Below are 576,716 nucleotides of genomic sequence, written 5' to 3' on the forward strand. Positions count from 1 at the left end.
TTGGAGAACTACTAGATTAGAGAATCTTCAGGTAAGAAATAGTCATTCTGGAAACTGTTGAATAGTTGTTTTCCAGGACATCACCATTTTTAGTAAATGTCTTATTTTATTATAAGCTGTACAAGTGTTTATACCCACTTTACAACTTTATCTCAATCTTAGTTATTTTATTCCATCAAAATCATTTGAATTTGACCATTCATGAATATTAATTGCTTATGAAAATCTCTTAGAACTATTTAATTGTGGAGATGCCTACACACACACACACACAAACACACACACACACAAACACACACACATACACACACAGTATATTATTTAAACTCTGTCTATATCTTTTTTACACCATGCAAGTATACAAATAATTTGTTTAGGTTATTAATGCAGGCCTCTGAAATAATATTCAATATTCAACAGTTAAAGGCTGCTGCCGCCACAGGCTGCTGCCACCAAAGTCTGCTCCTTTTTGTATAACTAAAGTATTTCTTTTTAATCTGATTAGTTTTAAAATGAACTAAAATCACTCATTTTCATCTTCCACAACAGGAAGTTGGCCATGGCAAAGTGATCATGTAAGTTCCTAAATTATCTAACATAATATACAAGAAGCTTCAAATAACAATTTTCCTTTTACATATAAAAAATTAATTATTTTTTGCTAGATCTATAGTTCTGATGGCAATGCTTCAGAATAATGGCACTGCTATTGAAACTGCATCATCTGTTGTAATTTAATTTCCACTCTTAAGGAGGCAACAATTACAAGCGAAAGTGGTAGTAAGAATGATGTCTGATAAGGCACTCTGGTGAATGTATATACATACATTGTAGTTGCTTTTCATCTGACTAAAATTTCTTCCTCTATTGGCAGCTACCAAGTTGTCAGATAAACTGCAATAGCCCAGGCAGGTGGTGTGAATGCAGTGTAAACAAAGACACTTGGTCCCAGACAGTGGATTTTCAGGAAAATCAAATGTCTTTAAAGTATGAATGTGGCAATTTTTTGACTGGTGTTACCTTCAGGCTAGAACACTTCCTAGGGATAAGCGAGAGCAATGGTTCTGAAAGTATTGACCCCACCAACAACATCAACATCATCTGGGAAGTCATTAGAAATGCAAATCCTTAGGTCACATTTCAGACTTAGTGAATTGGAAACTCTGATAGTAGATATGTTTTAATAAGTCCTTCAGGTGATTCTGCTGCTGCTCAAATTTGAGAACCACTCATCTAGAAGAAGCAATCATTTGCCAAAGGAAATAGTGGAGACTAGGCTGTAAGTTCTTTGGGGAAGGAGTTAGGGAAGTGGTGGGAAATGCAGGATTGTGCCTAGTGGCAAGGCAAAGTGTACAGATGCTAACTGTGCGATCCTCAGCTAACCCGGGGTCTTATTTCACTAACCCCTGTCTTCGGCAGTAAAGTTTTCTAAATCTGAAAAAGAAAAGCCACTGTGATTGGTACAGATGATAAGAAACATTGGAGATCTCTTTCTGATGAAACCATATCCACATATATGGCCATGACATATTGAGACAAAAGACATGCACTAGGTATTTAAACCATTGACTGTAATTTGAGCAATCTTAGGCATTTACACTAAATTTGACATAGTACCTGTATTTGTCATAATATGATCTCTGGACCTACAACTAAGAGACTCCTGTCAGGGCCCACTTAGTTCTAGAAGAGCTTCTAAAATTAGCCATACAATTTAATAATATTTCAAAGGGTTATCTTGTCTTATTGACATAATGAGAGCAAATAAAAAAAAAGGCTACAGCATAAATGTATATTTAGTGCAAGTTCTGCACACCTATGCAAAATATAAGAAAATTACCAGCTTTCCTATAATTGTGAGGAGTTTTCACAATTTAAAATTCCAGATGTACTTCATGAACTAAACTAAAATGCCATTGAGTAGCTTTTTCAAAGTTATAAGTCTAAAAATTATTTCCCTTTATAGCTTTAAATAAATTTTATGATTCAAATGGAAAAGATGTTTTGCAGTTTTGTTGGTTATTAGAATATGAACCTTTTATTCATTATCAGATATAAGCAAAGGCTATTAAATTATTCTTTAAAAATTGTCAAGTCAGGAAGTTATAAATGGATACAGAAATGATACTGTCAGTTTGACTGAAGCTTGTTTCTAAGATGATTTTTCAATATCCTCTGGGTAAGGACATGTTTATATAGCTAAATACCTAAATTTTATATAACCAGTTTGAAGAGCATTGACATAAGATAGTTATGCATTTAATATTCCCTTTGGAAGTTAAAGCAATTTTTCATAATTAAAAAAATGAAACTTCCTTATCTTCATGCCATTGAGGACATAATCTCTTATTTCTCCTTTTTGCCTTAAATTTGAAACTGCCCGTTATGAGCTTCAGTGTCTTGCTGTCCTTTGGAATATATGTCTTATTTCTGTGCCTACTACACACCATTGGAGTTATTTGCTATTATACAAATAACACTACATTTTGAGTTGGGCATTTTCCATTGTCCACCCTCAGTTAATTATCTGCTCTTCTTCATCCTGCTCTGTGTCCCAGAAGGATGACCAGTAACAGCTGTACTACCCAGCACCCTTTCTCTCTGGCTTTGATTTGCATTCAGCCAGTGTGGGCCATGGGTGGGAGAGAAAGATGTACAAGGAGGATGAAGTTCATGAATTGATTTTCTTTGGCCCCCTTCATGCTACGTTGAGACCAGTTGGTTGTGTTTTCTATCAAAGATCACATTGTCAGGGCTTCTACTACAGTTACATTACTCTCTCTGAGTTTCATTAATGGTTCTCTCCTCTTTCTGCACTTGTTTTCCTTAGCCATGTTAAATTCTCCTCAATGACCCACTTAAGTGGGCCGTCTCATCCTATCTCATCCCAGTCAAGTCTGAGAACTTGATTGATCCAGTTTTAAACAGACTGTTGTCTCCTGGGCATACAACAGCAAATGGGACAATGTGGTACTGTCTTAGTTCTGGTTACTATATAAAAATGCCTTGGGTAATTTATAAACAGCAGAAATTTATTTCACACAATTCTGGAGGCTGGCAAGTCCAAGATCAAGGCACAGAATATTCAGCATCTGGTGAGGGCTCTTTGCTTCCTAGATGGCACTTTCTAGTTGAGTCCTTTTTTATAAGGGCGCTAATGACATTCATGAGAACTCCACCTTCATGACCCAATCATCTCCCAAATGTCCTCCCTTTTAATACCATTGCCTTGGGGTCTAGGTTTCAACAAAATAACTCTGGGGAACACAAGCATTCAGACCACAGCAAGTACTAATAACAAAACATCCTTTATTTTGCCCTTTAATGGATTTTCAGGAAATCAAAAGTGTTTATATCATAGTGTCATATCTAATTCTAGTCTTAGAAAGGCAAAAGAAAGACCAGAGTAGAAGTATTAATTATCCTTTAAAGAACTTGATAGGAAAATAAATTGATGCAAGCTGTAATGTCACATGTCTGTAGAGCAATTTATAGTTTATTAAATCCTTTCATACATGTCATCTCACTTAAAAAACAAGTCTGGGAAATGATGACAAAAAAAGAAAAAAATTAACTTCATTACTTTGCAGTTTGGGTGCAATGTTTTATTCTTTAGAGACTATCTGTTTCTACATATAGGTAGCCATTTTTATGTATATGAGGTTCATGTATATACAAAGCACCTTAGTAGGCAGTCAGTAAATGTCGCTTCCTTTTTCTAATTCCACACTCAGTATCTAATTATGCTGTGATGTTTAATAATATATAAATTATTGCCTGGATTTTAAAATTTCAAAGAAGTGTTCTATGCTTGAGGAGCTTGCAATGTAGATGTGGAGCAAATTATACACTACTATTTTTTCTATTAATTATTTAAATCATCACCCCTAAAGCTTTTAATGTGGATTAAAACAGTAATACTCATTTCTTATTATCTTTCCCATTTCCTGTGAATCAGGAGTGGGGAAATGGATTGGCTAGGCTTTCATCTACTATATGAGCTAGGGGGACGCTGATGATTACTTACAGGGGATCTCACGTGGTTATTCCTCTTGGCTTGAACAGCACTAGAGAATCCACTTCACTGAGGTTTACTCACACGGCTGGCAAGTTAATGCTGGCTAATTGGTTCCTATCCATACTGACCTCTCCATAGGGCTGCCTGAGTGTCCTGATGATATGTCTTCTAAGTGAGTGACCCAAGAGAGCAAGGTGACAGTTGCAATGCATTTTATGAATGACCTGACTTGAAACACATCATCATTTCTGCCACACTCCGTTGGCCCCAAAGGTCAGCCTTGATTCAATATGGAAGAAGGCTGTAGATGTCGGGAGCCTTCTTGGATGCTCACTACCACATACACCTAGGAAATAAGACAATAGTACAATCAGATACCCAAATGAGGGTTAATGAGAGACGATGTTGCAAGAGCAAAGTCAATGTTGCTTGAAATTGTAGAAAAGACCTAAAGGCTGAAGTGGCACTATATTTGAAGAATGGTAAGATTTGTAAATGTGGGGATGGCAGAAGATGTGGGGAAACCTGAACCTTCCTGGAAAATGTAACAAAGAAAGAATGACCAAGTAGAGTGTGTCTGAGAATTACTGAGAAGAGTAATCCTCAAGAAGACTAATGAGAGGTTTGAGGGTAAGTTGGAGCCCTATTGGGAGTTGGAGTTTAATCCATTGAGGCAATAGAAAAGACTGTGACTGACACGATGAAATTAATACTGGAAGACAATTAAAGTAAGGATATCATTGGAGTTATTTAAATTTGAAGGGATAAAGACCTAAGTAAAATTATTGCTAGAAGCAGTCAATGATAAAGAAATAGGTATGTATGTTGGAGACATTTTGAATGAAGAATTAACAAGAGCTAGTTATGGACAATGCCTGAGTAGAGTCAACATTAACTTTGTGTCTTCAAACTCAAGTAACCTGGAGAATGAGGGTGCTAATGGCTGAGAAACAGAGAATATAATTTTGGGGGATCAAAGCTGGTAGTACGACAATATGCTTGCTGAGACAAGCTGAGTCTGAGGTGTGACAGCCAAGTTTATAAAGACATGTTAAAACTATATTTTCATTTGCAGCCCCTGCTATTACTTGTGACTCTCCCCAGGCACACTTACAATTCTTAGAAAGCTGTTGGCCCTTTAAAAATAATTCTTGTTATTGTTATGAATAGTATATTTCACATAGCTTCAGCAGATGACCTGACCAGTTTTCTCTAACAATATCACAGTTTCAACTTAATAGTCAGGCAACACGGGAACCCAGAAAGCAAGAGATATGAGATAAAGGAAGCTAATAAGGGAGGATATGTGAATCTTTCATCTACTATATGAACTAGGGGACTCTGATGATTATTTACTTTTCCTCTGTGAGAATGTCTGCCATAGAATAATAGAAGTAGATACTATCTATAAATTTTCAATTTCAAAACAGAGGTTAAAAGGACTACTTGACCAGAGTCACTTATGATCAATAATCAAGTCTCATGATTATAAAAGATACCAGCTCTTTCTATGATGACAATATACATTCCTTAATAAGCTTATTTTTGAACAAATATATAAAAGGTGTAAATATGACATTTTCCTTGCATAATGACTTGATTGATTTAAGCATGGAAACAATCATCATCAAGATATATTTGCTACATATCTAATTATACATTGAGCTGAGCCATAATTATTTGAAACAGTTCAAATGCACTTAGGCAAAATATGATCAATTTTACAATATTGGTATAGGTGGTCAGTGTAACAGCTCATGAAAAGAAATCAATTAAGTTTAGAAAGGAAAAAATGAGGTTTGAGAATGGTAAAAAAAAAAATTAAATGTAAAATTCTGCACTTTCCAAGCATTTTAAAATTATTTTATTAGAAAATTAGAAAATGTTCAAACATAAACAAAAGTACATGGACCATTAACCAGCTACAAAAATCATCAACCCATGTATGCCAAGGATTTTATATATGTTACTTTATACTAATACTCAAAGAGGGTAAGAACTTCCCCTAAAATCATTCGATTAGTATGGAGTAAAGTTGAGGTTTGAATTCATGTCTGTGTGACATCAGCATCTTGACCCTTTTTACAATAGTAGATACAGAACAAGGGGAAGGTGTGAATCTAAAAACACCTTTGCAGGTACAGACTTGACCTGATAAAGAATTTCATCTGGCTGGGTGTGGTGGCTTACTGCTGTAATCCCAGCAGTTTGGGATGCAGAGGGAAGAGGATCACAAGGTCAGGAGTTCGAGACCAGCCTGGCAAACATAGTGAAACCATCTCTACTAAAAATGAAAAACATTAGCTGGGCATAGTGGTGGACACCTGTAATCCCAGTTACTCAGGAGGCTGAGGCAAGAGAATATCTTGAACCTGGGAGACAGGGGTTGCAGTGAGCTGAGATTGTGCCATTGCACTCTAGCCTGGGTGACACTGAGAGACTCTGTCTAAAAAAAAAAAAAAAATCTCTTCATCTTCACAATGCTGGAGTACATATACATTTAGACTATACATAGAATAAACATATTTTTAAATAACTGCATAGTTGAATATCAAAGTACACATATTATACACACATTCCTCACAAATATCTTTAATAGATAGATCTGAAATGTCAATAGGCACTTTACCAAAGCTTACTGATTTAAGTGTAAATACTCCATGGGGGACAAATAAGAGAGAAAATAAATTACATATCTGGTCATATCAATGGATTTTGTAGAATTAATTCTTCCCTTTTACTGAATTCCTTTAGCTCTCAACATTGTTCTGGCCAAAATCAATTATATACTCAGGATTAGATTATAATCTGCTAAAGTATGGGGATATTTGCAGACTTACGTTTTTCAAAATTGAGAATATATTTACAAAGGGTTTGACCAAGTGGATTGAGGCTTTTGATGCTGTTCATTTCTCATCTATTCTATTGCCTACCAATAGAGAGAAAAGTATAACTTCTGTCAGAATTGTGCTAAATAAATGAGCACCCTGTTGTGCTTGTCACAGTCGTACGGAACCAGAAAATGTGTTTTTTGCAAGAGGCCCTGAGATGGTAGGTTTTGTCCAATACAGTGGCTAAGACAACAGAGTGAGGGGACGGCATCTGGGGTCCTCTGCTAGTTGGTTTCCCTGGTGTAATTTTTTAAGCCCTACCTCCAGTCCACCACTTACTACCAGCTCAGAAGATGTGAAGGAGTCTATGGTAGTTTAGATATGGTGACAAAAGCCAGGATTTGCTCTTTATGACATCAATTTTCTCTTTTACTAAGGGGGGGGGGGTGAAATCAATAGTGACTGTGAAAAAAGAATAGTATATGCATAATGCACAAAATCAGGGAAAAACAATTCTCATTTTGAAGGTGACTACATTGAATCAGTTTAAGTAAAATGATGTTAAATATAGAGAATATCTAGAGAGAGGTCTTGAAAGTCACGGAGAAACTTTGTAAAAATGTAGTTGTCTGGTTATATTTCAGAGCATGATTTCCAATTAAGAGCAAAGAGCAAGCCAAATTATTTTCAAAAGCATTCACAAAGGCCATTAAAGGTTTATGACAACTTTATATAATGAAGACTTAAAATTTTATTGTGTAGTTTGAAATTATCACCATACCCTGTAAAGTGAAATACAGCACTTGAAAGAAGGCAGGAATAAAGTCTTATGAATTGTGCTAATAGAATCTTAACAGTAGACAAATTAGAAAGACTTCAAAGATGTGGTCCATTTTTCAGCCCGTGGGTGAATCATCTCTACCATATCTCCATCAAGAGCCCCTTCAGCACTCAGGGTGACTGTCCAATCATTCTGGAAATGTTATGTTCTTACTATGATGCTAAGAAACTATTCACGAGATAAAATTCAGTGAATTTTGATTCATATTTTGATATTCCTTTAAGAATGTCTTTTCTTATATTGAGACAAAATATTAACCCTGTAACTTCTATCTATTGGCCATAGTTACAAGGCCCTGGGGTCCTGACAAATAACTTATTTTCACATAAAAACTCCTCACAAGTAGACTGAATCATTTACACATTATTTTTCCTCCTTGGCTTAGAAGTCTATAGTGGACAAAGGGAGAGGAGTGGTGGGTTGCTTAGGTAGTCTCTTCCATTTCTCCCCTTCTTGTACTTGGCCTCTTCCCACTCTCCTTCTCTAGATTGTCTTTCCCTTCTTTTTAGAGATGGAAGTTTACTGCCATAATATGGTGTGGGTGCTAGCTAAGCTTGATGCTGCTGGATTCCAGTCCCCTGCACCCTAGGTGATCCTCCTCTTGGGCAGGATGGAAGTACTCCAGACCAACTCCTTCCACATTCAGTTCTGCCTTCAGCACAAGTACAGCCATTCTCAGTGCAGCCCTTTATTTTTTGCTGTCATGGATAGCTGGCCAGCCACCACCTTTTGCCCTTTGGCTTTGTTAGATGTGGATTTGATACCAGTACCTCTATCTCATGAACTCTGAATTTCTAAATTAACCTTCCCAAGTGGCTTTCTTGATGGCAGTTGGTCTCTGCTTTAAGTGGGGAATACGCTCAGCCACACATCTCCCCTGCCCTGTGTTGGGGATGGGGTGGCAAAGATTATCATAGCAGTTGATTCACTTCTGCTGAAGAAGTTATCTTCAAAACTAATCTAGGCTCTTTGTAAGTTCAGCATCCTAAATATCCCTAGATTTCCCCCCCATCTTTATTTCCCTTTTAATTTCTCACAGAGGATCTATTATACTTTGAAATATTAAGAGGAATGCTTGTCACCTCTCTTTTGTCCTCCTCCTTTGAGTCTTCAGATAAAACTAAGGCAGAGAGTCCTGTGTTCACATCCTGTTACTCTAATATCACCATTTACTCTCTGTCTCTTCTCTACCCTCTGACCTGCAAGTCCAATGTGGATAGCAAATTCTCCTCGGCAGCACTTTCCTCCTCAATGCTGAATCCATTCTGTAATTTCTCCTCACTGGAATTCCTGCCTTTGGAAATATGCTATCCTTCCCTCTGTCTATCCACTAGCTGCTGTCATCGCTCATTTCAGTCTATTGTTTATTCTTCAGTGTCTTATTCTAGAAAGTTCTACTGTGGCTTCTACAGTTCTAAAAAAGGTTATTTTTTAAACCATTTTTCTTCAAAGGCCTCTTTGGCTCACTTTTCCCCCATGTATCCTACTTTGTCTCCTGTTTCTTGTTCACTCTACCCGTGCACTCCACCTAGGTTACTTCCTTTGTAAAAACTCGATCATGCTCTGACCATGCTGTCACTTTAGTCATAATCACCGAGTACTCGCTGAATACCTACAGAGTATTGAGCATTATTCTGGGAAGCATGCAAGATCAGGGAAAGTTAGGATTTGCCTTCAGAGAATTTTAATTTCATTGGCTAGAACAGAACACATCAAAATAAATGGAGAACATTTGATATGTTAAAATGTGTGGCTTGACAATGTATGGTTTTCACCTGAGCCATACGGTTGGCTTTCATAAAATTTAGAGAGATTCTGAAATCTCTCCTGATCTGTGAGGTCTTTCCACATTTCTTAGAGAAGGATTGTTTTACTCTGATAATTTTCAAACTGATAGGTCCACAGATACTCTTATTAACATAATTTTCCCCTGAATGTACACATAGGATAGCGTTTGAATTTAAATTTTTCACATATTAGTTAAGTTATTTTACTTCCAGTTATATCTGTGCCTGATATTTTGCTTCTAAATTGTTGCATGAAGAATGAGGTTCTTATCATTTCTTTTCATTCTTTTCCATCACATAGATTTATGAGGTGTTCAGAGGTATGTAATGATGGTAATTATATTAATAACAATAATGACACCTCCCATTTGTGTTATGCTTTACAAAGTACTGTCATGAACATTATCTTATCTTATTCTAAAAATGTGCCTGTGATGACTACTTTGTTTCTGACTCTTCAGAAACCGTAATAGCTCCTCTGCCTCCCACCAGCTTTGTTGCTGACATTCCAGAGAGAACTACATCCCCCGAGTTCTGTTGCTCAGGTAACTCCCCAGGCTCCTAAGCTCATTTGCTTATGCTTCTCTGACCCCAGTTGCAAAGCCATTGACTTGGTTTCCATTCCTGCTCTCCATCGTCTTCTTTAGACTGGACACAGTCACATGCTTCTTGAGCCTGACTTACGGCAGAAGACTGGCTTTGGTTGCACTGTGCTCTGGGTCCTGCAGCTAAATGGCATCACCACCCACTCCCAGCTGCAAATCATGAAACCACTGTCTTGATCCTGCCCACTTAGGGATGGAAGTCATGGGTACAATTATCGGCAAAAAGAGAAATATAAAACTCCCAGCTTAGAGCTCCTAAATGAGTTGTTATTTTCTTTCTAAATAGAAGCATGACTTTAGAATACAATATTCCCAGTGAAGGCTGTGCATCTTTTTCAAAACAGGCAGGCTTTTTTTTTTTTTAAATGCAGATTGTCATTAGCACAAAAATTTTCTAACGTTTGTGATTATATTAAACACGCAACTATGTTAGTTGATGCCCAGTCTCACAACTTGGAATTTTCTCAATGCTTTTCTTATGAAAATTTGACCACTATAATTATGGCTTTTGTTTGTATAGGATTTTGTATGGATATACATAGCTCTAGCTCTAGTTTTCACAAATTCTTCCTATTACCCATAAGTAGGATATATTGAGCAACACGGGTGTCAATGACTTGCAAGAATTAAAAACCAAGCAGATAAATAGAGGAATGGCAGAAAGCCTGAAGTATAAGGATAACATAGGGAGATGGAGCACAGAGAGTTGAATGTTGCTGCTGTAGGAACAGTTTGCACATGGCAGCTTTTAGCCTAGATAAGGGTATTTATATTTCAGAATAAGTTGTCCCATATTTCCTGAGAGAAAACTGTTTTGACTGCTTTTACTTATAAGTTTAAAGCATTACATGATATACTGTTATTTTTATGTTATTAAAATATAGATGATTTGTTACACAATAGACAAACTGACAACATTTTGAGGGTGATTCATGTTTAGGGGGTGGTAGGAAATGTACATTGATTTCTTAAATTTTTTTTTTTTTTTTTACTGAGAGTCCCAGAGTAAATATATCTTGTGAAGAGAAAGGTAAAATAATTTAAAAAACTGTAAAAAGAGTTTCTACAGGATGTTTAGGGGACATAAAATTTTCCTCTGTTGAGGAATTGAATCTCTTCCCCTAATGGCTGAAATCTCCCTCATAGCTAAGCAGATCCAGCCTTGGCTGAGGTGATGTTGAGACCTTGTTGGTGTTTCCAGGGAAGCTCAGGAAGCTCGTTATGGTGTGTGTGCAGCTCAGCGCTTAGATAAGATTCCTCAGAAGTTTTAGTTGCTCTTCATTTATTTTAATTTTGCTTTCTCCTTAGCTGGCTCCTACTTAGCTTTGCCAGCCTGTGTGGCTCTATGGGTTTTCAGTAGTACCAAATCCTACAGAAGTCTGTAAAACTGTATTGCTGTGCTTCACGTAGGAAAAACATTTTTGCATTTTGTGCTGCAGAATACAGCTCTCAAAACTGCCCGTCTCATAAATGCCTTGACCCATTAGCATCCCAGGCAGTTGGTTTGTCACTTTTCTTCCATATTATAGCTTTTAAAAAATAACGTATTGAGTTCATCAGGCTCAGGGGCTAAAATTCTCTTCAGTAAGTGTGTTTTCATAGCATGGTGCATTAATACATGCAGGCAGGAAAAATAACCCTCCCAGAAAAGAACTTTAAGATGGAATTTCTAGCTGAAGCTCCAATATAATTTGACTCTAGGTATAACTCAAGGCAATGACTTATCAATCTCATCACTCCATTTTACATTCATATTTTTCTGGTATTTTCTTAAAAATGAGGGGGTGACTTTTTTCTGAATATAGACTTTGCTCATATGCTACTAATTTTAAATCCATCTCACCTCAGCCACACAGTTGCGGTGGCTGCCCCCAGACTCCACAGCTGAATCCTGAATGCAGAAAGTCCTCCCAATGGTCACAACCTTCTAGGTTGCGTATGGCTGTATTTCCACACATCCTGAGAGTGGTTCTTACATACAACAGCTTCCCACAGCTGAGCCCCACTCCTTCAACTCCTTCAGGTGCTCCCTTCCACCTGGACCCCATTACCAAGATGGAAACTACCATCTCACCACAACTGCCCATGCCCCGCCCTGAGAATTCACTGCTCCCACTTGATTCTCCACCAAAAATTCCAGTCTCTGGTAGCTTCATTTAGACTCATAAGAAGAGCAGAGCCAGGAGAAAAGTCTTTAGTCACCTGGACTGGCCATTGCACATTTCTGTTCTCCATCTGTATGTGATATGCTCCTCAGAAGCCTTTGCTTCACCACTAATCTGCTGCACATGAGCTCCCACATTCTATACCTGCTCCTCAGGAAATGCTCTGGGAGAGCAGAGACAAACGGATACAAATTCCCACAAATTCTTCCACTCAATGCTAAGTGTATCCTGCTCAGTTTTTGTTCATTCTTACTTTATTCCTTTCTGCAGAGCTTCTTTCCAGGAATATCTCCTCCATTGTGTGCTTCATCCCAACTGCCGGGTGCAGGTGAGGGGAAAGGATGCCTCAAGTGGGAGAGTGACAAGCGCTGGATAACAGAATCTCTGCTGTGACCACTGCCCAGCCATCCAGAAAAGATGCCAGGGCTGTTTGTCACAGAGGAAGCTTTGAAGATTATTGGAATGAGACTTCTCTCAGGAAGGGAGCTTTAACAGACATGTATTGCTGTGGCTGTCAGCTACCAGTTCTTCCTTCCTTGCGTAACAACACCCTAATCATTCTTTGAGAAACAAATTCTTCCTCAGTCTTGATGGGACTTCTGATCAGACTACTCCATTCCACTCCGGCCAAAGGATGGGCACATGACCCCGCTTGACTGAATTTGATTTTTAAGCAGAATGATATACGGACTGTTGCTCTGATTCAGACTGGCAGTGAATGAATGTTTCTTCATTCCTGAAGGCGAGTGCCCAGAGCTGCTCTGAAACCTGGCTCTTCCACTTTTCCCCTCAATTCCATGAACTATGCTATGTAGTTAAAAATGTCTTTTTAAATTAAGTTAACCAAAGTATGTTTATATTCCTTGGAAGATCAAAGAAGTCTCAATGCTATAGAACTTGAATATGGTGCTGAAGAAAAGGCATTTGACTGTGAGTCAGAGGCCTTTGATTCTATTTCCAGTTCCACTAAAGACAGCTACAATTATTTTGTTCCCACATGACTTTACCTGCAGAATGAGGATTCTCAACAGGAAGAGGCACATCCAAATCTCTTGGGTGGCTTTTTAAAACTATACACACCCACTGCCAATGCAAATTCTGTTAAATGCCCCTCCCTGCTCCTTTCCCCAGCAGTGTATGGCCTCACCATTGAACAGTACAGTACAGTGAGCCACAGTTGCTAACAGAAGTGTGTTATAGCCCTCGGATGTGTTGGATGGAAAAATTTTCTACTGGGCTACAGTATTTCCAAAAGTCCTTCCAGGTCTAATATCCTTTGAGTTGATGATAACTTTTTCAAAAATACAACTATATCAGACAGGTTATGAAAAAATATTTAAAGCACAGGCAGATGGAAACCTAAGAATAGAAACAGAAATCAAATCTCAAAAATTGGAAGAATGGTTGTAAAAGATTTTGATGTGAATTGCCTTAAATATAATGATCACACTTGTAGCAAATGTGTTGGTTAGAAATCATGAGACTCCTCATATTTTTATTCTCTAGCACAAGGGCCTTCAATTTTGTGAAAGACCACTACATTTGGAAAAGAAAAAACTTGTCTATCTTTGACACATCATGTGTTTAGAAATTTTCATTGCACTAAAAACTAAAATTATCAACATTCAGTGTCTAACGGAAAAAATTTTGAGTTTGACAGAAAACTATGAATCTGAAAGAACTTGGTAAAAAATATTCTGAATAATTTATTAATTAATGAAATAAATATTACAAATATGAGTGATACAAAAACAAAAATAGTTTAAATAAATCAAATATACATTAGTGAGCTAAAATGAAACAAACTAAACATTGAATAGTCAATATTTTAAATAAAAATTGAAATCAAAATTTTAAATATATTTTATTAAGGGTTGTCATTTAGGTTATGCATTGCTGGCTTCTTTTACTGGAAAATGTTAAGAATATCGAAATCAAAACCATGGTCTCTGCCAGTCAGCTTTGACAGGATCATCTTCTGAGAGCCAAATTAAATATTTATAATGAATATGCTTGATTTTAATTAAATCATCTCATTTTTTGTGTTCTCTTTCTCTTACACACATTCATACACATGTAAATCACCACCAACACCATGGTATTCAAGCCAATAATATTTAATATTTACCTATTTTGCCACTTAAATGAGCATATTCTTTGATATGATACTCTTTGCCCCTGAAGTTTCTTCAGATCATATGGAATATACCCATATGCTTATGGTGTTCTACAATTTCTGCAAATTGTTCACCATATGGTACTACTAGAACTTTTAAAATTATGTCTTATGCTGGCTGCATCAATAATTTCAGTAGTTTATGTATGCATATAATTGTGGATGTAACTTCATCCTCTTCATTGCTTTTTGTATACTTTTTATAAGTTCTTTTTATAATAGATAAAAGAACATTTGTTCAAATAAATGAGGTCATTAAAATTTAAAAGCTAATCATGAATCTAACTAGTTTCTTGCCCTGACAATGAACATCCACTTACAAAAATTCTAATTATTTCAACAATAATTATATTGGCAGGAGGACAATGGAGTATATAATTTATGGTACTAATTATACTATTTCAGTGTCTAAATCTTACTGCCTTAGTGCATTTTGTGTTGCCATAACAGAATACCTGAGACTGGTTACTTTATAAAGTACAGAGATTTATTTTTTACAGTTCTAGAGAGAGCCTTCTTACTGTGTCTATGGCTGAAGGTAAAAGGGTAAGACAGCATGCCTACAAGAGAAGAGAGAGAAAGAGAGAGATCCTTTTATTAGAAATGCACTCCCAAGATAACCAACTCATTTCTACAATAATGGCACTAAATGGCATTAATCCATTTATGAGGGCAGAGCCCTTCCAACATATTTACCTCTTAAAGATCCCACCTCTCAGCACTGTTGCACTGGAAATTAAGTTTCCAACACATGAACTTTTGGGGATACATTCAAGCCATAGAACTGACCTAAGCAAATTCTTTGAGAATTGATGCTTTGGTAACACTGACTGACTACATAGACATAGTGGTAACACTGCCTTTTTTTTTTTTTTTTTTTTTTTTTTTAACTATTTCACCAACAGGTGATAAAATACAGTGTATAACATGCTGTAAATAGACAGTGAAGGACTAAACAAGAAGAATGATACTTTGTGAGAAGATCATATTACATAGTTTCATGCGAGGAGTACTTGAATTTTCAATCTTGCTTTCTGGCTACCTTTGAATAACAGACTTTTTTATCATGGTGTTGCATAGTTATTTTGGAAGTAATGAAGGGAGTTTCTTACCATTATGTTTAAGCATTTGTATATCTTCGTAAAGGAACATTATGTTTATGTATTTGTATACCTTTTTAAAGGTGAAAATAGCATTACAGAATAATTTTAATTTCTGTGAATATCTGTGGGGAAAATTACAAATATGTTTATAAAAATTTTAAGGACTACCACTAAAGAGAAGTTGTTTTAAAAAAAGTTCACAGTTCAATAAGAGGTTAAAAAAAAAAGCAGGAGAAAAAAAGGAAACGGAAAACTTAAATAAGATGGTAGAAATAGGTTCAAATACACCAGTTATAACAAAAAATATAAACAGACTAGGTTTTAAAGAAAGATAATAAGAGATTTGGATTTAGAACAAAAGAGGTATGAGCTATCTATAAGAGATATATCTAAAGTTAAAAAATAGGCTTTCAACAAGATAACTGGACAAACTACGGCTGAAAAATAGTAAACCAAATAACATTAAAATCAGCTACAATGTAATTTAAGGAAAAAATTACAAAAACAGACAAGTAAAGATACTGAACTGTGATTTTTAAAAAGCCATATAATCATACCTTCAAAGTATATAAGGTGAAAACTGATAGATTTGTAAAGATTTTTTAAATCCACAAAAGTGTAGATTTGAATTCAACTGTTAAAAATATTAGCTTAAATAGAATATACATGAGTGTATATATACATATAAAGAGATAATATATGTATATACACATAAATATATAATATATTTATACAAATCTCTATATATTTAATATAAAATATATTTATATTAAAAAATTTTACATAAATATATAATTATACAAATCTATAATTAGATATCATTATACAAATCTATATATTTGTATATATTATTATATATAAATATAACTACATATAATTAGAGATTTGTATAATTATATTGTATATATACATATATATATTTATGTGTGTATATACACATATAATTAGATAATTCGATATATAATATGAAAGTCCCAGTTTTGTACTTTTCATAATTAGGATACACTATTTTTTATTTTCTTATTATTTCCTTTATCAAATAATTTTCCCTTACAGATATGTCATATAATTCATGTCATCTTTTGTTAAAAAAAAAAAAAATCTGAAATATCAGTTATCTTTGTGTCACTGGAAACCAGAAATGTTATTGAAACTGCACTCTAATCCATGTAAATTAAACTCAAGTCAGTTCACCTTTCTCAAAATTTGACCTCATTGACCATCAGAAAAATTGATGACACTTAGGCAGGGCTCAAAAAGTTTTCAGCTATTACCCCAACTTTATTACCACCATTTTTTATACATGAAATTGATTTTTTCTCAGTTTTATTGACAGTACAATAAAACAGAATTTTGTTATTGTTATCCTACTATTCCCTTACTTCTTTCAAAAGGTTGTTTTCCCTAAATTCCTCCTAAACTGAAATTATGAAGCCACAATTAATCAACAAGGTAGTATCAATCAATAAGGGTCCTGTTGTTTTTAATACTTAATTACTAAAGATTTTTTTTCTAAGCCATGACTCACTCACTTTTACCCTAAAATATTTAGCCTTGGTTATGTTTTATAAGAACACATATTTGTCATATATTGTCAATATAATAAATGATAGTTAATGTAATTAGAGTTCATTTTACTAAGCTTAAAGATGGATTTAGAAAAGTAAAATATATATTAAAAATGGTCTTTTCTCATACTGTCTGCCTGCAGACCCTCAACACCTTTCCTTTTTCTTATTTGTTCTCTTTAAAATTTCTTCTCTACTTTTTCATATTAATAATATTCAATAGATCATAATTTTTCAACCTTGATTTAAACTTCCCCAATTTCTTCCAAAAATTGTATTCCTTCATCCCTCTGGAAGAGCATGTTTTACAGAGGAGGCAGTAATTTCTCAGTTTTGATTATCAAAGTTTATGTTTTGTTTATTTTTCTTTTCCCCTAACATGGCTGTAGTTGTTGTATGCAGATCTTCACAAGAGGGAAAGGGTTTTCTACACAGATATGGTGGCCTTGACTGTCAAGTTGACTAAAATCAACCATGGAAAAACTATGAGGTGGTACACAAGATATATCCTGTCATATGGAAGGGGGAAGCCTATTCCCCCTGGCCACAGTGGTTGTGGAAGAGAAAAGAGAGTCAGAAGTAGGGGAAGCAAGTATTCACACATTTGGGTGCAAACTTTCCCATATGCACAAAAGTTCCAGGGAGTAAAGAGGGATAAGCTGAAGGGTTTTTACCCATTTCCTGTTTTGAACTTCAGGTGGAGTTTGCCCACTCCCGGTGACCTTGCCAATGTGGGATGGCAACAGACAGCACAGCAAGTGGTCAGATTACTGAGTTGGGAGGCAATCTCAACACAGCTTCTACCCACTGTTTGGCAAGAAAGAGCTCCGTAGTTCCTCCTCCAGTCTCCCAAGTGGAGATTAAGAGGGCAACTGAATAAACAGGGAAATTTCCAGGAAGATTCAGGGGTTAGTATTACTTAGCATAATTCCACAGCTAAGAACTGTAGAATATGTTATTGGGCTGGGGACTAAGTAGGAATCTCTGCCAGAAACCAGAGTGTCCCTGATATGAGACGAAGCCAATGAGGCCCATCAACAAGGTGAAACAGCTGTGCTCCCCAGAGCACTGCCTAAACTAAGTGAACATAACACGGGTTACACCAGCCATGGTCTATAGTGGCAGACACCAGCAAGAAGCCCACAGATAGGACCAACCCAACCACACTTGGTGAATACCAACCAGCTATCAGCTGCTCTACAAAAAACCTGGCACCCTCCATCAATCCCACAGAACAATAAGCTTTCTCTTCATTAGAAATACTGTCTCAGGCAGGAGGAGGAAAAATATAGAAACAGCTGGATGAGGGATGTGACATTAAATTGACTAAATGTTTGAGAAAGTTTATTTTAAACTGAAGGAGATTAAGCTGGAAGAGAAAGTAATAGCATTATTTGGAAATTTTTAAATTTATTTTTCCCTAATATCTAGCAAAATGTGGTTTTCATAAAGATAAGTTATAGAGAAATAAGTAACAAAGCTTATAGAAGTGTAGAAGTGTAAATAATGAGTGTATTCTACTGTGTGAAGAAATAATTCACAGTGTATATCTGTGTAAAATTGTCAATAATTTTGTCTGATCTATTAGATATAGATCTAAATATAGATTACCATGGTTTCAATGTTTGTGTCCTCTCAACATTCATATTTGGACATCTAATCCCCATTGGGATGGTATTAGGAGGTGGGGCCTTTGGGAGGTGATTAGATCGTGGCAGAGGGGCCATGATGAGTGGAATTAATTCACTTTTTTGTAAAACAGATCCCAGAAAGCTGCCTTGCTCCTTCCACCACGTGAGGATGCAGAGAAAAGGCATCATCTTTGCAACAGGAAATGGGTCTTCACCAGACATTGAATCTGCTGAAACCTTGATTACAGATTTCCTAGTAACCCCCTAGAACTATGAGAAATACATTTCTGTTGTTTAAAAGCTACACAGTGTGAGGTATTTTGTTATAGCAGCCCCAATGGACTAAACTATATTAGATATACAGACATGGATCCATATCTGTCTATACGTCTGTCTATGTATTTATTTATCTAACCTATGTACTATATATAAAAGACCACATATCTATATACAGTAGAGTACTATATGCAGTTGAGATTGTGTGTATTTTCTCTTATGTAAAATTTTGTGTGTAAGTCATTTTCCTTCCTTCCTTTCTTCCTTCCTTCCTTCCTTCCTTCCTTCCTTCCTTCCTTCCTTCCTTCCTTCCTTCCTTCCTTCCTTCCTTCTTCTCTCTCTTCCTCTCTTTCTTTCTTTCTTTTGACATAGTCTTGCTCTGTCACCCAGGCTAGAGTACAGTGGTGTGATCTCAGCTCACTACAAACTCTGCATCCCAGGTTCAAGCGATTCTCCCACCTCAGCCTCCTGAGTACCTGTTGTTACAGGCATCCACCACCACACCCACTTAATTTTTGTATTTTTTAGTAGATACAGGGTTTTGCCACGTTGGCCAGGCTGGTCTTGAACCCCTGACCTCAAGTGATCCACCTGCCTCCACCTCCCAAAGTGCTGGGATTACAGGCCTGAGTCACCATGCTCAGCTGTAAGTCATTTTCTGAATTTCATATTATTTTCTGGAAATCATATTTCTAGGCCAGTGGAAATGAGTATTTTAAAGATTATCGGAATAGCTTGCCAAAGATAGCTTCTGTACCTAAATCCATCCATTCCTTTAAAATAGTCAGATATTTGAGAATGGCAAAAAGGAAAACTATATGAATCAAATATTGCATTTGTCATTTGCACTTTCGTTACTGTGAAGGCCAGATTTCAGGCAGTGGTTTGATTCTTCTGAGATAGTTGCTCTTTATTGAAGACTCGTAGCCACTGGCTGTAATGTAGCACTGTGTGATTGCTTCACGTTGTCTTATTTCTGCCCAGCTGAAAGATCTTATTATTAGATACTTTCTCTACCAAGTCTCAAATGTGATCAATCGCATGAGTTTCATGAAGATCATTGCTTGCTACTCAATCAAAATCCGTTGTTAGATATTTTAAATTATCTACTTAAAAAGTCTCTGTAGGAATTAAAATCTTTGAATTATACAATTTTTAAAATTACGAATAAACTTTGTAAAAATATAGCAACATTTAAGTGCTATAAGCTATTTCCAAGGAGTTTCCATTGAACTCTTCTCTGGTTGATATTCTAGGCATCAAGCAGCAATCTTCAGTCTCAGAAAAGAGCCAATTCACTACTGGCTGATGTTCACAGCAGGCCAGGATAGGGACCCATCACTTTTTCCTCCTTATTACACTCTGTCCTTTCCATTAGAGTCATGGCAGTCTTCACATTGCTCCCTTTGCATGTATACCTCATCCTATGAGTCAGGCCTTGAATTTATTTATTCCAGTGGGCTCCTGAAAAGCTTTCTCCTTTGGCAGTACAATCAAAACCAGATTTATATCAAAATAATTTCCACAATCAATATTGTAGCACATATTATTCCACAACAATTTTTTAAATTAACAGTGTAGCATATATTATTCCAAACATCTGAATGGATTTTCACTTCCAGAGATGGGATACTAAAGGGTTGAAAATATAGAAGAAAAATAAGGTCAAAACATATAAAACTATGCATCCTTGTAATCATGAGGAAGGGAAATATACATATCTGTATATAGAGATTTTTCTTGTTTTCTTTGCAATTACACTATATAAAAGTTTGAACATCAAGTTCTTTTACACTGGAGTTTCTTAAGCATAAAACTGTAAAACTCAAAGAGGCAAATAACTGAAATGAAATTTGATTTTTAAAAAAATTAAAATATTTTACATGTGGCTTTTCAATTTTTAATGTACATTTGTATTTCCTTGCTTTCATCTACATTCTTAATTGACTTCAAAGAGACCGTATTTTATTCAATATCTGTTTATATCTTCAAAAAGTTCCTGAATCATCTTCAAAATGCAACTCAAATGATGACCTTACTGATGAAAGAGAATTATTTCTCTTCTTTTTAGTTTAAGTGCATAGATACGTAGTTCATTCTGAATAATAACAAGATTTGAAAGGAGAAACAACATTTCTCTTTATATTTGGTGGCAATTTTGACTTAGTGGAGTTATTCATGGAGTCCAAAGAAATTTAAATGGACAGAGCACAGAAGTAATCCTGACACGGCATCATTCAACAAATTCCATCCTGTGATCATTCTGACAACCTTAGACAGTCAATATCAAGTCCACATCCCTAGTTTGCTCTCCTATAGCTAACATAATGTTGTTTTTACAAAACTAATGACTAAGAGATATGGTAGGTGGAATTGGTCATGTGGAGTTTGTGGGGAGGGAAGATAGCTGTTTTAAATAGGGTAAATTCCGAAAGATGTAAAGGAGTTAGTCCTGTGGATTTCGGGGCAGAGTGTAACAGAGGAAATGGCCGATGCAACGGACATAGGTGAAAGGGTGAGAGTGGCATGTCTAAGAAACTGCAAGGAGGTCACTGGGCTGCAGCAGAGTGAGCCTGAGGGATGCAGTAAGAGATAAGATTATCAGAGAGGTAATGGGGGTGGAGGAGTCAGGGTGCATCTCCTAGAAACTTGAAAGTTCACACTGAATGAATCTGAAAGCCAATAGAAGAGTAAATAAAGAAGTGGTGTTTTAAAATCTGATTTTGCTTTTCAAAATAGGATATACAGGATCAAGGGTGAAAGAAGACAGTCTAGTTGGGAGATAATTCAATTAGCACAAGAAAAAAATAATGATAGCCCTTACTACTGTCTTCTCATCAGACTACACTTTTTCAATATATAACACGTCTCTTTGTTCTCTTCTATTCAAAGCTTTTTATTTGAATACTGATTTTATTAAATATTCATACCCACTTTCTTATTGTTAGTATTTGCCTGAAATTTCTTTTTCAATATTTTATACTCAGTTTTAAATCACATTTTGCTTTAAGTGTGTCTCCTTAAGCCAGGAAGTACATCAATATTTAGTTTACCCAAACTGAGTGTCTTCAAACAGGAAAATTTATCCCATTCTTATTATTTAATAGTGGATATTTATAATTATTTGTGCTATTTTATTTTATATTTTCTGTTTATTGGTTTTCTTTTTTCCTTTTTGTGTTGATTTTTTTTTTTTTTGGCTGTTGTTGCTGTTCAATTCTATTTACTTTAGAGTTTCAAAAGTTATGCTTCCTAATCTTATTATTTGAGTGGACAGCCCTCAAAATCATAATACACATAATTTTGTATTTTCATTAATATCTTAAATAAATTATTTGTATTTATTATCTGTATCTTTTTAAATTTTATATCACTGTTCCTTAGTTTTCCAGTTATATTTTTGTGATTTTTGAATCTTTCTCTACCTTCATATGCTCTGACATTTAACTTTTATTTGCCTCTCTCACTGCACTGAGTACTTTTTATCTACACCTACCTTCTTTGCATAGCTGAACCACTCCTTCCCAACAAGCAGTTAATCTATTGTTTTGAACAGCATTGAACATCCAGATGGAGCTCTCTCTCATTCAATAAGCACTAGCTACTCCTCATTGTAGAACCATCATCATAATTTTTAGAAAAGGATACAATTATCCATATCACATTAAATTATATCATTTTCCTTCATTTAGAAACGGAGTTTATAATGCATACATACACACACATACATCTTATTATGTTTATGTGCAATTTATTTGAGGAAAAGTGTTTTACTTTCTTTGCTATGGCAGATGGTATTACATGTTGTTTTGTAAACATGGTGAGGTAGAAAAGATACTGCAGAAGACCTTAACATCGACAGGCAACATACACTTTATCTTCTTCATTGCACAGTAAGAGCCTCAAGGACCATTTGGAAGCCTGCAGAGAGCTACCCAGCTGCTAGTGCTGAAAAGCTATCCTGAGGGAAGTATTTCTTTCAAAGAGAGCACCATTTCTTTAAAACCACATTGCCATTGGCATTCGGTACAAGAGAGCTCATAACCAAAAGAGCCAACTGAGCTTTCCAAAGACAAATGATTCAGTCAATGAAGTATTTTTAGATAATCACTAGATTCTTAAATTATTCTCAAATATTGTCGACATGAATATTAATTTAGTCTAATTTGATGATCAAATTTAAAAATAAAATAAAATACTCTCTTCATCCCCTGCTTTCTTCTGGCAATACTAACCATCTTTCTGTTTCCATTTCCTAGAATATTGTTCACCTTAACCATCCAATCAAACACAGTAATGTTTTCGTATTATACCTTATTTTAGTTCTTAAACAAAAATCAACTATATTTTATCTATCAATTAACTCATTTATTTGCTTATCTAATCCCTGTTTTCTTCTTAAGAGCAAGATTCTCCTCTTTATTATTTGTTTCCACATCTTCTGCATCTAAAACAAGACCTGGTGTATATAGCAGGTGATTAATCTATATTTCTCCAGTGATAAAGAATATTACAATGTTCTTAAATAATAAAAAACTTTAATTTCATCATGATAAACCTTAGGAAAAATAAAATTGTCAATCATGTCAAAATCCTGATTATAGCATTTTATTTTAAAAAATTCTAGAACCTAGAGTTATTCATTCTTTGTAATCATCTTTAAGATCGCCAAAATAATGCAAATTTAATTTTTTAAAATGTAACAAGAAGTACATGTTCATTATTGTGAAAACATAAGGATCTCTTATAGAAATTTTTGATGACTTTTTTAAATTAAGAGAATTTTTTAACATTTTCTTACAAAATAGTTGAGAGATTTGTTTTTGTAAGTAGAAAGCATATAGGATTGTGATATTTTAATGGCTCAGATGAAAGTCAAATTCCCCTAAAAAGTTATCTTTGTGACTAGTAGAATTCTTCCACATAGGTTAAAAAGATATTTGAAAGAGGCTGGGCACAGTGGCTCATGCCTACAATCCCAGCACTTTGGGAGGTTGAGGTGGGCAGATCACCTGAAGTCAGGAGCTCCAGACCAGCCTGGCTAACCTGGTGAAACCCCGTCTCTAATAAAAATACAAAAATTAGCCCGGCGTGGTTGTGGGCACCTGTAATCCCAGCTACTAGGGAGGCTGAGGCAGGAGAATGACATCTGGGAGGCGGAGGTTGTGGTGAGCTGAGATCGCGCCATTGTACTCCAGCCTGGGCAACAAGGGTGAAGCTCTCACTCAAAAATAAATAAATAAAAAGAAAAAATAAAAGATGTTTGAAGGAAAACAAAAGAAATAAATAATCCCCAAAATGAGAAATGGCATTTGTATCAACATCTTTCATGTGGAAACAGGAGTTAAAAGCAGATCATTGGCCGAGAGCGGTGGCTCACGCCTGTAATCCCAGCACTTCCAGAGGCCGAGGCGGGCGGATCACGAGGTCAGGAGATTGAGACCATCCTGGCTAACGAGGTGAAACCCTGTCTCTACTAAAAATACAAAAAATTAGCCGGGCGTGGTGGCGGGCGCCTGTTGTCCCAGCCACGAGGGAGGCTGAAGCAGGAGAATGGTGTGAACCCGGGGGGCGGAGATTGCAGTGAGCTGAGATGGCGCCACTGCACTCCAGCCTGGGCAACAGAGCCAGACTCTATCTCAAAAAAAAAAAAAAAAAAAAAAAAAAAAAACAAAAAAACCCACCATTAATAGCATACAAGGCAAAAACCTAACAATAAAATACAACAGAAGAGGAGTGGAATACAATTTCTTGTTTATTTAATTCTATCTGTCTGATAATCTGAGATTAGGTTTCTAAAACGCAGTGAATTTGCTGCTCTTCAATTAAAGATGATATGAAAAATAGAAAGACCAAAATTACTTTCAAATTAATTGATACTGAAGAACTAAATCTAGGTGCAAAAGAATGCTGAAAAAATATTCATAGTTTCAGCCTGAGAAATAATTTTTTCACAAAGATATAAAATTATAATATAAAATATGAATGCTAAACTATTAATTATACAATCTTAAGATTTTCCAGATATATCGCCAATCTTCTTAACTTCAAACATCAGAGCTTAAAAAATAGAGCTTCTGGTTTCCCATGGGCTGATTGTGACCACTTAATTTCAAATTCTTCCACATACACTCCCCCAGAAAACATGTACATCAACAAGAACAAATAAAATCACCAATAGCCTATGACAATAGCAGAGAGATAGAAAATAATTGAAATTTTTAATTCACATGTAAGTCAACATTGCTGTTTTACAGGCCAGGGTCAAGGATCAAAGATTTTGCAAAGGAGAACAGAATACACTAGAGTTCTAATAGCAGAGAAATACAGTTATTATAATATCAAGAGTTACCATCAAGAGGAAAGGATTGCATCCTGAATGGAGGAATACCAACAAAAGATCCAAAGCCTGGTACATCAGAAAACTGAATACAGGATATAAAAAGAAAGCAGCTTACACATTAAAAGAATATCTCAGAGATACTGAGCTAGGTTTCAGACTGCCATGGAAAGGCTAATATTGCAATACAGTGAGCCACACAGTTTTTTGTTTTCCCAGTATGTATGAAAGTTATGTTTGCACTATGCTGTAGTCTATTAAGTATGCAATAGCATTATGTCTAAACAATGTGCACACCTTATTTAAAAGTACTTTATTGCTAAAGAATGCTAATGATCATCTCAGGCTTCAGCGAGTAGTAATCTTTTTGCAGGAGGAAGGTTTTGCCTCAAGGCTGATGGCTGCTGAGTGATTGAGTGCTGGTTACTGAAGGCGGGTGTGACTGCAGTAATTTCTTAAAATAAGACAACAATGAAGTTTGCCACACCGTTGGAATCTTCCTTTCTTTTTTTTTTTTTAATTTATTTATTATTATTGTACTTTAAGTTGTAGGGTACATGTGCATAACGTGCAGGTTTGTTACATATGTGTACTTGTGCCATGTTGGTGTGCTGCACCCATCAACTCATCATTTACATCAGGTATAACTCCCAATGCAATCCCTCCCCCCTCCCCCCTCCCCATGATAGGCCCCTGTGTGTGATGTTCCCCTTCCTGAGTCCAAGTGATCTCATTGTTCAGTTCCCACCTATGAGTGAGAACATGCGGTGTTTGGTTTTCTGTTCTTGTGATAGTTTGCTAAGAATGATGGTTTCCAGCTGCATCCATGTCCCTACAAAGGACGCAAACTCATCCTTTTTGATGGCTGCATAGTATTCCATGGTGTATATGTGCCACATTTTCTTAATCCAATCTGTCACTGATGGACATTTGGGTTGATTCCAAGTCTTTGCTATTGTGAATAGTGCTGCAATAAATATACGTGTGCATGTGTCTTCATAGCAGCATAATTTATAATCCTTTGGGTATATACCCAGTAATGGGATGGCTGGGTCATATGGTACATCTAGTTCTAGATCCTTGAGGAATCGCCATACTGTTTTCCATAATGGTTGAACTAGTTTACAATCCCACCAACAGTGTAAAAGTGTTCCTATTTCTCCACATCCTCTCCAGCACCTGTTGTTTCCTGACTGTTTAATGATCGCCATTCTAACTGGTGTGAGATGGTATCTCATTGTGGTTTTGATTTGCATTTCTCTGATGGCCAGTGATGATGAGCATTTTTTCATGTGTCTGTTGGCTGTATGAATGTCTTCTTTTGAGAAATGTCTGTTCATATCCTTTGCCCACTTTTTGATGGGGTTGTTTGTTTTTTTCTTCTAAATTTGTTTGAGTTCTTTGTAGGTTCTGGATATTAGCCCTTTGTCAGATGAGTAGATTGCAAAAATTTTCTCCCATTCTGTAGGTTGCATGTTCACTCTGATGGTAGTTTCTTTTGCTGTGCAGAAGATCTTTAATTTAATGAGATCCCATTTGTCAATTTTGGCTTTTGCTGCTGTTGCTTTTGGTGTTTTAGACATGAAGTCTTTGCCCATGCCTATGTGGTGAATGGTACTACCTAGGTTTTCCTCTAGGATTTTTATGGTATTAGGTCTAACATTTAAGTCTCTAATCCATCTTGAATTAATTTTCGTATAAGGAGTAAGGAAAGGATCCAGTTTCAGCTTTCTACTTATGGCTAGCCAATTTTCCCAGCACCATTTATTAAATAGGGAATCCTTTCCCCATTTCTTGTTTTTGTCAGGTTTGTCAAAGATCAGATGGCTGTAGATGTGTAGTATTATTTCTGAGGACTCTGTTCTGTTCCATTGGTCTATATCTCTGTTTTGGTACCAGTACCATGCTGTTTTGGTTACTGTAGCCTGTAGTATAGTTTGAAGTCAGGTAGCGTGATGCCTCCAGCTTTGTTCTTTTGACTTAGGATTGTCTTGGAGATGCGGGCTCTTTTTTGGTTCCATATGAACTTTAAAGCAGTTTTTTCCAATTCTGTGAAGAAACTCATTGGTAGCTTGATGGGGATGGCATTGAATCTATAAATTACCTTGGGCAGTATGGCCATTTTCACGATATTGATTCTTCCTATCCATGAGCATGGTATGTTCTTCCATTTGTGTGTGTCCTCTTTTATTTCACTGAGCAGTGGTTTGTAGTTCTCCTTGAAGAGGTCCTTTACATCCCTTGTAAGTTGGATTCCTAGGTATTTGATTCTCTTTGAAGCAATTGTGAATGGAAGTTCATTCCTGATTTGGCTCTCTGTTTGTCTGTTACTGGTGTATAAGAATGCTTGTGATTTTTGCACATTAATTTTGTATCCTGAGACTTTGCTGAAGTTGCTTATCAGCTTAAGGAGATTTTGGGCTGAGACAATGGGGTTTTCTAAATATACAATCATGTCATCTGCAAACAGGGACAGTTTGACTTCTTCTTGTCCTAACTGAATACCCTTGATTTCTTTCTCTTGCCTAATTGTCCTAGCCACAACTTCCAACACTATGTTGAATAGGAGTGGTGAGAGAGGGCATCCCTGTCTTGTGCCAATTTTCAAAGGGAATTTTTCCAGTTTTTGCCCATTCAGTATGATATTGGCTGTGGGTTTGTCATAAATAGCTCTTATTATTTTGAGGTATGTTCCATCAATACCGAATTTATTGAGCGTTTTTAGCATGAAGGGCTGTTGAATTTTGTCAAAAGCCTTTTCTGCATCTATTGAGATAATCATGTGGTTCTTGTCTTTGGTTCTGTTTATATGCTGGATTATGTTTATTGATTTGTGAATGTTGAACCAGCCTTGCATCCCAGGGATGAAGCCCACTTGATCATGGTGGATAAGCTTTTTGATGTGTTGCTGAATCCGGTTTGCCAGTATTTTATTGAGGATTTTTGCATCGATGTTCATCAGGGATATTGGTCTAAAATTCTCTTTTTTTGTTGTGTCTCTGCCAGGCTTTGGTATCAGGATGATGTTGGCCTCATAAAATGAGTTAGGGAGGATTCCCTCTTTTTCTATTGATTGGAATAGTTTCTGAAGGAATGGTACCAACTCCTCCTTGTACCTCTGGTAGAATTCAGCTGTGAATCCATCTGGTCCTGGACTTTTTTTGGTTGGTAGGCTATTAATTATTGCCTCAATTTCAGAGCCTGCTATTGGTCTATTCAGGGATTCAACTTCTTCCTGGTTTAGTCTTGGAAGAGTGTAAGTGTCCAGGAAATTATCCATTTCTTCTAGATTTTCCAGTTTATTTGCGTAGAGGTGTTTATAGTATTCTCTGATGGTACTTTGTATTTCTGTGGGGTTGGTGGTGATATCCCCTTTATCATTTTTAATTGCATCGATTTGATTCTTCTCTCTTTTCTTCTTTATTAGTCTTACTAGTGGTCTGTCAATTTTGTTGATCTTTTCAAAAAACCAACTCCTGGATTCATTGATTTTTTGGAGAGTTTTTTGCGTCTCTATCTCCTCCAGTTCTGCTCTGATCTTAGTTATTTCTAGCCTTCTGCTAGCTTTTGAATGTGTTTGCTCTTGCTTCTCCAGTTCTTTTAATTGTGATGTTAGAGTGTCAATTTTAGATCTTTCCTGCTTTCTCTTGTGGGCATTTAGTGCTATACATTTCCCTCTACACACTGCTTTAAATGTGTCCCAGAGATTCTGGTATGTTGTATCTTTGTTCTCATTGGTTTCAAAGAACATCTTTATTTCTGCCTTCATTTCTTTATGTACCCAGTAGTCATTCAGGAGCAGGTTGTTCAGTTTCCATGTAGTTGAGCGGTTTTGATTGAGTTTCTTAGTCCTGAGTTTTAGTTTGATTGCACTGTGGTCTGAGAGACAGTTTGTTATAATTTCTGTTCTTGTCCATTTGCTGAGGAGTGCTTTACTTCCAATTACGTGGTCGATTTTGGAGTAAGTACGATGTGGTGCTGAGAAGAATGTATATTCTGTTGATTTGGGGTGGAGAGTTCTATAGATGTCTATTAGGTCTGCTTGCTGCAGAGATGAGTTCAATTCCTGGATATCCTTGTTAACTTTCTGTCTCGTTGATCTGTCTAATGTTGACAGTGGAGTGTTGAAGTCTCCCATTATTATTGTATGGGAGTCTAAGTCTCTTTGTACGTCTCTAAGGACTTGCTTTATGAATCTGGGTGCTCCTGTAATGGGTGCATATATATTTAGGATAATTAGCTCTTCCTGTTGAATTGTTCCCTTTACCATTATGTAATGGCCTTCTTTGTCTCTTTTGATCTTTGATGGTTTAAAGTCTGTTTTATCAGAGCCTAGTATTGCAACCCCCGCTTTTTTTTTGTTCTCCATTTGCTTGGTAAATCTTCCTCCATCCCTTTATTTTGAGCCTATGTATGTCTCTGCGTGTGAGATGGGTCTCCTGAATACAGCAGACTGATGGGTCTTGACTCTTTATCCAGTTTGCCAGTCTGTGTCTTTTAATTGGAGCATTTAGTCCATTTACATTTAAGGTTAAGATTGTTATGTGTGGGCCGGGCGCGGTGGCTCAAGCCTGTAATCCCAGCACTTTGGGAGGCCGAGACGGGCGGATCACGAGGTCAGGAGATTTAGACCATCCTGGCTAAGACAGTGAAACCCCTTCTCTACTAAAAAAAATACAAAAAAACTAGCCGCGCGAGATGGCCGGCACCTGTAGTCCCAGCTACTGAGGAGGCTGAGGCAGAAGAATGGCGTAAACCCGGGAGGCGGAGCTTGCAGTGAGCTGAGATCCGGCCACTGCACTCCAGCCTGGGCGACAGAGCGAGACTCCGTCTCAAAAAAAAAAAAAAAAAAAAGATTGTTATGTGTGAACTTGATCCTGCCATTATGATATTAACTGGTTATTTTGCTCGTTAGTTGATGCAGTTTCTTCCTAGCCTCGATGGTCTTTACATTTTTGCATGTTTTTGCAATGGCTGGTACCGGTTGTTCCTTTCCATGTTGAGTGCTTCCTTCAGGGTCTCTTGTAAGGCAGGCCTAGTGGTGACAAAATCTCTAAGCATTTGCTTATCTGTAAAGGATTTTATTTCTCCTTCATTTATGAAACTTAGTTTGGCTGGATATGAAATTCTGGGTTTAAAATTCTTTTCTTTAAGAATGTTGAATATTGGCCCCCACTCTCTTCTGGCTTGTAGAGTTTCTGCCGAGAGATCTGCTGTTAGTCTGATGGGCTTCCCTTTGTGGGTAACCCGACCTTTCTCTCTGGCTGCCCTTAAGATTTTTTCCTTCATTTCAACTTTGGTGAATCTGGCAATTATGTGTCTTGGAGTTGCTCTTCTCGAGGAGTATCTTTGTGGCGTTCTCTGTATTTCCTGGATTTGAATGTTGGCCTGCCCTACTAGGTTGGGGAAGTTCTCCTGGATGATATCTTGAAGAGTGTTTTCCAACTTGGTTCCATTTTCCCCCTCACTTTCAGGCACCCCAATCAGACGTAGATTTGGTCTTTTTACATAATCCCATACTTCTTGCAGGCTTTCTTCATTTCTTTTTCTTCTTTTTTCTTTTGGTTTCTCTTCTCGCTTCATTTCATTCATTTGATCCTCAATCGCAGATACTCTTTCTTCCAGTTGATCGAGTCGGTTACTGAAGCTTGTGCATTTGTCACGTATTTCTCGTGTCATGGTTTTCATCTCTTTCATTTCGTTTATGACCTTCTCTGCATTAATTACTCTAGCCATCAATTTTTCCACTTTTTTTTCAAGATTTTTAGTTTCTTTGCGCTGGGTACGTAATTCCTCCTTTAGCTCTGAGAAATTTGATGGACTGAAGCCTTCTTCTCTCATCTCGTCAAAGTCATTCTCCATCCAGCTTTGATCCGTTGCTGGCGATGAGCTGTGCTCCTTTGCCGGGGGAGATGCGCTCTTATTTTTTGAATTTCCAGCTTTTCTGCCCTGCTTTTTCCCCATCTTTGTGGTTTTATCTGCCTCTGGTCTTTGATGATGGTGATGTACTGATGGGGTTTTGGTGTAGGTGTCCTTCCTGTTTGATAGTTTTCCTTCTAACAGTCAGGACCCTCACCTGTAGGTCTGTTGGAGATTGCTTGAGGTCCACTCCAGACCCTATTTGCCTGGGTATCAGCAGCAGATGTAGCAGAAGATAGAATATTTCTGAACAGTGAGTGTACCTGTCTGATTCTTGCTTTGGAAGCTTCCTCTCAGGGGTGTACTCCACCCTGTGAGGTGTGGGGTGTCAGACTGCCCCTAGTGGGGGATGTCTCCCAGTTAGGCTACTCAGGGGTCAGGGACCCACTTGAGCAGGGAGTCTGTCCCTTCTCAGATCTCAACCTCCGTGTTGGGAGATCCACCGCTCTCTTCAAAGCTGTCAGACAGAGTCGTTTGCGTCTGCAGAGGTTTCAGCTGTGTTTGTTGTTGCCCTGTCCCCAGAGGTGGAGTCTACAGAGACAGGCAGGTTTCCTTGAGCTGCTGTGAGCTCCACCCAGTTCGAGCTTCCCAGCAGCTTTGTTTACCTACTTAAGCCTCAGCAATGGCGGGCGCCCCTCCCCCAGCCTCGCTGCTGCCTTGCCGGTAGATCACAGACTGCTGTGCTAGCAATGAGGGAGGCTCCGTGGGTGTGGGACCCTCCCGGCCAGGTGTGGGATATGATCTCCTGGTGTGCCTGTTTGCTTAAAGCGCAGTATTGGGGTGGGAGTTACCCGATTTTCCAGGTGTTGTGTGTCTCAGTTCCCCTGGCTAGGAAAAGGGATTCCCTTCCCCCTTGAGCTTCCCAGGTGAGGCAATGCCTCGCCCTGCTTCAGCTCTCGCTGGTCGGGCTGCAGCAGCTGACTGGCACCGATCGTCCGGCACTCCCCAGTGAGATGAACCCAGTACCTCAGTTGAAAATGCAGAAATCACCGGTCTTCTGTGTCACTCGCGCTGGGAGTTGGAGACTGGAGCTGTTCCTATTCGGCCATCTTGCTCCGCCCTTCCTTTCATAAATAATTTCCCTGGAGCATGCCCTGGGTTTTATTGATATAATAGCATTTTACTCACAATAGAATTTCTTTTGAAACTGAAGTCAATCTTTTCCAACGCTGCCTCTGCCTAATTAACTAAGATTATGTGATATTCTAAATCCTTTGTTGTCATATAAATGATGCTCACAGAATCTTCGCCAGGAAGAGATACCATCTCAGAAAATCATACTTTTTGTTCATCCATGAGAAGCAATCCCTTCAAGTTTTATCATGAGATTACAGCAATTCTGTCACATCTTCAGGAGCCACTGCTGACTCTAGTTCACTTGCTATTTCTAGCACACCTACAGTTGCTTTCTCTCCTGAAGTCAAGTCTTGAACCTCCCAAAGTCATCCATCAGGGCTGGAATCAACTTCTTCCAAACTCCTGTTAGTGTTGATATTTTGACCTCTAATGAATCAGAAGTGTTCTTAATGGCATCCAGAATGAACTCTTTCTAGAAGGCTTACAACTTACTTTGTCCAGATCTACTCACTATCTATGGCAGCTATCACCTTATAAAAGTATTTCTTAAAGAATATAACTTGAAAGTCAAAATTACTCCTTGATCTATGGGCTGCAGAATGGATGTTGTGTTAGCAGGCATGAAAACCACATTAATTTCCTTTTACATTTTCATCAGAGCTCTTGAGTGACCGGGTACATTGTAAATGATCAGTAGTTCTTTGAGTCTTTTTTTTTTCTGAACAGTAGGTCTCAGCAGTGGGCTTAAAATATTAAATAAGCCACGCTGTAAAGAGATGTTCTGTCTTCCAAGCTTTCTTGTTCCATTTATAGAGCACAGTTAGAGTAGGTTTAGTGTAACTCTTAAGAGCCCTAAAAGTTTTGGAATGGTAGATGAGTGTTGGCTTCAACTTAAAGCCACCAGCCATGTTAGCTCCTCACAAGAGTCAACCTGTTCTTTGAAGCTTTAAAATCAGGCATTTTTCCTCCAACATAAGGAGATTTCATCTACATTGAAAATCTATTGTTTAGTATAGCCATCTTCATCAAACATCTTACCTCGATCTTCTGGAAACTTGCTGCAGCTTATAATCAGCAATTGCTGCTTTACCTTGCACTTTTATGTTACGGTGATGGCTTCTTTCTTTAAACCTTGTGAACCAACTTTTTCTAGCTTCTAACTTTTCCTCTGCAGCTTATTCACCTCTCTCAGCCTTCATATAATAGAAGAGACTTAGGGGCTTGATCTGGATTAGATGTCAGCTTAAGGGAATCTTTTGGCTTGTTTGATCTTCTATCCAGACCATTCAAACTTTGTCCATATCAGAAATAAGGTTGTCTCATTTTCTTATCATTTATGTGTTCACAGATGTAGCAATTTTAATTTCCTTCAAGAACTTTTCCTTCTCATTTTTGTGTTCTTTTCTTACTTAACTTGGCTAACAACTTGGTACAAGAGACCTAGCTGTCGGCCTATCTCAGATTTAGACATGCCTTCCTCACTAAACTTAATAACTTCCAGCTTTTTATTTAAAGTGAGAAAAACTTTCACTGGGCTTAGTCTATTTATATATAGTGTAATTATGACATTTTTGGGTTTAAATCTGTCTTTAAAAAATTTGTCCCACATTTTATTTTCTTAGCTTATGTTTTCTTTTTATTCTGTGTACTCCTTTCATGACTTATTTTGGATTCATTTTTCTAATCATTCCATCTTCTTCCCACCTTCTTATTAGTTTTTTAGTTATAAATTTTTTTAATGATTATCCTCATGTCTAGATATATTTAAATGGACCTTCACACATTCTTTATATAGTGTAAACCTCATAATATGTTACAATAAGCCTTCATGTAACATTGTCAACGCGTTCTTGGAAACTGAGACTTCCAGTGAAACATTGTATAACAGATCCAATTTTTTCCCTCATTAACATTGTAAGGACACATTGAATAAAACAATATTATTTGCAAACCTGCTAAATTCAAAATTTTCAAAAACCTATTACTAACATTAAATGAGAATGTATTGTGGTTTTGTTGCTTTAAACGGTAAATATTTATGTACATTTAACCAAATATGTACCAGTGTTCTTTATTCTTTCCGTTTGTATGTAGTTCCAGCTGGGATCATGTCCCTTCTACTTGAAGGGCAGAAACTTGCTATTATTATTACTAGTAGGATGATGATTATTAGTATTTGTTATTGCATCTCTTCTAACAAAATATTCTTTATCTTTAAAAAAAAAATCTTTATTTTACCCTCTTTTTGTGACAGATATTTTCCTTGGGTATTGAATTGACAGTTTGGGTATTGATTGACAGTTTTTTTCTTTGGACACTTCAAAGATGTCATTTCACCAGCTCCTGATTTCCATCATTTTTTGTTGAAAACTTGGTATTACTGTGGATATTTTGAATAATGTATCCTTTTTTCCTTTTTTAGCTGAATGATTTTCAACTTCTCTCTCTTTGTTTTTAATTTTGTCTCCCTCTCCCTTTTTTTTTTTTTTTTTTTTTTTTTTGAGACAGGTTCTCCTTCTGTCACCCAGGGTAGAGTGCAGTGGCACAATCACAGCTCACTGCTGCAGATTTAAACTCCTGGGTTCAGGTGATCCTCCTACCTTGGCCTCTACTCTGTCTCGTCTGTTGATTAAACCCTATATTAAATTCTTAGATAATGAGTTCTTATGAGATCTGGTTGTTTAAAAGTGTGTGGCACTTCCTCCTCTTTGCTTTTAAGTAATCATTTTTATTTCTGGAATTTCTATTTGATTTGTTAAAATAGAATCCAATTCTCCAGTCAAATCTCCATCTTTTCATGTATTGGCTTGAAAATATTAAGCATGGTTACTTTTTAGTTGAGATATAATTTACATAATATAAAATTAACATATTAAAGATTACCAACCAGTGGTTGTTAGTATATTCATTATGTTGCTCAAACACCACTACTATCTAATGCCAGGGCATTTCTATTATTCCCAAAGAAACTCCACAGTTACTAGCAGCCAATTCACCCCTTTTCCTGTCCCCTGGCAACCACTGATACAGTCTAGGTATTTTTCCCCTCTAAATCTCATGTTGAAATGTAATCCCTAATGTTGGAGGTGAGACCTGGTGGTGATTAGCTTATGGGGCAGATCCCTCATGGCTTGGTGCTGTCCTCAAGATAATGAGTTCTTATGAGATCTGATTGTTTAAAAGTGTGTGGTACCTCTTCCTTGTTACTTCTGTTCTTGCCATGTGATGTGCCTACTCTGGCCCTACCTTCCACCATGAGTAAAACTCCCTGAGGCCTCCTCAGAAACGAGGCAGATACTGGCCCTGTGCTTGTACAGCCTGCAGAAACATGAGCCAATTAAACCACTTTTTATTTATTTATTTATTTGTTTATTTATTTATTTATTTTTAAAAGATGTAACTAAAAGTTTAGACATAATCAATCATATATGGAAGAAGTGAGGAAAGGAATATGAAGTATAAGGTATAAATCAGTAAAAATCCTAACATACCCTATAGAAAGTAAATTGATTTATCAAGAGGAATATTGTTTTCACATGACAGGTAAATACCAGAACAAACAGTTAAAAACAAAGTGATTCTTCTAGCAAATGGCACAAATCAATGAAATGGGACAAATCAATGAGAGAAAAGAGTGAATAATTTTATATATACATATGCTTTATAGAAGTATTTAGCAATTATTTTCATGTAATACTTTCACCATAATTTTTTAAATTTAAATAATCAAGAAATAATGAAAAATAAAAATAGTTTATAAATTATGGGCAACTGCAGAGAATGTGGGAATTATTCTGATTTTTTAAATTTATTTTTTAAATTATACTTTAAGTTTTAGGGTACATGTGTTTTTAAATAAATTACCCAGTCTCAGGTATTTCTGTATAGCAATGCAAAAACTGACTAATACAACTACTAATATACTTCTATTTTAGATACTTAATATATGTTAATCACACAATTTTTTTAAATATCTGGCTTCTTTCATTTAGCATGATGTTTTCAAGGCTCATCCATGTTGCAGCATGTATCAACCCTTCATTTATTTTTAAAGCCAAATATGTTGTATTGTACAGATATATCACATATTATTTATTCAGTCATCAGTTAATGGATATTTGTGTTGCTACTGCTTCTTCGCTATTATAATGTCGTCATAAACATTCATAGATAAGATTTTGTGTGAATGTATCTTTTCAATTCCCTTAGATACATATCTAAGAATGGAATTGCTGGGTTTTATCATAGTTTTATGTTAAACTTTTTGAGAAATGGCCAAATTGTTTTCAACAGTGTCTCTACAATTTATATTTCTACCAGCAACGCATTAGGGTTTCAATTTCTCCACCTCCTCACCCACATTTGCTATTGACTATCTTTTTTACTGTTGCCATCCGAGGGGGTGTCGAGTGCCATCTCCTTGTAGTTTTTATTTGTTTTTACCTAATTATTAATGATGTTGAGCATTTTTTAGTGTTTATTGGCTGTTGGTATATCTTCTACGGAGAACTGTCTTTTCAAATGAATTATCCATTTTTAAATTTGGTTATATTCACTTGTTCAATTTTATTTCTTTTTTTATATTCCTCAGACTGGGTAACTAATCTATGTTGAACTGTTTTCAAGTTCACCGATGGTTTCTTCTGACCAAATCTCTTGTTGAGCCCCTCAAGTGAATTTTTTATTTTATTTGGATTTTTTTCCTACTATAAAGTTTCTATTTGTTTTTTCTTTATAATTTCTATCTTTTTATTGATATTCTCCATTTGGTAAAACATGTGTCACCCACATTTCTTTAATTCTTTAGGAATTAAAATAATAAGAGCTATTTATGACAAACCCACAGCCAATATCATACTGAATGGCCAAAAACTGGAAAAATTCCCTTTGAAAACTGGCACAAGACAGGGATGCTCTCTCTCACCACTCCTATTCAACATAGTGTTGGAAGTTCTGGTTAGGACAATTAGGCAAGAGAAAGAAATCAAGGGTATTCAGTTAGGAAAAGAAGTCAAACTGTCCCTGTTTGCAGATGACATGATTGTATATTTAGAAAACCCCATTGTCTCAGCCCAAAATCTCCTTAAGCTGATAAGCAACTTCAGCAATGTCTCAGGATACAAAATTAATGTGCAAAAATCACAAGCATTCTTATACACCAGTAACACACAAACAGAGAGCCAAATCATGAATGAATTCCATTCACAATTGCTTCAAAGAGAATAAAATAGCTAGGAATCCAACTTACAAGGGATGTAAAGGACCTCTTCAAGGAGAACTACAAACCATTGCTCAGTGGAATAAAAGAGGACACAAACAAATGGAAGAACATACAAAATCAATGTGCAAAAATTAATTCAAGATGAATTAGAGACTTAAATATTAGACCTAAAACCATAAAAGCCCTAGAAGGAAACCTAGGTAATACCATTCAGGACATAGGCATGGGCAAGGACTTCATGTCTAAAACACCAAAAACAATGGCAACAAAAGCCAAAATTGACAAATGGGATCTAATTAAACTAAAGAGCTTCTGCACAGCAAATAAACTACCATCAGAGTGAACAGGCAACCTATAGAATGGGAGAACATTTTTGCAATCTACTCATCTGACAAAGGGCTAATATCCAGAGTCTACAAAGAACTCAAACAAATTTACAAGAAAAAACAAAAAACCCATCAAAAAGTGGGTGAAGGATATGAACAGACACTTCTCAAAAGAAGACATTTATACAGCCAACAGACACATGAAAAAATGCTCATCATCACCAGCCATCAGAGAAATGCAAATCAAAACCACAATGAGATGCCATCTCACACCAGTTAGAATGGTGATCATTAAAAAGTCAGGAAATACGGCCAGGCGTGGTGGCTCACGCCTGTAATCCCAGCACTTTGGGAGGCTGAGGCGGGTGGATCACGAGGTCAGGAGATCGAGACCATCCTGGCTAACATGGTGAAACCCCGTCTCTACTAAAAATACAAAAAAAATTAGCCTCACGTGGTGGCAGGTGCCTGTAGTCCCAGCTACTCGGGAGGTTGAGGCAGGCGAATGGCATGAACCTGGGAGACAGAGCTTGCAGTGAGCCAAGATCGCGCCACTGCACTCCAGCCTGGGTGACAGAGTGAAACTCTGTCTCAAAAAAAAAAAAAGTCAGGAAACAACAGGTGCTGGAGAGGATGCGGAGAAATAGGAACACTTTTACACGGTTGATGGGACTATAAACTAGTTCAACCATTGTGGAAGACAGTGTGGCGATTCCTCCAGGATCTAGAACTAGAAACATCATTTGACCCACCCATCCCATTACTGGGTATATACCCAAAGGATTATAAATCATGCTGCTATAAAGACACATGAGCACATATGTTTATTGCAGCACTATTCACAATAACAAAGACTTGGAACCAACCCAAATGTCCATCAATGATAGACTGGATTAAGAAAATGTGGCACATATACACCATGGAATACTATGCAGCCATAAAAAAGGATGAGTTCATGTCCTTTGTTGGGACATGGATGAAGCTGGAAACCATCATTCTCAGCAAACTATGTTCTCACTCATAGGTGGGAATTTAACAATGAGAACACTTGGACACAGGAAAGGGAACATGACACACCAGGGCCTGTCATGGGGTGGGGGTAGGGGGGAAAGATAGCATTAGGAGATATACCTAATGTAAATGACAAGTTAATGGGTGCAGCACACCAACATGGCACATGTATACATGTATACATATGTAACAAACCTGCACTTTGTGCACATGTACAACATACTTTATTTTACATAAAGTAAAATTAAAAAAAATAAATAAATGAGCTATCTGTCTATGAAAAGACTGAAAAGACTTGGAGGAACCTTAAATGTATATGGCTCAGTAAAAGAAGCCAGCCTGAAAAGACTTCATACTATGTGATTCCAACTATGTAATATTCTGGAAAAAGTGAGACTGTGAAGACAGTACAAAGATCAGTAGTTTCCAGGAGTTAAGGGAGGAGGAATGAATAAGTGGAGAATATGGAATTTTTATAGCAGAGAAACTATTATGTATGATACTAAAATGGTGACTGAGTGACATTATGGCTTTTTGAAAAGCCACAGAACTGTACAACACAAAGAGTAACCCTAATTTAAGCTATGGACTTTAGTTAACAATGATAGATTAATATTGGTTCATCCATTTTAACAAATGCACCATACTGATGCAAGATGTGAGTAATAGGGGAAGGGGAAGAGGAGGTATATGGGAATTTTCTGTACTTTTTCCTCAGTTTTTCTGTAAACCTAAAACTGCTCTAAAAAATAAAGTATATGAACTGAAGAAAAAAAAAGAAACTTCAAACATACCTTCAAACATATTGTGAAAGACAAGAACTCAAGAACTCTTTAATAAACCTTAAAATCATCATGAACTTCATTTTAAAGCACCTAAAACTCCAAGAACGTAAGTATGCCACTCTAATTTTATGTGTAACTCTTGATTGACAAAAAAATACCCAGAGGAATAATTATTCAATGGAATATAAGGATTAGGCTGAAGAAGAAAGTGGGATATAAACATAACAAATAAATGTATTATTTTTTTGGTTAATAAGCAAGGCTTGAATTCATATCTTGTTTTTAAAAATTTTCAAAAGACATCAAACTGGTAGGACTTCTTATACTTGATAAACTATTGGAATCAAAAAGATAAAGTTATATTAGTATTCTCGAATACTTACTATGTTTTCCATGTCTATTACTGTCTAATTCTTCAGGACATAAATATGTGTAAGATACTATTTTTCTTTTTCTCTCAAAGGGCACAAGAGTAGTGATTTCACATAATATATTAATTGAAGTAAATACAGGATTGTGATTATTTTCCATTCCATTTTTTAATTTAAAAAGTACTTACTAAAAATATGTGTAAAATGGTTAAGCCACCCAAATGAAGTATTCCTTCATCTGTCATTGGTTTTCATGCTTAATACTCGTGTCTTTAGCATTTTCTATCTCATTACCCAAACTTATACGAAACCACAATGTAAATCAAATTTTCAGTGGAGACTATACTGGGAAAAAGACAAGAGAATTTAGGGAACAATTGCTTTAAAGGGCAGGGCAAAAGAAAGAGATCAGCAAAAGAGACAACAAAGGAGTCAGATTAATGAAGAGAAAGGAAGGGATTTTTAAGCCTCGTTACCGACAAAACACAAACAATAATATTTAACTTGAGGAACAAAGACTTAATGCAAGGGGAGACTTTTAAAATAATGCTTGATGTTCAGTAAACATGTATAAATATTGCCAGTTTTGTTTGATTGAAAATAACAATAATTTGGTGCTCAATCAGCTACATCTACAGCTAGACTATAAGCCAATTTCTCTATCACCAACAGCAAGTACCTTACATACCTGCTCTCTGAACCATTGCTTATCTTATTTACTTAAATAGGAAAATGAAAGCACAGAGATGATACATAGACTAAACATTTGAAACTTAAAAGATAATTTATACACTTATTTTAAAATAAAAGATAATCTAAACAAGAGTCTCTCTCTCTTTTTCAAAACATTCTCTTAGTTGTTTAACTCATGAGTTATTCTGATGCTGTCTATGAATAAGCAATGTGAGAATCGCAGTGTAAAACCATGGGCCTCAGCTAAATAAATAGTACAAAATATAAGTAGCAAAGCTTTGAGGGCCAGGGATGTGCTTCATATCTATTTTCTTTGTGATATTTTGTTTTATGTGAGAAGTTTTTCGGGCTTCATGTTTCACCTAAGGAGTGATGCAGAATGTCTAATGATGCCTGTTAACAATTTTGTCAGGGCTACTGTGATTTATAGACTATTTACATTAACTGGGATTATGCCGTTGACATATTTAGACACCCATTACAATTTTTTTCAACATTTAAATCAAGTGATTTGAGAAATGCCAAGTGCAAGGCTTCAGGTGGTGAAGGTATTTCAGGAATCACAGCACCAAAGAAAAAAATAATTAGCAAACCCTTCCTCATGAGAGCTAATTTTTACTGGGCCATGTGCAGTCTATTTTTATACAACCAGATGCCCCCTTCAATGTAGTCTTATTTTTATTTACATAGAAAAGTTATTTATAAAGTTGACAGAGATCCATCAACTTGTTCTAATTTTGTTGAGAAAAAATTTGCCAGAATCATGTGGTAGCATCTTTTACCCCATTTATCTAAATGTCTCACTTTATGAGGTGAGTTGGTGTAACGTAAAAGTTGGAAATAGCAAGCCCCTGCACAAGCCCATGGGGAAAGAGCTTTGCTACCCAGTTCAAGACGTTCATGTCACCCACTGGCTAATTCACACTTGAGCACGTTTTTTTCAGTTTGGTACAGAATTTCTAGCTAGTGCAATCAATGAACTTTTCTATAGCTACTTATTTAATAATATTTTTCTAAATTTCAGATTTTCAGTGGACTCTTCCTAAGATAGTCAAACAAGTGTGACAAAGAAATTCATTTAAGCTTTGATGTTTGCATATATTATTTCTAAGGGAGAAAAAGCCCTGTTAACTCACTATAACAGGAAATGGGTTTTTATTACAAAGTTATTTTAATGATTAGTTATGCCATAACGGCTATATGAACAAAGACATTGGATATATAAAAAGGAACTCAATTCCACTGTAATAAAGAAAATGCAAATTAAAACCAAATGAGAGAATATTATACAGCTATTATAATAATTAAAATAAAAAGAATAGACAACACAAGTCTCAAAGAGGATGTAGAAAAACTGAAACCATTAGTGGGGGCATAAATTGGCACAACCACTAACATATTCAGACTCTATTAATCCAGAACTCCCCACCTAAGTATTTACCCAGAAGAAATGTATATGTAACTCACCAAAAGGCACATACAAGAATGATCACAGCACTGTTTCATCCTTTTGGATGCTTCTTTCCCTGACTTTGGAAGCCTTCTCACATGCATACTCTGATCAGTAAGCAGCTGAATGTTGTTGCGGGAAATCCTCTGCAAATTTCATTTTCCTTTTACAGTCCTCTTCTCTCCTGTGCTCTGTGCTGGTAACAGCAGATGCTTTCGTTCTGCATGAACTCTCAGCATCATCTCCCTACCCTGGGTAGTCCAGCAGGCTCTGTCTCGTTTCCTTCTCTCTATAGCATGACCCACAAATTGTCCAGGGGAGTAAGCTGGAATAATTATAGATGCCCATTATTTGTCTTCCATCTCTCAAGGACCATTTTCCAACATCTTGTAAACTGCTGTTTTATTGTCCTATTTATTTATTTATTTATTTATTTATTTATTTATTTTTAGGCAGTTGGGTAAATCCATTCCTTGTTACCTTAGGAACATCAGTTTTACCTGAAAGAAAAACGGAAGGCCAGTCTATGGTTCTTCTGGATTAGATGTTTGTTTGGCAGACAAAATGAGCCTCTCACTTCAAGAAAAGCAACTGGTAGTATTTGTTATCAATGAGACGGTTTAAGCTTTCAAGTGAAATTTAGAATTTTAGAAAACGTTTATGTGCCACCATTAACTTGACAGTTGTCCAATACACAAATATTTACCTGATGAAATCAGTGCTGATCTTACTGCATGTGATTTTTGAATATTTCATAATGAAATGTATCAACATGGGAAGGAAAGGTCTGTATTACTTGCTGCATCACTATTTTACAAATGACCAAAACATGATGTTACAAAATCATGCATTGATAAAAAATCCATTGTAGGTACAAGATAAAACAATGGATTTTATTGTAACATCTCACTGAAATTAAGTTTTAAAGAAATAACACTTCCTGAGTTTTAATGTAGCATCAAAGATGGGAATACATTGCTATTTGAAATAGCCATTATAATATTCTTCTCTTTTCCAAATAGAGATATATGTGTAGCCAGATTTTCTTTATATTCTTCAATGAAAACAATATGCTGCAAGAGACTGAATTTAGAAACTGATATGAGAATCTAGGTATAGTCTATTAGGCCAGACATTAAATAGAATTATAAAATGTAAATCAATATCAGTATTTTTGTTAAATATTTTTGGGTTTAGAAGGCATAGCGTTTGTTCAGAAAAATAAGTTATTTGTGTTAACTAGTATTGGGTTTATTTTTTAACGAATTAAGAATTCTAAATTATTTTTTAATTTTAATTTGTATTACAATAAATATGAATGCACATCAGCACATATAAAACATAGAAAACACATACCAGCACAATAAAAGCCTTTTGATGTCCATTGATTTTAAGGAGTGTAAAAGGTTTCTGAGACCAAAAACATTGAGAGCTTCTGCTCTAAAAAACCATGGATAGAATACTTTTCAACTCCTCTTCATCATTGTTTTCTCCTTTGAAATTTTCTTGCTAGCATTCTCCTTCCTGTGTCAGTACAGCCCTTTGTTCTTCTTTGGCCTACCCATCTCTTTTACACCCTGGCTCTCTTAACAGTGGCCTGCCAGGAGGTTCATTGGGATTGAGAATTTATCTCCATATCCCATTCTCCAAGTCCAGACATCAGCCTCTGGTGCTAAAACTATACTTCCTGCAACTGTGGGATTACCCAGATCTCTGTCCTTGCCCTTAACAATTACGTTTCCATCTCCACAAAATCACGTTGTTTTTCTTTACCTGCTGTGTGACCTGTGTTAACCTGATCATCTCCAAAGACCTTTTCAGTTATGTATTTTTACTGTCTGCAGCTAATATGTCTGCTTCTGTCTAAATTTCAGATGTCGTTCTCTACTTTACCAGTAGAGAAATTGGGAGGCCGAGGTGGGTGGATCACGAGGTTGGGAGATCGAGACCATCCTAGCTAACATGGTGAAACCCCATCTCTACTAAAAATTAAAAAAAAAGAAAAGGTAGGGCGTTGTGGCAGGCGCCTGTACTCCCAGCTACTCGGGAGAATGGCGTGAACCTGGGAGGTGGAGCTTGCAGTGAGATAACGCCACTGCACTCCAGCCTGGGCAACAGAGAGAGACTGTCTCAAAAAAAAAAAAAAAAAAAAAAAAAAATCCAGATTTTGGCAAATTAAAAATAATTGTATATTCTCAAGTAATGTTTGAACTTAAATATTTCTGCAGAAGCATTGCCTATTTTTCCTGAATCTCTAGGAGTAAAATACACTTACCAATAGGGCTGAGTGTGTGCACACTGGGTATAGGAAGCTGCCTTGGAATATGGGGAATTTCCTTGTGCTTTGCCAGTCAAGCATTTACTTATGTGAAACTTCACTATTTCTCTCTTAATTGCAATGGCATAAGGCTTTTGTTGAACTTGTTGGTTTTAGGTAATGGGTGATCAGGACTTCTAAGCTTTTTGTATATGATAACATGTAACTGAAGGACTGTAATCCTATATTTATTGTTAAGGTTATTTTTCAAAGTCTCATACCTTTGAAGTATTGTTTCTAAAACTTCTCATGCTGTTTACTTGTCCAACAGGCTCACAGTCTCTTTCTGTAATTTATCCCAGTGCTCACACATTATGCCCAAAAGATCATAATGTCATCTTTAAGTATGATTATCTCTATGAAATTATTTCTAACCAGATTACTTTATTAAAAATACTACATGAGATTAAACCCTGAAATTGGTTAAGAGAATGGAGGTAGGGGGAAAAAGATTCTCATCATTTGAAGTTTTCCACTCAGATGATTCCCCATTCCTTGTTGTTTTGAAATTAAAATTTTTAAAAATTCTCAGAGGTTTTTGAGAGAGTCAATTGTCTGTTGTTTTTTTCTAATAGATACACTGTCATGTGGTTAAAAAAAACAAAAAAACACAAATAAAACTCTCTTGCTGTAAGTTGCCTCTGGTGTTCCTTAATTGTATTGCAGCTGTGCCAAGATTAGATTATGGAGAGTAGAATTTCCTGAGAAAACTATTTCCTTTGTAATTCCCTCACTGTGTCTGCCTCCTCATTTCAGAGTCAGGCAATTTCAGGATAGCAAACCAAAAAGTACTTAATTCATGAGTGCTTTTTATTAGCATATGGCTTCATAATTATTACCTAAAGACTCAAAGTAAAATACTCATAAACCAAGTTCACCCTCATGTGTTACTGTTGCTTATGCACTTTTCATATAAAAGGCTCTGAGAATTATTGCTTTGAGGGAGTATTGTGTTCTCTTAACTTAAAAGTATTTTTAAATTATGTCATGGCGTTGTTTCCTTTAACAAATATATTCTCATTTGAGTGTGTCTAATGCATACATTTAAAATAAGAAGAAAGGAGAACCTAAGCACATCCTATGAGTTTTTCATCGATTATTCCAGTTTGAAGAGAATTACTCCCATCTGTTCTTGACGCTTTTGTTGATTCCATTAGTATCTAATAATATGTCTGTAGTATTAAATCAAATTGGTCTTCTGTGAAAGATTTCAAAATTCAGCATGTCACTTCCTTCTTAAAAATATGTTCAGGTGCTCCTTTTTTCAATAATATGGTAGATTAGTCACACAGAATAATCTTCCCAAGTGCCAGAAGTGGTGGAATTAACTAAATTGCTGGAAAAATATTTTAAAACGTGTATAACATCATTCCAAATGCATTCCTGAACTTTCAGGAAATAAATAAATGTTAAAAGACCCCCAATATTCTAATGATACCAGAAAACCAGGTTAGCAAGCCCCAAAGCTGGTTTTTATCTTGTAGATGACTACCCATCTCTAGTTATCTCAAGCTTCTATGGTGGTATGAGGGGTATGTGGGAGGGGAGTTAAAAGACAGCATGTTCCCAAGATAGTGAACATAATAAGAGATGACCCCATAGACACTGGACTCACAGTAAAAGTGAGGGTTAGAAATAAACACTCCCAGTAAAAGTGAGAATTAGAACTAAACTTTGCTATGCAAAGGGGACACTGAGAAAATTTTCCTATTTCACATCAAGTGCCAAGTGGAGAGAAAAACTCTTCTTTGATTTTCCATAATCCCAAACTAGCCCTTGCAGCAGTCTTGAGATCTGAATTCACACTACCTGGGTGATTCGCATGGACATATATGAAACTTTATACCCATCAATGGCAAAATCCTCTGTTTTTTCAGAACACATGGGACATTCATGAAAATTAATCCCATGCCATACGCATAAATTTAGTTTCAACACATTGCAAAGGATTGGCATGTAACTCATCTCCATTAACCTAGGTGAAATTAAATTGAATATTAATAACAAATAATTACTAGAAAAATTAAATATGTTTGGAAATTTTACAATTGTGTGCAAATATTGTATATATATGTATGTGCATATATATGTGTGTGTATACATGTATAAACATAGATATATGTGTGTGAATATATACACACATATACATTTATTTGTATCAGTGTTTGAAGAGAATGTGGGCATATGGGATTACTTAAAATTGTGTTGTGGTAACAAATGGAATTTGGAAAATATAGAAGTACAATTTAAATGTATTCCCCTCAAAATCAACATATATTAAATTTTGATAGTAAATATGTGTATATGAATTTATGTATTCATAAGTGAATAAATAGTGCTTTCAAATGTAAAAGTGAAAGAAAAAAACGACTTACTTATATGATTTAGAATTTTCATTTTAAAATATACAACTAAAAAAATTATTTTCTTTTTTTGAGAACGAGTCTCATTCTATTGCCCAGGCCAGAGTGCAGTGGTGGGATCTTGCCTCACTGCAACCTCTGCCTCTTGAGTTCAAGTGATTCTCTTGCCTCAGCCTCCTGAATAGCTGGAATTACAGGTGCCCACCACCAAGCCCAGATAATTTTTGTATGTTTAGTGGAGACAGGGTTTCACCATGTTGGCCAGGTTGGTCTCGAACTCCTGACCTCAGGTGATCCACCCGCCTCGGTATCCAAAGTGCTGGGATTACAGGCATGAGCCACCGCACCCGGCAATAATTTAAAAATTTTCTGTATATAATATCACTTTGTTTTACAGTACTTGTTTCTCCAAATATTTTAATTTTAGTGAATAATTCATTGAGAACGAGATAGTCAGTTGTTTCATATTCTGAAGGTTTACTGGTAAATTATTCATAAGAAATATAGGCTAAGTTTTCTGAAAAATTCATACGTTGAAACATTCAGACATGAGACTACAAATTTATAAATTATATGAATTGGGGCAATTTGAATATTCAGTTGTAGAAGGCAAAATTCGTGTCTCTACTAAGCAGTGTAGAATGAACTTAAAATTTCCCAAGATAACACTTGGAGAATAAGTCATAATGATTGTAATATTTTTTAGCAGATTACTGTGATTTTTAAAAATTAAAACCCTCTGTTGCATTATTCTTATTGTATGTAAATGTGCACACTGAAGTGGAGAAGAAGGGTGATGCATTGTGAGTTACCATTGACCTGCATGGCTCTCAGAAAGTGATTTATGAGGTAGAAGACCTCGAGGTGAATTTACTGCTATGATAGTAATGACCTACTTATTGCAAATACATGTATAAAATAAAACAAAGTATAATAGAAATTACCAGTTGCCAACCCATGGTAGTTACCCTAACCTTAAAATTTTATACTTGGCACCCCAGTACTTAGTAGGGGCCAAGTAAAATTTTTTGGATAATTGAAAAGACTATGATAGTAATGACCTACTTATTGCAAATACATGTATAAAATAAAACAAAGTATAATAGAAATTACCAGTTGCCAACCCATGGTAGTTACCCTAACCTTAAAATTTTATACTTGGCACCCCAGTACTTAGTAGGGGCCAAGTAAAATTTTTTGGATAATTGAAAAGACGTTTGCATGCTTGCAAAAAGACTAATCTATAATTGAAGCATTTTCACTCCTCAGAATCTTTAGAAGAAGAAAAGAGATGAACAGAGATTGAGAGAGAGAGAGACAGAGAGAAAGAAGGATAAAGAAGAACTTTCCAAATGATTAGAGTTTTCCATCTAATGAAAAATCCAGAGTGTGCTCCTCCTGCCACAAATCCTGGGTTGTTTCATGTGACCATTTCCATTCCATTTTTTTTTTCTCTTAATGATTAGTGACTATTTCTACAAACTTATTGGGGCTTACTGTGTACCAAACAGAGAAAAAAATTAAGAGGAATTGGAAGTAGAGAATATGGGTGTAATTGCAGGAATTTGGTTTTATTTACAAAAATGCGATACACACTTACATGAACAACAGAATGAAAAGAAAACAAGAACAAATAAATATTCTTATTTTTCCACTAATTTTCATTCTACTGTTGGGTAGCATTATATGTTTTTTCATACATCTCTCCCAATATAGATCACCTTGAAATTTTCAATGTATGTATTTTAGATACTTCTATCTTGAGCCACCTTACAGATGTTATAAAGGAAAGTAAGACAACAGTATTAAATGTAAATATTAAAAATTCAAAGACTATGAGAAAACAAAAGTTTCAAAGCTTAAATACTCATATTTGATTGTTTATCATGTGATAAGTAACATTTATGAGTTTAACATATATTAGCTCACTTCACGCTCACAACAGCCTGATAGGTTAAATATAATAATTTTTCTTTATAGATAAGAGAAGCAAAAAATTAATTTGCCCCAAGTTTTTCTTCTAATAAGTCAACAGAATTGAAACAAGGTAATTCTGCCTTTGGCCAGGCATGATGGCTCATGCCTGTAATTTCGACACTTTGGGAGGCTGAGGCAGGTGGATCACTTGAGGTCAGCAGCCGGGCCAACATGGTGAAACCCATTCTGTACTAAAAAAACAAACATTAGCTGGGCATGGTGGTGGGTGCCTGTAGTCCCAGCTACTCAGGAGGCTGAGGTAGGAGAATTGCTTGAACCTGAGAGGCAGAGGTTGCAGTCAGCTGAGATCATGCCACTGCACCCCAGCCTGGGCACTAGAGTGACTCTGTCTCCAAAAAAAAAAAAAAAAAAAAAAAAAAAAAAGAAAGGAAGAAAAAGAGAGAGAGAAAAAAAAGAGATAATTCTGCCTTTAATGCATCTTCTGAAAAACTGCTACCAGTGCATCTCTTTTGCATTCACAACACTTAATTCACTCACTTAATTTTTATTGCATGTATAGAACAGTGATGATCATTCTAAGACATTCTAAGAGGCCAATCAGAACCCAGAGGTCAGAGAAATGAGGAGACATAGACAGGCAGTCAGATGGGTACATGGCAGGGACTGAAATTCCTTCTCCTGACTTCCAGATATGGGCTCATTTTTATTCTGAGCAGGCAGTCTGACACATGCTATGAAAATATGTGATTCACATGATTAAAACTTTGTATTTGTGATATTTGTGAAGATACAGTTTTCTGAATGTAAAGAATTATTAAGATCCATTCAAATACAAATGTAATACTGAGTAAAATAAATAAAACAAGAAACTTATTAGACAATACTTATAAAATCTATGTAACTTGTATCAGCAATACCTTTCATATAAAATGAAATATTCAAAATATTCTAAGCTTCTGAATCCAATTAGTATCATTAATATTAATACTCAAATCCAGAGAGTTTTAGTGCTATACTCACCTACGTGGAAAGTTCAGACCTTTTAGGAGTTCTCATTCTTAGAGTATTTCAAGGAATTCTCAATGTTTTACTTAAGTATATGTCCATGTGTTCATCTATCCTTAGTCACGTGTTACTGGTAATCAGCCACCATTCCTCAGTGCCAATCCTAGCCAATTCTCCCCATGCAATGTTAAATGTTCTAGAAAAATGAGGATAATGGCCATTCCCTCTGTGTTGAGCTCGGTTGGGGAGGCTGAACTCTATTTTGTTTCTCAGTATTTCTGTGCTTGAAGGAAAGCTCTATATATTCTTATATATAGCCATTCTTCTCCCCAGGTGCTCACAGGCTGAGAACAACCATTGTAGTTCTATTCCTATGCTGGATTTAACAAACAAGATGGCTTTTCCTCTTGTGATGAATTTATCTCTCTAGGCATTAGGATATCATGTATTAGATTTAGCCTTGCCTCCTATAAATCACAATGGCAGTTACAAAAGTCTCCCTGTAGCTGAACCCCTGGTTTATCAGAGTAGAGGATAGATACATTGTGAAAAAGTGGACTTTGGGTGAGATAGAAAATGGGGGTCATCTAATTTCACAGGATGAATTTATCCATTGACCAGTCCAGCCTGGTCAGAGCACATGTTTACATGTATATGGAACCAAAAAATCCTGATGTAATAGATATCTCCCTCCCCAGTTCTATTGCTGTTGCCAGGCAATTTCCTCACTGATAGTTCTTTAAGAACTAGCATTAATTTTCCTGCTTTAAACACATTAGCAAAAATGTGCCAAATATACATTTTCTTGGAGAGAACTCAAGGGACTACTAAGTTTTCTTGCAAAAACCATCAAAGTTCAATTTTCCCAGACATTCTTCAGTCTTGGAAGCAGTCAAATATGTTTATTTATTTCACAGAAAATTTGCTCACCACTTATTAAAATTGTAAAGAAGGCTTTATTCCAGACTATTGCAATAGAGGAGACAGACAAAACACAACTCTGAATACAGTATGGATAACTGGGGATATGTAGCCAATGGGCAAAGAGAAGGGGTCAGCAAATGGGAAATTACTAAGAGGCTATATCAAGGATAGGGAGATTCTTGTTAAAGGCAAGCCAAGACTGAGGCCTAGTTGAGAAGAGGGCTCAGAAGAGTCAGACAAAAATCTGGATAAGGTAGGAATCTTTATCAATCCCTGAGAACAATGCTCAGCATGGATGCCACTAACCAGAGTTATATTCAGGCTTTGAGAATCATGCTCAAAAAGTTCAGAAATGTAGAGCGAGGCTGTTTGTTTATCACACTTCCATATTTATTCATCCAAATTGTTCAAGTGGTAACTTTCCAATCAACTCAATATCAAAATGTCTTAATTTATGACTTTTTAAAAAGGTCATAAAAGATTTGGAAATAGGAAATTATTTAAATAATATTCAAATAATTTGATAATAATGTCCCTGGATCCTCCCCAAATATTTATGCTCTTACCTATTTAGTTTTTCAATGATGGCTATCATCTTACTGCTATCTCCTCTTTTGCTATACACTTCTTTTAGTATACTATACTACACTACATTATATTATACTGTACTATACAATAAGATATGATAAAATACGTCTATTCCCTATCTGCACGTATAACTTTACCAACTTATCACAGATTCATTAATTTAGAAAAATAATCTGGAAAAAAACTTTTTCATCCTTTATAATCTATTTAGATAGGAAGTGGTTTCCATAATTCATAAAATCATGCAACAGCTGAAAAAGGCTTTAATGATCATCTTTTCCAACCCTCTCCTTTAGCAATTTAGGAAACATAGGTCCAGACCAGTTAGTATTTTAATTGAGTTTGGTAGTTAATGCTGAGCTAAAAATAAACATAGAATTCCATATCTTAAGTTTAACATTTATTCTAGTAACAAAAATAGTCAGAATTAAGAATTATTTTAAAGGCTTGGACTAAGCATAATAGAAAATACTAGTTCCTCCTGCTCCTCTCAGAGGAGATGTGTAAGGACTCGCTATCACCATTTTTGGCTATAAAGGAGTTTATATTGTGTCTGAATTAGAGTTTCTTGTGTTTTGTACATCCTGAGATTTACACTGAATATGTTATTTACCAAGAGTTCTATTCAAATATCAATGGAAATTGTATGAAAAGCCAGAAGTAGAGAGATTTGTAGCTTTTCCCTGAGATTGTCACCAACAAACTGTATGATCCTCCAAGTTTCTTAACCTTCCTGATCACAGTATTCCCAACTATAAAATAAGAAGAAGATATAATTATTTAGGTTTCTTACAGTTTGAAAATGCTGGCTTTTCATCTTGCATTAGACTGAATGGAGGTGGGTAAGACAAGTATATATAAAGAAAACACCTCACACTGGGTTAGTGCATAGTATGTCCTCAATATAAAGTTTGGGGATTAAGGGAATTATTACCCTTTCTTTCCTGGCCTCCCTTCCTCTCTTTCTTCCTTCCTTCCTGTGTGAAATGGAAGATGCAGAATGGGGAATGATGGGGATCCTGGGTGGGCAGGTGAGCATCAGTGTTAGTGAGCAGACTGCCTTAGACTCTAGACCACTTACTTGATTAGAATGTTGGGATACACTACTTGGGTCCTAAGGGAAAACAGTATAAAATCAGTTAAAAATTTTAACTAAGAGAAGGAATATTCTCTTTAACAAATCACCAATGTAATCAGTTTTATAGCTTTAATTTTCAAGATTCAAATCTAGACATATTCTCTTAAATAAAACCCTAAACTTCATGTAGCTCTGATATATAAAATATCTAACAGGAGCATATCAACATGAAGTATTAATGGAGAACTGATAATTAGTGATTTTTATTCCTCATTCACTGGCCTTACTAATTAGCAATCAAATACTTTGAATTATGGTCTCTTTTCTCACCAATTCCCTCATTCATCAGCCTAGGTATTTAAATCCTTTTTGTGTTCTCAACCTGTATTAACTATGATCTTTCTTTTACAGTGGGATCTAAGTATACTTAGAAGACTAAACAATATTTCTAGCCCAAAGCAATGTTCTTGTCTAATTTGAGTAGTTGAGCAAAAATCACAGGCAATAAGTCAGTTCTTGTGTCCCTTGAACTTGATTGAAGTGTGTGATAGACTTTTCTTTGCTTGGAGTGCACCACAGTCAATACAGTCAGGATTGGAGAATGCATGTGAATAACAGGCAGTTGGGAGGTTTTCACATTTGGGGAGCAGTTTTAAAAGGCAATGCCACAGTTTGTGAAAGCCGCAGAAAAGCTGTGAGTGAAACACAGATGATGAGATTGAAGGAGAGATGCAACCATTCCACTCTGGATGGGCTGCATTCATACATAACATCTCTGTAAGGTTTAATGACTGAGCAACAATCAGAAAACCCAACACCAAATGTTGTGTACGATGTCACAGGAACAAGAGATTGTTAACTGTCTAAAGAGAAAAGGCCTCTTGAGGCATCTAAAAGTGACTTTCTGGAGGAGAGAAAGCAGAAAAGATGGTGAGTGCAAGCAAAAATGAACTGGCTTCCCTAACTTCCAGCAAAGCATTTGGGTTGAGGCAATGAGAAGGCACAGCAGTTTCTTGAGGCGCTGGGACAATAATTTCAGAGGGACTTTAAGAAGGGGAAAAATCTTCAAGGACAACCAGGAAGTTCAACCATGACAAAAAACCTTTCGTCACCTTAAAGCCAGGATATGGGTGTGTAGAGGAATTGGGACGTGGCACTTCCACATACCATAGTATGTAAAAGCATAAGCTCAAGGGCCAGGTTGCTGGAATCGAATCCCAGTTCTGCTCCTTACCAGCTGTGGGTCCATGGGCAGGTTCCTTAACATCTCTTTTTTTCAGTTTTCTCTCAGAATAGTGCTTGGTACTGTGACTACATATTCACTACCATTAAAATACCAATAAATGTGTATTGTTTTATATAATTTTATGTTTATTAACAAAATATAACTATGCTGCAGAATTTCCTGTCTTGTACTTTGGATATTTCCAGGAATGTCAGATAGAAGAAAGGAGACTGAATCAAGCAGGGTATGGTACTTAAAAAGATCCAAGGAAATGCGTGTTGTTTGCGGGTTGCGTGGGGTGGGGTGGGTAGGATCAACCCCGTGCAACAAATATATCATTCCCTTTTTGCATGAAGTCAAATGGGAAATTTACATAAAAGACACTGTATACAAATGTATTACATAAGTATATTTTTCCACAGGGAATATCCTTTCATCAGTTCTCAAAAGATTAGGTATTTCTAGCTTACTTATTCATAAGCATTTTTATAAAGAATATTTTAGGCCAGGGGCGGTGGCTCATGCCTGTAATCCTAACACTTTGGGAGGCCAAGGCGGGTGGATCACGAGGTCAGGAAATCAAGACCATCCTGCCTAACACAGTGAAACCCCGTTTCTATTAAAAATACAAAAAATTAGCCGGGCGTGATGGCGGGTGCCTGTAGTCCCAGCTACTGGGGAGGCTGAGGCAGGAGAATGGCATGAACCCGGGAGGCGGGGCTTGCAGTGAGCCTAGATGGTGCCACTGCACTGCAGCCTGGGAGACAGAGAGAGACTCCATTTCAAAATATATATATGTATTTTATCACATACCTACCTTGAGCAACTAATTAAAAGCAATGAATCTTGCCCACAACTTAAGATACAGCTTATTATTCAACTCAGCTATAACTCCTACAGATGTCTGTTGGAATTCTTATTGAGGTGGGAATGACAGTCAATCCAGCGAGAACTCATTAGTCTGTGCGTCCGAAAGGCAGTCTTCCTCTCATTTGCCACAAGTATGTACACTATGTCAACACATCTCTGAATCCCAGTGCAAGAGTTTTCCGGACCCATCCATCTATCACTACCAAAAACTTGTTGAAGACTCTTATTTAAAGCCTCAATAAAGATGACTCCTTCCTGCTTTTGCTCCAAATGCAAATCAAGTAGATAAATGTATGTAGTATGGCAAATTGAGTTACACTATAGTTGATTCAACACCAAGATTTCATTCCAAACATTAAAGTGTCATATTCATTTGCTCACACTTCTAGTTATTCTTTACATCTGTATTGGTTTAATTTTAGTTATATAAACATTTTATTTAAAAAAATTGAAGCACAGAACCATTATATTGTAAGAATAAATAGCCCAATTTCACTTAGGTGAATCTCACTCTCCTCTTCACAGGTAATGAGGGTTAACAGTAAGTAGGTTGCAATTCATATCAGGTAACTTTTCTTTTCTTTCTTTTTTTTTTTTTTTTAATTTGCTTTTATCTTCTTTTCTTTCCTTTTCTTTCTTTTTTTTGTGTTTTTTTTTTTTTTTTTGGTTTGGTTTTACTTTTTAATTTCTTTTTGAGGGAGAGTGCAAACGAAGTTCCTCACTACCACAAATTATGCCATTGGGTTTTCCATGTTAGGGGACGTCACAGGGGTCAGAATATCCAGAGTGCAATGGATAACCCCCAATCTGGGTAAACCACCTTCATAATCACAATATCTCACCTGCCTGGTAAGTATCCCCATATCACCTCCCATGCAATATGTAAGATATATACACATGCATATATTTGTATATGTGTGTGTTAATGTATGCACATACATACATGTAATTTTGTTTTTAAACACATTTTTTACCAAGTGTCATAATTCTTTACTTAATAACAGTAATTTGCTTTTTCCACTTTTCAATATGTGTTGGAGATCTTTCCATGCTGGCATATATATGAATGGTGTGTGTGTGTGTATATATATATATATATATAGTCTATGTCATTATTCTACAGTACAAATATACTACAAATTCAACAGTACAAATTCAACTACAAATGGATGCATAGTTTGAGTGTTGTTTCATTAACTATCAAATCCTTGTATTTGCATCTTTAGGCAAGTGGGGCTTATTTCTCTAGAAAAGACATCTAGAGGTAGAATCACTGGCACTAGAAAGACTGCACGTTAAATTTTTGTTAGATTCTGAAATTTTTCTCTGCAAAAGGCTGAATCAACTAGATATGGTTTGGCTATGTCCCCACCCAAATCTCATCTCGAAGTGTAATACAAATTTTAAGCCCCACCTGTCAGGGGAAGGACCTGGTGGGAGGTGACTGGATCATGGCGACTGTTTCCCTCATGCTGTTTTCATGATAGTGAGTTCTCATGAGATCTGATGGTTTTATGAGTGGCGGTTTACCCTCTTTCTCTTTCTTTCTCTCTCTTGCCTGCTGCTATTTAAGACTTGCCTGCTTCTCCTGTAATTCCCATGTATCAAGGGTAATTGAATTATGGGAGCAGATTCCCCCATGCTGTTCTCCTGATATTGAGTTCTCATGAGATCTGATGGTTTTATAAGGCAGTATTCCCTGCTCTTGCTCACTCTTTCTCACTTGCCACGATGTAAGACATGCCTGCTTTCCCTTCCACCATGATTATAAGTTTTCTGAGGCCTCCCCAGTCATGCTGAAGTGTGAGTCGATTAAACCTCTTTCCTTTATAAATTACCCAGTGTCAGGGAAATTCTTTATAGCAGTGTGTAAACAGACTAATACACAACTTGTGCACAAGCCTACAGAGTTAATTAGCACTTGTTTTACATCATCATTACCTACTATAGAGATTATTAAGCTTTGTAATTTTTTCCTACCATGATGGGAAAAAATATATCATTTTCTTTTCATTTACATTTTCCTGCTTTGTAATGAAGTTGAGCATATTTTAAAATCTTTTAAAGCTATTTTTAGTTATTTAATTCATTGTATAATTTTTTATTTCATAATATATGATCCCTATAAATTATGGTAAATAATCTTTTGACAGTTACATGTGTAACATATTTTCTCCCAGTCTGTCACTTTTCTTTTATTTATTGCAATTTTGTCATTTGAAAGTTTTAAATTTTTATATAGGTAAATATGACAACTGTCTCCTTTATGAATTCTGAATTTAGGGCTTTCTTAGAAAACCCTTCAAAGCCCTAAATTATAAATCAATATTATCTTTATTTTCTAAATATAATTTTATAATTTTATGTTTCTGTAATTCATGTACAATTGTTTGGTCTATTTCAAAATAATTTTGTGAGGTTGCAAGGTAGGGCAAAACTTAATTTTTTTTCCAAACTGTCAAAAATTGTCCCACTACTATTTATTCAATAGCCTATTTATTCCCCATTAATTTCATCACAGGGTAACACATGACATTGCCTTTGTCACATATTAAATTTTCCTATGTAGCTGGATCTGATCTTATACTCTTTTTCTGTGCAAATTGCCTCTTCCTGAACACCTGATTAAGTAGGGTAGGTTTAGCTGCTATACAGCTTTACACTATGTATTTTTTAATGAAATTGAGCAAATGCCACTTTTTGATATTTTCAAAGTAGTCTGGGCTATTATTACATGTTTCTCTTCAATTGAACTTTAAATTAAACATGTCAAGGTTCACAAAGAGTTCTTTTAAGAGTTTATACATTTATAGATTAATTTAAGGAGAAATAACATATTTACAATGTTAAATATTGTCTTTCAAGAACATGATATGCCTCTGCATTTCTTTAGGCTGATTTGTGTATACTTCAAGAATGTTATATTGCTTTTCATAATAGTCTTTCAGATCTTTTGTTAGGTTTAATTCTCCTGGTTTTTTTTTTTTAAATTTCTGCTGCTATTCTGATTGGGGTATTGTTCCATGATATGTTCTAATTGATTATTACCCTATATGGAAAAATTATTGTGTGTTAAATTTTGTCTACAAATGCCTTATTATTTTTAATGGAATTTTTCATTTTTTTTTCTTGGGTTTTCTAGGTAGGTAATCACATTTTATACAAAATATGTGGTAGTTTGATCCATATATTTTGGATATATGGTAGTTTACTCCTTGTGTAACCAATGAATATCTGTGTCCTGTTTATATTTATCTTTATGAAATTTTGAATAATAATATTGAGAGTAGGTACCATCATATTCTTCCTGTCTATATGATAGCCTTTCACAGATAAATAAGACATAATGTCCCACAGTTTCGAATTGCCTGTCACCTGTTTTATTCAGAGGGCAGTCATATTTCTGTAGCTGAAAAATAATTACAAAAATATGATACTGCACATAAATAGCAATACTTCAAATCACTTCAATCGCTGTACATTGTAAGTTCCTCATAAAAGCACCAAGGCTAAAATACAGTGTGTTCAATAAATTTTTATTAGACTGCCAACTGACATTATTATTATAATGTAATTCTGGCATAAACTTTGATTATATTTTATTCCATATTATATTTTATCTCATATCGATAGATACAAATGGATATATAACAAATATATAAAATATAATCCCAATAGCAAAATAACAACCAAGTAACCACATTCAAATTAAGAATATCTGTGTTTTGATCCATATGCAGAAGAATAAAACTAGACCTCTATCTCTCACTGTATACAAAAATCAAATCAAAAAAGATTGAAGACTGAAATCTAAGACCTCAAACTATGAAACCACTAAAATAAAACATTGGGGAAACTCCCCCAGAACTTTGGACTGGGCAAACATTTCTTGAGTAATACCCCATCACAAGCACAGGAAACTAAAACAAAACTGGATGTATTGGATCACATCAAGTTAAAAAAGCTTCTGCATTGTAAAAGAAACAATCAACAAAGTGAAGGAAAAACTCACAGAATGGGAGAAAATATTTGCTAACTATCCATCTGACAAGAGATTAATAACCAAAATATATAAGCGGCTCAAACAACTATATAGAAAAATAAGCTAATAATCTGATTTTTAAATGAGCAAAAGATCTTAATAGACATTTGTGTTAATCCATTTTCATACTTCTATAAAGAACATACTGAGACTGGGTAATTTATAAAGGAAAGAGGTTTAATTGACAGTTCCACATAGCTGGGGAAGCCTCAGGAAACTTACAATTATGGTAGAAGGCAAAGGGGAATCAAGGCACCTTCTTTACAAGGCAGCAGGAAGGAGAAGTGAACACAGGAGGAACAATCAAACACTTATAAAATCATGAGATCTCATGAGAATTCACTAGCTATTATAAAAACAGCATGAGGGAAACCACCCCCATGATTCAATTACCTCCACCTGGTCTCTCCCTTGACATGTGGGGATTGTGGGGATTACAATTTAAGATGAGATTTCGGGTGGGGACACAGCTAAACCATATCAACATTTCTCAAAAAAAGACATACAAATGGAAAACAATCATATAAAAATGTGCTCAGCATCACTGATAATCAGAAAAATGCAAATAAGAGGGGGCGGAGCAAGATGGCCGAATAGGAACAGCTCCAGTCTCCAACTCCCAGCGCGAGCGACACAGAAGACTGGCGATTTCTGCATTTTCAACTGAGGTACTGGGTTCATCTCACTAGGGAGTGCCGGACAATCGGTGCTGGTCAGCTGTTGCAGCCTGACCAGCCAGAGCTGAAGCAGGGCGAGGCATCACCTCACCTGGGAAGCGCAAGGGGGAAGGAAATCCCTTTTCCTAGCCAGGGGAACTGAGACACACAACACCTGGAAAATCGGGTAACTCCCACCCCAATACTGCACTTTAAACAAACAGGCACACCAGGAGATTATATCCTACACCTGGCTGGGAGGGTCCCATGCCCACGGAGCCTCCCTCATTGCTAGCACAGCAGTCTGTGATCTACCGGCAAGGCAGCAGCGAGACTGGGGGAGGGGCGCCCGCCATTGCTGACGCTTAAGTAGGTAAACAAAGCCGCTGGGAAACTCGAACTGGGTGGAGCTCACAGCAGCTCAAGGAAACCTGCCTGTCTCTGTAGACTCCACCACTGGGGACAGGGCACAGTAAACAATAACAAAAGCAGCAGAAACCTCTGCAGACGCAAACGACCCTGTCTGACAGCTTTGAAGAGAGCAGTGGATCTCCTAACATGGAGGTTGAGATCTGAGAAGGGACACTGCCTGCTCAAGTGGGTCCCTGACCCCTGAGTAGCCTAACTGGGAGACATCCCCCACTAGGGGCAGTCTGACACCCCACACCTCACAGGGTGGAGTACACCCCTGAGAGGAAGCTTCCAAAGCAAAAATCAGACAGGTACACTCGCTGTCCAGCAATATTCTATCTTCTGCAGCCTCTGCTGCTGATACCCAGGCAAACAGGGTCTGGAGTGGACCTCAAGCAATCTCCAACAGACCTACAGCTGAGGGTCCTGACTGTTAGAAGGAAAACTATCAAACAGGAAGGACACCTACACCAAAACCCCATCAGTACATCACCATCATCATCAAAGACCAGAGGCAGATAAAACCACAAAGATGGGGGAAAAGCAGGGCAGAAAATCTGGAAATTCAAAAACTAAGAGCGCATCACCCCCGGCAAAGGAGCGCAGCTCATCACCAGCAATGGATTTCAAAGCTGGATGGAGAATGGCTTTGACGAGATGAGAGAGGAAGGCTTCAGTCCACCAAACTTCTCAGAGCTAAAGGAGGAATTACGTACCCAGCGCAAAGAAACTAAAAATCTTGAAAAAAAAGTGGAAGAATTGATGGCTAGAGTAATTAATGCAGAGAAGGTCATAAACGAAATGAAAGAGATGAAAACCATGACACGAGAAATACGTGACAAATGCACAAGCTTCAGTAACCGACTCGATCAACTGGAAGAAAGAGTATCAGGGATTGAGGATCAAATGAATGAAATGAAGTGAGAAGAGAAACCAAAAGAAAAAAGAAGAAAAAGAAATGAACAAAGCCTGCAAGAAGTATGGGATTATGTAAAAAGACCAAATCTACATCTGATTGGGGTGCCTGAAAGTGAGGGGGAAGATGGAATCAAGTTGGAAAACACTCGTCAGGATATCATCCAGGAGAACGTCCCCAACCTAGTAGGGCGGGCCAACATTCAAATCCAGGAAATACAGAGAACGCCACAAAATTACTCCTCGAGAAGAGCAACTCCATGACACATAAATGCCAGATTCACCAAAGTTGAAATGAAGGAAAAAATCTTAAGGGCAGCCAGAGAGAAAGGTCGGGTTACCCACAAAGGGACGCCCATCAGACTAACAGCAGATCTCTCGGCAGAAACTCTCCGAGCCAGAAGAGAGTGGGGGCCAATATTCAACATTCTTAAAGAAAAGAATTTTCAACCCAGGATTTCATATCCAGCCAAACTAAGTTTCATAAATGAAGGAGAAATAAAATCCTTTACAGATAAGCAAATGCTTAGAGATTTTGTCACCAATAGGCCTGCCTTACAAGAGACCCTGAAGGAAGCACTAAACATGGAAAGGAACAACCAGTACCAGCCATAGCAAAAACATGCCAAAATGTAAAGACCATCGAGGCCAGGAAGAAACTGCATCAACAAACAAGCAAAATAACCAGTTAATATCATAATGGCAGGATCAAGTACACACATAACAATATTAACCATAAATATAAATGGACTAAATACTCCAATTAAAAGACACAGACTGGCCAACTGGATAAAGAGTCAAGACCCATCAGTCTGCTGTATTCAAAAGACCCATCTCACATGCAGAGACATACATAGGCTCAAAATAAAGGGATGGAGGAAGATTTACCAAGCAAATGGAGAACAAAAAAAAGCAGGGGTTGCAATTCTAGTCTCTGATAAAACAGACTTTAAACCATCAAAGATCAAAAGAGACAAAGAAGGCCATTACATAATGGTAAAGGGATCAATTCAACAAGAAGAGCTAACCCTCTTAAATATATATGCACCCAGTACAGGAGCACCAATATTCATAAAGCAAGTCCTTAGAGACCTACGAAGAGACTTAGACTCCCATACAATAATAATGGGAGACTTCAACACTCCACTGTCAACATTAGACAGATCAACGAGACAGAAAGTTAACAAGGATATCCAGGAATTGAACTCATCTCTGCAGCAAGCAGACCTAATAGACATCTATAGAACTCTCCATCCCAAATCAACAGAATAGACATTTGTCTCAGCACTACATCACACTTACTCCAAAATTGACCACATAATTGGAAGTAAAGCACTCCTCAGCAAATGTACAAGAACAGAAATTATAATAAACTGTCTCTCAGACCACAGTGCAATCAAACTAGAACTCAATACTAAGAAACTCAATCAAAACCGCTCAACTACATGGAAACTGAACAACCTGCTCCTGAATGACTACTGGGTACATAACGAAATGAAGGCAGAAATAAAGATGTTCTTTGAAACCAATGAGAACAAAGATACAACATACCACAATCTCTGGGACACATTTAAAGCAGTGTGTAGAGGGAAATTTATAGCACTAAATTCCCACAAGAGAAAGCAGGAAAGATCTAAAGTTGACACTCTAACATCACAATTAAAAGAACTAGAAAAGCAAGAGCAAACACATTCAAAACCTAGCAGAAGGCAAGAAATAACTAAGATCAGAGCAGAACTGAAGGAGATAGAGACACAAAAATCCCTCCAAAAAATCAATGAATCCAGGAGTTGGTTTTTTGAAAAGATCAACAAAATTGACAGACCGCTAGCAAGACTAATAAAGAAGAAAAGAGAAAATAATCAAATAGATGCAATAAAAAATGATAAAGGGGATATCACCACTGACCCCACAGAAATACAAAGTACCATCAGAGAATACTATAAACACCTCTACGCAAATAAACTAGAAAATCTAGAAGAAATTGATACATTCCTGGACACTTACACTCTTCCAAGACTTAACCAGGAAGAAGTTGAATCCCTGAATAGACCAATAGCAGGCTCTGAAATTGAGGCAATAATTAATAGCCTACCAACCAAAAAAAGTCCAGGACCAGATGGATTCACAACTGAATTCTACCGGAGGTACAAGGAGGAGTTGGTACCATTCCTTCGGAAACTATTCCAATCAATAGAAAAAGAGGGAATCCTCCCTAACTCATTTTATGAGACCAACATCATCCTGATACCAAAGCCTGGCAGAGACACAACAAAAAAAGAGAATTTTAGACCAATATCCCTGATGAACATCGATGCAAAAATCCTCAATAAAATACTGGCAAACCGGATTCAGCAGCACATCAAAAAGCTTATGCACCATGATCAAGTGGGCTTCATCCCTGGGATGCAAGGCTGGTTCAACATTCGCAAATCAATAAACATAATCCAGCATATAAACAGAACCAAAGACAAGAACCACATGATTACCTCAATAGATGCAGAAAAGGCTTTTGACAAAATTCAACAGCCCTTCATGCTAAAAACGCTCAATAAATTCGGTATTGATGGAACGCACCTCAAAATAATAAGAGCTATTTATGAGAAACCCACAGCCAATATCATACTGAATGGGCAAAAACTGGAAAAATTCCCTTTGAAAACTGGCACAAGACAGGGATGCCCTCTCTCACCACTCCTATTCAACATAGTGTTGAATAGTTCTGGCTAGGGCAATCAGGCAAGAGAAAGAAATCAAGGGTATTCAGTTAGGAAAAGAAGAAGTCAAATTGTCTCTCTTTGCAGATGACATGATTGTATATTAAAAAACCCCATTGTCTCAGCCCAAAATCTCCTTAAGCTGATAGGCAACTTCAGCAAAGTCTCAGGATACAAAATTAATGTACAAAAATCACAAGCCTTCTTAAATACCAGTAACAGACAAACACAGAGCCAAATCATGAATGAACTTCCATTCACAATTGCCTCAAAGAGAATAAAATACCTAGGAATCCAACTTACAAGGGATGTAAAGGACCTCTTCAAGGAGAACTTCAAATCACTGCTCAGTGAAATAAAAGAGGACACAAACAAATGGACGAACATACCATGCTCATGGATAGGAAGAATCAATATTGTGAAAATGGCCATACTGCCCAAGGTAATTTATAGATTCAATGCCATCCCCAGCAAGCTACCAATGACTTTCTTCACAGAATTGGAAAAAACTGCCTTAAAGTTCATATGGAACCCAAAAAGAGCCCGCATCTCCAAGACAATCCTAAGTCAAAAGAACGAAGCTGGAAGCATCACGCTACCTGACTTCAAACTATACTACAAGGCTACAGTAACCAAAACAGCATGGTACTGGTACCACAACAGAGATATAGACCAATGCAACAGAACAGAGTCCTCAGAAATAATAACACACATCTACAGCCATCTGATCTTTGACAAACCTGACAAAAACAAGAAATGGGGAAAGGATTCCCTATTTAATAAATGGTGCTGGAAAAATTGGCTAGCCATAAGTAGAAAGCTGAAACTGGATCCTTTCCTTACTCCTTATATGAAAATTAATTCAAGATGGATTAGAGACTTAAATGTTAGACCTAATACCATAAAAATCCTAGAGGAAAATCTAGGTAGTACCATTCAGGACATAGGCATGGACAAAGACTTCATGTCTAAAACACCAAAAGCAACGGCAGCAAAAGCCAAAATTGACAAATGGGCTCTAATTAAACTAAAGAGTTTCTGCACAGCAAAAGGAACTACCATCAGAGTGAACAGGCAACCTACAGAATGGGAGAAAATTTTTGCAATCTACTCATCTGACAAAGGGCTAATATCCAGAACCTACAAAGAACTCAAACAAATTTACAAGAAAAAAACAAACAACCCCATCAAAAAGTGGACAAAGGATATGAACAGACATTTCCCAAAAGAAGACATTCATACAGCCAACAGACACATGAAAAAATGCTCATCATCACTGGCCATCAGAGAAATGCAAATCAAAACCACAATGAGATACCATCTCACACCAGTTAGAATGGCGATCATTAAAAAAGTCAGGAAACAACAGGTGCTGGAGAGGATGTGGAGAAATAGGAACACTTTTACACTGTTGGTGGGACTGTAAACTAGTTCAACCATTATGGAAAACAGTATGGCGATTCCTCAAGGATCTAGAACTAGATGTACCATATGACCCAGCCATCCCATTACTGCGTATATACCCAAAGGATTATAAATCATGCTGCTATAAAGACACATGCACACGTATGCTTATTGTGGCACTATTCACAATAGCAAAGACTTGGAATCAACCCAAATGTCCATCAGTGACAGACTGGATTAAGAAAATGTGGCACATATACACCATGGAATACTATGCAGCCATAAAAAAAGATGAGTTCATGTCCTTTGTAGGGACATGGATGCAGCTGGAAACCATCATTCTTAGCAAACTATCACAAGAACAGGAAACCAAACACTGCATGTTCTCACTTATAGGTGGGAACTGAACAATGAGGTCACTTGGATCGGGAAGGGGAACATCACATACCGGGGCCTCTCATGGGGAGGGGGGAGGAGGGAGGGATGGCATTGGGAGTTATCCCTGATGTAAATGACGAGTTGAATTTCATTAAATGCTTTATCTACAGTGAATATTAGCTATTGATAAAATAATACTATATAATAAACCACCTCTAACTCAATGTCTTAAAGCAATAATTATTTCTACTCATTCATACTTCTGTTGGTAGACTGTAGTTAGCTGTTCTAGGCTGGGACCACATGTATTGACTCCAAGTTATAGGTAGGATGTGGTCTGCTCCATATCACTCTCATCCTCCCTGAAGTAGCAGGCTAGCTGGTAATTGTTCATTTTGTGGCAATGGCCGAAACACAGGAGTCTCATTTGTTATCAAAGTCATTGACCTCATAGACAGAACACGTAATCATAATGTTAAATGGTAAGGTAACTCAGCTGCAAAACTGTCAAGGCCTATTGTTTTCTTTGTTGAAAATTTTTTAATCTATTGATTTATATCAATATATTTAATTATTGCAGGAGGATTTAGGCACTGTTTCTTGAGTCAGTTCTGGTAAATAATTTTATTTATAGAATTAGTTCATTTTATGCATTTTCAAAATCATTGGCCTCAGTTGAGAGGTGGAGCATGATGGTGGAATAGAAAGCTCCACCTATCGTCCCCATCCCTGTATCCCTCACAAGGACACCAAGTTAACAACAATCTACACAGGAAAAACCCAGTCATGAGAATGAAAAGTCAGGTGAGCATGCATAGTACCTGACTGACTTTCACTTCATATCCCAGAGAGAGGCACTGAAGAGATAAAAAAGAGAGTTCTGAATTACCAAGACCACTCCTTCCTCACTTCAGGCAGCTGCAGCATGGTGTGAAGAGCCTCTATGGGCATTGGCGGAGAACAGAGCAATTCTGAGGCACTGAACTGGACAAGAAAACCAGACAAAGTGACCACCTATAGAGGGATAATTTAAATCAGCTCTAGTCAGCAGAAAATCATTTATTTCAGCAGTCCAAACTTGAGTGCCCACAAACCTCACCACCTAGGACCACAATGTTCTCTTTCTAAGAAAACTTCAAAGTCTGTAGAAGCCAAAAGGACTGCAACTCATAGGTAAGTCTTAAGGCTGAACTAGTCCCAAGGACAGTGGACTGGGGAGGCATGTGACCTACTGAGACCCCAGCTGGGGTGGCTACAGGAGTGCTGGCAATGCTGGCATCATGCCTCCCCTAACTACAGGCACAGCTCAGTTGGGTGCTTTATGAGACGCCTTCCTTCTGCTTGAGGAGAGGAGAGGGAAGGTTGGGGAGGACTTTGTCTTGCATCTTAGATACCAGCTCAACTACAACAGGATAGGGCATCAATCAGAATCATGAGGCCCCCATTTCAGGTGCTAGCTCACAGATGACATTTCTAGACATACCTTGGGCCAGAAGGGAACCTGCTTCTTTGAAGGAAAAGACCCAGTCCTGCCAGCATTCATCACTTACTAACTGAAGGGCCTCTGGGCGCTGAGTAACCAGCAGTGATAACTGGTTGCTACATTGAGGGCCTTGGTGAGCTTCTGAGACTTGCTGGCTTTAGGTGAGACTCAGCAGATTATCAGCTGTGGGGGCTATGGGGCAAAACTCCTTCTCTCTGAGACAAGCAGAGGGAAAAGCAAAGGGGACTTTGTCTTGTACCTTAGGTACCATCATAATCACAGGGGGGTAGAGTACCAAGCAGGCTCATGAGGTCCCTGACTCCAGGACTTGACTCTCAGACAGCAGTTCTGGAGCTTCCCTAAGCCAGAGGGGAGACCACTGCACTGAAGGGTGAGTTCTGGGCCAGGGAGTATTCATGACAAGCTACCTTAAGAGACCGTGGGCCTCAAGGGAACATCAGAGGAAATCTGGCAGTACTCCTTATGTCCTAGGCGGGTGATGGTTATGGGATGGGGCTCCTCTGCCTTTGCAAAGGGGAAAGAAGAGTGGGAAGAACTGTATCATGTGTTTTGAATGCCAACTCAGCCACAATACAATAGAATATGAGCTAGACCTCTATCTAATCTTGTCCAAGACCATCAAGGTGATAACTCTACAAGTCTGAAAGAACCACACTGTTACTGGGTTTGGGATACTCCTTAAAGCCAAAACTGCTTACATCACAACACTCAAGTTCTTTCAAATAATTTGTGAAAAGCCTTCCCGAAAGTACAGTTACAAATAAGACCAGATAGTGAAAACTACAATAAATACCTAACTCTTCAAATCCCAGACACTGAAGAACATCTAGTAGCATCAACACCATCCAGGAAATTGTGACTCAACCAAATGAATGAATGAACCAAATAAGGCACCAGGGAAAAATCCTGGAGAAACAGAGATATGTCACCTTTTAAATAGAGAATTCAAAGTAACTGCATCGAGGAAATTCAAAAACATTCAAGATAATTCAGAGAAGGAATTCAAAATTCTACTGGATAAATTTAACAAAGAGATTGAAGTAATGAAAAAAAATCAAGCAGAAATTCTGGAACTGAAAAATGCAATTGGCATACTGAAGAATACCTCAGAGTACTTTAGTAGCAGAATCAAACAAGTAGAAGAAAAAAATAGTGAGCATGAAGACAGGCTATTTGAAAATACACAGAGAAGACAAAAGGAAAAAAGAATAGAAACAATGAAGCATGCCTACACAATCTAGAAAATAGCCTCAGAAGGCCAAATCTAAGAGTTATTGACCGTATAGAGGGAACAGAGAAAAAGATAGAAAGTTTACTAAAAGGGATAATAACAGAGAACTTTCTAAACTGAAAGAAAAATATCAATACCCAAGTACAAGAATGTTATAGAACATGATGCAGATTTAATCCAAAGATAACTACCTCAAGGCATTTAACAGTCAAAACTCCTGGAAGTTAAGGATAAAGAATTCTAAAAGCAACATGAGAAAATAAACAAATAATACATAATGGAGCTCCAGTACATCTGGCAGCAGACATATCAGTGGAAACATTACAGGACAGAAGAGAGTAGCATGGCATATTGAAAATGCTGAAGGAAAATATTTTTTACCATAGAATAATATAACTGGTGAAAATATTCTTCAAACATGAAGAAGAAATAAAGTCTTTCCCAGACAAACAAAAGTTGAAGGATTTTCTCAATACCAGAACAGTCCTACAAGAAATGTTAAGTACTTCAATTAGAAAGAAAAGGACATTAATGGGCAATATATAATCATCTGAAGGTACAAAACTTACTGGTAGTAGTAAGTACACAGAATATTATAACACTGTAACTGCAATGTGTAAATTACTCTTATCCAAAGTAGAAAGACTAAATGGTGAACCAATAAAAAATCATAGCTACAACTTTTCAAGATATAGTCAGTACAATATGATATAAACAGAAACAATAAAAAGTTAAAAAGTAGTGGGTATGGGCCTGGCGTGGTGTCTCATGCCTGTAATCCCAACATTTCGGGAGGCCAAATTGGGTGAATCATCCGAGGTCAGGAGTTTGAGAACAGCCTGACCAACCTGGTGAAACTGCATCTCTAGTAACAATACAAAAATTGGCCAGGCATGGTAGTGGTGCCTGTAATCTGAGCTATTCCGGAGCCTGAGGCAGGAGAATCACTTGAACCTGGGGGGGGGGTAGAGGTGACAGTGAGCCAAGATTGTGCCATTGCATTCCAACCTGGGTGACAGAGAGAGGCTTCATCCCAGAAAAACTAAAACTAAAAAATTAAAATAAAAGACTTAAAATAAGACCTAAAACCATAAAAAAGCCCTAGAAGAAAATCTAGGCAATACCATTCAGGACATAGTCATGGGCAAAGACTTCATGACTAAAACACCAAAAACAATGGCAACAAAAACCAAAATTGACAAATGGGATCTAATTAAACTAAAGAGCTTCTGCATAGCAAAAGAAACTATCATCAGATTGAGCAGGCAACCTACAGAATGGGAGAAAAATTGTGCAATGTATCCATCCAACAAAGGGCTAATATCCAGAACCTACAAATAACTTAAACAAATTTACAAGAAAAAAACAAACGACCTCATCAAAAAGTGGGTGAAGGATATGAACAGACACTTCTCAAATGAAGACATTTATGCAGCCAACAAAATATGAAAAAATCTCATAATCACTGGTCATTAGAGAAATGTAAATCAAAACCACAATGAGATACCATCTCATGTCAGTTAGAGTGGCACTCATTAAAAAGTCAGGAAACAACCAGTGCTGGAGAGGATGTGGAGAAATAGGAATGCTTTAACACTGTTGGTGGGAGTGTAAATTAGTTCAATCATTGTGGAAGACAGTGTGGCAATTCCTCAAGGATCTAGAATCAGAAATACAATTTGACCCAGCAATCCTATTACTGGGTATATACACAAAGGATTATAAATCCTTCTACTATAAAGACACATGCACATGTATGTTTTTTGCAGAACTGTTCACAATGGAGACTTGGAACCAACCCAAATGCCCATCAATGATAGACTGGATGAAGAAAATGTTGCACATATACACCATGGAATGCTATGCAGCTATAAAAAAGTATGAGTTCATGTCCTTTGCAGGGACATGGATGAAGCTGGAAACCATCATACTCAGCAAACTAACACAGGAAAAGAAAACCAAACACTACATGTTCTCACTCAGAAGTTGGAGTTGAACAATAAGAACACTTGGACACAGGGAAGACATTACACACTGGGGCCTGTTGAGGAGTGTGAGGCTAGAGGAGGGATAGCATTAGAAGAAATACCTAATGTAGATGACGAGTTGATCAGTGCAGCAAACCACCATGGCACATGTAAACCTATGTAACAAGCCTGCATGTTCTGCTCATGTATCCCAGAACTTAAAGTATCTTAAAAAAAAAAAAAAAAAAAAGGTTTACAAAAAAAGTAGTGGGGATGATGTTATGGTGACATTTATTAGTTTTCTTTCTTCTGGTTCATTTGTTATGCAAATAGTGTTAAGTAGTTATCACGTTAAAATAATAAGTTATAAGAGATTATTTGAAAGCCTCACGGTAACCTCAAACCAAAAAACATACAACGGATACACACACACACACACACACAGAAACACACACACAAGGAAGAAACTAATATCACCAGAGAAAATCATCTTTACTATAAGAAGACAGAAATGAAAGAAAAGAAGATCAGAAAACAAATAACAAAATGGCAGCAATAAATTCCCACTTATCCATAATAACATTAAATGTAAATGGAATAAACCCTTCAATCAAAAGACAGAGACTGACAAAATGGATGAAAAAACAAGAGCCATTGATCTGTTGCCTACAAGAAACACAATTCACATATAAAGAAACACATAGACTGAAAATAAAGGGATGGAAAAAGATATCCCATGCCAATTGAACCCCCAAAACAGCAGAATTTGGTATACTCATATGAGACAGAATAGATTTCAAGACAAAAACTACAAGAAAGGACAAAGAAGTTCACTACATAAGATAAAGGTCAAGTCAGCAAGAGGATATAACAAGTTAAATATATATGCACCCAACAGGGTAGCACCCAGGTATATAAAGGAAATATTATTAGAGCTAAAGAGAGAGATAGGCCCCAATACAATACAATATTAGCTGGAGACCTCAACATCCCACTTTCAGCACTAGACAGATCTTTGAGGCAGAAAAATCAAGAACAATGACAACAACAACAACAACAGCAAAAACACACTTAATCTGTCCTATAGACTAAATGGATCTAAAAGTATTTACAGAACATTTCATCTGAGAGCTTAAGAATACACATTCTTTTCCTCAGCACACATGGATCATTCTCAAGAATAGACCATATGTTAGATCACAAAACAAGTCTTAAAACATTTCAAAAAATTAAAATAGCATAAAGCATCTTCTCTGACCACAATGGAATAAAACTACAAATTAATAGGAGGAATTTAGGGAACTATACAAATACATAAAAATTAAATATTACACTCCTGAATGACCAGTGGGTCATTGAAGAAATTAAGAAGGAAATTGAAAAATGTCATGAAACAAATGATAAGGAAGACACAACATATCAAAACCTGTGGATACATCCAAGGCAGTACTAACAGGGAAGTTTATAGCTATAAATGCCTACGTCAAAAAGAAGAAAAACTTCAAATAAACAATCTAATGATGTATATTAAAGAATTAGAAAAGCAAGAGCAAACCAAACCCAAATTTTTTAGAAAAAAAGAAATAGCATAGATCAGAGCAAAAATAAATAAAATTGAAATGGAAAAAAAATACAGAACATCAATGCAACAAAAAGTTGGTTTCTTGAAAACCTAAAGAAAATGGACAAACATTCAGCCAGACTAAGAAAAAAAGAGGCAAAATCCAAGTAAATACAATCAGAAATGTAAAAGGAGATATTACAATTGATACTGCAGAAACTCAAAGGGTCGTTAGTGGCTACTATGAGCAATTATATGTTGATAATTTGAAAATCTAGAAGAAATGGACAAATTCCTAGATATATGCAACCTACCAAGATTGAACCAGGAAGAAATCTAAAACCTGAACACACCAATAACAAGTAACGAGATCAAAGATATAATAAAAGTCTTACAGTAAGGAAAAGCCCAGGACCTGATGGCTTCGCTGTTGAATTCCACCAAGCATTTAAAGAACTAATAGCAATCCTACTCAAAATATTCCAAAAAATAGAGGAATAGGGAATATTTTCAAAGTCATTCCATGAGATCAGTATTACCCAGATAGCAAAAACAGAAAAATATACATAAAAACGAAAAAAAGAAAGGAAAGAAAGACAGAAAGAAAGAAAGAAAGAAAGAAAGAAAGAAAGAAAGAAAGAAAGAAAGAAAGAAAGAAAGAAAAGAAAGAAAAGAAGCAAAGAAAGAAAGAAAGAAAGAAAGAAAGAAAGAAAGAAAGAAAGAAAGAAAGAAAGAAAGAAAGAAAGAAAGAAAAAGCAAGCAAGCAAGCAAGCAGGCAAGCAGGAAGGACGAAAAAAACTACAGGCGATTATCTCTGATGAATATTGATGCAAAAGTCGTCAACAAAATACTAGCAAACCAAATTCAGTAATACATTAGAGAAATCATTCATCATGACCAAGTGGGACTTATCCCTGGGATACAAGCATGGTTTAACATATGCATATCAATCAATGTGATACATTATATCAATCAAATGATGGATAAAAACCATATGATCATTTCAATTGATGCTGGAAAAGCATCTGATAAAATTCACTATTGCTTCACAATAAAAACCATCAACAAACTGGGTATGGAAGGAATATACCTCAATATAATAAAATTCATATATAACAGGCCCACAGCTGGTATTATACTGAATGAGGAGAAACTGAAAACCTTTCCTTTAAGATCTGGAACACAACAAGGATGCCCACTGTCACCACTGTAATTCAACATAGTACTGGAAGTCCTATCTAGAGCAATCAAAAAAGAGAAAGATATAAAGGGCAACCAAATTGAAAGGAAGAAGACAAATTATCCTTGTTTACTGATGATGTAAACTTATATTTGGAAAAACCTAAAGACTCCATGAGAAAACTACTAGAACAGATAAACAAGTAAAGCTGCAGGATACAAAATCAGCACACAAAAATCAGTAGCATTTCTATATGCCAACAATGAAAAATGTGAGAAAGAAATCCAAAAACGTAATCCTATTTGCAATAGCCACACATAAAATTAAATACCTTGGAATTAACCAAAGAAGTGAATGATCTCTATTATAAAAACTATAAAACACTGATGAAGGAAGTTGAAGAGGACACCAAAAAAATGGAAAAATATTGTATGTTCATAGGTTGGAAGAATCAATGTTGTTAAAATGTCTATGCTATCCAAAGCAATCTACAGATTCAATGCAATCTCTATCAAAATATCAATGACATTCTTCAAATAGAGAAGAAAATTCTAAAATGTATATGGAACCACAAAAAGACCCAGAATAATCAAAGCTATCCTAAGCAAAAGGAATAAAACTGGAGGAATCACATTACATGACTTCAAATTATACTACAGAACTATAGTAAACAAAACAAGATGGTACTGGCATAAAAACAGACACATAAGCCAATGGAACAGAATACAGAGCCCAGAATCAAATCCACACACCTACAGCGAACTCATTTTTGAAAAAGGTGTCAAGAACATACAGTAAGGGAAAAGGCAGTCTCTTCAATAATTCGTGCTGGGAAAACTGGATATCCATATGCAAAAAAATGAAACTAGACTGCTATCTCTCATCATATACAAAAATCAAACCAAAATGAATTAAAGGCTTAAATTTAAGACCTGAAACTATGAAACTACTACAAGCAAACATTGGGGCAAATCTCCAGGACATTGTTCTGGACAAAGATTTCTTGAGCAATACCTCACAAGCGCAGGCCAAAGTAAATATAGACGAATGGGATTACATAAAGTTAAAAAGCTTCTGCACAAATAGAATGCGATTAACAAAGTGAAGAGACAACCCATAGAATGGGAGAAAATATTTGCAGTATTTCTCCGACAATGGATAATCACCAGAACATATAAGGAGCTCAAATAACTCTACAGGAAAAAAAAAAAAAAAAAAAAAAAAAGCTAATAATCCAGTCAAAAAAAGGCATAAGATTTGAATAGATATTTCTCAAAGGAAGACATACAAACAACAAATACGCATATGAAAAGGTGTCCAACATCACTGATCATCAGAGAAATGAAAATCAAAACTATAATGAGATATCATCTCAACCCAGTTAAAATGGCTTGTATCCAAAAGACAGGCAATAATATAATATAATATAATATAATAATTATAATAATAAATACTTATAGTAATATAGTAACTATAATACAAATATATATTATTATTATAACAATATAATTATACATATTATTATAAATAATAAACATGAAGAAAAGGGAACCCTTGTATGCTGTTGGTAGGAATGTAAGTTATTAAAACTTCTATGGAGAACAGTTTGGAGGTTTCTCAAAACCCTAAAAATTGAGCTACTCTGTGTTCCATCTCACTGCTGAATATATACCCAAAAGAAAGAAAATTGGTATATCAAAGAGATATCTGTCCTCCTATGTTTGCTGCAACACTATTTACAACTAAGATTTGGAAGCAACCTAAGTGTCCATCAACAGATGAATGGATAAAGAAAATGTGGTACATATATGTACCACATTTGGCACATATGATGCTAATATTGAGCCATAAAAAGAATGATATCCAGTCACTTGCAACAACAAATGGATTGAACAGGAGATCATTGTGTTAAGTGAAATAAGTTAACCACAGGAAGACAAACATAATATGTTCTCACATATTTGTGGGATCTAAAAATCAAACCAATTGAACTCGTGGACATAGAGAGTAGGAGGATGGATACCAGAGGCTAGGAAGAATAGTAGAGGGTTGAGGTGGGAGATGGAGATGGTAAATGGGTATAAAAACATAGAAAGAATGAATAAGACCTACTATTTGACAGCACAATTGGATGACTATAGTCAATAATAACTTAATTTTACATTTTAAAATTAAAAGTGTAATTGAATTGTTCGTAACTGAAAGGATGAATGCTTGAAGGGATGATGTGCTTATTCCACATTGTGTGCCAGGATCAAAACCTCTGGTTTACCTTGTAAATATATACACATATTATGTACCCATAAAAACTTTTTAAAAACCAAAATCTTTGGCCTCAAGTTGCTCATAATAGTCACATAAGATGTTTTAAATTCTACATCTCTGGTATATGCTCTCCTTTTTGTTCACAATATTGAGCATCCGAGACTGCTTTATTATTGACTGATCTTTATTATTATTGATTATTTACTGATTATTATTGATTAGAAACTAATCTATTTCATTATACTACTCAACTCAGCTTCATTTTCATTATTCCTTTATTTTCTATTATATTAATTTATGCTCTGTTTTTGTTGTCACTATCTTTTCTCCTTTTTGGATTTATTCAATTATTATTTTTCTAACTTCTTAAGATGGATTATGTTTCTCTTCTAACATAAGCATCTGCAATTATAAATTTCCCTTTAAGAAGCCTTTTCATATCATCCCGTATGTTTTACATGTAATATTTTTAGTTGTTATAGTTGTTATAAGTGCTTATGATTTTCATTATGATTTTTATTTTCACCATAAATTATTTGAAATTGTGTATGCTTTCTTAATTTTATTTTTTACTTTTAACTTCACTGCATAAATATCAGATAATGTAGTCTGTATAACAATAACTTTATATAAGTTATTAAGATCTGCTTTTGGCTTGATTTGTGGTCAGTTTCTATATATGTTCTATTCTGTTCTCTAAATCGGGAGGTGCTGTGTTTCAAAATATTTTTTAAAAGCTTGCTATCTATGCCATTAAAATTTTTGTCTTTACTGATTTTTGACCACTGGTTCTATCCATAATGAGAAACTATGTTTATCAATAGTGGAGAGAAGTAGATTGATGTCTCCCAGTAGTAAAGATCTGTCCTCTTCTTTCTGTACTATTATCAATTTTTGCCAATTTTTTTATTTTAGTAAAATATATATAAAATAAAATTAGCCATTTTAACTATATATATATATATCACATATAATATATGTATATGATTCAAGGGTATTAATTGCATTCACAATGTTGTGCAAATATCAACACTACCTCTTTACAAAACTTTTTTATCACCCCAAACAGAAACTCTATGACCATTAGCAACAACTACGTATTCCCCTTTGTCCCAGTCCCCATAACCTTTTATCTACTTTCTCTGTCCCAGTTCCCATAACCTTTTATCTACTTTATGTCTGCACAAATTTGTCTATTCTAGTATTTCATATAAGTGGAATCATACACATGTGTCCTTTTGTGATAGACTTATTTCACTTAGCACAATGTTTTCAAGTTTCATCCATGTTGTAGCATGTTTCAGAACTTTATTACTTTTTATGGTTCTATATGCCACATTTTGTTACCCTTTCATAGTTGATAGACACCTGGTTTGTTTTCATCTTTTGGTTATTGTCAATAATGTTGCAATGAATACTGGCATACAAATATCTGTTTGAGTCCTTGTTTTCAATTCTTCTGTGTACCTACCTAGGAGTGGATTTGATGAGTCATATGACAATCCCATGTTTAGCGTTTTGAAGGACCACCAACTATTTTCCATGGAGGCTGCACCATTTACATTGTACAGCCATATACAAGGATTTCAATTTCTCCACATCCTTGCCAACACTTTTTATTTTCTTTTTTAAAGAAAATTATAGCCATGCCAGTCGTTGCAAAGTGGTATCTCATTGTAGTTTTGATTTTCAATTTGCTAATGATTAGTATTGTTGAGCATGTTTTCGTGTGACTATGAGTCATTCATATATCTTCTTTCAAGAAATATACCATTAAATACTTTGCCAGTTTTTAATTGGGTTGTCTGTCTCTTTGTTTTTCAGTAGTGTATTCGTTCACACTGCTACAAATAACTACCTGAGACTGAGTAATTTATTTTTAAAAAAAGAGGTTCAATTGACTCACAGTTCTACAAGCTGTACGGAAAACATGCCTGAGGAGGCCTTAGAAAACTCAGTCATGGTCGATGGGGAAGTAGGCACATCTTACATGGCCAGAGCAGGAGGAAGAGAGAGAAGAGAGAGGTGTTACACACTTTTAAACAACCAGATCTTGTGAGAATTCATGATCATGAGAACAGCAAGGGGAAAATCTGCCTCATGATCCAATCACCTCCCACCAGGCCGCCGTTCCAACATTGAGGATTACAACTGGACATGAGATTTGGGTAGGTACACAAACCCAAACCATAACAAGCTATAAGAGATCTTTTTATATCCTGATTATTAATCCCCTATTAGAAATATGATTTGCAAATATTTTCTCTCATTCTGCAGGTTATCTTTTCAATTTCTTCATAATGTCCTGTGATGTACAAAAGTATTTGATTTGTACAATCAAGTCCAATTTACATTTTTCCTTACTATACTTGAGGCTACCTAGTTAGAGACACACACATATCAAAATGATATACCTTTTGACTAAAAGAATCTTTTCAATTGTATCTGATAATATTTGATAGCTTGTTAGCATTTGCTCATTTTTATGATTTCCTACTATTTCTTTAAATATCTCTTTTACAACTATTTTATATTCTAAAGTGCATAATTCTAATCTTAAGTCCTTTGGGGTTTAAATGTATTAGCAATTATTTCTGGTAACTCTTATTCATGGAGGCTTATTTCCTTGTTTATTTGGTGATCTTTAATAATGAGCTCATAACTGGATATTTTTATGTGTAAAACCTTTGAGTGTAAACTGGGGTTGCATGGGCCAAAGAAAATTTGCATTTGCATCTTTTGAAAGTTAAGAGCATTTGTATGCTTGGAACAGTCTAGCCCCTTAAAGTTGTGTGGACTAATGAAGAATTTTCTGTATCAGCATTTCCACTTTTAACTGTCACAGGATTTAATCTCCCAATGGATGGTAGCACTAGAAAAAACAATTGCCCTCAGGGCAATCTTGAGGCTTTCTGTGATTGCTTTTTGTTCACCAATCTTTTATATCCTTTGGATAATGGAGAAGCATGCCCTCAAAATTTCCTTTACTTTTTACTTTTAAACCAAAAATAAATTAAAAGGCACATTTGATTCAAAATAAAAGCTGATTTTTCATTTGTTTGTTTGTTTTTTAAGCTGGAGAATTTTCTGAAAATTTATTCTGTCATACTGCCACAAGGGGAGGTCCAAAATGATCAGTTTATAAATATCACACTATTTCAAGGATAAAATAGATTGTTGCTTCAGGGAAAGCATTACTGGTAGCTGCCTTTGATGAGCTTATTAAATGCTAGGGATGCTAATTTAGTAGCCTAGTTGTTACAATTAATTATAAGGGGCCACCTTGATAATGAATCATCCGGCCCCAGTCAGGTCTTCAGACAACTGCAGCCCAGGCCAACACCTGACTACAATCTCAGTAGAGACCCTGACCCAGAACCACTCAGCCAAGTAGCTTTCAAATTCATGATATGCTGAAACTGTGAGATGTAAGTACTTGTTATTATTTTAAGTCACTAAGTTTTGTGATAACTTATTACACAGAAATGATAACTAATATACACTGTCATTATTAAAATATTAAGATCCAATATTTTTCTAACAGAAAATGTGTATATAGTCCCTAGATTGAAATCAGTCTGATGCTCTAGTTTCTTTATGGATAATTTAATGAGACCATAAACAACCTATTTGAATGAATACATAAATAAGGACCAAATCATGTTCATTCACTAAGCTGATCACACAGATGCTTACAAGAAAATCTTATGCCTGACTCAATAGAAAAATCTACACTACGTGTGAAAAAAGGCATGATAAGAAACTAACGAACATGTCTCTTATTCTCTTTCTCTCAAGGGAACTATAAACATCCAAATAACAGAGTTCCTCTGTTTTTTTGTGTGCACATTTACATTTTCTCCTGAAAAATAAAAGCAGTGCAGAATTTGCAAATGATAATTTCATATTCACTGTGATTTCAGTAGCACTATTAGTTGTGGTAATGATAATAAATATTATCGTTAGTTAACAGAATGCCACTCAGCAATTTTTTCCAGCTTTAACACTAAGGCTTAAAACAAATTATGTTGAAAAAAATGTAATAATTTCCAATGAAGTAAAAAATGTCTTCTACATGGTGAGTATAATGGTCGTTGTTAATGCTTGGAATATATGATGATTTTTTAAATGGAGCTCTTTTTGCTTGATCTACTTTTTATTACAGCATGTAGGTGACAATAAAGGCTGTTAAAAGGTGGTATGTTTGATCACAGTCTATGGTTACCAATAAAGAGCCTCTATTTATTTAAATAAAAGTAATTGCTGCTAGTGTAAAATGAAAAAGATACTCTATGTAATCTTTGCTTGGACAAACTGAGGACCTCTGGGCCATTATTAAGCATAATGAATGAAAACCTCACAGGCACTTGGAAAGAAGCCTTTGTTCAGAAAAAAAATGGCAATATTCAGCTACTTAAAGCAGAAATTTACTGAAACTAGGTGATAGAAAATACAATGAGAACCCATTTTGCTTTACGAATCTCTTTGTTTTAGATCAGCATTAACAACTAGTCAACTTTTGGCTCTCTGTTTGTCACTCAGCCATACTCTTTGTTTCACTGCATTGATTATTTATGTCTTAAATTATAGCTATTCTTTTTTTTGTGTGTGTGCTGTGGCTTAAAGAACAACTTCAAGGGCAAACATGAAAGGAAATTTCTGAATGGAGCACTTGGCTGTGCATGCAGCTCCAAAGAACTAAAACTGTTTGTTGTCTTGAAACACACCTTAGGATCAATTATCCTCTCAGCTAACAGGCTTCATCAATTTATTTTCTATATACTGGTACAGTATTGACACAATGAGAAAAGCAAACAGGAAAATGTAAGCTCATCAAAGTTTCCTTCTTTCTTTTTTTATTTTTATAAAATCAAAACAGTGTCTTTTAGCATGGAATGGTACTTATTATTTAAACCTGCTTCCTAAATTTAAAAGTAGCTTAGACAAGTATTCAACTAAATCTACCCGATGTTTGCTGTAGCACATAGGCCGATTGTCTAGCTTGTTTGAATTCCTCCAGCATTATTCAGCTTTCAACAAGCACAGGTAGCTCACTTAATCATTTGTCATCATAAATGGAAGAGTTTCTATACCTCTCTGGAACAAAGATACAAGGTTGGTTTTCTCCCTGCTTAAAACAAAGCTTGGAACTTACTCAAAGTTTTTTAGCCTCTTATATTTGAAGTTAGACTTCAAGGAGGTAAATCATCAATCCGCCATGTCCCTGAAGACTAAAATATAAATGATGGTATTATTTCATTTATTATTTCATTTATTCTCTTACTTAAAAGTAATGACTAGAACAACCTCATACTGTTGAGGAGGTGAATCATCTAGAGACAAAATTTGTTGCTATGCTTCAGGGTGACTTTGAATCAGAACTCAAGAGAAGAGAAAGCAATTTCATATTGGTCAAGAACAAGCCGTGATGTTAAACAAGGATGCCCAAACACATAATTCCACACAACAGTCTTGAAAACGCTAGCTTCTTAATTGCTTCTTTGTTTTGTACCGAATTTATCTGTCATGCCATTTCAGCTAACACCATGATCAAATCTTTCATCTCTTGTTTGTTGCCAAGGTATCTCACACATTCAATAATGACCTCTGCTCACTGGAGGCTTGCCTCATGAACCCTAGTTCTACTTGGGTTTCTAAAAGTCTGTCTGAGATGGAGAAGAAGCATTAAGAAGTTAATACATCTAACAAATACATCTGTCTAATGAGCAGGCTATCCCTTACAACCCCATGCAAAAATTTTAAAAGATATAAATCTATCTTATTAAATGACAGAATCCAGCTTTTAGATGAATAGGCTGGTTCTTTCAGAAACAATCAGAGTACCATGTCCCTGATCAGAAACAGCTGAAAATTTTATTTTAGTAATTCTGAATAGTAAATGGATTTTCTGCTATTTGTCTGTAATGATGTATGATGGAGACAACTGTGTTTAGGTAGCAAGTTTTCAGTCCTGTGACACATTTAGTTAAGATTAGGTTTCAGGACCCCTAAGTATACTGATCCCTGTCAAACAAAGCCTTAGACGATATGCTCATGATTTTCTTTTTTTTTTTTCAAACAGAGCACCCCAAATATTTTATGAGCTTTAGTCCTCATGAAACCTAGATCTGCCTGTGCACTTATTTGATGGACTAGGTATTCTGGAGAATTTTTTGAAAATCCATGTTCACCCTCAAAAAGACAACAATCCTGTTGAAGAAATAACATGTATACATACCAAAGGATCATCTTGGTGTGAAAGGTATGGTGTTTGGGGTCAAAGATATAATATCCAAATCCCAGCTCTGCCATCTGCATTCTGTATGTAATTATAGGACAAATACATTAACTGTTGGATCCCTTTAAATCATGCAAAAACAAACATCATACTTAAATTACTGGTTTGTTCAGAGGATTAATAAAAAGAAATCTGTGAAAACAAAATGCCTTGCCTTTACCATATCCACTTAAATATTATTTGATTCATCATATCTCAGGTTTTATGAGACCTTAAATGAGATCTAATTCAACATTCAATATTTGGATCCTCTCTATAATTTTCCCAAGTAATGGTTTCCTACATTCTGCTTGGCTATATCCAGTGATAATGACTAAGGCAGTCCATTTCATGTAATTAATTACTTAAATATATGGCATAAGATTTCCTGGTTTTTATTTTTGTTGTTTTTGTTTTATTTTGGTATTCAGGTATAGGTGTCTGACTAATGACATATATGTCACACTAACATATATAATGACATATAATGACACACTAACACTAAGGAGTGAGGTATTGGCTAGAAATTCCCTTTTGGCTCTCTCTCACATGCTAAGATACTATCACAAAACCAACGACGCAGTGGGTTCCCCAGCACACATTATAGCCTGAGAATGGAAAGTTGCCTGAGCTCCAATCTTGGGCAGGTATATAAAATTGTAGTAGAAAAATGTATAAAGCCTGAGAAGGAATGGTGAGAGTGAAGAGAGGCAACAAGATGAGAGTAGTGTCAAGGAAAATCAAAGAGAAGTTTCAAAAGAGGATATTTTTAGTGGCATCAAAGGCCACTGAGATATTATTCTAAAACACATTCTAACTATAAACCAGTTTCAGTCTCCATAAGATCATTAGTGAAGTGGTGGGAATTGAGAGGGAGTGAGTTTTGAAGCCAGAGCATGAAGACAAAAAGCAGAAGCTCTTGGCCTTTACTGGCAGGGGGTGGGATAGGATAGCATTCAGGCAGCACTTCAGAGAGAGAAGTGAATGAACTACAAACTGCAAGGAAGGAAGCAAACAGGGTTGAAAATACTTACAGAAGATTAAATGTCACATGAAGTGAGGTGTTGGTTCTGGAGCAGAGGATAAGTGATGAAATTCAGAGCATGAAAGCCTGGGTTAACCTTAAGGCAAAAAAGGGATGTTCTGCCCTTGCAATGAGAGAAATTGTTGGGATAAAATATGTATTAATCTGTTTCCATCATGTCGATAAAGACATACCAAAGACCGGGTAATTTATAAAGAAAAAGAGGTTTAATGGATTCACAGTTCCACATGACTGGGGAAGTCTCACAATCATGATGCAAGGTGAAAGGTATATCTTATATGGTGGCAGACAAAAGAGAATGAGAACCAAGTAAAAGGGGTTTCCCCTTATAAAACCATCAGATCTTGTGAGACTTATTCATTACCATGAGAACACTATGGGGGAAACTGCCCCCATGATTCAGTTGTCTCCCACCAGGTCCCTCCCACCACATGTGGGAATTATGGAAGCTAAAATTCAAGGAGAGATTTGGGTGAGGATACAGCCAAACCAAAGCCAAGAAATTTCATGCTGTTAGTCATGGGTTGGTTGAGAGTTTCTAGGCATCTACTAGTATGTAGACCAGGGCACCAACTGCTGCCAATACTTAGAATTACAAATAGAACCTTCCTGAGGGGTTGCCCCAAAAGGTAAAACTAAAGCTGCCAGCTGCAGCAGGCTACAGATGAAGGTCACCTCAGAAGGACTCTTCTCAGGTACTTGAGGTGGGAGGTGCTAATGATACTCACCTCTAAACATTATCTTTTTATTTTTAAGTCAATGTTATCATGCATATTTAAGGGCTACAACATAATAAATAACATATATTTATATAGTAAAATCTTTACTAGAGTAGACCATATTAACATGCTCTTGTTTTCAAATAGTTAACTATTTTTCCTCCCCTATGACAAGAGCAGCTATAATCTACTCATTTAGCAAATATCCCTAATACAATACATTGTTATTAACTAGAGTCATCATGTTTTACATTAATCTCCGGACTTGTTCATCCTACATAGCTTCTACTTTGTATCATTTGGCCTACTTCTCCCTTGTTTTTTTCTCCAAACCCCCAAATGTGGTTTAATGTTCTATCTTTATATATTTGACTCTATTTTGTAAGATTGTACATATAAGTAAAATCATGCAGTATTTTTCTCCGTGTGTCTGGTTTATTTTCTCTGTGTGTCTGGTTTATTCTTCTGGCAAATGAAAGAATTATCTCCTTTTTAAGGTTGAATAATATTCTATTATACTATTATACATTACATATGCATAAGAGTTTATTTTTTGACTTTTATTTTAAACTCAGGGGTACATGTACAGGATGCACAGATTTGTTATATAGGTAAACATGTGTCATGGGGTTGATTTTACAGATTATTTTGTCACCCTCTTATTAAGCCTAGTATCCATTAGTTGTTTTTTATCCTCTCCCTCCTCTCACCCTACACCCCCAATAGCCCCAGTGTTTGTTGCTACCCTCTATATGTCCATGTGTTCTCATCATTTAGCTCCCACTTATAAGTGAGAACATGTGGTACTTGATTTTCTGTTTCTGCATTAGTTTGCTAAGGATAATGGCCTCCAGCTGCATCCATGCCCCCCAAAGGATATGACCTCATGCTTTATTATGACTGCATAGTATTCCATGGGGTATATGTACCACATTTTTTTAATTTAGTCTAACTTGATGGGCATTTAGGTTGATTCCATGTCTTTGCTATTGTGAATATTGCTACAATGAACATATGTGTGCATGTGTCTTTACAACACATGGATCATATGTTCCTTTGCGTACATACCCAGTAATGGGATTACTGAGTAGAATGTTATTTCTGTCTTTAGGTCTTTGAGGAATTGCCACACTGTCATCCACAATGGTTGAACTAACTTGCACTCTCACAACAGTGTATCAGCATTCTTTTTCTCTGCAACCTCGCCAGCATCTGTTATTTTTTCACTTTTTAATAGTTGCCATTCTGACTGGTGTGAGATGGTATCAACCAGTAGTTTTGATTTGCATTTCTCTAATAATCAGTGATGTTGAGCTTTTTTTAACATGCCTCTTGGCCGCATGTATGTCTTCTTTTGAAAAGTGTCTGTTCATGTTCTTTTAATCTTGTAAATTTATTTAAGTTCTTTATAGATGTTAGATACTAGACTTTTTTCAGTTGCATAGTTTGCAAAAATTTTCTCCTATTCTGTAGGTAGTATACTCTGTTGATAGTTTTTTGTCAATTTTTGCTTTCATTGCAATTGCTTTTGGCTTCTTCATCGTAAAATCTTTGGACATGTGTATGTCCTAAATGGCATTGCCTAGATTGTCTTCCATGTTTTTATAGTTTTAGGTTTTATGCATAAGTCTTTAATCCATCTTGAGTTAATTTTTGTGTATGTTTTAAGGAAGGGGTCCAGTTTTACTTTTCTGCTTATGACTAGCCAGTTATCACACAACCATTTATTGAGTATGGAATTATTTCCCCATTGCTTGTTCTCTAAAGGTTTGTTAAATATCAGATAGTTGTAGGTCTGTGGTCTTGTTTCTGGGTTCTCTATTCTGTTCCATTGCTCTAGTTGTCTGTTATGTACCAGTACCACTAATTTCTTTGAGCAGTGGTTTGTAGCTCTTCTTGTAGAGATCTTTCACTTCCCTTGTTAGCTGTAATTGTGATGTGATTTGTTTGTGATTTGGCTGTCAGCTTAACTGTTGATGGTGTGCAGGAAAGTTAGCAATTTTTGCACATTGATTCTGTATCCTGAGGCTTTGCTATACTTGCTTATCAACTTAAGAAGCTTTTGGGCTGAGATGATGGAATTTTGTAGATATAGGATCATGTCATCTGCAAACAGAGATAGTTTGACTTCCTCTCTTCCTATTTGAATGCCTTTATTTCTTTCTCTTGATTGATTGCTCTGGCCAGAAATTCCAATACAATGTTGAATGGGGGTCGTGAGAAAGGGCATCCTTGCCTTGTGCCTGTTTTCAAGGGGAGTGCTTACAGCTTTTGCCCATTCAGTGTGATTTTGGCTGTGGGTTTGTCATATATGGCTCTTATTATTTTGAGGTATGTTCTTTCAATACCTAATTTATTGAGAGCTTCTAACATGAAGGGATGGTAAATTTTATCAAGAGCAATTTATTCATCTATTGAGATAAGCACATGGTTTTTGTCTTTAGTTTTGTTTATATGATGAATCACATTAATTGATTTGTGTAATTTGAACCAACTTGCATCCCAAGGATGAAGCCTAGTTCATCATGGTGGATAAGCTTTTTGATGGGCTGCTGGATTTGGCTTGCCAGTATTTTGTTGAAAATTTTTGCATCAATGTTCATAAAGAATATTGGCCTGAAGTTTTCTTTTTTGTTATTGTATTTCTGCCATATTTTGGTATTGGGATGATGCTGGCCTCATAGAATAAGTTAGGGAGCAGTACCTCTTTTCCATTGTTTAAAATAGTATCAGTAGGGATGGTTCCAGCCATTCTGTGTATATCTGGTAAAATTCAGCTGGCAATCTGTCTGGTCATGGACTTTTTTGGTTAGAAAACTAGTTACTACTGCCTCAATTTCTGAACTCATTATTGGTCTGTTCAGGGATTCAATTTCTTCCTGGTTCAGACTTGGGAATGTGTATGTATCCATTTCTTCTACAGTTTCCACTTTATGTACATAGAGATGTTTATTATAGTCTCTGGTGTTTGTTGGTATTTCTGTGGGTTCAGTGGTAATATCCCCTTTACCATTTCTGATTGTGTTTATTTGCACCTTCTCTCTTTTCTTCTTTATTTGTCTAGGTAGAAGTCTATCTATTTAATTATTTTTTTTCAAAGAATCAACTCCTGGCCATTTGAATGTTTTCTTGTGTCTCTATCCCCTTCAGTCCAGCTCTGATATTGGTTACTTGTTGTATTCTGTTAGCCTTGGAATTTGTTTATTCTTCATTCTCTAGTTATTTTAGTTGTGATATTAGGTTGTTAACTTGAGATCTTCATAGCTTTTTGATATGGACCTTTAGTCCTATAAATGTCCCTCCTAACACTGCCTTAGTGTGTCCCAGAGATTCTGGTATGTTGTATCTTTGTTCTCATTAGTTTCAAATAATTTATTGATTTCTGCCTTAATTTCATTATTTATCCAAAGTCATTCAGGGGCAGGTTGTTGCATTTCCATGTAATGTATGGATTTTAGTGAATTGTTTAATCATGGTTTCTAATTGCATTCATTGTGTTCTGCTCAGCGAGACTGTTTGTTATGATTTCAGTGTTTTTTTCTGCATTTGATGAGAAGTGTTTTACTTATGATTATGTGATTGATTTTGGAATAAGTGACATTTGGCAATGAGAAGAATGTATATTCTGTTGCTTTTGGATGGAGGGTTCTGTAGATACCTCTCAGGTCCCTTTGATACAGACCTGAGTTCAAGTCCTGAATATCTTTATTACTTTTCTGTCTTGATAATCTAATATTGTTAGTTGGATGGCAAAGTTTCCTTCTATCATTGTGTAGGAGTCTAAGTCTCTTTGGAGGCCTCTAAGAACTTGCTTTATTAATCTGGATGCTCCTGTGTTGGTTACATATATATTTAGTGTAGTTAGCTCTTCTTGCTGAATTGAATCCTTTACCGTTATGTAATTCCCTTCTTTTTTATAATCTTTGTTGATTTAGAGTCTGTTTTGTCAAAAACTGGAATTGCAACCACAGGTTTTTTTTTTTTTTTTTTTTTTTCATGCTTTCCATTTGCTTGGTAAGTTTTCCTTCATTGCTTTATTTTAAGCCTGTGGATGTTATTGCATGTGAGATGGGTCTCTTGAAGATAACATACTGATGGGTCTTGGTTCTTTATCCAGCTTTCCAGTGTGTTTTCTAATTGGGGCATTTATCCAATTTATATTTAAGGTTAGTATTGTTCTGTGTGGATTTGATCCTGTCATCATGATGCTACCTGATTATTTTGCAGACTTGCTTATGTGGCTGCTTTATTTATTTATTGATATATTTATTTTTAGATGGAATCTCGATCTGTCATCCAGGCTGGAGTGCAATGACACAATCTCAGCTCACTTCAACCTCCGCCTCCCAGGTTCAAGCAATTCTCATGCTTCAGCCTCCCAAGTAGCTGGGATACAGGCATGTGCCACCACACCCAGCTAATTTTTGTATTTTTAGTAGAGATGGGGTTTCACCATATAGGCCAGGTTGGTCCTGAACTCCTGGCCTCATGATCTGCCTGCCTCAGCCTCCCAAAGTGTTGGGATTACAGGCATAAGCCACCACACATGGCCTATATGGCTGCTTTATAGTGTCACTGGTCTGTGTACTCCAGTGTGTTCTTATAACTACTGGTAAAGGTTTTTCCTTTCCATATTTAGTGCTTCCTTTAGGAGCTTTTGTAGGGCATGTCTGGAGCTTATCAAGTCTCTCAGCATTTGCTTGTCTGGAAAGGATCTTATTTCTTTTTCACTTTTGAAGCTTAATTTGGCCAGATATGAAATTCTGGATTGGCATTTCTTTTCTTTAAGAATGTTGAATATTGGCCTCCAATCTCTTCTAGTTTGTAGGGTTTCCACTGAGAGGTTTGCTGTTAGTCTGATGGGCTTCCCTTTGTAGGTAATCTGGCCTTTCTCTCAGGATGCCCTTACCATTTTTTCTTTCATTTTGACCCTGACGAATCTGATAATTATGAGTCTTGGGGATGATCTTCTCGTGGAGTACCTTACTAGGCATTTCCTTAATTTCCTGCGTTTCCTTACTCTGCATTTCCTGAATTTGAATCTTGGCCTGTCTAGCTAGGTTGGAGGAGTTCTTATGGATGATATCCTGAAGTAAGTTTTCCAAATTGGTTCTATTCACTCCATCTCTTTGAGGTACACCAATCAGTTGTAGATTCAGTCTCTATATAATCCTACAATTCTCAGTGGTTTTGTTCATTCCTTTTCATTCTTTATTCTGTTCTTGTCTGCCAGTCTTATTTCAGAAAGACAGTCTTCAAGCTTTGAGATTATTTTCTCTGCTTGTTCTATTCTGCTATTAATACTTGTGATTGCATTGTGAAATTCTTGTACTGTGTTTTTCAGCTCTATCAGATGGATTATGTTCTTCACTATACTGGTTATTTTTACTGTCAGTTCCTGCAATGTTTTATCATGTTTTTTAGCTTCCCTGCATTGAGTTATAATGTGTTCCTTTAGCTCAGTGAAGATCATTCCTATCCATATGCTGATTTCTACTTCTGTCATTGCAGCCATCTTACCTTCAGCAGGTTCTGAACCTTTGCTGAAGAGGTAGTGTGATCATTTGGATGAAAGAGCACTCTGGCTTTTTGAACTTTGGCATTCTTGATCTAAAGGAGCACATTCTTTTGCATATTTGTGAACTTATCTACCATCAATCTTTGGGGTTGCTAACCTTTGGATGAGGTTTTGGGTTTGTTGTTTGTTCTCTTTTAATAATCTGGCTGCTTTTCCATAGGGCTGCTGAGGTTTGTTGGGCATCTGCTCCAGTCCCTAGTTGCCTCGAATTTTCCAGTACCTGGAGATATCACCAGTGAAGGCTGCAAAGCAGCAAAGTGGCAGCCTGCCCCTTTCTCTGGGAGCTCCATCCCAGGGCGGGGTACATACATGTTGCCAGCCAAAATGCACCTGTAGGAAGTGGCTGGAGACCCTGATTAGGAGGTCTCACACAGTCAGGAGGAATGAGATCAGGGATCCATTTAAGGAAGCGATCTAGCCATGCTTTCCTAGAGCAACTGTGCTGTGCTAGGGTATTGCTTCTGCCTGTGGTCAGTCTGGGCTATCCAAAGCGTGGAGGCTGGAACAGCTAAGTTGCTGAAACAGCAAAGATGGCAGTCACTCTTTCTTCTAGGAGTCTGTCCAAGGAAGTTTTCAAACCTCAGTTGCCCCAAGAACGTTGACCCAACTGGCTGGAGGCCTCAGGAAGTCCTGCCCAGTGAGGGGTAATAGATCAGAGACCTGATTAAGGAATCACTCTGTCCACACTCTTTGTAAAGCAGCTTTGCCTTAATGGGGTATTGCTTCTGACCCAGTAAGCTTGGGATTGCCAAAGCCAGCAGGCTGGAACAGCAAAAATATGGCCCTCTTCTCCTCCCAGGTACTTCATCTCAAAGAGGAATCAAAACTCTGTCTACAGGAGAACACAGGCAGGGGTGGCTGTAGGCCCCAGTTTGGAGGTCCTGCCCAGAGATGAGGAATGGATTGAGATCCTGCTTAAAGAAACAGTCTGGCCAAATTTTTGTAGAGCAGCTGTGCTGTGCTGGGGGATCCCTTCTCACCCCAGTCAGTTTGGACTCTCTGAAGCCTACAGTCTGGAACAGCTGGGTCATTCAAACGGCAAAGATGGTGGCCCACCCCTCCCCTCAGGAACACCAACTTGTCCTGGGAAGGCACAACACTATTGCCAGGGGCTGGCTGAAATTCCAAGCCAATGGGTCTTATTCTGTGAGGCACCATGGAAGTGGGGCCCTCAGACCAATACTGCTTTGACCCCTGGATTCCACCCCTTTCCTAGGGGTACGTGTGGACTGCCTGCCGTGCCTGAGTTGCAGTCACTTTTACCAGGGATCCTGGTGCCAGAGTATGTAAAGCTCCTGAGACTCTGTGCACACCTGAGTAGCTGCTCTGCTGAGACTTCACACAGCTCTATGTGTCAGACTGAAGGCCCTGGTGGAGTGGGTTCATGAGGGTATCTCGTGACCCGAGAGTTGCAAAAGTCTGTGGGAGAATCATGGTGTCCTGGGGTCGCACATTCACTCACCACTTCCCTGGGTAGGGGAGGTTCCCTTGGCTCTGTGTCACTCTTGCATGGGCTGTCACTCTGCCCTGTTTTTCTCCATTCTCCCTGGGTTGAACTGTTTCCTTGATCTGTCCCAGTGCAAGTACCTGAATGTTTCAGTAGAAGGTGCTGTATTTTCCTGCCCCTTTTGTTCCTCTCTGTGAGTGCCGTGCACCATAGCTGCTTCTAGTCAGTCAACTTGGGCCCACTCCATCAGAGTCTCTTTATCCACTCATTTACTAATGGATACCAAGGTTGTTTTCATATCTTGACTATTTTGAAGAGTGTGAACTTTATCTTTTAAATATCTTTTAAAAATCTGTAAATTTCTCTCTATTCCCTCCACCAAGCACTAGTTTCAAACTCCAATCTTTTCTTCGACAGACAACTGGCTGCAGAATGCCTCCCAATTGGTCTCTCTCATCCACTTTTGACCATTCCTGATGATTCTTCACACTATAACCAGACTAAACTTTCAAAAATACAAGTCTGATCATGGGTCATTTCTGAATAAAATGTATAATGCTCTCACTCAAGATGAAGAAAAAAGTTAACAGGGCATACATGGCTTTTCACAACCTGGCATCTTGCATCTACATTATTTCTCATCTAACTCTATGCCTCCTCTCTCCCTGAGATCCAATTAAGTTGATGTTTTTTAGAATCAAACCACATTATATGTTTTTTCCTAATTCATTCTGTTCATTTTATCTATTCTGCCCTATCTGTTATTTAGATTAAGTTCAAAATTCATTTCCTGAAGTAATCCTCCTTAGTACTTCTATATATTCTTATACTTCTTATACTTTCAACTCATAAGTTTATCTTGGCTTATAATTATCACCTTTTGCCATTAATTAATTAATGTCTACCTCTTCAACTAGACTGTATGTTTCTTAAGGGCAGCATTCAAGTTCATTTCTAATCATTGCTCTGTATGAGCAGAATTCTGGCACATAGTAAATACTCAGAAATACTATTTTATTCATGCATGAGTGAGCAAATTAATGAATGGGTGCTAGCACAATGGCTTTTAGACAGGAGTCTTGCCTAATGGATGACCATTGCTAATACTCTACCAATTTTATTACTGTTTTAAAAAGATCAAATAAAATTCTGCAGAGAAAAACTTTTTATATGTTATTGTCTCTGTCATGGTTGTAAGGGAGTCACTAATGCAAGTGTGTATTTTGGAAAAATGAACTAATTTAACCAAGATAAAGAGTTACATTAAGGATGCCTGTAGTGTGATCTCTCTTCTGCATCTTTTTTTCTGTTCCTGGAGCATGACGGTGAAGAAGCCTGATTGATGATTGCCTTTCTGCTCATATCCTGACAACATAAAAATGTTTCTTTGTAACATCCAAAGATGTGTGTGTGTGTGTGTGTGTGTGTGTGTGTGTGTGTTTTAGCCCACTGACATTTGAACTCAGAAAAATTATAGTTCCCAAATGAAATAGACTTTGGTATAACAGATATCTGCTTGTATCACAATTTATGTAATTAGAGCTGGGTAAAAAGAATTTGTGAGCCAATATGACAGAATTTTCTTGAAAGCTATAGAACAATTATTTATATGGATGTTCCAACTATTTAGAGAGAGAGTCATCAAAACATCCTTCATCAAAGCTGTTTGAGTGACATAAACAAAGTAGAAGTGACAGAGTCTTGGTTCCAGAACATGTAAATTCTTCCTTGTTTGATTTTCTACAGCTTGCTTTTTGATATTGTCGTCCCAGTAGAGGTGAGAAAACTGCAAAAAGGAAACTACTTGGAAGTTGTATCTTCAGCCTCACAATCTAAGCAGTTAGTAGCTAATTCTTTACCTCAGCATCCAATTGTAACTGCACTTGGTCACTCAGACATGTGGAGCAGAGCTGTCCACCAGCAAGGACACAGAAGGCTCCTGACAATCCCCCTGCAACACCAAATTTGCTTATATGAACAAACATATGGCTCCTGAGACCCACAGACCTTATATTAAATATATTTATGAAGCTCCCCCACTGTGTTCCCATAGAATCAGATTCTTACCTTCTAAGAAAGAGCAGAATTAACAGATTTCTCTCTGACCTGGGAGAAAATGACCTTCAACTATAGCTGAGTTAAGTGCAGATCTGGAAATTGTCTTCAAAAATTACTTGTTCACACAGCTTGTCTTGACCAGCTCTCTCCCTTGTAGCAAATGTCCTCAGGTTTGGTTTGTGGGAAATATCAGGTAGGTTTGATGTGTAGATTCTATTTACTGGTAAGAGTATAAAGTGAAGATTCTAGAATAATTTGACTAGTCAAACTCATCAAGCATTTAAAGGAGTTTTATTCCCTGTGTGTCAGTATTCAATGACACATATAATATTTGTAATAATGCCAACTAACATTTTCTGAACACTCGCAATGTACCAGACACTGTGGAGAAGAGAGGAGAGGAGAGGAGAGGAGAGGAGAGGAGAGGAGAGGAGAGGAGAGGAGAGGAGAGGAGGGGAGGGGAGAGGAGAGATGAGAGAGGACTTTTACCCTTTCACACTCAACTTTTACAAGCAAATGTTGAAGAGTTTAGTGCTATGAAGATTAAAACCTCTGCTGCTACTGAGTCATAATCACAAAAATTATAATACTAAAATGTATTTGGAAGAAACCTGATGGACAGTAAAAACTTTGGAATTTTTCTTTGTGCCCAAATTGTGGGTCTGGCAATAATCTTAGGGGCATCACAGAAGGCTGTGTAAAATACAAACTGAGTGGCCCTAAATTTTTTCAAGGTGGAGAAGCCTTGAATGCGTTTGTTACTCTTGTCCTTCTGGTTGTCCCAATTAATTATTCTATTTCCTGAATCTTTCCTGTCTGTAGTATTTTGTGGCCACCTGGTGGATCTCAGTGCCATTGCTTCCATTCCCCTGGTATACAATTGATGTAACTGGTAAACTTGTGTGTCCCAAAGCACAAACCTGAGCTTCAGTCAGAAACTTTGGAGGAGTAATTTCTTATTTGAGTACAATTATTCAGAGCATGCTGTTATTACATATTGGGCAGAAGTGGGGGAAGAAGGAGTTACAAAGATTGTCCCACTAATTAGTAACACAACTATTCAATGCTTATGAAATTTTTCTTTTCTGTGTGTACTTACACCAGTCATCACCCATCTGCCATCTTTTTTGAGATATATTAAGGTTAGGGAGATAATCCCAATCATTTCTGTCTTACTTTATTTTAAGTAATCCAGAATCCCGAGGCCAAAATCTAAAAGAGGATAGGGATAGACACAGGTAGAGGTGACAATTGTCATTATTATTCTCATTTTACATATGTGAAGGCTTAGACTGGAAGTCTTTAAATACTTGTCCAAAGTCTTAGTGCTGGAGTAAAAGGAAGAGTCTGGAATTGGACCTTAAACAGCTAACCTCTAAACTCTTGCCCTTAAACAAAAGAGTGAAAGGGAGCTTTTATTATCTGGGCACTGGGAGAGACACTCTTAAGCAAAAAAACAAAGGCATGAGCACAGGCAGAGGTAAGAGTTTGAAAGTGGTATAAAGCACATAGCTAAACCTTTGGAGGTCCATTAAAGGAAAGGCAACAGTGAAGGAGATTTTTCAGAAGAAAGAAATGGGAATTCTCTGACATCTGTGCATCTTCTTGCTGTCCTGGGTTGCCAGCTAAACTGAACCCAGCCAGGCTTCTTGACTCCCTCCCATGGCTTCCATCTGCCATACAGCTCTGGCCAAGGCCAAACACAGCCTGCTTAATTTCCAGAATTCCTTGCCTCAGCAAAGTCATCCCAAAGTGAGCCACAGAACAGTGTCCTCTGAATGACTGCACAGCCCCCAAATAAATGACTTTCCTGAAGAGGAGATGACAGCCAGCTGAGGAAGCTGCTCACTAGGAGGAGGTCCATGCTCACTCACCTGCATTCTCTTCCCACATCCCCAAACAGCACATATCAGCTGTCCTCTCCTTCTCATCTGGAAAAAGGAGGAGGAGTGGCAGCTTATTAAAACCTGGCACCGTGCCAGCCTTGCTCAAGATGTTATTATTCAGTCTTAGGAAAGCAACTTGAAAAAAAACAGTGACTGTCTCCTATCATGTATGTACATAGTATTTAGCAAATTAGAAGTGCTTAATAAAAGTCAATGAATTCTAGATAAATAATGACTATTAATATATTTGTTTGATACAAACTGGATGTGCAAATCCATAAGAAAATTAATATTTTGGAATCTTCAGGCTTTCACTGAATAATTATTACGTTGAATTGAACAATGATTTTAATGCAGATTCATGATAATATTCATTATGAGTACACATTAAGATTATTTTGAATACATAATTAATTTGCAGAGCACAGTTTCTAAATGAAAGAACAATTAATTTTAGCTTTAGCTTTGCCACAATCCATTTAAATGTTTTTAGTGATGCTTCTATAACCAGCATAGCACAAGGTTTATAAATGAAAATGCTAATCTGCAGACTATCATCTGTCCTTTCTATTAAAATTATTAAATAAATGCTAGCATTGCTATGATACAAAATGTGTATAGAGGAAAGCTTTAATGTAAAAGGATTCTTTTCAGGTCTATTTATTATTTATTTTTATGATTTTTTAATCTTGAAATAATTTCAGACTTACAGAAAAGGTGCATGAATGGTACATAGAATTTCTGTTCATCCAGATCTCCCAACAGTTAACATTTTCATATGTGTGCTTTATTTTTCTCTCTCTTACATACACACACATACACACACGGATATGTATGTATATATACATACAATTTTTTTCCTGAACCATGTAAGAGTAAGTTGCAGCCATGAATCTAGGATGTCCCACTACCACCTACATAACCACTGTATTTTAAAATTAAGATATTAACAATATTATTCAGTAATATTGTCAAATCTGCAGACCTATTCATATTTCACCAGCTCTCCCAGTAACTTCCTGTAAAACAAAACAAAAGAAAATCCCTACACTTATTTTTTTTAAAAGCAAAGTATTAGTTGTATATCTGTGTCAAGCTAAAACTAGTGTATGAATTAATATAAAGTGAGATTCAGTCAATACCACTTTAGTACCATATATGTCACTGAAAGATTAAGGAATGTGATTATTTACTTAATAAAAACTATAATGCATCACCAAGATTAAACTTTTTCTCCTATTAACATGTGTAGTAAGAAATAATTAATGAAAAAAGTTAAAATTTAATAGTGCCACTTTGCTTTTAAATATTTTAAACTATTTATCGCTAATGACAAATCATTTCCAAAATTCTAGTACAAGTTCCTAGTAGATTGAACATGAATGAGATGGAATTACTTGGACAGAAAGCCCTCCAAAAAGGGCATCACACTAGGAGTTGGCTAGCTTTGAGCCCCACTCTGAAATGCAGCCCCTCTGAGTGGTATTACTTACAATTGGTAATCTACTGTCAAGAAATGATGGGAAAAAAGAGACAGCCCCTGTGTCAAAGGACTTCATACTAGAGTTTCCTTTGGTGTAGGGAGCATAGTTGATTTGTGTTATAGCAGATCATGGTGTATAATGTTTATTTTTGTTTTTAAATGAAGTCCATATAGTATTAAGAAGGAAAGCTAATCAGTGATATTGGCATATAAATTATTAAATAACCTCTGCAATAATTATCAACAACCTTATCTTTTCATCCAGGAATTCCACTCCTGGCATTTTTGCTCAAAGAAATAATCCTAAGGAAAACAGAAACCTTAGACATGACAGTGTTCATTACTCTATGATTCATAAAAGTAGAAACAGAGCAAAGGAAAGGTAAGGTAAATTATTATATATACACAAGATAGAATGGTATACAGTTATATATATAATGTTTGAATTAAAAATGCACTAGCAATGCAAAGTACTTATGTTGAGAAAGAGTAAAAAAGAGTTTCCAAATGGAATATATAATATCAGATCAAGCATATGGAAAAGAAAATATGAAGAAAATAAGTCATCCTGTAAACAGGGGTTGTATCTGGGTCATACAAATTCTGAGCTGGCAGTGAGCAGGCCTAGAGGGCATGGCCCAAACTCCAGCTGCAGTCCTTGGATCTAATTAGGATTTCTGAAGCCAAGGAGGCCACATTGACTAGCCAATTTCTGATCTTGTTTCAGATTGGCCCACTCTTCAGTTCCTGATTTTGTGAAACAAGATAAGAGAGAATAGATGAGAAACAAGCAAATAGGGTCCAGGATGCTTCCTGCGAACACCATGAAGAGCATCTGGGCCATCCTTAAGCAGTCAACATGTGCCTGGCATATGAAATTGTTGAGCTTGTTAAATATACAGACATTTTCCGCCTCCAAAGTGCTGAGATTATAATCTCAGTTTATAAGCATGAGCCACCACACCCAGCCAAGAATGTGGTTTTAAAGAAACAGAGATGAGATTTTAAATCACAAGTAAAAAAAATCAAATACTTCATTTTTTTTTTTTTTTTGCTGCAAGGTATGCATTTTTATTTCACCTTGGTTATCTTGATTCAATTTTTTAAAAGAAAGAAAACCTTTTCTTTTCCCAAGATGGTGATAAAAAGACTTTTAGGATGCATCGGCCACTGGGAAACAGTAACATAGTGTGTAAAAATCAATTCTGAGTTTTAATTCAAAAAGAAAGGTGAAAATTTGCAGGAATAGCAAAGGACACCCCATACTCTGGGGAGGAGAAAATCAGTAAGCAGCTCTTCTGACAGCATTCAGCTGATAAAATGTGTGGGAGGGGCAGTCAGTCTCCCTTGGTGATTCACATTTCCACTATGGATATGTGCCAAGGGAGGGCACCCTGTTTCTCTCAAGCCCTAGAGCTAACATTTGGGGAAAGACTGAGAGATGGAGAGAGGGAGACACTGGGAAAAAACTACATTGTCCCATACACAGGACCAAGAGGAGGATGCCATTTTCCAACCAGGCTTATACAAAGTGAGTCATTGTTTTGCAACCTGGAAGCAGTGGCCACAGCAGGCATTTAATTTTGGGCCAGAGACTGGGACTCTAGCACTGGAGCAGGAGAAGGGCTCCCACTTCCCAAATGAGTGGTGAGTGTGGAGAGTGTCCCAGCAGTAGATGTTAGAATTAGGCTCTCTCTCACCCAAGACTAGAATGGGAGGAGAGTTGTTGAAGCTGAGGATTCTCCTGGAGGGCAAGACTTGCAGGCAGGGACAGCTATGCAATCTGGGGACGGTCTGTGTGTGTCATTGGTGGGTGCCCCAGCCTGCTCCCTTGGTCAATGGGGAGACAGTGCCCCACTAGCTCCAAGGAACAGGAGGGAGATAGACCCCACTTCTTTGGAGATCTAACCCTCAATACTAAGTGGCCCTAAGGGAGAGAGGTGCATAGTCTGCCAAAGCCCTCTTGAGTCAAAGAAAAGTTGAGCATGGTGCCAACCACAGAAGGCAGCACCACCAAAGCCTGGAAATGAACATAGAGTTCATCACCCACCCCCAGTTTTCCTCTTCAGTGTACTGCTGTTGACATGACAAAAGGACTTCCAGGTGGGGCCTGAGAGTGTGGACAGACAGAGGCCACTTCCTGGGCTTCTCCATTGGCTCCACCCCCACCAAAGTGAGCATGAGCTGAGGGAGGGTGCTTTTCATGCTTCTCCATTGTTTCTGCCCATGCTAAGGGTAAACACATGCAAAGAGCTTATTGCTTTCTCTGACTTCTCAGTATCATCTACTGGCCTGAAGTGTGAATTACACCTCCAAATAAAAGTAAATCTCTACAACAATAAACTTGAGAAAGCCACTGCATATCTGCAACCAAGGAGTCCTTACAGAATCTTGGTCCTCTGAAAGCACCCAGAAACAAGGCAAATCAATGATACACAATAAACAACACAGTCATACCTTCAGTGGGGGGGGGGGGGGAATAAAAAATCAACACTCCCCATCAAAACAACAGCAAAGTAAAAAGAAATAAAAAGAAATGTCAGCTCCCTCAGATGAGAAGGAACCAGTATAAGAACTCTGGCAATACAAAAATCCACAGTGTTTTATCACTTCCAAAGGATTGTACTAGCTTCTTAGTAATGATCCTTACCAGAATGAAATGTCTGAAATGACAGATATAGAATTCAAAATGTGGATGGCAAAGAAACTCAACAAGATACAAAAGATAAGTTCAAATCCAACACAAAGAAGCCAGCAAAATGATCAAAGCCTTGAAATATCACATAGTTATATTAAGAAAGAACCAAACAACTTCTGGAATTGGAACATTTACTAAAGGAATTTCAAACTACAGTTGGAAGCATTAACAACAGAATTGACAAAGCAGAGGAAAAAAATTTCACAGACTAGTCCTTCAAATCAACCAAGTCAGACAAAAATGAAGAAAAAAATTTAAAAAAAATCAAAGATTTTGAGAAATATAGGATTATGTAAAGCAATGAAACCTATGACTTGTTGACATTCTTGAGAGAGAGAAGAAAAGTAAGCAATCTGGAAAACATATTTGAGAATATAATTCAGGAAAATGTCTCTAATCTGGCTAGAGAGGTCAATATGGAGATACAAGAAGTCCAGAGAAGTCCAGAGAGTTGCTATACAAGATGAACATCACCAAGGTATATAGTCAGCAGACTATCCAAGGTCAATGCAAAAAAAAATCTTAAAGACAGATAAAGAAAATGGCCATATTATTCTTAAAGGGAACCCATCAGACTAACACAGACTTTCAGCAGAAATCTTACAAGCCAGAAAGGACTGAGCGCCCATTTTTAACATTTTTGAAGAAAAGAAATCCCAGTCAAGAATTTCATATTCCACCAACTAAGCTTCATAAACAAAGTACAAATAAAGTCTTTCCCAGACAAGAAATCACTAAGGGAATTTGTTACCACTAGACTGGCCCTATAAGAGATGCTTAAGGGAGTGCTAAACATGGAAATGAAAAATGTTTGCTACCACAAAAGCACACAGAAGCACATAGCTTATGGACCCATAAAGCAACTACATAATCAAGACTACAAATCAATTAGCTAACAGTACTACAAAAGGAAGAAAACTCCTATATCAATATTAACCTTGACTATAAATGGTCTAATACCCCACATAAAAGACACACACTGGCAAACTGGATTTAAGAAAACAAGATTCATTATTTTGCTGTTTTTAAGAGACCTATCTCACATGTACCTATCTCACCCATACGCTCAAAGTAAAGGGATGGAGAAAGGTCTATCATCCAAATGGAAAACAAAAAGTAGCAAATGTCACTATTCTTGTATCATATAAAATATATTTTAAATAAAAAACAATGAAAAATGACAAAAAATGGCATTACATAATAATAAAGAGTTCCATTCAACAAGAAGATTTCACTGTCTTAAATAGATGTTTACTCAACATTGGAGCACCCAGATTCACAAAACAATTATTTCTGAACTTATAAAAATGATTTACACAGCCACACAATAATAGTGGTGGGCTTCAACACCCCACTTACAGTATTTGACAGCTCATTGAGACAGAAAACTAACAAATTCTGGAGGTAAATTCAACACTTGACCAACTAGACCTAATAGACTTTTAACAGAATACTGCACCCCAAAAAACACAGAATATACGTTCTTTTCATCTGTGTATGGAACATACTCTAAGATTGATCACATGCTAAACCATAAAGCAAGTCCCCATAAACTCAAAAAAATCACAATGATACCAACCATAATCTCCAACCACAATGGAACACAAATAGAAATCCATACCATAAGAACTCTCAAAACTACATAAATACATGGAAAATAAACCACTTATTCATGAATAATTTTTCAGTAAGCAATGAAATTAAGGAAGAAATGAAAAATTATTTGAAACAAATAAAAATGGAGACACAACATACCAAAACCTCTGAGACATGACAAAAACAGTGTTAAAGGGAATATTTATAGTGTTTAATGCCTACATCAAGAAGATAGAAGGATTTCAAATGAACAACCTAACCTTGCATCTAACGGAATTTAAAAAAACAAAACAAACAAAAAAATAAAACCAACAAAACTAAATCCAAAGCTAGCAGAACAGAAACAACTAAAATTAGAGCAGAACTAAACGAAATTCAGACCAAAATGATCAACAAAGTGAAAAGTTGTCCTTTGAAAGGATAAACAAGATTGATAGACCGCTAGCTAGATTAATGGAAAAAAAAGAACATTCAAACGACCACAACCAGAAACGACAAAGGTGACGTTACAACCTCTCCAATAGAAATACAAAAGATGTACAGAGACTACTATGAACATGTTTATGTGCACAGACTAGAAAATCTAGAGAAAATGGATAAATTCCTGGAAACACACAACCTCCCATGGCTGAATCAGGAAGAAATAGAAATCCAGAATACACCAATAATGAGTAATGAAATTGAATCTGTAATAAAACACCTACCAATCAAAAAAGGCCCCAGACCAAATGGGTTCACAGCTAAATTCCACCAGATCTATGAAGATCTGGTACCAATTTATATTCCAAAACTTGAGGAACGGGGATTCCTCCCTAATTCATTCTACAAAACTAGTATCATCCTAACATCAAAATAATGCAAAAAGATAGCAAAAAAACCAAACCAAAACAAAACAAAACAAAACAAAACAAACAAACAAAAAAACAGAAAACAACAGGCAAATATCCCTAATGAACACTGGCCGAAAAATCCTCAGCAATATACCAGCAAACTGAATCAAGCAGCACATCAAAAAAATAACTCAAGTGGGCTTTATTCCTAGGGTGCAAGGATGATTCAACATACATATATATTATAAATATAATCTGCCACATAAACAGGACTAATTATAAAACCATATGATCATCTCAATAGACACAGAACAGCATTTGATAAAATCCAACATCCCTTCATGATAAAAACCCTTAACAAACTAGGCATAGACGGAATGTATCTCAAAATAAAAGAGCCATATGTAACAAACCCACAGTTAGCATAATACTGAATGGGGAAAAGTTGAAAGCAAGCTCCAGTTCTTGTCCCCTAAGAAGTGACATGAGACAAAGATGTCCATTCTCACCACTCCTATTCAATAATAGTAGTGGAAGCCCTAGCCAGAACTATCATGCAAAAGAAAGAAATAAAAGGCATTCAGATTGGAAAAGAAGTCAAATTATTATTCACTGACAACATGATCATATACCTAGAAAATCCTAAAGACTCCTCTGGAACATTCCCAGATCTGATTAGAAACTTCAGTGAAGTCTCAAGATACAAAATAAATTTGCAAAATCGTAGCATTTCTATCTGTCACTAACATTCAAGCCGAGAGCTAAATCAAGAACATAATCCCATTTACAACAGCCAGAATAAAACATTAAGTACAAACGAATACATCTAATCAAGAAAGTGAAAGATCTCCACAAAGAGAACTACAAAACGCTGATGAGAGAAATTGTGGATGACACAAATAAATGGGAAAACATCCCATGCTCATAGATTGTTAAGACTCAATATCACTCAAATGACCATATTGCCCAGTGTATCTACAGATTCAATGCAGTTCCTGTCAAATTATCAATCTCATTTTCCACAGAATGAGAAAAAATTTCCTAACGTACATATAAAACCAAAAAATAGCCTGAATCGCCAAAGTACTCCTAAGCAAAAAGAACAAATCTGAAGACATTACCTTGACTGGCTTTCAATTTTACTCCTACTCTACAGCAACTAAAATACCATGTTACTGGTATGAAAATAGACACATAGATCAATGGAACAGAATAGAGACCCCAGGCCAGGTATGGTGGCTCACACCTGTAATCCCAGCACTTTGGGAGGCCAAGGCATGTGGACCATGAGGTCAGGAGTTCAAGACCAGTCTGGCCAAGATGGTGAAACCCTGTCTCTTCTAAGAACATATAAATTAGCTGGCTGTGATGGTGGGCACTTGTAATCCCAGCTACTCAGGAGACTGAGGCAGAGAATTGCTTGAACCCAGGAGACGGAGGTTGCAGTGAGACAAGACTGCACCACTGCACTCCAGCCTTAGCAACAGAGTGAGACTCCATCTCAAAAAAAAAAAAAAAAAAAAGATAGACCCCAGAAAGAAAGCCACATACTTACAACCAACTGATCTTCAATAAAACCAACAAAAATAAACAATGGGGAAATAGCTCCCTAATCAATAAATGGTGCTGGGAATACTGGCTAGCCACTTGAAGAAGAATGAGACTGGACCACTCTCTCTCACCATATACAAAACTTAACTCAAGAAGTATTAAATAACTAAATACAAGACCTGAAACTATAAAAATTCTGGAATCTAGGAAAAACTCTTCTGGACTTTGGCCTAGGCAAATAATTTATGATGAAGACCGCAAAAACAAACACAACAAAAACAAAAATAGACAAATGGGATTTAATCAAACTAAAAAGTATCTGCACAGCAAAAGAAATAATCAACAGCATAAAAAGACAACCTTCAGAATTAGAGAAAATATTGACAAATTATGCCTCCAACAAAGGGTTAATATCCTGAGTCTACAAGAAACTCAAACAACTCAACAAGAAAAAAACAGACAATTTCATTAAAAACTTGGCAAAGGACATGAACAGACATTTCTCAAAAGAAGAAATATAAGTGGCCGAAAACCCATGAAAAAATGTTCAACATAAATATTCATCACAGAAATGCAAATTAAAACCACACTGTTACACCAATCAGAATGGCTATTACTAAACAGTCAAAAAAAAATTGCATGAATGCAGTGAAAAGGGAATGCTCATACACCATTGGTGGGAATGTAAATTAGTTCAAACTTTATGGAAAATATTATGGCGATATCTGAAAGAACTGAAAATAGAACTATTAGATCCAGCAAGCTTACTACTATCTTACCAGTAGAAAATAAATTATTACAGAAAAGTGATTTCAGGAGCAAACTCTCAAGTTTCAATGGCTGGAATTACTTATCTAACCTGGTTAAAGTTGGTTGCAGTAATGACTTCCTTAATAACAAAAATATGAATATCGATCATTCATGACATGCAAGTGATGAAGTACTTACTTAAATTATAAACTGTAGATTTAGGAATCAAATACCTACTAACTCTCTTTTGATAGAAGAAGCAAGTCATCTCTCCTATCTAATTAAGCCACCATCCCTATAATAGAAAACTCTTTAATGACCTTACTTGATTAATTAGAATAGGATGGTCTGTGCTGAAATACCAAACCTAACAAAAGTGTGTTTCTGTCTCCTGCTACATGTCCAATGAAAATAAGCAAGGATCTCTGTTTCTATCTATTGACTGAAGCTCAGTCACCTCAGAGCTGAACTGGAGTTTTCACAGTGAGAAAGAGAAGAAGAGGGTCCCAAACCTGTTCTTACATGCCTCAGCTAAAAAGTGTCACATACTATTTCTCTTCAAAGCACATTTTCCAGGGTTAGTCACATGGCTCACAGTAATTGGAAGGAGTCTGAAAAATGTAGTGGAGTATGTGGATATTTAATGAGAATGGAATATCTCTTTCACTTCACTAGAAACAGTTATCTTGCAAAGGAGTGTTGGTATTTCTTGAGAACTGCCCTACGACCCCATATTGCCTCTGGGTTCTATAACTGAGTCAGATACCAGCAAACCCAAGAGACGTGAGCTCAGAGTCAAAGCCAAGGAGACACAGATTATAAAGTGAAATAACTGAAGGATTCTCTCAACAGCATTTGGAACAATGTGGGAAGTATGCTGGCAAGGAATTCTGAGGGTACTAGATCAGGAAAAATCAAAATGCATCAAGTCAAATTTATTGATATATGTACATTTACTAGAAACAGTGGATCCAGTGTGTTAGCTGAAGATACATGTATTTTTAGATAGATAAATACTATAACAGTTATAATTGTCTGACAACTAGAGTCAACCACATTTCCTTCAATAATATAGAGCAGTGTTTCTTGAGTAGGAGAAATTTTACCCTCCCTCCTCAAGTGATATTTGCCAATTTCTTGAGATTTTTTTGGTTCTCATAACTAACAAGAACTGCTGAGTAAAGACCAGAGATGCTGTTAAACCATCCATACTGCACTTGACAGCCTCTCTCAGAAAAGAATAATTTGCTCCAAAATTATCAATAGTACCAAGGTTCAGAAATCCTAATATAAAGAAATTTGAAGGCTCCATTGACAAAAACATTTGAGTGGATTTATCATAGCAAGCCACTCATCTACTCTTACCTTTGTCAACTAGGTTGACATAAAGGACATTCTTTCTCTAATCAAAATATTAAAAAGTACATTGCTGGGGAGCACTTGCATATTTGGAAAGCTCTGCACTAGCTGCCTTCTACAGACAGGTAATGACAGTGGGAAAAAACTTCCACTGAAATTAACTGATTCCCTGAAGTAGTTGTGAATGATTGATCTTGCAGTATAGAGACCACTCAGTAGCCAAATATAAGAAGGGTATGGGTATTGTTGGTAGCAGGGCTGGAGCAATAATCAGAGAAAAACAAACATCCTTGGAAATGACTGTAAATTATGGCATCTCTAGAATTGAAAGCTAGAATTAAAATATTGTCTTCTAGAGAGAAAACTATGGTGATGCTTAAGATCAATTTTCTAGAACTGAAATAAATGGGCAGCTTACTGAAATCTTACTTGGTCTGTGTAAACCATAATTTCTAGTTACTGTGAACAGAGATCAGATTCAGGCATCCTTAGCCTGTTTAGTCTACTATAGTAGAATACTACAGACTGAATGGCTTATAAACAATGGAAATTTGTTTCACATAGTTCCAGAAACTGAGAAGTCTAAGATCAAGATGCTGAAAGATTCTGTGTCTGGTGACAGGCCCACTTCTTCATACACAGAGATTTCACTCTAACCTCACATGGTGATGGGTCTCACTGGGGACTCATCTTTTATAAGGGCACTAATCTTATTCTTGAGGGCTCTGTCCCCATGATATAATCGACTTCTGAAGTCCTCGCATCCTAATGGTATCACCTTGGCTGTGAGAATTTCAACATATAAATCTGGGGGTACATAAATATTCAAAAAATATTAAGTCCTCACAATTTATAGGTCTTGACTAAATTAGACTAGAGCCAGTCCACAGGTTCAAGCCCTTTGTGTGAAGGGAATACAGGTCACCTTGACAAATGATTCAAAGGCAAACCATGTGTTTGTACAATGTATTCTCTTCTTAGCTTTCTCCAAAGAAACCTGCCTCCATTTACCATGGTGACTGGGCAAAAGGAAAATATCAATACATTTTAACCATTTCTAGACATTGGTTTTGAGCTGATAGATATCAAAGGGTCCAATGCTACAGGGAGGCAGTCAGAATGGAGACTTAGAGAGGCCAGTTGGTAACTGTCCTTCACAAACAGGATAATTAATGAAAAGTTATCCTTTGGAGAACTACATAAATTATTGCCACCGTGAAAGACTTGCAAGATGCAGGGTTAGTGGTTCCTAACATATTCTCATTAATTCAACATATGGCTAGAAATTGAGAGATAGTGAAGATGGACAGTAAAGTATCATAAATCAGGTGATGACTGTAATTATAGCTACTGTTCTCAAGGCAGCGTCCTAGGAAGGTGAAAGGATTTCTGGGAAAGAAATTGAATTTGTAACCAAGTGGAACATTTCAAGAGCTCAACTAGAAATCAACCTTACCTCTCTGAGGACCTAGATGTCAAGATAAACTAGGAGTTCAATCAATGCCTATTGATTAAATTAAAGCTGAAAGGCTGGCCAGAAAACAATAGTGGATCAAGATAGGGATGGGAGAACAGTGAGTATCAAAGAGACTGATGGCATTCACATTTGGGACACCACAGCAGAGCTGGGAGACTATGAGATGATTTTAAGTGAATCTCATGTGTGTTCAGAAATTATCTCACCTGAACATAGAAAAATACGAATGGAGAGCTTCTTTGGGACCTGATAAGAGAAATATGTGGCCAGAGAAACAAAACCAAGTGATAGACCTTGGATCTCAAGAGGATGAATCTCAAATAGCTTTGATCTGCTAAGGATGTCTCAATGGAAAACCATATGGCATTTTCTTATAAGATAAAAATAGAACTACCATATAATCCAGCAATCCCGCTTCTGTATATTTATCCAAAAGAATTGAAATCAGGATCTTGAAGAAATATCTGCACTTTCATATTCATTGCAATATTATTCACAATAGCCAAGATGTGAAAACAACTTAAATGTCCATCAGAAAACGAATGGATAAGGCAGATGTGATATACACGTACAATGAATACAATGAAATGTTTTTTATTCAGCCAAAAGAAAGAAGCAAATCCTGTCATATGTGACAGAAATGCACCTTGAAGGTATGTTGAGTGAAATAAGCCAGTCACAGAAGTACAACTACCATAAAATACCACTCATACAAGGTAGCTAAAATAGTCAAACTCAAAGAAACTAGAAGTAGAATGCAGGTTGCCTATCGAAGGGAGAAATGGGAATTGTTTTTCAAGACGTATGAAATTTTATTTATGCAAGATGAATAAGTTCTACAACTTATTCAACTTATGTAAAAGTTCTTCAACTTATGTACAACAAGATGAATCTGTTGTATAACACTGTATAAAACAGCGTTAGCAAACTGCTCAGTGAAAAGAAAGGAATAATTCTGTGAGATAAATGCACATAACAAAAAGCAGTTTCTCAGAAAGGTTCTTTCTGATTGTTATCTGAGGACATTGTCTTGTCACTATAGGCTTCAATACAATCCAAAATATGCTTTCTCAGATTCCACAAGAACAGTGCTAGAAAACTGCTCCATGAAAAGAATGGTGTAACTCTGTGAGATTAATTCACCTATCACAAAGGAATTTCTCAGAAAGCTTCTCTCTGGTTTTTATCTGAGGGTATTTCCTTTTTCACCGTAGGCCTCAGAGTGCTCCAAAATATCCCAATGCAGATTCCGCCAAAACAGAGTTAGCAAACTGCACAGTGAAAAGAAAGGTGTATCTGTGAGATGAATGAACACCTCAAAAACCAGTTTCTCAGAAAGATTCTTTCTAGTTTTTATCTGAAGATATTTCCTATTTCGACATAGGACCCAATGCACTCCCGAATATCCAATTGCAGATTTCATGAAAACAGTGTTAGCAAACTGCTCAATGAAAGAATGGTGTAACTCTCTAAGATGAAATCACACATCACACAGCAGTCTCTCAGAAAGTTTCTTTCTAGTTTTTACCTGTGGATAGTTCCGTGGCCACCATAGGCTTCAATACCATCCAAAATGTCCCTCCTCAGATCCCGCAAAACAGTGCTACCGAACTGCTCCAGAAAAAGAATGGTGTGACTCTGTGAGAGGAATTCATACACCACAAAGCAGTTTCTCAGAAGGCTTCTTTCTAGTTTTCATCTGAGGATATTTCCTTTGTCAGCATAGGCTTCAATGCCAACAAATTTTTCCGTCTCAGATTCCACAGTAACAGTGTTACCAAATTTTTCCATGACAGGAATGGCCTAATTCTGTGAGATGAATTTACCCAACCAAAGCAGTTTCTTAGAAGGATTCTTTATAGTTTATATCTGAGGATATTTCCTTTTTCAACATAGACCTCAATGCGCTCCCGCATATCCCAATGCAAATTCCACATAAATAGTGTTAGCAAATGGTTCAATTAAAGTAATGATGTAATTCTATTAGGTGAATTCACAGAACACAAAGCAGGTTCTCAGAAAGCTTCTTCCTAGTTTATATCCGGGGATTTATTTTTTTCACCATAGACCTTAATGCACCCCTGAATATCCCATTGCAGATTCCACGAAGACAGTGTTAGCACACTGCTCAATGAGAAGAATGGTGTAACTCTGTGAGATGAATTCATCCATCACAAAGCAGTTTCTCAGAAAGCTTCTCTCCAGTTTTTACCTGAGGATATTTGCTTTATCACCATAGGTCTTAATGAGTTCCCGAATATCCCAATGCTGATTCCAGGAACACAGTGTTAAAAAAACTGCTCCATGAAAGGAATGGTGTAACTCTGAGAGAAGATTTCACACATCACAAAGCAGTTTCTCAGAAAGCTTCTTTCTGGTATTTATCTGAGGATACTTCCTTGTCACCATTGCGATCCAAAGTATCCCTTTAGAGATTCCACAAAAAAAGAACTACGAAACTTTCCATGAAAAGAATAGTGTAACTCTGTGAGATGATTTCACACGTCACCGAGGAGTCTCACAGAAAACTTCTTTCCAGTATTTATCTTTGGATATTTCCTTTCCCCCATAAGCCACAAAGTGCTCCTGCATATCCCATTGCAGATTCTGTGATGACAGTGTTAGCACGTTGCTCAATGAAAAGAATGATGTAACTCTGTAAGACAAATTCACGCATCACAAAGCAGTTTCTCAGAAACCTTCTTTCTAGTTTATATCTGAGGATATTTCCTTTTTCAACAAAGGCCTCAAGGGGCCCCAAAATATCCCATTCAAGATTCCACCAAAACACTGTTAGGAAACTGCTCGATGAGAAGAATGGTATAACTCTGTAAGATGAAATGACACATGACAAAGCGGTTTCTCAGAAAGCATCTTTCTGGTTTTTATCTGAGCACATTTTCTTGTCTCCATAGCCTTCAATGCGATTCAAAATATCCCTTCTCAGATTCCCAAAAACCACTGCTATGAAAATTCTCCATGAAAAAAATGGTGTAACTCTGTGAGATCATTTCAGAAGTCAAAAAGCAGTTTCTCAGAGAGCATCTTTCTGGTTCTCATCTGAGCACATTTTCTTGTCACCATAGGCTTCATTGCAATCCAAAATATCCTTTCCCAGATTCCCCAAAACCAGTGCCAGGAAACTTCTCCATGAAAAGAATGTTGTAACTCTGTGAGATGCTTTCGCAAGTCACCAAGCAGTTTCTCAGAAAACTTCTTTCCAGGATTTATTTTAGGATATTTCCTTTTTCACCATAAGCTTCAATGCGCTCGACAATATCCCATTGCGGACTCCGCAAGGACAGTGTTAGCAAACTGCCCAGTGAGAAGAATGCTGTAACTCTGTGAGATGAATTCACACGTCACAAAACAGTTTCTCAGAAAGCATCTATCTTTCTGGTTTTTATCTGAGCACATTTCCTTTGTCACCATAGGCTTCACTGCGATCCAAAATCTCCCTTCTCAGATTCCCAAAAACCACTGCTATGAAACTTCTGAATGATAAGAATGGTGTACTTCTGTGAGATGATTTCACAAGTCCCTAAGCAGATTCTCAGAAAACTTCTCTCCAGTTTCTATCTCGGGATATTTCCTTTTTCACCATAAGCCCTCCAGAATATCCCATGGCAGATTCCACAAGAAAAGTGTTAGCAAACTGCCCAATGAGAAGAATGGTGTAACTCTGTGCGATGAATTCACAAATCACAAAGCAGTTTCTAACAAAACATCTTTCTATATATTATCAGAAGATATTTCCTTTGCACCATAGGCTTCATTGGGATCCAAACAGTCCCTTCTCAGACTGACACCTTTGTCACCATAGGCTTCATTGCGATTCAAAATATCCCTTCTCAGATTCCACAATGACAGTGTTACGATCTGCTCCATGACAAGAATGGTGTAACTCTGGGAGATGAATTTACCCATCCCAAAGCAGTTTTTTGGAAGGCTTCTTTCTAGCTTATATCTGAGGATATTTCCTGTTTCAACAAAGGTCTCAATGCGTTCCCGCATATCCCAATGCAGGTTACATGTAAATAGTGTTAGCAAACAGCCCAATTAAACTAATAGTGTAACTCTGTTAGAGGAATTCACACGTCACAAAGCAGTCTCTCAGAAAGCTTCTTTCTAGTTTTCATCTGAGGATATTTCATTTTTCACCATAGGCCTTAACATGCCCCTGAATATCCCATTGCAGATTCCACAAAAACAGTGTTAGCAAACTGCTCATTGAGAAGAATGGTGTAACTCTGCAAGATGAATTCACACATCACAAAGCAGTTTCTCAGAAAGCTGCTTTCTGATTTCTATCGGAGGATATTTCCTTGTCACCATAGGCTTCATGGAGATCCAAAACATCGCTTCTCAGATTACACAAAACCAGTGCTATGAAACTTCTAAATGATAAGAATGGTGTAACTCTGTGAGATGATTTCCCACGTCACCTATGCTACAAAACTTCTAAATGATAAGAATGGTGGAACTCTGTAAGATGATTTCCCACGTCACCGAGGAGTTTCACAGAAAGCTTCTTTCCAGTATTCATCTTTGAATATTTCCTTACCTGGAAGCCCCAATGCGTTCTTGCATATCCCATTGCAGATTCCGGGAGGGCAGTGTTAACAAACTGCCCAACGAGAATGGTGTAACTCTCTCAGATGAATTCACACATCACAATGCAGTTTCTCAGAAAGCGTTTTTGAAGTGATTATCTGACTATATTTCCTTTGTCACCGTAAGCTTCATTGTGATTGAAAATATCCCTTCTCAGATTCCACAATAACAGTGCTACCAAACTGCTCCATGACAGAAATGGTGTAGCTCTGTGAGATGAATTGACATCCCCAAGCAGTTTTTCAGAAAGCGGCCTAATAGTTTTTATCTGAAGATATCTCCTTTTTCACCATAGGCCTTAATGAGCACCAGAATATCCCATTGCAGATTCCGGGATGACAGTGTTAGCACATTGCACAATGAGAAGAATGGTGTAACTCTGTGCTATGAATTCACACATCACAAAGCAGTTTCTCAGAAAGAATTTTTTTGGTGATTATCTGACTATATTTCTTTTGTCACCATAGGCTTCATTGTGATTCAAAATATTCCTTCTCAGATTCCACAATGACAGTGTTACGTTCTGCTCCATGACAAGAATGGTGTAACTCTGGGAGATGAATTTGCCCATCCCAAAGTAATTTCTTGGAAGGCTTCTTCCAACTTTATAATCTAAGTATATTTCCTATTTCAACAAAAGCGTTAATGCGTTCCCGCATATCACAATGCAGGTTATACGTAAATAGCGCTAGCAAACAGCCCAAAAAAACTAATGGTCTAACTCTGTTAGAAGAATTCACATGTCACAAAGCAGTCTCTCAGAAAGCTTCTTTCTAGTTTTCATCTGAGGATATTTCATATTTCACCATGGGCCTTAATGTGCCCCTGAATATCCCATTGCAGATTCCACGAACACAGTGTTAGCAAACTGCTCATTGAGAAGAATGGTGTAACTCTGTAAGATGAATTCACACATCACAAAGCAGGTTGTCAGAAAGCTGCTTTCTGGTTTTAATCTGAGGATATTTCCTTGTCACCATAGGCTTCATCACGATCCAAAACATCGCTTCTCAGGTTACACCAAACCAGTGCTATGAAACTTCTAAAAGGTAAGAATGGTGTAACTCTCTGAGATGATTTCCCTCATCACCGAGGAGTGTCACAGAAAACTTCTTTCCAGTATTTATCTTTGAGTATTTCCTTTCCCCATAAGCCTCAAAGCGCTCCTGCATATCCCATTGCAGATTCCGCGAGGACAGTTTCAGCAAACTGCCCAATGAGAATGGTGTAACTCTCTCAGATGAAGTCACACATCACAAAGAAGTTTCTCAGAAAGCATTTCTGTAGTTACTATCTGAGGATATTTCCTTTGCACCATAGGCTTCATTGCAATCCAAACTATCCCTTCTCAGACTCCAAAATAACAGTGCTGCCAAACTACTCCATGACAGGAATGGTGTAGCTCTGTGAGATGAATTGATCCATCCCCAAGCAGTTTCTCAGAAAGCTTCCTAATAGTTTTTATCTGAGGATATCTCCTTTTGCACCATAGGCCTTAATGCGCTCCCAAATATCCAATTGCAGATTCCGCCACGACAGTGGTAGCACATTGCTCAATGAGAAGAATGGTGTAACTCTTTTAGATGAATTCACACCTACAAAGTAGTCTCTCAGAAAGATTCTTTCTAGCTTTTATCTGACGATATTTCATTTTTCACCATGGGCCTTAAGGCATCCCAGAATACCACATTGCAGATTCCACGAAAACATTGTTAGCAAACTGTGCAATGAGAAGAATGGTGTACTTCTGGAAGATGAATTCACACATCTCAAAGCTGTTTTTCAGAAAACATATTTCTAATTTTTATCTGAGGATCTTTCCTTTGTCACAGCAGGCCTCAATGAGAACTAATTTTGCCATCTGAGATTCCACAATCACAGGGCTACCAAACTGCTCCATGTTAGGAATGGTGTAAATCTGAGATGAATTGATCCATCCCAAAGCAGTTGCTCAGAAAGCTTCTTTCTAGTTTTCATCTGAGGATATCTCCTTTTTCAGCAGAGGCCTTAATGTGCTCCTGAATATCCCACTGCAGATTCTGTGAAGAGAGTGTCAGCAAACTGCCCAATGAGAGGAATGCTGTAACTCTGTGAGATGAATTCACACGTCACAAAGCAGTTTCTCAGAAAGCATCTTTCTGGTTTTCATCTGAGCACATTTCCTTTGTCACATAGGCTTCATTGCGATCCAAAGCATCGCTTCTCAGATTACACAAAACCAATGCTAAGAAATTTCTAAATGATAAGAATGGTGGAACTCTGTGAGATGATTTCCCATGTCACCGAGGAGTTTCACAGAAAGCTTCTTTCCAGTGTTCATCTTTGAATATTTCCTTTCCCTGGAAGCCCCAATGTGCTCCTGCGTATCCCATTGCGGATTCTGCGAGGACAGTGTTAGCAAACTGCCCAACAAGAATGGTGTAACTCTGTCAGATGAATTCACACATCACAATGTAGTTTCTCAGAAAGCATTTTTGAAGTGATTATCTGACTATATTTGCTTTGTCATCATAAGCTTCATTGAGATTCAAAATATACTTTCTCAGATTCCACAATAACAGTGCTACCAACCTGCTCCATGACAGGAATGGTGTAGCTCTGTGAGATGAATTGATCCATCCCCAAGCAGTTTCTTAGAAAGCTTCCTAATAGTTTTTATCTGAGGATATCTCCTTTTTTCACCATAGACCTTAAAGCGCCCCTGAATATCCCATTGCAGATTCCACGAACATAGTGTTAGCAAACTGCTCATTGAGAAGAATGGTGTAACTCTGTAGGATGAATTCACACATCACAAAGCAGGTTGTCAGAAAGCTGCTTTCTGGTTTTTATCTGAGGATATTTCCTTGTCACCATAGACTTCATTGCAATCCGAAACATCGCTTCTCAGATTACAACAAACCAGTGCTATGAAACTTCTAAATGATAAGAATGGTGTAACTCTGTGAGATGATTTTCCTCATCATCGAGGAGTGTCACAGAAAGCATCTTTCCAGTATTTATCTTTGAATATTTCCTTTCCCCATAAGCCTCAAAAGGCTCCTGCATATCCCATTGCAGATTCTGCGAGGACAGTCAGCAAACTGCCCAATGAGAATGGTGTAACTCTCTCAGACGAAGTCACACATCACAAAGAAGTTTCTCAGAAGGCATTTCTGCAGTTACTATCTGAGGATATTTCCTTTGCACCATAGGCTTCATTGCCATCCAAACTATTCTTTCTCAGACTCCACAATAACAGTACTAACAAACTGCTCCATGACAGGAAAGGTATAGCTCTGTGAGATGAGTTGATCCATCCCCAAGCAGTTTCTCAGAAAGTTTCTGTATAGTTTTTATCTGAGGATATCTCCTTTTGCACCATAGGCCTTAATGCGCTCCCGAATATCCCATTGCAGATTCTGCCATGAGAGTGGTAACACATTGCTCAATGAGAAGAACAGTGTAACTCTTTTAGATGAATTCACACCTACAAAGTAGTCTCTCAGAAAGATTCTTTCTAGTTTTTATCTCATTATATTTCATTTTTCACCATGGGCCTTAAGGCGTCCCAGAATACCACATTGCGGATTCCATGAAAACAGTGTTAGAAAACTGCGCAATGAGAAGAATGGTGTACTTCTGGAAGATGAATTCACACATCTCAAAGCTGTTTCTCAGAAAACATCTTTCTAGTTTTTATCTGAGGATCTTTCCTTTGTCACAGCAGGCCTCAATGAGAATTAATTTTGCCTTCTCAGATTCCACAATCGCAGGGCTACCAAACTGCTCCATGTTAGGAATGGTGTAAATCTGAGATGAATTGATCCATCCCAAAGCAGTTGCTCAGAAAGCTTCTTTCTAGTTTTCATCTGAGGATATCTCCTTTTTCAGCAGAGGCCTTAATGCACTTCTGAATATCGTGTTGCAGATTCTGTGAAGAGAGTGTCAGCAAACTGCCCAATGAGAGGAATGCTGTAACTCTGTGAGATGAATTCACACGTCACAAAGCAGTTTCTCAGAAAGCATCTTTCTGGTTTTCATCTGAGCACATTTCCTTTGTCACATAGGCTTCATTGCGATCCAAAACATCGCTTCTCAGATTACACAAAACCAGTGCTATGAACCTTCTGAATGATAAGAACGGTGTAACTCTGTGAGATGATTTCCCACATCACTGAGGAGTTTCACAGAAAGCTTCTTTCCAGTGTTCATCTTTGAATATTTCCTTTCCCCAGAAGCCCCAATGCGCTCCCCCATATCCCATTGTGGATTCCATGAGGACAGTGTTAGCAAACTGCCCAACGAGAATGGTGTAACTCTGTCAGATGAATTCACACATCGCAATACAGTTTCTCAGAAAGCCATTTTGTCGTGATTACCTGACTATATTTCCTTTGTCACCATAATCTTCATTGTGATTGAAAATATCCCTTCTCAGATTCCACAATAACAGTGCTACCAAATTGCTCCATGACAGGAATTGCATAGCTCTGTGAGACGAATTGATCCACCCCCAAGCAGTTTCTCAGACAGCTTCCTAATAGTTTTTATCTGAGGATATCTCCTTTTCCCCATAGGCCTTCAGGCCTTCCTGAATATCCCATAGCAGATTCCGCAATGACAGTGTTAGCACGTTGCTCAGTGAGAACAATGGTGTAACTCTGTGCGAAGAATTCACACATCACAAAGCAGTTTTCAGAAAGAATTTTTGTAGAGCTTATCTGACTATATTTCCTGTGTCACCATAGGCTTCATTGCGATTGAAGTATCCCTTCTCAGATTCCACAATGACACTGTTACGATTTGCTCCATGACAAGAATGGTGTAACTCTGGGAGATGAATTTACCCATCCCAAAGCAGTTTATTGGAAAGCTTCCTCCTACTTTATATCTGAGGATATTTCCTGTTTCAACAAAGCCCTCAATGGGTTCCTGCATACTCAATGCAGGATACATGTAAATAGTACTAGCAAACGGCCCAATTAAACTAATGCTCTAACTCTGTTAGACGAATTCACACTTCACAGAGTAGTGTCTCAGAAAGTTTCTTTCTAGTTTTCATCTGAGGATATTTCATTTTTCACCCTAGGCCTTAATGAGCCCCTGAATATCCCATTGCAGATTCCACGAAAACAGTGTTAGCAAACTGCTCATTGAGAAGAATGGTGTAACTCTGTAAGATGAATTCACACATCACAAAGCAGGTTGTCAGAAAGCTGCTTTCTGGTTTTAATCTGAGGATATTTCCTTGTCACCATAGGCTTCACTGCGATCAAAACATCACTACTCAGATTACAGAAAACCAGTGCTATGAAACTTCTAAATGATAAGAACAGTGTAACTCTGTGAGATGATTTCCCACGTCACCGAGGAGTGTCACAGAAAACCTCTTTCCAGTATTTATCTTTGAGTATTTCCTTTCCCCCATGAGCCTCAAAGTGCTCCTGCATATCCCATTGCAGATTCCGCGAGGACAGTGCCAGCAAACTGCCCAATGAGAATGGTGTAACTCTCCCAGATGAAGTCACACATCACAAAGCAGTTTCTCAGAAAGAATTTCCGTAGTTATTATCTGAGGATATTTCCTTTGCACCATAGGCTTCATTGCGATCCAAACTATCCCTTCTCAGACTCCAGAATCACAGTGCTGCCAAACTGCTCCATGACAGGAATGGTGTAGCTCTGTGAGATGAACTGATCCATCCCCAAGCTGTTTCTCAGAAAGCTTCTTTATAGTTTTTATCTGAAGATATCTCCTTTTGCACCATAGGCCTTAATGCGCTCTCAAATATCCCATTGCAGATTCCGCCTCGACAATGGTATGCACATTGCTCAATGAGAATAATGGTGTAACTCTTTTAAACGAATTCATACCTACAAAGTAGTCTCTCAGAAAGATTCTTTCTGGTTTTTATCTGAGGATACTTCATTTTTCACCAAGGGCCTTAAGGCGTCCTAGAATACCACATTGCAGATTCCACGAAAACAGTGTTAGCAAACTGCACAATGAGAAGAATGGTGTACTTCTGGAAGATGAATTCACACATCTCAAAGCTGTTTCTCAGAAAACATCTTTCTAGTTTTTATCTGAGGATCTTTCCTTTGTCACAGCAGGCCTCAATGAGAATTAATTTTGCCATCTGAGATTCCACAATCACAGGGCTATCAAATTGCTCCATGTTAGGAATGGTGTAAATCTGAGATGAACTGATTCAGTGCAAAGCAGTTGCTCAGAAAGCTTCTTTCTAGTTTTCATCTGAGGATATCTCCTTTTTCAGCAGAGGCCTTAATGCGCTCCCAAATATCCCATTGCAGATTCTGTGAAGACAGTGTCAGCAAACTGCCCAATGAGAAGAATGCTGTAACTCTGTGAGATGAATTCACACGTCACAAGGAAAGCATCTTTCTGGTTTTCATCTGAGCACATTTCCTTTGTCACCATAGGATTCATTGCGATCCAAACATCGCTTCTCAGATTATACAAAACCAGTGCTAGGAAACTTCTAAATGATAAGAATGATGTAACTCTGTGAGATGATTTCCCACATCACTGAGGAGTTTCACAGAAAGCTTCTTTCCTGTATTCATCTTCGAATATTTCCTTTCCCCAGAAGCCCCAATGCACTCCTGCGTATCCCATTGTGGATTCCGCGAGGACAGTGTTAACAAAATGTCCAATGAGAATGGTGTAACTCTGTCAGATGAATTCACATATCACAATACAGTTTCTCAGAAAGCATTTTTGAAGTGATTATCTGACTATATTTCCTTTGTCACCGTAAGCTTCATTGCGGTTCAAAATATCCCTTCTCAGACTCCACAATAACAGTGCTACCACACTGCTCTATGACAGAAATGGTATAGCTCTGTGAGATGAATTGATCCATCCCCAAGCAGTTTCTCAGAAAGCTTCCTAAAGATTTTATCTGAGGATATCTCATTTTTCACCATAGGCCTTAAAGCCCTCCCGAATATCCCATTGCAGATTCCAGGATGACAGCGTTAGCACATTGCTCAATGAGAAGAATGGTGTAACTCTGTGCTATGAATTCACACATCACAAAGCAGTTTCTCAGAAAAACATTTTGTAGTGATCATCTGACTATATTTCTTTTGTCACCATTGGCTTCATTGCGATTCAAAATATCCCTTCTCAGATTCCACAATGACAGTGTTACGATCTGCACCATTACAGGAATGATGTATCTCTGGGAGATGAATTTACTCATTCCAAAGCAGTTTCCCAGAAGGCTTCTTCTTACTTTATATCTGAGGATATTTCCTGTTTCAACAAAGGCCTCAATGCTTTCCCACATATCCCAATGCAGGATACATGTAAATAATGCTACCAAACAGCCCAATTAAACTAATGATCTAACTCTGTTAGACGAATTCACAGGTCATAAAGCAGTAGAGACTGTAGAGATATTTCCTTTGTCACCATAAGCTTCATTGCGTTATGAAATATCCCATTGCAGATTTCAAGAGAACAGTGTTAGCGAACTGATCAATGAAAAGAAAAGTGTAACGCTGTGAGTTGCATTCACACGTCACAATGCAGTTTCTCACAACGCTTCTTTCCCGTTTTTATCTGAGGATATTTCCTTTTTCACCATAGCTCTCAAAGCGCTCCCAAATATCACTTTGTAGATACCACGAGAACAGTCTTAGCAAATGGCTTCATGAAGAGAAAGGTGTAACTCTGTGAGATGATTTCACGCATCACAAAGAAGTTTCTCAGAAAGCTTCTTTCTCGTTTTTATCTGAGGATATTTCTCATGGCCATGTAGACTTCAAACCGATCTGATATATCAGTTCTCAGACTCCACAAAAACAGGTCTAGCAAATGGCTCCTCGAAATACAGGTGTAATTCAGTGAGTTGAAGTCACAAATCACAATCCACTTTCTCAGAACCCTTCTTTCCAGTTTTTGTCTGTGGATATTTCCTTTTTCACCAGAGGCCTCAAAGCCCTCCCAAATATCACTTTGCAGATACCACGAAAACAGTGTTAGCAAACTGTTACAAGAAGGGAAAGGTGAATCTCTGTGTGATGAATTCTCATATCAGAAAGCAATTTCTCAGAAAGATTCTTTCTAGTTATTATCTGTGGATACTTCATTTTTCACCATAGGCCTCAATGCACTCCCAAATATCACTTTGCAGATTCCACGAAAACAGTGTTAGCAAACTGCTTCATGAAGACTAAGTTGTAACTCTGTGAGTTGAACTCATATATCACTAAGAAGTTTCCAAGAAAGCTTCTTTCACATTTTTAATTGAGGAAATTTATTATCAGCATAGGTGTCAATGCGATTCAAAGTATCCCTTCTCAGATTCACCAAAAACAGTGGTAATAGACTGCTCCATGAAAGGAAAGTGTAACACTGTGAGATGAATTCATATATCTCAAGCAGTTTTTCAGAAAGCTTCTTTCCAGTTTTTATCTGAGGATATTTCCTTTCTCACCGTAAGCTTCATTGCGCTAAGAAATATCCCATTGCAGATATCAAGAAAACAGTGTTAGCAAACTGATCAATGAAAAGAAAAGTGTAACTCTGTGAGCTGCATCCACATATCACAATGCAGTTTCTCACAATGCTTCTTTCCAGATTTTATCTGCGGATACTTCCGTTTTCACCATAGCCCTCAATGCGCTCCCAAATGTCACGTTGCAGATTCCAGGCGAACAGTCTTAGAAAACGGCTTCATGAAGAGAAATGTGTAACTCTGTGAAATGAATTCACATATCACAAAGAAGTTTCTCAGAAGGCTTATTTCTCGTGTTTATCTGAGGATATATCCTTTGGCCATATAGTCTTCAAAGTGATCTGAAATATCAGTTCTCAGATCCCACGAAAACAGGACTAGCAAACGGCTCCATGACATAGTGGTGTAATTCAGTGAGTTGAATTCACACATCACAAAGCAGTTTCTCAGAAAGCTTCTCTCTAGTTTTTATGTGAGGATATTTCCTTTGTCACGATAAGCTTCATTGCACTAAGAAATATCCCATTGCAGATTTCAAGAAAACAGTGTTAGCAAACTGATCAATGAAAAGAAAAGTATAACTCTGTGAGGTGCATTCACAAGTCACAATGCAGTTTCTCACAACGCTTCTTTCCAGTTTTTATCTGAGGTTATTTCCTTTTTCACCATAGCGCTCAATGCACTCCCAAATATCACTTTGCAGATTCCACGAGAACAGGCTTAGCAAAAGGCTTCATGAAGAGAATTGTGTAACTCTATGAGATGAATTCACACATCACAAAGAAGTTTCTCAGAAAGCTTCTTTCGTGATTTTATCTGAGGGTATTTCCTTTGGCCGTACAGTCTTCAAAGCAATCAGAAATATCCGTTCTCAGATTCCACAAAAACTGGACAAACAAAAAGCTCCTCGAAATACAGGTGTAACGCAGTGAGTTGAATTCACACATCACAGAACAGTTTCTCAGGAAGTTTCTTTCTGTTCTGAGCTGATTATATTTGTGGTTTCAAAGCACCGCTCTGTGTCTCACTGCGGATTCTGCGAAAACACTCTTAACAAGCTTCTCAATGAAAACAATGATGTCGGAACTGGGTGGAGCTCACAGCAGCTCAAGGAAACCTGCCTGTGTCTGTAGACTCCACCTCAGGAGACAGGGCAATAACAAACACAGCTAAAACCTCTGCAGACGCAAACGACTCTGTCTGACAGCTTTGAAGAGAGCAGTGGATCTCCCAACACGGAGGTTGAGATCTGAGAAGGGACAGACTCCCTGCTCAAGTGGGTCCCAGACCCCTGAGTAGCCTAACAGGGAGACATCCCCCACTAGGGGCAGTCTGACACCCCACACCTCACAGGGTGGAGTACACCCCTGAGAGGAAGCTTCCAAAGCAAGAATCAGACAGGTACACTTGCTGTTCAGCAATATTCTATCTTCTGCAGCCTCTGCTGCTGATACCCAGGCAAACAGGGTCTGGAGTGGACCTCAAGCAATCTCCAAAAGATGTACAGCTGAGGGAAATGACTGTTAGAAGGAAAACTATCAAACAGGAAGGACACCTACACCAAAACCCCATCAGTACATCACCATCATCAAAGACCAGAGGCAGATAAAACCACAAAGATGGGGAAAAAGCAGGGCAGAAAAGCTGGAAATTCAAAAAATAAGAGCGCATCTCCCCCGGCAAAGGAGCACAGCTCATCGCCAGCAACGGATCAAAGCTGGATGGAGAATGACTTTGACGAGATGAGAGAAGAAGGCTTCAGTCCATCAAATTTCTCAGAGCTAAAGGAGGAATTACGTACCCAGCGCAAAGAAACTAAAAATCTTGAAAAAAAAGTGGAAGAATTGATGGCTAGAGTAATTAATGCAGAGAAGGTCCTAAACGAAATGAAAGAGATGAAAACCATGACACGAGAAATAGGTGACAAATGCACAAGCTTCAGTAACCGACTCGATCAACTGGAAGAAAGAGTATCTGCGATTGAGGATCAAATGAATGAAATGAAGCGAGAAGAGAAACCAAAAGAAAAAAGAAGAAAAAGAAATGAACAAAGCCTGCAAGAAGTATGGGATTATGTAAAAAGACCAAATCTACGTCTGATTGGGGTGCCCGAAAGTGAGGGGGAAAATGGAACCAAGTTGGAAAACACTCTTCAGGATATCATCCAGGAGAACTTCCCCAACCTAGTAGGGCAGGCCAACATTCAAATCCAGGAAATACAGAGAACGCCACAAAGATACTCCTCGAGAAGAGCAACTCCAAGACACATAATTGCCAGATTCACCAAAGTTGAAATGAAGGAAAAAATCTTAAGGGCAGCCAGAGAGAAAGGTCGGGTTACCCACAAAGGGAAGCCCATCAGACTAACAGCAGATCTCTCGGCAGAAACTCTACAAGCCAGAAGAGAGTGGGGGCCAATATTCAACATTCTTAAAGAAAAGAATTTTAAACCCAGAATTTCATATCCAGCCAAACTAAGTTTCATAAGTGAACGAGAAATAAAATCCTTTACAGATAAGCAAATGCTTAGAGATTTTGTCACCACTAGGCCTGCCTTACAAGAGACCCTGAAGGAAGCACTCAACATGGAAAGGAACATCCGGTACCAGCCATTGCAAAAACATGCCAAAATGTAAAGACCATCGAGGCTAGGAAGAAACTGCATCAACTAACGAGCAAAATAACCAGTTAATATCATAATGGCAGGATCAAGTTCACACATAACAATCTTAACCTTAAATGTAAATGGACTAAATGCTCCAATTAAAAGACACAGACTGGCAAACTGGATAAAGAGTCAAGACCCATCAGTCTGCTGTATTCAGGAGACCCATCTCACATGCAGAGACATACATAGGCTCAAAATAAAGGGATGGAGGAAGATTTACCAAGCAAATGGAGAACAAAAAAAAGTGGGGGTTGCAATACTAGTCTCTGATAAAACAGACTTTAAGCCATCAAAGATCAAAAGAGACAAAGAAGGCCATTACATAATGGTAAAGGGATCAATTCAACAGGAAGAGCTAACTATCCTAAATATATATGCACCCAATACAGGAGCACCCAGATTCATAAAGCAAGTCCTTAGAGACTTACAAAGAGACTTAGACTCCCATACAATAATAATGGGAGACTTCAACACTCCACTGTCAACATTAGACAGATCAACGAGACAGAAAGTTAACAAGGATATCCAGGAATTGAACTCATCTCTGCAGCAAGCAGACCTAATAGACATCTATAGAACTCTCCACCACAAATCAACAGAATATACATTCTTCTCAGCACCACATCATACTTACTCCAAAATCGACCACGTAATTGGAAGTAAAGCACTCCTCAGCAAATGGACAAGAACAGAAATTATAACAAACTGTCTCTCAGATCACAGTGCAATCAAACTAGAACTCAGGACTAAGAAACTCAATCAAAACCGCTCAACTACATGGAAACTGAACAACCTGCTCCTGAATGACTACTGGGTACATAACGAAATGAAGGCAGAAATAAAGATGTTCTTTGAAACCAATGAGAACAAAGATACAACATACCACAATCTCTGGGACACATTTAAAGCAGTGTGTAGAGGGAAATTTATAGCACTAAATTCCCACAAGAGAAAGCAGGAAAGATCTAAAATTGACACTCTAACATCGCAATTAAAAGAACTAGAGAGGCAAGAGCAAACACATTCAAAAGCTAGCAGAAGGCTAGAAATAACTAAGATCAGAGCAGAACTGAAGGAGATAGAGACACAAAAAACTCTCCAAAAAATCAATGAATCCAGGAGTTGGTTTTTTGAAAAGATCAACAAAATTGACAGACCACTATCAAGACTAATAAAGAAGAAAAGAGAGAAGAATCAAATCGACGCAATTAAAAATGATAAAGGGGATATCACCACCGATCCCACAGAAATACAAACTACCATCAGAGAATACTATAAACACCTCTACGCAAATAAACTGGAAAATCTAGAAGAAATGGATAATTTCCTGGACACATTCACTCTTCCAAGAGTAAACCAGGAAGAAGTTGAATCCCTGAATAGACCAATAGCAGGCTCTGAAATTGAGGTAATAATTAATAGCCTACCAACCAAAAAAAGTCCAGGACCAGATGGATTCACAGCTGAATTCTACCAGAGGTACAAGGAGGAGTTGGTACCATTCCTTCTGAAACTATTCCAATCAATAGAAAAAGAGGGAATCCTCCCTAACTCATTTTATGAGGCCAACATCATCCTGATACCAAAGCCTGGCAGAGACACAACAAAAAAAGAGAATTTTAGACCAATATCCCTGATGAACATCGATGCAAAAATCCTCAATAAAATACTGGCAAACCGGATTCAGCAACACATCAAAAAGCTTATCCACCATGATCAAGTGGGCTTCATCCCTGGGATGCAAGGCTGGTTCAACATTCACAAATCAATAAACATAATCCAGCATATAAACAGAACCAAAGACAAGAACCACATGATTATCTCAATAGATGCAGAAAAGGCTTTTGACAAAATTCAACAGCCCTTCATGCTAAAAACGCTCAATAAATTAGGTATTGATGGAACGTACCTCAAAATAATAAGAGCTATTTATGACAAACCCACAGCCAATATCATACTGAATGGGCAAAAACTGGAAAAATTCCCTTTGAAAACTGGCACAAGACAGGGATGCCCTCTCTCACCACTCCTATTCAACATAGTGTTGGAAGTTGTGGCTAGGGCAATTAGGCAAGAGAAAGAAATCAAGGGTATTCAGTTAGGAAAAGAAGAAGTCAAACTGTCCCTGTTTGCAGATGACATGATTGTATATTTAGAAAACCCCATTGTCTCAGCCCAAAATCTCCTTAAGCTGATAAGCAACTTCAGCAAAGTCTCAGGATACAAAATTAATGTGCAAAAATCACAAGCATTCTTATACACCAGTAACAGACAAACAGAGAGCCAAATCAGGAATGAACTTCCATTCACAAATGCTTCAAAGAGAATAAAATACCTAGGAATCCAACTTACAAGGGATGTAAAGGACCTCTTCAAGGAGAACTACAAACCACTGCTCAGTGAAATAAAAGAGGACACAAACAAATGGAAGAACATACCATGCTCATGGAGAGGAAGAATCAATATCGTGAAAATGGCCATACTGCCTAAGGTAATTTATAGATTCAATGCCATCCCCATCAAGCTACCAATGAGTTTCTTCACAGAATTGGAAAAAACTGCTTTAAAGTTCATATGGAACCAAAAAAGAGCCCGCATCTCCAAGACAATCCTAAGTCAAAAGAACAAAGCTGGAGGCATCACGCTACCTGACTTCAAACTATACTACAAGGCTACAGTAACCAAAACAGCATGGTACTGGTACCAAAACAGAGATATAGACCAATGGAACAGAACAGAGTCCTCAGAAATAATACCACACATCTACAGCCATCTGATCTTTGACAAACCTGAGAGAAACAAGAAATGGGGAAAGGATTCCCTATTTCATAAATGGTGCTGGGAAAATTGGCTAGCCATAAGTAGAAAGCTGAAACTGAATCCTTTCCTTACTCCTTATACGAAAATTAATTCAAGATGGATTAGAGACTTAAATGTTAGACCTAATACCATAAAAATCCTAGAGGAAAACCTAGGTAGTACCATTCAGGACATAGGCATGGGCAAAGACTTCATGTCTAAAACACCAAAAGCAACGCAGCAAAAGCCAAAATTGACAAATAGGATCTCATTAAACTAAAGAGCTTCTGCACAGCAAAAGAAACTACCATCAGAGTGAACATTCAACCTACAGAATGGGAGAAAATTTTTGCAATCTACTCATCTGACAAAGGGCTAATATCCAGAACCTACAAAGAACTCAAACAAATTTACAAGAAAAAAACAAACAACCCCATCAAAAAGTGGGCAAAGGATATGAACAGACATTTCTCAAAAGAAGACATTCATACAGCCAACAGACACATGAAAAAATGCTCATCATCACTGGCCATCAGAGAAATGCAAATCAAAACCACAATGAGATACCATCTCACACCAGTTAGAATGGCGATCATTAAAAAAGTCAGGAAACAACAGGTGCTGGAGAGGATGTGGAGAAATAGGAACACTTTTACACTGTTGGTGGGATTGTAAACTAGTTCAACCATTGTGGAAAACAGTGTGGCGATTCCTCAAGGATCTAGAACTAGATGTACCATATGACCCAGCCATCCCATTACTGGGTATATACCCAAAGGATTATAAATTATGCTGCTATAAAGACACATGCACTCGTATGTTTATTGCAGCACTATTCACAATAGCAAAGACTTGGAATCAACCCAAATGTCCATCAGTGACAGATTGGATTGAGAAAATGTGGCACATATACACCATGGAATACTATGCAGCCATCAAAAAGGATGAGTTTGTGTCCTTTGTAGGGACATGGATGCAGCTGGAAACCATCATTCTTAGCAATCTATCACAAGAACAGACAACCAAACACCGCATGTTCTCACTCATAGGTGGGAACTGAACAATGAGATCACTTGGACTCAGGAAGGGGAACATCACACACAGGGGCCTATCATGGGGAGGGGGGAGGGGGGAGGGATTGCATTGGGAGTTATACCTGATGTAAATGACGAGTTGATGGGTGCAGCACACCAACATGGCGCAAGTATACATATGTAACAAACCTGCACGTTATGCACATGTACCCTACAACTTAAAGTATAATAATAAATAAATAAATAAATAAATAAAAAGAAAGAAAAAAAAGAAAAGCTGATACCAATTTCCCCCCAAAAAAAAAAAAAAAAAAAAAAAAAAAAAGAAAACAATGGTGTCACTCTGTGAGCTGAATTCACCCACAACAAAGCAATTTCTGAGAAAGCTTCTCTGCAATTTTTTGTCTGAGGATATTTCATTATTCACCATTGGCTTCAACGATATCCAAGATATCACTTCTGATATTCCACAAAATCAGTGCTAACAAACTCCTGCATGAAAGTGTGGTGTAACACTTTGAAATGAATTCACACATCACAAAGCAGTTTCTCAGAAAGCTACATTCCGATTTTTCTCTGAGGATATTTCCTTTGTCTTTATACTCTTCAAACCCATCCGCAATATCAGTTCTCAGAATCCACAAAAACAGTGCTAGCAAATGGCTCCAAGAAATAGTGGTGTAACTCTGAGAGATGAAGTCACATATCAGAAAGCATTTTCTCTGAAAGCTTCTTTCACGTTTTTATCTGAGGATATTTCATTTGTCACCATAAGCTTCATTGCACCAAGAAATATCGCATTGCAGATTTCAAGAAAACTGTGTTAGAAAACTGATCAATGAAGATAAAAGTGTAACTCTGTGAGTTGCATTTACAAGTAACAATGCAGTTTCTCAGAACGCTTCTTTCCAGTTTTTATCTGTGGATATTTCCTTTTTCACCATAGGCCTCAAAGCACTCCCAAATATCACTTTGCAGATTCCACGAAAACAGTGTTAGCAAACTGCTACAAGAAGGGAAAGGTAAATTTCTGTGTGATGAATTCTCATATCAGAAAGCAATTTCTCAGAAAGCTTCTTTCTACTTATTATCTGTGGATACTTTCTTTTTCACCATAGGCCTCAATGTGCTCCCAAATATCACTTTGCAGATTCCAAGATAACAGTTTAGCAAATGGCTTCATGAAGAGAAAAGTGTAACTCTGTGAGATGAATTCACACATCACAAAGAAGTTTCTCAGAAAGCTTCTTTCTCCTTTTTATCTGAGGATATTTCCTTTGGCCATATAGTCATCAAAGTGATCCAAAATATCAGTTCTCAGATTCCACAAAAACAGGGCTAACAAGCGACTCCATGAAATACAGGTGTAATTCAGTGAGTTGAATTCACACATCACAAAGCAGTTTCTCAGAAAGCTTCTCTCTAGTTTTTATCAGAGGATATTTCCATTGTCACTGTAAGCTTCATTGCGCTAAGAAATATCCCATTGCAGATTTCAAGAAAGCAATGTTATCAAACTGATCAATGAAAATTGAAATGTAACTGTGTGAGTTGCATTCACACTGAACAATGCAGTTTCTCACACTGCTTCTTTCCAGTTTTTATCTGAGGATATTTCGTTTTTCACCATAGCCCTTTATGTGCTCCCAAATATCACTTTGCAGATTCCACGAGAACAGTCTTAGCAAACGACTTCATGAAGAGAACTGTGTAACTCTGTGAGATGAATTCACACATCACAAAGAAGTTTCTCAGAAAGCTTCTTTCTCCTTTTTAATTGAGGATAATTCCTTTGGCCGTATAGTCTTCAAAGCGATCCAAAATATCAGTTCTCAGATTCCACAAAAACAGGGCTAGCAAACGGGTCCACGAAATACAGGTGTAACTCAGTGAGTTCAATTAACACATCACAAAGCAGTTTCTCAGAAAACTTCTTTCTGGTTTTTATCTGAGGATATTTCCTTTGTCACCGCAAGCTTCATTGCACTAAGAAATATCCCACTGCAAATATCAAGAAAACAGTGTTAGCAAACTGATCAATTAAAAGAAAAGCGTAACTCTGTGAGTTGCATTCACACGTCACAATGCAGTTTATCACAACACTTCTTTCCAGTTTTTATCTGACGATATTTCCTCTTTCACCATAGCCCTCAATGTGCTCTCAAATATCACTTTGCAGATTCCACAAGAACAGGCTTAGCAAACGGCTTCATGAAGAGAAATGTCTAATTCTGTGAGATGAATTCACAAATCACAAAGAGATTTCTCAAAAAGCTTCTTTCTCATTTTGATCTGAGAATATTTCCTTTGGCTGTACACCCTTCAAAGTGATCCGAAATATCTGTTCTCAGATTCCACAAAAACAGGGCTAGCAAACGGCTCCTCGAAATACAGGTGTAACGCAGAACAGAACAGTTTCTTAGAAAGTTTCTTTCTGTTCTGAGCTGATTATATTTGTGGTTTCAAAGCGCCGCTCTGTGTCTCACTGCAGATTCTGCGAAAACACTCTTGGTAAGCTTCTCAATGAAAAAAATGATGTCATTCTGTGAGCTGAATTCACCCACAACAAAGCAGTTTCTGAGAAGGCTTCTCTGCAGTTTTTGTCTGAGAGTATTTCATTATTCACTATGGGATTCAATGATATGCAAAATATCACTTCTGAGATTCCAAAAAATGAGTGCTAACAATCTCCTCCATGAAAGTGTGGTGTAAAATTGTGAAATGAATTCACCCATCACAAAGCAGTTTCTCAAAAAGCTTCATTCTGATTTTTCTCTGAGGATATTTCCTTTGTCCTTATACTCTTCAAACCCATCCGCAATATCAGTTCTCAGAGGCCACAAAAAGAGTGCTAGCAAACGGCTCCACTAAATAGTGGTGTAACTCTGTGAGATGAAGTCACATGTCAGAAAGCATTTCCGCAGAAAGCTTCTTCCACGTTTTTATCTGAGGATATTTCCTTTGTCACTGTAAGCTTCATTGTGCCAAGAAGTAACCCATTGCAGATTTCAGGAAAACTGTGTTAGGAAACTGATCAATGAAGAGAAAAGTGTAACTCTGTGAGTTGCATTCACATCCCACAATGCAGTTTCTCAGAATGCTTCTTTCCAGTTTTTATCTGTGGATATTTTCTTCTTCACCATAGGCCACAAAGCGCCCCCAAATATCACTTTGCTGATTCCATGGAAACAGTGTTAGCAAACTACTACAAGAAGGGAAAGGTGAATCTCTGTGTGATAAATTCTCATATCAGAGAGCAATTTCTCAGAGATCTTCCTTCTAGTTATTATCAGAGGATTCTACCTTTTTCACCATAGACCTCAATGTGCTCCCAAAGGACACTTTGCAGATTCCATGAAACAGTGTTAACAAACTGTTTCATGAAGAGAAATGTGTAACTCTGTGAGATGAATTCACACATCACAAAGAAGTTTCTCAGAAAGCTTCCTCCTCGTTTTTATCTGAGGATATTTCCTTTGGCCCTGTAGTCTTCAAGGCGATCCGAAATGTTAGTTCTCTGATTCCACAAAAACAGGGCTAGCAAACGGCTCCACGTAATTCAGGTGTTACTCAGTGAGTGGAATTCACATATCACAAAGCAGTTTCTCAGAAACCTTCTTTCTAGTTTTTATCTGAGGATATTTCCTTTGTCACCCTAAGCTTCATTGAGCTAAGAAGTACCCCATTGCAGATTTCAAGAAAACAGTGCTAGCAAACTCATCAATGAAAAGAAAAGTGTAACTCTATGAGTTGAATTCACATGTCACAATGCAGTTTCTCACAAGGCTTCTTTCCAGTTTTTATCTGAGGATATTTCCTTTTCCACCATAGCCCTCAATGGGCTCCCAAATATCACTTTGCAGATTCCACGAGAACAGTCTTAGCAAACAACTTCATGAAGAGAAAGGTGTAACTCTTTGAGATGATTTCACATATCACAAAGAAGTTTCTCAGAAACCTTCTTCTCGATTTTATATGAGGATATTTCCTTGTACGTACAGTCTTCAAGGCGATCCAAAGTATCAGTTCTCAGATTCCACAAAAACCGGGCAAGCAAATGGCTCCATGAAATACAGGTGTAACTCAGTGAGTTGAATTCTCACATCACAATGCAATTTCTCAGAATGCTTCTTTCCAGTTTTTATCTGAGGATATTTCCTTTTTCACCGTAGGCCTGAAAGTGCTCCCAAATATCACTTTGCAGATGCCATGGAAACAGTGTGAGCAAACTGCTACAAGAAGGGAAAGGTGAATTTCTGTGTGATAAATTCTCATATCAGAAAGCAATATCTCAGAAAGCTTCTTTCTAGTTATTATCTATGGATACTTCCTTTTTCACCATAGGACTCACTGAGCTCCCAAATATCACTTCGCAGATTCCTCAAAAACAGTGTAAGCAAACTGCTTCATGAAAACTAAGGTATAACCCTGTGAGATGAATTCACATATCACAAAGAAGTTTCTCAGAAAGCTTCTTTCACGTTTTTAATTGATGATATTTCCTTTGTCAGCATAGGCCCGAATGTGATCCAAAGTATCCCTTTTCAGATTCCCCAAAGACAGTGCTAATAGACTGCTCCATGAAACATGAAACAAATTGGAACTCTGTGAGATGAATTCACGCATCACAAAGCAGGTTCTCAGATAGCTTCTTTCTAATTTTTATCTGAGGCTATTTCCTTGGTCACCGTAAGCTTCATTGCCTTAAGAAATATCCCATTGCAGATTTCAAGAAAACAGTGTTAGCAAACTGATCAATGAAAAGAAAAGCGTAACTCTGTGAGTTGCATTCACACGTTACAATGCAGTTTCTCAGAATGCTTCTTTTCAGTTTTTTTCTGAGGATATTTCCTTTTTCACCATAGCCCTCAATGCGCTCCCAAATATCACTTTGCAGATTCCATGAGAACAGTCTTAGAAAACAGCTTCATGAAGAGAAAGGTGTAACTCTGTGTGGTGAATTCACACATCACAAAGAATTTTCTCAGAAAGCTTCTTTTCTATTTCATCCGAGGATATTTCCTTTGGCCTTACAGTCTTCAAAGCGATCCGAAATATCAGTTATCAAATTCCACAAAAACAGGGCTGGAAAGTGGCTCCTCCAAATACAGGTGTAACTCAGTGAGATGAATTCACATATCACAATGCCGTTTCTCCGAAATCTTCTTTCCAGTTTTTATCTGTGGATAATTCCTTTTTCACCATAGGCCTCAAATTGCTCCCAAATATCAGTTTGCAGATTCCACGAAAACAGTGTTAGCCAACTGCTCCATGAAGACTAAGTTGTAACTGTGTGAGATGAATTAACATATCACAAAGAAGTTTCTCAGAAAGCTTCTTTCCCTTTTTTAATTGAGGATATTACTTTTGTCAGCAAAGGTCTGAATGCGATCCAAAGTATCCTTTCTCAGATTCTCCACAGACAGTGGCAATAGACTGCTCCATGAAACGAAAGTGTAACTCTGTGAGATGAATTCAAGCATCACAAAGTAGTTTCTCAGAAAGCCTCTTTCTAGTTTTTATCTGAAGCTATTTCCTTTGTTATCGTAAGCTTCATTGCCTTAAGAAATATCCCATTGCAGATTTCAAGAAAACAGTGTTAGCAAACTGATCAATGAGCAGAAAAGTGTAACTCTATGAGTTACATTCACACATCACAATGCAGTTTCTCACAATGCTTCTTTCCAGTTTTTATCTGAGGATATTTCCTTTTTCACCATTGCCTTCAATGCGCTCCCAAATATCACTTTGCAGTTTCCACAAGAACAGTCTTTGCAAACGGCTCCATGAAGAGAAATGTGTAACTCTGTGAGATGAATTCACACATCACAAGGAGATTTCTCAGAAAGCTTCTTTCTCATTATGATCTGAGGATATTTCCTTTGGCCGTAGAATCTTCATAGCGATCCAAAATATCAGTTCTCAGATTCCACAAATAAAGGGCTAGCAAACAGCTTCACAAAATACAGATGTAACTCAGTGAGTTGATTTCACACATCACAAAGCATTTTCTCAGATAGCTTCTTTCTAGTTTTTATCTGAGGACATTACCTTGGTCACAGTAAGCTTCATTGCCTTAAGAAATATCCCATTGCAGATATCAAGAAAACAGTGTTAGGAAACTGATCAATGAAAAGAAAAGCATAACTCTACGAATTGGATTCACATGTCACAATGCAGTTTCACACAACACTTCTTTCCAGTTTTTATCTGAGGATATTTCCTTTTCTCCATAGCCCTCAATGCACTCCCAAATATCACTTTGCAGATTCCACAAGAACATTCTTAGCAAAAGGCTTTATGAAGAGAAATGTGTAACTCTGTGAGATGAGTTCACACATCACAAAGAAGTTCCTCAGAAAGCTTCTTTCTTGATTTTATCTGAGGATATTTCCTTTGGCCATACAGTCTTCAAAGCGATCCGAAACATCTGTTCTCAGATTCCACAAAAACAGGGCGGGAAAGTGGCTCCTCCATATACAGGTGTAACTCAGTGAGATGAATTCACATATCACAATGCAGTTTATCCGAAAGCTTCTTTCCAGTTTTTATCTGTGGATATTTCGTTTTTCACCATAGGCCTCAAATTGCTCCTGAATATCACTTTGCAGATTCCATGGAAACAGAGTTAGCCAACTGCTTCATGAAGATTAAGTTGGAACTCTGTGAGATGAATATCACAAAGAAGTTTCTCAGAAAGCTTCTTTCACGTTTTTAACTGAGGATATTTCCTTTGTCAGCATAGGCCTGAATGCAATCAAAAGTACCCCTTCTCAGATTCCCCAAAGACAGTGGTTATAGACTGCTCCATGAAATGAAAGTGTAACTCTGTGAGATGAATTCACGCATCACAAAGCAATTTCTCAGAAAGCCTCTTTACACTTGTTATTTGATGATATTTCCTTTGTCACCATAAGCTTCCATGTGCTAAGAAATATCCCATTGCAGATTTCAAGAAAACAGTGTTAGCAAACTGAACAATGAAAAGAGAAGTGTAGCTCAATGAGTTACATTAACACGTCACAATGCAGTTTCTCAAAACACTTCTTTCCAGTTTTTATCTGTGGATATTTCCTTTTTCACCATTGCCTTCAATGCGTTCCCAAATATCACTTTATGGATTCCATGAGAACAGTCTCAACAAACGGCTTAATGAAGAGAAAGGTGTAACTCTGTGAGATAAATTCACACATCACAAAGAAGTTTCTCAGAAAGTTTCTTTCACGTTTTTAATTGAGGGTATTTCCTTTGTCAGCATACGCCTGAATGTGACCCAAAGTATCCCTTCTCAGATTTCCCAAAGACAGTGGTAATAGACTGATCCATGAAACAAAAGTGTAACTCTGTGAGATGAATTCAGGCATCAAAAAGCATTTTCTCAGAAAGCTTCTTTCTAGTTTTTATCAGAGGATATTTCCTTTGTCACCATAAGCTTCATTGTGCTAAGAAATCTCCCATTGCAGAATTCAAGAACACAGTGTTAACAAATTGATTAATGGAAAGAAAAGTTAACTCTATGAGATGCATTCACAGGTCACAATCCAGTTTCCCAAAACGCTTCTTTCTAGTTTTTATCTGAGGAAATTTCCATTTTCACCATAGCCCTCAATGCGCTCCCAAATATCACTTTGCAGATTCCACGAGAACAGTCTTAGCAAACGGCCTCATGAAGAGAAAGGTGTAATTGTGTGTGGTGAATTCACACATCACAAAGAATTTTCTCAGAAAGCTTCTTTCTCGATTTGATCTGAGGCTATTTCCTTTGTCATTGTAAGCTTCATTGCCCTAAGAAATATCCCATTGCAGATTTCAAGAAAACAGTGTTAGCAAACTGATCAATGAAAAGAAAAGTGTAACTCTATGAGTTGCATTCACACACCACAATGCAGTTTCTCACAATGCTTCTTTCCAGTTTTTATCTGAGATTATTTCCTTTTTCACCATTGCCCTCGATGTGCTCCCAAATATCACTTCATAGATTCCACGAGGACAGTCTTAGCAAACGGCTTCATGAAGAGAAGGGTGTAACTCTGTGAGAAGCATTCACACATCACAAGGAGGTTTCTCAGAAAGCTTCTTTCTCATTATGGTCTGAGGATATTTCCTTTGGCCGTTGAGTCTTCATAGTGATCCAAAATATCAGTTCTCAGATTCCACAAATATACGGTTAGCAAATGGCTTCATGAAATACAGGTGTAACTCAGTGAGTTGAATTCACACATCACAAAGCAGTTTCTCAGTTAGCTTCTTTCTAGTTTTTATCTGAGGACATTTCCTTGGTCACCGTAAGCTTCATTGCCTTAAGAAATATCCCATTGAAGATATCAAGAAAACAGTGTTAGCAAACTGATCAATGAAAAGGAAGGTGTAACTCTGGGAGTTGCATTCATACGTCACAATGCAGTTTCTCAAAACGCTTCTTTCCAGTTTTTATCTGAGGATATTTTATTTTCACCATAGCCCTCAATGCGCTCCCAAATATCACTTTATAGATTCCACGAGAACAGTCTTAGCAAAAGGCTTTATGAAAAGAAATGTGTAACTCTGTGAGATGAGTTCACACATCACATAGAAGTTTCTCTGAAAGCTTCTTTCTCGATTTTATCTGAAGATATTTCCTTTGGTCGTACAGTCTTCAAAGTGATCCGTAATATCAGTTCTCAGTTTCCACAAAAACATGATTAGCAAACGGTGTCATGAAATAGAGGTGTAACTCAGTGAGTTGAATTCACACATCACAAAGGAGTTTCCCAGAAAGCTTCCTTCTAGTTTTTATCTGAGGATATTTCTGTTGTCCTCTTAAGCTTCATTGCCCTAAGAAATATCCCATTGCAGATTTCAAGAAAACAGTGTTAGCAAACTGAGCAATGAAATGAAAAGTGTAACTCTAGGAGTTGCATTCATATGACACAATGCAGTTTCTCACAATATTTCTTTCCAGTTTTTATCTGAGGATATTTCCTTTTTCACCATAGCCCTCAATGCGCTCCCAAATATCACTTTGCAGATTCTATGAGAACAGTCTTAGCAAACGGCTTCATGAAGAGAAATGTGTAACTCTGTGAGATGATTTCACACATCACAAAGGAGTTTCTCAGAAAGCTTCCTTCTCGATTTTATCTGAGGATATTTCCTTTGGCCTTACAGTCTTCAAAGCGATCCAAAATATCAGTTCTCAGATTCCACAGAAACAGGCCTAGCAAGCGGCTCCTTGAAATACTGGTGTAACTCAGTGAGATGAATTCACACATCACAATGACGTTTCTCAGAATGCTTCTTTCCGGTTTTTATGTGCGGATAGTTCCTTTTCCACCATAGGCCTCAAATTGCTCCCAAATATCACTTGGCAGATTCCACAAAAACAGTGTTAGCCAGCTGCTTCATGAAGATTAAGTTGTAACTCTGTGAGATGAATTGACATATCACAAAGAAGTTTCTCAGAAAGCTTCTTTCAGCAAGATGGCCGAATAGGATCAGCTCCAGTCTCCAGCTCCCAGTGTGAGCAACACCGAAGACACGTGATTTCTGCATTTTCAACTGAGGTACTGGGTTCATCTCACTAGGGAGTACTGGACAGTCAGTGCTGGTCAGTTTCTGCAGCCCGACCAGGCAGAGCTGAAGCAGGGCGAGGCATCGCCTCACCTGGGAAGCGCAAGGGGAAAGGGAATCCCTTTTCCTAGCCAGGGGAACTGAGACACACAACAGCTGTAAAATCGGGTAACTCCCACCCCAATAATTCACTTTACCAGGGGTCTTAACAAACGAGCACACCAGGAGATTATATCCCACATGGGGCCGGGAGGGTCCCACCCCCACGGAGACTCCCTCATTGCTAGTACAGCAGTCTACAATCTAATGGCAAGACAGCAGCAAGGCTGTTGTATCAAAACCACAATGAGATAACATCTCACACCAGTTAGAATGGCGATCATTAAAAAAGTCAGGAAACAACAGGTGCTGGAGAGGATGTGGAGAAATAGGAACACTTTTACACTGTTGGTGGGACTGTAAACTAGTTCAACCATTATGGAAAACAGTATGGCGATTCCTCAAGGATCTAGAACTAGATGTACCATATGACCCAGCCATCCCATTACTGGGTATATACCCAAAGGATTATAAATCATGCTGCTATAAAGACACATGCATGCGTATGTTTATTGTGGCACTATTCACAATAGCAAAGACTTGGAATCAACCCAAATGTCCATCAGTGACAGACTGGATTAAGAAAATGTGGCACATATACACCATGGAATACTATGCAGCCATAAAAAAAGATGAGTTTGTGTCCTCTGTAGGGACATGGATGCAGCTGGAAACCACCATTCTCAGCAAACTATCACAGGAACAGAAAACCAAACACCGCATATTCTCTCTCATAGGTGGGAACTGAACAATGAGGTCACTTGGACTCGGGAAGGGGAACATCACACACTGGGGCCTATCATGGGGAGGGGGGAGGGGGGAGGGATTGCATTGGGAGTTATACCTGATGTAAATGACGAGTTGATGGGTGCTGACGAGTTGATGGGTGCAGCACACCAACACGGCACAAGTATACACATGTAACAAACATGCACGTTATGCACATGTACCCTAGAACTTAAAATATAATAATAATGAAAAGGAAGAAAGAAAGAAAGAAAGAAAGAAAGAAAGAAAGAAAGAAAGAAAGAAAGAAAGAGAGAGAGAAACCTTCTTTCACGTTTTAATTGAGGATATTTCCTTTGTCAGCATAGGCCTGAATGCGATCCAAACTATCCCTTCTCAGTTTCCCCAAAGACAGTGGTAATAGACTGTTCCACATAACGAAAGTTTACCTCTGTGAGATGAATTCACGCATCTCAAAGCAGTTTCTCAGAAAGCCACTTTCCAGTATTAATCTGATGATATTTCCTTTGTATCCGTAAGCTTCCATGCGCTAGGAAATCTCCCACTGCAGATTTCAAGAAAACAGTGTTAGCAAACTGATCAAAGAAAAGAAAAATGTAACTCTGCTAGTTTCATTAACACGTCACAATGCAGTTTCTCAAAATGTTACTTTCCAGTTTTTATCTGAGGATATTTCCACTTTCAACATAGCCCTCAATGCGCTCCCAAATATCACTTTACAGATACCATGAGAACAGTCTTAACAAACCGCTTCATGAAAAGAAATGTGTTACTCTGTGAGAGGAATTCAAATATCAAAGAAAAGTTTCTCAGAAAGTTTCTTTCTCCATTTTATCTGAGGATATTTCCTTTAGCTGTACAGTTTTCAAAGTGATCCGAAATACCAGCTCTCAGATTCCACAAAAACAGGGCTAACAAGCGGCTCCTCCAAAAAAAGGTGTAACTCAGTGATATGAATTCACATCACAATGACATTTCTCCGAAAGCTTCTTTAGAGTTTTTATCTGTGGATATTTCCTTTTTCACCATAGGCATTAAATTGCTCCCAAATATCACTTTGCAAATTCCACGAAAACGGTGTTATCCAACTGCTTCATGAAGATTAAGTTGTAACACTGTGAGATGAATTGACATATCACAAAGAAGTTTCTCAGAAAGCATCTTTCACGTTTTTAATTGAGGGTATTTCCTTTGTCAGCATAGGCCTGAATGTGATCCAAAGTATCACTTCTCAGATTCCCCAAAGACAGTGGTAATAGACTGCTCCATGAAACATGAAACAAAAGTGTAACTCTGTGAGATGAATTCACGCACCACAAAGCAGTTTCTCAGAAAGTTTCTTTCAGGTTTTTATTTGAGGATATTTCCTCAAATAGGCCTTTTTCTGCCTAGGTCTCAATGTGAATCAAAGTATCCCTTCTCAGATTCCCCAAAGACAGTGGTAATAGACTGCTCCATGAAAAGAAAGTATAAATCTGTGAGAGGAATTCACACATCAAAAAGAAAGTACTCAGAAGGCTTCTTTCTGTTTTTATCAGAGAATATTTCCTTTATCACCTTAAGCTTCATTGCTCTAAGAAATCTCCCATTGCAGAATTCAAGAAGACAGTGTTAGCAAACTGATCAATGAAAAGAAAAGCGTAACTCTGTGAGTTGCATTCACACATCACAGTGCATTTTCTCACAATGCTTCTTTCCAGTTTTTATCTGAGGGTATTTCCTTTTTCACCATAGCCCTCAATGTGCTCCCAAATGTCACTTTGCAGATTCCACGAAAACAATCTTAGCAAACTGCTTCATGAAGAGAAAGGTGTAACTCTGTAAGAAGCATCCACCCATCACAAGGAGGTTTCTCAGGAAGCTTCTTTCTCGTTTTTATCTGAGGATATTTCCTTTGGCTGTATAGTCTTCAAAGCGATCCGAAATATCAGTTCTCAATTTCCACAGAAATAGGGCTAGCAAACAGCTTCATGAACTACAGATGTAACTCAGTGGGTTGAATTCACACATCACAAGGCAGTTTCCAGAAGGCTTCTTTCTAGTTTTTATTTGAGGATATTTCCTTTGTCACCGTAAGCTTCATTTCCCTAAGTAATATCCCATTGCAGATTTCAAGAAAACAGTGTTAGAAAACTGATCAATGAAAAGGAAAGTGTAACTTTGTGAGTTGCATTCCCACGTCTCTCACAACGCTTCTTTCCAGTTTTTATCTGAGGATATTTCCTTTTTCACCATTGCCTTCAATGTGCTCCGAAATATCACTTTGTAGATTCCATGAGAACAGTCTTAGCAAATGGCTTCATGAAGAGCAATGTGTAACACTGTGAGATGAATTCAAATATGACAAAGAAGTTTCTCAGAAAGCTTCTTTCTCTATTTTGTCAGAGGATATTTCCTTTAACAGTACAGTCTTCAAACTGATCCGTAATATCGGTTCTCAGATTCCACAAAAACTGGGTTAGCAAACGGCTCCACGAAATACATGTGTAACTCAGTGAGTTGAATTTTCACATTACAAAGTAGTTTCTCAGAAAGTTTCTTTCAGGTTTTTATTTGAGGATATTTCCTCAAATAGGCCTTTGTCAACCTAAACTCAATGCGACCCAACGTATCACGTCTTAGATTCCTAATAGACAGTGCTAATAGACTGCTCCATGAAAGGAAAGTGTAACTCTGTGAGAGGAATTCACACATCAAAAAGCAAGTTCCCAGAAGGCTTCTTTCTGGTTTTTATCCGAGGATATTTCCTTTGTCACCATAAGCTTCATTGCCCTAAGAAATCTCCCATTACAGAATTCAAGAAAACAGTGTTAGCAAACTTATCAACGAAAAGGAAGGTGTAACTCTGTGAAATGCATTCACAAGTCACAATTCAATCTCTCACAACTGTTCTTTCTAGTTTTTATCTGAGGATATTTCCTTTTTCACCATAGCCCTCAATGCACTCCAAAATATCACTTTGCAGATTGCATGAAAACAATCTTAACAAACTGCTTCATGAAGAAAAAGGTGTAACTCTGTGAGAAGCATCCACATATCACAAAGAGGTTTCTCAGAAAGCTTCTTTCTCCATTTTATCTGAGGATATTACTTTTGGCCGTGTAGCCTTCAATGTGATCGGAAATATCAGTTCTCAGATTCCACACTTATAGGGCTAGCAAACGGCTTCACAAAATACAGGTGTAACTCAGTGATATGAATTCACACATCACAATGACGTTTCTCTGAAAGCTTCTTTCCAGTTTTTATCTGTGGATATTTCCTTTTTCTCCATAGGCCTCAAATTGCTCCCAAATATCACTTTGCAAATTCCACGAAAATGGTGTTAGCCAACTGCTTCATGAAGATTAAGTTGTAACTGTGTGAGATGAATTGACATATCACAAAGAAGTTTCTCAGAAAGTATCTTTCACGTTTTTAATTGAGGGTATTTCCTTTGTCAGCATAGGCCTGAATGTGATCCAAAGTATCACTTCTCAGATTCCCCAAAGATAGTGGTAATAGACTGCTCCATGAAACATGAAACAAAAGTGTAACCTGTGAGATCAATTCACGCATCACAAAGGAGTTTCTCAGAAAGTTTCTTTCAGGTTTTTATTTGAGGATATTTCCTCAAATAGGCCTTTGTCTGCCTAGGTCTCAATGTGACCCAAATTATCCCTTCTCAGATTCCCCAAGGACAGTGGTAATAGACTGCTCCATGAAAGGAAAGTGTAACTCTGTGAGAGGAATTCACACAACAGAAAGCAGGTTCTCAGAAAGCTTCATTCTGGTTTTTATCAGAGGATATTTCCTTTGTCACCTTAAGCTTCATTGCCCTAAGAAATCTCCCATTGCAGAATTCAAGAAAACAGTGTTAGCAAACTGAACAATGAAAAGAAAAGTGTAGCTCTATGAGTTACATTAACACGTCACAATGCAGTTTCTCACAACGCTTCTTTCCAGTTCTTATCTGAGGATATTTCCTTTATCACCATAGCCCTCAAGGCACTCCCAAATATCACTTTGCAGATTCCACAAAAACAATCTTAGCAAACTGCTTCATGAAGAGAAAGGTATAACTCTGTGAGAAGCATTCAGACATCACAAGGAGGTTTCTCAGAAATCTTATTTCTCGTTTTTATCTGAGGATAATTTCTGTGGCCGTGTACACTTCAAAGCGATCTGAAATATCAGTTCTCATTTCCCACAAATATAGGGCTAGCAAACGGCTTCACGAAATACAGGTGTGACTCAGTGAGTTGAATTCATACATCACAAAGCAGTTTCTTAGAAAGTTTCTTTCTAGTTTTTGTCTGAGGATATTTCTTTTGTCTCCGTAAGCTTCATTGCCTTAAGAAATATCCCACTGCAGATTTCAAGAAAACAGTGTTAGCAAACTGGTCAATGAAAAGGAAGGTGTAACTCTGTGACATGGATTCGCACATCACAATGCAGTTTCTCACAGCGCTTCTTTCCAGTTTTTACCTGAGGATAATTCCTTTTTCACCATAGCCCTCAATGCGCTCCCAAATATCACTTTGCAGTTTCCACAAGAACAGTCTTTGCAAACGGCTCCATGAAGAGAAATGTGTAACTCTGTGAGATGAATTCACACATCACAAAGAAGTTTCTCAGAAAGCATCTTTCTCGTTTTTATCTGAGGATATTTCCTTTGGCAGTACAGTCTTTAAAGCGATCTGAAATATTAGTTCTCAGATTCCATGAAAACATGGCTAGCAAACGGCTCCTCTAAATACAGGTGTTACTCGGTGAGATGAATTCACACACCACAATGAAGTTTCTCCGAAAGCTTCTTTCCAGTTTTTATCTGTGGATATTTCCTTTTTCACCATAGGCCTTAAATTGCTCCCCAATATCACTTTGCAGATTCCACGAAAACAGTGTTAGACAACTGCTTCATGAAGACTCAATTGTAACACTGTCAGATAGAATATCTCAAAAAGAAGTTTCTCAGAAAGCATCTTTCACGTTTTTAATTGGTATTTTTTTTTTTGTCAGCATAGGCCTGCATGCGATCCACAGTATCCCTTCTCAGATTCCCCAAAGACAATGGTAATACACTGCTCAATGAAACATGAAACAAAAGTGTAACTCTGTGAGATGAATTCACACATCACAAAGCAGTTTCTCAGAACGTTTCTTTCAGGTTTTATTTGAGGATATTTCCTCAAATAGGCCTTTGTCTGCCTAGGTCTCAATGTGACTCAAAGTATCCCTTCTCAGATTCCCCAAAGACAGTAGTAATAGACTGAGCCATGAAAAGAAAGTGTAACTCTGTGAGTGGAATTCAAACATCAGAAAGAAAGTACTCAGAAGGCTTCTTTCTGGTTTTTATCAGAGGATGTTTCCTTTGTCACCTTAAGCTTCATTGTCCTAGGGAATCTTCCATTGCAGAATTCAAGAAAACTGTGTTAGCAAACTGATCAATGAAAAGAAAAGTGTAACTCTGTGAGTTGCATTCACACGTCACAATGCAGTTTGTCACAATGCTTCTTTCCAGTTTTTATCTGAGGGTATTTTCTTTTTCACCAAAGCCCTCAATGCACTCCCAAATATCACTTCGCAGATTGCACGAAAACAATCTTAACAAACTGCTTCATGAAGAAAAAGGTGTAACTCTGTGAGAAGCATCCACACATCACAAAGAGGTTTCTCAGAAAGCTTCTTTCTTGAATTAATCTGAGGATATTACCTTTGGCAGTGTAGCCTTCAAAGTGATCGGAAATACCAGTTCTCAGATTCCACACTTATAGGGCTAGCAAAAGGCTTCACGAAATACAGGTGTAACACAGTGAGTTGAATTCACACATCACAAAGCAGTTGCTCAGAAAGCTTCTTTTTAGTTTTTATCTCAGGATATTTCCTTTGTCACCATAAGCTTAATTGCCTTAAGAAGTATCCCATTGCAGATTTCAAGAAAACAGTGTTAGCAAACTGATCAATGAAAAAGAAGGTGTAACTCTGTGAGATGCATTCACACGTCACAATGCAGTTTCTCACAATGCTTCTTTCCAGTCTTTTTCTGAGGATATTTCCTTTTTCACCATAGCCCTATATGCACTCCCTAATATCACTTTGCAAATTCGATGAGAACAGTCTTAGCAAACAGCTTCGTGAAGAGAAATGTGTAACTCTGTGAGAGGAATTCACACATCACAGAGAAGTTTCTCAGAAAGCTTCTTTCTCCATTTTATCTGAGGATATTTCCTTTGGCCATACAGTTTTCAAATAGATCCAAAATATCAGTTCTCAGATTCTACAAAAACAGGGCGAGCAAGTGGCTCCTCCAAATACAGGTGTAACTCAGTGATATGAATTCACACATCACAATGACGTTTCTCTGAAAGCTTCTTTCCAGTTTTTATCTGTGGATATTTCCTTTTTCTCCATAGGCCTCAAATTGCTCCCAAATATCACTTTGCAAATTCCACGAAAATGGTGTTAGTCAACTGCTTCATGAAGATTAAGTGGTAACTCTGTGAGATTAATTGATATATCACAAAGAAGTTTCTCTGAAAGCATCTTTCACGTTTTTAATTGAGGATATTTCTTTTGTCAGCATAGGCCTGAATGTGATCCAAAGTATCACTTCTCAGATTCCCCAGACAGTGGTAATAGACTGCTCCATGAAACATGAAACAAAAGTGTAACCCTGTGAGATGAATTCACGCTTCACAAAGGAGTTTCTCAGAAAGTTTCTTTCAGGTTTTTATTTGAGGATATTTCCTCAAATAGGCCTTTGTCTGCCTAGGTCTCAATGTGACCCAAAATATCCCTTCTCAGATTCCCAAGGACAGTGGTAATAGACTGCTCCATGAAAGGAAATTGTAACCCGGTGAGAGGAATTCACACATCAAAAAGCAGTTTCTCTGAAAGCTTCTTTCTGGTTTTTAACTGAGGATATTTCCTTTGTCACCGTAAGCTTCACTGTCCTAAGAAATATCCCATTGCAGATTTCAAAAAAACAATGTTAACAAACTGATCAATGAAAAGAAAAGTGCAACTCTGTGAGGTGCATTCACACGTCACAATACAGTTTCTCACAATGCTTCTTTCCAGTTTTTATCTCAGGATATTTCCTTTAACACCATAGCCCTCAATGCACTCCCAAATATCACTTTGCAGATTCCACGAGAACACTCTTAGCAAACGGCTTCATGAAGAGAAAGGTGTAACTTTGTGAGAAGCATTCACACATCACAAGGAGGTTTCTCAGAAAGATTCTTTCTCGTTTTTATCTGAGGATATTTTCTTTGGCTGTATAGACTTCAAAGCGATCCGAAATATCAGTTCTCAATTTCCAAAAAAAATAGGGCTAGCAAACGGCTTCACGAAATACAGGTGTAACTCAGTGAGTTGAATTCATACATCACAAAGCAGTTTCTCAGAAAGCTTCTTTCTCTATTTTGTCAGAGGATATTTCCTTTGGCTGTACAGTCTTCAAAATGATCTGTAATATCAGTTCTCAGATTCCACAAAAACAAGGTTAGCAAGGGGCTCCGTGAAATACATGTGTAACTCACTGAGTTGAATTTACACATCACAAAGCAGTTTCTCAGAAAGTTTCTTTCACTTTTTTATTTGAGGATATTCCCTCAAATAGGCGTTTGTCAGCCTAGGTCTCAATGCGACCCAAAGTATCCCTTCTCAGATTCCCCAAAGTCTGTGGTAATAGACTGAGCCATGAAAGGAAAGTGTAGCTCTGTGAGAGGAATTCAAACATCAAAAACAAGTTCTCAGAAGGCTTCTTTCTGGTTTTTATCAGAGGATATTTCATTTATCAGCTTCAAATTCATTGTCCTAAGAAATCTCCCATTGCAAATTTCAAGAAAACAGTGTTAGCAAAACTGATCAATGAAAAGGAAGGTGTAACTCTGTGAGTTGCATTCACACGTCACAATGCAGTTTCTCACAACGGTTCTTTCCAGTTTTTTTCTGAGGATATTTCCTTTTTCACCATAGCCCTCAATGCACTCCCAAATATCACTTTGCAAATTCGATGAGAACAGTCTTAGCAAACGGCTTCAGGAAGTGAAATGTGCAACTCTGTGAGAGGAAATCACACATTACAAAGAAGTTTCTCAGAAAGCTTCTTTTTCATTTTTATCTGAGGATATTTCCTTTGGACGTAGAGTTTCCGAAGCTATCCGAAATAACAGTTCTCAGATTCCACAAAAACAGGGCGGGCAAGTGACTCCTCCAAATACAGGTGTAACTCAGTGAGATGAATTCACACATGGCAATGAAGTTTCTCCGAAAGCTTCTTTCCAGTTTTTGTCTGTGGATATTTCCTTTTTCTCCATAGGCCTCAAAATGCTCCAAATTATGACTTTGAAAATTCCAAAAAACGGTGTTAGCCAACTGCTTCATGAGGATTAAGTTGTAACTCTGTGAGATGAATTGACATATCACAAAGAAATTTCTCAGAAAGCTTCTTTCACGTTTTTAATTGAGGATATTTCCTTTGTCAGCATAGGCCTCAATATGATCCAAAGTATCCCTTCGCAGATTCCTCAAAGACAGTGGTAATAGACTGTTCCATGAAACATGAAACAAAAGTGTAACTCTGTGAGATGAATTCAGGTATCACAAAGCTGTTTCTCAGATATATTCTTTCTAATATTTATCTGAGGATATTTCCTTGGTCACCGTAAGCTTCATTGCTTAAGAAATATCCCATTGCAGATTTCAAGAAGACAGTGTTAGCAAACTGATCAATGAAAAGCAAGGTGTAACTCTGTGAGGTGCATTCATACGTCACAAGGAAGTTTCTCACAATACTTCTTTCCAGTTTTTATCTGAGGATATTTCCTTTTTCACCATAGCCCTCAATGCGCTTCCAAATATCACATTACAGATTCCACGAGAACAGTCTTAGCAAACGGTTTCATGAAGAGAAATGTGTAGCTCTGTGAGAAGCATTCACACATCACAAGGAAGTTTCTCAGAAAGCTTCTTTCTCCATTTTATCTGAGGATAGTTCCTTTGGCCATACAGTCTTCAAAGTGATCCATAATATCAGTTCTCAGATCCCACAAAATTTGGGTTAGCAAACGGCTCCATGAAATACAGGTGCAACTTTCTTTCTGATGTGTGAATTCATCACAGAGAGATTCTCCTTTCCCTCTCTTAGAAGTTTGCCAACACTCTTTTGGTGGAATGTGTAAAGTGATATTTGGGAGCTCATTGAGTCCTCTGGTGAAAAAGGAAATATTCACAGATAAAAACTGGAAAGATGCATTCTAGGAAACTGCATTGTGATGTGTGAATGCAACTAACAGAGATACACATTCCTTTTCATTGATCAGTTTGCTAACATAGTTTCCTTGAAATCTGTAATCGGACGCTTCGTAGTGCAGTGAAGCTCAGGGTGACAAAGGAAATATCCTCAGAGAAAAACTAGAAAGAAGCTTTCTAAGAAACTGCTTTGTGATGTGTGATTTCAATTCTCTGAGTTACACCTGTATTTCATAGAGCTCTTTGCTAGCCCTTTTTCTGTGGAATCTGAGAACTGATTTTTCGGATCGCTTTGAAGAATATAAGGACAAAGGAAACATCCTCAGATAATAAAATGAAAGAAGCTTTCTGAGAAACTTCTTTGTGATATACGAATTCATCTCACAGAGTTACAACTTATTCTTCATTAAGCAGTTTGCTCACACTGTTCTCATGGAATCTGCAAAGTGATATTTGGGAGCGCATAGAGGCCTATGGTGAAAAAGGAAGTATCCTCAGATAATAACTACAAAGAAACTTTCTGAGAACTTGCTTTCTGATGTGTGAATTCATCACACGGAGATTCACCTTCCCTTCTTGTAGCAGTGTGCTAACACTGTTTTCATGGAATCTGGAAAGTGATATATGGGAGCGCATGGGGTCCTTTGGTGAAAAAGGAAATATCCACAGATAAAAACTGGAAAGAAGCATTCTGAGAAACTGCATTGTGATGTGTGAATGCAGCTCACAGAGATACACTTTCCTCTTCATTGATCAGTTTGCTAACAGAGTTTTCTTGAAATCTGCAATCCGATACTTCTTAGTGCAATGAAGCCTAGGGTGACAAAGGAAAGATCCTCAGAGAAAAACTAGAAAGAAGCTCTTTGAGAATCTACTTTGTGATGTGTGACTTCAACTCACTGAATTACACCTGTATTTCGTAGAGCCATTTGCTAGCAATGTTTTTGTGGAATCTGAGAACTGATATTTCACATCACTTTGAAGAATGTACGGCCATAGGAAGATCCTCAAGTATACATATGTAACAAACCTGCACGTTATGCACATGTACCCTAGAACTGAAAGTATAATAATAATAATAAAAAAAAACTGTCCAAAGAACAATTGCATTTTAGTAATATATTAACAGAAAGATATTTTCATATTTAAACCATGTCATTTGATTGAGTGTACAGACTTTTTTCAAGAGTCTTTTATATTCTCAGAGTGCATTAAACTTCCAAATGTAAAAAAAATAAAAAATAAAAAGTAAAATAAAAAAATAAAAACGAGAAAGAAGCTTTCTAAGAAACTTCTTTGCGATGTGTGAATTCATCTCACACAGTGACACCTTTCTCTTCATGAAGCCTTTTGCTAACACTGTTCTCGTGGAATCTGTAAAGTGATATTTGGGAGCGCATTGAGGCCTATGGTGAAAAAGGAAATATCCACAGATAAAAACTGGAAAGAAGCATTCTGAGAAACTGCATTGTGATGTGTGAATGCAACTCACAGAGATACACTTTCCTCTTCATTGATCAGTTTGCTAACACACTTTTCTTGAAATCTGCCATCGGGTACTTCTTAGCGCAATGAAGCTTAGGGTGACAAAGAAATATCCTCAGATAAAAAGTAAAAAGAAGCTTTCTGAGAAACTACTTTGAGATGTGTGAATACAATGCACTGACTTACACCTGTATTTTATGGAGCCGTTTGCTAGCCTTGTATTTGTGGTATCTGAGAACTGATATTTTGGATCGCTTTGAAGAGTATAAGGACAAAGGAAATACCCTCAGATAAAAAAGTGAAAGAAGCTTTCTGAGAAACTTCTTTGTGGTATGTGAATTCATCTCACAGAGTTACACCTTAGTCTGCAAGAAGCAGTTTGCTAACACTGTATTCGTGGAATCTGCAAAGTGATATTTGGGAGCACATTGAGGCCTATGGTGAAAAAGGAAGTATCCTCAGATAATAACTAGAAAGAAGCTTTCTGAGAGCTTTCTTTCTGATGTGTGAAATCATCACACAGAGATTCTCCTTTCCCTTCTCTGAGCAGTTTGCCAACACTCTTTTCGTGGAATCTGTAAAGTGAGGATTTGGGAGCTCATTGAGGCCTCTGATGAAAAGGGAAATATCCACAGATAAAAACTGGAAAGATGCGTTCTGGAAAACTATGTTGTGATGTGTGAATGCAACTCACAGAGATACAGTATCCTCTTCATGGATCACTTTACTAACACAGTTTTTTTGAAATCTGTAATCGGTCGCTTCTTAGTGCAATGAAGCTTTGGGTGACAAAGAAAATATCCTCAGACAAAAACTAGAAAGAAGCTTTCTAAGAAACTGCTTTGTGATGTGTGATTTCATTTTACTGAGGTACACCTGTATTTCATGCAGCTGCGTGCTAGCTTTATGGTGGAATCTGAGAACTGATTTTTTGGATCGCTTTGAAGAATATAAGGACAAAGGAAATATCCTCAGATAAAAAATGAAAGAAGCTTTCTGAGAAACTTCTTTGTGATATATGAATTCATCTCACAGAGTTACAACTTATTCTTCATTAAGCAGTTTGCTCACACTGTTCTCATGGAATCTGCAAAGTGATATTTGGGAGCGCATAGAGGCCTATGGTGAAAAAGGAAGTATCCTCAGATAATAACTACAAAGAAGCTTTCTGAGAACTTGCTTTCTGATGTGTGAATTCATCACACAGAGATTCACCTTTCCCTTCTTGTAGCGGTGTGCTAACACTGTTTTCGTGGAATCTGGAAAGTGATACATGGGAGCGCATGGAGGCCTATGGCGAAAAAGGAAATATCCACAGATAAAAACTGGAAAGAAGCATTCTGAGAAACTGCATTGTGATGTGTGAATGCAGCTCACAGAGATACACTTTCCTCTTCATTGATCAGTTTGCTAACAGAGTTTTCTTGAAATCTGCAATCCGATACTTCTCATCGTAATGAAGCCTACCGTGACAAAGGAAAGATCTTCAGAGAAAAACTAGAAAGAAGCTCTCTGAGAATCTGCTTTGTGATGTGTGAATTCAACTCACTGAATTACACCTGCATTTCGGAGATCCGTTTGCTAGCAATATTTTTGTGGAATCTGAGAACTGATATTTCGGATCGCTTTTAAGAGTATAAGGACAAAGGAAATATCCTCAGATAAAAAAGAGAAAGAAGCTTTCTCAGAAACTTCTTTGTGATGTGTGAATTCATCTCACACAGTGACACCTCTCCCTTCATGAAGCCTTTTGCTAACACTGTTCTTGTGGAATCTGTAAAGTGATATTTGGGAGTGCATTGAGGCCAATGGTGAAATCAGAAATATCCACAGATAAAAACTGGAAAGAAGCGTTCTGAGAAACTGCTTTGTGATGTGTGAATTCAACTCACTGACTTACACCTGTATTTTGTGGAGCCTTTTGCTAGCTTTGTATTTGTGGTATCTGAGAACTGATAGTTCGGATCACTTTGAAGAATATAATTACAAAGGAAATATCCTGAGATTAAAAACGTGAAAGGAGTTTTCTGAGAAACTTCGTTTTGATATATGAATTCATCTCACAGAGTTTCAACTTAGTCTTCATGAAGCAGTTTGCTATCACTGTGTTCGTGGAATCTGCAGAGTGATATTTGGGAGTGCATTGAGGCCTATGGTGAAAAAGGAAGTATCCTCAGATAATAACTAGAAAGAAGCTTTCTGAGAGCTTTCTTTCTGATGTGTGAATCCATCACACAGAGATTCTCCTTTCCCTTCTCTGAGCAGTTTGCCAAGACTCTTTTCCTGGAATCTGTAAAGTGATATTTGGGAGCTCATTGAGGCCTCTGGTGAAAAAGGAAATATCCACAGATAAAAACTGGAAAGATGCGTTCTGGGAAACTGCATTGGGATGTGTGAATACAACTCACAGAGATACACTTTCCTCTTCATTGATCAGTCTGCTAACTCAGTTTTCTTGAAATCTGTAATTGGACGCTTCTTAGTGCAATGAAGCTTAGGGTGACAAAGGAAATATCCTCAGATAAAAACTAGAAAGAAGCTTTCTGAGAAACGGCTTTGTGATGTGTGATTTCAATTCACTGAGTTACACCTGTATTTCATGGAGGCGTTTGTCAGCCCTTTTTTGTGGAATCTGAGAACTGATTTTTCAGATCGCTTTGAAGAACGTAAAGAAAAAGGAAATATCCTCAGAATAAAAAATGAAAGAAGCTTTCTGAGAAACTTCTTTGTGATATATGAATTCATCTCACAGAGTTACAACTTATTCTTCATTAAGCAGTTTGCTCACACTGTTCTCATGGAATCTGCAAAGTGATATTTGAGAGTGCATTGAAGCCTATGGTGAAAAAGGAAGTATCCTCAGATAATAACTACAAAGAAACTTTCTGAGAACTTGCTTTCTGATGTGTGAATTCATCACACAGAGATTCACCTTTCCCTTCTTGTAGCGGTGTGCTAACACTGTTTTCGTGGAATCTGGAAAGTGATACATGGGAGCGCATGGAGGTCTATGGCGAAAAAGGAAATATCCACAGATAAAAACTGGAAAGAAGCGTTCTGAGAAACTACATTGTGATGTGTGAATGCATCTCAGAGAGATACACTTTCCTCTTCATTGATCAGTTTGCTAACAGAGTTTTCTTGAAATCTGCATTCGGGTACTTCTTAGCGCAATGAAGCCTATGGTGAAAAGGAAAGATCCTCAGACAAAAACTAGAAAGAAGCTCTCTGAGAATCTGCTTTGTGGTGTGTGAATTCAACTCACTGAATTACACCTGTATTTCATAGAGCCGTTTGCTAGCAATGTTTTTGTGGAATCTGAGAACTGATATTTTGGATCGCTTTGAAGAGTATAAGACAAAGGAAATATCTTCAGATAAAAACGAGAAAGAAGCTTTCTCAGAAACTTCTTTGTGATGTGTGAATTCATCTCACACAATGACACCTTTCTCTTCATGAAACTTTTTGCTAACACTGTTCTCGTGGAATCTGTAAAGTGATATTTGGGAGTGCATTGAGGCCTATGGTGAACACAGAAAAGTCCACAGATAAAAATTGGAAAGAGGCGTTCTGAGAAACTGCATTGTGATGTGTGAATGCAACTCACAGAGATACACTTTCCTCTTCATTGATCAGTTTGCTAACACACTTTTCTTGAATTCTGCCATCAGATACTTCTTAGCGCAATGAAGCTTAGGGTGACAAAGGAAATATCCTCAGATAAAAAGTAGAATGGATCTTTCTGAGAAACTGCTTTGTGATGTGTGAATTCAACTCACTGACTTACACCTGTTTTTCTTGGAGCCGTTTGCTAGCTTTGTATTTGTGGTATCTGAGAACTGATAGGTATCTGATGGCTTTGAAGAGTATACAGCAAAAGGAAATATCCCCAGATAAAAACGAGAAAGAAGTTTTCTGAGAAATGTCTTTCTGATCTCCGAATTCATCTCACAGAATTCCACCCTTCCGTTCACATAGCTGTTTGCTAACACTCTTCTCTTGGAATCTGCAAAGTGATATTTGGGAGCACATTGAGGGCTACAGTGAAAAAGGAAATATCTTCAGATAAAAACTGAAAAGAAGCGTTTTGAGAAACTGCATTGTGACGTATGAAAGCAACACCCAGAGTTACACTTTTCTTTTCCTTGATCAGTTTCCTAACACAGTTTTCTTCAAATCTGCAATGGAATATTTCTTTGCCCAATGAAGCCTACGGTGACAAAGGAAACATCTTCAGATAAAAAGTAGAAAAATGCTTTCTGAGAAACTGCTTTGTGATGTGTGAATTCAACTCACTGAGTTACAGCTACATTTCGTGGAGATGTTTGCTAGTCCTGTTTTTGTGGAATTTCAGACCTGATATTTCGGATCGCTTTGAAGAGTATACAGCCAAAGGAAATATCCCCAGATAAAAATGAGAAAGAAGTTTTCTGAGAAATGTCTTTCTGATCTCTGAATTCATTTCACAGAGTTCCACCTTTCTGTTCATGTAGCTGTTTGCTAACACTCTTCTCATGGAATCTGAAAAGTGATATTTGGGAACATATTGATGGCTACAGTGAAAAAGGAAATATCTTCAGATAAAAACTGAAAAGAAGCATTCTGAGAAACTGCATTGTGACGTTTGAATGCAACCCACAGAGTTACACTTTTCTGTTCCTTGATCAGTTTGTTAACACAGTATTCTTCAAATCTGCAATGGGATATTTCTTTGCCCAATGAAGCTTACAGTGACAAAGGAAACATCTTCAGATAAAAAGTAGAAAGAAGTTTTCTGAAAAACTGCTTTGTGATGTGTGAAATCAACTCACTGAGTTACATCTGTATTTCGTGGAGCTGTTTGCTAGTCCTGTTTTTTTGGAATCTAAGACCTGATATTTTGGATTGCTTTAAAGAGTGTACAGCCAAAGTAAATATCCCCAGATAAAAACGAAAAAGAAATTTTCGGAAAAATGTCTTTCTGATCTCTGAATTCATCTCACAGAGTTCCACCTTTCTGTTCATGTAGCTGTTTGGTAACACTCTTCTCGTTTAATCTGCAAAGTGATATTTGGAGCAAAGTGAAGGCTACAGTCAAAAAGGAAATATCGTCAGATAAAAACTGAAAAGAAGCGTTCTGAGAAACTGCATTGTGACGTGTGAATGCAACATACGGAGTTACACTTTTCTGTTCATTGATCAGTTTGCTAGCACAGTTTTCCACAAATCTGTAATGGGATATTTCCTTGCCCATTGAAGCTTACGGTGACAAAGGAAACATCTTCAGATAAAAACTAGAAAGAAGCTTTCTGAGAAACTTCTTTGTGATATGTGAATTCAAATCACAGAGTTACAGCTGTATTTCTTGGAGCTGATGCTTGTCCTGTTTTGGTGGATCAAGACCTGATATTTCAGATCGCTTTGAAGAGTATACAGCCAAAGAAAATATCCCCAGTTAAAAACGAGAAAGAAGTTTTCTGCGAAATGTCTTTTGGATCTCTGAATTCATCTCACAGAGTTCCACCCTTCTGTTCATGTAGCTCTTTGCTAACACTCATCTCTTGGGATCTGCAAAGTGATATTTGGGGGCACATTGAGGGGTACAGTGACAAAGGAAATATCTTCAGATAAAAACTGAAAAGACACATTTTGAGAAACTGCATTGTGACATGTGAGTGCAACTTACAGAGGTACACTTTTCTGTTCATTGATCAGTTTGCTAACACAATTTTCTTCAAATCTGCAATGGGATATTTCTTTGCCCAATAAAGCTTACATTGACAAAGGAAACATCTTCAGATAAAAAGTAGAAAGAAGCTTTCTGAAAAACTGTTTTGTGATGTGTGAATTCAACTCACTGAGTAACATCTGTATTTCGTGAAGCTGTTTGCTGGTCCTGTTTTGTTGGAATCTAAGATCTTATATTTTGGATTGCTTTGAAGAGGATACAGCCAAAGGAAATATCCCCAGATAAAAACGAGAAACAAGTTTTCTGAGAAATGTCTTCCTAACCTCTGAATTCATCTCACAGTGTTCCAGCTTTCTGTTCATGTAGCTGTTTGCTAACACTCTTCTCATGGAATCTGCTAAGTGATATTTGGGAGCACATTGAAGGCTACAGTGAAAAAGGAAATATCTTCAGGTAAAAACTGAAAAGAAGCGTTCTGAGAAACTGCATTGTGACGTGTGAATGCAACTCACAGAGTTACACTTTTCTGTTCCTTGATCAGTTTGCTAACACAGTTTTCTTCAAATCTACAATGGGATATTTGTTTGCCCAATCAAGCTTATAGTGACAAAGGAAATATCTTCAGATAAAAAGTAGAAAGAAGCTTAGTGAGAAGCTGTTTTTAGATGTGTGAGTTCAACTCACTGAGTTACATCTGTATTTTGTGGACCTGCTTCATAATCCTGTTTTTGTGGAATCTGACACCTGATATTTCGGATCGCTTTGAAGAATATACAGCCAAAGGAAATATTCCCAGATAAAAACGAGAAAGAAGTTTTCTGAGAAATAACTTTCTGATCTCTGAATTCACCTCACAGAGTTCTACCTTTCTATTCATGTAGCTGTTTGCTAACACTCTTCTCCTGGAATCCACAAAGTGATATTTGGGAAGGCATTGAGGGCTACAGTGAAAAAGGAAATATCTTCAGGAAAAAACTGAAAAGAAGCGATCTGAGAAACTGAATTGTGACGTGTGAATGCAACTCACAGAGTTACACTTTTCTGTTCCATGATCAGTTGGCTAACACAGTTTTCTTCAAATCTACAATGGGATATTTCTTTGTCCAATGAAGCTTACGGTTACAAAGGAAATATCTTCAGATAAAAAGTAGAAGGAAGCTTTCTGAGAAACTGCTTTGTGATGTGTGAATTCAATTCACTGAGTTACTGCTCTTTTTCGTGGAGCTGTTTGCTAGTCCTGTTTTTGTGGTATCTAAGACCTGATATTTCGGATGGCTTTGAAGAGTATACAGCCAAAGGAAATATCCCCAGATAAAAATGAGAAAGAAGTTTTCTGAGAAATGTCTTTCTGATCTCTCAATTCATCTCACAGAGTTCCACCTTTCTGTTCATGTAGCTGTTTGCTAACACCCTTCTCGTGCAATCAGCAAAGTGATATTTGGGAGCACATTGAGGACTACAGTGAAAAAGGAAATATCGTCAGATAAAAACTGAAAAGAAGCGTTCTGAGATACTGCATTGTGACTTGTGAATTCAACTTACAGAGTTACACTTTTCTGTGCATTGATCATTTTTCTAACACAGTTTTCTTCAAATCTGCAATGAGATATTTCTTTGCCCAAGAAGCTTATGGTGACAAAGGAAATACTTTCAGATACAAAGTAGAACGAAGCATTCTGAGAAACTGCTTTGTAATGTGTGAATTCAACTCACAGAGTTACATCTGTATTTCGTGGAGCTGTTTGGTAGTCTTGTTTTTGTAGAATGTAAGACCTGATATTTCTTAACGCTTTGAAGAATATACAGCCAAAGGATTTATCCCCAGATAAAAATGGGAAAGAACTTTTCTGAGAAATGTCTTTCTTACCACTAAATTCATCTCACAGGGTTCCCCCTTTCTGTTCAGGTAGCTATTTGTTAATACTCTTCTCGTGCAATCTGCAAAGTGGTAATTGGGGGCACATGGAGGGCTACAGTGAAAGAGGAAATATCGTCAGATAAAAACTGAAAAGAAGCGTTCTGAGAAACTGCATTGTTACGTGTAAATGTAACTCACAGAGTTACACTTTTCTGTTCCTTGATCAATTTGCTGACACAGTCTTCTTCAAATCTAGAATGGGATATTTCTTTGCCCAGTGAAGATTACGGTGACCAAGGAAATATGTTCAGATAAAAAGTAGAAAAATGCTTTCTGAGAAAATGCTTTGTGATGTGTGAATTCAACTCACTGAGTTAAAGCTGTATGTCGTGGAGCTCTTTGCTAGACCTGTTTTTGTGGAATGTAAGACCTGATATTGCAGATCGCTTTGAAGAGTATAAAGCCAAAGGAAATATCCCAAGATAAAAACAAGAAAGAAGTTTTCTGAGAAATGCCTTTCTGATCTCTGAATTCATCTCACAGAGTTCCACCTATCTGTTCCTGTAGCTGTTTGCTAACACTCTTCTCTTGGAATCTGTAAAGTGATATTTGGGAGCACTTTGAGGGCCACAGTGAAAAAGGAAATATATTCAGGATAAAACTGAAAAGAAGCGTTCTGAGAAACTGCATTGTGACGTGTGAATGCAACTCACAGAGTTACACTTTTCTGTTCCTTGATCAGTTTGCTAACACAGTTTTCTTCAAATCTACAATGGGATATTTATTTGCCCAATGAAGCTTACAGTAACAAAGGAAATATCTTCAGATAAAAAGTAGAGAGAAGCTTTCTGGGAAACTGCATTGTGATGCGTGAATTCAACTCACTGAGTTAAAGCTGTATGTCGTGGAGCTCTTTGCTAGACCTGTTTTTTTGGAATGTAAGATCTGATATTGCAGATCGCTTTGAAGAGTATAAAGCCAAAGGAAATATCCCAAGATAAAAACAAGAAAGAAGTTTTCTGAGAAATGCCTTTCTGATCTCTGAATTCATCTCACAGTGTTCCAGCTTTCTGTTCCTGTAGCTGTTTGCTAACACTCTTCTCTTGGAATCTGTAAAGTGATATTTGGGAGCACTTTGAGGGCCACAGTGAAAAAGGAAATATATTCAGGATAAAACTGAAAAGAAGCGTTCTGAGAAACTGCATTGTGACGTGTGAATGCAACTCACAGAGTTACACTTTTCTGGTCATTGATGCGTTTGCTAACACAGTTTTCTCCAAAACTGCAGTGAGATATTTCATTGCCAAATGAAGCTTATTGTAACAAAGGAAATATCTTCAGGTAAAAAGTAGAAAGAAGCTTTCTGAGAAACTGCTTTGTGATGTGTGAATTCAACTTACTGAGTTACAGCTGTACTTTATGGAGCTGTTTGCTAGTCTAGTTTTTGTTGAATCTGAGAACTGATATTTCAGATCCCTTGAAAGAGTATACAGCCAAAGGAAATATCCCCAGATAAAAACGAGAAAGAAGTTTTCTGAGAAATGTCTTTCTGTTCTCAGAGTTCATCTCCCAGAGTTCCAACTTTCTGTTCCTGTAGGTGTTTGCTAACACTCTTCTTGTGGAATCTGCAAAGTGATATTTGGGAGAGCATTGAGGGTTACAGGGAAAAAGGAAATAACTTCAGATAAAAACTGAAAGGAAGCATTCTGAGAAACTTATATGTGGCCTGTGCATTCACCTCACAGAGTTCCAACTTTCTGTCCATGTAGCTGGTTGCTAATGCTCTTCCCTGGAATCTGCAAAGTGATATTTGGGAGCTCATTGTGGGCTACAGTGAAAAAGGAAATATCTTCAGATAAAAACTGAAAGGAAGTGTTCTGAGAAACTTCTATGTGACCTGTGCCTTCACCTCACAGCGTTCCACCTTTCTGTTTATGTAGCTGTTTGCTAACACTATTCTCGTGGAATCTGCAAAGTGATATTTGGGAGAGCATTGAGGGCTACAGTGAAAAAAGAAATATCTTCAGACAAAAACTTAAAAGAGAAGCAAGATGGCCGAATAGGAACAGCTCCAGTCTCCAACTCCCAGTGCGAGTGACACAGAAGACCAGTGATTTCTGCATTTTCAACTGAGGTACTGGGTTCATCTCACTGTGGAGTGCCGGACGATCGGTGCTGGTCAGCTGCTGCAGCCCGACCAGTGAGAGCTGAAGCAGGGCGAGGCATCACCTCACCTGGGAAGCGCAAGGGGGAAGGGAATCCCTTTTCCTAGCCAGGGGAACTGAGACACACAACACCTGGAAAATCGGGTAACTCCCACCCCAATACTGCGCTTTAAGCAAACAGGCACACCAGGAGATCATATCCCACACCTGGCCGGGAGGGTCCCACGCCCACGGAGCCTCCCTCATTGCTAGCACAGCAGTCTGCGATATCGTGGCAAGGCAGCAGCGAGGCTGGGGGAGGGGCACCCGTCATTGCTGAGGCTTAAGTAGGTAAACAAAGCTGCTGGGAAGCTCGAACTGGGTGGAGCTCACAGCAGCTCAAGGAAACCTGCCTGTCTCTGTAGACTCCACCTCTGGGGACAGGGCACAGTAAACAATAACAAAAACAGCAGAAACCTCTGCAGACGCAAATGACTCTGTCTGACAGCTTTGAAGGGAGCAGTGGATCTCCCAACACGGAGGTTGAGATCTGAGAAGGAACAGACTCCCTGCTCAAGTGGGTCCCTGATCCCTGAGTAGCCTAACTGGGAGACATCCCCCACTAGGGGCAGTCTGACACCCCACACCTCACAGGGTGGAGTACACCCCTGAGAGGAAGCTTCCAAAGCAAGAATCAGACAGGTACACTCGCTGTTCAGCAACATTCTATCTTCTGCAGCCTCTGCTGCTGATACCCAGGCAAACAGGGTCTGGAGTGGACCTCAAGCAATCTCCAACAGACCTACAGCTGAGGGTCCTGATGGTTAGAAGGAAAACTATCAAACAGGAAGGACACCTACACCAAAACCCCATCAGTATATCACCATCATCAAAGACCAGAGGCAGATAAAACCACAAAGATGGGGAAAAAGCAGGGCAGAAAAGCTGGAAATTCAAAAAATAAGAGCGCATCTCCCCTGGCAAAGGAGCGCAGCTCATCGCCAGCAACGGATCCAAGCTGGATGGAGAATGACTTTGACGAGATGAGAGAAGAAGGCTTCAGTCCATCAAACTTCTCAGAGCTAAAGGAGGAATTACGTATCCAGCGCAAAGAAACTAAAAATCTTGAAAAAATAGTGGAAGAATTGATGACTAGAGTAATTAATGCAGAGAAGGTCATAAACGAAATGAAAGAGATGAAAACCATGACATGAGAAATACGTGACAAATACACAAGCTTCAGTAACCGACTCGATCAACTGGAAGAAAGAGTATCAGCGATTGAGGATCAAATGAATGAAATGAAGTGAGAAGAGAAACCAAAAGAAAAAAGAAGAAAAAGAAATGAACAAAGCCTGCAACAAGTATGGGATTATGTAAAAAGACCAAATCTACATCTGATTGGGGTGCCTGAAAGTGAGGGGGAAGATGGAACCAAGTTGGAAAACACTCTTCAGGATATCATCCAGGAGAACTTCCCCAACCTAGTAGGGCAGGCCAACATTCAAATCCAGGAAATACAGAGAACGCCACAAAGATACTCCTCGAGAAGAGCAACTCCAAGACACATAATTGCCAGATTCACCAAAGTTGAAATGAAGGAAAAAATCTTAAGGGCAGCCAGAGAGAAAGTTCGGGTTACTCACAAAGGGAAGCCCATCAGACTAACAGCAGATCTCTCGGCAGAAACTCTCCAAGCCAGAAGAGAGTGGGGGCCAATATTCAACATTCTTAAAGAAAAGAATTTTCAACCCAGAATTTCATATCCAGCCAAACTAAGTTTCATAAGTGAACGAGAAATAAAATCCTTTACAGATAAGCAAATGCTTAGAGATTTTGTCACCATCAGGCCTGCCTTACAGGAGACCCTGAAGGAAGCACTCAACATGGAAAGGAACATCCGGTACCAGCCGTTGCAAAAGCATGCCAAAATGTAAAGACCATCGAGGCTAGGAAGAAACTGCATCAACTAACGAGCAAAATAACCAGTTAATATCATAATGGCAGGATCAAGTTCACACATAACAATCTTAACCTTAAATGTAAATGGACTAAATGCTCCAATTAAAAGACACAGACTGGCAAACTGGATAAAGAGTCAAGACCCATCAGTCTGCTGTATTCAGGAGACCCATCTCACATGCAGAGACATACATAGGCTCAAAATAAAGGGATGGAGGAAGATTTACCAAGCAAATGGAGAACAAAAAAAAGCAGGGGTTGCAATAGTAGTCTCTGATAAAACAGACTTTAAACCATCAAAGATCAAAAGAGACAAAGAAGGCCATTACATAATGGTAAAGGGATCAATTCAACAGGAAGAGCTAACTATCCTAAATATATATGCACCCAATACAGGAGCACCCAGATTCATAAAGCAAGTCCTTAGAGACTTACAAAGAGACTTAGACTCCCATACAATAATAATGGGAGACTTCAACACTCCACTGTCAACATTAGACAGATCAACGAGACAGAAAGTTAACAAGGATATCCAGGAATTGAACTCATTTCTGCAGTAAGCAGACCTAATAGACATCTATAGAACTCTCCATCCCAAATCAACAGATTAGACATTCTTCTCAGCACCACATCATACTTACTCCAAAATTGACCACATAATTGGAAGTAAAGCACTCCTCAGCAAATGTACAAGAACAGAAATTATAACAAACTGTCTCTCAGACCACAGTGCAATCAAACTAGAACTCAGGACTAAGAAACTCAATCAAAACCGCTCAACTACATGGAAACTGAACAACCTGCTCCTGAATGACTACTGGGTACATAACGAAATGAAGGCAGAAATAAAGATGTTCTTTGAAACCAATGAGAACAAAGATACAACATACCAGAATCTCTGGGACACATTTAAAGCAGTGTGTAGAGGGAAATGTATAGCACTAAATGCCCACAAGAGAAAGCAGGAAAGATCTAAAATTGACACTCTAACATCACAATTAAAAGAACTGGAGAAGCAAGAGCAAACACATTCGAAAGCTAGCAGAAGGCAAGAAATAACTAAGATCAGAGCAGAACTGAAGGAGATAGAGATGCAAAAAACCCTCCAAAAAATAAACGAATCCAGGAGTTGGTTTTTTGAAAAGATCAACAAAATTGACAGACCACTAGCAAGACTAATAAAGAAGAAAAGAGAGAAGAATCAAATCGACGCAATTAAAAATGATAAAGGGGATATCACCACCGATCCCACAGAAATACAAACTACCATCAGAGAATACTATAAACACCTCTACGCAAATAAACTGGAAAATCTAGAAGAAATGGATAATTTCCTGGACACTTACACTCTTCCAAGACTAAACCAGGAAGAAGTTGAATCCCTGAATAGACAATAGCAGGCTCTGAAATTGAGGCAATAATTAATAGCCTACCAACCAAAAAAAGTCCAGGACCAGATGGATTCACAGCTGAATTCTACCAGAGGTACAAGGAGGAGTTGGTACCATTCCTTCTGAAACTATTCCAATCAATAGAAAAAGAGGGAATCCTCCCTAACTCATTTTATGAGGCCAACATCATCCTGATACCAAAGCCTGGCAGAGACACAACAAAAAAAGAGAATTTTAGACCAATATCCCTGATGAACATCGATGCAAAAATCCTCAATAAAATACTGGCAAACCGGATTCAGCAACACATCAAAAAGCTTATCCACCATGATCAAGTGGGCTTCATCCCTGGGATGCAAGGCTGGTTCAACATTCGCAAATCAATAAACATAATCCAGCATATAAACAGAACCAAAGACAAGAACCACATGATTATCTCAGTAGATGCAGAAAAGGCTTTTGACAAAATTCAACAGCGCTTCATGGAGTTATACCTGATGTAAATGACGAGTTGATGGGTGCAGCACACCAACAAGCCACAAGTATACATATGTAACAAACCTGCACGTTATGCACATGTACCCTACAACTTAAAGTATAATAATAATAAATAAATTAAAAAAAAAACGCTCAATAAATTAGGTATTGATGGAACGTACCTCAAAATAATAAGAGCTATTTATGACAAACCCACAGCCAATATCATACTGAATGGGCAAAAACTGGAAAAATTCCCTTTGAAAACTGGCACAAGACAGGGATGCCCTCTCTCACCACTCCTATTCAACATAGTGTTGGAAGTTGTGGCTAGGGCAATTAGGCAAGAGAAAGAAATCAAGGGTATTCAGTTAGGAAAAGAAGAAGTCAAATTGTCCCTGTTTGCAGATGACATGATTGTATATTTAGAAAACCCCATTGTCTCAGCCCAAAATCTCCTTAAGCTGATAAGCAACTTCAGCAAAGTCTCAGGATACAAAATTAATGTGCAAAAATCACAAACATTCTTATACACCAGTAACAGACAAACACAGAGCCAAATCAGGAATGAACTTCCATTCACAATTGCTTCAAAGAGAATAAGATACCTAGGAATCCAACTTACAAGGGATGTAAAGGACCTCTTCAAGGAGAACTACAAACCACTGCTCAGTGAAATAAAAGAGGACACAAACAAATGGAAGAACATACCATGCTCATGGAGAGGAAGAATCAATATCGTGAAAATGGCCATACTGCCCAAGGTAATTTATTGATTCAATGCCATCCCCAGCAAGCTACCAATGACTTTCTTCACAGAATTGGAAAAAACTGCTTTAAAGTTCATATGGAACCAAAAAAGTGCCCGCATCTCCAAGACAATCCTAGGTCAAAAGAACAAAGCTGGAGGCATCACGCTACCTGACTTCAAACTATACTACAAGGCTACAGTAACCAAAACAGCATGGTACTGGTACCAAAACAGAGATATAGACCAATGGAACAGAACCGAGTCCTCAGAAATAATACCACACATCTACGGCCATCTGATCTTTGACAAACCTGAGAGAAACAAGAAATGGGGAAAGGATTCCCTATTTCATAAATGGTGCTGGGAAAATTGGCTAGCCATAAGTAGAAAGCTGAAACTGGATCCTTTCCTTACTGCTTATACAAAAATTAATTTCAGATGGATTAGAGACTTAAATGTTAGACCTAATACCATAAAAATCCTAGAGGAAAACCTAGGTAGTACCATTCAGGACATAGGCATGGACAAAGACTTCATGTCTAAAACACCAAAAGCAATGGCAGCAAAAGCCAAAATTGACATATGGGATCTCATTAAACTAAAGAGTTTCTGCACAGCAAAAGAAACTACCATCAGAGTGAACATTCAACCTACAGAATGGGAGAAAATTTTTGCAATCTACTCATCTGACAAAGGGCTAATATCCAGAACCTACAAAGAACTCAAACAAATTTACAAGAAAAAAACAAACAACCCCAGCAAAAAGTGGGCAAAGGATATGAACAGACATTTCTCAAAAGAAGACATTCATACAGCCAACAGACACATGAAAAAATGCTCTTCATCACTGGCCATCAGGGAAATGCAAATCAAAACCACAATGAGATACCATCTCACACCAGTTAGAATGGCGATCATTAAACAGTCAGGAAACAACAGGTGCTGGAGAGGATGTGGAGAAATAGGAACACTTTTACACTGTTGGTGGGATTGTAAACTAGTTCAACCATTATGGAAAACAGTATGGCGATTCCTCAAGGATCTAGAACTAGATGTACCATATGACCCAGCCATCCCATTACTGGGTATATACCCAAAGGATTATAAATTATGCTGCTATAAAGACACATGCACACGTATGTTTATTGCTGCACTATTCACAATAGCAAAGACTTGGAATCAACCCAAATGTCCATCAGAGACAGACTGGATTAAGAAAATGTGGCACATATACACCATGGAATACTATGCAGCCATAAAGAAAGGATGAGTTTGTGTCCTTTGTAGGGACATGGATGCAGCTGGAAACCATCATTCTTAGCAAACTATCGCAAGAACAGAAAACCAAACACCGCATGTTCTCACTCATAGGTGGGAACTGAACAGTGAGATCACTTGGACTCAGGAAGGGGAACATCTCACACCGGGGCCTATCATCGGGAGGGGGGAGGGGGGAGGGATTGCATTGGGAGTTATACCTGATGTAAATGACGAGTTGATGGGTGGTGACGAGTTGATGGGTGCAGCACAGCAACATGGCACAAGTATACATATGTAACAAACCTGTACGTTATGCACATGTACCCTAGAACTTAAAGTATAATAATAATAAATAAATTTAAAAAAAATAAAATAAAATGATGCAAATCTAAAAAAAAAAAAAAAAAACTTAAAAGAAACCTTCTGAGACAATTCTGTGTGACCTGTGCATTCGCCTCACAGTGTTCCACCTTTCTGTTTATGTAGCTGTTTGCTAACACTATTCTCGTAGTATCTGCAAAGTGATATTTGGGAGTGCATTGAGGGCTACAGTGAAATAGGAAATATTTTCAGACAAAAACTTAAAAGAAACGTTCTGCGAAACTGCATTGTGACCTGTGAATGCAACTCACAGTGTTACACTTTTCTATTCATTGATGAGTTTGCTAACACAGTTTTCTTGAAATCTGCAGTGGGATATTTCTTTGACCAATGAAGCTGATGGTGACAAAGGATATATCTTCAGATAAATAGTAGAAAGAAACTTTCTGAGAAACTGCTTTGTGATGTGTGAATTCAACTCACTGAGTTACAGCTGTACTTCATGGAGCTGTTTGCTAGTTCAGTTTTTGTTGAATCTAAGAACCGATATTACGGATCACTAGGAGGAGTATACAGACAAAGGAAATATCCTCAGATAAAAACGAGAAAGACGATTTCTGAGAATTGTCTTTCTGAACTCTGAGTTCCTCTCACAGAGTTCTACCTTTCTGATCCTGTAGCTGTTTGCTAACACTCTTCTCGTGGAATCTGCAAAGTGATATTTGGGAGCGCATTGAGGGCTACATTGAAAAAGGAAATATCTTCCGATAAAAAGAGAAAGGAAGGGTTCTGGGAAACTTCTATGTGGCCTGTGCATTCACCTCACAGAGTTCCACCTTTCTGTTCAGGTAGCTGTTTGCTAACACTCTTCTCGTGGAATCTACAAAGTGATATTTGTTAACACATTGAGGGCTACAGTGAAAAAGGAAATATCCTCACATAAAAACTGACAGGAAGGGTTCTGACAAATTTCTATGTGACCTGTGCATTCATCTCACAAGGTTCCACCTTTCTGTTCATGTAGCTGTTTGCTAACACTCTTCTCGTGGAATCTGAAAAGTGATATTTGAGAGCGCATTGAGGGCTACAGTGAAAAAGAAAATATCTTGAAAAAAAAAACTGAAAAGAAGTGTTCTGAGAAATTGCATTGAGACCTGTGAATGCAACTCACAGAGATACACTTTTCTGGTCATTGATCAGTTTGCAAACAGTTTTCTTCAAAAGTACAGTGTGATAATTCATTGCCCAAGAAAGCTTACGGTGACAAAGGAAATATCTTCAGGGAAAAAGTAGAAAGAAGCTTTCTGAGAAACTGCTTTGTGATGTGACTTCCACTCACTGAGTTACAGCTGAATTTTATAGAGCTGTTTGATAGCCTTTTTTCTGTGGTATCAGAGAAATGATATTTCGGATCCCTCTGAAGACAATAGTGTCAAAGGAAATATCCTCAAATAAAAATTAGAAAGAAGCTTTCTGAAAAACTTCTTTGTGATCTGTGAATTCCTCTCACAGAGCTTCCGATTTCCCCTCAAGAAGGCTTTCGCTAAGACTGTTCTTGTGGAATTTGCAAAGTGATATTTCGAAGCCCTTAGAGGGCTTTGGTGAAAAAGAAAATATCCTCAGATAGAACTGGAAAGAAGATTTCTGAGAAACTGCTTTGTGATGTGTGACTTCCACTCAATGAGTTGCAGCTTTATTTCATGGAACTGTTAGCTAGCTTTATATCTGTGGAATCTGACAACTGCTATTTCGGATCCCTTTGAAGACTATAGGGCCAAAGAAATATCCTGCAATAAAAATGAGAAAGAATCTTTCTGAGAAACTTCTTTCTGATCTGTGAATTCATCTCCCAGAGTTACAGCTTTCCCCTCAAGAAGCCTTTTGTTAGACTGTTCTTGTGGAATTTGCAAAGTGATATTTGGAAGCCCAGAGAGGACTACGGTGAAAAAGAAAATATCCTCAGATAAAAACTTGGAAAGAAGATTTCTGAGAAACTGCTTTGTGATGTGTGACTTCCACTCACTGAGTTACAGCTGTATTTTGTCGAGCTCTTTGCTAGCCTTATTTCAGTGGTATCTGAGAACTGACATTTTGGATCCCTATGAAGAATATAGGGCCAAAGGAAATATCCTCTGGTAAAAATGAGGAAGAAGCTTTCTGAGAAACTTCTTAGTGATCAGTGAATTCACCTCACAGAGTTACAGCTTTCCCTTTAAGAAGTCTTTTGATAAGACTGTTCGGGGGGAATTTGCAAAGTGATATTTGGAAGCTCTTTGAGGACTATGGTGAAAAAGAAAATATCCTCAGATAAAAACTGGAAAGAAGCTTTCTAAAAAACTGCTTTGTGATGTGTGACTTCCACTCACTGAGTTACAGCTGTATTTCGTGGAGCTGTTTGCTAGCCTTATTTCTGTGGTATCTGAGAACTGATATTTCGCATCCCTTTGAAGACTATAGGGTGAAAGGAAATATCCTCAAATAAAAATGAAAAAGAAGGTTTCTGAGAAAATGCTTTGTGTTCTGTTAATTCATCTCATAGAATTACAGCTTGCCCCTCAAGCAGCCGTTCACTAAGACTGTTCTTGCTGAATTTGCAAAGTGATATTTGGAAACCCATAGAGGGCTATGGTGAAAAAGAAAATATCCTCAGATAAAATCTGGAAAGAAGCTTTCTGAGAAACTGCTTTGTGATGTGTGACTTCCATTCAATGAGTTGCAGTTTTATTTCATAGAACTGTTAGCTAGCCATCTTTCTGAGGAATCTTAGAACTGATATTTCGGATCCCTTTGAAGACTATAGGGCCAAAGTAATATCCTCTGATAAAAATGAGAAAGAAGCTGTCTGAGAAACTTCGTTGTGATCTGTGAATTCCTCCCACAGAATTACAGCTTTCCCCTCAAGAAACATTTTGCTAAGACTGTTCTTGTGGAATTCGCAAAGTGATATTGGAAGCCCATGAAGGGCTATGGTGAAAAAGAAATTATCCTCCGATAAAAACTGGAAAGAAGCTTTCTGAGAAACTGCTTTGTGTTCTGTCAATTCATCTCACAGTGTTACACCTTTCCACTCAAGAAACCATTCGGTAAGACTGTTCTTGTGGAATTTGCAAAGTGATATTTGGAAGCCCATGGAGGGCTATGGTGAAAAAGAAAACATTCTCACGTAAAAACTTGAAAGAAGCTTTCTGAGAAACTTCTTTGTGTTCTGTTAATTCATCTCACAGAGTTACAGCTTTCCCCTCAAGAAGCCATTCGCTACGACTGTTCTTGTGCAATTTGCAAAGTGATATTTGGAAGCCCATAGAGGGCTATGGTGAAAAAGAAAATATCCTCATATAAAAACTGGAAAGAAGTTTTCTGAGAAACTGTTTTGTGATGTGTGACTTCCACTCACAGAGTTACAGTTGTATTTCGTGGAGCTGCTTGCTATCTTTATTTCTGTGGAATCTGAGAACTGATATTTCGGATCCCAGTGAAGACTAAAGGGCCAAAGGAAATATCCTCAGATAAAAATAGGAAAGAAGATTTCTGAGAAACTTCTTTGTGATTGGTGAATTCATCTCACAGAATTACAGCTTACCGCACAAGAAGCCGTTCACTAAAAGTGTTCTTACGGAATTTGCAAAGTGATATTTCGAAGCCCATAGAGGGCAATGGTGAAAAAGAAAATATCCTGAGATAAAAACTGGAAAGAAGCTTTCTGAGAAACTGCTTTGTGATGTGGGACTTCCACACACTGAGTTACAGCGGTATTTCGAGGAGCTGTTTGCTAGCCCTATTTCTGTGGAATCTGACAACTGATATTTCTGATCCCTTTGAAGATTATAGGGCCAAAGGAAATATCCTCCAATAAAAATGACAAAGAAGCTTTCAGAGAAACTTCTTTGTGTTCTGTGTATTCTTCTCACAGAGTTACAGCTTTTCCCTCAAGGAGCCTTTCCCTAAGGCTGTTCTTGTGGAATTGGCAAAGTGATTTTTGGAAGCCCAGGGAGGGCTATGATGAAAAAGAAAATATCCTCTGATAGAAACAGAAAAGAAGCTTTCTGAGAAACTGCTTTGTGTTCTGGAATTCGTCTCACAGAGTTACAGTTTTACCCTCAAGCAGCCGTTGGCTAGGACTGTTCTTGTGGAAATTGCAAAGTGATATTTGGAAGCCCATAGAGGGCTATGGTGAAAAAGAAAATATCCTCAGATAAAAACTGGAAAGAAGCTTTCTGAGAAACTACTTTGTGATGTGTGACTTCCACTCGCTGAGTTACAGCTGTATTTCGTTTTGTTGCTTCATAGCCTTATTTCTGTGGAATCTAAGAACTGATATTTCGGGTCCCTTTGAAGAATATAGGACCAAAGGAAGTATCCTCTGATAAAAATGAGAAAGAAGCTTTCTAAGAAACTTCTTTGTGACGGTTAATTCATCTCACAGAGTTACAGCTTTTCCCTCAACAAGTCTTTCGCTAAGACTGTTCTTATGGAATTGGCAAAGAGGTATTTGGAAACCTATGGAGGGCTACGGTGAAAAAGAAAATATCCTCACATAAAAAGTTGAAAGAAACTTTCTGAGAAACTGCTTTGACTTCTGTTAATTCATCTCACAGAGTTACAGCTATCCCCTCAAGAAGCCGTTCGCTAAGACTGTTCTTGTAGAATTTGCAAAGTGACATTTGGAAGCCCATAGAGGGCTATGGTGAAAAAGAAAATATCCTGAGATAAAAACTGGAAAGAAGCTTTCTGAGAAATTGCTTTGTGATGTGTGACTTCCACTCACTGAATTACAGCTGTATTTCGTGGAGATCTTTGCTAGCCTTATTTCTGTGGAATCTGAGAGCTGATAGTTCGGATCCCTTTGAAGACTAGAGGGCCAAAGGAAAAATCCACCGATAAAAATGAGAAAGAAGATTTCTGAGAAACTTCTTTGTGATTTGTGAATTCATCTCACAGAGTTACAGTGTTTCCCTCAAGAAGCCTTTCCCTAAGACTGTTCTTGTGGAATTGGCAAAGTGATATTTGGAAGCCCTTGGAGGACTATGGTGAAAAAGAAAATATATCCTCAGATAAAAACTGAAAAGAAGGTTTCTGAGAAACTGATTTGGGTTCTGGTAATTCATCTCACAGAGTTACAGCTTTCCTCTCAAGAAGCCATTCATTAAGACTGTTCTTGTGGAATTTGCAAAGTGATATTTGGAAGCCCCTAGAGGGCTATGGTGAAAAAGAAAATACCCTCAGATGAAAACTGGAAAGAAGCTTTCTGACAAACTGCTTTGTGATGTGTGACATCCACTCACTGAGTTACAGCTGTATTTCTTGGAGCTGTCTACTAGCTTTATTTCTTTGGAATCTGAGAACTGATATTTCGGATCCCTTTGAAGAAATAGGGCCAAAGGAAGTATCCTCCGATAAAAATGAGAAAGAAGCTTTCTGAGAAACTTGTTTGTGATCGGTGAATTCATCTCACAGAGTTACAGCTTTTCCCTCAAGAAGCCTTTCGATAAGACTGTTCTTGTCGAATTGGCAAAGTGATATTTGGACGCCCATAGAGGGCTGTGGTGAAAAAGAAAATATTCTCAGGTGAAAATTGGAAAGAAGCTTTCTGAGAAACTGCTTTGTGATGTGTGACTTCCACTCACTGAGTTACAGCTGTAATTCTTTGAGCTGTTTGCTATCCTTATTTCTGTGGAATCTGAGAACTGATATTTCAGATCCCTTTGAAGACTAGAGGGCCAAAGAAATTCTCCTGCGATAAAAATGAGAAAGAATCTTTTTGAGAAACTTCTTTGTGATTTGTGAATTCATCTCACAGAGTTACAGCATTTCCCTCAAGAAGCCTTTCCCTAAGACTGTTCTTGTGGAATTGGCAAAGTGATATTTGGAAGCCCTTGGAGGGCTACGGTGAAAAAGAAAATATATTCTCAGATAAAAACTGAAAAGAAGGTTTCTGAGAAACTGCTTTGGGTTCTGTTAATTCATCTCACAGAGTTACAGCTTCCCCCTCAAGAAGCCGTTCGCTAAGGCTGTTCTTGTGTAATTTGCAAAGTGATATTTGGAAGCCCTTAGAGGGCTATGGTGAAAAACAAAATATCCGCAGAAAAAACTGGAAAGAAGCTTTCTGAGAAACTGCTTTGTGATGTGTGACTTCCACTGACTGAGTTACAGCCGTATTTCGTGGAGCTGCTTGCTATCCTTATTTCTTTGGAATCTGAGAACTGATATTTCGGATCCCTTTGTAGACTATAGGGCCAAAGGAAGTATCCTCTGATAAAAATGAGAAAGAAGCTATATGAGAAACTTCTTTGTAATCGGTGAATTCATCTCACAGACGTACAGCTTTTCCCTCAAGAAGCCTTTCGCTAAGACTGTTTTTGTGGAATTTTCAAAGTCATATTTTGTAGCCCATGGAGGGCTATGGTGAAAAAGAAAATATCCTCAGATGAAAACTGGAAAGAAGCTTTCTGTGAACCTGCTTTGTGTTCTGCTAATTCATCTCACAGAGTTACTGCTTTCCCCTCAAGAAGCCATTCACTAAGACTGTTCTTGTGGAACTTGGAAAGTGATATTTGGAAGCCCACAGAGGGCTAAGGTGAAAAAGAAAATATCCTCAGATAAAAAATGGAAAGAAGCTTTTGAGAAACTGCTTTTTGATGTGTGACTTCCACTCACTGAGTTACAGTTGTACTTCTTGGAGCTGTTTGCTAGCCTTATTTCTGTGGAATCTGAGATCTGATATTTCGGATCCCTTTGAAGTCTATAGGGCCAAAGAAAATATCCTCCGATAAAAAAGAGAAAGAAGCTTTCTGAGAAACTTCTTTGTGATCGGTGAATAAATCTTCCAGAGTTACAGTTTTTCCCTGAAGAAGCCTTTCCCTAAGTCTGTTCTTGTGGAATTGGCAAACTGACATTTGGAAGCCCATGGAGGGCTATAGTGAAAAAGAAAATATCCACAGATAAAAACTGGAAAGAACCTTTCTGAGAAAGTGTTTGTGTTCTGTTAATTCATCTCACAGAGATACAGCTTTCCTCTCAACAAGCTATTCGCTAATTCTCTTCCTGTGGAAGTTGCAAAGTGATATTTGGGAGCCCATAGAGGGCTATGGTGAAAAAGAAAATATCGTCACATAAAAACTGGAAAGAAGATTGCTGAGAAACTGCTGTGTGATTTGTGACTTCCACTCAATGAGTTACAGCTGTATTTCGTGAAGCTGTTTGCCAGTCTTATTTCTGTGGAATCTGAGAACTGATATTTCGGATCCATTTGAAGACTATAGGGCCAAAGGAAATATCCTCTGATAAAAATGAGAAAGAAGCTTTCTGAGAAACTTATTTGTGATCGGTGAATTCTTCTCACAGAGTTACAGCTTTTCCCTCAAGAAGCTGTTAGCTAAGACTGTTCTTGTGGAATTGGAATTATGATATTTGGAAGCCCACGGAGGGCTATAGTGAGAAAGAAAATATCCCCAGATAAAAACTGGGAAGAAGCTTTCTGATAAACTGCTTTGTATTCTGTAAATTCATCTCACAGTGTTACATCTTTCCGCTAAAGAAGCCGTTTGTTAAGGGTGTTCTTGTGGAATTTGCAAAGTGATATTTGGAAGCCCATAGAGTGCTATGGTGAAAAAGAAAATATCCTCAGATAAAAATTGGAAAGAAGCTTTCTGAGAAACTGCTTTGTGATGTGTGACTTCCACTCACTGAGTTACAGTTGTATTTCATGGAGCTGTTTGCTAGCCTCATTTCTGTGGAATCTCAGAACTGATATTTCGGATCCCTTTGAAGACTATAGGGCCAAAGGAAATATCCTCCAATAAAGATCAGAAAGAAGCTTTCTGAGAAACTTCTTTGTGATCTGTGAATTCATCTCACAGAGTTACAGCTTTTCCCTCAGGAAGCCTTTCCCTAAGACTGTTCTTGTTGAATTGGAAAAGTGATATTTGGAAGCCCATGGAGGGCTGTGGTGAAAAAGAAAATATCCTCCAATAAAAACTGGAAAGAAGCCTTCTGAGAAACTGCTTTGTGTTCTGTCAATTCATCTCACAGTGTTACACCTTTCCACTCAAGAAACCGTTCGGTAAGACTGTTCTTGTGGAATTTGCAAAGTGATATTTGGAAGCCCATGGAGGGCTATGGTGAAAAAGAAAACATTCTCACATAAAAACTTGAAAGAAGCTTTCTGAGAAACTTCTTTGTGTTCTGTTAATTCATCTCACAGAGTTACAGCTTTCCCCTCAAGAAGCCATTCGCTACGACTGTTCTTGTGCAATTTGCAAAGTGATATTTGGAAGCCCATAGAGGGCTATGGTGAAAAAGAAAATATCCTCATATAAAAACTGGAAAGAAGTTTTCTGAGAAACTGTTTTGTGATGTGTGACTTCCACTCACAGAGTTACAGTTGTATTTCGTGGAGCTGCTTGCTATCTTTATTTCTGTGGAATCTGAGAACTGATATTTCGGATCCCAGTGAAGACTAAAGGGCCAAAGGAAATATCCTCAGATAAAAATAGGAAAGAAGATTTCTGAGAAACTTCTTTGTGATTGGTGAATTCATCTCACAGAATTACAGCTTACCGCACAAGAAGCCGTTCACTAAAAGTGTTCTTACGGAATTTGCAAAGTGATATTTCGAAGCCCGTAGAGGGCAATGGTGAAAAAGAAAATATCCTGAGATAAAAACTGGAAAGAAGCTTTCTGAGAAACTGCTTTGTGATGTGGGACTTCCACACACTGAGTTACAGCGGTATTTCGAGGAGCTGTTTGCTAGCCCTATTTCTGTGGAATCTGACAACTGATAATTCTGATCCCTTTGAAGATTATAGGGCCAAAGGAAATATCCTCCAATAAAAATGAGAAAGAAGCTTTCAGAGAAACTTCTTTGTGTTCTGTGTATTCTTCTCACAGAGTTACAGCTTTTCCCTCAAGGAGCCTTTCCCTAAGGCTGTTCTTGTGGAATTGGCAAAGTGATGTTTAGAAGCCCAGGGAGGGCGATGATGAAAAAGAAAATATTGTAACATAAAAACTCGAAAGAATTTTTCTGAGAAACTGCTTTGTGTTCTGTTAATTCATCTCACAGAGTTACAGCTTCCCCTCAAGAAGCCGTTCGCTAAGACTGTCCTTGTGGAATTTGCAAAGTGATATTTGAAAGCATATGGAGTGCTCTGGAGAAAAAGAAAATTTCCTCAGATAAAAACTGGAAAGAAGCTTTCTGAGAAACTGCTTTGTGATGTGTGAGTTTCACTCACTGAGTTACAGGTGTATTTGGTGGAACTGTTTGCTAGCCTTATTTCCGTGGAATCTGAGAACGGATATTTCGGATCCCTTTGAAGACTACAGGGCCAAAGAAAGTATCCCCCGATAAAAATGAGAAAGAAGCTTTCTGAGAAATTTCTTTGTGATCGGTGAATTCATCTCACAGAGTTACAGCTTTAGCCTCAAGAAGCCTTTCGCTACGACTGTTCTTTTGGTATTGGCAATGTGATACTTAGAAGCCCATGGAGGGGTATGCTGAAAAAGAAATATCCTCAGATAAAAACTGGAAAGAAGCTTTCTGAGAAACTGCTTTGTGATGTGTGACTTCCACTCACGGAGTTACAGCTGTATTTCGTGGAGCTGCTTGCTTCCCTTCATTCTGTGGAATCTGAGAACTGATATATCAATTCCCTTTGAAGCCCATAAGGCCAATTGAAGTATCCTCCGATAAAAATGAGAAAGAAGATTTCTGAGAAGCTTCTTTGTAATCGGAGAATTCATCTCACAAAGTTACAGCTTTTCCTTCAAGAAGCCTTTCATTAAGACTGTTCTTGTGGAATTGGCAAAGTGATCTTTGGAAGCCCAGGGAGGGCTATGGTGAAAAAAAATATATACTCAGATAAAAACTGGAAGGAAGCGTTCTGTGAAACTGCTTTGTGTTCTGTTAATTCATCTCACAGAGTTACAGCTTTCCCCTCAAGAAGCCGTTCGCTAAGACTGTTCTTGTGGAATTTGCAAAGTGATATTTGGAAGCCCATGGAGGGCTACGGTAAAAAAGAAAATATCCTCAGATAAAACCTGGCAAGAAACTTTCTGAGAAACTGCTGTGTGATGTGTGAGTTCCACTCACTGAGTTACAGGTGTATTTGGTGGAGCTGTTCGCTAGCCTTATTTCTGTGGAATCAGAGAACGGATATTTCGGATCCCTTTGAAGACTACAGGGCCAAAGGAAGTATCCTCCGATAAAAATGAGAAAGAAGCTTGCTGAGAAACGTCTTTGTGATAGGTGAATTCATCTCACAGAGTTACAGCTTTTCCCCCAAGAAGCCTTTCGCTAAGACTGTTCTTGTGGAATTGGCAAAGTGATATTTGGAAGACCATGGAGGCTGGGGTGAAAAAGAAAATAGACTCAGATAAAACCGGAAAGAAGCTTTCGGAGAAACTGCTTTGTGTTCTTTTAATTCATCTCACAGAGTTACAGCTTTCCCCTCAAGAAGCTGTTCGCTAAGACTGTTCTAGTGGATTTGCAAGGTGATATTTGGAAGCCCAAATAGGGCTGTGGTGAAAAAGAAAATATCCTTTGATAAAAACTGAAAAGAAGATTTCTGAGAAACTGCTTTGTGATGTGTGACTTCCACTCACTGAGTTACAGCAATATTTCGTGGAGCTGTTTGCTAGCGTTATTTCTGTGGAATCTGAGAACTGATATTTCGGATTCCTTTGAAGACTATAGGGCCAAAGGAAATATCCTCCGATAAAAATGAGAAAGAAGCTTCCTGAGAAACTTCCTTGGGATCTGTGAATTCTTCTCCCAGAATTACTGCTTTTCCCTCAAGGAGCCATTCCCTAAGACGGTTCTCGTGAAATTGGCAAAGTGATATTTGGAAGCCCATGAAGGTCTATGGTGAAAAAGAATATATATCCTCAGATAAAAACTGCACAGAAGCTTTCTGAGAAACTGCTTTGTGTTCTGTTAATTCATCTCACAGAGTTACAGTTTTCCCCTCAAGAAACCTTTCTCTAAGACTGTTCTTGTGGATTTTGCAAAGTGATATTTTGAAGCCCATAGAGGGCTATGGTGAAAAAGAAAATATCCTCAGATAAAACCTGGAAAGAATATTTGTGAAAAACTGCTTTGTGATGTGTGACTTCCACTCACTGAGTTACAGCTAAATTTCGTAGAGATGCTTGCTATCTTTATTTCTGTGGAATCTTAGAACTGATATTTCGGATCCCTTTGAAGACTATAGAGCCGAAGGAAGTATCCTCCGATAAAAATGAGGAAGAAGCTTTCTGAGAAACTTCTTTGTGATAGGTGAAATTACCTCACAGAGTTACAGCTTTTCCCTCAAGCAGCCGTTCGCTAAGACTGTTCCTGTGTAATTTGCAAAGTGATATTTGGAAGCCCATGGAGGGCTATGGTGAAAAAGAAAATATCCTCAGATAACCACCGGAGAGAAGCTTTGTGAGAAACATCTTTGTGTTCTTTTAATTCATCTCACAGAGTTACAGCTTTCCCCTCAAGAAGCCGTTCGCTTAGACTGTTCTTGTGGATTTGCAAGGTGATATTTGGAAGCCCAAATAGGGCTGTGGTGAAAAAGAAAATATCCTTTGATAAAAACTGAAAAGAAGATTTCTGAGAAACTGCTTTGTGATGTGTGACTTCCACTCACTGAGTTACAGCAATATTTCGTGGAGCTGTTTGCTAGCGTTATTTCTGTGGAATCTGAGAACTTTTATTTCAGATTCCTTTGAAGACTATAGGGCCAAAGGAAATATCCTCCGATAAAAATGAGAAAGAAGCTTCCTGAGAAACTTCCTTGGGATCTGTGAATTCTTCTCCCAGAATTACTGCTTTTCCCTCAAGGACCCTTTCCCTAAGACTATTCTTGTGGAATTGGCAAGGTGATATTTGGAAGCCCATGGAGGTCTATGGTGAAAAAGAATATATATCCTCAGATAAAAACTGGACAGAAGCTTTCTGAGAAACTGCTTTGTGTTCTGTTAATTCATCTCACAGAGTTACAGCTTTCCCCTCAAGAGACCTTTCTCTAAGACTGTTCTTGTGGATTTTGCAAAGTGATATTTTGAAGCCCATAGAGGGCTATGGTGAAAAAGAAAATATCCTCAGATAAAAACTGGAAAGAATCTTTCTGAGAAACTGCTTTGTGATGTGTGACTTCCACTCACTGAGTTACAGCTAAATTTCGTGGAGATGCTTGCTATCCTTATTTCTGTGGAATCTGAGAACTGATATTTCGGACCCCTTTCAAGACTATAGGGCCGAAGGAAGTATCCTCCGATAAAAATGAAAAAGAATCTTTCTGAGAAACTACTTTGTGATAGATGAATTCATCTCACAGAGTTACAGCTTTTCCCTCAAGAAGACTTTCGCTAATACTGTTCTTTCGGAATTGGCAAAGTGATATTTGGAAGCCCACGGAGGGCTATGGTGAAAAAGAAAATATCCTCAGATAAAAACTGGAAAGAAGCTTTCTGAGAAACTGCTTTGTGATGTGTGACCTCCACTCACTGAGTTACAGCTGTATTTCTTGGAGCTGCTTGCTAGCCTTATCTATGGAATCTGAGAACTGATATTTCTAATCCCTTTGAAGACTATAGGGCCCAAGAATGTATCCTCTGATAAAAATGAGAAAGAATCTTTATGAGAAACTTCTTTGTGATCGGTGAATTAATCTCACAGAGTTACAGCTTTCCCCTCAAGGAGCCTTTCGTTAAGACTGTTCTTGTGGAATTGGCAAAGTGATATTTGGAATCCCATGGACGGCTACGGGGAAAAAGAAAATATCTTCATATAAAAACTGGAAAGAAGCTTTCCGAGAAACTGGTTTGTATTCTGTTACTTCATCTCACAGAGTTACAGCTTTCCCCTCAAGAAGCCGTTCGCTAACACTGTTCTTGTGGAATTTGCAAAGTGATATTTGGAAGCCCTTAGTGGGCTATGGTGAAAAAGAACATATCCGCAGATAGAAACTGGAAAGAAGCTTTCTGAGAAACTGCTTTGTGATATGTGGCTTCTACTCACTGAGTTACAGCTGCATTTCATGGAGCTGCTTGCTTGCCTTAATTCTGTGGAATCTGAGAACTGATATATCTATTCCCTTTGAAGACTATAAGACGAGTTGAAGTATCCTCTGATAAAAATGAGAAAGAAGATTACTGAGAAACTTCTTTGTAATCGGAGAATTCATCTCACAAAGTTACAGCTTTTCCTTCAAGAAGCCTTTCATTAAGACTGATCTTGTGGAATTGGCAAAGTGATCTTTGGAAGCCCAGGGAGGGCTATGGTGAAAAAGAAAATATACTCAGATAAAAACTGGACAGAAGCTTTCTGAGAAACTGCTTTGTGTTCTGTTAATTCATCTCACAGAGTTACAGTTTTCCCCTCAAGAAGCCGTTCGCTAAGACTGTTCTTGTGGAATTTGCAAAGTGATATTTGGAAGCCCATAGAGGGCTATGGTGAAAAAGAAAATATCCTCATATAAAACCTGGAAAGAAATTTTCTGAGAAACTGCTCTGTGTTGTGTGAGTTCCACTCACTGAGTTACAGGTGTATTTGGTGGAGCTGTTCGCTAGCCTTATTTCTGTGGAATCTTAGAACTGATATTCAGATCCCTTTGAAGACTATAGGGCCGAAGGAAGTATCCTCCGATAAAAATGTGAAAGAAGCTTTCTGAGAAACTTCTTTGTGATAGATGAATTCATCTCACAGAGTTACAGTTTTTCTCTCAAGAAGACTTTCACTAATATGGTTCTTTCGGAATTGGAAAAGTGATGTTTGGAAGCCCACGGAGGGCTATGCTGAAAATGAAAATATCCTCAGATAAAAACTGGAAAGAAGCTTTCTGAGATACTGCTTTGTGATGTGTTACTTCTACTCACTGAGTTACAGCTGTATTTCGTGGAGCTGTTTGCTGTCCTTATTTCTGTTTAATCTGAGAACTGATATTTCGGATTCCTTTGAAGACTATAGGGCCAAAAGAAATATCCTCTGATAAAAATGACAAAGAAGCTTCATGAGAAACTTCCTAGTGATCTGTGAATTCTTCTCACAGAGTTACAGCTTTTCCCTCAAGGAGAATTTCGCTAAGACTCTTCTTGTGGAATTGACAAAGTGATATTTGGAAGCCCATGGGGGGCTATGGTGAAAAAGAAAAAATATCCTCAGATAAAAACTGGACAGAATCTTTCTGAGAAACTGCTTTGTGTTCTGTTAATTCAACTCCCAGAGTTGCAGCTTTCCCCTCAAGATGCCGTTCGTTAAGACTGTTCTTGTGGAATTTGCAAAGTGGTATTTGGAAGTCCATAGCGGGCTAGGGTGAAAAAGAAATTATCCTCACTTAAAAATTGGAAAGAAGCTTTCTGAGAAACTGCTTTGTGATGTGTGACTTCCACTCACTGAGTTACAGCTGTATTTCATTGAGCTGTTTGCTAGCCTTATTTCTGTGGAATCTGAAAACAGATATTTCCCATGACTTTGAAGACTAAAGGGCCAAAGGAAATATCCTCCGATAAAAATGAGAAAGAAGCTTTCTGAGAAACTTCTTTGTCATCGGTGAATTCATCTCAGAGAGTAACAGCTTTCTCCTCAAGAAGCCTTTCGTTAACACTGCTCTTATGGAATTTGCAAAGTGATATTTGGAAGCCCATAGAGGGCTATGGTGAAAAAGAAAATATCCTCAGATAAATACAGGAAAGAAGCTTTCTGAGAAACTGCTTTGTGTTCTGTTAATTCATCTCACAGAGTTTCAGCTTTCCCCTCAAGAAGCCATTCGCTAAGACTATTCATGTGGAATTTGCAAAGTGAAAATTGAAGCCCATGGAGGGATTTGGTGAAAAAAAAATATCCTCAGATAAAAACTGGAAAGAAGTTTTCTGAGAAACTGCTTTGTGATGTGAGACTTGCACTCAATGAGGTAGAGCTGCATTTCGTGGAGCTGTTTGTTAGCCTTTTTTCTGTGGAATCTGAGAGCGGATATTTCGGATCCCTTTGCAGACTATAGGGTCAAAGGAAATATCCTCTGATAAAAATGAGAAAGAAGCTTTCTGAGAAACTTCTTTGTGATTGGTTAATTCATCTCACAGAGTTACAGCTTTTCCCTCAAGAAGCCTTCCGCTAAGACTGTTCTTGTGTAATTGGCAAAGTGATACTTGAAGCCCATGGAGGGCTAAGGTGAAAAAGAAAATATCTTCAGATAAAAACTGGAAAGAAGCTTTCCGAGAAACTGATTTGTGTTCTATTCATTCATCTCACAGAGTTACAACTTTCCCCTCAAGAAGCCGTTCGCTAAGACTGTTCCTGTGGAATTTGCAAAGTGATATTTGGAAGCCCTTATAGGGCTCTGGTGAAAAAGAAAATATCGGCAGATAAAAACTGGAAAGAAGCTTTCTGAGAAACTGCTTTGTGATGTGTGACTTCCACTCACTGCTTTACAGCTGTATTTCGTGGAGCTGCTTGCTTGCCTTAATTCTGTGGAATCTGAGAACTGCTATTTCTATTCCCTTTGAAGACTATAAGGCCAATTGAAGTATCCTCCGATAAAAATGAGACAGAAGGTTTCTGAAAAACTTCTTTGTGATCGGTGAATTCATCTCACAGAGTTCCAGCTTTTCCTTTAAGAATCCTTTCGTTAAGACTGTTCTTGTGGAATTGGCAAAGTGATCTTTGGAAGCCCATGGAGGTCTACGGTGAAAAAGAAAATATACTCAGATAAAAACTGGAAGGAAGCTTTCTGAGAAACTGCTTCGTGTTCTGTTAATTCATCTCACAGAGTTACAGCTTTTCCCTGAAGAAGCCATTCGCTAAGACTGTTCTTGTGGAATTTGCAAAGTGATATTTGGAAGACCATGGAGGGCTTTGGTAAAAAAAAAAATATATCGTTAGATAAAAACTCGAAAGAAGCTTTCTGAGAAACTGCTTTGTGTTCTGTTAATTCCTCTCACAGTATTACAGCATTCCCCTCAACAAGCCGTTCGCTAAGATTGTTCTTGTGGAATTTGCAATGTGAGATTTGGAGGCCAATGGAGAGCTATGGTGAAAAAGAAAATATCCTCATATATAAACTCGAAAGAAGCTTTCTGAGAAACTGGTTTGTGTTCTGTTAATTCATCTCACAGATTTTCAGCTTTCCCCTCAAGAAGCCTTTCGCTAAGACTGTTCTTGTGGAATAGGTAAACTGATATTTGGAAGGCCATGAAGGACCATGGTGAAAAAGAAAATATCCTCAGATTAAAACTGGAAAGACGCTTTCTGAGAAACTGCTTTGTGTTCCAATAATTCATGTCACACAGTTACAGCTTTCCCGTCAAGAAGCCGTTCGCTACGACTGTTCTTGTGGAATTTGCAAAGTGATATTTGGAAGCCCATAGAGCGTTACGGTGAAAAAGAAAATATCCTCAGATTAAAACTGGAAAGAAGCTTTCTGAGAAACTGCTTTGTAATGTTTGACTTCCACTCACTGAATTAGAGCTGCATTTCGTGCAGCTCTTTGCTACCCTTATTTCTTTGGAGTCTGAGAACTGATATTTCCGATCCCTTTGAAGACGATTGGGCCAAAGGAAATATCCTCCGATAAAAATGAGTATGAAGCTTTCTGAGAAACTTCTTTGTGATCAGTGAATTCATCTCACAGAGTTACAGCTTTTCCCTCAAGAAGCTTTTCGCTATGACTTTTCTTGTGGTATTCGCAAAGTGATATCTGGAAACCCATGGAGGGCTTTGGTGAAAAAGAAAATATCTTCAGATAAAAACTGGAAAGAAACTTTCTGAGAAACTGCTTTGTGTTCTGTTAATTCATCTCTCAGAGTTACAGCTTTCCCTTCAAGAAGCCGTTCGCTAAGACTGTTCTTGTGGAATTTGCAAAGTGATATTTGCAAGCCCATGGAGAGCAATGGTGAAAAAGTAAATATCCTCAGATAAAAATTCGAAAGAAGGGGGTGGAGCAAGATGGCCGATTAGGAACAGCTCCAGTCTCCAATTCCCAGCGCGAGTAACACAGAAGACCGGTGATTTCTGCATTTTCAACTGAGCTTCTGCTGCTGATACCCAGTCAAACAGGGTCTGGAGTGGACCTCAAGCAATCTCCAATAGACCTACAGCTGAGGGTCCTGACTCTTTGAAGGAAAACTATCAAACAGTAAGGACACCTACACCAAAACCCCATCACTACGTCAACATCATCAAAGACCAGAGGCAGATAAAACCACAAAGATGGGGAAAAAGCAGGGCAGAAACGCTGGAAATTCAAAAAATAAGAGCACATCTCCCCCGGCAAAGGAGCGCAGCTCATCGCCAGCAACGGATCAAAGCTGGATGGAGAATGACTTTGACGAGATGAGAGAAGAAGGCTTCAGTCCATCAAACTTCTCAGAGCTAAAGGAGGAATTACGTACCCAGCGCAAAGAAACTAAAAATCTTGAAAAAATAGTGGAAGAATTGATGGCTAGAGTAATTAATGCAGAGAAGGTCATAAACGAAATGAAAGAGATGAAAACCATGACACGAGAAATAGGTGACAAATGCAGAAGCTTCAGTAACTGACTCGATCAACTGGAAGAAAGAGTATCAGCGATTGAGGATCAAATGAATGAAATGAAGCGAGAAGAGAAACCAAAAGAAAATAGAAGAAAAAGAAATGAACAAAGCCTGCAAGAAGTATGGGATTATGTAAAAAGACCAAATCTACGTCTGATTGGGGTGCCTGAAATTGATGGGGAAAATGGAACCAAGTTGGAAAACACTCTTCAGGATATCATCCAGGAGAACTTCCCCAAACTAGTATGGCAGGCCAACATTCAAATCCAGGAAATACAGAGAATGCCACAAGGATACTCCTCGAGAAGTGCAACTCCAAGACACATAATTGCCAGATTCACCAAAGTTGAAATGAAGGAAAAAATCTTAAGGGCAGCCAGAGAGAAAGTTCGGGTTACTCACAAAGGGAAGCCCAACAGACTAACAGCAGATCTCTCGGCAGAAACTCTCCAAGCCAGAAGAGAGTGGGGGCCAATATTCAACATTCTTAAAGAAAAGAATTTTCAACCCAGAATTTCATATCCAGCCAAACTAAGTTTCATAAGTGAACGAGAAATAAAATCCTTTACAGATAAGCAAATGCTTAGAGATTTTGTCACCACTAGGCCTGCCTTACAAGAGACCCTGAAAGAAGCACTAAACATGGAAAGGAACAACCGGTACCAGCCGTTGCAAAAGCATGCCAAAATGTAAAGACCATCGAGGCTAGGAAGAAACTGCATCAACTAACGAGCAAAATAACCAGTTAATATCATAATGGCAGGATCAAGTTCACACATAACAATCTTAACCTTAAATGTAAATGGACTAAATGCTCCAATTAAAAGACACAGACTGGCAAACTGGATAAAGAGTCAAGACCCATCAGTCTGCTGTATTCAGGAGACCCATCTCACATACAGAGACATACATAGGCTCAAAATAAAGGGATGGAGGAAGATTTACCAAGCAAATGGAGAACAAAAAAAGTGGGGGTTGCAATACTAGTCTCTGATAAAACAGACTTTAAACCATCAAAGATCAAAAGAGACAAAGAAGGCCATTACATAATGGTAAAGGGATCAATTCAACAGGAAGAGCTAACTATCCTAAATGCATATGCACCCAATACAGGAGCACCCAGATTCATAAAGCAAGTCCTTAGAGACTTACAAAGAGACTTAGACTCCCATACAATAATAATGGGAGACTTCAACACTCCACTGTCAACATTAGACAGATCAACGAGACAGAAAGTTAACAAGGATATCCAGGAATTGAACTCATCTCTGCAGCAAGCAGACCTAATAGACATCTATAGAACTCTCCACCCTAAATCAACAGAATATACATTCTTCTCAGCACCACATCGCACTTACTACATAATTGACCACATAATTGGAAGTAAAGCACTCCTCAGCAAATGTACAAGAACAGAAATTATAACAAACTGTCTCTCAGACCACAGTGCAATCAAACTAGAACTCAGGACTAAGAAACTCAATCAAAACCGCTCAACTACATGGAAACTGAACAACCTGCTCCTGAATGACTACTGGGTACATAACGAAATGAAGGCAGAAATAAAGATGTTCTTTGAAACCAATGAGAACAAAGTTACAACATACCAGAATCCCTGGGACACATTTAAAGCAGTGTGTAGAGGGAAATGTATAGCACTAAATTCCCACAAGAGAAAGCAGGAAAGATCTAAAATTGACACTCTAACATCGCAATTAAAAGAACTAGAGAAGCAAGAGCAAACACATTTGAAAGCTAGCAGAAGGCTAGAAATAACTAAGATCAGAGCAGAACTGAAGGAGATCGAAACACAAAAAACCCTCCAAAAATCAATGGATCCAGGTGTTGGTTTTTTGAAAAGATCAACAAACTTGACAGACCACTAGCAAGACTAATAAAGAAGAAAAGAGAGAAGAATCAAATAGACGCAATAAAAAATTATAAAGGGGATATCACCACCGATCCCACAGAAATACAAACTACCATCAGAGAATAGTATAAACACCTCTATGCAAGTAAACTGGAAAATCTAGAAGAAATGGATAATTTCCTAGACACTTACACTCTTCCAAGACTACACCAGGAAGAAGTTGAATCCCTGAATAGACCAATAGCAGGCTCTGAAATTGAGGCAATAATTAATAGCCTACCAACCAAAAAAAGTCCAGGACCAGATGGATTCACAGCCGAATTCTACCAGAGGTACAAGGAGGAGCTGGTACCATTCCTTCTGAAACTATTCCAATCAATAGAAAAAGAGGGAATCCTCCCTAACTCATTTTATGAGGCCAACATCATCCTGATACCAAAGCGTGGCAGAGACACAACAAAAAAAGAGAATTTTAGACCAATATCACTGATGAACATCGATGCAAAAATCCTCAATAAAATACTGGCAAACCGGATTCAGCAACACATCAAAATGCTTATCCACCATGATCAAGTGGGCTTCATCCCTGGGATGCAAGGCTGGTTCAACATTCACAAATCAATAAACATAATCCAGCATATAAACAGAACCAAAGACAAGAACCACATGATTATCTCAATAGATGCAGAAAAGGCTTTTGACAAAATTCAACAGCCCTTCATGCTAAAAACGCTCAATAAATCCGGTATTGATGGAACGTACCTCAAAATAATAAGAGTTATTTATGACAAACCCACAGCCAATATCATACTGAATGGGCAAAAACTGGAAAAATTCCCTTTGAAAACTGGCACAAGACAGGGATGCCCTCTCTCACCACTCCTATTCAACATAGTGTTGGAAGTTCTGGCTAGGGCAATCAGGCAAGAGAAAGAAATCAAGGGTATTCAGTTAGGAAAAGAAGAAGTCAAATTGTCCCTATTTCAGATGACATGATTGTGTATTTAGAAAACCCCATTGTCTCAGCCCAAAATCTCCTTAAGCTGATAAGCAACTTCAGCAAAGTCTCAGAATACAAAATTAATGTGCAAAAATCACAAGCATTCTTATACACCAGTAACAGACAAACAGAGAGCCAAATCATGAATGAACTTCCATTCACAATTGCCTCAAAGAGAATAAAATACCTAGGAATCCAGCTTACAAGGGATGTAAAGGACCTCTTCAAGGAGAACTACAAACCACTGCTCAGTGAAATAAAAGAGGACACAAACAAATGGAAGAACATACCATGCTCATGGATAGGAAGAATCAATATCGTGAAAATGGCCATACTGCCCAAGGTTATTTATAGATTCAATGCCATCCCCAGCAAGCTACCAATGACTTTCTTCACAGAATTGGAAAAAACTGCTTTAAAGTTCATATGGAACCAAAAAAGACCCCACATCTCCAAGATAATCCTAAGTCAAAAGAAGAAAGCTGGAGGTATCACGCTACCTGACTTCAAACTATAGTACAAGGCTACAGTAACCAAAACAGCATGGTACTGGTACCAAAACAGAGATATAGACCAATGGAACGGAACAGAGTCCTCAGAAATAATAACACACGTCTACAGCCATCTGATCTTTGACAAACCTGAGAGAAACAAGAAATGGGGAAAGGATTCCCTATTTAATAAATGGTGCTGGGAAAATTGGCTAGCCATAAGTAGAAAGCTGAAACTGGATCCTTTACTTACTCCTTATACGAAAATTAATTCAAGATGGATTAGAGACTTAAATGTTAGACTTAATACCATAAAAATCCTAGAGGAAAACCTAGGTAGTACCATTCACCACATAGGCATGGGCAAAGACTTCATGTCTAAAACACCAAAAGCAATGGCAACAAAAGCCAAAATTGACAAATGGGATCTAATAAAACTAAAGAGCTTCTGCACAGCAAAAGAAACTACCATCAGAGTGAACAGGCAACCTACACAATGGGAGAAAATTTTTCCAATCTACTCATCTGACAAAGGGCTAATATCCAGAACCTACAAAGAACTCAAACAAATTTACAAGAAAAAAACAAACAACCCCAGCAAAAAGTGGGCAAAGGATATGAACAGACATTTCTCAAAAGAAGACATTCATACAGCCAACAGACACATGAAAAAATGCTCAACATCACTGGCCAACAGAGAAATGCAAATCAAAACCACAATGAGATACCATCTCACACCAGTTAGAATGGCGATCATTAAAAAGTCAGGAAACAACAGGTGCTGGAGAGGATGTGGAGAAATAGGAACACTTTTACACTGTTGGTGGGATTGTAAACTAGTTCAAACATTATGAAAAACAGTATGGCGATTCCTCAAGGATCTAGAACTAGATGTACCATATGACCCATCCATCCCATTACTGGGTATATACCCAAAGGATTATAAATCATGCTGTTATAAAGACACATGCACACGTATGTTTATTGCTGCACTATTCACAAGAGCAAAGATTTGGAATCAACCCAAATGTCCATCAGTGACAGACTGGATTAAGAAAATGTGGCATATATACACCATGGAATACTATGCAGCCATAAAAAAGGATGAGTTTGTGTCCTTTGCAGGGACATGAATGCAGCTGGAAACCATCATTCTTAGCAAATTATCACAAGAACAGAAAACCAAGCACCGCATGTTCTCACTCATAGGTGGGAACTGAACAATGAGATCACATGGACTCGGGAAGAGGAACATCACACGCTGGCGCCTATCATGGGAAGGGGGGGGTGGGATTGCATTGGGAGTTATACCTGATGTATATGACGAGTTGACGGGTGCTGATGAGTTGATGGCTGCAGCACACGAACATGGAACAAGTATACATATGTAACAAACCTGCACATTATGCACATGTACCCTAGAACTCAAAGTATAATAATAATAATAATAATAATAAAACTTGAAAGAAGCTTTCTGAGAAACTGCTTTGTGTTCTGTTAATTCATTGCACAGAGTTTCAGCTTTCCCCGCAAGAATCCGTTTGCTAATACTGTTCTTGTGGAATTTGTAAAGTGATATTTGGAAGCCCATGGAGACCTATGTTGAAAAAGAAAATATCCTCAGATAAAGACTGGAAAGAAGCTTTCTGAGAAACTGCTTTGTGTTCTGTTAATTCATCTCACAGAGTTACAGCTTTCCTCTCAATCAGCCGTTTGCTAAGACTGTTCTTGTGGAATTTGCAAAGTGATATTTGGAAGCCCATAGAGGGCTATGGTGAAAAAGAAAATATCCACAGATAAAAACTGGAAAGAAGCTTTCTGAGAAACTGCTTTGTGATGTGTGACTTCCACTCATTGAGTTAGAGCTGCATTTCGTGGAGCTGTTTGTTAGCCTTATTTCTGTGGAATCTGAGAACTTATATTTCGGATCCCTTTGAAGACTATAGGGCCAAAGGAAATATCCTCCGATAAAAATGAGAAAGAAGCTTTCTGCGAAACTTCTTTGTGATCGCTTAATTCATCTCACAGAGTTACAGCTTTTCCCTCAAGAAGCCTTTTGCTAAGACTGTTCTTGTGGAATTGGCAAAGTGATATTTGGAAGCCCATGGAGGGCTATGGTGAAAAAGAAAATATCCTCAGATCAAAACTGGAAAGAAGCTTTCCGAGAAACTACTTCGTGTTCTGTTAGTTCAACTCACAGAGTTACAGCTTTTCCCACAAGAAGCCTTTGGCTAAGACTGTTCTTGTCGAATTGGCAAGGTGATATTTGGAAGCCCGTGCAGGGCTTTGGTGAAAAAGAAAATATCATACGATAAAAACTGGAAAGAAGCTTTCTGAGAAACTGCTTTGTGATGTGTGACTTCCACTCACTGAGTTAGTGCTGCATTTCGTGGAGCTGTTTGTTAGCCTTATTTCTGTTAACTGAGAACTGATATTTCGGATCCCCTTGAAGACGACAGTGCTAAAGGAAATATCCTCCGATAAAAATGAGAAAGAAGCTTTCTGAGAAACTTCTTTGTGATCGGTGAATTCATCTCACAGAGTTACAGCTTTTCCCTTAGGAAGCCTATCGCTAAGAGTGTTCTTGTGGAATTGTAAACTGATATTTGGAAGCCCATGGAGGGCTTTGGTGAAAAAGAAAATATCGTAAGATAAAAACTCGAACGAAGCTTTTGAGAAACTGCTTTGTGTTCTGTTAATTCATCTCACAGAGTTACATCTTTCCCCTTAAGAAGATGTTCGCTAATACTGTTCTTGTGGAATTTGTAAATTGATATTTGGAAGCCCATGGAGACCTATGTTGAAAAAGAAAATATCCTCAGATAAAGACTGGAAAGAAGCTTTTTGAGTAACTGCTTTGTGTTCTGTTAATTCATCTCATAGAATTACAGCTTTACCCTCAATCAGCTGTTCGCTAACACCGTTCTTGTGGAATTTGCAAAGTGATATTTGAAAGCCCATAGAGGGCTATGGTGAAAAAGAAAATATCCTCAGATAAAAACTGGAAAGAAGCTTTATGAGAAAGTGCTTTGTGTTCTGCTAATTCATCTCACAGAGGTAGAGCTTTCCCATCAAGAAGCCGTTCGGTAAGACTGTTCTTGTGGAATTTGCAAAGTGATATTTGGAAGCCCATAGAGGGCTAAGGAGAAAAAAAAATCCTCAGATAAAAAATGGAAAGAAGCTTTCTGAGAAACTGCTTTGTGATGTGTGACTTCCATTCACTGAGTTAGAGCGGCATATCATTGAGCTGTTTGTTAGCCTTCTTTCTGTTGAATCTGAGAACTGATATTTTGGATCTCTTTGAAGACTACAGGGTCAAAGGAAATATCCTCCAATAAAAATGAGAAAAAAGCTTTCTGAGAAACTTCTTTGTGTTCGGTGAATTCATCTCCCACAGTTACAGATTTTACTTCCAGAAGCCTTTCGCTAAGACTGTTCCTGTGGAATTGGCAAAGTGATATTTGGAAGCCCAGGCAGGGCTTTTGTGAAAAAGAAAATATTGTAAGATAAAAACTTGAAAGAAGCTTTCTGAGAAACTGCTTTGTGTTCTGTTAATTCATCTCACAGTGTTACAGCTTTCACCTCAAGAAGCCATTTGCTAAGACTGTTCATGTGGAAGTTTCAAAGTGATATTTGGAAGCCCATAAAGGGCTATGGTGAAAAAGAAAATATCATAAGATAAAACTCGAAGGAGCCTTACTGAGAAACTGCTTTGTGTTCTGTTAATTCGTCTCACAGAGTTACAGCTTTCCCCTCAAGAAGACGTTCGCTAATACTGTTCTTGTGGAATTTGTAAAGTGATATTTGGAAGCCCATGGAGACCTATGTTGAAAAAGAAAATATCCTCAGATAAAGACTGGAAAGAAGCTTTCTGAGAAACTGCTTTGTGTTCTGTTAATTCATCTCACAGAGTTACATATTTCCCTAAAGAAGCCGAACGCTAAGACTGTTCTTGTGGAATTTGCAAAGTGATATTTGGAAGCCCTTAGAGGGCTATGCTGAAAAAAAAAATCTTCAGATAAAAACTGGAAAGAAGCTTTCTGAGAAACTGCTTTGTGATGTGTGACTTCCACTCACTGAGTTAGAGCTGCATTTCGTGGAGCTGTTTGTTAGCCTTATTTCTGTGGAATCTGAGAACTGATATTTCGGAACCCTTTGAAGATCATAGGGCCAAAGGAAATATCCTCCGATAAAAATGAGAAAGAAGCTTTCTGAGAAACTTCTTTATGATCGGTTAATTGATCTCACAGAGTTACAGCTTTTCCCTCTAGAAGCCTTGCGCTAAGACGGTCCATTTGGAATTGGCAAAGTGATATTTGGAAGCCCATGGAGGGCTACAGTGAGAAAGAAAATATCCTCAGACCAAAACTGGAAAGAAGCTTTCCGGGAAACTTCTTTGTGTTCTGTTAATTCATCTCACAGAGTTACAGCATTTCCCCCAAGAAGCCTTTGGCTAAGAGTGTTCTTGTCGAATTGGCAAAGTGACGTTTGGAAACCCATGGAGGACTTTGGTGAAAAAGAAAATATCCTCAGATAAAAACTGGAAAGAAGCTTTCTGAGAAACTGCTTTGTGATGTGTGACTTCCACTCACTGAGTTAGAGCTGCATTTCGTGGAGCTGTTTGTTAGCCGAATTTCTATGGAATCTGAGAACTGATATTTCGGATCCCCTTGAAGACAATAGTGCCAAAGGAAAAAATCTCCAGAAAAAATGAGAAAGAAGCATTCTGAGAAGCTTTTTGTGATCAGTTTATTCATCTCACAGACGTACAGCTTTTCCCTCAAGAAGCCTTTCGCTAAGACTGTTCTTCTGGAATTGGCAAAGTGATATTTGGGAGCCCATGGAGGGCTATCGTGAAAAAGAAAATATCCTCAGATAAAAACTGGAAAGAAGCTTTCTGAGAAACTGCTTTGTGTTCTGTTAATTCACCTCACAGTGTTACAGCTTTCCCTTCAAGAAGCCGGTCTCTAAGACTGTTCTTGTAGAATTTCCAAAGTGATATTTGGAAGCCCATAGAGGGCTAAGGAGAAAAAAAAAATATCCTCAGATAAAAACTGGAAAGAAGCATTCTGAGAAACTGCTTTGTGATGTGTGACTTCCACTCACTGTGTTAGAGCTGCATTCCGTGGAGCTGTTTGCTAGCCTTATTTCTATGGAATGTGAGAACTGATAATTCAGATCTCTTTGAAGACTAGAGGGCCAAAGGAAATATCCTCCGATAAAAATGAGAAAGAAGCTTTCTGAGAAACTTCTTTGTGATCGGTGAATTCATCTCCCAGAGTTACAGCTTCTCCTTCCAGAAGCCTTTCGCTAAGACTGTTCCTGTGGAATTGGCAAAGTAATATTTGGAAGCCCATAAAGGGCTTTCGTGAAAAAGAAAATATTGTAAGATAAAAACACAAAAGAAGCTTTCTGAGAAACTGCTTTGTGTTCTGTTAATTCATCTCACAGTGTTACAGCTTTCCCCTCAAGAACCCATTCGCTAAGATTGCTCTTGTGGAATTTGAAAAGTGATATTTGGAAGCCCTTAGAGGGCTATGGTGAAAAAAATATATATACTCAGATAAAAACTGGAAAGAAGTTTTCTGAGAAACTGCTTTGTGATGTGTGACTTCCACTAACTGAGTTAGTGCTGCATTTCGTGGAGCTGTTTCTAAGCCTTATTTCTGTGGAATCTTAGAACTGATATTTCCTATCCCTTTGAAGACTATAGGGCCAAAGGAAATATCGTCCGATAAAATTGAGAAAGAAGCTTTCTGAGATACTTCTTTGTGAACGGTGAATTCATCTCACAGAGTTACAGTTTTTTCCTGAAGAGCCTTTCGCAAAGACTGTTCTTGTGGAATTGGAAAAGTGATATTTGGAAGCCCATTGAGGGCTATGGTGAAAAAGAAATTATCCTCAGATAAAAACAGAAAAGAAGCCTTCTGAGAAACTGCTTTGTGATGTGTGAATTCCACTCACTGATTTCCACCTGTATTTCGTGGTGCTGTTTGCTAGCGTTATTTCTGTTTAATCTGAGAACTAATATTTCGGTTCCCTTTGAAGACTATAGGGCCAAAGGAAATATCCTCAGATAAAAATGAAAAGAAGCTTTCTGAGAAACTTTTTTGTGATCGGTTTTTTCACCTCACAGAGGTACAGCTTTTCCCTCAAGAATCCTTTCGCTAAGACTGTTCTTTTGGAATTGGAAAAGTGATATTTTGAAGCCCATGGAAGGCTTTGGTGATAAAGAAATTATCATAAGATAAAAAATCGAAGGAAGCTTTCTGAGAAACTGCTTTGTGTCTGTTAATTCATCTCACAGAGTTACAGCTTTCGTCTCAAGAAGCCGTTCACTGAGACTGTTCTTGTGGAATTTGCAAAGCGATATTTGGAAGCCCATGGAGGTCTATGGTAAAAAAGGAAATATTCTCACGTAAAAGCTGGAAAGAAGCTTTCTGAGAAACTGCTTTGTGTTCTGTTAATTCATCTCACACTGTAAAAGCTTTACCTGAAGAAGCCTTCCACTAAGATGGTTCTTGTGGAATTGGCAAAGTGATATTTGGAAGCCCGTGGAGGGCTATGGTGAAAAAGAAAATATCCTCTGATAAAAACTGGAAAGAAGCTTTCTGAGAAACTGCTTTGTGTTCTGTTAATTCATCTCACAGAGATAGAGCTTTCTCCTCAACAGGCCGTACGCTAAGACTGTTCTTGTGGAATTGGCAAAGTGATATTTGGAAACCCTTAGAGGGCTATGGTGAAAAGGAAAATATCCTCAGATAAAAAGTGGAAAGAAGCTTTCTGAGAAACTACTTTGTGATGCGTGACTTGCACTAACTGAGTTACAGCTGTATTTCATGGAGCTATTTCCTAGCCTTATTTCTGTGGAATCTGAGAATTGATATTTCGGATCCCTTTGAAGACTGTAGAGCCAAAGGAAATATCCTCTGACAAAAATGAGAAAGAAGCTTTCTGAAAAACTTGTTTGTGATTGGTGAATTAATCTCACAAGGTTACAGCTTTTCCAAGGAGAAGCCTTTTCCTAAGACTGTTCTTGAGGAATTGGCAATGTGATATTTGGAAGCCTATGGAGGGCTATGGTGAAAAAGAAAATATCCTAAGATAAAAACTGGAAAGAAGCTTTCTGAGAAACTGCTTTGTGTTCTGTTAATTCATCTCACAGTGTTACAGCTTTCCCCTCAAGAAGCCGTTCGCTAAGCCTGTTCTTGTGGAATTTGCAAAGTGATATTTGGAAACCCATAGAGTTCTATTTTGAAAAAGACAATATCCTCACATGAAAACTGGAAAGAATCTTTCTGAGAAACTGCTTTGTGAGGTGTGATTGCCACTCACTGAGTTACAGCTGTATTTCATGGAGCTGTTTCCTAGCCTTATCTGTGGAATACGAGAACTGATATTTCAGATCCCTTTGAAAACTATAGGGCCAAAGGAAATATCTTCCAATAAAAATGTGAAGGAAGCCTTCTGAGAAACTACTTTGTGATCGATGAATTCATCTCAGAGAGTTACAGCTTTTCCCAGGAGAAGCCTTTCGCTAAGACTGTTCTTGTGGAATTGGCAAAGTGATATTTGGAAGCCCATGGAGGGCTATGGTGAAAAAGAAAATATCCTCAGATTAAAAACTGGAAAGAAGCTTTGTGAGAAACTGCTTTGTGATGTGTGACTTCTCCTCACTGAGTTACAGCTGTATTTCATGGAGCTGTTTGCTAGCCTTATTTCTGTGGAATACGATAACTCATATTTCAGATCCCTTTGAAGACTATAGGGCCAAAGGAAATATCCTATGATAAAAATGAGAAAGAAGCTTTCTGAGAAACTGCTTTGTGATCGGTGAATTCATCTCCCAGAGTTACAGATTTCCCTCAAAAAGCCTTTCGCTTAGACTGTTCTTGTGGAATTGGCAAAGTGATATTTGGAAGCCCATGGACGGCTTTGGTGAAAAAGAAAATATCGTAAGATAAAAACTGGAAAGAAGGTTTCTGTGAAACTGCTTTGTGGTGTGAGACTTCCACTCACAGAGTTACAGGTGTATTTCGTGGAGCTGTTTGTTAGCCTTATTTCTGGGAATCGGAAAACTGATATTTCGGAGTTCTTTGAAGACTATAGGGCCAAAGGAAATATCCTATGATAAAAATGAGAAAGAAATTTTCTGAGAAACTTCTCTGTGATCGGGGAATAAATCTCCCAGAGTTACAGTTTTCCCTCAAGAAGCCTTTCACTTAGACTGTTCTTGTGGAATAGGCAAAGTGATATTTGCAAGTCCATGGAGGGCTTTGGTTAAAAAGAAAATATCGTAAGATAAAAACTGGAAAGAAGCTTTCTGTGATACTGCTTTGTGTTCTGTTAACTCATCTCACAGAGTTACAGCTTTTACCTAAGAAAGCCTTTCTCTAAGACTGTTCTTGTGGAATTGGAAAAGTGATATTTGGAAGCCCAAGGAGGGCTATGGTGAAAAAGAAAATATCCTCAGATAAAAACTGGAGAGAAGCTTTCTGAGAAACTGCTTAGTGTTCTGTTAATTCATCTCACAAAGTTACAGCTTTCCACTCAAAAAGCCATTCGCTAAGACTGCTCTTGTGTAATTTGCAAAGTGGTATTTGGAAGCCCATGGAGAGCTATGGTGAAAAAGAAAATATGCTCAGGTAAAAACTGGAAAGAAGCTTTTTGAGAAACTGCTTTGTGATGTGTGACTTCCACTCACTGAGTTACAGCTGCATTTCATGGAACTGTTTGCTAGCCTTCTTTCTTTGGAATCTGGAAACTGATATTTCTGGTATCTTTGAAGACTATAGGGTCAAAGGAAATATCCTCCGATAAAAATGAGAAAGAAGCGTTCTGAGAAACTTCTTTGTGATTGGGGAATAAATCTCCCAGAGTTACAGTTTTCCCTCAAGAAGCCTTTCGCTTAGACTGTTCTTGTGGAATAGGCAAAGTGATATTTGGAAGTCCATGGAGGGCTTTGATTAAAAAGAAAATATCGTAAGATAAAAACTGGAAAGAAGCTTTCTGTGATACTGCTTTGTGTTCTGTTAACTCATCTCACAGAGTTACAGCTTTTACCTCAGAAAGCCTTTCTCTAAGACTGTTCTTGTGGAATTGGAAAAGTGATATTCGGAAGCCCAAGGAGGGCTATGGTGAAAAAGAAAATATCCTCAGATAAAAACTGGAGAGAAGCTTTCTGAGAAACTGCTTATGTTCTGCTAATTCATCTCACAAAGTTACAGCTTTCCACTCAAAAAGCCGTTCGCTAAGACTGCTCTTGTGTAATTTGCAAAGTGGTATTTGGAAGCCCATGGAGAGCTATGGTGAAAAAGAAAATATGCTAAGGTAAAAACTGGAAAGAAGCTTTTTGAGAAACTGCTTTGTGATGTGTGACTTCCACTCACTGAGTTACAGCTGCATTTCATGGAACTCTTTGCTAGCTTTCTTTCTTTGGAATCTGGAAACTGATATTTCTGGTATCTTTGAAGATTATAGGGTCAAAGGAAATATCCTCCGATAAAAATGAGAAAGAAGCGTTCTGAGAAACTTCTTTGTGATCGGTGAATTCATCTCCCAGAGTTACAGCTTTTCCCTCAAGAAGCCTTTCGCTAAGACTGCTCTTGTGGAATTGGCAAAGTGATATTTGGAAGCGCATGGAGGGCTACGGTGAAAAAGAAAACATCCTCAGAGAAAAACTGGAAAGAAGCTTTCTGAGAAACTGTTTTGTGTTCTCTTAATTCATCTCACAGAGTTACAGCTTTCCACCCAAGAAGCCGTTCGCTAAGACTGTTCTTGTGGAATTGGCAAAGTGATATTTGGAAGCCCAAAGAGGGCTAAGGTGAAAAAAAAAATCCTCAGATAGAAACTGGAAAGAAGCTTTCCGAGAAACTGCTTTGTGATGTGTGACTGCCACTCACTGAGTTACAGCTGTATTTCGTGTAGCTGTTCGCTAGCCTTACTTCTGTGGAATCTGAGAACTGATATTTCGGATTCCTTTCAAGACTATAGGGCAAAAGGAACTATCCTCCGATAAAAATGAGAAAGAAGCTTTCTGAGAAACTGCTTTGTGATCGGTGAATTCATCTCACAGAATTACAGCTTTTCCCAGGAGAAGCCTTTCGCTAAGACTGTTCTTGTGGAATTGGCAAAGTGATAATTGGAAGTCCATGGAGGGCTATAGTGAAAAAGAAAATATCCTCAGATAAAAACTGGAAAGAAGCTTTCTGAGAAACTGCTTTGTGTTCTGTTAATTCATCTCACAGAGATATAGCTTTCTACTCAAGAGGCTGTATGTTAAGACTGTTCTTGTGGAATTTGCAAAGTGATATTTGGAAGCCCATAGAGGGCTATGGTGAAAAAGAAAATATCCTCAGATAAAAACTGGAAGGATGCTTTGTGAGAAACTGCTTTGTGATGTGTGACTTCCACTCACTGAGTTACAGCTGTATTTCATGGAGCTGTTTGCTAGCCTTATATCTTTGGAATACGAGAAATCATATTTCAGATCCCTTTGAAGACTATAGGGCCAAAGGAAATATCCTCCAATAAAAATGAGAAGGAAGCTTTCTGAGAAACTTCTTTGTGATCGGTGAATTCATCGTATATAGTTACAGTTTCTCCCTCAATAAGCCTTTCAATAAGACTGTTCTTGTCGAATTGACAAAGTGATATTTGGAAGCCCTTGGAAGGCTATGATGAAAAAGAAAATATCCTCAGGTAATAACTGGAAAGAAGCTTTCTGAGAAACTGCTTTGTGATGTGTGACTTCCACTCACAAAGTTACAGCTTTATTTCGTGGAGCTGATTGCTAGCCTTATTTCTGGGGAATATGAAAACTGATATTTCGGATTTGTTGGAAGACTACAGGGCCAAAGGAAATATCCTCCAATAAAAATGAGAAAGAAGCTTTCTGAGAGACTTCTTTGTGATCGGTGAATTAATCTCCCAGAGTTACAGCTTTTCCCTCAAGAAGATTTTCGCTTAGACTGTTCTTGTGGAATTGGCAAAGTGATATTTGGAAGCCCAAAGAATGTTTTGGTGAAAAAGAAAATATCGTAAGATAAAAACTCGAAAGAGGCTTTCTGTGAAAGTGCTTTTTGTTTTGTTAATTCATCTCACAGAGTTACAGCTTTCCCCTAAAGAAGTCTTTCTCTAGACTGTTCTTGTGGAATTGGAAAAGTGATATTTAGAAGCTCAAGGAGGGCTATGGTGAAAAAGAAAATATCCTCAATAAAAACTGGAGAGAAACTTTCTGAGAAACTGCTTAGTGTTCTGTTAATTCATCTCTGAGAGTTACAGTTTTCCCTCAAGAAGCCGTTCGCTAAGACTGTTCTTGTGGAATTCGCAAAGTGATATTTGGAAGCCCATGGAAGTCTATGGTGAAAAAGAAAATATCCACAGATAAAAACTGGAAAGAAGCTCTCTGAGAAACTGCTTTGTGATGTGTGACTTCCACTCACTGTGTTACAGCTGTATTTCATGGAACTGTTTGCTAGCCTTATTTCTGTGGAATCTGAGAACTGATATTTCTTGTATCTTTGAAGACTAGAGGGCCAAAGGAAATATCCTCTGATAAAAATGAGAAAGAAGCTTTCTGAGAAACTTCCTTGTGTTCGGTGAATTCATGTCCCAGAGTTACAGCTTTTCCCTCAAGAAGCCTTTCACTTAGAATGTTCTTCTGGAATTGGAAAAGTGATATTTGGAAGCCCATGGAGGGCTATGGTGAAAAAGAAAATATCTTAAGATAAAAACTGGAAAGAAGCTTTCTGAGAAACTTCTTCGTGTTCTGTTAATTCATCTCACAGAATTACAGATTAACCCTCAAGAAGCCGTTTCTAAGAGTGTTCGTCTGGAATTTTCAAAGTGATATTTGGATGCCCATAGAGGCCTATGGTGAAAAAGAAAATATCCTCAGATAAAAACTGGAAAGAAGCTTTCTGAGAAACTGCTTTGTAATGTGTGATTTCCACTCATTGTGTTGGAGCTGCCTTCCATGGAGCTGATTGCTAGCCTTATTTTTTTGGAATCAGAGAGCTGATATTTCAGATCCCTTTGAAGACTACAGGGCCAAAGGAAATATCCTCCGATAAAAATGAGAAAGAAGCTTTCTGAGAAACTGCTTTGTGTTCTGCTAATTCATCTCACAGAGTTACAGCTTTTCCCAGAGGAAGCCTTTCGCTAAGACTGTTCTTTTGTAATTGAGAAAGTGATATTTGGAAGCCCATGGAGGGCTATGGTGAAAAAGAAAATACCCTCAGATAAAAACAGGAAAGAAGGTTTTTGAGAATCTGCTTTGTGCTCTGTTAATTCATCTCACAAAGTTACAGCTTTCCCCTCAAGAAGCCGTTTGGTAAAACTGTATTGTGGAATTTGCAAAGTGATATTTGGAAGTCCATATAGGGCTATGATGAAAAGGAAAATATGCTCAGATAAAAACTGGAAAGAAGTTTTCCGAGAATCTGCTTTGTAATATGTGACTTCCATTTAATAAGGTAGAGTTGCATTTCGTGGAGCTCTTTGCTAGACTTATTACTGTGGAATCTGAGAACTGATATTTCGGATCCCTGTGAAGACTATAATGCCAAAGGAAATATTGTCCGATAAAATGAGAATGAAGGTTTCTGAGAAACTTCTTTGTGACCAGTGAATTAATCTGCCAGAGTTACAGCTTTTCCTCAAGAAGCCTTTCTCTAAGACTGTTCTTGTGGAATTGGCAAAGTGATATTTGGAAACCCATGGTGGGCTACGGTGAAAAAGAAAATATCCTCAGATAAAAACTGGAAAGAAGCTTTCTGAGAAACTGCTTTGTGTTCTGTTAATTCGTCTCACAGAGTTTCGGCTTTCCTCTCAAGAAGCCGATTGCTAAGACTGTTGTTGTGGAAATTTCAAAGTGATATTTGGAAGGCCATGGAGAGCTATGGTGTAAAAGTAAATATCCTCAGAAGAAAACTGGAAAGTATCTTTCTGAGAAACTGCATTGTGTTCTGTTAATTCATCTCACAGAGTTACAGCTTTCCCCTCTAGAAGCCGTTCGCTAAGACTGTTCTTGTGGAATTTGCAAAGTGATATTTGGAATCCCATGGAGGGCTATGGTGAAAAAAAATATCCTCAGATAAAAACTGGAAAGAAGCTTTCTGAGAAACTGTTTTGTGTTCTGTTAATTCATCTCACAGAGTTTCAGCTTTCCCCTCAGAAAGCCATTCGCTAAGACTGTTATAGTGGAATTTGCAAATTGGCATTTGGAATCCCATAGAAGGCTATGGGGAAAAAAAAATATCCTCAGAAGAAAACCGGAAAGAAGCTTTTTGAGAAACTGCTTTGTAATGTGTGACTTCCACTCACTGAGTTACAGCTGTATTTCATGGAACTGTTGTCTAGCCTCATTTCTGTGGATCTGAGAACTGATATTTCGGATCTCCTTGAAGACTATAGGGCCAAAGGAAATATCCTCCGATACAAATGAGAAAGAAGCGTTCTGAGAAACTTCTTTGTGATCGGTGAATTCATCTAACAGAGTGACAGATTTTCCCAGGAGTAGCCTTTCGCTAAGACTGTTCTTGTGGAATTAGCAAAGTGATATTTAGAAGCCCATGGAAGGCTATGTTGAAAAAGAAAACATCCTCAGATAAAAAATGGAAAGAAGCTTTCTGAGAAACTGCTTTGTGTCCTGTTAATTCATCTCACAGAGTTACAGCTTTTCCCTCAAGAAGCCGTTCACTGAGACTGTCCTTCTGGAATTTGCAAAGTGATATTTGGAAACCCATAGAGTTCTATTTTGAAAAAGACAATATCCTCACATGAAAACTGGAAAGAATCTTTCTGAGAAACTGCTTTGTGAGGTGTGATTGCCACTCACTGAGTTACAGCTGTATTTCATGGAGCTGTTTCCTAGCCTTATCTGTGGAATACGAGAACTGATATTTCAGATCCCTTTGAAAACTATAGGGCCAAAGGAAATATCTTCCAATAAAAATGTGAAGGAAGCCTTCTGAGAAACTACTTTGTGATCGATGAATTCATCTCAGAGAGTTACAGCTTTTCCCAGGAGAAGCCTTTCGCTAAGACTGTTCTTGTGGAATTGGCAAAGTGATATTTGGAAGCCCATGGAGGGCTATGGTGAAAAAGAAAATATCCTCAGATTAAAAACTGGAAAGAAGCTTTGTGAGAAACTGCTTTGTGATGTGTGACTTCTCCTCACTGAGTTACAGCTGTATTTCATGGAGCTGTTTGCTAGCCTTATTTCTGTGGAATACGATAACTCATATTTCAGATCCCTTTGAAGACTATAGGGCCAAAGGAAATATCCTATGATAAAAATGAGAAAGAAGCTTTCTGAGAAACTGCTTTGTGATCGGTGAATTCATCTCCCAGAGTTACAGATTTCCCTCAAAAAGCCTTTCGCTTAGACTGTTCTTGTGGAATTGGCAAAGTGATATTTGGAAGCCCATGGACGGCTTTGGTGAAAAAGAAAATATCGTAAGATAAAAACTGGAAAGAAGGTTTCTGTGAAACTGCTTTGTGGTGTGAGACTTCCACTCACAGAGTTACAGGTGTATTTCGTGGATCTCTTTGCTAGCCTTATTTCTTTGGAATCTGAGAACAGATATTTCGGATCCCTTTGAAGACTATAGGGCCAAAGGAAATATCCTCCGATAACAAAGAGAAAGAAGCTTTCTGAGATCCTTCTTTGTGATCTGTGAAATCATCTCACAGAGTTACAGCTTTCCCCTCAAGAAGCCTTTCGCTAAGACTGTTCTAGTGGAATTTGCAAAGTCATATTTCGATGCCCATAGAGGGCTTTTATGCAAAAGAAATATCCTCAGAAAAAAACTGGAAAGAACCTTTCTGAGAAACTGCTTTGTGACGTGTGACTTCCACTCACAGAGTTACGGCTGTATTTGGTGGAGCTGTTTCCTAGCCTTATTTCTGTGGAATCTGGGAACTGATATTTTGCATCCCTTGGAACACTATAGGGCCAATGGAAATATACTACGATAAGAAAGAGAAAGAAGCTTTCTGAGAAACATCTTTGCGTTCTGTGAAATCATATCACAGAGTTACAGCTTTGCCCTCAAGAAGCCTTTCGGTAAGACGGTATTTGTGTAATTTGCAAAGTGATATTTGGAAGCCCATGGAGGGCTATGGTGAAAAAGGAAATATCCTCAGATGAAAACTGAAAAGAAGCTTTCTGAGAAAATGCTTAGTGTTCTGTTAATTCATCTCACAGAGTTACAGCTAACCCCTCAAAGAGCCGTTCGATCAGTCTGTTCTTGTGCAATTAGCAAGATATATTTGGAAGTCCATATAGGGCCATGGTGATCAAGAAAATATACTCAGAGAAAAACTGCAAAGAAGCTTTCTGTAAACCTGCTTTGTGATGTGTGACTTTCACTCAAAGTGTTACAGCTGTATTTCATGGAGCTGTTTGCTAGCCTTATTTCTGTGGAATCTGAGAACGGATATTTGGGATCCCTTTGAAGACTACAGGACCAAAGGAAATATCCTCCGATAGCAAAGAGAAAGAAGCTTTTTGAGAAACTTCTTTGTGTTATGTGAAATCATCTCACAGAGTTACAGCTTTCCCCTCAAGAAGCCTTTCACTAAAACTGTTCTTGTGGAATTTGCAAATTGATATTTGGAAGCCCATTGCGGGCTATGTTGAAAAAGGAAATATCCTCAGATGAAAACCGGAAAGAAGCTTTCTGAGAAACTTCTTTGTGTTCTATGAAATCAACTCACAGATTTACAGCTTTCCCCTAAAGAAGCCGTTCACTAAGACTGTTCTTGTGGAATTTGAAAAGTGATTTTGGAAGCCCATGGAGGGCCATGGTGAAAAAGGAAATATCCTCAGATGAAAACTGGAAAGAAGCTTTCTGAGAAACTGCTTAGTGCTCCTTTAATTCATCTCACAGTGTTACCGCATTCCCCTCAAGAAGCCGTTCGCTAAGCCTGTTCTTGTGGAACTTGCAAAGTGATATTTGGAAGCCCATAGAGGGGTATGGTGAAAAAGAAAATATCCTCAGAGAAAAACTGGAAAGAAGTGTTCTGCGAAACTGCTTTGTGTTGCGTGACTTCCACTCACAGAGTTACAGCTATATTTCGTGGAGCTGTTTGCTAGCATTATTTCTGTATAATCTGAGAACGGATATTTCGGATCACTTGGAAGACAATAGGGCCAAAGGAAATATCCTAAGATACGAAAGAGAAAGAAGATTTCTGAGATACTTCTTTGTGTTCTGTGAAATCATCTCACCGAGTTACAGCTTTCCCCTCAAGATGTCTTTCGCTAAGACTGTTCTTGTGGAATTTGCAAAGTGATATTTGGAAGCCCATGGAAATCTATGGTGAAAAAGGAAATATCCTCAGATGAAAACTAAAAGAAGCTTTCTGAGAAACTGCTTAGTGTTCTGTTAATGCATCTCACAGAGTTACAGGTTTACCCTCAAGAACCCGTTCACTAAGCCTGTTCTTGTGGAATTTACAAAGGGATATTTGGAAGCCCATAGACAGCTATGGTGAAAGAGAAAATATCCTCAGAGAAAAACTGGAAAGAAGCTTTCTGAGAAATTGTTTTGTGATGTGTGATTTCAACTCACAGAGTTACAGCTGTATTTCGTGGAGCTGTTTGCTAGCCTTATTTCTGTGGAATCTGAAAACGGATATTTTGGATACCTTTGAAATCTATAGGGCAAAAGGATATATCCTCCGATAACAAAGAGAAAGAAGCTTTCTGAGAAACTTCTTAGGTTCCGTGAAATCGTCTCACAGAGTCACAGCTTTCCCCTCAAGAAGTCTTTCGCTAAGACTGTTCTTGTGGTATTTGCAAAGTGATATATGGAAGCCCATGGAGGGCTACGTTGAAAAAGGAAATATCCTCAGTTGAAAACGGAAAAGAAGCTTTCTGAGAAACTGCTTAGTGTTCTGTTAATTCATCTTACAGAGTTACAGTTTTCCTTCAAGATCCCGTTCACTAAGACTGTTCATATGGAATTTGCAAAGTGATACTTGGAAGCCCATAGAAGGCTATGGTGAAAAAGAAAATATCCTGTGAGAAAAACTGGAAAGAAGCTTTCTGAGAAACTGCTTAGTGTTCTGTTAATTCATCTCACAGAGTTACAGCTTTCCCCTCCAGAAGCTGTTCGCTAAACCTGTTCTTCTGGAATTTGCAAAGTTATATTTGGATGCCCATAGAAGGCTAGGGTGAAAAAGAGAATATCCTGAGAGAAAAACTGGAAAGAAGCTTTCTGAGAAACTGCTTGGTGATGTGTGACTTCCACTCACAGAGTTACAGCTCTATTTCGTGAATCTGTTTGCTACCCTTATTTTGTGCAATCTCAGAACTGATATTTCGGATCCCTTTAAGGTTATAGGGCCAAAGGAAATATCCTCCGATAACCAAGAGAAAGAAGCTTTCTGAGAAACTGCTTAGTGTTCTCTTAATTCATCTCACAGAGTTACATCTGTATTTCGTGGATCTCTTTGCTAGCCTTATTTCTGTGGAATCTGAGAACAGATATTTCGGATCCCTTTGAAGACTATAGGGCCAAAGGAAATATCCCCCGATAACAAAGAGAAAGAAGCTTTCTGAGAAACTTCTTTGTGTTCTGTGAAATGATCTCACAGAGTTACAGCTTTGCCCTCAAGAAGCCTTTCGCTAAGACAGTTCTTGTGGAATTGGCAAAGTGATATTTGGAAGCCCATAGAGGGCTATGGTGAAAAAGGAAATATCCTCAGATGAAATCTGGAAAGAAGCTTTCTGAGAAACTGCTTCGTGTTCTGATAATTCATCTCACAGAGTTACATCTGTATTTCGTGGATTTCTTTGCTAGCCTTATTTCTGTGGAATCTGAGAACAGATATTTCGGATCCCTTTGAAGACTATAGGGCCAAAGGAAATATCCTCCGATAACAAAGAGAAAGAAGCTTTCGGGGAAACTTCTTTCTGTTCTGGAAATCATTTCCCAGAGTTACAGCTTTCCACTCAACAAGCCTTTGCTAAGACAGTTCTTGGGGAATTGGCAAAGTGATATTTGGAAGCCCATAGAGGGCAACGGTGAAAAACGAAATATCCTCAGATGAAATCTGGAAAGAAGCTTTCTGAGAAACTGCTTAGTGTTCTGTTAATTCATCTCACAGAGTTACATCTGTATATCGTGGATCTCTTTGCTGGGCTTATTTCTGTGGTTTCTGAGAACAGATATTTCGGAACCCTTTGAAGACTATAGGGCCAAAGGAAATATCCTCCGATAACAAAGAGAAAGAAGCTTTCTGAGAAACTCCTTTGTGTTCTGTGAAATCATCTCACAGAGTTACAGCTTTCCCCTCAAGAAGCCTTTCGCTAAGACAGTTCTTGTGGAATTGGCAAAGTGATATTTGGAACCACTAGAGGGCTATGGTGAAAAAGGAAATATCCTCAGATGAAGTCTGGAGAGAAGGTTTCTGAGAAACTGCTTAGTGTTCTGTTACTTCATCTAACAGAGTTACATCTGTATTTCGTGGATCTCTTTGCTAGCCTTATTTCTGTGGAATCTGAGAACAGATATTTCGGATCCCTTTGAAGACGATAGGGCCAAAGGAAATATCCTCAGATCACAAAGAGGAAGAAGCTTTCTGAGAAACTTCTTTGTGTTCTGTGAAATCATCTCACAGAGTAACAGCTCTCCCCTCAAGAAGCCTTTCGCTAAGACAGTTCTTGTGGAAATGGCAAAGTGATATTTGGAAGCCCTTAGAGGGCTACGGATAAAAAGGAAATATCCTCAGATGAAATCTGGAAAGCTTTCTGAGAACCTGCTTAGTGTTCTGTTAATTCATCTCACAGAGTTACATCTGTATTTCGTGGATCTCTTTGCTAGCCTTATTTCTGTGGAGTTTGAGAACAGATATTTTGGATCCCTTTGAAGAGTATAGGACCAAAGGAAATATCCTCCGATAACAAAGAGAAAGATGCTTTCTGAGAAACTTCTTTGAGTTCTGTGAAATCATCGCACAGAGTTACAGCTTTCCCCTCAAGAAGCCTTTCTCTAAGACAGTTCTTGTGGAATTGGCAAAGTGATATTTGGAAGCCCATAGAGGGCTATGGAGAAAAAGGAAATATCCTCAGATGAAATCTGGAAAGAAGCTCTCTGAGAACTGCTTAGTGTTCTGTTAATTCATCTCACAGGGTTACATCTGTATTTCGTGGATCTCATTGCTAGCCTTATTTCTGTAGATTCTGAGAACAGCTATTTCGGATCCCCTTGAAGACTATAGGGCCAAAGGAAATGTCCTCTGATCACAAAGAGAAAGAATCTTTCTGAGAAACTTCTTTGTGTTCTGTGAAATCATCTCACAGAGTTACAGCTTTCCCCTCAAGAAGCCTTTTGCTAAGACAGTTCTTGTGGAATTGGAAAACTGATATTTGGAAGCCCATAGAGGTCTATGGTGAAAAAGGAAATATCCTCAGATGAAATCTGGAAAGAAGATTTGTGAGAAACTGCTTAGTGTTCTGTTAATTCATCTCACAGAGTTACATCTGTATTTCGTGGATCTCTGTGCTAGCCTTATTTCTGTGGAGTTTGAGAACATATATTTCGGATCTCTTTGAAGACTATAGGGACAAAGGAAGTATCCTCCAATAACAAAGATAAAGAAGCTTTCGGAGAATCTTCTTTGTGTTCTGTGAAATCATCTCACTGATTTACAGCTTTCCCCTCAAGAAGCCTTTCGCCAAGAAAGTTCTTGTGGAATTGGCAAAGTGATATTTGGAACCCCTAGAGGCTCTAGTGAAAAAGGCAATATCCTCAGATGAAATCTGGAAAGAAGCTTTCTGAGAAACTGCTTAGTTTTCTGTTAATTCATCTCACAGAGTTACATCTGTATTTCGTGGATCTCTTAACTAGCCTTATTTCTGTGGAGTTTGAGAAGAGATATTTCGGACACCTTTGAAGACTATAGGGCCAAAGGAAATATCCTCCAATAACAAAGAGAAAGAAGCTTTCGGAGAAACTTCTTTGTGTTCTGTGAAATCATCTCACTGATTTACAGCATTCCCCTAAAGAAACCTTTCGCTAAGATAGTTCTTGAGAATTGACAAAGTGATATTTGGAACCCCTAGAGGCTCTGGTAAAAAAGGAAATATCCTCAGATGAAATCTGGAAAGAAGCTTTCTGAGAAACTGCTTAGTTTTCTATTAATTCATCTCACAGAGTTACATCTGTATTTCGTGGATCTCTGTGCTAGCCTTATTTCTGTGGAATCTGAGAACAGATATTTCGGATCCCTTTGAAGATGATAGGGCCAAAGGAAATATCCTCCAATAACAAAGAGAAAGAAACTTTCTGAGAAACTTCTTTGTGTTCTGTGAAATCATCTCACAGAGTTACAGCTTTCCCCTCAAGGAACCTTTCGCTACGACCGTTCTTGGGGAATTGGCAAAGTGATATTTGGAAGCCCATAGAGGGCTATGGTGCAAAAGGAAATATCCTCAGATGAAATCTGGAAAGAAGCTTTCTGTGAAACTACTTAGTGTTCTGATAATTTATCTCACAGGGTTACATCTGTATTTCGTGGATCTTTTTGCTTGCCTTATTTCTGTAGAATCTGAGAACAGATATTTCATATCCCTTTGAAGACTATAGGGCCAAAGGAAATGTCCTCCGATAACAAAGAGAAACAAGCTTTCTGAGAAACTTCTTTGTGTTCTGTGAAATCATCTCACAGAGTTACAGCTTTCCCCGCAAGAAGCCTTTCGCTAAGACAGTTCCTGTGGAAATGGCAAAGTGATATTTGGAAGCCCATAGAGGGCTAAGTAGAAAAAGGAAATATCCTCAGATGAAATCTGGAAAGAAGCTTTCTGAGAAACTGCTTAGTGTTCTTTTAATTCATCTCACAGAGTTACATCTGTATTTCGAGATCTCATTGCTCGCCTTATTTCTGTGGAATCTGAGAACAGATATTTCGGATCCCTTTGAAAACTATAGGGCCAAAGGAAATATCCTCCGATTACAAAGAGAAAGAAGCTTTCTGAGAAACTTCTTTTTGTTCTGTGCAATCATCTCACAGAGTTACAGCTTTCTCCTCAAGAAGCCTTTCGCTAAGAGAGTTCTTGTGGAATTGGCAAAGTGATATTTGGAAGCCCATAGAGGGCTGTGGTGAAAAAGGAAATATCCTCAGATGAAATCTGGAAAGAAGCTTTCTGAAAAACTTCTTAGTGTTCTGTTAATTCATCTCACAGAGTTACATCTGTATTTCGTGGATCTCTTTGCAAGCCTTATTTCTGTGGAATCTGAGAACAGATATTTCGGATCCCTTTGAAGACTATAGGGCCAAAGGAAATATCCTCCTATCACAAACAGAAAGTAGCTTTCTGAGAAACTTCCTTGTGTTCTGTGAAATCATCTCACAGAGTTACAGCTTTCCCCTCAAGAAGCCTTTCGCTAAGACAGTTCTTGTGGAATTGGCAAAGGGATATTTGGAAGCCCATAGAGGGCTATAGTGAAAAAGGAAACATCCTCAGATGAAATCTGGAAAGAAGTTTCTGAGAGACTGCTTAGTGTTCTGTAATTCATCTCACAGAGTTACATCTGTATATCGTGGATCTCTTTGCTGGGCTTATTTCTGTGGTTTCTGAGAACAGATATTTCGGATCCCTTTGAAGACGATAGGGCCAAAGGAAATATCCTCCCATCACAAAGAGAAAGAAGCTTTCTGAGAAACTCCTTTGTGTTCTGTGAAATCATCTCACAGAGTAACAGCTCTCTCCTCAAGAAGCCTTTTGCTAAGACAGTTCTTGGGGAAATGGCAAAGTGATATTTGGAAGCCCTTAGAGGGCTACGGATAAAAAGAAATATCCTCAGATGAAATCTGGAAAGTTTTCTGAGAACCTGCTTAGTGTTCTGTTAATTCATCTCACAGAGTTACCTCTGTATTTCGTGGATCTCTTTGCTAGCCTTATTTCTGTGGAGTTTGAGAACAGATATTTCGGATACCTTTGAAGAGTATAGGGCCAAAGGAAATATCCTCCGATAACAAAGAGAAAGATGCTTTCTGAGAAACTTCTTTGTGTTCTGTGAAATCATCGCACAGAGTTACAGCTTTCCCCTCAAGAAGCCTTTCTCTAAGACAGTTCTTGTGGAATTGGCAAAGTGATATTTGGAAGCCCATAGAGGGCTACGGAGAAAAAGGAAATATCCTCAGATGAAATCTGGAAAGAAGCTCTCTGAGAAACTGCTTAGTGTTCTGTTAATTCATCTCACAGAGTACATCTGTATTTCGTGGATCTCTTTGCTAGCCTTATTTCTGTGGAGTTTGAGAACAGATATTTCGGATCCCTTTGAAGAGTATAGGGCCAAAGGAAATATCCTCCGATAACAAAGAGAAAGATGGTTTCTGAGAAACTTCTTTGTGTTCTGTGAAATCATCGCACAGAGTTACAGCTTTCCCCTCAAGAAGCCTTTCTCTAAGACAGTTCTTGTGGAATTGGCAAAGTGATATTTGGAAGTCCATAGAGGGCTATGGAGAAAAAGGAAATATCCTCAGATGAAATCTGGAAAGAAGCTCTCTGAGAACTGCTTAGTGTTAATTCATCTCACAGAGTTACATCTGTATTTCGTGGATCTCATTGCTAGCCTTATTTCTGTAGAATCTGAGAACAGCTATTTCGGATCCCCTTGAAGACTATAGGGCCAAAGGAAATATCCTCCGATCACAAAGAGAAAGAAGCTTTCTGAGAAACTTCTTTGTGTTCTGTGAAATCATCTCACAGAGTTACAGCTTTGCCTTCAAGAAGCCTTTCGGTAAGAAAGTTCTTGTGGAATTGGAAAAGTGATATTCGGAAGCCCATAGTGGGCTATGGTGAAAAAGGAAATATCCTCATATGAAATCTGGAAAGAAGCTTTCTTCGAAACTGCTTAGTGTTCTTTTAATTCATCTCACAGAGTTACACCTTTATTTCGTGGATCTCATTGCTAGCCTTATTTGTGTGGAATCTGAGAACAGATATTTCGGATCCCTTTGAAGACTATAGGGCCAAAGGAAATGTCCTCCGATCACAAAGAGAAAGAAGCTTTCTGAGGAACTTATTTGTGTTCTGTGAAATCATCTCACAGAGTTACAGCTTTCCCCTCAAGAAGCCTTTCGCAAAGACAGTTCTTGTGGAATATGCAAAGTGATATTTGGAAGCCCATAGAGGGCTATGGTGAAAAAGGAAATATCCTCAGATGAAATCTGGAAAAAAGCTTTCTGAGAAACTGCTTAGTGTTCTGTTAACACATCTCACAGAGTTACATCTGTATTTCTTGGATCTCTTTGCTAGCCTTATTTCTGTGGAATCTGAAAACAGATATTTCGGATCCCTTTGAAAACTATAGGGCCAAAGGAAATATCCTCCTATCACAAACAGAAAGAAGCTTTCTGAGAAACTTCATAGTGTTCTGTGAAATCATGTCACGGAGTTACAAGTTTCCCCTGAAGAAGCCATTCGCTAAGACACTTCTCGTGGAATTGGCAAAGTGATATTTGGAAGCCCATAGAGGGCTATGGAGAAAAAGGAAATATCCTCAGATGAAATCTGGAAAGAAGCTTTCTGAGGAACTGCTCTGTGATGTGTGACTTCCACTCACAGAGTTACATCTGTATTTCGTGGATCTCTTTGCTAGCCTTATTTCTGTGGAATCTGATAACAGATATTTCGGATCCCTTTGAAGACTATAGGGCCAAAGGAAATATCCTCCGATAACAAAGAGAAAGAAGCTTTCTGAGAAACTTCTTTGTGTTCTGTGAAATCATGTCACAGAGTTACAGCTTTCCCCTCAGGAAGCCTTTCGCTAAGACAGTTCTTGTGGAATTGGCAAAGTGATATTTGGAAGCCCATAGAGGGCTATAGTGAAAAAGGAAATATCCTCAGATGAAGTCTGGAGAGAAGCTTTCTGAGAAACTGCTTAGTGTTCTGTTAGTTCATCTAACAGAGTTACATCTGTATTTCGTGGATCTCTTTGCTAGCCTTATTTCTGTTGGATCTGAGAACAGATATTTCGGATCCCTTTGAAGACTACAGGGCCAAAGGAAATATCCTCCGATCACAAAGAGAAAGAAGCCTTCTGAGAAACTTCTTTTGTTCTTTGAAATCATCTCACAGAGTAACAGCTCTCCCCTCAAGAAGCCTTTCGCTAAGACAGTTCTTGTGGAATTGGGAATGCGATATTTGGAAGCCCTTAGAGGGCTAAGTTGAAAAAGGAAATGTCCTCAGATGAAATCTGGATGAAGCTTTGTGAGAAACTGATTAGTGTTCTGTTAATTCATCTCACAGAGTTACATCTGTATTTTTGGATCTCTTTGCTACCCTTACTTCCGTGGAATCTGAAAATAGATATTTGGGATCCCTTTGAAGACTATAGGGCCAAAGAAAATATCCTCCGACAACAAAGAGAAAGAAATTTCTGAGAAACTTCTTTGTGTTCTCTGAAATCATCGCACAGAGTTACAGCTTTCCCCTCAAGAAGCCTTTCGCTAAGACAGTTCTTGTGGAATTGGAAAACTGATATTTGGAAGCCCATAGAGGGCTATGGGGAAAAAGGAAATATCCTCAGATGAAATCTGGAAAGAAGCTTTCTGAGAAACTGCTTAGTGTTCTGTTAATTCATCTCACAGAGTTACATCTGTATTTCGTGGATCTCTTTGCTGGGCTTATTTCTGTGGAATCGGAGAACAGATATTTCGGATCCCTTTGAAGACTATAGGGCCAAAGGAAATATCCTCCGATCACAAAGAGAAAGAAGCTTTCTGAGAAACTCCTTTGTGTTCTGTGAAATCATCTCACAGAGTTACAGCTTTCCCCTCAAGAAGCCTTTCGCTAAGACAGTTCCTGTGGAAATGGCAAAGTGATATTTGGAAGCCCATAGAGTTCTAAGTAGAAAAAGGATATATCCTCAGATGAAATCTGGAAAGAAGTTTCTGAGAGACTGCTTAGTGTTCTGTAGTTCATCTCACAGAGTTACATCTGTATTTCGTGGATCTCTTTGCTAGGCTTAATTCTGTGGAATCTGAGAACAGATATTTCGGATCCCTTTGAAGACTATAGGGCCAAGGAAAATATCCTCTGATAACAAAGAGAAAGAAGCTTTCTGAGAAACTTGTATGTGTTCTGTGAAATCATGTCACAGAGTTACAGCTTTCCCCTCAAGAAGCCTTTCGCTAAGACAGTTCTTTTGGAATTGGCAAAGTGATATTTGGAAGCCCATAGAGGGCTATGGTGAAAAAGGAAATATCCTCAGATGAAGTCTGGAAAGAAGATTTCTGAGAAACTGCTTAGTGTTCTGTTAGTTCATCTAACAGAGTTACATCTGTATTTCATGGATCTCTTTGCTAGCCTTATTTCTGTGGAATCTGAGAACAGATATTTCGGATCCCTTTGAAGACTATAGGGCCAAAGGAAATATCCCCCGATCACAAAGAGAAAGAAGCTTTCTGAGAAACTTCTTTGTGTTCTGTGAAATCATCGCACAGAGTTACAGCTTTCCCCTCAAGAAGCCTTTCGGTAAGACAGTTCTTGTGTAATTGGAAAACTGATAATTGGAAGCCCATAGAGGGCTATGGTGAAAAAGGAAATATCCTCAGATGAAATCTGGAAAGAAGTTTTCTGAGAAACTGCTTAGTGTTCTGTTAATTAATTTCACAGAGTTACATCTGTATTTCGTGGATCTCTTTGCTGGGCTTATTTCTGTGGGATCTGAGAACAGATATTTCGGATCCTTTGAAGACTATAGGGCCAAAGGAAATATCCTCCGATCACAAAGAGAAAGAAGCTTTCTGAGAAACTCCTTTGTGTTCTGTGAAATCATCTCACAGAGTTACAGGTTTCCCCTCAAGAAGCCTTTCGCTAAGACAGTTCTCGATAAATTGGCAAAGTGATATTTGGAAGCCCATAGAGGGCTATAGTGAAAAAGGAAATATCCTCACATGAAATCTGGAAAGAAGCTTTCTGAGAGACTGCTACGTCTTCTGTAATTCATCTCACAGACTTACATCTGTATTTCGTGGATGTCTTTGCAAGCCTTATTTCTGTGGAATCTGAGAACAGATATTTCGTATCCCTTTGAAGAGTATAAGGCCAAAGGAAACATCCTCCGATAACAAAGAGAAAGAAGCTTTCTGAGAAACTTCTTTGTGTTCTGTGAAATCATCTCACAGAGTTACAGCTTTCCCCCTAAGAAGCCTTTCGCCAAGACAGTTCTTGTGCAATTGGCAAAGTTATATTTGGAAGCCCTTAGAGGGCTATGGTGAAAAAGGAAATATCCTCAGATGAAATCTGGAAAGAAGCTTTCTGAGAAACTGCTCTGTGATGTGTGACTTCCACTCACAGAGTTACATCTGTATTTCGTGGATCTCTTTGCTAGCCTTATTTCTCTGGTATCTGAAAACAGATATTTCGGATCCCTTTGAAGACTATAGGGCCAAAGGAAATAACCTCCGATAACAAAGAGAAAGAAGCTTTCTGAGAAACTTCTTTGTGTTCTGTGAAATCATCTCACAGAGTTACAGCTTTCCCCTCAAGAAGCCTTTCGGTAAGAAAGTACTTGTGGAATTGGCAAAGTGATATTTGGAAGCCCATAGTGGGCTATGGTGAAAAAGGAAATATCCTCAGATGAAATCTCGAAAGAAGCTTTCTGAGAAACTGCTTAGTGTTCTGTTAATTCATCTCACAAAGTCACATCTGTATTTCGTGGATCTCTTTTCTAGCCTTATTTCTGTGGAATCTGAGAACAGATATTTCGGATCCCTTTGAAGATGATAGGGCCAAAGGAAATATCCTCCAATAACAAAGAGAAAGAAACTTTCTCAGAAACTTCTTTGTGTTCTGTGAAATCATCTCACAGAGTTACAGCTTTCCCCTCAAGGAACCTTTCGCTACGACCGTTCTTGGGGAATTGGCAAAGTGATATTTGGAAGCCCATAGAGGGCTATGGTGCAAAAGGAAATATCCTCAGATGAAATCTGGAAAGAAGCTTTCTGTGAAACTACTTAGTGTTCTGATAATTTATCTCACAGGGTTACATCTGTATTTCGTGGATCTTTTTGCTTGCCTTATTTCTGTAGAATCTGAGAACAGATATTTCATATCCCTTTGAAGACTATAGGGCCAAAGGAAATGTCCTCCGATAACAAAGAGAAACAAGCTTTCTGAGAAACTTCTTTGTGTTCTGTGAAATCATCTCACAGAGTTACAGCTTTCCCCGCAAGAAGCCTTTCGCTAAGACAGTTCCTGTGGAAATGGCAAAGTGATATTTGGAAGCCCATAGAGGGCTAAGTAGAAAAAGGAAATATCCTCAGATGAAATCTGGAAAGAAGCTTTCTGAGAAACTGCTTAGTGTTCTTTTAATTCATCTCACAGAGTTACATCTGTATTTCGTGGATCTCATTGCTCGCCTTATTTCTGTGGAATCTGAGAACAGATATTTCGGATCCCATTGAAAACTATAGGGCCAAAGGAAATATCCTCCGATAACAAAGAGAAAGAAGCTTTCTGAGAAACTTCTTTGTGTTCTGTGAAATCATCTCACAGAGTTACAGCTTTCTCCTCAAGAAGCCTTTCGCTAAGACAGTTCTTGTGGAATTGGTAAAGTGATATTTGGAAGCCCATAGAGGGCTGTGGTGAAAAAGGAAATATCCTCAGATGAAATCTGGAAAGAAGCTTTCTGAGAAACTTCTTAGTGTTCTGTTAATTCATCTCACAGAGTTACATCTTTATTTCGTGGATCTCTTTGCTAACCTTATTTCTGTGGAATCTGAGAACAGATATTTCGGATCCCCTTGAAGACTATAGGGCCAAAGGAAATATCCTCCTATCACAAACAGAAAGAAGCTTTCTGAGAAACTTCCTTGTGTTCTGTGAAATCATCTCACAGAGTTACAGCTTTCCCCTCAAGAAGCCTTTCGCTAAGACAGATCTTGTGGAATTGGCAAAGTGATATTTGGAAGCCCATAGAGGGCTAAGTAGAAAAAGGAAATATCCTCAGATGAAATCTGGAAAGATGTTTCTGAGAGACTGCTTAGTGTTCTGTAATTCATCTCACAGAGTTACATCTCTATTTCGTGGATCTCTTTGCTAGGCTTAATTCTGTGGAATCTGAGAACAGATATTTCGGATCCCTTTGAAGACTATAGGGCCAAAGAAAATATCCTCCGATAACAAAGAGAAAGAAGCTTTCTGAGAAACTTCTTTGTGTTCTGTGAAATCATGTCACAGTGTTACAGCTTTCCCCTCAAGAAGCCTTTCGCTAAGAAAGTTCTTGTGGAATTGGCAAAGTGATATTTGGACGCCAATAGAGGGCTATGGTGAAAAAGGAAATATCCTCAGATGAAGTCTGGAGAGAAGCTTTCTGAGAAACTGCTTAGTGTTCTGTTAGTTCATCTAACAGAGTTACATCTGTATTTCTTGAATCTCTTTGCTAGCCTTATTTCTGTGGAATCTGAGAACAGATATTTCGGATCCCTTTGAAGACTATAGGGCAAAAGGAAATATCCTCCGATCACAAAGAGAAAGAAGATTTCTGAGAAACTTCTTTGTGTGCTGTGAAATCATCGCACAGAGTTACAGCTTTCCCCTCAAGAAGCCTTTCGGTAAGACAGTTCTTGTGGAATTGGCAAAGTGATATTTGGAAGCCCCTAGAGGGCTATGGTGAAAAAGGAAATATCCTCAGATGAAATCTGGAAAGAAGCTATATGAGAAACTGCTTAGTGTTCTGTTAATTCATCTCACAGAGTTACGTCTGTATTTCGTGGGTCTCATTGCTAGCCTTATTTCTGTGGAATCTGACAACAGATATTTCGGATCCCCTTGAAGACAATAGGGCCAAAGGAAATATCCTCCGATCACAAAGAGAAAGAAGCTTTCTGAGAAACTCCTTTGTGTTCTGTGAAATCATCTCACAGAGTTACAGCTTTCCCCTCAAGAAGCCTTTCGCTAAGACAGTTCCTGTGGAAATGGCAAAGTGATATTTGGAAGCCCATAGAGTTCTAAGTAGAAAAAGGATATATCCTCAGATGAAATCTGGAAAGAAGTTTCTGAGAGACTGCTTAGTGTTCTGTAGTTCATCTCACAGAGTTACATCTGTATTTCGTGGATCTCTTTGCTAGGCTTAATTCTGTGGAATCTGAGAACAGATATTTCGGATCCCTTTGAAGACTATAGGGCCAAGGAAAATATCCTCTGATAACAAAGAGAAAGAAGCTTTCTGAGAAACTTGTATGTGTTCTGTGAAATCATGTCACAGAGTTACAGCTTTCCCCTCAAGAAGCCTTTCGCTAAGACAGTTCTTTTGGAATTGGCAAAGTGATATTTGGAAGCCCATAGAGGGCTATGGTGAAAAAGGAAATATCCTCAGATGAAGTCTGGAAAGAAGATTTCTGAGAAACTGCTTAGTGTTCTGTTAGTTCATCTAACAGAGTTACATCTGTATTTCATGGATCTCTTTGCTAGCCTTATTTCTGTGGAATCTGAGAACAGATATTTCGGATCCCTTTGAAGACTATAGGGCCAAAGGAAATATCCCCCGATCACAAAGAGAAAGAAGCTTTCTGAGAAACTTCTTTGTGTTCTGTGAAATCATCGCACAGAGTTACAGCTTTCCCCTCAAGAAGCCTTTCGGTAAGACAGTTCTTGTGTAATTGGAAAACTGATAATTGGAAGCCCATAGAGGGCTATGGTGAAAAAGGAAATATCCTCAGATGAAATCTGGAAAGAAGTTTTCTGAGAAACTGCTTAGTGTTCTGTTAATTAATTTCACAGAGTTACATCTGTATTTCGTGGATCTCTTTGCTGGGCTTATTTCTGTGGGATCTGAGAACAGATATTTCGGATCCTTTGAAGACTATAGGGCCAAAGGAAATATCCTCCGATCACAAAGAGAAAGAAGCTTTCTGAGAAACTCCTTTGTGTTCTGTGAAATCATCTCACAGAGTTACAGGTTTCCCCTCAAGAAGCCTTTCGCTAAGACAGTTCTCGATAAATTGGCAAAGTGATATTTGGAAGCCCATAGAGGGCTATAGTGAAAAAGGAAATATCCTCACATGAAATCTGGAAAGAAGCTTTCTGAGAGACTGCTACGTCTTCTGTAATTCATCTCACAGACTTACATCTGTATTTCGTGGATGTCTTTGCAAGCCTTATTTCTGTGGAATCTGAGAACAGATATTTCGTATCCCTTTGAAGAGTATAAGGCCAAAGGAAACATCCTCCGATAACAAAGAGAAAGAAGCTTTCTGAGAAACTTCTTTGTGTTCTGTGAAATCATCTCACAGAGTTACAGCTTTCCCCCTAAGAAGCCTTTCGCCAAGACAGTTCTTGTGCAATTGGCAAAGTTATATTTGGAAGCCCTTAGAGGGCTATGGTGAAAAAGGAAATATCCTCAGATGAAATCTGGAAAGAAGCTTTCTGAGAAACTGCTCTGTGATGTGTGACTTCCACTCACAGAGTTACATCTGTATTTCGTGGATCTCTTTGCTAGCCTTATTTCTCTGGTATCTGAAAACAGATATTTCGGATCCCTTTGAAGACTATAGGGCCAAAGGAAATAACCTCCGATAACAAAGAGAAAGAAGCTTTCTGAGAAACTTCTTTGTGTTCTGTGAAATCATCTCACAGAGTTACAGCTTTCCCCTCAAGAAGCCTTTCGGTAAGAAAGTACTTGTGGAATTGGCAAAGTGATATTTGGAAGCCCATAGTGGGCTATGGTGAAAAAGGAAATATCCTCAGATGAAATCTCGAAAGAAGCTTTCTGAGAAACTGCTTAGTGTTCTGTTAATTCATCTCACAAAGTCACATCTGTATTTCGTGGATCTCTTTTCTAGCCTTATTTCTGTGGAATCTGAGAACAGATATTTCGGATCCCTTTGAAGATGATAGGGCCAAAGGAAATATCCTCCAATAACAAAGAGAAAGAAACTTTCTCAGAAACTTCTTTGTGTTCTGTGAAATCATCTCACAGAGTTACAGCTTTCCCCTCAAGGAACCTTTCGCTACGACCGTTCTTGGGGAATTGGCAAAGTGATATTTGGAAGCCCATAGAGGGCTATGGTGCAAAAGGAAATATCCTCAGATGAAATCTGGAAAGAAGCTTTCTGTGAAACTACTTAGTGTTCTGATAATTTATCTCACAGGGTTACATCTGTATTTCGTGGATCTTTTTGCTTGCCTTATTTCTGTAGAATCTGAGAACAGATATTTCATATCCCTTTGAAGACTATAGGGCCAAAGGAAATGTCCTCCGATAACAAAGAGAAACAAGCTTTCTGAGAAACTTCTTTGTGTTCTGTGAAATCATCTCACAGAGTTACAGCTTTCCCCGCAAGAAGCCTTTCGCTAAGACAGTTCCTGTGGAAATGGCAAAGTGATATTTGGAAGCCCATAGAGGGCTAAGTAGAAAAAGGAAATATCCTCAGATGAAATCTGGAAAGAAGCTTTCTGAGAAACTGCTTAGTGTTCTTTTAATTCATCTCACAGAGTTACATCTGTATTTCGTGGATCTCATTGCTCGCCTTATTTCTGTGGAATCTGAGAACAGATATTTCGGATCCCATTGAAAACTATAGGGCCAAAGGAAATATCCTCCGATAACAAAGAGAAAGAAGCTTTCTGAGAAACTTCTTTGTGTTCTGTGAAATCATCTCACAGAGTTACAGCTTTCTCCTCAAGAAGCCTTTCGCTAAGACAGTTCTTGTGGAATTGGTAAAGTGATATTTGGAAGCCCATAGAGGGCTGTGGTGAAAAAGGAAATATCCTCAGATGAAATCTGGAAAGAAGCTTTCTGAGAAACTTCTTAGTGTTCTGTTAATTCATCTCACAGAGTTACATCTTTATTTCGTGGATCTCTTTGCTAACCTTATTTCTGTGGAATCTGAGAACAGATATTTCGGATCCCCTTGAAGACTATAGGGCCAAAGGAAATATCCTCCTATCACAAACAGAAAGAAGCTTTCTGAGAAACTTCCTTGTGTTCTGTGAAATCATCTCACAGAGTTACAGCTTTCCCCTCAAGAAGCCTTTCGCTAAGACAGATCTTGTGGAATTGGCAAAGTGATATTTGGAAGCCCATAGAGGGCTAAGTAGAAAAAGGAAATATCCTCAGATGAAATCTGGAAAGATGTTTCTGAGAGACTGCTTAGTGTTCTGTAATTCATCTCACAGAGTTACATCTCTATTTCGTGGATCTCTTTGCTAGGCTTAATTCTGTGGAATCTGAGAACAGATATTTCGGATCCCTTTGAAGACTATAGGGCCAAAGAAAATATCCTCCGATAACAAAGAGAAAGAAGCTTTCTGAGAAACTTCTTTGTGTTCTGTGAAATCATGTCACAGTGTTACAGCTTTCCCCTCAAGAAGCCTTTCGCTAAGAAAGTTCTTGTGGAATTGGCAAAGTGATATTTGGACGCCAATAGAGGGCTATGGTGAAAAAGGAAATATCCTCAGATGAAGTCTGGAGAGAAGCTTTCTGAGAAACTGCTTAGTGTTCTGTTAGTTCATCTAACAGAGTTACATCTGTATTTCTTGAATCTCTTTGCTAGCCTTATTTCTGTGGAATCTGAGAACAGATATTTCGGATCCCTTTGAAGACTATAGGGCAAAAGGAAATATCCTCCGATCACAAAGAGAAAGAAGATTTCTGAGAAACTTCTTTGTGTGCTGTGAAATCATCGCACAGAGTTACAGCTTTCCCCTCAAGAAGCCTTTCGGTAAGACAGTTCTTGTGGAATTGGCAAAGTGATATTTGGAAGCCCCTAGAGGGCTATGGTGAAAAAGGAAATATCCTCAGATGAAATCTGGAAAGAAGCTATATGAGAAACTGCTTAGTGTTCTGTTAATTCATCTCACAGAGTTACGTCTGTATTTCGTGGGTCTCATTGCTAGCCTTATTTCTGTGGAATCTGACAACAGATATTTCGGATCCCCTTGAAGACAATAGGGCCAAAGGAAATATCCTCCGATCAAAAAGATAAAGAAGCTTTCTGAGAAACTTCTTTGTGTTCGGTGAAATCATCTCACAGAGTTACAGCTTTCCCCTCAAGGAGCCTTTCGCTAAGATAGTTCTTGAGGAATTCGCAAAGTGATATTTGGAAGCCCATAGAGGGCTATGGTGAAAAAGGAAATATCCTCAGATGAAATCTGGAAAGAAGCTTTCTGAGAAACTGCTTAGTGTTCTGTTAATTCATCTCACAGAGTTACATCTGTATTTCGTGGATCTCTTTGCTAGCCTTATTGCTGTGGAATCTGAGAACAGATATTTCGGATCCCTTTGAAGGCTATAGTGCCAAAGGAAATTTACTCCGATCACAAAGAGAAAGAAGCTTTCTGAGAAACTTCCTTGTGTTCTGTGAAGTCATCTCACAGAGTTACAGATTTCCCCTCAAGAAGCCTTTCGCTAAGACAGTTCTCGTGGAATTTGCAAAGTGATATTTGGAAGTCCATAGAGGGCTATAGTGAAAAAGGAATTATCCTCATGAAATCTTGAGAGAAGCTTTCTGAGAGACTGCTTAGTGTTCTGTAATTCATCTCACAGACTTACATCTGTATTTCGTGGATGTCTTTGCTACCTTATTTCTGTGGAATCTGAGAACAGATATTTCGGATCCCTTTGAATAGTATAAGGCCAAAGGAAATATCCTCCGATAACAAAGAAAAAGAAGCTTTCTGAGAAACTTCTTTGTGTTCTGTGAAATTATCTCACAGAGTTACTCCTTTCCCCCCAAGAAGCCTTTCGCCAAGACAGTTATTGTGGAATTGGCAAAGTTATACTTGGAAACCCTAGAGGATATGGTGAAAAAGGAAATATCCTCACATGAAATCTGGAAAGAAGCATTCTGAGAAACTGCTTAGCGTTCTGTTAATTCATCTCACAGAGTTACATCTGTATTTCGTGGATCTCTTTGCTAGCCTTATTTCTGTGGAGTCTGGGAATAGATATTTCGGATCCCTTTGAAGACTATAGGGACAAAGGAAATATCTTCCGATAACAAAGAGAAAGAAGCTTTCTGAGAAACTTCTTTGTGTTCTGTGAAATCATCTCATAGAGTTACAGCTTTCCCCTCAAGGAGCCTTTCGCTACGACCGTTCTTGGGGAATTGGCAAAGTGATATTTGGAAGCCCATAGAGGGCTATGGTGAAAAAGGAAATACCCTCACATAAAATCTGGAAAGAAGCTTTCTGTGAAACCACTTAGTGTTCTGTTAATTTATCTCACAGGGTTACATCGGTATTTCATAGATCTTTTTGCTAGCCTTATTTCTGTAGAATCTGAGAAAAAATATTTCAGATCCCTTTGAAGACTATAGGGCCAAAGGAAATATCCTCCGAAAACAAAGAGAAACAAGCTTTCTGAGAAACTTCTTTGTGTTCTGTGAAATCATCTCACAGAGTTACAGCTTTCTCCTCAAGAAGCCTTTCGTTAAGACAGTTCCTGTGGAAATGGAAAAGTGATATTTGGAAGCCCATAGAGGGCTATGGTGAATAAGCAAATATCCTCAGATGAAATCTGGAAAGAAGCTTTCTGAGAAACTGCTTAGTGTTCTTTTAATTCATCTCACAGAGTTACATCTGTATTTCTTGGATCTCACTGCTCGCCTTATTTCTGTGGAATCTGAGAACAGATATTTCGGATCCCTTTGAAGACTATAGGGCCAAAGGAAATATCCTCCCATAACAAAGAGAAAGAAGCTTTCTGAGAAACTTCCTTGTGTTCTGTGAAATCATCTCACAGAGTTACAGCTTTTCCCTCAAGAAGCCTTTCGCTAAGACAGTTCTCACGGAATTGGCAAAGTGATATTTGGAAGCCCCTAGAGGGCTATAGTGAAAAAGGAAATATCCTCACATGAAATCTGGAAAGAAGCTTTCTGAGAGACTGCTTAGTGTTCTGTAATTCATCTCACAGACTTCCATCTGTATTTCCTGGATGTCTTTGCTAACCTTATTTCTGTGTAATCTGAGAACTGATATTTCCGATCCCGTTGAAGACTATAGGGCCAAAGGAAATATCCTCCGATAACAAAGAGAAAAAATCTTTCTGAGAAACTTATTTGTGTTCTGTGAAATCATCTCACAGATTTACAGCTTTCCGCTCAAGAAGCCTTTCGCTAAGAAAGTTCTTGTGGAATTGACAAAGTGATATTTGGAAGCCCATAGAGGGCTGTGGTGAAAAAGGAAATATCCTTAGATGAAAACTGGAAAGAAGCTTTCTGAGAAACTGCTTAGTGTTCTGTTAATTCATCTCACAATGTTACATCTGTATTTCGTGAATCTCTTTGCTAGCCTTATTTCTGTGGAATCTGGGAATAGATATTTCGGATCCCTTTGAAGACTATAGGGCCAAAGGAAATATCTTCCGATAACAAAGAGAAAGAAGCTTTCTGAGAAACTTCTTTGTGTTCTGTGAAATCATCTCACAGAGTTTCAGTTTTCCCATCAAGGATCCTTTCGCTACGACCGTTCTTGGGGAATTGGCAAAGTGATATTTGGAAGCCCATAGAGGGCTATGGTGAAAAAGGAAATATCCTCAGATGAAATCTGGAAAGAAGCTTTCTCTGAAACCACTTAGTGTTCTGTTAATTTATCTCACAGGGTTACATCTGTATTTCGTAGATCTTTTTGCTAGCCTTATTTCTGTAGAATCTGGGAACAGATATTTCGGATCCCTTTGAAGACTATAGGGCCAAAGGAAATATCTTCCGATAACAAAGAGAAACAAGCTTTCTGAGAAACTTCTTTGTGTTCTGAGAAATCATCTCACAGAGTTACAGCTTTCCCCTCAAGAAGCCTTTCGCTAAGACAGTTCCTGTGGAAATGGAAAATGATATTTGGAAGCGCATAGAGGGCTATGTAGATAAAGGAAATATCCTCAGATGAAATCTGGAAAGAAGCTTTCTGAGAAACTGCCTAGTGTTCTGTTAATTCATCTCACAGAGTTACATCTGTATTTCCTGGATCTCTTTGCTAGTCTTTTCGGTGGAATCTGAGAACAGATATTTCGGATCCCCTTGAAGACTATAAGGCCAAAGGAAATATCCTCCTATCACAAACAGAAAGAAGCTTTCTGAGATACTTCCTTGTGTTCTGTGAAATCATCTCACAGAGTTACAGCTTTCCCCTCAAGAAGCCTTTTGCTAAGACAGTTCTTGTGGAATTGGCAAAGTGATATTTGGAAGCCCATAGAGGGCTATAGTGAAAAAGGAAATATCCTCACATGAAATCTGGAAAGAAGTTTCTGAGAGACTGCTTAGTGTTCTGTAATTCATCTCACAGAGTTACATCTGTATTTCGTGGATCTCTTTGCTAGGCTTAATTCTGTGGAATCTGAGAACAGATATTTCGGATCCCCTTGAAGACTATAGGGCCAAAGGAAATATCCTCCGATAACAAAGAGAAAGAAGCTTTCTGAGAAACTTCTTTGTGTTCTGTGAAATCATCTCACAGAGTTACAGCTTTCCCCTAAAGAAGCCTTTCGCTAAGACAGTTCTTGTGGAATTGGCAAAGTGATATTTGGAAGCCCATAGAGGGCTGTGGTGAAAAAGGAATTATCCTCAGATGAAATCTGGAAAGAAGCTTTCTGAGAAACTGCTTAGTGTTCTGATAATTTATCTCACAGAGTTACATCTATATTTCGTGGATCTCTTTGCTAGCCTTAGTTCGGTGGAATCTGAGAACAGATATTTCGGATAACCTTGAAGACTATAGGGCCAAAGGAAATATCCTCCTATCACAAACAGAAAGAAGCTTTCTGAGAAACGTCCTTGTGTTCTGTGAAATCATCTCACAGAGTTACAGCTTTCCCTGCAAGAAGCCTTTCGCTAAGACAGTTCTTGTGGAAAGGGCAAAGTGATATTTGGAAGCCCTAAGAGGGCTATGGTTAAAAAGGAAATATCCTCAGATGAAATCTGGAAAGCTTTCTGAGAACCTGCTTAGTGTTCTGTTAATTCATCTCACAGAGTTACATCTGTATTTCGTGGATCTCTTTGCTGGGCTTATTTCTGTGGGATCTGAGAACAGATATTTCGGATCCTTTGAAGACTATAGGGCCAAAGGAAATATCCTCCGATCACAAAGAGAAAGAAGCTTTCTGAGAAACTCCTTTGTGTTCTGTGAAATCATCTCACAGAGTTACAGGTTTCCCCTCAAGAAGCCTTTCGCTAAGACAGTTCTCGATAAATTGGCAAAGTGATATTTGGAAGCCCATAGAGGGCTATAGTGAAAAAGGAAATATCCTCACATGAAATCTGGAAAGAAGCTTTCTGAGAGACTGCTACGTCTTCTGTAATTCATCTCACAGACTTACATCTGTATTTCGTGGATGTCTTTGCAAGCCTTATTTCTGTGGAATCTGAGAACAGATATTTCGTATCCCTTTGAAGAGTATAAGGCCAAAGGAAACATCCTCCGATAACAAAGAGAAAGAAGCTTTCTGAGAAACTTCTTTGTGTTCTGTGAAATCATCTCACAGAGTTACAGCTTTCCCCTCAAGAAGCCTTTCGGTAAGAAAGTACTTGTGGAATTGGCAAAGTGATATTTGGAAGCCCATAGTGGGCTATGGTGAAAAAGGAAATATCCTCAGATGAAATCTCGAAAGAAGCTTTCTGAGAAACTGCTTAGTGTTCTGTTAATTCATCTCACAAAGTCACATCTGTATTTCGTGGATCTCTTTTCTAGCCTTATTTCTGTGGAATCTGAGAACAGATATTTCGGATCCCTTTGAAGATGATAGGGCCAAAGGAAATATCCTCCAATAACAAAGAGAAAGAAACTTTCTCAGAAACTTCTTTGTGTTCTGTGAAATCATCTCACAGAGTTACAGCTTTCCCCTCAAGGAACCTTTCGCTACGACCGTTCTTGGGGAATTGGCAAAGTGATATGTGGAAGCCCATAGAGGGCTATGGTGCAAAAGGAAATATCCTCAGATGAAATCTGGAAAGAAGCTTTCTGTGAAACTACTTAGTGTTCTGATAATTTATCTCACAGGGTTACATCTGTATTTCGTGGATCTTTTTGCTTGCCTTATTTCTGTAGAATCTGAGAACAGATATTTCGGATCCCCTTGAAGACTATAGGGCCAAAGGAAATGTCCTCCGATAACAAACAGAAAGAAGCTTTCTGAGAAACTTCCTTGTGTTCTGTGAAATCATCTCACAGAGTTACAGCTTTCCCCTCAAGAAGCCTTTCGCTAAGACAGATCTTGTGGAATTGGCAAAGTGATATTTGGAAGCCCATAGAGGGCTAAGTAGAAAAAGGAAATATCCTCAGATGAAATCTGGAAAGATGTTTCTGAGAGACTGCTTAGTGTTCTGTAATTCATCTCACAGAGTTACATCTCTATTTCGTGGATCTCTTTGCTAGGCTTAATTCTGTGGAATCTGAGAACAGATATTTCGGATCCCTTTGAAGACTATAGGGCCAAAGAAAATATCCTCCGATAACAAAGAGAAAGAAGCTTTCTGAGAAACTTCTTTGTGTTCTGTGAAATCATGTCACAGTGTTACAGCTTTCCCCTCAAGAAGCCTTTCGCTAAGAAAGTTCTTGTGGAATTGGCAAAGTGATATTTGGACGCCAATAGAGGGCTATGGTGAAAAAGGAAATATCCTCAGATGAAGTCTGGAGAGAAGCTTTCTGAGAAACTGCTTAGTGTTCTGTTAGTTCATCTAACAGAGTTACATCTGTATTTCTTGAATCTCTTTGCTAGCCTTATTTCTGTGGAATCTGAGAACAGATATTTCGGATCCCTTTGAAGACTATAGGGCAAAAGGAAATATCCTCCGATCACAAAGAGAAAGAAGATTTCTGAGAAACTTCTTTGTGTGCTGTGAAATCATCGCACAGAGTTACAGCTTTCCCCTCAAGAAGCCTTTCGGTAAGACAGTTCTTGTGGAATTGGCAAAGTGATATTTGGAAGCCCCTAGAGGGCTATGGTGAAAAAGGAAATATCCTCAGATGAAATCTGGAAAGAAGCTATATGAGAAACTGCTTAGTGTTCTGTTAATTCATCTCACAGAGTTACGTCTGTATTTCGTGGGTCTCATTGCTAGCCTTATTTCTGTGGAATCTGACAACAGATATTTCGGATCCCCTTGAAGACAATAGGGCCAAAGGAAATATCCTCCGATCAAAAAGATAAAGAAGCTTTCTGAGAAACTTCTTTGTGTTCGGTGAAATCATCTCACAGAGTTACAGCTTTCCCCTCAAGGAGCCTTTCGCTAAGATAGTTCTTGAGGAATTCGCAAAGTGATATTTGGAAGCCCATAGAGGGCTATGGTGAAAAAGGAAATATCCTCAGATGAAATCTGGAAAGAAGCTTTCTGAGAAACTGCTTAGTGTTCTGTTAATTCATCTCACAGAGTTACATCTGTATTTCGTGGATCTCTTTGCTAGCCTTATTGCTGTGGAATCTGAGAACAGATATTTCGGATCCCTTTGAAGGCTATAGTGCCAAAGGAAATTTACTCCGATCACAAAGAGAAAGAAGCTTTCTGAGAAACTTCCTTGTGTTCTGTGAAGTCATCTCACAGAGTTACAGATTTCCCCTCAAGAAGCCTTTCGCTAAGACAGTTCTCGTGGAATTTGCAAAGTGATATTTGGAAGTCCATAGAGGGCTATAGTGAAAAAGGAATTATCCTCATGAAATCTTGAGAGAAGCTTTCTGAGAGACTGCTTAGTGTTCTGTAATTCATCTCACAGACTTACATCTGTATTTCGTGGATGTCTTTGCTACCTTATTTCTGTGGAATCTGAGAACAGATATTTCGGATCCCTTTGAATAGTATAAGGCCAAAGGAAATATCCTCCGATAACAAAGAAAAAGAAGCTTTCTGAGAAACTTCTTTGTGTTCTGTGAAATTATCTCACAGAGTTACTCCTTTCCCCCCAAGAAGCCTTTCGCCAAGACAGTTATTGTGGAATTGGCAAAGTTATACTTGGAAACCCTAGAGGATATGGTGAAAAAGGAAATATCCTCACATGAAATCTGGAAAGAAGCATTCTGAGAAACTGCTTAGTGTTCTGTTAATTCATCTCACAGAGTTACATCTGTATTTCGTGGATCTCTTTGCTAGCCTTATTTCTGTGGAGTCTGGGAATAGATATTTCGGATCCCTTTGAAGACTATAGGGACAAAGGAAATATCTTCCGATAACAAAGAGAAAGAAGCTTTCTGAGAAACTTCTTTGTGTTCTGTGAAATCATCTCATAGAGTTACAGCTTTCCCCTCAAGGAGCCTTTCGCTACGACCGTTCTTGGGGAATTGGCAAAGTGATATTTGGAAGCCCATAGAGGGCTATGGTGAAAAAGGAAATACCCTCACATAAAATCTGGAAAGAAGCTTTCTGTGAAACCACTTAGTGTTCTGTTAATTTATCTCACAGGGTTACATCGGTATTTCATAGATCTTTTTGCTAGCCTTATTTCTGTAGAATCTGAGAAAAAATATTTCAGATCCCTTTGAAGACTATAGGGCCAAAGGAAATATCCTCCGAAAACAAAGAGAAACAAGCTTTCTGAGAAACTTCTTTGTGTTCTGTGAAATCATCTCACAGAGTTACAGCTTTCTCCTCAAGAAGCCTTTCGTTAAGACAGTTCCTGTGGAAATGGAAAAGTGATATTTGGAAGCCCATAGAGGGCTATGGTGAATAAGCAAATATCCTCAGATGAAATCTGGAAAGAAGCTTTCTGAGAAACTGCTTAGTGTTCTGTTAATTCATCTCACAGAGTTACATCTGTATTTCTTGGATCTCACTGCTCGCCTTATTTCTGTGGAATCTGAGAACAGATATTTCGGATCCCTTTGAAGACTATAGGGCCAAAGGAAATATCCTCCCATAACAAAGAGAAAGAAGCTTTCTGAGAAACTTCCTTGTGTTCTGTGAAATCATCTCACAGAGTTACAGCTTTTCCCTCAAGAAGCCTTTCGCTAAGACAGTTCTCACGGAATTGGCAAAGTGATATTTGGAAGCCCCTAGAGGGCTATAGTGAAAAAGGAAATATCCTCACATGAAATCTGGAAAGAAGCTTTCTGAGAGACTGCTTAGTGTTCTGTAATTCATCTCACAGACTTCCATCTGTATTTCCTGGATGTCTTTGCTAACCTTATTTCTGTGTAATCTGAGAACTGATATTTCCGATCCCGTTGAAGACTATAGGGCCAAAGGAAATATCCTCCGATAACAAAGAGAAAAAATCTTTCTGAGAAACTTATTTGTGTTCTGTGAAATCATCTCACAGATTTACAGCTTTCCGCTCAAGAAGCCTTTCGCTAAGAAAGTTCTTGTGGAATTGACAAAGTGATATTTGGAAGCCCATAGAGGGCTGTGGTGAAAAAGGAAATATCCTTAGATGAAAACTGGAAAGAAGCTTTCTGAGAAACTGCTTAGTGTTCTGTTAATTCATCTCACAATGTTACATCTGTATTTCGTGAATCTCTTTGCTAGCCTTATTTCTGTGGAATCTGGGAATAGATATTTCGGATCCCTTTGAAGACTATAGGGCCAAAGGAAATATCTTCCGATAACAAAGAGAAAGAAGCTTTCTGAGAAACTTCTTTGTGTTCTGTGAAATCATCTCACAGAGTTTCAGTTTTCCCATCAAGGATCCTTTCGCTACGACCGTTCTTGGGGAATTGGCAAAGTGATATTTGGAAGCCCATAGAGGGCTATGGTGAAAAAGGAAATATCCTCAGATGAAATCTGGAAAGAAGCTTTCTCTGAAACCACTTAGTGTTCTGTTAATTTATCTCACAGGGTTACATCTGTATTTCGTAGATCTTTTTGCTAGCCTTATTTCTGTAGAATCTGGGAACAGATATTTCGGATCCCTTTGAAGACTATAGGGCCAAAGGAAATATCTTCCGATAACAAAGAGAAACAAGCTTTCTGAGAAACTTCTTTGTGTTCTGAGAAATCATCTCACAGAGTTACAGCTTTCCCCTCAAGAAGCCTTTCGCTAAGACAGTTCCTGTGGAAATGGAAAATGATATTTGGAAGCGCATAGAGGGCTATGTAGATAAAGGAAATATCCTCAGATGAAATCTGGAAAGAAGCTTTCTGAGAAACTGCCTAGTGTTCTGTTAATTCATCTCACAGAGTTACATCTGTATTTCCTGGATCTCTTTGCTAGTCTTTTCGGTGGAATCTGAGAACAGATATTTCGGATCCCCTTGAAGACTATAAGGCCAAAGGAAATATCCTCCTATCACAAACAGAAAGAAGCTTTCTGAGATACTTCCTTGTGTTCTGTGAAATCATCTCACAGAGTTACAGCTTTCCCCTCAAGAAGCCTTTTGCTAAGACAGTTCTTGTGGAATTGGCAAAGTGATATTTGGAAGCCCATAGAGGGCTATAGTGAAAAAGGAAATATCCTCACATGAAATCTGGAAAGAAGTTTCTGAGAGACTGCTTAGTGTTCTGTAATTCATCTCACAGAGTTACATCTGTATTTCGTGGATCTCTTTGCTAGGCTTAATTCTGTGGAATCTGAGAACAGATATTTCGGATCCCCTTGAAGACTATAGGGCCAAAGGAAATATCCTCCGATAACAAAGAGAAAGAAGCTTTCTGAGAAACTTCTTTGTGTTCTGTGAAATCATCTCACAGAGTTACAGCTTTCCCCTAAAGAAGCCTTTCGCTAAGACAGTTCTTGTGGAATTGGCAAAGTGATATTTGGAAGCCCATAGAGGGCTGTGGTGAAAAAGGAATTATCCTCAGATGAAATCTGGAAAGAAGCTTTCTGAGAAACTGCTTAGTGTTCTGATAATTTATCTCACAGAGTTACATCTATATTTCGTGGATCTCTTTGCTAGCCTTAGTTCGGTGGAATCTGAGAACAGATATTTCGGATACCCTTGAAGACTATAGGGCCAAAGGAAATATCCTCCTATCACAAACAGAAAGAAGCTTTCTGAGAAACGTCCTTGTGTTCTGTGAAATCATCTCACAGAGTTACAGCTTTCCCTGCAAGAAGCCTTTCGCTAAGACAGTTCTTGTGGAAAGGGCAAAGTGATATTTGGAAGCCCTAAGAGGGCTATGGTTAAAAAGGAAATATCCTCAGATGAAATCTGGAAAGCTTTCTGAGAACCTGCTTAGTGTTCTGTTAATTCATCTCACAGAGTTACATCTGTATTTCGTGGATCTCTTTGCTAGACTTATTTCTGTGGTGTTTGAGAACAGATATTTCGGATACCTTTGAAGACTATAGGGCCAAAGAAAATATCCTCCAATAACAAAGTGAAAGAAGCTTTCGGAGAAACTTCTTCTTGTTCTGTGAAATCATTTCACAGATTTACAGCTTTCCCCTCAAGAAGCCTTTCGCAAAAACAGTTCTTGTGGAATTGGCAAAGTGATATTTGGAAACCCTTGAGGCTATGGTGAAAAAGGAAATATCCTCAGATGAAATCTGGAAAGAAGCTTTCTGAGAAACTGCTTAGTGTTCTGTTAATTCATCTCACAATGTAACATCTGTATTTCGTGGATCTCTTTGCTAGCCTTATTTCTGTGGAATCTGGGAATAGGTATTTCGGATCCCTTTGAAGACTATAGAGCCAAAGGAAATATCCTCCGATAACAAAGGGAAAGATGCTTTCTGAGAAACTTCTTTGTGTTTTGTGAAATCCTCGCACAGAGTTACAGCTTTCCCTTCAAGGAGCCTTTCGCTACGACCGTTCTTGGGGAATTGGAAAAGTGATATTTGGAAGCCCATAGAGGGCTATGGTGAATAAGGAAATATCCTCAGATGAAATCTGGAGCGAAGCTTTCTGTGAAACCACTTAGTGTTCTGTTAATTTATCTCACAGGGTTACATCTGTATTTCGTTGATCTTTTTGCTAGCCTTATTTCTGTAGAATCTGAGAACAGATATTTCAGATCCCTTTGAAGACTATAGGGCCAAAGGAAATATCCTCCGATAACAAAGAGAAAGAAGCTTTCTGAGAAACTTCTTTTTGTTCTGTGAAATCATCTCACAGAGTTACAGCTTTTCCCTCAAGAAGCCTTTCGCTAAGACAGTTCTCATGGAATTGGCAAAGTGATATTTGGAAGCCCCTAGAGGGCTATAGTGAAAAAGGAAATATGCTCACATGAAATCTGGAAAGAAGCTTTCTGAGAGACTGCTTAGTGTTCTGTAATTCATCTCACAGACTTACATCTGTATTTCCTGGATGTCTTTGCTAACCTTATTTCTGTGTAATCTGAGAACTGATATTTCGGATCCCTTTGAAGACTATAGGGCCAAAGGAAATATCCTCCGATAACAAAGAGAAAAAATCTTTCTGAGAAACTTATTTGTGTTCTTTGAAATCATCTCACAGAGTTACAGCTTTCCGCTCAAGAAGCCTTTCGCTAAGACAGTTCTTGTGGAATTGGCAAAGTGATATTTGGAAGCCCATAGAGGGCTGTGGTGAAAAAGGAAATATCCTTAGATGAAATCTGGAAAGAAGCTTTCTGAGAAACTGCTTAGTGTTCTGTTAATTCATCTCACAGAGTTACATCTGTATTTCGTGGATCTCTTTGCTAGCCTTATTTCGGTGGAATCTGAGAACAGATATTTCGGATCCCCTTGAAGACTATAGGGCCAAAGGAAATATCCTCCTATCACAAAGAGAAAGAAGCTTTCTTAGAAACTTGTATGTGTTCTGTGAAATCATGTCACAGAGTTACAGCTTTCCCCTCAAGAAGCCTTTCGCTAAGACAGTTCTTTTGGAATTGGCAAAGTGATATTTGGAAGCCCATAGAGGGCTATGGTGAAAAAGGAAATATCCTCAGATGAAGTCTGGAGAGAAGCTTTCTGAGAAACTGCTTAGTGTTCTGTTAGTTCATCTAACAGAGTTACATCTGTATTTCATGGATCTCTTTGCTAGCCTTATTTCTGTGGAATCTGAGAACAGATATTTCGGATCCCTTTGAAGACTATAGGGCCAAAGGAAATATCCCCCGATCACAAAGAGAAAGAAGCTTTCTGAGAAACTTCTTTGTGTTCTGTGAAATCATCGCACAGAGTTACAGCTTTCCCCTCAAGAAGCCTTTCGGTAAGACAGTTCTTGTGTAATTGGAAAACTGATAATTGGAAGCCCATAGAGGGCTATGGTGAAAAAGGAAATATCCTCAGATGAAATCTGGAAAGAAGTTTTCTGAGAAACTGCTTAGTGTTCTGTTAATTCATCTCACAGAGTTACATCGGTATTTCGTGGATCTCTTTGCTGGGCTTATTTCTGTGGGATCTGAGAACAGATATTTCGGATCCTTTGAAGACTATAGGGCCAAAGGAAATATCCTCCGATCACAAAGAGAAAGAAGCTTTCTGAGAAACTCCTTTGTGTTCTGTGAAATCATCTCACAGAGTTACAGGTTTCCCATAAAGAAGCCTTTCGCTAAGACAGTTCTCGTTAAATTGGCAAAGTGATATTTGGAAGCCCATAGAGGGCTATAGTGAAAAAGGAAATATCCTCACATGAAATCTGGAAAGAAGCTTTCTGAGAGACCGCTACGTCTTCTGTAATTCATCTCACAGACTTACATCTGTATTTCGTGGATGTCTTTGCAAGCCTTATTTCTGTGGAATCCGAGAACAGATATTTCGTATCCCTTTGAAGAGTATAAGGCCAAAGGAAACATCCTCCGATAACAAAGAGAAAGAAGCTTTCTGAAAAACTTCTTTGTGTTCTGTGAAATCATCTCACAGAGTTACAGCTTTCCCCCTAAGAAGCCTTTCGCCAAGACAGTTCTTGTGCAATTGGCAAAGTTATATTTGGAAGCCCTTAGAGGGCTATGGTGAAAAAGGAAATATCCTCAGATGAAATCTGGAAAGAAGCTTTCTGAGAAACTGCTCTGTGATGTGTGACTTCCACTCACAGAGTTACATCTGTATTTCGTGGATCTCTTTGCTAGCCTTATTTCTCTGGTATCTGAGAACAGATATTTCGGATCCCTTTGAAGACTATAGGGCCAAAGGAAATAACCTCCGATAACAAAGAGAAAGAAGCTTTCTGAGAAACTTCTTTGTGTTCTGTGAAATCATCTCACAGGGTTACAGCTTTCCCCTCAAGAAGCCTTTCGGTAAGAAAGTACTTGTGGAATTGGCAAAGTGATATTTGGAAGCCCATAGTGGGCTATGGTGAAAAAGGAAATATCCTCAGATGAAATCTCGAAAGAAGCTTTCTGAGAAACTGCTTAGTGTTCTGTTAATTCATCTCACAAAGTCACATCTGTATTTCGTGGATCTCTTTTCTAGCCTTATTTCTGTGGAATCTGAGAACAGATATTTCGGATCCCTTTGAAGATGATAGGGCCAAAGGAAATATCCTCCAATAACAAAGAGAAAGAAACTTTCTGAGAAAATTCTTTGTGTTCTGTGAAATCATCTCACAGAGTTACAGCTTTCCCCTCAAGGAACCTTTCGCTACGACCGTTCTTGGGGAATTGGCAAAGTGATATTTGGAAGCCCATAGAGGGCTATGGTGCAAAAGGAAATATCCTCAGATGAAATCTGGAAAGAAGCTTTCTGTGAAACTACTTAGTGTTCTGATAATTTATCTCACAGGGTTACATCTGTATTTCGTGGATCTTTTTGCTTGCCTTATTTCTGTAGAATCTGAGAACAGATATTTCATATCCCTTTGAAGACTATAGGGCCAAAGGAAATGTCCTCCGATAACAAAGAGAAACAAGCTTTCTGAGAAACTTCTTTGTGTTCTGTGAAATCATCTCACAGAGTTACAGCTTTCCCCGCAAGAAGCCTTTCGCTAAGACAGTTCCTGTGGAAATGGCAAAGTGATATTTGGAAGCCCATAGAGGGCTAAGTAGAAAAAGGAAATATCCTCAGATGAAATCTGGAAAGAATCTTTCTGAGAAACTGCTTAGTGTTCTTTTAATTCATCTCACAGAGTTACATCTGTATTTCGTGGATCTCATTGCTCGCCTTATTTCTGTGGAATCTGAGAACAGATATTTCGGATCCCTTTGAAAACTATAGGGCCAAAGGAAATATCCTCCGATAACGAAGAGAAAGAAGCTTTCTGAGAAACTTCTTTGTGTTCTGTGAAATCATCTCACAGAGTTACAGCTTTCTCCTCAAGAAGCCTTTCGCTAAGACAGTTCTTGTGGAATTGGCAAAGTGATATTTGGAAGCCCATAGAGGGCTGTGGTGAAAAAGGAAATATCCTTAGATGAAATCTGGAAAGAAGCTTTCTGAGAAACTGCTTAGTGTTCTGTTAATTCATCTCACAATGTTACATCTGTATTTCGTGAATCTCTTTGCTAGCCTTATTTCTGTGGAATCTGGGAATAGATATTTCGGATCTCTTTGAAGATTATAGGGCCAAAGGAAATATCTTCCGATAACAAAGAGAAAGAAGCTTTCTGAGAAACTTCTTTGTGTTCTGTGAAATAATCTCACAGAGTTTCAGTTTTCCCATCAAGGATCCTTTCGCTACGACCGTTCTTGGGGAATTGGCAAAGTGATATTTGGAAGCCCATAGAGGGCTATGGTGAAAAAGGAAATATCCTCAGATAAAATCTGGAAAGAAGCTTTCTCTGAAACCACTTAGTGTTCTGTTAATTTATCTCACAGGGTTACATCTGTATTTCGTAGATCTTTTTGCTAGCCTTATTTCTGTAGAATCTGAGAACAGATATTTCGGATCCCTTTGAAGACTATAGGGCCAAAGGAAATATTCTCCAATAACAAAGAGAAAGAAGCTTTCTGAGAAACTTCTTTGTGTTCTGAGAAATCATCTCACAGAGTTACAGCTTTCCCCTCAAGAAGCCTTTCGCTAAGACAGTTCCTGTGGAAATGGAAAATGATATTTGGAAGCGCATAGAGGGCTATGTAGATAAAGGAAATATCCTCAGATGAAATCTGGAAAGAAGCTTTCTGAGAAACTGCCTAGTGTTCTGTTAATTCATCTCACAGAGTTACATCTGTATTTCCTGGATCTCTTTGCTAGTCTTTTCGGTGGAATCTGAGAACAGATATTTCGGATCCCCTTGAAGACTATAAGGCCAAAGGAAATATCCTCCTATCACAAACAGAAAGAAGCTTTCTGAGATACTTCCTTGTGTTCTGTGAAATCATCTCACAGAGTTACAGCTTTCCCCTCAAGAAGCCTTTTGCTAAGACAGTTCTTGTGGAATTGGCAAAGTGATATTTGGAAGCCCATTGAGGGCTATAGTGAAAAAGGAAATATCCTCACATGAAATCTGGAAAGAAGTTTCTGAGAGACTGCTTAGTGTTCTGTTAGTTCATCTAACAGAGTTACATCTGTATTTCATGGATCTCTTTGCTAGCCTTATTTCTGTGGAATCTGAGAACAGATATTTCGGATCCCTTTGAAGACTATAGGGCCAAAGGAAATATCCCCCGATCACAAAGAGAAAGAAGCTTTCTGAGAAACTTCTTTGTGTTCTGTGAAATCATCGCACAGAGTTACAGCTTTCCCCTCAAGAAGCCTTTCGGTAAGACAGTTCTTGTGTAATTGGAAAACTGATAATTGGAAGCCCATAGAGGGCTATGGTGAAAAAGGAAATATCCTCAGATGAAATCTGGAAAGAAGTTTTCTGAGAAACTGCTTAGTGTTCTGTTAATTCATCTCACAGAGTTACATCTGTATTTCGTGGATCTCTTTGCTGGGCTTATTTCTGTGGGATCTGAGAACAGATATTTCGGATCCTTTGAAGACTATAGGGCCAAAGGAAATATCCTCCGATCACAAAGAGAAAGAAGCTTTCTGAGAAACTCCTTTGTGTTCTGTGAAATCATCTCACAGAGTTACAGGTTTCCCATCAAGAAGCCTTTCGCTAAGACAGTTCTCGTTAAATTGGCAAAGTGATATTTGGAAGCCCATAGAGGGCTATAGTGAAAAAGGAAATATCCTCACATGAAATCTGGAAAGAAGCTTTCTGAGAGACCGCTACGTCTTCTGTAATTCATCTCACAGACTTACATCTGTATTTCGTGGATGTCTTTGCAAGCCTTATTTCTGTGGAATCCGAGAACAGATATTTCGTATCCCTTTGAAGAGTATAAGGCCAAAGGAAACATCCTCCGATAACAAAGAGAAAGAAGCTTTCTGAGAAACTTCTTTGTGTTCTGTGAAATCATCTCACAGAGTTACAGCTTTCCCCCTAAGAAGCCTTTCGCCAAGACAGTTCTTGTGCAATTGGCAAAGTTATATTTGGAAGCCCTTAGAGGGCTATGGTGAAAAAGGAAATATCCTCAGATGAAATCTGGAAAGAAGCTTTCTGAGAAACTGCTCTGTGATGTGTGACTTCCACTCACAGAGTTACATCTGTATTTCGTGGATCTCTTTGCTAGCCTTATTTCTCTGGTATCTGAGAACAGATATTTCGGATCCCTTTGAAGACTATAGGGCCAAAGGAAATAACCTCCGATAACAAAGAGAAAGAAGCTTTCTGAGAAACTTCTTTGTGTTCTGTGAAATCATCTCACAGGGTTACAGCTTTCCCCTCAAGAAGCCTTTCGGTAAGAAAGTACTTGTGGAATTGGCAAAGTGATATTTGGAAGCCCATAGTGGGCTATGGTGAAAAAGGAAATATCCTCAGATGAAATCTCGAAAGAAGCTTTCTGAGAAACTGCTTAGTGTTCTGTTAATTCATCTCACAAAGTCACATCTGTATTTCGTGGATGTCTTTTCTAGCCTTATTTCTGTGGAATCTGAGAACAGATATTTCGGATCCCTTTGAAGATGATAGGGCCAAAGGAAATATCCTCCAATAACAAAGAGAAAGAAACTATCTGAGAAAATTCTTTGTGTTCTGTGAAATCATCTCACAGAGTTACAGCTTTCCCCTCAAGGAACCTTTCGCTACGACCGTTCTTGGGGAATTGGCAAAGTGATATTTGGAAGCCCATAGAGGGCTATGGTGCAAAAGGAAATATCCTCAGATGAAATCTGGAAAGAAGCTTTCTGTGAAACTACTTAGTGTTCTGATAATTTATCTCACAGGGTTACATCTGTATTTCGTGGATCTTTTTGCTTGCCTTATTTCTGTAGAATCTGAGAACAGATATTTCATATCCCTTTGAAGACTATAGGGCCAAAGGAAATGTCCTCCGATAACAAAGAGAAACAAGCTTTCTGAGAAACTTCTTTGTGTTCTGTGAAATCATCTCACAGAGTTACAGCTTTCCCCGCAAGAAGCCTTTCGCTAAGACAGTTCCTGTGGAAATGGCAAAGTGATATTTGGAAGCCCATAGAGGGCTAAGTAGAAAAAGGAAATATCCTCAGATGAAATCTGGAAAGAATCTTTCTGAGAAACTGCTTAGTGTTCTTTTAATTCATCTCACAGAGTTACATCTGTATTTCGTGGATCTCATTGCTCGCCTTATTTCTGTGGAATCTGAGAACAGATATTTCGGATCCCTTTGAAAACTATAGGGCCAAAGGAAATATCCTCCGATAACGAAGAGAAAGAAGCTTTCTGAGAAACTTCTTTGTGTTCTGTGAAATCATCTCACAGAGTTACAGCTTTCTCCTCAAGAAGCCTTTCGCTAAGACAGTTCTTGTGGAATTGGCAAAGTGATATTTGGAAGCCCATAGAGGGCTGTGGTGATAAAGGAAATATCCTCACATGAAATCTGGAAAGAAGCTTTCTGAGAAACTTCTTAGTGTTCTGTTAATACATCTCACAGAGTTACATCTTTATTTCGTGGATCTCTTTGCTAACCTTATTTCTGTGGAATCTGAGAACAGTTATTTCGGATCCCCTTGAAGACTATAGGGCCAAAGGAAATATCCTCCCATAACAAAGAGAAAGAAGCTTTCTGAGAAACTTCCTTGTGTTCTGTGAAATCATCTCACAGAGTTACAGCTTTTCCCTCAAGAAGCCTTTCGCTAAGACAGTTCTCGTGGAATTGGCAAAGTGATATTTGGAAGCCCCTAGAGGGCTATAGTGAAAAAGGAAATATCCTCACATGAAATCTGGAAAGAAGCTTTCTGAGAGACTGCTTAGTGTTCTGTAATTCATCTCACAGACTTACATCTGTATTTCCTGGATGTCTTTGCTAACCTTATTTCTGTGTAATCTGAGAACTGATATTTCGGATCCCTTTGAAGACTATAGGGCCAAAGGAAATATCCTCCGATAACAAAGAGAAAAAATCTTTCTGAGAAACTTATTTGTGTTCTGTGAAATCATCTCACAGAGTTACAGCTTTCCGCTCAAGAAGCCTTTCGCTAAGACAGTTCTTGTGGAATTGGCAAAGTGATATTTGGAAGCCCATAGAGGGCTGTGGTGAAAAAGGAAATATCCTTAGATGAAATCTGGAAAGAAGCTTTCTGAGAAACTGCTTAGTGTTCTGTTAATTCATCTCACAATGTTACATCTGTATTTCGTGAATCTCTTTGCTAGCCTTATTTCTGTGGAATCTGGGAATAGATATTTCGGATCTCTTTGAAGATTATAGGGCCAAAGGAAATATCTTCCGATAACAAAGAGAAAGAAGCTTTCTGAGAAACTTCTTTGTGTTCTGTGAAATAATCTCACAGAGTTTCAGTTTTCCCATCAAGGATCCTTTCGCTACGACCGTTCTTGGGGAATTGGCAAAGTGATATTTGGAAGCGCATAGAGGGCTATGTAGATAAAGGAAATATCCTCAGATGAAATCTGGAAAGAAGCTTTCTGAGAAACTGCCTAGTGTTCTGTTAATTCATCTCACAGAGTTACATCTGTATTTCCTGGATCTCTTTGCTAGTCTTTTCGGTGGAATCTGAGAACAGATATTTCGGATCCCCTTGAAGACTATAAGGCCAAAGGAAATATCCTCCTATCACAAACAGAAAGAAGCTTTCTGAGATACTTCCTTGTGTTCTGTGAAATCATCTCACAGAGTTACAGCTTTCCCCTCAAGAAGCCTTTTGCTAAGACAGTTCTTGTGGAATTGGCAAAGTGATATTTGGAAGCCCATTGAGGGCTATAGTGAAAAAGGAAATATCCTCACATGAAATCTGGAAAGAAGTTTCTGAGAGACTGCTTAGTGTTCTGTTAGTTCATCTAACAGAGTTACATCTGTATTTCATGGATCTCTTTGCTAGCCTTATTTCTGTGGAATCTGAGAACAGATATTTCGGATCCCTTTGAAGACTATAGGGCCAAAGGAAATATCCCCCGATCACAAAGAGAAAGAAGCTTTCTGAGAAACTTCTTTGTGTTCTGTGAAATCATCACACAGAGTTACAGCTTTCCCCTCAAGAAGCCTTTCGGTAAGACAGTTCTTGTGTAATTGGAAAACTGATAATTGGAAGCCCATAGAGGGCTATGGTGAAAAAGGAAATATCCTCAGATGAAATCTGGAAAGAAGTTTTCTGAGAAACTGCTTAGTGTTCTGTTAATTCATCTCACAGAGTTACATCGGTATTTCGTGGATCTCTTTGCTGGGCTTATTTCTGTGGGATCTGAGAACAGATATTTCGGATCCTTTGAAGACTATAGGGCCAAAGGAAATATCCTCCGATCACAAAGAGAAAGAAGCTTTCTGAGAAACTCCTTTGTGTTCTGTGAAATCATCTCACAGAGTTACAGGTTTCCCATCAAGAAGCCTTTCGCTAAGACAGTTCTCGTTAAATTGGCAAAGTGATATTTGGAAGCCCATAGAGGGCTATAGTGAAAAAGGAAATATCCTCACATGAAATCTGGAAAGAAGCTTTCTGAGAGACCGCTACGTCTTCTGTAATTCATCTCACAGACTTACATCTGTATTTCGTGGATGTCTTTGCAAGCCTTATTTCTGTGGAATCCGAGAACAGATATTTCGTATCCCTTTGAAGAGTATAAGGCCAAAGGAAACATCCTCCGATAACAAAGAGAAAGAAGCTTTCTGAGAAACTTCTTTGTGTTCTGTGAAATCATCTCACAGAGTTACAGCTTTCCCCCTAAGAAGCCTTTCGCCAAGACAGTTCTTGTGCAATTGGCAAAGTTATATTTGGAAGCCCTTAGAGGGCTATGGTGAAAAAGGAAATATCCTCAGATGAAATCTGGAAAGAAGCTTTCTGAGAAACTGCTCTGTGATGTGTGACTTCCACTCACAGAGTTACATCTGTATTTCGTGGATCTCTTTGCTAGCCTTATTTCTCTGGTATCTGAGAACAGATATTTCGGATCCCTTTGAAGACTATAGGGCCAAAGGAAATAACCTCCGATAACAAAGAGAAAGAAGCTTTCTGAGAAACTTCTTTGTGTTCTGTGAAATCATCTCACAGGGTTACAGCTTTCCCCTCAAGAAGCCTTTCGGTAAGAAAGTACTTGTGGAATTGGCAAAGTGATATTTGGAAGCCCATAGTGGGCTATGGTGAAAAAGGAAATATCCTCAGATGAAATCTCGAAAGAAGCTTTCTGAGAAACTGCTTAGTGTTCTGTTAATTCATCTCACAAAGTCACATCTGTATTTCGTGGATCTCTTTTCTAGCCTTATTTCTGTGGAATCTGAGAACAGATATTTCGGATCCCTTTGAAGATGATAGGGCCAAAGGAAATATCCTCCAATAACAAAGAGAAAGAAACTTTCTGAGAAAATTCTTTGTGTTCTGTGAAATCATCTCACAGAGTTACAGCTTTCCCCTCAAGGAACCTTTCGCTACGACCGTTCTTGGGGAATTGGCAAAGTGATATTTGGAAGCCCATAGAGGGCTATGGTGCAAAAGGAAATATCCTCAGATGAAATCTGGAAAGAAGCTTTCTGTGAAACTACTTAGTGTTCTGATAATTTATCTCACAGGGTTACATCTGTATTTCGTGGATCTTTTTGCTTGCCTTATTTCTGTAGAATCTGAGAACAGATATTTCATATCCCTTTGAAGACTATAGGGCCAAAGGAAATGTCCTCCGATAACAAAGAGAAACAAGCTTTCTGAGAAACTTCTTTGTGTTCTGTGAAATCATCTCACAGAGTTACAGCTTTCCCCGCAAGAAGCCTTTCGCTAAGACAGTTCCTGTGGAAATGGCAAAGTGATATTTGGAAGCCCATAGAGGGCTAAGTAGAAAAAGGAAATATCCTCAGATGAAATCTGGAAAGAATCTTTCTGAGAAACTGCTTAGTGTTCTTTTAATTCATCTCACAGAGTTACATCTGTATTTCGTGGATCTCATTGCTCGCCTTATTTCTGTGGAATCTGAGAACAGATATTTCGGATCCCTTTGAAAACTATAGGGCCAAAGGAAATATCCTCCGATAACGAAGAGAAAGAAGCTTTCTGAGAAACTTCTTTGTGTTCTGTGAAATCATCTCACAGAGTTACAGCTTTCTCCTCAAGAAGCCTTTCGCTAAGACAGTTCTTGTGGAATTGGCAAAGTGATATTTGGAAGCCCATAGAGGGCTGTGGTGATAAAGGAAATATCCTCACATGAAATCTGGAAAGAAGCTTTCTGAGAAACTTCTTAGTGTTCTGTTAATACATCTCACAGAGTTACATCTTTATTTCGTGGATCTCTTTGCTAACCTTATTTCTGTGGAATCTGAGAACAGTTATTTCGGATCCCCTTGAAGACTATAGGGCCAAAGGAAATATCCTCCCATAACAAAGAGAAAGAAGCTTTCTGAGAAACTTCCTTGTGTTCTGTGAAATCATCTCACAGAGTTACAGCTTTTCCCTCAAGAAGCCTTTCGCTAAGACAGTTCTCGTGGAATTGGCAAAGTGATATTTGGAAGCCCCTAGAGGGCTATAGTGAAAAAGGAAATATCCTCACATGAAATCTGGAAAGAAGCTTTCTGAGAGACTGCTTAGTGTTCTGTAATTCATCTCACAGACTTACATCTGTATTTCCTGGATGTCTTTGCTAACCTTATTTCTGTGTAATCTGAGAACTGATATTTCGGATCCCTTTGAAGACTATAGGGCCAAAGGAAATATCCTCCGATAACAAAGAGAAAAAATCTTTCTGAGAAACTTATTTGTGTTCTGTGAAATCATCTCACAGAGTTACAGCTTTCCGCTCAAGAAGCCTTTCGCTAAGACAGTTCTTGTGGAATTGGCAAAGTGATATTTGGAAGCCCATAGAGGGCTGTGGTGAAAAAGGAAATATCCTTAGATGAAATCTGGAAAGAAGCTTTCTGAGAAACTGCTTAGTGTTCTGTTAATTCATCTCACAATGTTACATCTGTATTTCGTGAATCTCTTTGCTAGCCTTATTTCTGTGGAATCTGGGAATAGATATTTCGGATCTCTTTGAAGATTATAGGGCCAAAGGAAATATCTTCCGATAACAAAGAGAAAGAAGCTTTCTGAGAAACTTCTTTGTGTTCTGTGAAATAATCTCACAGAGTTTCAGTTTTCCCATCAAGGATCCTTTCGCTACGACCGTTCTTGGGGAATTGGCAAAGTGATATTTGGAAGCCCATAGAGGGCTATGGTGAAAAAGGAAATATCCTCAGATGAAATCTGGAAAGAAGCTTTCTGTGAAACCACTTAGTGTTCTGTTAATTTATCTCACAGGGTTACATCTGTATTTCGTAGATGTTTTTGCTAGCCTTATTTCTGTAGAATCTGAGAACAGATATTTCGGATCCCTTTGAAGACTATAGGGCCAAAGGAAATATTCTCCAATAACAAAGAGAAAGAAGCTTTCTGAGAAACTTCTTTGTGTTCTGAGAAATCATCTCACAGAGTTACAGCTTTCCCCTCAAGAAGCCTTTCGCTAAGACAGTTCCTGTGGAAATGGAAAATGATATTTGGAAGCGCATAGAGGGCTATGTAGATAAAGGAAATATCCTCAGATGAAATCTGGAAAGAAGCTTTCTGAGAAACTGCCTAGTGTTCTGTTAATTCATCTCACAGAGTTACATCTGTATTTCCTGGATCTCTTTGCTAGTCTTTTCGGTGGAATCTGAGAACAGATATTTCGGATCCCCTTGAAGACTATAAGGCCAAAGGAAATATCCTCCTATCACAAACAGAAAGAAGCTTTCTGAGATACTTCCTTGTGTTCTGTGAAATCATCTCACAGAGTTACAGCTTTCCCCTCAAGAAGCCTTTTGCTAAGACAGTTCTTGTGGAATTGGCAAAGTGATATTTGGAAGCCCATTGAGGGCTATAGTGAAAAAGGAAATATCCTCACATGAAATCTGGAAAGAAGTTTCTGAGAGACTGCTTAGTGTTCTGTAATTCATCTCACAGAGTTACATCTGTATTTCGTGGATCTCTTTGCTAGGCTTAATTCTGTGGAATCTGAGAACAGATATTTCGGATCCCCTTGAAGACTATAGGGCCAAAGGAAATATCCTCCGATAACAAAGAGAAAGAAGCTTTCTGAGAAACTTCTTTGTGTTCTGTGAAATCATCTCACAGAGTTACAGCTTTCCCCTCAAGAAGCCTTTCGCTAAGACAGTTCTTGTGGAATTGGCAAAGTGATATTTGGAAGCCCATAGAGGGCTGTGGTGAAAAAGGAATTATCCTCAGATGAAATCTGGAAAGAAACTTTCTGAGAACCTGCTTAGTGTTCTGTTAATTCATCTCACAGAGTTACATCTGTATTTCGTGGATCTCTTTTCTAGCCTTATTTCTGTGGAGTTTGAGAACAGATATTTCGCAACCCTTTGAAGACTATAGGGCCAAAGGGAATATCCTCCAATAACAAAGAGAAAGAAGCTTTCTAAGAAACTTATTTGTGTTCTTTGAAATCATCTCACAGAGTTACAGCTTTCCGCTCAGGAAGCCTTTCGCTAAGACAGTTCTTGTGGAATTGGCAAAGTGATATTTGGAAGCCAATAGAGGGCTGTGGTGAAAACGGAAATATCCTTAGATGAAATCTGGAAAGAAGCTTTCTGAGAAACTGCTTAGTGTTCTGTTAATTCATCTCACAGAGTTACATCTGTATTTCGTGGATCTCTTTGCTAGCCTTATTTCGGTGGAATCTGAGAACAGATATTTCGGATCCCCTTGAAGACTATAGGGCCAAAGGAAATATCCTCCTATCACAAAGAGAAAGAAGCTTTCTTAGAAACTTGTATGTGTTCTGTGAAATCATGTCACAGAGTTACAGCTTTCCCCTCAAGAAGCCTTTCGCTAAGACAGTTCTTTTGGAATTGGCAAAGTGATATTTGGAAGCCCATAGAGGGCTATGGTGAAAAAGGAAATATCCTCAGATGAAGTCTGGAGAGAAGCTTTCTGAGAAACTGCTTAGTGTTCTGTTAGTTCATCTAACAGAGTTACATCTGTATTTCATGGATCTCTTTGCTAGCCTTATTTCTGTGGAATCTGAGAACAGATATTTCGGATCCCTTTGAAGACTATAGGGCCAAAGGAAATATCCCCCGATCACAAAGAGAAAGAAGCTTTCTGAGAAACTTCTTTGTGTTCTGTGAAATCATCGCACAGAGTTACAGCTTTCCCCTCAAGAAGCCTTTCGGTAAGACAGTTCTTGTGTAATTGGAAAACTGATAATTGGAAGCCCATAGAGGGCTATGGTGAAAAAGGAAATATCCTCAGATGAAATCTGGAAAGAAGTTTTCTGAGAAACTGCTTAGTGTTCTGTTAATTCATCTCACAGAGTTACATCTGTATTTCGTGGATCTCTTTGCTGGGCTTATTTCTGTGGGATCTGAGAACAGATATTTCGGATCCTTTGAAGACTATAGGGCCAAAGGAAATATCCTCCGATCACAAAGAGAAAGAAGCTTTCTGAGAAACTCCTTTGTGTTCTGTGAAATCATCTCACAGAGTTACAGGTTTCCCATCAAGAAGCCTTTCGCTAAGACAGTTCTCGTTAAATTGGCAAAGTGATATTTGGAAGCCCATAGAGGGCTATAGTGAAAAAGGAAATATCCTCACATGAAATCTGGAAAGAAGCTTTCTGAGAGACCGCTACGTCTTCTGTAATTCATCTCACAGACTTACATCTGTATTTCGTGGATGTCTTTGAAAGCCTTATTTCTGTGGAATCCGAGAACAGATATTTCGTATCCCTTTGAAGAGTATAAGGCCAAAGGAAACATCCTCCGATAACAAAGAGAAAGAAGCTTTCTGAGAAACTTCTTTGTGTTCTGTGAAATCATCTCACAGAGTTACAGCTTTCCCCCTAAGAAGCCTTTCGCCAAGACAGTTCTTGTGCAATTGGCAAAGTTATATTTGGAAGCCCTTAGAGGGCTATGGTGAAAAAGGAAATATCCTCAGATGAAATCTGGAAAGAAGCTTTCTGAGAAACTGCTCTGTGATGTGTGACTTCCACTCACAGAGTTACATCTGTATTTCGTGGATCTCTTTGCTAGCCTTATTTCTCTGGTATCTGAGAACAGATATTTCGGATCCCTTTGAAGACTATAGGGCCAAAGGAAATAACCTCCGATAACAAAGAGAAAGAAGCTTTCTGAGAAACTTCTTTGTGTTCTGTGAAATCATCTCACAGAGTTACAGCTTTCCCCTCAAGAAGCCTTTCGGTAAGAAAGTACTTGTGGAATTGGCAAAGTGATATTTGGAAGCCCATAGTGGGCTATGGTGAAAAAGGAAATATCCTCAGATGAAATCTCGAAAGAAGCTTTCTGAGAAACTGCTTAGTGTTCTGTTAATTCATCTCACAAAGTCACATCTGTATTTCGTGGATCTCTTTTCTAGCCTTATTTCTGTGGAATCTGAGAACAGATATTTCGGATCCCTTTGAAGATGATAGGGCCAAAGGAAATATCCTCCAATAACAAAGAGAAAGAAACTTTCTGAGAAAATTCTTTGTGTTCTGTGAAATCATCTCACAGAGTTACAGCTTTCCCCTCAAGGAACCTTTCGCTACGACCGTTCTTGGGGAATTGGCAAAGTGATATTTGGAAGCCCATAGAGGGCTATGGTGCAAAAGGAAATATCCTCAGATGAAATCTGGAAAGAAGCTTTCTGTGAAACTACTTAGTGTTCTGATAATTTATCTCACAGGGTTACATCTGTATTTCGTGGATCTTTTTGCTTGCCTTATTTCTGTAGAATCTGAGAACAGATATTTCATATCCCTTTGAAGACTATAGGGCCAAAGGAAATGTCCTCCGATAACAAAGAGAAACAAGCTTTCTGAGAAACTTCTTTGTGTTCTGTGAAATCATCTCACAGAGTTACAGCTTTCCCCGCAAGAAGCCTTTCGCTAAGACAGTTCCTGTGGAAATGGCAAAGTGATATTTGGAAGCCCATAGAGGGCTAAGTAGAAAAAGGAAATATCCTCAGATGAAATCTGGAAAGAATCTTTCTGAGAAACTGCTTAGTGTTCTTTTAATTCATCTCACAGAGTTACATCTGTATTTCGTGGATCTCATTGCTCGCCTTATTTCTGTGGAATCTGAGAACAGATATTTCGGATCCCTTTGAAAACTATAGGGCCAAAGGAAATATCCTCCGATAACAAAGAGAAAGAAGCTTTCGGAGAAACTTCTTTGTGTTCTGTGAAATCATCTCACAGAGTTACAGCTTTCTCCTCAAGAAGCCTTTCGCTAAGACAGTTCTTGTGGAATTGGCAAAGTGATATTTGGAAGCCCATAGAGGGCTGTGGTGAAAAAGGAAATATCCTCACATGAAATCTGGAAAGAAGCTTTCTGAGAAACTTCTTAGTGTTCTGTTAATTCATCTCACAGAGTTACATCTTTATTTCGTGGATCTCTTTGCTAACCTTATTTCTGTGGAATCTGAGAACAGTTATTTCGGATCCCCTTGAAGACTATAGGGCCAAAGGAAATATCCTCCCATAACAAAGAGAAAGAAGCTTTCTGAGAAACTTCCTTGTGTTCTGTGAAATCATCTCACAGAGTTACAGCTTTTCCCTCAAGAAGCCTTTCGCTAAGACAGTTCTCGTGGAATTGGCAAAGTGATATTTGGAAGCCCCTAGAGGGCTATAGTGAAAAAGGAAATATCCTCACATGAAATCTGGAAAGAAGCTTTCTGAGAGACTGCTTAGTGTTCTGTAATTCATCTCACAGACTTACATCTGTATTTCCTGGATGTCTTTGCTAACCTTATTTCTGTGTAATCTGAGAACTGATATTTCGGATCCCTTTGAAGACTATAGGGCCAAAGGAAATATCCTCCAATAACAAAGAGAAAAAATCTTTCTGAGAAACTTATTTGTGTTCTGTGAAATCATCTCACAGAGTTACAGCTTTCCGCTCAAGAAGCCTTTCGCTAAGACAGTTCTTGTGGAATTGGCAAAGTGATATTTGGAAGCCCATAGAGGGCTGTGGTGAAAAAGGAAATATCCTTAGATGAAATCTGGAAAGAAGCTTTCTGAGAAACTGCTTAGTGTTCTGTTAATTCATCTCACAATGTTACATCTGTATTTCGTGAATCTCTTTGCTAGCCTTATTTCTGTGGAATCTGGGAATAGATATTTCGGATCTCTTTGAAGATTATAGGGCCAAAGGAAATATCTTCCGATAACAAAGAGAAAGAAGCTTTCTGAGAAACTTCTTTGTGTTCTGTGAAATAATCTAAAAGAGTTTCAGTTTTCCCATCAAGGATCCTTTCGCTACGACCGTTCTTGGGGAATTGGCAAAGTGATATTTGGAAGCCCATAGAGGGCTATGGTGAAAAAGGAAATATCCTCAGATGAAATCTGGAAAGAAGCTTTCTCTGAAACCACTTAGTGTTCTGTTAATTTATCTCACAGGGTTACATCTGTATTTCGTAGATGTTTTTGCTAGCCTTATTTCTGTAGAATCTGAGAACAGATATTTCGGATCCCTTTGAAGACTATAGGGCCAAAGGAAATATTCTCCAATAACAAAGAGAAAGAAGCTTTCTGAGAAACTTCTTTGTGTTCTGAGAAATCATCTCACAGAGTTACAGCTTTCCCCTCAAGAAGCCTTTCGCTAAGACAGTTCCTGTGGAAATGGAAAATGATATTTGGAAGCGCATAGAGGGCTATGTAGATAAAGGAAATATCCTCAGATGAAATCTGGAAAGAAGCTTTCTGAGAAACTGCCTAGTGTTCTGTTAATTCATCTCACAGAGTTACATCTGTATTTCCTGGATCTCTTTGCTAGCCTTTTCGGTGGAATCTGAGAACAGATATTTCGGATCCCCTTGAAGACTATAAGGCCAAAGGAAATATCCTCCTATCACAAACAGAAAGAAGCTTTCTGAGATACTTCCTTGTGTTCTGTGAAATCATCTCACAGAGTTACAGCTTTCCCCTCAAGAAGCCTTTTGCTAAGACAGTTCTTGTGGAATTGGCAAAGTGATATTTGGAAGCCCATTGAGGGCTATAGTGAAAAAGGAAATATCCTCACATGAAATCTGGAAAGAAGTTTCTGAGAGACTGCTTAGTGTTCTGTAATTCATCTCACAGAGTTACATCTGTATTTCGTGGATCTCTTTGCTAGGCTTAATTCTGTGGAATCTGAGAACAGATATTTCGGATCCCCTTGAAGACTATAGGGCCAAAGGAAATATCCTCCGATAACAAAGAGAAAGAAGCTTTCTGAGAAACTTCTTTGTGTTCTGTGAAATCATCTCACAGAGTTACAGCTTTCCCCTAAAGAAGCCTTTCGCTAAGACAGTTCTTGTGGAATTGGCAAAGTGATATTTGGAAGCCCATAGAGGGCTGTGGTGAAAAAGGAATTATCCTCAGATGAAATCTGGAAAGAAGCTTTCTGAGAAACTGCTTAGTGTTCTGATAATTTATCTCACAGAGTTACATCTATATTTCGTGGATCTCTTTGCTAGCCTTAGTTCGGTGGAATCTGAGAACAGATATTTCGGATGCACTTGAAGACTATAGGGCCAAAGGAAATATCCTCCTATCACAAACAGAAAGAAGCTTTCTGAGAAACGTCCTTGTGTTCTGTGAAATCATCTCACAGAGTTACAGCTTTCCCTGCAAGAAGCCTTTCGCTAAGACAGTTCTTGTGGAAAGGGCAAAGTGATATTTGGAAGCCCTAAGAGGGCTATGGTTAAAAAGGAAATATCCTCAGATGAAATCTGGAAAGCTTTCTGAGAACCTGCTTAGTGTTCTGTTAATTCATCTCACAGAGTTACATCTGTATTTCGTGGATCTCTTTGCTAGACTTATTTCTGTGGTGTTTGAGAACAGATATTTCGGATACCTTTGAAGACTATAGGGCCAAAGTAAATATCCTCCAATAACAAAGTGAAAGAAGCTTTCGGAGAAACTTCTTCTTGTTCTGTGAAATCATTTCACAGATTTACAGCTTTCCCCTCAAGAAGCCTTTCGCAAAAACAGTTCTTGTGGAATTGGCAAAGTGATATTTGGAAACCCTTGAGGCTATGGTGAAAAAGGAAATATCCTCAGATGAAATCTGGAAAGAAGCTTTCTGAGAAACTGCTTAGTGTTCTGTTAATTCATCTCACAATGTAACATCTGTATTTCGTGGATCTCTTTGCTAGCCTTATTTCTGTGGAATCTGGGAATAGGTATTTCGGATCCCTTTGAAGACTATAGGGCCAAAGGAAATATCCTCCGATAACAAAGGGAAAGATGCTTTCTGAGAAACTTCTTTGTGTTTTGTGAAATCCTCGCACAGAGTTACAGCTTTCCCTTCAAGGAGCCTTTCGCTACGACCGTTCTTGGGGAATTGGAAAAGTGATATTTGGAAGCCCATAGAGGGCTATGGTGAATAAGGAAATATCCTCAGATGAAATCTGGAGCGAAGCTTTCTGTGAAACCACTTAGTGTTCTGTTAATTTATCTCACAGGGTTACATCTGTATTTCGTTGATCTTTTTGCTAGCCTTATTTCTGTAGAATCTGAGAACAGATATTTCAGATCCCTTTGAAGACTATAGGGCCAAAGGAAATATCCTCCGATAACAAAGAGAAAGAAGCTTTCTGAGAAACTTCTTTTTGTTCTGTGAAATCATCTCACAGAGTTACAGCTTTTCCCTCAAGAAGCCTTTCGCTAAGACAGTTCTCATGGAATTGGCAAAGTGATATTTGGAAGCCCCTAGAGGGCTATAGTGAAAAAGGAAATATCCTCACATGAAATCTGGAAAGAAGCTTTCTGAGAGACTGCTTAGTGTTCTGTAATTCATCTCACAGACTTACATCTGTATTTCCTGGATGTCTTTGCTAACCTTATTTCTGTGTAATCTGAGAACTGATATTTCGGATCCCTTTGAAGACTATAGGGCCAAAGGAAATATCCTCCGATAACAAAGAGAAAAAATCTTTCTGAGAAACTTATTTATGTTCTTTGAAATCATCTCACAGAGTTACAGCTTTCCGCTCAAGAAGCCTTTCGCTAAGACAGTTCTTGTGGAATTGGCAAAGTGATATTTGGAAGCCCATAGAGGGCTGTGGTGAAAAAGGAAATATCCTTAGATGAAATCTGGAAAGAAGCTTTTTGAGAAACTGCTTAGTGTTCTGTTAATTCATCTCACAATGCTACATCTGTATTTCGTGGATCTCTTTGCTAGCCTTATTTCGGTGGAATCTGAGAACAGATATTTCGGATCCCCTTGAAGACTATAGGGCCAAAGGAAATATCCTCCTATCACAAAGAGAAAGAAGCTTTCTGAGAAACTTTCTTGTGTTCTGTGAAATCATCTCACAGAGTTACAGCTTTCCCCTCAAGAAGCCTTTCGCTAAGACAGTTCTTGTGGAAATGGCAAAGTGATATTAGGAAGCCCTTAGAGGGCTATGGTTAAAAAGGAAATATCCTCAGATGAAATCTGGAAAGCTTTCTGAGAATCTGCTTAGTGTTCTGTTAATTCATCTCACAGAGTTACATCTGTATTTCGTGGATCTCTTTGCTAGCCTTATTACTGTGGAGTTTGAGAACAGATATTTCGGATACCTTTGAAGACTATAGGGCCAATGGAAATATCCTCCAGTAACAAAAAGAAAGAAGCTTTCGGAGAAACTTCTTTGTGTTCTGTGAAATCATCTCACAGATTTACACCTTTCCACTCAAGAAGCCTTTCGCAAAGACAGTTCTTGTGGAATTGGCAAAGTGATATTTGGAAACCCTAGATGCTATGGTGAAAAAGGAAATATCCTCAGATGACATCTGGAAAGAAGCTTTCTGAGAAACTGCTTAGTGTTCTGTTAATTCATCTCACAATGTTACATCTGTATTTCGTGGATCTCTTTGCTAGCCTTATTTCTGTGGAATCTGGGAATAGATATTTCGGATCCCTTTGAAGACTATAGGGCCAAAGGAAATATCCTCCGATAACAAAGAGAAAGATGCTTTCTGAGAAACTTCTTTGTGTTCTGTGAAATCATCGCACAGAGTTACAGCTTTCCCCTCAAGGAGCCTTTCACTACGACCGTTCTTGGGGAATTGGCAAAGTGATATTTGGAAGTCCATAGAGGGCTATGGTGAAAAAGGAAATATCCTCAGATGGAATATGGAAAGAAGCCTTCTGTGAAGCCACTTAGTGTTCTGTTAATTTATCTCACAGGGTTACATCTGTATTTCGTGGATCTTTTTGCTTACCTTATTTCTGTAGAATCTGAGAACAGATATTTCAGATCCCTTTGAAGACTATAGGGCCAAAGGAAGTATCCTCCGATAACAAAGAGAAACAAGCTTTCTGAGAAACTTCTTTTTGTTCTGTGAAATAATCTCACAGAGTTTCAGTTTTCCCATCAAGGATCCTTTCGCTACGACCGTTCTTGGGGAATTGGCAAAGTGATATTTGGAAGCCCATAGAGGGCTATGGTGAAAAAGGAAATATCCTCAGATGAAATCTGGAAAGAAGCTTTCTCTGAAACCACTTAGTGTTCTGTTAATTTATCTCACAGGGTTACATCTGTATTTCGTAGATCTTTTTGCTAGCCTTATTTCTGTAGAATCTGAGAACAGATATTTCGGATCCCTTTGAAGACTATAGGGCCAAAGGAAATATTCTCCGATAACAAAGAGAAACAAGCTTTCTGAGAAACTTCTTTGTGTTCTGAGAAATCATCTCACAGAGATACAGCTTTCCCCTCAAGAAGCCTTTCGCTAAGACAGTTCCTGTGGAAATGGAAAATGATATTTGGAAGCGCATAGAGGGCTATGTAGATAAAGGAAATATCCTCAGATGAAATCTGGAAAGAAGCTTTCTGAGAAACTGCTTAGTGTTCTGTTAATTCATCTCACAGAGTTACATCTGTATTACGTGGATCTCTTTGCTAGCCTTATTTCGGTGGAATCTGAGAACAGATATTTCGGATCCCGTTGAAGACTATAGGGCCAAAGGAAATATCCTCCTATCACAAACAGAAAGAAGCTTTCTGAGAAGCTTCCTTGTGTTCTGTGAAATCATCTCCCAGAGTTACAGCTTACCCCTCAAGAAGCCTTTTGCTAAGACAGTTCTTGTGGAATTGGCAAAGTGATATTTGGAAGCCCATAGAGGGCTATAGTGAAAAAGGAAATATCCTTAGATGAAATCTGGAAAGAAGATTCTGAGAGACTGCTTAGTGTTCTGTAATTCATCTCACAGAGTTACATCTGTATTTCGTGGATCTCTTTGCTAGGCTTAATTCTGTGGAATCTGAGAACAGATATTTCGGATCCCTTTGAAGACTATAGGGACAAAGAAAATATCCTCAGATCACAAAGAGAAAGAAGCTTTCTGAGAAACTTCTTTGTGTTCTGTGAAATCATCTCACAGAGTAACAGTTCCACCTCAAGAAGCCTTTCGCTAAGACAGTTCTTGTGGAAATCGCAAAGTGATATTTGGAAGCCCTTAGAGGGCTATGGTTAAAAAGGAAATATCCTCAGATGAAAACTGGAAAGCTTTCTGAGAACCTGCTTAGTGTTCTGTTAATTCATCTCACAGAGTTACATCTGTATTTCGTGGATCTCTTTTCTAGCCTTATTTCTGTGGAGTTTGAGAACAGATATTGCGCAACCCTTTGAAGACTATAGGGCCAAAGGAAATATCCTCCAATAACAAAGAGAAAGAAGCTTTCTGAGAAACTTCTTTGTGTTCTGTGAAATCATCTCACAGATTTACAGCTTTCCCCTCAAGAAGCCTTTAGCTAAGGCAGTTCTTGTGGAATTGGCAAAGTGATATTTGGAAACCCTAGAGGCTATGCTGAAAAAGGAAATATCCTCAGATGAAATCTGGAAAGAAGCTTTCTAAGAAACTGCTTAGTGTTCTGTTAATTCATCTCACAATGTGACATCTGTATTTCGTGGATCTCTTTGCTAGCCTTATTTCTGTGGAATCTGGGAATAGATATTTCGTATCCCTTTGAAGACTATAGGGCCAAAGGAAATATCCTCCGACAACAAAGCGAAAGATGCATTCTGAGAAACTTCTTTGTGTTCTGTGATATCATCTCACAGAGTTACAGCTTTCCCCTCAAGGAGCCTTTCTCTAAGACAGTTCTTGTGGAATTGACAAAGTGTAATTTGGAAGCCCATAGTGGGCTATGGAGAAAAAGGAAATATCCTCAGATGAAATCTGGAAAGAAGCTCTCTGAGAAACTGCTTAGTGTTCTGTTAATTCATCTCACAGAGTTACATCTGTATTTCGTGGATCTCTTTGCTAGCCTTATTTCTGTGGAATCTGAGAACCGATATTTCGGATCCCTTTGAAGACTACAGGGTCAAAGGAAATAACCTCCAATAACAAAGAGAAAGAAGCTTTCTGAGAAACTTCTTTGTGTTCTGTGAAATCATCTCACAGAGTTACAGGTTTCCCCTCAAGAAGCCTTTCGCTAAGACAGTTCTCGTGGAATTGGCAAAGTGATATTTGGAAGCCCATAGAGGGCTCTAGTGAAAAAGGAAATATCCTCAGATGAAATCTGGAAAGAAACTTTGTGAGAGACTGCTTCGTGTTCTGTAATTCATCTCACACAGTTACATCTGTATTTCGTGGATCACTTTGCTAGCCTTATTTCTGTGGAATCTGAGAACAGATATTTCGCATCCCTTTGAAGAGTATAAGGCCAAAGGAAATATCCTCCGATAACAAAGAGAAAGAAGCTTTCTGAGAAACTTCATTGTGTTCCGTGAAATTATCTCACAGAGTTACAGCTTTCCCCCCAAGAAGCCTTTCGCCGAGACAGTTCTTGTGGAATTGGAAAAGTTATATTTGGAAGCCCATAGAGGGCTACGGTGAAAAAGGAAATATCCTCAGATGAAATCTGGAAAGAAGCTTTCTGAGAAACTGCTCTGTGATGTGTGACTTCCACTCACAGAGTTACATCTGTATTTCGTGGATCTCTTTGCTAGCGTTATTTCTGTGGAATCTGAGAACAGTTATTTCGGATCCCTTTGAAGTCTATAGGGCCAAAGGAAATATCCTCCGATAACAAAGAGAAAGAAGCTTTCTGAGAAACTAATTTGTGTTTTGTGAAAACATCTCACAGAGTTACAGCTTTCCCCTCCAGAAGTCTTTCGCTAAGACAGTTCTTGTGGAATTGGGAAAGTGATATTTGGAAGCCCATAGAGGGCTAAGTTGACAAAGGAAATATCCTCAGATGAAATCTGGAAAGAAACTTTCTCAGAGACTGCTTAGTGTTCTATTAATTCATCTCACACAGTTACATCTGTATTTCGTGGATCTCTTTGCTAGCCTTATTTCTGTGGAATCTGAGAACAGATATTTCGGATCCCTTTGAAGACTATAGGACCAAAGAAAATATCCTCCGATAACAAAGAGAAGGAAGGTTTCTGAGAAACTTCTTTGTGTTCTGTGAAATCATCTCACAGAGTTACAGCTTTCCCCTCAAGAAGCCTTTCGCTAAGACAGTTCTTGTGCAATTGGGAAAGTGATATTTGGAAGCCCATAGTGGGCTACGGTGATAAAGGAAATATCCTCACATGAAATCTGGAAAGAAGATTTCTGAGAAACTGCTTAGTGTTCTGTTAATTCATCTCATAATGTTACATCTGTAATTCGTGGATCTCTTTGCTAGCCTTATTTCTGTGGAATCTGAGAAGAGATATTTCGGATCCCTTTGAAGACTATAGGGCCAAAGGAAATATTCTCCGATAACAAAGAGAAAGAAGCTTTCTGAGAAACTGCTTTGTGTTCTGTGAAATCATCTCACAGAGTTACAGCTTTCCGCTCAAGAAGCCTTTCGCTAAGACCGTTCTTGTGGAATTGGCAAAGTGATATTTGGAAGCCCATAGAGGGCTGTGGTGAAAAAGGAAATATCCTTAGATGAAATCTGGAAAGAAGCTTTCTGAGAAACTGCTTAGTGTTCTGTTAATTCATCTCACAATGTTACATCTGTATTTCGTGAATCTCTTTGCTAGCCTTATTTCTGTGGAATCTGGGAATAGATATTTCGGATCCCTTTGAAGACTATAGGGCCAAAGGAAATATCTTCCGATAACAAAGAGAAAGAAGCTTTCTGAGAAACTTCTTTGTGTTCTGTGAAATAATCTCACAGAGTTTCAGTTTTCCCATCAAGGATCCTTTCGCTACGACCGTTTTTGGGGAATTGGCAAAGTGATATTTGGAAGCCCATAGAGGGCTATGGTGAAAAAGGAAATATCCTCAGATGAAATCTGGAAAGAAGCTTTCTCTGAAACCACTTAGTGTTCTGTTAATTTATCTCACAGGGTTACATCTGTATTTCGTAGATCTTTTTGCTAGCCTTATTTCTGTAGAATTTGAGAACAGATATTTCGGATCCCTTTGAAGACTATAGGGCCAAAGGAAATATTCTCCGATAACAAAGAGAAACAAGCTTTCTGAGAAACTTCTTTGTGTTCTGAGAAATCATCTCACAGAGTTACAGCTTTCCCCTCAAGAAGCCTTTCGCTAAGACAGTTCCTGTGGAAATGGAAAATGATATTTGGAAGCGCATAGAGGGCTATGTAGATAAAGGAAATATCCTCAGATGAAATCTGGAAAGAAGCTTTCTGAGAAACTGCCTAGTGTTCTGTTAATTCATCTCACAGAGTTACATCTGTATTTCCTGGATCTCTTTGCTAGCCTTTTCGGTGGAATCTGAGAACAGATATTTCGGATCCCCTTGAAGACTATAAGGCCAAAGGAAATATCCTCCTATCACAAACAGAAAGAAGCTTTCTGAGATACTTCCTTGTGTTCTGTGAAATCATCTCACAGAGTTACAGCTTTCCCCTCAAGAAGCCTTTTGCTAAGACAGTTCTTGTGGAATTGGCAAAGTGATATTTGGAAGCCCATAGAGGGCTATAGTGAAAAAGGAAATATCCTCACATGAAATCTGGAAAGAAGTTTCTGAGAGACTGCTTAGTGTTCTGTAATTCATCTCACAGAGTTACATCTGTATTTCGTGGATCTCTTTGCTAGGCTTAATTCTGTGGAATCTGAGAACAGATATTTCGGATCCCCTTGAAGACTATAGGGCCAAAGGAAATATCCTCCGATAACAAAGAGAAAAAATCTTTCTGAGAAACTTCTTTGTGTTCTTTGAAATCATCTCACAGAGTTACAGCTTTCCGCTCAAGAAGCCTTTCGCTAAGACAGTTCTTGTGGAATTGGCAAAGTGATATTTGGAAGCCCATAGAGGGCTGTGGTGAAAAAGGAAATATCCTTAGATGAAATCTGGAAAGAAGCTTTCTGAGAAACTGCTTAGTGTTCTGTTAATTCATCTCACAGAGTTACATCTGTATTTCGTGGATCTCTTTGCTAGCCTTATTTCGGTGGAATCTGAGAACAGATATTTCGGATCCCCTTGAAGACTATAGGGCCAAAGGAAATATCCTCCTATCACAAAGAGAAAGAAGCTTTCTGAGAAACTTTCTTGTGTTCTGTGAAATCATCTCACAGAGTTACAGCTTTCCCCTCAAGAAGCCTTTCGCTAAGACAGTTCTTGTGGAAATGGCAAAGTGATATTAGGAAGCCCTTAGAGGGCTATGGTTAAAAAGGAAATATCCTCAGATGAAATCTGGAAAGCTTTCTGAGAATCTGCTTAGTGTTCTGTTAATTCATCTCACAGAGTTACATCTGTATTTCGTGGATCTCTTTGCTAGCCTTATTACTGTGGAGTTTGAGAACAGATATTTCGGATACCTTTGAAGACTATAGGGCCAATGGAAATATCCTCCAATAACAAAAAGAAAGAAGCTTTCGGAGAAACTTCTTTGTGTTCTGTGAAATCATCTCACAGATTTACACCTTTCCACTCAAGAAGCCTTTCGCAAAGACAGTTCTTGTGGAATTGGCAAAGTGATATTTGGAAACCCTAGATGCTATGGTGAAAAAGGAAATATCCTCAGATGACATCTGGAAAGAAGCTTTCTGAGAAACTGCTTAGTGTTCTGTTAATTCATCTCACAATGTTACATCTGTATTTCGTGGATCTCTTTGCTAGCCTTATTTCTGTGGAATCTGGGAATAGATATTTCGGATCCCTTTGAAGACTATAGGGCCAAAGGAAATATCCTCCGATAACAAAGAGAAAGATGCTTTCTGAGAAACTTCTTTGTGTTCTGTGAAATCATCGCACAGAGTTACAGCTTTCCCCTCAAGGAGCCTTTCACTACGACCGTTCTTGGGGAATTGGCAAAGTGATATTTGGAAGTCCATAGAGGGCTATGGTGAAAAAGGAAATATCCTCAGATGGAATATGGAAAGAAGCCTTCTGTGAAGCCACTTAGTGTTCTGTTAATTTATCTCACAGGGTTACATCTGTATTTCGTGGATCTTTTTGCTTACCTTATTTCTGTAGAATCTGAGAACAGATATTTCAGATCCCTTTGAAGACTATAGGGCCAAAGGAAGTATCCTCCGATAACAAAGAGAAACAAGCTTTCTGAGAAACTTCTTTTTGTTCTGTGAAATCATCTCACAGAGTTACAGCTTTCTCCTCAAGAAGGCTTTCGCTAAGACAGTTCCTGTGAAAAAGGAATAGTGATATTTGGGAGCCCATAGAGGGCTATGTAGAAAAAGGAAATATCCTCAGATGAAATCTGGAAAGAAGCTTTCTGAGAAACTGCTTAGTGTTCTGTTAATTCATCTCACAGAGTTACATCTGTATTTCGTGGATCTCATTGCTCGCCTTATTTCTTTGGAATCTGAGAACAGATATTTCGGATCCCTTTGAAGACTATAGGGGCAAAGGAAATATCCACCGATAAAAAAGAGAAAGAATCTTTCTGAGAAACTTATTTGTGTTCTGTGAAATCATCTCACAGAGTTACAGCTTTCCCCTCAAGAAGCCTTTCGCTAAGACAGTTCTTGTGGAAATGGCAAAGTGATATTTGGAAGCCCATAGAGGGCTAAGTTGACAAAGGAAATATCTTCAGATGAAATCTGGAAAGAAACTTTCTCAGAGACTGCTTAGTGTTCTATTAATTCATCTCACACAGTTACATCTGTATTTCGTGGATCTCTTTGCTAGCCTTATTTCTGTGGAATCTGAGAACAGATATTTCGGATCCCTTTGAAGACTATAGGACCAAAGAAAATATCCTCCGATAACAAAGAGAAGGAAGGTTTCTGAGAAACTTCTTTGTGTTCTGTGAAATCATCACACAGAGTTACAGCTTTCCCCTCAAGAAGCCTTTCGCTAAGACAGTTCTTGTGCAATTGGGAAAGTGATATTTGGAAGCCCATAGTGGGCTACGGTGATAAAGGAAATATCCTCACATGAAATCTGGAAAGAAGATTTCTGAGAAACTGCTTAGTGTTCTGTTAATTCATCTCATAATGTTACATCTGTATTTCGTGGATCTCTTTGCTAGCCTTATTTCTGTGGAATCTGAGAAGAGATATTTCGGATCCCTTTGAAGACTATAGGGCCAAAGGAAATATTCTCCGATAACAAAGAGAAAGAAGCTTTCTGAGAAACTGCTTTGTGTTCTGTGAAATCATCTCACAGAGTTACAGCTTTCCGCTCAAGAAGCCTTTCGCTAAGACAGTTCTTGTGGAATTGGCAAAGTGATATTTGGAAGCCCATAGAGGGCTGTGGTGAAAAAGGAAATATCCTTAGATGAAATCTGGAAAGAAGCTTTCTGAGAAACTGCTTAGTGTTCTGTTAATTCATCTCACAATATTACATCTGTATTTCGTGAATCTCTTTGCTAGCCTTATTTCTGTGGAATCTGGGAATAGATATTTCGGATCCCTTTGAAGACTATAGGGCCAAAGGAAATATCTTCCGATAACAAAGAGAAAGAAACTTTCTGAGAAACTTCTTTGTGTTCTGTGAAATAATCTCACAGAGTTTCAGTTTTCCCATCAAGGATCCTTTCGCTACGACCGTTCTTGGGGAATTGGCAAAGTGATATTTGGAAGCCCATAGAGGGCTATGGTGAAAAACGAAATATCCTCAGATGAAATCTGGAAAGAAGCTTTCTCTGAAACCACTTAGTGTTCTGTTAATTTATCTCACAGGGTTACATCTGTATTTCGTAGATCATTTTGCTAGCCTTATTTCTGTAGAATCTGAGAACAGATATTTCGGATCCCTTTGAAGACTATAGGGCCAAAGGAAATATTCTCCGTTAACAAAGAGAAACAAGCTTTCTGAGAAACTTCTTTGTGTTCTGAGAAATCATCTCACAGAGATACACCTTTCCCCTCAAGAAGCCTTTCGCTAAGACAGTTCCTGTGGAAATGGAAAATGATATTTGGAAGCGCATAGAGGGCTATGTAGATAAAGGAAATATCCTCAGATGAAATCTGGAAAGAAGCTTTCTGAGAAACTGCTTAGTGTTCTGTTAATTCATCTCACAGAGTTACATCTGTATTACGTGGATCTCTTTGCTAGCCTTATTTCGGTGGAATCTGAGAACAGATATTTCGGATCCCGTTGAAGACTATAGGGCCAAAGGAAATATCCTCCTATCACAAACAGAAAGAAGCTTTCTGAGATACTTCCTTGTGTTCTGTGAAATCATCTCCCAGAGTTACAGCTTACCCCTCAAGAAGCCTTTTGCTAAGACAGTTCTTGTGGAATTGGCAAAGTGATATTTGGAAGCCCATAGAGGGCTATAGTGAAAAAGGAAATATCCTCAGATGAAATCTGGAAAGAAGTTTCTGAGAGACTGCTTAATGTTCTGTAATTCATCTCACAGAGTTACATCTGTATTTCGGGGATCTCTTTGCTAGGCTTAATTCTGTGGAATCTGAGAACAGATATTTCGGATCCCTTTGAAGACTATAGGGACAAAGAAAATATCCTCCGATCACAAAGAGAAAGAAGCTTTCTGAGAAACTTCTTTGTGTTCTGTGAAATCATCTCACAGAGTAACAGCTCCACCTCAAGAAGCCTTTCGCTAAGACAGTTCTTGTGGAAATCGCAAAGTGATATTTGGAAGCCCTTAGAGGGCTATGGTTAAAAAGGAAATATCCTCAGATGAAAACTGGAAAGCTTTCTGAGAACCTGCTTAGTGTTCTGTTAATTCATCTCACAGAGTTACATCTGTATTTCGTAGATCTCTTTGCTAGCCTTATTTCTGTGGAGTTTGAGAACAGATATTTCGCAACCCTTTGAAGACTTTAGGGCCAAAGGAAATATCCTCCAATAACAATGAGAAAGAAGCTTTCTGAGAAACTTCTTTGTGTTCTGTGAAATCATCTCACTGATTTACAGCTTTCCCCTCAAGAAGCCTTTAGCTAAGGCAGTTCTTGTGGAATTGGCAAAGTGATATTTGGAAACCCTAGAGGCTATGCTGAAAAAGGAAATATCCTCAGATGAAATCTGGAAAGAAGCTTTCTAAGAAACTGCTTAGTGTTCTGTTAATTCATCTCACAATGTGACATCTGTATTTCGTGGATCTCTTTGCTAGCCTTATTTCTGTGGAATCTGGGAATAGATGTTTCGTATCCCTTTGAAGACTATAGGGCCAAAGGAAATATCCTCCGACAACAAATCGAAAGATGCATTCTGAGGCACTTCTTTGTATTCTGTGATATCATCGCACAGAGTTACAGCTTTCCCCTCAAGGAGCCTTTCTCTAAGACAGTTCTTGTGGAATTGACAAAGTGTAATTTGGAAGCCCATAGTGGGCTATGGAGAAAAAGGAAATATCCTCAGATGAAATCTGGAAAGAAGCTCTCTGAGAAACTGCTTAGTGTTCTGTTAATTCATCTCACAGAGTTACATCTGTATTTCGTGGATCTCTTTGCTAGCCTTATTTCTGTGGAATCTGAGAACAGATATTTCGGATCCCTTTGAAGACTATAGGGCCAAAGGAAATATCCTCCGATAACAAAGAGAAAGAAGCTTTCTGAGAAACTTCTTTGTGTTCTGTGAAATCATCTCACAGAGTTACAGGTTTCCCCTCAAGAAGCCTTTCGCTAAGACAGTTCTCGTGGAATTGGCAAAGTGATATTTAGAAGCCCATAGAGGGCTCTAGTGAAAAAGGAAATATCCTCAGATGAAATCTGGAAAGAAACTTTGTGAGAGACTGCTTCGTGTTCTGTAATTCATCTCACACAGTTACATCTGTATTTCGTGGATCACTTTGCTAGCCTTATTTCTGTGGAATCTGAGAACAGATATTTCGCATCCCTTTGAAGAGTATAAGGCCAAAGGAAATATCCTCCGATAACAAAGAGAAAGAAGCTTTCTGAGAAACTTCATTGTGTTCCGTGAAATTATCTCACAGAGTTACAGCTTTCCCCCCAAGAAGCCTTTCGCCGAGACAGTTCTTGTGGAATTGGAAAAGTTATATTTGGAAGCCCATAGAGGGCTATGGTGAAAAAGGAAATATCCTCAGATGAAATCTGGAAAGAAGCTTTCTGAGAAACTGCTCTGTGATGTGTGACTTCCACTCACAGAGTTACATCTGTATTTCGTGGATCTCTTTGCTAGCGTTATTTCTGTGGAATCTGAGAACAGTTATTTCGGATCCCTTTGAAGTCTATAGGGCCAAAGGAAATATCCTCCGATAACAAAGAGAAAGAAGCTTTCTGGGAAACTTCTTTGTGTTTTGTGAAAACATCTCACAGAGTTGCAGCTTTCCCCTCAAGAAGTCTTTCGCTAAGACAGTTCTTGTGGAATTGGGAAAGTGATATTTGGAAGCCCATAGAGGGCTAAGTTGACAAAGGAAATATCCTCAGATGAAATCTGGAAAGAAACTTTCTCAGAGACTGCTTAGTGTTCTATTAATTCATCTCACACAGTTACATCTGTATTTCGTGGATCTCTTTGCTAGCCTTATTTCTGTGGAATCTGAGAACAGATATTTCGGATCCCTTTGAAGACTATAGGACCAAAGAAAATATCCTCCGATAACAAAGAGAAGGAAGGTTTCTGAGAAACTACTTTGTGTTCTGTGAAATCATCTCACAGAGTTACAGCTTTCCCCTCAAGAAGCCTTTCGCTAAGACAGTTCTTGTGCAATTGGGAAAGTGATATTTGGAAGCCCATAGTGGGGTACGGTGATAAAGGAAATATCCTCACATGAAATCTGGAAAGAAGATTTCTGAGAAACTGCTTAGTGTTCTGTTAATTCATCTCATAATGTTACATCTGTAATTCGTGGATCTCTTTGCTAGCCTTATTTCTGTGGAATCTGAGAAGAGATATTTCGGATCCCTTTGAAGACTATAGGGCCAAAGGAAATATTCTCCGATAACAAAGAGAAAGAAGCTTTCTGAGAAACTGCTTTGTGTTCTGTGAAATCATCTCACAGAGTTACAGCTTTCCGCTCAAGAAGCCTTTCGCTAAGACAGTTCTTGTGGAATTGGCAAAGTGATATTTGGAAGCCCATAGAGGGCTGTGGTGAAAAAGGAAATATCCTTAGATGAAATCTGGAAAGAAGCTTTCTGAGAAACTGCTTAGTGTTCTGTTAATTCATCTCACAATGTTACATCTGTATTTCGTGAATCTCTTTGCTAGCCTTATTTCTGTTTAATCTGGGAATAGATATTTCGGATCCCTTTGAAGACTATAGGGCCAAAGGAAATATCTTCCGATAACAAAGAGAAAGAAGCTTTCTGAGAAACTTCTTTGTGTTCTGTGAAATAATCTCACAGAGTTTCAGTTTTCCCATCAAGGATCCTTTCGCTACGACCGTTCTTGGGGAATTGGCAAAGTGATATTTGGAAGCCCATAGAGGGCTATGGTGAAAAAGGAAATATCCTCAGATGAAATCTGGAAAGAAGCTTTCTCTGAAACCACTTAGTGTTCTGTTAATTTATCTCACAGGGTTACATCTGTATTTCGTAGATCTTTTTGCTAGCCTTATTTCTGTAGAATCTGAGAACAGATATTTCGGATCCCTTTGAAGACTATAGGGCCAAAGGAAATATTCTCCGATAACAAAGAGAAACAAGCTTTCTGAGAAACTTCTTTATGTTCTGAGAAATCATCTCACAGAGTTACAGCTTTCCCCTCAAGAAGCCTTTCGCTAAGACAGTTCCTGTGGAAATGGAAAATGATATTTGGAAGCGCATAGAGGGCTTTGTAGATAAAGGAAATATCCTCAGATGAAATCTGGAAAGAAGCTTTCTGAGAAACTGCCTAGTGTTCTGTTAATTCATCTCACAGAGTTACATCTGTATTTCCTGGATCTCTTTGCTAGCCTTTTCGGTGGAATCTGAGTACAGATATTTCGGATCCCCTTGAAGACTATAAGGCCAAAGGAAATATCCTCCTATCACAAACAGAAAGAAGCTTTCTGAGATACTTCCTTGTGTTCTGTGAAATCATCTCACAGAGTTACAGCTTTCCCCTCAAGAAGCCTTTTGCTAAGACAGTTCTTGTGGAATTGGCAAAGTGATATTTGGAAGCCCATAGAGGGCTATAGTGAAAAAGGAAATATCCTCACATGAAATCTGGAAAGAAGTTTCTGAGAGACTGCTTAGTGTTCTGTAATTCATCTCACAGAGTTACATCTGTATTTCGTGGATCTCTTTGCTAGGCTTAATTCTGTGGAATCTGAGAACAGATATTTCGGATCCCCTTGAAGACTATAGGGCCAAAGGAAATATCCTCCGATAACAAAGAGAAAGAAGCTTTCTGAGAAACTTCTTTGTGTTCTGTGAAATCATCTCACAGAGTTACAGCTTTCCCCTAAAGAAGCCTTTCGCTAAGACAGTTCTTGTGGAATAGGGAAAGTGATATTTGGAAGCCCATAGAGGGCTGTGGTGAAAAAGGAATTATCCTCAGATGAAATCTGGAAAGAAGCTTTCTGAGAAATGCTTAGTGTTCTGATAATTTATCTCACAGAGTTACATCTATATTTCGTGGATCTCTTTGCTAGCCTTAGTTCGGTGGAATCTGAGAACAGATATTTCGGATGCCCTTGAAGACTATAGGGCCAAAGGAAATATCCTCCTATCACAAACAGAAAGAAGCTTTCTGAGAAACGTCCTTGTGTTCTGTGAAATCATCTCACAGAGTTACAGCTTTCCCTGCAAGAGGCCTTTCGCTAAGACAGTTCTTGTGGAAAGGGCAAAGTGATATTTGGAAGCCCTAAGAGGGCTATGGTTAAAAAGGAAATATCCTCAGATGAAATCTGGAAAGAAGCTTTCTGAGAAACTGCCTAGTGTTCTGTTAATTCATCTCACAGACTTACATCTGTATTTCGTGGATCTCTTTGCTAGCCTTTTCGGTGGAATCTGAGTACAGATATTTCGGATCCCCTTGAAGACTATAAGGCCAAAGGAAATATCCTCCTATCACAAACAGAAAGAAGCTTTCTGAGATACTTCCTTGTGTTCTGTGAAATCATCTCACAGAGTTACAGCTTTCCCCTCAAGAAGCCTTTTGCTAAGACAGTTCTTGTGGAATTGGCAAAGTGATATTTGGAAGCCCATAGAGGGCTATAGTGAAAAAGGAAATATCCTCACATGAAATCTGGAAAGAAGTTTCTGAGAGACTGCTTAGTGTTCTGTAATTCATCTCACAGAGTTACATCTGTATTTCGTGGATCTCTTTGCTAGGCTTAATTCTGTGGAATCTGAGAACAGATATTTCGGATCCCCTTGAAGACTATAGGGCCAAAGGAAATATCCTCCGATAACAAAGAGAAAGAAGCTTTCTGAGAAACTTCTTTGTGTTCTGTGAAATCATCTCACAGAGTTACAGCTTTCCCCTAAAGAAGCCTTTCGCTAAGACAGTTCTTGTGGAATAGGGAAAGTGATATTTGGAAGCCCATAGAGGGCTGTGGTGAAAAAGGAATTATCCTCAGATGAAATCTGGAAAGAAGCTTTCTGAGAAATGCTTAGTGTTCTGATAATTTATCTCACAGAGTTACATCTATATTTCGTGGATCTCTTTGCTAGCCTTAGTTCGATGGAATCTGAGAACAGATATTTCGGATGCCCTTGAAGACTACAGGGCCAAAGGAAATATCCTCCTATCACAAACAGAAAGAAGCTTTCTGAGAAACGTCCTTGTGTTCTGTGAAATCATCTCACAGAGTTAGAGCTTTCCCTGCAAGAGGCCTTTCGCTAAGACAGTTCTTGTGGAAAGGGCAAAGTGATATTTGGAAGCCCTAAGAGGGCTATGGTTAAAAAGGAAATATCCTCAGATGAAATCTGGAAAGCTTTCTGAGAAGCTTCTTAGTGTTCTGTTAATTCATCTCACAGACTTACATCTGTATTTCGTGGATCTCTTTGCTAGACTTATTTCTGTGGTGTTTGAGAACAGTTATTTCGGATACCTTTGAAGACTATAGGGCCAAAGAAAATATCCTCCAATAACAAAGAGAAAGAAGCTTTCGGAGAAACTTCTTCTTGTTCTGTGAAATCATTTCACAGATTTACAGCTTTCCCCTCAAGAAGCCTTTCGCAAAAACAGTTCTTGTGGAATTGGCAAAGTGATATTTGGAAACCCTTGAGGCTATGGTGAAAAAGGAAATATCCTCAGATGAAATCTGGAAAGAAGCTTTCTGAGAAACTGCTTAGTGTTCTGTTAATTCATCTCACAATGTAACATCTGTATTTCGTGGATCTCTTTGCTAGCCTTATTTCTGTGGAATCTGGGAATAGGTATTTCGGATCCCTTTGAAGACTATAGGGCCAAAGGAAATATCCTCCGATAACAAAGGAAAAGATGCTTTCTGGGAAACTTCTTTGTGTTTTGTGAAATCCTCGCACAGAGTTACAGCTTTCCCTTCAAGGAGCCTTTCGCTACGACCGTTCTTGGGGAATTGGAAAAGTGATATTTGGAAGCCCATAGAGGGCTATGGTGAATAAGGAAATATCCTCAGATGAAATCTGGAGCGAAGCTTTCTGTGAAACCACTTAGTGTTCTGTTAATTTATCTCACAGGGTTACATCTGTATTTCGTTGATCTTTTTGCTAGCCTTATTTCTGTAGAATCTGAGAACAGATATTTCAGATCCCTTTGAAGACTATAGGGCCAAAGGAAATATCCTCCGACAACAAAGAGAAAGAAGCTTTCTGAGAAACTTCTTTTTGTTCTGTGAAATCATCTCACAGAGTTACAGCTTTTCCCTCAAGAAGCCTTTCGCTAAGACAGTTCTCATGGAATTGGCAAAGTGATATTTGGAAGCCCCTAGAGGGCTATAGTGAAAAAGGAAATATCCTCACATGAAATCTGGAAAGAAGCTTTCTGAGAGACTGCTTAGTGTTCTGTAATTCATCTCACAGACTTACATCTGTATTTCCTGGATGTCTTTGCTAACCTTATTTCTGTGTAATCTGAGAACTGATATTTCGGATCCCTTTGAAGACTATAGGGCCAAAGGAAATATCCTCCGATAACAAAGAGAAAAAATCTTTCTGAGAAACTTATTTATGTTCTTTGAAATCATCTCACAGAGTTACAGCTTTCCGCTCAAGAAGCCTTTCGCTAAGACAGTTCTTGTGGAATGGGCAAAGTGATATTTGGAAGCCCATAGAGGGCTGTGGTGAAAAAGGAAATATCCTTAGATGAAATCTGGAAAGAAGCTTTCTGAGAAACTGCTTAGTGTTCTGTTAATTCATCTCACAGAGTTACATCTGTATTTCGCGGATCTCTTTGCTAGCCTTATTTCGGTGGAATCTGAGAACAGATATTTCGGATCCCCTTGAAGACTATAGGGCCAAAGGAAATATCCTCCTATCACAAAGAGAAAGAAGCTTTCTGAGAAACTTTCTTGTGTTCTGTGAAATCATCTCACAGAGTTACAGCTTTCCCCTCAAGAAGCCTTTCGCTAAGACAGTTCTTGTGGAAATGGCAAAGTGATATTAGGAAGCCCTTAGAGGGCTATGGTTAAAAAGGAAATATCCTCAGATGAAATCTGGAAAGCTTTCTGAGAATCTGCTTAGTGTTCTGTTAATTCATCTCACAGAGTTACATCTGTATTTCGTGGATCTCTTTGCTAGCCTTATTACTGTGGAGTTTAAGAACAGATATTTCGGATACCTTTGAAGACTATAGGGCCAATGGAAATATCCTCCAATAACAAAAAGAAAGAAGCTTTCGGAGAAACTTCTTTGTGTTCTGTGAAATCATCTCACAGATTTACACCTTTCCACTCAAGAAGCCTTTCGCAAAGACAGTTCTTGTGGAATTGGCAAAGTGATATTTGGAAACCCTAGATGCTATGGTGAAAAAGGAAATATCCTCAGATGACATCTGGAAAGAAGCTTTCTGAGAAACTGCTTAGTGTTCTGTTAATTCATCTCACAATGTTACATCTGTATTTCGTGGATCTCTTTGCTAGCCTTATTTCTGTGGAATCTGGGAATAGATATTTCGGATCCCTTTGAAGACTATAGGGCCAAAGGAAATATCCTCCGATAACAAAGAGAAAGATGCTTTCTGAGAAACTTCTTTGTGTTCTGTGAAATCATCGCACAGAGTTACAGCTTTCCCCTCAAGGAGCCTTTCACTACGACCGTTCTTGGGGAATTGGCAAAGTGATATTTGGAAGTCCATAGAGGGCTATGGTGAAAAAGGAAATATCCTCAGATGGAATATGGAAAGAAGCCTTCTGTGAAGCCACTTAGTGTTCTGTTAATTTATCTCACAGGGTTACATCTGTATTTCGTGGATCTTTTTGCTTACCTTATTTCTGTAGAATCTGAGAACAGATATTTCAGATCCCTTTGAAGACTATAGGGCCAAAGGAAGTATCCTCCGATAACAAAGAGAAACAAGCTTTCTGAGAAACTTCTTTTTGTTCTGTGAAATCATCTCACAGAGTTACAGCTTTCCCCTCAAGAAGCCTTTCGCTAAGACAGTTCCTGTGAAAAAGGAAAAGTGATATTTGGAAGCCCATAGAGGGCTGTGGTGAAAAAGGAAATATCCTCAGATGAATTCTGGAAAGAAGTTTTCTGAGAAACTGCTTAGTGTTCTGTTAATTCATCTCACAGAGTTACATCTGTATTACGTGGATCTCTTTGCTAGCCTTATTTCGGTGGAATCTGAGAACAGATATTTCGGATCCCGTTGAAGACTATAGGGCCAAAGGAAATATCCTCCTATCACAAACAGAAAGAAGTTTTCTGAGAAACTTCCTTGTGTTCTGTGAAATCATCTCACAGAGTTACAGCTTACCCCTCAAGAAGCCTTTTCCTAAGACAGTTCTTGTGGAATTGGCAAAGTGATATTTGGAAGCCCATAGAGGGCTATAGTGAAAAAGGAAATATCCTCAGATGAAATCTGGAAAGAAGTTTCTGAGAGACTGCTTAGTGTTCTGTAATTCATCTCACAGAATTACATCTGTATTTCGTGGATCTCTTTGCTAGCCTTATTTCTGTGGAATCTGGGAACAGATATTTCGGATCCCTTTGAAGACTATAGGGACAAAGAAAATATCCTCCGATCACAAAGAGAAAGAAGCTTTCTGAGAAACTTCTTTGTGTTCTGTGAAATCATCTCACAGAGTAACAGCTCCACCTCAAGAAGCCTTTCGCTAAGACAGTTCTTGTGGAAATCGCAAAGTGATATTTGGAAGCCCTTAGAGGGCTATGGTTAAAAAGGAAATATCCTCAGATGAAAACTGGAAAGCTTTCTGAGAACCTGCTTAGTGTTCTGTTAATTCATCTCACAGAGTTACATCTGTATTTAGTGGATCTCTTTGCTAGCCTTAGTTCTGTGGAATCTGAGAAAAGATATTTCGGATCCCTTTGAAGACTATAGGGCCAAAAGAAATATCCTCCGATAACAAAGAGAAAGAAGCTTTCTGAGAAACTTCTTTGTGTTCTGTGAAATCATCTCACAGATTTACAGCTTTCCCCTCAAGAAGCCTTTAGCTAAGGCAGTTCTTGTGGAATTGGCAAAGTGATATTTGGAAACCCTTGAGGCTATGCTGAAAAAGGAAATATCCTCAGATGAAATCTGGAAAGAAGCTTTCTAAGAAACTGCTTAGTGTTCTGTTAATTCATCTCACAATGTGACATCTGTATTTCGTGGATCTCTTTGCTAGCCTTATTTCTGTGGAATCTGGGAATAGATATTTCGTATCCCTTTGAAGACTATAGGGCCAAAGGAAATATCCTCCGACAACAAAGCGAAAGATGCATTCTGAGAAACTTCTTTGTGTTCTGTGATATCATCGCACAGAGTTACAGCTTTCCCCTCAAGGAGCCTTTCTCTAAGACAGTTCTTGTGGAATTGACAAAGTGTAATTTGGAAGCCCATAGTGGGCTATGGAGAAAAAGGAAATATCCTCAGATGAAATCTGGAAAGAAGCTCTCTGAGAAACTGCTTAGTGTTCTGTTAATTCATCTCACAGAGTTACATCTGTATTTCGTGGATCTCTTTGCTAGCCTTATTTCTGTGGAATCTGAGAACCGATATTTCGGATCCCTTTGAAGACTACAGGGTCAAAGGAAATAACCTCCAATAACAAAGAGAAAGAAGCTTTCTGAGAAACTTCTTTGTGTTCTGTGAAATCATCTCACAGAGTTACAGGTTTCCCCTCAAGAAGCCTTTCGCTAAGACAGTTCTCGTGGAATTGGCAAAGTGATATTTGGAAGCCCATAGAGGGCTCTAGTGAAAAAGGAAATATCCTCAGATGAAATCTGGAAAGAAACTTTGTGAGAGACTGCTTCGTGTTCTGTAATTCATCTCACACAGTTACATCTGTATTTCGTGGATCACTTTGCTAGCCTTATTTCTGTGGAATCTGAGAACAGATATTTCGCATCCCTTTGAAGAGTATAAGGCCAAAGGAAATATCCTCCGATAACAAAGAGAAAGAAGCTTTCTGAGAAACTTCTTTGTGTTCCGTGAAATTATCTCACAGAGTTACAGCTTTCCCCCCAAGAAGCCTTTCGCCGAGACAGTTCTTGTGGAATTGGAAAAGTCATATTTGGAAGCCCATAGAGGGCTATGGTGAAAAAGGAAATATCCTCAGATGAAATCTGGAAAGAAGCTTTCTGAGAAACTGCTCTGTGATGTGTGACTTCCACTCACAGAGTTACATCTGTATTTCGTGGATCTCTTTGCTAGCGTTATTTCTGTGGAATCTGAGAACAGTTATTTCGGATCCCTTTGAAGTCTATAGGGCCAAAGGAAATATCCTCCGATAACAAAGAGAAAGAAGCTTTCTGAGAAACTTCTTTGTGTTTTGTGAAAACATCTCACAGAGTTACAGCTTTCCCCTCCAGAAGTCTTTCGCTAAGACAGTTCTTGTGGAATTGGGAAAGTGATATTTGGAAGCCCATAGAGGGCTAAGTTGACAAAGGAAATATCCTCAGATGAAATCTGGAAAGAAACTTTCTCAGAGACTGCTTAGTGTTCTATTAATTCATCTCACACAGTTACATCTGTATTTCGTGGATCTCTTTGCTAGCCTTATTTCTGTGGAATCTGAGAACAGATATTTTGGATCCCTTTGAAGACTATAGGACCAAAGAAAATATCCTCCGATAACAAAGAGAAGGAAGGTTTCTGAGAAACTTCTTTGTGTTCTGTGAAATCATCTCACAGAGGTACAGCTTTCCCCTCAAGAAGCCTTTCGCTAAGACAGTTCTTGTGCAATTGGGAAAGTGATATTTGGAAGCCCATAGTGGGCTACGGTGATAAAAGAAATATCCTCACATGAAATCTGGAAAGAAGACTTCTGAGAAACTGCTTAGCGTTCTGTTAATTCATCTCATAATGTTACATCTGTATTTCGTGGATCTCTTTGCTAGCCTTATATCTATGGAATCTGAGAAGAGATATTTCGGATCCCTTTGAAGACTATAGGGCCAAAGGAAATATCCTCCGATAACAAAGAGAGAGAAGCTTTCTGAGAAACTTCTTTGTGTTCTGTGAAATCATCTCACAGAGTTACAGCTTTCCCCTCAAGAAGCCTTTCGCTAAGACAGTTCTTGTGGAATTGGCAACGTGATATTTGGAAGCCCGTAGAGGGCTATGGAGAAAAAGGAAATATCCTCAGATGAAATCTGGAAAGAAGCTTTCTGAGAAACTGCTTAGTGTTCTATGAATTCGTCTCACAATGTTACATCTGTATTTCGTGGATCTCTTTGCTAGCCTTATTTCTGTGGAATCTGAGAACAGATATTTCGGATCGCCTTGAAGACTATAGGCCAAAGGAAATATCCTCCGATCACAAAGAGAAAGAAGCTTTCTGAGAAACTTCTTTGTGTTCTGTGAAATCATCTCACAGAGTTACAGCTTTCCCCTCAAGAAGACATTCGCTAAGACATTTCTTGTGCAATTGGCAAAGTGATATTTGGAAGCCCATAGTGGGCTACGGTGAAAAGGGAAATATCCTCAGATGAAATCTGGAAATAAACTTTCTGAGAAACTGCTTAGTGTTCTGTTAATTCATCTCACAGAGTTACATCTGTATTTCGTGGATCTCATTGCTAGCCTTATTTCTGTGGAATCTGAGAACAGATATTTCGGATCGCCTTGAAGACTATAGGCCAAAGGAAATATCCTCCGATCACAAAGAGAAAGAAGCTTTCTGAGAAACTTCTTTGTGTTCTGTGAAATCATCTCACAGAGTTACAGCTTTCCCCTCAAGAAGACATTCGCTAAGACATTTCTTGTGCAATTGGCAAAGTGATATTTGGAAGCCCATAGTGGGCTACGGTGAAAAGGGAAATATCCTCAGATGAAATCTGGAAATAAACTTTCTGAGAAACTGCTTAGTGTTCTGTTAATTCATCTCACAGAGTTACATCTGTATTTCGTGGATCTCATTGCTAGCCTTATTTCTGTGGAATCTGAGAACAGCTATTTCGGATCCCCTTGCAAACTATAGGGCCAAAGGAAATATCCTCCGACCGCAAAGAGAAAAAGCTTTCTGAAAAACTTCTTAGTGTTCTGTGAAATCATCGCACACAGTTACAGCTTTCCCCTCAAGAAGCCTTTCGCTAAGACAGTTCTTGTGGAATTGGGAAAGTGATATTTGGAAACCCATAGAGGGCTAAGTTGACAAAGGAAATATCCTCAGATGAAATCTGGAAAGAAACTTTCTGAGAGACTGCTTAGTGTTCTATTAATTCGTCTCACACAGTTACATCTGTATTTCGTGGATCTCTTTGCTAGCCTTATTTCTGTGGAATCTGAGAACAGATATTTCGGATCCCTTTGAAGACTATAGGACCAAAGAAAATATCCTCCGATAACAAAGAGAAAGAAGCTTTCTGAGAAACTTCTTTGTGTTCTGTGAAATCATCTCACAGAGTTACAGCTTTCCCCTCAAGAAGCCTTTCGCTAAGACAGTTCTTGTGCAATTGGCAAAGTGATATTTGGAAGCCCACAGTGGGCTACGGTGATAAAGGAAATATCCTCACATGAAATCTGGAAAGAAGATTTCTGAGAAACTGCTTATTGTTCTGTTAATTCATCTCATAATGTTACATCTGTATTTCGTGGATTTCTTTGCTAGCCTTATTTCTGTGGAATCTGAGAAGAGATATTTCGGATCCCTTTGAAGACTATAGGGCCAAAGGAAATATCCTCCGATAACAAAGAGAAAGAAGCTCTCGAGAAACTTCTTTGTGTTCTGTGAAATCATCTCACAGAGTTACAGCTTTCCCCTCCACAAGCCTCTCGCTAAGACAGTTCTTGTGGAATTGGCAAAGTGATATTTGGAAGCCCACAGAGGGCTATGGTGAAAAAGGAAATATCCTCAGATGAAATCAGGAAAGAAGCTTTCTGAGAAACTACTCTGTGATGTGTGACTACCACTCACAGAGTTTCATCTCTATTTCGTGGATCTCTTTGCTAGCCTTATTTCTGTGGAATCTGAGAACAGATAGTCCTGATCCCTTTGAAGACTGTAGGGCCAAAGGAAATATCCTCTGATAACAAAGAGAAAGAAGGTTTCTGAGAAACTACTTTGTGTTCGGTAAAAACATCTCACAGAGTTACAGCTTTCCCCTCAAGAAGTCTTACGCTAAGACAGTTCTTGTGGAATTGGAAAAGTGATATTTGGAAACCCATAGAGGGCTATGGTGATAAAGGAAATATCCTCAGAAGAAATCTGGAAAGAAGCTATCTGAAAAATTGCTCTGTGATGTGTGACTTCCACTCACAGAGTTACATCTGTATTTCGTGGATCTCTTTGCTAGCCTTATTTCTATGGAATCTGAGAACAGATATTTCGGATCCCTTAGAAGACTATAGAGCCAAAGCAAATATCCTCCGATAACAAAGAGAAAGTAGCTTTCTGAGAAACTTCTTTGTGTTCTGTGAAATCATCTCACAGAGTTACAACATCCCCTCAAGAACCCTTTCGCTAAGACAGTTCTTGTCGTATTGGCACAGTGATATTTGGAAGCACGTAGAGGGCTACGGTGAAAAGGGAAATATCCTCATATGAAATCTGGAAAGAAGCTATCTGAAAAATTGCTCTGTGATGTGTGACTTCCACTTAGAATTACATCTGTATTTCGTGGATCCCTTTGCTAGCCTTATTTCTGTGGAATCTGAGAGAGATATTTCGGATCCCTTTGAAGACTATAGGGCCAAAGGAAATATGCTCCGATAACAAAGAGAAAGAAATTTTCTGAGAAACTTCTTTGTGTTCTGTGAAATCATTCCACAGAGTTACAGCTTTCCCCTCAAGAAGCCTTTCGCTAAGACAGTTATTGTGGAATTGGCAAAGTGATATTTGGAAGCCCATAGAGGACTATGGTGAAAAAGGAAATATCCGCAGATGAAATCTGGAAAGAAGCTTTCTGAGAAACTGCTCTGTGATGTGTGACTTCCACTCACAGATTTACATCTGTATTTCGTGGATCTCTTTGCTAGCTTATTTATGTGGAATCTGAGAACAGATATTTCGGATCCCTTTGAAGACTATAGGGCCAAAAGAAATACCCTCCGATAACAAAGAGAAAGAAGCTTTCTGAGAAACTTCTTTGTGTTCTGTGAAATCATCTCACAGAGTTACAGCTTTCCCCTTATGAAGACTTTCCCTAAGACAGTTCTTGTGGAATTGGCAGAGTGATATTTGGAAACCCATAGTGTACTATGGTGAAAAAGGAAATATCCTCAGATGAAATCTGGAAAGAAGATTTCTGAGGAACTACTTAGTGTTCTGTTAATTTATCTCACCGAATTTCATCTGTATTTCGTGGTTGTCTTTGCTAGCCTTATTTCTGTGGAACCTGAGAAGAGATATTTCGGATCCCTTTGAAGACTATAGGGCCAAAGGAAATATCCTCCGAAAACAAAGAGAAAGAAGCTTTCTGAGAAACTTCTTTGTTTTCTGTGAAATCATCTCACAGAGTTACAGCTTGCCCCTCAAGAAGAAATTCGCTAAGGCAGTTCTTTGGAATTGGCAAAGTGATATGTGGAAGCCTATAGTGGGATACGCTGAAAAAGGAAATATCCTCAGATGAAATCTGGAAAGAAGCTTTCTGAGAAACTACTTAGTGTTCTGTTAATTCATCTCACAGAATTTCATCTGTATTTCGTGGATATCTTTGCTAGCCTTATTTCTGTGGAATCTGAGAACAGATATTTCGGATCCCTTTGAAGACTATAAGGCCAAAGGAAATATCCTCCGATAACAAAGAGAAAGAAGCTTTCTGAGAATCTTCATTGTGTTCTGTGAAATCATCTCACAGAGTTACAGCTTTCCCCTCAAGAAGCCTTTCGCCAAGACATTTCTTGTGGAATTGGCAAAGTGCTATTTGGAAGCCCATAGAGGGCTACGGTGAAAAAGGAAATATCCTCAGATGAAATCTGGAAAGAAGCTTTCTGGAAACTGCTCTGTGATGTTTGACTTCCACTCAGAGAGTTACATCTGTATTTCGTGGATATCTTTGCTAGCCTTATTTTTGTGGAATGTGAGAACAGATATTTCGGATCCCTTTGAAGAGTATAGGGCCAAAGGAATATACTCCGATAACAAAGAGAAAGAATCTTTCTGAGAAAATTCTTTGTGTTCTGTGAAATCATCTCACGGACTTACAGCTTTCACCTCCAGAAGACTTTCGCTAAGACAGTTCTTGTGGAATTTGCAAAGTGATATTTGGAAGCCCATAGTGGGCTATGGTGAAAAACTAAATATCCTCAGATGAAATCTGGAAAGAAGCTTTCTGAAAAACTGGTTAGTGTTCTGTCAATTCATCTCACAGAGTTACATCTGTATTTCGTGGATCTCTTTGCTAGCCTTATTTCTGTGGAATCTGAGAAGAGATATTTCGGATAATTTGAAGACTATAGGGCCAAAGGAAATATATTCCGATAAGAAAGAAAAGAAGCTTTCTGAGAAACTTCTTTGTGTTCTCTGAAATCATCTCACAGAGTAACAGCTTTCCCCTCAAGAAGCCTTTCGCTAAGACAGTTCTTGTGGAATTGGCAAAGTGATATTTGGAAGCCCACAGTGGGCTATGGTGAAAAAGGAAATATCCTCAGATGAAATCTGGAAAGAAGCTTTCTGAGGAACTTCTTAAGGTTCTGTTAATTCATCTCACAGAGTTACATCTGTATTTCGTGGATCTCTTTGTTAGCCTTATTTCTGTGGAATCTGAGAACAGATATTTCGGATCCCTTTGCAGACTATAGGGCCAAAGGAAATATCCTCCGATAACAAAGAGAAAGAAGCTTTTTGAGAAACTGCTCTGTGATGTGTGACTTCCACTCAAAGAGTTACATCTGTATTTCGTGGATCTCTTTGCTAGCCTTATTTCTGTGAACTCTGAGAAGAGATATTTCGGATCACTTCGAAGACTATAGCGCCAAAGGAAATATCCTCCGATCACAAAGAGAAACAAGCTTTCTGAGACACTTCTTTGTGTCCTGTGAAATCATCTCACAGAGGTACAGCTTTCCCCTCAAGAAGCCTTTCGCTAAAACAGTTCTTGTGGAATTGGCAAAGTGATATTTGGAGCCCATAGAGGACTATGGTGAAAATGGAAATATCCTCAAATGAAATCTGGAAAGAAGTCTTCTGAGAAACTGCTTAGTGTTCTGTTAATTCATCTCACAGAGTTACATCTGTATTTCGCTGATATCTTTGAAAGCCTTATTTCTGTGGAATCTGAGAAGAGATATTTCGGATCGCTTTGAAGTCTATAGGTCCAAAGGAAATATCCTCCGATAACAAAGAGAAAGAAGCTTTCTGACAAACTTTTTTGTGTTCTGTGAAATCATCTCGCAGAGTTACAGCTTTCCCCTCAAGAAGCCTTTCGCTAAAACAGTTCTTGTGGAATTGGCAAAGTGATATTTGGAGCCCATAGAGGACTATGGTGAAAAAGGAAATATCCTCAGATGAAATCAGGAAAGAAGCTTTCTGAGAAACTGCTTAGTGTTCTGTTAATTCATCTCACAGAATTACATCTGTATTTCGTGGATATCTTTGAAAGCCTTATTTCTGTGGAATCTGAGAACAGATATTTCGGATCCCTTTGAAGACTATAGCGCCAAAGGTAATATTCTCCGATCACAAAGAGAAACAAGCTTTCTGAGACACTTCTTTGTGTTCTGTGAAATCATCTCACACAGTTACAGCTTTCGACTCAAGAAGCCTTTCACTAAGACAGTTCTTGTGGAATTGGCAAATTTATATTTGAAAGCCCTTAGAGGGCTGGGGTGAAAAAGGAAATATCCTTAGAAGAAACCTGGAAAGAAGCATTCTGTGAAACTGCTTGGTGTTCTGTTAATTCATCTCTCAGAGTTACATCTGTATTTCGTGGATCTCTTTGCTAGCCTTATTTCTCTGGAATCTGTTTACAGATATTTCAGAACCCTTTGAAGACTATAGGGAGAAAGGAAATATCCTCCGATAAAAAAGAGAAAGAAGCTTTCTGAGAAACTTCTTTGTGTTCTGTGAAATCATCTCACAGAGTTTCAGCTTTCCCCTCAAGAAGCCTTTCGCTAAGACAGTTCTTCTGGAATTGGCAAAGTGATATTTGGAAGCCCATAGAGGGCTATGGTGAAAAAGGAAATATCCTCAGATGAAATCTGGAAAGAAGCTTTCTTAGAAACTGCTGAGTGTTCTGTTAATTTATCTCACAGAGTTACATGTATATTTCGTGGATCTCTTTGCTAGCCTTATTTCTGTGGAATTTGAGAACAGATAATTCTGATCCCTTTGAAGACTATAGGGCCAAAGGAAATATCCTCCGATAACAAAGAGAAAGAAGCTTTCTGAGAAACTACTTTGTGTTAGGTAAAAACATCTCACAGAGTTACAGCTTTCCCCTAAAGAAGTCTTACGCTATTACAGTTCTTGTGGAATTGGCAAAGTGATATTTGGAAGCCCATAGAGGGCTATGGTGAAAAAGGAAATATCCTCAGATGAAATCTGGAAAGAAGCTTTCTGAGTAACTGCTTAGTGTTCTGTTAATTCATCTCACAGACTTACATCTGTATTTCGTGGATCTCTTTGCTAGCCTTAATTCTATGGAATCTGAGAACAGATATTTCGGATCCCTTAGAAGATTATAGGGCCAAAGCAAATATCCTCCGATAACAAAGAGAAAGTAGCTTTCTGAGAAACTTCTTTGTGTTCTGTGAAATCATCACACTGAGTTACAGCAGCCCCCTCTAGAACCCTTTCGCTAAGACAGTTCTTGTCGAATTGGCACAGTGATATTTGGAAGCACGTAGAGGGCTATGTTGAAAAGGGAAATATCCTCAGATGAAATCTGGAAACAAGCTATCTGAAAAATTGCTCTGTGATGTGTGACTTCCACTTAGAGTTACATCTGTATTTCGTGGATCTCTTTGCTAGCCTTATTTCTGTGGAATCTGAGAACAGATATTTCGGATCCAGTTTGAAGACTATAGGGCCAAAGGAAATATCCTCCGATAACAAAGAGAAAGAAGATTTCAGAGAAACTTCTTTGTGTCCTGTGAAATCATCTCACAGAGTTACAGCTTCTCCTCAAGAAGCCTTTCGCTAAGACAGTTCTTGGGGAACTGGCAAAGTGATATTTAGAAGCCCTTAGAGGGTTATGGTGAAAAAGGAAATATCCTCAGATGAAATCTGGAAAGAAGCTTTCTGAGAAACTGCTTAGTGTTCTGTTAATTCAACTCACAGAGTTACCTCTGTATTTCGTGGATCTCTTTGCTAGCCTTATTTCTGTGGAATCTGAGAACAGATATTTCGGATCCCTTTGAAGACTATAGGGCCAAAGGAAATATCCTCCGATAACAAAGAGACAGAAGCTTTCTGAGAAACTTCTTTGTGTTCCGTGAAATCATCTCACAGATTTACAGCTTTCCCTCATGAAGCCTTTCGCTAAGACAGTTCTTGTGGATTTGTCAAAGTGATATTTGGAAGCCCATAGAGGGTTATGGTGAAAAAGGTAATAACCTCCGATGCAATCTGGAAAGAAGCTTTCTGAGAAACTGCTTAGTGTTCTGTTAATTCATCTCACAGAGTTACATCTGTATTTCCTGGATCTCTTTGCTAGCCTTATTTCTGTGGAATCTGAGAACAGATATTTCGGATCCCTTTGAAGACTATAGGGTCAAATGAAATATCCTCCGATAACAAAGAGAAAGAAGATTTCTGAGAAACCTCTTTGGATTCTGAGAAATCATGTCACAGAGTTACAGCTTTCCCCTCAAGAAGCCTTTCGGTAAGACAGTTCTTGTGGAATTGGCAAAGTGATATTTGGAAGCCCTTAGTGGGCTATGGTGAAAAAGGAAACATCCTCAGACGAAATCTGGAAAGAAGCTTTCTCAGAAACTGCTTAGTGTTCTGTTAATTCATCTCACAGAGTTACCTCTGTATTTCGTGGATCTCTTTGCTAGCCTTATTTCTGTGGAATCTGAGAACAGATATTTCGGATCCCTTTGAAGACTATAGGGCCAAAGGAAATATCCTCCGATAACAAAGAGAAAGAAGGTTTCTGAGAAACTTCTTTGTGTTCCGTAAAAACATCTCACAGAGTAACAGCTTTCCCTCATGAAGCCTTTCGCTAAGACAGTTTTTGTGGATTTGGCAAAGTGATAATTGGAAGCCCATAGAGGGTTATGGTGAAAAAGGAAATAACCTCCGATGCAATCTTGAAAGAAGCTTTCTGAGAAACTACTTAGTGTTCTCTTAATTCATCTCACAGAGTTACATCTGTATTTCGTGGATCTCTTTGCTAACCTTATTTCTGTGGAATCTGAGAACAGATATTTCGGATTCCATTGAAGACTATAGGGCCAAATGAAATATCCTCCGATAAAAAAGAGAAAGAAGCTTTCTGAGAAACCTCTTTGGGTTCTGCGAAATCATCTCACACAGTTACAGCTTTCTCCGCAAGAAGCCTTTCGCTAAGACAGTTCTTGTGGAATTGGCAAAGTGATATTTGGAAGCCCTTAGAGGGCTATAGTGAAAAAGGAAATATCCTCAGATGAAATCTGGAAAGAAGCTTTCTGAGAAACTGCTTAGTGTTCTGTTAATTCACCTCACCGAGTTACCTCTGTATTTCGTGGATCTCTTTGATAGCCTTATTTCTGTGGAATCTGAGAACAGATATTTCGGATCCCTTTGAAGACTATAGGGACAAAGGAAATATCCTCCGATAACAAAGAGAAAGAAGCTTTCTGAGAAACTTCTTTGTGTTCTGTGAAATCATCTCAAAGAGTTACAGCTTTCTCCGCAAGAAGCCTTTCGCTAAGACAGTTATTGTGGAATTGGCAAAGTGACATTTGGAGCTCTTAGAGGGCTATGGTGAAAAAGGAAATATCCTCATATGACATCTGGAAAGAAGCTTTCTGAGAAACTGCTTAGTGTTCTCTTAATTCATCTCACAGAGTTACATCTGTATTTCGTGGATGTCTTTGATAGCCTTATTTCTGTAGAATCTGAGAACAGATATTTCGGATCCCTTTGAAGACTATAGGGCCAAAGGAAATATCCACCGATAATAAAGAGAAAGAAGCTTTCTGAGAAACTTCTTTGTGTTCTGTGAAATCATCTCACGGAGTTACAGCTTTCCCCTCAAGAAGCCTTTCGCTAAGACAGTTCTTGTGGAATTGGCAAAGTGATATTTGTAAGCCCATACAGGGCTATGGTGAAAAAGGAAATATCCTCAGATGAAATCTGGAAAGAAGCTTTCAGAGAAACTGCTTAGTGTTCTGTTAATTCATCTCACAGAGTTACCTCTGTATTTCGTGGATCTCTTTGCTAGCCTTAGTTCTGTGGACTCTGAGAACAGTTATTTCGGATCCCTTTGAAGACTATAGGGCCAAAGGAAATATCCTCCGATAACAAAGAGAAAGAAGCTTTCTGAGAAACTTCTTTGTGTTCTGTGAAATCATCTCACAGAGTTACAGCTTTCCCTCAAGAAGCCTTTCGATAAGACAGTTCTTTTGGAATTGGCAAAGTGATATTTGGAAGCCCATAAAGGGCTATGGTGAAAATGGAAATATCCTCAGATGAAATCTGGAAAGAAGCTTTCTGAGAAACTGCTTAGTGTTCTGTTAATTCATCTCAGAGAGTTACATCTGTATTTCATGGATCTCTTTGCTAGCCTTATTTCTGTGGACTCTGAGAAGAGATATTTCGGATCCCTTTGAAATCTATAGGGCCAAAGGAAATATCCTTCGATAACAAAGAGAAAGAAGCACTCAGAGAAACTTCTTTGTGTTCCGTGAAATCATCTCACAGAGTTACTGCTTTCCGCTCTAGAAGCCTTTCGCTAAGACAGTGTTTGTGGAATTGGCAAAGTGTTATTTGGAAGACCATAGAGGGCTATGGTGGAAAAGGAAATATCCTCAGATGAAATCTGGAAAGAAGCTTTCTTAGAAACTGCTCTGTGATGTGTGACTTCCACTCACAGAGTTACATCGCTGTTTCGTGGATCTCTTTGCTAGCCTTATTTCTGTGGAATCTGAAAACAGATATCTCGGATCCCTTTGAAGACTATAGTGCCAAAAGAAATATCCTCCGATGACAAAGAGAAAGAAGCTTTCTGAGAAACTTCTTTGTGTTCTGTGAAATCATCTCACAGAATCACAGCTTTCCCCTCAAGAAGCCTTTCGCTAGGACAGTTCTTGTGGAATTGGCAAAGTGATATTTGGAAGCCCATACAGGGCTATGGTGAAAAAGGAAATATCCTCAGATGAAATCTGGAAAGACGCTTTCTGAGAAACTGCTTAGTGTTCTGTTAATTCATCTCACAGAGTTACCTCTGTATTTCGTGGATCTCTTTGCTAGCCTTATTTCTGTGGAATCTGAGAACAGATATTTCGGATCCCTTTGAAGACTATAGGGCCAAAGGAAATATCCTCCGATAACAAAGAGAAAGAAGCTTTCTGAGAAAATTCTTTGTGTTCTGTCAAATCATCTCACAGAGTTACAGCTTTGCCCTCAAGAAGCCTTTCGCTCAGACAGTTCTTGTGGAATTTTCAAAGTGATATTTGGAAGCCCATAGAGGGCTATGGTGAAAAAGGAAATATCCTCAGATGAAATCCGGAAAGAAGCTTTGTGAGAAACTGCTTAGTGTTCTGTTAATTCGTCTCACAGAGTTACCTCTGTATATCGTGGATCTCTTTGCTAGCCTTATTTCTGTGGAATCTGAGAACAGATATTTCGGATCCCTTTGAAGACTTTAGGGCCAAAGGAAATATCCTCCGATAACAAAGAGAAAGAAGCTTTCTGAGAAACTTCTTTGTGTTCTGTTAAATCACCTCACAGAGTTACAGCTTTCCCCTCAAGAAGACTTTCCTTAAGACAGTTCTTGTGGAATTGGCAAAGTGATATTTGGAAGCCCGTAGAGGGCTATGGTGAAAAAGGAAATATCCTCAGATGAAATCTGGAAAGAAGCTTTCTGAGACTGCTTAGAGTTCTGTTAATTCATCTCACAGAATTTCATCTGTATTTCTTGGATCTCTTTGCTAGACTTATATCTGAGGAATCTGAGAACAGATATTTCGGATCCCTTTGAAGACTATACGGCCAACGGAAATATCCTCCGATAACAAAGAGAAAGAAGCTTTCTGAGAAACTTCTTTGTGTTCTGTGAAATCATCTCACAGAGATACCGCGTTCCCCTCAAGAATCCTTTCGCTAAGACAGTTCTTGTGGAATTGGGAAAGTGATATTTGGAAGACCATAGAGGTCTAGGGTGAAAAAGGAAATATCCTCAGATGAAATCTGCAAAGAAGCTTTCTGAAAACTGCTTAGGGTTCTGTTAATTCAACTCACAGAGTTACATCTGTATTTCGTGGATCACTTTGCTAGCCTTATTTCTGTGGAATCTGAGAACAGATATTTCGAGTCCCTTAGAAGACTATAGGGCCAAAGGAAATATCCTCCGATAACAAAGAGAAAGAAGCTTTCTGAGAAACTTCTCTGTGATGTGTGTCTTCCACTTACAGAGTTACATCTGTATTTCGTGGATCTCTTTGCTAGCCTTATTGCTATGGAATCTGAGAACAGATATTTCGGCTCCCTTTGAAGAATATAGGGCCAAAAGAAATATCCTCCGATAACAAAGAGAAAGAAGCTTTCTGAGAAACCTCTTTGTGTTCTGTGAAATCATCTCAGAGACTTACATCTTTCCCCTCAAGAAGCCTTTCGCTTAGACAATTCTTGTGGAATTGGCAAAGTGATATTTGGAAGAGCTTAGAGGGCTATGGTGAAAAAGGAAATATCCTCAGATGAAATCTGGAAAGAAGCTTTCTGAGAAAGTGCTTAGTGTTATATTAATTCATCTCACAAATTTACCTCTGTATTTCGTGGATGTCTTTGATAACCTTATATCTGTGGCATCTGAGAACAGATATTTCGGATCAGTTTGAAGAGTATAAGGCAGAAGGAAATATCCTCCGATAACAAAGAGAAAGAAGCTTTCGGAGAAACTTCTTTGTTTTCTGTGAAATCATCTCTCAGAGATACAGCTTTCCCCTCAAGTAGCCTTTCGCTAAGACAGTTCTTGTGGAATTGGCAAAGTGATATTTGGAAGCCCATAGAGGACTTTGGTGAAAAATGAAATATCCTCAGATGAAATCTGTAAAGAAGCTTTCTGAGAAACTGCTCTGTCATGTGGGACTTCCACTCACAGCGTTACATCTGTATTTCCTGGATCTCTTTGCTAGCCTTATTTCGGTGGAATCTGAGAACAGATATTCGGAACCCTTCGGAGATATCGGGCAAAGGAAATATCCTCCGATAACAAAGAGAAAGAAGCGTTCTGAGAAAGTGCTCTGTGATGTGCGACTTCCACTCACTGAGTTACATCTGTATTTCGTGGTTCTCCTTCCTAGACTTATTTCTGTGGAATCTGAGAACAAATATTTCGGATCCCTTTGAAGACTATACGGCCAAAGGAAATATCCTCTGAAAACAAAGAGAAAATCTTTCTAAGAAAATTCTTTGAGTTCTGTGAAATCATCTCACAGAGTTACAGCTTTCACCTCCAGAAACCTTTCCCTAAGACACTTCTTGTGTAATTGGCAAAGTGATATTTGGAAGCCCTTGCAGGGCTATGGTGAAAAAGGGAATATCCTCAGATGAAATCTGGAAAGAATCTTTCTGAGAAATTGCTTAGTGTTCTGTTAATTCAGCTCACAGAGTTACCTCTGCATTCCGTGGTCTCTTTGCTAGCCTTTTTTCTGTGGAATCTGAGAACAGATATTTCCGATCCCTTTGAAGACTATAGGGCCAAGGAAATATCCTCCGATAACAAAGAGAAAATAGCTTTCTGAGAAACTTCTTTGTGTTCTGTGAAATCATCTCACAGTGTTACAGCTTTCCCCTCAAGAAGACTTTCGCTAAGACAGTTCTTGTGGAATTGGCAAAGTGATATTTGGAATCTCTTAGAGGGCTATGGAGAAAAAGGAAATATAATCAAGTGAAATCTGGAAAGAAGGTTTCTGAGAAACTGCTTAGTGTTCTGTTAATTCATCTCACAGCGGTGCCTCTGCATTTCGTGGATCTCTTTGCTAGCCTTATTTCTGTGGAATCTGAGAACAGATATTTCGGAACCCTTTGAAGAGTATAGGGCCAAAGGAAATATCCTCCGAAAACAAAGAGAAAGAAGTTTTCTGAGAAACTTCTTTGTGTTCTGTTAAATCATCTCACAGAGTTACAGATTTCCCCTCAAGAAGCCTTTCGCTAAGACAGTTCTTGTGGAATTGCAAAGTGATATTTGGAAGCCCATAGAGGGCTATGGTGAAAAAGGAAATATCCTCAGATGAAACCTGGAAAGAAGCTTTGTGAGAAACTGCTTAGTGTTCTGTTAATTCATCTCACAGTGTTACATCTGTATTTCGTGGATCTCTTTGCTAGCCTTATTTCTGTGGAATCTGAGAACAGATATTTCGGATCCCTTTGAAGACTATATGGCCAAAGGAAATATCCTCTGATAACAAAGAGAATGAAGCTTTCTGAGAAACTGCTCTGTCATGTGGGACTTCCACTCACAGAGTTACATCTGTATTTCGTGGATCTCTTTGCTAGCCTTATTTCTGTGGAATATGAGAACAGATATTTCGGAACCCTTTGGAGACTCTAGGGGAAAGGAAATATACTCCGATAAAAAAGAGAAAGAAGCGTTCTGAGAAACTGCTCTGTGATGTGTGTCTTCCACTCACAGAGTTACATCTGTATTTAGTGGAGCTCTTTGCTAGCCTTATTTCTGTGTTATCTGAGAACAGATATTTCGGATCCCTTTGAAGACTATAGGGCCAAAGGAAATATCCTCCGATAACAAAGAGAAAGAAGCATTTAGAGAAACTTCTTTGTGTTCCGTGAAATCATCTCACAGAGTTACAGCTTTCCCCTCTAAAAACCTTTCGGTAAGACAGTTTTTGTGGAATTGGCAAAGTGTTATTTGGAAGCCCATAGAGGGCTATGGTGGAAAAGGCAATATCCTCAGATGAAATCTGGAAAGAAGCTTTCTGAGAAACTGCTCTGTGATGTGTGACTTCCACTCAAAGAGTTACATCTCTGTTTCCTGGATCTCCTTGCTAGCCTTATTTCTGTGGAATCTGTGAAGAGATATTTCGGATCCCTTTGAACACTACAGTGCCAAAGGAAAAATCCCCCGATAACAAAGAGAAAGAAGCTTTCTGAGAAACTTCTTTGTGTTCTGTGAAATCATCTCACAGAGTTACAGCTTTCCCCTCAGGAATCCTTTCGCTAAGACAGTTCTTGTGGAATTGGCAAAGTGATATTTGGAAGCCCTAAGAGGGCTATTGTGAAAAAGGAAATATCCTCAGATGAAATCTGGAAATAAGCTTTCTGAGAAAGTGCTTAGTGTTATATTAATTCATCTCACAGAGTTACCTCTGTATTTCGTGGATCTCATTGCTAGCCTTATATCTTTGGAATCTGAGAACACATATTTCGGATCAGTTTGAAGACTATAAGGCCAAAGGAAATATCCTCCGATAACAAAGAGAAAGAAGCTTTCGGAGAAATTTCTTTGTGTTCTGTGAAATCAACTCACAGAGTTACAGCTTTCGCCTCAAGAAGCCTTTCGCTTAGACAGTTCTTGTGCTATTGGCAAAGTGATATTTGGAAGCCCATAGAGGGCTATGGTGAAAAAGGAAATATCCTCAGATGAAATCTGGAAAGAAGCTATCTGAGAAACTGCTCTGTGATGTGTGACTTCCAATCACAGAGTTACATCTGTATTTCGTGGATCTCTCTGCTAGCCTTATTTCTGTGGAATCTGAGAACTGATATTTCAGATCAAGTTGAAGACTATAGGGCCAAAGGAAATATCCTCCGAAAGCAAAGAGAAAGAATCTTTCTGTGAATCTTCTTTGTGTTCTGTGAAATCATCTCACAGAGTTACAGCTTTCACCTCAAGTAGCCTTTCGCTAGGACAGTTCTTGTGGAATTGGCAAAGTGATATTTGGAAGCCCATAGAGTGCTATGGTGTAAAAGGAAATATCCTCAGATGAAATATGGAAATTAGCTTTCTGAGAAACTGCTTAGTGTTCTGTTAATTCATCTCACAGAGTTACATCTGTATTTAGTGGATCTTTTTGTTAGCCTTATTTCTCTGGAATCTGAGAACAGATATTTCGGATCCCTTTGAAGACTATAGGGCCAAAGGAAATATCCTCCGATAACAAAGAGAAAGAAGCTTTCTGAGAAACTTCTTTGTTTCTGTGAAATCGACTCACAGAGTTACAGCTTTTCCCTCAAGAAGCCTTTCGCTAAGACAGTACTTGTGGAAATGGCAAAGTGATATTTGGAATCCCTTAGAGGGCTATGGAGAAAAAGGAAATATAATCAGGTGAAATCTGGAAAGAAGGTTTCTGAGAAACTGCTTGGTGTTCTGTTAATTCATCTCACAGAGTTGCCTCTGCATTTCGTGGATCTCTTTGCTAGCCTTATTTCTGTGCAATCTGAGAAGAGATATTTCGGAACCCTTTGAAGACTATAGGGCCAAAGGAAATATCCTCCGAAAACAAAGAGAAAGAAGCTTTCTGAGAAACTTCTTTGTGTTCTGTGAAATCATCTCACAGAGTTACAGCTTTCCCCTCAAGAAGCCTTTCGCTAAGACAGTTCTTGTGGAATTGCAAAGTGATATTTGGAAGCTCATAGAGGGATATAGTGAAAAAGGAAATATCCTCAGATGAAATCTTTAAAGAAGCTTTCTGAGAAACTTCTTAGAGTTTTGTTAATTCATCTCACAGTGTTACATCTGTATTTCGTGGATCTCTTTGCTAGCCTAATTTCTGTGGAATCTGATAACAGATATTTCGGATCCCCTTGAAGACTATAGGGCCAAAGGAAATATTCTCTGATAACAAAGAGAAAGCAGCTTTCTGAGAAACTTCTTTGTGTTTTGTGAAATCATCTGACTGAGTTACAGCTTTCCCCTCAAGTAGCCTTTCGCTAAGACAGTTCTTGTGGAATTGGCAAAGTGATATTTGGAAGCCCATAGAAGACTATGGTGAAAAAGGAAATATCCTCAGATGAAATCTGTAAAGAAGCTTTCTGAGAAACTGCTCTGTCATGTGGGACTTCCACTCAAAGAGTTACATCTGTATTTCGTGGATCTCTTTGCGATCCTTATTTCTGTGGAATCTGAGAACAGATATTTCGGAATCTTTTGGAGACTATAGGGCAAAGGAAATATCCTGCAATAACAAAGAGAAAGAAGCGTTCTGAGAAACTGCTCTGTGATGTGTGTCTTCCACTCACAGAGTTACATCTGTATTTCGTGGATCTCTTTGCTAGCCTTATTTCTGTGTTATCTGAGAACAGATATTTCGGATCCCTATGAAGTCTATAGGGCCAAAGGAAACATCCTCCGATAACAAAGAGAAAGAAGGTTTCTGAAAAACTTCTTTGTGTTCTGTGAAATCATCTCACAGAGTTACAGCTTTCCCCTCAAGAAGCCTTTCGCTAAGATCGTTCTTGTGGAATTGGCAAAGTGATATTTGGAAGCCCATAGAGGGCTATGGTAAAAAGGAAATATCCTCAGATAAAATCTGGAAAGAAGCTTTCTGAGAAACTGCTTAGTGTTCTGTTAATTCATATCACAGAGTTACTTCTGTATTTCGTGGATCTCTTTGCTAGCCTTATTTCTGTGGAATCTGAGAACAGATATTTCGGATCCCTTTGAAGACTATAGGGCCAAAGGAAATATCCTCTGATAACAAACAGAAAGAAGCTTTCTGAGAAACTTCTTGGAGTTCTGGGAAATTATCTCACAGAATTACAGCTTTCCCCTCAAGAAGCCTTTCGCTGAAACAGTTCTTGTGGAATTGTCAAAGTGATATTTGGAAGCCCAAAGAGGGCTATGGTGAAAAAGGAAATATCCTCAGATGAAATCTGGAAAGAAGCATTCTGAGAAACTGATCTGTGATGTGTGTCTTCCACCCAGAGAGTTACATCTGTATTTTGAGGATGTCTTTGCTAGCCTTATTTCTGTGGAATCTGAGAACAGATATTTCGGATCCCTTTGAAGACTATAGGGCCAAAGGAAATATCCTCCGATAAAAAAGAGAAAGAAGCTTTCTGAGAAACTTTTTTGTGTTCTGTGAAATAATCTCACAGAGTTGCAGCTTTCCCCTCAAGAAGCGTTTCGCTAAGACAGTTCTTGTGGAATTGGCAAAGTGATATTTGGAAGCCCTTAGAGGGCTATGGTGAAAAAGGAAATATCCTCAGGTGAAATCTGGAAAGAAGGTTTCTGAGAAACTGCTTAGTGTTCTGTAAATTCGTCTCACAGAGTTACCTCTGTATTTCGTGAATCTCTTTGCTAGCCTTATTTCTGTGGAATCTGAGAACTGATATTTCGGATCCCTTTGAAGACTATAGGGCCAAAGGAAATATCCTCCGATAACAAAGAGAAAGAAGCTTTCTGAGATTCTTCTTAGTGTTCTGTGAAATCATCTCACAGAGTTACAGATTTCAACTCAAGAAGCCGTTCGCTATGACAGTTCTTCTGGAAATGGCAAAAAGATATTTGGAAGCCCTTGAAGGGCAATGGTGAAAAAGGAAATATCCTCAGATGAAATCTGGGAGGAAGCTTTCTGGAAACTGCTCTGTGACGTGTGACTTCCACTCACAGAGTTACATCTGTATTTCATGGATCTCTTTGCTAGCCTTATTTCTGTGGAATCTGAGAACAGATATTTCGGATCCCTTTGAAGACTATAGGGCCAAAGGAAATATCCTCCGATAACAAAGAGAAAGAAGCTTTCTCAAAACTTCTTGGAGTTCTTTGAAATCATCTCACAGAATTACAGCTTTCCCCTAAAGAAGCCTTTCGCTAAGACAGTTCTTGTGGAATTTGCAAAGTGATATTTGGAAGCCCAAAGAGGGCTATGTTGAAAAAGGAAATATCCTAAGATGAAATCTGGAAAGAAGCTTTCTGAGAAACTGCTCTGTGATGTGCGACTTCCACTCACAGAGTTACATCTCTGTTTATGGATGTCTTTGCTAGCCTTCTTTCTGTGGAATCTGAGTACAGATATTTCGGATCCCTTTGAAGATTATAGGGCCAAAGGAAATATCCTCCAATAACAAAGAGAAAGAAGCTTTCTGAAAAACTTCTTTGTGTTCTGTGAAATCATCTCACTGAGTTACAGCTTTTCCCTCAAGAAGCCTTTCGCTAAGACAGTTCTTGTGGAATTGGCAAAGTAATATTTGGAAGCCCTTGGAGGGCTATGGTGAAAAAGAAAATATCCTCAGATGAAATGTGGAAAGAATCTTTCTGAGAAACTGCTTAGTGTTCTGTTAATTCAGCTCACAGAGTTACCTCTGCATTTCGTGGTCTCTTTGCTAGCCTTTTTGCTGTGGAATCTGAGAACAGATATTTCGGATCCCTTTGAAGACAATAGGGCCAAAGGAAATATCCTCGGATAACAAAGAGAAAGAAGCTTTCTGAGAAACTTCTTTGTGTTCGCTGAAATCATCTCACAGAGTTACAGCTTTACCTCAAGAAGACTTTCGCTAAGACACTTCTTGTGGAATTGGCAAAGTGGTATTTGGAAACCCATAGAGAGGTTGGTGAAAAAGGAAATATCCTCAGAATACATCTGGAGAGAAGCTTTCTGAGAAACTGCCTAGTGTTATGTTAATTCATCTCACAGATTTACGTCTGTATTTCGTGGACCTCCTTGCTAGCCTTATTTCTGTGGAATCTGAGAACAAATATTTCAGATCCCTTTGAAGACTATAGGGGCAAAGGAAATATCCTTCGATCACAAAGAGAAAGAAGCTTTCTGAGAAACTGCTTGCTGTTCTGTTAATACATCTCACAGAGTTACATCTGTTTCGTGGATGTCTTTGCTAGCCTTATTTCTGAGGAATCTGAGAGCAGATATTTCGGATCCCTTTGAAGATTATAGGGCTAAAGGAAATATCCTCCGATAACAAAGAGAAAGAAGCTTTCTGAGAAACTCCTTTGTGTTCTGTGAAATCACCTCACAGAGTTACAACTTTCCCCTCAAGAAGCCTTTCGCTAAGACAGTTCTTGTGCATTTGGCAAAGTTATATTTGGAATCCCATGGAGGGCTATGGTGAAAAAGGAAATATCCTCCAATGAAATCTGGAAAGAAGCTTTCTGAGAAGCTGCTTTGTGATGTGTGACTTCCACTCACAGAGTTACATCTGTATTTCTTGGATCTCTTTGCTAGCCTTATTTCTGTGGAATCTGAGAACAGATACATCGGATCCCTTTGAAGACTATAGGGCCAAAGGAAATATCCTCCGAAAACAAAGAGAAAGAAGCTTTCTGAGAAACTTTTTTGTGTTCTGTGAAAACATCTCACAGAGTTACAGCTTTCCGCTTAAGAAACCTTTCACTAAGACAGTTCTTGTGGAATTGGCAAAGTGATGTTTGCAAGCCCTTAGAGGGCTATGGTGAAAAAGGAAATATCCTCAGATGAAATCTGGAAAGAAACTTTCTGAGAAACTTCTTTGAGTTCTGTGAAATCATTTCACTGAATTGCAGCCTTCCACTCAAGAAGCCGTTCGCTAAGACAGATCTTGTGGAATTGGCAAAGTGATATTTGGAAGCCCATAGAGGGCTCTGGTGAAAAAGGAAATATCCTCAGATGAAATCTGGAAAGAAGCTTTCTGAGAAACTGCTCAGTGTTCTGTTAATTCATCTCACAGTGTTACCTCTGTATTTCGTGGATCTCTTTGCTAGCCTTATTTCTGTGTAATCTGAGAACAGATATTTCAGATCCCTTTGAAGACTATAGGGCCAAAGGAAATATCCTCCGATAACAAAGAGAAAGAAGCTTTCTGAGAAACTTCTTTGTGTTCTGTGAAATCATCTCACAGAGTTACATCTTTCCCCTCAAGAAGACTTTCGCTAAGACACTTCTTTTGGAATTGGCAAGGTGATATTTGGAAACCAATAGAGGTGTTTGGTGAAAAAGGAAATATCCTCAGAATAAATCTGGATAGAAGCTTTCTAAGAAACTGCTTAGTGTTCTGTTAATTCAGCTCACAGAGATACATCTGTATTTTGTGGATCTCTTTGCTAGCCTTATTTCTGTGGAATCGGACAACAGATATTTCGGATCACTTTGAAGACTATAGGGCCAAAGGAAATATCCTCCGATCACAAAGAGAAAGAAACTTTCTGAGAAACTTCTTTGTGTTCTGTGAAATCATCTCACAGAGTTACAGCTTTCCCCTCAAGAAGCCTTTTGCTAAGACATTTCTTGTGGAATTGGCAAAGTGATATTTGGAAGCCCTTAGAGGGCTATGGTGAAAAAGGAAATATCCTCAGATGAAATCTGGAAAGAAGCTTTCTGAGAAACTGCTTAGTGTTCTGTTAATTCATCTCACAGAGTTACCTCTGTATTTCGTGTATCTCTTTGCTAGCCTTATTTCTGTGGAATCTGAGAACAAATATTTCGGATCCCTTTGAAGACTATAGGGCCAAAAGAAATATCCCCCGATAACAAAGAGAAAGAAGCTTTCTGAGAAACTTCTTTGTGTTCTGTGAAATCATCTCACAGAGTTACAGCTTTCCCCTCAAGAAGCCTTTCGCTAAGACAGTTCTTGTGGAATTGGCAAGGTGATATTTGGAAGCCCATAGAGGGCTATGGTGAAAAAGGAACTATCCTCACATGAAATCTGGAAAGAAGCTTTCTGAGAAACTACTCTGTGATGTGTGATTTCCACTCACAGTGTTACATCTGTATTTCCTGGATCTCTTTGCTAGCCTTATTTCTGCGGAATCTGAGAAGAGATATTTCGGATTCCTTTCAAGACTAAAAGGCCAAAGGAAATATCCTCCGATAACAAAAATAAAGAAGCTTTCTGAGAAACTTCTTTGTGTTTTGTGAAATCATCTCACAGAGTTACAGCTTTCCCCTCAAGAAGCCTTTCGCTAAGACAGTTCTTGTGGAATTGGCATAGTGATATTTGGAAGCCCTTAGAGAGCTATGGTGAAAAAGGAAATATCATCACATGAAATCTGGAAAGAAGCTTTCTGAGAAACTAATTAGTGTTCTGTTAATTCATCTCACAGAGTTACCTCTGTATTTCGTGGATCTCTTTGCTAGCCTTTTTTCTGTGGAATCTGAGAACAGATATTTCGGATCCCTTTGAAGACTATAGGGCCAAAAGAAATATCCTCCGATAACAAAGAGAAAGAAGCTTTCTGAGAATCTTCTTTGAGTTCTGTGAAATCATCTCACAGAGTTACAGCTTTCCCCTCAAGAAGCCTTTCGCTAGGACAGTTCTTGTGGAATTGGCAAGGTGATATTTGGAAGCCCATAGAGGGCTATGATGAAAAAGGTAATATCCTCAGATGAAATCTGGAAAGAAGCTTTCTGAGAAACTGCTCTGTGATGTGTGACTTCCACTCACAGAGTTACATCTGTATTTCGTGGATCTCTTTGCTAGCCTTATTTCTGTGGAATCTGAGAACAGATATTTCGGATCTCTTTGAAGACAATAGGGCCAAAGGAAAAATCCTCCGATAACAAAGAGAAAGAAGCTTTCTGAGAAACTTCTTTGTGTTCTGTGAAATCATCTCACAGAGTTACAGCTTTCACCTAAAGAAGCCTTTCGCTAAGACAGTTCTTGTGGAATTGGCAAAGTGATATTTGGAAGCCCTTAGAGGGCTATGGTGAAAAAGGAAATATCCTCAGATGAAATCTGGAAAGAAGCTTTGTGAGAAAGTACTTAGTGTTCTGTTAATTCATCTCACAGAGTTACATCTGTATTTCGTGGGTCTCTTTGAGAGCGTTATTTCTGTGGAATGTGAGAACAGATATTTCGGATCCCTTTGAAGACTATAGGGCCGAAGGAAATATCCTCCGAAAAAAAAGAGAAAGATGCTTACTGAGAAACTTCTGTGTGTTCTGTGAAATCATCTCACAGAGTTACAGCTTTCCCCTCAAGAAGCCTTTCCCTAAGACAGTTCTTGTGGAATTTGCAAAGTGATATTTGGAAGCCCATAGAGGGCTGTGGTGAAAAAGGAATTATCCTCAGATGAAATCTGGAAAGAAGCTTTCTGAGAAACTGCTCTGCGATGTGTTACTTCCACTCACAGAGCTACCTCTCTATATCGTGGATCTCGTTGCTAGCCTTATTTCTGAGTAATCTGAGAAGAGATATTTCGGATCCCTATGAAGACTTTAGCGCCAAAGGAAATATCCTCCTATAACAAAGAGAAAGAAGAATTCTGAGAAACATCTTTGTGTTCCGTGAAATCATCTCACAGAGTTACAGCTTTGCCCTCAAGAAGCCTTTCGCTAAGACAGTTCTTGTGGAATTGGCAAAGTGATATTTGGAAGCCCATAGAGGGCTATGGTGAAAAAGGAAATATCCTCTGATGAAGTCTGGAAAGAAGCTTTCTGAGAAACTGCTTAGTGTTCTGTTAATTCATCTCACAGAGTTACACATGTATTTCGTGGATCTCTTTGCTAGCCTTATTTCTGTGGAATCTGAGAGCAGATATTTCGGATCCCTTTGAAGACTATAGGGCCAAAGGAAATATCTTCCGATAACAAAGAGAAAGAAGCTTTCTGAGAAACTGCTCTGTGATGTGTGATTTCCACTCACAGAGTTACATCAGTATTTCGTGGATCTGTTTGCTAGCCTTATTTCTGCGGAATCTGAGAACAGATATTTCGGATCCCTTTGAAGACTAAAGGGCCAAAGGAAATATCCTCCGATAACAAAGAGAAAGAAGGTTTCTGAGAAACTTCTTTGAGTTCTGTGAAATCATCTCACAGAATAACAGCTATCCCCTCAAGAAGCCTTTCGCTAAGACAGTTCTTGTGGAATTGGCAAAGTGATATTTGGAAGCCCATAGAGGGATATGGTGAAAAAGGAAATATCCTCAGATGAAATCTGGAAAGAAGCTTTCTGAGAAACTGCTTAGTGTTCTGTTAATTCATCTCACAGAGTTACATCTGTATTTCGTGGATCTCTTTGCTAGCCTTATTTCTGTGGACCCTGAGAACAGATATTTCGGAACCCTTTGAAGACTATAAGGCCAAAGGAAATATCCTCCGATAACAAAGAGAAAGAAGCATTCTGAGAAACTTCTTTGTGTTCTGTGAAATCATCTCACAGAGTTAGGGCTTTCCCCTCAAGAAGCCTTTCGCTAAGACAGTTCTTGTGGCATTGGCAAAGTGATATTTGGAACCCGTTATGGGCTATGGTGAAAAAGGAAATATCCTCCGATGAATTCTGGAAGGAAGCTTTCTGAGAAACTGCTTAGTGTTCTGTTAATTCATCCCACAGAGTTACCTCTGTATTTCTTGGATCTCTTTGCTAGCCTTATTTCTGTGGAAACCGAGAACAGATATTTCGAATCCCTTTGAAGACTATAGGGCCAAAGGAAATATCCTCCGATAACCAAAAGAAAGAAGCTTTCTGAGAAACTTCTTTGTGTTCTGTGAAATCATCCCACAGAGTTACAGCTTTCCCCTCAAGAAGCCTTTCGCTAAAACAGTTCTTGTGGAATTGGCAAAGTGATATTTGGAAGCCCATAGAGGGCTATGGTGTAAAAGGAAATATCCTCAGATGAAATCTGGAAAGAAGCTTTCTGAGAAACTGCTCTTTGAAATGTGACTTCCACTCACAGAGTTACATCTGTATTTCGTGGATCTCTTTGCTAGCCTTATTTCTGTGGAATCTGAAAACAGATATTTCCGATCCCTTTGAAGACTAAAGGTCCAAAGGAAATATCCTCCGATAACAAAAAGAAAGAAGCTTTCTGAGAAACTTCTTTGTGTTCTGTGAAATCATCTCACAGAGTTACAGCTTTCCCTTCAAGAAGCCTTTCGCTAAGAAAGTTCTTGTGGAATTGGCATACTGATATTTGGAAGCCCATAGAGGGCTATGGTGAAAAAAGAAATACCCTCAGATGAAATCTGGAAAGAAGCTTTCTGAGAAACTGCTTAGTGTTCTGTTAATTCATCTCACAGAGTTACCTCTGTATTTCGTGGATCTCTTTGCTAGCCTTATTTCTGTGCAGACTGAGAACAGATATTTCGGATCCCTTTGAAGACTATAGGGCCAAAGGAAATATCCTCCGATAACAAAGAGAAAGAAGTTTCTGAGAAACTTCTTTGAGTTCTGTGAAATCATCTCACAGAATAACAGCTTTCCCCTCAAGAAGACTTTCGCTAAGACAGTTCCTGTGGAATTGGCAAAGTGATATTTGTAAGCCCATAGAGGACTATGGTGAAAAAGGAAATATCCTCAGATGAAATCTGGAAAGAAGCTTTCTGAGAAACTGCTTAGAGTTCTGTTAATTCATCTCACAGAGTTAAATCTGTATTTCGTAGATCTCTTTGCTAGCCTTATCTGTGGAATCTGAGAACAGATATTTCGCATCCCTTTGAAGACTATTGGGCCAAAGGAAATATCCTCCGATAACAAAGAGAAAGAAGCTTTCTGAGAAACTTCTTTGTGTTCTGTGAAATCATCTCACAGATTTACAGCTCTCCCCTGAATAAGCCTTTCGCTAAGACAGTTCTTGTGGAATAGGCAAAATGATATTTGAAAGCCCTTAGAGGGCTATGGTGAAAAAGGAAATATCCTCAGATGAAATGTGGAAAGAAGCTTTCTGAGAAACTGCTTAGTGTTCTGTTAATTCATCTCACAGAGTTACCTCTGTATTTCGTGCATATCTTTGCTAGCCTTATTTCTGTGGAATCTGAGAACAGATATTTCGGAATCCTTTGAAGACTATAGGGAAAAAGGAAATATCCTCCGATAACAAAGAGAAAAAAGCTTTCTGAGAAACTCCTCTGTGATGTCTGATTTCCACTCACAGAGTTATATCTGTATTTCGTGGATCTCTTTGCTAGCCTTATTTCTGAAGAATATGAGAACAGATATTTCGGATCCCTTTGAAAACTATAGGGCCAAATTAAATATCCTCCGATTACCGAAAGAAAGAAGCTTTCTGAGAAACTTCTTTGTATTCTGTGAAATCATCTCAAAGAGTTACAGCTTTCCCCTCAAGAAGCCTTTCGCTAAGACAGTTCTTGTGCAATTGGCATAGTGATATTTGGAAGCCCATAAAGGTGTATGGCGAAAAAGGAAATATCCTCAGATGAAATCTGGAAAGAAGCTTTCTGAGAAACTGCTTAGTGTTCTGTTAATTCATCTCACAGAGTTACATCTTCATTTCGTGGATCTCTTTGCTAGCCTTATTTCTGTGGACTCTGAGACAGATATTTCGGAACGCTTTGAAGACTATAGGGCTAAAGGAAATATCCTCCGATAACAAAGAGAAAGAAGCTTTCTGAGAAACTTCTTTGTGTTCTGTGAAATCATCTCACAGAGTTACAGCTTTCCCCTGAAGAAGCCTTTCGGTAAGACCGTTCTTGTGGAATTGGCAAAGTGATATTTGGAAGCCCATAGAGGGCTATGGTGAAAAAGGAAATATCCTCAGATGAAATCTGGAAAGAAGCTTTCTGAGATACTGCTTAGTGTTCTGTTAATTCATCTCACAGAGTTACATCTGTATTTCATGGACCTCTTTGCTAGCCTTATTTCTGTAGAATCTGAGAACAGATATTTCTTACCTCTTTGAAGACTGTAGGGCCAAAGAAAATATCCTCCGATCAGAAAGAGAAAGAAGCTTTCTGGGAAACTGCTTGGTGTTCTGTTAATACATCTCTTTGAGTTACATCTGTTTCGTGGATCTCTTTGCTAGCCTTTTTTCTGAGGAATCTGAGAACAGATATTTCTGATCTCTCTGAAGACTATAGGGCTAAAGGAAATATCCTCCGATAACAAAGAGAAAGAAGCTTTCTGAGAAACTCCTTTGTGTTCTGTGAAATCACCTCACAGAGTTACAGCTTTCCCCTCAAGAAGCCTTTCGCTAAGACAGTTCTTGTGGTATTGGCAAGGTGATGTTTGGAAGCCCATAGAGGGCTATGGTGAAAAAGGAAATATCCTGAGATGAAATCTGGAAAGAAGCTTTCTGACAAACTGCTTAGTGTTCTCCTAATTCATCTCACAGAGTTACATCTGTATTTCTTGGATCTCTTTTCTACCCTTGTTTATGTGGAATCTGAGAACAGATTTTTCGGATCCGATTGAAGACTATAGGGCCAAAGCAAATATACACCGATAACAAAGAGAAAGAAACTTTCTGAGAAACTTCTTTCTGTTCTGTGAAATCATCTCACAGAGTTACAGCTTTCCCCTCAAGAAGCCTTTCACTAAGACAGTTCTTATGGAATTGGCAAAGTGATTTTGGAAGCCCATAGAGGGCTATGGTGAAAAAGGAAATATCCTCAGATGAAATCTGGAAAGAATCTTTCTGAGAAACTGCTCTGAGATGTGTAACTTCCACTCACAGAGTTACATCTCTATTTCGTGAATCTCTTTGCTAGACTTATTTCTGTGGAATCTGAGAACAGATATTTCGGAGCCCTTTGAAGACTATAGGGCCAAAGGAAATATCCTCCGATAACAAAGAGAAAGAAGGTTTCTGAGAAACTTCTTTGTGTTCTGTGAAATCATCTCACAGACTTACAGCTTTCCCCTCAAGAAGCCTTTCCTAAGACAGTTCTTGTGGAATTGGCAAAGTGATATTTGGAAGCCCATAGAGGGCTATGGTGAAAAAGGAAATATCCTGAGATGAAATCTGGAAAGAAGCTTTCTGAGAAACTTTTCTGTGATGTGTCACTTCCACTCACAGAGTTACATCTGTATTTGGTGGTTCTCTTTGTTAGCCTTATTTCTGTGGAATCTGAGAACAGATATTTCGGATCCCTTTGAAGACTACAGCGCCAAAGGAAATATTCTCCGATAACAAAGAGTAAGAAGTTTTCTGAGAAATTTCTCTGTGTTCTGTGAAATCATGTCACAGAGTTACAGCTTTCCCCTGAAGAAGCCTTTCGCTAAGACAGTTCTTATGGCATCGACAAAGAGATATTTGGAAGCCCTTACAGTGCTACGGTGAAAAAGGAAATATCCTCAGATGAAATCTGGAAGGAAGCTTTCTGAGAAACTGCTTCGTGTTCTGTTAATTCATCTCACAGAATTAGCTCTGTATTTCGTGGATCTCGTTGCTCGCCTTATTTCTGTGGAATCTGAGAACAGATATTTCAGATACCTTTGAAGACTATAGGTCCACAGAAAATATCCTCCCATAACAAAGAGAAAGAAGCTTTCTGAGAAACTTCTTTTTGTTCTGTGCAATCATCTCACAGAGTTACAGCTTTCCCCTCAAGAAGCCTTTCGCTAAGCCAATTCTTGTGGAATTGGCAAAGTGATATTTGGAAGCCCATAGAGGGCTACGGTGTAAAAGGAAATATCCTCAGATGAAAATTGGAAAGAACCTTTCAGAGAAACTGCTCTGTGATGTGTGACTTCCACTCACAGAGTTACTTCTGTATTTCGTGGGTCTCTTTGCTAGCCTTATTTCTGTGGAATCTGAGAACAGATATTTCGGATCCCGTTGAAGACTCTAGGGCCAAAGGAAATATCCTCCGATAACAAAGAGAAAGAAGCTTTCTGAGAAACTTCTTTGTGTTCTGTGAAATCATCTCACAGAGTGACAGCTTTCCCCTCAAGAAGCCTTTCGCTAAGACAGTTCTTGTGGAATTGGCAAAGTGATATTTGGAAGCCCATAGTGGGCTATGGTGAAAAGGAAATATCCTCAGATGAAATCTGGAAAGAAGCTTTCTGAGAAATTGCTCTGTGACGTGTGACTTCCACTCACAGAGTTACCTCTGTATTTCGTGGGTCTCTATGCTAGCCTTCTTTCTTGGAATCTGAGAACAGATATTTCGAATCCCTTTGAAGACTCTATGGCCAAAGGAAATATCCTCCGATAACAAAGAGAAAGAAGCTTTCTGAGAAACTTCTGGGAGTTCTGTGAAATCATCTCACAGAATTACAGCTTTCCCCTCAAGAAGCCTTACGCTAAGACAGTTCTTGTGGAATTGGCAATGTGATATTTGTAAGCCCATAGAGGGCTATGGTGAAAAAGGAAATATCCTCAGATGAATTCTGGAAAGAAGCTTTCTGAGAAACTGCTCTGTGATGTGTGACTTCCACTCACAGAGTTACAACTGTATTTCGTGGATCTCTTTGCTAGCCTTATTTCTGTGGAATCTGAGAACAGATATTTTGGATCCGTTTGAAGACTATAGGGCCAAAGGAAATATCCTCCGATTAGAAATAGAGAGAAGCTTTCGGAAAAACTTCTTTGTGTTCTGTGAAATCATCTCACAGAGTTACAGCTTTCCCCGCAAGAAGCCTTTCGCTAAGACAGTTCTTGTGGAATTGGCAAAGCGATAATTGGAAGCCCATAGAGGGCTATGTTGAAAAAGGACATATTCTCAGATGAAATCTGGAAAGAAGCTTTCTGAGAAACTGCTTAGTGTACTGTTAATTCATCTCGCAGAGTAACATCTGTATTTCGTGGATCTCTTTGCTAGCCTTATTTCTCTGGAATCTGAGAACAGATATTTCGGATCCCTTTGAAGACCTAGAGCCAAAGCAAATATCCTCCGATAACAAAGAGAAGGAAGCTTTCTGAGAAACTGCTCTGTGATGTGTGACTTCCACTCACAGAGTTACATCTGTATTTCGTGGATCGTTTTGCTAGCCTTATTTCTGTGGAATCTGAGAACAGATATTTCGGATCTCTTTGAAGACTATGGGGCCAAAGGAAATATCCTCCGATAACAAAGAGAAAGAAGCTTTCTGAGAAACTTCTGGGAGTTCTGTGAAATCATCTCACAGAATTACAGCTTTCCCCTCAAGAAGCCTTACGCTAAGACAGTTCTTGTGGAATTGGCAATGTGATATTTGTAAGCCCATAGAGGGCTATGGTGAAAAAGGAAATATCCTCAGATGAATTCTGGAAAGAAGCTTTCTGAGAAACTGCTCTGTGATGATTGACTTCCACTCACAGAGTTACAACTGTATTTCGTGGATCTCTTTGCTAGCCTTATTTCTGTGGAATCTGAGAACAGATATTTCGGATCCCTTTGAAGATTATAGGGCCAAAGGAAATATCCTCCGATAAGAAATAGAGAGAAGCTTTCTCAGAAACTTCTTTGTGTTCTGTGAAATCATCTCAGAGAGGTACAGTTTTCCCCTCAGGAAGCCTTTCGCTAAGACAGTTCTTGTGGAATTGGCAAAGTGATATTTAGAAGCCCATAGAGGGCTATGGTGAAAAAGGAAATATCCTCAGATGAAAGCTGGAAAGAAGCTTTCTGAGAAACTGCTTAGTGTTCTGTTAATTCATCTCACAGAGTTACGTCTGTATTTCGTGGATCTCTTTGCTAGCCTTATTTCTGTGGACTCTGAGAACAGATATTTCGGATCCGTTTGAAGACTATAGGGCCAAAGGAAATATCCTCCGATAAAAAAGAGAAAGAAGCTTTCTGAGAAACTTTCTTGTGTTCTGTGAAATCATCTCACATAGTTACAGCTTTCCCCGCAAGAACTCTTTCGCTAAGACAGTTCTTTTGGAATTGGGAAAGTTATATTTGGAAGCCCTTAGAGGGCTATGGTGAAAAAGGAAATATCCTCAGGTGAAATCTGGAAAGAAGCTTTCTGAGAAACTGCTTAGTGTTCTGTTAATTCATCTCACAGAGTTACCTCTGTATTTCGTGGATCTCTTTGCTAGCCTTATTTCTGTGCAGTCTGAGAACAGATATTTCTGAACCCTTTGAAGACTATAGGGCCAAAGGAAATATCCTCTGATAACAAAGAGAAAGAAGCTCTCTGAGAAACTTCTTTGCGTTCTGTGAAGTCATCTCACAGAGTTACAGCTTTACCCTCAGGAAGCCTTTCGCTAAAACAGTTCTTGTGGAATTGGCAAAGTGATATTTGGAAGCCCATAGAGGGCTATGGTGCAAAAGGAAATATCCTAAGATGAAATCTGGAAAGAAGCTTTCTGTGAAACTGCTTAGTGTTCTGTTAATTCATCTCACAGAGTTACCTCTGTATTTCGTGGATATTTTTGCTAGCCTTATTTCTGTGGAATCTGAGAACAGATATTTCGGATCCCTTTGAAGACCTAGAGCCAAAGGAAATATCCTACGATAACAAAGAAAAAGAAGCTTTCTGAGAAACTGCTCTGTGATGTGTGACTTCCACTCACAGAGTTACATCTGTATTTCGTGGATCTCTTTGCTAGCCTTATTTCTGTGGAATCTGAGAACAGATATTGCGCAACCCTTTGAAGACTATAGGGCCAAAGGAAATATCCTCCGATAACAAAGAGAAAGAAGCTTTCTGAGAAACTTCTTTGTGTTCTGTGAAATCGTCTCACAGAGTTACAGCTTTCCCCTCAAGAAGCCTTTCGCTAAGACAGTTCTTTTGCAATTGGCAAAGCGATATTCGGAAGCCCATAGAGGGCTATGGTGAAAAAGGAAATATCCTCAGATGAAATCTGGAAAGAAGCTTTCTGAGAACCTGCTCTGTGATGTGTGACTTCCACTCCCAGAGTTACATCTGTATTTTGTGGGTCTCTTTGCTAGCCTTCTTTCTGTGGTATCTGAGATCAGATATTTCTGATCCCTTTGAAGTTTATAGGTCCAAAGGAAATAACCTCTGATATCAAAGAGAAAGAAGCTTTCTGAGAAACTTCTTTCTGTTCTGTGAAATCATGTCAAAGAGTTACAGCTTTCCCCTCAATAAGCCTTTCGCTAATACAGTTCTTGTGGAATTGGCAAAGTGATATTTGGAAGCCCATAGAGGACTATGGTGAAAAAGGAAATATCCTCAGACGAAATCTGGAAGAAAGCTTTCTGAGAAACTGCTCTGTGATGTGTGACTTCCACTCCCAGAGTTACATCTGTATTTTGTGGGTCTCTTTGCTAGCCTTCTTTCTGTGGTATCTGAGATCAGATATTTCTGATCCCTTCGAAGTTTATAGGTCCAAGGAAATAACCTCTGATATCAAAGAGAAAGAAGCTTTCTGAGAAACTTCTTTCTGTTCTGTGAAATCATGTCAAAGAGTTACAGCTTTCCCCTCAATAAGCCTTTCGCTAAGACAGTTCTTGTGGAATTGGCAAAGTGATATTTGGAAGCCCATAGAGGACTATGGTGAAAAAGGAAATATCCTCAGATGAAATCTGGAAGGAAGCTTCCTGAGAAACTGCTCTGTGATGTGTGACTTCCACTCCAGAGTTACATCTGTATTTCGTGGATCTCTTTGCTGGCCTTATTTCTGTGGAATATGATAACAGATATTTCGGGTTAAGTTGAAGACTATAGGGCCAAAGGAAATATCCACCGATAACAAATAGAAAGAAGCCTTCGGAGAAACCGCTCTGTGACGTGTGATTTCCACTCACGGGATAACATGTGTATTTCGTGGATCTCTTTGCTAGCCTTATTTGTGTGGAATCTGAGAACAGATATTTAGGATCCCTTAGATGGCTATAGGTCCAAAGGAAATAACCTCCGATAACAAAGAGAAAGAAGCTTTCTGAGAAACTTCTTTGTGTTCTCTAAAGTCATGTACAGAATTACAGCATTCCACTCAAGAAGCCTTTCGCTAAGGCAGTTCTTTTGGAATTTGCAAAGTGATATTTGGAAGCCCATAGTGGGCTACGGTGAAAAAGGAAATATCCTCAGATGATATATGGAAAGAAGCTTTCTGAGAAAATGCTTAGTGTTATTTAATTCATCTCACAGAGTTACATCTGTATTTCGTGGATCTCTTTGCTAGCCGTATTTCTGTGGAATCTGAGAGCAGATATTTCTGATCCCTTTGAAGACTACAGGGCGAAAGGACATATCCTCCGATAACAAAGGGAAAGAAGCTTCGTGAGAAACTTCTTTGTGTTCTGTGAAATCATCTCACAGAGTAACAGCTTTCCCCTAAGAAGCCTTTCGCTAAGACAGTTCTTGTGGAATTGGCAAAGTGATATTTGGAAGCCCGTAGAGGGCTATGGTGAAAAAGGAAATATCGTCAGATGAAATCTAGAAAGAAGCTTTCTGAGAAACTGCTTATTGTTCTGTTAATTCATCTCACAGAGTTACATCTGTATTTCGTGGATCTCTTTGCTAGCCTTATTTCTGTGGTCTCTGAGAACAGATATTTCGGATCCCATTGAAGACTATAGGGTCAAAGGAAATATCCTCCGATAACAAAGAGAAAGAAGCTTTCTGAGAAACTGCTCTGTGATTTGTGACTTCCACTCACAGAGATACATCGGTATTTCGTGGATCTCTTTGCTAGGCTTATTTCTGTGGAATCTGAGAAGAGATAATTCGGATCCCTTTGAAGACTATAGGGCCAAAGGAAATATCCTCCGATAATAAAAAGAAAGAAGCTTTCTGAGAAACTTCTTTGTGTTCTGTGAAATCATCTCACAGAGTTAAAGCTTTCCCCTCAAGAAGCCTTTCGCTAAGACAGTTCTTGTGGAATTGGCAAAGTGATATTTGGAAGCCCTTAGAGGGCTATGGTGAAAAGGGAAATATCCTCAGATGAAATTTGGAAAGAATCTTTTTGAGAAACTGCTTAGTGTTCTGTTAATTCATCTCACAGAGTTACCTCTTTATTTCGTGGATTTCTTTGCTTGCCTTATTTCTGTGGAATCTGAGAACAGAGATTTCGGAACCCTTTGAAGACTATAGGGCCATAGGAAATATCCTTCATTAACCAATAGAAAGAAGCTTTCTGACAAACTGCTCTGTGATGTGCGAGTTCCACTCACAGAGTTACATCTGTATTTCGTGGATCTCTTTGCTAGCCTTATTTCTGTGGTATCTGAGAACAGATATTTCGTAACCCTTTGAAGACTATAGGGCCAAAGGAAATATCCTCCGATAACAAAGAGAAAGAAGCTTTCTGAGAAACTTCTTTGTGTTTTGTGAAATCGTCTCACAGAGTGACAGCTTTCCCCTCAAGAAGCCTTTCGTAAGACAGTTCTTTTGCAATTGGCAAAGCGATATTCGGAAGCCCATAGAGGGCTATGGTGAAAAAGGAAATATCCTCAGATGAAATCTGGGAGGAAGCTTTCTGAGAACCTGCTCTGTGATGTGTGACTTCCACTCCCAGAGTTACATCTGTATTTTGTGGGTCTCTTTGCTAGCCTTCTTTCTGTGGTATCTGAGATCAGATATTTCTGATCCCTTTGAAGTTTATAGGTCTAAAGGAAATAACCTCTCATATCAAAGAGAAAGAAGCTTTCTGAGAAACTTCTTTCTGTTCTGTGAAATCATGTCAAAGAGTTACAGCTTTCCCCTCAATAAGACTTTCGCTAAGACAGTTCTTGTGGAATTGGCAAAGTGATATTTGCAAGCCCATAGAGAACTATGTTGAAAAAGGAAATATCCTCAGATGAAATCTGGAAGGAAGCTTTCTGAGAAACTGCTCTGTGATGTGTGACTTCCACTCCAGAGTTACATCTGTATTTCGTGGATCTCTTTGCTGGCCTTATTTCTGTGGAATATGAGAACAGATATTTCGGATCCCTTTGAAGACTGTAGGGCCAAAGGAAATATCCACCGATAACAAATAGAAAGAAGCTTACTGAGAAACTGCTCTGTGATGTGTGACTTCCACTCACAGAGTTACATCTGTATTTCGTGGATCTCTTTATTAGCCTTATTTCTGTGGAATCTGAGAACAGATATTTCAGATCCCTTTGAAGACTATAGGGCCAAAGAAATATCCTCCGATACCAAAGTGAAAGAAGCCTTTTGAGAAACTTCTTTGTGTTCTGTGAAATCATCTCTCAGAGTTACAGCTTTCCCCTCAGGAAGCCTTTCACTAAGACAGTTCTTGTGGAATTGGAAAATTGATATTTGGAAGCCCTTAGAGGGCTATGGTGAAAAAGGAAATGCCCTCAGATGAAATATGGAAAGATGCTTTCTGAGAAACTGCTTAGTGTTTTGTTAATTCACCTCACAGAGTTACCTCTGCATTTCGTGGATCTCTTTGCTAGCCTTATTTCTGTGGAATCTGAGAACAGATATTTCGGAACTCTTTGAAGACTATAGGGCCAAAGGAAATATCCTCCGATAACAAAGAGAAAGAAGCTTTCTGGGAAACTGCTCTGTGATGTGTGACTTCCACTCACAGAGTTACATCTGTATTTCGTGGATCTCTTTGCTAGCCTTATTTCTGTGGAATCTGAGAACAGATATTTCGGATCCCTTTGAAGACTATAGGGCCAAAGGAAATATCCTGCGATAACAAAGAGAAAGAAGCTTTCTGAGAATACGCTCTGTGATGTGTGACTTCCACTCACAGAGTTACATCTGTATTTCGTGGATCTCTTTGCTAGCCTTATTTCTGTGGAATCAGAGAACAGATATTTCGGATCCCTTTGAAGAATATAGGGTCATAGGAAATATCCTCCGATAACAAAGAGAAAGAAGCTTTCGGAGACACTTCTTTGTGTTCTGTGAAATCATCTCACAGAGTTACAGCTTTCCCCTCAGGAAGCCTTTCGCTAAGACAGTTCTTGTGGAATTCGCAAAGTGATATTTGGAAGCCCTCAGAGGGCTATGGTGAAAAAGGAAATATTCTCAGATGAAATCTGGAAAGAAGCTTTCTGAGTAACTGCTTAGTGTTCTGTTAATTCATCTCACAGAGTTACCTCTGTATTTCGTGGATCACTTTGCTAGCCTTATTTCTGTGGAATCTTAGAACAGATATTTCGGATACCTTTGAAGACTATTGGGCCAAAGGAAATATCCTCCGATAACAAGGAGAAAAAAGCTTTCTGAGAAACTGCTCCGTGATGTGTGACTTCCACTCATCGAGTTACATCTGTATTTCGTGGACCTATTTGCTAGCCTTATTTCTGTGGAATCTGAGAACAGATATATCGGATCCCTTTGATGGCTATAGGGCCAAAGGAAATATCCTCCGATAACAAAGTGAAAGAAGATTTCTGAGAAACTTCTTTGTGTTCTCTGAAATCATCTCACAGAGTTACAGCTTTCCCCTCTTTCGCTAAGACAGTTCTTGTGGAATTGGCAAAGTGAAATTTGGAAGCCCTTAGAGGGCTATTGTGATAAAGGAAATATCCTCAGGTGAAATTTGAAAAGAACGTTCCTGAGAAACGGCTTAGTGTTCTGTTAATTCATCTCACAGACTTACAACTCTATTTCGTGGATCTCTTTGCTAGCCTTATTTCTGTGGATTCTGAGAAAAGATATTTCGGAACTATTTGAATATTATAGGGCCAAAGGAAATATCCTCCGGTAAGAAAGAGAAAGAATATTTCTGAGAAACTTCTTTGTGTTCTGTGAAATCATCTCACAGAGTTACAGCTTTCCCCTCAAGAAGCCTTTCGCTAAGACAGTTCTTGTGGAATTGGCAAAGTGATATTTGGAAGCCCATAGAGGGCTATGGTGAAAAAGGAAATCTCCTCAGATGAAATCTGGAAAGAAGCTTTGTGTGAAACTGCTTAGTGTTCTGTTAATTCATCTCACAGTGTAACATCTGTATTTCCTGGATCTCTTTGCTAGCCTTATTTCTGTGGAATCTGAGAACAGATGTTTCGGATCCCTTTGAAGACTATAGGGCCAAAGGAAATATCCTCCAATCACAAAGAGAAAGAAGCTTTCTGAGAAACTTCTTTGAGTTCTGTAAAAACATCTCACAGATTTATAGCTTTCCCCTCAAGAAGCCTTTCGCTAAGACTGTTCTTGTGGAATTGGCAAAGTGATATTTGGAAGCCCATAGAGGGCTACGGTGAAAAAGGAAATATCCTCACATGAAATCTGGAAAGAAGTTTCTGAGTAACTGCTCTGTGATGTGTGACTTCCTCTCACAGAGTTACATCTGTATTTCGTGGATCTCTTTGCTAGACTTTTTCCTGTGGAATCTGAGAACATATATTTCGAATCCCTTTGAAGACTATAGGGCCAAAGGAAATATCCTCCGATAACAAAGTGAAAGAAGCTTTCTGAGAAACTTCTTTGTGTTCTGTGAAATCATCTCACAGAGTTACAGCTTTCCCCTCAGGAAGCCTTTCGCTAAGACAGTTCTTGTGGAATTGGCAGTGTGATATTTGGAAGCCCATAGAGGGCTATGGTGAAAAACGAAATATCCTTGGATGAAATAGGGAAAGAAGCTTTCTGAGAAACTGCTTAGTGTTCTGTTAATTCATCTCATAGAGTTACCTGTGCATTTCGTGGATCTCTTTGCTAGCCTTATTTCTGTGGAATCCGAGAACAGATATTTCGGAACCCTTTGAAGACTATAGGGCGAAAGGAAATATCCTCCGATAACAAAGAGAAAGAAGCTTTCTGGGACACTGCTCTGTGATGTGTGACTTTCACTCACAGAGTTACATCTGTATTTCGTGGATCTCTTTGCTAGACTTATTTCTGTGCAATCTGAGAACAGATATTTCGGATCCCTTTGAAGACTATAGGGCCAAAGGAAATATCCTCCGAAAACAAAGAGAAAGAAGCTTTCTGAGAAACTTCTTTGTGTTCTGTGAAATCATCTCACAGAGTTACAGCTTTCCCCTCAAGAAGACTTTCGCTAAGGCAGTTCTTGTGAAATGGGCAAAGTGATATTTGGAAGCCCATAGAGGGCTACGGTGAAAAAGGAAATATCATCACATAAAATCTGGAAAGAAGTTTTCAGAGAAACTGCTTAGTGTTCTGTTAATTCATCTCACAGAGTTACATCTGTATTTCGTGGATCTCTTGCCTAGCCTTATTTCTGTGGAATCTGAGAACACATATTTCGGATCCCTTTGAAGACTATAGGGCCAAAGGAAATATCCGCCGATAACAAAGAGAAAGAAGCTTTCTCAGAAACTTCTTTGTGTTCTGTGAAATCATCTCACAGAGTTACAGCTTTCCCCTCAAGAAACCTTTCGCTAAGACAGTTCTTGTGGAATTGGCAAAGTGATATTTGGAAGCCCATAGAGGGCTATGTTGAAAAAGGAAATATCCTCACATGAAATCTGGGAAGAAGTTTTCTGAGAAACTGCTTTTGTTCTGTTATTTCATCTCACAGAGTTACATCTGTATTTCGTGGATCTCTTTGCTGGCCTTATTTCTGTGGAATATGAGAACAGATATTTCGGATCCCTTTGAAGACTCTAGGGCCAAAGGAAATATCCACCGATAACAAATAGAAAGAAGCTTACTGAGAAACTGCTCTGTGATGTGTGACTTCCACTCACAGAGTTACATCTGTATTTCGTGGATCTCTTTATTAGCCTTATTTCTGTGGAATCTGAGAACAGATATTTCAGATCCCTTTGAAGACTATAGGGCCAAAGAAATATCCTCCGATACCAAAGAGAAAGAAGCCTTTTGAGAAACTTCTTTGTGTTCTGTGTAATCATCTCTCAGAGTTACAGCTTTCCCCTCAGGAAGCCTTTCACTAAGACAGTTCTTGTGGAATTGGAAAAGTGATATTTGGAAGCCCTTAGAGGGCTATGGTGAAAAAGGAAATGCCCTCAGATGAAATATGGAAAGATGCTTTCTGAGAAACTGCTTAGTGTTTTGTTAATTCACCTCACAGAGTTACCTCTGCATTTCGTGGATCTCTTTGCTAGCCTTATTTCTGTGGAATCTGAGAACAGATATTTCGGAACTCTTTGAAGACTATAGGGCCAAAGGAAATATCCTCCGATAACAAAGAGAAAGAAGCTTTCTGGGAAACTGCTCTGTGATGTGTGACTTCCACTCACAGAGTTACATCTGTATTTCGTGGATCTCTTTGCTAGCCTTATTTCTGTGGAATCTGAGAACAGATATTTCGGATCCCTTTGAAGACTATAGGGCCAAAGGAAATATCCTGCGATAACAAAGAGAAAGAAGCTTTCTGAGAATACGCTCTGTGATGTGTGACTTCCACTCACAGAGTTACATCTGTATTTCGTGGATCTCTTTGCTAGCCTTATTTCTGTGGAATCAGAGAACAGATATTTCGGATCCCTTTGAAGAATATAGGGTCATAGGAAATATCCTCCGATAACAAAGAGAAAGAAGCTTTCGGAGACACTTCTTTGTGTTCTGTGAAATCATCTCACAGAGTTACAGCTTTCCCCTCAGGAAGCCTTTCGCTAAGACAGTTCTTGTGGAATTCGCAAAGTGATATTTGGAAGCCCTCAGAGGGCTATGGTGAAAAAGGAAATATTCTCAGATGAAATCTGGAAAGAAGCTTTCTGAGTAACTGCTTCTGTTAATTCATCTCACAGAGTTACCTCTGTATTTCGTGGATCACTTTGCTAGCCTTATTTCTGTGGAATCTTAGAACAGATATTTCGGATACCTTTGAAGACTATTGGGCCAAAGGAAATATCCTCCGATTACAAGGAGAAAAAAGCTTTCTGAGAAACTGCTCCGTGATGTGTGACTTCCACTCATCGAGTTACATCTGTATTTCGTGGACCTATTTGCTAGCCTTATTTCTGTGGAATCTGAGAACAGATATATCGGATCCCTTTGATGGCTATAGGGCCAAAGGAAATATCCTCCGATAACAAAGTGAAAGAAGATTTCTGAGAAACTTCTTTGTGTTCCCTGAAATCATCTCACAGAGTTACAGCTTTCCCCTCTTTCGCTAAGACAGTTCTTGTGGAATTGGCAAAGTGAAATTTGGAAGCCCTTAGAGGGCTATTGTGATAAAGGAAATATCCTCAGGTGAAATTTGAAAAGAACGTTCCTGAGAAACGGCTTAGTGTTCTGTTAATTCATCTCACAGACTTACAACTCTATTTCGTGGATCTCTTTGCTAGCCTTATTTCTGTGGATTCTGAGAAAAGATATTTCGGAACTATTTGAATATTATAGGGCCAAAGGAAATATCCTCCGGTAAGAAAGAGAAAGAATATTTCTGAGAAACTTCTTTGTGTTCTGTGAAATCATCTCACAGAGTTACAGCTTTCCCCTCAAGAAGCCTTTCGCTAAGACAGTTCTTGTGGAATTGGCAAAGTGATATTTGGAAGCCCATAGAGGGCTATGGTGAAAAAGGAAATCTCCTCAGATGAAATCTGGAAAGAAGCTTTGTGTGAAACTGCTTAGTGTTCTGTTAATTCATCTCACAGTGTAACATCTGTATTTCCTGGATCTCTTTGCTAGCCTTATTTCTGTGGAATCTGAGAACAGATGTTTCGGATCCCTTTGAAGACTATAGGGCCAAAGGAAATATCCTCCAATCACAAAGAGAAAGAAGCTTTCTGAGAAACTTCTTTGAGTTCTGTAAAAACATCTCACAGATTTATAGCTTTCCCCTCAAGAAGCCTTTCGCTAAGACTGTTCTTGTGGAATTGGCAAAGTGATATTTGGAAGCCCATAGAGGGCTACGGTGAAAAAGGAAATATCCTCACATGAAATCTGGAAAGAAGTTTCTGAGTAACTGCTCTGTGATGTGTGACTTCCTCTCACAGAGTTACATCTGTATTTCGTGGATCTCTTTGCTAGACTTTTTTCTGTGGAATCTGAGAACATATATTTCGAATCCCTTTGAAGACTATAGGGCCAAAGGAAATATCCTCCGATAACAAAGTGAAAGAAGCTTTCTGAGAAACTTCTTTGTGTTCTGTGAAATCATCTCACAGAGTTACAGCTTTCCCCTCAGGAAGCCTTTCGCTGAGACAGTTCTTGTGGAATTGGCAGTGTGATATTTGGAAGCCCATAGAGGGCTATGGTGAAAAACGAAATATCCTTGGATGAAATAGGGAAAGAAGCTTTCTGAGAAACTGCTTAGTGTTCTGTTAATTCATCTCATAGAGTTACCTGTGCATTTCGTGGATCTCTTTGCTAGCCTTATTTCTGTGGAATCCGAGAACAGATATTTCGGAACCCTTTGAAGACTATAGGGCGAAAGGAAATATCCTCCGATAACAAAGAGAAAGAAGCTTTCTGGGACACTGCTCTGTGATGTGTGACTTTCACTCACAGAGTTACATCTGTATTTCGTGGATCACTTTGCTAGACTTATTTCTGTGGAATCTGAGAACAGATATTTCGGATCCCTTTGAAGACTATAGGGCCAAAGGAAATATCCTCCGAAAACAAAGAGAAAGAAGCTTTCTGAGAAACTTCTTTGTGTTCTGTGAAATCATCTCACAGAGTTACAGCTTTCCCCTCAAGAAGCCTTTCGCTAAGACAGTTCTTGTGAAATGGGCAAAGTGATATTTGGAAGCCCATAGAGGGCTACGGTGAAAAAGGAAATATCATCACATGAAATCTGGAAAGAAGTTTTCAGAGAAACTGCTTAGTGTTCTATTAATTCATCTCACAGAGTTACATCTGTATTTCGTGGATCTCTTGCCTAGCCTTATTTCTGTGGAATCTGAGAACAGATATTTCGGATCCCTTTGAAGACTATAGGGCCAAAGGAAATATCCGCCGATAACAAAGAGAAAGAAGCTTTCTCAGAAACTTCTTTGTGTTCTGTGAAATCATCTCACAGAGTTACAGCTTTCCCCTCAAGAAACCTTTCGCTAAGACAGTTCTTGTGGAATTGGCAAAGTGATATTTGGAAGCCCATAGAGGGCTATGGTGAAAAAGGAAATAAACTCACATGAAATCTGGGAAGAAGTTTTCTGAGAAACTGCTTTTGTTCTGTTATTTCATCTCACAGAGTTACATCTGTATTTCGTGGATCTCTTTGCTAGCCTTATTTCTGTGGACTCTGAGAACAGTTATTTCGGATCCCTTTGAAGACTATAGGGAGAAAGGAAATATCCTCCTATAACAAATAGAAAGAAGCTTTCTGAGAAACTTCTTTGTGTTCTGTGAAATCATCTCACAGAGTTACAGCTTTCCCCTCAAGAAGCCTTTCGCTAAGACAGTTCTTGTGGAATTGCCAAAGTGATATTTGGAAGCCATCAGAGGGCTATGGTGAAAAAGGAAATATCCTCAGATGAAATCTGGAAAGAACGTTCCTGAGAAACTGCTTAGTGTTCTGTTAATTCATCTCATAGAATTACTTCTGCATTTCGTCGATCTCTTTGCCAGCCTTATTTCTGTGGAATCTGAGAAAAGATATTTCGGAACCCTTTGAAGATTATAGGGCCAAGGAAATATCCTCCTATAACAAATAGAAAGAAGCTTTCTGAGAAACTTCTTTGTGTTCTGTGAAATCTTCTCACAGAGTTACAGCTTTCCCCTCAAGAAGCCTTTCGCTAAGACAGTTCTTGTGGAATTGGCAAAGTGATATTTGGAAGCCCATAGAGGGCTATGGTGAAAAAGGAAATCTCCTCAGATGAAATCTGGAAAGAAGCTTTGTGTGAAACTGCTTAGTGTTCTGTTAATTCATCTCACAGTGTAACATCTGTATTTCCTGGATCTCTTTGCTAGCCTTATTTCTGTGGAATCTGAGAACAGATGTTTCGGATCCCTTTGAAGACTATAGGGCCAAAGGAAATATCCTCCAATCACAAAGAGAAAGAAGCTTTCTGAGAAACTTCTTTGAGTTCTGTAAAAACATCTCACAGATTTATAGCTTTCCCCTCAAGAAGCCTTTCGCTAAGACTGTTCTTGTGGAATTGGCAAAGTGATATTTGGAAGCCCATAGAGGGCTACGGTGAAAAAGGAAATATCCTCACATGAAATCTGGAAAGAAGTTTCTGAGTAACTGCTCTGTGATGTGTGACTTCCTCTCACAGAGTTACATCTGTATTTCGTGGATCTCTTTGCTAGACTTTTTTCTGTGGAATCTGAGAACATATATTTCGAATCCCTTTGAAGACTATAGGGCCAAAGGAAATATCCTCCGATAACAAAGTGAAAGAAGCTTTCTGAGAAACTTCTTTGTGTTCTGTGAAATCATCTCACAGAGTTACAGCTTTCCCCTCAGGAAGCCTTTCGCTGAGACAGTTCTTGTGGAATTGGCAGTGTGATATTTGGAAGCCCATAGAGGGCTATGGTGAAAAACGAAATATCCTTGGATGAAATAGGGAAAGAAGCTTTCTGAGAAACTGCTTAGTGTTCTGTTAATTCATCTCATAGAGTTACCTGTGCATTTCGTGGATCTCTTTGCTAGCCTTATTTCTGTGGAATCCGAGAACAGATATTTCGGAACCCTTTGAAGACTATAGGGCGAAAGGAAATATCCTCCGATAACAAAGAGAAAGAAGCTTTCTGGGACACTGCTCTGTGATGTGTGACTTTCACTCACAGAGTTACATCTGTATTTCGTGGATCACTTTGCTAGACTTATTTCTGTGGAATCTGAGAACAGATATTTCGGATCCCTTTGAAGACTATAGGGCCAAAGGAAATATCCTCCGAAAACAAAGAGAAAGAAGCTTTCTGAGAAACTTCTTTGTGTTCTGTGAAATCATCTCACAGAGTTACAGCTTTCCCCTCAAGAAGCCTTTCGCTAAGACAGTTCTTGTGAAATGGGCAAAGTGATATTTGGAAGCCCATAGAGGGCTACGGTGAAAAAGGAAATATCATCACATGAAATCTGGAAAGAAGTTTTCAGAGAAACTGCTTAGTGTTCTATTAATTCATCTCACAGAGTTACATCTGTATTTCGTGGATCTCTTGCCTAGCCTTATTTCTGTGGAATCTGAGAACAGATATTTCGGATCCCTTTGAAGACTATAGGGCCAAAGGAAATATCCGCCGATAACAAAGAGAAAGAAGCTTTCTCAGAAACTTCTTTGTGTTCTGTGAAATCATCTCACAGAGTTACAGCTTTCCCCTCAAGAAACCTTTCGCTAAGACAGTTCTTGTGGAATTGGCAAAGTGATATTTGGAAGCCCATAGAGGGCTATGGTGAAAAAGGAAATAAACTCACATGAAATCTGGGAAGAAGTTTTCTGAGAAACTGCTTTTGTTCTGTTATTTCATCTCACAGAGTTACATCTGTATTTCGTGGATCTCTTTGCTAGCCTTATTTCTGTGGACTCTGAGAACAGTTATTTCGGATCCCTTTGAAGACTATAGGGAGAAAGGAAATATCCTCCTATAACAAATAGAAAGAAGCTTTCTGAGAAACTTCTTTGTGTTCTGTGAAATCATCTCACAGAGTTACAGCTTTCCCCTCAAGAAGCCTTTCGCTAAGACAGTTCTTGTGGAATTGCCAAAGTGATATTTGGAAGCCATCAGAGGGCTATGGTGAAAAAGGAAATATCCTCAGATGAAATCTGGAAAGAACGTTCCTGAGAAACTGCTTAGTGTTCTGTTAATTCATCTCATAGAATTACTTCTGCATTTCGTCGATCTCTTTGCCAGCCTTATTTCTGTGGAATCTGAGAAAAGATATTTCGGAACCCTTTGAAGATTATAGGGCCAAGGAAATATCCTCCTTTAACAAAGAGAAAGAATCTTTCTGAGAAACTTCTTTGTGTTCTGTGAAATCTTCTCACAGAGTTACAGCTTTCCCCTCAAGAAGCCTTTCGCTAAGACAGTTCTTGTGGAATTGGCAAAGTGATATTTGGAAGCCCATAGAGGGCTATGGTGAAAAAGGAAATCTCCTCAGATGAAATCTGGAAAGAAGCTTTGTGTGAAACTGCTTAGTGTTCTGTTAATTCATCTCACAGTGTAACATCTGTATTTCCTGGATCTCTTTGCTAGCCTTATTTCTGTGGAATCTGAGAACAGCTGTTTCGGGTCCCTTTGAAGACTATAGGGCCAAAGGAAATATCCTCCAATCACAAAGAGAAAGAAGCTTTCTGAGAAACTTCTTTGAGTTCTGTAAAAACATCTCACAGATTTATAGCTTTCCCCTCAAGAAGCCTTTCGCTAAGACTGTTCTTGTGGAATTGGCAAAGTGATATTTGGAAGCCCATAGAGGGCTATGGTGAAAAAGGAAATATCCTCACATGAAATCTGGAAAGAAGTTTCTGAGTAACTGCTCTGTGATGTGTGACTTCCTCTCACAGAGTTACATCTGCATTTCGTGGATCTCTTTGCTAGACTTTTTTCTGTGGAATCTGAGAACAGATATTTCGAATCCCTTTGAAGACTATAGGGCCAAAGGAAATATCCTCCGATAACAAAGTGAAAGAAGCTTTCTGAGAAACTTCTTTGTGTTCTGTGAAATCATCTCACAGAGTTACAGCTTTCCCCTCAGGAAGCCTTTCGCTAAGACAGTTCTTGTGGAATTGGCAGTGTGATATTTGGAAGCACATAGAGGGCTATGGTGAAAAACGAAATATCCTTGGATGAAATAGGGAAAGAAGCTTTCTGAGAAACTGCTTAGTGTTCTGTTAATTCATCTCAAAGAGTTACCTGTGCATTTCGTGGATCTCTTTGCTAGCCTTATTTCTGTGGAATCCGAGAACAGATATTTCGGAACCCTTTGAAGACTATAGGGCCAAAGGAAATATCCTCCGATAACAAAGAGAAAGAAGCTTTCTGGGACACTGCTCTGTGATGTGTGACTTTCACTCACAGAGTTACATCTGTATTTCGTGGATCTCTTTCCTAGACTTATTTCTGTGGAATCTGAGCACAGATATTTCGGATCCCTTTGAAGACTATAGGGCCAAAGGAAATATCCTCCGATAAAAAAGAGAAGGAAGCTTTCTGAGAAATTTCTTTGTGTTCTGTGAAATCATCTCACAGAGTTACAGCTTTCCCCTCAAGAAGACTTTCGCTAAGACAGTTCTTGTGGAATTTGCGAAGTGATATTTGGAAGCCCCTAGAGGGCTATGGTGAAAAAGGAAATATCCTCAGATGAAATCTGGAAAGAAGCTTTCTGAGAAACTGCTCAGTGTTCTGTTAATTCATCTCACAGAGTTACATCTGTATTTCGTGGATCTATTTGCTAGCCTTATTTCTGTGGAATCTGAGAACAGATATTTCGGATCCCTTTGAAGACTATAGGGCCAAAGGAAATATCCTCCGATAAAAAAGAGAAAGAAGCTTTCTGAGAAACTTCTTTGTGTTCTGTGAAATCATCTCACAGAGTTACAGCTTTCCCCTCAAGAAGCCTTTCGCTAAGACAGTTCTTGTGAAATGGGCAAAGTGATATTTGGAAGCCTATAGAGGGCTATGGTGAAAAAGGAAATATCATCACATGAAATCTGGAAAGAAGTTTTCAGAGAAACTGCTTAGTGTTCTGTTAATTCATCTCACAGAGTTACATCTGTATTTCGTGGATCTCTTGCCTAGCCTTATTTCTGTGGAATCTGAGAACAGATATTTCGGATCCCTTTGAAGACTATAGGGCCAAAGGAAATATCCGCCGATAACAAAGAGAAAGAAGCTTTCTCAGAAACTTCTTTGTGTTCTGTGAAATCATCTCACAGAGTTACAGCTTTCCCCTCAAGAAGCCTTTCGCTAAGACAGTTCTTGTGGAATTGGGAAAGTGATATTTGGAAGCCCATAGAGGACTATGGTGAAAAAGGAAATATCCTCACATGAAATCTGCAAAGAAGTTTTCTGAGAAACTGCTTTTATTCTGTTATTTCTTCTCACAGAGTTACATCTGTATTTCGTGGATCTCTTTGCTAGCCTTATTTCTGTGGACTCTGAGAACAGTTATTTCGGATCCCTTTGAAGACTATAGGGAGAAAGGAAATATCCTCCTATAACAAATAGAAAGAAGCTTTCTGAGAAACTTCTTTGTTTTCTGTGAAATCATCTCACAGAGTTACAGCTTTCCCCTCAAGAAGCCTTTCGCTAAGACAGTTCTTGTGGAATTGCCAAAGTGATATTTGGAAGCCATCAGAGGGCTATGGTGAAAAAGGAAATATCCTCAGATGAAATCTGGAAAGAACGTTCCTGAGAAACTGCTTAGTGTTCTGTTAATTCATCTCATAGAATTACTTCTGCATTTCGTCGATCTCTTTGCCAGCCTTATTTCTGTGGAATCTGAGAAAAGATATTTCGGAACCCTTTGAAGATTATAGGGCCAAGGAAATATCCTCCTTTAACAAAGAGAAAGAATCTTTCTGAGAAACTTCTTTGTGTTCTGTGAAATCATCTCACAGAGTTACAGCTTTCCCTCAGGAAGCCTTTCGCTAAGACAGTTCTTGTGGAATTGGGAAAGTGATACTTGGAAGCCCCTAGAGGGCTACGGTGAAAATGGTAATATCCTCAGATGAAATCTGGAAAGAAGCTTTCTGAAAAACTGCTCTGTTATGTGTCTTCCACTCACAGAGTAACATCTGTATTTCGTGGATCTCTTTGCTTGCCTTATTTCTGTGGAATCTGAGAGCGGATATTTCGGATCCCTTTGAAGACTATAGGTCCAAAGGAAATATCCTCCGATAACAAAGAGAAAGAAGCTTTCTGAGAAACTTCTTTGTGTTCTGTGAAATCATCTCACAGAGTTACAGCTTTCTCCTCAAGAAAACTTTCGTTGAGACAGTTCTTGTGGAATTGGCAAAGTGATAATTGGAAGCCCATAGTGGGCTGTGGTGAAAAAGGAAATATCCTCAGATAAAATCTGGTAAGAAGCTTTCTGAGAAACTGCTTAGTGTTCTGTTAATTCATCTCACAGAGTTCCAACAGTATTTCGTGGATCTCTTTGCTAGCCTTATTTCTGTGGAATCTGAGAGCGGATATTTCGGATCCCTTTGAAGACTATAGGGCCATAAGAAATATCCTCCGATAACAAAGAGAAAGAAGCTTTCTGAGAAACTTCTTTGTGTTCTGTGAAATCATCTCACAGAGTTACAGCTTTCCCCTCAAGAAGCCTTTCGCTAAGACAGTTCTTGTGGAATTGGGAAAGTAATATTTGGAAGCCCATAGAGGTCTATGGTGAAAAAGGAAATATCCTCAGATGAAATCTGGAAAGAAGCTTTCTGAGAAACTGCTTAGTGTTCTGCTAATTCATCTCACAGAGTTACATCTGTATTTCTTGGATCTCTTTGCTAGCCTTATTTCTGTGGAATCTGAGAACAGATATTTCGGATCAATTTGAAGACTATAGGGCCAAAGGAAACATCCTCCGATAACAAAGAGAAAGAAGCTTTCTGAGAAACGTCTTTGTGTTCTGTGAAATCATTTCACAGAGTTAGAGCTTTTCCCTCAAGAAGCCTTTCAGTAAGACAGTTCTTGTGGAATTGGCAAAGTGATATTTGGAAACCCTTAGAGGGCTATGGTGAAAAAGGAAATATCCTCCGATGAAATCTGGAAAGAAGCTTTCTGAGAAACTCCTTAGTGTTCTGTTAATTCATCTCACAGTGTTACAACAGTATTTCGTGGATTTCCTTGCTAGCCTTATTTCTGTGGAATCTGAGAACAGATATTTCGGATGCCGTTGAAGACTATAGGGCCAAAGGAAATATCCTCCGATAACAAAGAGAAAGAAGGTTTCTCAGATACTTCTTTGTGTTCTGTGAAATCATCTCACAGAGTTACAGCTTTCCCTTCAAGAAGCCTTTCGCTAAGACAGTTCTTGTGGAATTGGCAAAGTGATGTTTGGAAGCTCATAGAGAGCTATGGTGAAAAAGGAAATATCCTCAGATGAAATCTGGAAGGAAGGTTTCTGAGAAACTGCTTAGTGTTCTGTTAATTCATCTCATAGAGTTACCTGTGCATTTCGTGGATCTCTTTGCTAGCCTTATTTCTGTGGAATCCGAGAACAGATATTTCGGAACCCTTTGAAGACTATAGGGCGAAAGGAAATATCCTCCGATAACAAAGAGAAAGAAGCTTTCTGGGACACTGCTCTGTGATGTGTGACTTTCACTCACAGAGTTACATCTGTATTTCGTGGATCTCTTTGCTAGACTTATTTCTGTGCAATCTGAGAACAGATATTTCGGATCCCTTTGAAGACTATAGGGCCAAAGGAAATATCCTCCGAAAACAAAGAGAAAGAAGCTTTCTGAGAAACTTCTTTGTGTTCTGTGAAATCATCTCACAGAGTTACAGCTTTCCCCTCAAGAAGCCTTTCGCTAAGACAGTTCTTGTGAAATGGGCAAAGTGATATTTGGAAGCCCATAGAGGGCTACGGTGAAAAAGGAAATATCATCACATGAAATCTGGAAAGAAGTTTTCAGAGAAACTGCTTAGTGTTCTGTTAATTCATCTCACAGAGTTACATCTGTATTTCGTGGATCTCTTGCCTAGCCTTATTTCTGTGGAATCTGAGAACAGATATTTCGGATCCCTTTGAAGACTATAGGGCCAAAGGAAATATCCGCCGATAACAAAGAGAAAGAAGCTTTCTCAGAAACTTCTTTGTGTTCTGTGAAATCATCTCACAGAGTTACAGCTTTCCCCTCAAGAAACCTTTCGCTAAGACAGTTCTTGTGGAATTGGCAAAGTGATATTTGGAAGCCCATAGAGGGCTATGGTGAAAAAGGAAATATCCTCACATGAAATCTGGGAAGAAGTTTTCTGAGAAACTGCTTTTGTTCTGTTATTTCATCTCACAGAGTTACATCTGTATTTCGTGGATCTCTTTGCTGGCCTTATTTCTGTGGAATATGAGAACAGATATTTCGGATCCCTTTGAAGACTCTAGGGCCAAAGGAAATATCCACCGATAACAAATAGAAAGAAGCTTACTGAGAAACTGCTCTGTGATGTGTGACTTCCACTCACAGAGTTACATCTGTATTTCGTGGATCTCTTTATTAGCCTTATTTCTGTGGAATCTGAGAACAGATATTTCAGATCCCTTTGAAGACTATAGGGCCAAAGAAATATCCTCCGATACCAAAGTGAAAGAAGCCTTTTGAGAAACTTCTTTGTGTTCTGTGAAATCATCTCTCAGAGTTACAGCTTTCCCCTCAGGAAGCCTTTCACTAAGACAGTTCTTGTGGAATTGGAAAAGTGATATTTGGAAGCCCTTAGAGGGCTATGGTGAAAAAGGAAATGCCCTCAGATGAAATATGGAAAGATGCTTTCTGAGAAACTGCTTAGTGTTTTGTTAATTCACCTCACAGAGTTACCTCTGCATTTCGTGGATCTCTTTGCTAGCCTTATTTCTGTGGAATCTGAGAACAGATATTTCGGAACTCTTTGAAGACTATAGGGCCAAAGGAAATATCCTCCGATAACAAAGAGAAAGAAGCTTTCTGGGAAACTGCTCTGTGATGTGTGACTTCCACTCACAGAGTTACATCTGTATTTCGTGGATCTCTTTGCTAGCCTTATTTCTGTGGAATCTGAGAACAGATATTTCGGATCCCTTTGAAGACTATAGGGCCAAAGGAAATATCCTGCGATAACAAAGAGAAAGAAGCTTTCTGAGAATACGCTCTGTGATGTGTGACTTCCACTCACAGAGTTACATCTGTATTTCGTGGATCTCTTTGCTAGCCTTATTTCTGTGGAATCAGAGAACAGATATTTCGGATCCCTTTGAAGAATATAGGGTCATAGGAAATATCCTCCGATAACAAAGAGAAAGAAGCTTTCGGAGACACTTCTTTGTGTTCTGTGAAATCATCTCACAGAGTTACAGCTTTCCCCTCAGGAAGCCTTTCGCTAAGACAGTTCTTGTGGAATTCGCAAAGTGATATTTGGAAGCCCTCAGAGGGCTATGGTGAAAAAGGAAATATTCTCAGATGAAATCTGGAAAGAAGCTTTCTGAGTAACTGCTTAGTGTTCTGTTAATTCATCTCACAGAGTTACCTCTGTATTTCGTGGATCACTTTGCTAGCCTTATTTCTGTGGAATCTTAGAACAGATATTTCGGATACCTTTGAAGACTATTGGGCCAAAGGAAATATCCTCCGATAACAAGGAGAAAAAAGCTTTCTGAGAAACTGCTCCGTGATGTGTGACTTCCACTCATCGAGTTACATCTGTATTTCGTGGACCTATTTGCTAGCCTTATTTCTGTGGAATCTGAGAACAGATATATCGGATCCCTTTGATGGCTATAGGGCCAAAGGAAATATCCTCCGATAACAAAGTGAAAGAAGATTTCTGAGAAACTTCTTTGTGTTCTCTGAAATCATCTCACAGAGTTACAGCTTTCCCCTCTTTCGCTAAGACAGTTCTTGTGGAATTGGCAAAGTGAAATTTGGAAGCCCTTAGAGGGCTATTGTGATAAAGGAAATATCCTCAGGTGAAATTTGAAAAGAACGTTCCTGAGAAACGGCTTAGTGTTCTGTTAATTCATCTCACAGACTTACAACTCTATTTCGTGGATCTCTTTGCTAGCCTTATTTCTGTGGATTCTGAGAAAAGATATTTCGGAACTATTTGAATATTATAGGGCCAAAGGAAATATCCTCCGGTAAGAAAGAGAAAGAATATTTCTGAGAAACTTCTTTGTGTTCTGTGAAATCATCTCACAGAGTTACAGCTTTCCCCTCAAGAAGCCTTTCGCTAAGATAGTTCTTGTGGAATTGGCAAAGTGATATTTGGAAGCCCATAGAGGGCTATGGTGAAAAAGGAAATCTCCTCAGATGAAATCTGGAAAGAAGCTTTGTGTGAAACTGCTTAGTGTTCTGTTAATTCATCTCACAGTGTAACATCTGTATTTCCTGGATCTCTTTGCTAGCCTTATTTCTGTGGAATCTGAGAACAGATGTTTCGGATCCCTTTGAAGACTATAGGGCCAAAGGAAATATCCTCCAATCACAAAGAGAAAGAAGCTTTCTGAGAAACTTCTTTGAGTTCTGTAAAAACATCTCACAGATTTATAGCTTTCCCCTCAAGAAGCCTTTCGCTAAGACTGTTCTTGTGGAATTGGCAAAGTGATATTTGGAAGCCCATAGAGGGCTACGGTGAAAAAGGAAATATCCTCACATGAAATCTGGAAAGAAGTTTCTGAGTAACTGCTCTGTGATGTGTGACTTCCTCTCACAGAGTTACATCTGTATTTCGTGGATCTCTTTGCTAGACTTTTTTCTGTGGAATCTGAGAACATATATTTCGAATCCCTTTGAAGACTATAGGGCCAAAGGAAATATCCTCCGATAACAAAGTGAAAGAAGCTTTCTGAGAAACTTCTTTGTGTTCTGTGAAATCATCTCACAGAGTTACAGCTTTCCCCTCAGGAAGCCTTTCGCTGAGACAGTTCTTGTGGAATTGGCAGTGTGATATTTGGAAGCCCATAGAGGGCTATGGTGAAAAACGAAATATCCTTGGATGAAATAGGGAAAGAAGCTTTCTGAGAAACTGCTTAGTGTTCTGTTAATTCATCTCATAGAGTTACCTGTGCATTTCGTGGATCTCTTTGCTAGCCTTATTTCTGTGGAATCCGAGAACAGATATTTCGGAACCCTTTGAAGACTATAGGGCGAAAGGAAATATCCTCCGATAACAAAGAGAAAGAAGCTTTCTGGGACACTGCTCTGTGATGTGTGACTTTCACTCACAGAGTTACATCTGTATTTCGTGGATCACTTTGCTAGACTTATTTCTGTGGAATCTGAGAACAGATATTTCGGATCCCTTTGAAGACTATAGGGCCAAAGGAAATATCCTCCGAAAAAAAAGAGAAAGAAGCTTTCTGAGAAACTTCTTTGTGTTCTGTGAAATCATCTCACAGAGTTACAGCTTTCCCCTCAAGAAGCCTTTCGCTAAGACAGTTCTTGTGAAATGGGCAAAGTGATATTTGGAAGCCCATAGAGGGCTACGGTGAAAAAGGAAATATCATCACATGAAATCTGGAAAGAAGTTTTCAGAGAAACTGCTTAGTGTTCTATTAATTCATCTCACAGAGTTACATCTGTATTTCGTGGATCTCTTGCCTAGCCTTATTTCTGTGGAATCTGAGAACAGATATTTCGGATCCCTTTGAAGACTATAGGGCCAAAGGAAATATCCGCCGATAACAAAGAGAAAGAAGCTTTCTCAGAAACTTCTTTGTGTTCTGTGAAATCATCTCACAGAGTTACAGCTTTCCCCTCAAGAAACCTTTCGCTAAGACAGTTCTTGTGGAATTGGCAAAGTGATATTTGGAAGCCCATAGAGGGCTATGGTGAAAAAGGAAATATCCTCACATGAAATCTGGGAAGAAGTTTTCTGAGAAACTGCTTTTGTTCTGTTATTTCATCTCACAGAGTTACATCTGTATTTCGTGGATCTCTTTGCTAGCCTTATTTCTGTGGACTCTGAGAACAGTTATTTCGGATCCCTTTGAAGACTATAGGGAGAAAGGAAATATCCTCCTATAACAAATAGAAAGAAACTTTCTGAGAAACTTCTTTGTGTTCTGTGAAATCATCTCACAGAGTTACAGCTTTCCCCTCAAGAAGCCTTTCGCTAAGACAGTTCTTGTGGAATTGCCAAAGTGATATTTGGAAGCCATCAGAGGGCTATGGTGAAAAAGGAAATATCCTCAGATGAAATCTGGAAAGAACGTTCCTGAGAAACTGCTTAGTGTTCTGTTAATTCATCTCATAGAATTACTTCTGCATTTCGTCGATCTCTTTGCCAGCCTTATTTCTGTGGAATCTGAGAAAAGATATTTCGGAACCCTTTGAAGATTATAGGGCCAAGGAAATATCCTCCTTTAACAAAGAGAAAGAATCTTTCTGAGAAACTTCTTTGTGTTCTGTGAAATATTCTCACAGAGTTACAGCTTTCCCCTCAAGAAGCCTTTCGCTAAGACAGTTCTTGTGGAATTGGCAAAGTGATATTTGGAAGCCCATAGTGGGCTATGGTGAAAAAGGAAATCTCCTCAGATGAAATCTGGAAAGAAGCTTTGTGTGAAACTGCTTAGTGTTCTGTTAATTCATCTCACAGTGTAACATCTGTATTTCCTGGATCTCTTTGCTAGCCTTATTTCTGTGGAATCTGAGAACAGATGTTTCGGGTCCCTTTGAAGACTATAGGGCCAAAGGAAATATCCTCCAATCACAAAGAGAAAGAAGCTTTCTGAGAAACTTCTTTGAGTTCTGTAAAAACATCTCACAGATTTATAGCTTTCCCCTCAAGAAGCCTTTCGCTAAGACTGTTCTTGTGGAATTGGCAAAGTGATATTTGGAAGCCCACAGAGGGCTATGGTGAAAAAGGAAATATCCTCACATGAAATCTGGAAAGAAGTTTCTGAGTAACTGCTCTGTGATGTGTGACTTCCTCTCACAGAGTTACATCTGCATTTCGTGGATCTCTTTGCTAGACTTTTTTCTGTGGAATCTGAGAACAGATATTTCGAATCCCTTTGAAGACTATAGGGCCAAAGGAAATATCCTCCGATAACAAAGTGAAAGAAGCTTTCTGAGAAACTTCTTTGTGTTCTGTGAAATCATCTCACAGAGTTACAGCTTTCCCCTCAGGAAGCCTTTCGCTAAGACAGTTCTTGTGGAATTGGCAGTGTGATATTTGGAAGCACATAGAGGGCTATGGTGAAAAACGAAATATCCTTGGATGAAATAGGGAAAGAAGCTTTCTGAGAAACTGCTTAGTGTGCTGTTAATTCATCTCAAAGAGTTACCTGTGCCTTTCGTGGATATCTTTGCTAGCCTTATTTCTGTGGAATCCGAGAACAGATATTTCGGAACCCTTTGAAGACTATAGGGCGAAAGGAAATATCCTCCGATAACAAAGAGAAAGAAGCTTTCTGGGACACTGCTCTGTGATGTGTGACTTTCACTCACAGAGTTACATCTGTATTTCGTGGATCTCTTTGCTAGACTTATTTCTGTGGAATCTGAGAACAGATATTTCGGATCCCTTTGAAGACTATAGGGCCAAAGGAAATATCCTCCGATAAAAAAGAGAAGGAAGCTTTCTGAGAAATTTCTTTATGTTCTGTGAAATCATCTCACAGAGTTACAGCTTTCCCCTCAAGAAGACTTTCGCTAAGACAGTTCTTGTGGAATTTGCGAAGTGATATTTGGAAGCCCCTAGAGGGCTATGGTGAAAAAGGAAATATCCTCAGATGAAATCTGGAAAGAAGCTTTCTGAGAAACTGCTCAGTGTTCTGTTAATTCATCTCACAGAGTTACATCTGTATTTCGTGGATCTATTTGCTAGCCTTATTTCTGTGGAATCTGAGAACAGATATTTCGGATCCCTTTGAAGACTATAGGGCCAAAGGAAATATCCTCCGATAAAAAAGAGAAAGAAGCTTTCTGAGAAACTTCTTTGTGTTCTGTGAAATCATCTCACAGAGTTACAGCTTTCCCCTCAAGAAGCCTTTCGCTAAGACAGTTCTTGTGAAATGGGCAAAGTGATATTTGGAAGCCTATAGAGGGCTACGGTGAAAAAGGAAATATCATCACATGAAATCTGGAAAGAAGTTTTCAGAGAAACTGCTTAGTGTTCTGTTAATTCATCTCACAGAGTTACATCTGTATTTCGTGGATCTCTTGCCTAGCCTTATTTCTGTGGAATCTGAGAACAGATATTTCGGATCCCTTTGAAGACTATAGGGCCAAAGGAAATATCCGCCGATAACAAAGAGAAAGAAGCTTTCTCAGAAACTTCTTTGTGTTCTGTGAAATCATCTCACAGAGTTACACCTTTCCCCTCAAGAAGCCTTTCGCTAAGACAGTTCTTGTGGAATTGGGAAAGTGATATTTGGAAGCCCATAGAGGACTATGGTGAAAAAGGAAATATCCTCACATGAAATCTGCAAAGAAGTTTTCTGAGAAACTGCTTTTGTTCTGTTATTTCATCTCACAGAGTTACATCTGTATTTCGTGGATCTCTTTGCTAGCCTTATTTCTGTGGACTCTGAGAACAGTTATTTCGGATCCCTTTGAAGACTATAGGGAGAAAGGAAATATCCTCCTATAACAAATAGAAAGAAGCTTTCTGAGAAACTTCTTTGTTTTCTGTGAAATCATCTCACAGAGTTACAGCTTTCCCCTCAAGAAGCCTTTCGCTAAGACAGTTCTTGTGGAATTGCCAAAGTGATATTTGGAAGCCATCAGAGGGCTATGGTGAAAAAGGAAATATCCTCAGATGAAATCTGGAAAGAACGTTCCTGAGAAACTGCTTAGTGTTCTGTTAATTCATCTCATAGAATTACTTCTGCATTTCGTCGATCTCTTTGCCAGCCTTATTTCTGTGGAATCTGAGAAAAGATATTTCGGAACCCTTTGAAGATTATAGGGCCAAGGAAATATCCTCCTTTAACAAAGAGAAAGAATCTTTCTGAGAAACTTCTTTGTGTTCTGTGAAATCATCTCACAGAGTTACAGCTTTCCCTCAGGAAGCCTTTCGCTAAGACAGTTCTTGTGGAATTGGGAAAGTGATACTTGGAAGCCCCTAGAGGGCTATGGTGAAAATGGTAATATCCTCAGATGAAATCTGGAAAGAAGCTTTCTGAGAAACTGCTCTGTTATGTGTCTTCCACTCACAGAGTAACATCTGTATTTCGTGGATCTCTTTGCTTGCCTTATTTCTGTGGAATCTGAGAGCGGATATTTCGGATCCCTTTGAAGACTATAGGTCCAAAGGAAATATCCTCCGATAACAAAGAGAAAGAAGCTTTCTGAGAAACTTCTTTGTGTTCTGTGAAATCATCTCACAGAGTTACAGCTTTCTCCTCAAGAAAACTTTCGTTGAGACAGTTCTTGTGGAATTGGCAAAGTGATAATTGGAAGCCCATAGTGGGCTGTGGTGAAAAAGGAAATATCCTCAGATAAAATCTGGTAAGAAGCTTTCTGAGAAACTGCTTAGTGTTCTGTTAATTCATCTCACAGTGTTCCAACAGTATTTCGTGGATCTCTTTGCTAGCCTTATTTCTGTGGAATCTGAGAGCGGATATTTCGGATCCCTTTGAAGACTATAGGGCCATAAGAAATATCCTCCGATAACAAAGAGAAAGAAGCTTTCTGAGAAACTTCTTTGTGTTCTGTGAAATCATCTCACAGAGTTACAGCTTTCCCCTCAAGAAGCCTTTCGCTAAGACAGTTCTTCTGGAATTGGCAAAGTGATGTTTGGAAGCTCATAGAGAGCTATGGTGAAAAAGGAAATATCCTCAGATGAAATCTGGAAGGAAGGTTTCTGAGAAACTGCTTAGTGTTCTGTTAATTCATCTCACAGAGTTCCATCTGTATTTCGTGGATCTCTTTGCTAGACTTATTTTTGTGGAATCTGAGAACAGATATTTCGGATTACTTTGAAGACTATAGGGCCAAAGGAAATATCCTCCGATAACAAAGAGAAAGAAGCTTTCTGAGAAACTTCTTTGTGTTCTGTGAAATCATCTCACAGAGTTACAGCTTGCCCCTCAAGAAGCCTTTCGCTAAGACAGTTCTTGCGGAATTCGCAAAGTAATATTTGGAAGCCCGTAGAGGGCTATAGTAAAAAAGGAAATATCCTCAGATGAAATCTAGAAAGAAGCTTTCTGAGAAACTGCTTAGTGTTCTGTTAATTCATCTCACTGAGTTACATCTGTATTTCGTGGATCTCTTTCCTAGCCTTATTTCTGTGGATTCTGAGAACAGATATTTCAGATCCCTTTGAAGACTACAGGGCCAAAGGAAATATCCTCCGATAACAAAGAGAAAGAAGCTTTCTGAGAAACTTTTTTGTGTTCGGTGAAATCATCTCACAGAGTTACAGCTTTCCCCTAAAGAAGCCTTTCGCTAAGACAGTTGTTGTGGAATTGGCAAAGTGATATTTGGAAGCCCTTAGAGGGCTATGGTGAAAAAGGAAATATCCGCACATGAAATCTGGAAAGAAGCTTTCTGAGAAACGGCTCTGTGATGTGTGACTACCAATCACAGAGTTACATCTCTATTTCGTGTATCTCTTTGCTAGCCTTATTTCTGAGGAATCTGAGAACAGATATTTCGGATCCCTTTGAAGACTATAGGGCCAAAGGAAATATCCTCCGATAACAAAGAGAAAGAAGCTTTCTGAGAAACTTCTTTGTGTTCTGTGAAATCATCTCACAGAGTTACAGCTTTCCACTCAAGAAAACTTTCGCTAAGACAGTTCTTGTGGAATTGGAAAAGTTATATTTGGAAGCCCACAGAGGGCTATGGTGAAAAAGGAAATATCCTCAGATGAAATCTGGAAAGAAGCTTTCTGAGAAACTGCTTAGTGTTCTGTTAATTCATCTCACAGAGTTACATCTGTATTTCTTGGAACTCTTTGCTAGCCTAATTTCTGTGGAATCTGAGAACAGATATTTCGGATCCCTTTGAAGACTACAGTGCCCAAGGAAATATCCTCCGAAAAAAAAGAGAAAGAAGCTTTCTGAGAAACTTCTTTGTGTTCTGTGAAATCATCTCACAGTGTTATAGCTTTCCCCTCAAGAAGCCTTTCGCTAAGACAGTTGTTGTGGAATTGGCAAAGTGATATTTGGAAGCCCATAGAGGGCTATGGTGAAAAAGGAAATATCCTCACATGAAATCTGGAAAGAAGCTTTCTGAGAAACTGCTCTGTGATGTGTTACTACAAATCACAGAGTTACATCTGTATTTCGTGGATCTCTTTGCTAGCCTTATTTCTGTGGAATCTGAGAACAAATATTTCGGATCCCTTTGAAGACTATATGGCCAAAGGAAATATCCTCCGATAACAAAGAGAGAGAAGCTTTCTGAGAAACTTCTTTGTGTTCTGTGAAATCATCTCACAGAGTTACAGCTTTCCCTCAGGAAGCCTTTCGCTAAGACAGTTCTTGTGGAATTGGAAAAGTTATATTTGGAAGCCCACAGAGGGCTATGGTGAAAAAGGAAATAGACTCAGATGAAATATGGAAAGAAGATTTCTGAGAAACTGCTCTGTGGTGTGTAACTTCCACTCACAGAGTTACATCTGTATTTCGTGGATCTCTTTGCTAGCCTTATTTCTGTGGAATCTGAGAACAGATATTTCGGATCCCTTTGAAGACTATAGGGCCATAGGAAATATCCTCCGATAACAAAGAGAAAGAAGCTTTCTGAGAAACTTCTTTGTGTTCTGTGAAATCATCTCACAGAGTTACAGATTTCCCTCAGGAAGCCTTTCGCTAAGACAGTTCTTGTGGAATTGGGAAAGTGATATTTGGAAGCCCTTAGAGGGCTATGGTGCAAAAGGTAATATCCTCAGATGAAATCTGGAAAGAAGCTTTCTGAGAAACTGCTCTGTGATGTGTGTCTTCCACTCACAGAGTTACATCTGTATTTCGTGGATCTCTTTGCTAGCCTTATTTCTGTGGAATCTGAGAACAGATATTTCGGATCCCTTTGAAGACTATAGGGCCAAAGGAAATATCCTCCAATAACAAAGAGAAAGAAGATTTCTGAGAAACTTCTTTGTGTTCTGTGAAATCATCTCACAGAGTTACAGCTTTCCCCTCAAGAAGCCTTTCGCTAAGACAGTTCTTGTGGAATTGGGAAAGTAATATTTGGAAGCCCATAGAGGTCTATGGTGAAAAAGGAAATATCCTCAGATGAAATCTGGAAAGAAGCTTTCTGAGAAACTGCTTAGTGTTCTGTTAATTCATCTCACAGAGTTACATCTGTATTTCTTGGATCTCTTTGCTAGCCTTATTTCTGTGGAATCTGAGAACAGATATTTCGGATCAATTTGAAGACTATAGGGCCAAAGGAAACATCCTCCAATAACAAAGAGAAAGAAGCTTTCTGAGAAACGTCTTTGTGTTCTGTGAAATCATCTCACAGAGTTAGAGCTTTTCCCTCAAGAAGCCTTTCAGTAAGACAGTTCTTGTGGAATTGGCAAAGTGATATTGGGAAACCCATAGAGGGCTATGGTGAAAAAGGAAATATCCTCCGATGAAATCTGGAAAGAAGCTTTCTGAGAAACTCCTTAGTGTTCTGTTAATTCATCTCACAGTGTTACAACAGTATTTCGTGGATTTCCTTGCTTGCCTTATTTCTGTGGAATCTGAGAACAGATATTTCGGATGCCGTTGAAGACTATAGGGCCAAAGGAAATATCCTCCGATAACAAAGAGAAAGAAGCTTTCTCAGAAACTTCTTTGTGTTCTGTGAAATCATCTCACAGAGTTACAGCTTTCCCCTCAAGAAGCCTTTCGCTAAGACAGTTCTTCTGGAATTGGCAAAGTGATGTTTGGAAGCTCATAGAGAGCTATGGTGAAAAAGGAAATATCCTCAGATGAAATCTGGAAGGAAGGTTTCTGAGAAACTGCTTAGTTTTCTGTTAATTCATCTCACAGAGTTCCATCTGTATTTCGTGGATCTCTTTGCTAGACTTATTTTTGTGGAATCTGAGAACAGATATTTCGGATTCCTTTGAAGACTATAGGGTCAAAGGAAATATCCTCCGATAACAAAGAGAAAGAAGCTTTCTGAGAAACTTCTTTGTGTTCTGTGAAATCATCTCACAGAGTTACAGCTTTCCCGTCAAGAAGCCTTTCGCTAAGACAGTTCTTGCGGAATTGGCAAAGTAATATTTGGAAGCCCGTAGAGGGCTATAGTAAAAAAGGAAATATCCTCAGATGAAATCTAGAAAGAAGCTTTCTGAGAAACTGCTTAGTGTTCTGTTAATTCATCTCACTGAGTTACATCTGTATTTCGTGGATCTCTTTCCTAGCCTTATTTCTGTGGATTCTGAGAACAGATATTTCAGATCCCTTTGAAGACTACAGGGCCAAAGGAAATATCCTCCGATAACAAAGAGAAAGAAGCTTTCTGAGAAACTTTTTTGTGTTCGGTGAAATCATCTCACAGAGTTACAGCTTTCCCCTAAAGAAGCCTTTCGCTAAGACAGTTGTTGTGGAATTGGCAAAGTGATATTTGGAAGCCCTTATAGGGCTATGGTGAAAAAGGAAATATCCGCACATGAAATCTGGAAAGAAGCTTTCTGAGAAACTGCTCTGTGATGTGTGACTACCAATCACAGAGTTACATCTCTATTTCGTGTATCTCTTTGCTAGCCTTATTTCTGAGGAATCTGAGAACAGATATTTCGGATCCCTTTGAAGACTATAGGGCCAAAGGAAATATCCTCCGATAACAAAGAGAAAGAAGCTTTCTGAGAAACTTCTTTGTGTTCTGTGAAATCATCTCACAGAGTTACAGCTTTCCACTCAAGAAAACTTTCGCTAAGACAGTTCTTGTGGAATTGGAAAAGTTATATTTGGAAGCCCACAGAGGGCTATGGTGAAAAAGGAAATATCCTCAGATGAAATCTGGAAAGAAGCTTTCTGAGAAACTGCTTAGTGTTCTGTTAATTCATCTCACAGAGTTACATCTGTATTTCTTGGATCTCTTTGCTAGCCTAATTTCTGTGGAATCTGAGAACAGATATTTCGGATCCCTTTGAAGACTACAGGGCCCAAGGAAATATCCTCCGAAAAAAAAGAGAAAGAAGCTTTCTGAGAAACTTCTTTGTGTTCTGTGAAATCATCTCACAGTGTTATAGCTTTCCCCTCGAGAAGCCTTTCGCTAAGACAGTTGTTGTGGAATTGGCAAAGTGATATTTGGAAGCCCATAGAGGGCTATGGTGAAAAAGGAAATATCCTCACATGAAATCTGGAAAGAAGCTTTCTGAGAAACTGCTCTGTGATGTGTTACTACCAATCACAGAGTTACATCTGTATTTCGTGGATCTCTTTGCTAGCCTTATTTCTGTGGAATCTGAGAACAGATATTTCGGATCCCTTTGAAGACTATAGGGCCAAAGCAAATATCCTCCGATAACAAAGAGAAAGAAGCTTTCTGAGAAACTTCTTTGTGTTCTGTGAAATCATCTCACAGAGTTACAGCTTTCCCTCAGGAAGCCTATCGCTAAGACAGTTCTTGTGGAATTGGAAAAGTTACATTTGGAAGCCCACAGAGGGCTATGGTGAAAAAGGAAATAGACTCAGATGAAATATGGAAAGAAGATTTCTGAGAAACTGCTCTGTGGTGTGTAACTTCCACTCACAGAGTTACATCTGTATTTCGTGGATCTCTTTGCTAGCCTTATTTCTGTGGAATCTGAGAACAGATATTTCGGATCCCTTTGAAGACTATAGGGCCATAGGAAATATCCTCCGATAACAAAGAGAAAGAAGCTTTCTGAGAAACTTCTTTGTGTTCTGTGAAATCATCTCACAGAGTTACAGCTTTCCCTCAGGAAGCCTTTCGCTAAGACAGTACTTGTGGAATTGGCAAAGTGATATTTGGAAGCCCTTAGAGGGCTATGGTGCAAAAGGTAATATCCTCAGATGAAATCTGGAAAGAAGCTTTCTGAGAAACTGCTCTGTGATGTGTGTCTTCCACTCACAGAGTAACATCTGTATTTCGTGGATCTCTTTGCTAGCCTTATTTCTGTGGAATCTGAGAACAGATATTTCGGATCCCTTTGAAGACTATAGGGCCAAAGGAAATATCCTCCAATAACAAAGAGAAAGAAGCTTTCTGAGAAACTTCTTTGTGTTCTGTGAAATCATCTCACAGAGTTACAGCTTTCTCCTCAAGAAGACTTTCGTTGAAACAGTTCTTGTGGAATTGGCAAAGTGATAATTGGAAGCCCATAGAGGGCTGTGGTGAAAAAGGAAATATCCTCAGATAAAATCTGGTAAGAAGCTTTCTGAGAAACTGCTTAGTGTTCTGTTAATTCATCTCACAGAGTTCCAACAGTATTTCGTGGATCTCTTTGCTAGCCTTATTTCTGTGGAATCTGAGAGCGGATATATCGGATCCCTTTGAAGACTATAGGGCCAAAGGAAATATCCTCCGATAACAAAGAGAAAGAAGCTTTCTGAGAAACTTCTTTGTGTTCTGTGAAATCATCTCACAGAGTTACAGCTTTCTCCTCAAGAAGACTTTCGTTGAGACAGTTCTTGTGGAATTGGCAAAGTGATAATTGGAAGCCCATAGAGGGCTGTGGTGAAAAAGGAAATATCCTCAGATAAAATCTGGTAAGAAGCTTTCTGAGAAACTGCTTAGTGTTCTGTTAATTCATCTCACAGTGTTCCAACAGTATTTCGTGGATCTCTTTGCTAGCCTTATTTCTGTGGAATCTGAGAGCGGATATTTCGGATCCCTTTGAAGACTACAGGGCCATAAGAAATATCCTCCGATAACAAAGAGAAAGAAGCTTTCTCAGAAACTTCTTTGTGTTCTGTGAAATCATCTCACAGAGTTACAGCTTTCCCCTCAAGAAGTCTTTCGCTAAGACAGTTCTTGTGGAATTGGGAAAGTAATATTTGGAAGCCCATAGAGGTCTATGGTGAAAAAGGAAATATCCTCAGATGAAATCTGGAAAGAAGCTTTCTGAGAAACTGCTTAGTGTTCTGTTAATTCATCTCACAGAGTTACATCTGTATTTCTTGGATCTCTTTGCTAGCCTTATTTCTGTGGAATCTGAGAACAGATATTTCGGATCAATTTGAAGACTATAGGGCCAAAGGAAACATCCTCCGATAACAAAGAGAAAGAAGCTTTCTGAGAAACGTCTTTGTGTTCTCTGAAATCATCTCACAGAGTTACAGCTTTCCCCTCAAGATACCTTTCGCTAAGACAGTTCTTGTGGAATTGGCAAAGTGATATTTGGAAACCCATAGAGGGCTATGGTGAAAAAGGAAATATCCTCAGATGAAATCTGGAAAGAAGCTTTCTGAGAAACTGCTTAGTGTTCTGTTAATTCATCTCACAGAGTTACATCTGTATTTCTTGGATCTCTTTGCTAGCCTAATTTCTGTGGAATCTGAGAACAGATATTTCGGATCCCTTTGAAGACTACAGGGCCCAAGGAAATATCCTCCGAAAAAAAAAGAGAAAGAAGCTTTCTGAGAAACTACTTTGTGTTCTGTGAAATCATCTCACAGAGTTACAGCTGTCCCCTCAAGAAGCCTTTCGCTAAGACAGTTGTTGTGGAATTGGCAAAGTGATATTTGGAAGCCCATAGAGGGCTATGGTGAAAAAGGAAATATCCTCAGATGAAATCTGGAAAGAAGCTTTCTGAGAAACTCCTCAGTGTTCTGTTAATTCATCTCACAGTGTTAAAACATTATTTCGTGGATCTCCGTGCTAGCCTTTTTTCTGTGGAATCTGAGAACAGATATTTCGGATCCCTTTGAAGACTATAGGGCCAAAGGACATATCCTCCGATAACAAAGATAAAGAAGCTTTCTGAGAAACTTCTTTGTGTTCTGTGAAATCACCTCACAGAGTTACAGCTTTCAACTCAAGAAGCCTTTCGCTAAGACAGTTCTTCTGGAATTGGCAAAGTGATGTTTGGAAGCTCATAGAGAGCTATGGTGAAAAAGGAAATATCCTCAGATGAAATCTGGAAAGAAGGTTTCTTACAAACTGCTTAGTGTTCTGTTAATTCATCTCACAGAGTTCCATCTGTATTTCTTGGATCTCTTTGCTAGCCTTATTTCTGTGGAATCTGAGAACAGATATTTCGGATCAATTTGAAGACTATAGGGCCAAAGGAAACATCCTCCGATAACAAAGAGAAAGAAGCTTTCTGAGAAACGTCTTTGTGTTCTGTGAAATCATCTCACAGAGTTAGAGCTTTTCCCTCAAGAAGCCTTTCAGTAAGACAGTTCTTGTGGAATTGGCAAAGTGATATTTGGAAACCCATAGAGGGCTATGGTGAAAAAGGAAATATCCTCCGATGAAATCTGGAAAGAAGCTTTCTGAGAAATTCCTTAGTGTTCTGTTAATTCATCTCACAGTGTTACAACAGTATTTCGTGGATTTCCTTGCTAGCCTTATTTCTGTGGAATCTGAGAACAGATATTTCGGATGCCTTTGAAGACTATAGGGCCAAAGGAAATATCCTCCGATAACAAAGAGAAAGAAGCTTTCTCAGAAACTTCTTTGTGTTCTGTGAAATCATCTCACAGAGTTACAGCTTTCCCCTCAAGAAGCCTTTCGCTAAGACAGTTCTTCTGGAATTGGCAAAGTGATGTTTGGAAGCTCATAGAGAGCTATGGTGAAAAAGGAAATATCCTCAGATGAAATCTGGAAGGAAGGTTTCTGAGAAACTGCTTAGTGTTCTGTTAATTCATCTCACAGAGTTCCATCTGTATTTCGTGGATCTCTTTGCTAGCCTTATTTTTGTGGAATCTGAGAACAGATATTTCGGATCCCTTTGAAGACTATAGGGCCAAAGGAAATATCCTCCGATAACAAAGAGAAAGAAGCTTTCTGAGAAACTTCTTTGTGTTCTGTGAAATCATCTCACAGAGTTACAGCTTCCCCCTCAAGAAGCCTTTCGCTAAGACAGTTCTTGCGGAATTGGCAAAGTAATATTTGGAAGCCCGTAGAGGGCTATGGTAAAAAAGGAAATATCCTCAGATGAAATCTAGAAAGAAGCTTTCTGAGAAACTGCTTAGTGTTCTGTTAATTCATCTCACTGAGTTACATCTGTATTTCGTGGATCTCTTTCCTAGCCTTATTTCTGTGGATTCTGAGAACAGATATTTCAGATCCCTTTGAAGACTACAGGGCCAAAGGAAATATCCTCCGATAACAAAGAGAAAGAAGCTTTCTGAGAAACTTTTTTGTGTTCGGTGAAATCATCTCACAGAGTTACAGCTTTCCCCTAAAGAAGCCTTTCGCTAAGACAGTTGTTGTGGAATTGGCAAAGTGATATTTGGAAGCCCTTAGAGGGCTATGGTGAAAAAGGAACTATCCTCACATGAAATCTGGAAAGAAGCTTACTGAGAAACTGCTCTATGATGTGTGACTACCAATCACAGAGTTACATCTCTATTTCGTGTATCTCTTTGCTAGCCTTATTTCTGAGGAATCTGAGAACAGATATTTCGGTCTCTTTGAAGACTATAGGGCCAAAGGAAATATCCTCCGATAACAAAGAGAAAGAAGCTTTCTGAGAAACTTCTTTGTGTTCTGTGAAATCATCTCACAGTGTTACAGCTTTCCCCTCAAGAAGACTTTCGCTAAGACAGTTCTTGTGGAATTGGAAAAGTTATATTTGGAAGGCCACAGAGGGCTATGGTGAAAAAGGAAATATCCTCAGATGAAATCTGGAAAGAAGCTTTCTGAGAAACTGCTTAGTGTTCTGTTAATTCATCTCACAGAGTTACATCTGTATTTCTTGGATCTCTTTGCTAGCCTTATTTCTGTGGAATATGAGAACAGATATTTCGGATCCCTTTGAAGACTACAGGGCCCAAGGAAATATCCTCCGAAAAAAAAGAGAAAGAAGCTTTGTGAGAAACTTCTTTGTGTTCTGTGAAATCATCTCACAGTGTTATAGATTTCCCCTCAAGAAGCCTTTCGCTAAGACAGTTGTTGTGGAATTGGCAAAGTGATATTTGGAAGCCCATAGAGGTCTATGGTGAAAAAGGAAATATCCTCACATGAAATCTGGAAAGAAGCTTTCTGAGTAACTGCTCTGTGATGTGTTACTACCAATCACAGAGTTACATCTGTATTTCGTGGATCTCTTTGCTAGCCTTATTTCTGTGGAATCTGAGAACAGATATTTCGGATCCCTTTGAAGACTATAGGGCCAAAGGAAATATCCTCCGATAATAAAGAGAAAGAAGCTTTCTGAGAATCTTCTTTGTGTTCTGTGAAATTATCTCACGGAGTTACTGCTTTCCCTCAGGAAGCCTTTCGCTAAGACAGTTCTTGTGGAATTGGAAAAGTTATAATTGGAAGCCCACAGAGGGCTATGGTGAAAAAGGAAATAGACTCAGATGAAATATGGAAAGAAGATTTCTGAGAAACTGCTCTGTGGTGTGTAACTTCCACTCACAGAGTTACATCTGTATTTCGTGGATCTCTTTGCTAGCCTTATTTCTGTGGAATCTGAGAACAGATATTTCGGATTCCTTTGAAGACTATAGGGCCAAAGGAAATATCCTCCGATAACAAAGAGAAAGAAGCTTTCTGAGAAACTTCTTTGTGTTCTGTGAAATCATCTCACAGAGTTACAGCTTTCCCTCAGGAAGCCTTTCGCTAAGACAGTTCTTGTGGAATTGGGAAAGTGATATTTGGAAGCCCCTAGAGGGCTATGGTGAAAAAGGTAATATCCTCAGATGAAATCTGGAAAGAAGCTTTCTGAGAAACTGCTCTGTGATGTGTGTCTTCCACTCACAGAGTAACATCTGTATTTCGTGGATCTCTTTGCTAGCCTTATTTCTGTGGAATCTGAGAACAGATATTTCGGATCCCTTTGAAGACTATAGGGCCAAAGGAAATATCCTCCAATAACCAAGAGAAAGAAGCTTTCTGAGAAACTTCTTTGTGTTCTGTGAAATCATCTCACAGAGTTACAGCTTTCTCCTCAAGAAGACTTTCGTTGAGACAGTACTTGCGGAATTGGCAAAGTGATAATTGGAAGCCCATAGAGGGCTGTGGTGAAAAAGGAAATATCCTCAGATAAAATCTGGTAAGAAGCTTTCTGAGAAACTGCTTAGTGTTCTGTTAATTCATCTCACAGAGTTCCAACAGTATTTCGTGGATCTCTTTGCTAGCCTTATTTCTGTGGAATCTGAGAGCGGATATTTCGGATCCCTTTGAAGACTATAGGGCCAAAGGATATATCCTCCGATAACAAAGAGAAAGAAGCTTTCTGAGAAACTTCTTCGTGTTCTGTGAAATCATCTCACAGAGTTACAGCTTTCTCCTCAAGAAGACTTTCGTTGAGACAGTTCTTGTGGAATTGGCAAAGTGATAATTGGAAGCCCATAGAGGGCTGTGGTGAAAAAGGAAATATCCTCATATAAAATCTGGTAAGAAGCTTTCTGAGAAACTGCTTAGTGTTCTGTTAATTCATCTCACAGAGTTCCAACAGTATTTCGTGGATCTCTTTGCTAGCCTTATTTCTGTGGAATCTGAGAGCGGATATTTCGGATCCCTTTGAAGACTACAGGGCCATAAGAAATATCCTCCGACAACAAAGAGAAAGAAGCTTTCTGAGAAACTTCTTTGTGTTCTGTGAAATCATCTCACAGAGTTACAGCTTCCCCCTCAAGAAGCCTTTCGCTAAGACAGTTCTTGTGGAATTGGGAAAGTAATATTTGGAAGCCCATAGAGGTCTATGGTGAAAAAGGAAATATCCTCAGATGAAATCTGGAAAGAAGCTTTCTGAGAAACTGCTTAGTGTTCTGTTAATTCATCTCACAGAGTTACATCTGTATTTCTTGGATCTCTTTGCAAGCCTTATTTCTGTGGAATCTGAGAACAGATATTTCGGATCAATTTGAAGACTATAGGGCCAAAGGAAACATCCTCCGATAACAAAGAGGAAGAAGCTTTCTGAGAAACGTCTTTGTGTTCTGTGAAATCATCTCACAGAGTTAGAGCTTTTCCCTCAAGAAGCCTTTCAGTAAGACAGTTCTTGTGGAATTGGCAAAGTGATATTTGGAAACCCATAGAGGGCTATGGTGAAAAAGGAAATATCCTCCGATGAAATCTGGAAAGAAGCTTTCTGAGAAACTCCTTAGTGTTCTGTTAATTCATCTCACAGTGTTACAACAGTATTTCGTGGATTTCCTTGCTAGCCTTATTTCTGTGGAATCTGAGAACAGATATTTCGGATGCCTTTGAAGGCTATAGGGCCAAAGGAAATATCCTCCGATAACAAAGAGAAAGAAGCTTTCTCAGAAACTTCTTTGTGTTCTGTGAAATCATCTCACAGAGTTACAGCTTTCCCCTCAAGAAGCCTTTCGCTAAGACAGTTCTTCTGGAATTGGCAAAGTGATGTTTGGAAGCTCATAGAGAGCTATGGTGAAAAAGGAAATATCCTCAGATGAAATCTGGAAGGAAGGTTTCTGAGAAACTGCTTAGTGTTCTGTTAATTCATCTCACAGAGTTCCATCTGTATTTCGTGGATCTCTTTGCTAGCCTTATTTTTGTGGAATCTGAGAACAGATATTTCGGATCCCTTTGAAGACTATAGGGCCAAAGGAAATATCCTCCGATAACAAAGAGAAAGAAGCTTTCTGAGAAACTTCTTTGTGTTCTGTGAAATCATCTCACAGTGTTACAGCTTTCCACTCAAGAAGACTTTCGCTAAGACAGTTCTTGTGGAATTGGAAAAGTTATATTTGGAAGGCCACAGAGGGCTATGGTGAAAAAGGAAATATCCTCAGATGAAATCTGGAAAGAAGCTTTCTGAGAAACTGCTTAGTGTTCTGTTAATTCATCTCACAGAGTTACATCTGTATTTCTTGGATCTCTTTGTTAGCCTAATTTCTGTGGAATCTGAGAACAGATATTTCGGATCCTTTTGAAGACTACAGGGCTCAAGGAAATATCCTCCGAAAAAAAAGAGAAAGAAGCTTTCTGAGAAACTTCTTTGTGTTCTGTGAAATCATCTCACAGTGTTATAGCTTTCCTCTCAAGAAGCCTTTCGCTAAGACAGTTGTTGTGGAATTGGCAAAGTGATATTTGGAAGCCCATAGAGGGCTATGGTGAAAAAGGAAATATCCTCACATGAAATCTGGAAAGAAGCTTTCTGAGAAACTGCTCTGTGATGTGGTACTACCAATCACAGAGTTACATCTGTATTTCGTGGATCTCTTTGCTAGCCTTATTTCTGTGGAATCTGAGAACAGATATTTCGGATCCCTTTGAAGACTATAGGGCCAAAGGAAATATCCTCCGATAATAAAGAGAAAGAAGCTTTCTGAGAAATTTCTTTGTGTTCTGTGAAATCATCTCACGGAGTTACTGCTTTCCCTCAGGAAGCCTTTCGCTAAGACAGTTCTTGTGGAATTGGAAAAGTTATAATTGGAAGCCCACAGAGGGCTATGGTGAAAAAGGAAATAGACTCAGATGAAATATGGAAAGAAGATTTCTGAGAAACTGCTCTGTGGTGTGTAACTTCCACTCACAGAGTTAAATCTGTATTTCGTGGATCTCTTTGCTAGCCTTATTTCTGTGGAATCTGAGAACAGATATTTCGGATTCGTTTGAAGACTATAGGGCCAAAGGAAATATCCTCCGATAACAAAGAGAAAGAAGTTTTCTGAGAAACTTCTTTGTGTTCTGTGAAATCATCTCACAGAGTTACAGCTTTCCCTCAGGAAGCCTTTCGCTAAGACAGTTCTCGTGGAATTGGGAAAGTGATATTTGGTAGCCCCTAGAGGGCTATGGTGAAAAAGGTAATATCCTCAGATGAAATCTGGAAAGAAGCTTTCTGAGAAACTGCTCTGTGATGTGTGTCTTCCACTCACAGAGTAACATCTGTATTTCGTGGATCTCTTTGCTAGCCTTGTTTCTGTGGAATCTGAGAACAGATATTTCGGATCCCTTTGAAGACTATAGGGCCAAAGGAAATATCCTCCAATAACAAAGAGAAAGAAGCTTTCTGAGAAACTTCTTTGTGTTCTGTGAAATCATCTCACAGAGTTACAGCTTTCTCCTCAAGAAGACTTTCGTTGAGACAGTTCTTATGGAATTGGCAAAGTGATAATTGGAAGCCCATAGAGGGCTGTGGTGAAAAAGGAAATATCCTCAGATAAAATCTGGTAAGAAGCTTTCTGAGAAACTGCTTAGTGTTCTGTTAATTCATCTCACAGAGTTCCAACAGTATTTCGTGGATCTCTTTGCTAGCCTTATTTCTGTGGAATCTGAGAGCGGATATTTCGGATCCCTTTGAAGACTATAGGGCCAAAGGAAATATCCTCCGATAACAAAGAGAAAGAAGCTTTCTGAGAAACTTCTTTGTGTTCTTTGAAATCATCTCACAGAGTTACAGCTTTCTCCTCAAGAAAACTTTCGTTGAGACAGTTCTTGTGGAATTGGCAAAGTGATAATTGGAAGCCCATAGAGGGCTGTGGTGAAAAAGGAAATATCCTCAGTTAAAATCTGGTAAGAAGCCTTCTGAGAATCTGCTTAGTGTTCTGTTAATTCATCTCACAGAGTTCCAACAGTATTTCGTGGATCTCTTTGCTAGCCTTATTTCTGTGGAATCTGAGAGCGGATATTTCGGATTCCTTTGAAGACTATAGGGCCATAAGAAATATCCTCCGATAACAAAGAGAAAGAAGCTTTCTGAGAAACTTCTTTGTATTCTGTGAAATCATCTCACAGAGTTACAGCTTTCCCGCAGGAAGCCTTTCGCTAAGACAGTTCTTGTGGAATTGGGAAAGTGATATTTGGAAGCCCCTAGTGGGCTATGGTGAAAAAGGAAATATCCTCAGATGAAATCTGGAAAGAAGCTTTCTGAGAAACTGCTCTGTGATGTGTGTCTTCCACTCACAGAGTAACATCTGTATTTCGTGGATCTCTTTGCTAGCCTTATTTCTGTGGAATCTGAGAACAGATATTTCGGATCCCTTTGAAGACTATAGGGCCAAAGGGAATATCCTCCAATAACAAAGAGAAAGAAGCTTTCTGACAAACTTCTTTGTGTTCTGTGAAATCATCTCACAGAGTTACAGCTTTCTCCTCAAGAAGACTTTCGTTGAGACAGTTCTTTTGGAATTGGCAAAGTGATAATTGGAAGCCCATAGAGGGCTGTGGTGAAAAAGGAAATATCCTCAGATAAAATCTGGTAAGAAGCTTTCTGAGAAACTGCTTAGTGTTCTGTTAATTCATCTCACAGAGTTCCAACAGTATTTCGTGGATCTCTTTGCTAGCCTTATTTCTGTGGAATCTGAGAGCGGATATTTCGGATCCCTTTGAATTCTATAGGGCCAAAGGAAATATCCTCCGATAACAAAGAGAAAGAAGCTTTCTGAGAATCTTCTTTGTGTTCTGTGAAATCATCTCACAGAGTTAGAGCTTTTCCCTCAAGAAGCCTTTCAGTAAGACAGTTCTTGTGGAATTGGCAAAGTGATATTTGGAAACCCATAGAGGGCTATGGTGAAAAAGGAAATATCCTCCGATGAAATCTGGAAAGAAGCTTTCTGAGAAACTCCTTAGTGTTCTGTTAATTCATCTCACAGTGTTACAACAGTATTTCGTGGATTTCCTTGCTAGCCTTATTTCTGTGGAATCTGAGAACAGATATTTCGGATGCCTTTGAAGACTATAGGGCCAAAGGAAATATCCTACGATAACAAAGAGAAAGAAGCTTTCTGAGAAACTTCTTTGTGTTCTGTGAAATCATCTCACAGAGTTACAGCTTTCCCCTCAAGAAGCCTTTCGCTAAGACAGTTCTTGCGGAATTGGCAAAGTAATATTTGGAAGCCCGTAGAGGGCTATGGTAAAAAAGGAAATATCCTCAGATGAAATCTAGAAAGAAGCTTTCTGAGAAACTGCTTAGTGTTCTGTTAATTCATCTCACTGAGTTACATCTGTATTTCGTGGATCTCTTTCCTAGCCTTTTTAATGTGGATTCTGAGGACAGATATTTCAGATCCCTTTGAAGACTACAGGGCCAAAGGAAATATCCTCCGATAACAAAGAGAAAGAAGCTTTCTGAGAAACTTCTTTGTGTTCTGTGAAATCATCTCACAGAGTTACAGCTTTCCCTCAGGAAGCCTTTCGCTAAGACATTTTTTGTGGAATTGGAAAAGTTATATTTGGAAGCCCACAGAGGGCTATGGTGAAAAAGGAAATATCCTCAGATGAAATATGGAAAGAAGATTTCTGAGAAACTGCTCTGTGGTGTGTAACTTCCACTCACAGAATTACATCTGTATTTAATGGATCTCTTTGCTAGCCTAATTTCTGTGGAATCTGAGAACAGATATTTCGTATCCCTTTGAAGACTACAGGGCCCAAGGAAATAACCTCCGAAAAAAAAAGAGAAAGAAGCTTTCTGAGAAACTTCTTTGTGTTCTGTGAAATCATTTCACAGTGTTATAGCTTTCCCCTCAAGAAGCCTTTCGCTAAGACAGTTGTTGTGGAATTGGCAAAGTGATATTTGGAAGCCCATAGAGGGCTATGGTGAAAAAGGACATATCCTCACATGAAATCTGGAAAGAAGCTTTCTGAGAAACTGCTCTGTGATGTGTGACTACCAATCACAGAGTTACGTCTGTATTTCGTGGATCTCTTTGCTAGCCTTATTTCTGTGGAATCTCAGAACAGATATTTCGGATCCCTTTGAAGACTATAGGGCCAAAGGAAATATCCTCCGATAACAAAGAGAAAGAAGCTTTCTGAGAAACTTCTTTGTGTTCTGTGAAATCATCTCACAGAGTTACAGCTTTCCCTCAGGAAGCCTTTCGCTAAGACAGTTCTTGTGGGATTGGGAAAGTGATATTTGGAAGCCCATAGAGGGCTATGGTGAAAAAGGAAATATCCTCCGATGAAATCTGGAAAGAAGCTTTCTGAGAAACTGCTCTGTGATGTGTGACTTCCACTCACAGAGTAACATCTGTATTTCGTGGATCTCCTTGCTAGCCTTATTTCTGTGGAATCTGAGAACAGATATTTCGGATCCCTTTGAAGACTATAGGGCCAAAGGAAATATCCTCCGATAACAGAGAGAAAGAAGCATTCTGAGAAATTTCTTTGTGTTCTGGGAAATCATCTCACAGAGTTACAGCTTTCCCCTCAAGAAACCTTTCGCTAAGACAGTTCCTCTGGAATTGGCAAAGTGATGCTTGGAAGCTCATAGAGAGGTATGGTGAAAAAGGAAATATCTTCAGATGAAATCTGGAAAGAAGCTTTCTGAGAAACTGTTTAGTGTTCTGTTAATTCATCTCACAGATTTCCATCTGTATTTCGTGGATCTCTTTGCTAGCCTTATTTCTGTGGAATCTGAGAATAGATATTTCGGATCCCTTTGAAGACTATAGGGCCAAAGGAAATATCCTCCGATAACAAAGAGAAAGAAGCTTTCTGAGAAACTTCTTTGTGTTCTGTGAAATCATCTCACAGAGTTACAGCTTTCCCTTCAAGATGCCTTTCGCTAAGACAGTTCTTGTGGAATAGGGAAAGTGATATATGGAAGCCCATAGAGGGCTATGGTGAAAAAGGAAATATCCTCAGATGAAATCTGGAAAGAAGTTTTATGAGAAACTCCTTAGTGTTCTGATAATTCATCTCACAGAGTTACATCTGTATTTCGTGGATCTCTTTGCTAGTGATATTTCTGTGGAAACTGAGAACAGATATTTCGGATCAATTTGAAGACTATAGGGCCAAAGGAAATATCCTCCGATAACAAAGAGAAAGAAGCTTTCTGAGAAACCTCTTTGTGTTCTGTGAAATCATCTCCCAGAGTTACAGCTTTCCCCTCAAGAAGCCTTTCGCTAAGACAGTTCTTGTGGAATTGGCAAAGTAATATTTGGAAGCCCATAGAGGGCTAGGATAAAAAAAGAAATATCCTCAGATGAAATCTAGAAAGAAGCCTTCTGAGAAACTGCTTAGTGTTCTGTTAATTCATCTCACTGAGTTACATCTGTATTTCGTGGATCTCTTTGCTAGCCTTATTTCTGTGGATTCTGAGAACAGATATTTCAGATCTCTTTGAAGACTACAGGGCCAAAGGAAATATCCTCCGATAACAAAGAGAAATTTTTTTTGAGAAACTTCTTTGTGTTCTGTGAAATCATCTCACAGAGTTACACCTTTCCCCTCAAGAATCCTTTCGCTAAGACAGTTGTTGTGGAATTGGCAAAGTGATATTTGGAAGCCCATAGAGGGCTATGGTGAAAAAGGAAATTTCCTCACATGAAATCTGGAAAGAAGCTTTCTGAGAAACTGCTCTGTGATGTGTGACTACCAATCACAGAGTTACATCTGTATTTCGTGGATCTCTTTGTTAGCCTTATTTCTGAGGAATCTGAGAACAGATATTTCGGATCCCTTGAAGACTATAGGGCGAAAGGAAATATCCTCCGATAACACAGAGAAAGAAGCTTTCTGAGAAACGTCTTTGTGTTCTGTGAAATCATCTCACAGAGTTATAGCTTTCCACTCAAGAAGACTTTCGCTAAGACAGTTCTTGTGGAATTGGAAAAGTGATATTTGGAAACCCATCGAGGGATATGGTGAAAAAGGAAATAGCCTCAGATGAAATCTGGGAAGAAGCTTTCTGAGAAACTGCTCTGAGATGTGTGACTTCCACTCACAGAGTTACATCTGTATTTCGTGGATCTCTTTGCTAGCCTTATTTGTGGAATCTGACAACAGATATTTCGGATCAATTTGAAGACGATAAGGCCAAAAGAAATATCCTCCGATAACAAAGAGAAAGAGCTTTGTGAGAAACGTCTTTGTGTTCTGTGAAATCGTCTCACAGAGTTAGAGCTTTTCTGTCAAGAAGACTTTAAGTAAGACAGGTCTTGTGGAATTGTCAAAGTGATATTTGTAAGCCCATAGAGGGCTATGGTGAAATAGGAAATATCCTCTGATGAAATCTGGAAAGAATCTTTCTGAGAAACTCCTTAGCGTTCTGTTAATTCATCTCACAGTGTTACAACAGTATTTCTTGGATCTCCTTGCTAGCCTTATTTCTGTGGAATGTGAGAACAGATATTTCGGATCCCTTTGAAGACTATAGGGCCAAAGGAAATATCCTCCGATAACAAAGAGAAAGAAGCTTTCTGAGAAACTTCTTTGTGTTCTGTGAAATCATCTCACAGAGTTAGAGCTTTCTCCTCAAGAAGACTTTCGTTGAGACAGTACCTGTGGAATTGGCAAAGTGATAATTGGAAACCCATAGAGGGCTGTGGTGAAAAAGGAAATAGCCTCAGATGAAATCTGGTAAGAAGCTTTCTGAGAAACTGCTTAGTGTTCTGTTAATTCATCTCACAGAGTTACAACAATATTTCGTGGATCTCTTTGCTAGCCTTATTTCTGTGGAATCTGAGAACAGATATTTCGGATCCCTTTGAAGATTATAGGGCCAAAGGAAATATCCTCCGATAACAAAGAGAAAGAAGCTTTCTGAGAAACTTCTTTGTGTTCTGTGAAATCAACTCACAGAGTTACAGCTTTCCCTTCAAGAAGCCTTTCGCTAAGACAGTTCTTGTGGAATTGGGAAAGTGATATTTGGAAGCCCATATAGAGCTATGGTGAAAAAGGAAATATCCTCAGATGAAATCTGGAAAGAAGCTTTCTGAGAAACTGCTTAGTGTTCGGCTATTTCATCTCACTAAGTTACATCTGTATTTCGAGAATCTCTTTGCTAGCCTTATTTCTGTGGAATCTGAGAACAGATATTTCGGATCCCTTTGAAGACTATAGGGCCAAAGGAAATATCTTCCGATAAAAAAGAGAAAGAAGCTTTCTGAGAAACTTCTTTGTGTTCTGTGAAATCATCTCACAGAGTTACAGCTTTCCCCTCAAGAAGCCTTTCGCTAAGACAGTTCTTGTGGAATTGGCAAAGTAATATTTGGAAGCCCATAGAGGGCTATGGTAAAAAAGGAAATATCCTCAGATGAAATCTGGAAAGAAGCTTTCTGAGAAACTGCTCTGTGATGTGTGACTACCAATCACCGAGTTACATCTGTATTTCGTGGATCTCTTTGCTAGCCTTATTTCTGAGGAATCTGAGAACAGATATTTCGGATCCCTTGAAGACTATAGGGCCAAAGGAAATATCCTCCGATAACACAGAGAAAGAAGCTTTCTGAGAAACTTCTTTGTGTTCTGTGAAATCATCTCACAGAGTTACAGCTTTCCACTCAAGAAGACTTTCGCTAAGACAGTTCTTGTGGAATTGGAAAAGTGATATTTGGAAACCCATCGAGGGCTATGGTGAAAAAGGAAATAGCCTCAGATGAAATCTGGAAAGAAGCTTTCTGAGAAACTGCTCTGTGGTGTGTGACTTCCACTCACAGAGTTACATCTGTAATTCGTGGATCTCTTTGCTAGCCTTATTTCTGTGGAATCTGAGAACAGATATTTCGGATCCCTTTGACGACTATAGGGCCAAAGGAAATATCCTCCGATAACAAAGAGAAAGAAGATTTCTGAGAAACCTCTTAGTGTTCTGTGAAATCATCTCACAGAGTTACAGCTTTCCGCTCAAGAAGCCTTTCGCTAAGACAGTTCTTGTGGAATAGGGAAAGTGATATTTGGAAGCCCATAGAGGGCTATGGTGAAAAAGGAAATATCCTCACATGAAATCTGGAAAGAATCTTTCTGAGAAACTCCTTAGTGTTCTGTTAATTCATCTCACAGAGTTACATCTGTATATCGTGGATCTCTTTGCTAGCCTTATTTCTGTAGAATCTGAGAACAGATATTTCGGATCAATTTGAAGACTATAGGGCCAAGGAAATATCCTCCGATAACAAAGAGAAAGAAGCTTTCTGAGAAACGTCTTCGTGTTCCGTGAAATCATCTCACAGAGTTACAGCTTTCCCCTCAAGAAGCCTTTCGCTAAGACAGTTCTTGTGGAATTGGCAAAGTGATATTTGCAAGCCCATAGAGGGCTATGGTGAAAAAGGAAATATCCTCACATGAAATCTGGAAAGAAGCTTTCTGAGAAGCTGCTTAGTGTTCTGTTAATTCATCTCACAGAGTTACAACTGTATTTCGTGGATCTCTTTACTAGCCTTATTTCTGTGGAATCTGAGAACAGATATTTCGGATCCCCTTGAAGATTATAGGCCCAAAGGAAGTAATCTCCGATAACAAAGAGAAAAAACCTTTCTGAGAAACTTCTTTGTGTTCTGTGAAATCTTTTCACAGAGTTACAGCTTTCCCCTCAAGTAGCCTTTCGCTAATACAGCTCTTGTGGAATTGGCAAAGAGATATTTGGAAGCCCTTAGACTGCTATGGTGAGAAAGGAAATATCCTCACATGAAATCTGGAAAGAAGCTTTCTAAGAAACATCTCAGTGTTCTGTTAATTCATCTCACAGTGTTACAACAGGATTTCGTGGAACTCCTTGCGAGCCTTATTTCTGTGGAATCTGAGAACAGATATTTCGGATCCCTTTGAAGACTATAGGGCCAAAGGAAATATCCTCCGATAACAAAGAGAAATAAGCTTTCTGAGAAACGTCTCTGTGTTCCGTGAAATCATCTCACAGAGTTACAGCTTTCCCCTCAAGAAGCCTTTCGCTAAGACAGTTCTTGCGGAATTGGCAAAGTGATATTTGCAAGCCCATAGAGGGCTAGGGTGAAAAAGGAAATATCCTCACATGAAATCTGGAAAGAAGCTTTCTGAGAAGCTGCTTAGTGTTGTGTTAATTCATCTCACAGAGTTACATCTGCATTTGGTGGATCTCTTTGCTAGCCTTATTTCTGTGGAATCTGAGAACAGATATTTCGGATCCCTTTGAAGACTATAGGGCCAAAGGAAATATCCTCCGATAACAAAGAGAAAGAAGCTTTCTGAGAAACTTCTTTGTGTTCTGTGAAATCATCTCACAGAGTTACAGCTTTCACCTTAAGAAGCCTTTCGCTAAAGAGTTCTTGTGGAATTGGCAAAGTGGTATTTGGAAGCCCATAGAGGGCTATACTGAAAAAGGAAATATCCTCAGATGAAATATGGAAAGAAGCTTTATGAGAAACTGCTTAGTGTTCTTTTAATTCATCTCACAGAGTTACATCTGTATTTCGTGGATCTCTTTGCTAGCCTTATATCTGTGGAATCTGAGAACAGATATTTCGGATTCCTTTGAGGACTACAGGGCCAAAGGAAATACCCTCCGACAACAAAGAGGAAGAAGCTTTCTGAGAAACTTCTTTGAGTTCTGTGAAATCATCTCACAGAGTTACGGCTTTCCCATCAAGAAGCCTTTCGCTAAGACAGTTCTTGTGGAATTGGAAAAGTGATATTTGGAAGCCCATAGTGGGCTATGGTGAAAGAGGAAATATCCTCAGATGAAATCTGGAAAGAAGCTTTCTGAGAAACTGCTCTGTGATGTGTGACTTCCACTCACAGAGTTACATCTGTATTTCGTGGATCTCTTTGCTAGCCTTATTTCTGTGGAATCTGAGAACAGATATTTCGGATCCCTTGAAGACTATAGGGCCAAAGGAAATATCCTCCGATAACAAAGAGAAAGAAGCTTTCTGTGAAACTTCTTTGTGTTCTGTGAAATCACCTCACAGAGTCACAGCTTTCCCCTCAAGAAGGCTTTCGCTAAGATAGTTCTTGTGGAATTGGCAAAGTGATATTTGGAAGCCCATAGAGGGCTATGGTGAAAAAGGAAATATCCTCTGAGGAAATCTGGAAAGAAGATTTCTGAGAAACTGCTTAGTGTTCTGTTAATTCATCTCACAGAGTTACGTCTGTATTTGGTGGATCTCTTTGCTAGCCTTATTTCTGTGGAATCTGAGAACAGATATTTCGGATCCCTTTGAAGACTATAGGGCCAAAGGAAATATCTTCCAATAACAAAGACAAAGACGCTTTCTGAGACACTTCTTTGTGTTCTGTGAAATCATCTCACAGAGTCACAGCTTTCCCCTCCAGAAGCCTTTCGCTAAGACAGTTCTTGCGGAATTGAGAATGTGATATTTGGAAGCCCGTAGACGGCTATGATGAAAAAGGAAATATCCTCAGATGAAATTTGGAAAGAAACTTTCTGAGAAACTGCCCTGTCATGTGTGATTTCCACTCACAAAATTACATCTGTATTTCGTGGTACTCTTTGCTAGCCTTATTTCTGTGGTATCTGAGAACAGATATTTCGGATCCCTTTGAAGACGAGAGGGCCATAGGAAATATCCTCCGATAACAAAGAGAAAGAAGCTTTCTGAGAAACTTCTTTGTTTTCTGTGAAATCATCTCAGAGAGTTACAGCTTTCCCCTCAAGAAGCCTTTCGCAAATACAGTTCTTGTGGAATTGGCAAAGTGATATTTGGAATCCCATAGAGGGCTATGGTGAAAAAGGAAATATCCTCGGATGAAATCTGGAAAGAAGCTTTCTGAGAAACTGGTTAGTGTTCTGTAAATTCATCTCACAGAGTTACATCTGTATTTCGTGGATCTCTTTGCTAGCCTTATTTCTGTGGAATCTGAGAACAGATATTTCGGATCCCTTTGAAGACGATAGGGCCAAAGGAAATATCCTCTGATAACAAAGAGAAAGAAGCTTTCTGAGAAACTTCTTTGTGTTCTGTGAAATCATCTCACAGAGTTACAGCTTTCCCCTCAAGAAGGCTTTAGCTAAGACAGTTCTTGTGGAATTGGCAAAGTGATATTTGGAAGCCCTTAGAGGGCTATGGTGAAGAAGGAAATATCCTCAGATGAAATCTGGAAAGAAGCTTTCTGAGAAACTGCTAAGTGTTCTGTTAATTCAGCTCACAGAGTTACATCTGTATTTCGTGGATCTCTTTGCTAGCCTTATATCTGTGGAATCTGAGAACAGATATTTCGGATCCCTTTGAGGACTACAGGGCCAAAGGAAATACCATCCGACAACAAAGAGGAAGAAGGTTTCTGAGAAACTTCTTTGTGTTCTGTGAAATCATCTCACAGAGTTACAGCTTTCCCATCAAGAAGCCTTTCGCTAAGACAGTTCTTCTGGAATTGGAAAAGTGATATTTGGAAGACCATAGAGGGCTATGGTGAAAAAGGAAATATCCTCAGATGAAATCTGGAAAGAAGCTTTCTGAGAAACTGCTTAGTGTTCTGTTAATTCATCTCACAGAGTTACATCTGTATTTGGTGGATCTCTTTGCTAGCCTTATTTCTGTGGAATCTGAGAACAGATATTTCGGATCCCTTTGAAGACTATAGGGCCAAAGGAAATATCCTCCAATAACAAAGAGAAAGAAGCTTTCCGAGAAACTTCTTTGTGTTCTGTGAAATCATCTCACAGAGTCACAGCTTTCCCCTACAGAAGCCTTTCGCTAAGACAGTTCTTGCGGAATTGAGAAAGTGATATTTGGAAGCCCATAGAGGGCTATGATGAATAAGGAAACATCCTCAGAGGAAATTTGGAAAGAAACTTTCTGAGAAACTGCCCTGTCATGTGTGATTTCCACTCATAGAATTACATCTGTATTTTGTGGATCTCTTTGCTAGCCTTATTTCTGTGGAATCTGAGAACAGATATTTCGGATCCCGTTGAAGACGATAGGGCCAAAGGAAATATCCTCCGATAACAAAGAGAAAGAAGCTTTCTGAGAAACTTCTTTGTGTTCTGTGAAATCATCTCACAGAGTTACAGCTTTCCCCTCAAGAAGCCTTTCGCAAATACAGTTCTTGTGGAATTGGCAAAGTGATATTTGGAATCCCATAGATGGCTATGGTGAAAAAAGAAATATCCTCAGATGAAATCTAGAAAGAAGCTTTCTGAGAAACTGGTTAGTTTTCTGTAAATTCATCTCACAGAGTTACATCTGTATTTCGTGGATCTCTTTGCTAGCCTTATTTCTGTGAAATCTGAGAACAGATATTTCGGATCACTTTGAAGACGATAGGGCCAAAGTAAATATCCTCCGATAACAAAGAGAAAGAAGCTTTCTGAGAAACTTCATTGTGTTCTGTGAAATCATCTCACAGAGTTACAGCTTGCCCCTCAAGAAGGCTTTCGCTAAGACAGTTCTTGTGGAATTGGCAAAGTGATATTTGGAAGCCCTTAGAGGGCTATGTTGAAGAAGGAAATATCCTCAGATGAAATCTGGAAAGAAGATTTCTGAGAAACTGCTAAGTGTTCTGTTAATTCACCTCACAGAGTTACATCTGTATTTCGTGGATCTCTTTGCTAGCCTTATATCTGTGGAATCTGAGAACAGATATTTCGGATTCCTTTGAGGACTACAGGGCCAAAGTAAATATCCTCCGAAAACAAAGAGGAAGAAGCTTTCTGAGAAACTTCTTTGTGTTCTGTGAAATCATCTCACTGACTTACAGCTTTCACATCAAGAAGCCTTTCGCTAAGACAGTTCTTGTGGAATTGGCAAAGTGATATTTGGAAGCCCATAGAGGGCTATGGTGAAAAAGGAAATATCCTCAGATGAAATCTGGAAAGAAGCTTTCTGAGAAACTGCTCTGTCATGTGTGACTTCCACACACAGAGTTACATGTTTATTTCGTGGATCTCTTTGCCAACCTTATTTCTGTGGAAACTGAGAACACATATTTCGGATCCCTTTGAAGACTATAGGGCCAAAGGAAATATCCTCCGATAGTAAAGAGAAAAAAGCTTTCTGAGAAACTTCTTTGTGCTCCTTGAAATCATCTCACAGAGTTACAGCTTGCTCCTCCAGAAGCCTTTCGCTAAGACAGTTCTTGTGGAATAGGCAAAGTGATATTTGGAAGCCCATAGAGGGCTATGATGAAAAAGGAAATATCCTCAGATGAAATCTGGAAAGAAGCTTTCTGAGAAACTGCTCTGCGATGTGTGACTTCCACTCACAGAGTTACATCTGCATTTCGTGGATCTCTTTGCTTGCCTTATTTCTGTGGAATCTGAGAACAGATATTTCGGATCCCTTTGAAGACTATAGGGCCAAAGGAAATATCCTCCGATAACAAAGAGAAAGAAGCTTTCTGAGAAACTTCTTTGTGTTCTGTGAAATCATCTCACACAGTTACAACTTTTCCCTCAAGAATCCTTTCGCTAAGACAGTTCTTGTGGAATTTGAAAGTGATATTTGGAAGCCCATAGAGGGCTATGGTGAAAAAGGAAATATCCTCAGATGAAATCTGGAAAGAAGCTTTCGGAGAAACTGCTTAGTGTCTGTTAATTCATCTCACAGAGTTACATCTGTATTTCGTGGATCTCTTTACTAGCCTTATTTCTGTGGAATCTGAGAACAGATATTTCGGATCCCTTTGAAGACTATAGGGCCAAAGGAAATATCCTCCGATAACAAAGAGAAAGAAGCTTTCTGAGAAACTTCTTTGTGTTCTGTGAAATCATCTCACAGAGTTACAGCTTTCCCTTCAAGAAGCCTTTTGATAACACAGTTCTTGTGGAATTGGCAAAGTGATATTTGGAAGCCCATAGACGGCTATGATGAAAAAGGAAATATCCTCAGATGAAATCTGGAAAGAAGCTTTCTGAGAATCTGCTCTGTGATGTGTGACTTCCACTAACAGAGTTACATCTTTATTTCGTGGATCTCTTTGCTAGCCTTATTTCTGTGGAATCTGAGAACAGATATTTCGGATCCGTTTGAATACTATAGGGCCAAAGGAAATATCTTCGGATAACAAAGAGAAAGAAGCTTTCTGCGAAACTTCTTTGTGTTTTGTGAAATCATCTCACGGAGTTACAGCTTTCCCCTCAAGAAGCCTTTCACTAAGACAGTTCTTGTGGAATTGGAAAAGTGATAATTGGAAGCCCATAGAGGTCTATGGTGAAAAAGGAAATATCCTCAGATGAAATCTGGAAAGAAGCTTTCTGAGAAACTGCTCTGTGATGTGTGACTTCCACTCACAGAGTTACATCTGTATTTCGTGGATCTCTTTGCTAGCCTTATTTCTGTGGAATCTGAGAACAGATATTTCGGATCTCTTTGAAGACTATAGGGCCGAAGGAAATATCCTCCGATAACAAAGAGAAAGAAGCTTTCTGAGAAACTTCTTTGTGTTCTGTGAAATCATGTCACAGAGTTACAGCTTTCCCCTCCAGAAGCCTTTCGCTAAGACAGTTCTTGTGGAATTGGCCAAGTGATATTAGGAATCCCATAGAGGGCTATGGTGAAAAAGGAAATATCCTCAGATGAAATCTGGAAAGAAACTTTCTGAGAAACTGCCATGTCAAGTGTGACTTCCACTCTCAGAATTACATCTGTATTTCGTGGATCTCTTTGCAAGCCATGTTTCTGTGGAATCAGAGAACAGATATTTCGGATCCCTTTGAACACTATAGGGCCAAAGGAAGTATCCTGCGATAACAAAGAGAAAGAAGCTTTCTGAGAAAATTCTTTGTGTTCTGTGAAATCATCTCACAGAGTTACAGCTTGCCCCTCAAGAAGCCTTTCGCTAAGACAGTTCTTGTGGAATTGGCAAAGTGATATTTGGAAGCCCATAGAGGGCTATGGTGAAAAAGGAAATATCCTCAGATGTAATCTGGAAAGAAGCTTTCTGTGAAACTCCTCTGTGATGTGTGACTTCCACTCACAGAGTTACATCTGTATTTCGTGGTTCTCTTTGCTGGCCTTATTTCTGTGGAATCTGAGAACAGATATTTCGGATCCCTCTGAAGACTATAGGGCCAAAGGAAATATCCTCCAATAACAAAGAGAAAGAAGCTTTCTGAGAAACTTCTTTGTGTTCTGTGAAATCATCTCACAGAGTCACAGCTTCCCCCTCCAGAAGCCTTTTGAAAGACAGTTCTTGTGGAATTGGCAAAGTGTTATTTGGAAGCCCATAGACGGCTATGGTGAAAAAGGAAATATCCTCAGATGAAATCTGGAAAGAAATTTTCTGAGAAACTGCCCTGTCATGTGTGACTTCCACTCACAGAGTTACATCTTTATTTCTTGGATCTCTTTGCTAGCCTTATTTCTGTGGAATCTCAGAACAGATATTTCTGTGTTCTGTGAAATCATCTCACAGAGTTACAGCTTTCCCCTCTAGAAGCCTTTCGCTAAGACAGTTCTTGTGGAATTCGCAACGTGATATTTGGAAGCCCATAGAGGGCTATGGTGAAAAAGGAAATATCTTCAGAGGAAATCTGGAAAGAAGCTTTCTGAGAAACTGCTCTGTGATGTGTGACTTCCACTCAAAACGTTACATCTGTATTTCGTGGATCTCTTTGCTAGCCTTATTTTGTGGAATCTGAGAACAGATATTTCGGATCCCTTTGAAGACTATAGGGCCAAAGAAAATATCCTCCGATAACAAAGAGAAAGAGGCTTTCTGAGAAACTTCTATGTGTTCTGTGAAATCATCTCACAGAGTTACAGCTTTCCCCACAAGAAGCCTTTCGCTAAGACAGTTCTTGTGGAATTGGCAAAGTGATATTTGGAAGCCCTTAGAGGGCTATGGTGAAAAAGGAAATATCCTCAGATGAAATCTGGAAAGAAACTTTCTGAGAAATGGCTCTGTGATGTGTGACTTCCACTCACTGAGTTACATCTGTATTTCGTGAATCTCTTTTCTAGCCTTATTTCTGTGGAATCTGAGAACAGATATTTCGTATCCCTATGAAGATTATAGGGCCAAAGGAAATATCCTCTGATAACAAAGAGAAAGAAGCTTTCTGAGAAACTTCTTTGTGTTCTGTGTAATCATCTCACAGATTTACAGCTTTCCCCTCAAGAAGCCTTTCGCTAAGACAGTTTTTGGGGAATTGGCAAAGTGATATTTGTAAGCCCATAGAGGGCTATGGTGAAAAAGGAAATATCCTCAGATGAAATCTGGAAAGAAGCTTTCTGAGAAAATGCTTAGTGTTCAGTTAATTCACCTCACAGAGGTACATCTGTATTTCGTCTATCTCTTTCCTAGCCTTATTTCTGTGGAATCTGAGAACCGATATTTCGGATCCCTTTGAAGACTATAGGGTCAAAGGAAATATCTTCCGATAACAAAGAGAAAGAAGCTTTCTGAGAAACTTCTTTGTGTTCTGTGATATCATCTCACAGAGTTACAGCTTTCCCCTCAAGAAGCCTTTCGCTAAGACAGTTCTTGTGGAATTGGCAAAGTGATATTTGGAAGCCCATAGACGGCTATCGTGAAAAAGGAAATATCCTAAGATGAAATCTGGAAAGAAACTTTCTGAGAAACTGCCCTGTCGTGTGTGACTTCCACTCACAGAGTTACATCTGTATTTCGTGGATCTTTGCTAGCCTTATTTCTGTGGAATCTGAGAACAGATATTTCGGATCCCTTAGAAGACTATAGGGCCAAAGGAAATATCCTCCGATAACAAAGAGAAAGAATCTTTCTGAGAAACTCCTTTGTGTTCTGTGAAATCATCTCACAGAGTTACAGCTTTCCCCTCAAGAAGCCTTTCGCTAAGACAATTCTTGTGGAATTCGCAAAGTGATATTTGGAAGCCCATAGAGGGCTATGGTGAAAAACGAAATATCCTCAGATGAAATCAGGAAAGAAGCTTTCTGAGAAACTGCTCTGTGATGTCTGAATTCGACTCACAGGGTTATATCTGTATTTCGTGGATCTCTTTGCTAGCCTTATTTCTGTGGAATCTGAGAACAGATATTTCGGATCCCTTTGAAGACTATAGGGCCAAAGGAAATATCCTCCGATAACAAAGAGAAAGAAGCTTTCTCAGAAACTTCTTTGTGTTATGTGAAACCATCTCATAGAGTTACAGCTTTCCCCTCAAGAAGCCTTCCGCTAAGACAGTTCTTGTGGAATAGGCGAATTGATATTTGGAAGCCCATAGACGGCTATCGTGAAAAAGGAAATATCCTCAGATGAAATCTGGAAAGAAACTTTCTGAGAAACTGCCCTGTCATGTGTGACTTCCACTCACACAGTTACATCTTTATTTCGTGGATCTCTTTGCTAGCCTTATTTCTGTGGAATCTCAGAACAGATATTTCGGATCCCTTTGAAGACTATAGGGCCAAAGGAAATATCTTCCGATAACAAAGAGAAAGAAGGTTTCTGAGAAACTTCTTTGTGTTCTGTGAAATCATCTCACAGAGTTACAGCTTTCCCCTCAAGAAGCCTTTCGCCAAGACAGTTATTGTGGTATTGGCAAAGTGATATTTGGAAGCCCATAGAGGGCTGCGGTGAAAAAGGAAATATCCTCAGATGACATCTGGAAAGAAGCTTTCTGAGAAAATTCTCTATGATGTGTGACTTCCACTCACAGAGTTACATCTGTATTTCGTGGATCTCTTTGCTAGCCTTATTTCTGTGGAATCTGAGAACAGATATTTCGGATCCCTTTGAAGACTATTTGGCCAAAGGAAATATCCTCCGATAACAAAGAGAAAGAAGCTCTCTGAGAAACTTCTTTGTGTTCTGTGAAATCATCTCACAGAGTAACAGATTTCCCCTCAAGAAGCCTTTCGCTAAGACAGTTCTTGTGGAATTGGCAAAGTGATATTTGGAAGCCCTTAGACGGCTATGGTGAAAAAGGAAATATCCTCAGATGAAATCTGGAAAGAAGCTTTCTGAGAAACTGCTCTGTCATGTGTGACTTCCACCCACAGAGTTACATCTTTATTTCGTGGATCTCTTTGCTAGACTTATTTCTGTGGAATCTGAGAAAAGATATTTCGGATTCCTTTGAAGACTATAGGGCCAAAGGAAATATCTTCCGATAAGAAAGAGAAAGAAGCTTTCTGAGAAACTTCTTTGTGTTCTGTGAAATCATCTCACAGAGTTACAGCTTTCCCCTCAAGAAGCCTTTCGCTAAGACAGTTCTTGTGGAATTGGCAAAGTGATATTTGGAATTCCATAGAGGGCTATGCTGAAAAAGGAAATATCTTCAGAGAAAATCTGGAAAGTAGCTTTCTGAGAAACTGCTTAGTGTTCTGATAATTCATCTCACAGAGTTACATCTGTATTTCGTGGATCTCTCTGCTAGCCTTATTTCTGTGGAATCTGAGAACAGATATTTCGGATCCCTGTGAAGACTATAGGGCCAAAGGAAATATCCTCCGATAACAAAGAGAAAGAAGCTTTCTGAGAAACTTCTTTGTGTTCTGTGAAATCATCTCACAGAGTTACAGCTTTCCCCTCAAGAAGCCTTTCGCTAAGACAGTTCTTGTGGAATTGGCAAAGTGATATTTGGAAGCCCATAGACGGCTATCGTGAAAAAGGAAATATTCTCAGATGAAATCTGGAAAGAAACTTTCTGAGAAACTGCCCTGTCATGTGTGACTTCCACTCACAGAGTTACATCTTTATTTCGTGGATCTCTTTGCTAGCCTTATTTCTGTGGAATCTGAGAACAGATATTTCGGATCCCTTTGAAGACTATAGGGCCAAAGGAAATATCCTCCGATAACAAAGAGAGAGAAGCTTTCTGAGAAACTTCTTTGTGTTCTGTGAAATCCTCTCACAGAGTTACAGCTTTCCCCTCAAGGAGCCTTTCGCTAAGACAGTTCTTGTGGAATTGGCAAAGTGATATTTGGAAGCCCATAGAGGGCTATGGTGAAAAAGGAAATATCCTCAGATGAAATCTGGAAAGAAGCTTTCTGAGAAATGGCTCTGTGATGTGTGACTTCCACTCACTGAGTTACATCTGTATTTCGTGAATCTCTTTGCTAGCCTTATTTCTGTGGAATCTGAGAACAGATATTTCGGATCCCTATGAAGACTATAGGACCCAAGGAAATATCCTCCGATAACAAAGAGATAGAGGCTTTCTGAGAAACTTCTATCTTTTCTGTGAAATCATCTCACAGAGTTACAGCTTTCCCCACAAGAAGCCTTTCGCAAAGACAGTTCTTGTGGAATTGGCAAAGTGATATTTGGAAGCCCATAGAGGGCTATGGTGAAAAGGAAATATCCTCAGATGAAATCTGGAAAGAAACTTTCTGAGAAATGGCTCTGTGATGTGTGACTTCCACTCACCGATTTACATCTGTATTTCGTGAATCTCTTTGCTAGCCTTATTTCTGTGGAATCTGAGAACAGATATTTCGGATCCCTATGAAGACTATGGGGCCAAAGGAAATATCCTCCGATAACAAAGAGAAAGAAGCTTTCTGAGAAACTTCTTTGTGTTCTGTGTAATCATCTCACAGAGTTACAGCTTTCCCCTCAAGAAGCCTTTCGCTAAGACAGTTCTTGTGGAATTGGCAAAGTGATATTTGGAAGCCCATAGAGGGCTGTGGTGAAAAAGGAAATATCTTCAGATGAAATCTGGAAAGAAGCTTTCTGAGAAAATGCTTAGTGTTCTGTTAATTCACCTCACAGAGGTACATCTGTATTTCGTCTATCTCTTTCCTAGCCTTATTTCTGTGCAATCTGAGAACAGATATTTCGGATCCCTTTGAAGACTATAGGGTCAAAGGAAATATCTTCCGATAACAAAGATAAAGAAGCTTTCTGAGAAACTTCTTTGTGTTCTGTGAAATCATATCACACAGTTACAGCTTTCCCCTCAAGAAGCCATTCGCTAAGACAGTTCTTGTGGAATTGGCAAAGTGATATTTGGAAGCTCATAGAGGGCTAAGGTGAAAAAGGAAATATCTTCAGAGGAAATCTGGAAAGAAGCTTTCTGAGAAACTGTTTAGTGTTCTGATAATTCATCTCACAGAGTTACATCTGTATTTCGTGGATCTCTTTGCTAGCCTTATTTCTGTGGAATCTGAGAACAGATATTTCGGATCCCTTTGAAGACGATAGGGCCAAAGGAAATATCCTCTGATAACAAAGAGAAAGAAGCTTTCTGAGAAACTTCTTTGTGTTCTGTGAAATCATCTCACAGAGTTACAGCTTTCCCCTCAAGAAGGCTTTAGCTAAGACAGTTCTTGTGGAATTGGCAAAGTGATATTTGGAAGCCCTTAGAGGGCTATGGTGAAGAAGGAAATATCCTCAGATGAAATCTGGAAAGAAGCTTTCTGAGAAACTGCTAAGTGTTCTGTTAATTCAGCTCACAGAGTTACATCTGTATTTCGTGGATCTCTTTGCTAGCCTTATATCTGTGGAATCTGAGAACAGATATTTCGGATCCCTTTGAGGACTACAGGGCCAAAGGAAATACCATCCGACAACAAAGAGGAAGAATGTTTCTGAGAAACTTCTTTGTGTTCTGTGAAATCATCTCACAGAGTTACGGCTTTCCCATCAAGAAGCCTTTCGCTAAGACAGTTCTTCTGGAATTGGAAAAGTGATATTTGGAAGACCATAGAGGGCTATGGTGAAAAAGGAAATATCCTCAGATGAAATCTGGAATAGAAGCTTTCTGAGAAACTGCTTAGTGTTCTGTTAATTCATCTCACAGAGTTACATCTGTATTTGGTGGATCTCTTTGCTAGCCTTATTTCTGTGGAATCTGAGAACAGATATTTCGGATCCCTTTGAAGACTATAGGGCCAAAGGAAATATCCTCCAATAACAAAGAGAAAGAAGCTTTCCGAGAAACTTCTTTGTGTTCTGTGAAATCATCTCACAGAGTCACAGCTTTCCCCTACAGAAGCCTTTCGCTAAGACAGTTCTTGCGGAATTGAGAAAGTGATATTTGGAAGCCCATAGAGGGCTATGATGAATAAGGAAACATCCTCAGAGGAAATTTGGAAAGAAACTTTCTGAGAAACTGCCCTGTCATGTGTGATTTCCACTCATAGAATTACATCTGTATTTTGTGGATCTCTTTGCTAGCCTTATTTCTGTGGAATCTGAGAACAGATATTTCGGATCCCGTTGAAGACGATAGGGCCAAAGGAAATATCCTCCGATAACAAAGAGAAAGAAGCTTTCTGAGAAACTTCTTTGTGTTCTGTGAAATCATCTCACAGAGTTACAGCTTGCCCCTCAAGAAGGCTTTCGCTAAGACAGTTCTTGTGGAATTGGCAAAGTGATATTTGGAAGCCCTTAGAGGGCTATGTTGAAGAAGGAAATATCCTCAGATGAAATCTGGAAAGAAGATTTCTGAGAAACTGCTAAGTGTTCTGTTAATTCACCTCACAGAGTTACATCTGTATTTCGTGGATCTCTTTGCTAGCCTTATATCTGTGGAATCTGAGAACAGATATTTCGGATTCCTTTGAGGACTACAGGGCCAAAGGAAATATCCTCCGAAAACAAAGAGGAAGAAGCTTTCTGAGAAACTTCTTTGTGTTCTGTGATATCATCTCACTGACTTACAGCTTTCACATCAAGAAGCCTTTCGCTAAGACAGTTCTTGTGGAATTGGCAAAGTGATATTTAGAAGCCCATAGAGGGCTATGGTGAAAAAGGAAATATCCTCAGATGAAATCTGGAAAGAAGCTTTCTGAGAAACTGCTCTGTCATGTGTGACTTCCACACACAGAGTTACATGTTTATTTCGTGGATCTCTTTGCCAACCTTATTTCTGTGGAAACTGAGAACACATATTTCGGATCCCTTTGAAGACTATAGGGCCAAAGGAAATATCCTCCGATAGTAAAGAGAAAAAAGCTTTCTGAGAAAATTCTTTGTGCTCCTTGAAATCATCTCACAGAGTTACAGCTTGCTCCTCCAGAAGCCTTTCGCTAAGACAGTTCTTGTGGAATAGGCAAAGTGATATTTGGAAGCCCATGGAGGGCTATGATGAAAAAGGAAATATCCTCAGATGAAATCTGGAAAGAAGCTTTCTGAGAAACTGCTCTGTGATGTGTGACTTCCACTCACAGAGTTACATCTGCATTTCGTGGATCTCTTTGCTTGCCTTATTTCTGTGGAATCTGAGAACAGATATTTCGGATCCCTTTGAAGACTATAGGGCCAAAGGAAATATCCTCCGATAACAAAGAGAAAGAAGCTTTCTGAGAAACTTCTTTGTGTTCTGTGAAATCATCTCACAGAGTTACAGCTTTCCCTTCAAGAAGCCTTTTGCTAACACAGTTCTTGTGGAATTGGCAAAGTGATATTTGGAAGCCCATAGACGGCTATGATGAAAAAGGAAATATCCTCAGATGAAATCTGGAAAGAAGCTTTCTGAGAATCTGCTCTGTGATGTGTGACTTCCACTAACAGAGTTACATCTTTATTTCGTGGATCTCTTTGCTAGCCTTATTTCTGTGGAATCTGAGAACAGATATTTCGGATCCGTTTGAATACTATAGGGCCAAAGGAAATATCTTCGGATAACAAAGAGAAAGAAGCTTTCTGCGAAACTTCTTTGTGTTTTGTGAAATCATCTCACGGAGTTACAGCTTTCCCCTCAAGAAGCCTTTCACTAAGACAGTTCTTGTGGAATTGGAAAAGTGATAATTGGAAGCCCATAGAGGTCTATGGTGAAAAAGGAAATATCCTCAGATGAAATCTGGAAAGAAGCTTTCTGAGAAACTGCTCTGTGATGTGTGACTTCCACTCACAGAGTTACATCTGTATTTCTTGGATCTCTTTGCTAGCCTTATTTCTGTGGAATCTGAGAACAGATATTTCGGATCTCTTTGAAGACTATAGGGCCGAAGGAAATATCCTCCGATAACAAAGAGAAAGAAGCTTTCTGAGAAACTTCTTTGTGTTCTGTGAAATCATCTCACAGAGTTACAGCTTTCCCCTCCAGAAGCCTTTCGCTAAGACAGTTCTTGTGGAATTGGCCAAGTGATATTAGGAATCCCATAGAGGGCTATGGTGAAAAAGGAAATATCCTCAGATGAAATCTGGAAAGAAACTTTCTGAGAAACTGCCATGTCAAGTGTGACTTCCACTCTCAGAATTACATCTGTATTTCGTGGATCTCTTTGCTAGCCTTGTTTCTGTGGAATCTGAGAACAGATATTTCGGATCCCTTTGAACACTATAGGGCCAAAGGAAGTATCCTGCGATAACAAAGAGAAAGAAGCTTTCTGAGAAAATTCTTTGTGTTCTGTGAAATCATCTCACAGAGTTACAGCTTGCCCCTCAAGAAGCCTTTCGCTAAGACAGTTCTTGTGGAATTGGCAAAGTGATATTTGGAAGCCCATAGAGGGCTATGGTGAAAAAGGAAATATCCTCAGATGTAATCTGGAAAGAAGCTTTCTGAGAAACTCCTCTGTGATGTGTGACTTCCACTCACAGAGTTACATCTGTATTTCGTGGTTCTCTTTGCTGGCCTTATTTCTGTGGAATCTGAGAACAGATATTTCGGATCCCTCTGAAGACTATAGGGCCAAAGGAAATATCCTCCAATAACAAAGAGAAAGAAGCTTTCTGAGAAACTTCTTTGTGTTCTGTGAAATCATCTCACAGAGTCACAGCTTCCCCCTCCAGAAGCCTTTTGAAAGACAGTTCTTGTGGAATTGGCAAAGTGTTATTTGGAAGCCCATAGACGGCTATGGTGAAAAAGGAAATATCCTCAGATGAAATCTGGAAAGAAATTTTCTGAGAAACTGCCCTGTCATGTGTGACTTCCACTCACAGAGTTACATCTTTATTTCTTGGATCTCTTTGCTAGCCTTATTTCTGTGGAATCTCAGAACAGATATTTCTGTGTTCTGTGAAATCATCTCACAGAGTTACAGCTTTCCCCTCTAGAAGCCTTTCGCTAAGACAGTTCTTGTGGAATTCGCAACGTGATATTTGGAAGCCCATAGAGGGCTATGGTGAAAAAGGAAATATCTTCAGAGGAAATCTGGAAAGAAGCTTTCTGAGAAACTGCTCTGTGATGTGTGACTTCCACTCAAAACGTTACATCTGTATTTCGTGGATCTCTTTGCTAGCCTTATTTTGTGGAATCTGAGAACAGATATTTCGGATCCCTTTGAAGACTATAGGGCCAAAGAAAATATCCTCCGATAACAAAGAGAAAGAGGCTTTCTGAGAAACTTCTATGTGTTCTGTGAAATCATCTCACAGAGTTACAGCTTTCCCCACAAGAAGCCTTTCGCTAAGACAGTTCTTGTGGAATTGGCAAAGTGATATTTGGAAGCCCTTAGAGGGCTATGGTGAAAAAGAAAATATCCTCAGATGAAATCTGGAAAGAAACTTTCTGAGAAATGGCTCTGTGATGTGTGACTTCCACTCACTGAGTTACATCTGTATTTCGTGAATCTCTTTTCTAGCCTTATTTCTGTGGAATCTGAGAACAGATATTTCGGATCCCTATGAAGATTATAGGGCCAAAGGAAATATCCTCTGATAACAAAGAGAAAGAAGCTTTCTGAGAAACTTCTTTGTGTTCTGTGTAATCATCTCACAGAGTTACAGCTTTCCCCTCAAGAAGCCTTTCGCTAAGACAGTTTTTGGGGAATTGGCAAAGTGATATTTGTAAGCCCATAGAGGGCTATGGTGAAAAAGGAAATATCCTCAGATGAAATCTGGAAAGAAGCTTTCTGAGAAAATGCTTAGTGTTCAGTTAATTCACCTCACAGAGGTACATCTCTATTTCGTCTATCTCTTTCCTAGCCTTATTTCTGTGGAATCTGAGAACCGATATTTCGGATCCCTTTGAAGACTATAGGGTCAAAGGAAATATCTTCCGATAACAAAGAGAAAGAAGCTTTCTGAGAAACTTCTTTGTGTTCTGTGATATCATCTCACAGAGTTACAGCTTTCCCCTCAAGAAGCCTTTCGCTAAGACAGTTCTTGTGGAATTGGCAAAGTGATATTTGGAAGCCCATAGACGGCTATCGTGAAAAAGGAAATATCCTAAGATGAAATCTGGAAAGAAACTTTCTGAGAAACTGCCCTGTCGTGTGTGACTTCCACTCACAGAGTTACATCTGTATTTCGTGGATCTTTGCTAGCCTTATTTCTGTGGAATCTGAGAACAGATATTTCGGATCCCTTAGAAGACTATAGGGCCAAAGGAAATATCCTCCGATAACAAAGAGAAAGAATCTTTCTGAGAAACTCCTTTGTGTTCTGTGAAATCATCTCACAGAGTTACAGCTTTCCCCTCAAGAAGCCTTTCGCTAAGACAGTTCTTGTGGAATTGGCAAAGTGATATTTGGAAGCCCATAGAGGGCTATGGTGAAAAACGAAATATCCTCAGATGAAATCAGGAAAGAAGCTTTCTGAGAAACTGCTCTGTGATGTCTGAATTCGACTCACAGGGTTATATCTGTATTTCGTGGATCTCTTTGCTAGCCTTATTTCTGTGGAATCTGAGAACAGATATTTCGGATCCCTTTGAAGACTATAGGGCCAAAGGAAATATCCTCCGATTACAAAGAGAAAGAAGCTTTCTCAGAAACTTCTTTGTGTTATGTGAAACCATCTCATAGAGTTACAGCTTTCCCCTCAAGAAGCCTTCCGCTAAGACAGTTCTTGTGGAATAGGCGAATTGATATTTGGAAGCCCATAGACGGCTATCGTGAAAAAGGAAATATCCTCAGATGAAATCTGGAAAGAAACTTTCTGAGAAACTGCCCTGTCATGTGTGACTTCCACTCACACAGTTACATCTTTATTTCGTGGATCTCTTTGCTAGCCTTATTTCTGTGGAATCTCAGAACAGATATTTCGGATCCCTTTGAAGACTATAGGGCCAAAGGAAATATCTTCCGATAACAAAGAGAAAGAAGGTTTCTGAGAAACTTCTTTGTGTTCTGTGAAATCATCTCACAGAGTTACAGCTTTCCCCTCAAGAAGCCTTTCGCCAAGACAGTTATTGTGGTATTGGCAAAGTGATATTTGGAAGCCCATAGAGGGCTGCGGTGAAAAAGGAAATATCCTCAGATGACATCTGGAAAGAAGCTTTCTGAGAAAATTCTCTATGATGTGTGACTTCCACTCACAGAGTTACATCTGTATTTCGTGGATCTCTTTGCTAGCCTTATTTCTGTGGAATCTGAGAACAGATATTTCGGATCCCTTTGAAGACTATTTGGCCAAAGGAAATATCCTCCGATAACAAAGAGAAAGAAGCTCTCTGAGAAACTTCTTTGTGTTCTGTGAAATCATCTCACAGAGTAACAGATTTCCCCTCAAGAAGCCTTTCGCTAAGACAGTTCTTGTGGAATTGGCAAAGTGATATTTGGAAGCCCTTAGACGGCTATGGTGAAAAAGGAAATATCCTCAGATGAAATCTGGAAAGAAGCTTTCTGAGAAACTGCTCTGTCATGTGTGACTTCCACCCACAGAGTTACATCTTTATTTCGTGGATCTCTTTGCTAGACTTATTTCTGTGGAATCTGAGAAAAGATATTTCGGATTCCTTTGAAGACTATAGGGCCAAAGGAAATATCTTCCGATAAGAAAGAGAAAGAAGCTTTCTGAGAAACTTCTTTGTGTTCTGTGAAATCATCTCACAGAGTTACAGCTTTCCCCTCAAGAAGCCTTTCGCTAAGACAGTTCTTGTGGAATTGGCAAAGTGATATTTGGAATTCCATAGAGGGCTATGCTGAAAAAGGAAATATCTTCAGAGAAAATCTGGAAAGTAGCTTTCTGAGAAACTGCTTAGTGTTCTGATAATTCATCTCACAGAGTTACATCTGTATTTCGTGGATCTCTCTGCTAGCCTTATTTCTGTGGAATCTGAGAACAGATATTTCGGATCCCTGTGAAGACTATAGGGCCAAAGGAAATATCCTCCGATAACAAAGGGAAAGAAGCTTTCTCAGAAACTTCTTTGTGTTCTGTGAAATCATCTCACAGAGTTACAGCTTTCCCCTCAAGAAGCCTTTCGCTAAGACAGTTCTTGTGGAATTGGCAAAGTGATATTTGGAAGCCCATAGACGGCTATCGTGAAAAAGGAAATATCCTCAGATGAAATCTGGAAAGAAACTTTCTGAGAAACTGCCCTGTCATGTGTGACTTCCACTCACAGAGTTACATCTTTATTTCGTGGATCTCTTTGCTAGCCTTATTTCTGTGGAATCTGAGAACAGATATTTCGGATCCCTTTGAAGACTATAGGGCCAAAGGAAATATCCTCCGATAACAAAGAGAGAGAAGCTTTCTGAGAAACTTCTTTGTGTTCTGTGAAATCCTCTCACAGAGTTACAGCTTTCCCCTCAAGGAGCCTTTCGCTAAGACAGTTCTTGTGGAATTGGCAAAGTGATATTTGGAAGCCCATAGAGGGCTATGGTGAAAAAGGAAATATCCTCAGATGAAATCTGGAAAGAAGCTTTCTGAGAAATGGCTCTGTGATGTGTGACTTCCACTCACTGAGTTACATCTGTATTTCGTGAATCTCTTTGCTAGCCTTATTTCTGTGGAATCTGAGAACAGATATTTCGGATCCCTATGAAGACTATAGGGCCCAAGGAAATATCCTCCGATAACAAAGAGATAGAGGCTTTCTGAGAAACTTCTATCTTTTCTGTGAAATCATCTCACAGAGTTACAGCTTTCCCCACAAGAAGCCTTTCGCAAAGACAGTTCTTGTGGAATTGGCAAAGTGATATTTGGAAGCCCATAGAGGGCTATGGTGAAAAGGAAATATCCTCAGATGAAATCTGGAAAGAAACTTTCTGAGAAATGGCTCTGTGATGTGTGACTTCCACTCACCGATTCACATCTGTATTTCGTGAATCTCTTTGCTAGCCTTATTTCTGTGGAATCTGAGAACAGATATTTCGGATCCCTATGAAGACTATGGGGCCAAAGGAAATATCCTCCGATAACAAAGAGAAAGAAGCTTTCTGAGAAACTTCTTTGTGTTCTGTGTAATCATCTCACAGAGTTACAGCTTTCCCCTCAAGAAGCCTTTCGCTAAGACAGTTCTTGTGGAATTGGCAAAGTGATATTTGGAAGCCCATAGAGGGCTGTGGTGAAAAAGGAAATATCTTCAGATGAAATCTGGAAAGAAGCTTTCTGAGAAAATGCTTAGTGTTCTGTTAATTCACCTCACAGAGGTACATCTGTATTTCGTCTATCTCTTTCCTAGCCTTATTTCTGTGCAATCTGAGAACAGATATTTCGGATCCCTTTGAAGACTATAGGGACAAAGGAAATATCTTCCGATAACAAAGATAAAGAAGCTTTCTGAGAAACTTCTTTGTGTTCTGTGAAATCATATCACACAGTTACAGCTTTCCCCTCAAGAAGCCATTCGCTAAGACAGTTCTTGTGGAATTGGCAAAGTGATATTTGGAAGCTCATAGAGGGCTAAGGTGAAAAAGGAAATATCTTCAGAGGAAATCTGGAAAGAAGCTTTCTGAGAAACTGTTTAGTGTTCTGATAATTCATCTCACAGAGTTACATCTGTATTTCGTGGATCTCTTTGCTAGCCTTATTTCTGTGGAATCTGAGAACAGATATTTCGGATCCCATTGAAGACTATAGGGCCAAAGGAAATATCTTCCGATAACAAAGAGAAAGAAGCTTTCTGAGAAACTTCTTTGTGTTCTGTGAAATCATCTCACAGAGTTACAGCTTTCCCCTCAAGAAGCCTTTCGCTAAGACAGTTCTTGTGGTATTGGCAATGTGATATTTGGAAGCCCATAGAGGGCTACGGTGAAAAAGGAAATATACTCAGATGAAATCTGGAAAGAAGCCTTCTGAGAAACTTCTCTGTGATGTGTGACTTCCCCTCACAGAGTTACATCTGTATTTCGTGGATCTCTTTGCTAGCCTTATTTCTGTGGAATCTGAGAACAGATATTTCGGATCCCTTTGAAGAGTATAGGGCCAAAGGTAATATCCTCCGATAACAAAGAGAAAGAAGCTTTCTGAGAAACTTCTTTGTGTTCTGTGGATTCATCTCACAGAGTCACAGCTTTCCACTCGAGAAGCCTTTCGCTAAGACAGCTCTGTTGGAATTGGCAAAGTGATATTTGGAAGCCCATAGACGGCTATCGTGAAAAAGGAAATATCCTCAGATGAAATCTGGAAAGAAACTTTCTGAGAAACTGCCCTGTCATGTGTGACTTCCACTCACAGAGTTACATATTTATTTCGTGGATCTCTTTGCTAGCCTTATTTCTGTGGAATCTGAGAACAGATATTTCGGATCCCTTTGAACACTATAGGGCCAAAGGAAATATCTTCCGATAACAAAGAGAAAGAAGCTTTCTGAGAAACTTCTTTGTGTTCTGTGAAATCATCTCACAGAGTTACAGCTTTCCCCTCAAGAAGCCTTTCGCTAAGACAGTTCTTGTGAAATTGGCAAAGTGATATTTGGAAGCCCATAGAGGGGTATGGTGAAAAAGGAACTATCCTCAGATGAAATCTGTAAAGAAGCTTTCTGAGAAACTGCTCTGTGAGTGTGACTTCCACTCACAGAGTTACATCTGTATTTCGTGGATATCTTTGCTAGCCTTATTTCTGTGGAATCTGAGAACAGATATTTCAGATACCTTTGAAGAGTATAGGGCCAAAGGAAATATCCTCCGATAACAAAGAGAAAGAAGCTTTCTGAGAAACTTCTTTGTGTTCTGTGAAATCATCTCACAGAGTTACAGCTTTCCCCTCAAGAAGGCTTTCGCTAAGACAGTTCTTGAGGAATTGGCAAAGTGATATTTGGAAGACCATAGAGGGATAGGGTGAAAAAGGAAATATCCTCAGATGAAAGCTGGAAAGAAGATTTCTGAGAAATGGCTCTGTGATGTGTGACTTCCACTCACAGAGTTAAATTTGTATTTCGTGGATCTCTTTGCTAGCCTTATTTCTGTGGAATCTGAGAACAGATATTTCGGATCCCTATGAAGACTATAGGGCCAAAGGAAATATCCTGCGATGACAAAGAGAAAGAAGCTTTCTGAGAAACTTCTTTGTGTTCTGTGAAATCATCTCACAGAGTTACAGCTTTCCCCTCAAGAAGCCTTTCGTTAAGACAGTTCTTGTGGAATTGGCAAAGCGATATTTGGAAGCCCATAGAGGGCTATGGTGAAAAAGGAAATATCCTCAGATGAAATCTGGAAAGAATCTTTCTGAGAATCTGCTTAGTGTTCTGTTAATTCATCTCACCGAGTTACATCTGTATTTCGTGGATCTCTTTGCTAGCCTTATTTCTGTGGAATCTGAGAACAGATATTTCGGATCCCTATGAAGACTATAGGGCCAAAGGAAATATCCTCCGATAACAAAGAGAAAGAAGCTTTCTGAGAAACTTCTTTGTGTTCTGTGAAATCACCTCACAGAATTACAGCTTTCCCATCAAGAAGCATTTCGCTAAGACAGTTCTTGTGGAATTGGCAAAGTGATATTTGGAAGCCCATAGAGGGCTGTGGTGAAAAAGGAAATATCTTCAGATGAAATCTGGAAAGAAGCTTTCTGAGAAAATGCTTAGTGTTCTGTTAATTCACCTCACAGAGGTACATCTGTATTTCGTCTATCTCTTTCCTAGCCTTATTTCTGTGCAATCTGAGAACAGATATTTCGGATCCCTTTGAAGACTATAGGGTCAAAGGAAATATCTTCCGATAACAAAGAGAAAGAAGCTTTCTGAGAAACTTCTTTGTGTTCTGTGAAATCATCTAACACAGTTACAGCTTTCCCCTCAAGAAGCCTTTCGCTAAGACACTTCTTGTGGAATTGGCAAAGTGATATTTGGAAGCTCATAGAGGGCTAAGTTGAAAAAGGAAATATCTTCAGAGGAAATCTGGAAAGAAGCTTTCTGAGAAACTGTTTAGTGTTCTGATAATTCATCTCACAGAGTTACATCTGTATTTCGTGGATCACTTTGCTAGCCTTATTTCTGTGGAATCTGAGAACAGATATTTCGGATCCCTTTGAAGACTATAGGGCCAAAGGAAATATCCTCCGATAACCAAGAGAAAGAAGCTTTCTGAGAAACTTCTTGTGTTCTGTGAAATCATCTCACAGAGTTACAGCTTTCCCCTCAAGAAGCCTTTTGCTAAGACAGTTCTTGTGGAATTGGCAAAGTGATATTTGGAAGCCCATAGACGGCTATCGTGAAAAAGGAAATATCCTCAGATGAAATCTGGAAGAAACTTTCTGAGAAACTGCCCTGTCGTGTGTGACTTCCACTCACAGAGTTACATCTGTATTTCGTGGATCTGTTTGCTAGCCTTATTTCTGTGTAATCTGAGAACAGATATTTCGGATCCCTTAGAAGACTATAGGGCCAAAGGAAATATCCTCCGATAACAAAGAGAAAGAAGCTTTCTGAGAAACTCCTTTGTGTTCTGTGAAATCATCTCACAGAGTTACAGCTTTCCCCTCAAGAAGCCTTTCGCTAAGACAGTTCTTGAGGAATTGGCAAAGTGATATTTGGAAGCCCATAGAGGGCTATGGTGAAAAAGAAAATATCCTCAGATGAAATCTGGAAAGAAGCTTTCTGAGAAACTGCTCTGTGATGTCTGACTTCGACTCACAGGGTTATATCTGTATTTCGTGGATCTCTTTGCTAGCCTTATTTCTGTGGAATCTGAGAACAGATATTTCGGATCCCTTTGAAGACTATAGGGCCAAAGGAAATATCCTCTGATAACAAAGAGAAAGAAGCTTTCTCAGAAACTTGTTTGTGTTCTGTGAAACCATCTCACAGAGTTACAGCTTTCCCCTCAAGAAGCCTTCCGCTAAGACAGTTCTTGTGGAATTGGCAAAGTGATATTTGGAAGCCCATAGACGGCTATCGTGAAAAAGGAAATATCCTCAGATGAAATCTGGAAAGAAATTTTCTGAGAAACTGCTCTGTCATGTGTGACTTCCACTCACACAGTTACATCTTTATTTCGTGGATCTCTTTGCTAGCCTTATTTCTGTGGAATCTGAGAACAGATATTTCGGATCCCTTTGAAGACTATAGGGCCCAAGGAAATATCTTCCGTTAACAAAGAGAAAGAAGCTTTCTGAGAAACTTCTTTGTGTTCTGTGAAATCATCTCACAGAGTTACAGCTTTCCCCTCAAGAAGCCTTTCGCTAAGACTGTTCTTGTGGTATTGGCAAAGTGATATTTGGAAACCCATAGAGGGCTACGGTGAAAAAGGAAATATATTCAGATGAAATCTGGAAAGAAGCCTTCTGAGAAACTTCTCTGTGATGTGTGACTTCCCCTCACAGAGTTACATCTGTATTTCCTGGATCTCTTTGCTAGCCTTATTTCTGTGGAATCTGAGAACAGATATTTCGGATCCCTTTGAAGAGTATAGGGCCAAAGGTAATATCCTCCGATAACAAAGAGAAAGAAGCTTTCTGAGAAACTTCTTTGTGTTCTGTGGATTCATCTCACAGAGTCACAGCGTTCCACTCGAGAAGCCTTTCGCTAAAACAGCTCTTGTGGAATTGGCAAAGTGATATTTGGAAGCCCATAGACGGCTATCGTGAAAAAGGAAATATCCTCAGATGAAATCTTGAAAGAAACTTTCTGAGAAACTGCCCTATCATGTGTGACTTCCACTCACAGAGTTACATATTTATTTCGTGGATCTCTTTGCTAGCCTTATTTCTGTGGAATCTGAGAACAGATATTTCGGATCCCTTTGAACACTATAGGGCCAAAGGAAATATCTTCCGATAACAAAGAGAAAGAAGCTTTCTGAGAAACTTCTTTGTGTTCTGTGAAATCATCTCACAGAGTTACAGCTTTTCCCTCAAGAAGCCTTTCGCTAAGACAGTTCTTGTGGAATTGGCAAAGTGATATTTGGAAGCCCATAGAGGGGTATGGTGAAAAAGGAACTATCCTCAGATGAAATCTGTAGAGAAGCTTTCTGAGAAACTGCTCTGTGATGTGTGACTTCCACTCACAGAGTTACATCTTTATTTCGTGATTATCTTTGCTAGCCTTATTTCTGTGGAATCTGAGAACAGATATTTCAGATACCTGTGAAGAGTATAGGGCCAAAGGAAATATCCTCCGATAACAAAGAGAAAGAAGCTTTCTGAGAAACTTCTTTGTGTTCTGTGAAATCACCTCACAGACTTACAGCTTTCCCATTAAGAAGCATTTCGCTAAGACAGTTCTTGTGGAATTGGCAAAGTGATATTTGGAAGCCCATAGAGGGGTATGGTGAAAAAGGAAATATCCTCAGATGAAATCTGTAAAGAAGCTTTCTGAGAAACTGCTCTGTGATGTGTGACTTCCACTCACAGAGTTACATCTGTATTTCGTGGATCTCTTTGCTAGCCTTATTTCTGTGGAATCTGAGAACAGATATTTCGGATCCCTATGAAGACTATAGGGCCAAAGGAAATATCCTGCGATGACAAAGAGAAAGAAGCTTTCTGAGAAACTTCTTTGTGTTCTGTTAAATCATCTCACAGAGTTACAGCTTTCCCCTCAAGAAGCCTTTCGTTAAGACAGTTCTTGTGGAATTGGCAAAGTGATATTTGGTAGCCCATAGAGGGCTATGGTGAAAAAGGAAATAATCCTCAGATGAAATCTCGAAAGAATCTTTCTGAGAATCTGCTTAGTGTTCTGTTAATTCATCTCACAGAGTTACATCTGTATTTCGTGGATCTCTTTGCTAGCCTTATTTCTGTGGAATCTGAGAACAGATATTTCGGATCCCTCTGAAGACGATAGGGCCAAAGGAAATACCCTCCAATAAGAAAGAGAAAGAAGCTTTCTGAGAAACTTTTTTGAGTTCTCTGAAATCATCTCACAGAGTCACAGCTATCCCCTCCAGAAGCCTTTCGTTGAGACAGTTCTTGTGCAATAGGCAAAGTGATATTTGGAAGCCCATAGACGGCTATCGTGAAAAAGGAAATATCCTAAGATGAAATCTGGAAAGAAACTTTCTGAGAAACTGCCCTGTCGTGTGTGACTTCCACTCACAGAGTTACATCTGTATTTCGTGGATCTCTTTCCTAGCCTTATTTCTGTGGAATCTGAGAACAGATATTTCGGATCCCTTAGAAGACTATAGGGCCAAAGGAAATATCCTCCGATAACAAAGAGAAAGAATCTTTCTGAGAAACTCCTTTGTGTTCTGTGAAATCATCTCACAGAGTTACAGCTTTCCCCTCAAGAAATCTTTCGCTAAGACAATTCTTGTGGAATTGGCAAAGTGATATTTGGAAGCCCATAGAGGGCTATGGTGAAAAACGAAATATCCTCAGATGAAATCAGGAAAGAAGCTTTCTGAGAAACTGCTCTGTGATGTCTGACTTCGACTCACAGGGTTATATCTGTATTTCGTGGATCTCTTTGCTAGCCTTATTTCTGTGGAATCTGAGAACAGATATTTCGGATCCCTTTGAAGACTATTTGGCCAAAGGAAATATCCTCCGATAACAAAGAGAAAGAAGCTTTCTCAGAAACTTCTTTGTGTTCTCTGAAACCATCTCAAAGAGTTACAGCTCTCCCCTCAAGAATCCTTCCGCTAATACAGTTCTTGTGGAATTGGCAAAGTGATATTTGGAAGCCCATAGACGGCTATGGTGAAAAAGGAAATATCCTCAGATGAAATCTGGAAAGAAAATTTCTGAGAAACTGAGCTGTCATGTGTGTCTTCCACTCACAGAGTTTCATCTTTATTTCGTGGATCTCTTTGCTAGCCTTATTTCTGTGGAATCTGAGTACAGATATTTCGGATCCCTTTGAAGTCTATAGGGCCAAGCATATATCTTCCGATAACAAAGAGAAAGAAGCTTTCTGAGAAACTTCTTTGTGTTCTGTGAAATCATCTCACGGAGTTACAGCTTTCCCCTGAAGAAGCCTTTCGCGAAGACAGTTCTTGTGGAATTGGCAAAGTGATATTTGGAAGCCCATAGAGGGCTACGGTGAAAAAGGAAATATCCTCAGATGAAATCCGGAAAGAAGCTTTCTGAGAAACTGCTCTGTGGTGTAATACTTCCACTCACAGAATTACATTTGTATTTCTTGGATGTCTTTGCTAGCCTTATTTCTGTGGAATCTGAGAACAGATATTTCGGATCCCTTTGAAGACTATAGGGTCAAAGTAAATAACCTCTGATAGTAAATAGAAAGAAGCTTTCTGAGAAACTTCTTTGTGTTCTGTGAAATCATCTCACAGAGTTACAGCTTTCCCCTCAAGAAGCCTTTCGCTAAGACAGTTCTTGTGGAATTGGCAAAGTGATATTTGGAAGCCCATAGAGGGCTATGGTGAAAAAGGAAATATCCTCAGATGAAATCTGGAAAGAAGCTTTCTGAGAAACTGTTTAGTGTTCTGTTAATTCATATCACAGAGGTACATCTGTATTTCGTGGATCTCTTTCCTAGACTTATTTCTGTGGAATCTGAGAACAGATATTTCGGATCCCTTTGAAGACTATAGGGCCAAAGGAAATATCCTCCGATAACAAAGGGAAAGAAGCTTTCTCAGAAACTTCTTTGTGTTCTGTGAAACCATCTCACAGAGTTACAGCTTTCCCCTCAAGAAGCCTTCCGCTAAGACAGTTCTTGTGGAAGTGGCAAATTGATATTTGTAAGCCCATAGACGGCTATCGTGAAAAAGAAAATATCCTCAGATGAAATCTGGAAAGAAGCTTTCTGAGAAACTGCTCTGTGATGTCTGATTTCGACTCACAGGGTTATATCTGTATTGCGTGGATCTCTTTGCTAGCCTTATTTCTGTGGAATCTGAGAACAGATATTTCGGATCCCTTTGAAGACTATAGGGCCAAAGGAAATATCCTCCGATAACAAAGAGAAAGAAGCTTTCTCAGAAACTTCTTTGTGTTCTGTGAAACCATCTCACAGAGTTACAGCTTTCCCCTCAAGAAGCCTTCCGCTAAGACAGTTCTTGTGGAATTGGCAAAGTGATATTTGGAAGCCCATAGACGGCTATCGTGAAAAAGGAAATATCCTCAGATGAAATCTGGAAAGAAATTTTCTGAGAAACTGCCCTGTCATGTGTGACTTCCACTCACACAGTTACATCTTTATTTCGTGGATCTCTTTGCTAGCCTTATTTCTGTGGAATCTGAGAACAGATATTTCGGATCCCTTTGAAGACTATAGTGCCAAAGGAAATATCTTCCGATAACAAAGAGAAAGAAGCTTTCTGAGAAACTTCTTTGCGTTCTGTGAAATCATCTCACAGAGTTACAGCTTTCCCCTCAAGAAGCCTTTCGCTAAGACAGTTCTTGTGGTATTGGCAAAGTGATATTTGGAAGCCCATAGAGGGCTACGGTGAAAAAGGAAATATACTCAGATGAAATCTGGAAAGAAGCCTTCTGAGAAACTTCTCTGTGATGTGTGACTTACCCTCACAGAGTTACATCTGTATTTCGTGGATCTCTTTGCTAGCCTTATTTCTGTGGAATCTGAGAACAGATATTTCGGATCCCTTTCAAGAGTATAGGGCCAAAGGTAATATCCTCCGATAACAAAGAGAAAGAAGCTTTCTGAGAAACTTCTTTGTGTTCTGTGGATTCATCTCACAGAGTCACAGCTTTCCACTCGAGAAGCCTTTCGCTAAGACAGCTCTTGTGGAATTGGCAAAGTGATATTTGGAAGCCCATAGACGGCTATCGTGAAAAAGGAAATATCCTCAGATGAAATCTGGAAAGAAACTTTCTGAGAAACTGCCCTGTCATGTGTGACTTCCACTCACAGAGTTACATATTTATTTCGTGGATCTCTTTGCTTGCCTTATTTCTGTGGAATCTGAGAACAGATATTTCAGATACCTTTGAAGAGTATAGGGCCAAAGGAAATATCCTCCGATAACAAAGAGAAAGAAGCTTTCTGAGAAACTTCTTTGTGTTCTGTGAAATCATCTCACAGAGTTACAGCTTTCCCCTCAAGAAGGCTTTCGCTAAGACATTTCTTGTGGAATTGGCAAAGTGATATTTGGAAGACCATAGAGGGATAGGGTGAAAAAGGAAATATCCTCAGATGAAATCTGGAAAGAAGATTTCTGAGAAATGGCTCTGTGATGTGTGACTTCCACTCACAGAGTTAAATTTGTATTTCGTGGATCTCTTTGCTAGCCTTATTTCTGTGGAATCTGAGAACAGATATTTCGGATCCCTATGAAGACTATAGGGCCAAAGGAAATATCCTGCGATGACAAAGAGAAAGAAGCTTTCTGAGAAACTTCTTTGTGTTCTGTGAAATCATCTCACAGAGTTACAGCTTTCTCCTCAAGAAGCCTTTCGTTAAGACAGTTCTTCTGGAATTGGCAAAGTGATATTTGGAAGCCCATAGAGGGCTATGGTGAAAAAGGAAATATCCTCAGATGAAATCTGGAAAGAATCTTTCTGAGAATCTGCTTAGTGTTCTGTTAATTCATCTCACAGAGTTACATCTGTATTTCGTGGATCTCTTTGCTAGCCTTATTTCTGTGGAATCTGAGAACAGATATTTCGGATACCTTTGAAGAGTATGGGGCCAAAGGAAATATCCTCCGAAAACAAAGAGAAAGAAGCTTTCTGAGAAACTTCTTCGTGTTCTGTGAAATCACCTCACAGACTTACAGCTTTCCCCTCAAGAAGCATTTCGCTAAGACAGTTCTTGTGGAATTGGCAAAGTGATATTTGGAAGCCCATAGAGGGCTATGGTGAAAAAGGAAATATCCTCAGATGAAATCTGGAAAGATGCTTTCTGAGAAATTCCTCTGTGATGTGTGACTTCCACTCACAGAGTTACATCTGTATTTCGTGGATCTCTTTGCTAGCCTTATTTCTGTGGAATCTGAGAACAGATATTTCGGATCCCTCTGAAGACGATAGGGCCAAAGAAATACCCTCCAATAACAAAGAGAAAGAAGCTTTCTGAGAAACTTTTTTGAGTTCTGTGAAATCATCTCACAGAGTCACAGCTATCCCCTCCAGAAGCCTTTCGTTGAGACAGTTCTTGTGCAATAGGCAAAGTGATATTTGGAAGCCCATAGACGGCTATCGTGAAAAAGGAAATATCCTAAGATGAAATCTGGAAAGAAACTTTCTGAGAAACTGCCCTGTCGTGTGTGACTTCCACTCAAAGAGTTACATCTGTATTTCGTGGATCTCTTTGCTAGCCTTATTTCTGTGGAATCTGAGAACAGATATTTCGGATCCCTTTGAAGACTATAGGGCTAAAGGAAATATCCTCCGATAACAAAGAGAAAGAAGCTTTCTGAGAAACTTCTTTGTGTTCTGTGGATTCATATCACAGAGTCACAGCTTTCCACTCGAGAAGCCTTTCGCTAAGACAGCTCTTGTGGAATTGGCAAAGTGATATTTGGAAGCCCATAGACGGCTATCGTGAAAAAGGAAATATCCTCAGATGAAATCTGGAAAGAAACTTTCTGAGAAACTGCCCTGTCATGTGTGACTTCCACTCACAGAGTTACATATTTATTTCGTGGATCTCTTTGCTAGCCTTATTTCTGTGGAATCTGAGAACAGATATTTCGGATCCCTTTGAACACTATAGGGCCAAAGGAAATATCTTACGATAACAAAGAGAAAGAAGCTTTCTGAGAAACTTCTTTGTGTTCTGTGAAATCATCTCAGAGAGTTACAGCTTTCCCCTCAAGAAGCCTTTCGCTAAGACAGTTCTTGTGGAATTGGCAAAGTGATATTTGGAAGCCCTTAGAGGGGTATGGTGAAAAAGGAAATATCCTCAGATGAAATCTGTAAAGAAGCTTTCTGGGAAACTGCTCTGTGATGTGTGACTTCCACTCACAGAGTTACATCTGTATTTCGTGGATCTCTTTGCTAGCCTTATTTCTGTGGAATCTGAGAACAGATATTTCGGATCCCTTAGAAGACTATAGGGCCAAAGGAAATATCCTCCGATAACAAAGAGAAAGAAGCTTTCTGAGAAACTCCTTTGTGTTCTGTGAAATCATCTCACAGAGTTACAGCTTTCCCCTCAAGAAGCCTTTCGCTAAGACAGTTCTTGAGGAATTGGCAAAGTGATATTTGGAAGCCCATAGAGGGCTATGGTGAAAAAGAAAATATCCTCAGATGAAATCTGGAAAGAAGCTTTCTGAGAAACTGCTCTGTGATGTCTGACTTCGAATCACAGGGTTATATCTGTATTTCGTGGATCTCTTTGCTAGCCTTATTTCTGTGGAATCTGAGAACAGATATTTCGGATCCCTTTGAAGACTATAGGGCCAAAGGAAATATCCTCCGATAACAAAGAGAAAGAAGCTTTCTCAGAAACTTCTTTTTGTTCTGTGAAACCATCTCACAGAGTTACAGCTTTCCCCTCAAGAAGCCTTCCGCTAAGACAGTTCTTGTGGAATTGGCAAAGTGATATTTGGAAGCCCATAGACGGCTATCGTGAAAAAGGAAATATCCTCAGATGAAATCTGGAAAGAAATTTTCTGAGAAACTGCCCTGTCATGTGTGACTTCCACTCACACAGTTACATCTTTATTTCGTGGATCTCTTTTCTAGCCTTATTTCTGTGGAATCTGAGAACAGATATTTCGGATCCCTTTGAAGACTATAGGGCCAAAGGAAATAACTTCCGTTAACAAAGAGAAAGAAGCTTTCTGAGAAACTTCTTTTTGTTCAGTGAAATCATCTCACAGAGTTACAGCTTTCCCCTCAAGAAGACTTTCGCTAACACAGTTCTTGTGGTATTGGCAAAGTGATATTTGGAAGCCCATAGAGGGCTACGGTGAAAAAGGAAATATACTCAGATGAAATCTGGAAAGAAGCCTTCTGAGAAACTTCTCTGTGATGTGTGACTTCCCCTCACAGAGTTACATCTGTATTTCGTGGATCTCTTTGCTAGCCTTATTTCTGTGGAATCTGAGAACAGATATTTCGGATCCCTTTGAAGACTATAGGGCCAAAGGTAATATCCTCCGATAACAAAGAGAAAGAAGCTTTCTGAGAAACTTCTTTGTGTTCTGTGGATTCATCTCACAGAGTCACAGCTTTCCACTCGAGAAGCCTTTCGCTAAGACAGTTCTTGTGGAATTGGCAAAGTGATATTTGGAAGCCCATAGAGGGGTATGGTGAAAAAGGAAATATCCTCAGATGAAATCTGTAAAGAAGCTTTCTGAGAAACTGCTCTGTGATGTGTGACTTCCACTCACAGAGTTACATCTGTATTTCGTGGATATCTTTGCTAGCCTTATTTCTGTGGAATCTGAGAACAGATATTTCGGATCCCTTTCAAGAGTATAGGGCCAAAGGTAATATCCTCCGATAACAAAGAGAAAGAAGCTTTCTGAGAAACTTCTTTGTGTTCTGTGGATTCATCTCACAGAGTCACAGCTTTCCACTCGAGAAGCCTTTCGCTAAGACAGCTCTTGTGGAATTGGCAAAGTGATATTTGGAAGCCCATAGACGGCTATCGTGAAAAAGGAAATATCCTCAGATGAAATCTGGAAAGAAACTTTCTGAGAAACTGCCCTGTCATGTGTGACTTCCACTCACAGAGTTACATATTTATTTCGTGGATCTCTTTGCTTGCCTTATTTCTGTGGAATCTGAGAACAGATATTTCGGATCCCTTTGAACACTATAGGGCCAAAGGAAATATCTTCCGATAACAAAGAGAAAGAAGCTTTCTGAGAAACTTCTTTGTGTTCAGTGAAATCATCTCACAGAGTTACAGCTTTCCCCTCAAGAAGCCTTTCGCTAAGCCAGTTCTTGTGGAATTGGCAAAGTGATATTTGGAAGCCCATAGAGGGGTATGGTGAAAAAGGAACTATCCTCAGATGAAATCTGTAAAGAAGCTTTCTGAGAAACTGCTCTGTGATGTGTGACTTCCACTCACAGAGTTACATCTGTATTTCGTGGATATCTTTGCTAGCCTTATTTCTGTGGAATCTGAGAACAGATATTTCAGATACCTTTTAAGAGTATAGGGCCAAAGGAAATATCCTCCGATAACAAAGAGAAAGAAGCTTTCTGAGAAACTTCTTTGTGTTCTGTGAAATCATCTCACAGAGTTACAGCTTTCCCCTCAAGAAGGCTTTCGCTAAGACAGTTCTTGTGGAATTGGCAAAGTGATATTTGGAAGACCATAGAGGGATAGGGTGAAAAAGGAAATATCCTCAGATGAAATCTGGAAAGAAGATTTCTGAGAAATGGCTCTGTGATGTGTGACTTCCACTCACAGAGTTAAATTTGTATTTCGTGGATCTCTTTGCTAGCCTTATTTCTGTGGAATCTGAGAACAGATATTTCGGATCCCTATGAAGACTATAGGGCCAAAGGAAATATCCTGCGATGACAAAGAGAAAGAAGCTTTCTGAGAAACTTCTTTGTGTTCTGTGAAATCATCTCACAGAGTTACAGCTTTCTCCTCAAGAAGCCTTTCGTTAAGACAGTTCTTGTGGAATTGGCAAAGTGATATTTGGAAGCCCATAGAGGGCTATGGTGAAAAAGGAAATATCCTCAGATGAAATCTGGAAAGAATCTTTCTGAGAATCTGCTTAGTGTTCTGTTAATTCATCTCACAGAGTTACATCTGTATTTCTTGGATCTCTTTGCTAGCCTTATTTCTGTGGAATCTGAGAACAGATATTTCGGATACCTTTGAAGAGTATGGGGCCAAAGGAAATATCCTCCGAAAACAAAGAGAAAGAAGCTTTCTGAGAAACTTCTTCGTGTTCTGTGAAATCACCTCACAGACTTACAGCTTTCCCCTCAAGAAGCATTTCGCTAAGACAGTTCTTGTGGAATTGGCAAAGTGATATTTGGAAGCCCATAGAGGGCTATGGTGAAAAAGGAAATATCCTCAGATGAAATCTGGAAAGATGCTTTCTGAGAAATTCCTCTGTGATGTGTGACTTCCACTCACAGAGTTACATCTGTATTTCGTGGATCTCTTTGCTAGCCTTATTTCTGTGGAATCTGAGAACAGATATTTCGGATCCCTCTGAAGACGATAGGGCCAAAGGAAATACCCTCCAATAACAAAGAGAAAGAAGCTTTCTGAGAAACTTTTTTGAGTTCTCTGAAATCATCTCACAGAGTCACAGCTATCCCCTCCAGAAGCCTTTCGTTGAGACAGTTCTTGTGCAATAGGCAAAGTGATATTTGGAAGCCCATAGACGGCTATCGTGAAAAAGGAAATATCCTAAGATGAAATCTGGAAAGAAACTTTCTGAGAAACTGCCCTGTCGTGTGTGACTTCCACTCACAGAGTTACATCTGTATTTCGTGGATCTCTTTGCTAGCCTTATTTCTGTGGAATCTGAGAACAGATATTTCGGATCCCTTAGAAGACTATAGGGCTAAAGGAAATATCCTCCGATAACAAAGAGAAAGAAGCTTTCTGAGAAACTTCTTTGTGTTCTGTGGATTCATATCACAGAGTCACAGCTTTCCACTCGAGAAGCCTTTCGCTAAGACAGCTATTGTGGAATTGGCAAAGTGATATTTGGAAGCCCATAGACGGCTATCGTGAAAAAGGAAATATCCTCAGATGAAATCTGGAAAGAAACTTTCTGAGAAACTGCCCTGTCATGTGTGACTTCCACTCACAGAGTTACATATTTATTTCGTGGATCTCTTTGCTAGCCTTATTTCTGTGGAATCTGAGAACAGATATTTCGGATCCCTTTGAACACTATAGGGCCAAAGGAAATATCTTACGATAACAAAGAGAAAGAAGCTTTCTGAGAAACTTCTTTGTGTTCTGTGAAATCATCTCACAGAGTTACAGCTTTCCCCTCAAGAAGCCTTTCGCTAAGACAGTTCTTGTGGAATTGGCAAAGTGATATTTGGAAGCCCATAGAGGGGTATGGTGAAAAAGGAAATATCCTCAGATGAAATCTGTAAAGAAGCTTTCTGAGAAACTGCTCTGTGATGTGTGACTTCCACTCACAGAGTTACATCTGTATTTCGTGGATATCTTTGCTAGCCTTATTTCTGTGGAATCTGAGAACAGATATTTCAGATACCTTTGAAGAGTATAGGGCCAAAGGAAATATCCTCCGATAACAAAGAGAAAGAAGCTTTCTGAGAAACTTCTTTGTGTTCTGTGGATTCATATCACAGAGTCACAGCTTTCCACTCGAGAAACCTTTCGCTAAGACAGCTCTTGTGGAATTGGCAAAGTGATATTTGGAAGCCCATAGACGGCTATCGTGAAAAAGGAAATATCCTCAGATGAAATCTGGAAAGAAACTTTCTGAGAAACTGCCCTGTCATGTGTGACTTCCACTCACAGAGTTACATATTTATTTCGTGGATCTCTTTGCTAGCCTTATTTCTGTGGAATCTGAGAACAGATATTTCGGATCCCTTAGAAGACTATAGGGCCAAAGGAAATATCCTCCGATAACAAAGAGAAAGAAGCTTTCTGAGAAACTCCTTTGTGTTCTGTGAAATCATCTCACAGAGTTACAGCTTTCCCCTCAAGAAGCCTTTCGCTAAGACAGTTCTTGTGGAATTGGCAAAGTGATATTTGGAAGCCCATAGAGGGCTATGGTGAAAAAGGAAATATCCTCAGATGAAATCTGGAAAGATGCTTTCTGAGAAATTCCTCTGTGATGTGTGACTTCCACTCACAGAGTTACATCTGTATTTCGTGGATCTCTTTGCTAGCCTTATTTCTGTGGAATCTGAGAACAGATATTTCGGATCCCTCTGAAGACGATAGGGCCAAAGGAAATACCCTCCAATAACAAAGAGAAAGAAGCTTTCTGAGAAACTTTTTTGAGTTCTGTGAAATCATCTCACAGAGTCACAGCTATCCCCTCCAGAAGCCTTTCGTTGAGACAGTTCTTGTGCAATAGGCAAAGTGATATTTGGAAGCCCATAGACGGCTATCATGAAAAAGGAAATATCCTAAGATGAAATCTGGAAAGAAACTTTCCGAGAAACTGCCCTGTCGTGTGTGACTTCCCCTCACAGAGTTACATCTGTATTTCGTGGATCTCTTTGCTAGCCTTATTTCTGTGGAATCTGAGAACAGATATTTCGGATCCCTTTGAAGAGTATAGGGACAAAGGTAATATCCTCCGATAACAAAGAGAAAGAAGCTTTCTGAGAAACTTCTTTGTGTTCTGTGGATTCATCTCACAGAGTCACAGCTTTCCACTCGAGAAGCCTTTCGCTAAGACAGTTCTTGTGGAATTGGCAAAGTGATATTTGGAAGCCCCTAGAGGGGTATGGTGAAAAAGGAAATATCCTCAGATGAAATCTGTAAAGAAGCTTTCTGAGAAACTGCTCTGTGATGTGTGACTTCCACTCACAGAGTTACATCTGTATTTCGTGGATATCTTTGCTAGCCTTATTTCTGTGGAATCTGAGAACAGATATTTCAGATACCTTTGAAGAGTATAGGGCCAAAGGAAATATCCTCCGATAACAAAGAGAAAGAAGCTTTCTGAGAAACTTCTTTGTGTTCTGTGGATTCATATCACAGAGTCACAGCTTTCCACTCGAGAAACCTTTCGCTAAGACAGCTCTTGTGGAATTGGCAAAGTGATATTTGGAAGCCCATAGAAGGCTATCGTGAAAAAGGAAATATCCTCAGATGAAATCTGGAAAGAAACTTTCTGAGAAACTGCCCTGTCATGTGTGACTTCCACTCACAGAGTTACATATTTATTTCGTGGATCTCTTTGCTAGCCTTATTTCTGTGGAATCTGAGAACAGATATTTCGGATCCCTTAGAAGACTATAGGGCCAAAGGAAATATCCTCCGATAACAAAGAGAAAGAAGCTTTCTGAGAAACTCCTTTGTGTTCTGTGAAATCATCTCACAGAGTTACAGCTTTCCCCTCAAGAAGCCTTTCGCTAAGACAGTTCTTGAGGAATTGGCAAAGTGATATTTGGAAGCCCATAGAGGGCTATGGTGAAAAAGAAAATATCCTCAGATGAAATCTGGAAAGAAGCTTTCTGAGAAACTGCTCTGTGATGTCTGACTTCGACTCACAGGGTTATATCTGTATTGCGTGGATCTCTTTGCTAGCCTTATTTCTGTGGAATCTGAGAACAGATATTTCGGATCCCTTTGAAGACTATAGGGCCAAAGGAAATATCCTCCGATAACAAAGAGAAAGAAGCTTTCTCAGAAACTTCTTTGTGTTCTGTGAAACCATCTCACAGAGTTACAGCTTTCCCCTCAAGAAGTCTCCGCTAAGACAGTTCTTGTGGAATTGGCAAAGTGATATTTGGAAGCACATAGACGGCTATCGTGAAAAAGGAGATATCCTCAGATGAAATCTGGAAAGAAATTTTCTGAGAAACTGCCCTGTCATGTGTGACTTCCACTCACACAGTTACATCTTTATTTCGTGGATCTCTTTGCTAGCCTTATTTCTGTGGAATCTGAGAACAGATATTTCGGATCCCTTTGAAGACTATAGGGCCAAAGGAAATATCTTCCGATAACAAAGAGAAAGAAGCTTTCTGAGAAACTTCTTTGTGTTCTGTGAAATCATCTCACAGAGTTACAGCTTTCCCCTCAAGAAGCCTTTCGCTAAGACAGTTCTTGTGGTATTGGCAAAGTGATATTTGGAAGCCCATAGAGGGCTACGGTGAAAAAGGAAATATACTCAGATGAAATCTGGAAAGAAGCCTTCTGAGAAACTTCTCTGTGATGTGTGACTTCCCCTCACAGAGTTACATCTGTATTTCGTGGATCTCTTTGCTAGCTTTATTTCTGTGGAATCTAAGAACAGATATTTCGGATCCCTTTGAAGAGTATAGGGCCAAAGGTAATATCCTCCGATAACAAAGAGAAAGAAGCTTTCTGAGAAACTTCTTTGTGTTCTGTGGATTCATCTCACAGAGTCACAGCTTTCCACTCGAGAAGCCTTTCGCTAAGACAGCTCTTGTGGAATTGGCAAAGTGATATTTGGAAGCCCAAAGACGGCTATCGTGAAAAAGGAAATATCCTCAGATGAAATCTGGAAAGATACTTTCTGAGAAACTGCCCTGTCATGTGTGACTTCCACTCACAGAGTTACATATTTATTTCGTGGATCTCTTTGCTAGCCTTATTTCTGTGGAATCTGAGAACAGATATTTCGGATCCCTTTGAACACTATAGGGCCAAAGGAAATATCTTCCGATAACAAAGAGAAGGAAGCTTTCTGAGAAACTTCTTTGTGTTCTGTGAAATCATCTCACAGAGTTACAGCTTTCCCCTCAAGAAGGCTTTCGCTAAGACAGTTCTTGTGGAATTGGCAAAGTAATATTTGGAAGACCATAGAGGGATAGGGTGAAAAAGGAAATATCCTCAGATGAAATCTGGAAAGAAGATTTCTGAGAAATGGCTCTGTGATGTGTGACTTCCACTCACAGAGTTAAATTTGTATTTCGTGGATCTCTTAGCTAGCCTTATTTCTGTGGAATCTGAGAACAGATATTTCGGATCCCTATGAAGACTATAGGGCCAAAGGAAATATCCTGCGATGACAAAGAGAAAGAAGCTTTCTGAGAAACTTCTTTGTGTTCTGTGAAATCATCTCACAGAGTTACAGCTTTCCCCTCAAGAAGCCTTTCGTTAAGACAGTTCTTGTGGAATTGGCAAAGTGATATTTAGAAGCCCATAGAGGGCTATGGTGAAAAAGGAAATATCCTCAGATGAAATCTGGAAAGAATCTTTCTGAGAATCTGCTTAGTGTTCTGTTAATTCATCTTACAGAGTTACATCTGTATTTCGTGGATCTCTTTGCTAGCCTTATTTCTGTGGAATCTGAGAACAGATATGTCGGATACCTTTGAAGAGTATGGGGCCAAAGGAAATATCCTCCGATAACAAAGAGAAAGAAGCTTTCTGAGAAACTTCTTTGTGTTCTGTGAAATCACCTCACAGACTTACAGCTTTCCCATCAAGAAGCATTTCGCTAAGACAGTTCTTGTGGAATTGGCAAAGTGATATTTGGAAGCCCATAGAGGGCTATGGTGAAAAAGGAAATATCCTCAGATGAAATCTGGAAAGATGCTTTCTGAGAAATTCCTCTGTGATGTGTGAATTCCACTCACAGAGTTACATCTGTATTTCGTGGATCTCTTTGCTAGCCTTATTTCTGTGGAATCTGAGAACAGATATTTCGGATCCCTCTGAAGACGATAGGCCAAAGGAAATACCCTCCAATAACAAAGAGAAAGAAGCTTTCTGAGAAACTTTTTTGAGTTCTGTGAAATCATCTCACAGAGTCACAGCTATCCCCTCCAGAAGCCTGTCGTTGAGACAGTTCTTGTGCAATAGGCAAAGTGATATTTGGAAGCCCATAAACGGCTATCGTGAAAAAGGAAATATCCTAAGATGAAATCTGGAAAGAAACTATCTGAGAAACTGCCCTGTCGTGTGTGACTTCCACTCACAGAGTTACATCTGTATTTCATGGATCTCTTTGCTAGCCTTATTTCTGTGGAATCTGAGAACAGATATTTCGAATCCCTTAGAAGACTATAGGGCCAAAGGAAATATCCTCCGATAACAAAGATAAAGAATCTTTCTGAGAAACTCCTTTGTGTTCTGTTAAATCATCTCACAGAGTTACAGCTTTCCCCTCAAGAAGCCTTTCGCTAAGACAATTCTTGTGGAATTGGCAAAGTGATATTTGGAAGACCATAGAGGGCTATGGTGAAAAACGAAATATCCTCAGATGAAATCAGGAAAGAAGCTTTCTGAGAAACTGCCCTGTGATGTCTGACTTCGACTCACAGGATTATATCTGTATTTCGTGGATCTCTTTGCTAGCCTTATTTCTGTGGAATCTGAGAACAGATATTTCGGATCCCTTTGAAGACTACTTGGCCAAAGGAAATATCCTCCGATAACAAAGAGAAAGAAGCTTTCTCAGAAACTTCTTTGTGTTCTGTGAAATCATCTCACAGAGTTACAGCTTTCCCCTCAAGAATCCTTCCGCTAATACAGTTCTTGTGGAATTGGCAAAGTGATATTTGGAAGCCCATAGACGGCTATGGTGAAAAAGGAAATATCCTCAGATGAAATCTGGAAAGAAAATTTCTGAGAAACTGACCTGTCATGTGTGTCTTCCACTCACAGAGTTACATCTTTATTTCGTGGATCTCTTTGCTAGCCTTATTTCTGTGGAATCTGAGTACAGATATTTCGGATCCCTTTGAAGTCTATAGGGCCAAAGCAAATATCTTCCGATAACAAAGAGAAAGAAGCTTTCTGAGAAACTTCTTTGTGTTCTGTGAAATCATCTCACGGAGTTACAGCTTTCCCCTCAAGAAGCCTTTCGCGAAGACAGTTCTTGTGGAATTGGCAAAGTGATATTTTGAAGCCCATATAGGGCTACAGTGAAAAAGGAAATATCCTCAGATGAAATCTGGAAAGAAGCTTTCTGAGAAACTGCTCTGTGATGTAATACTTCCACTCACAGAATTACATCTGTATTTCTTGGATCTCTTTGCTAGCCTTATTTCTGTGGAATCTGAGAACAGATATTTCGGATCCCTTTGAAGACTATAGGGTCAAAGGAAATAACCTCTGATAGTAAAGAGAAAGAAGCTTTCTGAGAAACTTCTTTGTGTACTGTCAAATCATCTCACAGAGTTACAGCTTTCCCCTCAAGAAGCCTTTCGCTAAGACAGTTCTTGTGGAATTGGCAAAGTGATATTTGGAAGCCCATAGACGGCTATCGTGAAAAAGGAAATATCCTCAGATGAAATCTGGAAAGAAGGTTTCTGAGAAACTGCGCTGTCATGTGTGACTTCCACTCACAGAGTTACATCACTATTTCGTGGATCTCTTTGCTAGCCTTATTTCTGTGGAATCTGAGAACAGATATTTCGGATCCCTTTGAAGACTATAGGGCCAAAGGAAATATCATCTGATAACAAAGAGAAAGAAGCTTTCTGAGAAACTTCTTTGTGTTCTGTGTAATCATCTCACAGAGTTACAACTTTCCCCTCAAGAAGCCTTTCGCTAAGACAGTTCTTGTGGAATTGGCAAAGTGATATTTGGAAGCCCATAGAGGGCTATGTTGAAGAAGGAAATATCCTCAGATGAAATCTGGAAAGAAGCTTTCTGAGAAACTGTTTAGTGTTCTGTTAATTCATATCACAGAGGTACATCTGTATTTCGTGGATCTCTTTCCTAGCCTTATTTCTGTGGAATCTGAGAACAGATATTTCGGTTCCCTTTGAAGACTATAGGGCCAAAGGAAATATCCTCCGATAACAAAGGGAAAGAAGCTTTCTCAGAAACTTCTTTGTGTTCTGTGAAACCATCTCACAGAGTTACAGCTTTCCCCTCAAGAAGCCTTCCGCTAAGACAGTTCTTGTGGAAGTGGCAAATTGATATTTGTAAGCCCATAGACGGCTATCGTGAAAAAGGAAATATCCTCAGATGAAATCTGGAAAGAAACTTTCTGAGAAACTGCCCTGTCATGTGTGACTTCCACTCACACAGTTACATCTTTATTTCGTGGATCTCTTTGCTAGCCTTATTTCTGTGGAATCTCAGAACAGATATTTCGGATCCCTTTGAAGACTATAGGACCAAAGGAAATATCTTCCGATAACAAAGAAAAAGAAGCTTTCTGAGAAACTTCTTTGTGTTCTGTGAAATCAACTCACAGAGTTACAGCTTTCCCCTCAAGAAGCCTTTCGCCAAGACAGTTCCTGTGGTATTGGCAAAGTGATATTTGGAAGCCCATAGAGGGCTACGGTGAAAAAGGAAATATCCTCAGATGAAATCTGGAAAGAAGCTTTCTGAGAAATTTCTCTGTGATGTGTTACTTCCACTCACAGAGTTACATCTGTATTTCGTGGATCTCTTTGCTAGCCTTATTTCTGTGGAATCTGAGAACAGAAATTTCGGATCCCTTTGAAGACTATAGGGCCAAAGGAAATATCCTCCGATAACAAAGAGAAAGATGCTATCTGAGAAACTTCTTTGTGTTCTGTGAAATCATCTCACAGAGTAACAGCTTTCCCCTCAAGAAGACTTTCGCTAAGACAGTTCTTGTGGAATTGGCAAAATGATATTTGGAAGCCCATAGAGGGCTATGGTGAAAAAGGAAATATCCTCAGATGAAATCTGGAAAGAAACTTTCTGAGAAACTGCCCTGTCATGTGTGACTTCCACTCACAGAGTTACATCTTTATTTCGTGGATCTCTTTGTTAGCGTTATTTCTGTGGAATCTTAGAACAGATATTTCGGATCCATTTGAAGACTATAGGGCCAAAGGAAATATCTTCCGATAACAAAGAGAAAGAAGCTTTCTGAGAAACTTCTTTGTGTTCTGTGAAATCATCTCACAGAGTTACAGCTTTCCCGTCAAGAAGCCTTTCGCTAAGACAGTTCTTGTGGAATTGGCAAAGTGATATTTGGAAGCCCATAGAGGGCTATGGTGAAAAAGGAAATATCTTCAGAGGAAATCTGGAAAGTAGCTTTCTGAGAAACTGCTTAGTGTTCTGATAATTCATCTCACAGAGTTACATCTGTATTTCGTGGATCTCTTTGCTAGCCTTATTTCTGTGGAATCTGAGAACAGATATTTCGGATCCCTGTGAAGACTATAGGGCCAAAGGAAATATCCTCCGATAAAAAAGAGAAAGAAGCTTTCTGAGAAACTTCTTTGTGTTCTGTGAAATCATATCACAGAGTTACAGCTTTCCCCTCAAGAAGCCTTTCGCTAAGACAGTTCTTGTGGAATTGTCAAAGTGATATTTGGAAGCCCATAGACGGCTATCGTGAAAAAGGAAATATCCTCAGATGAAATCTGGAAAGAAACTTTCTGAGAAACTGCCCTGTCATGTGTGACTTCCACTCACAGAGTTACATCTTTATTTCGTGGATCTCTTTGCTAGCCTTATTTCTGTGGAATCTGAGAACAGATATTTCGGTTCCCTTTGAAGACTATAGGGCCAAAGGAAATATCCTCCGATAACAAAGAGAAAGAGGCTTTCTGAGAAACTTCTATGTGTTCTGTGAAATCATCTCACAGAGTTACAGCTTTCCCCACAAGAAGCCTTTCGCTAAGACAGTTCTTGTGGAATTGGCAAAGTGATATTTGCAAGCCCATAGAGGGCTATGGTGAAAAAGGAAATATCCTCAGATGAAATCTGGATAGAAGCTTTCTGAGAAATGGCTCTGTGATGTGTGACTTCCACTCACTGAGTTACATCTGTATTTCTTGAATCTCTTTGCTAGCCTTATTTCTGTGGAATCTGAGAACAGATATTTCGGATCCCTATGAAGACTATAGGGCCCAAGGAAATATCCTCCGATAACAAAGAGAAAGAGGCTTTCTGAGAAACTTCTATCTTTTCTGTGAAATCATCTCACAGAGTTACAGCTTTCCCCACAAGAAGCCTTTCGCAAAGATAGTTCTTGTGGAATTGGCAAAGTGATATTTGGAAGCCCATAGAGGGCTATAGTGAAAAGGAAATATCCTCAGATGAAATCTGGAAAGAAACTTTCTGAGAAATGGCTCTGTGGTGTGTGACTTCCACTCACTGATTTACATCTGTATTGCGTGAATCTCTTTGCTAGCCTTATTTCTGTGGAATCTGAGAACAGATATTTCGGATCCCTATGAAGACTATGGGGCCAAAGGAAATATCCTCCGATAACAAAGAGAAAGAAGCTTTCTGAGAAACTTCTTTGTGTTCTGTGTAATCATCTCACAGAGTTACAGCTTTCCCCTCAGGAAGCCTTTCGCTAAGACAGTTCTTGTGGAATTAGCAAATTGATATTTGGAAGCCCATAGAGGGCTATGGTGAAAAAGGAAATATCCTCAGATGAAATCTGGAAAGAAGCTTTCTGAGAAACTGCTCTGTGATGTCTGACTTCGACTCACAGGGTTATATCTGTATTTCGTGGATCTCTTTGCTAGCCTTATTTCTGTGGAATCTGAGAACAGATATTTCGGATCCCTTTGAAGACTATAGGGCCAAAGGAAATATCCTCCGATAACAAAGAGAAAGAAGCTTTCTCAGAAACTTCTTTGTGTTCTGTGAAACCATCTCACAGAGTTACAGCTTTCCCCTCAAGAAGCCTTCCGCTAAGACAGTTCTTGTGGAATTGGCAAATTGATATTTGGAAGCCCCTAGACGGCTATCGTGAAAAAGGAAATATCCTCAGATGAAATCTGGAAAGAAACTTTCTGAGAAACTGCCCTGTCATGTGTGACTTCCACTCACACAGTTACATCTTTATTTCGTGGATCTCTTTGCTAGCCTTATTTCTGTGGAATCTCAGAACAGATATTTCGGATCCCTTGAAGACTATAGGGCCAAAGGAAATATCTTCCGATAACAAAGGGAAAGAAGCTTTCTGAGAAACTTCTTTGTGTTCTGTGAAATCATCTCACAGAGTTACAGCTTTCCCCTCAAGAAGCCTTTCGCTAAGACAGTTCTTGTGGAATTGGCAAAGTGATATTTGGAAGCCCATAGAGGGCTATGGTGAAAAAGGAAATATCCTCAGATGAAATCTGGAAAGAAGCTTTCTGAGAAACTGCTCTGTGATGTCTGACTTCGACTCACAGGGTTATATCTGTATTTCGTGGATCTCTTTGCTAGCCTTATTTCTGTGGAATCTGAGAACAGATATTTCGGATCCCTTTGAAGACTATAGGGCCAAAGGAAATATCCTCCGATAACAAAGAGAAAGAAGCTTTCTCAGAAACTTCTTTGTGTTCTGTGAAACCATCTCACAGAGTTACAGCTTTCCCCTCAAGAAGCCTTCCGCTAAGACAGTTCTTGTGGAATTGGCAAATTGATATTTGGAAGCCCATAGACGGCTATCGTGAAAAAGGAAATATCCTCAGATGAAATCTGGAAAGAAACTTTCTGAGAAACTGCCCTGTCATGTGTGACTTCCACTCACACAGTTACATCTTTATTTCGTGGATCTCTTTGCTAGCCTTATTTCTGTGGAATCTCAGAACAGATATTTCGGATCCCTTGAAGACTACAGGGCCAAAGGAAATATCTTCCAATAACAAAGAGAAAGAAACTTTCTGAGAAACTTCTTTGTGTTCTGTGAAATCATCTTAAAGAGTCACAGCTTTCCCCTCCAGAAGCCTTTCGAAAGACAGTTCTTGTGGGATTGGCAAAGTGTTATTTGGAAGCCCATAGAGGGCGATGGTGAAAAAGGAAATATCTTCAGAGGAAATCTGGAAAGAAGCTTTCTGAGAAACTGCTTAGTGTTCTGATAATTCATCTCAGAGAGTTACATCTGTGTTTCGTGGATCTCTTTGCTAGCCTTATTTCTGTGCAATCTGAGAACAGATATTTCGGATCCCTTTGAAGACTATAGGGCCAAAGGAAATATCCTCCGATAACAAAGAGAAAGAAGCTTTCTGAGAAACTTCTTTGTGTTCTGTGAAATCATATCACAGAGTTACAGCTTTCCCCTCAAGAAGCCTTTCCCTAAGACAGTTCTTGTGGAATTGGCAAAGTGATATTTGGAGGCCCATAGACGGCTATCGTGAAAAAGAAAATATCCTCAGATGAAATCTGGAAAGAAACATTCTGAGAAACTGCCCTGTCATGTGTGACTTCCACTCACAGAGTTACATCTGTATTTCGTGGATCTCTTTGCTAGCCTTATTTCTGTGGAATCTGAGTACAGATATTTCGGATCCCTTTGAAGTCTATAGGGCCAAAGCAAATATCTTCCGATAACAAAGAGAAAGAAGCTTTCTGAGAAACTTCTTTGTGTTCTGTGAAATCATCTCACGGAGTTACAGCTTTCCCCTCAAGAAGCCTTTCGCGAAGACAGTTCTTGTGGAATTGGCAAAGTGATATTTTGAAGCCCATATAGGGCTACGGTGAAAAAGGAAATATCCTCAGATGAAATCTGGAAAGATGCTTTCTGAGAAACTGCTCTGTGATGTAATACTTCCACTCACAGAATTACATCTGTATTTCTTGGATCTCTTTGCTAGCCTTATTTCTGTGGAATCTGAGAACAGATATTTCGGATCCCTTTGAAGACTATAGGGTCAAAGGAAATAACCTCTGATAGTAAAGAGAAAGAAGCTTTCTGAGAAACTTCTTTGTGTTCTGTGAAATCATCTCACAGAGTTACAGCTTTCCCCTCAAGAAGCCTTTCGCTAAGACAGTTCTTGTGGAATTGGAAAAGTGATATTTGGAAGCCCATAGACGGCTATCGTGAAAAAGGAAATATCCTCAGATGAAATCTGGAAAGAAGGTTTCTGAGAAACTGCGCTGTCATGTGTGACTTCCACTCACAGAGTTACATCACTATTTCGTGGATCTCTTTGCTAGCCTTATTTCTGTGGAATCTGAGAACAGATATTTCGGATCCCTTTGAAGACTATAGGGCCAAAGGAAATATCATCTGATAACAAAGAGAAAGAAGCTTTCTGAGAAACTTCTTTGTGTTCTGTGTAATCATCTCACAGAGTTACAACTTTCCCCTCAAGAAGCCTTTCGCTAAGACAGTTCTTGTGGAATTGGCAAAGTGATATTTGGAAGCCCATAGAGGGCTATGTTGAAGAAGGAAATATCCTCAGATGAAATCTGGAAAGAAGCTTTCTGAGAAACTGTTTAGTGTTCTGTTAATTCATATCACAGAGGTACATCTGTATTTCGTGGATCTCTTTCCTAGCCTTATTTCTGTGGAATCTGAGAACAGATATTTCGGTTCCCTTTGAAGACTATAGGGCCAAAGGAAATATCCTCCGATAACAAAGGGAAAGAAGCTTTCTCAGAAACTTCTTTGTGTTCTGTGAAACCATCTCACAGAGTTACAGCTTTCCCCTCAAGAAGCCTTCCGCTAAGACAGTTCTTGTGGAAGTGGCAAATTGATATTTGTAAGCCCATAGACGGCTATCGTGAAAAAGGAAATATCCTCAGATGAAATCTGGAAAGAAACTTTCTGAGAAACTGCCCTGTCATGTGTGACTTCCACTCACACAGTTACATCTTTATTTCGTGGATCTCTTTGCTAGCCTTATTTCTGTGGAATCTCAGAACAGATATTTCGGATCCCTTTGAAGACTATAGGACCAAAGGAAATATCTTCCGATAACAAAGAAAAAGAAGCTTTCTGAGAAACTTCTTTGTGTTCTGTGAAATCATCTCACAGAGTTACAGCTTTCCCCTCAAGAATCCTTCCGCTAATACAGTTCTTGTGGAATTGGCAAAGTGATATTTGGAAGCCCATAGACGGCTATGGTGAAAAAGGAAATATCCTCAGATGAAATCTGGAAAGAAAATTTCTGAGAAACTGACCTGTCATGTGTGTCTTCCACTCACAGAGTTACATCTTTATTTCGTGGATCTCTTTGCTAGCCTTATTTCTGTGGAATCTGAGTACAGATATTTCGAATCCCTTTGAAGTCTATAGGGCCAAAGCAAATATCTTCCGATAACAAAGAGAAAGAAGCTTTCTGAGAAACTTCTTTGTGTTCTGTGAAATCATCTCACGGAGTTACAGCTTTCCCCTCAAGAAGCCTTTCGCGAAGACAGTTCTTGTGGAATTGGCAAAGTGATATTTTGAAGCCCATATAGGGCTACGGTGAAAAAGGAAATATCCTCAGATGAAATCTGGAAAGAAGCTTTCTGAGAAACTGCTCTGTGATGTAATACTTCCACTCACAGAATTACATCTGTATTTCTTGGATCTCTTTGCTAGCCTTATTTCTGTGGAATCTGATAACAGATATTTCGGATCCCTTTGAAGACTATAGGGCCAAAGAAAATATCCTCCGATAACAAAGAGAAAGAAGCTTTCTGAGAAACTTCTTTGTGTTCTGTGAAATCATCTCACAGAGTTACAGCTTTCCCCTCAAGAAGCCTTTCGCTAAGACAGTTCTTGTGGAATTGGCAAAGTGATATTTGGAAGCCCATAGACGGCTATCGTGAAAAAGGAAATATCCTCAGATGAAATCTGGAAAGAAGGTTTCTGAGAAACTGCGCTGTCATGTGTGACTTCCACTCACAGAGTTACATCACTATTTCGTGGATCTCTTTGCTAGCCTTATTTCTGTGGAATCTGAGAACAGATATTTCGGATCCCTTTGAAGACTATAGGGCCAAAGGAAATATCATCTGATAACAAAGAGAAAGAAGCTTTCTGAGAAACTTCTTTGTGTTCTGTGTAATCATCTCACAGAGTTACAACTTTCCCCTCAAGAAGCCTTTCGCTAAGACAGTTCTTGTGGAATTGGCAAAGTGATATTTGGAAGCCCATAGAGGGCTATGTTGAAGAAGGAAATATCCTCAGATGAAATCTGGAAAGAAGCTTTCTGAGAAACTGTTTAGTGTTCTGTTAATTCATATCACAGAGGTACATCTGTATTTCGTGGATCTCTTTCCTAGCCTTATTTCTGTGGAATCTGAGAACAGATATTTCGGTTCCCTTTGAAGACTATAGGGCCAAAGGAAATATCCTCCGATAACAAAGGGAAAGAAGCTTTCTCAGAAACTTCTTTGTGTTCTGTGAAACCATCTCACAGAGTTACAGCTTTCCCCTCAAGAAGCCTTCCGCTAAGACAGTTCTTGTGGAAGTGGCAAATTGATATTTGTAAGCCCATAGACGGCTATCGTGAAAAAGGAAATATCCTCAGATGAAATCTGGAAAGAAACTTTCTGAGAAACTGCCCTGTCATGTGTGACTTCCACTCACACAGTTACATCTTTATTTCGTGGATCTCTTTGCTAGCCTTATTTCTGTGGAATCTCAGAACAGATATTTCGGATCCCTTTGAAGACTATAGGACCAAAGGAAATATCTTCCGATAACAAAGAAAAAGAAGCTTTCTGAGAAACTTCTTTGTGTTCTGTGAAATCAACTCACAGAGTTACAGCTTTCCCCTCAAGAAGCCTTTCGCCAAGACAGTTCCTCTGATATTGGCAAAGTGATATTTGGAAGCCCATAGAGGGCTACGGTGAAAAAGGAAATATCCTCAGATGAAATCTGGAAAGAAGCTTTCTGAGAAATTTCTCTGTGATGTGTTACTTCCACTCACAGAGTTACATCTGTATTTCGTGGATCTCTTTGCTAGCCTTATTTCTGTGGAATCTGAGAACAGAAATTTCGGATCCCTTTGAAGACTATAGGGCCAAAGGAAATATCCTCCGATAACAAAGAGAAAGATGCTATCTGAGAAACTTCTTTGTGTTCTGTGAAATCATCTCACAGAGTAACAGCTTTCCCCTCAAGAAGCCTTTCGCTAAGACAGTTCTTGTGGAATTGGCAAAATGATATTTGGAAGCCCATAGAGGGCTATGGTGAAAAAGGAAATATCCTCAGATGAAATCTGGAAAGAAACTTTCTGAGAAACTGCCCTGTCATGTGTGACTTCCACTCACAGAGTTACATCTTTATTTCGTGGATCTCTTTGTTAGCGTTATTTCTGTGGAATCTTAGAACAGATATTTCGGATCCATTTGAAGACTATAGGGCCAAAGGAAATATCTTCCGATAACAAAGAGAAAGAAGCTTTCTGAGAAACTTCTTTGTGTTCTGTGAAATCATCTCACAGAGTTACAGCTTTCCCCTCTAGAAGCCTTTCGCTAAGACAGTTCTTGTGGAATTGGCAAAGTGATATTTGGAAGCCCATAGAGGGCTATGGTGAAAAAGGAAATATCTTCAGAGGAAATCTGGAAAGTAGCTTTCTGAGAAACTGCTTAGTGTTCTGATAATTCATCTCACAGAGTTACATCTGTATTTCGTGGATCTCTTTGCTAGCCTTATTTCTGTGGAAACTGAGAACAGATATTTCGGATCCCTGTGAAGACTATAGGGCCAAAGGAAATATCCTCCGATAACAAAGAGAAAGAAGCTTTCTGAGAAACTTCTTTGTGTTCTGTGAAATCATATCACAGAGTTACAGCTTTCCCCTCAAGAAGCCTTTCGCTAAGACAGTTCTTGTGGAATTGTCAAAGTGATATTTGGAAGCCCATAGACGGCTATCGTGAAAAAGGAAATATCCTCAGATGAAATCTGGAAAGAAACTTTCTGAGAAACTGCCCTGTCATGTGTGACTTCCACTCACAGAGTTACATCTTTATTTCGTGGATCTCTTTGCTAGCCTTATTTCTGTGGAATCTGAGAACAGATATTTCGGTTCCCTTTGAAGACTATAGGGCCAAAGGAAATATCCTCCGATAACAAAGAGAAAGAGGCTTTCTGAGAAACTTCTATGTGTTCTGTGAAATCATCTCACAGAGTTACAGCTTTCCCCACAAGAAGCCTTTCGCTAAGACAGTTCTTGTGGAATTGGCAAAGTGATATTTGCAAGCCCATAGAGGGCTATGGTGAAAAAGGAAATATCCTCAGATGAAATCTGGATAGAAGCTTTCTGAGAAATGGCTCTGTGATGTGTGACTTCCACTCACTGAGTTACATCTGTATTTCTTGAATCTCTTTGCTAGCCTTATTTCTGTGGAATCTGAGAACAGATATTTCGGATCCCTATGAAGACTATAGGGCCCAAGGAAATATCCTCCGATAACAAAGAGAAAGAGGCTTTCTGAGAAACTTCTATCTTTTCTGTGAAATCATCTCACAGAGTTACAGCTTTCCCCACAAGAAGCCTTTCGCAAAGATAGTTCTTGTGGAATTGGCAAAGTGATATTTGGAACCCCTAGAGGGCTATAGTGAAAAGGAAATATCCTCAGATGAAATCTGGAAAGAAACTTTCTGAGAAATGGCTCTGTGGTGTGTGACTTCCACTCACTGATTTACATCTGTATTGCGTGAATCTCTTTGCTAGCCTTATTTCTGTGGAATCTGAGAACAGATATTTCGGATCCCTATGAAGACTATGGGGCCAAAGGAAATATCCTCCGATAACAAAGAGAAAGAAGCTTTCTGAGAAACTTCTTTGTGTTCTGTGTAATCATCTCACAGAGTTACAGCTTTCCCCTCAGGAAGCCTTTCGCTAAGACAGTTCTTGTGGAATTAGCAAATTGATATTTGGAAGCCCATAGAGGGCTATGGTGAAAAAGGAAATATCCTCAGATGAAATCTGGAAAGAAGCTTTCTGAGAAACTGCTCTGTGATGTCTGACTTCGACTCACAGGGTTATATCTGTATTTCGTGGATCTCTTTGCTAGCCTTATTTCTGTGGAATCTGAGAACAGATATTTCGGATCCCTTTGAAGACTATAGGGCCAAAGGAAATATCCTCCGATAACAAAGAGAAAGAAGCTTTCTCAGAAACTTCTTTGTGTTCTGTGAAACCATCTCACAGAGTTACAGCTTTCCCCTCAAGAAGCCTTCCGCTAAGACAGTTCTTGTGGAATTGGCAAATTGATATTTGGAAGCCCCTAGACGGCTATCGTGAAAAAGGAAATATCCTCAGATGAAATCTGGAAAGAAACTTTCTGAGAAACTGCCCTGTCATGTGTGACTTCCACTCACACAGTTACATCTTTATTTCGTGGATCTCTTTGCTAGCCTTATTTCTGTGGAATCTCAGAACAGATATTTCGGATCCCTTGAAGACTATAGGGCCAAAGGAAATATCTTCCGATAACAAAGGGAAAGAAGCTTTCTGAGAAACTTCTTTGTGTTCTGTGAAATCATCTCACAGAGTTACAGCTTTCCCCTCAAGAAGCCTTTCGCTAAGACAGTTCTTGTGGAATTGGCAAAGTGATATTTGGAAGCCCATAGAGGGCTATGGTGAAAAAGGAAATATCCTCAGATGAAATCTGGAAAGAAGCTTTCTGAGAAACTGCTCTGTGATGTCTGACTTCGACTCACAGGGTTATATCTGTATTTCGTGGATCTCTTTGCTAGCCTTATTTCTGTGGAATCTGAGAACAGATATTTCGGATCCCTTTGAAGACTATAGGGCCAAAGGAAATATCCTCCGATAACAAAGAGAAAGAAGCTTTCTCACAAACTTCTTTGTGTTCTGTGAAACCATCTCACAGAGTTACAGCTTTCCCCTCAAGAAGCCTTCCGCTAAGACAGTTCTTGTGGAATTGGCAAATTGATATTTGGAAGCCCATAGACGGCTATCGTGAAAAAGGAAATATCCTCAGATGAAATCTGGAAAGAAACTTTCTGAGAAACTGCCCTGTCATGTGTGACTTCCACTCACACAGTTACATCTTTATTTCGTGGATCTCTTTGCTAGCCTTATTTCTGTGGAATCTCAGAACAGATATTTCGGATCCCTTGAAGACTACAGGGCCAAAGGAAATATCTTCCAATAACAAAGAGAAAGAAACTTTCTGAGAAACTTCTTTGTGTTCTGTGAAATCATCTTAAAGAGTCACAGCTTTCCCCTCCAGAAGCCTTTCGAAAGACAGTTCTTGTGGGATTGGCAAAGTGTTATTTGGAAGCCCATAGAGGGCGATGGTGAAAAAGGAAATATCTTCAGAGGAAATCTGGAAAGAAGCTTTCTGAGAAACTGCTTAGTGTTCTGATAATTCATCTCAGAGAGTTACATCTGTGTTTCGTGGATCTCTTTGCTAGCCTTATTTCTGTGCAATCTGAGAACAGATATTTCGGATCCCTTTGAAGACTATAGGGCCAAAGGAAATATCCTCCGATAACAAAGAGAAAGAAGCTTTCTGAGAAACTTCTTTGTGTTCTGTGAAATCATATCACAGAGTTACAGCTTTCCCCTCAAGAAGCCTTTCCCTAAGACAGTTCTTGTGGAATTGGCAAAGTGATATTTGGAGGCCCATAGACGGCTATCGTGAAAAAGAAAATATCCTCAGATGAAATCTGGAAAGAAACATTCTGAGAAACTGCCCTGTCATGTGTGACTTCCACTCACAGAGTTACATCATTATTTCGTGGATCTCTTTGCTAGCCTTATTTCTGTGGAATCTGAGAACAGATATTTCGGATCCCTTGGAAGACTATAGGGCCAAAGGAAATATCCTCCGAAACAAAGAGAAAGAAGCTTTCTGAGAAACTTCTTTGTGTTCTGTGAAATCATCTCACAGAGTTACAGCATTCCCCTCAAGAAGCCTTTCGCTAAGACAGTTCTTGTGGAATTGGCAAAGTGATATTTGGAAGCCCATAGAGGGCTATGTTGAAAAAAGAAATATCCTCAGATGAAATCTGTAAAGAAGCTTTCTGAGAAACTGCTCTGTGATGTGTGACTTCGACTCACAGGGTTACATCTGTATTTCGTGGATCTCTTTGCTAGCCTTATTTCTGTGGAATCTGAGAACAGATATTTCGGATCCTTTGAAGACTATAGGGCCAAAAGAAATATCCTCCGATAACAAAGAGAAAGAAGTTTTCTCAGAAACTTCTTTGTGTTCTGTGAAATCATCTCACAGAGTTACAGCTTTCCCCTCAAGAAGCCTTTGGATAAGACAGTTCTTGTGGAATTGGCAAAGTGATATTTGGAAGCCCGTAGACGTCTATCGTGAAAAAGGAAATATCCTCAGATGAAATCTGGAAAGAAGCTTTCTGAGAAACTGCTCTGTGATGTGTGACTTCCCCTCAAAACGTTACATCTGTATTTCGTGGATCTCTTTGCTAGCCTTATTTCTGTGCAATCTGAGAACAGATATTTCGGATCCCTTTGAAGACTATAGGGCCAAAGGAAATATCCTCCGATAACAAAGAGAAAGAGGCTTTCTTAGAAACTTCTATGTGTTCTGTGAAATCATCTCACAGAGTTACAGCTTTCCCCACAAGAAGCCTTTCGCTAAGACAGTTCTTGTGGAATTGGCAAAGTGATATTTGGAAGCCCATAGAGGGCTATGGTGAAAAGGGAAATATCCTCAGATGAAATCTGGAAAGAAACTTTCTGAGAAATGGCTCTGTGATGTGTGACTTCCACTCACTGAGTTACATCGGTATTTCGTGAATCTCTTTGCTAGCCTTATTTCTGTGGAATCTGAGAACAGATATTTCGGATCCCTATGAAGACTATAGGGCCAAAGGAAATATCCTCTGATAACAAAGAGAAAGAAGCTTTCTGAGAAACTTCTTTGTGTTCTGTGTAATCATCTCACAGAGTTACAGCTTTCCCCTCAAGAAGCCTTTCGCTAAGACAGTTCTTGTGGAATTGGCAAAGTGATATTTGGAAGCCCATAGAGGGCTATGGTGAAAAAGGAAATATCCTCAGATGAAATCTGGAAAGAAGCTTTCTGAGAAATTGCTTAGTGTTCGGTTAATTCACCTCACAGAGGTACATCTGTATTTCGTCTATCTATTTCCTAGCCTTATTTCTGTGGAATCTGAGAACCGATATTTCGGATCCGTTTGAAGACTATAGGGTCAAAGGAAATATCTTCCGATAACAAAGAGAAAGAAGCTTTCTGAGAAACTTCTTTGTGTTCTGTGAAATCATCTCACAGAGTTACAGCTTTCCCCTCAAGAAGCCTTTCGCTAAGACAGTTCTTGTGGAATTGGCAAAGTGATATTTGGAAGCCCATAGAGGGCTATGGTGAAAAAGGAAATATCCTCAGATGAAATCTGGAAAGAAACTTTCTGAGAAATGGCTCTGTGATGGGTGACTTCCACTCCCTGAGTTACATCTGTATTTCCTGGATCTCTTTGCTAGCCTTATTTCTGTGGAATCTGAGAACAGATATTTCGGATCCCTATGAAGACTATAGGGCCAAAGGAAATATCCTCTGATAAAAAAGAGAAAGAAGCTTTCTGAGAAACTTCTTTGTGTTCTGTGTAATCATTTCACAGAGTTACAGCTTTCCCCTCAAGAATCCTTTCGATATAACAGTTCTTGTGGAATTGGCAAAGTGATATTTGGAAGCCCATAGAGGGCTATGGTGAAAAAGGAAATATCCTCAGATGAAATCTGGAAAGAAGTTTTCTGAGAAACTGCTTAGTGTTCTGTTAATTCATCTCACAGAGGTACATCTGTATTTCGTGGATCTCTCTCCCAGCCTTATTTCTGTGGAATCTGAGAACAGATATTTCGGATGCCTTTGAAGACTATAGCTCTAAAGGAAATATCTTCCGATAACAAAGAGAAAGAAGGTTTCTGAGAAACTTCTTTGTGTTCTGTGAAATCATCTCACAGAGGTACAGCTTTCCCCTCAAGAAGCCTTTCGCTAAGACAGTTCTTGTGGAATTGGCAAAGTGATATTTGGAAGCCCATAGAGGGCTATGGTGAAAAAGGTAGTATCATCAGAGGAAATCTGGAAGGAAGCTTTCTGAGAAACTGCTTAGTGTTCTGATAATTCATCTCACAGAGTTACATCTGTATTTCGTGGATCTCTTTGCTAGCCTTATTTCTGTGGAATCTGAGAACAGATATTTCGGATCCCTTTGAAGACTATAGGGCCAAAGGAAATATCCTCCGATAACAGAGAGAAAGAAGCTTTCTGAGAAACTTCTTTGTGTTCTGTGAAATCATCTCACAGAGTTACAGCTTTGCCCTCAAGAAGCCTTTTGCTAAGACAGTTCTGGTGGAATTTGCAAAGTGATATTTGGAAGCCCATAGACGGCTATCGTGAAAAAGGAAATATCCTCAGATGAAATCTGGAAAGAAACTTTCTGAGAAACTGCCCTGTCATGTGTGACTTCCACTCACAGAGTTACATCTGCATTTCGTGGATCTCTTTGGTAGCCTTATTTCTGTGGAATCTGAGAACAGATATTTCGGATCCCTTTGAAGACTATAGGGCCAAAGGAAATATCCTCCGATAACAAAGAGAAAGAACCTTTCTGAGAAACTTCTTTGTGTTCTGTGAAATCATCTCCCAGAGTTACAGCTTTCCCCTCAAGAAGCCTTTCGATAAGACAGTACTTGTGGAATTGGCAAAGTGATATTTGAAAGCCAGTAGAGGGCTATGGTGAAAAAGGAAATATCCTCAGATGAAATCTGGAAAGAAGCTTTCTGAGAAACTGCTTAGTGTTCTGTTAATTCATCTCACAAAGGTACATCTGTATTTCGTGTATCTCTTTCCTAGCCTTATTTCTGTGGAATCTGAGAACAGATATTTCGGATGCCTTTGAAGACTATAGGGCCAAAGGAAATATCTTCCGATAACAAAGAGAAAGAAGCTTTCTGAGAATCTTCTTTGTGTTCTGTGAAATCACCTCACAGAGTTACAGCTTTCCCCTCAAGAAGCCTTTCGCTAAGACAGTTCTTGTGGAATTGGCAAAGTGATATTTGGAAGCCAAGAGGGCTATGGTGAAAAAGGAAATATCTTCAGAGGAAATATGGAAAGAAGCTTTCTGAGAACCTGCTTAGTGTTCTGATAATTCATCTCACAGAGTTACATCTGTATTTCGTGGATCTCTTTGCTAGCCTTATTTCTGTGGAATCTGAGAACAGATATTTCGGATCCCTTTGAAGTCTATAGGGCCAAAGGAAATATCCTCCGATAACAAAGTGTAAGAAGCTTTCTGAGAAACTTCTTTGTGTTCTATGAAATCATCTCAGAGTTACAGTTTTCCCTCAAGAAGCGTTTCGCTAAGACAGTTCTTGTGGAATTGGCAAAGTGATATATGGAAGCCCATTGAGGGCTATGGTGAAAAAGGAAATATCTTCAGATCAAATCTGGAACGAAGCTTTCTGGGAAACTGCTTAGTGTTCTGAAAATTCATCTCACAGAGTTACATCTGTATTTCGGGTATCTCTTTGCTAGCCTTATTTCTGTGCAATCTGAGAACAGATATTTCGGATCCCTTTGAAGACTATAGGGCCAACGGAAATATCCTCCGATAACAAAGAGAAAGAAGCTTTCTGAGAAACTTCTATGTGTTCTGTGAAATCATCTCACAGAGTTACAGCTTTCCCCTCAACAAGACTTTCGATAAGACAGGTCTTGTGGAATTGGAAAAGTGATATTTGGAAGCCCATAGAGGGCTATGGTGAAAAAGGAAATATCCTCAGATGAAATCTGGAAAGAAGCTTTCTGAGAAACTGCTTAGTGTTCTGTTAATTCATCTCACAGAGGTACATCTGTATTTCGTGGATCTCTTTCCTAGCCTTATTTCTGTGGAATCTGAGAACAGATATTTCGGATGCCTTTGAAGACTATAGGGCCAAAGGAAATATCTTCCGATAACAAAGAGAAAGAAACTTTCTGAGAAACTTCTTTGTGTTCTGTGAAATCACCTCGCAGAGTTACAGCTTTCCCCTCAAGAAGCCTTTCGCTAAGACAGTTCTTGTGGAATTGGCAAAGTGATATTTGGAAGCCAATAGAGGGCTATGGTGAAAAAGGAAATATCTTCAGAGGAAATATGGAAAGAAGCTTTCTGAGAACCTGCTTAGTGTTCTGATAATTCATCTCACAGAGTTACATCTGTATTTCCTGGATCTCTTTGCTAGCCTTATTTCTGTGGAATCTGAGAACAGATATTTCGGATCCCTTTGAAGTCCATAGGGCCAAAGGAAATATCCTCCGATAACAAAGTGAAAGAAGCTTTCTGAGAAACTTCTTTGTGTTCTGTGAAGTCATCTCACAGAGTTACAGCTTTCCCCTCAAGAAGCGTTAGGCTAAGACAGTTCTTGTGGTATTGGCAAAGTGATATTTGGAAGCCCATAGAGCGCTATGGTGAAAAAGGAAATATCTTCAGATGAAATCTGGAAAGAAGCTTTCTGAGAAACTGCTTAGTGTTCTGATAATTCATCTCACAGAGTTACATCTGTATTTCGGGGATCTCTTTGCTAGCCTTATTTCTGTGCAATCTGAGAACAGATATTTCGGATCCCTTTGAAGACTATAGGGCCAAAGGAAATATCCTCCGTTAACAAAGAGAAAGAAGCTTTCTGAGAAACTTCTTTGTGTTCTGTGAAATCATCTCACAGAGTTACAGCTTTGCCCTCAAGAAGCCTTTTGCTAAGACAGTTCTTGTGGAATTGGCAAAGTGATATTTGGAAGCCCATAGACGGCTATCGTGAAAAAGGAAATATCCTCAGATGAAATCTGGAAAGAAACTTTCTGAGAAACTGCCCTGTCATGTGTGACTTCCACTCACAGAGTTACATCTGTATTTCGTGGATCTCTTTGCTAGCCTTATTTCTGTGGAATCTGAGAACAGATATTTCGGATCCCTTTGAAGACTATAGGGCCAAAGGAAATATCCTCCGATAACAAAGAGAAAGAAGCTTTCTGAGAAACTTCTTTGTGTTCTGTGAAATCATCTCACAGAGTTACAGCTTTCCCCTCAAGAAGCCTTTCAATAAGACAGTTCTTGTGGAATTGGCAAAGTGATATTTGGAAGCCCATAGAGGGCTATGGTGAAAAAGGAAATATCCTCAGATGAAATCTGGAAAGAAGCTTTCTGAGAAACTGCTTAGTGTTCTGTTAATTCATCTCACAGAGGTACATCTGTATTTCGTGTATCTCTTTCCTAGCCTTATTTCTGTGGAATCTGAGAACAGATATTTCGGATGCCTTTGAAGACTATAGGGCCAAAGGAAATATCTTCCGATAACAAAGAGAAAGAAGCTTTCTGAGAAACTTCTTTGTGTTCTGTGAAATCACCTCACAGAGTTACAGCTTTCCCCTCAAGAAGCCTTTCGCTAAGACAGTTCTTGTGGAATTGGCAAAGTGATATTTGGAAGCGAATAGAGGGCTATGGTGAAAAAGGAAGTATCTTCAGAGGAAATATGGAAAGAAGCTTTCTGAGAACCTGCTTAGTGTTCTGATAATTCATCTCACAGAGTTACATCTGTATTTCGTGGATCTCTTTGCTAGCCTTATTTCTGTGGAATCTGAGAACAGATATTTCGGATCCCTTTGAAGTCTATAGGGCCAAAGGAAATATCCTCCGATAACAAAGTGAAAGAAACTTTCTGAGAAACTTCTTTGTGTTCTGTGAAATCATCTCAGAGTTACAGCTTTCCCCTCAAGAAGCGTTTCGCTAAGATAGTTCTTGTGGAATTGGCAAAGTGATATATGGAAGCCCATAGAGGGCTATGGTGAAAAAGGAAATATCTTCAGATGAAATCTGGAAAGAAGCTTTCTGAGAAACTGCTTAGTGTTCTGATAATTCATCTCACAGAGTTACATCTGTATTTCGGGGATCTCTTTGCTAGCCTTATTTCTGTGCAATCTGAGAACAGATATTTCGGATCCCTTTGAAGACTATAGGGCCAAAGGAAATATCCTCCGTTAACAAAGAGAAAGAAGCTTTCTCAGAAACTTCTTTGTGTTCTGTGAAATCATCTCACAGAGTTACAGCTTTCCCCTCAAGAAGCCTTTCGCTAAGACAGTTCTTGTGGAATTGGCAAAGTGATATTTGGAAGCCCATAGAGGGCTATGATGAAAAAGGAAATATCCTCAGATGAAATCTGGAAAGAAGCTTTCTGAGAAACTGCTCTGTGATGTGTGACTTCCACTCACAGGGTTACATCTGTATTTCGTGGTTCTCTTTGTTAGCCTTATTTCTGTGGAATCTGAGAACAGATATTTCGGATCCCTTTGAAGACTATAGGGCCAAAGGAAATATAATCCGATAACAAAGAGAAAGAAGCTTTCTGAGAAACTTCTATGTGTTCTGTGAAATCATCTCACAGATTTACAGCTTTCCCCACAAGAAGCCTTTCGCTAAGACAGTTCTTCTGGAATTGGAAAAGTGATATTTGGAAGCCCATAGAGGGCTATGGTGAAAAAGGAAATATCCTCAGATGAAATCTGGAAAGAAACTTTCTGAGAAATGGCTCTGTGATGGGTGACTTCCACTCCCTGAGTTACATCTGTATTTCCTGGATCTCTTTGCTAGCCTTATTTCTGTGGAATCTGAGAACAGATATTTCGGAATCCTATGAAGACTATAGGGCCAAAGGAAATATCCTCTGATAACAAAGAGAAAGAAGCTTTCTGAGAAACTTCTTTGTGTTCTGTGAAATCAGCTCACAGAGTTACAGCTTTCCCCTCAAGAAGCCTTTCGATAAGACAGTTCTTGTGGAATTGGCAAAGTGATATTTGGAAGCCCATAGAGGGCTATGGTGAAAAAGGAAATATCCTCAGATGAAATCTGGAAAGAAGTTTTCTGAGAAACTGCTTAGTGTTCTGTTAATTCATCTCACAGAGGTACATCTGTATTTCGTGGATCTCTCTCCCAGCCTTATTTCTGTGGAATCTGAGAACAGATATTTCGGATGCCTTTGAAGACTATAGCTCTAAAGGAAATATCTTCCGATAACAAAGAGAAAGAAGGTTTCTGAGAAACTTCTTTGTGTTCTGTGAAATCATCTCACAGAGGTACAGCTTTCCCCTCAAGAAGCCTTTCGCTAAGACAGTTCTTGTGGAATTGGCAAAGTGATATTTGGAAGCCCATAGAGGGCTATGGTGAAAAAGGTAGTATCATCAGAGGAAATCTGGAAAGAAGCTTTCTGAGAAACTGCTTAGTGTTCTGATAATTCATCTCACAGAGTTACATCTGTATTTCGTGGATCTCTTTGCTAGCCTTATTTCTGTGGAATCTGAGAACAGATATTTCGGATCCCTTTGAAGACTATAGGGCCAAAGGAAATATCCTCCGATAACAAAGAGAAAGAAGCTTTCTGAGAAACTTCTTTGTGTTCTGTGAAATCATCTCACAGAGTTACAGCTTTGCCCTCAAGAAGCCTTTTGCTAAGACAGTTCTGGTGGAATTTGCAAAGTGATATTTGGATGCCCATAGACGGCTATCGTGAAAAAGGAAATATCCTCAGATGAAATCTGGAAAGAAACTTTCTGAGAAACTGCCCTGTCATGTGTGACTTCCACTCACAGAGTTACATCTGCATTTCGTGGATCTCTTTGGTAGCCTTATTTCTGTGGAATCTGAGAACAGATATTTCGGATCCCTTTGAAGACTATAGGGCCAAAGGAAATATCCTCCGATAACAAAGAGAAAGAAGCTTTCTGAGAAACTTCTTTGTGTTCTGTGAAATCATCTCACAGAGTTACAGCTTTCCCCTCAAGAAGCCTTTCGATAAGACAGTACTTGTGGAATTGGCAAAGTGATATTTGAAAGCCAGTAGAGGGCTATGGTGAAAAAGGAAATATCCTCAGATGAAATCTGGAAAGAAGCTTTCTGAGAAACTGCTTAGTGTTCTGTTAATTCATCTCACAAAGGTACATCTGTATTTCGTGTATCTCTTTCCTAGCCTTATTTCTGTGGAATCTGAGAACAGATATTTCGGATGCCTTTGAAGACTATAGGGCCAAAGGAAATATCTTCCGATAACAAAGAGAAAGAAGCTTTCTGAGAATCTTCTTTGTGTTCTGTGAAATCACCTCACAGAGTTACAGCTTTCCCCTCAAGAAGCCTTTCGCTAAGACAGTTCTTGTGGAATTGGCAAAGTGATATTTGGAAGCCAAGAGGGCTATGGTGAAAAAGGAAATATCTTCAGAGGAAATATGGAAAGAAGCTTTCTGAGAACCTGCTTAGTGTTCTGATAATTCATCTCACAGAGTTACATCTGTATTTCGTGGATCTCTTTGCTAGCCTTATTTCTGTGGAATCTGAGAACAGATATTTCGGATCCCTTTGAAGTCTATAGGGCCAAAGGAAATATCCTCCGATAACAAAGTGTAAGAAGCTTTCTGAGAAACTTCTTTGTGTTCTATGAAATCATCTCAGAGTTACAGCTTTCCCCTCAAGAAGCGTTTCGCTAAGACAGTTCTTGTGGAATTGGCAAAGTGATATATGGAAGCCCATTGAGGGCTATGGTGAAAAAGGAAATATCTTCAGATGAAATCTGGAACGAATCTTTCTGGGAAACTGCTTAGTGTTCTGATAATTCATGTCACAGAGTTACATCTGTATTTCGGGTATCTCTTTGCTAGCCTTATTTCTGTGCAATCTGAGAACAGATATTTCGGATCCCTTTGAAGACTATAGGGCCAACGGAAATATCCTCCGATAACAAAGAGAAAGAAGCTTTCTGAGAAACTTCTATGTGTTCTGTGAAATCATCTCACAGAGTTACAGCTTTCCCCTCAAGAAGACTTTCGATAAGACAGGTCTTGTGGAATTGGCAAAGTGATATTTGGAAGCCCATAGAGGGCTATGGTGAAAAAGGAAATATCCTCAGATGAAATCTGGAAAGAAGCTTTCTGAGAAACTGCTTAGTGTTCTGTTAATTCATCTCACAGAGGTACATCTGTATTTCGTGGATCTCTTTCCTAGCCTTATTTCTGTGGAATCTGAGAACAGATATTTCGGATGCCTTTGAAGACTATAGGGCCAAAGGAAATATCTTCCGATAACAAAGAGAAAGAAACTTTCTGAGAAACTTCTTTGTGTTCTGTGAAATCACCTCGCAGAGTTACAGCTTTCCCCTCAAGAAGCCTTTCGCTAAGACAGTTCTTGTGGAATTGGCAAAGTGATATTTGGAAGCCAATAGAGGGCTATGGTGAAAAAGGAAATACCTTCAGAGGAAATATGGAAAGAAGCTTTCTGAGAACCTGCTTAGTGTTCTGATAATTCATCTCACAGAGTTACATCTGTATTTCCTGGATCTCTTTGCTAGCCTTATTTCTGTGGAATCTGAGAACAGATATTTCGGATCCCTTTGAAGTCCATAGGGCCAAAGGAAATATCCTCCGATAACAAAGTGAAAGAAGCTTTCTGAGAAACTTCTTTGTGTTCTGTGAAATCAGCTCACAGAGTTACAGCTTTCCCCTCAAGAAGCCTTTCGATAAGACAGTTCTTGTGGAATTGGCAAAGTGATATTTGGAAGCCCATAGAGGGCTATGGTGAAAAAGGAAATATCCTCAGATGAAATCTGGAAAGAAGTTTTCTGAGAAACTGCTTAGTGTTCTGTTAATTCATCTCACAGAGGTACATCTGTATTTCGTGGATCTCTCTCCCAGCCTTATTTCTGTGGAATCTGAGAACAGATATTTCGGATGCCTTTGAAGACTATAGCTCTAAAGGAAATATCTTCCGATAACAAAGAGAAAGAAGGTTTCTGAGAAACTTCTTTGTGTTCTGTGAAATCATCTCACAGAGGTACAGCTTTCCCCTCAAGAAGCCTTTCGCTAAGACAGTTCTTGTGGAATTGGCAAAGTGATATTTGGAAGCCCATAGAGGGCTATGGTGAAAAAGGTAGTATCATCAGAGGAAATCTGGAAAGAAGCTTTCTGAGAAACTGCTTAGTGTTCTGATAATTCATCTCACAGAGTTACATCTGTATTTCGTGGATCTCTTTGCTAGCCTTATTTCTGTGGAATCTGAGAACAGATATTTCGGATCCCTTTGAAGACTATAGGGCCAAAGGAAATATCCTCCGATAACAAAGAGAAAGAAGCTTTCTGAGAAACTTCTTTGTGTTCTGTGAAATCATCTCACAGAGTTACAGCTTTGCCCTCAAGAAGCCTTTTGCTAAGACAGTTCTGGTGGAATTTGCAAAGTGATATTTGGATGCCCATAGACGGCTATCGTGAAAAAGGAAATATCCTCAGATGAAATCTGGAAAGAAACTTTCTGAGAAACTGCCCTGTCATGTGTGACTTCCACTCACAGAGTTACATCTGCATTTCGTGGATCTCTTTGGTAGCCTTATTTCTGTGGAATCTGAGAACAGATATTTCGGATCCCTTTGAAGACTATAGGGCCAAAGGAAATATCCTCCGATAACAAAGAGAAAGAAGCTTTCTGAGAAACTTCTTTGTGTTCTGTGAAATCATCTCACAGAGTTACAGCTTTCCCCTCAAGAAGCCTTTCGATAAGACAGTACTTGTGGAATTGGCAAAGTGATATTTGAAAGCCAGTAGAGGGCTATGGTGAAAAAGGAAATATCCTCAGATGAAATCTGGAAAGAAGCTTTCTGAGAAACTGCTTAGTGTTCTGTTAATTCATCTCACAAAGGTACATCTGTATTTCGTGTATCTCTTTCCTAGCCTTATTTCTGTGGAATCTGAGAACAGATATTTCGGATGCCTTTGAAGACTATAGGGCCAAAGGAAATATCTTCCGATAACAAAGAGAAAGAAGCTTTCTGAGAATCTTCTTTGTGTTCTGTGAAATCACCTCACAGAGTTACAGCTTTCCCCTCAAGAAGCCTTTCGCTAAGACAGTTCTTGTGGAATTGGCAAAGTGATATTTGGAAGCCAAGAGGGCTATGGTGAAAAAGGAAATATCTTCAGAGGAAATATGGAAAGAAGCTTTCTGAGAACCTGCTTAGTGTTCTGATAATTCATCTCACAGAGTTACATCTGTATTTCGTGGATCTCTTTGCTAGCCTTATTTCTGTGGAATCTGAGAACAGATATTTCGGATCCCTTTGAAGTCTATAGGGCCAAAGGAAATATCCTCCGATAACAAAGTGTAAGAAGCTTTCTGAGAAACTTCTTTGTGTTCTATGAAATCATCTCAGAGTTACAGCTTTCCCCTCAAGAAGCGTTTCGCTAAGACAGTTCTTGTGGAATTGGCAAAGTGATATATGGAAGCCCATTGAGGGCTATGGTGAAAAAGGAAATATCTTCAGATGAAATCTGGAACGAATCTTTCTGGGAAACTGCTTAGTGTTCTGATAATTCATGTCACAGAGTTACATCTGTATTTCGGGTATCTCTTTGCTAGCCTTATTTCTGTGCAATCTGAGAACAGATATTTCGGATCCCTTTGAAGACTATAGGGCCAACGGAAATATCCTCCGATAACAAAGAGAAAGAAGCTTTCTGAGAAACTTCTATGTGTTCTGTGAAATCATCTCACAGAGTTACAGCTTTCCCCTCAAGAAGACTTTCGATAAGACAGGTCTTGTGGAATTGGCAAAGTGATATTTGGAAGCCCATAGAGGGCTATGGTGAAAAAGGAAATATCCTCAGATGAAATCTGGAAAGAAGCTTTCTGAGAAACTGCTTAGTGTTCTGTTAATTCATCTCACAGAGGTACATCTGTATTTCGTGGATCTCTTTCCTAGCCTTATTTCTGTGGAATCTGAGAACAGATATTTCGGATGCCTTTGAAGACTATAGGGCCAAAGGAAATATCTTCCGATAACAAAGAGAAAGAAACTTTCTGAGAAACTTCTTTGTGTTCTGTGAAATCACCTCGCAGAGTTACAGCTTTCCCCTCAAGAAGCCTTTCGCTAAGACAGTTCTTGTGGAATTGGCAAAGTGATATTTGGAAGCCAATAGAGGGCTATGGTGAAAAAGGAAATACCTTCAGAGGAAATATGGAAAGAAGCTTTCTGAGAACCTGCTTAGTGTTCTGATAATTCATCTCACAGAGTTACATCTGTATTTCCTGGATCTCTTTGCTAGCCTTATTTCTGTGGAATCTGAGAACAGATATTTCGGATCCCTTTGAAGTCCATAGGGCCAAAGGAAATATCCTCCGATAACAAAGTGAAAGAAGCTTTCTGAGAAACTTCTTTGTGTTCTGTGAAGTCATCTCACAGAGTTACAGCTTTCCCCTCAAGAAGCGTTAGGCTAAGACAGTTCTTCTGGAATTGGCAAAGTGATATTTGGAAGCCCATAGAGGGCTATGGTGAAAAAGGAAATACCTTCAGATGAAATCTGGAAAGAAGCTTTCTGAGAAACTGCTTAGTGTTCTGATAATTCATCTCACAGAGTTACATCTGTATTTCGGGGATCTCTTTGCTAGCCTTATTTCTGTGCAATCTGAGAACAGATATTTCGGATCCCTTTGAAGACTATAGGGCCAAAGGAAATATCCTCCGTTAACAAAGAGAAAGAAGCTTTCTGAGAAACTTCTTTGTGTTCTGTGAAATCATCTCACAGAGTTACAGCTTTGCCCTCAAGAAGCCTTTTGCTAAGACAGTTCTTGTGGAATTGGCAAAGTGATATTTGGAAGCCCATAGACGGCTATCGTGAAAAAGGAAATATCCTCAGATGAAATCTGGAAAGAAACTTTCTGAGAAACTGCCCTGTCATGTGTGACTTCCACTCACAGAGTTACATCTGTATTTCGTGGATCTCTTTGCTAGCCTTATTTCTGTGGAATCTGAGAACAGATATTTCGGATCCCTTTGAAGACTATAGGGCCAAAGGAAATATCCTCCGATAACAAAGAGAAAGAAGCTTTCTGAGAAACTTCTTTGTGTTCTGTGAAATCATCTCACAGAGTTACAGCTTTCCCCTCAAGAAGCCTTTCGATAAGACAGTTCTTGTGGAATTGGCAAAGTGATATTTGGAAGCCCATAGAGGGCTATGGTGAAAAAGGAAATATCCTCAGATGAAATCTGGAAAGAAGCTTTCTGAGAAACTGCTTAGTGTTCTGTTAATTCATCTCACAGGGGTACATCTGTATTTCGTGTATCTCTTTCCTAGCCTTATTTCTGTGGAATCTGAGAACAGATATTTCGGATGCCTTTGAAGACTATAGGGCCAAAGGAAATATCTTCCGATAACAAAGAGAAAGAAGCTTTCTGAGAAACTTCTTTGTGTTCTGTGAAATCACCTCACAGAGTTACAGCTTTCCCCTCAAGAAGCCTTTCGCTAAGACAGTTCTTGTGGAATTGGCAAAGTGATATTTGGAAGCGAATAGAGGGCTATGGTGAAAAAGGAAGTATCTTCAGAGGAAATATGGAAAGAAGCTTTCTGAGAACCTGCTTAGTGTTCTGATAATTCATCTCACAGAGTTACATATGTATTTCGTGGATCTCTTTGCTAGCCTTATTTCTGTGGAATCTGAGAACAGATATTTCGGATCCCTTTGAAGTCTATAGGGCCAAAGGAAATATCCTCCAATAACAAAGTGAAAGAAGCTTTCTGAGAAACTTCTTTGTGTTCTGTGAAATCATCTCAGAGTTACAGCTTTCCCCTCAAGAAGCGTTTCGCTAAGACAGTTCTTGTGGAATTGGCAAAGTGATATTTGGAAGCCCATAGAGGGCTACGGTAAAAAAGGAAATATCTTCAGATGAAATCTGGAAAGAAGCTTTCTGAGAAACTGCTTAGTGTTCTGATAATTCATCTCACAGAGTTACATCTGTATTTCGGGAATCTCTTTCCTAGCCTTATTTCTGTGGAATCTGAGAACAGATATTTCGGATGCCTTTGAAGACTATAGGGCCAAAGGAAATATCTTCCGATAACAAAGAGAAAGAAGCTTTCTGAGAAACTTCTTTGTGTTCTGTGAAATCACCTCACAGAGTTACAGCTTTCCCCTCAAGAAGCCTTTAGCTAGGACAGTTCTTGTGGAATTGGAAAAGTGATATTTGGAAGCCCATAGAGGGCCATGGTGAAAATGGAAATATCTTCAGATGAAATCTGGAAAGAAGCTTTCTGAGAAACTGCTTAGTGTTCTGATAATTCATCTCAGAGAGTTACATCTGTATTTCGGGGATCTCTTTGCTAGCCTTATTTCTGTGCAATCTGAGAACAGATATTTCGGATCCCTTTGAAGACTATAGGGCCAAAGGAAATATCCTCCGATAACAAAGAGAAAGAAGCTTTCTGAGAAACATCTTTGTGTTCTGTGAAATCATCTCACAGAGTTACAGCTTTCCCCTCAAGAGGCCTTTCGCTAAGACAGTTTTTGTGGAATTGGCAAGGTGATATTTGGAAGCCCATAGAGGGCTAAGATGAAAAAGGAAATATCCTCAGATGAAATCTGGAAAGAAGCTTTCTGAGAAACTGCTCTGTGTTGTGTGACTTCCACTCACAGGTTTACATCTGTATTTCGTGGATCTCTTTGTTAGCCTTATTTCTGTGGAATCTGAGAACAGATATTTCGGATCCCTTTGAAGACTATAGGGCCAAAGGAAATATCCTCCGATAACAAAGAGAAAGAAGCTTTCTGAGAAACTTCTTTGTGTTCTGTGAAATCATCTCACAGAGTTACAGCTTTGCCCTCAAGAAGCCTTTTGCTAAGACAGTTCTGGTGGAATTTGCAAAGTGATATTTGGATGCCCATAGACGGCTATCGTGAAAAAGGAAATATCCTCAGATGAAATCTGGAAAGAAACTTTCTGAGAAACTGCCCTGTCATGTGTGACTTCCACTCACAGAGTTACATCTGCATTTCGTGGATCTCTTTGGTAGCCTTATTTCTGTGGAATCTGAGAACAGATATTTCGGATCCCTTTGAAGACTATAGGGCCAAAGGAAATATCCTCCGATAACAAAGAGAAAGAAGCTTTCTGAGAAACTTCTTTGTGTTCTGTGAAATCATCTCACAGAGTTACAGCTTTCCCCTCAAGAAGCCTTTCGATAAGACAGTACTTGTGGAATTGGCAAAGTGATATTTGAAAGCCAGTAGAGGGCTATGGTGAAAAAGGAAATATCCTCAGATGAAATCTGGAAAGAAGCTTTCTGAGAAACTGCTTAGTGTTCTGTTAATTCATCTCACAAAGGTACATCTGTATTTCGTGTATCTCTTTCCTAGCCTTATTTCTGTGGAATCTGAGAACAGATATTTCGGATGCCTTTGAAGACTATAGGGCCAAAGGAAATATCTTCCGATAACAAAGAGAAAGAAGCTTTCTGAGAATCTTCTTTGTGTTCTGTGAAATCACCTCACAGAGTTACAGCTTTCCCCTCAAGAAGCCTTTCGCTAAGACAGTTCTTGTGGAATTGGCAAAGTGATATTTGGAAGCCAAGAGGGCTATGGTGAAAAAGGAAATATCTTCAGAGGAAATATGGAAAGAAGCTTTCTGAGAACCTGCTTAGTGTTCTGATAATTCATCTCACAGAGTTACATCTGTATTTCGTGGATCTCTTTGCTAGCCTTATTTCTGTGGAATCTGAGAACAGATATTTCGGATCCCTTTGAAGTCTATAGGGCCAAAGGAAATATCCTCCGATAACAAAGTGTAAGAAGCTTTCTGAGAAACTTCTTTGTGTTCTATGAAATCATCTCAGAGTTACAGCTTTCCCCTCAAGAAGCGTTTCGCTAAGACAGTTCTTGTGGAATTGGCAAAGTGATATATGGAAGCCCATTGAGGGCTATGGTGAAAAAGGAAATATCTTCAGATGAAATCTGGAACGAAGCTTTCTGGGAAACTGCTTAGTGTTCTGATAATTCATCTCACAGAGTTACATCTGTATTTCGGGTATCTCTTTGCTAGCCTTATTTCTGTGCAATCTGAGAACAGATATTTCGGATCCCTTTGAAGACTATAGGGCCAACGGAAATATCCTCCGATAACAAAGAGAAGGAAGCTTTCTGAGAAACTTCTATGTGTTCTGTGAAATCATCTCACAGAGTTACAGCTTTCCCCTCAAGAAGACTTTCGATAAGACAGGTCTTGTGGAATTGGCAAAGTGATATTTGGAAGCCCATAGAGGGCTATGGTGAAAAAGGAAATATCCTCGGATGAAATCTGGAAAGAAGCTTTCTGAGAAACTGCTTAGTGTTCTGTTAATTCATCTCACAGAGGTACATCTGTATTTCGTGGATCTCTTTCCTAGCCTTATTTCTGTGGAATCTGATAACAGATATTTCGGATGCCTTTGAAGACTATAGGGCCAAAGGAAATATCTTCCGATAACAAAGAGAAAGAAACTTTCTGAGAAACTTCTTTGTGTTCTGTGAAATCACCTCGCAGAGTTACAGCTTTCCCCTCAAGAAGCCTTTCGCTAAGACAGTTCTTGTGGAATTGGCAAAGTGATATTTGGAAGCCAATAGAGGGCTATGGTGAAAAAGGAAATATCTTCAGAGGAAATATGGAAAGAAGCTTTCTGAGAACCTGCTTAGTGTTCTGATAATTCATCTCACAGAGTTACATCTGTATTTCCTGGATCTCTTTGCTAGCCTTATTTCTGTGGAATCTGAGAACAGATATTTCGGATCCCTTTGAAGTCCATAGGGCCATAGGAAATATCCTCCGATAACAAAGTGAAAGAAGCTTTCTGAGAAACTTCTATGTGTTCTGTGAAGTCATCTCACAGAGTTACAGCTTTCCCCTCAAGAAGCGTTAGGCTAAGACAGTTCTTGTGGAATTGGCAAAGTGATATTTGGAAGCCCATAGAGGGCTATGGTGAAAAAGGAAATATCTTCAGATGAAATCTGGAAAGAAGCTTTCTGAGAAACTGCTTAGTGTTCTGATAATTCATCTCACAGAGTTACATCTGTATTTCGGGGATCTCTTTGCTAGCCTTATTTCTGTGCAATCTGAGAACAGATATTTAGGATCCCTTTGAAGACTATAGGGCCAAAGGAAATATCCTCCGTTAACAAAGAGAAAGAAGCTTTCTGAGAAACTTCTTTGGGTTCTGTGAAATCATCTCACAGAGTTACAGCTTTGCCCTCAAGAAGCCTTTTGCTAAGACAGTTCTTGTGGAATTGGCAAAGTGATATTTGGAAGCCCATAGACGGCTATCGTGAAAAAGGAAATATCCTCAGATGAAATCTGGAAAGAAACTTTCTGAGAAACTGCCCTGTCATGTGTGACTTCCACTCACAGAGTTACATCTGTATTTCGTGGATCTCTTTGCTAGCCTTATTTCTGTGGAATCTGAGAACAGATATTTCGGATCCCTTTGAAGACTATAGGGCCAAAGGAAATATCCTCCGATAACAAAGAGAAAGAAGCTTTCTGAGAAACTTCTTTGTGTTCTGTGAAATCATCTCACAGAGTTACAGCTTTCCCCTCAAGAAGCCTTTCGCTAAGACAGTTCTTGTGGAATTGGCAAAGTGATATTTGGAAGCCCATAGAGGGCTATGGTGAAAAAGGAAATATCCTCAGATGAAATCTGGAAAGAAGCTTTCTGAGAAACTGCTTAGTGTTCTGTTAATTCATCTCACAGGGGTACATCTGTATTTCGTGTATCTCTTTCCTAGCCTTATTTCTGTGGAATCTGAGAACAGATATTTCGGATGCCTTTGAAGACTATAGGGCCAAAGGAAATATCTTCCGATAACAAAGAGAAAGAAGCTTTCTGAGAAACTTCTTTGTGTTCTGTGAAATCACCTCACAGAGTTACAGCTTTCCCCTCAAGAAGCCTTTCGCTAAGACAGTTCTTGTGGAATTGGCAAAGTGATATTTGGAAGCGAATAGAGGGCTATGGTGAAAAAGGAAGTATCTTCAGAGGAAATATGGAAAGAAGCTTTCTGAGAACCTGCTTAGTGTTCTGATAATTCATCTCACAGAGTTACATCTGTATTTCGTGGATCTCTTTGCTAGCCTTATTTCTGTGGAATCTGAGAACAGATATTTCGGATCCCTTTGAAGTCTATAGGGCCAAAGGAAATATCCTCCGATAACAAAGTGAAAGAAGCTTTCTGAGAAACTTCTTTGTGTTCTGTGAAATCATCTCAGAGTTACAGCTTTCCCCTCAAGAAGCGTTTCGCTAAGACAGTTCTTGTGGAATTGGCAAAGTGATATTTGGAAGCCCATAGAGGGCTACGGTAAAAAAGGAAATATCTTCAGATGAAATCTGGAAAGAAGCTTTCTGAGAAACTGCTTAGTGTTCTGATAATTCATCTCACAGAGTTACATCTGTATTTCGGGAATCTCTTTCCTAGCCTTATTTCTGTGGAATCTGAGAACAGATATTTCGGATGCCTTTGAAGACTATAGGGCCAAAGGAAATATCTTCCGATAACAAAGAGAAAGAAGCTTTCTGAGAAACTTCTTTGTGTTCTGTGAAATCACCTCACAGAGTTACAGCTTTCCCCTCAAGAAGCCTTTAGCTAGGACAGTTCTTGTGGAATTGGAAAAGTGATATTTGGAAGCCCATAGAGGGCCATGGTGAAAATGGAAATATCTTCAGATGAAATCTGGAAAGAAGCTTTCTGAGAAACTGCTTAGTGTTCTGATAATTCATCTCAGAGAGTTACATCTGTATTTCGGGGATCTCTTTGCTAGCCTTATTTCTGTGCAATCTGAGAACAGATATTTCGGATCCCTTTGAAGACTATAGGGCCAAAGGAAATATCCTCCGATAACAAAGAGAAAGAAGCTTTCTGAGAAACATCTTTGTGTTCTGTGAAATCATCTCACAGAGTTACAGCTTTCCCCTCAAGAGGCCTTTCGCTAAGACAGTTTTTGTGGAATTGGCAAGGTGATATTTGGAAGCCCATAGAGGGCTAAGATGAAAAAGGAAATATCCTCAGATGAAATCTGGAAAGAAGCTTTCTGAGAAACTGCTCTGTGTTGTGTGACTTCCACTCACAGGGTTACATCTGTATTTCGTGGATCTCTTTATTAGCCTTATTTCTGTGGAATCTGAGAACAGATATTTCGGATCCCTTTGAAGACTATAGGGCCAAAGGAAATATCCTCCGATAACAAAGAGAAAGAAGCTTTCTGAGAAACTTCTTTGTGTTCTGTGAAATCATCTCACAGAGTTACAGCTTTGCCCTCAAGAAGCCTTTTGCTAAGACAGTTCTGGTGGAATTTGCAAAGTGATATTTGGAAGCCCATAGACGGCTATCGTGAAAAAGGAAATATCCTCAGATGAAATCTGGAAAGAAACTTTCTGAGAAACTGCCCTGTCATGTGTGACTTCCACTCACAGAGTTACATCTGCATTTCGTGGATCTCTTTGGTAGCCTTATTTCTGTGGAATCTGAGAACAGATATTTCGGATCCCTTTGAAGACTATAGGGCCAAAGGAAATATCCTCCGATAACAAAGAGAAAGAAGCTTTCTGAGAAACTTCTTTGTGTTCTGTGAAATCATCTCACAGAGTTACAGCTTTCCCCTCAAGAAGCCTTTCGATAAGACAGTACTTGTGGAATTGGCAAAGTGATATTTGAAAGCCAGTAGAGGGCTATGGTGAAAAAGGAAATATCCTCAGATGAAATCTGGAAAGAAGCTTTCTGAGAAACTGCTTAGTGTTCTGTTAATTCATCTCACAAAGGTACATCTGTATTTCGTGTATCTCTTTCCTAGCCTTATTTCTGTGGAATCTGAGAACAGATATTTCGGATGCCTTTGAAGACTATAGGGCCAAAGGAAATATCTTCCGATAACAAAGAGAAAGAAGCTTTCTGAGAATCTTCTTTGTGTTCTGTGAAATCACCTCACAGAGTTACAGCTTTCCCCTCAAGAAGCCTTTCGCTAAGACAGTTCTTGTGGAATTGGCAAAGTGATATTTGGAAGCCAAGAGGGCTATGGTGAAAAAGGAAATATCTTCAGAGGAAATATGGAAAGAAGCTTTCTGAGAACCTGCTTAGTGTTCTGATAATTCATCTCACAGAGTTACATCTGTATTTCGTGGATCTCTTTGCTAGCCTTATTTCTGTGGAATCTGAGAACAGATATTTCGGATCCCTTTGAAGTCTATAGGGCCAAAGGAAATATCCTCCGATAACAAAGTGTAAGAAGCTTTGTGAGAAACTTCTTTGTGTTCTATGAAATCATCTCAGAGTTACAGCTTTCCCCTCAAGAAGCGTTTCGCTAAGACAGTTCTTGTGGAATTGGCAAAGTGATATATGGAAGCCCATTGAGGGCTATGGTGAAAAAGGAAATATCTTCAGATGAAATCTGGAACGAAGCTTTCTGGGAAACTGCTTAGTGTTCTGATAATTCATCTCACAGAGTTACATCTGTATTTCGGGTATCTCTTTGCTAGCCTTATTTCTGTGCAATCTGAGAACAGATATTTCGGATCCCTTTGAAGACTATAGGGCCAACGGAAATATCCTCCGATAACAAAGAGAAAGAAGCTTTCTGAGAAACTTCTATGTGTTCTGTGAAATCATCTCACAGAGTTACAGCTTTCCCCTCAAGAAGACTTTCGATAAGACAGGTCTTGTGGAATTGGCAAAGTGATATTTGGAAGCCCATAGAGGGCTATGGTGAAAAAGGAAATATCCTCAGATGAAATCTGGAAAGAAGCTTTCTGAGAAACTGCTTAGTGTTCTGTTAATTCATCTCACAGAGGTACATCTGTATTTCGTGGATCTCTTTCCTAGCCTTATTTCTGTGGAATCTGAGAACAGATATTTCGGATGCCTTTGAAGACTATAGGGCCAAAGGAAATATCTTCCGATAACAAAGAGAAAGAAACTTTCTGAGAAACTTCTTTGTGTTCTGTGAAATCACCTCGCAGAGTTACAGCTTTCCCCTCAAGAAGCCTTTCGCTAAGACAGTTCTTGTGGAATTGGCAAAGTGATATTTGGAAGCCAATAGAGGGCTATGGTGAAAAAGGAAATATCTTCAGAGGAAATATGGAAAGAAGCTTTCTGAGAACCTGCTTAGTGTTCTGATAATTCATCTCACAGAGTTACATCTGTATTTCCTGGATCTCTTTGCTAGCCTTATTTCTGTGGAATCTGAGAACAGATATTTCGGATCCCTTTGAAGTCCATAGGGCCAAAGGAAATATCCTCCGATAACAAAGTGAAAGAAGCTTTCTGAGAAACTTCTTTGTGTTCTGTGAAGTCATCTCACAGAGTTACAGCTTTCCCCTCAAGAAGCGTTAGGCTAAGACAGTTCTTGTGGAATTGGCAAAGTGATATTTGGAAGCCCATAGAGGGCTATGGTGAAAAAGGAAATATCTTCAGATGAAATCTGGAAAGAAGCTTTCTGAGAAACTGCTTAGTGTTCTGATAATTCATCTCACAGAGTTACATCTGTATTTCGGGGATCTCTTTGCTAGCCTTATTTCTGTGCAATCTGAGAACAGATATTTCGGATCCCTTTGAAGACTATAGGGCCAAAGGAAATATCCTCCGTTAACAAAGAGAAAGAAGCTTTCTGAGAAACTTCTTTGTGTTCTGTGAAATCATCTCACAGAGTTACAGCTTTGCCCTCAAGAAGCCTTTTGCTAAGACAGTTCTTGTGGAATTGGCAAAGTGATATTTGGAAGCCCATAGACGGCTATCGTGAAAAAGGAAATATCCTCAGATGAAATCTGGAAAGAAACTTTCTGAGAAACTGCCCTGTCATGTGTGACTTCCACTCACAGAGTTACATCTGTATTTCGTGGATCTCTTTGCTAGCCTTATTTCTGTGGAATCTGAGAACAGATATTTCGGATCCCTTTGAAGACTATAGGGCCAAAGGAAATATCCTCCGATAACAAAGAGAAAGAAGCTTTCTGAGAAACTTCTTTGTGTTCTGTGAAATCATCTCACAGAGTTACAGCTTTCCCCTCAAGAAGCCTTTCGATAAGACAGTTCTTGTGGAATTGGCAAAGTGATATTTGGAAGCCCATAGAGGGCTATGGTGAAAAAGGAAATATCCTCAGATGAAATCTGGAAAGAAGCTTTCTGAGAAACTGCTTAGTGTTCTGTTAATTCATCTCACAGGGGTACATCTGTATTTCGTGTATCTCTTTCCTAGCCTTATTTCTGTGGAATCTGAGAACAGATATTTCGGATGCCTTTGAAGACTATAGGGCCAAAGGAAATATCTTCCGATAACAAAGAGAAAGAAGCTTTCTGAGAAACTTCTTTGTGTTCTGTGAAATCACCTCACAGAGTTACAGCTTTCCCCTCAAGAAGCCTTTCGCTAAGACAGTTCTTGTGGAATTGGCAAAGTGATATTTGGAAGCGAATAGAGGGCTATGGTGAAAAAGGAAGTATCTTCAGAGGAAATATGGAAAGAAGCTTTCTGAGAACCTGCTTAGTGTTCTGATAATTCATCTCACAGAGTTACATCTGTATTTCGTGGATCTCTTTGCTAGCCTTATTTCTGTGGAATCTGAGAACAGATATTTCGGATCCCTTTGAAGTCTATAGGGCCAAAGGAAATATCCTCCGATAACAAAGTGAAAGAAGCTTTCTGAGAAACTTCTTTGTGTTCTGTGAAATCATCTCAGAGTTACAGCTTTCCCCTCAAGAAGCGTTTCGCTAAGACAGTTCTTGTGGAATTGGCAAAGTGATATTTGGAAGCCCATAGAGGGCTACGGTAAAAAAGGAAATATCTTCAGATGAAATCTGGAAAGAAGCTTTCTGAGAAACTGCTTAGTGTTCTGATAATTCATCTCACAGAGTTACATCTGTATTTCGGGAATCTCTTTCCTAGCCTTATTTCTGTGGAATCTGAGAACAGATATTTCGGATGCCTTTGAAGACTATAGGGCCAAAGGAAATATCTTCCGATAACAAAGAGAAAGAAGCTTTCTGAGAAACTTCTTTGTGTTCTGTGAAATCACCTCACAGAGTTACAGCTTTCCCCTCAAGAAGCCTTTAGCTAGGACAGTTCTTGTGGAATTGGAAAAGTGATATTTGGAAGCCCATAGAGGGCCATGGTGAAAATGGAAATATCTTCAGATGAAATCTGGAAAGAAGCTTTCTGAGAAACTGCTTAGTGTTCTGATAATTCATCTCAGAGAGTTACATCTGTATTTCGGGGATCTCTTTGCTAGCCTTATTTCTGTGCAATCTGAGAACAGATATTTCGGATCCCTTTGAAGACTATAGGGCCAAAGGAAATATCCTCCGATAACAAAGAGAAAGAAGCTTTCTGAGAAACATCTTTGTGTTCTGTGAAATCATCTCACAGAGTTACAGCTTTCCCCTCAAGAGGCCTTTCGCTAAGACAGTTTTTGTGGAATTGGCAAGGTGATATTTGGAAGCCCATAGAGGGCTAAGATGAAAAAGGAAATATCCTCAGATGAAATCTGGAAAGAAGCTTTCTGAGAAACTGCTCTGTGTTGTGTGACTTCCACTCACAGGGTTACATCTGTATTTCGTGGATCTCTTTGTTAGCCTTATTTCTGTGGAATCTGAGAACAGATATTTCGGATCCCTTTGAAGACTATAGGGCCAAAGGAAATATCCTCCGATAACAAAGAGAAAGAAGCTTTCTGAGAAACTTCTTTGTGTTCTGTGAAATCATCTCACAGAGTTACAGCTTTGCCCTCAAGAAGCCTTTTGCTAAGACAGTTCTGGTGGAATTTGCAAAGTGATATTTGGAAGCCCATAGACGGCTATCGTGAAAAAGGAAATATCCTCAGATGAAATCTGGAAAGAAACTTTCTGAGAAACTGCCCTGTCATGTGTGACTTCCACTCACAGAGTTACATCTGCATTTCGTGGATCTCTTTGGTAGCCTTATTTCTGTGGAATCTGAGAACAGATATTTCGGATCCCTTTGAAGACTATAGGGCCAAAGGAAATATCCTCCGATAACAAAGAGAAAGAAGCTTTCTGAGAAACTTCTTTGTGTTCTGTGAAATCATCTCACAGAGTTACAGCTTTCCCCTCAAGAAGCCTTTCGATAAGACAGTACTTGTGGAATTGGCAAAGTGATATTTGAAAGCCAGTAGAGGGCTATGGTGAAAAAGGAAATATCCTCAGATGAAATCTGGAAAGAAGCTTTCTGAGAAACTGCTTAGTGTTCTGTTAATTCATCTCACAAAGGTACATCTGTATTTCGTGTATCTCTTTCCTAGCCTTATTTCTGTGGAATCTGAGAACAGATATTTCGGATGCCTTTGAAGACTATAGGGCCAAAGGAAATATCTTCCGATAACAAAGAGAAAGAAGCTTTCTGAGAATCTTCTTTGTGTTCTGTGAAATCACCTCACAGAGTTACAGCTTTCCCCTCAAGAAGCCTTTCGCTAAGACAGTTCTTGTGGAATTGGCAAAGTGATATTTGGAAGCCAAGAGGGCTATGGTGAAAAAGGAAATATCTTCAGAGGAAATATGGAAAGAAGCTTTCTGAGAACCTGCTTAGTGTTCTGATAATTCATCTCACAGAGTTACATCTGTATTTCGTGGATCTCTTTGCTAGCCTTATTTCTGTGGAATCTGAGAACAGATATTTCGGATCCCTTTGAAGTCTATAGGGCCAAAGGAAATATCCTCCGATAACAAAGTGTAAGAAGCTTTCTGAGAAACTTCTTTGTGTTCTATGAAATCATCTCAGAGTTACAGCTTTCCCCTCAAGAAGCGTTTCGCTAAGACAGTTCTTGTGGAATTGGCAAAGTGATATATGGAAGCCCATTGAGGGCTATGGTGAAAAAGGAAATATCTTCAGATGAAATCTGGAACGAAGCTTTCTGGGAAACTGCTTAGTGTTCTGATAATTCATCTCACAGAGTTACATCTGTATTTCGGGTATCTCTTTGCTAGCCTTATTTCTGTGCAATCTGAGAACAGATATTTCGGATCCCTTTGAAGACTATAGGGCCAACGGAAATATCCTCCGATAACAAAGAGAAAGAAGCTTTCTGAGAAACTTCTATGTGTTCTGTGAAATCATCTCACAGAGTTACAGCTTTCCCCTCAAGAAGACTTTCGATAAGACAGGTCTTGTGGAATTGGCAAAGTGATATTTGGAAGCCCATAGAGGGCTATGGTGAAAAAGGAAATATCCTCAGATGAAATCTGGAAAGAAGCTTTCTGAGAAACTGCTTAGTGTTCTGTTAATTCATCTCACAGAGGTACATCTGTATTTCGTGGATCTCTTTCCTAGCCTTATTTCTGTGGAATCTGAGAACAGATATTTCGGATGCCTTTGAAGACTATAGGGCCAAAGGAAATATCTTCCGATAACAAAGAGAAAGAAACTTTCTGAGAAACTTCTTTGTGTTCTGTGAAATCACCTCGCAGAGTTACAGCTTTCCCCTCAAGAAGCCTTTCGCTAAGACAGTTCTTGTGGAATTGGCAAAGTGATATTTGGAAGCCAATAGAGGGCTATGGTGAAAAAGGAAATATCTTCAGAGGAAATATGGAAAGAAGCTTTCTGAGAACCTGCTTAGTGTTCTGATAATTCATCTCACAGAGTTACATCTGTATTTCCTGGATCTCTTTGCTAGCCTTATTTCTGTGGAATCTGAGAACAGATATTTCGGATCCCTTTGAAGTCCATAGGGCCAAAGGAAATATCCTCCGATAACAAAGTGAAAGAAGCTTTCTGAGAAACTTCTTTGTGTTCTGTGAAGTCATCTCACAGAGTTACAGCTTTCCCCTCAAGAAGCGTTAGGCTAAGACAGTTCTTGTGGAATTGGCAAAGTGATATTTGGAAGCCCATAGAGGGCTATGGTGAAAAAGGAAATATCTTCAGATGAAATCTGGAAAGAAGCTTTCTGAGAAACTGCTTAGTGTTCTGATAATTCATCTCACAGAGTTACATCTGTATTTCGGGGATCTCTTTGCTAGCCTTATTTCTGTGCAATCTGAGAACAGATATTTCGGATCCCTTTGAAGACTATAGGGCCAAAGGAAATATCCTCCGTTAACAAAGAGAAAGAAGCTTTCTGAGAAACTTCTTTGTGTTCTGTGAAATCATCTCACAGAGTTACAGCTTTGCCCTCAAGAAGCCTTTTGCTAAGACAGTTCTTGTGGAATTGGCAAAGTGATATTTGGAAGCCCATAGACGGCTATCGTGAAAAAGGAAATATCCTCAGATGAAATCTGGAAAGAAACTTTCTGAGAAACTGCCCTGTCATGTGTGACTTCCACTCACAGAGTTACATCTGTATTTCGTGGATCTCTTTGCTAGCCTTATTTCTGTGGAATCTGAGAACAGATATTTCGGATCCCTTTGAAGACTATAGGGCCAAAGGAAATATCCTCCGATAACAAAGAGAAAGAAGCTTTCTGAGAAACTTCTTTGTGTTCTGTGAAATCATCTCACAGAGTTACAGCTTTCCCCTCAAGAAGCCTTTCGATAAGACAGTTCTTGTGGAATTGGCAAAGTGATATTTGGAAGCCCATAGAGGGCTATGGTGAAAAAGGAAATATCCTCAGATGAAATCTGGAAAGAAGCTTTCTGAGAAACTGCTTAGTGTTCTGTTAATTCATCTCACAGGGGTACATCTGTATTTCGTGTATCTCTTTCCTAGCCTTATTTCTGTGGAATCTGAGAACAGATATTTCGGATGCCTTTGAAGACTATAGGGCCAAAGGAAATATCTTCCGATAACAAAGAGAAAGAAGCTTTCTGAGAAACTTCTTTGTGTTCTGTGAAATCACCTCACAGAGTTACAGCTTTCCCCTCAAGAAGCCTTTCGCTAAGACAGTTCTTGTGGAATTGGCAAAGTGATATTTGGAAGCCAATAGAGGGCTATGGTGAAAAAGGAAGTATCTTCAGAGGAAATATGGAAAGAAGCTTTCTGAGAACCTGCTTAGTGTTCTGATAATTCATCTCACAGAGTTACATCTGTATTTCGTGGATCTCTTTGCTAGCCTTATTTCTGTGGAATCTGAGAACAGATATTTCGGATCCCTTTGAAGTCTATAGGGCCAAAGGAAATATCCTCCGATAACAAAGTGAAAGAAGCTTTCTGAGAAACTTCTTTGTGTTCTGTGAAATCATCTCAGAGTTACAGCTTTCCCCTCAAGAAGCGTTTCGCTAAGACAGTTCTTGTGGAATTGGCAAAGTGATATTTGGAAGCCCATAGAGGGCTATGGTAAAAAAGGAAATATCTTCAGATGAAATCTGGAAAGAAGCTTTCTGAGAAACTGCTTAGTGTTCTGATAATTCATCTCACAGAGTTACATCTGTATTTCGGGAATCTCTTTCCTAGCCTTATTTCTGTGGAATCTGAGAACAGATATTTCGGATGCCTTTGAAGACTATAGGGCCAAAGGAAATATCTTCCGATAACAAAGAGAAAGAAGCTTTCTGAGAAACTTCTTTGTGTTCTGTGAAATCACCTCACAGAGTTACAGCTTTCCCCTCAAGAAGCCTTTAGCTAGGACAGTTCTTGAGGAATTGGAAAAGTGATATTTGGAAGCCCATAGAGGGCCATGGTGAAAATGGAAATATCTTCAGATGAAATCTGGAAAGAAGCTTTCTGAGAAACTGCTTAGTGTTCTGATAATTCATCTCAGAGAGTTACATCTGTATTTCGGGGATCTCTTTGCTAGCCTTATTTCTGTGCAATCTGAGAACAGATATTTCGGATCCCTTTGAAGACTATAGGGCCAAAGGAAATATCCTCCGATAACAAAGAGAAAGAAGCTTTCTGAGAAACATCTTTGTGTTCTGTGAAATCATCTCACAGAGTTACAGCTTTCCCCTCAAGAGGCCTTTCGCTAATACAGTTTTTGTGGAATTGGCAAGGTGATATTTGGAAGCCCATAGAGGGCTAAGATGAAAAAGGAAATATCCTCAGATGAAATCTGGAAAGAAGCTTTCTGAGAAACTGCTCTGTGTTGTGTGACTTCCACTCACAGGGTTACATCTGTATTTCGTGGATCTCTTTGTTAGCCTTATTTCTGTGGAATCTGAGAACAGATATTTCGGATCCCTTTGAAGACTATAGGGCCAAAGGAAATATCCCCCGATAACAAAGAGAAAGAAGCTTTTTGAGAAACTTCTATGTTTTCTGTGAAATCATCTCACAGAGTTACAGCTTTCCCCACAAGAAGCCTTTCGCTAAGACAGTTCTTCTGGAATTGGCAAAGTGATATTTGGAAGCCCATAGAGGGCTATTTTGAAAAAGGAAATATCCTCAGATGAAATCTGGAAAGAAACTTTCTGAGAAATGGCTCTGTGATGGGTGACTTCCACTCCCTGAGTTACATCTGTATTTCCTGGATCTCTTTGCTAGCCTTATTTCTGTGGAATCTGAGAACAGATATTTCGGATCCCTATGAAGACTATAGGGCCAAAGGAAATATCCTCTGATAAAAAAGAGAAAGAAGCTTTCTGAGAAACTTCTTTGTGTTCTGTGTAATCATTTCACAGAGTTACAGCTTTCCCCTCAAGAAGCCTTTCGATAAGACAGTTCTTGTGGAATTGGCAAAGTGATATTTGGAAGCCCATAGAGGGCTATGGTGAAAAAGGAAATATCCTCAGATGAAATCTGGAAAGAAGCTTTCTGAGAAACTGCTTAGTGTTCCGTTAATTCATCTCACAGAGGTACATCTGTATTTCGTGGATCTCTCTCCTAGCCTTATTTCTGTGGAATCTGAGAACTGATATTTCGGATGCCTTTGAAGACTATAGCTCCAAAGGAAATATCTTCCGATAACATAGAGAAAGAAGCTTTCTGAGAAACTTCTTTGTGTTCTGTGAAATCATCTCACAGAGTTACAGCTTTCCCCTCAAGAAGCCTTTCGCTAAGACAGTTCTTGTGGAATTGGCAAAGTGATATTTGGAAGCCCATAGAGGGCTATGGTGAAAAAGGAAATATCCTCAGATGAAATCTGGAAAGAAGCTTTCTGAGAAACTGTTTAGTGTTCTGTTAATTCATATCACAGAGGTACATCTGTATTTCGTGGATCTCTTTGCTAGTCTTATTTCTGTGGAATCTGAGAACAGATATTTCGGATGCCTTTGAAGACTATAGGGCCAAAGGAAATATCTTCCGATAACAAAGAGAAAGAAGCTTTCTGAGAAACTTCTTTGTGTTCTGTGAAATCACCTCACAGAGTTACAGCTTTCCCCTCAAGAAGCCTTTCGCTAAGACAGTTCTTGTGGAATTGGCAAAGTGATATTTGGAAGCCAATAGAGGGCTGTGGTGAAAAAGGAAATATCTTCAGAGGAAATATGGAAAGAAGCTTTCTGAGAACCTGCTTAGTGTTCTGATAATTCATCTCACAGAGTTACATCTGTATTTCGTGGATCTCTTTGCTAGCCTTATTTCTGTGGAATCTGAGAACAGATATTTCGGATCCCTTTGAAGTCTATAGGGCCAAAGGAAATATCCTCCGATAACAAAGTGAAAGAAACTTTCTGAGAAACTTCTTTGTGTTCTGTGAAATCATCTCAGAGTTACAGCTTTCCCCTCAAGAAGCGTTTCGCTAAGACAGTTCTTGTGGAATTGGCAAAGTGATATATGGAAGCCCATAGAGGGCTATGGTGAAAAAGGAAATATCTTCAGATGAAATCTGGAAAGACGCTTTCTGAGAAACTGCTTAGTGTTCTGATAATTCATCTCACAGAGTTACATCTGTATTTCGGGGATCTCTTTGCTAGCCTTATTTCTGTGGAATCTGAGAACAGATATTTCGGATCCCTTTGAAGACTATAGGGCCAAAGGAAATATTCTCCGATAACAAAGAGAAAGAAGCTTTCTGAGAAACTTCTTTGTGTTCTGTGAAATCATCTCACAGAGTTACAGCATTGCCCTCGAGAAGCCTTTTGCTAAGACAGTTCTTGTGGAATTTGCAAATTGATATTTGGAAGCCCGTAGACGGCTATCGTGAAAAAGGAAATATCCTCAGATGAACACTGGAAAGAAACTTTCTGAGAAACTGCCCTGTCATGTGTGATTTCCACTCACAGAGTTACATCTGTATTTCGTGGATCTCTTTGCTAGCCTTATTTCTGTGGAATCTGAGAACAGATATTTCGGATCCCTTTGAAGACTATAGGGCCAAAGGAAATATCCTCTGATAACAAAGAGAAAGAAGCTTTCTGAGAAACTTCTTTGTGTTCTGTGTAATCATCTGACAGAGTCACAGCTTTCCCCTCAAGACACCTTTCGCTAAGACAGTTCTTGTGGAATTGGCAAAGTGATATTTGGAAGCCCATAGAGGGCTAAGGTGAAAAAGGAAATATCCTCAGATGAAATCTGGAAAGAAGCTTTCTGAGAAACTGCTTAGTGTTCCGTTAATTCATCTCACAGAGGTACATCTGTATTTCGTGGATCTCTTTCCTAGCCTTATTTCTGTGGAATCTGAGAACAGATATTTCGGATGCCTTTGAAGACTGTAGGGCCAAAGGAAATATCTTCCGATAACATAGAGAAAGAAGCTTTCTGAGAAACTTCTTTGTGTTCTGTGAAATCAACTGACAGACTTACAGCTTTCCCCTCAAGAAGCCTTTCGCTAGGACAGTTCTTGTGGAATTGGCAAAGTGATATTTGGAAGCCCATAGAGGGCTATGGTGAAAATGGAAATATCTTCAGATGAAATCTGGAAAGAAGCTTTCTGAGAAACTGCTTAGTGTTCTGATAATTCATCTCAGAGAGTTACATCTGTATTTCGGGGATCTCTTTGCTAGCCTTATTTCTGTGCAATCTGAGAACAGATATTTCGGATCCCTTTGAAGACTATAGGGCCAAAGGAAATATCCTCCGATAACAAAGAGAAAGAAGCTTTCTGAGAAACATCTTTGTGTTCTGTGAAATCATCTCACAGAGTTACAGCTTTCCCCTCAAGAGGCCTTTCGCTAAGACAGTTCTTGTGGAATTGGCAAGGTGATATTTGGAAGCCCATAGAGGGCTAAGATGAAAAAGGAAATATCCTCAGATGAAATCTGGAAAGAAGCTTTCTGAGAAACTGCTCTGTGATGTGTGACTTCCACTCACAGGGTTACATCTGTATTTCGTGGATCTCTTTGTTAGCCTTATTTCTGTGGAATCTGAGAACAGCTATTTCGGATCCCTTTGTAGACTCTAGGGCCAAAGGAAATATCCTCCGATAACAAAGAGAAAGAAGATTTTTGAGAAAATTCTATGTTTTCTGTGAAATCATCTCACAGAGTTACAGCTTTCCCCACAAGAAGCCTTTCGCTAAGACAGTTCTTCTGGAATTGGCAAAGTGATATTTGGAAGCCCATAGAGGGCTATTTTGAAAAAGGAAATATCCTCAGATGAAATCTGGAAAGAAACTTTCTGAGAAATGGCTCTGTGATGGGTGACTTCCACTCCCTGAGTTACATCTGTATTTCCTGGATCTCTTTGCTAGCCTTATTTCTGTGGAATCTGAGAACAGATATTTCGGATCCTTATGAAGACTATAGGGCCAAAGGAAATATCCTCTGATAAAAAAGAGAAAGAAGCTCTCTGAGAAACTTCTTTGTGTTCTGTGTAATCATTTCACAGAGTTACAGCTTTCCCCTCAAGAAGCCTTTCGATAAGACAGTTCTTGTGGAATTGGCAAAGTGATATTTGGAAGCCCATAGAGGGCTATGGTGAAAAAGGAAATATCCTCAGATGAAATCTGGAAAGAAGCTTTCTGAGAAACTGCTTAGTGTTCCGTTAATTCATCTCACAGAGGTACATCTGTATTTCGTGGATCTCTCTCCTAGCCTTATTTCTGTGGAATCTGAGAACAGATATTTCGGATGCCTTTGAAGACTATAGCTCCAAAGGAAATATCTTCCGATAACAAAGAGAAAGAAGCTTTCTGAGAAACTTCTTTGTGTTCTGTGAAATCATCTCACAGAGTTACAGCTTTCCCCTCAAGAAGCCTTTCGCTAAGACAGTTCTTGTGGAATTGGCAAAGTGATATTTGGAAGCCCATAGAGGGCTATGGTGAAAAAGGAAGTATCATCAGAGGAAATCTGGAAAGAAGCTTTCTGAGAAACTGCTTAGTGTTCTGATAATTCATCTCACAGAGTTACATCTGTATTTCGTGGATCTCTTTGCTAGCCTTATTTCTGTGGAATCTGAGAACAGATATTTCGGATCCCTTTGAAGACTATAGGGCCAAAGGAAATATCCTCCGATAACAAAGAGAAAGAAGCTTTCTGAGAAACTTCTTTGTGTTCTGTGAAATCATCTCACAGAGTTACAGCTTTCCCCTGAAGAAGCCTTTCTCTAAGACAGTTCTTGTGGAATTGGCAAAGTGATATTTGAAAGCCCATAGACGGCTATGGTGAAAAAGGAAATATCCTCGGATGAAATCTGGAAAGAAGCTTTCTGAGAAACTGCTTAGTGTTCTCTTAATTCATCTCACAGAGGTACATCTGTATTTCGTGGATCTCTTTCCTAGCCTTATTTCTGTGGAATCTGAGAACAGATATTTCGGATGCCTTTGAAGACTATAGGGCCAAAGGAAATATCTTCCGATAACAAAGAGAAAGAAGCTTTCTGAGAAACTTCTTTGTGTTCTGTGAAATCACCTCACAGAGTTACAGCTTTCCCCTCAAGAAGCCTTTGGCTAAGACAGTTTTTGTGGAATTGGCAAAGTGATATTTGGAATCCAATAGAGGGCTATGGTGAAAAAGGAATTATCTTCAGAGGAAATATGGAAAGAAGATTTCTGAGAACCTGCTTAGTGTTCTGATAATTCATCTCACATAGTTACATCTGTATTTCGTGGATCTCTTTGCTAGCCTTATTTCTGTGGAATCTGAGAACAGATATTTCGGATCCCTTTGAAGTCTATAGGGCCAAAGGAAATATCCTCCGATAACAAAGTGAAAGAAACTTTCTGAGAAACTTCTTTGTGTTCTGTGAAATCATCTCAGAGTTACAGCTTTTCCCTCAAGAAGCGTTTCGCTAAGATAGTTCTTGTGGAATTGGCAAAGTGATATATGGAAGCCCATAGAGGGCTATGGTGAAAAAGGAAATATCTTCAGATGAAATCTGGAAAGAAGCTTTCTGAGAAACTGCTTAGTGTTCTGATAATTCATCTCACAGAGTTACGTCTGTATTTCGGGGATCTCTTTGCTAGCCTTATTTCTGTGCAATCTGAGAACAGATATTTCGGATCCCTTTGAACACTATAGGGCCAAAGGAAATATCCTCCGTTAACAAAGAGAAAGAAGCTTTCTCAGAAACTTCTTTGTGTTCTGTGAAATCATCTCACAGAGTTACAGCTTTCCCCTCAAGAAGCCTTTCGCTAAGACAGTTCTTGTGGAATTGGCAAAGTGATATTTGGAAGCCCATAGAGGGCTATGATGAAAAAGGAAATATCCTCAGATGAAATCTGGAAAGAAGCTTTCTGAGAAACTGCTCTGTGATGTGTGACTTCCACTCACAGGGTTACATCTGTATTTCGTGGTTCTCTTTGTTAGCCTTATTTCTGTGGAATCTGAGAACAGATATTTCGGATCCCTTTGAAGACTATAGGGCCAAAGGAAATATAATCCGATAACAAAGAGAAAGAAGCTTTCTGAGAAACTTCTATGTGTTCTGTGAAATCATCTCACAGAGTTACAGCTTTCCCCACAAGAAGCCTTTCGCTAAGACAGTTCTTCTGGAATTGGAAAAGTGATATTTGGAAGCCCATAGAGGGCTATGGTGAAAAAGGAAATATCCTCAGATGAAATCTGGAAAGAAACTTTCTGAGAAATGGCTCTGTGATGGGTGACTTCCACTCCCTGAGTTACATCTGTATTTCCTGGATCTCTTTCCTAGCCTTATTTCTGTGGAATCTGAGAACAGATATTTCGGAATCCTATGAAGAATATAGGGCCAAAGGAAATATCCTCTGATAACAAAGAGAAAGAAGCTTTCTGAGAAACTTCTTTGTGTTCTGTGTAATCATCTCACAGAGTTACAGCTTTCCCCTCAAGAAGCCTTTCGATAAGACAGTTCTTGTGGAATTGGCAAAGTGATATTTGGAAGCCCATAGAGGGCTATGGTGAAAAAGGAAATATCCTCAGATGAAATCTGGAAAGAAGCTTTCTGAGAAACTGCTTAGTGTTCTGTTAATTCATCTCACAGAGGTACATCTGTATTTCGTGGATATCTCTCCCAGCCTTATTTCTGTGGAATCTGAGAACAGATATTTCGGATGCCTTTGAAGACTATAGCTCTAAAGGAAATATCTTCCGATAACAAAGAGAAAGAAGCTTTCTGAGAAACTTCTTTGTGTTCTGTGAAATCACCTCACAGAGTTACAGCTTTCCCCTCAAGAAGCCTTTGGCTAAGACAGTTCTTGTGGAATTGGCAAAGTGATATTTGGAATCCAATAGAGGGCTATGGTGAAAAAGGAATTATCTTCAGAGGAAATATGGAAAGAAGATTTCTGAGAACCTGCTTAGTGTTCTGATAATTCATCTCACATAGTTACATCTGTATTTCGTGGATCTCTTTGCTAGCCTTATTTCTGTGGAATCTGTGAACAGATATTTCGGATCCCTTTGAAGTCTATAGGGCCAAAGGAAATATCCTCCGATAACAAAGTGAAAGAAACTTTCTGAGAAACTTCTTTGTGTTCTGTGAAATCATCTCAGAGTTACAGCTTTCCCCTCAAGAAGCGTTTCGCTAAGATAGTTCTTGTGGAATTGGCAAAGTGATATATGGAAGCCCATAGAGGGCTATGTTGAAAAAGGAAATATCTTCAGATGAAATCTGGAAAGAAGCTTTCTGAGAAACTGCTTAGTGTTCTGATAATTCATCTCACAGAGTTACATCTGTATTTCGGGGATCTCTTTGCTAGCCTTATTTCTGTGCAATCTGAGAACAGATATTTCGGATCCCTTTGAACACTATAGGGCCAAAGGAAATATCCTCCGTTAACAAAGAGAAAGAAGCTTTCTCAGAAACTTCTTTGTGTTCTGTGAAATCATCTCACAGAGTTACAGCTTTCCGCTCAAGAAGCCTTTCGCTAAGACAGTTCTTGTGGAATTGGCAAAGTGATATTTGGAAGCCCATAGAGGGCTATGATGAAAAAGGAAATATCCTCAGATGAAATCTGGAAAGAAGCTTTCTGAGAAACTGCTCTGTGATGTGTGACTTCCACTCACAGGGTTACATCTGTATTTCGTGGTTCTCTTTGTTAGCCTTATTTCTGTGGAATCTGAGAACAGATTTTTCGGATCCCTTTGAAGACTATAGGGCCAAAGGAAATATAATCCGATAACAAAGAGAAAGAAGCTTTCTGAGAAACTTCTATGTGTTCTGTGAAATCATCTCACAGAGTTACAGCTTTCCCCACAAGAAGCCTTTCGCTAAGAGAGTTCTTCTGGAATTGGAAAAGTGATATTTGGAAGCCCATAGAGGGCTATGGTGAAAAAGGAAATATCCTCAGATGAAATCTGGAAAGAAATTTTCTGAGAAATGGCTCTGTGATGGGTGACTTCCACTCCCTGAGTTACATCTGTATTTCCTGGATCTCTTTGCTAGCCTTATTTCTGTGGAATCTGAGAACAGATATTTCGGAATCCTATGAAGACTATAGGGCCAAAGGAAATATCCTCTGATAACAAAGAGAAAGAAGCTTTCTGAGAAACTTCTTTGTGTTCTGTGAAATCAGCTCACAGAGTTACAGCTTTCCCCTCAAGAAGCCTTTCGATAAGACAGTTCTTGTGGAATTGGCAAAGTGATATTTGGAAGCCCATAGAGGGCTATGGTGAAAAAGGAAATATCCTCAGATGAATTCTGGAAAGAAGCTTTCTGAGAAACTGCTTAGTGTTCTGTTAATTCATCTCACAGAGGTACATCTGTATTTCGTGGATCTCTCTCCCAGCCTTATTTCTGTGGAATCTGAGAACAGATATTTCGGATGCCTTTGAAGACTATAGCTCTAAAGGAAATATCTTCCGATAACAAAGAGAAAGAAGGTTTCTGAGAAACTTCTTTGTGTTCTGTGAAATCATCTCACAGAGGTACAGCTTTCCCCTCAAGAAGCCTTTCGCTAAGACAGTTCTTGTGGAATTGGCAAAGTGATATTTGGAAGCCCATAGAGGGCTATGGTGAAAAAGGTAGTATCATCAGAGGAAATCTGGAAAGAAGCTTTCTGAGAAACTGCTTAGTGTTCTGATAATTCATCTCACAGAGTTACATCTGTATTTCGTGGATCTCTTTGCTAGCCTTATTTCTGTGGAATCTGAGAACAGATATTTCGGATCCCTTTGAAGACTATAGGGCCAAAGGAAATATCCTCCGATAACAAAGAGAAAGAAGCTTTCTGAGAAACTTCTTTGTGTTCTGTGAAATCATCTCACAGAGTTACAGCTTTGCCCTCAAGAAGCCTTTTGCTAAGACAGTTCTTGTGGAATTTGCAAAGTGATATTTGGAAGCCCATAGACGGCTATCGTGAAAAAGGAAATATCCTCAGATGAAATCTGGAAAGAAACCTTCTGAGAAACTGCCCTGTCATGTGTGACGTCCACTCACAGAGTTACATCTGCATTTCGTGGATCTCTTTGGTAGCCTTATTTCTGTGGAATCTGAGAACAGATATTTCGGATCCCTTTGAAGACTATAGGGCCAAAGGAAATATCCTCCGATAACAAAGAGAAAGAAGCTTTCTGAGAAACTTCTTTGTGTTCTGTGAAATCATCTCACAGAGTTACAGCTTTCCCCTCAAGAAGCCTTTCGATAAGACAGTACTTGTGGAATTGGCAAAGTGATATTTGAAAGCCAGTAGAGGGCTATGGTGAAAAAGGAAATATCCTCAGATGAAATCTGGAAAGAAGCTTTCTGAGAAACTGCTTAGTGTTCTGTTAATTCATCTCACAAAGGTACATCTGTATTTCGTGTATCTCTTTCCTAGCCTTATTTCTGTGGAATCTGAGAACAGATATTTCGGATGCCTTTGAAGACTATAGGGCCAAAGGAAATATCTTCCGATAACAAAGAGAAAGAAGCTTTCTGAGAATCTTCTTTGTGTTCTGTGAAATCACCTCACAGAGTTACAGCTTTCCCCTCAAGAAGCCTTTCGCTAAGAGAGTTCTTGTGGAATTGGCAAAGTGATATTTGGAAGCCAAGAGGGCTATGGTGAAAAAGGAAATATCTTCAGAGGAAATATGGAAAGAAGCTTTCTGAGAACCTGCTTAGTGTTCTGATAATTCATCTCACAGAGTTACATCTGTATTTCGTGGATCTCTTTGCTAGCCTTATTTCTGTGGAATCTGAGAACAGATATTTCGGATCCCTTTGAAGTCTATAGGGCCAAAGGAAATATCCTCCGATAACAAAGTGTAAGAAGCTTTCTGAGAAACTTCTTTGTGTTCTATGAAATCATCTCAGAGTTACAGCTTTCCCCTCAAGAAGCGTTTCGCCAAGACAGTTCTTGTGGAATTGGCAAAGTGATATATGGAAGCCCATTGAGGGCTATGGTGAAAAAGGAAATATCTTCAGATGAAATCTGGAAAGAAGCTTTCTGGGAAACTGCTTAGTGTTCTGATAATTCATCTCACAGAGTTACATCTGTATTTCGGGTATCTCTTTGCTAGCCTTATTTCTGTGCAATCTGAGAACAGATATTTCGGATCCCTTTGAAGACTATAGGGCCAAAGGAAATATCCTCCGATAACAAAGAGAAAGAAGCTTTCTGAGAAACTTCTATGTGTTCTGTGAAATCATCTCACAGAGTTACAGCTTTCCCCTCAAGAAGACTTTCGATAAGACAGGTCTTGTGGAATTGGCAAAGTGATATTTGGAAGCCCATAGAGGGCTATGGTGAAAAAGGAAATATCCTCAGATGAAATCTGGAAAGAAGCTTTCTGAGAAACTGCTTAGTGTTCTGTTAATTCATCTCACAGAGGTACATCTGTATTTCGTGGATCTCTTTCCTAGCCTTATTTCTGTGGAATCTGAGAACAGATATTTCGGATGCCTTTGAAGACTATAGGGCCAAAGGAAATATCTTCCGATAACAAAGAGAAAGAAACTTTCTGAGAAACTTCTTTGTGTTCTGTGAAATCACCTCACAGAGTTACAGCTTTCCCCTCAAGAAGCCTTTCGCTAAGACAGTTCTTGTGGAATTGGCAAAGTGATATTTGGAAGCCAATAGAGGGCTATGGTGAAAAAGGAAATATCTTCAGAGGAAATATGGAAAGAAGCTTTCTGAGAACCTGCTTAGTGTTCTGATAATTCATCTCACAGAGTTACATCTGTATTTCCTGGATCTCTTTGCTAGCCTTATTTCTGTGGAATCCGAGAACAGATATTTCGGATCCCTTTGAAGTCCATAGGGCCAAAGGAAATATCCTCCGATAACAAAGTGAAAGAAGCTTTCTGAGAAACTTCTTTGTGTTCTGTGAAGTCATCTCACAGAGTTACAGCTTTCCCCTCAAGAAGCGTTAGGCTAAGACAGTTCTTGTGGAATTGGCAAAGTGATATTTGGAAGCCCATAGAGGGCTATGGTGAAAAAGGAAATATCTTCAGATGAAATCTGGAAAGAAGCTTTCTGAGAAACTGCTTAGTGTTCTGATAATTCATCTCACAGAGTTACATCTGTATTTCGGGGATCTCTTTGCTAGCCTTATTTCTGTGCAATCTGAGAACAGATATTTCGGATCCCTTTGAAGACTATAGGGCCAAAGGAAATATCCTCCATTAACAAAGAGCAAGAAGCTTTCTGAGAAACTTCTTTGTGTTCTGTGAAATCATCTCACAGAGTTACAGCTTTGCCCTCAAGAAGCCTTTTGCTAAGACAGTTCTTGTGGAATTGGCAAAGTGATATTTGGAAGCCCATAGACGGCTATCGTGAAAAAGGAAATATCCTCAGATGAAATCTGGAAAGAAACTTTCTGAGAAACTGCCCTGTCATGTGTGACTTCCACTCAGAGAGTTACATCTGTATTTCGTGGATCTCTTTGCTAGCCTTATTTCTGTGGAATCTGAGAACAGATATTTCGGATCCCTTTGAAGACTATAGGGCCAAAGGAAATATCCTCCGATAACAAAGAGAAAGAAGCTTTCTGAGAAACTTCTTTGTGTTCTGTGAAATCATCTCACAGAGTTACAGCTTTCCCCTCAAGAAGCCTTTCGATAAGACAGTTCTTGTGGAATTGGCAAAGTGATATTTGAAAGCCCATAGAGGGCTATGGTGAAAAAGGAAATATCCTCTGATGAAATCTGGAAAGAAGCTTTCTGAGAAACTGCTTAGTGTTCTGTTAATTCATCTCACAGAGGTACATCTGTATTTCGTGTATCTCTTTCCTAGCCTTATTTCTGTGGAATCTGAGAACAGATATTTCGGATGCCTTTGAAGACTATAGGGCCAAAGGAAATATCTTCCGATAACAAAGAGAAAGAAGCTTTCTGAGAAACTTCTTTGTGTTCTGTGAAATCACCTCACAGAGTTACAGCTTTCCCCTCAAGAAGCCTTTCGCTAAGACAGTTCTTGTGGAATTGGCAAAGTGATATTTGGAAGCGAATAGAGGGCTATGGTGAAAAAGGAAGTATCTTCAGAGGAAATATGGAAAGAAGCTTTCTGAGAACCTGCTTAGTGTTCTGATAATTCACCTCACAGAGTTACATCTGTATTTCGTGGATCTCTTTGCTAGCCTTATTTCTGTGGAATCTGAGAACAGATATTTCGGATCCCTTTGAAGTCTATAGGGCCAAAGGAAATATCCTCCGATAACAAAGTGAAAGAAGCTTTCTGAGAAACTTCTTTGTGTTCTGTGAAATCATCTCAGAGTTACAGCTTTCCCCTCAAGAAGCGTTTCGCTAAGACAGTTCTTGTGGAATTGGCAAAGTGATATTTGGAAGCCCATAGAGGGCTATGGTAAAAAAGGAAATATCTTCAGATGAAATCTGGAAAGAAGCTTTCTGAGAAACTGCTTAGTGTTCTGATAATTCATCTCACAGAGTTACATCTGTATTTCGGGAATCTCTTTGCTAGCCTTTTTTTTGTGCAATCTGAGAACAGATATTTCGGATCCCTTTGAAGACTATAGGGCCAAAGGAAATATCCTCCGATAACAAAGAGAAAGAAGCTTTCTCAGAAACTTCTTTGTGTTCTGTGAAATCATCTCACAGAGTTACAGCTTTCCCCTCAAGAAGCCTTTCGCTAAGACAGTTCTTGTGGAATTGGCAAAGTGATATTTGGAAGCCCATAGAGGGCTATGATGAAAAAGGAAATATCCTCATATGAAATCTGGAAAGAAGCTTTCTGAGAAACTGCTCCGTGATGTGTGACTTCCACTCACAGGGTTACATCTGTATTCCGTGGATGTCTTTGTTAGCCTTATTTCTGTGGAATCTGAGAACAGATATTTCGGATCCCTTTGAAGACTATAGGGCTAAAGGAAATATCCTCCGATAAAAAAGAGAAAGAAGCTTTCTGAGAAACTTCTATGTGTTCTGTGAAATCATCTCACAGTGCTACAGCTTTCCCCACAAGAAGCCTTTCGCTAAGACAGTTCTTCTGGAATTGGCAAAGTGATATTTGGAAGCCCATAGAGGGCTATGGTGAAAAAGGAAATATCCTCAGATGAAATCTGGAAAGAAACTTTCTGAGACATGGCTCTGTGATGGGTGACTTCCACTCTCTGAGTTACATCTCTATTTCGTGGATCTCTTTGCTAGCCTTATTTCTGTGGAATCTGAGAACAGATATTTCGGATCCCTATGAAGACTATAGGGCCAAAGGAAATATAATCCGATAACAAAGAGAAAGAAGCTTTCTGAGAAACTTCTTTGTGTTCTGTGTAATCATCTCACAGAGTTACAGCTTTCCCCTCAAGAAGCCTTTCGATAAGACAGTTCTTGTGGAATTGGCAAAGTGATATTTGGAAGCCCATAGAGGGCTATGGTGAAAAAGGAAATATCCTCAGATGAAATCTGGAAAGAAGCTTTCTGAGAAACTGCTTAGTGTTCTGTTAGTTCATCTCACAGAGGTACATCTGTATTTCGTGGATCTCTCTCCTAGCCTTATTTCTGTGGAATCTGAGAACAGATATTTCGGATGCCTTTGAAGACTATAGGGCCAAAGGAAATATCTTCCGATAACAAAGAGAAAGAAGCTTTCTGAGAATCTTCTTTGTGTTCTGTGAAATCATCTCACAGAGTTACAGCTTTCCCCTCAAGAAGCCTTTCGCTAATACAGTTCTTGTGGAATTGGCAAAGTGATATTTGGAAGCCCATAGAGGGCTATGGTGAAAAAGGAAGTATCATCAGAGGAAATGTGGAAAGAAGCTTTCTGAGAAACTGCTTAGTGTTCTGATAATTCATTTCACAGAGTTACATCTGTATTTCGTGGATCTCTTTGCTAGCCTTATTTCTGTGGAATCTGAGAACAGATATTTCGGATCCCTTTGTAGACTATAGGGCCAAAGGAAATATCCTCCGATAACAAAGAGAAAGAAGCTTTCTGAGAAACTTCTTCGTGTTCTGTGAAATAATCTCACAGAGTTACAACTTTGCCCTCAAGAAGCCTTTCTCTAAGACAGTTCTTGTGGAATTGGCAAAGTGATATTTGGAAGCCCATAGACGTCAATCGTGAAAAAGGAAATATCCTGAGATGAAATCTGGAAAGAAACTTTCTGAAAAACTGCCCAGTCATGTGTGACTTCCACTCACAGAGTTACATCTGTATTTCGTGGATCTCTTTTCTAGCCTTATTTCTGTGGAATCTGAGAACAGATATTTCGGATCCCTTTGAAGACTATAGGGCCAAAGGAAATATCCTCCGATAACAAAGAGAAAGAAGCTTTCTGAGAAACTTCTATGTGTTCTGTGAAATCATCTCACAGAGTTACAGCTTTCCCCTCAAGAAGCCTTTCGATAAGACAGTTCTTGTGGAATTGGCAAAGTGATATTTGGAAGCCCATAGAGGGCTATGGTGAAAAAGGAAATATCCTCAGATGAAATCTGGAAAGAAGCTTTCTGAGAAACTGCTTAGTGTTCTGTTAATTCATCTCACAGAGGTACATCTGTATTTCGTGGATCTCTTTCCTAGCCTTATTTCTGTGGAATATGAGAACAGATATTTCGGATGCCTCTGAAGAATATAGGGCCAAAGGAAATATCTTCCGATAACAAAGAGAAAGAAACTTTCAGAGAAACTTCTTTGTGTTCTGTGAAATCACCTCGCAGATATACAGCTTTCCCCTCAAAAAGCCTTTTGCTAAGACAGTTCTTGTGGAATTGGCAAAGTGATATTTGGAAGCCAATAGAGGGCTACGGTGAAAAATGAAATATCTTCAGAGGAAATATGGAAAGAAGCTTTCTGAGAACCTGCTTAGTGTTCTGATAATTCATCTCACAGAGTTACATCTGTATTTCGTGGATCTCTTTGCTAGCCTTATTTCTGTGGAATCTGAGAACAGATATTTCGGATCCCGTTGAAGTCCATAGGGCCAAAGGAAATATCCTCCGATAACAAAGTGAAAGAAGCTTTCTGAGAAACTTCTTTGTGTTCTGTGAAGTCATCTCACAGAGTTACAGCTTTCCCCTCAACAAGCGTTTCGCTAAGACAGTTCTTGTGGAATTGGCAAAGTGATATTTGGAAGCCCATAGAGGGCTATGGTGAAAAAGGAAATATCTTCAGATGAAATCTGGAAAGAAGCTTTCTGAGAAACTGCTTAGTGTTCTGATAATTCATCTCACAGAGTTACATCTGTATTTCGGGGATCTCTTTGCTAGCCTTATTTCTGTGCAATCTGAGAACAGATATTTCGGATCCCTTTGAAGACTATAGGGCCAAAGGAAATATCCTTCGTTAACAAAGAGAAAGAAGCTTTCTGAGAAACTTCTTTGTGTTCTGTGAAATCATCTCACAGAGTTACAGCTTTGCCCTCAAGAAGCCTTTTGCTAAGACAGTTCTTGTGGAATTGGCAATGTGATATTTGGAAGCCCATAGAGTGCTATGGTGAAAAAGGAAGTATCATCAGAGGAAATGTGGAAAGAAGCTTTCTGAGAAACTGCTCTGTGATGTGTGACTTCCACTCACAGGGTTACATCTGTATTTCGTGAATCTCTTTGTTAGCCTTATTTCTGTGGAATGTGAGAACAGATATTTCGGATCCCTTTGAAGACTATAGGGCTAAAGGAAATATCCTCCGATAACAAAGAGAAAGAAGCTTTCTGAGAAACTTCTTTGTGTTCTGTGAAATCATCTCACAGAGTTACAGCTTTCCCCACAAGAAGCCTTTCGCTAAGACAGTTCTTCTGGAATTGGCAAAGTGATATTTGGAAGCCCATAGAGGGCTATAGTGAAAAAGGAAATATCCTCAGATGAAATCTGGAAAGAAACTTTCTGAGAAATGGCTCTGTGATGGGTGACTTCCACTCCCTGAGTTACATCTGTATTTCCTGGATCTCTTTGCTAGCCTTATTTCTGTGGAGTCTGAGAACAGATATTTCGGATCCCTATGAAGACTATAGGGCCAAAGGAAATATCCTCTGATAACAAAGAGAAAGAAGCTTTCTGAGAAAATTCTTTGTGTTCTGTGTAATCATCTCACGGAGTTACAGCTTTCCCCTCAAGAAGCCTTTCGATAAGACAGTTCTTGTGGAATTGGCAAAGTGATATTTGGAAGCCCATAGAGGGCTATGGTGAAAAAGGAAATATCCTCAGATGAAATCTGGAAAGAAGCTTTCTGAGAAACTGCTTAGTGTTCTGTTAATTCATCTCACAGAGGTACATCTGTATTTCGTGGATCTCTCTCCTAGCCTTATTTCTGTGGAATCTGAGAACAGATATTTCGGATGGCTTTGAAGACTATAGGGCCAAAGGAAATATCTTCCGATAACAAAGAGAAAGAAACTTTCTGAGAAACTTCTCTGTGTTCTGTGAAATCATCTCACAGAGTTACAGCTTTCCCCTCAAGAAGCCTTTCGCTAAGACAGTTCTTGTGGAATTGGCAAAGTGATATTTGGAAGCCCATAGAGGGCTATGGTGAAAAAGGAAGTATCATCAGAGGAAATCTGGAAAGAAGCTTTCTGAGAAACTGCTTAGTGTTCTGATAATTCATCTCACAGAGTTACATCTGTATTTCGTGGATATCTTTGCTAGCCTTATTTCTGTGGAATCTGAGAACTGATATTTCGGATCCCTTTGAAGACTATAGGGCCAAAGGAAATATCCTCCGATAACAAAGAGAAAGAAGCTTTCTGAGAAACTTCTTTGTGTTCTGTGAAATAATCTCACAGATTTACAGCTTTGCCCTCAAGAAGCCTTTTGCTAAGACAGTTCTTGTGGAATTGGCAAAGTGATATTTGGAAGCCCATAGACGGCAATCGTGAAAAAGGAAATATCCTCAGATGAAATCTGGAAAGAAACTTTCTGAGAAACTGCCCTGTCATGTGTGACTTCCACTCACAGAGTTACATCTGTATTTCGTGGATCTCTTTGCTAGCCTTATTTCTGTGGAATCTGAGAACAGATATTTCGGATCCTTTGAAGACTATAGGGCCAAAGGAAATATCCTCCGATAACAAAGAGAAAGAAGCTTTCTGAGAAACTTCTTTGTGTTCTGTGAAATCATCTCACAGAGTTACAGCTTTCCCCTCAAGAAGCCTTTCGCTAAGACAGTTCTTGTGGAATTGGCAAAGTGATATTTGGAAGCCCATAGAGAGCTATGGTGAAAAAGGAAATATCCTCAGATGAAATCTGGAAAGAAGCTTTCGGAGAAACTGCTTAGTGTTCTGTTAATTCATCTCACAGAGGTACATCAGTATTTCGTGGATCTCTTTCCTAGCCTTATTTCTGTGGAATCTGAGAACAGATATTTCGGATGCCTCTGAAGAATATAGGGCCAAAGGAAATATCTTCTGATAACAAAGAGAAAAAAACTTTCAGAGAAACTTCTTTGTGTTCTGTGAAATCACCTCGCAGATATACAGCTTTCCCCTCAAAAAGCCTTTTGCTAAGACAGTTCTTGTGGAATTGGCAAAGTGATATTTGGAAGCCAATAGAGGGCTACGGTGAAAAATGAAATATCTTCAGAGGAAATATGGAAAGAAGCTTTCTGAGAACCTGCTTAGTGTTCTGATAATTCATCTCACAGAGTTACATCTGTATTTCGTGGATCTCTTTGCTAGCCTTATTTCTGTGGAATCTGAGAACAGATATTTCGGATCCCGTTGAAGTCCATAGGGCCAAAGGAAATATCCTCCGATAACAAAGTGAAAGAAGCTTTCTGAGAAACTTCTTTGTGTTCTGTGAAGTCATCTCACAGAGTTACAGCTTTCCCCTCAACAAGCGTTTCGCTAAGACAGTTCTTGTGGAATTGGCAAAGTGATATTTGGAAGCCCATAGAGGGCTATGGTGAAAAAGGAAATATCTTCAGATGAAATCTGGAAAGAAGCTTTCTGAGAAACTGCTTAGTGTTCTGATAATTCATCTCACAGAGTTACATCTGTATTTCGGGGATCTCTTTGCTAGCCTTATTTCTGTGCAATCTGAGAACAGATATTTCGGATCCCTTTGAAGACTATAGGGCCAAAGGAAATATCCTCCGTTAACAAAGAGAAAGAAGCTTTCTGAGAAACTTCTTTGTGTTCTGTGAAATCATCTCACAGAGTTACAGCTTTGCCCTCAAGAAGCCTTTTGCTAAGACAGTTCTTGTGGAATTGGCAAAGTGATATTTGGAAGCCCATAGAGTGCTATGGTGAAAAAGGAAGTATCATCAGAGGAAATGTGGAAAGAAGCTTTCTGAGAAACTGCTCTGTGATGTGTGACTTCCACTCACAGGGTTACATCTGTATTTCGTGAATCTCTTTGTTAGCCTTATTTCTGTGGAATGTGAGAACAAATATTTCGGATCCCTTTGAAGACTATAGGGCTAAAGGAAATATCCTCCGATAACAAAGAGAAAGAAGCTTTCTGAGAAACTTCTTTGTGTTCTGTGAAATCATCTCACAGAGTTACAGCTTTCCCCACAAGAAGCCTTTCGCTAAGACAGTTCTTCTGGAATTGGCAAAGTGATATTTGGAAGCCCATAGAGGGCTATAGTGAAAAAGGAAATATCCTCAGATGAAATCTGGAAAGAAACTTTCTGAGAAATGGCTCTGTGATGGGTGACTTCCACTCCCTGAGTTACATCTGTATTTCCTGGATCTCTTTGCTAGCCTTATTTCTGTGGAGTCTGAGAACAGATATTTCGGATCCCTATGAAGACTATAGGGCCAAAGGAAATATCCTCTGATAACAAAGAGAAAGAAGCTTTCTGAGAAAATTCTTTGTGTTCTGTGTAATCATCTCACGGAGTTACAGCTTTCCCCTCAAGAAGCCTTTCGATAAGACAGTTCTTGTGGAATTGGCAAAGTGATATTTGGAAGCCCATAGAGGGCTATGGTGAAAAAGGAAATATCCTCAGATGAAATCTGGAAAGAAGCTTTCTGAGAAACTGCTTAGTGTTCTGTTAATTCATCTCACAGAGGTACATCTGTATTTCGTGGATCTCTCTCCTAGCCTTATTTCTGTGGAATCTGAGAACAGATATTTCGGATGGCTTTGAAGACTATAGGGCCAAAGGAAATATCTTCCGATAACAAAGAGAAAGAAACTTTCTGAGAAACTTCTCTGTGTTCTGTGAAATCATCTCACAGAGTTACAGCTTTCCCCTCAAGAAGCCTTTCGCTAAGACAGTTCTTGTGGAATTGGCAAAGTGATATTTGGAAGCCCATAGAGGGCTATGGTGAAAAAGGAAGTATCATCAGAGGAAATCTGGAAAGAAGCTTTCTGAGAAACTGCTTAGTGTTCTGATAATTCATCTCACAGAGTTACATCTGTATTTCGTGGATCTCTTTGCTAGCCTTATTTCTGTGGAATCTGAGAACTGATATTTCGGATCCCTTTGAAGACTATAGGGCCAAAGGAAATATCCTCCGATAACAAAGAGAAAGAAGCTTTCTGAGAAACTTCTTTGTGTTCTGTGAAATAATCTCACAGATTTACAGCTTTGCCCTCAAGAAGCCTTTTGCTAAGACAGTTCTTGTGGAATTGGCAAAGTGATATTTGGAAGCCCATAGACGGCAATCGTGAAAAAGGAAATATCCTCAGATGAAATCTGGAAAGAAACTTTCTGAGAAACTGCCCTGTCATGTGTGACTTCCACTCACAGAGTTACATCTGTATTTCGTGGATCTCTTTGCTAGCCTTATTTCTGTGGAATCTGAGAACAGATATTTCGGATCCCTTTGAAGACTATAGGGCCAAAGGAAATATCCTCCGATAACAAAGAGAAAGAAGCTTTCTGAGAAACTTCTTTGTGTTCTGTGAAATCATCTCACAGAGTTACAGCTTTCCCCTCAAGAAGCCTTTCGCTAAGACAGTTCTTGTGGAATTGGCAAAGTGATATTTGGAAGCCCATAGAGGGCTATGGTGAAAAAGGAAATATCCTCAGATGAAATCTGGAAAGAAGCTTTCGGAGAAACTGCTTAGTGTTCTGTTAATTCATCTCACAGAGGTACATCAGTATTTCGTGGATCTCTTTCCTAGCCTTATTTCTGTGGAATCTGAGAACAGATATTTCGGATGCCTCTGAAGAATATAGGGCCAAAGGAAATATCTTCCGATAACAAAGAGAAAAAAACTTTCAGAGAAACTTCTTTGTGTTCTGTGAAATCACCTCGCAGATATACAGCTTTCCCCTCAAAAAGCCTTTTGCTAAGACAGTTCTTGTGGAATTGGCAAAGTGATATTTGGAAGCCAATAGAGGGCTACGGTGAAAAATGAAATATCTTCAGAGGAAATATGGAAAGAAGCTTTCTGAGAACCTGCTTAGTGTTCTGATAATTCATCTCACAGAGTTACATCTGTATTTCGTGGATCTCTTTGCTAGCCTTATTTCTGTGGAATCTGAGAACAGATATTTCGGATCCCGTTGAAGTCCATAGGGCCAAAGGAAATATCCTCCGATAACAAAGTGAAAGAAGCTTTCTGAGAAACTTCTTTGTGTTCTGTGAAGTCGTCTCACAGAGTTTCAGCTTTCCCCTCAACAAGCGTTTCGCTAAGACAGTTCTTGTGGAATTGGCAAAGTGATATTTGGAAGCCCATAGAGGGCTATGGTGAAAAAGGAAATATCTTCAGATGAAATCTGGAAAGAAGCTTTCTGAGAAACTGCTTAGTGTTCTGATAATTCATCTCACAGAGTTACATCTGTATTTCGGGGATCTCTTTGCTAGCCTTATTTCTGTGCAATCTGAGAACAGATATTTCGGATCCCTTTGAAGACTATAGGGCCAAAGGAAATATCCTCCGTTAACAAAGAGAAAGAAGCTTTCTGAGAAACTTCTTTGTGTTCTGTGAAATCATCTCACAGAGTTACAGCTTTGCCCTCAAGAAGCCTTTTGCTAAGACAGTTCTTGTGGAATTGGCAAAGTGATATTTGGAAGCCCATAGAGTGCTATGGTGAAAAAGGAAGTATCATCAGAGGAAATGTGGAAAGAAGCTTTCTGAGAAACTGCTCTGTGATGTGTGACTTCCACTCACAGGGTTACATCTGTATTTCGTGAATCTCTTTGTTAGCCTTATTTCTGTGGAATGTGAGAACAGATATTTCGGATCCCTTTGAAGACTATAGGGCTAAAGGAAATATCCTCCGATAACAAAGAGAAAGAAGCTTTCTGAGAAACTTCTTTGTGTTCTGTGAAATCATCTCACAGAGTTACAGCTTTCCCCACAAGAAGCCTTTCGCTAAGACAGTTCTTCTGGAATTGGCAAAGTGATATTTGGAAGCCCATAGAGGGCTATGGTGAAAAAGGAAATATCCTCAGATGAAATCTGGAAAGAAACTTTCTGAGAATGGCTCTGTGATGGGTGACTTCCACTCCCTGAGTTACATCTGTATTTCCTGGATCTCTTTGCTAGCCTTATTTCTGTGGAGTCTGAGAACAGATATTTCGGATCCCTATGAAGACTATAGGGCCAAAGGAAATATCCAATGATAACAAAGAGAAAGAAGCTTTCTGAGAAACTTCTTTGTGTTCTGTGTAATCATCTCACAGAGTTACAGCTTTCCCCTCAAGAAGCCTTTCGATAAGACAGTTCTTGTGGAATTGGCAAAGTGATATTTGGAAGCCCATAGAGGGCTATGGTGAAAAAGGAAATATCCTCAGATGAAATCTGGAAAGAAGCTTTCTGAGAAACTGCTTAGTGTTCCGTTAATTCATCTCACAGAGGTACATCTGTATTTCGTGGATCTCTCTCCTAGCCTTATTTCTGTGGAATCTGAGAACAGATATTTCGGATGGCTTTGAAGACTATAGGGCCAAAGGAAATATCTTCCGATAACAAAGAGAAAGAAACTTTCTGAGAAACTTCTCTGTGTTCTGTGAAATCATCTCACAGAGTTACAGCTTTCCCCTCAAGAAGCCTTTCGCTAAGACAGTTCTTGTGGAATTGGCAAAGTGATATTTGGAAGCCCATAGAGTGCTATGGTGAAAAAGGAAGTATCATCAGAGGAAATGTGGAAAGAAGCTTTCTGAGAAACTACTTAGTGTTCTGATAATTCATCTCACAGAGTTACATCTGTATTTCGTGGATCTCTTTGCTAGCCTTATTTCTGTGGAATCTGAGAACTGATATTTCGGATCCCTTTGAAGACTATAGGGCCAAAGGAAATATCCTCCGATAACAAAGAGAAAGAAGCTTTCTGAGAAACTTCTTTGTGTTCTGTGAAATAATCTCACAGATTTACAGCTTTGCCCTCAAGAAGCCTTTTGCTAAGACAGTTCTTGTGGAATTGGCAAAGTGATATTTGGAAGCCCATAGACGGCAATCGTGAAAAAGGAAATATCCTCAGATGAAATCTGGAAAGAAACTTTCTGAGAAACTGCCCTGTCATGTGTGACTTCCACTCACAGAGTTACATCTGTATTTCGTGGATCTCTTTGCTAGCCTTATTTCTGTGGAATCTGAGAACAGATATTTCGGATCCCTTTGAAGACTATAGGGCCAAAGGAAATATCCTCCGATAACAAAGAGAAAGAAGCTTTCTGAGAAACTTCTTTGTGTTCTGTGAAATCATCTCACAGAGTTACAGCTTTCCCCTCAAGAAGCCTTTCGCTAAGACAGTTCTTGTGGAATTGGCAAAGTGATATTTGGAAGCCCTTAGAGGGCTATGGTGAAAAAGGAAATATCCTCGGCTGAAATCTGGAAAGAAGCTTTCTGAGAAACTGCTTAGTGTTCTGTTAATTCATCTCACAGAGGTACATCTGTATTTCGTGGATCTCTTTCCTAGCCTTATTTCTGTGGAATCTGAGAACAGATATTTCGGATGCCTTTGAAGACTATAGGGCCAAAGGAAATACCTTCCGATAACAAAAAGAAAGAAGCTTTCTGAGAAACTTCTTTGTGTTCTGTGAAATCACCTCACAGAGTTACAGCTTTCCCCTCAAGAAGCCTTTCGCTAAGACAGTTCTTGTGGAATTGGCAAAGTGATATTTGGAAGCCAATAGAGGGCTATGGTGAAAAAGGAAATATCTTCAGAGGAAATATGGAAAGAAGCTTTCTGAGAACCTGCTTAGTGTTCTGATAATTCATCTCACAGAGTTACATCTGTATTTCGTGGATCTCTTTGCTAGCCTTATTTCTGTGGAATCTCAGAACAGATATTTCGGATCCCTTTGAAGACTAGAGGGCCAAAGGAAATATCCTCCGATAACAAAGAGAAAGAAGCTTTCTGAGAAACTTCTTCGTGTTCTGTGAAATCATCTCACAGAGTTACAGCTTTGCCCTCAAGAAGCCTTTTGCTAAGACAGTTCTTTTCGAATTGGCAAAGTGATATTTGGAAGCCCATAGACGGCAATCGTGAAAAAGGAAATATCCTCAGATGAAATCTGGAAAGAAACTTTCTGAGAAACTGCCCTGTCATGTGTGACTTCCACTCACAGAGTTACATCTGTATTTCGTGGATCTCTTTGCTAGCCTTATTTCTGTGGAGTCTGAGAACAGATATTTCGGATCCCTTTGAAGACTATAGGGCCAAAGGAAATATCCTCCGATAACAAAGAGAAAGAAGCTTTCTGAGAAACTTCTTTGTGTTCTGTGAAATCATCTCACAGAGTTACAGCTTTCCCCTCAAGAAGCCTTTGGATAAGACAGTTCTTGTGGAATTGGCAAAGTGATATTTGGAAGCCCATAGAGGGCTATGGTGAAAAAGGAAATATCCTCAGATGAAATCTGGAAAGAAGCTTTCTGAGAAACTGCTTAGTGTTCTGATAATTCATCTCAGAGAGATACATCCGTATTTCGGGGATCTCTTTGCTAGCCTTATTTCTGTGCAATCTGAGAACAGATATTTCGGATCCCTTTGAAGACTATAGGGCCAAAGGAAATATCCTCCGAAACAAAGAGAAAGAAGCTTTCTGAGAAACTTCTATGTGTTCTGTGAAATCATCTCACAGAGTTACAGCTTTCCCCACAAGAAGCCTTTCGCTAAGACAGTTCTTCTGGAATTGGCAAAGTGGTATTTGGAAGCCCATAGAGGGCTATGGTGAAAAAGGAAATATCCTCAGATGAAATCTGGAAAGAAACTTTCTGAGAAATGGCTCTGTGATGGCTGACTTCCACTCCCTGAGTTACATCTGTATTTCCTGTATCTCTTTGCTAGCCTTATTTCTGTGGAATCTGAGAACAGATATTTCGGATCCCTATGAAGACTATAGGGCCAAAGGAATTATCCTCTGATAACAAAGAGAAAGATGCTTTCTGAGAAACTTCTTTGTGTTCTGTGTAATCATCTCACAGAGTTACAGCTTTCCCCTCAAGAAGCCTTTCGATAAGACAGTTCTTGTGGAATTGGCAAAGTGATATTTGGAAGCCCATAGAGGGCTATGGTGAAAAAGGAAATATCCTCAGATGAAATCTGGAAAGAAGCTTTCTGAGAAACTGCTTAGTGTTCCGTTAATTCATCTCACAGAGGTACCTCTGTATTTCGTGGATCTCTCTCCTAGCCTTATTTCTGTGGAATCTGAGAACAGATATTTCGGATGCCTTTGAAGAGTATAGCTCCAAAGGAAATATCTTCCGATAACAAAGAGAAAGAAGCTTTCTGAGAAACTTCTTTGTGTTCTGTGAAATCATCTCACAGAGTTACAGCTTTCCCCTCAAGAAGCCTTTCGCTAAGACAGTTCTTGTGGAATTGGCAAAGTGATATTTGGAAGCCCATAGAGGGCTATGGTGAAAAAGGAAGTATCATCAGAGGAAATCTGGAAAGAAGCTTTCTGAGAAACTACTTAGTGTTCTGATAATTCATCTCACAGAGTTACATCTGTATTTCGTGGATCTCTTTGTTAGCCTTATTTCTGTGGATTCTGAGAACAGATATTTCGGATCCCTTTGAAGACTATAGGGCCAAAGGAAATATCCTCCGATAACAAAGAGAAAGAAGCTTTCTGAGAAACTTCTTTGTGTTCTGTGAAATCATCTCACAGAGTTACAGCTTTGCCCTCAAGAAGCCTTTTGCTAAGACAGTTTCTGTGGAATTGGCAAAGTGATATTTGGAAGCCCATAGACGGCTATCGTGAAAAAGGAAATATCCTCAGATGAAATCTGGAAAGAAAATTTCTGAGAAACTGCCCTGTCATGTGTGACTTCCACTCACAGAGTTACATCTGTATTTCGTGGATCTCTTTGCTAGCCTTATTTCTGTGGAATCTCAGAACAGATATTTCGGATCCCTTTGAAGACTAGAGGGCCAAAGGAAATATCCTCCGATAACAAAGAGAAAGAAGCTTTCTGAGAAACTTCTTCGTGTTCTGTGAAATCATCTCACAGAGTTACAGCTTTGCCCTCAAGAAGCCTTTTGCTAAGACAGTTCTTTTCGAATTGGCAAAGTGATATTTGGAAGCCCATAGACGGCAATCGTGAAAAAGGAAATATCCTCAGATGAAATCTGGAAAGAAACTTTCTGAGAAACTGCCCTGTCATGTGTGACTTCCACTCACAGAGTTACATCTGTATTTCGTGGATCTCTTTGCTAGCCTTATTTCTGTGGAGTCTGAGAACAGATATTTCGGATCCCTTTGAAGACTATAGGGCCAAAGGAAATATCCTCCGATAACAAAGAGAAAGAAGCTTTCTGAGAAACTTCTTTGTGTTCTGTGAAATCATCTCACAGAGTTACAGCTTTCCCCTCAAGAAGCCTTTCGATAAGACAGTTCTTGTGGAATTGGCAAAGTGATATTTGGAAGCCCATAGAGGGCTATGGTGAAAAAGGAAATATCCTCAGATGAAATCTGGAAAGAAGCTTTCTGAGAAACTGCTTAGTGTTCTGATAATTCATCTCAGAGAGATACATCCGTATTTCGGGGATCTCTTTGCTAGCCTTATTTCTGTGCAATCTGAGAACAGATATTTCGGATCCCTTTGAAGACTATAGGGCCAAAGGAAATATCCTCCGAAACAAAGAGAAAGAAGCTTTCTGAGAAACTTCTATGTGTTCTGTGAAATCATCTCACAGAGTTACAGCTTTCCCCACAAGAAGCCTTTCGCTAAGACAGTTCTTCTGGAATTGGCAAAGTGGTATTTGGAAGCCCATAGAGGGCTATGGTGAAAAAGGAAATATCCTCAGATGAAATCTGGAAAGAAACTTTCTGAGAAATGGCTCTGTGATGGCTGACTTCCACTCCCTGAGTTACATCTGTATTTCCTGTATCTCTTTGCTAGCCTTATTTCTGTGGAATCTGAGAACAGATATTTCGGATCCCTATGAAGACTATAGGGCCAAAGGAATTATCCTCTGATAACAAAGAGAAAGATGCTTTCTGAGAAACTTCTTTGTGTTCTGTGTAATCATCTCACAGAGTTACAGCTTTCCCCTCAAGAAGCCTTTCGATAAGACAGTTCTTGTGGAATTGGCAAAGTGATATTTGGAAGCCCATAGAGGGCTATGGTGAAAAAGGAAATATCCTCAGATGAAATCTGGAAAGAAGCTTTCTGAGAAACTGCTTAGTGTTCCGTTAATTCAACTCACAGAGGTACATCTGTATTTCGTGGATCTCTCTCCTAGCCTTATTTCTGTGGAATCTGAGAACAGATATTTCGGATGCCTTTGAAGAGTATAGCTCCAAAGGAAATATCTTCCGATAACAAAGAGAAAGAAGCTTTCTGAGAAACTTCTTTGTGTTCTGTGAAATCATCTCACAGAGTTACAGCTTTCCCCTCAAGAAGCCTTTCGCTAAGACAGTTCTTGTGGAATTGGCAAAGTGATATTTGGAAGCCCATAGAGGGCTATGGTGAAAAAGGAAGTATCATCAGAGGAAATCTGGAAAGAAGCTTTCTGAGAAACTACTTAGTGTTCTGATAATTCATCTCACAGAGTTACATCTGTATTTCGTGGATCTCTTTGTTAGCCTTATTTCTGTGGATTCTGAGAACAGATATTTCGGATCCCTTTGAAGACTATAGGGCCAAAGGAAATATCCTCCGATAACAAAGAGAAAGAAGCTTTCTGAGAAACTTCTTTGTGTTCTGTGAAATCATCTCACAGAGTTACAGCTTTGCCCTCAAGAAGCCTTTTGCTAAGACAGTTTCTGTGGAATTGGCAAAGTGATATTTGGAAGCCCATAGACGGCTATCGTGAAAAAGGAAATATCCTCAGATGAAATCTGGAAAGAAAATTTCTGAGAAACTGCCCTGTCATGTGTGACTTCCACTCACAGAGTTACATCTGTATTTCGTGGATCTCTTTGCTAGCCTTATTTCTGTGGAATCTGAGAACAGATATTTCGGATCCCTTTGAAGTCTATAGGGCCAAAGGAAATATCCTCCGATAACAAAGAGAAAGAAGCTTTCTGAGAAACTTCTATGTGTTCTGTGAAATCATCTCACAGAGTTACAGCTTTCCCCTCAAGAAGCCTTTCGCTAAGACAGTTCTTCTGGAATTGACAAAGTGATATTTGGAAGCCAATAGAGGGCTATGGTGAAAAAGGAAATATCTTCAGAGGAAATATGGAAAGAAGATTTCTGAGAACCTGCTCAGTGTTCTGATAATTCATCTCACAGAGTTACATCTGTATTTCGTGAATCTCTTTGCTAGCCTTATTTCTGTGGAATCTGAGAACAGATATTTCGGATCCCTTTGAAGTCTATAGGGCCAAAGGAAATATCCTCCGATAACAAAGTGAAAGAAGCTTTCTGAGAAACTTCTTTGTGTTCTGTGAAATCATCTCAGAGTTACAGCTTTCCCCTCAAGAAGCGTTTCGATAAGACAGTTCTTGTGGAATTGGCAAAGTGATATATGGAAGCCCATAGAGGGCTATGGTGAAAAAGGAAATATCTTCAGATGAAATCTGGAAAGATGCTTTCTGAGAAACTGCTTAGTGTTCTGATAATTCATCTCACAGAGTTTCATCTGTATTTCGGGGATCTCTTTGCTAGCCTTATTTCTGTGCAATCTGAGAACAGATATTTCGGATCCCTTTGAAGACTATAGGGCCAAAGGAAATATCCTCCGATAACAAAGATAAAGAAGCTTTCTCAGAAACTTCTTTGTGTTCTGTGAAATCATCTCACAGAGTTACAGCTTTCCCCTCAAGAAGCCTTTGGCTAAGACAGTTCTTGTGGAATAGGCAAAGTGATATTTGGAAGCCCATAGAGGGCTATGATGAAAAAGGAAATATCCTCAGATGAAATCGGGAAAGAAGCTTTCTGAGAAACTGCTCTGTGATGTGTGACTTCCACTCACAGGGTTACATCTGTATTTCGTGGTTCTCTTTGTTAGCCTTATTTCTGTGGAATCTGAGAACAGATATTTCGGATCCCTTTGAAGACTATAGGGCCAAAGGAAATATCCTCCGATAACAAAGAGAAAGAAGCTTTCTGAGAAACTTCTATGTGTTCTGTGAAATCATCTCACAGAGTTACAGCTTTCCCCTCAAGAAGCCTTTCGCTAAGACAGTTCTTCTGGAATTGGAAAAGTGATATTTGGAAGCCCATAGAGGGCTATGGTGAAAAAGGAAATATCCTCAGATGAAATCTGGAAAGAAACTTTCTGAGAAATGGCTCTGTGATGGGTGACTTCCACTCCCTGAGTTACATCTGTATTTCCTGGATCTCTTTCCTAGCCTTATTTCTGTGGAATCTGAGAACAGATATTTCGGATCCCTATGAAGACTATAGGGCCAAAGGAAATATCCTCTGATAACAAGGAGAAAGAAGCTTTCTGAGAAACTTCTTTGTGTTCTGTGTAATCATCTCACAGAGTTACAGCTTTCCCCTCAAGAAGACTTTCGATAAGACAGTTCTTGTGGAATTGGCAAAGTGATATTTGGAAGCCCATAGAGGGCTATGGTGAAAAAGGAAATATCCTCAGAAGAAATCTGGAAAGAAGCTTTCTGAGAAACTGCTTAGTGTTCTGTTAATTCATCTCCCAGAGGTACATCTGTATTTCGTGGATCTCTCTCCCAGCCTTATTTCTGTGGAATCTGAGAACAGATATTTCGGATGCCTTTGAAGACTATAGCTCTAAAGGAAATATCTTCCGATAACAAAGAGAAAGAAGCTTTCTGAGAAACTTCTTTGTGTTCTGTGAAATCATCTCACAGAGTTACAGCTTTCCCCTCAAGAAGCCTTTCGCTAAGACAGTTCTTGTGGAATTGGCAAAGTGATATTTGGAAGCCCATAGAGGGCTATGGTGAAAAAGGAAGTATCATCAGAGGAAATCTGGAAAGAAGCTTTCTGAGAAACTGCTTAGTGTTCTGATAATTCATCTCACAGAGTTACATCTGTATTTCGTGGATCTCTTTGCTAGCCTTATTTCTGTGGAATCTGAGAACAGATATTTCGGATCCCTTCGAAGACTATAGGGCCAAAGGAAATATCCTCCTGTTACCAAAGAAAGAAGCTTTCTGAGAAACTTCTTTGTGTTCTGTGAAATTATCTCACAGAGTTACAGCTTTGCCCTCAAGAAGCCTTTTGCTAAGACAGTTCTTGTGGAATTGGCAAAGTGATATTTGGAAGCCCTTAGAAGGCAATCGTGAAAAAGGAAATATCCTCAGATGATATCTGGAAAGAAACTTTCTGAGAAACTGCCCTGTCATGTGTGACTTCCACTCACAGAGTTACATCTGTATTTCGTGGATCTCTTTGCTAGCCTTATTTCTGTGGAATCTGAGAACAGATATTTCGGATCCCTTTGAAGACTATAGGGCCAAAGGAAATATCCTCCGATAACAAAGAGAAAGAAGCTTTCTGAGAAACTTCTTTGTGTTCTGTGAAATCATCTCACAGAGTTACAGCTTTCCCCTCAAGAAGCCTTTCGCTAAGACAGTTCTTGTGGAATTGGCAAAGTGATATTTGGAAGCCAATAGAGGGCTATGGTGAAAAACGAAATATCTTCAGAGGAAATATGGAAAGAAGATTTCTGAGAACCTGCTTAGTGTTCTGATAATTCATCTCACAGAGTTACATCTGTAATTCGTGGATCTCTTTGCTAGCCTTATTTCTGTGGAATCTGAGAACAGATATTTCGGATCCCTTTGAAGTCTATAGGGCCAAAGGAAATATCCTCCGATAACAAAGTGAAAGAAGCTTTCTGAGAAACTTCTTTGTGTTCTGTGAAATCATCTCAGAGTTACAGCTTTCCCCCTCAAGAAGCGTTTCGCTAAGACAGTTCTTGTGGAATTGGCAAAGTGATATTTGGAAGCCCATAGAGGGCTATGATGAAAAAGGAAATATCCTCAGATGAAATCTGGAAAGAAGCTTTCTGAGAAACTGCTCTGTGATGTGTGACTTCCACTCACAGGGTTACATCTCTATTTCGTGGATCTCTTTGCTAGACTTATTTCTGTGGAATCTGAGAACAGATATTTCGGATCCCTTTGAAGACTATAGGGCCAAAGGAAATATCCTCCGATAACAAAGAGAAAGAAGCTTTCTGAGAAACTTCTATGTGTTCTGTGAAACCATCTCACAGAGTTACAGCTTTCCCCACAAGAAGCCTTTCGCTAAGACAGTTCTTCTGGAATTGGCAAAGTGATATTTGGAAGCCCATAGAGGGCTATGGTGAAAAAGGAAATATCCTCAGATGAAATCTGGAAAGAAACTTTCTGAGAAATGGCTCTGTGATGGGTGACTTCCACTCCCTGAGTTACATATGTATTTCCTGGATCTCTTTGCTAGCCTTATTTCTGTGGAATCTGAGAACAGATATTTCGGATCCCTATGAAGACTATAGGGCCAAAGGAAATATCCTCTGATAACAAAGAGAAAGAAGCTTTCTGAGAAACTTCTTTGTGTTCTGTGTAATCATCTCACAGAGTTACAGCTTTCCCCTCAAGAAGACTTTCGATAAGACAGTTCTTGTGGAATTGGCAAAGTGATATTTGGAAGCCCTTAGAGGGCTATGGTGAAAAAGGAAATATCCTCAGATGAAATCTGGAAAGAAGCTTTCTGAGAAACTGCTTAGTGTTCTGTTAATTCATCTCACAGAGTTACATCTGTATTTCGTGGATCTCTCTCCCAGCCTTATTTCTGTGGAATCTGAGAACAGATATTTCGGATGCCTTTGAAGACTATAGCTCTAAAGGAAATATCTTCCGATAACAAAGAGAAAGAAGCTTTCTGAGAAACTTCTTTGTGTTCTGTGAAATCATCTCACAGAGTTACAGCTTTCCCCTCAAGAAGCCTTTCGCTAAGACAGTTCTTGTGGAATTGGCAAAGTGATATTTGGAAGCCCATAGAGGGCTATGGTGAAAAAGGAAGTATCATCAGAGGAAATCTGGAAAGAAGCTTTCTGAGAAACTGCTTAGTGTTCTGATAATTCATCTCACAGAGTTACATCTGTATTTCGTGGATCTCTTTGCTAGCCTTATTTCTGTGGAATCTGAGAACAGATATTTCGGATCCCTTTGAAGACTATAGGGCCAAAGGAAATATCCTCCGATAACAAAGAGAAAGAAGCTTTCTGAGAAACTTCTATGTGTTCTGTGAAATCATCTCACAGAGTTACATCTTTGCCCTCAAGAAGCCTTTTGTTAAGACAGTTCTTGAGGAATTGGCAAAGTGATATTTGGAAGCCCATAGGCGGCTATCGTGAAAAAGGAAATATCCTCAGATGAAATCTGGAAAGAAACTTTCTGAGAAACTGCCCTGTCATGTGTGACTTCCACTCACAGAGTTACATGTGTATTTCGTGGATCTCTTTGCTAGCCTTATTTCTGTGGAATCTGAGAACAGATATTTCGGATCCCTTTGAAGACTATAGGGCCAAAGGAAATATCCTCCGATAACAAAGAGAAAGAAGCTTTCTGAGAAACTTCTATGTGTTCTGTGAAATCATCTCACAGAGTTACAGCTTTCCCCTCAAGAAGCCTTTCGATAAGACAGTTCTTGTGGAATTGGCAAAGTGATATTTGGAAGCCCATAGAGGGCTATGGTGAAAAAGGAAATATCCTCAGATGAAATCTGGAAAGAAGCTTTCTGAGAAACTGCTTAGTGTTCTGTTAATTCATCTCACAGAGTTACATCTGTATTTCGTGGATCTCTCTCCCAGCCTTATTTCTGTGGAATCTGAGAACAGATATTTCGGATGCCTTTGAAGACTATAGCTCTAAAGGAAATATCTTCCGATAACAAAGAGAAAGAAGCTTTCTGAGAAACTTCTTTGTGTTCTGTGAAATCATCTCACAGAGTTACAGCTTTCCCCTCAAGAAGCCTTTCGCTAAGACAGTTCTTGTGGAATTGGCAAAGTGATATTTGGAAGCCCATAGAGGGCTATGGTGAAAAAGGAAGTATCATCAGAGGAAATCTGGAAAGAAGCTTTCTGAGAAACTGCTTAGTGTTCTGATAATTCATCTCACAGAGTTACATCTGTATTTCGTGGATCTCTTTGCTAGCCTTATTTCTGTGGAATCTGAGAACAGATATTTCGGATCCCTTTGAAGACTATAGGGCCAAAGGAAATATCCTCCGATAACAAAGAGAAAGAAGCTTTCTGAGAAACTTCTATGTGTTCTGTGAAATCATCTCACAGAGTTACATCTTTGCCCTCAAGAAGCCTTTTGTTAAGACAGTTCTTGAGGAATTGGCAAAGTGATATTTGGAAGCCTATAGGCGGCTATCGTGAAAAAGGAAATATCCTCAGATGAAATCTGGAAAGAAACTTTCGGAGAAACTGCTCTGTGATGTGTGACTTCCACTCACAGGGTTACATCTGTATTTCGTGGATCTCTTTGTTAGCCTTATTTCTGTGGAATCTGAGAACAGATATTTCGGATCCCTTTGAAGACTATAGGGCCAAAGGAAATATCCTCCGATAACAAAGAGAAAGAAGCTTTCTGAGAAACTTCTATGTGTTCTGTGAAATCATCTCACAGAGTTACAGCTTTCCCCACAAGAAGCCTTTCGATAAGACAGTTCTTCTGGAATTGGAAAAGTGATATTTGGAAGCCCATAGAGGGCTATGGGGAAAAAGGAAATATCCTCAGATGAAATCTGGAAAGAAACTTTCTGAGAAATGGCTCCGTGATGGGTGACTTCCACTCCCTGAGTTACATCTGTATTTCCTGGATCTCTTTGCTAGCCTTATTTCTGTGGAATCTGAGAACAGATATTTCGGATCCCTATGAAGACTATAGGGCCAAAGGAAATATCCTCTGATAACAAAGAGAAAGAAGCTTTCTGAGAAACTTCTTTGTGTTCTGTGTAATCATCTCACCGAGTTACAGCTTTCCCCTCAAGAAGCCTTTCGATAAGACAGTTCTTGTGGAATTGGCAAAGTGATATTTGGAAGCCCATAGAGGGCTATGGTGAAAAAGGAAGTATCATTAGAGGAAATCTGGAAAGAAGCTTTCTGAGAAACTGCTTAGTGTTCTGATAATTCATCTCACAGAGTTACATCTGTATTTCGTGGATCTCTTTGCTAGCCTTATTTCTGTGGAATCTGAGAACAGATATTACGGATCCCTTTGAAGACTATAGGGCCAAAGGCAATATCCTCCGATAACAAAGAGAAAGAAGCTTTCTGAGAAACTTCTTTGTGTTCTGTGAAATCATCTCACAGAGTTACAGCTTTGCCCTCAAGAAGCCTTTCGCTAAGACAGTTCTTGTGGAATTGGCAAAGTGATATTTGGAAGCCCATAGAGGGCTATAGTGAAAAAGGAAATATCTTCAGAGGAAATATGGAAAGAAGCTTTCTGGGAAACTGCTTAGTGTTCTGATAATTCATCTCACAGAGTTACATCTGCATTTCGAGGATCTCTTTGCTAGCCTTATTTCTGTGGAATCTGAGAACAGATATTTCGGATCCCTTTGAAGACTATAGTGCCAAAGGAAATATCCTCCGATAACAAAGAGAAAGATACTTTCTGAGAAAATTCTTTGTGTTCTGTGAAATCACCTCGCAGAGTTACAGCTTTCCCCTCAAAAGCCTTTCGCTAAGACAGTTCTTGTGGAATTGGCAAAGTGATATTTGGAAGCCAATAGAGGGCTATGGTGAAAAAGGAAATATCTTCAGAGGAAATATGGAAAGAAGCTTTCTGAGAACCTGCTTAGTGTTCTGATAATTCATCTCACAGAGTTACATCTGTATTTCGTGGATCTCTTTGCTAGCCTTATTTCTGTGGAATCTGAGAACAGATATTTCGGATCCCTTTGAAGTCCATAGGGCCAAAGGAAATATCCTCCGATAACAAAGTGAAAGAAGCTTTCTGAGAAACTTCTTTGTGTTCTGTGAAGTCATCTCACAGAGTTACAGCTTTCCCCTCAAGAAGCCTTTCGCTAAGACAGTTCTTGTGGAATTGGCAAAGTGATATTTGGAAGCCCATAGAGGGCTATGGTGAAAAAGGAAATATCTTCAGATGAAATCTGGAAAGAAGCTTTCTGAGAAACTGCTCTGTGATGTGTGACTTACACTCACAGGTTTACATCTGTATTTCGTGGATCTCTTTGTTAGCCTTATTTCTGTGGAATCTGAGAACAGATATTTCGGATCCCTTTGAAGACTATAGGGCCAAAGGAAATATCCTCCGATAACAAAGAGAAAGAAGCTTTCTGAGAAACTTCTTTGTGTTCTGTGAAATCATCTCACAGAGTTACAGCTTTCCCCTCAAGAAGCCTTTTACTAAGACAGTTCTTGAGGAATTGGCAAAGTGATATTTGGAAGCCCATAGGCGGCTATCGTTAAAAAGGAAATATCCTCAGATGAAATCTGGAAAGAAACTTTCTGAGAAACTGCCCTGTCATGTGTGACTTCCACTCACAGAGTTACATCTGTATTTCGTGGATCTCTCTTCTAGCCTTATTTCTGTGGAATCTGAGAACAGATATTTCGGATCCCTTTGAAGACTATAGGGCCAAAGGAAATATCCTCCGATAACAAAGAGAAAGAAGCTTTCTGAGAAACTTCTATGTGTTCTGTGAAATCATCTCACAGAGTTACAGTTTTCCCCTCAAGAAGCCTTTCGATAAGACAGTTCTTGTGGAATTGGCAAAGTGATATTTGGAAGCCCATAGAGGGCTATGGTGAAAAAGGAAATATCTTCAGATGAAATCTGGAAAGAAGCTTTCTGAGAAACTGGTTAGTGTTCTGATAATTCATCTCAGAGAGTTACATCTGCATTTCGGGGATCTCTTTGCTAGCCTTATTTCTGTGCAATCTGAGAACAGATATTTCGGATCCCTTTGAAGACTATAGGGCCAAAGGAAATATCCTCCGATAACAAAGAGAAAGAAGCTTTCTGAGAAACATCTTTGTGTTCTGTGAAATCATCTCACAGAGTTACAGCTTTCCCCACAAGAAGCCTTTCGATAAGACAGTTATTCTGGAATTGGAAAAGTGATATTTGGAAGCCCATAGAGGGCTATGGGGAAAAAGGAAATATCCTCAGATGAAATCTGGAAAGAAACTTTCTGAGAAATGGCTCTGTGATGGGTGACTTCCACTCCCTGGGTTACATCTGTATTTCCTGGATCTCTTTGCTAGCCTTATTTCTGTGGAATCTGAGAACAGATATTTCGGATCCCTATGAAGACTATAGGGCCAAAGGAAATATCCTCTGATAACAAAGAGAAAGAAGCTTTCTGAGAAACTTCTTTGTGTTCTGTGTAATCATCTCACCGAGTTACAGCTTTCCCCTCAAGAAGCCTTTCGATAAGACAGTTCTTGTGGAATTGGCAAAGTGATATTTGGAAGCCCATAGAGGGCTATGGTGAAAAAGGAAATATCCTCAGATGAAATCTGGAAAGAAGCTTTCTGAGAAACTGCTTAGTGTTCCGTTAATTCATCTCACAGAGGTACATCTGTATTTCGTGGATCTCTCTCCTAGCCTTATTTCTGTGGAATCTGAGAACAGATATTTCGGATGCCTTTGAAGACTATAGCTCCAAAGGAAATATCTTCCGATAAGAAAGAGAAAGAAGCTTTCTGAGAAACTTCTTTGTGTTCTGTGAAATCATCTCACAGAGTTACAGCTTTCCCCTCAAGAAGCCTTTCGCTAAGACAGTTCTTGTGGAATTGGCAAAGTGATATTTGGAAGCCCATAGAGGGCTATGGTGAAAAAGGAAGTATCATCAGAGGAAATCTGGAAAGAAGCTTTCTGAGAAACTGCTTAGTGTTCTGATAATTCATCTCACAGAGTTACATCTGTATTTCGTGGATCTCTTTGCTAGCCTTATTTCTGTGGAATCTGAGAACAGATATTTCGGATCCCTTTGAAGACTATAGGGCCAAAGGAAATATCCTCCGATAACAAAGAGAAAGAAGCTTTCTGAGAAACTTCTATGTGTTCTGTGAAATCATCTCACAGAGTTACAGCTTTGCCCTCAAGAAGCCTTTTGCTAAGACAGTTCTTGAGGAATTGGCAAAGTGATATTTGGAAGCCCATAGGCGGCTATCGTGAAAAAGGAAATATCCTCAGATGAAATCTGGAAAGAAACTTTCTGAGAAACTGCCCTGTGATGTGTGACTTCCACTCACAGGGTTACATCTGTATTTCGTGGATCTCTTTGTTAGCCTTATTTCTGTGGAATCTGAGAACAGATATTTCGGATCCCTTTGAAGACTATAGGGCCAAAGGAAATATCCTCCGATAACAAAGAGAAAGAAGCTTTCTGAGAAACTTCTATGTGTTCTGTGAAATCATCTCACAGAGTTACAGCTTTCCCCAGAAGAAGCCTTTCGCTAAGTCAGTTCTTCTGGAATTGGAAAAGTGATATTTGGAAGCCCATAGAGGGCTACGGGGAAAAAGGAAATATCCTCAGATGAAATCTGGAAAGAAACTTTCTGAGAAATGGCTCTGTGATGAGTGACTTCCACTCCCTGAGTTACATCTGTATTTCCTGGATCTCTTTGCTAGCCTTATTTCTGTGGAATCTGAGAACAGATATTTGGGATCCCTATGAAGACTATAGGGCCAAAGGAAATATCCTCTGATAACAAAGAGAAAGAAACTTTCTGAGAAACTTCTTTGTGTTCTGTGTAATCATCTCACCGAGTTACTGCTTTCCCCTCAAGAAGCCTTTCGATAAGACAGTTCTTGTGGAATTGGCAAAGTGATATTTGGAAGCCCATAGAGGGCTATGGTGAAAAAGGAAATATCCTCAGATGAAATCTGGAAAGAAGCTTTCTGAGAAACTGCTTAGTGTTCTGATAATTCATCTGACAGAGTTACATCTGTATTTCGTGGATCTCTTTGCTAGCCTTATTTCTGTGGAATCTGAGAACAGATATGTCGGATCACTTTGAAGACTATAGGGCCAAAGGAAATATCCTCCGATAACAAAGAGAAAGAAGCTTTCTGAGAAACTTCTATGTGTTCTGTGAAATCATCTCACAGAGTTACAGCTTTGCCCTCAAGAAGCCTTTTGCTAAGACAGTTCTTGAGGAATTGGCAAAGTGATATTTGGAAGCCCATAGGCCGCTATCGTGAAAAAGGAAATATCCTCAGATGAAATCTGGAAAGAAACTTTCTGAGAAACTGCCCTGTCATGTGTGACTTCCACTCACAGAGTTACATCTGTATTTCGTGGATCTCTCTTCTAGCCTTATTTCTGTGGAATCTGAGAACAGATATTTCGGATCCCTTTGAAGACTATAGGGCCAAAGGAAATATCCTCCGATAACAAAGAGAAAGAAGCTTTCTGAGAAACTTCTATGTGTTCTGTGAAATCATCTCACAGAGTTACAGCTTTCCCATCAAGAAGCCTTTCGATAAGACAGTTCTTCTGGAATTGGCAAAGTGATATTTGGAAGCCCATAGAGGGCTATGGTGAAAAAGGAAATATCTTCAGATGAAATCTGGAAAGAAGCTTTCTGAGAAACTGCTTAGTGTTCTGATAATTCATCTCAGAGAGTTACATCTGCATTTCGGGGATCTCTTTGCTAGCCTTATTTCTGTGCAATCTGAGAACAGATATTTCGGATCCCTTTGAAGACTATAGGGCCAAAGGAAATATCCTCCGATAACAAAGAGAAAGAAGCTTTCTGAGAAACATCTTTGTGTTCTGTGAAATCATCTCACAGAGTTACAGCTTTCCCCTCCAGAGGCCTTTCGCTAAGACAGTTCTTGTGGAATTGGCAAGGTGATATTTGGAAGCCCATAGAGGTCTAAGATGAAAAAGGAAATATCCTCAGATGAAATCTGGAAAGAAGCTTTCTGAGAAACTGTTCTGTGATGTGTGACTTCCACTCACAGGGTTACATCTGTATTTCGTGGATCTCTTTGTTAGCCTGATTTCTGTGGAATCTGAGAACAGATATTTCGGATCCCTTTGAAGACTATAGGGCCAAAGGAAATATCCTCCGATAACAAAGAGAAAGAAGCTTTCTGAGAAACTTCTATGTGTTCTGTGAAATCATCTCACAGAGTTACAGCTTTCCCCACAAGAAGCCTTTCGCTAAGTCAGTTCTTCTGGAATTGGAAAAGTGATATTTGGAAGCCCATAGAGGGCTACGGGGAAAAAGGAAATATCCTCAGATGAAATCTGGAAAGAAACTTTCTGAGAAATGGCTCTGTGATGGGTGACTTCCACTCCCTGAGTTACATCTGTATTTCCTGGATCTCTTTGCTAGCCTTATTTCTGTGGAATCTGAGAACAGATATTTCGGACCCCTATGAAGACTATAGGGCCAAAGGAAATATCCTCTGATAACAAAGAGAAAGAAGCTTTCTGAGAAACTTCTTTGTGTTCTGTGTAATCATCTCACCGAGTTACAGCTTTCCCCTCAAGAAGCCTTTCGATAAGACAGTTCTTGTGGAATTGGCAAAGTGATATTTGGAAGCCCATAGAGGGCTATGGTGAAAAAGGAAATATCCTCAGATGAAATCTGGAAAGAAGCTTTCTGAGAAACTGCTTAGTGTTCCGTTAATTCATCTCACAGAGGTACATCTGTATTTCGTGGATCTCTCTCCTAGCCTTATTTCTGTGGAATCTGAGAACAGATATTTCGGATGCCTTTGAAGACTATAGGGCCAAAGGAAATATCCTCCGATAACAAAGAGAAAGAAGCTTTCTGAGAAACTTCTTTGTGTTCTGTGAAATCATCTCACAGAGTTACAGCTTTGCCCTCAAGAAGCCTTTTGCTAAGACAGTTCTTGTGGAATAGGCAAAGTGATATTTGGAAGCCCATAGACGGCTGTCGTGAAAAAGGAAATATCCTCAGATGAAATCTGGAAAGAAACTTTCTGAGAAACTGCCCTGTCATGTGTGACTTCCACTCACAGAGTTACATCTGTATTTCGTGGATCTCTTTGCTAGCCTTATTTCTGTGGAATCTGAGAACAGATATTTCGGATCCCTTTGAAGACTATAGGGCCAAAGGAAATATCCTCCGATAACAAAGAGAAAGAAGCTTTCTGAGAAACTTCTATGTGTTCTGTGAAATCATCTCACAGAGTTACAGCTTTCCCCTCAAGAAGCCTTTCGATAAGACAGTTCTTGTGGAATTGGCAAAGTGATATTTGGAAGCCCATAGAGGGCTATGGTGAAAAAGGAAATATCCTCAGATGAAATCTGGAAAGAAGCTTTCTGAGAAACTGCTTAGTGTTCTGTTAATTCATCTCACAGAGTTACATCTGTATTTCGTGGATCTCTTTCCTAGCCTTATTTCTGTGGAATCTGAGAACAGATATTTCGGATGCCTTTGAAGACTATAGGTCCAAAGGAAATATCTTCCGATAACAAAGAGAAAGAAACGTTCTGAGAAACATCTTTGTGTTCTGTGAAATCATCTCACAGAGTTACAGCTTTCCCCTCAAGAGGCCTTTCGCTAAGACAGTTCTTGTGGAATTGGCAAGGTGATATTTGGAAGCCCATAGAGGGCTAAGATGAAAAAGGAAATATCCTCAGATGAAATCTGGAAAGAAGCTTTCTGAGATACTGCTCTGTGATGTGTGACTTCCACTCACAGGGTTACATCTGTATTTCGCGGATCTCTTTGTTAGCCTTATTTCTGTGGAATCTGAGAACAGATATTTCGGATCCCTTTGAAGACTATAGGGCCAAAGGAAATATCCTCCGATAACAAAGAGAAAGAAGCTTTCTGATAGACTTCTATGTGTTCTGTGAAATCATCTCACAGAGTTACAGCTTTCCCCACAAGAAGCCTTTCGCTAAGACAGTTCTTGTGGAATTGGCAAAGTGATATTTGGAGGCCCATAGAGGGCTATGGTGAAAAAGGAAATATCCTCAGATGAAATCTGGAAAGAAACTTTCTGAGAAATGGCTCTGTGATGGGTGACTTCCACTCCCTGAGTTACATCTGTATTTCCTGGATCTCTTTGCTAGCCTTATTTCTGTGGAATCTGAGAACAGATATTTCGGATCCCTATGAAGACTATAGGGCCAAAGGAAATATCCTCCGATAACAAAGAGAAAGAAGCTTTCTGAGAAACTTCTTTGTGTTCTGTGTAATCATCTCACAGAGTTACAGCTTTCCCCTCAAGAAGCCTTTCGATAAGACAGTTCTTGTGGAATTGGCAAAGTGATATTTGGAAGCCCATAGAGGGCTATGGTGAAAAAGGAAATATCCTCAGATGAAATCTGGAAAGAAGCTTTCTGAGAAACTGCTTAGTGTTCTGTTAATTCATCTCACAGAGGTACATCTGTATTTCGTGGATCTCTCTCCCAGCCTTATTTCTGTGGAATCTGAGAACAGATATTTCGGATGCCTTTGAAGACTATAGCTCTAAAGGAAATATCTTCCGATAACAAAGAGAAAGAAGCTTTCTGAGAAACTTCATTGTGTTCTGTGAAATCATCTCACAGAGTTACAGCTTTCCCCTAAAGAAACTTTTCGCTAAGACAGTTCTTGTGGAATTGGCAAAGTGATATTTGGAAGCCCATAGAGGGCTATGGTGAAAAAGGAAGTATCATTAGAGGAAATCTGGAAAGAAGCTTTCTGAGAAACTGCTTAGTGTTCTGATAATTCATCTCACAGAGTTACATCTGTATTTCGTGGATCTCTTTGCTAGCCTTATTTCTGTGGAATCTGAGAACAGATATTACGGATTCCTTTGAAGACTCTAGGGCCAAATGCAATATCCTCCGATAACAAAGAGAAAGAAGCTTTCTGAGAAACTTCTTTGTGTTCTGTGAAATCATCTCACAGAGTTACAGCTTTGCCCTCAAGAAGCCTTTCGCTAAGACAGTTCTTGTGGAATTGGCAAAGTGATATTTGGAAGCCAATAGAGGGCTATGGTGAAAAAGGAAATATCTTCAGAGGAAATATGGAAAGAAGCTTTCTGAGAACCTGCTTAGTGTTCTGATAATTCATCTCACAGAGTTACATCTGTATTTCGTGGATCTCTTTGCTAGCCTTATTTCTGTGGAATCTGAGATCAGATATTTCAGATCCCTTTGAAGTCTATAGGGCCAAAGGAAATATCCTCCGATAACAAAGTGAAAGAAGCTTTCTGAGAAACTTCTTTGTGTTCTGTGAAATCATCTCAGAGTTACAGCTTTCCCCTCAAGAAGCGTTTCGCTAAGACAGTTCTTGTGGAATTGGCAAAGTGATATATGGAAGCCCATTGAGGGCTATGGTGAAAAAGGAAATATCTTCACATGAAATCTGGAAAGAAGCTTTCTGAGAAACTGTTTAGTGTTCTGATAATTCGTCTCACAGAGTTACATCTGTATTTCGGGGATCTTTTTGCTAGCCTTATTTCTGTGCAATCTGAGAACAGATATTTCGGATCCCTTTGAAGACTATAGGGCCAAAGGAAATATCCTCCGATAACAAAGAGAAAGAAGCTTTCTCAGAAACTTCTTTGTGTTCTGTGAAATCATCTCACAGAGTTACAGCTTTGCCCTCAAGAAGCCTTTCGCTAAGACAGTTCTTGTGGAATTGGCAAAGTGATATTTGGAAGCCCATAGAGGGCTATGATGAAAAAGGAAATATCCTCAGATGAAATCTGGAGAGAAGCTTTCTGAGAAACTGCTCTGTGATGTGTGACTTCCACTCACAGTTTTACATCTGTATTTCGTGGATCTCTTTGTTAGCCTTATTTCTGTGGAATCTGAGAACAGATATTTCGGATCCCTTTGAAGACTATAGGGCCAAAGGAAATATCCTCCGATAACAAAGAGAAAGAAGCTTTCTGAGAAACTTCTATGTGTTCTGTGAAATCATCTCACAGAGTTAGAGCTTTCCCCACAAGAAGCCTTTCGCTATGACAGTTCTTCTGGATTTGGAAAAGTGATATTTGGAAGCCCATAGAGGGCTATGGTGAAAAAGGAAATATCCTCAGATGAAATCTGGAAAGAATCTTTCTGAGAAATGGCTCTGTGATGGGTGACTTCCACTCCCTGAGTTACATCTGTATTTCCTGGATCTCTTTGCTAGCCTTATTTCTGTGGAATCTGAGAACAGATATTTCGGATCCCTATGAAGACTATAGGGCCAAAGGAAATATCCTCTGATAACAAAGAGAAAGAAGCTTTCTGAGAAACTTCTTTGTGTTCTGTGAAATCATCTCACAGAGTTACAGCTTTCCCCTAAAGAAGCTTTTCGCTAAGACAGTTCTCGTGGAATTGGCAAAGTGATATTTGGAAGCCCATAGAGGGCTATGGTGAAAAAGGAAGTTTCATTAGAGGAAATCTGGAAAGAAGCTTTCTGAGAAACTGCTTAGTGTTCTGATAATTCATCTCACAGAGTTACATCTGTATTTCGTGGATCTCTTTGCTAGCCTTATTTCTGTGGAATCTGAGAACAGATATTACGGATCCCTTTGAAGACTCTAGGGCCAAAGGCAATATCCTCCGATAACAAAGAGAAAGAAGCTTTCTGAGAAACTTCTTTGTGTTCTGTGAAATCATCTCACAGAGTTACAGCTTTCCCCTCAAGAAGCCTTTCGCTAAGACAGTTCTTGTGGAATTGGCAAAGTGATATTTGGAAGCCAATAGAGGGCTATGGTGAAAAAGGAAATATCTTCAGAGGAAATATGGAAAGAAGCTTTCTGAGAACCTGCTTAGTGTTCTGATAATTCATCTCACAGAGTTACATCTGTATTTCGTGGATCTCTTTGCTAGCCTTATTTCTGTGGAATCTGAGAACAGATATTTCAGATCCCTTTGAAGTCTATAGGGCCAAAGGAAATATCCTCCGATAACAAAGTGAAAGAAGCTTTCTGAGAAACTTCTTTGTGTTCTGTGAAATCATCTCAGAGTTACAGCTTTCCCCTCAAGAAGCGTTTCGCTAAGACAGTTCTTGTGGAATTGGCAAAGTGATATATGGAAGCCCATTGAGGGCTATGGTGAAAAAGGAAATATCTTCACATGAAATCTGGAAAGAAGCTTTCTGAGAAACTGTTTAGTGTTCTGATAATTCATCTCACAGAGTTACATCTGTATTTCGGGGATCTTTTTGCTAGCCTTATTTCTGTGCAATCTGAGAACAGATATTTCGGATCCCTTTGAAGACTATAGGGCCAAAGGAAATATCCTCCGATAACAAAGAGAAAGAAGCTTTCTCAGAAACTTCTTTGTGTTCTGTGAAATCATCTCACAGAGTTACAGCTTTGCCCTCAAGAAGCCTTTCGCTAAGACAGTTCTTGTGGAATTGGCAAAGTGATATTTGGAAGCCCATAGAGGGCTATGATGAAAAAGGAAATATCCTCAGATGAAATCTGGAGAGAAGCTTTCTGAGAAACTGCTCTGTGATGTGTGACTCCCACTCACAGTTTTACATCTGTATTTCGTGGATCTCTTTGTTAGCCTTATTTCTGTGGAATCTGAGAACAGATATTTCGGATCCCTTTGAAGACTATAGGGCCAAAGGAAATATCCTCCGATAACAAAGAGAAAGAAGCTTTCTGAGAAACTTCTATGTGTTCTGTGAAATCATCTCACAGAATTAGAGCTTTCCCCACAAGAAGCCTTTCGCTATGACAGTTCTTCTGGATTTGGAAAAGTGATATTTGGAAGCCCATAGAGGGCTATGGTGAAAAAGGAAATATCCTCAGATGAAATCTGGAAAGAATCTTTCTGAGAAATGGCTCTGTGATGGGTGACTTCCACTCCCTGAGTTACATCTGTATTTCCTGGATCTCTTTGCTAGCCTTATTTCTGTGGAATCTGAGAACAGATATTTCGGATCCCTATGAAGACTATAGGGCCAAAGGAAATATCCTCTGATAACAAAGAGAAAGAAGCTTTCTGAGAAACTTCTTTGTGTTCTGTGTAATCATCTCACAGAGTTACAGATTTCCCCTCAAGAAGCCTTTCGATAAGACAGTTCTTGTGGAATTGGCAAAGTGATATTTGGAAGCCCATAGAGGGCTAAGGTGAAAAAGGAAATATCCTCAGATGAAATCTGGAAAGAAGCTTTCTGAGAAACTGCTTAGTGTTCCGTTAATTCATCTCACAGAGGTACATCTGTATTTCGTGGATCTCTTTCCTAGCCTTCTTTCTGTGGAAACTGAGAACAGATATTTCGGATGCCTTTGAAGACTGTAGGGCCAAAGGAAATATCTTCCGATAACAAAGAGAAAGAAGCTTTCTGAGAAACTTCTTTGTGTTCTGTGAAATCACCTGACAGAGTTACAGCTTTCCCCTAAAGAAGCCTTTCGCTAAGACAGTTCTTGTAGAATTGGCAAAGTGATATTTGGAAGCCCATAGAGGGCTATAGTGAAAAAGGAAATATCTTCAGAGGAAATATGGAAAGAAGCTTTCTGAGAAACTGCTTAGTGTTCTGATAATTCATCTCACAGAGTTACATCTGTATTTCGAGGATCTCTTTGCTAGCCTTATTTCTGTGGAATCTGAGAACAGATATTTCGGATCCCTTTGAAGACTATAGTGCCAAAGGAAATATCCTCCGATAACAAAGAGAAAGATACTTTCTGAGAAAATTCTTTGTGTTCTGTGAAATCACCTCGCAGAGTTACAGCTTTCCCCTCAAAAGCCTTTCGCTAAGACAGTTCTTGTGGAATTGGCAAAGTGATATTTGGAAGCCAATAGAGGGCTATTGTGAAAAAGGAAATATCTTCAGAGGAAATATGGAAAGAAGCTTTCTGAGAACCTGCTTAGTGTTCTGATAATTCATCTCACAGAGTTACATCTGTATTTCGTGGATCTCTTTGCTAGCCTTATTTCTGTGGAATCTGAGAACAGATATTTCGGATCCCTTTGAAGTCCATAGGGCCAAAGGAAATATCCTCCGATAACAAAGTGAAAGAAGCTTTCTGAGAAACTTCTTTGTGTTCTGTGAAGTCATCTCACAGAGTTACAGCTTTCCCCTCAAGAAGCGTTTCGCTAAGACAGTTCTTGTGGAATTGGCAAAGTGATATTTGGAAGCCCATAGAGGGCTATGGTGAAAAAGGAAATATCTTCAGATGAAATCTGGAAAGAAGCTTTCTGAGAAACTGCTCTGTGATGTGTGACTTCCACTCACAGGTTTACATCTGTATTTCGTGGATCTCTTTGTTAGCCTTATTTCTGTGGAATCTGAGAACAGATATTTCGGATCCCTTTGAAGACTATAGGGCCAAAGGAAATATCCTCCGATAACAAAGAGAAAGAAGCTTTCTGAGAAACTTCTATGTGTTCTGTGAAATCATCTCACAGAGTTACAGCTTTCCCTACAAGAAGCCTTTCGCTAAGACAGTTCTTCTGGAATTGGAAAAGTGATATTTGGAAGCCCATAGAGGGCTATGGTGAAAAAGGAAATATCCTCAGATGAAATCTGGAAAGAATCTTTCTGAGAAATGGCTCTGTGATGGGTGACTTCCACTCCCTGAGTTACATCTGTATTTCCTGGATCTCTTTGCTAGCCTTATTTCTGTGGAATCTGAGAACAGATATTTCGGATCCCTATGAAGACTATAGGGCCAAAGGAAATATCCTCTGATAACAAAGAGAAAGAAGCTTTCTGAGAAACTTCTTTGTGTGCTGTGTAATCATCTCACAGAGTTACAGCTTTCCCCACAAGAAGCCTTTCGATAAGACAGTTCTTGTGGAATTGGCAAAGTGATATTTGGAAGCCCATAGAGGGCTAAGGTGAAAAAGGAAATATCCTCAGATGAAATCTGGAAAGAAGCTTTCTGAGAAACTGCTTAGTGTTCCGTTTATTCATCTCACAGAGGTACATCTGTATTTCGTGGATCTCTTTCCTAGCCTTCTTTCTGTGGAATCTGAGAACAGATATTTCGGATGCCTTTGAAGACTGTAGGGCCAAAGGAAATATCTTCCGATAACAAAGAGAAAGAAGCTTTCTGAGAAACTTCTTTGTGTTCTGTGAAATCACCTGACAGAGTTACGGCTTTCCCCTCAAGAAGCCTTTCGCTAAGACAGTTCTTGTGGAATTGGCAAAGTGATATTTGGAAGCCCATAGAGGGCTATAGTGAAAAAGGAAATATCTTCAGAGGAAATATGGAAAGAAGCTTTCTGAGAAACTGCTTAGTGTTCTGATAATTCATCTCACAGAGTTACATCTGTATTTCGTGGATCTCTTTGCTAGCCTTATTTCTGTGGAATCTGAGAACAGATATTTCGGATCCCTTTGAAGACTATAGGGCCAAAGGAAATATCCTCCGTTAACAAAGTGAAAGAAGCTTTCTGAGAAACTTCTTTGTGTTCTGTGAAATCATCTCACAGAGTTACAGCTTTGCCCTCAAGAAGCCTTTTGCTAAGACAGTTCTTGTGGAATTGGCAAAGTGATATTTGGAAGCCCATAGAGGGCTATGGTGAAAAAGGAAATATCTTCAGATGAAATCTGGAAAGAAGCTTTCTGAGAAAGTGCTTAGTGTTCTGATAATTCATCTCACAGAGTTACATCTGTATTTCGGGGATCTCTTTGCTAGCCTTATTTCTGTGCAATCTGAGAACAGATATTTCGGATCCCTTTGAAGACTATAGGGCCAAAGGAAATATCCTCCGTTAACAAAGAGAAAGAAGCTTTCTGAGAAACTTCTTTGTGTTCTGTGAAATCATCTCACAGTGTTACAGCTTTGCCCTCAAGAAGCCTTTTGCTAAGACAGTTCTTGTGGAATTGGCAAAGTGATATTTGGAAGCCCACAGACGGCTATCGTGAAAAAGGAAATATCCTCAGATGAAATCTGGAAAGAAACTTTCTGAGAAATGGCTCTGTGATGGGTGACTTCCATTCCCTGAGTTACATCTGTATTTCCTGGATCTCTTTGCTAGCCTTATTTCTGTGGAATCTGAGAACAGATATTTCGGATCCCTTTGAAGACTATAGGGCCAAAGGAAATATCCTCCGATAATAAAGAGAAAGAAGCTTTCTGAGAAACTTCTTTGTTTTCTGTGAAATCATCTCACAGAGTTACAGCTTTCCCCTCAAGAAGCCTTTCACTAAGACAGTTCTTGTGGAATTGGAAAAGTGATATTTGGAAGCCCATAGAGGGCTATGGTGAAAAAGGAAATATCCTCAGATGAAATCTGGAAAGAAACTTTCTGAGAAACTGCCCTGTCATGTGTGACTTCCACTCACAGAGTTACATCTTTATTTCGTGGATCTCTTTGCTAGCCTTATTTCTGTGGAATCTGAGAACAGATATATCGGATCCGTTTGAAGACTATAGGGCCAAAGCAAATACCTTCAGATAACAAAGAGAAAGAAGCTTTCTGAGAAACTTCTTTGTGTTCTGTGAAATCACCTCACAGAGTTACAGCTTTCCCCTCAAGAAGCGTTTCGCTAAGACAGTTCTTGTGGAATTGGCAAAGTGATATTTGGAAGCCCATAGAGGGCTATGGTGAAAAAGGAAATATCTTCAGATGAAATCTGGAAAGAAGCTTTCTGAGAAACTGCTTAGTGTTCTGATAATTCATCTCACAGAGTTACATCTGTATTTCGGGGATCTCTTTGCTAGCCTTATTTCTGTGCAATCTGAGAACAGATATTTCGGATCCCTTTGAAGACTATAGGGCCAAAGGAAATATCCTCCGATAAAAAAGAGAAAGAAGCTTTCTGAGAAACTTCTTTGTGTTCTGTGAAATCATCTCACAGAGTTACAGCTTTCCCCTCAAGAAGCCTTTCGCTAAGACAGTTCTTGTGGAATTGGCAAAGTGATATTGGGAAGCCCATAGAGGGCTATGATGAAAAAGGAAATATCCTCAGATGAAATCTGGAAAGAAGCTTTCTGAGAAACTGCTCTGTGATGTGTGACTTCCACTCACAGGGTTACATCTGTATTTCGTGGATCTCTTTGTTAGCCTTATTTCTGTGGAATCTGAGAACAGATATTTCGGATCCCTTTGAAGACCATAGGGCCAAAGGAAATATACTCTGATAACAAAGAGAAAGAAGCTTTCTGAGAAACTTCTATGTGTTCTGTGAAATCATCTCACAGAGTTACAGCTTTCCCCACAAGAAGCCTTTCGCTAAGACAGTTCTTCTGGAATTGGCAAAGAGATATTTGGAAGCCCATAGAGGGCTATGGTGAAAAAGGAAATATCCTCAGATGAAATCTGGAAAGAAACTTTCTCAGAAATGGCTCTGTGATGGGTGACTTCCACTCCCTGAGTTACATCTGTATTTCCTGGTTCTCTTTGCTAGCCTTATTTCTGTGGAATCTGAGAACAGATATTTCGGATCCCTTTGAAGACTATAGGGCCAAAGGAAATATCCTCTGATAACAAAGAGAAAGAAGCTTTCTGAGAAACTTCTTTGTGTTCTCTGTATTCATCTCACAGAGTTACAGCTTTCCCCTCAAGAAGCCTTTCGATAAGACAGTTCTTGTGGAATTGGCAAAGTGATATTTGGAAGCCCATAGAGGGCTATGGTGAAAAAGGAAATATCTTCAGAGGAAATCTGGAAAGAAGCTTTCTGAGAAACTGCTTAGTGTTCTGATAATTCATCTCACAGAGTTACATCTGTATTTCGTGGATATCTTTGCTAGCCTTATTTCTGTGGAATCTGAGAACAGATATTTCGGATCCCATTGAAGTGTATAGGGCCAAAGGAAATATCCTCCGATAACAAAGAGAAAGAAGCTTTCTGAGAAACTTCTTTGTGTTCTGTGAAATCATCTCACAGAGTTACAGCTTTCCCCTCAAGAAGCCTTTCGCTAAGACAGTTCTTGTGGAATTGGCAAAGAGATATTTGGAAGCCCATAGACGGCTATCGTGAAAAAGTAAATATCCTCAGATGATATCTGGAAAGAAACTTTCTGAGAAACTGCCCTGTCATGTGTGACTTCCACTCACAGAGTTACATCTGTATTTCGTGGATCTCTTTGCTAGCCTTATTTCTGTGGAATCTGAGAACAGATATTTCGGATCCCTTTGAAGACTATAGGGCCAAAGGAAATATCTTCCGATAACAAAGAGAAAGAAGCTTTCTGAGAAACTTCTTTGTGTTTTGTAAAATCATCTCACAGAGTTACAGCTTTCTCCTCAAGAAGCCTGTCGCTAAGACAGTTCTTCTGGAATTGGCAAAGTGATATTTGGAAGCCCATAGAGGGCTATGGTGAAAAAGGAAATATCCTCAGATGAAATCTTGAAAGAAGCTTTCTGAGAAATGGCTCTGTGATGTGTGACTTCCACTCACAGAGTTACATCTGTATTTCGTGGATCTCTTTGCTAGCCTTATTTCTGTGGAATCTGAGAACAGATATTTCGGATCCCTTTGAAGTCTATAAGGCCAAAGGAAATATCCTCCAATAACAAAGAGAAAGAAGCTTTCTGAGAAACTTCTTAGTGTTCTGTGAAATCATCTCACAGAGTTACAGCTTTCCCCTGAAGAAGCCTTTCGCTAAGACAGTTCTTGTGGTATTGGCAAAGTGATATTTGGAAGCCCATAGATGGCTATGGTGAAAAAGGAAATATACTCAGATGAAATCTGGAAAGAAACTTTCTGAGAAACTGTCCTGTCATGTGTGACTTCCACTCACAGAGTTACATCTTTATTTCGTGGATCACTTTGCTAGCCTTATATCTGTGGAATCTGAGAACAGATATTTCGGATCCCTTTGAAGACTATAGGGCCAAAGGAAATAACCTCCGATATCAAAGAGAAAGAAGCTCTCTGAGAAACTTCTTTGTGTTCTGTGAAATCATCTCACAGAGTTACAGCTTTCCCCTCAAGAAGCGTTTCGCTAACACAGTTCTTGTGGAATTGGCAAAGTGATATTTGGAAGCCCATAGAGGGCTATGGTGAAAAAGGAAATATCTTCAGAGGAAATCTGGAAAGAAGCTTTCTGAGAAACTGCTTAGTGTTCTGATAATTCATCTCACAGAGTTACATCTGTATTTCGTGGATCTCTTTGCTAGCCTTATTTCTATGGAATCTGAGAACAGATATTTCGGATCCCATTGAAGAGTATAGGGCCAAAGGAAATATCCTCCGATAACAAAGAGAAAGAAGCTTTCTGAGAAACTTCTTTGTGTTCTGTGAAATCATCTCACAGAGTTACAGCTTTCCCCTCAAGAAGCCTTTCGATAAGACAGTTCTTCTGGAATTGGCAAAGTGATATTTGGAAGACCATAGACGGCTATCGTGAAAAAGTAAATATCCTCAGATGATATCTGGAAAGAAACTTTCTGAGAAACTGCCCTGTCATGTGTGACTTCCACTCACAGAGTTACATCTGTATTTCGTGGATCTCTTTGCTAGCCTTATTTCTGTGGAATCTGAGAACAGATATTTCGGATCCCTTTGAAGACTATAGGGCCAAAGGAAATATCTTCCGATAACAAAGAGAAAGAAGCTTTCTGAGAAACTTCTTTGTGTTTTGTAAAATCATCTCACAGAGTTACAGCTTTCTCCTCAAGAAGCCTGTCGCTAAGACAGTTCTTCTGGAATTGGCAAAGTGATATTTGGAAGCCCATAGAGGGCTATGGTGAAAAAGGAAATATCCTCAGATGAAATCTGGAAAGAAGCTTTCTGAGAAATGGCTCTGTGATGTGTGACTTCCACTCACAGAGTTACATCTGTATTTCGTGGATCTCTTTGCTAGCCTTATTTCTGTGGAATCTGAGAACAGATATTTCGGATCCCTTTGAAGTCTATAAGGCCAAAGGAAATATCCTCCAATAACAAAGAGAAAGAAGCTTTCTGAGAAACTTCTTAGTGTTCTGTGAAATCATCTCACAGAGTTACAGCTTTCCCCTGAAGAAGCCTTTCGCTAAGACAGTTCTTGTGGTATTGGCAAAGTGATATTTGGAAGCCCATAGATGGCTATGGTGAAAAAGGAAATATACTCAGATGAAATCTGGAAAGAAACTTTCTGAGAAACTGTCCTGTCATGTGTGACTTCCACTCACAGAGTTACATCTTTATTTCGTGGATCACTTTGCTAGCCTTATTTCTGTGGAATCTGAGAACAGATATTTCGGATCCCTTTGAAGACTATAGGGCCAAAGGAAATAACCTCCGATATCAAAGAGAAAGAAGCTCTCTGAGAAACTTCTTTGTGTTCTGTGAAATCATCTCACAGAGTTACAGCTTTCCCCTCAAGAAGCGTTTCGCTAACACAGTTCTTGTGGAATTGGCAAAGTGATATTTGGAAGCCCATAGAGGGCTATGGTGAAAAAGGAAATATCTTCAGAGGAAATCTGGAAAGAAGCTTTCTGAGAAACTGCTTAGTGTTCTGATAATTCATCTCACAGAGTTACATCTGTATTTCGTGGATCTCTTTGCTAGCCTTATTTCTATGGAATCTGAGAACAGATATTTCGGATCCCATTGAAGAGTATAGGGCCAAAGGAAATATCCTCCGATAACAAAGAGAAAGAAGCTTTCTGAGAAACTTCTTTGTGTTCTGTGAAATCATCTCACAGAGTTACAGCTTTCCCCTCAAGAAGCCTTTCGATAAGACAGTTCTTCTGGAATTGGCAAAGTGATATTTGGAAGACCATAGACGGCTATCGTGAAAAAGTAAATATCCTCAGATGATATCTGGAAAGAAACTTTCTGAGAAACTGCCCTGTCATGTGTGACTTCCACTCACAGAGTTACATCTTTATTTCGTGGATCTCTTTGCTAGCCTTATTTCTGTGGAATCTGAGAACAGATATTTCGGATCCCTTTGAAGACTACAGGGCCAAAGGAAATATCTTCCGATAACAAAGAGAAAGAAGCTTTCTGAGAAACTTCTTTGTGTTTTGTAAAATCATCTCACAGAGTTACAGCTTTCCCCTCAAGAAGCCTGTCGCTAATACAGTTCTTCTGGAATTTGATAAGTGATATTTGGAAGCCCATAGAGGGCTATGGTGAAAAAGGAAATATCCTCAGATGAAATCTGGAAAGAAGTTTTCTGAGAAACTGCTCTGTGATGTGTGACTTCCACTCACAAAGTTACATCTATATTTCGTGGATCACTTTGCTAGCCTTATTTCTGTGGAATCTGAGAACAGATATTTCGGATCTCTTTGAAGACTATAGGGCCAAAGGAAATAACCTCCGATAGCAAAGAAAAAGAAGTCTGAGAAACTTCTTTGTGTTCTGTGAAATCATCTCACAGAGGTACAGCTTTCCCCTCAAGAAGCCTTTCGCTAAGACAGTTCTTGAGGTATTGGCAAAGTGATATTTGGAAGCCCATAGAGGGCTACAGTGAAAAAGGAAATATCCTCAGATGAAATCTGGAAAGAAGCTTTCTGAGAAACTTCTCTGTGATGTGTGACTTCCACTCACAAAGTTACATCTGTATTTCGTGTATATCTTTGCTAGCCTTATTTCTGTGGAATCTGAGAACAGATATTTCGGATCCCTTGGAAGATTATAGGGCCAAAGGAAATATCCTCAGATAACAAAGAGAAAGAAGCTTTCTGAGAAACTTCATTGTGTTCTGTGAATTCATCTCAAAGAGTTACAGCTTTCCCCTCAGGAAGCCTTTCGCTAAGACAGTTCTTGTGTAATTGGCAAAGTGATATTTGGAAGCCCACAGAGCGCTATGGTGAAAAAGGAAATATCCTCAGATGAAATCTGGAAAGAAGCTTTCTGAGAAACTGTTCTGTGATGTGTGACTTCCACTCACAGGGTTACATCTTTATTTCGTGGATCTCTTTGCTAGCCTTTTTCCTGTGAATATGAGAACAGATATTTCGGATCCCTTTGAAGACTATAAGGCCAAAGGAAATATCCTCCGATAACAAAGAGAAAGAACCTTTCTGAAAAACTTCTTTGTGCTCCTTGAAATCATCTCACAGAGTTACAGCTTTCCCCCCCAGAAGCCGATCGCTAAGACAGTTGTTGTGGAATTGGCAAAGTGATATTTGGAAGCCCATATGGGGCTATGGTGAAAAAGGAAATATCCTCAGATGAAATCTGGAAAGAAGCTTTCTGAGAAATGGCTCTGTGATGTGTGACTTCCACTAAAAGAGTTAGATCTGTGTTTCGTGGATCTTTGCTAGCCTTATTTCTGTGGAATCTGAGAACATATATTTCGGATCCCTTTGAAGACTATAGGGCCAAAGGAAATATCCTCCGATAACAAAGAGAAAGAAGCTATCTGAGAAACTTCTTTGTGTTCTGTGAAATCATCTCACAGAGTTACAGCTTTCCCCTCAAGAAGCCTTTCGCTAAGACAGGTCTTGTGGAATTGGCAAAGTGATATTTGGAAGCCCATAGAGGGCTATGGTGAAAAAGGAAATATCCTCAGATGAAATCTGGAAAGAAGCTTTCTGAGAAACTGCTTAGTGTTCTGTTAATTCATCTCACAGAGTTACATGTGTATTTCGTGGATCTCCTAGCTAGCCTTATTTCTGTGGAATCTGAGAACAGATATTTCGGATCCCTAGGAAGACTATAGGACCAAAGGAAATATTGTCCGATAACAAAGAGAAAGAAGCTTTCTGAGAAACTTCTTTGTGTTCTGTGAAATCATCTCACAGAGTTACAGCTTTCCCCTCAAGAAGCCTTTCGCTAAGACAGTTCTTGTGCAATTGGTAAAGTGATATTTGGAAGCCCATAGAGGGATCTGGTGAAAAAGGAAATATCCTCAGATGAAATCTGGAAAGAAGCTTTCTGAGAAACTTCTTTGTGTTCTGTGAAATCATCTCACAGAGATACAGCTTTCCCCTCAAGAAGCCTTTGGCTAAGACAGTTCTTGTGGAATTGGCAAAGTGATATTTGGAATCCCATAGTGGGCTATAGTGAAAAAGGAAATATCCTCAGATGAAATCTGGAAAGAAGCTTTCTGGGAAACTGCTTAGTGTTCTGTTAATTCATCTCATAGGGTTACATCTTTATTTCGTGGATCTCTTTGCTAGCCTTATTTCTGTGGAATCTGAGAACAGATATTTCGGATCCCTTTGAAGACTATAAGGCCAAAGGAAATATCCTCCGATAACAAAGAGTAAGAAGCTTTCTGAGAAACTTCTTTGTGTTCTGTGAAATCGTCTCACAGAGTTACAGCTTTCCCCTCAAGAAGCCTTTCGCTAAGACAGTCCTTGTGGAATTGGAAAAGTGATATTTGGAGGCCCATAGAGGGCTATGGTGAAAAAGGAAATATCCTCAGATGAAATCTGGAAAGAAGCTTTCGGAGAAACTGCTCTGTCATGTGTGACTTCCACTCACAGAGGTACATCTTTATTTCGTGGATCACTTTGCTAGCCTTATTTCTGTGTAATCTGAGAACAGATATTTCGGATCCCTAGAAGAATATAGGGCCAAAGGAAATATCCTCCGATAACAAAGAGAAAGAATCTCTCTGAGAAACTTCTTTGTGTTCTGTGAAAACATCTCACAGATTTACAGCTTTCCCCTCAAGAAGCCTTTCGCTAAGACAGTTCTTGTGGAATTGGCAAAGTCATATTTGGAAGCCCATAGAGGGCTACGGTGAAAAAGGAAATATCCTCAGATGAAATCTGGAAAGAAGCTTTCTGAGAAACTGCTCTGTGATGTGTGACTTCCACTCACAGAGTTGCGTCTGTATTTCGTTGATATCTTTGTTAGCCTTATTTCTGTGGCATCTGAGAACAGGTATTTCGGATCTCTATGAAGACTATAGGGCCAAAGGTAATATCCTCCGATAACAAAGAGAAAGAAGCTTTCTGAGAAACTTCTTTGTGTTCTGTGAAATCACCTCATAGAGTTACAGCTTTCCCCTCAAGAAGCCTTTCGCTAAGACAGTTCTTGTGGAATTGGCAAAGTGATATTTGGAAGCCCATAGAGGGCTAAGGTGAAAAAGGAAATATCCTCAGATGAAATCTGGAAAGAAGCTTTCTTAGAAACTGCTTAGTTTTCTGTTAATTCACCTCACAGAGTTACATCTGTATTTCGTGGATCTCTTTGGTAGCCTTCTTTCTGTGGAATCTGAGAACAGTTATTTCGGATCCCTTTGAAGACGATAGGGCCAAAGGAAATATCCTCCGATAACAAAGAGAAAGAAGCTTTCTGAGAAACTTCTTTGTGTTCTGTGAAATCATCTCACAGAGTTACAGCTATCCCCTCAAGAAGCCTTTCGCTAAGACAGTTCTTGTGGAATTGGCAAAGTTATATTTGGAATCCCTTAGAGGGCTATGGTGAAAAAGGAATTATCCTCAGATGAAATCTGGAAATAAGCTTTCTGAGAAACTGCTCTGTGATGCGTGACTTCCACCCACAGAATTACATCTGTATTTCGTGGATCTCTTTGGTAGCCTTATATCTGTGGAATCTGAGAACAGATATTTCGGATCCCTTTGAAGACTATAGGGCCAAAGGAAATATCCTCCGATAACAAAGAGAAAGAAGGTTTCTGAGGAACTTCTTTGTGTTCTGTGAAATCATCTCTCAGAGTTACAGCTTTCCCCTCAAGAAGCCTTTCGTTAAGACTGTTCATGTGGAATTGGCAAAGTGATATTTGGAAGCCCTTAGAGGGCTATGGTGAAAAAGGAAATATCCTCAGATGAAATCTGGAAAGAAGCTTTTTGAGAAACTGCTCTGTCATGTGTGACTTCCACTCACAGAGTTACATCTGTATTTCGTGGATCTCTTTGCAAGCTTATTTCTGTGGAATCTGAGAACAGATATTTCGGATCCCTTTGAAGACGATAGGGCCAAAGGAAATATTCTCCGATAACAAAGAGAAAGAAGCTTTCTGACAAACTTCTTTGTGTTCTGTGAAATCAACTCACACAGTTACAGCTTTCCCCTCAAGATGCCTTTCGCTAAGACAGTTCTTGTGGAATTGGCAAAGTGATATTTGTAAGCCCATAGAAGGCTATGGTGAAAAAGGAAATATCCTTCGATGAAATCTGTAAAGAAGCTTTCTGAGAAACTGCTCTGTCATGTGTGACTTCCACTCACAGTGTTACATCTGTATTTCGGGTCTCTTTGATAGCCTTATTTCTGTGGAAACTGGGAACAGATATTTCAGATCCCTTTGAACACTATAGGGCCAAAGGAAATATCCTCCGATAACAAAGAGAAAGAAGCTTTCTGAGAAACTCCCTTGTTCTCTGTGAAATCATCTCACGGAGTAACAGCTTTCCCCTGAAGAAGCCTTTCGCTAAAACAGTTCTTGTGGATTTGGCAAAGTGATAGTTGGAAGCCCGTAGAGGGCTATGGTGAAAAAGAAAATATCCTCAGGTGAAATCTCGAAAGAAGCTTTCGGAGAAACTGCTTAGTGTTCCGTGAATTAATTTCACAGAGTTAAAACAGTATTTCGTGGATCTCTTTGCTAGCCTTCTTTCTGTGGAATGTGAGAACAGATATTTCGGATCCCTTTGAAGACTATAGGGCCAAAGGAAATATCCTCCGATAACAAAGAGAAAGAAGCTTTCTGAGAAACTTCTTTGTGTTCTCTGAAATCATCTCACAGAGTTACAGCTTTCCCCTCAAGAAGCCTTTCGCTAAGACAGTTCTTGTGGAATTGGCAAAGTGATATTTGGAAGCCCATAGAAGGGTATGGTGAAAAAGGAAATATCCTTCGATGAAATCTGGAAAGAAGCTTTCTGAGAAACTGCTCTGTGATGTGTGACTTCCACTCACAGAGTTAAATCTGTATTTCGTGAATCTCTTTGCTAGCCTTATTTCTGTGGAATCTGAGAACAGATATTTCGGATGCCTTGGAAGGCTACAGGGCCAAATGAAATGTCCGGCGATAACAAACAGAAAGAAGCTTTCCGACAATCTTCTTTGTGTTCTGTGAAATCTTCTCACCGAGTTACAGCTTTCCCCTCAAGAAGCCTTTCACTAAGACACTTCTTGTGGAATTGGCAATGTGATATTTTGAGTCTCATAGAGGGCTATGGTGAAAAAGGAAATATCCTTAGATGAAAACTGGAAAGAAGCTTTCGAAGAAACTGCTTTGTGTTCTGTTAATTCATCTCACAGAGTTACATCTGTATTTCGTGGATCTCTTTGCTAGACTTATTTCTGTGGAATCTAAAAACAGATATTTTGGATCCCTTTGAAGACTATAGGGTCAAAGGAAATATCCTCCGATAACAAAGAGAAAGAAGGTTTCTGAGAAACTTCTTTGTGTTCTGTGAAATCATCTCACAGAGTTACAGCTTTTCCCTCAAGAAGCCTTTCGCTAAGACAGTTCTTGTTGAATTGGCAGAGTGATATTTGGAAGCCCATAGAGGGATATGGTGAAAAAGGAAATATCCTCAGATGAAATCCGGAAAGAAGCTTTCTGAGAAACTGCTTAGTGTTCTGTTAATTCATCTCACAGAGTTACATCTGTCTTTCGTGGATCTCTTCGCTAGCCTTATTTCTGTGGAATCTGAGAACAGATATTTCAGATCCCTTTGAAGTCTAGAGGACCAAAGGAAATATCCTCCGATAACAAAGAGAAAGAAGCTGTCTGAGAAACTTCTTTGTGTTCTGTGAAATCATCTCACAGAGTTACAGCTTTCCCCTTAAGAAGCCTTTAGCTAAGACAGTTCTTGTGGAATTGGCAAAGTGATATTTGGAAGTCCATAGAGGGCTATGGTGAAAAAGGAAATATTATCAGATGAAATCTGGAAAGAAGCTTTCTGAGAAACTGCTCTGTCACGTGTGACTTCCACTCACAGAGTTCCATCTGTATTTCGTGGATCTCTTTGCTAGCCTTATTTCTGTGGAATCTGAGAACAGATATTTCGGATCCCTTTGAAGACTACAGGGCCAAAGGAAATATCCTCCCATAACAAAGAGAAGAAGCTTTCTGAGAAACTTCTTTGTGTTCTTTGAAATCATTTCACAGAGTTACAGCTTACCCCTAAGAAGACTTTCGCTAAGACAGTTCTTGTGGAATTGGCAAAGTGATATTTGGAAGCCCTTAGAGGGCTACGGTGAAAAAGGAAATATCCTCAGATGAAATCTGGAAAGAAGCTTTCTGAGAAACTCCTCTGTCATGTGTGACTTCCAATCACAGAGTTACATCTGTATTTCGTGGATCTCTTTGCTAGCCTTATTTCTGTGGAATCTGAGAACAGATATTTCGGATTCCTTTGAAGACTATAGGGCCAAAGTAAATATCTTCCGATAACATAGTGAAAGAAGCTTTCTGAGAAACCTCTTTGTGTTCAGTGAAATCATCTCACAGAGTTACAGCTTTTGCCTCAAGAAGCCTTTCGGTAAGACAGTTCTTGTGGAATTGGCAAAGTGATATTTGGAAGCCCATAGAGGGGTCTGGTGAAAAAGGATATATCCTCAGGTGTAATCTGGAAAGAAGCTTTCTGAGTAACTGCTCTGTGTTGTGTGAGTTCCACTCACAGAGTTACATCTGTGTTTCGTGGATCTCTTTGCTAGCCTTATTTCTGTGGAATCTGAGAACAGATATTTCGGATCCCTTTGAAGACCATAGTGCAAAGGAAATATCCTCCAATAACAAAGAGAAAGAAACTTTCTGAGAAACTTCTTTGTGTTCTGTGAAATCATCTACAAGAGTTACAGCTTTCCCCTCAAGAAGCCTTTCGCTAAGACAGTTCTTGTGGAATTGGCAAAGTGATAATTGGCAGCCCATAGAGGGCAATGGTGAAAAAGGAAATATCCTCAGATAAAATCTGGAAAGAAGCTTTCTGAGAAACTGCTTAGTGTTCTCTTAATTGATCTCACAGAATTACATCTGTATTTCGTGGATGTCTTTGCTAGCCTTATTTCTGTGGATTTGGGAACAGATATTTCGGATCCCTTTGAAGACTATAGGGCCAAAGGAAATATCCTCCGCTAAGAAAGAGAAAGAAGCTTTCTAAGAAACTTCTTTGTGTTCTGTGAAATCATCTGACATAGTACAGCTTTCCCCTCAAGAAGCCTTTCGCTAAGACAGTTCTTGTGGAATTGGCAACGTGATATTTGGAAGCCCATAGAGGGCTACGGAGAAAAAGGAAATATCCTCAGATGAAATCTGGAAAGAAGCTTTTTGAGAAACTGCTCTGTGGTGTGTTATTTCCACTCACAGAGTTACATCTCTATTTCCTGGATCTCTTTGGTAGCCTTATTTCTGTGGAATCTGAGAACAGATATTTCGGATCCCTTTGAAGACTATAGGGACAAAGAAAATATCCTCCGATAACAAAGAGAAAGAAGCTATCTGAGAAACTTCTTTGTGTTCTGTCAAATCATCTCACAGAGTTACACCTTTCCCCTCTAGAAGCCTTTTGCTAAGACAGTTCTTGTGGAATTGGCAAAGTGATATCTAGAAGCCCTTAGAGGACTATGGTGAAAAAGGAAATATCCTCAGATGAAATCTGGAAAGAAGCTTTCTGAGAAACTGCTCTGTCATGTGTGACTTCCACTCACAGTGTTCCATGTGTATGTCGTGGATCTCTTTGCTAGCCTTATTTCTGTGGAATCTGACAACAGATATTTCGGATCTCTTTGAAGACCATTATGCCAAAGGAAATATCCTCCAATAACAAAGAGAAATAAGCTTTCTGAGAAACTTCCTTGTGTTCTGTGAAATCATCTAACAGAGTTACAGCTTTCCCCTTAAGAACCCTTTCGCTAAAACAGTTCTTGTGGAATGGCAAAGAGATATTTTGAAGCCCATAGAGGGCTATGGTGAAAAAGGAAATATCCTCAGAAGAAATCTGGAAAGAAGCTTTCTGAGAAGCTGCTTAGTTTTCTGTTAATTCATCTCACAGAGTTACATCTGTATTTCGTGGATCTCTTTGCTAGCCTTATTTCTGTGGAATCTGAGAACAGATATTTCGGATCCCTTTGAATACTCTAGGGCCAAAGGAAATATCCTGCGATAACAGAGAAAGAAGCATTCTGAGAAACTTCTTTGTGTTCAGTGAAATCCTCTCACGAAGTTACAGCTTTCCCCTCAAGAAGTCTTTCGCTAAGTCAGTTCTTGTGGAATTGGCAAAGTGATATTTGGAAGCCCATAGAGGGCTATGGTGAAAAAGGAAATATCCTCAGGTGAAATCGGGAAAGAAGCTTTCTTAGAAACTGCTCTGTCATGTGTGACTTCCACTCACAGAGTTACATCTGTATTTCGTGGATCTCTTTGCTAGCCTTATTTTTGTGGAATCTGAGAACAGATATATGGGATCCCTTTGAAGACTATAGGGCCAAAGGAAATATCCTCCGATATCAAAGAGAAAGAAGCTTTCTGAGGAACTTCTTTCTGTTCTGTGAAATCATCTCACGGAGTTACAGCTTTCCCCTCAAGAAACCTTTCGCTAAGACAGTTCTTGTGGAATTGGAAAAGTGATAATTGGAAGCCCATAGAGGGCAATTGTGAAAATGGAAATATCCTCAGATCAAATCTGGAAAGAAGCTTTCTGAGAAACTGCTTAGTGTTCTCTTAATTCATCTCATTGAGTTACATCGGGCTTTCGTGGATCTCTTCGCTAGCCTTATTTCTGTGGAATCTGAGAACAGATATTTCGCATCCCTTTGAAGACTATTGGGCCAAAGGAAATATCCTCCTATAACAGAGAAAGAAGCATTCTGAGAAACTTCTTTGTGTTCTGTGAAATCATCTCACAGAGTTACAGCTTTCCCCTCAAGAAGCCTTTCGCTAAGTCAGTTCTTGTGGAATTCGCAAAGTGATATTTGGAAGCCCATAGAGGGCTATGGTGAAAAAGGAAATATTATCAGATGAAATCTGGAAAGAAGCTTTCTGAGAAACTGCTCTATGATTTCTTACTTCCACTGACAGAGTTACATCTGTATTTCGTGGATCTCTTTGCTAGTCTTATTTCTGTGGAATCTGACAACAGATATTTTGGATCCCTTTGAAGACGATAGGGCCAAAGGAAATATCCTCCGATAACAAAGAGAAAGAAGCTTTCTGAGAAACTTCTTTGTGTTCTCTGAAATCATCTCACAGAGTTACAGCTTTCCCCTCAAGAACCCTTTCGCTAAGACAGTTCTTGTGGAATTGGCAAAGTGATAATTGGCAGCCCATAGACGGCAATGGTGAAAAAGGAAATATCCTCAGATAAAATCTGGAAAGAAGCTTTCTGAGAAACTGCTTAGTGTTCTCTTAATTGATCTCACAGAATTACATCTGTATTTCGTGGATCCCTTTGCTAGCCTTATTTATGTGGATTTGGGAACAGATATTTCGGATCCCTTTGAAGACTATAGGGCCAAAGGAAATATCCTCCTCTAAGAAAGAGAAATAAGCTTTCTAAGAAACTTCTTTGTGTTCTGTGAAATCATCTCACAGAGTTACAGCTCTCCCCTCAAGAAGCCTTTCGCTAAGACAGTTCTTGTGGAATTGTCAAAGTGATATTTGGAAGCCCATAGAGGGCTGTGGTGAAAAAGGAAATATCCTCAGATGAAATCTGGAAAGAAGCTTTCTGAGAAACTGCTTAGTGTTCTGTTAATTCATCTCACAGAGTTACATCTGTATTTCGTGGATGTCTTTGCTAGCCTTATTTCTGTGGAATCTGAGAACAGATATTTCGGATCCCTTGGAAGACAATAGGGCCAAAGGAAATATCCTCCGATAACAAAGAGAAAGAAGCTTTCTGAGAAACTTCTTTTTGTTCTGTGAAATCACCTCACAGAGTTACTGCTTTCCCCTTAAGAAGCCTTTCGCTTAATCAGTTCTTGTGGAATTGGCAACGTGATATTTGGAAGCCCATAGAGGGCTACGGAGAAAAAGGAAATATATCAGATGAAATCTGGAAAGAAGCTTTTTGAGAAACTGCTCTGTGATGTGTCACTTCCACTCACAGAGTTACATCTCTATTTCCTGGATCTCTTTGGTAGCCTTATTTCTGTGGAATCTGAGAACAGATATTTCGGATCCCTTTGAAGACTATAGGGCCAAAGGAAATATCCTCCGTTAACAAAGAGAAAGAAGCTTTCTGAGGAACTTCTTTGTGTTCTGTGAAATCATCTCACAAAGTTACAGCTTTCCCATCAAGAAGCCTTTCGCTAAGACAGTTTTTGTGCAATTGGCAAAGTGATATTTAGAAGCCCATAGAGGGCTATGGTGAAAAAGGAAATATCCTCAGATGAAATCTGGAAAGAAGGTTTCTGAGAAACTGCTCTGTCACGTGTGACTTCCACTCACAGAGTTACATCTGTTATTCTTGGATCTCTTTGCTAGCCTTATTCTGTGGAATCTGAGAACAGATATTTCAGATCCCTTTGAAGTCTAGAGGACCAAAGTAAATATCCTCCGATAACAAAGAGAAAGAAGCTGTCTGAGAATCTTCTTTGTGTTCTGTGAAATCATCTCACAGAGTTACAGCTTTCCGCTCAAGATGCCTTTCTCTAAGACAGTTCTTGTGGAATTGGCAAAGTGATATTTGGAAGCCAATAGAGGGCTATGGTGAAAAAGGAAATATCCTCACATGAATTCTGGAAAGAAGCTTTCTGAGAAACTTCTCTGTGACGTGTGACTTCCACTCACAGAGATATATCTGTATTCGTGGATCTCTTTGCTAGCCTTATTTCTGTGGAATCTGAGAACCGATATTTCAGATCTCTTTGAAGACTATAGGGCCAAAGGAAATATCCTCCGATAACAAACAGAAAGAAGCTTTCTGAGAAAATTCTTTGTGTTCTGTGAAATCATCTCTCAGAGTTTCATCTTTCCCCTCAAGAAGTCTATTGCTAAGACAGCTCTTGTGGAATTGGCAAAGTGATATTTGGAAGCCCATAGAGGGCTATGGTGAAAAAGGTAATATCCTCAGATGAAATCTGGAAAGAAGCTTTCTGAGAAACTGCTTAGTGTTCTGTTAATTCATCTCACAGAGTTACATCAGTATATCGTGGATCACATTGCTAGCCTTATTTCTGTGGAATCTGAGAACAGATATATCGGATCCCTTTGAAGACTATAGGGCCAAAGGAAATATCCTCCGATATCAAAGAGAAAGAAGCTTTCTGAGGAACTTCTTTGTGTTCTGTGAAATCATCTCACGGAGTTACAGCTTTCCCCTCAAGAAACCTTTCGCTAAGACAGTTCTTGTGGAATTGGAAAACTGATAATTGGAAGCCCATAGAGGGCAATTGTGAAAAAGGAAATATCCTCAGATCAAATCTGGAAAGAAGCTTTCTGAGAAACTGCTTAGTGTTCTCTTAATTCATCTCATTGAGTTACATCGGGCTTTCGCGGATCTCTTCGCTAGCCTTATTTCTGTGGAATCTGAGAACAGATATTTCGGATCCCTTTGAAGACTATAGGGCCAAAGGAAATATCCTCCTATAACAGAGAAAGAAGCATTCTGAGAAACTTCTTTGTGTTCTGTGAAATCATCTCACAGAGTTACAGCTCTCCCCTCAAGAAGCCTTTCGCTAAGACAGTTCTTGTGGAATTAGCAAAGTGATATTTGGAAGCCCATACAGGGCTGTGGTGAAAAAGGAAATATCCTCAGATGAAATCTGGAAAGAAGCTTTCTGAGAAACTGCTTAGTGTTCTGTTAATTCATTTCACAGAGTTACATCTGTATTTCGTGGATGTCTTTGCTAGCCTTATTTCTGTGGAATATAAGAACAGATATTTCGGATCCCTTTGAAGACAATGGGGCCAAAGGAAATATCCTCCGATAACAAAGAGAAAGAAGCTTTCTGAGAAACTTCTTTTTGTTCTCTGAAATCATCTCACAGAGTTACTGCTTTCCCCTTAAGAAGCCTTTCGCTTAATCAGTTCTTGTGGAATTGGCAACGTGATATTTGGAAGCCCATAGAGGACTACGGAGAAAAAGGAAATATCCTCAGATGAAATCTGGAAAGAAGCTTTTTGAGAAACTGCTCTGTGATGTGTCACTTCCACTCACAGAGTTACATCTCTATTTCCTGGATCTCTTTGGTAGCCTCATTTCTGTGGAATCTGAGAACAGGTATTTCGGATCCCTTTGAAGACTATAGGGACAAAGAAAATATCCTCCGATAACAAAGAGAAAGAAGCTATCTGAGAAACCTCTTTGTGTTCTGTCAAATCATCACACAGAGTTACAGCTTTCCCCTCTAGAAGCCTTTTGCTAAGACAGTTCTTGTGGAATTGGCAAAGTGATATCTGGAAGACCCTAGAGGGCTATGGTGAAAAAGGAAATATCCTCAGATGAAATCTGGAAAGAAGTTTTCTGAGAAACTGCTCTGTCATGTGTGACTTCCACTCACAAAGTTACATCTATATTTCGTGGATCACTTTGCTAGCCTTATTTCTGTGGAATCTGAGAACAGATATTTCGGATCTCTTTGAAGACTATAGGGCCAAAGGAAATAACCTCCGATAGCAAAGAAAAAGAAGTCTGAGAAACTTCTTTGTGTTCTGTGAAATCATCTCACAGAGGTACAGCTTTCCCCTCAAGAAGCCTTTCACTAAGACAGTTCTTGAGGTATTGGCAAAGTGATATTTGGAAGCCCATAGAGGGCTACAGTGAAAAAGGAAATATCCTCAGATGAAATCTGGAAAGAAGCTTTCTGAGAAACTTCTCTGTGATGTGTGACTTCCACTCACAAAGTTACATCTGTATTTCGTGTATATCTTTGCTAGCCTTATTTCTGTGGAATCTGAGAACAGATATTTCGGATCCCTTTGAAGATTATAGGGCCAAAGGAAATATCCTCCGATAACAAAGAGAAAGAACCTTTCTGAAAAACTTCTTTGTGCTCCTTGAAATCATCTCACAGAGTTACAGCTTTCCCCCCCAGAAGCCGATCGCTAAGACAGTTGTTGTGGAATTGGCAAAGTGATATTTGGAAGCCCATATGGGGCTATGGTGAAATAGGAAATATCCTCAGATGAAATCTGGAAAGAAGCTTTCTGAGAAATGGCTCTGTGATGTGTGACTTCCACTAAAAGAGTTAGATCTGTGTTTCGTGGATCTTTGCTAGCCTTATTTCTGTGGAATCTGAGAACATATATTTCGGATCCCTTTGAAGACTATAGGGCCAAAGGAAATATCCTCCGATAACAAAGAGAAAGAAGCTATCTGAGAAACTTCTTTGTGTTCTGTGAAATCATCTCACAGAGTTACAGCTTTCCCCTCAAGAAGCCTTTCGCTAAGACAGGTCTTGTGGAATTGGCAAAGTGATATTTGGAAGCCCATAGAGGGCTATGGTGAAAAAGGAAATATCCTCAGATGAAATCTGGAAAGAAGCTTTCTGAGAAACTGCTTAGTGTTCTGTTAATTCATCTCACAGAGTTACATGTGTATTTCGTGGATCTCCTAGCTAGCCTTATTTCTGTGGAATCTGAGAACAGATATTTCGGATCCCTAGGAAGACTATAGGACCAAAGGAAATATTGTCCGATAACAAAGAGAAAGAAGCTTTCTGAGAAACTTCTTTGTGTTCTGTGAAATCATCTCACAGAGTTACAGCTTTCCCCTCAAGAAGCCTTTCGCTAAGACAGTTCTTGTGCAATTGGTAAAGTGATATTTGGAAGCCCATAGAGGGCTATGGTGAAAAAGGAAATATCCTCAGATGAAATCTGGAAAGAAGCTTTCTGAGAAACTTCTTTGTGTTCTGTGAAATCATCTCACAGAGATACAGCTTTCCCCTCAAGAAGCCTTTGGCTAAGACAGTTCTTGTGGAATTGGCAAAGTGATATTTGGAAGCCCATAGTGGGCTATAGTGAAAAAGGAAATATCCTCAGATGAAATCTGGAAAGAAGCTTTCTGGGAAACTGCTTAGTGTTCTGTTAATTCATCTCATAGGGTTACATCTTTATTTCGTGGATCTCTTTGCTAGCCTTATTTCTGTGGAATCTGAGAACAGAGATTTCGGATCCCTTTGAAGACTATAAGGCCAAAGGAAATATCCTCCGATAACAAAGAGAAAGAAGCTTTCTGAGAAACTTCTTTGTTTTCTGTGAAATCGTCTCACAGAGTTACAGCTTTCCCCTCAAGAAGCCTTTCGCTAAGACAGTCCTTGTGGAATTGGCAAAGTGATATTTGGAGGCCCGTAGAGGGCTATGGTGAAAAAGGAAATATCCTCAGATGAAATCTGGAAAGAAGCTTTCGGAGAAACTGCTCTGTCATGTGTGACTTCCACTCACAGAGGTACATCTTTATTTCGTGGATCACTTTGCTAGCCTTATTTCTGTGTAATCTGAGAACAGATATTTCGGATCCCTTGAAGAATATAGGGCCAAAGGAAATATCCTCCGATAACAAAGAGAAAGAATCTCTCTGAGAAACTTGTTTGTGTTCTGTGAAAACATCTCACAGATTTACAGCTTTCCCCTCAAGAAGCCTTTCGCTAAGACAGTTCTTGTGGTATTGGCAAAGTCATATTTGGAAGCCCATAGAGGGCTACGGTGAAAAAGGAAATATCCTCAGATGAAATCTGGAAAGAAGCTTTCTGAGAAACTGCTCTGTGATGTGTGACTTCCACTCACAGAGTTGCATCTGTATTTCGTTGATCTCTTTGTTAGCCTTATTTCTGTGGCATCTGAGAACAGGTATTTCGGATCTCTATGAAGACTATAGGGCCAAAGGTAATATCCTCCGATAACAAAGAGAAAGAAGCTTTCTGAGAAACTTCTTTGTGTTCTGTGAAATCACCTCATAGAGTTACAGCTTTCCCCTCAAGAAGCCTTTCGCTAAGACAGTTCTTGTGGAATTGGCAAAGTGATATTTTGAAGCCCATAGAGGGCTAAGGTGAAAAAGGAAATATCCTCAGATGAAATCTGGAAAGAAGCTTCCTTAGAAACTGCTTAGTTTTCTGTTAATTCACCTCACAGAGTTACATCTGTATTTCGTGGATCTCTTTGGTAGCCTTCTTTCTGTGGAATCTGAGAACAGTTATTTCGGATCCCTTTGAAGACGATAGGGCCAAAGGAAATATCCTCCGATAACAAAGAGAAAGAAGCTTTCTGAGAAACTTCTTTGTGTTCTGTGAAATCATCTCACAGAGTTACAGCTATCCCCTCAAGAAGCCTTTCGCTAAGACAGTTCTTGTGGAATTGGCAAAGTTATATTTGGAATCCCTTAGAGGGTATGGTGAAAAAGGAATTATCCTCAGATGAAATCTGGAAATAAGCTTTCTGAGAAACTGCTCTGTGATGCGTGACTTCCACCCACAGAATTACATCTGTATTTCGTGGATCTCTTTGGTAGCCTTATATCTGTGGAATCTGAGAACAGATATTTCGGATCCCTTTGAAGACTATAGGGCCAAAGGAAATATCCTCCGATAACAAAGAGAAAGAAGGTTTCTGAGGAACTTCTTTGTGTTCTGTGAAATCATCTCTCAGAGTTACAGCTTTCCCCTCAAGAAGCCTTTCGCTAAGACTGTTCATGTGGAATTGGCAAAGTGATATTTGGAAGCCCTTAGAGGGCTATGGTGAAAAAGGAAATATCCTCAGATGAAATCTGGAAAGAAGCTTTTTGAGAAACTGCTCTGTCATGTGTGACTTCCACTCACAGAGTTACATCTGTATTTCGTGGATCTCTTTGCAAGCTTATTTCTGTGGAATCTGAGAACAGATATTTCGGATCCCTTTGAAGACTACAGGGCCAAAGGAAATATCATCCGATAACAAAGAGAAAGAAGCTTTCTGAGAATCTTCTTTGTGTTCTGTGAAATCATCTCACAGAGTTACAGCTTTCCCCTCAAGAATCCTTTCGCTAAGACAGTTCTTGTGGAATTGGCAAAGTGATATTTGGAAGCCCTTAGAGGTCTATGGCGAGAAAGGAAATATCCTCAGATGAAATATGGAAAGAAGCTTTCTGAGAAACTTTTTAGTGTTCTGTTAATTCAACTCACAGAGCTTCATCTGTATTTCGTGGATCTCTTTACTAGCCTTATTTCTGTGGCATCTGAAAACAGATATTTCGGAACCCTTTTAAGACTCTGGGGCCAAAGGAAATATCCTCCGATAACAAACAGAGAGAAGCTTTCTGAGAAACTTCTTTGTGTTCTGTGAAAACATCTCACAGAGTTACAGCTTTCCCCTCCAGAAGCCTTTCGCTAAGACAGTTCTTGTGGAATTTCAAAGTGATATTTGGAAGCCCCTAGAGGGCTATGGTGAAAAAGGAAATATCCTCAGATGAAATCTGGAAAGAAGCTTTCTGAGAAACTCCTTAGTGTTCTGTTAATTCATCTCACAGAATTACATCTCTATTTCATGGATCTCTTTTCTAGCCTTATTTCTGTGGAATCTGAGAACAGATATTTCGGATCCCTTTGAAGACGATAGGGCCAAAGGAAATATTCTCCGATAACAAAGAGAAAGAAGCTTTCTGACAAACTTCTTTGTGTTCTGTGAAATCAACTCACACAGTTACAGCTTTCCCCTCAAGATGCCTTTCGCTAAGACAGTTCTTGTGGAATTGGCAAAGTGATATTTGTAAGCCCATAGAAGGCTATGGTGAAAAAGGAAATATCCTTCGATGAAATCTGTAAAGAAGCTTTCTGAGAAACTGCTCTGTCATGTGTGACTTCCACTCACAGAGTTACATCTGTATTTCGGGTCTCTTTGATAGCCTTATTTCTGTGGAAACTGGGAACAGATATTTCAGATCCCTTTGAACACTATAGGGCCAAAGGAAATATCCTCCGATAACAAAGAGAAAGAAGCTTTCTGAGAAACTCCCTTGTTCTCTGTGAAATCATCTCAAGGAGTAACAGCTTTCCCCTGAAGAAGCCTTTCGCTAAAACAGTTCTTGTGGATTTGGCAAAGTGATAGTTGGAAGCCCGTAGAGGGCTATGGTGAAAAAGAAAATATCCTCAGGTGAAATCTCGAAAGAAGCTTTCGGAGAAACTGCTTAGTGTTCCGTGAATTCGTTTCACAGAGTTAAAACAGTGTTTCGTGGATCTCTTTGCTAGCCTTATTTCTGTGGATTCTGAGAACAGATTTCGGATTCCTTTGAAGACTATAGGTCCAATGGAAATATCCTCCGATAACAAAGAGAAAGAAGCTTTCTGAGAAACTTCTTTGTGTTCTGTGACATCATCTCACAGAGTTACAGCTTTCCCCTCAAGAAGCCTTTCGCTAAGACAGTTCTTGTGGAATTGGCAGAGTGATATTTGGAAGCCCATAGAGGGATATGGTGAAAAAGGAAATATCCTCAGATGAAATGTGGAAAGAAGCTTTCTGAGAAACTGCTCTGTGATGGGTGACTTCCACTCACAGAGTTACATCTGTATTTCGTGGATCTCTTTGCTAGCCTTATTTCTGTGGAATCTGAGAACAGATATTTTGGATCCCTTTGAAGACTATAGGGCCAAAGGAAATATCCTCCGATAACAAAGAGAAAGAAGCTTCCTGAGAAACTTCTTTGTGTTCTGTGAAATCATTTCACAGAGTTACAGCTTTCCCCTCAAGAAGCCTTTCGCTAAGACAGTTCTTGTGGAATTGGCAGAGTGATATTTGGAAGCCCATAGAGGGATATGGTGAAAAAGGAAATATCCTCAGATGAAATGTGGAAAGAAGCTTTCTGAGAAACTGCTCTGTGATGTGTGACTTCCACTCACAGAGTTACATCTGTATTTCGTGTCTCTCTTTGCTAGCCTTATTTCTGTGGAATTTGAGAACAGATATTTCGGATCCCTTTGAAGACTATAGGGCCAAAGGAAATATCCTCCGATAACAAAGAGAAAGAAGCTTTCTGAGAAACTTCTTTGTGTTCTGTGAAATCATCTCACAGAGTTACAGCTTTCCCCTCAAGAAGCCTTTCGCTAAAACAGTTCTTGTGGATTTGGCAAAGTGATAGTTGGAAGCCCGTAGAGGGCTATCTAGAAAAAGAAAATATCCTCAGGTTAAATCTGGAAAGAAGCTTTCGGAGAAACTGCTTAGTGTTCCGTGAATTAATTTCACAGAGTTAAAACAGTATTTCGTGGATCTCTTTGCTAGCCTTCTTTCTGTGGAATGTGAGAACAGATATTTCGGATCCCTTTGAAGACTATAGGGCCAAAGGAAATATCCTCCGATAACAAAGAGAAAGAAGCTTTCTGAGAAACTTCTTTGTGTTCTCTGAAATCATCTCACAGAGTTACAGCTTTCCCCTCAAGAAGCCTTTCGCTAAGACAGTTCTTGTGGAATTGGCAAAGTGATATTTGGAAGCCCATAGAAGGGTATGTTGAAAAAGGAAATATCCTTCGATGAAATCTGGAAAGAAGCTTTCTGAGAAACTGCTCTGTGACGTGTGACTTCCACTCACAGAGTTAAATCTGTATTTCGTGAATCTCTTTGCTAGCCTTATTTCTGTGGAATCTGAGAACAGATATTTCGGATGCCTTGGAAGGCTACAGGGCCAAATGAAATGTCCGGCGATAACAAACAGAAAGAAGCTTTCCGACAATCTTCTTTGTGTTCTGTGAAATCTTCTCACCGAGTTACAGCTTTCCCCTCAAGAAGCCTTTCACTAAGACACTTCTTGTGGAATTGGCAATGTGATATTTTGAGGCTCATAGAGGGCTATGGTGAAAAAGGAAATATCCTCAGATGAAATCCGGAAAGAAGCTTTCTGAGAAACTGCTTAGTGTTCTGTTAATTCATCTCACAGAGTTACATCTGTCTTTCGTGGATCTCTTCGCTAGCCTTATTTCTGTGGAATCTGAGAACAGATATTTCAGATCCCTTTGAAGTCTAGAGGACCAAAGGAAATATCCTCCGATAACAAAGATAAAGAAGCTGTCTGAGAAACTTCTTTGTGTTCTGTGAAATCATCTCACAGAGTTACAGCTTTCCCCTTAAGAAGCCTTTAGCTAAGACAGTTCTTGTGGAATTGGCAAAGTGATATTTGGAAGTCCATAGAGGGCTATGGTGAAAAAGGAAATATTATCAGATGAAATCTGGAAAGAAGCTTTCTGAGAAACTGCTCTGTCACGTGTGACTTCCACTCACAGAGTTCCATCTGTATTTCGTGGATCTCTTTGCTAGCCTTATTTCTGTGGAATCTGAGAACAGATATTTCGGATCCCTTTGAAGACTACAGGGCCAAAGGAAATATCCTCCCATAACAAAGAGAAGAAGCTTTCTGAGAAACTTCTTTGTGTTCTTTGAAATCATTTCACAGAGTTACAGCTTACCCCTAAGAAGCCTTTCGCTAAGACAGTTCTTGTGGAATTGGCAAAGTGATATTTGGAAGCCCATAGAGGGCTACGGTGAAAAAGGAAATATCCTCAGATGAAATCTGGAAAGAAGCTTTCTGAGAAACTCCTCTGTCATGTGTGACTTCCAATCACAGAGTTACATCTGTATTTCGTGGATCTCTTTGCTAGCCTTATTTCTGTGGAATCTGAGAACAGATATTTCGGATTCCTTTGAAGACTATAGGGCCAAAGTAAATATCTTCCGATAACATAGTGAAAGAAGCTTTCTGAGAAACCTCTTTGTGTTCAGTGAAATCATCTCACAGAGTTACAGCTTTTGCCTCAAGAAGCCTTTCGGTAAGACAGTTCTTCTGGAATTGGCAAAGTGATATTTGGAAGCCCATAGAGGGGTCTGGTGAAAAAGGATATATCCTCAGGTGTAATCTGGAAAGAAGCTTTCTGAGTAACTTCTCTGTGTTGTGTGAGTTCCACTCACAGAGTTACATCTGTGTTTCGTGGATCTCTTTGCTAGCCTTATTTCTGTGGAATCTGAGAACAGATATTTCGGATCCCTTTGAAGACCATAGTGCAAAGGAAATATCCTCCAATAACAAAGAGAAAGAAACTTTCTGAGAAACTTCTTTGTGTTCTGTGAAATCATCTACAAGAGTTACAGCTTTCCCCTCAAGAAGCCTTTCGCTAAGACAGTTCTTGTGGAATTGGCAAAGTGATAATTGGCAGCCCATAGAGGGCAATGGTGAAAAAGGAAATATCCTCAGATAAAATCTGGAAAGAAGCTTTCTGAGAAACTGCTTAGTGTTCTCTTAATTGATCTCACAGAATTACATCTGTATTTCGTGGATGTCTTTGCTAGCCTTATTTCTGTGGATTTGGGAACAGATATTTCGGATCCCTTTGAAGACTATAGGGCCAAAGGAAATATCCTCCGCTAAGAAAGAGAAAGAAGCTTTCTAAGAAACTTCTTTGTGTTCTGTGAAATCATCTGACATAGTACAGCTTTCCCCTCAAGAAGCCTTTCGCTAAGACAGTTCTTGTGGAATTGGCAACGTGATATTTGGAAGCCCATAGAGGGCTACGGAGAAAAAGGAAATATCCTCAGATGAAATCTGGAAAGAAGCTTTTTGAGAAACTGCTCTGTGGTGTGTTATTTCCACTCACAGAGTTACATCTCTATTTCCTGGATCTCTTTGGTAGCCTTATTTCTGTGGAATCTGAGAACAGATATTTCGGATCCCTTTGAAGACTATAGGGACAAAGAAAATATCCTCCGATAACAAAGAGAAAGAAGCTATCTGAGAAACTTCTTTGTGTTCTGTCAAATCATCTCACAGAGTTACACCTTTCCCCTCTAGAAGCCTTTTGCTAAGACAGTTCTTGTGGAATTGGCAAAGTGATATCTAGAAGCCCTTAGAGGACAATGGTGAAAAAGGAAATATCCTCAGATGAAATCTGGAAAGAAGCTTTCTGAGAAACTGCTCTGTCATGTGTGACTTCCACTCACAGTGTTCCATGTGTATGTCGTGGATCTCTTTGCTAGCCTTATTTCTGTGGAATCTGACAACAGATATTTCGGATCTCTTTGAAGACCATTATGCCAAAGGAAATATCCTCCAATAACAAAGAGAAATAAGCTTTCTGAGAAACTTCCTTGTGTTCTGTGAAATCATCTAACAGAGTTACAGCTTTCCCCTTAAGAACCCTTTCGCTAAAACAGTTCTTGTGGAATGGCAAAGAGATATTTGGAAGCCCATAGAGGGCTATGGTGAAAAAGGAAATATCCTCAGAAGAAATCTGGAAAGAAGCTTTCTGAGAAGCTGCTTAGTTTTCTGTTAATTCATCTCACAGAGTTACATCTGTATTTCGTGGATCTCTTTGCTAGCCTTATTTCTGTGGAATCTGAGAACAGATATTTCGGATCCCTTTGAATATTATAGGGCCAAAGGAAATATCCTGCGATAACAGAGAAAGAAGCATTCTGAGAAACTTCTTTGTGTTCAGTGAAATCCTCTCACGAAGTTACAGCTTTCCCCTCAAGAAGTCTTTCGCTAAGTCAGTTCTTGTGGAATTGGCAAAGTGATATTTGGAAGCCCATAGAGGGCTATGGTGAAAAAGGAAATATCCTCAGGTGAAATCGGGAAAGAAGCTTTCTTAGAAACTGCTCTGTCATGTGTGACTTCCACTCACAGAGTTACATCTGTATTTCGTGGATCTCTTTGCTAGCCTTATTTTTGTGGAATCTGAGAACAGATATATGGGATCCCTTTGAAGACTATAGGGCCAAAGGAAATATCCTCCGATATCAAAGAGAAAGAAGCTTTCTGAGGAACTTCTTTCTGTTCTGTGAAATCATCTCACGGAGTTACAGCTTTCCCCTCAAGAAACCTTTCGCTAAGACAGTTCTTGTGGAATTGGAAAAGTGATAATTGGAAGCCCATAGAGGGCAATTGTGAAAATGGAAATATCCTCAGATCAAATCTGGAAAGAAGCTTTCTGAGAAACTGCTTAGTGTTCTCTTAATTCATCTCATTGAGTTACATCGGGCTTTCGTGGATCTCTTCGCTAGCCTTATTTCTGTGGAATCTGAGAACAGATATTTCGCATCCCTTTGAAGACTATAGGGCCAAAGGAAATATCCTCCTATAACAGAGAAAGAAGCATTCTGAGAAACTTCTTTGTGTTCTGTGAAATCATCTCACAGAGTTACAGCTTTCCCCTCAAGAAGCCTTTCGCTAAGTCAGTTCTTGTGGAATTCGCAAAGTGATATTTGGAAGCCCATAGAGGGCTATGGTGAAAAAGGAAATATTATCAGATGAAATCTGGAAAGAAGCTTTCTGAGAAACTGCTCTATGATTTCTTACTTCCACTGACAGAGTTACATCTGTATTTCGTGGATCTCTTTGCTAGTCTTATTTCTGTGGAATCTGACAACAGATATTTTGGATCCCTTTGAAGACGATAGGGCCAAAGGAAATATCCTCCGATAACAAAGAGAAAGAAGCTTTCTGAGAAACTTCTTTGTGTTCTCTGAAATCATCTCACAGAGTTACAGCTTTCCCCTCAAGAACCCTTTCGCTAAGACAGTTCTTGTGGAATTGGCAAAGTGATAATTGGCAGCCCATAGACGGCAATGGTGAAAAAGGAAATATCCTCAGATAAAATCTGGAAAGAAGCTTTCTGAGAAACTGCTTAGTGTTCTCTTAATTGATCTCACAGAATTACATCTGTATTTCGTGGATCCCTTTGCTAGCCTTATTTATGTGGATTTGGGAACAGATATTTCGGATCCCTTTGAAGACTATAGGGCCAAAGGAAATATCCTCCTCTAAGAAAGAGAAATAAGCTTTCTAAGAAACTTCTTTGTGTTCTGTGAAATCATCTCACAGAGTTACAGCTCTCCCCTCAAGAAGCCTTTCGCTAAGACAGTTCTTGTGGAATTGTCAAAGTGATATTTGGAAGCCCATAGAGGGCTGTGGTGAAAAAGGAAATATCCTCAGATGAAATCTGGAAAGAAGCTTTCTGAGAAACTGCTTAGTGTTCTGTTAATTCATCTCACAGAGTTACATCTGTATTTCGTGGATGTCTTTGCTAGCCTTATTTCTGTGGAATCTGAGAACAGATATTTCGGATCCCTTGGAAGACAATAGGGCCAAAGGAAATATCCTCCGATAACAAAGAGAAAGAAGCTTTCTGAGAAACTTCTTTTTGTTCTGTGAAATCACCTCACAGAGTTACTGCTTTCCCCTTAAGAAGCCTTTAGCTAAGACAGTTCTTGTGGAATTGGCAAAGTGATATTTGGAAGCCCATAGAGGGCTACGGAGAAAAAGGAAATATATCAGATGAAATCTGGAAAGAAGCTTTTTGAGAAACTGCTCTGTGATGTGTCACTTCCACTCACAGAGTTACATCTCTATTTCCTGGATCTCTTTGGTAGCCTTATTTCTGTGGAATCTGAGAACAGATATTTCGGATCCCTTTGAAGACTATAGGGCCAAAGGAAATATCCTCCGTTAACAAAGAGAAAGAAGCTTTCTGAGGAACTTCTTTGTGTTCTGTGAAATCATCTCACAAAGTTACAGCTTTCCCATCAAGAAGCCTTTCGCTAAGACAGTTTTTGTGCAATTGGCAAAGTGATATTTAGAAGCCCATAGAGGGCTATGGTGAAAAAGGAAATATCCTCAGATGAAATCTGGAAAGAAGGTTTCTGAGAAACTGCTCTGTCACGTGTGACTTCCACTCACAGAGTTACATCTGTTATTCTTGGATCTCTTTGCTAGCCTTATTCTGTGGAATCTGAGAACAGATATTTCAGATCCCTTTGAAGTCTAGAGGACCAAAGTAAATATCCTCCGATAACAAAGAGAAAGAAGCTGTCTGAGAATCTTCTTTGTGTTCTGTGAAATCATCTCACAGAGTTACAGCTTTCCGCTCAAGATGCCTTTCTCTAAGACAGTTCTTGTGGAATTGGCAAAGTGATATTTGGAAGCCAATAGAGGGCTATGGTGAAAAAGGAAATATCCTCACATGAATTCTGGAAAGAAGCTTTCTGAGAAACTTCTCTGTGACGTGTGACTTCCACTCACAGAGATATATCTGTATTCGTGGATCTCTTTGCTAGCCTTATTTCTGTGGAATCTGAGAACCGATATTTCAGATCTCTTTGAAGACTATAGGGCCAAAGGAAATATCCTCCGATAACAAACAGAAAGAAGCTTTCTGAGAAAATTCTTTGTGTTCTGTGAAATCATCTCTCAGAGTTTCATCTTTCCCCTCAAGAAGTCTATTCCTAAGACAGCTCTTGTGGAATTGGCAAAGTGATATTTGGAAGCCCATAGAGGGCTATGGTGAAAAAGGTAATATCCTCAGATGAAATCTGGAAAGAAGCTTTCTGAGAAACTGCTTAGTGTTCTGTTAATTCATCTCACAGAGTTACATCAGTATATCGTGGATCACATTGCTAGCCTTATTTCTGTGGAATCTGAGAACAGATATATCGGATCCCTTTGAAGACTATAGGGCCAAAGGAAATATCCTCCGATATCAAATAGAAAGAAGCTTTCTGAGGAACTTCTTTGTGTTCTGTGAAATCATCTCACGGAGTTACAGCTTTCCCCTCAAGAAACCTTTCGCTAAGACAGTTCTTGTGGAATTGGAAAACTGATAATTGGAAGCCCATAGAGGGCAATTGTGAAAAAGGAAATATCCTCAGATCAAATCTGGAAAGAAGCTTTCTGAGAAACTGCTTAGTGTTCTCTTAATTCATCTCATTGAGTTACATCGGGCTTTCGCGGATCTCTTCGCTAGCCTTATTTCTGTGGAATCTGAGAACAGATATTTCGGATCCCTTTGAAGACTATAGGGCCAAAGGAAATATCCTCCTATAACAGAGAAAGAAGCATTCTGCGAAACTTCTTTGTGTTATGTGAAATCATCTCACAGAGTTACAGCTCTCCCCTCAAGAAGCCTTTCGCTAAGACAGTTCTTGTGGAATTGGCAAAGTGATATTTGGAAGCCCATACAGGGCTGTGGTGAAAAAGGAAATATCCTCAGATGAAATCTGGAAAGAAGCTTTCTGAGAAACTGCTTAGTTTTCTGTTAATTCACCTCACAGAGTTACATCTGTATTTCGTGGATCTCTTTGGTAGCCTTCTTTCTGTGGAATCTGAGAACAGATATTTCGGATGCCTTTGAAGACGATATTGCCAAAGGAAATATTGTGATAACAAAGAGAAAGAAGCTTTCTGAGAAACTCCTTTGTGTTCTGTGAAATCATCTCACAGAGTTACAGCGTTCCCCTCAAGAAGCCTTTAGCTAAGACAGTTCTTGTGGAATTGGCAAAGTGATATTTGGAAGTCCATAGAGGGCTATGGTGAAAAAGGAAATATTATCAGATGAAATCTGGAAAGAAGCTTTCTGAGAAACTGCTCTATGATTTGTGACTTCCACTCACAGAGTTACATCTGTATTTCGTGGATCTCTTTGCTAGCCTTATTTCTGTGGAATCTGAGAACAGATATTTCGGATCCCTTTGAAGACTTCAGGGCCAAAGGAAATATCCTCCCATAACAAAGAGAAGAAGCTTTCTGAGAAACTTCTTTGTGTTCTGTGAAGTCATTTCACAGAGTTACAGCTTACCACTCAAGAAGCCTTTCGCTAAAACAGTTCTTGTGGAATTGGCAAAGTGATATTTGGAAGCCCATAGAGGGCTAGGGTGAAAAAGGAAATATCCTCAGATGAAATCTGGAAAGAAGCTTTCTGAGAATCCGCTTAGTGTTTTGTTAATTCATCTCACAGAGTTACATCTGTATTTCGTGGATCTCTTTGCTAGCCTTATTTCTGTGGAATCCGAGAACAGATATTTTGGATCCCTTTGAAGACTATAGGGCCAAAGGAAATATCCTCCGATAACAAAGAGAAAGAAGCTTTCTGAGAAACTTCTTGGTGTTCTGTGAAATCATCTCACAGAGTTACAGCTTTCCCCACAAGAAGCCTTTCGCTAAGACAGTTCTTGTGGAATTGGCAAAGTGATACTTGGAAGCCTATATAGGGCTATTTTGAAAAAGGAAATATCCCCAGATGAATTCTGGAAAGAAACTTTCTGAGAAACTGCTTAGTGTTCTGTTAATTCATCTTACAGAGTTACATCTGTATTTCGAGGATGTCTTTGCTAGCGTTATTTCTGTGGAATCTGAGAACAGATATTTCGGATCCCTCTGAAGATTATAGGGCCTAAGGAATTATCCTCCGATAACAAAGAGAAAGAAGCTTTCTGAGAAACTTCTTTGTGTTCTGTGAAATCATCCCTCAGAGTTACAGCTTTCCCCTCAAGAAGCCTTTCGCTAAGACAGTTCTTGTGGAATTGGCAAAGTGATATTTGGAAGCCCATAGAGGGCTATGGTGAAAAAGGAAATATCCTCAGTTGAAATCTGTAAAGAAGCTTTCCGAGAAACTGCTCTGTGATGTGTGACTTCCACTCACAGAGTTACATCTGTATTTCGTGGATCTCTTTGCTAGCCTTATTTCTGTGGAATCTGAGAACAGATATTTCGGATCCCTTTGAAGACTAGAGGGCCAAAGGAAATATCCTCCGATAACAAAGAGAAAGAAGCTTTCTGAGAAACTTCTTTGTGTTGTGTTAAATCATCTCACAGAGTTACAACTTTCGCCTCAAGAAGCATTTCGCTAAGACAGTTCTTGTGTAATTCGCAAAGCGATATTTGGAAGCCCATAGAGGGCTATGGTGAAAAAGGAAATAGCCTCAGTTGAAATCTGGAAAGCAGCTTTCTGAGAAACTCCTCTGTCATGTGTGACTTCCACTCACAGAGTTACATCTGTATTTCGTGGATCTCTTTGCTAGTCTTATTTCTGTGGAATCTGAGAACAGATATTTCGGATCCCTTTGAAGACCATAGTGCCAAAGGAAATATCCTCCAATAACAAAGAGAAAGAAGCTTTCTGAGAAATTTCTTTGTGTTCTGTGAAATCATCTAACAGAGTTACAGCTTTCACCTCAAGAAGCCTTTCGCTAAGACAGTTCTTGTGCAATTGGCAAAGTGATAATTGGAAGCCGTTAGAGCGCAATGGTGAAAAAGGAAATATCCTCAGTAAAAATCTGGAAAGAAGCTTTCTGAGAAACTGCTTAGTTTTCTCCTAATTCATCTCACAGAGTTACATCTGTATTTCGTGGATCTCATTGCTAGCCTTATTTCTGTGGATATGGGAACAGATCTTTCGGATCCCTTTGAAGACTATAGGGCCAAAGGAAATGTCCTCCGCTAAGAAAGAGAAAGAAGCTTTCTGAGAATCTTCTTTGTGTTCTGTGAAATCATCTCACAGAGTTACAGCTCTCCCCTCAAGAAGCCTTTGGCTAAGACAGTTCTTGTGGAATTGGCAAAGTGATATTTGGAAGCCCATAGAGGGCTGTGGTGAAAAAGGAAATATCCTCAGATGAAATCTGGTAAGAAGGTTTCTGAGAAACTGCTTAGTGTTCTGATAATTCATCTCACAGAGTTACATCTGTATTTCGTGGATGTCTTTGCTAGCCTTATTTCTGTGGAATCTGAGAACAGATATTTCGGATCCCTTTGAAGACAATAGGGCCAAAGGAAATATCCTCCGATAACAAAGAGAAAGAAGCTTTCTGAGAAACTTCTTTGTGTTCTGTGAAATCATCTCACAGAGTTACTGCTTTCCCCTCAAGAAGCCTTTCGCTTAAACAGTTCTTGTGTAATTGGCAACGTGATATTTGGAAGCCCATAGAGGGCTACGGTGAAAAAGGAAATATCCTCAGATGAAATCTGGAAAGAAGCTTTTAGAGAAACTGCTCTGTGATGTGTCAATTCCACTCACAGAGTTACACCTGTTTTTCGTGGATCTCTTTGCTAGCCTTATTTCTGTGGAATCTGGGAACAGATATTTCACATCCCTTTGAAGGCTAGAGGGCCAAAGGAAATATCCTGCGATAACAAAGAGAAAGAAGCTTTCTGAGAAACTCCTTTGTGTTCTGTGAAATCATCTCACAGAGTTACAGCGTTCCCCTCAAGAAGCCTTTAGCTAAGACAGTTCTTGTGGAATTGGCAAAGTGATATTTGGAAGTCCATAGAGGGCTATGGTGAAAAAGGAAATATTATCAGATGAAATCTGGAAAGAAGCTTTCTGAGAAACTGCTCTATGATTTGTGACTTCCACTCACAGAGTTACATCTGTATTTCGTGGATCTCTTTGCTAGCCTTATTTCTGTGGAATCTGAGAACAGATATTTCGGATCCCTTTGAAGAATTCAGGGCCAAAGGAAATATCCTCCCATAACAAAGAGAAGAAGCTTTCTGAGAAACTTCTTTGTGTTCTGTGAAGTCATTTCACAGAGTTACAGCTTACCACTCAAGAAGCCTTTCGCTAAAACAGTTCTTGTGGAATTGGCAAAGTGATATTTGGAAGCCCATAGAGGGCTAGGGTGAAAACGGAAATACCCTTAGAGAAAATCTGGAAAGAAGCTTTCTGAGAATCCGCATAGTGTTTTGTTAATTCATCTCACAGAGTTACTTCTGTATTTCGTGGATCCCTTTGCTAGCCTTTTTTCTGTGGAATCCGAAAACAGATATTTTGGATCCCTTTGAAGACTATAGGGCCAAAGGAAATATCCTCCGATAACAAAGAGAAAGAAGCTTTCTGAGAAACTTCTTTGTGTTCTGTGAAATCATCTCACAGAGTTACAGCTTTCCCCACAAGAAGCCTTTCGCTAAGACAGTTCTTGTGGAATTGGCAAAGTGATACTTGGAAGCCTATATAGGGCTATTTTGAAAAAGGAAATATCCCCAGATGAATTCTGGAAAGAAACTTTCTGAGAAACTGCTTAGTGTTCTGTTAATTCATCTTACAGAGTTACATCTGTATTTCGAGGATGTCTTTGCTAGCGTTATTTCTGTGGAATCTGAGAACAGATATTTCGGATCCCTCTGAAGATTATAGGGCCTAAGGAATTATCCTCCTATAACAAAGAGAAAGAAGCTTTCTGAGAAACTTCTTTGTGTTCTGTGAAATCATCCCTCAGAGTTACAGCTTTCCCCTCAAGAAGCCTTTCGCTAAGACAGTTCTTGTGGAATTGGCAAAGTGATATTTGGAAGCCCTTAGAGGGCTATGGTGAAAAAGGAAATATCCTCAGTTGAAATCTGGAAAGAAGCTTTCCGAGAAACTGCTCTGTGATGTGTGACTTCCACTCACAGAGTTACATCTGTATTTCATGGATCTCTTTGCTAGCCTTATTTCTGTGGAATCTGAGAACAGATATTTCGGATCCCTTTGAAGACTAGAGGGCCAAAGGAAATATCCTCCGATAACAAAGAGAAAGAAGCTTTCTGAGAAACTTCTTTGTGTTGTGTTAAATCATCTCAAAGAGTTACAACTTTCGCCTCAAGAAGCATTTCGCTAAGACAGTTCTTGTGTAATTCGCAAAGCGATATTTGGAAGCCCATAGAGGGCTATGGTGAAAAAGGAAATATCCTCAGTTGAAATCTGGAAAGCAGCTTTCTGAGAAACTCCTCTGTCATGTGTGACTTCCACTCACAGAGTTACATCTGTATTTCGTGGATCTATTTGCTAGTCTTATTTCTGTGGAATCTGAGAACAGATATTTCGGATCCCTTTGAGACCATAGTGCCAAAGGAAATATCCTCCAATAACAAAGAGAAAGAAGCTTTCTGAGAAATTTCTTTGTGTTCTGTGAAATCATCTAACAGAGTTACAGCTTTCACCTCAAGAAGCCTTTCGCTAAGACAGTTCTTGTGCAATTGGCAAAGTGATAATTGGAAGCCGTTAGAGCGCAATGGTGAAAAAGGAAATATCCTCAGTAAAAATCTGGAAAGAAGCTTTCTGAGAAACTGCTTAGTTTTCTCCTAATTCATCTCACAGAGTTACATCTGTATTTCGTGGATCTCATTGCTAGCCTTATTTCTGTGGATATGGGAACAGATCTTTCGGATCCCTTTGAAGACTATAGGGCCAAAGGAAATGTCCTCCGCTAAGAAAGAGAAAGAAGCTTTCTGAGAATCTTCTTTGTGTTCTGTGAAATCATCTCACAGAGTTACAGCTCTCCCTTCAAGAAGCCTTTGGCTAAGACAGTTCTTGTGGAATTGGCAAAGTGATATTTGGAAGCCCATAGAGGGCTGTGGTGAAAAAGGAAATATCCTCAGATGAAATCTGGTAAGAAGGTTTCTGAGAAACTGCTTAGTGTTCTGATAATTCATCTCACAGAGTTACATCTGTATTTCGTGGATGTCTTTGCTAGCCTTATTTCTGTGGAATCTGAGAACAGATATTTCGGATCCCTTTGAAGACAATAGGGCCAAAGGAAATATCCTCCGATAACAAAGAGAAAGAAGCTTTCTGAGAAACTTCTTTGTGTTCTGTGAAATCATCTCACAGAGTTACTGCTTTCCCCTCAAGAAGCCTTTCGCTTAAACAGTTCTTGTGTAATTGGCAACGTGATATTTGGAAGCCCATAGAGGGCTACGGTGAAAAAGGAAATATCCTCAGATGAAATCTGGAAAGAAGCTTTTAGAGAAACTGCTCTGTGATGTGTCAATTCCACTCACAGAGTTACACCTGTTTTTCGTGGATCTCTTTGCTAGCCTTATTTCTGTGGAATCTGGGAACAGATATTTCACATCCCTTTGAAGGCTAGAGGGCCAAAGGAAATATCCTGCGATAACAAAGAGAAAGAAGCTTTCTGAGAAACTCCTTTGTGTTCTGTGAAATCATCTCACAGAGTTACAGCGTTCCCCTCAAGAAGCCTTTAGCTAAGACAGTTCTTGTGGAATTGGCAAAGTGATATTTGGAAGTCCATAGAGGGCTATGGTGAAAAAGGAAATATTATCAGATGAAATCTGGAAAGAAGCTTTCTGAGAAACTGCTCTATGATTTGTGACTTCCACTCACAGAGTTACATCTGTATTTCGTGGATCTCTTTGCTAGCCTTATTTCTGTGGAATCTGAGAACAGATATTTCGGATCCCTTTGAAGACTTCAGGGCCAAAGGAAATATCCTCCCAAAACAAAGAGAAGAAGCTTTCTGAGAAACTTCTTTGTGTTCTGTGAAGTCATTTCACAGAGTTACAGCTTACCACTCAAGAAGCCTTTCGCTAAAACAGTTCTTGTGGAATTGGCAAAGTGATATTTGGAAGCCCATAGAGGGCTAGGGTGAAAACGGAAATACCCTTAGAGAAAATCTGGAAAGAAGCTTTCTGAGAATCCGCATAGTGTTTTGTTAATTCATCTCACAGAGTTACTTCTGTATTTCGTGGATCCCATTGCTAGCCTTTTTTCTGTGGAATCCGAAAACAGATATTTTGGATCCCTTTGAAGACTATAGGGCCAAAGGAAATATCCTCCGATAACAAAGAGAAAGAAGCTTTCTGAGAAACTTCTTTGTGTTCTGTGAAATCATCTCACAGAGTTACAGCTTTCCCCACAAGAAGCCTTTCGCTAAGACAGTTCTTGTGGAATTGGCAAAGTGATACTTGGAAGCCTATATAGGGTTATTTTGAAAAAGGAAATATCCCCAGATGATTTCTGGAAAGAAACTTTCTGAGAAACTGCTTAGTGTTCTGTTAATTCATCTTACAGAGTTACATCTGTATTTCGAGGATGTCTTTGCTAGCGTTATTTCTGTGGAATCTGAGAACAGATATTTCGGATCCCTCTGAAGATTATAGGGCCTAAGGAATTATCCTCCTATAACAAAGAGAAAGAAGCTTTCTGAGAAACTTCTTTGTGTTCTGTGAAATCATCCCTCAGAGTTACAGCTTTCCCCTCAAGAAGCCTTTCGCTAAGACAGTTCTTGTGGAATTGGCAAAGTGATATTTGGAAGCCCATAGAGGGCTATGGTGAAAAAGGAAATATCCTCAGTTGAAATCTGGAAAGAAGCTTTCCGAGAAACTGCTCTGTGATGTGTGACTTCCACTGACAGAGTTACATCTGTATTTCATGGATCTCTTTGCTAGCCTTATTTCTGTGGAATCTGAGAACAGATATTTCGGATCCCTTTGAAGACTAGAGGGCCAAAGGAAATATCCTCCGATAACAAAGAGAAAGAAGCTTTCTGAGAAACTTCTTTGTGTTGTGTTAAATCATCTCAAAGAGTTACAACTTTCGCCTCAAGAAGCATTTCGCTAAGACAGTTCTTGTGTAATTCGCAAAGCGATATTTGGAAGCCCATAGAGGGCTATGGTGAAAAAGGAAATATCCTCAGTTGAAATCTGGAAAGCAGCTTTCTGAGAAACTCCTCTGTCATGTGTGACTTCCACTCACAGAGTTACATCTGTATTTCGTGGATCTATTTGCTAGTCTTATTTCTGTGGAATCTGAGAACAGATATTTCGGATCCCTTTGAGACCATAGTGCCAAAGGAAATATCCTCCAATAACAAAGAGAAAGAAGCTTTCTGAGAAATTTCTTTGTGTTCTGTGAAATCATCTAACAGAGTTACAGCTTTCACCTCAAGAAGCCTTTCGCTAAGACAGTTCTTGTGCAATTGGCAAAGTGATAATTGGAAGCCGTTAGAGCGCAATGGTGAAAAAGGAAATATCCTCAGTAAAAATCTGGAAAGAAGCTTTCTGAGAAACTGCTTAGTTTTCTCCTAATTCATCTCACAGAGTTACATCTGTATTTCGTGGATCTCATTGCTAGCCTTATTTCTGTGGATATGGGAACAGATCTTTCGGATCCCTTCGAAGACTATAGGGCCAAAGGAAATGTCCTCCGCTAAGAAAGAGAAAGAAGCTTTCTGAGAAACTTCTTTGTGTTCTGTGAAATCATCTCACAGAGTTACAGCTCTCCCCTCAAGAAGCCTTTCGCTAAGACAGTTCTTGTGGAATTGGCAAAGTGATATTTGGAAGCCCATAGAGGGCTGTGGTGAAAAAGGAAATATCCTCAGATGAAATCTGGTAAGAAACTTTCTGAGAAACTACTTAGTGTTCTGTTAAATCAGCTCACAGAGTTACAACAGTATTTCGTGGATCTCTTTGCTAGGCTTATTTCTGTGGAATCTGAGAACAGATATTTCGGATCCCTTTGAAGACTATAGGACCAAAGGAAATATCCTCCGATAACAAAGAGAAAGAAGCATTCTGAGAAACTTCTTTGTGTTCTCTGAAATCATCTCACAGAGTTACAGCTTTCCCCTCAAGAAGCCTTTCGCTAAGACAGTTCTTGTGGAATTGGCAAAGTGATATTTGGAAGCCCATAGAGGGCTATGGTGAAAAAGGAAATATCCTCAGATGAAATCCGGAAAGAAGCTTTCTGAGAAACTGCTCTGTGATGTGTGACTTCAACTCACAGAGTTACATCTGTATTTCGTGGATCTCTTTGCTAGCCTTATTTCTGTGGAATCTGAGAACAGATATTTCGGTTCCCTTTGAAGACTATAGGGCCAAAGGAAATATCCTCCGATAACAAAGAGAAAGAAGCTTTCTGAGAAACTTGTTTGTGTTCTGTGAAATCATCTCACAGAGTTACAACTTTCCCCTCAAGAAGCCTTTCGCTAAGACAGTTCTTGTGGAATTGGCAAAGTGATATTTAGAAGCCCATAGAGGGCAATGGTGAAAAAGGAAATATCCTCAGATGAAATCTGGAAAGAAGCTTTCTGAGAAACTTCTCTGTCATGTGTGACTTCGACTCACAGAATACATCTGTATTTCGTGGATCTCTTTGCGAGCCTTATTTCTGTGGAATCTGAGAACAGATATTTCGGATCCCTTTGAAGACTATAGGGTCAAGGGACATATCCTCCGGTAACAAAGAGTAAGAAGGTTTCTGAGAAACTTCTTTGTGTTCTCTGAAATCATATCACAGAGTTACAGCTTTCCCCTCAAGAAGCCTTTCACTAAGACAGTTCTTGTGGAATTGGCAAAGTGATATTTTGAAGCCCATAGAGGATATGGTGAAAAAGGAAATATCCTCTGATGAAATCTGGAAGGAAGCTTTCTGAGAAACTGCTTAGGGTTCTGTTAATTCATCTCACAGAGTGACATCTGTATTTCTTGGGTCTCTTTGCTCGCCTTATTTCTGTGAAATCTGAGAACAGATATTTCGGATCCCTCTGAAGACGATAGGGCCAAAGGAAATAGCCCCCGATAATAAAGAGAAAGAAGCTTTCTGAGAAACTTCATTGTGTTCTGTGAAATCATCTCACAGAGTTACAGCTTTCCCCTCAAGAAGCCTTTCGCTAAGACAGTTCTTGTGGAATTGGCAAAGTGATATTTGGGAGCCCCTAGATGGCTATGGTGAAAAAGGAAATATCCTCAGATGAAATCTGGAAAGAAGCTTTCTGAGAAACTGCACTGTCATGTTTGACTTCCACTCACAGAGTTACATCTTTATTTCGTGGATCTCTTTGCTAGCCTTATTTCTCAGGAATCCGAGAACAGATAATTCGATTCCCTTTGAAGACTATAGGGCCAAAGGAAATACCCTCAGATAACAAAGAGAAAGAAGCTTTCTGAGAAATTTCTTTGTGTTCTGTGAAATCATCTCACAGAGTTACAACTTTCACCTCAAGAAGCCTTTCGCTAAGACAGGTCTTGTGGAATTGGAAAAGTGATATTTGGAAGCCCATAGAGGGCTATGGTGAAAAAGGAAATATCTCCAGATGAAATCTGGAAGGAAGCTTTCTGAGAAACTGCTCTGTGATGAGTGACTTCCACTCACATAATTACATCTGTATTTCGTGGATCTCTTTGCTAGCTTTATTTCTGTGGAATCTGAGAACAGATATTTCGGATCCCTTTGCAGACTATAGGGCCAAAGGAAATATCCTCCGAAAACAAAGAGGAAGAAACTTTCTGAAAAACTTCTTTGTGTTCTGTGAAATCATCTCACAGAGTTACCGCTTTCCCGTCAAGAAGCCTATCGCTAAGACAGTTCTTGTGGAATTGGCAAAGTGATATTTGGAAGTCCATAGGGGGATATGGTGAAAAAGGAAATATCCTCACATGAAATCTGGAAAGAAGCTTTCTGAGAAACTGCTCTGCCATGTGTGACTTCTACTCACAGAGTTACATCAGTATTTTGTTGATCTCTTTGCTAGCTTTATTTCTGTGGAATCTGAGAACAGATATTTCGGATCCCTTTGCAGACTATAGGGCCAAAGAAATATCCTCCGATAACAAAGAGAAAGAAGCTTTCTGAGAAACTTCTTTTTGTTCTGTGAAATCATCTCACAGAGTTACAGCTTTCCCCTCAAGAAGCCTTTCGCTAAGACAGTTCTTGTGGAATTGGCAAAGTGATATTTGGAAGCCCAAAGAGGGCTATGGAGAAAAAGGAAATATACTCAGATGAAATCTGGAAAAAGCTTTCTGAGAAACTGCTTAGTATTCTGTTAATTCATGTAACAGAGTTACAACAGTATTTCGTGGATCTCTTTGCTAGCGTTATTTCTGTGGAATCTGAGAACAGATATTTCGGATCCCTTTGAAGACTAGAGGTCCAAAGGAAATATCCTCTGATAACAAAGAGAAAGAAGCTTTCCGAGAAACTTCTTTGTGTTCTGTGAAATCATCTCACCGAGTTACAGCTTTCCCCTCAAGAAGCCTTTCGCTAAGACAGTTCTTGTGGAATTGGAAAACTGATATTTGGGACCTCTAGATGGCTATGGTGAAAAAGGAAATATCCTCAGATGAAATCTGGAAAGAAGCTTTCTGAGAAACTGCTCTGTCATGTTTGACTTCCACTCACAGAGTTACATCTTTATTTCGTGGATCTCTTTGCTAGCCTTATTTCTGTGGAATCTGAGAACAGATATTTCGGATCCCTTTGAAGACTATAGGGCCTAAGGAAATATCCTCCGATAACAAAGAGAAAGAAGATTTCTGAGAAACTTCTTTGTGTTCTCTGAAATCGTCTAACAGAGTTACAGCTTTCCCCTCAAGAAGCCTTTCGCTAAGACAGTTCTTGTGGAATTGGCAAAGTGATATTTGGAAGCCCATAGAGGGCTATGTTGAAAAAGGAAATATCCTCAGATGAAATCTGGTAAGAAGCTTTCGGAGAAAGTGCTTAGTGTTCTGTTAATTCATGTTACAAAGTTACAACAGTACTTCGTGGATCTCTTTGCTAGCCTTATTGCTGTGGAATCTGAGAACAGATATTTCGGATCCCTTTGAAGACTACATGGCCGAAGGAAATATCCTCCGATAACAAAGAGAAAGAAGCTTTCTGAGAAACTTCTTTGTGTTCTGTGAAATCACCTCACAGAGTTACAGCTTTCCCCTCAAGAAGCTTTTCGCTAAAACAGTTCTTGTGCAATTGGCAAAGTGATATTTGGAAGCCCCTAGAGGGCTATGGTGAAAAAGGAAATAGCCTTAGATGAAATCGGGAGAGAAGCTTTCTGACAAACTGCTTAGTGTTCTGATAATTCAGCTCACAGAGTTACAACAGTACTAAGTGGATCTTTTTGCTAGACTTATTTCTGTGGAAACTGAGAACAGATATTTCGGATCCTTTTGAAGACTATTGGACCAAAGGAAATATCCTCCGATAACAAAGGGAAAGAAGCTTTCTGAGAAACTTCTTTGTGTTTTGTGAAATCATCTCACAGAGTTACAGCTTTCCCCTCTAGAAGCCTTTCGCCAAGACAGTTCTTGTGGAATTGGAAACGTGGTATTTGAAGCCCATAGAGGGTTATGTTGAAAAAGGAAGTATCCTCACATGAAATCTGGAAAGAAGCTTTCTGGGAAACTGCTCTGTGATGTGTGACTTCCACTCACAGAGTTACATCTGTATTTCGTGGATCTCTTTGCTAGCCATTTTCTGTGGAATCTGAGCACAAATATTTCCGAACCGATTGAAGGCTATAGGGTCAAAGGAAACATTCTCCGACAACAAAGGGAAAGAAGCTTTCTGGGAAACTTCTTTGTGTTCTGTGAAATCATCTCACAGAGTTACAGCTTTCCCCTCAAGAACCCTTTCGCTAAGACAGTTCTTGGGCAATTGGCGAAGTGATATTTGGAAGCCCATAGAGGGCTGTGGTGAAAACGGAAATATCCTCAGATGGAATCTGGAAAGAAGCTTTCTGAGAAACTGCTTAGTGTTCTGTTAATTCATCTCACAGAGTTACAACAGTATTTCGTGGATCTCTTTGCTAGCCTTATTTCTGTGGAATCTGAGAACAGATATTTCGGATCCCTTTGAAGACTATAGGGCCAAAGGAAATATCCTCCAATAACAAAGAGAAAGAAGCTTTCTGAGAAACTTCTTTGTGTTCTTTGAAATCATCTCACAGAGTTACAGATTTCCGCTCAAGAAGCCTTTCGTTAAGAGAGTTCTTGTGGAATTGGCAAAGTGATATTTGAAAGCCCTTAGAGGGATACGGTGAAAAAGGAAATTTCCTCAGATGAAATCCGGAAAGAAGCTTTCTGAGAAACTGCTTAGTGTTCTGTTAATTCAGCTCACAGTGTTACATCTGTATTTCGTGGATCTCTTTGCTAGCCTTATTTCTGTGGAATCTGAGAATAGATAATTCGGATTCCTTTGAAGACTAGGGCAAAGGAAATATCCTCCGATAACAAAGGGAAAGAAGCTTTCTAAGAAACTTCTTTGTGATTTGTGAATCATCTCACAGAGTTACAGCTTTCCCCTCAAGAAGCCTTTCGCTAAGACAGTTCTTGTGGAATTGGCAAAGTGATATTTGGAAGTTCATAGAGGTCTATGGTGAAAAAGGAAATATCCTCAGATGAAATCTGTAAAGAAGCTTTCTGAGAAACTGCTCTGTGATGTGTGACTTCCACTCACAGAGTTATATCTGTATTTCGTGGATCTCTTTGCTAGCCTTTTTCTGTGGAATCTGAGCACAAATATTTCCGAACCTATTGAAGACTATAGGGTCAAAGGCAACATTCTCCGATAACAAAGGGAAAGAAGCTTTCTGAGAAACTTCTTTGTGTTCTGTGAAATCATCTCACAGAGTTACAGCTTTCCCCTCAAGAACCCTTTCGCTAAGACACTACTTGTGGAATTGGCAAAGTGATATTAGGAAGCCCATAGAGGGCTATGGTGAAAAAGGAAATATCCACAGATGAAATCTGGAAAGAAGCTTTCTGAGAAACTGCTTAGTGTTCTGTTAATTCATCTCACAGAGTTACAACAGTATTTCGTGGATCTCTTTGCAAGCCTTATTTCTGTGGAATCTGAGAACAGATATTTCGGATCCCTTTGAAGACTCTAGGGCCAAAGGAAATATCCTCCGATAACAAAGAGAAAGAAGCTTTCTGAGAAACTTCTTTGTGTTCTGTGAAATCATCTCACAGAGTTACAGATTTCCAATCAAGAAGCCTTTCGTTAAGAGAGTTCTTGTGGAATTGGGAAAGTGATATTTGGAAGCCCATAGAGGGCTATGGTGAAAAAGGAAATATCCTCAGATGAAATCTGGAAAGAAGCTTTCTGAAAAACTGCTTAGTGTTCTATTATTTCAGCTCACAGTGTTACATCTGTATTTCGTGGATCTCTTTGTTCGCCTTATTTCTGTGGAATCTGAGAACAGATATTTCGGATCCCTTTGAAGACTATAGGGCCAAAGGAAATATCCTCCGATAACAAAGGGAAAGAAGCTTTCTAAGAAACTTCTTTGTGTTTTGTGAATCATCTCACAGAGTTACAGCTTTCCCCTCAAGAAGCCTTTCGCTAAGACAGTTCTTGTGGAATTGTCAAAGTGATATTTTGAAGCCAATAGGGGGCTATGTTGAAAAAGGAAATATCCTCAGTTGAAATCTGAAAAGAAGCTTTCTGAGAAACTGCTCTGTGATGTGTGACTTCCATTCACAGAGTTACATCTGTATTTAATGGATCTCTTTGCTAGCCTTATTTCTGTGGAATCTGAGAAGAGATATTTCGGATTCCTTTGAAGACTATAGGGCCAAAGGAAATATCCTCCGATAACAAAGAGAAAGAAGCTTTCTGAGAAACTTCTTTGTGTTCTTTGAAATCATCTCACAGAGTTACAGATTTCCCCTCAAGAAGCCTTTCGTTAAGAGAGTTCTTGTGGAATTCGCAAAGTGATATTTGAAAGCCCATAGAGGGATACGGTGAAAAAGGAAATATCCTCAGATGAAATCTGGAAAGAAGCTTTCTGAGAAACTGCTTAGTGTTCTGTTAATTCAGCTCACAGTGTTACATCTGTATTTCGTGGATCTCTTTACTAGCCTTATTTCTGTGGAATCTGAGAACAGATAATTCGGTTTCCTTTGCAGACTAGGGCAAAGGAAATATCCTCCGATAACAAAGGGAAAGAAGCTTTCTAAGACACTTCTTTGTGTTTTGTGAATCATCTCACAGAGTTACAGCTTTCCCCTCAAGAAGCCTTTCGCTAAGACACTTCTTGTGGAATTGGCAAAGTGATATTTGGAAGCTCATAGAGGTCTATGGTGAAAAAGGAAGTATCCTCAGATGAAATCTGGAAAGAAGCTTTCTGAGAAACTGCTTAGTGTTCTGTTAATTCATCTCACAGAGTTACAACAGTATTTCGTGGATCTCTTTACAAGCCTTATTTCTGTGGAATCTGAGAACAGATATTTCGGATCCCTTTGAAGACTCTAGGGCCAAAGGAAATATCCTCCGATAACAAAGAGAAAGAAGCTTTCTGAGAAACTTCTTTGTGTTCTGTGAAATCATCTCACAGAGTTACAGCTTTCTCCTGAAGAAGTCTTTCGCTAAGACACTTCTTGTGGAATTGGCAAAGTGATATTTGGAATCCAATAGATTGCTGTGGTGAAAAAGGAAATATCCTCAGATGATATCTGGAAAGAAGCTTTCTGAGAAATTGCTCTGTGATGTGTGACTTCAACTCACAGAGTTACATCTGTATTTCGTGGATCTCTTTCCTACTATTATTTCTGTGGAATCTGAGAACAGATATTTGGGATCCCTTTGAAGACTATAGGGCCAAAGGAAATATCCTCCGATAACAAAGAGAAAGAAGCTTTCTGAGAAACTTCTTTGTGTTCTGTGAAATCATCTCACAGAGTTACACATTTCCACTCAAGAAGCCTTTCGCTAAGAGAGATATTGTGGAATTGGCAAAGTGATATTTGGAAGCCCATAGAGGGCTATGGTGAAAAGGAAATATCCTCAGATGAAATCTGGAAAGAAGCTTTCTGAGAAATTGCTTTGTGTTCTGTAAATTCATCTCACAGAGTTACATCTGTATTTCGTGGATGTCATTGCTAGCCTTATTTCTGTGGAATCTGAGAACAGATATTTCTGATCCCTTTGAAGATTATAGTGCCAAAGGAAATATCCTCCGATAACAAAGAGAAAGAAGCTTTCTGAGAAACTTTTTTGTGTTCTGTGAAATCATCTCACAGAGTTACAGCTTTCCCCTCAAGAAGACTTTCGCTAAGACAGTTCTTGTGGAATTGGCAAAGTGATATTTGGAAGCCCATAGAGGGCTATGGTGAAAAAGGAAATATCCTCAGTTGAAATCTGGAAAGAAGCTTTCTGAGAAACTGTTCTGTGATGTGTGACTTCCACTCACAGAGTTACTTCTTTATTTCGTGGGTCTCTTTGCTAGCCTTATTTCTGTGGAATCTTAAAACAGATATTTCGGCTCCCTTTGAAGACTATAGGGCCAAAGGAAATATCCTCCGATAACAAAGAGGAAGAAACTTTCTGACAAACTTCTTCGTGTTCTGTGAAATCATATCACGGAGTTACAGCTTTCCCGTCAAGAAGCCTTTTTCTAAGACAGTTCTTGTGGAATTGGCAAAGTGATATTTGGAAGCTCATAGAGGGCTATGGTGAAAAAGGAAATATCCTCACATGAAATCTGGAAAGAAGCTTTCTGAGAGACTGCTCTGTCATATGTGACTTCCACTCACAGAGTTACATCAGTATTTTGTAGATCTCTTTGCAAGCTTTATTTCTGTGGAATCTGAGAACAGATATTTCGGATGCCTTTGAAGACTCTAGGGCCAAAGGAAATATCCTCCGATAACAAAGAGAAAGAAGCTTTCTGAGAAACTTCTTTGTGTTCTGTGAAATCATCTCACAGAGTTACAGCTTTCCCCTCAAGAAGCCTTTCGCTAAGACAGTTCTTGTGGAATTGGAAAAGTGATATTTGGGAGCCCCTAGATGGCTATGGTGAAAAAGGAAATATCCTCAGATGAAATCTGGAAAGAAGCTTTCTGAGTAACTGCTCTGTCATGTTTGACTTCCACTCACCGAGTTACATCTTTATTTCGTGGATCTCTTTGCTAGCCTTATTTCTGTGGAATCTGAGAACAGATATTTCGGATCCCTTTGAAGACTATAGGGCCAAAGGAAATATCCTCCGATAACAAAGAGGAAGAAACTTTCTGACAAACTTCTTCGTGTTCTGTGAAATCATCTCCCAGAGTTACCGCTTTCCCGTCAAGAAGCCTTTCGCTAAGACAGTTCTTGTGGAATTGGCAAAGTGATATTTGGAAGCTCATAGAGGGCTATGGTGAAAAAGGAAACATCCTCACATGAAATCTGGAAAGAAGCTTTCTGAGAAACTGCTCTGTCATGTGTGACTTCCACTCACAGAGGTTCATCAGTATTTCGTAGATCTCTTTGCTAGCTTTATTTCTGTGGAATCAGAGAACAGATATTTCGGATCCCTTTGAAGACTATAGGGCCAAAGGAAATATCCTCCGATAACAAAGAGAAAGAAGCTTTCTGAGAAACTTCTTTGTGTTCTGTGAAATCATCTCACAGAGTTACAGCTTTCCCCTCAAGAAGCCTTTCGTTAAGACAGTTCTTGTGGAATTGGCAAAATGATATTTGGAAGCCCTCAGAGGACTATGGTAAAAAAGGAAATATCCTCAGATGAAATCTGGAAAAAAGCTTTCTGAGAAACTGCTTAGTGTTCTGTTAATTCATCTCACAGAGTTACATCTGTATTTCGTGGATCTCTTTGCTAGCCTTATCTCTGTGGAATCTGAGAACAGATATTTCGTATCCCTTTGAAGACTATAGGGCCAAAGGAAATATCCTCCGATAACATAGAGAAAGAAACTTTCTGAAAAACTTCTTTGTGTTCTGTGAAAATATCTCACAGATTTACAGCTTTCCCCTCCAGATGCTTTTCGCTAAGACAGTTCTTGTGGAATTGGCAAAGTGATATTTCGAAGAACACAGAGGGCTATGGTGAAAAAGGAAAAATCCTCAGATGAAATCTGGAAAGAAGCTTTCGGAAAAACTGCTTAGTGTTCTGGTAATTCATCTCACAGAGTTACAACCCTATTTCGTGGATCTCTTTGCTAGCCTTATTTCTCTGGAATCTGAGAACAGATATTTCGGATCCCTTTGAAGAGTAGAGGTCCAAAGGAAATATACTCTGATAACAAAGAGAAAGAAGCTTTCTGAGAAACTTTTTTGTGTTCTGTGAAATCATCTCACAGAGTTACAGCTTTCCCCTCAAGAAGACTTTCGCTAAGACAGTTCTTGTGGATTTGGAAAAGTGATATTTGGGAGCCCCTAGATATCTATGGTTAAAAAGGGAAATATCCTCAGATGAAATCTGGAAAGAAGCTTTCTGAGAAACTGCTCTGTCATGTGTGACTTCCACTCACAGAGTTACAACTTTATTTCGTGGATCTCTTTGCGAGCCTTATTTCTGTGGAATCTGAGAACAGATATTTCGGATCCCTTTGTAGACTATAGGGCCAAAGGAAATATCCTCCGATAACAAAGAGGAAGAAACTTTCTGACAAACTTCTTTGTGTTCTGTGAAATCATCTCACAGAGTTACAGCTTTCCCCTCAAGAAGCCTTTCGCTAATACAGTACTTGTGGAATGGGCAAAGTGATATTTGGAAGCCCATAGAGGGCTATGGTGAAAAAGGACATATCCTCACATGAAATCTGGAAAGAAGCTTTCTGAGAAACTGCTCTGACATGTGTGACTTCCACTCACAGAGTTACATCAGTATTTCGTAGATCTCTTTGCTAGCTTTATTTCTGTGGAATCTGAGAACAGATATTTCGGATCCTTTTGAAGACTATAGGGCCAAAGGAAATATCCTCCGATAACAAAGAGAAAGAAGCTTTCTGAGAAACTTCTTTGTGTTCTGTGAAATCATCTCACAGAGTTACAGCTTTCCCCTCAAGAAGCCTTTCGCTAAGAAAATTCTTGTTGAATTGGAAAAGTGATATTTGGAAGCCCATAGAGGGCTACGGTGAAAAAGGAAATATCCTCAGATGAAATCTGGAAAAAAGTTTTCGGAGAAACTGCTTAGTGTTCTGTTAATTCATCTGACAGAGTTACGTCTGTATTTCGTGGATCTCTTTGCTAGCCTTATTTCTGTGGAATCTGAGAAGAGATATTTCGGATCCCTTTGAAGACTGCGGGCCAAAGGAAATATCCTCCGATAACAAAGAGAAAGAAGCTTTCTGAGAAACTTCTTTGTGTTCTGTGAAATCATCTCACAGAGTTACAGCTTTCCCCTAAAGAAGCCTTTCGCTAAGACAGTTCTTGTGGAATTGGAAAAGTGATACTTGGAAGCCCATAGAGGGCTATGGTGAAAAAGGAAATATCCTCAGATGAAATCTGGAAAGAAGGTTTCTGAGAAACTGCTATGTGTTCTGTAAATTCATCTCAAAGAGTTACATCTGTATTTCGTGGATCTCATTGCTAGCCTTATTTCTGTGGAATCTGAGAACAGATATTTCATATCTCTTTGAAGACTATAGGGCCAAAGGAAATATCCTCCGATAAAAATGGAAAGAAGCTTTCTGAGAAACTTCTTTGTGTTCTGTGAAATCATCTCACAGAGTAACAGTTTTCCCTTCAAGAAGACTTTCGCTAAGACAGTTCTTGTGGAATTGGCAGAGTGATATTTGGACGCCCATAGAGGGCTATGGTGAAAAAGGAAATATCCTCAGATGAAATCTGGAAAGAAGCTTTCTGAGAAACTGCTTAGTGTTCTGTTAATTCAGCTCACAGAGTTACAACAGTATTTCGTGGATCTCTTTGCTAGCCTTATTTCTGTGTAATCTGAGAACAGATATTTCGCATCCCTTTGAAGACTATACGGCAAAAGGAAATATCCTCTGATAACAAAGAGGAAGAAGCTTTCTGAGAAACTTCTTTGTGTTCTGAGAAATCATCTCAAAGAGTTACAGCTTTCTCCTCAAGAAGCCTTTCGCTAAGACAGTTCTTGTGGAATTGGGAAAGTGATATTTGTAAACCCATAGAGGGCTACGGTGAAAAAGGAAATATCCTCTGTTGAAATGTGGAAGGAAGCTTTCTGAGAAACTGCAGGTGTTCTTTTAATTCATCTCACAGAGTTACATAAGTATTTCTTGGATCTCTTTTCTAGCATTATTTCTGTTGAATCTGACACCAGATATTTCGGATCCCTTTGAAGACTATAGGGCCAAAGGAAATATCCTCCGATAACAAAGAGAAAGAAGCTTTCTGAGAAACTTCTTTGTGTTCTGTGAAATCATCTCACAGAGTTACAGCTTTCCCCTCAAGAAGCCTTTCGCTAAGACAGTTCTTGTAGAATTGGCAAAGTGATATTTGGAAGCACATAGAGGGCTATGGTGAAAAATGAAATATCCTCTGATGAAATCTGGAGAGAAGCTCTCTGAGAGACTGCTCGGTGATGTGTGACTTCCACTGACAGTGTTACATCTGTTTTTCATGGATCTCTTTGCTAGCCTTATTTCTGTGGAATCTGAGTACAGATATTTCGTATCCCTTTGAAGACTATACGGCCAAAGGAAATATCCTCTGATAACAAAGAGAAAGAAGCTTTCTGAGAAACTTCTTTGTGTTCTGGGAAATCATCTCACAGAGTTACATATTTCCCCTCAAGAAGCCTTTCGCTAAGACAGTTCTTGTGGAATTGGCAAAGTGATATTTGTAAGCCCATAGTGGGCTATGGTGAAAAAGGAAATATCCTCTGATGAAATCTGGTAAGAAGCTTTATGAGAAACTCTTTATCGTTCTGTTAATTCATCTCACAGAGTTACAACAGTATTTCGTGGATCTCTTTGCTAGCCTTATTTCTGTGGAATCTGAGAACAGATAATTCTGTACCCTTTGAAGACCATATTGCCAAAGGAAATATCTTCCGATAACGAAGAGAAAGAAGCTTTTTGAGAAACTTCTTTGTGTTCTGTGAAATCATTTTACAGAGTTACAGCTTTCCCCTCAAGAAGCCTTTCTCTGAGACAGTTCTTGTGGAATTGAAAAAGTGATATTTGGAAGCCCATAGATGGCTATGGTGGAAAAGGAAATATCCTCAGATGAAATCTGGAAAGAAGCTTTCTGAGAAACTGCTTAGTGTTCTGTTAATTCAGCTCACAGAGTTACAACATTATTTCGTGGATTTCTTTGCTTGACTTATTTCTGTGGAATCTGAGAACAGATATTTCGGATCCCTTTGAAGTCTGTTGGGCCAAAGGAAATATCCTCCGATAACAAAGGGAAAGAAGCTTTCTGAGAAACTTCCTTGTGTTTTGTGAAATCATCTCACAGAGTTACAGCTTTCCCCTCTAGAAACCTTTCGTTAAGACAGTTCTTGTGGAATTGGAAACGTGATATTTGAAGCCCATAGAGGGTTATGGTGAAAAAGAAAGTATTCTCACATGAAATCTGGAAAGAAGCTTCCTGACAAACTGCTATGTGATGTGTGACTTCCACTCACAGGGTTACATCTGTATTTCTTGGATCTCTTTGCTAGCCTTATTTCTTTGGAATCTGAGAACAGATATTTCGGATCCCTTTGAAGACTATAGGGCCAAAGGAGATATCCTCCGATAACAAAGAGAAAGAAGTTTTCTGAGAAACGTCGTTGTGTTCAGTGAAATCATCTCACACAGTTACAGCTTTCCCCTGAAGAAGCCTTTCGCTAAGACAGTTCTTGTGGAATTGACAAAGTGATATTTCGAAGCCCATAGAGGGCTATGGTGAAAAAGTTAATATCCTCAGATGGAATCTGGAAAGAAACTTTCTGAGAAACTGCTTAGTGTTCTGTTAATTCATCTCACAGAGTTACATCTGTATTTCGTCGATCTTTTTTCTAGCCTTATTTCTGTGGAATCTGAGAACAGAGATTTCGGATCCCTTTGAAGACTATAGGGCCAAAGGAAATATCCTCGGATAACACAGAGAAAGAAGCTTTCTGAGAAACTTGTTTGTGTTCTGTGAAATCATCTCACAGAGTTACAGCTTTCCTCTCAAGAAACCTTTCGCTAAGACAGTTCTTGTGGAATTGGCAAAGTGATATTTGGAAGCCCATAGAGGGCTATGGTGAAAAAGCAAATATCCTCAGATGAAATCTGGAAAGAAGCTTTCTGAGAAACTTCTTAGCTTTCTGTTAATTCATCTCACAGAGTTACATCTGTATTTCGTGGATCTCTTTGTTAGCCTTATTTCTGTGGAATCTGAGAACAGATATTTCGGATCCCTATGAACACTAAAGGGCCAAAGGAAAGATCCTCCGATAAGAAAGAGAAAGAAGCTTTCTGAGAAACTTCTTTGTGTTCTGTGAAATCATCTCACAGAGTTACAGCTTTCCCCTCAGGAAGTTTTACGCTAAAGCAGTTCTCTGGAATTGACAAAGTGATATTTGGAATCCCATAGAGGGCTATGGTGAAAAAGGAAATATCCTCAGATGAAATCTGGAAAGAAGATTTGTGAGAAACTGCTCTGTGATGTGTGACTTCCACTCACAGAGTTACATCTGTATTTCGTGGATCTCTTTGCTAGCCTTATTTCTGTGGAATCTGAGAACAGATATTTCGGATCCCTTTGAAGACTATAGGGCCAAAGGAAATATCCTTCGATAACAAAGAGAAAGAAGCTTTCTGAGGAAATTCTTTGTGTCTGTTAAATCATCTCACAGAGTTACAGCTTTCCCTTCAAGAAGCCTTTCCCTCAGACAGTTCTTGTGGAATTGGCAAAGTGATAATTTGAAGCCCATAGAGGGCTATGGTGAAAAAGGAAATATCCTCAGATCAAATCTGTAAAGAAGCTTTCTGAGAAACCGCTCAGTTATATGTGACTTCCACTCACAGATTTACATCTGTATTTCATGGATCTCTTTGCAAGCCTTATTTCTGTGGAATCTGAGAACAGATATTTCGGATCCCTTTGAAGACAATAGGGCCAAAGGAAATATCCTCGGATAACACAGAGAAAGATGCTTTCTGAGAAACTTTTATGTGTTCTGTGAAATCATCTCACAGAGTTACAGCTTTCCCCTCAAGAAGCCTTTCGCTAAGACAGTTCTTGTGTAATTGGCAAAGTGATATTTGGAAGCCCATAGAGGGCTACGGTGAAAAAGGAAATATCCTTAGATGAAATCTGGAAAGAAGTTTTATGAGAAACTGCTTAGTGTTCTGTTAATACATCTCACAGAGTTACATCTGTATTTCGTGGATCTCTTTGCTAGCCTTATTTCTGTGGAATCTGAGAACAGATATTTCGGATCCCTTTGAAGACGATAGGGCCAAAGGAAATATCCTCCGATAACAAAGAGAAAGATGCTTTCTGAGAAACTTTTATGTGTTCTGTAAAATCATCTCAGAGAGTTACAGCTTTCCCTTCAAGAAGCCTTTCGCTAAGACAGTTCTTGTGGAATTGGGAAAGTGATATTTGGAAGCCCATAGAGGGCTATGGTGACAAAGGAAATATCCTCAGATGAAATCTGGAAAGGAGCTTTCTGAGAAACTGCTTAGTGTTCTCTTAATTCATCTAACAGATGTACATCTGTATTTCGTGTATCTCTTTGCTAGCCTTATTTCTGTGGAATCTGAGAACAGATATTTCGGATCCCTTTGAAGACTATAGGGCCAAAGGAAATATCCTCCGATAACAAAGAGAAAGAAGCTTTCTGAGAAACTTCTGTGTGTTCTTTGAAATCATCTAACAGAGTTACAGCTTTCCCCTCAAGAAGCCTTTCGCTAAGACAGTTCTTGTGGAATTGGAAAAGTGATATTTGGAAGCCCATAGAGGGCTACGGTGACAAAGGAAATATCCTCAGATGAAATCTGGAAAGGAGCTTTCTGAGAAACTGCTTAGTGTCTCTTAATTCATCTAACAGAGGTACATCTGTATTTCGTGGATCTCTTTGCTAGCGTTATTTCTGTGGAATCTGAGAACAGATATTTCGGATCCCTTTGAAGACTATAGGGCCAAAAAAATATCTTCCGATAACAAAGAGAAAGAAGATTTCTGAGAAACTTCTATGTGTCCTGTGAAATCATCTCACAGAGTTAGAGTTTTCCCCTCAAGAAGCCTTTCGCTAAGACAGTTCTTATGGAATTTGCAAAGTGATATTTGGAAGCCCATAGAGGGCTATGGTGAAAAAGGAAATATCCTCATATGAAATCTGGAAAGAAGCTTTCTGAGAAACAGCTCTGTGATGTGTGAGTTCCACTCACAGATTTACATCTGTATTTCGTGCATCTCTTTGCTAGCCTTATTTCTGTGGAATCTGAGAACAGATATTTCGGATCCCTTTGAAGACAATAGGGCCAAAGGAAATGTGCTCCGATAACAAAGAGAAAGAAGCTTTCTGAGAAACTTCTTTGTGTTCTGTGAAATCATCTCACAGAGTTACAGCTTTCCCCTCAAGAAGCCTTTCGCTAAGACAGTTCTTGTGGAATTGGCAAAGTGATATGTGGAAGGCCACATAGGCCTCTAGTGAAAAAGGAAATATCCTCAGATGAAATCTGGAAAGAAGCTTTCTGAGAAACTGCTAAGTGTTCTGTTATTTCATCTCACAGAGTTACAACAGTATTTCGTGGATCTCCTTGCTAGCCTTATTTCTGTGGAATCTGAGAACAGATATTTCAGATCCTTTTGAAAGCTATAGGGCCAAAGGAAATATCCTCCGATAACAAAGAGAAAGAAGCTTTCTGAGAAACTTCTTTGTGTTCTGTGAAGTCATCTCACAGAGTTACAGCTTTCCCCTCAAGAAGCCTTTAGCTAAGACAGTTCTTGTGGAATTGGCAAAGTGATATTTGGAAGCCCTTAGAGGGCTATGCTGAAAAAGGAAATATCCTCAGATGAAATCCGGAAAGAAGCTTTCTGAGAAACTTCTCTGTGATGTGTGACTTCCACTCACAGAGTTACATCTGTATTTCGTGCATCTCTTTGCTAGCCTTTTTTCTGTGGAAACTGAGAACAGATATTTCGGATCCCTTTGAAGACTACAGGGCCAAAGGAAATATCCTCCCATAACAAAGAGAAAGAAGCTTTCTGAGAAACTTCTTTGTGTTCTGTGAAATCATCTCACAGAGTTACAGCTTTCCCCTCAAGAAGCCTTTCGCTGAGACAGGTCTTGTGGAATTGGCAAAGTGATATTTTGAAGCCCATAGAGGTCTATGGTGAAAAAGGAAATATCCTTAGATGAAATCTGGAAAGAAGCATTCTGAGAAACTGCTCTGTCATGTGTGACTTCCATTCACAGAGTTACATCTGTATTTCGTGGATCTCTTTGCTAGCCTTATTTCTGCGGAATCTGAGAACAGATATTTCGGATCCCTTGGAGACTACAGGGACAAAGGAAATACCTCCAATAACAAAGAGAAAGAAGCTTTCTGAGAAACATCTTTGTGTTCTGTGAAATCATCTCACAGAGTTACAGCTTTCCCCTCAAGAAGTCTTTCGCTAAGACAGTTCTTGTGGAATTGGCAAAGTGATATTTCGAAGCCCATAGAGGGCTATGGTGAAAAAGTTAATATCCTCAGATGAAATATGGAAAGAAGCTTTCTGAGAAATTGCTTAGTGTTCTGTTAATTCATCTCACAGAGTTACATCTGTATTTCGTGGATCTATTTGCTAGCCTTATTTCTGTGGAATCTGAGAACTGATATTTCGGATCCCTTTGAGGACTATAGGGCCAAAGTAAATATCCTCAGATAACAAAGAGAAAGAAGCTTTCTGAGAAACTTCTTTGTGTTCTGTGAAATCATGTCACAGAGTTACAGATTTCCCCTCAAGAAGCCTTTCGCTATGTCAGTTCTTGTGGAATTGGAAAAGTGATATTTGGAAGCCAATAGAGGGCTATAGTGAAAAAGGAAATATCCTCCGACGAAATCTGGAAAGAAGCTTTCTGAGAAACTGCTCTGTCATGTGTGACTTCCACTCACAGTGTTACTTCTGTATTTCGTGGATCTCTTTGCTAGCCTCATTTCTGTGGAATCTGAGAACAGATATTTCGGATCCCTTTGAGGACTATAGGGCCAAAGGAAATATCCTCAGATAACAAAGAGAAAGAAGCTTTCTCAGAAACTTCTTTGTGTTCTGTGAAATCATCTCACAGAGTGGCAGCTTTCCCCACAAGAAGCCTTTCGCTAAGCCCTTTATTGTGGAATTGGCAAAGTGATATTTGGAACCCCTAGTGGGCTATGGTGAAAAAGGAAATATCCTCAGATGAAATCTGGAAAGAAGCTTTCTGAGAAACTGCTTAGTGTTCTGTCAATTCATCTCACAGAGTTACGACTGTATTTCGTGCATCTCCTTGCTAGCCTTATTTCTGTGGATCTGAGAACAGATATTTCGGATCCCTTTGAAGATTATAGGGCCAAAAGAATTATCCTCCGATAACAAAGAGAAAGAAACTTTCTGAGAAACTTCTTTGTGTTCTGTGAAATCATCTCACAGAGTTACAGCTTTCCCCTCAAGAAGCCTTTTGCTAAGACAGTTCTTGTGGAATTGGGAAAGTAATATTTTGAAGCCCACAGAGGGCTATGGTGAAAAAGGAAACATCCTCAGATGAAATCTGGAAAGAAGCTTTCTGAGAAACTGCTTAGTGTTCTGTTAATTCATCTCACAAAGTTACATCTGTATTTCATTGATCTCTTTGCTAGCCTTATTTCTGTTGGATCTGAGAACAGATGTTTCGGATCCCTTTGAAGACTACAGGGCCAAAGGAAATCCTCTCATAACAAAGAGAAAGAAGTTTTCTGAGAAACGTCTTTGTGTTCAGTGAAATCATCTCACACAGTTACAGCTTTCCCCTGAAGAAGCCTTTCGCTAAGACACTTCTTGTGTAATTGGCAAAGTGATATTTGGAAGCCCATAGAGGGCTACGGTGAAAAAGGAAATATCCTCAGATGAAATCTGGAAAGAAGCTTTCTGAGAATCTGCTTAGTATTCTGTTAATTTATCTCACAGAATTACATCTGTCTTTCGTGGATCTCTTTGCTAGCTTTATTTCTGTGCAATCAGATAACAGATATTTCGGATCCCTAGGAGACTCCAGGGACAAAGGAAATATCCTCCGATAACAAAGAGAAAGAAGCTTTCTGAGAAACTTCTTTGTGTTCTGTGAAATCATCTCACAGAGTTACAGCTTTCCCCTCAAGAAGCCTTTCGCTAAGACAGTTCTTGTGGAATTGGCAAAGTGATATTTCGAAGCCCTTAGAGGGCTATGGTGAACAAGTTAATATCCTCAGATGGAATCTGGAAAGAAACTTTCTGAGAAACTGCTTAGTGTTCTGTTAATTAATCTCACAGAGTTACATCTGTATTTCGTCGATCATTTTTCTAGCCTTATTTCTGTGGAATCTGAGAACAGAGATTTCGGATCCCCTTGAAGACTATAGGGCCAAAGGAAATATCCTCGGATAACACAGAGAAAGAACCTTTCTGAGAAATTTGTTTGTGTTCTGTGAAATCATCTCACAGAGTTACAGCTTTCACCTCAAGAAACCTTTCGCTAAGACAGTTCTTGTGGAATTGGCAAAGTGATATTTGGAAGCCCATAGAGAGCTGTGTTGAAAAAGGAAATATACTCAGATGAAATCTGGAAAGAAGCTTTCTGAGAAACTGCTTAGTGTTCTGTTAATTCATCTTACAGAGTTACATCTGTATTTCATGAATCTCTTTGCTAGCCTTATTTCTGTGGAATCTGAGAACAGATATTTCGGATCCCATTGAAGACTATAGGGCCAAAGGAAATATCCTCCGATAACAAAGAGAAAGAAGCTTTCTGAGAAACTTCTTTGTCTTCTGTGAAATCATCTCACAGAGTTACAGCTTTCCTCTCAGAAGCCTTTCGCTAAGACAGTTCTTGTGGATTTTGCATAGTGATATTTGGAACCCCATAGAGGGCTATGGTGAAAAAGGAAATATCCTCAGATGAAATCTGGAAGGAAGCTTTCTGAGAAATTGCTTAGTGTTCTGTTAATTCATCTCACAGAGTTACATCTGTATTTCGTGGAAATCTTTTCTAGCCTTATTTCTGTGGAATCTGAGAACAGATAATTCGTATCCCTTTGAATACTACAGGGCCAAAGGAAATATCCTCCGATAACAAAGAGAAACAAGCTTTCTGAGAAACTTCTCTGTGTTCCGTGAAATCATCTCACAGAGTTACAGCTTTCCCCTCAAGAAGCCTTTCGCTAAGACAGTTCTTGTGGAATTGGCAACGTGATATATGGAAGCCCATAGAGGGCTATGGTGAAAAAGGAAATATCCTCAGATGAAATCTGCAAAGAAGCTTTGTGAGAAACTGCTCTGTCATGTGTGACTTCCATTCACAGCGTTACTTCTGTATTTCGTGGATCTCCTTGCTAGCCTTATTTCTGTGGAATCTGAGAACAGATATTTCGGATCCCTTTGAAGACTAAAGGGCCAAAGGAAATATCCTCCGATAAAAAAGAGAAAGAAGCTGTCTGAGAAACTTCTTTGTGTTCTGTGAAATCATCTCACAGAGTTACAGCTTTCCCTTAAGAAGCCTTTTGCTAAGACAGTTCTTGTGGAATTGGCAAAGTGATATTTGGAAGCCCATAGAGGGCTACGGTGAAAAAGCAAATATCCTCAGATGAAATCTGGAAAGAAGCTTTCTGAGAAACTTCTTAGCTTTCTGTTAATTCATCTCACAGAGTTACATCTGTATTTCGTGGATCTCTTTGCTAGTCTTATTTCTGTGGAATCTGAGAACAGATATTTCGGATCCCTATGAACACTAAAGGGCCAAAGGAAAGATCCTCCGATAAGAAAGAGAAAGATGGTTTCTGAGAAACTTCTTTGTGTTCTGTGAAATCATCTCACAGAGTTACAGCTTTCCCCTCAGGAATTTTTACGCTAAAGCAGTTCTCTGGAATTGACAAAGTGATATTTGGAATCCCGTAGAGGGCTATGGTGAAAAAGGAAATATCCTCAGATGAAATCCGAAAGAAGCTTTGTGAGAAACTGCTCTGTGATGTGTGACTTCCACTCACAGAGTTACATCTGTATTTCGTGGATCTCTTTGCTAGCCTTATTTCTGTGGAATCTGAGAACAGATATTTCGGATCCCTTTGAAGACTATAGGGCCAAAGGAAATATCCTTCGATAACAAAGAGAAAGAAGCTTTCTGAGGAAATTCTTTGTGTCTGTTAAATCATCTCACAGAGTTTCAGCTTTCCCTTCAAGAAGCCTTTCGCTAAGACAGTTCTTGTGGAATTGGCAAAGTGATATTTGGAAGCCCATAGAGGGCTATGGTGAAAAAGAAATATCCTCAGATGAAATCTGGAAAGAAGTTTTATGAGAAACTGCTTAGTGTTCTGTTAATACATCTCACAGAGTTACATCTGTATTTCGTGGATCTCTTTGCTAGCCTTATTTCTGTGGAATCTGAGAACAGATATTTCGGATCCCTTTGAAGACTTTAGGGCAAAGGGAAATATCCTCCGATAACAAAGAGATAGAAGCTCTCTGAGAAACTTCTTTGTGTTCTGTGAAATCATCTCACAGAGTTACAGCTTTCCCAAGAAGCCTTTCGCTAAGACACTTCCTGTGGAATTGGCAAAGTGATATTTGGAAGCCCATAGAGGGGTATGGTGACAAAGGAAATATCCTCAGATGAAATCTGGAAAGGAGCTTTCTGAGAAACTGCTTAGTGTCTCTTAATTCATCTAACAGAGGTACATCTGTATTTCGTGGATCTCTTTGCTAGCGTTATTTCTGTGGAATCTGAGAACAGATATTTCGGAACCCTTTGAAGACTATAGGGACAAAAAAATATCCTCCGATAACAAAGAGAAAGAAGATTTCTGAGAAACTTCTATGTGTCCTGTGAAATCATCTCACAGAGTTAGAGCTTTCCCCTCAAGAAGCCTTTCGCTAAGACAGTTCTTATGGAATTTGCAAAGTGATATTTGGAAGCCCATAGAGGGCTATGCTGAAAAAGGAAATATCCTCAGATGAAATCTGGAAAGAAGCTTTCTGAGAAACTGCTCTGTGATGTGTAAGTTCCACTCACAGATTTACATATGTATTTCGTGCATCTCTTTGCTAGCCTTCTTTCTGTGGAATCTGAGAACAGATATTTCGGATCCCTTTGAAGACAATAGGGCCAAAGGAAATGTCCTCCGATAACAAAGAGAAAGAAGCTTTCTGAGAAACTTCTTTGTGTTCTGTGAAATCATCTCACAGAGTTACAGCTTTCCCCTCAAGAAGCCTTTCGCTAAGACAGTTCTTGTGGAATTGGCAAAGTGATATTTGGAAGCCCATAGAGTGCTATGGTGAAAAAGGAAATATCCTCAGATGAAATCTGTAAGGAAGCTTTCTGAGAAACTGCTTAGGTTTCTGTTATTTCATCTCACAGAGATACAACAGTAATTCGTGGATCTCTTTGGTAGCCTTATTTCTGTGGAATCTGAGAACAGATATTTCGGATCCCTTTGAAGACTATAGGGCCAAAGGAAATATCCTCCGATAACAAACAGAAACAAGCTTTGTGAGAAACTTCTTTGTGTTCTGTGAAATCATCTCACAGAGTTACAGCTTTCCCCTCAAGAAGCCTTTCGCTAAGACAGATGTTGTGGAATTGGCAAAGTGATATTTGGAAGCCCAGAGAGGGCTGTGGTGAAAAAGAAATATCCTCAGATGAAATCTGGAAAGAAGTTTTCTGAGAAACTGCTAAGTGTTCTGTTAATACATCTCACAGAGTTACATCTGTATTTCGTGGATCTCTTTGCTAGCCTTATTTCTGTGGAATCTGAGAACAGATATTTCGGATCACTTGGAAGACTATAGGGCCAAAGGAAATATCCTCCGATAACAAAGAAAAAGAAGCTTGCTGAGAAACTTCTTTGTGTTCTGTGAAATCATCTCACAGAGCTACAGCTTTCTCCTCAAGAATTCTTTCGCTAAGACAGTTCTTGTTGAATTGGCAAAGTGATATTTTCAAGCCCTTAGAGGGCTATGGTGAAAAAGGAAATATCCTCAGATGAAATCTGGAAAGAAGCTTTCTGAGAAACTGCTCTGTCATGTGTGACTTCCATTCACAGAGTTACATCTGTATTTCGTGGATCTCTTTGCTAGCCTTATTTCTGCGGAATCTGAGAACAGATATTTCGGATCCCTTGGAGACTACAGGGACAAAGGAAATACCTCCAATAACAAAGAGAAAGAAGCTTTCTGAGAAAAATCTTTGTGTTCTGTGAAATCATCTCACAGAGTTACAGCTTTCCCCTCAAGAAGTCTTTCGCTAAGACAGTTCTTGTGGAATTGGCAAAGTGATATTTCGAAGCCCATAGAGGGCTATGGTGAAAAAGTTAATATCCTCAGATGAAATATGGAAAGAAGCTTTCTGAGAAATTGCTTAGTGTTCTGTTAATTCATCTCACAGAGTTACATCTGTATTTCGTGGATCTATTTGCTAGCCTTATTTCTGTGGAATCTGAGAACACATATTTCGGATCCCTTTGAGGACTATAGGGCCAAATTAAATATCCTCAGATAACAAAGAGAAAGAAGCTTTCTGAGAAACTTCTTTGTGTTCTGTGAAATCATGTCACAGAGTTACAGATTTCCCCTCAAGAAGCCTTTCGCTATGTCAGTTCTTGTGGAATTGGAAAAGTGATATTTGGAAGCCAATAGAGGGCTATGGTGAAAAAGGAAATATCCTCCGACGAAATCTGGAAAGAAGCTTTCTGAGAAACTGCTCTGTCATGTGTGACTTCCACTCACAGTGTTACTTCTGTATTTCGTGGATCTCTTTGCTAGCCTCATTTCTGTGGAATCTGAGAACAGATATTTCGGATCCCTTTGAGGAATCTAGGGCCAAAGGAAATATCCTCAGATAACAAAGAGAAAGAAGCTTTCTCAGAAACTTCTTTGTGTTCTGTGAAATCATCTCACAGAGTGGCAGCTTTCCCCACAAGAAGCCTTTCGCTAAGCCCATTATTGTGGAATTGGCAAAGTGATATTTTTAACCCCTAGTGGACTATGGTGAAAAAGGAAATATCCTCAGATGAAATCTGGAAAGAAGCTTTCTGAGAAACTGCTTAGTGTTCTCTTAATTCATCTCACAGAGTTACGACTGTATTTCGTGGATCTCCTTGCTAGCCTTATTTCTGTGGATTTGAGAACAGATATTTCGGATCCCTTTGAAGACTACAGGGCCAAAAGAATTATCCTCCGATAACAAAGAGAAAGAAGCTTTCTGAGAAACTTCTTTGTGTTCTGTGAAATCATCTCACCGAGTTACAGCTTTCCCCTCAAGAAGCCTTTTGCTAAGACAGCTCTTGTGGAATTGGGAAAGTGATATTTGGAATCCCACAGAGGGCTATGGTGAAAAAGGAAACATCCTCAGATGAAATCTGGAAAGAAGCTTTCTGAGAAACTGCTTAGTGTTCTGTTAATTCATCTCACAAAGTTACATCTGTATTTCATGGATCTCTTTGCTAGCCTTATTTCTGTTGGATCTGAGAACAGATGTTGCGGATCCCTTTGAAGACTACAGGGCCAAAGGAAATCCTCTCATAACAAAGAGAAAGAAGTTTTTTGAGAAACGTCTTTGTGTTCAGTGAAATCATCTCACACAGTTACAGCTTTCCCCTGAAGAAGCCTTTCGCTAAGACACTTCTTGTGTAATTGGCAAAGTGATATTTGGAAGCCCATAGAGGGCTACGGTGAAAAAGGAAATATCCTCAGATGAAATCTGGAAAGAAGCTTTCTGAGAATCTGCTTAGTATTCTGTTAATTTATCTCACAGAAATACATCTGTATTTCGTGGATCTCTTTGCTAGCTTTATTTCTGTGGAATCAGATAACAGATATTTCGGATCCCTAGGAGACTCCAGGGACAAAGGAAATATCCTCCGATAACAAAGAGAAAGAAGCTTTCTGAGAAACTTCTTTGTGTTCTGTGAAATCATCTCACAGAGTTACAGCTTTCCCCTCAAGAAGCCTTTCGCTAAGACAGTTCTTGTGGAATTGGCAAAGTGATATTTCGAAGCCCTTAGAGGGCTATGGTGAACAAGTTAATATCCTCAGATGGAATCTGGAAAGAAACTTTCTGAGAAACTGCTTAGTGTTCTGTTAATTAATCTCACAGAGTTACATCTGTATTTCGTCGATCATTTTTCTAGCCTTGTTTCTGTGGAATCTGAGAACAGAGATTTCGGATCCCTTTGAAGACTATAGGGCCAAAGGAAATATCCTCCGATAACAAAGAAAAAGAAGCTTGCTGAGAAACTTCTTTGTGTTCTGTGAAATCATCTCACAGAGCTACAGCTTTCTCCTCAAGAATCCTTTCGCTAAGACAGTTCTTGATGAATTGGCAAAGTGATATTTTCAAGCCCTTAGAGGGCTATGGTGAAAAAGGAAATATCCTCAGATGAAATCTGGAAAGAAGCTTTCTGAGAAACTGCTTAGTGTTCTGTTTTTTCATCTCACAGAGTTACAACAGTATTTCGTGGATCTCCTTGCTAGCCTTATTTCTGTGGAATCTCAGAACAGATATTTCAGATCCTTTTGAAATCTATAGGGCCAAAGGAAATATCCTCCGATAACAAAGAGAAAGAAGCTTTCTGAGAAACTTCTTTGTGTTCTGTGAAGTCATCTCACAGAGTTACAGCTTTCCCCTCAATAAGCCTTTCGCTAAGAAAGTTCTTGTGGAATTTTCAAAGTGATATTTGGAAGCCCTTAGAGGGCTATGGTGAAAAAGGAAATATCCTCAGATGAAATCTGGAAAGAAGCTTTCTGAGAAACTTCTCTGTGATGTGTGACTTCCACTCACAGAGTTACATCTGTATTTCGTGGATCTCTTTGCTAGCCTTTTTTCTGTGGAATCTGAGAACAGATATTTCGGATCCCTTTGAAGACTTTAGGGCCAAAGGAAATATCCTCCGATAACAAAGAGAAAGAAGCTTTCTGAGAAACTTCTTTGTGTTCTGTGAGATCATCTCACAGAGTTACAGCTTTCCCCTCAAGAAGCCTTTCGCTGAGACAGTTCTTGTGGAATTGGCAAAGTGATATTTGGAAGCCCATAGAGGTCGATGGTGAAAAAGGAAATATCCTTAGATGAAATCTGGAAAGAAGCATTCTGAGAGACTGCTCTGTCATGTGCGACTTCAACTCACAGAGTTACATCTGTATTTCGTGGATCTCTTTGCTAGCCTTATTTCTGTGGAATCTGAGAACAGATATTTCGGATCCCTTTGAAGACTATAGGGCCAAAGGAAATATGCTCCGATAAAAAAGAGAAAGAAGCTTTCTAAGAAACTTCTTTGTGTTCTGTGAAATCATCTCACAGAGTTACAGCTTTCCCTTGAAGAAGCCTTTCGCTAAAAGAGTTCTTGTGGAATTGGGAAAGTGATATTTGGAAGCCCATAGAGGGCTATGCTGAAAAAGGAAATATCCTCAGATGGAATCTGGAAAGAAGCTTTCTGAGAAACTGCTTAGTGTTCCCTTATTTCGTCTCACAGAGTTACAACAGTATTTGGAGGATCTCTTTGCTAGCCTTATTTCTGTGGAATCTGAGAACAGATATTTCGTATCCCTTTGAAGACAATAATGCCAAAGGAAATGTCGCCAGTTAACAAAGAGAAAGAAGCTTTCTGAGAAACTTCTTTGTGTTCTGTGAAATCATCTCACAGAGTTACAGCTTTCCCCTCAAGAAGCCTTTCGCTAAGACAGTTCTTGTGGAATTGGCAAAGTGTTATTTGGAAATCCATAGAGGTCTATGGTGAAAAAGGAAATATCCTCAGATGAAATCTGGAAAGAAGCTTTCTGAGAAACTGCTTAATGTTCTGTTAAATCAACTCACAGAGTTACATCTGTATTTCGTGGATCTCTTTGCTAGCCTTATTTCTGTGGAATCTGAGAACAGATATTTCGGATCCCTATGAAGACTAAAGGGCCAAAGAAAATATCCTCCGATAAAAAAGGGAAAGAAGCTTTCTGAGAAACTTCTTTGTTTTCTGTGAAATCATCTCACAGAATTACAGCTTTCCCCTCAAGAAGCCTTTCGCTAAGACAGTTCTTGTGGAATTGGCAAAGTGATATTTGGAAGCCCTTAGAGGGCTATGGTGAAAAAGGAAATATCCTCAGATCAAATCTTCAAAGAAGCTTTCTGAGAAACTGTTCTGTGATGTGTGACTTCCACTCAGAGATTTACATCTGTATTTCGTGGATCTCTTTGCTAGCCTTATTTCTGTGGAATCTGTGAACAGATATTTCGGATCCCTTTGAAGACAATAGGGCCAAAGGAAATATCCTCCGATAACAAAGAGAAAGAAGCTTTCTGAGAAACTTCGGTGTTCTGTGAAATTATCTCACAGAGTTACAGGTTTCCCCTCAAGAAGCCTTTCGCTAAGACAGTTCTTGTGGAATTGACAAAGTGATATTTGGAAGCCCATAGAGGGCTATGGTGAAAAAGGAAATATCCTCAGATGAAATCTGGAAGGAAGCTTTCTGAGAAACTGCTTAGGGTTCTGTTATTTCATCTCACAGAGATACAACGGTATTTCGTGGATCTCTTTGGTAGCCTTCTTTCTGTGGAATCTGAAAACAGATATTTCGGATCCCTTTGAAGACTATAGGGCCAAAGGAAATATCCTCCGATAACAAGGAGAAAGAAGCTTTCTGAGAAACCTCTTTGTGTTCTGTGAAATCATCTCACAAAGTTACAGCTTTCCCCTCAAGAAGCCTTTCGCTAAGACAGATGTTGTGGAATTGGCAAAGTGATATTTGGAAGCCCATAGAGGGCTATGGTGAAAAAGAAATATCCTCTGATGAAATCTGGAAAGAAGTTTTCTGAGAAACTGCTTAGTGTTCTGTTAATACATCTCACAGAGTTACATCTGTATTTCGTGGATCTCTTTGCTAGCCTTATTTCTGTGGAATCTGAGAACAGATATTTCGGATCCCATTGAAGACTCTAGGGCCAAAGGAAATATCCTCCGATAACAAAGAGAAAGAAGCTTTCTGAGAAACATCTTTGTGTTCTGTGAAATCATCTCACAGAGTCACAGCTTTCCCCTCAAGAAGCCTTTCGCTGAGACAGTTCTTGTGGAATTGGCAAAGTGATATTTGGAAGCCCATAGAGGTCTATGGTGAAAAAGGAAATATCCTCAGATGAAATCTGGAAAGGAGCTTTCTGAGAAACTTCTCTGTGATGTGTGACTTCCACTCACCGATTTACATCTGTATTTCGTGGATCTCTTCGCTAGCCTTAATTGTGTGGAATCTGAGAACAGATATTTCGGATCCCTTGGAAGTCTATAGGGCCAAAGGAAATATCCTCCGATAACAAAGAGAAAGAAGCTTTCTGAGAAACTTCTTTGTGTTCTGTGAAATCATCTCACAGAGATACAGCTTTCCCCTCAAGAAGGCTTTCGCTGAGACAGTTCTTGTGGAATTGGCAGAGTGATATTTGGAAGCCCATAGGGGTCTATGGTGAAAAAGGAAATATCCTCAGATGAAATCTGGAAAGAAGCATTCTGAGAAACTGCTCTGTCATGTGCGACTTCGACTCACAGAGTAACATCTGTATTTCGTGGATCTCATTGCTAGACTTATTTCTGTGGAATCTGACAACAGATATTTCGGATCCCTTTGAAGACTATAGGGCCAAAGGAAATATCCTCCGATAACAAAGAGAAAGAAGCTTTCTGAGAAACTTCTTTGTGTTCTGTGAAATCATCACATGGAGTTACAGCTTTCCCCTGAAGAAGCCTTTCGCTAAGAGAGTTCTTGTGGAATTGGCAAAGAGATATTTGGAAGCCCATAGAGGGCTATGCTGAAAGAGGAAATATCCTCAGATGGAATCTGGAAAGAAGCTTTCTGAGAAACTGCTTAGTGTTCCCTTATTTCATCTCACAGAGTTACAACAGTATTTCGAGGATCTCTTTGCTAGCCTTATTTCTGTGGAATCTGAGAACAGATATTTCGTATCCCTTTGAAGACAATAGGGCCAAAGGAAATATCGCCGGTTAACAAAGAGAAAGAAGCTTTCTGAGAAACTGCTTAGTGTTATGTTATTTCATCTCACAGAGTTACAACAGTATTTCGTGGATCTCCTTGCTAGCCTTATTTCTGTGGAATCTGAGAACAGATATTTCGGATCCCTTTGAAAACTATAGGGCCAAAGGAAATATCCTCCGATAACAAAGAGAAAGAAGCTTTCTGAGAAACTTCTTTGAGTTCTGTGAAATCATCTCACAGAGTTACAGCTTTCCCTTCAAGAAGCCTTTCGCTAAGACAGTTCTTGTGGAATTGGCAAAGTGATATTTGGAAGCCCATAGAGGGCTATGGTGAAAAAGGAAATATCCTCAGATGAAATCTGGAAGGAAGCTTTCTGAGAAACTGCTTAGGGTTCTGTTATTTCATCTCACAGAGATACAACGGTATTTCGTGGATCTCTTTGGTAGCCTTCTTTCTGTGGAATCTGAGAACAGATATTTCGGATCCCTTTGAAGACTATAGGGCCAAAGGAAATATCCTCCGATAACAAGGAGAAAGAAGCTTTCTGAGAAACCTCTTTGTGTTCTGTGAAATCATCTCACAAAGTTACAGCTTTCCCCTCAAGAAGCCTTTCGCTAAGACAGATGTTGTGGAATTGGCAAAGTGATATTTGGAAGCCCATAGAGGGCTATGGTGAAAAAGAAATATCCTCTGATGAAATCTGGAAAGAAGTTTTCTGAGAAACTGCTTAGTGTTCTGTTAATACATCTCACAGAGTTACATCTGTATTTCGTGGATCTCTTTGCTAGCCTTATTTCTGTGGAATCTGAGAACAGATATTTCGGATCCCATTGAAGACTCTAGGGCCAAAGGAAATATCCTCCGATAACAAAGAGAAAGAAGCTTTCTGAGAAACATCTTTGTGTTCTGTGAAATCATCTCACAGAGTCACAGCTTTCCCCTCAAGAAGCCTTTCGCTGAGACAGTTCTTGTGGAATAGGCAAAGTGATATTTGGAAGCCCGTAGAGGTCTATGGTGAAAAAGGAAATATCCTCAGATGAAATCTGGAAAGAAGCTTTCTGAGAAACTTCTCTGTGATGTGTGACTTCCACTCACCGATTTACATCTGTATTTCGTGGATCTCTTCGCTAGCCTTATTTGTGTGGAATCTGAGAACAGATATTTCGGATCCCTTGGAAGTCTATAGGGCCAAAGGAAATATCCTCCGATAACAAAGAGAAAGAAGCTTTCTGAGAAACTTCTTTGTGTTCTGTGAAATCATCTCACAGAGATACAGCTTTCCCCTCAAGAAGGCTTTCGCTGAGACAGTTCTTGTGGAATTGGCAGAGTGATATTTGGAAGCCCATAGGGGTCTATGGTGAAAAAGGAAATATCCTCAGATGAAATCTGGAAAGAAGCATTCTGAGAAACTGCTCTGTCATGTGCGACTTCGACTCACAGAGTAACATCTGTATTTCGTGGATCTCATTGCTAGACTTATTTCTGTGGAATCTGACAACAGATATTTCGGATCCCTTTGAAGACTATAGGGCCAAAGGAAATATCCTCCGATAACAAAGAGAAAGAAGCTTTCTGAGAAACTTCTTTGTGTTCTGTGAAATCATCACATGGAGTTACAGCTTTCCCCTGAAGAAGCCTTTCGCTAAGAGAGTTCTTGTGGAATTGGCAAAGAGATATTTGGAAGCCCATAGAGGGCTATGCTGAAAGAGGAAATATCCTCAGATGGAATCTGGAAAGAAGCTTTCTGAGAAACTGCTTAGTGTTCCCTTATTTCATCTCACAGAGTTACAACAGTATTTCGAGGATCTCTTTGCTAGCCTTATTTCTGTGGAATCTGAGAACAGATATTTCGTATCCCTTTGAAGACAATAGGGCCAAAGGAAATATCGCCGGTTAACAAAGAGAAAGAAGCTTTCTGAGAAACTGCTTAGTGTTATGTTATTTCATCTCACAGAGTTACAACAGTATTTCGTGGATCTCCTTGCTAGCCTTATTTCTGTGGAATCTGAGAACAGATATTTCGGATCCCTTTGAAAACTATAGGGCCAAAGGAAATATCCTCCGATAACAAAGAGAAAGAAGCTTTCTGAGAAACTTCTTTGAGTTCTGGGAAATCATCTCACAGAGTTACAGCTTTCCCCTCAAGAAGCCTTTCGCTAAGACAGTTATTGTGGTATTGGCAAAGTGATATTTGGAAGCCCATGGAGGGGTATGGTGAAAAGGGAAATATCCTCAGATGAAATATGGAAAGAAGCTTTCTGAGAAACTGCTCTGTGATGTGTGACTTCCACTCACAGAGTTACATCTGTATTTCGTGGATCTCTTTGCCAGCCTTATTTCTGTGGAATCTGAGAACACATATTTCGGATCCCTTTGAAGACCATAGGGCCAAAGGAAGTATCCTCCGATAACAAAGAGAAAGAAGCTTTCTGAGAAACTTCTTTGTGTTCTGTGAAATCATCTCACAGAGTTACAGATTTCCCCTCAAGAAGCCCTTCGCTAAGACAGTTCTTGTGTAATTGGCAAAGTGATATTTGGAAGCCCATAGAGGGCTATGGTGAAAAAGGAAATATCCTCAGATGAAATCTGGAAAGAAGCTTTCTGAGAAACTGCTCTGTCATGTGCGACTTCAACTCATAGAGTTACATCTGTATTTCGTGGATCTCTTTGCTAGACTTATTTCTGTGGAATCTGAGAACAGATATTTCGGATCCCTTTGAAGAATATAGGGCCAAAGTAATTATCCTCTGATATCAAAGAGAAAGAAGCTTTCTGAGAAAGTTCTTTGTGTTCCATGAAATAACCTCACAGAGTTACAGCTTTCCCCTCAAGAAGCCTTTCGCTAAGACAGTTCTTGTGGAATTGGCAAAGTGTTATTTGGAAATCCATAGAGGTCTATGGTGAAAAAGGAAATATCCTCAGATGAAATCTGGAAAGAAGCTTTCTGAGAAACTTCTTAATGTTCTGTTAATTCAACTCACAGAGTTACATCTGTATTTCGTGGATCTCTTTGCTAGCCTTATTTCTGTGGAATCTGAGAACAGATATTTCGGATCCCTATGAAGACTAAAGGGCCAAAGAAAATATCCTCCGATAAAAAAGGGAAAGAAGCTTTCTGAGAAACTTCTTTGTTTTCTGTGAAATCATCTCACAGAGTTACAGCTTTCCCCTCAAGAAGCCTTTCGCTAAGACAGTTCTTGTGGAATTGGCAAAGTGATATTTGGAAGCCCTTAGAGGGCTATGGTGAAAAAGGAAATATCCTCAGATCAAATCTTCAAAGAAGCTTTCTGAGAAACTGTTCTGTGATGTGTGACTTCCATTTAGAGATTTACATCTGTATTTCGTGGATCTCTTTGCTAGCCTTATTTCTGTGGAATCTGTGAACAGATATTTCGGATCCCTTTGAAGACAATAGGGCCAAAGGAAATATCCTCCGATAACAAAGAGAAAGAAGCTTTCTGAGAAACTTCGGTGTTCTGTGAAATTATCTCACAGAGTTACAGGTTTCCCCTCAAGAAGCCTTTCGCTAAGACAGTTCTTGTGGAATTGGCAAAGTGATATTTGGAAGCCCCTAGAGGGTTATGGTGAAAAAGGAAATATCCTCAGATGAAATCTGGAAGGAAGCTTTCTGAGAAACTGCTTAGGGTTCTGTTATTTCATCTCACAGAGATACAACAGTATTTCGTGGATCTCTTTGGTAGCCTTATTTCTGTGGAATCTGAGAACAGATATTTCGGATCCCTTTGAAGACTATAGGGCCAAAGGAAATATCCTCCGATAACAAGGAGAAAGAAGCTTTCTGAGAAACCTCTTTGTGTTCTGTGAAATCATCTCACAAAGTTACAGCTTTCCCCTCAAGAAGCCTTTCGCTAAGACAGATGTTGTGGAATTGGCAAAGTGATATTTGGAAGCCCATAGAGGGCTATGGTGAAAAAGAAATATCCTCAGATGAAATCTGGAAAGAAGTTTTCTGAGAAACTGCTTAGTGTTCTGTTAATACATCTCACAGAGTTACATCTGTATTTCGTGGATCTCTTTGGTAGCCTTATTTCTGTGGAATCTGAGAACAGATATTTCGGATCCCTTTGAAGACTCTAGGGCCAAACGAAATATCCTCCGATAACAAAGAGAAAGAAGCTTTCTGAGAAACTTCTTTGTGTTCTGTGAAATCATCGCATAGAGTTACAGCTTTCCCCTGAAGAAGCCTTTCGCTAAGAGAGTTCTTATGGAATTGGCAAAGTGATATTTGGAAACCCATAGAGGGCTATGGTGAAAAAGGAAATATCCTCAGATGAAATCTGGAAAGAAGCTTTCTGAGAAACTGCTTAGTGTTCCCTTATTTCATCTCACAGAGTTACAACAGTAATTCGTGGGTCTCTTTGCTAGCCTTATTTCTGTGGAATCTGAGGACAGATATTTCGTATCCCTTTGAAGACAATAGGGCCAAAGGAAATATCGTCCGATAACAAAGAGAAAGAAGCTTTCGGAGAAACTTCCTTGTGTTCTGTGAAATCATCTCACAGAGTTACAGCTTTCCCCTCAAGAAACCTTTCGCTAAGAGAGTTGTTGTGTAATTGGCAAAGTGATATTTGGAAGCCCATAGAGGGCTATGGTGAAAAAGGAAATATCCTCAGATGAAATCTGGAAAGAAGCTTTCTGAGAAACTGCTTAGGGTTCTGTTATTTCATCTCACAGAGTTACATCTGTATTTCGTGGATCTCTTTTCTAGCCTTATTTCTGTGGAATCTGAGAACAGATATTTCGGATCCCTTTGAAGACTATAGGGCCAAAGGAAATATCCTCCCATAACAAAGAGAAAGAAGCTTTCTGAGAAACTTCTTTGTGTTCTGTGAAATCATCTCACAGAGTTACAGCTTTCCCTTCAATAAGTCTTTTGCTGAGACAGTTCTTGTGGTATTGGCAAAGTGATATTTGGAAGCCCATAGAGGGCTATGGTGAAAAAGGAAATATCCTAGATGAAATCTGGAAAGGAGCTTTCTGAGAAACTGCTCAGTCATGTGCGATTTCAACTCACAGAGTTACATCTGTATTTCGTGGATCTCTTTGGTAGCCTTATTTCTGTGGAAACTGAGAACAGATATTTCAGATCCCTTTGAAGACTATACGGCCAAAGGAAATATCCTCCGATAACAAAGAGAAAGAAGCTTTCTGAGAAACTTCTTTGTTTTCTGTGAAATCATCTCACAGAGTTACAGCTTTCCCCTCAAGAAGACTTTCGCTGAGACAGTTCTTGTGGAATTGGCAAAGTGTTATTAGGAACCCCTAGAGGTCTATGGTGAAAAAGGAAATATACTCAGATGAAATCTGGAAAGAAGCATTCTGAGAAACTGCGCTGTCTTGTGGGCCTTCAACTCACAGAGTTACATCTGTATTTCGTGGATCTCTTTGCCAGCCTTATTTCTGTGGAATCTGACAACAGATACTTCTGATGCCTTTGAAGACTATAGGGCCAAAGGAAATATCCTCCGATAACCAAGAGAAAGAAGCTTTCTGAGAAACTTCTTTGTGTTCTGTGAAATCATCTCAAAGAGTTACAGCTTTCCCCTGAAGAAGCCTTTCGCTAAGAGAGTTCTTGTGGAATTGGCAAAGTGATATTTGGTAGCCCATAGAGGGCTATGGTGAAAAAGGAAATATCCTCAGATGAAATCTGGAAAGTAGCTTTCTGAGAAACTGCTTAGGGTTCTGATATTTCATCTCACAGAGTTACATCTGTATTTCGTGAATCTCTTTTCTAGCCTTATTTCTGTGGAATCTGAGAACAGATATTTCGGATCCCTTTGAAGACCATAGGGCCAAAGGAAATATCCTCCGATAACAAAGAGAAAGAAGCTTTCTGAGAAACTTCTTTGTGTTCTGTGAAATGATCTCACAGAGTTACAGCTTTCCCCTCAAGAATAATTTCGCTAAGACTGTTCTTGTGGAACTGGCAAAGTGATTTTTGGAAGCCCTTATAGGGCTATGGTGAAAAAGGAAATATTCTCAGACGAAAAATGGAAAGAAGCTTTCTGAGAAACTCCTCCGTGATGTGTGACTTCCACTAACAGAGTTATATCTGTATTTCGTGGATCTCTTTGCTAGCCTTATTTCTGTGGAATCTGAGAACAGATATTTCGGATCCCTTTGAAGACTCCAGAGCCAAAGGAAATATCCTCCGATAACAAAGAGAAAGAAGCTTTCTGAGAAACTTCTTTGTGTTCTGTGAAATCATCTCACAGAGTTACAGCTTTCCCATCAAGAAGCCTTTCGCTGAGACAGTTCTTGTGGAATTGGCAAAGTGATATTTGGAAGCCCATAGAGGTCTATGGTGAAAAAGGAAATATACTCAGATGAAATCTGGAAAGAAGCATTCTGAGAAACTGCTCTGTCATGTGCGACTTCAACTCACAGAGTTACATCTGTATTTCGTGGATCTCTTTCCTAGCCTTATTTCTGTGGAATCTGAGAACAGATATTTCGGATCCCTTTGAAGACTATAGGGCCAAAGGAAATATCCTCCGATAACAAAGAGAAAGAAGCTTTCTGAGAAACTTCTTTGTGTTCTGTGAAATCATCTCACAGAGTTACAGCTTTCCCCTCAAGAATACTTTCGCTAAGACAGTTCTTGTGGAATTGGCAAAGTGATATTTGGAAGCCCTTAGAGGGCTATGTTGAAAAAGGAAATATCCTCAGATGAAATCTGGAAAGAAGCTTTCTGAGAAACTTCTCTGTGATGTGTGACTTCCAATAACAGAGTTATATCTGTATTTCGTGGATCTGTTTGCTAGCCTTATTTCTGTGGAATCTGAGAACAGATATTTCGGATCCCTTTGAAGACTATAGGGCCAAAGGAAATATCCTCCGATAACAAAGAGAAAGAAGCTTTCTGAGAAACTTCTTTGTGTTCTGTGAAATGATCTCACAGAGTTACAGCTTTCCCTTCAAGAAGACTTTCGCTGATACAGTTCTTGTGGGATTGGCAAAGTGATATTTGGTAGCCCATAGAGGGCTATGTTGAAAAAGAAATATCCTCAGATGAAATCTGGAAAGAAGTTTTCTGAGAAACTGCTAAGTGTTCTGTTAATACATCTCACAGAGTTACATCTGTATTTCGTGGATCTCTTTGCTAGCCTTATTTCTGTGGAATCTGAGAACAGATATTTCGGATCCCTTGGAAGACTATAGGGCCAAAGGAAATATCCTCCGATAACAAAGAAAAAGAAGCTTTCTGAGAAACTTCTTTGTGTTCTGTGAAATCATCTCACAGAGCTACAGCTTTCTCCTCAAGAAGCCTTTCGCTAAGACAGTTCTTGTGGAATTCGCAAAGTGATATTTTCAAGCCCTTAGAGGGCTATGGTGAAAAAGGAAATATCCTCAGATGAAATCTGGAAAGAAGCTTTCTGAGAAACTTCTCTGTGATGTGTGACTTCCACTCACCGAGTTACATCTGTATTTCGTGGATCTCCTCGCTAGCCTTATTTCTGTGGAATCTGAGAACAGATATTTCGGATCCCTTGGAAGTCTATAGGGCCAAAGGGAATATCCTCCGATAACAAAGAGAAAGAAGCTTTCTGAGAAACTTCTTTGTGTTCTGTGAAATCATCTCACAGAGATACAGCTTTCCCCTCAAGAAGGCTTTCGCTGAGACAGTTCTTGTGGAATTGGCAGGTGATATTTGGAAGCCCATAGGGGTCTATGGTGAAAAAGGAAATATCCTCAGATGAAATCTGGAAAGAAGCATTCTGAGAAACTGCTCTGTCATGTGCGACTTCGACTCATAGAGTAACATCTGTATTTCGTGGATCTCATTGCTAGACTTATTTCTGTGGAATCTGACAACAGATATTTCGGATCCCTTTGAAGACTATAGTGCCAAAGGAAATATCCTCCGATAACAAAGAGAAAGAAGCTTTCTGAGAAACTTCTTTGTGTTCTGTGAAATCATCACATGGAGTTACAGCTTTCCCCTGAAGAAGCCTTTCGCTAAGAGAGTTCTTGTGGAATTGGCAAAGAGATATTTGGAAGCCCATAGAGGGCTATGCTGAAAAAGGAAATATCCTCAGGTGGAATCTGGAAAGAAGCTTTCTGAGAAACTGCTTAGTGTTCCCTTATTTCATCTCACAGAGTTACAACAGTATTTCGAGGATCTCTTTGCTAGCCTTATTTCTGTGTAATCTGAGAACACATATTTCGTATCCCTTTGAAGACAATAGGGCCAAAGGAAATATCGCCGGTTAACAAAGAGAAAGAAGCTTTCTGAGAAACTGCTTAGTGTTATGTTATTTCATCTCACAGAGTTACAACAGTATTTCGTGGATCTCCTTGCTGGCCTTATTTCTGTGGAATCTGAGAACAGATATTTCGGATCCCTTTGAAAACTATAGGGCCAAAGGAAATATCCTCCGATAACAAAGAGAAAGAAGCTTTCTGAGAAACTTCTTTGAGTTCTGTGAAATCATCTCACAGAGTTACAGCTTTCCCCTCAAGAAGCCTTTCGCTAAGACAGTTCTTGTGGAATTGGCAAAGTGATATTTGGAAGCCCATGGAGGGGTATGGTGAAAAGGGAAATATCCTCAGATGAAATATGGAAAGAAGCTTTCTGAGAAACTGCTCTGTGATGTGTGACTTCCACTCACAGAGTTACATCTGTATTTCGTGGATCTCTTTGCCAGCCTTATTTCTGTGGAATCTGAGAACACATATTTCGGATCCCTTTGAAGACCATAGGGCCAAAGGAAATATCCTCCGATAACAAAGAGAAAGAAGCTTTCTGAGAAACTTCTTTGTGTTCTGTGAAATCATCTCACAGAGTTACAGCTTTCCCCTCAAGAAGCCCTTCGCTAAGACAGTTCTTGTGTAATTGGCAAAGTGATATTTGGAAGCCCATAGAGGGCTATGGTGAAAAAGGAAATATCCTCAGATGAAATCTGGAAAGAAGCTTTCTGAGAAACTGCTCTGTCATGTGCGACTTCAACTCACAGAGTTACATCTGTATTTCGTGGATCTCTTTGGTAGCCTTATTTCTGTGGAATCTGAGAACTGATATTTCGAATCCCTTTGAAGACTATAGGGCCAAAGGAAATATCCTCCGATAACAAAGAGGAAGAAGCTTTCTGAGAAACTTCTTTGTGTTCTGTAAAATCACCTCACAGAGTTACAGCTTTCCCCTCAAGAAGCCTTTCGCTAAGACAGTTCTTGTGGAATTGGCAAAGTGATATTTGGAAGCCCATAGAGTGCTATGGTGAAAAAGGAAATATCCTCAGATGAAATCTGGAAGGAAGATTTCTGAGAAACTGCTTAGGTTTCTGTTATTTCATCTCACAGAGATACAACAGTAATTCGTGGATCTCTTTGGTAGCCTTATTTCTGTGGAATCTGAGAACAGATATTTCGGATCCCTTTGAAGACTCTAGGGCCAAAGGAAATATCCTCCGACAACAAAGAGAAAGAAGCTTTCTGAGAAACATCTTTGTGTTCTGTGAAATCATCTCACAGAGTCACAGCTTTCCCCTCAAGAAGCCTTTCGCTGAGACAGTTCTTGTGGAATTGGCAAAGTGATATTTGGAAGCCCATAGAGTTCTACGGTGAAAAAGGAAATATCCTCAGATGAAATCTGGAAAGAAGCATTCTGAGAAACTGCTCTGTCATGTGCGACTTCAACTCACAGAGCTACATCTGTATTTCTTGGATCTCTTTGCTAGCCTTATTTCTGTGGAATCTGAGAACAGATATTTCGGATCCCTTTGAAGACTATAGGGCCAAAGGAAATATCCTCCGATAACAAAGAGAAAGAAGCGTTCTGAGAAACTTCTTTGTGTTCTGTGAAATCATCGCATAGAGTTACAGCTTTCCTCTGAAGAAGCCTTTCGCTAACAGAGTTCTTGTGGAATTGGCAAAGTGATATTTGGAAGCCCATAGAGGGCTATGGTGAAAAAGGAAATATCCTCAGATGAAATCTGGATGGAAGCTTTCTGAGAAACTGCTTAGGGTTCTGTTATTTCATCTCACAGAGATACAACAGTATTTCGTGGATCTCTTTGGTAGCCTTATTTCTGTGGAATCTGAGAACAGATATTTCGGATCCCTTTGAAGACTATAGGGCCAAAGGAAATATCTTCCGATAACAAAGAGAAAGAAGCTTTCTGAGAAACCTCTTTGTGTTCTGTGAAATCATCTCACAGAGTTACAGCTTTCCCCTCAAGAAGCCTTTCGCTAAGACAGATGTTGTGGAATTGGCAAAGTGATATTTGGAAGCCCATAGAGCGCAATGGTGAAAAAGAAATATCCTCAGATGAAATCTGGAAAGAAGTTTTCTGAGAATCTGCTTAGTGTTCTGTTAATACATCTCACAGAGTTACATCTGTATTTCGCGGATCTCTTTGCTAGACTTCTTTCTGTGGAATCTGAGAACAGATATTTCGAATCCCTTTGAAGACTATAGGGCCAAAGGAAATATCCTCCGATAACAAAGAGAAAGAAGCTTTCTGAGAAACTTCTTTTGTTCTGTGAAATCATCTCATAGAGTTACAGCTTTCCCCTGAAGAAGCCTTTCGCTAAGATGGTTCTTGTGGAATTGGCAAAGTGATATTTGGAAGCTCATAGAGGGCTATGGTGAAAAAGGAAATATCCTCAGATGAAATCTCGAAAGAAGCTTTCTGAGAAACTGCTTAGTGTTCCCTTATTTCATCTCACAGAGTTACTACAGTAATTCGTGGGTCTCTTTGCTAGCCTTATTTCTGTGGAATCTGAGGACAGATATTTCGTATCCCTTTGAAGACAATAGGGCGAAAGGAAATATCGTCCGATAACAAAGAGAAAGAAGCTTTCGGAGAAACTTCCTTGTGTTCTGTGAAATCATCTCACAGAGTTACAGCTTTCCCCTCAAGAAACCTTTCGCTAAGAGAGTTCTTGTGTAATTGGCAAAGTGATATTTGGAAGCCCATAGAGGGCTATGGTGAAAAAGGAAATATCCTCAGATGAAATCTGGAATGAAGCTTTCTGAGAAACTGCTTAGGGTTCTGTTATTTCATCTCACAGAGTTACATCTGTATTTCGTGGATCTCTTTTCTAGCCTTATTTCTGTGGAATCTGAGAACAGATATTTCGGATCCCTTTGAAGACTATAGGGCCAAAGGAAATATCCTCCCATAACAAAGAGAAAGAAGCTTTCTGAGAAACTTCTTTGTGTTCTGTGAAATCATCTCACAGAGTTACAGCTTTCCCTTCAATAAGTCTTTCGCTGAGACAGTTCTTGTGGTATTGGCAAAGTGATATTTGGAAGCCCATAGAGGGCTATGGTGAAAAAGGAAATATCCTAGATGAAATCTGGAAAGGAGCTTTCTGAGAAACTGCTCTGTCATGTGCGATTTCAACTCACAGAGTTACATCTGTATTTCGTGGATCTCTTTGGTAGCCTTATTTCTGTGGAATCTGAGAACAGATATTTCAGATCCCTTTGAAGACTATACGGCCAAAGGAAATATCCTCCGATAACAAAGAGAAAGAAGCTTTCTGAGAAACTTCTTTGTTTTCTGTGAAATCATCTCACAGAGTTACAGCTTTCCCCTCAAGAAGACTTTCGCTGAGACAGTTCTTGTGGAATTGGCAAAGTGTTATTTGGAACCCCTAGAGGTCTATGGTGAAAAAGGAAATATACTCAGATGAAATCTGGAAAGAAGCATTCTGAGAAACTGCGCTGTCTTGTGGGCCTTCAACTCACAGAGTTACATCTGTATTTCGTGGATCTCTTTGCCAGCCTTATTTCTGTGGAATCTGACAACAGATACTTCTGATCCCTTTGAAGACTATAGGGCCAAAGGAAATATCTTCCGATAACCAAGAGAAAGAAGCTTTCTGAGAAACTTCTTTGTGTTCTGTGAAATCATCTCAAAGAGTTACAGCTTTCCCCTGAAGAAGCCTTTCGCTAAGAGAGTTCTTGTGGAATTGGCAAAGTGATATTTGGTAGCCCATAGAGGGCTATGGTGAAAAAGGAAATATCCTCAGATGAAATCTGGAAAGTAGCTTTCTGAGAAACTGCTTAGGGTTCTGATATTTCATCTCACAGAGTTACATCTGTATTTCGTGAATCTCTTTTCTAGCCTTATTTCTGTGGAATCTGAGAACAGATATTTCGGATCCCTTTGAAGACCATAGGGCCAAAGGAAATATCCTCCGATAACAAAGAGAAAGAAGCTTTCTGAGAAACTTCTTTGTGTTCTGTGAAATGATCTCACAGAGTTACAGCTTTCCCCTCAAGAATAATTTCGCTAAGACTGTTCTTGTGGAACTGGCAAAGTGATTTTTGGAAGCCCTTATAGGGCTATGGTGAAAAAGGAAATATCCTCAGATGAAAAATGGAAAGAAGCTTTCTGAGAAACTCCTCCGTGATGTGTGACTTCCACTAACAGAGTTATATCTGTATTTCGTGGATCTCTTTGCTAGTCTTATTTCTGTGGAATCTGAGAACAGATATTTCGGATCCCTTGGAAGACTATAGGGCCAAAGGAAATATCCTCCGATAACAAAGAGAAAGAAGCTTTCTGAGAAACTTCTTTGTGTTCTGTGAAATCCTCTCACAGAGTTTCAGCTTTCCCCTCAAGAAGCCTTTCACTAAGACAGTTCTTGTGGAACTGGCAAAGTGATTTTTGGAAGCCCTTAGACGGCGATGGTGAAAAAGGAAATATCCTCAGATGAAATCTGGAAAGAAGCTTTCTGAGAAACTTCTCTGTGATGTGTGACTTCCACACACAGAGTTACATCTGTATTTCGTGGATCTCTTTGCTAGCCTTATTTCTGTGGAATCTGAGAACAGATATTTCGGATCCCTTTGAAGACTCCAGAGACAAAGGAAATATCCTCCGATAACAAAGAGAAAGAAGCTTTCTGAGAAACTTCTTTGTGTTCTGTGAAATCATCTCACAGAGTTACAGCTTTCCCATCAAGAAGCCTTTCGCTGAGACAGTTCTTGTGGAATTGGCAAAGTGATATTTGGAAGCCCATAGAGGTCTATGGTGAAAAAGGAAATATACTCAGATGAAATCTGGAAAGAAGCATTCTGAGAAACTGCTCTGTCATGTGCGACTTCAACACACAGAGTTACATCTGTATTTCGTGGATCTCTTTCCTAGCCTTATTTCTGTGGAATCTGAGAACAGATATTTCGGATCCCTTGGAAGACTATAGGGCCAAAGGAAATATCCTCCGATAACAAAGAGAAAGAAGCTTTCTGAGAAACTTCTTTGTGTTCTGTGAAATCATCTCACAGAGTTACAGCTTTCCCCTCAAGAATACTTTCGCTAAGACAGTTCTTGTGGAATTGGCAAAGTGATATTTGGAAGCCCTTAGAGGGCTATGTTGAAAAAGGAAATATCCTCAGATGAAATCTGGAAAGAAGCTTTCTGAGAAACTGCTCTGTGATGTGTGACTTCCAATAACAGAGTTATATATGTATTTCGTGGATCTGTTTGCTAGCCTTATTTCTGTGGAATCTGAGAACAGATATTTCGGATCCCTTTGAAGACTATAGGGCCAAAGGAAATATCCTCCGATAACAAAGAGAAAGAAGCTTTCTGAGAAACTTCTTTGTGTTCTGTGAAATGATCTCACAGAGTTACAGCTTTCCCTTCAAGAAGACTTTCGCTGATACAGTTCTTGTGGGATTGGCAAAGTGATATTTGGTAGCCCATAGAGGGCTATGTTGAAAAAGTAATATCCTCAGATGAAATCTGGAAAGAAGTTTTCTGAGAAACTGCTTAGTGTTCTGTTAATACATCGCACACAGTTACATCTGTATTTCGTGAATCTCTTTGCTAGCCTTATTTCTGTGGAATCTGAGAACAGATATTTCGGATCCCTTGGAAGACTATAGGGCCAAAGGAAATATCCTCCGATAACAAAGAGAAAGAAGCTTTCTGAGAAACTTCTTTGTGTTCTGTGAAAACATCTCACAGAGTTACAGCTTTCCCCTCAAGAAGCCTTTCGCTAAGACAGTTATTGTGGAATTGGCAAAGTGATATTTGGAAGCCCTTAGAGGGCTATAGTGAAAAAGGAAACATCCTCAGATGAAATCTGGAAAGAAGCTTTCAGAGAAACTTCTCTGTGATGTGTGACTTCCACTCACAGAGTTAAATCTGTATTTCGTGGATCTCTTTGCTAGCCTTATTTCTGTAGAATCTGAGAACAGATATTTCGGATCCCTTTGAAGACTCTAGGGCCAAAGGAAATATCCTCCGATAACAAAGAGAAAGAAGCTTTCTGAGAAACTGCTTTGTGTTCTGTGAAGTCATTTCACAAAGTTACAGCTTTCCCCTCAAGTAGCCTTTCGCTGAGACAGTTCTTGTGGAATTGGCAAAGAGATATTTGGCAGCCCATAGAGGTCTATGGTGAAAAAGGAAATATCCTTAGATGAAATCTGGGAAGAAGCATTCTGAAAAACTGCTCTGTCATGTGCGACTTCAACTCACAGAGTTACATCTGTATTTCGTGGATCTCTTTGCTAGCCTTATTTCTGTGGAATCTGACAACAGATATTTCGGATCCCTTTGAAGACTACAGGGCCAAAGGAAATATCCTCCGATAACAAAGTGAAAGAAGCTTTCTGGAAACTTCTTTGTGTTCTGTGAAATCATCTCATAGAGTTACAGCTTTCCACTGAAGAAGCCTTTCGCTAAAAGAGTTCTTGTGGAATTGGCAAAGTGATATTTGGAAGCCCATAGAGGGCTATGGTGAAAAAGGAAATATCCTCAGATGAAATCTGGAAAGAAGCTTTCTGAGAAACTGCTTAGTGTTCCCTTATTTCACCTCACAGAGTTACAACAGTATTTCGAGGATCTCTTTGCCAGCCTTATTTCTGTGGAATCTGAGAACAGATATTTCGTATCCCTTTGAAGACAATAGGGCCAAAGGAAATATCGTCCGATAACAAAGAGAAAGAAGCTTTCTGAGAAACTTCCTGGTGTTCTGTGAAATCATCTCACAGAGTTACAGCTTTCCCTTCAAGAAACCTTTCGCTAAGACAGTTCTTGTGTAATTGGCAAAGTTATATTTGGAAGCCCATAGAGGGCTATGGTGAAAAAGGAAATATCCTCAGATGAAATCTGGAAAGAAGCTTTCTGAGAAACTGCTTAGGGTTCTGTTATTTCATCTCACAGACTTACATCTGTATTTCGTGGATCTCTTTTCTAGCCTTATTTCTGTGGAATCTGACAACAGATATTTCGGATCCCTTTGAAGACTACAGGGCCAAAGGAAATATCCTTCCATAACAAAGAGAAAGAAGCTGTCTGAGAAACTTCTTTGTGTTCTGTGAAATAATCTCACAGAGTTACAGCTTTCCCCTCAGGAAGCCTTTCGCTGATACAGTTCTTGTGGAATTGGCAAAGTGATATTTGGAAGCCCATGGAGGGGTATGGTGAAAAAGGAAATATCCTCAGGTGAAATCTGGAAAGAAGCTTTCTGAGAAACTGCTCTGTGATGTGTGACTTCCACTCACAGAGTTACATCTGTATTTCGTGGATCTCTTTGCCAGCCTTATTTCTGTGGAATCTGAGAACACGTATTTCGGATCCCTTTGAAGACCATGGGGCCAAAGGAAATATCCTCCGATAAAAAAGAGAAAGAAGCTTTCTGAGAAACTTCTTTGTGTTCTGTGAAATCATCTCACAGAGTTACAGCTTGCCCCTCAAGAAGACTTTCGCTAAGACAGTTCTTGTGTGATTGGCAAAGCGATATTTGGAAGACCATAGAGGGCTATGGTGAAAAAGGACATATCCCCAGATGAAATCTGGAAAGAAGCTTTCTGAGAAACTGCTTAGGGTTCTGTCATTTCATCTCACAGAGTTACATCTGTATTTCATGGATCTCTTTTCTAGCCTTATTTCTGTGGAATCTGAGAACAGATATTTCGGATCCCTTTGAAGACAATAGGGCCAAAGGAAATATCCTCCGATAACAAAGAGATAGAAGCTTTCTGAGAAACTTCTTTGTGTTCTGTGAAATCATCTCACAGAGTTACAGCTTTCCCCTCAAGAAGCCTTACGCTAAGGCAGTTCTCTGGAATTGGCAATGTGATATTTGGAATCCCATAGAGGGCTATGGTGACAAAGGAAATATCCTCAGATGAAATCTCGAAAGAAGCTTTCTGAGAAACTGCACTGTGATATGTGACTTCCACTCACAGAGTTACATCTTTATTTCGTGGATCTCTTTGCTAGCCTTATTTCTGTGAAATCTGAGAACAGATATTTCGGATCCCTTTGAAGACTATAGGGCCAAAAAAATATCCTCCGATAACAAAGAGAAAGAAGCTTTCTGAGAAACTTCTTAGTGTTCTGTGAAATCATCTCACAGAGTTACAGCTTTCCCCTCAAGAAGACTATCGCTAAGACAGTTCTTGTGGAATTCGCAAAGTGATATTTGGAAGCCCATAGAGGGCTATTGTGAAAAAGGAAATATCCTCAGATCAAATCTGCAAAGAAGCTTTCTGAGAAACTGCTCTGTGATGTGTGACTTCCACTCACAGATTTACATCTGTATTTCGTGGATCTCTTTGCTAGCCTTATTTCTGTGGAATCTGAGAACACATATTTCGGATTCCTTTGAAGACCATAGGGCCAAAGGAAATATCCTCCGATAACAAAGAGAAAGAAGCTTTCTGAGAAACTTTTTTGTGTTCTGTGAAATCATCTCACAGAGTTACAGCTTTCTCCTCAGGAAGCCCTTCGTTAAGACAGTTCTTGTGGAATTGGCAAAGTGATATTTGGAAGCCCATAGAGGGCTATGGTGAAAGAGGAAATATCCTCAAATGAAATCTGGAAAGAAGCTTTCTGAGAAACTGATCTCTGATGTGTGACTTCCACTCACAGATTTACATCAGTATTTCTTGGATCTCTTTGCTAGTCTTTTTTCTGTGGAATCTGGGAACAGATATTTCGGATCCCTTTGAAGACTATAGGGCCAAAGTAATTATCCTCTGATATCAAAGAGAAAGAAGCTTTCTGAGAAAGTTCTTTGTGTTCCATGAAAAAATCTCACAGAGTTACAGCTTTCCCCTCAAGAAGCCTTTCGTTAAGACAGTTCTTGTGGAATTGGCAAAGTGTTATTTGGAAATAAGTAGAGGGCTATGGTGAAAAAGGAAATATCCTCAGATGAAATCTGGAAAGAAGCTTTCTGAGAAACTGCTTAGTGTTTTGTTAATTCAACTCACAGAGTTACATCGGTATTTCGTGGATATCTTTGCTAGCCTTATTTCTGTGGAATCTGAGAACAGATATTTCGGATCCCTATGAAGACTAAAGGGCCAAAGGAAATATCCTGCGATAACAAAGGGAAAGAAGCTTTCTGGGAAACTTCTTTGTGTTCTGTGAAATCATCTCACAGAGTTACAGCTTTCCCCTCAAGAAGCCTTACGCTAAGGGAGTTCTCTGGAATTGGCAATGTGATATTTGGAATCCCATAGAGGGCTATGGTGACAAAGGAAATATCCTCAGATGAAATCTCGAAAGAAGCTTTCTGAGAAACTGCGCTATGATGTGTGACTTCCACTCACAGAGTTACATCTGTATTTCATGGATCTCTTTGCTAGCCTTATTTCTGTGAAATCTGAGAACAGATAATTCGGATCCCTTTGAAGACTATAGGGCAAAAAAAATATCCTCCGATAACAAAGAGAAAGAAGCTTTCTGAGAAACTTCTTTGTGTTCTGTGAAATCATCTCACAGAGTTACAGCTTTCTCCTCAAGAAGCCTTTCGCTAAGACAGTTCTTGTGGAATTGGCAAAGTGATATTTGGAAGCCCATAGAGGGCTATGGTGAAAAAGGAAATATCCTCAGATGAAATCTGGAAAGAAGCTTTCTGAGAAACTGCTCTGTGATGTGTGACTTCCAATCACAGATTTACATCTGTATTTCGTGGATTTCTTTGCTAGCCTTATTTCTGTGGAATCTGAGAACAGATATTTCGGATCCCTTTGAAGACAATAGGGCCAAAGGAAATATCCTCCGATAACAAAGAGAAAGAAGCTTTCTGAGAAACTTCTTTGTGTTCTGTGAAATCATCTCACAGAGTTACAGCTTTCCCCTCAAGAAGCCTTTCGCTAAGACAGTTCTTGTGGAATTGGCAAAGTGATATTTGGAAGCCCATAGAGGGCTGTGGTGAAAAAGGAAATATCCTCAGATGAAATCTGGAAGGAAGCTTTCTGAGAAAATGCTTAGGGTTCTGTTATTTCATCTCACAGAGATACAATAGTATTTCGTAGATCTCTTTGGTATCCTTATTTCTGTGGAATATGAGAACAGATATTTCGGATCCATTTGAAGACTATAGGGCCAAAGGAAATATCCTCCGATAACAAAGAGAGAGAAGCTTTCTGAGAAACCTCTTTGTGTTCTGTGAAATCATCTCACAGAGTTACAGCTTTCCCCTCAAGAAGCCTTTCGCTAAGACAGATGTTGTGGAATTGGCAAAGTGATATTTGGAAGCCCATAGAGGGCTATGGTGAAAAAAAAAAATCCTCAGATGAAATCTGGAAAGAAGTTTTCTGAGAAACTGCTTAGTGTTCTGTTAATACATCTCACAGAGTTACATCTGTATTTCGTGAATCTCTTTCCTAGTCTTATTTCTGTGGAATCTGAGAACACATATTTCGGATCCCTTTGAAGACCATAGGGCCAAAGGAAATATCCTCCGATAACAAAGAGAAAGAAGCTTTCTGAGAAACTTCTTTGTGTTCTGTGAAATCATCTCACAGAGTTACAGCTTTCCCCTCAAGAAGCCCTTCGCTAAGACAGTTCTTGTGTAATTGGCAAAGCGATATTTGGAAGCCCATAGAGGGCTATGGTGAAAAAGCACATATCCCCAGATGAAATCTGGAAAGAAGCTTTCTTAGAAACTGCTTAGGGTTCTGTTATTTCATCTCACAGAGTTACATCTGTATTTCGTGGATCTCTTTTCTAGCCTTATTTCTGTGGAATCTGAGAACAGATATTTCGGATCCCTTTGAAGACAATAGGGCCAAAGGAAATATCCTCCGATAACAAAGAGAAAGAAGCTTTCTGAGAAACTTCATTGTGTTCTGTGAAATCATCTCACAGAGTTACAGCTTTCCCCTCAACAAGACTTTCGCTAAGACACTTCTTGTGGAATTGGCAAAGTGATATTTGGAAGCCCATAGAAGGCTGTGGTGAAAAAGGAAATATTCTCAGATGAAATCTGGAAGGAAGCTTTCTGAGAAACTGCTTAGGGTTCTGTTATTTCATCTCACAGAGATACAATAGTATTTCGTGGATCTCTTTGGTAGCCTTATTTCTGTGGAATATGAGAACAGATATTTCGGATCCATTTGAAGACTATAGGGCCAAAGGAAATATCCTCCGATAACAAAGAGAGAGAAGCTTTCTGAGAAACCTCTTTGTGTTCTGTGAAATCATCTCACAGAGTTACAGCTTTCCCCTCAAGAAGCGTTTCGCTAAGACAGATGTTGTGGAATTGGCAAAGTGATATTTGGAAGCCCATAGAGGGCTATGGTGAAAAAAAAAATTCCTCAGATGAAATCTGGAAAGAAGTTTTCTGAGAAACTGCTTAGTGTTCTGTTAATACATCTCACAGAGTTACATCTGTATTTCGTGGATCTCTTTGCTGGTGTTATTTTTGTGGAATCTGAGAACACATATTTCGGATCCCTTTGAAGACCATAGGGCCAAAGGAAATATCCTCCGATAACAAAGAGAAAGAAGCTTTCTGAGAAACTTCTTTGTGTTCTGTGAAATCATCTCACAGAGTTACAGCTTTCCCCTCAAGAAGCCCTTCGCTAAGACAGTTCTTGTGTAATTGGCAAAGCGATATTTGGAAGCCCATAGAGTGCTACGGTGAAAAAGGACATATCCCCAGATGAAATCTGGAAAGAAGCTTTCTTAGAAACTGCTTAGGGTTCTGTTATTTCATCTCACAGAGTAACATCTGTATTTCGTGGATCTCTTTTCTAGCCTTATTTCTGTGGAATCTGAGAACAGATATTTCGGATCCCTTTGAAGACAATAGGGCCAAAGGAAATATCCTCCGATAACAAAGAGAAAGAAGCTTTCTGAGAAACTTCTTTGTGTTCTGTGAAATCATCTCACAGAGTTACAGCTTCCCCCTCAAGAAGCCTTTCGCTACGACAGTTCTTGTGGAATTGGCAAAGTGATATTTGGAAGCCCAAGGAGGGCTATGGTGAAAAAGGGAATATCCTCAGATGAAATCTGGAAAGAAGCTTTCTGAGAAACTGCTCTGTGATGTGTGACTTCCACTCACAGAGTTACATATCTATTTCGTGTATCTATTTGCCAGCCTAATTTCTGTGGAATCTGAGAACACATATTTCGGATCCCTTTGATGACCATAGGGCCAAAGGAAATATCCTCCGATAACAAAGAGAAAGAAGCTTTCTGAGAAACTTCTTTGTGTTCTGTGAAATCATCTCACAGAGTTAGAGCTTTCCCCTCAAGAACCCTTTCGCTAAGACGGTTCTTGTGGAATTGGCAATGTGATATTTGGAAGCCCATGGAGGGGTATGGTGAAAAAGGAAATATCCTCAGAGGAAATCTGGAAAGAAGCTTTCTGAGAAACTTCTCTGTGATGTGTGACTTCCACTCACAGAGTTACATCTGTATTTCGTGGATCTCTTTGCTAGCCTTATTTCTGTGGAATCTGAGAACAGATATTTCGGATCCCTATGAAGACTAAAGGGCCAAAGGAAATATCCTGCGATAACAAAGGGAAAGAAGCTATCTGAGAAACTTCTTTGTGTTCTGTGAAATCATCTCACAGAGTTACAGCTTTACCCTGAAGAAGCCTTACGCTAAGGGAGTTCTCTGGAATTGGTATTGTGATATTTGGAATCCCATAGAGGGCTATGGTGACAAAGGAAATATCCTCAGATGAAATCTCGAAAGAAGCTTTCTGAGAAACTGCGCTATGATGTGTGACTTCCACTCACAGAGTTACATCTGTATTTCTTGGATCTCTTTGCTAGCCTTATTTCTGTGTAATCCGAGAACAGATATTTCGGGTCGCTTTGAAGACTATAGGGCCAAAGGAAATATCCTCCGATAACAAAGAGAAAGAAGCTTTCTGAGAAACTTCTTTGTGTTCTGTGAAATCATCTCACAGAGTTACAGCTTTCCCCTCAAGAAGCCTTTCGCTAAGACACTTCTTCTGGAATTGGCAAAGTGATATTTGGAAGCCCATAGAGGGCTATGGTGAAAAAGGAAATATCCTCAGATGAAATCTGGAAAGAAGCTTTCTGAGAAACTGCTTAGTGTTCTGTTAATTCATCTCACAGAGTTTCATCTGTATTTCGTGAATCTCTTTGCTAGCGTTATCTCTGTGGAATCTGAGAACAGATATTTCGGATCCCTTTGAAGACTATAGGGCCAAAGGAAATATCCTCCTATAAGAAAGAGAAAGAAGCTTTCTGGGAAACTTCTTTGTGTTCTCTGAAATCATCTCACAGAGTTACAGTTTTCCCCTCAAGAAGCCTTTCGCTAAGACAGTTCTTGTGGGATTGGCAAATTGATATTTGTAAGCCCATAGAGGGCTATGGTGAAAAAGGAAATATCCTCAGATGAAATCTGGAAAGAAGCTTTCTAAGAAACTGCTCAGTGTTCTGTTAATTCATCTCACAGAATTATATCTGTATTTCGTGGATCTCTTTGCTAGCCTTACTTCTGTGGAATCTGAGAACACATATTTCGGATCCCTTTGAAGACTATAGGGCCAAAGGAAATATCCTCCGATAACAAAGAGAAAGAAGCTTTCTGAGAAACTTCTTTGTGTTCTGTGAAATCATCTCACAGAGATACAGCTTTCCCCTCAAAAAGCCTTTCGCTAACACAGTTCTTGTGGAATTGGCAAAGTGATATTTGGTAGGCCATAGAGGGCTATGGTGAAAAAGGAAATATCCTCAGATGAAATCTGGAAAGAAGCTTTCTGAGAATCTGCTTAGTGTTCTGTTAATTCATCTCACAGAGTTACATCTGTATTTCGTGGATCTCTTTGCTGGCCTTATTTCTGTGGAATCCGAGAACAGATATTTCGGATCCCTTTGAAGACTATAGGTCCAAAGGAAAAAGCCTCCGATAACAAAGAGAAAGAAGCTTTCTGAGAAACTTCTTTGTGTTCTGTGAAATCATCTCACAGAGTTACAGCTTTCCCCTCAAGAAGCCTTTCGCTAACACAGTTCTTGTGGAATTGGCAAAGTGATATTTGGAAGCCCATAGAGGGCTATGGTGAAAAAGGAAAAATCCTCAGATGAAATCTGGAAAGAAGCTTTCTGAGAAACTGCTTAGTGTTCTGTAATTTCAGCTCACAGAATCACATCTGTGATTCGTGGATCACTTTGCTAGCCTGATTTCTGTGGAATCTGAGAACAGATACTTCGGATCCCTGGAAGACTATAGGGCCAAAGGAAATATCCTCCGATAACAAAGAGAAAGAAGCTTTCTGAGAAACTTCTTTGTGTTCTGTGAAATCATCTCACACAGTTACAGCTTTCTCCAGAAGAAGCCTTTCGCTAAGACAGTTCTTGTGGAATTGGCAAAGTGATATTTGAAAGCCCATAGAGGGCTATGGTGAAAAAGGAAATATCCTCACAGGAAACCTGGAAAGAAGCTTCCTGAGAAACTGCTTATTGTTCTGTGAATTCATCTCACAGAGTTACATCTGTATTTCGTGGATCTCTTTGCTAACCTTATTTCTGTGGAATCTGAGAACAGATATTTCGGATCCCTTTGAAGTATATAGGGCCAAAGGAAATATCCTCCGATAACAAAGAGAAAGAAGCTTTCTGAGAAACTTCTTTGTGTTCTGTGAAATCACCTCACAGAGTTACAGCTTTCCCCTCAAGAAGCCTTTCGCTAAGATAGTTCTTGTGGAATTGGCAAAGTGATATTTGGAAGCCCCTAGAGGGAGACGGTGAAAAAGGAAATATCCTCAGATGAAATATGGAAAGAAGCTTTCTGAGAAACTGCTCAGTGTTCTGTTAATTCATCTCAGAAAATTACATCTGTATTTCGTGGATCTCTTTGCTACCCTTATTTCTGTGGAATCGGAGAATAGATATTTCGGATCCCTTTAAGACTATAGGGCCAAAGGAAATATCCTCAGATAACAAAGAGAAAGAAGCTTTCTGAGAAACTTCCTGGTGTTCTGTGAAATCATCTCACAGAGGTACAGCTTTCCCCTCAGGAAGCCTTTCGCTAAGACATTTCCTGTGGAATTGGTAAAGTGATATTTGGAAGCCCATAGAGGGCTATGGTGAAAAAGGAAAAATCCTCAGATGAAATCTGGAAAGAAGCTTTCTGAGAAACTGCTTAGTGTTTTGTTAATTCATCTCACAGAGTTACATCTGTATTTCATGGATCTCTTTGCTAGCCTTGTTTCTGTGGAATCTGAGAACAGATATTTCGGATCCCTTTGAAGACTATAGGGCCTAAGAAAATATCCTCCGATAACAAAGAGAAAGAAGCTGTCTGAGAAACTTCTTTGTGTTCTGTGAAATCATCTCACAGAGTTACAGCTTTCCCCTCAACAAGACTTTCGCTAAGACACTTCTTGTGGAATTGGCAAAGTGATATTTGGAAGCCCATAGAGGGCTATGGTGAAAAAGGAAATATCCTCAGATGAAATATGAAAAGAAGCTTTCTGAGAAACTGCTTAGTATTCTGTTAATTCATTTCACAGAGTTACATCTGTATTTCGTGGATCTCTTTGCTAGCCTTATTTCTGTGGAATCTGAGAACAGATATTTCGGATCCCTTTGAAGACTATAGGTCCAAAGGAAATATCCTCCGACAACAAAGAGAAAGAAGCTTTCTGAGAAACTTCTTTGTGTTCTGTGAAATCATCTCACAGAATTACAGCTTTCCCCTCAAGAAGCCTCTCGCTAAGACAGTTCTTGTGGAATTGGCAAAGTGATATTTGGAAGCCCATAGAGGGCTATGGTGAAAAAGGAAAAATCCTCAGATGAAATCTGGAAAGAAGCTTTCTGAGAAACTGCTTAGTGTTCTGTTAATTCATCTCACAGAGTTACAACTGTATTTCATGGATCTCTTTGCTAGCCTTCTTTCTTTGGAATCTGAGAACAGATATTTTGGATCCCTTTGTAGACTATAGGGCTTAAGAAAATATCCTCCAATAACAAAGACAAAGAAGCTTTCTGAGAAACTTCTTTGTGTTCTGTAATATCATCTCACAGAGTTACAGCTTTCCCCTCAAGAAGCCTTTCGCTAAGACACTTTTTGTGGAATTGGCAAAGTGATATTTGGAAGCCCATAGAGGGCTATGGTGAAAAAGGAAATATCCTCAGATGAAATCTGGAAAGAATCTTTCTGAGAAACTAGTCAGTGTTCTGTTAATTCATCTCACAGAATTACATCTGTATTTCGTGGATCGCTTTGCTAGCCTTATTTCTGCGGAATCTGAGAACAGATATTTCGGATCCCTTTAAGACAATAGGGCCAAAGGAAATATCCTCCGTTAACAAAGAGAAAGAAGCTTTCTGAGAAACTTCTTATTGTTCTGTGAAATCATCTCACAGAAGTACAGCTTTTCCCTCAAAAGACTTTCGCTAAGAAAGTTCTTGTGGAATTGGTAAAGTGATATTTGGAAGCCCATAGAGGTCTATGGTGAAAAAGGAAAAATCCTCAGATGAAATCTGGAAAGAAGCTTTCTGAGAAACTGCTTAGTGTTCTCTGAATTCGTCTCACAGACTTATATCTGTATTTCGTGGATCTCTTTCCTAGCCTTATTTCTGTGGAATGTGAAAACAGATATTTCGGATCCCTTTGAAGACTATAGGTCCAAAGGAAATATCCTCCGATAAGAAAGGGAAAGAAGCTTTCTGAGAAACTTCTTTGTGTTCTGTGAAATCATCTCACAGAGTTACAAATTTCCCCTCAAGAAGCCTTTCGATAAGACAGTTCTTTTGGAATTGACAATGTGACATTTGGAAGCCCATGGAGGGCTATGGTGAAAATGGAAATATCCTCAGATAAAAACTGGAAAGAAGCTTTCTGAGAAACTGCTTAGTGTTCTGTTAATTCATCTCAGAGAGTTACAACAGTATTTCGAGGATCTCTTTGCTAGCCTTATTTCTGTGGAATCTGAGAACAGATATTTCGGATCCCTTTGAAGACTATAGGGCCAAAGGAAATATCCTCCGATAACAAAGAGAAAGAAGCTTTATGAGAAACTTCTTTGTGTTCTGTGAAATCGTCTCACAGAGTTACAGCTTTCCCCTCAAGAAGCCTTTCGCTAAGACAGTTCTTGTGGAATTGGCAAACTGATATTTGAAAGCCCATATAGGGCTATGTTGAAAAAGGAAATATCCTCAGATGAAATCTGGAAAGATGCTTTCTGAGAAATTGCTTAGGTTTCTGTTAATTCATCTCACAGACTTACATCTGTATTTCGTGGATCTCTTTGCTGGCCTTATTTCTGTGGAATGTGAAAACAGATATTTCGGATCCCTTTGAAGACTATAGGTCCAAAGGAAATATCCTCCGATAAGAAAGGGAAAGAAGCTTTCTGAGAAACTTCTTTGTGTTCTGTGAAATCATCTCACAGAGGTACAGCTTTCCTCTCAAGAAGCCTTTCGCTAAGACAGTTCCTGTGGAATTGGTAAAGTGATATTTGGAAGCCCATAGAGGGCTATGGTGAAAAAGGAAAAATCCTCAGATGAAATCTTGAAAGAATCTTTCTGAGAAACTAGTCAGTGTTCTGTTAATTCATCTCACAGAATTACATCTGTATTTCGTGGATCGCTTTGCTAGCCTTATTTCTCCGGAATCTGAGAAAAGATATTTCGGATCCCTTTAAGACAATAGGGCCAAAGGAAATATCCTCCGATAACAAAGAGAAAGAAGCTTTCTGAGAAACTTCTTATTGTTCTGTGAAATCATCTCACAGAAGTACAGCTTTCCCCTCAAAAGACTTTCGCTAAGAAAGTTCTTGTGGAATTGGTAAAGTGATATTTGGAAGCCCATAGAGGTCTATGGTGAAAAAGGAAAAATCCTCAGATGAAATCTGGAAAGAAGCTTTCTGAGAAACTGCTCTGTCATGTGTGACTTCCACTCACAGTGTTACATCTGTATTTCGTGGATCTCTTGCTAGCCTTATTTCTGTGGAATCTGAGAACAGATATTTCGGATCCCTTTGAATTCTATAGGGCCAAAGTAAATATCCTCCGATAACAAAGAGAAAGAAGCTTTCTGAGAAACTTCATTGTGTTCTGTGAAATCATCTCACAGTGTTACAGCTTTCCCCTCAAGAAGCCTTTCGCTAAGACACTTCTTGTGGAATTGGCAAAGTGATATTTGGAAGCTCTTAGAGGGCTATGGTGAAAAAGGAAATATCCTCAGATGAAATCTGGAAAGAAGCTTTCTGAGAAACTGCTCAGTGTTCTCTTAATTCATCCCCCAGAATTACATCTGTATTTCGTGGATCCCTTTGCTAGCCTTATTTCTGTGGAATCTGAGAACACATATTTCGGATCCCTTTAAGAAAATAGGGCCAAAGGAAATATCCTCCGATAACAAAGAGAAAGAAGCTTTCTGAGAAACTTCTATGTGTTCTGTGAAATCATCGCACAGAGTTACATATTTCCCCTCAAGAAGCCTTTCGCTAAGACAGTTCTTTTGGAATTGACAAAGTGACATTTGGAAGCCCATGGAGGGCTATGGTAAAAATGGAAATATCCTCAGATGAAAACTGGAAAGAAGCTTTCTGAGAAACTGCTTAGTGTTCTATTAATTCATCTCAGAGAGTTACAACAGTATTTCGAGGATCTCTTTGCTAGCCTTATTTCTGTGGAATCTGAGAACAGATATTTCGGATCCCTTTGAAGACTATAGGGCCAAAGGAAATATCCTCCGATAACAAAGAGAAAGAAGCTTTCTGAGAAACTTCTTTGTGTTCTGTGAAATCATCTCACAGAGTTACAGCTTTCCCCTCAAGAAGCCTTTCGCTAAGACAGTACTTGTGGAATTGGCAAAGTGATATTTGAAAGCCCATATAGGGCTATGTTGAAAAAGGAAATATCCTCAGATGAAATCTGGAAAGATGCTTTCTGAGAAATGGCTTAGTGTTCTGTTAATTCATCTCACAGAGTTACATCTGTATTTCGTGGATCTCTTTACTGGCCTTATTTCTGTGGAATCCGAGAACAGATATTTCGGATCCCTTTGAAGACTATAGGGCCAAAGGAAATATCTTCCGATAACAAAGAGAAAGAAGCTTTCTGAGAAACTTCTTTGTGTTCTGTGAAATCATCTCACAGAGTTACAGCTTTCCCCTCAAGAAGCCTTTCGCTAAGACACTTCTTGTGGAGTTGGCAAACCGATATTTGGTAGCCCATAGAGGGCTATGGTGAAAAAGGAAATATCCTCAGATGAAATCTGGAAACAAGCTTTCTGAGAAACTGCTTAGTGTTCTGTTAATTCATCTCACAGAGTTACATCTGTATTTCGTGGATCTCTTTGCTGGCCTTATTTCTGTGGAATCCGAGAACAGATATTTCGGATCCCCTTGAAAACTATAGGGCCAAAGGAAATATCCTCCGATAACAAAGAGAAAGAAGCTTTCTGAGAAACTTCTTTGTGTTCTGTGAAATCATCTCACAGAGTTACAGCTTTCCCCTCAAGAAGCCTTTCGCTAACACAGTTCTTGTGGAATTGGCAAACTGATATTTGGTAGCCCATAGAGGGCTATGGTGAAAAAGGAAATATCCTCAGATGAAATCTGGAAACAAGTTTTCTGAGAAACTGCTCTGTCATGTGTGACTTCCACTCACAGTGTTACATCTGTATTTCGTGGATCTCTTTGCTAGCCTTATTTCTGTGGAATCTGAGAACAGATATTTCGGATCCCTTTGAATTCTATAGGGCCAAAGGAAATATCCTCCGATAATAAAGAGAAAGAAGCTTTCTGAGAAACTTCATTGTGTTCTGTGAAATCATCTCACAGTGTTACAGCTTTCCCCTCAAGAAGCCTTTCGCTAAGACACTTCTTATGGAATTGGCAAAGTGATATTTGGAAGCTCTTAGAGGGCTATGGTGAAAAAGGAAATATCCTCAGATGAAATCTGGAAAGAAGCTTTCTGAGAAACTGCTCAGTGTTCTCTTAATTCATCCCCCAGAATTACATCTGTATTTCGCGGATCTCTTTGCTAGCCTTATTTCTGTGGAATCTGAGAACAGATATTTCGGATCCCTTTAAGACAATAGGGCCAAAGGAAATATCCTCCGATAACAAAGAGAAAGAAGCTTTCTGAGAAACTTCTATGTGTTCTGTGAAATCATCTCACAGAGGAACAGCTTTCCCCTCAAGAAGCCTTTCGCTAAGACAGTTCTTATGGAATTGGTAAAGTGATATTTCGAAGCCCAAAGAGGGTTATGGTGAAAAAGGAAAAACCCTCAGATGAAACCTGGAAAGAAGCTTTCTGAGAAACTGCTTAGTGTTCTGTTAATTCATCTCACAGAGTTACATCTGTATTTCATGGATCTCTTTGCTAGCCTTACTTCTGTGGAATCTGAGAACAGATATTTCGGATCCCTTTGAAGACTATAGGGCCAAAGGAAATATCCTCCGATAACAAAGAGAAAGAAGCTTTCTGAGAAACTTCTTTGTGTTCTGTGAAATCATCTCACAGAGGTACAGCTTTTCCCTCAAGAAGCCTTTTGCTAAGACAGTTCTTATGGAATTGGCAAAGTGATATTTGGAAGCCCATAGAGGGCTATGGTGAAAGAGGAAATATCCTCAGATGAAAACTGGAAAGAAGCTTTCTGAGAAACTGCTTAGTGTTCTCAGAATTCATCTCACAGAGTTACATCTGTATTTCGTGGATCTCTTTGCTAGCCTTTTTTCTTTGGAATCTGAGAACAGATATTTCGCATCCCTTTGAAGACAATAGGGCCAAAGGAAATATCCTCCGATGACAAAGAGAAAGAAGCTTTCTGAAAAACTTCTTTGTGTTCTGTGAAATCATCTCACAGAGTTACAGCTTTCCCCTCAAGAAGACTCTCGCTATGACAGTTCTTGTGGAATAGGAAAAGTGATATTTGGAAGCCCATAGAGAGCTACGGTGAAAAAGGAAATATCCTCAGATGAAATATGGAAAGAAGCTTTCTGAGAAACTGCTCAGTGTTCTGTTAATTCATCTCACAGAATTACATCTGTATTTCGTGGATCCCTTTGCTAGCCTTATTTCTGTGGAATCTGAGAACAGATATTTCGGATCCCTTTAAGACTATAGGGCCAAAGGAAATATCCTCCGATAACAAAGAGAAAGAAGCTTTCTGAGAAACTTCTTTGTGTTCTGTGAAATCATCTCACAGAGTTACAGCTTTCCCCTCAAGAAGCCTTTCGCTAACACAGTTCTTGTGGAATTGGCAAACTGATATTTGGTAGCCCATAGAGGGCTATGGTGAAAAAGGAAATATCCTCATATGAAATCTGGAAAGAAGCTTTCTGAGAAACTGCTCTGTCATGTGTGACTTCCACTCACAGTGTTACATCTGTATTTCGTGGATCTCTTTGCTAGCCTTATTTCTGTGGAATCTGAGAACAGATATTTCGGATCCCTTTGAATTCTATAGGGTCAAAGGAAATATCCTCCGATAACAAAGAGAAAGAAGCTTTCTGAGAAACTTCATTGTGTTCTGTGAAGTCATCTCACAGTGTTACAGCTTTCCCCTCAAGAAGCCTTTCGCTAAGACACTTCTTGTGGAATTGGCAAAGTGATATTTGGAAGCTCTTAGAGGGCTATGGTGAAAAAGGAAATATCCTCACAGGAAATCTGGAAAGAAGCTTTCTGAGAAACTGCTCAGTGTTCTGTTAATTCAGCTCACAGTGTTACATCTGTATTTCGTGGATCTCTTTGCTAGCCTTATTTCTGTGGAATCTGAGAACAGATATTTCGGATCCCTTTAAGACTATAGGCCAAAGGAAATATCCTCCGATAACAAAGAGAAAGAAGCTTTCTGAGAAACTTCCTTGTGTTCTGTGAAATCATCTCACAGAGGTACAGCTTTCCTCTCAAGAAGCCTTTCGCTAAGACAGTTCCTGTGGAATTGTTAAAGTGATATTTGGAAGCCCATAGAGGGCTATGGTGAAAAAGGAAAAATCCTCAGATGAAATCTTGAAAGAATCTTTCTGAGAAACTAGTCAGTGTTCTGTTAATTCATCTCACAGAATTACATCTGTATTTCGTGGATCGCTTTGCTAGCCTTATTTCTCCGGAATCTGAGAAAAGATATTTCGGATCCCTTTAAGACAATAGGGCCAAAGGAAATATCCTCCGATAACAAAGAGAAAGAAGCTTTCTGAGAAACTTCTTATTGTTCTGTGAAATCATCTCACAGAAGTACAGCTTTCCCCTCAAAAGACTTTCGCTAAGAAAGTTCTTGTGGAATTGGTAAAGTGATATTTGGAAGCCCATAGAGGTCTATGGTGAAAAAGGAAAAATCCTCAGATGAAATCTGGAAAGAAGCTTTCTGAGAAACTGCTCTGTCATGTGTGACTTCCACTCACAGTGTTACATCTGTATTTCGTGGATCTCTTGCTAGCCTTATTTCTGTGGAATCTGAGAACAGATATTTCGGATCCCTTTGAATTCTATAGGGCCAAAGTAAATATCCTCCGATAACAAAGAGAAAGAAGCTTTCTGAGAAACTTCATTGTGTTCTGTGAAATCATCTCACAGTGTTACAGCTTTCCCCTCAAGAAGCCTTTCGCTAAGACACTTCTTGTGGAATTGGCAAAGTGATATTTGGAAGCTCTTAGAGGGCTATGGTGAAAAAGGAAATATCCTCAGATGAAATCTGGAAAGAAGCTTTCTGAGAAACTGCTCAGTGTTCTCTTAATTCATCCCCCAGAATTACATCTGTATTTCGTGGATCCCTTTGCTAGCCTTATTTCTGTGGAATCTGAGAACACATATTTCGGATCCCTTTAAGAAAATAGGGCCAAAGGAAATATCCTCCGATAACAAAGAGAAAGAAGCTTTCTGAGAAACTTCTATGTGTTCTGTGAAATCATCGCACAGAGTTACATATTTCCCCTCAAGAAGCCTTTCGCTAAGACAGTTCTTTTGGAATTGACAAAGTGACATTTGGAAGCCCATGGAGGGCTATGGTAAAAATGGAAATATCCTCAGATGAAAACTGGAAAGAAGCTTTCTGAGAAACTGCTTAGTGTTCTATTAATTCATCTCAGAGAGTTACAACAGTATTTCGAGGATCTCTTTGCTAGCCTTATTTCTGTGGAATCTGAGAAGAGATATTTCGGATCCCTTTGAAGACTATAGGGCCAAAGGAAATATCCTCCGATAACAAAGAGAAAGAAGCTTTCTGAGAAACTTCTTTGTGTTCTGTGAAATCATCTCACAGAGTTACAGCTTTCCCCTCAAGAAGCCTTTCGCTAAGACAGTACTTGTGGAATTGGCAAAGTGATATTTGAAAGCCCATATAGGGCTATGTTGAAAAAGGAAATATCCTCAGATGAAATCTGGAAAGATGCTTTCTGAGAAATGGCTTAGTGTTCTGTTAATTCATCTCACAGAGTTACATCTGTATTTCGTGGATCTCTTTACTGGCCTTATTTCTGTGGAATCCGAGAACAGATATTTCGGATCCCTTTGAAGACTATAGGGCCAAAGGAAATATCTTCCGATAACAAAGAGAAAGAAGCTTTCTGAGAAACTTCTTTGTGTTCTGTGAAATCATCTCACAGAGTTACAGCTTTCCCCTCAAGAAGCCTTTCGCTAAGACACTTCTTGTGGAGTTGGCAAACCGATATTTGGTAGCCCATAGAGGGCTATGGTGAAAAAGGAAATATCCTCAGATGAAATCTGGAAACAAGCTTTCTGAGAAACTGCTTAGTGTTCTGTTAATTCATCTCACAGAGTTACATCTGTATTTCGTGGATCTCTTTGCTGGCCTTATTTCTGTGGAATCCGAGAACAGATATTTCGGATCCCCTTGAAAACTATAGGGCCAAAGGAAATATCCTCCGATAACAAAGAGAAAGAAGCTTTCTGAGAAACTTCTTTGTGTTCTGTGAAATCATCTCACAGAGTTACAGCTTTCCCCTCAAGAAGCCTTTCGCTAACACAGTTCTTGTGGAATTGGCAAACTGATATTTGGTAGCCCATAGAGGGACATGGTGAAAAAGGAAATATCCTCAGATGAAATCTGGAAACAAGTTTTCTGAGAAACTGCTCTGTCATGTGTGACTTCCACTCACAGTGTTACATCTGTATTTCGTGGATCTCTTTGCTAGCCTTATTTCTGTGGAATCTGAGAACAGATATTTCGGATCCCTTTGAATTCTATAGGGCCAAAGGAAATATCCTCCGATAATAAAGAGAAAGAAGCTTTCTGAGAAACTTCATTGTGTTCTGTGAAATCATCTCACAGTGTTACAGCTTTCCCCTCAAGAAGCCTTTCGCTAAGACACTTCTTATGGAATTGGCAAAGTGATATTTGGAAGCTCTTAGAGGGCTATGGTGAAAAAGGAAATATCCTCAGATGAAATCTGGAAAGAAGCTTTCTGAGAAACTGCTCAGTGTTCTCTTAATTCATCCCCCAGAATTACATCTGTATTTCGCGGATCTCTTTGCTAGCCTTATTTCTGTGGAATCTGAGAACAGATATTTCGGATCCCTTTAAGACAATAGGGCCAAAGGAAATATCCTCCGATAACAAAGAGAAAGAAGCTTTCTGAGAAACTTCTATGTGTTCTGTGAAATCATCTCACAGAGGAACAGCTTTCCCCTCAAGAAGCCTTTCGCTAAGACAGTTCTTATGGAATTGGTAAAGTGATATTTCGAAGCCCAAAGAGGGTTATGGTGAAAAAGGAAAAACCCTCAGATGAAACCTGGAAAGAAGCTTTCTGAGAAACTGCTTAGTGTTCTGTTAATTCATCTCACAGAGTTACATCTGTATTTCATGGATCTCTTTGCTAGCCTTACTTCTGTGGAATCTGAGAACAGATATTTCGGATCCCTTTGAAGACTATAGGGCCAAAGGAAATATCCTCCGATAACAAAGAGAAAGAAGCTTTCTGAGAAACTTCTTTGTGTTCTGTGAAATCATCTCACAGAGGTACAGCTTTTCCCTCAAGAAGCCTTTTGCTAAGACAGTTCTTATGGAATTGGCAAAGTGATATTTGGAAGCCCATAGAGGGCTATGGTGAAAGAGGAAATATCCTCAGATGAAAACTGGAAAGAAGCTTTCTGAGAAACTGCTTAGTGTTCTCAGAATTCATCTCACAGAGTTACATCTGTATTTCGTGGATCTCTTTGCTAGCCTTTTTTCTTTGGAATCTGAGAACAGATATTTCGCATCCCTTTGAAGACAATAGGGCCAAAGGAAATATCCTCCGATGACAAAGAGAAAGAAGCTTTCTGAAAAACTTCTTTGTGTTCTGTGAAATCATCTCACAGAGTTACAGCTTTCCCCTCAAGAAGACTCTCGCTATGACAGTTCTTGTGGAATAGGAAAAGTGATATTTGGAAGCCCATAGAGAGCTACGGTGAAAAAGGAAATATCCTCAGATGAAATATGGAAAGAAGCTTTCTGAGAAACTGCTCAGTGTTCTGTTAATTCATCTCACAGAATTACATCTGTATTTCGTGGATCCCTTTGCTAGCCTTATTTCTGTGGAATCTGAGAACAGATATTTCGGATCCCTTTAAGACTATAGGGCCAAAGGAAATATCCTCCGATAACAAAGAGAAAGAAGCTTTCTGAGAAACTTCCTTGTGTTTTGTGAAATCATCTCACAGAGATACAGCTTTCCCCTCAAGAAGCCTTTCGCTAAGACAGTTCCTGTGGAATTGGTAAAGTGATATTTGGAAGCCCATAGAGGGCTATGGTGAAAAAGGAAAAATCCTCAGATGAAATCTGGAAAGAAGCTTTCTGAGAAACTGCTTAGTGTTCTGTTAATTCATCTCACAGAGTTACAACTGTATTTCATGGATCTCTTTGCTAGCCTTCTTTCTTTGGAATCTGAGAACAGATATTTTGGATCCTTTTCTAGACTATAGGGCTTAAGAAAATATCCTCCGATAACAAAGACAAAGAAGCTTTCTGAGAAACTTCTTCGTGTTCTGTGAAATCATCTCACAGAGTTACAGCTTTCCCCTCAAGAAGCCTTTCGCTAAGACACTTCTTGTGGAATTGGCAAAGTGATATTTGGAAGGCCATAGAGGGCTATGGTGAAAAGGGAAATATCCTCAGATGAAATCTGGAAAGAATCTTTCTGAGAAACTGCTCAGTGTTCTGTTAGTTCATCGCACAGAATTACATCTGTATTTCGTGGATCTCTTTGCTAGCCTTATTTCTGCAGAATCTGAGAACAGATATTTCGGATCCCTTTAAGACAATAGGGCCAAAGGAAATATCCTCCAATAACAAAGAGAAAGAAGCTTTCTGAGAAACTTCTTATTGTTCTGTGAAATCATCTCTCAGAAGTACAGCTTTCCCCTCAAGAAGCCTTTCGCTAAGAAAGTTCTTGTGGAATTGGTAAAGTTATATTTGGAAGCCCATAGAGGGCTATGGTGAAAAAGGAAATATAATCACATGAAATCTGGAAAGAAGCTTTCTGAGAAACTGCTCACTGTTCTGTTAATTCAGTCACAGAGTAACATCTGTATTTCGTGGATATCTTTGCTAGCCTTATTTTTGTGGAATCTGAGAACAGATATTTCGGATCCCTTTGAAGACTATAGGGCCAAAGGAAATATCCTCCGATAACCAAGAGAAAGAAGCTTTCTGAGAAACTTCTTTGTGTTCTGTGAAATCATCTCACAAAGTTACAGCTTCCCCCTCAAGAAGCGTTTTGCTAAGACAGTTGTTGTGGAATTGGCAAAGTGACATTTGGAAGCCCTTAGAGGGATATGGTGAAAAAGGATATATCCTCAGATGAAATATGGAAAGAATCTTTCTGAGAAACTGCTTATTGTTCTGTTAATTCATCTCACAGAGTTACATCTGTATTTCGTGGATCTCTTTGCTAACCTTATTTCTGTGGAATCTGAGAACAGATATTTCGGATCCCTTTGAAGACTATAGGGCCAAAGGAAATATCCTCCGATAACAAAGAGAAAGAAGCTTTCTGAGAAACTTCTTTGTGTTCTCTGAAATCATCTCACATAGATACAGTTTTCCCCTCAAAAAGCCTTTCGCTAACACAGGTCTTGTGGAATTGGCAAAGTGATATTTGGAAGCCCATAGAGGGCTATGGTGAAAAAGGAAATATCCTCAGATGAAATCTGGAAAGAAGCTTTCTGAGAATCTGCTTAGTGTTCTGTTAATTCATCTCACAGAGTTACATCTGTATTTCGTGGATCTTTTTGCTGGCCTTATTTCTGTGAAATCCGAGAACAGATATTTCGGATCCCTTTGAAGACTATAGGGCCAAAGGAAATATCCTCCGATAACAAAGAGAAAGAAGCTTTCTGAGAAACTTCTTTGTGTTCTGTGAAATCATCTCACAGAGTTACAGCTTTCCCCTCAAGAAGCCTTTCGCTAAGACACTTCTTGTGGAAATGGCAAGGCGATATTTGGAAGACCATAGAGGGCTATGGTGAAAAAGGAAATATCCTCAGATGAAATCTGGAAAGAACCTTTCTGAGAAACTGCTCAGTGTTCTGTTAATTCATCTCACAGAATTACATCTGTATTTCGTGGATCTCTTGGCTAGCCGTATTTCTGCGGAATCTGAGAACAGATATTTCGGATCCCTTTAAGACAATAGGGCTAAAGGAAATATCCTCCGATAACAAAGAGAAAGAAGCTTTCTGAGAAACTTCTTATTGTTCTGTGAAATCATCTCACAGAAGTACAGCTTTCTCCTCAAGAAGTCCTTCACTAAGACAGTTCTTTTGGAATTGACGAAGTGACATTTGAAAGCCCATGGAGGGCTATGGTGAAAAAGGAAATATCCTCAGATGAAAACTGGAAAGAAGCTTTCTGAGAAACTGCTTAGTGTTCTGTTAATTCACCTCAGAGAGTTACAACAGTATTTCGAGGATCTCTTTGCTAGCCTTATTTCTGTGGAATCTGAAAACAGATATTTCGGATCCCTTTGAAGACTATAGGGCCAAAGGAAATATCCTCCGATAACAAAGAGAAAGAAGCTTTCTGAGAAACTTCTTTGTGTTCTGTGCAATCATCTCACACAGTTACAGCTTTCCCCTCAAGAAGCCTTTCGCTAACACAGTTCTTGTGGAATTGGCAAACTGATATTTGGTAGCCCATAGAGGGCTATGGTGAAAAAGGAAATATCCTCAGATGAAATCTGGAAAGAAGCTTTCTGAGAAACTGCTCTGTCATGTGTGACTTCCACTCACAGTGTTACATCTGTATTTCGTGGATCTCTTTGCTAGCCTTATTTCTGTGGAATCTGAGAACAGATATTTCGGATACCTTTGAAGACAATAAGGCCAAAGGAAATATCCTCCGATAACAAAGAGAAAGAAGCTTTCTGAGAAACTTCATTGTGTTCTGTGAAATCATCTCACAGTGTTACAGCTTTCTCCAGAAGAAGCCTTTCGCTAAGACAGTTCTTATGGAATTGGCAAAGTGATATTTGGAAGCCCATAGAGGGCTAAGGTGAAAAAGGAAAAACCCTCAGATGAAATCTGGAAAGAAGCTTTCTGAGAAACTGCTTAGTGTTCTCTTAATTCATCCCACAGAATTACATCTGTATTTCGTGGATCTCTTTGCTAGCCTTACTTCTGTGGAATCTGAGAACATATATTTCGGATCCCTTTGAAGACTATAGGGTCTAAGGAAATATCCTCCGTTAACAAAGAGAAAGAAGCTTTCTGAGAAACTTGTTTGTGTTCTGTGAAATAATCTCACAGAGATACAGCTTTCACCTCAAGAAGCCTTTCGCTAAGACAGTTCTTGTGGAATTGGAAAAGTGATATTTGAAAGCCCATAGAGGGCTATGGTGAAAAAGGAAATATCCTCACAGGAAATCTGGAAACAAGCTTCCTGAGAAACTGCTTAGTGTTCTGTTAATTCAGCTCACAGAATCACATCTGTGCTTCGTGGATCACCTTGCTAGCCTCATTTCTGTGGAATCTGAGAACAGATATTTCGGATCCCTGGAAGACTATAGGGCCAAAGGAAATATCCTCCGATAACAAAGAGAAAGAAGCTTTCTGAGAAACTTCTTTGTGTTCTGTGAAATCATCTCACAGAGCTACAGCTTTCCCCTCAAGAAGCCTTTCGCTAAGACAGTTCTTGTGGAATTGGCAAAGTGATATTTGGAAGCCCACAGTGGGCTATGGTGAAAAAGGAAATATAATCACATGAAATCTGGAAAGAAGCTTTCTGAGAAACTGCTCACTGTTCTGTTAATTCAGTCACAGAGTAACATCTGTATTTCGTGGATCTCTTTGCTGGCCTTATTTCTGTGGAATCTGAGAACAGATATTTCGGATCCCTTTGAAGACTATAGGGCCAAAGGAAATATCCTCCGATAACAAAGAGAAAGAAGCTTTCTGAGAAACTTCTTCGTGTTCTGTGAAATCATCTCACAGAGTTACAGCTTTCCCCTCAAGAAGCGTTTTGCTAAGACAGTTCTTGTGGAATTGGCAAAGTGACATTCGGAAGCCCTTAGAGGGCTATGGTGAAAAAGGATATATCCTCAGATGAAATATGGAAAGAAGCTTTCTGAGAAACTGCTTATTTTCTGTTAATTCATCCCCCCGAATTACATCTGTATTTCGTGGATCTCTTTGCTAGCCTTATTTCTGTGGAATCTGAGAACAGATATTTCGGATCCCTTTAAGACAATAGGGCCAAAGCAAATATCCTCCGATAACAAAGAGAAAGAAGCTTTCTGAGAAACTTCTTTGAGTTCTGTGAAATCATTTCACAGAGTTACAGCTTTCCCCTCAAGAAGACTTTCGCTAACACAGTTCTTGTGGAATTGGCAAACTGATATTTGGTAGCCCGTAGAGGGCTATGGTGAAAAAGGAAATATCCTCAGATGAAATCTGGAAAGAAGCTTTCTGAGAAACTGCTCTGTCATGTGTTACTTCCACTCACAGTGTTACATCTGTATTTCGTGGATCTCTTTGCTAGCCTTATTTCTGTGGAATCTGAGAACAGATATTTCGGATACCTTTGAAGACAATAAGGCCAAAGGAAATATCCTCCGATAACAAAGAGAAAGAAGCTTTCTGAGAAACTGCATTGTGTTTTGTGAAATCATCTCACAGTGTTACAGCTTTCCCCTCAAGAAGCCTTTCGCTAAGACAGTTCTTATGGAATTGGCAAAGTGATATTTGGAAGCCCATAGAGGGCTAAGATGAAAAAGGAAAAACCCTCAGATGAAATCTGGAAAGAAGCCTTCTGTGAAACTGCTTAGTGTTCTCTTAATTCATCCCACAGAATTACATCTGTGTTTCGTGGATCTCTTTGCTAGCCTTACTTCTGTGGAATCTGAGAACAGATATTTCGGATCCCTTTGAAGACTATAGGGCCTAAGGAAATATCCTCCGTTAACAAAGAGAAAGAAGCTTTCTGAGAAACTTGCTTGTGTTCTGTGAAATAATCTCACAAATATACAGCTTTCACCTCAAGAAGCCTTTCGCTAAGACAGTTCTTGTGGAATTGGCAAAGTGATATTTGGAAGCCCATAGAGGGCTATGGTGAAAAAGGAAAAATCCTCAGATGAAATCTGGAAAGAAGCTTTCTGAGAAACTGCTTAGTGTTCTGGTTATTCATGTCACAGAGTTACATCTGTATTTCGTGGATCTCTTTCTAGACTTATTTCTGTGGAATGTGAGAACAGATATTTCGGATCCCTTTGAAGACTATAGGGCCAAAGGAAATATCCTCCGATAACAAAGAGAAAGAAGCTTTCTGAGAAACTTCTTTGTGTTCTGTGAAATCATCTCACACAGTCACAGCTTTCCCCTCAAGAAGCCTTTCGCTAAGACAGTTCTTGTGGAATTGGCAAAGTGATATTTGAAAGCCCATAGAGGGCTATGGTGAAAAAGGAAATATCCTCACAGGAAATCTGGAAACAAGCTTCCTGAGAAACTGCTTAGTGTTCTCTTAATTCAGCTCACAGAATCACATCTGTGCTTCGTGGATCACCTTGCTAGCCTTATTTCTGTGGAATCTGAGAACAGATATTTCGGATCCCTGGAAGACTATAGGGCCAAAGGAAATATCCTCCGATAACAAAGAGAAAGAAGCTTTCTGAGAAACTTCTTTGTGTTCTGTGAAATCATCTCATAGAGTTACAGCTTTCCCCTCAAGAAGCGTTTTGCTAAGACAGTTCTTGTGGAATTGGCAAAGTGACATTTGGAAGCCCTTAGAGGGCTATGGTGAAAAAGGATATATCCTCAGATGAAATATGGAAAGAAGCTTTCTGAGAAACTGCTTATTTTCTGTTAATTCATCCCCCCGAATTACATCTGTATTTCGTGGATCTCTTTGCTACCCTTATTTCTGTGGAATCTGAGAACAGATATTTCGGATCCCTTTAAGACAATAGGGCCAAAGGAAATATCCTCCGATAACAAAGAGAAAGAAGCTTTCTGAGAAACTTCTTTGTGTTCTGTGAAATCATCTCACAGAGTTACAGCTTTCCCCTCAAGAAGACTTTCGCTAACACAGTTCTTGTGGAATTGGCAAACTGATATTTGGTAGCCCATAGAGGGCTATGGTGAAAAAGGAAATATCCTCAGATGAAATCTGGAAAGAAGCTTTATGAGAAACTGCTCTGTCATGTGTGACTTCCACTCACAGTGTTACATCTATATTTCGTGGATCTCTTTGCTAGCCTTATTTCTGTGGAATCTGAGGACAGATATTTCGGATTCCTTTGAAGACAATAAGGCCAAAGGAAATATCCTCCGATAACAAAGAGAAAGAAGCTATCTGAGAAACTGCATTGTGTTCTGTGAAATCATCTCACAGTGTTACATCTTTCCCCTCAAGAAGCCTTTCGCTAAGACAATTCTTGTGGAATTGGCAAAGTGATATTTGGAAGCTCTTAGAGGGCTATGGTGAAAAGGAAATATCCTCAGATGAAATCTGGAAAGAAGCTTTCTGAGAAACTGCTCAGTGTTCTCTTAATTCATCCCACAGAATTACATCTGTATTTCGTAGATCTCTTTGCTAGCCTTATTTCTGTGGAATCTGAGAACAGATATTTCGTATCCCTTTAAGACAATAGGGCCAAAGGAAATATCCTCTGATAACAATGAGAAAGAAGCTTTCTGAGAAACTTCTTTGTGTTCTGTGAAATCATCTCACAGAGTTACAGCTTTCCCCTCTAGAAGCCTTTCGCTAAGACAGTTCTTGTGGAATTGGCAAAGTGATATTTGAAAGCCCATAGAGGGCTATGGTGAAAAAGGAAAAATCCTCAGATGAAATCTGGAAAGAAGCTTTCTGAAAAACTGCTTAGTGTTCTGTTAATTCATCTCACAGAGTTACATCTGTATTTCGTGGATCTCTTTGCTAGCCTTATTTCTGTGTAATCCGAGAACAGATATTTTGGATCCCTTTGAAGACTATAGGGCCTAAGGAAATATCCTCCGTTAACAAAGAGAAAGAAGCTTTCTGAGAAACTTGTTTGTGTTCTGTGAAATAATCTCACAGAGTTACAGCTTTCACCTCAAGAAGACTTTGGCTAAGACAGTTCTTGTGGAATTGGCAAAGAGATATTTGGAAGCCCATAGAGGGCTATGGTGAAAAAGGAAAAATCCTCAGATGAAATCTGGAAAGAAGCTTTCTGAGAAACTGCTTAGTGTTCTGGTTATTCATGTCACAGAGTTACATCTGTATTTCGTGGATCTCTTTCTAGACTTATTTCTGTGGAATGTGAGAACAGATATTTCGAACCCCTTTGAAGACTATAGGGCCAAAGGAAATATCCTCCGATAACAAAGAGAAAGAAGCTTTCTGAGAAACTTCTTTGTGTTCTGTGAAATCATCTCACACAGTTACAGCTTTC

At 39.0% G+C, this 576,716-nt stretch overlaps 1 non-coding gene across 1 annotated transcript; it reads right to left on the reverse strand.

The window, feature by feature from the left end:
- Positions 1–55,195: 55,195 nt before the first annotated feature.
- On the reverse strand, positions 55,196–55,359 carry LOC112423932 (U1 spliceosomal RNA). The gene has a single exon (XR_003014534.2). It is a non-coding gene; the product is annotated as a U1 spliceosomal RNA (small nuclear RNA).
- Positions 55,360–576,716: the final 521,357 nt, after the last annotated feature.

This window comes from Macaca nemestrina, chromosome 5, assembly GCF_043159975.1.
Source record: "Macaca nemestrina isolate mMacNem1 chromosome 5, mMacNem.hap1, whole genome shotgun sequence".
Taxonomy (NCBI): Eukaryota; Metazoa; Chordata; class Mammalia; order Primates; family Cercopithecidae; genus Macaca; species Macaca nemestrina.